Source organism: Anopheles coluzzii, chromosome 2 (assembly GCF_943734685.1).
Source record: "Anopheles coluzzii chromosome 2, AcolN3, whole genome shotgun sequence".
Taxonomy (NCBI): Eukaryota; Metazoa; Arthropoda; class Insecta; order Diptera; family Culicidae; genus Anopheles; species Anopheles coluzzii.
This window is the reverse complement of record NC_064670.1, coordinates 106,599,834-107,176,549: the sequence shown is the minus strand read 5'-3', so window position 1 is coordinate 107,176,549 and position 576,716 is coordinate 106,599,834. Positions and strand designations below refer to the sequence as shown.

Genomic DNA, 576,716 nt, shown 5'->3' with positions numbered 1-576,716 from the left:
TTCGATAACTACTCAAGAATTAATGTGAATGATTATGTTCGACGAAACAGTTCCAATTGCTTAGTAATACTGACAATGCGTTAGTTGATGCTACTAGGGACTACATGTGTTTTTGGATATTACATCGCTAATACTATGACATTAAATGTACAATCGATACGAAATGTATGGGAAAATGAATGCAAACAATAAACTGTATCTGGCAGGAACTCTTTGCTGCTGGTTGGAATTTTCAATCTAATCAGTAGGACGTTTCACAGCAACAAACTTATACAGCGACACCTTAATGGTTTTCGGCATCCTGGTCCATATTGGCGCTGAAAAAACCAAAAGTACGAGGAAAACACACGAATTATCGGGTATATCCTTACCTGCTCCTTCAGCCATTCGCTGTGCGGACGGGATTTGGCAATTTCCGACTTCAGCTCGATGTCCTGGATCAGCGACTTTTGCTCCGTGTCCACCAGCAGCATACGGCCCGGCTTCAAACGGCTCTGCATTTGTTGAAGACGATGAGTGCGCATTTTCACACCGCGAGAGACACGACAAGTACAAGGTTTCGTCCCCAGAATTTACACATCCAGGTAAGGGTTGGTTGTTCGAAAGTGTTTTGCAAACGAGTTGTCACACAATTTTCATTCAATTTGTTTCCATTATTAAAGGACAGTAATGTGTGTATGTGTGAGTTGCGTTACATTCGAACCACCGTTTACCAGTCAGTCAGCCGCCGTCGGGACCATTCGATGTGCAATGCGCGTGGAATTGAGCAGTAAGTAGGAGATATAGAGAGAGGTCGGTTTGCGGTGCGATTTTACAGGGAAAAGAATAGGGAAACATTGGTATGATTAGAATAGTTGTTGACTAGTTTGGTTTGTTTGTTTTGTTTTTGTTTTGGTTCGTATCGAAACATAAGCGCAAAGTTTTGCCTTTTTGCATGATGATGATCCTGACTAGAGTGTGGTTTTTGGGTTGGAAATGAAGTGGTTGTCTAGGAGCGGACACGCGCCACTAGGGGCACGTGCCATTACTTTTTCGTTTGTGAGTGATTCTTTTTCACAAATCTGTGATCTCTTTTTTTATTTCCTACAGCGCTACTAGGTATGTGTGCTTGCGTGTGTTTGTATGCGATTGTATGCGCGCAACAGACGGTACAGAACGAAGAGGATGAAGGACGAAAACGCGATCGTGAGATTCCGATTGACGGACGAAACACTTGGTTAACTTGAATAATAAGAAGAAGAGAAAAAACATACAAGACTAGAAATGAAAAATGCCTTAAGTGCTACGGGTGAGAAGCATTACCGCTCACTTGTCCCGGGATACATTCCCAACGACTAACGGGAAGGCAGAGAACTTGGCATCCAACCGGTACCACCAGGGACCACAGAGACGTGCGCGAGCCCATCCACCCATACATCCACCCCGTGATTCCACACACACAGACACACACCACAGGACATAAGCCTTGCTTTTTTTTGGCACATTTTTGCTGCAGTATTTTGTCGATTAGTCGCACTTATTTGTCTTTGTCGTCTTTTGAATGCTCTTTTTTGTCTTACGAGCTGTCTTCCAGCGTGCGCCAAACGTCCTCTCTCTTTGTCTAGACAACTAAAGTGTCAAAGGTACGTAGCGTTTTTTGGCATTTTCTTTTTTCCATTCTTTTTGTTTCAATTTTTTACGCCAATTGCCACTTTCTAATTCTCTATCAACCACTTGCCCATGCAATTCTTGCACTCTGGTTGTGCTCTCTCGTGCTCAACACATGATCGAAGATCAGCCGTGTGTATGTATGTGTGGGTGTGGAGAGATCGACAACAATCGATGAATGAATGATTCGATGGCTTCTAACTATCGCCCGCCAGCCGAGGGGGGGAATCAGACGATGCATCCTTCGTGTGAACAAAAACGAGCTGACCATCATCAATCATCAACCGGGTCCCCTTCGCACAATTTCGCTCGTGTCAATCGGGATGGCGGTGGTGGTGGTACGACAGTTGCGCGTGTGTGTGGTGGTGGTGGTGGTGAAGATGGTGGTGGAGGCATTAATCGATTGAGTTTTTATGAGAGCATGTTTTAAACGAATCTACAAAAAGAAAAACCGCATAAGTACACCCAATGATTCTACCTTTAGCGTAACGTCTTTGGGATCTACGTCGTAAACGCCGACTTCCGAGGCCATGATCAGCAGATTGTCCCGGGTCACGTAGAAGCGGGACGGGCGCAACCCGTTACGATCGAGGATGGCACCGATGTAGCGCCCGTCGGTGAACGAAATCAGTGCCGGGCCGTCCCATGGCTCCATCACGCAAGCGGACCAGTGGTAGAAGTCGCGCTTTTCCTGCGACATGGTACGGTCGTTCTGCCACGCTTCCGGTACCATCGTCATGACGGCCTGTTGTGGAAAGCAGAATGGATATCGCATTTCATCAGTGATCTCGCCATAACCTCCACACTCTTTCCAGTTTTAACTTACCTCCGGAAGGGAACGATTTCCGACTGCGGTCAAGAACTCGAGCACACAATCGCACGAACCGGAATCGGACAGGTTCGGTTCGACGACCGGATAGAGCTTCTTCAGCTCGTCCCCGAACTGCTCGCTCTTCATGACACCTTCGCGAGCCTTCATCAGGTTGACGTTACCGCGCAGCGTATTGATTTCACCATTGTGCGCCAACACGCGCAGCGGATGGGCACGCTCCCAGGACGGGAACGTGTTGGTGCTGAAGCGCGTGTGCACCAGCGCCAGATAGGTGAGAAAGTCGGGATTCTTCAGGTCCAGATAGTACTCCCACAGCTGATCGGACGTGAACAAGCCCTTGTAAACGATCGTTTTCGGTGTCAGCGAACAGATGTAGAACCGGCGACCCGGGCGCTGCAGCTCGTGCGTGGCACGCTTGCGCAAAATGAATACCTGCGCAATGAGAAGGGAAAATTAGGAACAAAGTTTGAATAAAAACAATTTAAATTGATTTAACACCACCTACCTGTCGCTTAAATGTTTCCTCATCAACGTCAGCAGTTACAAAGACCTGCCGGGACAGGGGCTCGCTCTTGCGGGCGACGGCACCGACCGCCTCCTGGTTGGTTGGAACGCTGCGCCAGTAGAGCACCTGAACGCCGAGGCTTTCAGCCAGAGCGTTAAACTCCTTCTCCGCTTCCTCGTGCGAGTTCTTGTCCAGATAGAAGATACCCGTGGCATAGCGGCCGAATGCTGGAAGGTCAATGCCATGAGAAGCCCTAGAAAATGGAGAAAATGTAACATTACACCATCAGCAAACATTGAACAACTGTAGAAGTAAGTATATGTCGGTCTTTCGACCAACTGTTATACGTATAACAGAATCATTTTATGCATGAATCAATCATTTTCTTAATCTTCTATCTCCAAAAACGAGTACCAAAACCGACCGGTTCATAGATACTTTGTTTCCTACCACCATTAGTACCTCTCTCATCTCTATTTTCATAGGGAAAGATCAATACAAGCGCGCTACTGACGTCGTAAACTTTACTACCGATTAGAGGTCTGGATCAAGTGCAAGTCTCTCCTCTCGTAAGCTTGCATCATACTTATCATCTGGCTCGGGTAGATGTTTGTTATTGATCTGTTGTATTTACAGCGGGGAGCATCTTTACACATTCGCCAGGGCAGAAGGAAAGGGGGCGCATAACAATTGACGCAAATGGTTCGTTCCGTTCGTTTCATCCCATCTTCTACGTAGCAGCAGTAGCAGTTAGTACGTTAGTGTACTGTAAAGTATTGCACCATCATACGACCTATTGGAGCAGCACACGTCGTGAAAGTAAGCAAAATGCCTCCCTACCGTAATCTCTGATGTCACACAAGCGAAATGCAATACAGATTAACGTAAGCCTTTGTGTTCTACAGCACGTCCAAAACGGCACACTCTCGTAGAGTCGCTGAGCTGTTGTCGTTGTTTCAACAAAAAATGTCCATTACTTTATCTTTTCTTGGTTTGCGCATGATATCACGAGGCAGAGACAGTTGGTATATAGGTTTGTTGTTACTCATACAAGAGAGTTTTTAAACCACGAAAAGAAATAATGTACAATTCCAGGGTAGAGGTCTAGTAGTTTGCCCTAGTGATCTACTACGTCTCAAAAAAATGACCGGAATCGCCGGAATTCCATTCCCTGCAGTTCCATGAATCACAAACGCACACGTTTGACCATTTTTCACCTGTTGCTGATAATCTTTCACCCTTCGCTGGGTTCAACATGTTCGAAATTTATCAAAATAATTAGCCACCAATAAACGCGTTCCCTCCCTATCGAGCCGGCGAGGTGGACACCCTTACTCACCAGTTCTAGGCGGTTACACTGGGGCAAGCGGCATATTTCATTCAATTCCTGCGCCCGTGCCTTCCCTTATCATAATCACTTCTTACAACACACTGTGGCGTTGCTTTTTTTCTTTTTTGTTACACATTCTCTCGCCCTCCCAGGAAACCTCTTGAGCCTTCCCCGCCTTTCTTTCACGCCCAGAGCGCGTGAACTTGAATTTGGAAATGCTGGGAGAGATTCGAGGTTAAGAAGCTCAATGTTTATTTGTATTTCATCCCCCAGCGTGATCATCTTCCGCGTGATCACAGTATGATTCACTCGCGTTCTGTACGATTACCCCCTAGGAATCTGTGTGTATCAAGGTTGTATGCCGCTTCTGTAGCAAACAAAAAAAAACAGTCCTGATCTGTGTAGTGGAAGATCAGCAGGATCATGGAGCATACACAGGCACGTGAAGAAGGTTCGCGGTTGCTTCTGTCGCTCTGTCTCTCGTGATCGATTCGTTATCGAGTGCAGATCATTATCACCCATTATCAAGAGGCGGCTACCGTCCAGTTGCTCAAACACGACACACCAACAAGTAGCTTGCTTGCCTTCGCTATCGATAGTCTGGGCGACATTGAAATGACCTTGCGCCATATGCCCCGCCAGGCCGTACTAGCCTGAGCTAAGTGTATAACAACTCCAAAGAGTGTCCGGGGAGCAAGCACGGCTCCATGGTACCACCGGGCACTCTTTTGATGGAAAAAAAAATAATAAATAGGCTACATTTTGCCTGTCTCCTCTTCTTGTAGGAAAGCGCGGTGCGATGCTAATGAATGGCAAGCAAAAGCAGCGCGTTGTTTCAAGTAATTGTCACCTTACTGTTAGCGCGTAGTAAAGCCGCGCACGGGTTCAGGATGTGTGTAGTAAAGCCAACGCACGAGACGACGTCAAGTTGCCGATGTGTCCCATTAACGATCAGTTGTGAAATAGCATTCGTCGGAAAATAAGACACGACAAGTCCAAAAAGTGGTTAACGGTTTAACTTTTGTTCAAACTGGTCAATGTTCCGGAAAAGATGAGCATGAATAATGATGGTTATTATTCTGCTACAACTGATGATTGCAAAACGTAATGCAACGCTAGAAAAGCAAAGAGACCTGCACATTTTGTGTCACCCGCGTCATACAAATTGTTTTCAGATTCTTTGCACTGCATACGCTCGAGAAAGAGTTGGTCAAACCATTCCCAGTTGGCCCAAAATTCGAAATGTTGTGACATGTCGTGGCTGACACGCTGTCAGCGTGCTAACGACCTCCAACACCCTCGACGATGGACAAAAGAGCACACTTATCTACGTCGAAGTGCTAAAAACATGCAACAAATAATTACGTACATCTTGTAGTAATAAACAAAGTTGTTTTGAATATCAACCGCCGACAGTACATTAAAGTGTTATCGTAGATGTTTTTTTTTTCGTTCATTGCAGCACTCCGCACTATAAAATGCATCTGTGACAAGGCAATAATAAAGAGTCATTTAGATACGACAGGTATGCACAAACTCCACCACGTAAATACCCGGGGAAGCGCGTCCTTTACCGCGCAAAAACGCATATTACTGCACGACCCAGCCAAAACACACATAGCCCAACACATACACACGAAGAAACGAAGCAAGTAAGCGCGATCATCATTTGCATTCTTGATATGCTGTAGAGTTTGCCAACTGCCGAGAACTGGTGCCGAACGAACGATAAGAAATTAGCCTCCACCTCCCTCATCTCCTCTCTTCACCGGCCGCGTTCGTAATAGAGATTCGGTTTTGAGCGACACCGAGAGCAATAACAATAAAAAAAGAACCGCGACATCGGGAAGACGCAAATGCGCGATCACGCGCTACGTGCGTGATTCTGATTGCCGCGGTCCGCGCCGGCCTGTTGCGCCTGCCCGTGCATTCCGTGTATAACCGGTGGGTGGATGGGAGGGCATCATTCCCGCACGGGACCGCATACCGGGCGGGTCTCTGTGTCGTGTCTCGCGGTGTGGTAGAACAAACGGTCGTGGACGCTTTTAATATGTTTGTTGTGTAGGTAATATTATTGGTTTATTCACTTCACACAACGGCCAAAAGCGTCATCCAAAAGTTCTAAACATTTTGTGTATGCGAATGATACACACAAGGGAATGGGAATGAGATTACGGTATGGTCACGTTCAAGGGAAAGATGCTTATTAGAGTTTCTCTATGAAGTTTGAGAGAACATTATTTTATGATGCTTATTTTATAACTTCTTTCAAGCTTTGCTATAGCTTGATCAAAGGCTACAGATGAGATTTGATACCCATCCGACTATGTCATAACTCAAGCTCCTATCCAGTAGACCACGGGGGCATTCTACGTACAATAGTGAAGAAAGGAGTATATATTCTTCATTGTCCATTTTGTAGTTTGACCTTTTCCTATGAAATGTTTCCTCGTAACATTATGTCAACATTCTTCCCAACAAATCTCCTAGTGCAGGTGCTGGGCGGTTTTGTAAATAACCTCCCGAGTTTAAAAAAATAAATAATACTCAAACAGACATACATATACACAGTAAAATGTTCGCAAGAAAGCGTGTGGGTGAGCAGATGGCAGCACCAGCAATCAGGCGGCAGTGTTTTTATTGAAAACGCCCGAGCAAAAAGTTGAAAATAACAACAACAGTACATTAAATCCATGATGTAGAAAAACCTTGAAATGAAAAAAATACACCACTCTCTCATATTAGGGGTTTGAAAAGCAAATGCTTGAAAAAGCACGAATGTATCCCTCTTCCTCTCCCGCGAGGATGTTTGATGCTTCTGGATGGCACAAAACACCATGATCTCGCACACATACTTGAGGGAGAGGAATGAAAAGGTAATTAAAATTAAAAATATTTTTCCTGCAACAGCGCAAACTCAGCTGAACGTGATCATCTTGTGTGATCTGCGAAAAAACGTGTGGCATCCTCCCAGCGCATCACACTACCGCGCTCCTCAATAAGTTGTTTTGTGTTTTTGTCTATGAAAATTTTTCTATATTACTATATCCATTGCTTGATCGTCTGCTGATGCTTTTTGGGGGGGTTAATTTAATTCCCAGACAACAACATACACTGCCCGGTGGTGCCGGTATGGTAGCAAAATAAAAGTCAACTGCCAGTTGGTGGTGCGCCTAGCTGGCTATTTCCGACATTGCGTTGCCAATTGAACGAAGCTGTGCACGAGCCGCCGCCACGGCTTGGCACGTGCTATAACACCGAGGGAGAGAGCAAAGTGCAATTAAAAACATTTCAGCCTAATTAATAGCACCGTTTTGGCTGTAACAAGTGGTTTCCATTTTGGCAGTGTTTTGTGCTGGCATAAACATCACACACACACTATCAGAAGCGGTAAACGGTAAATAACAGTCTTCTAACGCATTTTGCAAAGAATTTCTGGAATTGTTGCACAAGAAGAACTGTTCAATGCGAATGATGCAACATTTCGAGCAATATGTTAATACTTCACACTAGATGATTCAAAGCATCTACCTTTGAACGTTCATATTACGTTGTTTTCTTCCGTCTACCATTGAATAAACAAACAGATGAGGAAAACATTACCCAGGCGCTTGTGTTTGGAGCGAGACCACTAGCGCACGACGCTCTTATCAATCAATCATCGTCACAGCATCGATTTGACCAGTTAAGTGGTACCGACAGCTTACGTCTATCGAAGAAATTCATCTTATAAGACACAATCTGTCAAACCAGAGTATAAAGGCTTAATTTGCACGTCTTACTATGTCACTATGCTTACTAATGATGAGTGATTGGGATGAGTACTCGTACCTTCTTGTATGAAGGGTTGTTTCATAATCTTTTGGATTAAATGTAATATTTAAAGTAAAATTCAATGGCTAAAAAACTCACACTAACGGCAGCGCCACCTCAGTCGCAGAGCGCACGTTCTAGCTAACGAGTAAACAAGTTAATCTACCGAATTGAAACGTTTCGACGGGCACGTGCTTTTTCCATCCGTTCGTAGAAAAAAAAGAGCTGAACGAGTTGAAAATAGAATGAGTTGGTGTGTTTCTCTTTCATATGACATCTTTCTGCTGTTGTCTTTTCGACCATTCTTTTTAAACAATTAGCAAACCCAGATCCTTGATCCTAAGAGTACAAGGCTCTATTTGAACGGTTTAATTTTAACGACCCACACACACAGACACACAGTTCAACCCACACAAATTACCGGCGCGAGAAAATGGCAAATGTGCAAAACAATGAGAAACGAAAAAATAAAAATCTTATCAAAACAAAGGACCAGACAAAACGAAGCACCGAAATTTGCTTTACCATCCATTCTGCGCTGTACCACCCACGACATGCGTACATTGGCTCAACTTTTTTTGTGCTGGTCATTTAAAGTTAAAAATAAAATAAAAATATAATCCTCCTCCCACACTATACGCAGAGCGCAGCGCACGAGTGAAAAATTCTGACCTTCAGCCGGAAGCAAGCAGAAGCATAACACCATTTTTTTTTCAGCCAGCGAGATATCCATCAATGTCACGCGCAGGAAAAAGTACACAAAAGTTCGCTTCCACCCACCCCAGGGATGCAAAGTGAACCACACATCGCGTCACTTGACACGGAATGTAATTTTGACTCTGCATCACTGTTGTACATAAAATTAACCATCCTATTGGAATCCTATATGAGTAAAAGGCGGCACCGAAAAACAACCTGTTGTCCAACCAAAGCCATCAGTGCGACACTGTGGTGTGATAATAATTTGCGAGCTTAAATCATTATGGGCCTTGACCGCGGCCAAGAAGCAGCCGGTAGCCAGCCGTCCGTCGGGGTGTCATATTAACATTTAATTGAGTTAAATCATATCGAATGACCTACCGGGCGCCAAGCGATTAGAGCAGGAGTAGAGTGGGTAATCGAAAGGAGAGGACAAGGGTTAGACGACAACAGCACGGCTGCTGATTAAATCCGAAACCATGGATAAAATTAATTACATCACTGAATGGTGGCCGGATGATGGTTTTGATACTAAATAATCAGCAGTGTCGCCAGAAGGCGAGCTGGCGGCACCGAATTAGTGACTTGCGGTCTGTTCCCTGATAGCTTCAGCATAGGTTTGGGCTAGCTGTTGTATAATAGTGAGTATAACACTATTAGTGACAGTAGAAAAGTTACTGTTTGCTTTGGATTATTTATACTATTTTAATGATCTTATTGTTTAAATATGGAGTAAACGAAACATTGTTTCGTTGTAGATGACCTGATATTACACAACTTGTAGATAAGGCGATCTTTAGTTGCTTCGAGTCATTAAAGAGTCATGTCATTAATGGCATTGCAGTAAAAAATACATTGGTTAGTGGAAAAATCAAAGAAATACTTAAGCTGCCCAACACATCAACTCGACAGTAAACTCAATTAACGTACGATGTAATGATTTAATTGTCCCGCACAAGGACAATCGAACGTTTTGGGGTCAGTCATGAAATAATCACTATCAAAGTGATCTCCACAACTCAAAGCAGAAGATAAAAATATCTCTCCACACAGGTAAAAAAAACTCCCAACGCAAGCCTATAAAAATTCCTCATCAAGGCGATCGCTCATTCTAAAATCCCACTGCAACCGGTATGGTTGGAACGTGACCGGGGAGGGGAGGGCGGAGGGTGTGCATTGCGCAAGAGGCATCCGTTGAGTGCACGGACGTGTCGTGTGGTCAGAAATTCCAGCACAGAGCACAGCATCAGAGCAAAACGACGCAATAAGCGTCTCGACGGAGAAGCAACGATCAGAAGACGACGATCAGAAGGTGTTTTAGTCCCCCTGCGTACTAACAAAAAACTGTACTACATGCGACAGAAATACTTACAGCTCCTTGGCATACAGGTCATGCGGGATCGAGGTGCAAACACCTGCACCATCGCCGGTATCGTTATCACAGGCGCACGCACCTCGATGGTTCATGCGTATGGCAAGCGTTTGAGCATCGCGCAGGATCTACAAATGGGTAGTGAAAGAAATGTGTGAGTTATGGTGTTTATCTACAAAAGCTCATACGCTCATCGATCATACCTTATGGTTCGGTTTGCCTTCGATCGACACGATGAAACCGACGCCGCAGGCCTCGTGCTCGTTCTGTGGATCGTACAATCCCTGAGCGCCCGGAGTCTCCCAGTCCATCTGCGTCTTAAAAGCATCGTTCTCGGTCGATCGTTGTTGGGCCAGCTCCTCCGTGGCGGTGGCCACATTGTTAATTACCTCGTACGAACACTCATTGTTGGGTGGGGCCATTCTAAACGGCTTGGTTTTTAAGGAGATACTTCTCAAGCGGTGCTTTTAAAAGGGATTCTGCACGATTCAGTGACTTTCACTCAAACTTTCGATGCACCAAAACTGCACAACTGGCACAACGTATTTTTCAGATCACTTATAAACCAACCGCACTGAGATAATGTAGGGATATATTAATGTTTTTAAACAGTTTAATTGTAGCTTTCTAACACTATCAACGACTAAATAGCAACTTCACAACACTGGCACGCACTGAGGACCGTTCAGCAATAATCACTCGTTGTACTTGGTACAGCAATATGTAGGTAACACACGATCGATGCACAATTGTTGTACAGATCTTCTAGCACGCCACTAACGAAACACTCTGCAGTCCAAGAGCAACAAGGATAAGAGACTACAGCGTTGTAGCAGCGCTCACGGAAGACTTGGGATGTTGAAGTAGCGAAAGGAGTACGAGATTAACGTGTTGAATGCTGAAACGAGGGAAGAAAAAGGAACAAAATATTACTCATCAAAGATTCAAAATTCAAGGTTAGGTTAGTATCTGATCACTAATTAAACTATTATTTGACCCGAACTGGCATCGCGCGGCCGAATGATTACGGTTGACAGTTTATTTAAGCCGTATAATTGCTGAAGATCAAGTAAGTGAAATTAATTGCCTCATTAGCAGGATCGTTCACTGGCAGTTTGGACCAGCCAAGACCAGAAGTGTACATGAATAAGCGACCCGGTAGTGATAGAACGGTTCTTTCCCTCAGATTGCATCCTGCTATTCTTGGACGAAAGCATGATTTGCTATTTGCGGGTAGGGCAGCAGTAGCTAGCAGGCAGGTTATCATCGACACCGGAGTGTAATTATTCCCTTCTTTCACGGATCAGCTGTAACAGCGCCTAGTTGGTGGCATTGAGAGAAGCACGTGCCGATAAGAAGTGGAGCAACGTTGTCTTCTTCCTGCTGGCTCAACTTTGGCGCAGCTCCACCCATGGCCCTTCAGACTCAAGACGGAACTGCGCGCCAGAGGAACAACTGGGAGAAGGTACTCGGAACGGGCACCGGAGCAAAGGGCTGATACGAATGATTGCGGTAAACATGGTTGTTTGCAGCATTTGATAATGCTGCTGTGGACCTCACGTGAAGGCATCAAAACAAGTGAAGATGAAAATAAAATTCAAATGTATTTCAATCATCAAGTGGGAGCATTACTTATGAAAAATATTCATGTAAGTATCTATTAATAAATCTACTAAAAATTAATATAAATAACTAACTACTGGACAGAATTTATTTCCGTTTGACAGGTATAGTTAGCGCCGCTCTAAGAGACCATTTTGTAGCGTTCTTCTAGAGGGATTTTATTTGAACAGCACTCTAGCTCCCTGCCACGAACTAACAACGCGAAAGAAAGTTTAAACGGTAAGCAATTATTTACATTTTTACAAGGCAGTGCTCAACAACACGCGCGTTGCCCATTATAGGAGCCGGCACACAATACATAAGACGCCATTCCTTTGCGCGGCGTGACACGCTTGAACAAACTGCATATAACTGCACTCTCGCCCCGTTAGAGAAAACTGTGCCTGCAAGAAGCTAACGGGGCAATTTGGCATTTGCGCAAAAACAAAAAAAAATAGAAGTAACATATTTCGCAACGCGATCTTCCGGACCCCAAAAATAAGATGACCTATTGGCTGCAACGTGAACGATCAATTCCCCGCGAGCGTGTAGTGTAATGTTGTGAAATGGCAATCTTCCCGGAATATAGGGTTACATTTGTGGAATTGTTTTTGATTTAAAAAAATACATATATACCGCACACAATCGCAATGGAAAATTCCAAATATACTTTCAACACTCAAACGCTACCCTCTAACGATACGCAAACAACCGCGCGCAGCGCATGTAGATATGGTAGGAGAGGTGATGGGGGGTTTGATGAAGGCTAACGAATGGCGTAATAAAAGTATTAAATTTATCGCAATGATATCATGTTTCGACTGTGTGTGTGTGTGTGGGGGCCCAACCCCTCCATCGACGAAATGCGGTAGGAAATGCGATTAATAAACACACAATCGCTTGAACACATATACGTCGTCTGCTCTAACTCTAAGTTAGCATTGTATGTGCAGCAAGCAGCGCCCGGGGTCTGTTCCATTAAGCCCTTTTAACGCACCCACACACACACACACACACATACACAAAACGAATTACGAAAAAAAGAAACGAATCTGAAACGATAAATGGAGCACGCTGCAGTCAGCATTTTTTGATAAGAACCTAACGCGACAACGCATCCTCTCGTGCGCAACGGGGTGGTCTTTCGCGCACGCTGAGTCAAGCGCGTGGGCAGGGGGATTTTGGAGTGCAAAGTCTGATTGCAGTATTTGCTTGCAACGGTGATGGAATTGGAACGAAGAATACTGTACAGCTTTATTTGACACATTTCACACACATTTCTTCTCTAACAGTAAACACTCCCACCTAAGTGTTGTTTCTTAAGAGTATCGAGTTTAAATAGCAAACAAAGTGTGAAATAAAGCTCCAACAGTTGGATCGGAAATATTACTTCCTTTCTTCTGCGGAATCTGCATTTTCTGTGAATGCGCTGACACATTTCCTTCGTCCGTCATCATCTTCGGTCGTGGAGAGCGAAGTGGAACTAGAAGACAGACGATCAACCTCCAATAAGCCGGCCGGCTGCCTTGTTCACGCGCACAGAGCGTTGAAAACGTGCGAAACGTGTGGCACTGCTCTTAACGGAGCATCTAAAAAGTACATACATATATCGCACAACTTCACCCGATCTGCTGATGAGAAGGGCCACTCGTGGTCGGTCGTCAGCGAAGACACCACACCATCGTAGCTTGCTTCTTCCCTTACGACAAGTCTCGTGACGAAGAACGCAGCGGTGGTGGAGCACTGACTGCCTGTACTCTTCGAAACACGCCTCACACGCCTCGAGCTGCTCTGCAGAGGCGGTACAGAATTCTATTTCCGTCCACGAAACGCTCACCACCACGGGGACTGACGCCGGCTGGCTCTCTTCTTTCAGCGGGCCACAAGACGGCACTGCCCGCTTCTGAAGGTCTTCTCCAATTAGCGTAGGTATTGGTGAATGTACGCTCCGAAAACGAAACCCGGGAAAGAGGAGATTCGAGCCGGAGCAAAGCAATGCTGCTCTTTGCGAGTGAGTACAACTTCGAAAAAAAACTTCTAGATCTCTCTTTTAACCACAATTTCACCACACACCGGAAATTAACAAATTTCTACTCTACACTGTTCGGCTTTTATCAGAGCACTTACTTGCGAATTGTAAAACAGAACTTGTGAACACTAGGCACCTATAACACCCATAGGACAACTGTGAGAACACTGGGTGTCCACGTATAGAATCTCACACACGTGTGTATAGATCGCGATCGCAAGAGCGCAAGAGCAGCGACGACAACACAACCGTCAAGTTCGAGCGTTGCCAGTGAACAATGAAGCCGAATGCGTGCTGCATCTCGAACGACCCCCTTCTAATTCCGGCCTACAGCCGCGAGCGATAGAGGGCTTCCACTATCTCTGCGGCTTTTTTATCTGCCACGCTCACATACACTCTCTCTCTCTCTCGCTCTCTTTGCCGAGAGCGAAGAGCTCGAGGGTGAAGTACCAACCCGTCAGAGACCGGTTCGGCAGTGCAGTGACGCCACTGAGCAGCCGCTAAGGAGCGACAGCGCCAGGCAAACAGGTCGGTCAGTCGGTCGGTCGGCGGCGCCAATGCGATCGTGAGCAGCACGAGACTTTAGCCCGAGAAGGTTGATGGGAGCTCGCCTTGCCGGTCGATAGGCGCAGTGAAGGAAGGTTGGCTATGGCTTATCGAACACTTCTAGATATTGAAAGCCAATTAACAGCACGATAGCTAAAAAGAACATCCTGATTATATCGCCTATACTAATAACCTTAGGGAATGGATTTTACAAATCGTTCATTTTCATTAAACTCCACTTTTCCTCAATCTTGCCCACAGGGAATGAATAAACCCGTTCGGGCAGCCCCATGCCATTGAACCCGTTTTTGCAAAGATGAACTTCAGAGCAATCAGAATGAAGCCGTTCAATCGGTGTAATTGACTGAGAGTAGAAATGTGGTTTGGAAGAAAACCACCACCTGAGGAAAAGAAAAACCGGTCTATTGCTTGAAGGCAAATCTGCAATTGGACGCCACGCGCTAAGATGATGAAAATCAACGCTCTACACAGCAGCCACGCAATGACGTGTGCAATAATTGAACTGGGTGCTTTTAATTCTCTATTTTAAGCCATACCCAACGGTAACATCCCCTGCAGAAGTGCGGCAGAAGGCCACCGTGACCACGGGCGTCTCCGCTGCATCCCCTCTACGGCTGTCTAGACAGATCGTTTCTGGCACGGGGGCCTCGAAGTGAGAGCGAATAATGCCGGCCGGCCGGCGAAGCAGCCGGTTCTACATCGATCAGTGCTACACGCTCGTGCGCCTCTCGCACCTTGCAATAAAGCGATGCATCGAAACAGTTCGATCAATGATTAATATTGTCTTCTTTTTTTAAATTCTATCCCGTATTATATTAAAATGTTTTGCAACATGTGTTGTAGCTAGATCATTGCTTGAAATTGAGCAATATTAAATCTAACCTGCTGCAAAATTAACACTGTAATCGACTAGCTCAAAAGTAGATCCGATCAAATTGGCAAATATCTGCTAATTGCCTATCTCAACATCACTTTAACCATATTTACACCTTTCAAAATCCGAAAGTAATATTTCATAATCATGCGAAAGTATCGAGCACGTGAAGTAAACAAGCTCCTGGAATCTCTTTATCTTTTTTTTCCAATTGCCCCATCTGTCGCGATCAGCTCCTTCGTTTGCATTACTCTGATTTTAATGCATTTACTACTCTCCCCATACCCCTCTGTGTACCAACCCCTTCAATGGTACTTCTACGTGATGTAACATTCAATTGCGCATCTACTACCATCATCGTGTCACGCTTGATGGAATCGAGTTTAATCAATTGCGCTACTACACAGCCACGCGTACACGGGAAAGGAATGTTGTGTCGCCGCCGCCGCGTTGCTGCAGAAAAGAGCTCGTAGCTGCTCCGTTTACGGATTACGGATTGTAAATTGAACCCGCACGTATAACTCAATCAAAATGTGTCGAGCGACCAAACAGCGTGGATTCCCGTAGTACAACAACGGGGATGTGGTTTTGCTACGGGAGATGCTGCGATCCAGATTTGTTTGTACGCTTCTATTATTTGCACAAACTTATGCAATTTTCATTCTGCTTCGACCGGGATGAAAACCGACACATCGAGTGCAGTTGCAAATGGCACAAATGCGCACGTTTTAGTATGGTCGATAGAGCGCATCGGATGTGGTTTCGTGTGTACAGTTCCGGCACTGCGTAGTAGATCTTCAGTAAAGTGGAATAATTTTCTGTGCACAATTTGCATCATCTACATGGTGACAGCACGGGAAGAACCTAAAAGCATATAAACACAATTCATGAGTTAGGACAGCAATTTGCCAATATCTTACCATTTAAAGTAAAGATTTTACCAATTTTAAAATCAATCTTCTTTCCTTTTTTTGTAATTCAATGATTAATACCATTCCGCACTCAATGAAATATGATTTAATGCAATGAAAAAGTCAGCCTGCACCGCACTCTGCTTCCCTTTTAAAAGAATTCGTTAATTTATGACAAGGCTCTAAATTTGTACCAATTTTCTTTACCCACTTAGTCGCGGGAAGCAACAAGTTGTTTTTACTGGCAATAAAATTATCAATTCTGCCTCACACATTGGGGCACTACCGTCGCGTTGACGTTTGGGATAATTGAAATGACATTGAGACGCCTCCCTGCATTTGACCGTCATCGACATAGCAGCCACAGATTGAACACGTTTTGCATAACGCTATCGGGTGTCTTCCAAAAACGAAGGAAAAGTACTCGATAGTTTCCAAGAATGTAGCGTGCTTTTTAGACATTTACTGCATTTTTGCTCCAAAGATGAGGGACACCTGGTTTCACCTGTGTGTGTGTGTGTGTGTGTGTGTGTGTGTTTCTTTGTGTCAATAAATCGCAACGTATCGTCGATGCAGACGACACGCTCTTGAATAATTTATATCGCTCCTCCAGACACAGGACGGGACGACAGCGACGACTCTTCGAGACGGCAACGCAACAGCATACAACCCGACCCGACCGCTCCCTCCCATTGGCTTCTGCCGTTCGTTGAACTCTGGTGGTGGCAACAGATCGGCCCACATCCTTTCGCGATGGCTGGCCATACGCCAGCTGAAGTCACTTTCGTTCGCAAAATGTAGCGAAATGGGGACAGTAGCTTATTGACATAACTAAAAAGAAAGATCATATATTGATTGTATAATATCTTGAGCCAGTTTATCAGTAATTTGATCTTTTGCAAGCATTTTTCCAACATCGTTTTAAGCCAATCGGTTATAAGCACAGTACACGATCGGCAATTCCTCCTCCTGCTGCTGTTGCTACACTCAACCGTAGCGAGATTCTGTTCACGTTTTTGCAACGTGCACACGCACGCAGAGACCATTCTTCTTTGCGAAGATGTTGCCCTCGGGTAGGATGTCAAGGGGATTAATGGTGTCCTGTAGCCGGCACTGGCCGGCCACTCAAGGTTAGCGCTCGGGCACACATTAAACGCTTAGGAACGTGCGCGCTCTGGTGCCACTCAAGGCATACACACAAAAAAAAACTGTTTGATGGTAGATTTTGCCTATGCTGTTTTCGCGTAGATTTGATGATCCAATACTTGCGGCGGTTGTGTTGTGTTTTTGCTCGTAATTTTGTTTATTTCTTCAACGCTATCGAAACAGTACGAGGTCGACAATCTTTTGAAGACTCTGAGGAAGAAGATGATGGGCGGTAAAAGATTTATAGTGTCTTCGAAGCAACCGGACACACACTCCTTACACAAAGCGAACGGTCGTAAAACGGGACCACACCGAACAGAAGCTTTTGGTATATGATGAGGGTATATTGCCTTTTTTTTCTTGCGCCTTTTCTGCAGGTCATGTTTACACTAAAACAAACCCGCATAGCTTTTGAATGTACGCTGTCAGTATGAATTTTTCTTCCGTTTGCAGCTACTGTGTAAGGTGACCTTTTTCTGTCTTAGTGTATATTCTTCACAAATAACACAAACCAAAGGAATGTCTGCTATCTGGAAGGAAGGGACGGAATGTCACAACCAATTAATATCCTCTCTCTCTCTCTCTCTCTCTCTCTCTCTATCTCATTGATCCTGACAACACGCCCGCGGGAAACCTTTCTCAGAGAACTCCAATAAGAATCTGAGGTTTATTTTTTTCTCACTCGATGTATGACGCAAATCTCTTCCTCGTCTAGCCCGAACACTATCGTGTTAATCGATCATAGCAGAGGAAAACCCCCTGCAAAGGAAACCCAGCTACACACGTCTATCCATCATGCAAGCTTATGATTATTAATTATTTTCCTATCTTATCGAAAAGGGGCACTTTGGGGCTATCTATTGTATATTTCATGTTTGTTATGCATCATTAAGGCCCCCCAAGGGAATGTTCAATGCCTTGTACGATGCTAATTTTTTCACCTCTTATCTTAAGTGCCATAAACATTGCTGGGCAAAATTGAACATCACGAGACGAGGTACGTACGTATATAGTTTACAAACTTTTATAGAAGTAGTAAATCTTGTAGAAAGGAAGATTGTAAAAACATAAACTGACATACAATAAACAATGCAACAAAAAATCGAAAAATTCCACTCAAATTGAATTATGTTGTCCCGTTTTTGCTCAATATCATTAACATTGAGGTTGATAAGATACAAACAATACTTAAAACAGCTGATTATTGCACGTCCACGGTAGCAGTCACGTATCCTTTTGTTGACCTTCTCCGGATATCCTGGGACACGGCAACGTGCAGTGGAGTATCGTTCGCAGGGAGGTGGGGGACTGCAAAACAGTAAAAGGCAATCTCGGAGTTGCGAATTTCACAACTCGACCAAACCAACGACCAACGGTTTTCTCTCTCGCAGAAGTTTGGATATAAAAGCAAGAGAACGAGAGAGAGAGGAAGCTAATAACAACTTAAACACGCGACCAAAACGTGAACATTTCATCACGCTAACGCATATTACAGTGATAAATCTGTTAGAAGTTTGTTGGCATACTTTATCAAGTTGGCATGTTTGAAGCCAATCTAAAAGCTTAAAAGTGACCTCAATCAATGCTCTAAAAGCAGAATAAAACATTAACATGGGCACAAGACTTCTAGAACATTCCTTGGCTTCTTGGATCGAGATCCTCTCTTTGGTCGTGTGCTCTCCAGACAGAAAGAGAGAGAGAGAGAGAGAGAGAGAGCGTGGCATTACTTTGCTTCCCCCTTTTTTTAGGGGCAGCCCTTCATACACCATTCGGCAGTTCGTATGACGTATGCATCACGCTCATACTCGCGCAAAAAAAAACTCCCCAATAAACCTTTCACTGGCCTACTGCTTCCCTCACAGTCCGATACTACTATCCCTACAATATAGAGCATCACATTTCGCGCTTCCCGCTCGTATTACCCTAATTATCGATCGGTTTGAACATTGTATGCCCTTTCTCTCTTGCTCTCTCTCTCTCTCTTCGCGGGAGTCCCCTTCTTCAAGGGCAAACCACGGCTCGGGAAGGAAAACAACTGCCGGCTGGAACACAGAGTGGTGGCGGCATTTCCTGCGCCACCACTCCGCAACAACGTTTGAATGCGGCTCCCGGGTGCGCTTGGTGCCGGTTTGGCAGGAGTCGGCGTGTCAGGGGGGACGGAAGGCGCAGGAAAATCGATTGTTTCGTCAATGGTCTGTGAGGGGCGGGTTGGTGAGGGGACTTTGCAGACGTCACAGGAGCACAAACACAAACATCCACGCATACACACTGAGAGATACGCCGTGTGGTGCAGGAAAAGCTGGTCTCGTGACTGGAAAATTGGCGACGACGACGACGACTTGCAGGACAACTCCGTCGTGCAGTTGTAATGATTCGTCAGGAGTAATGATGAAAAAAGGACAAACAAAACAGCAAAACAAAGTTTTCTGTTCGCTGCTCTAGGGGAGTTGTGAATTTCCCGTTTTCCCAGGCCACGATTTCCACCGCCACCGCTTATGTAATGCACGCGTCTGACGCATTTGTAACGCACATCAGCATATATCAAAACCCGGCCAACTGTGCGCTTTGTGCACTCAAGAATTAGATGCAAAAAAACAATCCTTCAACATCCTTCTTCCGCATCCTTCGCATCAGACATCAGAGTGTGCCATGCATAAGTAGCAACAAAGGCAAAAGCGAGGTTAGGGTTTGCAACTCTTTTCACACACACGCACATTTCACACCAAAAGGACACACAGCAAACCAACACTCCACGTCAGGGACTGAGGCACTTGTTTTCGGTAGGCAAAAAAGGGACAAAAACCAGCTCCTGCCAAACACTTTCACTCCTCAAAAACTGTCGTTCGTACGAAAATGCAGGAAAAATTGGTCACACGCACATCAGCACACACACGATTAACTCAGGTTCACTCAGGTTTTCATAGACAGCCAGAGCCAGAGCGCGCGGCGAGTGTGGTGCTCGCACAACAGGCTACAAGAAATCTAAAAATACGGAAAATTCATCGTGAAAAGTATAACTGAGGAAAGATCTGCTTTCCACCGACCAAAACTCCCCCCGCTGATGAAGATGATGGTGTAGAAAACGAAAGTTGCATTTTATTTTTCGTCTGCGTCTGTGACGTACACTACGAGGGACAGCGAAAAAAAGACGAAACTAGGTAACGTGACCTCCCACTAGGGCAGGACAATATCGCAGGATCACAACTACACTATACAATACCAATGAAATGCATTTCAACTAACCGATAAGCGAACTCCGGTATCCAAACTCGCGCGACGACCGGAAGAACCTGTTTATGCACACACACGCACACACACGGTGTTTCTCACTTTTGCCCAACTGCTGCCGAACGATACCGCACCACACACACGCACAGGATCACCACGAGGAATAATCGTCCTTTCGAGAAGAAAACGTTTTTTTTTTCTTTTGCTTCAAACGGCTGTTATAGGTGTGAGTGTGTGTAACACTGACGGCGAGGCACACAAAACGGTGGAAAATGTTCGCTTCCACGAGGTGGGTTTTTATGCTTCGAACCGATACACCGGATATTAGAGCACACGGCACTGGAGAAATTCACTCACGGTATTTCGCACACTCACACGAACACGAGAAACCTTTTCAATTGGAAACACGATGGGAAAAATCAGCTTGGCTGCACGAGTGCGTCCTTCTTGCTCAACTGACGGTACAAGAATGTATGTGCGTTCGGTTGAATTTGCTCAGCATGTGCTGCATGAAGCAGTGTCTACACGTGCACGCGATGTGGAAGATGTTGATGCCGTTTCTGGATGGAATTATTCTAGAAATATGAAAAGAAAACGTTAAGAGTTATGAGAAAATATGAATTTAACACAATGAAATAGGTGGTAGTTTGCTCAAATTGCCTTTATTATCTGTTCTAAATTATTAAAAAATGCTCGCACCGTGCAGCGAGTTTGAGTTATTTGGAGCACACCCACGACTCCTATTCGACTCCGCCTATTGTTAGTCTGATTCCGAATCCGACAAAATCCGAAACAATAGTTCCGCCCGGAGTCGGAGTCATCCGAAGTCGTCCGGAGTCGCACGGAGTCGTTCGGAGTCAGAGTCATCTAGAGTCGTCCGGAGTCGTCTGGAGTCGTTTGGAGTTGGAGTCGGCCGGAGTCATCCGGAATCGTTTGGAGCCGTTCGGAGTCGGAGTCATTCAGAGTCGATTGGAGTCGACCGGAATCGGCAAGGTCTTTGAAAGAGAACAGGTTGACGCGTTTAGACTTAAATTGACCATGGGAAAATTTGATGCTTTTGATTTCTCCGGCAAGACCGTTGCAAATGATAGTGATTCATGGATCAATGTTTCTGAATACAGAAGGGACCAAAGTGACTTCTTCTTATGATGTCTTCCCAAGCGCCACAGATTAAGCTTAAACGACTGGAAAATTGAATATCCATAGAAAAAATGAAAGCTCCACAGCTTCATTGGTTTGATCAATAGATGGCGTATTACAACTCATCATTATATTGCTAGCCTTTTCTTGCAATGTGTTTCGACAAGTTTCATCTTATCATGACCTAATATAGCCTCCTAACTTTCAGAGCAAAAATCTCTATGAATGGTCGTGTGGTCAGATACGCGGGTATCAACACCAACGACCATTACTCAAATCTCACTTGCTTCAGTGCTGGTGGTTTCCATTGGAGTTTAGTATTTAAACAATCGTATCGCCGTTCTAGTTCTAGCGATGCATAACTTCAATGCGAAACCATACAACAGTACAGAGGAAATGAGAAAGCTCTCCTCCAAGCGATGAAGCTCAACTGGTTGGGGTATCCCACCAACAGAGAGCGCCACTAGCTTTTTCGCTATTTTTAGAATGCATGAGTCGTTTGCCGTCTGCTAAACGAAGTCTTTCTATATTCCGTTTAGGTAGAGTGCTTGAGTCGTTTAGAAGCCGTTTAGTGGTCGTTTAGTGGATTTGTGGCACTTGGGTTATGACCTGAATGATTTCCATGAGTGATTTGCCGCAGGAAAACTGAAGCATTACAATAATATTTATATCAAAATCGTCTTCTTTTCCCGTTTCCCGCTGTAACCCGTTTATTTGTAAACATTTTTTCATGAAACTCAAAAGCGAGCTGAAATTGGCAACCTGGCAACGGGCTTTGCTTCGAACTGTTCTCTTTCAAAGACCTTGAGAATCGGGGTCAACAGGAGACAACAGGAGTCGTCCGATGCAATGTGCTGTCTTTTACTTAGTGCGCGAACTTCGTATAAAGACCATTGTTTCGAAGGTCGACTCGGGCCAAGCCCGGAAGTCTCGGACTCCAATCAATTCTGGACGAATCCGAATGACTCCGGACAACTCCAACTCCGAACGACTCCGAACAACTCCGAACGGCTCCGCTCATTTTCAGCCGATTCCGGACAAATCCGGACGACTCCGTATAATGCTGGACGAACCTACCTTCCGGAATCGGATCCGAAATTATCGGAGTCGGAATTATCGGAACTTTACCCGTTACTAGTGTACACGCTCCTTACGAATGTCTGTGACGTTGACCAGTTGTGGCCCACTGTGTCGTTGGTACCGTTCAAACGCGTGAGTTTATTTACAAACATCCTAGCAACGACGGTTACCGGCAGCAGCAGCAGCACTCTGTGGTTTTCCGTTTTCCCCCGTTTACCAATACATCTCATCGCCATTTCTAGATCGTTCTTAACAATCGAAGCATGAGCTACGCTGTACCTCCACCACAATGGATTCCGTACAGATGATATCGCATATCGAACAATCGCTCAACTATTCCGTGTACGACGTCAAATGGATACCCTGCACGGCAAAGTTTGTATCGCTCGGGTCGAAACCGAAAGGCACGGGCGTGGTGCAAATATACCAGCTCAACCGGGGCACGCTCGAGCTGGTGAAGGAGACGGAGCGGGAAAAGTCGCTGAAATGCTGCTCGTTCGGTGCCTCCAAGCTGCGCACCGAGCACCTGGCGGTGGGCGATTTTGCCGGCAAGCTGGCCGTGTACGATCTGGAACGAATGGACGCACCGCCGGTGTACGAGGTGGCCGCTCACGATGGGATCATCAACACGCTCGACGCAACCGGCGGCTCGACGGTGAACTGTGGTGCGCCGGAAATTGTGACCGGAGGGCGGGACGGTGCGGTGAAGGTGTGGGACCCGCGGCAACCGAACGATCCGGTCGCAAACATTTGCCCGGCCAGCAAGGACAGCCGGCGTGACTGTTGGGCGGTCGGGTTTGGTGATTCGCACAACGCGGTAGAGCGTGTCGTTTGCTCCGGGTACGATAATGGCGATCTGAAGCTGATCGATCTGCGCAATCTGAAGCTGCGCTGGGAGACGAACGTGAAGAACGGCATCTGTGCGGTCGAGTTCGATCGGAAGGATATACGAATGAACAAGCTGGCGGTCAGCACGCTGGAGGGAGGGCTGTTTGTGTACGACATGCGCACGCAGCATTCGCAGAAAGGGTTCGCCTCGGTGCGGGAGAAAACGGTCGGACAATCGCTGGGCACGAACGGTGTGATCGGTGGGGCCAAATCGACCGTCTGGACGGTGAAGCATCTGCCACAGAACAGGGACATCTTTGTTACCGGCGGTGGGTCGGGCAATGTGCGCATATGGCTTTAGTAAGTAGCGCCAACTCGTTGGATTACACCGAGTATTTGATTTAAATTTAATAATTTTCTATTACTGCAGCCACTATCCGGAAAAACGGGTCACAACGCCGTCGGACGGGGAAGAGCAGGGCGTTGCAGGGACGCTGGAAATGTTGCACGCTACCACGCTGTCCACGCAACCCGTGCACACCTTCGACTGGAGCCCCGACCGCCAGGGACTGGCCGTGTGCGGATCGTTCGATCAAACCGTGCGTGTGCTAATAACAACCAATTTGAATTTGCATTAAATTTAAAGGTAGATAAATGGTTTATTTGAAGGGAAATGTATGTTTGCATTCGCTTGGCGAAAGAAAAACTGCCCCCATCCCCCTCCTATTGGGCCATCGCTTCCTTCAATTGGGTCGTCATTTGTTCCACCAAACGTTCCAGCGCCGCCAACGGTTCGGCACACTCTGGCCACGCTTCTTTGCTTGCGGAGCGTAAGCACGCCTGCCCACTGAGCCGGGCCGAAGAGAGCTGCGATCGTAGCGGCACTAACCGGTCCGTCTCCTGCCTTCCATCCACAAATGCCTTCAGCGAGCGTTCGCAAAGCTCAACGCTTAGGTTCACCACCGTCAGAGCGCTCTCCGGCGCTTTGGACCACTGGCTGTTCGACTGCGTGTAGCCGCGGTACGCGTTCTGTAGCTTCTGGCAGCGCTTCAGCAGGTCCGCATCCTCCAGCTCGGCCGCCAGCTCGTACAGATACCCATTGTTGGGCTGCTGGGCACAGGCATGACCGAGCAGCTTGATCGCTTTCTGCTTCAGCCGGCCGCACGACACCCCATCGGCGTCCTTTTCCCCCAGCACGATCGCGCGCACGACCAGTTCCAGCACCTCCTTGTCGTAGTGGCGCTCCTTCAGCTCGAGCAGCCGCTCGTACGCGTTCAGCGCATCGCCAACGTTGCGCGTATCGACACACACGAGCAGATAGTTTTCCCACACCTTCCAGTTGCTGAAGTTGCACTTGAGCGCCTCCTGCAGCACCTTGTGCGCGCGCGCCTTTTCCCCCAGCATGATGTACGCCTTGGCGAGATTGTTCCACGGCTCGAACCCGTGGCTCTCGAGCGAGGTGTACAGCCGGTAGGCGTAAGCGGCCTCCTCCCACCGCTCCAGCTGCAGGGCGGAGTACCCGAGCCGCAGCAGGATCCGTTCCTGCAGGCAGTTTATCTCGATCGAACGGCGCAGATGCTCGATCGCGGCCGCGTAGTCCTTGCGCGCGAAGTAATAGTTGCCCCAGTGCCGTTGCGCTTTGGCACTCTTCTCGTTGGACAGCTCCCAGGCCCGCCGGTAGCAGTCCACCTCGTCCGTAGCGTCACCGAGCATGCAGTACAGCCGGACCGAGGGGCCGTTCCGTTCGATCAGCTGATTGATGACGGTGGCGGCGAGATGGCGCATCTCGAGCACCGTGTAGCAGTCGATCACGTTCTCCCAGCTCTGCACCTGCTGGTAAATGTCGAGCGCACCCTTCACCATGCCAAGGCTGACCATAACGTCGGCCAGCTTTTCCTTCATCTGCCAGCTGGCGATGGGCCACGAGCTGAACGCCATCGACAGCCGGTCCGCTATCGGGATGGCGGCCGTTTCACCGGACGGTGTGTCGAACTGCTGCACCAGCTCCTCGATCTGGCGCAACGATCGGTCGACCGTGCGCTTGTGCGTTGCCTCGGTGGTGGCGTTGAGGAAAAGGGTGGCCACACGGGTTGCCCACGGTCCGTGCTGCTGGTAAACGAGCGACGTGATGTAGGGTTGTATCTCTTCCAGCGTCAATTGCTCCTTCGGCTGCGACACGTACAGAAAGTATCTAGAAAAGAAAAAGCAAACGGGATTACAATTTACCTGTTTTTGGAAGAACGAAGAGAATTCCCACTTACACCTTCCCGAGCACCATGTTCTGTACCAGCGCGGGCAGCTGCACGTCCTCGTTCTCCTGCTCGCTCATAAACTTAACCTTTTCCAGCCGCACCTCATCCTCCAGCTTCAGTATCCCCGGCAGCTTCAGATGGCCGTGCGTTTCCAACGCACCGGGCAGTCCCAGCTCGCTGACACCCTGCAGCCGAAGGGTGAGCTGGGGCAGTGGGTTCTGCTGGAACTTGGTGCGTACTCCCAGCACACCTTCCACCGACAGGGTAACGGACGATACGGCTTCCAGCTTCTCGAGCCACTGTTCCGACTTTGTAATGCGCTTAAACTGCACAAATCCGAACAGTATCTCTAGAAAGGTTTCCACTTTCGTTGCTTTGTCCGCATCGGCTACGGCTGCCTCCAGTGCGGCCACATTCGTGTTGAACCGTTCGTACAGACTGTGGGTAAGATCGTCCATGCAGCGCTGATGGATGAGCAAATAGCGCTGAAACCAGAGTCGCAAGCAGTACTGCTCGGAGGTCGCTTCTTTCGACTCCGTGGCGAGATTAACGAGATGCTCGAATATCTTCTTGCAGACAAGCAAACAGTCCGCACGCTCTACATTTACGTTTAGCTCCTCTCCATCGGAACCAAGCTGGGCTAGAAGGTCGGATGCTTGCTGCTGCTGTCCTTCGGCGTGTTTTTCTCGCGGTCCAAGGAAGTTGTACTGGACAAAGGCCAGCAAGCTGCCGATGGCCAGGTGAAGCAGTTCCTCACTGGAAGCATCAGTTTGAAGCGTTTCATGCTCGAGCACTTGGGCGAACGTGCTGGAGTTGAGCAGTGCGCTCCAGTCGGCTTGCAGCAGAGCCGCATAGTACCGGCCGGATTGTTCGGGAGCTGGATTGAATACCATCAGAAGAAATTGGTGGTTAACCAAAAAAGGAAAAGAAATACGTTCTAATGTACCTACCGTTCCGTTGTTTTAAGCTCGCCAGCAAGGAATCCATCGTGGCAGGTGATTGAGCGGGGAATCGTATTTCCAACTCTCGTGCACGCATGGAAAGCAGTTCACATGTGTTTACCGCTGTTGACAGATGGAGATTTTCAAAACAATCCTTGCACAATGGTAACCGATCGGAAATATTCTGAATAATTTGATTTTTCTTGGAAAACATTTTAAAACGTACAACTGGTCTAAAAATGATCTCGAATATGATGTCGAAAATTCATGATGTGCTCTTTGGAGCACATCCACGATTCCGATCCGACTCCGGCTGCTGTTATTCCGATTCCAACTCCTGCAAAATCCGTACCACTAATTCCGCCCGGAGTCGGAGTCGTCCGAAGTTGTCCAAAGTCGCCCGGAGTCGTTCGGTTGAGTCGGTCGAAGTCGTTTGGAGTCGGAATCATTTGGAGTCGTTCGCAGTCGTTCGGAGTCGGAATCGTCCGGAATCGTTCGGAGTCTCGCAGAGTCGTTCGGAGTCGTCCGGAGTGGTTCAGAGTCATCCAGAGTCGTTCAGAGTCGTCCAGAGTCGCCTGAAGTCTCCCAGAGCGTTTCTACATACACCGAGACTGCAGCTGAGAGATGGCTGTGAGAGAATTGACAACCGGTTTCTCTCGCTGGCGTGTGTAGAAGCTCTGAAAAGCGCCGAGATGAGACTTTTAAAATGATGTTGAAAAAACCCATTTTAATCGCTAAAATGAAGTCAAAAAAGTTTCTTTTACTTTTTAATAATATATCTACGATTATTTGACGGCAAAAATGCAAACTATAATTGATCGATCGCTATAAACTGCCAATTCAATTTTTTCTCAGCTCCATCGTTCTTTGCATGCCGAGGAGAATTCTCTCACCGAAAATGCTGTCAGTCGCTGTCAAAGCATGCTGTCAGTTATTTTCTCAGCTGCATTCTCGGTGTATGTAGAAACGCTCCCAGAGTAACCCCGAGTCTCCCGGAGTCAAACTCGTCCGGAGTCGAACTCGTCAGGAGTCGGAGTCATTCGGAGTCGTCTAGAGTCGATCGCAGTCGACCGTAATCGGAATTGGTCGGAGTCAACAGGAGCCGTGCGGCCGATGTGCTTGTAATTAGGCATTTAATTTCGTTGTGTTTTTTTTTATCTTTCACTTTGCGCGTGCACTTCTTACACAAGCCGACACAGAAAAACTTTGACTCCTACCGATTCCGGGCGAATTTGACGACTTCTAACGACTCCGAACGACTCCGGATGACTCCAACTCCCATAAACTCCGGCTGACTCCGGATGACTCCGGATAATGCTGGGCGGATCTACGTTCCGGATCCGATTCCGTATTTAGCGGCGTCGGGTCGGAGGTGACTTTGAATTTTTGCCAACTTTACCCATCACTAGTCGAAATGAACCAGGAAGAAATTTGGAATCTAGCATATTCAAGGCAACTAGTAGGAACTAATGTCGAATCCATCTTGATCGGGGAACTGTTTCGGAGCGTCTCATCCAACTTTGAAGCTGCATTCGAACCTATGCCAGTCTAGGAACTGGGAAGGAAGGTACACATTCTAAATGGTTGGAAAGGAAGCAAATCCAGTTCGTGACACAGGTTCTGCCCCAAAATTACCCCAACTTAGCAAAACCCACCGGCGATTTCCAGTTCGATAGAGGAGCAACCCTGCCCAATCCGGCCTGTCAGTTTCGCCCAAGGTGTCAATTGTTGGCGATCGAATCAACAACACTTGCTGTGCGTAATTTTCTTCTTCTGCAAACAAATTTTTACAGTGCAAAAAAGAGAGCTTTGATTACAATTTAGCTTATCACAGTTATAAGGGAAGTGTGTTTAGAAAAGGCGAACGATTTCATACAGGTTGGTGTTGGTTTTGGGGGCTATCATCCAAGGGGATTTGCTCCAGCTCCAACAAAAGCAAAAAAACACAATCCAAGCAGGCTGTCATCTTGCATGTAAAAAGAAAACAACAACAGCTTGGGAGAATTTTCCTGCCATACGACGCAGATTTTCTTCTTTTGCGTTAAACGAAGCACCTTTTCTTTTCTGTAGCCCTTTTAGTGTGAGACTTCCCCACTCCTGTGCGTGAAACGATGGACGAAAGCGGCTCGAAAGGTGGGGGTGATAAGGAGACCGACGAAAAGAGTCCACCGAAGAAGGCGAAAACCGTCCATCATCCGCAACCCTCAACATCGTCGTCGTCATCATCATCGCTGTCCGGCAGGGCAGCTTCTTCGTCCAATATGGCGTCCACTTCCAGCGCCTGTGGCTGTGGCGCCATAGCCACAGCAAGCAAAAGTGCTTCAGCAAGGTAAGCAGCACGGGATACAATAAGAATCCGATTTGATACGCGAGTTCGGGGGTCTGTCTGTACAGTGCACCGGAAGACCGGCAAAGTGAGTCCACCGCCAACGATCCGCCACCGGCGCCACGGAACCGGCGCCCGGCTCCTGCTGCTCCTGCTGCCGCTGCTAATGTCCGGAGCCGTACCCCTTCCCGGGAGCGCAACGCCGCCGAAAGGAACGCCTCGTCCTCGAGCGATGAAGACGCAGCGGTCGACGATGCCTACTTTCATCATCTGGAGCAGTCGGTGCGCCGGTTGGTGCATCGCAACGTGCGCAATCTAGGTAGCCTGCGCTCCCGGCAACGTAACGATGGCGACGAGGGGGCAGACGGTGCAGCGAATGCGGCGGGCGACGATAATGAAGCGGGCTCGGGCAGCGATGGCGGTGATCACCGGGAGCAAATTCGCATTCGGAATCAGGTTAGAGACTAAAAAAGCGCACGTGGCTTTTGTTCTTGGGGCGTGCTTTCTAATCCACGCTTTTTTCCTTTGTCTCCCGTTCGCAACAGCTGGCCGATAATATCGCGGAACTGCTGGCGCCGGGCTTTTTGCCCAACGAACTGGAATACGAAACGCCCTCGGAGGTGGACAGCGCCGAGGCGGACCTGTACGACGACGAGGATAACAACTGGCCGGCGGGTGGGTTGCAGCGCAGGCGGCGATTGTTTGGGATGGAGGAGGTAAACCATCTGTCCTCTGACTCTTCCCGCTCAAGCCTTTCGTCCGCTTCCACCGCATCGTCCAGCACGGACGGTTCGGAATCGTACATACAGTAAGTGGGGATTGTGACCGTGTGTGGGTGTCGACCGGGTAGGAGGAAACTAAATTCCGTTTCTTTTCGCAGGTCCAGTGAATCGGATTTCGTTTCGATCCAAGAACCGTCCGACCAGTGTGACGAGAATGTGCATAATCTAGAATGTCTGCAGACGAGCTCCGTGAAGTGCGTTTGTATGGGTTTCGCTATGCTAACTCAAACATAAACCTAACGGATTTTCCCCACCCCTCCCCTTTAGGTGCAAATGGAACATAGTGCGCGAGATAAGCCAGCGGCAGCACGGTATAGCGTTCCATCGGCCACCCGCCACCGTCGGACGGTACAATCCGATCCAGTTCCAGACGCGCGCCTACGGTTCGGTGCACCTCGTCCAGCGGCTAGGGCTGCTGCACAAGCTGGCCCACCATACCGGGTGCGTCAACTCGCTCAACTTCCACCCGTCCGGCAAGCTGCTGGCGAGCGGGTCGGACGATCTGCGCATCAACCTGTGGCACTGGGAGTCGAAGAAGCTGTTGAAATCGATCCGCAGCGGCCACAAGAACAACGTTTTTCAGACCAAGTTCATGACGTGCGACGGGTACGGGAGCGAGATCGAGATCATCTCGACCGGGCGCGACGGGCACGTGCGCCACACGACGGTGAAATCGTGCGGGCAGGCGGTCACCAAGGTGATCTTCCGGTCGCAGCACCCGATCCACAAGGTGGCCATACCGGCACGGAACGATCTGACCTTCCTGATGGCGGGCGAGGACGAGAAGGTGCGCCTGTGCGATATGCGCCAGGCGAAGATGCAGACGGTGGTGGACGTCGGGTTGCGGCTGTACAGCATCGCCACCCATCCGTACGATACGGAGTTTTGCGTGTCCGGTAGTGGCAGCGCGGTGCGCGTGTACGATCTACGGCGGGCGCAGAAACCGCTCCGGATGCTGTTTGTCGGCGAGCAGGGCGAAGGGGTACGCTCGAAAATCCGAAGAGGGAAATGGAAAGAAGCGCCCCCAAAACAATAAAAGCTAATTCATGTTTTCTCTTCTGCCAGCTACGAAGCTATTCCAGCATCACGTGCGCAGTGTACAACCACGACGGGACGGAGATTCTTGCCAGCTACAGTGACGATGATATCTATCTGTTTAAACTGGCCGAAGCGGAGGCGGAAATGGTGATTCCGACCGAACGATTCAGGGGCCACTGGTAATTTGCGTTAGGATTTGGACAGGGAAAAGGGTTTGCGCGTTTTTAACAAACCCTCTTTTTCGTTTTTCCATTGCCACTTCCGTCCACAGCAACGTGCAAACCATCAAGGGCGTCAGCTTCTTCGGACCGCGCTCGGAGTTCGTGGTGAGTGGCAGCGACTGTGGGTACGTGTACATCTGGGAGAAGAGCAGCCGTCGGATCGTCAACTGGCTGCGCAGCAATCCGGGCGAGGTGGTCAACTGTCTCGAGCCGCACCCGGCCTTCCCAATACTGGCCACCTCGGGCGTGGACAACGACATCAAGGTGTGGGTGCCGAAGGGGCTGCGCGATGAGCAGACTGCGCCCGTCTTCGAGTGGAACGATCTGAAGCGGTACGTGCGGCGCAACGTGCACAGTCGCACGCAGCACCGGAACGACTTTTCGATCCGCTCGGCCTCGAACCTGTCCCGCATCTTTCCGGCGTTTGCGTACGGTCCGCGCGCGTCCCTTTTCGATACGCTCGATGACGACGATGAACCGGTACGGCCGCGGTTAGACTGCAATCCTTCGTAAGGGCGCCCCAGGCGTGGTCGTTATTATGGCGAAGGGGCGGGAAGGACTTTTGCCGGGCATTTTGCCACAGTGCAGTAGTGACAAGCGAACATTCGGCGTGGAAGAACTATGTGAGAGGAAAGCGATTGCGCGACAGCCCCCGGGGAGGGGAAGAAATTATTCTTTTGTTCTGAATTTACACGCAAAACCGTGCGTAACACCGTTGCGGTGATTACGGGGCCCGGAACTATTAAAGTTATATGTATTTAATAACGGTTTTGTGCAATCGTTTTGTGAGATACGGTGACATTTTAATTTATTTAAACACTTCTCAATCAGCAGCCTAACGCTACTAGCACATTCACCCCTCCAGGGACACTCAAAACCCGTACTTGCTCTGCGTTTGGCGCCGGGACTGCCGGTTCGCGGCCCACATTGCCTCGAGCTCCTGCGCGTTGGCCTGCGCCTTGCTCGCCAGCTGGGTGATGTGCGATTTCCGCTTGCTGGTGCAGGTCCAGTCGCCCACGAGATGGCCGGTCGGCACGTAGCCCGTCTCGTCCTGCAGCTGCCGCCGCAGAAAGTCCTCCTTCGACGGGACGATGTCCGCGGACGTGATTTCGATCAGATCGACCTCCTCCAGCCGAGCACGCTTGGCCCGATTGCCACCGATCAGGGCGGCCAGTGCAGTTTCACTCGCCAAATCCTCCTCCACCGGCTGGTGCGGCTGGGCCGTATCGTACGCGCTGCTAGCGGCGCCGCTCGTATCCCCACCGTCCGACGGCTCTTCCGGCTCGGTGTACTTCCGCACGTTTTCAGCGATTTTCGCTGCCTTTTTCGCCACCATCGCACTGATTTCGTTCGTGCTGACGGTGGGCAGTTCATCGACTTTGTTGAACGAGAAGAAATCCACCATTTGTTCGTCCTCTTCCTCCTCGTCACTGTTGTCCGGTGGTTGCGCGGATGATCCGGCTCCCGGTTTGGCTGGTTTTGCGCCGGTTGGTCGGCTGTTGGACTGGGTTTGAGCACTCAGTGGGACATTGCGGGGCCGATTGGCAACGGAATCCGGTACGAGACGCTTGCTGAAGGTGGCACTAGCTGGAGCGCTTCCGGATGCTGCGGGCGACGGTTTCGGGTCAAACAGTGCCGTTCTGGGCTTCGGCAGCATGCTTAGCAGGCTGGTCGTTTTTTTGGGCATTGCAGCACCGATGATGGGCTTTTCCTTTTTCGCATCGCGTGTCTCGACGTCGTCGAAGTCCTTCATCGAGGGGATGGTGATCTGTACCTTGCCGTTGCGAACCTTGGGCTTGGCGGGCGGCGGCTTCGGTACGGGAATGTTGGCCGGGATGGCCTTCTTGTGCAGGAACTCGTCATCCTCCTCCTCGATGCTTAGGTCGTTCAGGAGCTTGGGAGCTGGAAGGTGTAAGCTATGCTTCGGCAGTTCATCGACATCCGGCTCCTGATCTTCCAGTGTGGCGCTTTGTGTGCTGCTGGATGGAACGTTCGGAGTGCCATTCTGTTTGACGGGTGCACTGGCCACTGGTTGTTTAGTTTCTTCCGGTTCCTCTTGATCTGAGCCATCATCGCTGCTGTATTCGTAGGCCACAAGGGACATGGTGTGTAATTTTGTGTATTTTTACCGCTTTTTAATCGCTTTTCCGAGAGAGTGAAATACGTAAACAAACTTTGCAGGACAAATAAACCTGTTGGCTGCGTACTTTACGACGCTTTGACGTTAGAAACGTCAAATCAAACGTCTTTCTCAGAAAAAGGCAAACCAACGAGCGCCATCCAACTGGCGGGAAATGGAGCAGAAAACGAGCAAATAATTTGTGGCGCGAGATTGTTCTTCCCACGCTTAGCTCCAAATTTAACATTTATTTCTCTGATGATTCTAATTGTTTTTTTTTTAATCGTAAATATGACTGAAATGGTCCTGGTACACCTGGATGTAGGTTTCCTTTTCCTGCGGCGTCATGTCCGCTATCAGCGTGTCATTGATCTCATCCAGCGGGTATGGCTTGCCGGCGACCGTTACCGTCGGCATGTCATCGTCGGACGCCGAGTCCATGATCTCCACGCTCGGTATCTCCGCACTCTCGATGTCCCGGTCGTCGTCGCTCGTATCACTCGAGTTACCGCCGTCGTTGCTCTGGCCGAGACCGCGCACCGCCTCGTTCGCCGCACTGCTCGCGCTCTGCTTTTCGTGCTGCAACAGCACCGACATAATGTCGTCCGCATCCTTCCGGCTGCGGCTCGATATCACGTTCGTGGCGGTGCTGCTGTTCGTACCTGCCGCGCCCGAACCGCCACCCGAGGGCGGCTGCGTTGAGGTAAAGGCGGCCTTCTCCAGTATTGCGTCGACCGAGTTGTCGTCCATGTCGTTCGAGATGACGGTCGATTCGGTCATCCAGACTGGCCGGTCCTTGCGCTGCGTCGCCGTGTCGATCGTATCGCTATCCCCGATCGTAATGTCTACCCGCGTCTCCTCCACGACAAACCCGCTGGACCGGGTGGCTTCGCCGGACCATTGCTCTGTCGGTGCTTTGGTGGAGGGTTTGGCAATCCTGCGACAAAAAAGAAGAAAAAACAATGAATTTTACTGTGCAGTTAACAGTTTTGCTGGATTGCTTAACGTACCCCCGTATGGTGTCTATATCTACTGGTTCTGGTTCTAGTATTTCGGGCGCCAGCTTAATACCCTCGACCTGCCGCAGCAGATCGTACAGCGGCTGCAGCTGCTCGTTAAACTTGGCTAGTAGCAGTCTTGAGTCTTTCTTCGGCAGCGCGGAACTGTCCTCGTCCACCGTGTTGCCACAGTACGTGCAGCGGAACTCGCTCGTCGCGAAGTCGAACAGCTGGTCCGCCTCGAGATCGGTGAACGTCTTTTTGCAGTTGGAGCACTTGAAGCTCGCCCGGCTCGTCGCGTCCCGCTCCTCCGTCTCCATCCGCTTGCGCATATGGTCCAGCTTGTACTTGACCACGTTCACGAACGTTTTGTAGTTGATGAAGTAGTAGTTCACCTTCTGCGCCTTCCCGTCCGGCCCGGTTTCCATCTTGAGCCGCACCTGGAGAAATTTGTCATTGCGTAGTATCGCTATCCGGGCGCGCAGCATCTTGCGCTCGAACTTGAGCAGCTCGCAGATGTCGTCCTCCTTCATGCAGGGATTCCGCACCAGCATATCGACGACGAGCGCGTCCTCGATCGTGTAGAACCCGCGGACCACGAACCGGGCCAGCTGTTTCAGGCTGCTCGGTATCTCCGTCACGTACCGTTGGTCACCCATTTTTTGCTATTTTTATTGTTGGTTTTTTTTGGCGTATGATGAACCTATAAAATGAGGTAAAAAATGCTGCTTAAAATGTGTTTAAACATTAGTTAATTGAATTAAAGGGCAAACATGTGAAAAATGCGCTTTTGAAGAAAGACGCTAAATCTGCTCATTTTTAATTTGTACTTATTTTTTGTACTTTTAGACATTTTTGTAATATTCAAAATAATTCAAATGACAGAATACAAAGAACTCAACCAAATTGCAATTTTTAAAAATGAATTATTTCCGTTAAAAAATTACAACAAAATTAACAGCAGCATCGCATCAGAATGTAAACAAACGGTTTCTCTCAAATTGCTATCTTTTTCACGCATGCTCTCTTCCTTTCGCTCGCACTGTTCCGTTCTCTTTTGCACCGCTCAAACAATACACCACCAATACCAATCACCGCAGCCAAACCCGTCCACACGCACACACACTCGAACGCACCTGTCAAGCACGCGGAGGGCTATATAGCGCGTCCCGATGACTGTGTGTGCTGCCCAGCTCAGTTTGCTGTGCGTTTTCACGAAGGCCAGGTTCGGTGCAGGCACGTTTTTTCACTTCACTGTATGGCGGCTATCGACAAAGTTCGCGTGCTGGTAGTGGGCGATTCCGGTAACGGGTTACATTGCGCGTCTATTGTAGCGTGTCTGGTGACCGGCGGCAGCGTGCAACCGGGAACAAAAGCGCACTTTCTCGCTAGCCGAACTGGGGCCGTGCCGCGGCACGGTGCGCCATATTGAAAATTGGCATTTCGATGGTGGCAGTGCTGCCAGCCGCCGCGAGCGAGAGTGAGAGATGTGTGTTTTTGTTGCTGTTGCTGTTGCTGCTGCCGCTGGTTGCTACGAATTACCGGTTTTGTCTAGCATCACTGGTTTTTGTTATTGTACTTTGACAGCTGTGCGCTGCGGGCGTACGAAAATATGCGAACGCGAAATGAACGCAATATGTTTTTGTTTTGCTTATTTGCTATGCTAAAAAGATGTGAATTTAATTGCAATTAACTAATTTCCCACTTTGTGCGATTTACTTTTCCTCTCCCAGGAGTTGGCAAAACGTCGCTCACGCATCTGATCGCCAACAATGAGCCGCTCACATCGCCCGGCTGGACGGTCGGTTGCTCGGTGGAGGTGAAGCTGCACGAGTACAGAGAAGGTACGCCCGCCCAGAACACGTTCTTCGTCGAGCTGTGGGACGTTGGCGGCTCGATCAGCCACAAAAACACGCGCGGCGTCTTTTACAACCCCACGCACGGCATCATCCTCGTGCACGATCTGACCAACCGCAAGAGCCAGGAAAATCTGCAACGATGGCTGGCGGAAATACTGAACAAGGATGGCAAGGATGCGCTCAAGGGCGGCGACGCGATCGATATGGATCCGGAACAGTTTCTCGGCTCGACGCAGGTATGGGGTCGGAGCGGATGGCACGTTCTCCACCATTCGAAGGGCGACTTAAACGATTGATTAGTTTAAACTTTCTCAGATCCCAATACTGGTGATCGGCACGAAGCTGGACATGCTGGACGAAGGGCACAAGCAGAAAATTCAAACCCGCACGTCCGCCGGCAGCATTGCGGAACAGTGTGGAGCGGACGAGATCTGTCTGAACTGTCACGAGTCCCGCTCGCTGGCCGCGGGAACGACCGATGCCGTGAAGTTGGCCCGATTTTTCGACAAAGTGATTGAGCGGAAGTATCACAGCCGAGACACGGGCAGGAAGTACGCCACCAGCTACAGTTCCGCCATGGCGGGACCGTTCGGATCATTCCCATTGGCGCAGCAAACGGCAGGGCAGCAAAGCTCCACGTTTAGTTATCTCAACGCTAATCCAGTGACTGAAAGCTTATCGTGATATTGTAAATAAATGTCAAGCCTTATTTCCATAACATTTTCGTTCCCTGTTGTCTTTTTATTCGATATTTGCAAAAAACAAACACTCTTATCTCAGTGTACGCGCAGCAATACATCGCTTTAGCCCGGCGGCCACTTCATCTGCCGTCCGCCGAGGAAGTGCAGATGCAGATGGTAAACAGACTGGGCACCGTTCTTACCGTCGTTGATGACGACACGGAACCCTTCCTCCATGCCTTGCTCGGCGGCCACCTTCTTGCCGACCAGCATCAAATGTCCGAGCAGCGCCTCGTCCTCTTCCGTCGCTTTCGATAGCTGCGGAATGGTCTTGCGCGGGATCACGAGGAAGTGCACCGGTGCTTGCGGAGCGACGTCGTTAAATGCAACACACTGCAGCAAAGAGCCGGGGGAGAAATGGAAGGTCAGAACAGGTTCTCAAATCTGGTAATCTAGAGCAAAACAAAAACACCACTTACCTTATCATCCTCGTAGATGAACGTGCAGGGAATTTCTTTGCGTAGAATCTTCCCAAAAATGGTATCGTTTGCTGAGGCATCAGCTGCCTGCGCTTTCGCTACTTCATCCGACATTTTTTCCGGGTGAAATAAAACAACATGCACCGGGCGGAGCAAGGGATCAGGTTGAGTGCAGATATGCTTACACGTGTGTGAAGGAATTGTAATGTCATATTGATTTTTATGAGCTCAGCGATAAGGAACTTTGTTTGAATTATGAAAGAAACATTTTGTGAGGAATTAATATTTTTTTTTAGATGTTTTCAATTTAAGTTTTCCGGGAAATTACATTTATTTCCCCCAATTTTGAGCAATGCGTAGTGGTGGGACGTGTAAACTTAGCTAAACAATTTTGAAAGACAATTTGACACGAGTATGTCAAATACCCCCTTCGCTTAACCGGGGCAGGATGCGAGCATTATCGGATTATCCGTGGATAAGCAAAATTTTAAATTCAAATTTTTAAAACTGACCGTTATGATATAAAATACAGGTCGATTTAAATATTTTTTGTAGTTTAATAGAAAAGTTGAACTTTTCTACTTAATTTTTCACTTAAAATTCACAATTTTAATCTGATTTAATGAACTAAAATTCTTCTTTGAAACATTTATTCACGCCACAAGCCTCTTTTGCTAAACATTTTGAAATATTAATTTAAATAAATTTTATACAGTAGGTGACCGCTAACTGGATGTGTTTTAACTGGAGTGCTTTTTAACTGGAGGTTCGCTAACTGGAGTGATTCTCAGTTAACGAACACTTAAACGTCAAAACATGATACATCCGGAATCTCATGAAGAGAAATTTGTCGCAAATGTGCATTTTTCAAACATATTTAGGGTTTCTTGCCTACGTTTGCTATTAATTTATGTTATTACACGAATTACTATACTTTATATCAACATAAATGAAAAAAAGTTTGGTATGTTTATTCCAGTCAACGCCAATCAAAACAATCAATCCATAGAAACGTCACTCCAGTTAGCGAACATTGTTCGTTAACTGGAGCTTGTTTACCTCTCAGTTAGCGGTCACCTACTGTACATAGGGGAAAGCGGGGCAAAATGGGCATGTTAAGCAGTTTACTGAATATTCCTTTAAATATGCCACAAAACACAATTTTTCTTTCATTATTGTATGCCTCCACCCTTTATCTATGGATTGAAATTGCCACATTGAAAGAAAACAACTTAAAATCATGAAAACAATGAAAAATAAAAGTTGATGTTTTACGAGAAGCTATTTTGACACGCGGGGTAAAATGGGCATAGCCCTGGGGCAAAATGGGCATATGTAAACAAACTGCGAAACGTCAAAACACTGGGGCAATATGGGCCACAACAACGGCGCTTAGGTGATGGTCTATGCTTTTGCGCACGTTTTGTGAAATATATTTTCGTTCTATCTTTTGTTTTGCTGGTCAGAAAAGCCCTTAAAATTCTTCCAAAAATATGTTATCGACATTAAAACAATTTTTACACGTTGAAATCTACAAAATTGAAACTTTTCAAGCTGTGGCTGTCATCATTATTGAGGCGACAAATACAACACCATAGCCTCACCAAGCGCCAGATGTCAAAAGCATCTGCCCATTTTGCCCCAAGCGTAACTGTCCATTTTGCCCCACGTGAAGCATTTTTGTATTTTTTGTTATATTAGTAAAAATACGAATTCAATCGCCTTGATTGCTTCAGACAAATTGTAAAGAAATATCATATCTTTAAAAATATATCATGAAAAACTTCAACGCATCCCTGTGACACACGTTTAAGCTTATTTTCGAAGTGGCAAAAATTACATCAATATACTGCTATACCTTATTTTGCATTTTTCTTAGTTATTTGTTATATAAGGGTTATGAAACTTACATGGTGTTCATAGAACACTCTAATGAATGCATTTTTAGCATTGGAAAGTATCTTTGTAGTCAAATAATGCTTAAATAGAGGGTGCCCATTTTGCCCCACATGCCCATTTTGCCCCGCTTTCCCCTATATTGCTTCCAGTTTTTTAAGAGCATATCAAGTGTGTGATGTGAATAAAAGTGAACTGGTTTCGACAGATTTTCTTTTGCACTTTTATTGCCACGTGGCTCGCTACTGAAGGAGACGCCTAGTGGTTGAAGATTTGCTATCCTGATGAGGATCACTAGATCTTTCATTACAACAGCCTTTCTGATAAAAAAGAACTATCTTTTGAAACTAGACTACTACTTTATGCAAAAATATTATATTTTCAGTACAAAAACTAATGATACGATTTCATTTCCGAATGTGTTAGTAATAATAACCATAGATTGTGATTGGAGGAAACAACCCCTAGGCATAGTTTTATTTAAATATTTTACATCATTTTTCACTTGATGAGACAGACAAAAAGATTGTGCAGCCATTTTCGTCCAATAATTGTACAAATGTGCCTTTCAACAAAGAAACATGATATGGGAAAATAATCTCTCTTTTCTTATTAAACAGTGCAACATAGCAAGGGTCTTCAAACTTTTCACTTCGTGGACCGCATTGCTTCAAAAATATCGTTTTTGAGGACCATTTTGACGCCACCTTTAGCTAATAGCCGAGCGTTTATATCTCCTTTTAATGAGAAAAAACAAAAGGATGTATCAAAATTGTACAACTTACTTTTATAGGAGCTATGTTTTGCAATCATAATATAGCTTCTTAACTTTTATGAACTAATAGACAAACATATTGCTTATACAGCGTATACAGCAAACATCCTTAGTGTCAAATACGTTCTGGTTTTGAGTAGTTTATTATAAGAGACAGTGGCGGATCAAGGGTATGGGGGGCCCTAGGCGGAGCGACGAGTTGAGGCCCTCTGTTAATGGTAAATGTTGTTGGGGGGGGGGGGTGTAACGGCACTAAAGTTGCTGTTGGAAGATTGAACAGTAAACTTGAAATGCCGTCGGGGCCTCCTTCGATCATCAGTCGCAAACTCTTCAATTTTTGCTGACGGGGGGGGGGGGGGGGGGTGCAATTGATTCAGCGGGCCCCCTTCGCAAATCAAATCCTTCGCAAATCATCTGTCGCAAATCGCAAATCAATCTAAAATTTTTGCTGACGGGAGGGGGGAAGGGTGCAAATGATTCGCCAACCTCGGGGCCCCATCGGCCATCCTTCCGGGGGCCCTTGTCGCTAGTACTCTGTCCATACGGCATACTATAGAATGGCGATCTACGGGGCCCCTAAATCGGCGGGGCCCCAGGCGACCGCCTAGTCCGCCTACCGTTAGATCCGCCGCTGATAAGAGACGGTAGTAATAATTACCATTTTCTCAACCATATAACTTAAAGAGCGTTTCTACATACACCGAGAATGCAGATGAGAAAATAACTGACAGCGTGCTTTGACAGCGACTGACAGCATTTTCGGTGAGAGAATTCTCCTCGGCATGCAAAGAACGATGGAGCTGAGAAAAAATTGAATTGGCAGTTTATAGCGATTGATCAATCATAGTTTGTATTTTTGCCGTCTAATAATCGTAGAAATATTATTAAACAATAAAAGAAACTTTTTTGACTTCATTTTAGCGATTAAAATGGATTTTTTCAACATCATTTTAAAAGTCTCATCTCAGCGCTTTTCAGAGCTTCTACACACACCGGCGTGAGAAACCGATTGTCAATTTTCTCACAGCCATCTCTCACCTTCAGTCTCGGTGTATGTAGAAACGCTCAAAAACATGTTCTTGAGGCAGACATTTAAAACCATTAAAAATTAATCAATAATAACCATCGCACCTGCATTGTTTCGTCGAGAGTTTGTTCGTTTGTTGTTATTTATTTACATTATGTACAAAATGGTTCTCCTTCTCCCACCCAATCATCATCCCCCAAATGGTCTTCCAATCACCATTCGCATCGCACTAACTCATCCGGTCGCGATGATTGTACAGCACACTCAGCGGCACCAGCGTACCGTACAGCAGCTTCGTCAGCGCGCTAAGCCACGGTCCCCGGTTGGAGCTGCTCAGCTCTTGCGCTTCCTCACCTGCAAACGCAACGAGAAGAGCGGGTAAAGAGCGAGCAACGGCGAGCGCATTAAAAATAGCCCCAACGCACTGGCGCCAGCGAACGTCGCGGCCCCCGTCCCACCTACCGTCTAGTATGTGGACAATCGTGCTGGCGCTCGGGTACAGCTCCGGGGCGCAGGTGTAGTTGCCAGCGTCATCGAACTCGGCGCTCCGTATCAGATGGTACGAGGTGATGCTGTTCAGGGAGGATCGGCCACGCTTTCGCAGCGACTCGTAGGCAACGATCTGCAAAAAATAGGGAAAGGCAGGGGGCAGCATTAGCTAGGGTTTGCAGGGTTGGACAACTGGGTGCACCCGGAGGCAGACAGAGGGCGGGACAGCGGTATACGCACATCCTTTTGATGGTACCACACGATGTGGCTCGGCCGCCGGTCGTAGTTGTGGTTAACGATGCAGGTGAGATTGACGTTCTGTCCCTTGTAGCCGTACACGATCGTTCCCTCGAGGATTTGGGTGGTTGTCGTTAGAAAGTGATAGTCTGCAATAGTGCATTATTGATTAATAATTGATTAATGTAGCTTTTCTTCATTCCGGCCAAAGCATCATACCGTTCACTCGATCTGCGTACATCCGATTGTAGGCATCTCCCGCCGCTTTGCCCTCCAATTGTTCACCGGAGGATGGCGGAATGTCGTAAAGTATGTCGTCCTGCCGTCGAACAAGCTGCGACTCATCTGTTAAAGCAGAGACGGAAATAAATTAAATAAGAAAAAAGAGTCAGATTTATGATAATGATTATGTTTTTTTCCATCCCAGGCATGTTCTAAAATGATCGATCTGTTCACGGTTTGCTCCAGTCGCGGAGGCCAAACTCAATGTTTGCGAAAACCATTTGTCATCCCGCCAGGTCGTTAGTTGTCCAAATTAAAGAAATTAAAAATAAATTAAGTACGAAGCGGAACGTGGCACACTTTCCGCGTCGGTTTTTGGAATGAAAAGCGTGGTGCGATGGCCACAATCTTGTCCCATCTCTCCGGGGAGCAGGCGGATGGCGCAGCTAAACGCTGACAGACTCGATTGGTCTGGTGAAACATTAAATGAGGCATAATTTATTGGAGTGACGATTTTTAGAAGGTGATTTAATGCTTCCGATGCACAACCAACACAGTGTGTGAGCAGGCAAAAATGTTAGAATCTTTGTCACTGCCTTCATCATCATTTGTGTGGGTGGGTTTCTGCTAAAACATATCAACGGTTTTCCTTTTTTTGTTTTGTTTATTTGATTGCCCCTAACCTAACGTACCGGAGGAGAGCGTGCGGTTTTATCCGCATGTGTCAACGGCGATGTAAATTAACCGTTTAATAAGCCCGAACAGCACATTTATAAAGCTGCGTGTGTCAAAATAAAGTGTCTCGAGACCGAACAGGGGGTGGGGCGGGATTGCATTATAAATGACACGGCACTGTTAGGTGTTTGAGGTTGAGTGGTTTTGTTTGTCCAACAGTGTGGACGGCGCACTCCATAGTATTAGCTGCTAGTCCCTTCTAGTCCCTTTTAGCACACGTAAACAACTACACACCGAATAGGATCATTCCATGTTAAACACCTTGTTGCCGTGCTGCCTCGTGGGAGATTCTAACTTTGTGATTGATAAATTTAACAGAGATAGGGGCGGCTAATTCCACCCTAGCGTCGGCACGTCACGCTTATTGTGCTGAAATGTCCTATTCCGGATCTGCATTGACGTCAATTAGCACGCGTAATCGTTGTAAGTTTGTACGACTAGCTAGAATTTACAACCGTTTCGAAACGAATGGTTCTTAAAATAATCATGATTGGAATTTCGGAACGCATTTTGTTACATTTGCACCATCATTTTTGGGGGCGGAAAATCTGTTACCTTTGCTGAGGTATTTGTACTTAATTAGAATTGATTTAAGGTTTAAGGTGAATTGGTTGGAATTTGGATACACTTCTAGGATTCCGGTTTATCTTTCGACCATACAAGATATTCAGGAAGTCGGAAGGCATTTTATAACTGTAGTCTCGTTATTTTATTCATAGGACCTAATGATTCCAGTAAACGCAGAATGAGTGCTTTGGATCGATTAATAAAGACAAACCTTTGCTCATTAGTTTATAGCAGGAATTTTCATTTATAATTCTCACAAACAGATCCACTTTGAATTTCATGTCAATATTGATCTTAAAAAAAAGTCTATAAACAAAACTATATACAGGCGGTCACCGGGATACACGGTTAATGGGGACCGAAAACGGCCGCAAAATACCGCGTATCTCGAATTTCCGCGTAAGTCGAATCTCGTGATTTCCAGCTAAAATATCACTAATTTTCGTGTAATTTTGTAAGTAGGGGCGGTTTTAGTCACTTTATGAATTATTTGATATGATTCTGACTGAATATAACAGTTTGAAATCTTTTGAAATAGTTTTTAATACTCAATCAAAACGGAAATTATTTGGCAATTTACAATTGTACAGCAAATCAGTACAATTTGCTCAAAGAATTGTGAAATTTAGAAAACCGCGTATCTCCGAATCCGCGTATAAGAGGTACCGTGTATCTCGGGGACTGCCTGTACCGTATTTTAGCGTGTGATCCACCGTATGTATTGAACATGTTTGGACCAAAGTTTAGTCTTTCCTTTTATATTGTAAAATTTAATAATAACAAACTAAATATTGTTCATTTTACCAATTTGATTCAAATTTTTCTTTCTTCTATTACCTGTGAATGGAAGGTGAAGCTACCTTCGTATTCTTTTGGTATTTTTTGACCATCTTTAGTGTTTGTCCTCATGCTTAAGTGGTTCCTTTTTATTAATTTGACCTAATAGAAGAATTTGGATGCAAGGTTCTCTTCCAATACGAGATGAGCCTTTTTCAAACGACAATATCACATGGTTGGTCATTCTATTGAACAGCTTCTGTAGTGTTAATTCCTTCACATGTACATCAAACAGTTTTCAAGTGGAAAATAGTAAACGAACCATTGTTTGTTATACCTTAAGGAGAAGATTTGCGCGCAAATGGAAGTTTTCAAAAACACACAAATCCAACTCGTCCGACAGGTTAGACAGGTCAAGAATAAAACTGACATCGTTTCGTAAATGAATTTCGTTGCAGGATCTTAGTATTTATCAACCTATTCTTTGTTTCGTTTCTTATCTTGCTTACCGCCGGGGCCACAGTAGTCTTGAAATGTATTCCGCTTGTCTAAATTACACACTGCTGGCGCAACAGACCTGTATCTGTTGCGCACTTCTCAAGACCGATCGCGAAATCGAATGTCAACAGCACTTGAATGATTACTATTTGACGTTGACAAATAGGCTTGCTGTCAGTGGTCGTCAAACGCGCAATTGTGTGTAAAATTATGTACAAAAAAAGTCGCATTACTACCTGAGAGATTGATAATTTTTAAGGGCATTTATGCGACATTAATTCAACTTTTATTTAAAATTGTAAAAAAACAAAAACTTTTTGTAACCACTTGCCGACCACTGAACGCGCGTCAAGCGTCTTTGTAAAGTCTAATCGCGCCTGTTGATACAGTGAATATAGTGACCAGCAGTAGTTTGCCTTTCTTCCGTGCATTTAATCATTTAAAAATACGTTCCGTTTTACATTTCGCTCCAGTTTCGCTAGCATTTGCCTTCACGAAATGCATTAAGATGCAACGTTTCCCCGGGGGAGCGGACAAACGCATACCGTTTCGTTGCCGTTTGTTTACAAACTTCTACGGCTTGCGTCCATTTGCTCGGGCCAGTTCGAAGCCCCGGAGGCCTGTTTATTGATGATCGCGCAAACCTCCAAGGGCCGGCCGTAGACGGCGTAATGTGCAAATGTGTCCGTTTGTTAGGTGAAAACGTTAAACCAAATAACGCGCCCGATTGTGTTTGCAATAAGTGTACAGTTTATGGCTGACAGAGAGGAGAATGATCAGGGCAGGCCGGGTCGAGTGTGATGGATGATGTTCGCATCAGTTGCAAGTGTACCGTGGAGTTTCGTGCAGTTTCGAAGGAGTTTTCCAACTCGCGCTGACGGACGAGAGTACGCACACAACACATTTCAATTTAATTTGAGGCTGTTTTTTTTGCTGAAAATTGTAGCGAATCTGCACGCACGTTTCTGTGGCTTGTGTGCCAGCGGAAGTTTGGCGCCCGGCAATGTTCCGTCTAGCTGTGTCTGTGTGTGGCCCTGCCAGTGTCTAACGATTTGCAACGATCATGTCTAGTGTCTAGTGTGTGTCCAATCGCCGTAATTTAGTGTCGAGTGTCAAGTGTTTATTTATGAATCCCACACGCACACACACATGAACCCGTTGGCCCTTTTTAGCGCCAGTGTGCATCCGGAAAGCGTCACGAATCGATTCGCTCCCTGCAGCGTCCTTCCCCCCCCATTTCCTCTGTGTACCGCAGGAAGGGTGGCCCCAATTTACAAAGGTAATTGAATAAAAACAAATAGCTGAAAACAGCAATTACGATAAATTATACGGCCGATTGATGCTTTACGCAACAGTTCATGCCTAACTGGCTAGACAGTACGCAGCATGATCTATGTTTGCGTGTTGGCTAACCGACAGGGGGACCCAACCTACCGAGCACAATCAGGTAGAGCTGCAGGCTCTTCACCGGCATGGTCGATATCTGGCACTCGTAGATGCCGGTGTCCTTCCGGCGCGTCCGTCTCAGCTTCAGCGTCCACTCGGCCGTCTGGTCGTTGTACAGCGCCTGAAACCGCTCGTCCGACGTGAACGTGTCCGCGTTGATGGCCAGTATGTGCAGATCATGATGGCGCACCCAGGAGATGCTGTACTTGGCCAGATTTTCCACCCGGCACGTAAGGAATGCGGTTTCGCCTTCCCGCACCGTCACGTTGCGGGAAACGCTCAGATCGAACTGCGGTTCGGCCCACTGGTGGTCCGGCGTGGCGTAGTAGCGCCGGGTGGACGTGCTCCAGGGGCCCGTTTCGTACCAGGCATTGGTGGTGCCTGCGGAGAGGGGAGGAGAGAGAGGTGGAATTTTGACAATTATATTTCTTGAAATCGCTTGCAATTAGGTTATTGATGCGAGATTGTTAGTACTTTCTGAGCAGCTAGAGTTTGGGATGGGTTTTTTTAAGGGCGGGTAAAGAGTTTGTTCCTTTTCAAGGTATTTCCAATAAAGATGTAAAGTAAAACAGTAAATACTCCTTACTGTTGATTTGTTGTAAGCATAGATGAGTCGTATTGAGATAAAGCGAAATTATCCAGATGATGAAATGAAATGAAATTGAATGAAATTCGTTTTAAAGAAATACAGCAAACCATCATCATTCTTATTCAATTTTCACCCAAAAACAGTCTAGTATCACCAAAAATAATAATTAAACTAATAATTGAAATTGTATTATTTTTTATTTATTTTTGACGGTAATAGACGGTGTTTCATAAGCTTTTTATTCTACAACGTTCTTCTCCTCAGAACAGAAAATAATGCATTAGTCTTTAAATATACTGTTGTTAATGTAAGCTTGATAACAAATTAGGTCCCAACAATTCAATAAAACCTTAGCCTATATACGTCAACCTTATAATACGCTGCGTATGGGTTCAAAAATCTCGTTTGGATTGACCTGCCAGCCTTCTGTTTTAGTTATATAAATCGGGCACAGATAGCAAATTACATCTGTGGCTTAGGCAGGTCTTCACCGACTATAACTGTTGTGCAATATAAGAAGAATAAACAAGATGGATTCATAATTTTCTTAGCATACAGCATACGGATGAATATCTTTCATGGCATTTAAGGCCACAAATTACAATATTTACACATATTTGTCACAAGTCATTTAAACCAAATATATTTTGATTTTATGGCAAAATGCCTTTGAACCTAAATGTGCGAAATATCTTTGATGTACTCTTCATCAACCGGTGTCTCATGTTCTCCAATAGAGAAGAGATGCTACTTGATTACTACGCTACTTGAAATCACAATTGTAATGCAGGTCGTTGCTTGAGTTGCCTTAGCAACGCATGATGCTGCTCCGTCTAACTAGTTTCAATTACTAGCTCTTCTCTTAAGATTGCATCCACTCATCCAACTCGCGGCAGAGCAGACAGACGTAGCGCGATCAAGGTTGCTGTCAAGCATCCGCTACGGCGAAGAATAATGGGGTGCCGGTAACTAGAGATTAAACATTTGACTTTTAACACTCACACTGCACACTCAGCACAGAGAGTGGGAATGGGAACAGAAACCTTCGAAATTGCACTCAGGTGTAAAAAACCTGAGCACACGAAGGTGGGGGAAGGTGGGCAAAGGCAGTGAAGCACGCAACAGGGAGTTGTTTAATTTGACGGTCCCGTGCATTTTAATGGTGTGTTAACTCGCGCTCCCGACACTGTGTGTGTGCGCCGTGCCTTAAAAAGTAAGACGGCATAGTTCACAAGAGTTGCGTCTTGCTGCGTCCCATCCATCTTGGTATGTCGGTCGGTCGGTCCCGGTTCCCGGTCATCGGATAGAACCAATTACCGAAACATCTTCGCGTTGTGGCGCACCTCTGGCGGAGGAGATTGGAGTGGTCCGGATGGAGACAAAGGGCAGACAGACGCATATTTTACGCACATTAAACAGTTCGGGTTGTTTGTTGTGCTCTTTCTTCGTTTAGGCGTGTGTGTGTGTTTGTTGGCCCTTTTGTTGTTGGCGTTGTTGTTGTTGTTGTTGTTGTAACCGATGTCTTAAACCATCAAGTTTGCCGTTTGATCGCCGCGGCACGGCAGGTCTAATGGGTGTCTATTTTAAGCCCGAACCCCGCCGCTCCGTCTAATCAGTGTGTATGAAACATTTATTTCATACCCGCCGTGTCGTCGCATCGCTGCTTGTGCAGCTGGTACAGAAATATGCTACAGCAAAGAGAGAAAGTAACCATCTTCAACTGCAAAAAAAAAAACAGGCAGACATCGTATCGTAATGTTCTATTTTTAACCCAAATTTATTAGCGTGAAATTTCTTGCATTGTTGGATCACATCCTCCGCGTGATTGTACATTTGCGGTGACACGCTTTTTCTTCCTGTTTTGTAATAAGCATTATCAAACGAATACGAATCGTGAACCAGTTTGAGCTTAGTATGGGTGTCTCGCCACCATGTGCTCGAAGTGATTGTTCGCAGCTCGTTAGCTTTAACGGTAATGCGGCCCTGGTGCGAAATATAATATCTACGCAGCGTTTCACCCACCCGCTGTCACTACCGTCCGGTGGTGGAATTTTCTTTGCAAACTGGCTCGTTGGTTTGTGTTGTTCGGTTTGCTTAAACTGTGGTTGAGTGCGTGTAATATGACGAGGTGACGGAATTTTATCTCGTTGTGGGTTTTTATAATACCACGCTTGGTTGACTTGATCCTTTGAGCAAGTAACTGCAGGTCTTAATAGATCGAGGTCTCGAGAAATAAATTCAAATGTATGTATTTTGTTTCAAGAGAAATCATGTTGAACTGATCGACCAAAAAGATGCAAGTATTTTTTGCAATAAAGAGTGATCATTCTTCATTTAGATAGTGTTTTTGTATCTGTAAGTGATTAGATAGTGTGATTAGATAGTGTTTTGTATTTGTAAGTGTTTGAATATACACCGTAATTGGTAACTGATAGTCTCTATTCGTCTCTGGCAACTGTTTGTAAACAGTGATCTACGCAAATTTTGGTGCTAATTGTGGGTTTAGTTTAGGCATTTGAAACATTTATCTTATTTGTGTGCTTGCTTTCTAATAATAATTAATATTTTCAATTGATTTATCTCAAATTATGAGAAAACGAGAGGAATTATCAATAAATCGTTTCGAGACAATCAGAACACTTTTGATTATTTTGCGAAAACTAGTAAATTTTGCCAGGTTACAGGGCTGTGCAATTGACTTTCTGACATCCTTGTTGCACTACAGATTACGTCGAAATTAATGGCAAATGAAGTACTTATGATGATGCCTTAAGAGATCTAAAACCAAAACCAAATCCATACTGGTTCTGACACCAATACATCACCTATTCTGGTTCAAAACTGCACATGACCGAATGCCGGTATGGGACTTGGTACTGAACCTATACCGGTCCAGGAACCGATCATAAACCCATACTAGTCCATGAACTGATTATGAACTCATACCTGTCCTGCAACATATGAAGAAACCATTCCTGTTTTGGAATCGACCATAAACCCATACCGGTACTGGAACTAACACTGAACACATACCTTGAACCTGTCATGAACCCAAACCGGTCTTGGAACATATAATGAACCCATACCGGAACTGATACCTATCATGAATCCATACCGGTCCTCCGACCATATCGGACACCGATCATGAAGCCATATCGGCCCTGGAACCGATCATGAACCAATACCGGTCTTAGTACCGTTAATGAACCCATACCGTTGGTGGAACCTATCACGAACTCATATCTGTTTTGAAACCGATCATGAACCTATACCAGTCCTTGAACTGCTCATGAACCTGCTCCGGAACCCCCATACCGATCCGGAAATAGCTTCTGATTTCATTTATTTTCTGAATCAGTCAACCTGGAACTGTTTCGGATTAGGATTCACAACGATATTTGAACCCGATACCCGGTTTGTCTTTGGAATTCGGTTCGAGATTGGAATCGATACAATTACAGCTGCAGTCGACAAACCATAACGTGTAGTAAATGTGCAGCGTAGGAATAGTGTAGGAATTAGCGTAAGAAATAGCATAGGAAATATCTTAGGAAATAGTGTAGGAATTAGCGTAGCAAATTTAGTAGAATTTGTAGAAGTTGTAAATTTAGTAGTAGTAAATTTGAATAGAAAACTCAGACCGGTTGGCAATTACAGTTATTTATAATTAATAAATATGAAGAAGGCTTGTTTTTGTGTTTGTATATCATAAAATGGTTATTTCCAGGCATGTCCGATATGTTTTAAGTGTCCCAGTAAACATTGAAATTATTGAATTTGATTGGTTAACAAACATTGGAAAAGATCTTTTATGAAAAAAAATCCATGAGTTCTGTAGGATTGGGAAAATATTGCCGCTTTTGTAAAATCCTCACAAGCTTTCCCATCGCACATTTCTTAAAGCCTTTTGGATCCTTTAAAGCCTACAACAAATTGGCTTACCGTATACAACCTGTGACAAATCTCACCTCTTTTGTTTCTACCTACCAATAAAGTCTGGCACCTCGCAAGGCTCAATGCGTATTGCGAATCCGATCCGCAAAACAAAATCCTCCCAAGGATTGCCAAGGTGTAAAACAAACTCACGTCCGCAACCAACAGACGAAATGCACACTCAAACACATCCTGATTTCCAGCTTGCGCGTTTTATTGATATGGGTCGATGGGGTTAAACACATACTGGCACAAACGCACGCACGCACGCAAACACCCACTGCGGGAAGTTTAAACGCTTGTTTGCCCACGTCTCGGAGGCACAGGTCTGCGTGCGGCAATAGTCATGAAACTGTCACCGACCGTCGCGGTGCGTGCGGTTTTTGGCTGCTGCTGCGTGCGTTTCGGAAAATTTATGGCGATCCATTTTCTTCCACGCGTAGCCCGGCGCTTACGGTTACGGAATCCTCCACAAGCGATAGGGATTTGTGTTCCAGCGGCGCCACGGCACCACGTTTGCTGCTGAGCGAGATACGCGCGCGTGGTAACCGGGGTTAAAGTAAATTAATTAAAGGCATTGTTGTGCTTTGTAACGAAACAATGGCATGTTTTCACGGTGTCTGGGTGTACCCTGGTGGGGTGAAATTCGGGGCTTCGGTTCGGTCTCTTCTACGTGACATTGGATGCTGAGGTCGATTAATTGAGGTTAAATGCGTACCGTTAAAGGCGTCGCTTGAGCTTTTGCACGAATGGGTGAAGTGTTGCAGATAAAAAACAATGTAACCCTGTAATGTATTTCTGCGGCACCAGAAAGGTTGAAGCTGGCTATAATTCCCATCAATTTACCTTATATCAGCCTCGTCGTAAGTGATGAATTTCACAGCAGAGCCTATTTACCATTCTTGTGGTTTATTCAAATTGAATTAATCAATCACCATGCAAACTACTTAGCGAACTGTAGACCTTGAGTAGTGTCAAAAGTAGCACAATACCTATTATGAATGGGAACATTTTGATTGAAGCCTGAGGTTATAATTATAAGGTTAATCACTTAGCAAGAATCGTGCAGGCAATCAGCAAGTTATTTCTGTTTCATTTAATTTGGGAATTTAATTTCCAATGTGCAATTTGATGCTAGAATTTTATGTATGTATATGAAGATATCACAATTCGTATTACTAACCGTGTAATTTGTGCCTCTTTATCTCTTGGATGTAATTTGGGAGCAATAAACAAACTAAATATAGTTTTACATCCAGAAAACACTCATGACTGATAGTCACAACAGTAGCCGATGCCGTGACCAGGATTCGAACCTGGGTTACTACGGCCACAACGTAGGGTCCTAACCACTAGACGATCACGGCTGCAGATGTTTTGTTAAACTGTTAGCAATCCACCGTTCTTTGGTGTGCTCAACCGCATCAAAAATGGGTTTGAAATCGAGCCACACGATCACGATTTAGTTGAGGTGAAAGTACAGCGATGCGATGAACGATGCTCAGCAAAAAGCGCATTCGCCTCTACCTAAAGCAAAACGCGATAAAGTGAACGCACCAAAGAGGTCTTTGCTGCTGTGGAGTGTTCATTTAACGTTTGTTGGTTTGACGTACGAAGTATACATCTGTTAAAAACTAGTGTTAAAATGATTTAAAAAAAATTCACATTTAAGTTAGACATGAAAATCATTTCTTTTGAGTAAGAAGGCTATCATTAACTCATCAAAAAAGGCCTCACAATTCATCAAACTCTTTACTTGGATAAATTATATCTTTTGCAAAGCGACATAAGAAGTAACATAAAATCGACTATGCTATGAGAAGTGGAAAAATTGATACACAATCGCTAACACTCATAGTTGAGATTCTTATGTTTGTTTCCGCCCGGGATCGAACCGGGGGCCTTCCGCGTGTTAGGCGGATGTGATAACCACTACACCACGGAAACGGTTGATTTGTGGCTTTAAGATTCGGTCCTTGAGCTACATATTTTTGAAGGCAAATGAATAATATGATATAGAAAAATGAAAAACATTGTTGATAGGAGTAAAAGTATCATTTTCCTATCATTTGAGTAGACTTATATGTTAAAAAAAGCTTAAACCATTGTTGATTGAAAATTGTTGATTTTGGTTCATAACTCGCTGCCTTCCAATGGTGGAACTTCATAAATCGCACCAATGCACTGCTATACGCTTAGTACACAGTGCAAGGTGTGTTAGCGATTTTGAGCGTCAAATCACCACCGACACCTAGTACTATTCCCGTACGTACAAAATACCATACAGCTGGGTGTTGTATTGTCATGCACGAACTGCATTTGCCAACAGCAGCGCGTTTGTTTGTTTCGCGTAAGCCAACTGCTACTGCTTGCCACCACCAAGGGTCACATGCAGCTGGGTAGCGCCAACGCGTCAATCAACCCAGCCCAGAACCTGCACCTGGCCCTGATTGTATCTACTCTCGCCTGCCTTCCGACTCCGCCTGGTCGATCCGATGTGTATGCGTCATACACGGTTAGTTTGCGTCTGAAACGCTGATAGAGCGCAACATTCACTAGCACTGTCACTCTAGCAAGGAAAGGAACACTTGTTTCTAGTCGGGTTTTGATATACACTTTTATAGAAGCATAAATAGCGCCCGTATGATTTACGGGTAAGTTAAAGTGGGTGATCATCGGTACAACACCGACCAACACGACGTTTAGGGTGTTTTGTGCGCTCACTCGCGCACGGATGGTTAGTAATGATATATGAATTTTTTATCTGCCTTTTTTTTACGCTTGCTCCCGGCGACGTTCGCTAACACGCACTCTCACGATCGCCATCATTGGTTTTTGGGTGTTTGCGGGGTGTCCCTTTCGCGGTGTCCCAACAACGCCCTATTCGGACGCGAGCATCATTAATCTTCACTAGGCGGTGACTTTTTGCCTGACCGCGTGATGGCGTAATTGTATTGGATCGAACTGCGTTGCTTCCTTTCATCGCGTGGTGGTGGTGTTAGGTGTGTACGTTGCCACAAAATTCGTGCGAAATCACGCGAAAATTCGTCAAGATTGGGAACGCACGGTGGAAGACTATTTTGGTGGGGTTTCGTCAAAACAACAAGTCGAGCTGACCACAGCACGGCAACACGTTGGGTAAGGAGCACTAGAAACAATGCGGAGCCCCATGCGCTGGCCGGTGGTGTTCGAATGTCGAAACCACCCGCCCCAAAAATCCTTCCACCCACATAGATCGGTGTGTTTGAGGGAACTGAATTGAATGGTTGTTTTACGTTTTGCGCTTGTTATTTTTGCATTCAATTTCTACCGTAAGGTATCGTTGGGTGTGTTTTTTTCCGTTGAAAAATACCAACACTTCAGGTTGATTGAAAGTGTTTTTACTGACGGTGGTGACGGCGTGGCGGCTTGTTTTGTGAAATAACTAAGATTTTTTGGTTCCCCTTTTTTCCCGCTGTAGCGTCCCGCCGCTACATGTTTTCTATGGCAAAGGAAGACCTTAAAGGTGGAAAAACAACCTGTTTGCTTTTTTGCAAACTTGCGTATAATGTTGTGAAGGTTTCTTCTCATTTTTTTCAATTTATATCTTGTTTCCAAACTCTAGAAAAAAACCTTATTTACACTTCAATCTCTTCTGTGACGCAATAAGCCAAAAGTCATTTTACCCGTTTTTTTCCGTTGCCTTGTTATGATTACGAGAACAAAAGCAACAAACATGGCCACTTTAATTTGGTGAGATTGTATTGTTCAATGCTCAGCCGATGGGGCACGCCGATGGGTGAAGTGGACAGTCGAAAGCAAATAGCATCAAAATGGGACAACATCATGAAAGGCAATTGAGGTCCGTGTGATCGCACCCTTTCGGAATGTGATCACGACTACCTCTTCTTACGCTTTCCCCGCATGTGCCGTGGTTCTTGTGCGTGGTGTGAAAAGCACCAGCGCTGGCAGCTGATGATTAAGTCACGTTTTTGTAAAATCACAATCGAAAATAGCTTCCCCTTAGGGAATTTCGCTCCTTACCCCGCTGCTGCACCCAATCCCAGGCGGTGCTGCGGTTACGGTGTTGAAATTTCATTTTTATTGCGCTCGAGTGTTTTGGGCCCCTGGGAACGGGCGGGGATTGGTGATATTGGGTTGTGACGAAGGATGTACAAGAGTGGGGGCACCATATTAAGAGCCAAAATTGCACCCCGTAATGGAAACGCGTGCTCCGGTGCTCGACCACGTGATGGGATTAAACGCATCGCAGTCGCAAAACTGGTGGCGCTTGCCTGTTCGTTTGCTGGCGCACTCCGGAGGACACTTTTCCAGACCCTTCCCCGGCGGGGTGTGAACAGATTTATGTGGCTTCATGTTGCCTGTACATAAATTTGCTTTCAAAACCACATACAGCGCGCGGGATGCGGGAGGGTTGCTGCTCGGTTGTATTACATTTATGTGCTTTTCCGTTCCGTTCCGGAGGTCGATGGTGTTGTGTGGGCTGGGAGATAGTAGATGACTGATTGATTTAATGAGCTGGTTTCGGCATCAGGAGGGCCATACCGACAGTCTGTGGGGTTTCCAGTTTTTGTAGGTGCGTTTTAAGGTATAAATTTGGTGTGCACTGTGCGGTGGCTTGTCAATTGCACTGTCCGGGGTGTGTGTGTGTCGTGAGCGGGGAAAGTGAAATTGGGATGTAATTCGACTAATTAAAAAGTGTGATAATTGGTGCATGCGAGGTCAAAATTGGTCGCGAAACGGTAAATAATGGTGCATTATGATTCGGTTTAACGTTGCACCTGAATGGATGGGCTTGAATTTCGAATTAGATTTTGTTGTTAATTGGAGTTAGATGAAGGTACTTAATAAATCAGTGTGAAATGGATTGTTAAAATATGTTAAAAATTCCCAGCGGTCGGCAAAAGCGCGAAACTCCTTAAAAATACTTCTAGATTTTCACACCCAATGATGTGATGGCTCTATGAAATGTACTTAGAGAAATGATTCGCCATCTAGGCAACAAAAAGCCGCTCCTACGCTGTAGTTTGATGATTACTGACATATCCTAACGGACAATGTCTACTGAAAAATCTGTCTGTTTGTGTGAGAAGTGTATTCGATCATTTCGATGGATGAACTTGGAATCACATTAAGCAGGGCCCAGATGTTGTTTAGTCATACGATCTACGAACATGTCCATAATGAGTTCAAATCTCGTTACAAGTTTAGTCGGATAGGGTGTAACACAGTGTTAACCAGTGCTGCAGAATGTCATGAGTATCACAAGATTTTCACCAACGAAAACAATGAACATAACCGTGGTAGCTTTGCTGATAGTCAAAAAAAGTGCGTCATGACATGCTGAATGACATGAGGACATGTTAATTCTTGAGTCCAACGCTATACTCTGACTGACAAGCTTAGCTTAATGCCGGCGCAAGCATAATCATGATTTTTTCTGGCTGTGAACCGTGCTGCCAAATGCCACTGTTTCAGTCATCAACACTCATGACTGAAACGAAGCTCAAATCAGATCACGTACACAACTGAGATGATCAGTGACGATACTCAAACAGTTGGAGAATTAATGGTGACTTTTAGTGTAGCACCCAACTCTTGGTCACTCACTTGGTCACGACATTTTTGTCGGCGATAATCACGACATTACTGGAATATACTTGGCGCGTGGGCTCTAGCAACAAAATGAGCATGCTTTCTCCCTCTATCTGTTTTGATTATCTGTCGGGTCAAACAGAGCGAGAAAACATGCTCATTTTGTTTCTTGGAACCACTCACACGCACCGCATATCTCCCATGACCATCGCGATGATCACCGACTGAAAATGTCACGACCAAGTGACTGACCAAGAGTTGGTTGCACACAATGTCACCAAGCATGTGATGGTCGCACCAACTGTTTGAGGCTCGCCTCTGTACATCACAGTAGAGCTCGTGAAGCTGATATTGTTTCAGCCGGAATTTGTCATGACTATGTCAGTGACATTTTGCAAAATTAATCACAGCAAAAAGTCGTGAAATAGTGACAGACCAAGCGATGGTCGCAAACATGTCATGAGCATGTATTAGTCACACCAACCGTTCTGAGTATCATCTCTGATTATCACAATTGAGTACGTGACGTTGATATGGATTTTGTTTCAGTCAGATTTTTTTATGACATCGACAGTGACATTTTGCAGCACTGGTGTTAACTAATATAAAGAAGAGAAGTAACCCATTTAATGGTCATGGAGATGTCAAGTGCCGTAGAAGAATTGGATATTAGATGTATTAAAGAATGAATTACATCGATTAAAGAATGAATTAGATCTATTCAAGAATGTCTTTATTTGGAGATTGTAGTGATTCTACAGCCTGTAGTGATTCTTTAGCCGGTCTCGTAGTACAGTCGTCAACTAGTACGACTTAACAACATGCCCGTCATGGGTTCAAGCCCCCAAATGAACCGTGCCGCCATACGTAGGACTGACTATCCTGCTATGGGGGGATCAATAAGTCACTGAAAGCCAAGCCCACAAGTGGTACAGCCAGGCCTTGACCGACAAAGGTTGTTGAGCCAAAAGAAGAAGAAGAAGAAGAAGTGATTCTCAGTAATTTGTAATTCTTAGCATTTGAGAAAAATATTGCTGAAATCATTTTTATAGAATAAAACATCAACAATCAATCATCTTGAACAGGAACTTAGCTTCAAATCGTTTGTATCACTTAAGTTTGACTGTTTTACGCGCACGAAGTGTTTCTTAAAAAAAATACTGGAAATGATTTTTATGATGCGAATCTCCTCACTTAGCGGTGGACGCATTGCTTTATCATGTGAAGTTTTGACCGACAGATAGGTGAAAATTAGCTTTAAATGCGTTAGCGACTAGACAATTGACGCAATATTGTCCCTGTTGACGAAGACCGGTGTAAACATCTGGTGTAAAAAATCGCTCCCCCCCGCCAAGATAAGAAATGATTCAAAACGATTGAACCGGTCAAACGAGTGGAAAAATTTAAATGTTCCATCCATCATATATACTGCACTGTCTGATTAGTGATAGTACTTGATTGATCATTTCGCCCGCACACCATTAGCATTGAGCGCAACACTCGGTCAGTGCCGCTATCATTACAGCTTGATACTTGTGCTTGATCACCGTTTTGGTTCAGTCAATTATAGCGCTTATTGAGTTGTTGCTGCGTTGAGTGATGTGGCATGCAGTTGTGACGGCGATGACGCCATCCATAAGGAAACAGTGAACGATATGTCAAGCCAGCTTAGAGGATTCTAGCTTCGATATGGGCCCTTTCCTACTTGCTATGAGAAATAGGGCGATGTTTACTGGAACACTGGATGCTTATCTAGCGAAACAAAATCATTGAAAACAACAAAACCCGATCACTTTGCTATCTTGTGGTGAAATCATTGTGTTTTTATGCTGCAATGGGTGGTACTGCGCGTTTGCCTAGCTTAATTGGGGAAGTCTATTTTAATCTCACTCCACATCATACTCCGCTAAAAACCAAAAGAAAAGCGTCCCTTTTTTGCTAGGTCGTCGTAAACTCACCGAAAATGCAGAGCAGTATAATCAGCATCACGTGCTCATTTAGTGCGGCAGGTGTTAAATATAATAAAACGAGAAGCTTCCTAGGCCTCTTTCGGTCCCGAACACACACAGCGCGCTCCCACAGTCGCCACAGAGATCATATGAAAGAGTGGTTGCGTCAACGTACGATCCGCTTTGGTGATTATCGTTGATCCCGTGGCACTGGCCCGTGAGCAATTATTTCACATGGTCACATAATTTTCACGTTGAATTTCCATCCAAAAGCACAGATACACGCACACACACACACGCTTACACACGTTAAATTGGTATTAAATGCTGTGAAAATGGCCCACTCTCTTGTCGCTACTGTCGCGGCTTCGCCGAAAATGCTCTCGTGTTTCGAGCGGATGGTTGCTGGGGCTCCTCTTGGGACGACCCCGTATACAACTTGACCGTAAGTCACGCGGCCTATGCGGGTGTAGTACGATACGGCACGACACTTTTGCACAAATTGCAGTTACACTAGCACTAGCACGACTGGGAGCCTGTATGCACACTGGTATATGCACTGCACTGACCAGCCCGACCCGCTGGGACTGGCATTTCCACCGAAGCAACACACGTTTCACACGTTGTTTTTGTTTACTGGCTAAGTGTGGGGTAATTAATTAATTGACACATAATTAGATAGACGGTGCACTGGCACGAACAAACGATGCAGCGGAAAACACGAAACTCTAGAACATTCTCACTCGCTAGGCTTATCAGCAGTGGGGCGTAGTGTAAGTAAGTGTGTCGGCGAGTCACTTTACTCTGTCAGCGGCAATCAACGGCACGCTAAACTTTTGCCACACGTCCTTGCACTTGGACTCCTTTTAGAGGCACGGAGGGAAAGTAGTAGTTATGTAAGGAGGTAAAACTAGGTTGCGAGCTATATCCGACTTTCCGTGAAGGTTGATAACTAGTTGGATGAACTGCCGAACGGGATGGGTACAGTTGGCAATGGGAACACAAATTTACGCGCACAAACTTTGCATCGGGGCACTTAATTGAAGACAAACATGGCGATTGAACACGATGTTCCTTTGGGCGATGAAAGGTAACGGGAGGATGCTCATTAACACCCAGTAACGGTCGAACGATGGAAGCGTGTGGAGCTGCAAACCTTCACCACTGCTTTGCACAGACTTCGTTCCACTTGTTGTTGCGCTCGTGTCCTTACACTGTGCCCCTTTATTTTCTCTCGCTATCTCGGGCGTGTTTGTCTCACCGCTGACGATGAACTGACACCGTCGAGCTCGTTCTCGATACTGGACCCGGCCTATGATCGCGCCCGTACGATCCCGTGATCCTGCCAAGCGATGATTTGGCGCTGGCGAATTAAGAAAAAAAAAACTCGCTCTCTTTAGCTCTCTTTAGACCTCTCTCTCTGGTGCGCCCGTTTTTGACGTTTGTGCACTAAATATAGCTTGGCATGCGGTGCTCGAGTACCGTTCCGAAGACTGATGTGCGCTTAAAGATGCCGCGCGTTGGCCAAGAACATTCTAACCTGTTGACGTTGGCGTGGACGCGCCTTCGTCGCTTTGTTACGCACCATCGCGTGCTCTTTGCCGTTTTGCGATTATGACAAGACGCTAAGATTGAGTGCTCGAGCGGGTTGGGTTCGAGTGGCGAATTCGTGCGACAGGGCATCTCAAGATGGGGCACTGGGCCATCCCCGGGTTTGTGTGTGTGTACCTCTCTTTCTAAGGGTAAAATTTTAAAAACAACACATTCATAACGTTTGTTGATCCATCGGAATGACAGGAGCGCATCGGGGGTGACAGCGTACGCTAAACCGGTCCGCTGGTGAGCTAGGTCGCTTTGCTCGCGCCGCACCCGCGTGAAGATCAATGTCATGCGAGTTATTCTTAAGCGGGGCAGAAAATAGTTTCCCACACCACAAAGAATTTAATTGTCGTGCATCAACCTGATCGTGCTGTTGCTTTCTAAATCATCACTCACGTGTGTGTGTGTTGCTGGTTGGGCTGATTGGTGACAAATAAAGATTGCTTGGTACGGTTTGTTTACACTGCGTTTGTTTTATTAAGGATGAAACGAGGAGGGCAAAAAGAAGAAAACCAAGAAAGAAAAAAAAGAAGTAGAAAATAATAATCTTGAGAAGAATAAGAATTACGATTCCAATAAAATGGAATAAAATAGTAAAGAATTTTTAAGAAATAGAATATCGTGCTTTAAAAGATCTTTAAAAAACATTTGACGTTTTAAACGGTTTTCCTGTTTACGGCAGAGATTTGTGATGTTATAATACATCGTCTCATTTTTCGTGAGATTTCGAGTTAATACAAGTAAGGAAAAATAATATAGGATCCCTGTACGTATAAACTTATGTACTTTTACTATGGTTTATGCGTTCCCGAAGGTTTCGCGCATCTCGAATATCCGCGTAAGTCGAATATTACTTTTTTATTGATAAATACAGTCTGAACTCACTGGTTGAACTTCGATTTCCCTGCCAACTATTGAATATGTGCCTTTTAGTTGGTACGTTTTTCCATACAAAAAAAACTGATTTTTCTCTCGGCATGCCATGAGATTTTTGTGAATTTTTCAAAAAACCGGGTTTCCCATACAAACGCATGCTTTTTAATTGAACTGTCAGCCAACTATCGAGCTTTCAACTAAAAAGCATGCCAACTAAAAAGCGTTCAACTATTGAATTCTGACTGTATTTCCAAAATTCGTTTGATAAATTGGTATTTTGATTAAATTTAATACTGTCGTACACTTTACCATTTCTTTAAGATGCATCGTCCGGAAAATAAGGACATTTAAGTTTTTGGACTGATTAAACATTTTGGCAAATCGTATGTGTATGTATTCTTGCTATTCTTGGAGTAAATTGTATTGATTTGACACATTGATTTGAACTGTCAAGGAAGTGTCGAGAAACGCGTAACTCGGGAACAGGCTGTACAAGGCAAAGACTATGGTTTGCCATGATTTTGGAAACAAAACAAATACGCCACGGTTTATGCTAGTTCAAAGTACTATAAATTGACAATTAATGGTGAATTGTAACAACTGTAATTCCTTGCGATGGTGATTTTTGTTAATGTTCATACGGCTTTCAGCAACGGCTTCATAATGGAATCAGTCTTTATATGAGCCGGCGTATTTGTAAATTGAATCAACAGGGCGGTCTTAACCAGCATTTGTTTTTAAGTATTACGATCAGATATCCGCAAATTTTATCATCATAAATTATAGTAATCATAAACATTATGTCCGTTGATAAAAATTGTAAAAAGAAATAATAATCATGTAATAATCAAAAGGTAAAATCAATGACAAATCATTGCCAAAAACTTAGTTAATAACTAAGACCTTTGATTAGTGGCACTACCATGTCATGATCGATTAATCTCTAGTTGGTTATTTAGTTAGTCAAATTAGTTTAACTTAGTAATTTTAAATGTTTAAACGCAGAAATTTCAGATCATTTATAATACGATTAAGTTTGATATTGTGTTTTCAGAAATAACGGCTTTAAATCCATTATTTGAAATGGCAATCCATAGTTACTTTTGTTCTAATTTTATAATTTGGTTTGATATGTGCTTCTTAGACTACTCATGCAAATTAATTTCCTTCACTTGATTAATAATTACCATTCCGTCTGTTATTTTTCTTCTTCGACCCTACCGTCAACAGACACAACGCACCGGTTCCGAGGAAAAGTTAAACGGTTGCCCCGCAGTAAACAACCCACTGTTGCCAGTGTACACACACACACACACTTTCGCAGGGCAAATTCAAACAAAAGCACCCGTACATGGCACGAGTTCAGTTTACCGCGGTAGCCACACCGGTTCCCGTGTATGCCCCCAGCCCCACAGCGGTGCATTGTCATCGCTAGAGATAAGATAAATAGAAGCAGATAATCAGAATCAACAGGTCGGGAGGAAAGGAACGGGCGCGGGTAGATGCGGGCGTAGTAAAAGACCGGCCTTCGCAAAAGCCAGCTGAGCCGAGCCGAACCGGTACTTCGTGCGATGCGTGACCACCGTGAGTGACCGGGAGCGTTCATTCGCTGTTCTGGGGAACTCACGGCATGAACGTACCCCGTTGTGTGTGTGAATCAGGACGAATCAGAACAGAAGAGGAATTCTTGATTGTCGTGGGAGGAGATGGAGGGGTGGTTGTGTCACCTGCCAAACCATTGCTTCTCAAGCACCCACAAGCCCTACGAAACGATCGATCGTACCTACGCCTTTCCCCCCGGTGCCGAGTGCCTCCGTTATCAAGCCGGCAAGCTTGCAAGACGTTGAATGGGATGACTCTCAGCTGGAAGTTTGTAGTGGCAGCGGCGACAGCACCACGTTCAGTACTCGTCGGGACGTCAATCGCATCGGATCTCGGTGGTGTACTCGGTGCGCGCGTGCTTGCGTGTGTGTGTGTGGTATTGTGCGTGCGTCTGTGTGTGCTGACGAAATTGCGGCCCTTCCTGCGCCCTAGGGGGTTCACGGGCCGTGCACGATTGTGCACGCGCTTGCCGCGCCATGCCACGGAGCGAGACGTGCACTCGACGCGTGTACGCGAAGGTTAGGAAAGGTCCCGTCCGGTGTGTGTTTTTCCTCCCAAAAAGTGTGTGTGTGTGTGTTTTATTGTGTTTTTGGTTTGGTTCCCTGTTTTTTTTTTGTTAAAGTGATTCCGATTTGCCGGCAGCGTGAGCATGATACGCACGTTGTGGCCGATGTCGACGAAACGTGACAAAACACGGGAGTTTTTGGGGAGCGCAGCGAGAAGAATTAACAAAGCCGTACCGTGTGGACTACGGCAGCTTCGTGGAGGCGCCTGGTGCCTCACGTAGAGTGAGCCCGTTTTTTTCTGGAAGTAAAGTAGCCTCCGGGAACTCCGGGCTGTAGGTTGAACGCAAGGGAATGAGATGCTGGGTTGGTGGGTTGCGGTCAAGATGTGGGTTGTTAACTTTGTTAACAGTAAGGCTGGACATGGCACCGGGTATACGCGGAGACTGAGTGCGGGAACGGAAGCATTGTCTGTGAAATGGGCATGATATGGGCAGGAAGCAGGAAGGTAGAAGTACAGCATGGAAGTACCTCTCCCTTTCCCTCTGTCTCTTCTGTTCTGTGGATCGTGCAGCGTAGTGCTCGGTTGCGTTTAAATTATTCAAAAGGATAATAATCGTTAGATGAAGAGAAAGCTTTCGGCGTTGACAAAGTGTAGTTCCAAGAGGGGGAGGGTTAGTTGTTTGCTGGTAGGACCTGTGCTGACGCAGAACGTGCACTACATGCCGGCAGCAGTGGCAGTAGCAACTTATGTACTAGCCTCATGCTCTGGTGGTTTTTCCTTGGTGGTTTCCTCTCTCTCTCTCTCCTTAAGCTCCCAGCAGGAGATTTTTGGGAAGAATTTCGTAAAGATTTGATGAGGAAACGGTTGTGCCGTAGCCACGTTGCTGAAAAGGGGCGTCATGAGAAAAGGAAGAGGAGAGAGGAGGGGGAGGGGGTGGGATATATTTGCCTTCTAGATTACATCGCCGTCCCTCAGCCGATCGCCACGACCAGTGCGCGCACACTGTTCGATACTGGGTGATTTTAATGAAGCAGTGAATGTATAAATAATGCCCTCACTAAAATGCAAATCGTGGTGATCGTTCGTGCTCTGGTAGGGGGAGTTTTAGTTTCGGGTGCGCCGTGCTCGATTGTAAATGTGTTTTTCCTCTCCTTCATTTCCACCCAGTGTGTGTGAACTGGAAGTAGTGTGTACCCATTAGTCATCTTGCTGGATGTGGAGGGAAGGATTTCGTCGAGTGCGCGTTAGTGCGCGCGATGTGTGATTGATGTGCAAGTGTCCAAGGGTGTTTACCAGGTTTGTGAAAGCATTCGGGGTTAAACGTCTGCAGTGTGAGAAAGCGAAAAAGATCCACTGATTGCAGACGAAGTTTGCTCCAACGGGAAAGAAGTGAAGAGAATAAATCATAGTTCAATGTACAAAGTGTATGGATGTGTGTTGGGGTGAGGGATGTGAAGTGATTAGCGCATAATGTAGCATCATATCCGATCGCCCATCATTGGTGCCCATTCTGGTGGGCGCTTTGGTAGAAAAAGAAAGAGAGAGTAAGAGTATTAATGAAAAAGTGTACATTAACACGAAAAAATCATCTGCATACGGATTTGCCTGATCGATGTTGTTGTTCTTGCTGTTGTTGTTCGTGAGTGTTTTCGGAAGTGATTTTCGGTGGAAAGTTTTTCGACGGCGCCTGTGAAGAGCGAGGGAAAGGTATCGCATGCTTTGTGCTTAAGAAAAGCTTTGAGTGCGCCGGTGTGTGTGTGTGCGGTACATTGAAAATCACTCGTTGGATAATGCAGCATCGATGTAAATGTAACGAGGAGTGAAGTGGAGCCGACTTTCATCATAGCTGGCAACTTTGGTTGGGTTTGCGGCTGGTAACGACAGTTTCGACCCCCCAGGTTCGGCAGATTAATTCGTGGAAAAAGGTTAGTTTCGAAAGGTTAAAGCACGCTTAAATAGTATCGATCGGTTTCCGATTGTTCTGGTTCCCGCTGGCAAATCCGTTCACCTGTGATTAATCACACCTTAAAGAAGAGGGTGCAAAGAATAGCACATGATCGTTTGAATTCGGAATTGAATTTTACCACGGCACACAAGTGAGCAATTTCGCCCTGCCACGGCAACAAACGAGCAGTTAGAAGTGCCTGGTGTGCTGCACCCTCACTACAATTTACCCAGTGAATTATTACCATCGTGGAAAAGCGAAAAAAAAGAAACAATAATCAAGGGAATACGGGAATAAGAAAAAGGCTTTCGGTTCCATTCGCTCGAAATGCGGAGGGTCTTAAGACCATTTTCCCACCCGGGATGTCTTAACTCCCGGGAAGGCTTAAGCCGAAAAAAAGGATCCGTTTCGTACCGGTTACTTTCTTGCTATTATTTACTCGGCCTTGGTGCACTTTTTTTGTTTGCTGCTGTGTGCCTTCCCGCGTTGCACAGCGTAGCTCGAGGCATGACATTAACATTCCTCCAGTGTTGTCTTCGGTTAAATATTTTTGCTCGTTCTTGTTGCCGTTGCTGGTGCTGTTGCTGCTGCTAGAGGCTGCTGGGGATGTAAGTGCTCCGGACAAAGGTAGCGCAACTTGTTCCTGTATGTGTTTTTTCCTCGCTTCTTTGCTTATTTCTGTTTCTGCTGCTTTGGTTTCCAAACCGGGCCTTGACGCTCGACATTTACCGGGACCTCCGCTGCTGGGCTGTATTTATTTTACAACAACGACGCGGGGATGCGTCTTACGTCAAGCGTTAAGTACTGCTGCGTAGCATCATCATCATTTGTACGGGTTTTGGTTGGGCGTGAGGGTTCTCCCTGTTCCGCGATCGCCTGAAGATATCGCGGGTAAATCTGGATACGAAAGGCTGAAGATGATTTCTAATTTATATCCCGTGTCGAGTTGTAGGAGAGGCATGGACAATGTGTTTGAGTTTTCCTGTCTGCTGTTTTGCTTGTCGGACGATTTATTTTAACAGCCTCAACTCTATTGCTGGCTGGCGTGCTAATAAATCAGTTTTACAGCGTACCTTGTCGTGGATTATTTTCCGGGAAATTTATGGAAGCAGCAGGGACACTTTATTAAGCTCCTTGTCGAAGAAGGGATTTCTTTTTTTGGAATAAGGTTTTATTTCTAATATTTGCATTGAAGGTTTGGTGAGTGGTTGTCATATTGGGGAGTTTAGGGATTTTAGATTTCATTTGATATTAGTTTCGTTTTTAGATTCTTTAGGATGAACGTTTCGCTTTGCTGTAGTTCTACTGGAAGAATATCTTTGAGGGATTAAGGTTTAATTTATATTTTATATGGAAAAGTTATTTTTTTTAAATATGCTGGAATTTATTCATTTTAGCTTACTTAGAGGATGATTATCCGTGGTTTGTATTTGGTTGGTTTTAGTTGATTAGCTCGATTTAAAATACATGGGACATCAATATTTGGGACTTCAATATTTGAGGTTTTATGCCAACCAATGGAATTGACTCAAAACAAGATTGGCATGCAAAGGATTTTAAGGTCTTGGAGTTATTAAGAATATCCTTTTGGTGTGCTTCAGTTAGGATCAAATGTTTTATCACAATATAAAAAAGGGAAGTCGGTGTAGTGGCTACTAAGTATGCATTAGAAGCAGTCGCAATGGATTCAAATTTCATATATAGTCTGTTCTTGAATTACGTGGTTCTCGATATACGAAGATTCGGAGATACGCGGTTATCTAAATTTGAGAGTTGATGTGTCAAATCAGTACCATTTGCTGCAAGAATTGCAAGAATGCAAAATAAATTGCTTTTTTGTGTAAAATTTTGAAACAGCTCAAGAGCCGGAAATCTCCTGATTGTCTGCACGATTCGTCTTATATAAATGGTAAAGTGTACAACAGTATTAAATTTATTCAAAAATACCAATTTATCGAACGTATTTTGGTAACATTTGGTAATAAAAACGTAATATTCGACTTGCGCGGATATTCGAGTTACGCGAATGCTTCGGGAATGCATAAACCGCATATCTTAGGAACATGATGTAAACCGATCAATAGATCCTTTGATCTGATTTACATTTACGCTAGACTGATTTTTTTCCTAAGGACACAACAGGAAGTCTTAGTGAACCAAATTCATCACTCACATCATTCAGATTAACACTAAAAACAATCAATCTCAAATTTCTAAAGTAAGCTAATGTGAGATAAACTTAGCTATACAAGACCTCAACTATTTGCTGATTAATTATCCATTGCTTACGTGTTAAGTTACGCTTCTTGAATCTAAGTAAACTTTTGAAAGCTCTTTAAACAAACACAAAATGTTGTTCCGTTGCTAAAATCCAATTAGCAAACAGAGTGTTAAGCCAATTTTGCACTCTTTTCAAAATTCAAAGGAAAATTAACTCAAAACTCGAACGAAACGGTGTCGGCTCACGTTCAAAACACTGGAACCCGGTAGCGTTCATCAGGCCTGCTTATCTTGCGGTTCCAGCGAACTGGTTCACAATACCCCTGCCTGCAACCAGCAACGAGCGTCACTCCAATCTTTTACAGCGAAAGACGGAAACGGGAAGGGCAAACTTTCCACTACATTAGATCATATCGTCATCGATCTCGCTTTTGGAACGCTAAATTAGGCCATTGTTCAAACAGTCGCTATCTGTCGGCGCGCACTTTTGTGCGGGAGCAAAGCTTCGACTCCCCGTTTTGCCCGAATTTTCACCGCTGCTGATCGAACCGCTCTGCGCAGCACGTTCCATCCTTGGCATTCACCGAAACTAAACCTCGACAAGTCTGTGTGTGTGTGTGTTGTGTGTGTGTCATGCGGGTGCGCACAAACTTTCGCAAGTGTATGTGTGTGTGTTTCTCATCATCATTAGTCCTTACGGGTGTCAACACCTGTCAGAGCTGAGCCGAACAGGGATGTATTAGCGGTACCTATGCCCGCAAGTTCACACGCCGCCGGTGGGACTTATATGCTGGAGTTTTGAGTGAATTTCCGAACTATTCCACCACGTCACGGATGACTCGTGTACGGTGTGCACACCTGTGCACCCAGTTTGCTGCACACCACGAATCGAATTTAATTTTAAAATCCCAAAGGTGCCACTGCATATGTGTCTGTGTGTGTGTGTGGCTGGCAAAATCACCCGAAACCCGAAACCGGGAATCTAAAGTTCTTCCCGGTGCTTATTAGTTCCCTTTTGGGAGGGACGCTGTTTCGGAAAGGGGGAATTGAAACTGGAGCACTAGCGGAAGGAACTGGAAATAAAAGAAAAGTAGTATCCCGATCCGGATTGAAAGTTTCTTCTCCTCTTCCCTTCCCCAGCTATGCCGCCAAAAGTGAAGCACCGAAGCACCAGGTGCAGAAGTTTTGCCAGGCGGCATGCATTCAACGGCACGGTAAAAGTTTAATTCGATCGCGCTTAAGACACCCACAGGCTTGCTGGGTTGGGAAGCGATAAGGGCGAACTTTTTGCGCCCAGCACGGCGAAGGACGATCAAGATCGAAGTAATGACAGGGTGGGAACGTTTGCAAGTTTGCCTCGGAGCTAGCGGGTACGGTTGCGGACTGAGCGCTTCCCCATTGCCAGGTTGTTCCGTTTACACAGAATTAATTACACCTAGGGAATGGTGGAAAAACCCAAAGAGCAAAGAACAGTTATCCGCTACACCTGGTTGCGGCTTGCAAAAGGAACGTGCCGAGCACACAATTGTAATCATTCGATTCAATTTCACCGATGCATCGATGGTTTCGGTGCAAATTAACAAGAACGAATCGGTGCAAATTAACAAGACAGTTGAGGATGTGCGATAATGATTCGAAGAGCAATCGGGCTCTTCGTTTACCTTTTATGTGCAGGTGTTTGAGGTGAGGCTCGCCTTCCCCTTTCCCGGGAGACGACGCTAATTGATGGATGTATTTGTTCGGATTCGAGATTTGACTTTTAACGGGAGAAATTTTATAAGCCATTCCGTGGTACACAAAAACAAGTCCCTTGGGGAAATTCCCTCCAGCTAGCACGAGCATCACTTTCATGCCATTAGCGTGAAGCAATGATGGCAGCGAAATTCGCCTTCGCTCACACTTTTCCGTGGTTTATTAGCCGGCCTTGTTGGGCCTGGGTTCCAGTAGCTTCTTATCGTGCTGGCCGGTTCATTCGGTATGTTTATTTGTTTTTCTCCGCCAACGTATTGGAATGGTCCTCGCTTGCACCGTTTCCTGCCCCTTGAGCGCTCTGCTCTGTGTTTTGCTCGTGATTGTGTCTTTTGCTAATAAATAAATATCGATAAGGGGCAGGAAGATTGTTTGCGAACGGAGCGAGCGTTTCGGCTAGCGTGTGCTTGTGTTGTTCTTGCATTTGTTTCATTCCGAAAGCGACATTTGGCTTCCGAATCCTTGGCGATGCTGAGGGAAAATAGAGGCTCGTGCTCGTGAAATCGGAGCGAGGCAAGTGTGCTCTTGTTTACTTAAAGCGTACATTCCCTCCAAAAGCTCGGCCGCTGGAGTTGGATTTTTCCATCACTTCTGCGCGAAGTGATTTGATTTGTCGCTTGCTGTTGGAGGTTCTTATCTTTTACTGTAAATAAATGTGAAAGTTTGTTGTGGACGTGTGTTAAACCGGGTGGAGAATAAGGAGCGAGAAGTTTATATAGTTGTTTCTTCTAAACTTTGTATTGCTTTTGTACTGGCTTTGCTGCTGGAAAGGAATGGTTCAAAAGTTGTTCGATTGACGATAATGCAGTGAAACAATGGCTTATCACATGTTCACGTTTACAAAAGTTTTAGTGTGTGTCTTCAGCTGAAATCGTTCAGTTGTGTTTGATTGCATGGACACGTGTAGCCAGTTGCTAGTGTAATGTTTACAAAACTTCATCAATTCAACAAAGCGAAGCAGAAACGCCAAAGTTCTTGATAATGAAACTAATATTAGGACTCTTTACGTTTTAAGTTCATAGGCTGAAATTTCAGCCTGTCAGCTGTTTGCATTGTATAGCAGCTTTCGAGCAGCTGGGCGGGTTATCCCAAGGTATATACATTTAGAAGGCTGATTTTAATCGCTTCTGTTTCTGTATGAAGATTTTCAGAGTGTTTTGTGTATTCGTCAAGCCTACAGAAAGCTTGTTTGAACAAAAGTTTTCACCCAACCTGTCAAAAAGTGACGTTCAAATTAGGTTATAAAAAACATGCTATGCGACCGCCTCCACTACATACATTTTGATTCTGGATTCCATCACCAGATCCCTTTAATGCACCTTGGGATAAATGTAAACATCACCGTGTTTTCGAGCAGGTACTCGAATCTAATTCTAGCTTTGTGGCTAGAATAATCTAGACTGAAAATTGCAGGCTAGTTTTGTGTGTAGTTTTTGTATGGAGTGTTTACATGATTTCAGCCTCCAACTGTCAAACTCCATTCAAAAAACTGACTAGAATCGTGAATGTAATAATTTATTACTGATCTCCAGGGACCGTTTTAATCCATTGCGATCATCACGAGTAGCTGATTCTGAATCATTACCAATCCTGCAACCAATACTAAACACATACCGGTCCAGGTATTGATCTTGAACCTATATGTGTTCGGCTATTAAACATTCGTTTAGTAATTACTTCATCCGAGATCTAACGATTCAAATGGATGTTAAACCTTGTATGTAAATGTCTATTTTTTATTAGAATTGAATGATGATTGCAGAGCTGGATTGTATTGGATTAGAATAATGTAAATAGCTTATTTTTTATTTTTTCTAATGCAACCATTGTCAACCTCCTAGCATTCTCCTTTGCATGTCCTTTACTGCATTGCAATTATAAAATAAAATAATAGCATAATAACTGCACACTACATTAACTAAATCGATTTTTTTTTGTATTAATTTGTGTTATGTTGTTGTTCTATCGTATGGGTATATTTGATACAACTTGAATGTATTAAAAACGTTAATAAATTAATAATTGCAGACAGGTTCATATATTTCTTCACAAAGAAATATATTTCGGAACAAAACAGCCGTCAAAGCAAAACAAACACTTTCGCAGTCGCTGTCAACAAAATTCGGCCCTACATTTTTAATACCAAGCGTTCCGGTCCACCACAGTTCGTTGGATTCGTTTCCGGATTGATTTGATTTCCTTGTCTGTGTGTGTGTGTTGTTTAGTTTTTGTTATACTTTCTTTCGAACGTGTTTTTTCGGTTATACTGATTCACTTCACACGGTGCTGCACAGTGCTGCCACTTTCCCAGTGCTGATCCGATCGCAGCTTTTGGTGAGTGTTTGTGGGTGGATGGCAGTATGTGTGTGTGTGGCTGTGGTCGATAATTGAATTTAAAATAACTTTGACGCTTTCAATAGGAAGCTTTGCACGGTCGAGTGCGTTAGAGTGAGATTGTGCGCTGCGTGTGAGCGCTGCAGGAAAAGAGAGAGAGAGAAAGAGACAGGATAGCAAATAATAAAATGGAAAACAAAACACAAAAAGAGCAGGAAAGAATCTAACTCCCATTTTGCAGAAGTTGATCGGTGATAAATTGTAACGATTATGGGTTTGCTTTTGTGCGGGTCGGTCTGGTTTGCCGTTGGATTATTTACGTCGACGATGCGCCCACCCGCGATAAGGGCCAGCCGTGGCTGGACCGGTTCGGACAATGCCAAGCTTTGGTGGGGATGATGTTTTACGTTGCGTTGTTTTCGTTTTTTTTCTGCTTCTTTCGATAATCCATCGCGATAATGGCAGCAGATAAAGAATGGAGTTTGAATTAATGCTCCCGACTTTGGATGTTTCGGCTGATGGATTACATTTTAAAGTTTAAATGATTGTGCCGATTGTTGGGTAGGTCAGTTCACGTTTAAGAGTAAATGATAGAGAAAGAGAGAGAGACAGAGGGGTGCAAAAACTTGATTTGAATAAATGCATATAAAAGCTCGGACAGAGGGTCGCGATGAAACTGCTGCTCTCGAGATTTGCTGATTAAATTAAAATTCCGAAAATTGTTTCGGTTCTATTTTCATTCGTTTTTTTACGTGCAGAGGTCCCATCGCTGCATGCGGAACATGAGGAATTTTGAAGAGAGAGAGAGAGAAAAAAACATCACCCTGTGCATATGCTTAATGCAATCATGCCGATTTGGATGCACTTCCGCTTCTCTCGCTGGCTGTACAATTTCAACTACTTGACATAGAAAATTGGTGCAATGCATCATGATATTGACCCACTAGCGAAATATGTTCGTTCGTGGTGTATGTGTGTGTGTGTCTATTTTTGAGTATTTTTTTGCTACGCTGCCGTCTTCCGTTTCACCGAAGGATGCCAATTGCATAAGCACATCTATGCAGATTTTATTGCCCCAGCTGAAGATGTGCTTCCGGCATGACGTCAGACAGCTTTGGGGTTGGAGAAACGAGTGATGCTAGAAAGCCAAGCGGTATGCCCTTCGATGTGGGGTTTAAATTATGCAAAGACATTGCTAGGATTGGGAGAAGTGCAAACGGTTTAGACGATTTGACCCTTTTTAGTGAAAATATGAGGTTACATACTAGTAATCGTCCTGATTATTCGTAAAAGTTGAAATATATATAATTTAAGTATAATACAGAGGGAGCTAAAGTTTGCGATTTTTCTTTCATTTTATTAATCATCAATTTTCTTCATCAATACAAACAGTACAATATTTAATGCTTCCTAAAGTTGTCACAGTAAAAATATTAATTATTATTATTTGCTATCGGATGCTGTGCAGACATCGATCTTCACAATAAAAGATACAATACCAATCAACCAATACCAGTAAACCTGCTTGCACTTAACTAACAAAAACCGAAAATACATACACACACACCACTCAATTATCAAGTGTGAAAAGGAAAACTAAATACTGTTGAACCTAATTGGAACCATAATTGTCAGACAAACACGAACGCGGAAACATCGCGTGGGGGATTTAAATTGAAGTCTTACCAAAAAAAGAAGGCACGAGAGAAAGAAAAAAATCGCTCCTTCATCTTATCATTTTTATAGCCTCCTAATATACTGCGCCGGCATAGCTTTTCGGCGAATCATTGCACGAACACATCACAGGCGCGCGGCTCCTTTGTGTGCGGGTCGGCTCAAGATTTACTTCTACGCCATAGAGATCGCACTCACAATGGCGAAGCACTTCCGAGGCAGAGCCTTTAGGCACGAACGGTAAGCTCTCCGTGAGAGTGAAGTGAGGGGAAGGGGCGTGAGAGAAAAAAAATGTTTAAACGAAGTGCAGAAATGAAGAGAATCTTTTCACTTGGCACACTTGGCTGTTATCTGTTACCTGTGGAAAAGGTTGAGTTGTTTTTTCAACCACTCTAGCACGGGCCAATGCGGATGAATACCGTCTTCATTGCAGTTGTGTGCCACTGCAAAAGGCGGGGAAGAGCGAGAAAGAGAGAGAGACAGAGAGGGGTAGATGGTGTTCTTTAGGTTTTCGGGTACCAGAGTACCGCATACCGACTCCTAGTGGTACAAGGGAAGGGAAAACAAGGGAGAACATACCACCATTTAATTGTGCGGTGTGTGCGGTTGACTCCGCATAACGTATTATCACATTAACTTCTCTTCTCCGCCAGAGCATAAGCACGTCGTGGTCGTGATATTTTTGTAGGCGGTACGGCAATGTGCAGTTTTTCCATCTCCTTTTTTCAATACTTTCTAGGCACACTTGGAAGAGATACAAAGGGACAAAGAGAATAACGAGAGAACACACAAGTTTTGTACCGACAAAGTACCGACATGATTCCTGCTAAACATTAGCACTGTGTGTGTGTGTGTTCTGTTGCGCATTAAGTCGATGGGAAAGCGCGTACATAATTGGGAAACATGTGAACATGCTGTAGATTGAGGACTTCCGGCGAGTCTTCTTTTTTTGTTGTAGCTCTCACTGCACAAGCCTCTTCCGTCCGTGGTGTTATGGTTTATAGGGAACACTTTGCTGGCGAACTCGGGCCCGCAATTGGAGGTAATATGCGTTGGAGAGGAATTGAAAGAAACTCCAAGAAGTATCACCAAGTGTGTGTGTGTAGGCGCGCGCGACACAGCAACGTCGCGTTCTCGGTTGGTCCTTCTTGCAGAAAGTTCTCGCAAGCGAAAGTATTAACGTTAAAAGCATTCGACTCGTACTACACACGGAACACGTCGAACAATGTTTAATGCTTTTTTGCTGCTGCTTACACTCCTTCCGCACGGTGTACGGGGCGCGATGCCACATTACTTCCTGAAGGGGTTTCACACTCTGCTGCTTTAATCCGGTGAGGCGACCCGCATTAGGCCACACGCGCGCACCACTAGATAAGAAAGCGACAAAAGGGAGCTGAAGTGGACTGCGGGCTGTGAAGAGCTTTTTTCAGATTGTGTGTGTGTGTGTGTGTGTGTGTGTGTGTGTGTGTGTGTGTGTGTGTGTGTGTTTGTGGGGCTGTTTTTCTTTCTTTCTTGCGTCAAAGGACTCACCAACAACCGCGTTATTTATCTTTTGCTCTACACCTCCGTAGTGAAAGGCAAAAGAAAAGAAAGGAGAAAATATGAAATCCTCAAACAAGTCCTTTCATCGCGCATGTGATATCGCGGTACCGAGATGGAACATAATGGCTGTGTAGCTATGAGGCGTGAAAAGAACGTTGCCATATCAAGTGAGCTATTGAAAATGGTGTCGAATAGCGCCAATGGAAGTGCGCGTTTTACCAACAATAAATGGAATTACTATTTGTCGTGGCTGAGAGCCGTTTCCACGTTAGCAATAAAAAATTGACAATCAAAGCACCGTGTTGGTTGATTAGGCATGTTGTTTTGTGTGTGTATGTGTGTGTGGAATAATGGGGAATTATGGCCGTGCGTGATTGAGTAAAACATCAGCGTCTCTGCTTGGGTGGTTAGATTTTGCGAGGAGATAAAACAATCAGACACCATGAAAGACGTTGGTAAATTAAGTTTAGTGGTATGCTTTGAGGTTTTCGTTTTAGGTTTTAATATTCAGCAACGGGCTGATAGGACGTGAATGAACGTTGTTCATCATGCATTCATGTTCAATTTTCCATTTTTATTGTTCTACTTACGATAATTCACTAGTATATTTTCGATTGTTTTATAAAATGGTCATCTACGCAATCAACCTCTGAATGTTGACCGTCCTTTTCATGTTAGATTTATTGTGTTTCTCTCTCGGTTGACTCTTTCACTGTATTTTGACGGTGATAAAAAGGGTCAAACAAATCTCAACTACTATTATTTAATTATCGGACGATTAATAATCAACAATTGACAAAAGGAGTATGAAAATGACTGTATTCCAGGCACGTTCGGGCTAACGTTCACAGTATCAATGATAAATGAAGTAAATAACACTTCATTGGTATTGATTTTCCTGTCACGCAACGAACAAAGCACATAGGTAAACGAGAAAAATGTCCGGAACACACATGGGTCAAATCAATACAAAAGTGTTTTGCGCGTGTGAAACTCAAACTTGTTCTTTTCTTCCTTGGCACCATTTAAAAAAAATCATAATTAAAACATAACTTGTTTCACAATATTTTTACTAATCACCATGCGCCTCCATCAAAATATGGAATGGCAGTAAAATGTGAAAGTAAACTATTTGAATGTATTTTATGTTTATCAACCATTCTTCTAAAGTTTTTGCATGCGATATGGTTTCTACTGGACATTGTAGCTCAAACACCATCTTACTATCCTTAAGGAAATATCGCTCCCTCAAAATCATCCCTGAGACAACAAAGCCCAGCAGGTCTTCAATCAGCACCGCGTTGAGTGCCGCTTCGCCAGCATAAAGGCTCGAAATTGATGAGTTACAATTTAATGCGCTCTTTCGTATTGTGTCAAAGCTCAGCGTGCCAATTTTTAATGACCGTTTCGATTCATTTCCGCTCCAGCTTGCCCTACAGGCCAGAGTAATGTAGCGTAAGCTGCGGTAATCGGTGCTACCAAAGCGCACGCCAGTTAAGCACCGTGCACCGTTCACAAAGGACAACGAGAGTGGGTGGGATAAGAAGAACGGAAGATAAAAAAAATTCTATCAGTCAACGGTAGGAGGCTCACGGATTTAATAGCCACGCTGTAGAGCACGCTACTAGTGGCGTTGTGACAAGAAAAGCAAAGCGGATATCTGTTGCTACAATCCGGGTTGGTTGGGTTGGTAAGAATGTTCCCAGGTTGTGCCGTGATGCGGTTGGAACAGAAATGGGCTGTTGGGTGGGACAGTTGGAGCTACGAAACAAGACAGCAATAAAAAGGAAAAAAACGTAGAAGTACGAACAAAAAGGTCTGATAACACTGGAAGTGCTTTCCAGGGTTTGGAAGCGCACGGAATGGGTTGATGTTGGTGGTGGTGCCGGTGGTGAGGATAATCTGTGTCATAATGTGTTTTATGGTGCCATTAAATTCATATTACAGCAAATGTGCTTTTAGTATTTGGCCTTACGGGCAGAACGCGCGCGTGGACAGCCGCTGGGAATATCGTAAGCATTCTTCAAACGGTTAATTACATCAGTGCAAAGATCGTACCAGACAGCTTGTCCATACCGATTTGACTCCCCAGGTTTTCCCAAAACGGTGCCCCGCCACCTATCCTGCACCAGGTCATGTGGGTGGAACGAAACATAAAACGGTTCCCTTCGTTCTGGAGTTGATATAATGGTCCCCGACCACACGGGTTGGGAAAGTACGCTCCCGGTTCGAAAACCTTTTATACGTCATCATTAATGACAGCGGCAGACTGGAGCTGATGGAAATATGTCCTCACGTGGAAATGTGGTGCCCTCCCCCACCGGAGGGTGGAAACATGACCATCTCGAACCAGAGCAGAGATCAATTATTTGTTCAATTGTAGCGGAAAAAAGCAACACCAGAACCAGAACCAGACCGAACCGCAAATACGAAAGAAGTATATTCTAAGAAAAAACGCAAAGAAGGCACGAGCAAAACGAAAGGCACAGATCGGTGGACTTCGAAAGGTAGCAGCGAAACGAAGATGAGGAAAATTTATTTCCCCATCTTTCTCGCAGCAACTCGCTTGCCAGTCATTGCTGAGCACCGGTTTGACGGGTTCCGCAGGGTGAAAAAGAACGGTGAAACTTCGGGAGAAAAGTTGAGAATGCCAATAATTTCTGGCCGACTGACTGCATGCGAGCGGAAGGTTTAATTTGTGCCTCGATACACTTGCCACAGTTCGATCGGCTCGGGTGCGTCGTGTTGCGAAGTTGATAATTTATCACGAACATGCTCCGGTCTTTGGTGGACTTTAGCAGTGCAAACTTTCGCCCGGCAGAACCATCTCAACCGGAACCGGGCAAAGGTGTTGTGGTCCGGTGGCGAAGGGGAGGGTTGGTTGCTGTGATTTTGCTCGGGATTTTTGATCGCAACCAGTCACGGTGTACCGTTGTGCACTGCGAATGGAGAGCGGGTATGACATTTAAGGTTTTATTTATGTTGACCGTTCGTGCCGTTCGGTTAGTGTTATATTGAAGCTACTTTATGGCGATGCGAAAGTGTACGTGGAAATGCAAAGCAAATGAGGTTAACGTTGAACGTTTCGGTGAAATAATGTGATTCATCGGGACAAGGGACAAAGACCGGGTACAGAAGAGATTGGAGATGATTGGGAGTGGAAAACTGTGAAAAAAAGGATGGTATAGTGGGAACAGTAAATATTCATTTTTTGTCTGTTCTTTTTTTTTGTAAGTGAAGGATTGATGAAAGCTTTCATGAAACTTTATGTTGATAGATGAGTTTGGTTTTATTTATTTGGACGCGTTAGTTTTGTTGCTTAATAATGTTTGCTTTATAAAGTTGTAATGATTGTGTTGAATATATTTTTGTTCAATCTGCCCGTGTTTTTTATGTGTTGAAAAAAATAGATATATGAGGTGTTTAATAACATCTTAAGCTTGAAAACCTAAATGATAAAGCAAAAATCTTTAAATTATATCTGAAAACCGCTGCGTGCAAAAAAATGCAAAAAATGCAAAAAATGTTGAAATATTTTCTTTATTCAGGAAGGACGGTTTTACCATATTGCTTAAATGTTGAGATGTTTTGATTGAATACAAAATTTGATTCCCTAGAGTACATCAAGCTTTTTTTGCATTTCGTAACTGTTTTGTTTTTGCAAAACTCGGTTGTGATGAACCTTCTGTAATCAGTTGTTGTTGCGATCAGTGCGTTCAGCATGGGTAAAGCTTGTGTGCTACAAAACCTATCATTGGGGCCGTTGTAAGTTCGTAGGCTGAAATTTAAGCCTGTTAACTGTTTGCATAGTATAGCAGTTTTCGAGCAGCTATCTAAGTGAGTATAATATACAGGTGGGCTTATCCCAAGGTGTATGAATTTAGAAGGCTGATTTTTATCGCTTCTGCTTCTGAATGAAGATTTTAAGAGTGTTTTGAGTATTCGTCAAGCCTCCACAAAGCTTGTTTGAACAAAAGTTTTCACCCATCCTGTCAAAAAGTGATATTCAAATTTGGTTTAAAAAAACATACTGTGAGTCCACCTGGACTACTTACACTTTGATTCTAGATTCCACCACCTGATCTCTTTAATGCACCTTGGGGTAAATGTAAACAACACCGTGTTTTCGAGCAGGTACTCGAATCTTATTCTAGTTTTGAGGCTAGAATAATTTAGACTGAAAATTGCAGGCTAGTTTTTCGTGTGGTTTTGTATGGAATGTTAACATGATTTCAGCCTCCAATTGTCAAACTCCATACAAAAAACTGACTAGAATCGTGAAGGGCCCCATTATCAATTTATTATTATTTTTTTACGCTTAGATACCTCAGAGAGATATTCATGTTATTGAGAACCAATGAAAGTGTTGCTGTAGTATTCAAGTTATTACTGACCAAACTTGCCTTCTTTTGGCAGGTATTTTTGTAGATTCTCATTTGAAAATTTTAATTTTAGAATTTTGGCTGTCAAATCACATATGCATACACATTTGCCTAAATCGCATGATTTTGCGTTTTGTACATGCTTTTCAACAACGCGACAAAGTACCAGGCGCATCCATCAATAAAAAAGCTAGTTATAATTATTTGCTTGTGACATAGAATTTATAGAAAGGGTCAATCAGATAGTTATACACGCTTTTTAATTACAGTACCCATAAAACAAGGCTCCTTAATTACCAGAATAATTCAGATTTCCACATGTACTAATGACGCGGTATACGCCGTTCAATATGTTTATTCATTTTAACACAAAAATAACAACACATTTGTCAGTTTCCTATTCCTCGCTCGCGCCTTCATGGAAGACAAATACACATCGATTACTAGCTATTGAATATTAAAAAAGGAAGGGCCACATTGCGTCTAATTGTTTTTCCAACTAGTGTCCGGTTAAATATTTATCAGTATCATCTAGACAGCATAACATACGGTCGACGGTTCCAATGCAAAACCGGTCGGTACAAATTGAGTGGTGTGTATACGTGTGTATGCCTGTGTGTGTGTGTGTATACATAATTTATGCAAAGCGCTACGGCACACGGTACAGCTTGATGCATTTTTCGCAGGCGTAGGCGTTGCTTGTACCTGATTGTGACTGGTGCGGTAACACCGGGCAAACGTTATGCAGTGGACATCTGTCGAAGCCAGCAAGCAAGCTCCATCACCACCCGCTACGGGCAAAAACGGTTTCACTACAGCTCTGCGCTTTGCTGTTCCTGTTGAATCGTTAAACTATACAGCGATTGGATTTGCCAGCAGCAACAAGCCGCTTCGTTGCTTTTGTCTCTCCGAAATGGTGAAATGTTTAGAGCAGAAAACACCTCCACTATCCACATTTTGAAGGGAGTGTTTGAGTGTGTGTGTGTTTCATAAGTTAGAAATAATTTGTTCACTATAGGAGTAGCATTCGCCCACGCAGTGGCGTAGGATGATTGCAAAAAGCTTTTATATGTCACTTAATTTGCAGTGAGAGATAATTTACATCCATCAATGCGTGGATGGATGGGGATTTTCCAAAACATCAAACCGTCGCAGTACGCAGCTGGCAGTGTGTTTTCTGTGTGTGTGTGTGTGCAGGAAAAAAAAAACCAAAAACCAAACCCGAAGCAAACTCAGGCTTGATGAAAATTTAATTCCCCAAACACGAGAGCTTTACGAGCCATTACGCAAATGGGACCAAAAAGCACATGGAACTCAAACACGTTGGAAAAGAAGGTAAAAAGAAAGAAGAAAAAGCAGCCAATGTGTAACAGAGAAAGGAAGGGAAGAAGGGAAGAAGTGTCGTTATATTTTCACCATTTTCCGACACTAGCGGCTGTGGTTAGAATCGATTCAATCTTCCCATCAAACCACCCGTGGAAGGAGAAAGTGTGTTTGTGTGGGTGTGTGCATCAGTGTGTATGCTAATGCCAACGATACGTTGATGTACGATTATTTAAACAAACGCAAACGTGACCGACGTTCCGGTACGGTGAGTGTAATTGCCCACCCGCTCGCGGTGGAAAATGGGTGGTAAATTGGGCGTGAAAATTGTGCTGCTCCCATTTGGCTGTGTGCACTTTAAAAGGGGGCTGCTGCTGCTGAGGAGTGTGGAATGTGTGTGAGTGTGTGTGTGTGGTAAGGACAGCATCAATTTCATCACTTTCAGCGCTTAAAAACAACATGCCAATGCGTACGCGCTACAGCTTCCAAATTATAGCAAAATCGTTTCGCTTCTCTCATACTGTGACAGGCTGCTGCGGCTGGTGTGGGCAGGAAATGCCAACGCTCCTGCTTAGCCGACAGGCCGGAAGCGGGTATGATACGGACGTTGAAAGTCGTTTCATTTCGTACGAACTGGGTAAAGAGCGTATGCAGTTCCGTTGCTGTGCTGTGTGTAGTTTTGCAATTTTCCAGCCCATCATACTGCGGGCACAGAATCGATCGGATAATAGCTTTTGTTTTAAATTTCGTCCCAGGTTTACTTTGTCCCAGGTTTATCCCAAATCGGAAAGAAATACATTAAGCGGATGGTGTCTTTGTTATTCCTGTCTATCAAAACACTCGTGCAGGAGCGTAGGAAATGAAGGTCTGCTAAAGGAGCTCGGACAACACCGGGCTGCCATGTGGGGGAAAGAGTACTGTACACTTCCGAATCTTATTGCGATTTTATCGAGCGGTTTTGAATTTCCAATCAAAACTGAAATAAAAACTCTCATTTGGTGTGCTACAGACGTGCAGTCCCCACTTGCGCGACGATGTAGGTCACATACTCGACAGTATGATGCTCCAGTTTGGAGCACTCTTCTGGTATCGGGTTTGGCAGTGTACAGTGTGTTCGTTGCTGGATTTAAACCAACCCGCAAGCCATTGCTATTACCAGCTGGAACGACCTTACTAACGACAGAGAATTTAAATATCTCCAAACCATCATTACTAGCATCATCGCCATCAGTGGTCTCATCGTCATCTAACAAATCGCAGACATAGAAGTGTACCAGTTTTTTTGCATGTTGTCCCGTCCTGCTGTCCCGTCCACAGATTGTTTTGTACTTCTCTCCCTTCACTCGCACCACCTACGGCCGGGGCCTAACAACTTCAAAAAAGCTAAACACGTGACGCCATCTGCAAATGAGACTTGCTGCTGTTGCTTTTAGTTGCTACCAAAACTTATCCTTCTGCTTTTTCTTTTCTGCGACCGCCGGTTCGGTGAGTGGGTACACTTTCACTGTGTTTCTTCTTTATTGCACAAATTAGGCGCAGAATTTAGTCACCGCTGCCCGCGACGCAAGGGGAGCCGAGCAGGGCAGACAAAGACAAACACACGGTCCAGGCTTTATGGTTGATTTGAAATGTAAATAATTTTTCTCCCGTCATCCGTTGTTGTTGCTTGGGGGGTTCCTTCTTTTGCGCGTGAAAATGTGTTGTAGCAAGAAAAAAAGGGATACGAAAAAAGGAAAACCCATGGAAAAGAAGCAATTTCTATGTTCTTTGTTTTGCCGGAAGGCATGAGGATTTTGTGTTACTCAACTTTTGTGTTTTGTTTAACGAATGTAAATCGTTTGATTTGGTTTCGAGTGTAAGCTTGAGGATTGTGTAATGCGAGTTTTACTGCTCTGAAACCGATAAATGTCCATTATGAATTTGGAAATGGCAACATAATTCAGTAAAAGAACGACTTATCATATATCTGACCCATTTGTACGATGTTCTACTGTCTATATTTGTGTAGAGCCGGTTCTTATCATTATTTGTTAAAGACACGCTTCAGTTAGGTTTACTTGCTGAAACAGTTTTAAGAACTATGTTTAATCTTACAATATATTCGGCATTTTCGAGAAATTTTTTCTATAAATTGGAACTTACCGGCAGTTTTACCTTTCAGCACAAAATTAGCAGGGAGTTTATGCTTAGAAATCGACCTATACTTATAAACTAATAGGTTGAGCCGAACGCTTCAACTTAACGAAACATCTTTGTGTTTCGTTAAGCACGATCAAGTTTCAGGGATGAGTATGAACTGACTATGATTGATATAATTTCTCATAAATGTTTTACGATCGAATGAAGAAGGTACTTTATAAAACAATTAATACCCTGGTGTAAGATGATTTGATGTGATAATGATTTTAAAGCTATTTTTTCTTTTTAAACCACATAAAAAAGATTTCCAATGTGCGATAGCATAAAAGAAGGCAAACTAAAACGGATGTTAATAGTTTACATACCAATGCGTAATTATTCTGCTGCAACCGAACCGCTTACATCGTTTTCCCTTTACCCTTTACCAGCTCACACTGGATTACACGTGTGGCCGGTCGATGGTTTTGCTGCCGGTGTTCTTCCTGAGCCATATCTACACACTTTCCCATCACGAGCAAGACAATAATCGTGCCCTGGTACCTGGGCTGGATCCCGTTTGTAGATGTAGGTGTCTCTTCGCCCGTTCGGTTGAATGGCCGTATGCCGTCTATCTGGAATATGCAACACTTAATCATTCCGGTCTGACTGGCGGCCTGGCGGCTACTTCCTCGTCGTGATTTAGCTACGTTGTTTACGGTGTTGCCTTTTTGCCACCGCCACGTACTGGTGCAGTGTTCTGCAGGACCAAGGAAAATGGCCGGAACGGGAAGAACTCTCTAGAGCGAACTATGTTTAGAGTAGAGTGTATAAAACATGCGCCGCATATTGGCCGTGGTTTGGAGGGGCTCGTGCTCATCGTTATCGAGCGCCGTTCGAAAGCGAAATATACAGTGAGGGGGTTGTCGCGTTGAGCGAGGACCTCTAATCCACCGGTTTTGGGGTCGAGTGGTGAAGCAGTGGCGAACAATTAATCATTATTCAGGCTCTGCCGCTCTTCGTACATCGTGCCAATGATGATTGGTTTTAGCGATAGCGAAGCATGATGACACACTTAAGGCGCTGCTGAGCCACTGGCAAATAAGTCCTTGTTTTGAATTGAGGTTGGCATCTTATGGCACGGTTGATATGCATTAAGATGGTGGTGTGCTGTGCCAGTACTCAAGCCCGTACACGTTATTAGTCTGTATGGCTGCATGCAGGAACTGAGGCAGCCTGCTTGGTAAATATTGAACGTACTGTGAGATGACAGCTTTATGTGCTAGCAGATGATGTTCAATTAGCTGTGAAATATTGATCTTTAGTCTAGATTTTATCATTTAAATTTATGATGCTGATATCGGAATAGAGATGCTGGAAATATATGCATGTAATCTTATTTCGTAATCTATTATGGTACAAGTTCTTAAGTATTGGCTAAAAAGACAAATCATTTTGATTTATACGACGAGGTGTCATCGAAAAATATGACTAGAGTCATATGCTCATGTCATGCTCATATCGATCTTTCGATGAAAAAGATAGCAATCCATATAACCTTTGTTAAAACAGCATGAGATTCATAGAAGTGATTGCTATTTTGAGCCTTTGTTTTTTTGCTTAGACCTGTCTTTTTAGAAACGAACTGTTACAATTCTTGGAAAATATAAGCGACGGATCGTGGCCTTAGTCAGAAAATTGATATGTTTTTGTTATAGCTCTTTTCATTGTAACTATTTTTTATTGTAATTATGTTGAGTGATGAGTGATTTACCTTGTTTTGGGGCTTTTGTTCCAATGAAATATTTCAATTTTTATTCAAAGTTTGCACCTTTTTCAAAGAAATATTTAATCAAAGCTATTATTTTATGTGCAAAACTTTAACCATGTAGCTCTGCTATGGTTTAAACTAAAACTTATAATTATACTTCAAGATATATGTGTAGCATATCTGCTATACAGAACTTATTATAATACACACTATCAGCTATAGACACATTGCAACACATTCATTATAACACATCAGCAAATCAATCCACACCATAGCAACACACCCAGACCATACCGTTCATAGAAAAAACAATTGAGAAACATTTATTGAAAACATCCGAAACGCGCAGCATAAGCAATTCAAGCGTTAGTGCGGCAAAGTGGACAAACAGAGAACGCATAGCAACTTATTGCTAAAAAGCGCAGTGTAGGCAAAGATCGACGAACGCACTCGTTCTTTGGCTAGAACAGTTGAAACTTTCCAGAACCTTTGTAAAAACACTAAAAGCGCAGCATAGGGACAAATTGACAGACACCTCACACCAATAAAATGTATTAATTGTACTTCATATCAATAACCTTTAATTAGGACAAAAACACATTCCAAAACCAAATGTACGAAACCCGTTGAGTATAAATAAAACCAATTCCGGCCCTGGCAGGTCAGATTCGTTCGGACTGCCAAGATAGGACGTTACGCTTCCTAACACTTTGCCTTCCAACTTATTTCAAGAGTTTAGTTATGTCCCCCTACCCAAGGTAAGGCTTCTAAACTCCAACGTTTCCAGTAAGGGAAACCTCCTAAAGGTTTCTATGATCGCCTGGACGATCAAGTGTTGAAAAGTCCGCTTTGAACAAAAGTGTTATTCCACCTCGGCTCATGTCAGTAAAAACTGACCTACCGCGACGATACTTGAGGTACAGCTGTACGCTCATCATATGGCGACCGTAGCTATCGCCTAACCCATTACATGGCGACCGTGACCATAATCTGCAATCGACGGGCAGAAGTTAAAGAAAAAACAAGAAAAATGTGATACGTATAACGGTAACGTAAAGCGCAAGTTAACTCGCCGAAAGTCATGTGAGCAGTGTCGCGTAGACGCATGAACAAAAGTGTGAAATGTGCATATTTTTTTTCTACGGAAATTTAATCAGTGAAGATTGAACAAGTGACCTACATGTAAACAATAACGGTGTATGAACTGCCAGAAAAAAGTGCAGTACAGAAAGAAAAATAAAAACATTTAGTGCAGTGTAGTGCAAAATGAATTGATGAACAAACATTCCCCGTACACACTGTTGTGAAAACCTATCCCAATGTGTAAAAACATATGAACTCCCATGCGATAGATTTACCAATACAGCACATATTTATAAAATGGGTAACGACGCATCAAACCCTAAAGCTAATGTCAATGGCGATAATGATCTTACCATTATTCAAACACAAAATGTTCACTCAGAGCAGCATGAAACCCATGAGTTAAAACTGAATATTGTGCTGATACTTCTTGCTATCATACTCATACAAAAAGTAATTAAAACCGTTTTCAAAATATTGAAAACTCTAGCAAAACGTGATGCAATCAATAACATGCAACTGCCTATATAATATAACTCATTTTGGTAATCTATACGATTCGTGGCCAAAGTGATATGGAATAATAAAAAGCAGTGCAAAACAAGTTTTGGCCAGCGAGATTGAAAGGAACAGCCGTTCCCAACGTGGAAGACGAAAAGACAAGGCGAGCTCACTGCCCAATCTGGATTGGCAGGCGAGAATGGACAAATGTCCCAACCCCGACAAGACATCGAGCGACGAATGATGACACCTTAGAACTTCACATCAAGCACCGATTAAACACCAAGCACCGGCAACGAGCGTAGTACCATCAGCAGCAACAACAACAAATACATGCTATGTATTTAAACAAGGTACCGTAAATATGCAATTTTACTGATGAGTCTGCATAAATATGCAAAAGCTATTCGAAAAAATAGAAATATTAGATAGAATTTATGAACAGGTGAAACAGCTGAACAAATGTTATAGACTTTGCGCGTTAACAACATTAAGGGATAATACTAAGGAAATATACGACGAGATACAAGAACTCCTACGAAAGCACGAATCGTATATTAAAGATGAAATATTAACGAAGCTAATTAAAAAGAGTAGATACATATACTACGACATAAATAAGTGCATAAAAATACATTTCGAAAGACATCCAGATTCATTAAATACGACATTATCAGAGAACCAATTTGACATAACAATAGAAACGAAACCTGACAAAATGGCGGACATTATGGAATTAATTAAAATCACCACTTCTCTCATATCGAAGTATGATGGTAATGAGAAGGATTTGAAAGGTGTGGTATCTAACTTAAATGTATTAAAGAAAATAGTAAAGCCAGAAAATAAAGAAACAGTAATAGAACTGGTATTAGGACGTCTTACAGGAAAAGCGCGAATTGTCGTAGGGGAAACCCCAACCTCAATTGAAGAAATAGTTAGCAAATTACAAGACAGGTGCAGCATAAAGGTAACACCAGAGATCATAGTATCAAAAATGGACAATACTAAACAGACTGGAACGATAGAAGATTTTGGCAGCGTTATTGAAAAATTAACACAACAACTAGAAGAAGCATATATTGCAGAAGAGATAGCGCCAGAAGTAGCCAGAAAAAAGGCAACTAAATCAGGAATCAGTGCATTGAGTTATGGACTTAAAGATGGCGAGACCAAAATTATAATGAGATCGAGTAAATTTGAATCCTTGCATGAAGCAATAGAGCAAGCAGTAAAGTTGGAGCTAGAAGACAAAACGAAAAAGGGAAGGAATGATCAGACAAAGATCCTATATTCAAACGCTACCAGGAACAATAGAGGATATGGAAACAACTACCAGGGAAGGAACAATTTCAACAAATTCCCAAATACTAATAGGTTTCAAACACAAAACCCACCCAGGTTCCCACCCATAAGATATGGACAGAACAACAACCGAAATTATAATAATTTCAGATATAACAACAATAACAATACTAACAACAACAGAAATCAGCAGTCAAATCGACAAAATAATTTCAACAGAAATCAGTACGTACAATCCAGTCAGAGGAATAATAGCAATGGGCAAAATACTCGAGCGCCTATTCATAATACAGTAACAGCAGAAGAACAGAATAATTTTTTAGCCCACTCTCAAGCATCAGAAAATACCCTATACTAACCATAAATACTGATGCAGATAATTTTGTTAAAGTTAAAATAGAAATTGCACAGGAAATCTATAGCACACTCATCATAGATACAGGAGCAACCGTATCCGTACTTAAAGCTAGTAAATTAAAACCAGGTTGCAAGATCAATACATCTAAAAAATTAACTTTGATAAGCTCTAGTGACCATGAATCAGAGACTTTAGGAACTGCTATGACAACAATTCACTTTGGCGATTATTCCATTATACACGAATTTCATATAATAGAAGACGTAGAATCCATTTTTTCTGACGGACTGTTAGGAAAAGACTTTATAAAGCACAGATGTATTGTTGATTATGTTAATTGGATGATATACTTCTCATCTGATAACGGATTGATTTCACATCCAATAGAAGACAATGTAAATGGAAATTATATTTTACCAAAACGAAGTGAAGTAGTACGAAAAATAACTATACCTAATTTGACAGAAGATTCAATCATCTTATCACAGGAAATCCAACCAGGAGTATTTTGCGGAAACACAATAGTCTCAAAACGTAATCAGTATATCAAATTCATTAATACCACAGATAAAGATGTTTCTTTTGAGATAAAATCTTACAAACCAGAAATCGAACCTTTAACAGATTATGAACAGCTACAGAGAAAATCAAACACATCTAGGGAACGAATACAGAAAATTCATAACAAAATTCATGTAGAAAATATTCCAAAAATAGCAAGAGAAGAATTAGAAAATCTTATCACAAAATTCTCGGATATATTTTGTTTAGAAGATGAACCGGTCTCCACTAACAATTTTTATACCCAGGAAATCTCATTGAAAGATAACATTCCTTCTTATATACCAAATTACAAGCAAATACATTCACAAACTGAGGAAATGCAATCGCAGGTAGGAAAGATGTTAAAAAATAATATTATAGAACATTCTGTTTCGTCATATAATTCACCGATACTATTAGTACCGAAGAAATCAGTTGAAGACAAGAAGAAATGGCGTTTAGTAGTGGATTTTCGGCAGTTAAACAAGAAAATTTTACCAGACAAATTCCCTCTACCCCGCATAGACACGATACTTGATCAGTTAGGAAGAGCCAAATATTTCAGCACATTGGATTTGATGTCAGGGTTTCATCAAATCAAGCTTGATAAAAATTCTAGAAAATATACAGCTTTTTCCACACCTACAGGTCACTATCAGTTTACACGAATGCCATTTGGACTCAACATTAGCCCAAACAGCTTTCAAAGAATGATGGCTATCGCTATGGCTGGTTTAACACCAGAGCTAGCATTTGTATATATAGATGATATTATAGTTACTGGATGCAGTGCACGGCATCATATCAGTAATTTAGGTAAAGTTTTTGATAGACTAAGAAAGTATAACCTTAAACTAAATGCAGAGAAATGTTGTTTCTTCAAAACAGAAGTAACGTACTTAGGTCATAAAATAACAGATAAAGGAATTTATCCGGACGACGCGAAGTTTGATACGATTAAAAACTTCCCGATTCCTACTAATGCTGATGAAGCAAGACGTTTTGTCGCATTTTGTAACTATTATCGTAAATTTGTACAAAATTTTGCAAAGATAGCTAAACCTATTAATAATTTGATTAAGAAAGACGTTAAGTTTGCATGGACATCAGAATGTCAAGCAGCTTTCGATACCTTGAAACAAAGCTTACTCTCACCCACAATTTTACAATATCCAGATTTTAAAAAGCAATTTATAATTACGACAGATGCATCGGATATGGCATGTGGTGCAGTGTTATCACAAATAACAGATGGAAACGATTTACCAGTCGCGTTTGCGAGTAAAAGTTTTACACCAGGAGAGAAGAATAAGCCAATTATCGAGAAAGAGCTTACAGCTATACATTGGGCAATCAATTATTTTAAACCTTATGTATATGGTCAAAAATTTATAGTTAGAACAGATCATAGACCATTAGCATACTTATTTGGTATGAAAAATCCTACTTCTAAACTGACTAGAATGAGACTAGATTTAGAAGAATTTGACTTTGAAATAGAATATTTAGCAGGTAAAGCTAATGTTGCGGCAGACGCATTATCGAGAATAATTCTTAACTCGGATGACCTAAAGGCATCAATACCAAAATCCAAAACGATTTTAATGGTTAATACGAGAGCCATGGTTAAGAAAAATAACGCACAAACTGATATAAACAAAGGTAAACCAATCGCAACAACAGGGACTGATCACCCCGCGATGTGGAAAACAGATAGACCTTCAGAAGTGAGAAAGGTATTGAAAATAGGTACGCAGAGAAATAAGAACAACGTTGAATTCATTATATACAACCATTCATATGGTAAAGCACTAGGAAAATTTCTTTTGAGAAAAGATGTAAATGGAAGTCAAGCATTAGAGTTTGCTCTTCTAGAAATGTGCAAAATCGCGAAGCAATATGGAAGAAATAAGCTAGCGTGGTCAGAAGAAGACCATTTATTCAAAGAATATTCCCAACAAACTATTAAGGAAATCGCCAACAGAGCCATTACCAAGTTTGAAATAATCCTGTTTATTCCAACTAGATGGATAACAACAGAGAAAGATAGGCTGAGAATAATTGCAGATTATCATATGACCCCTTCGGGAGGACATATAGGCCAGTACAGACTGTACCAGAAAATAAGGGAAAAATATAAATGGAAAAATATGAAAGATGATATCAAGAAATACGTACGAAATTGTAAGGCATGCATAGTTAATAAGACAACTAGACATACTAAGGAGGACACAGTTGTAACTACAACACCGACAAAACCTTTTAACATAATTTCAATCGACACAGTAGGACCACTAACAAAAACTAACAAAAACAACAGGTATGCAATAACCATACAATGTGACTTAACAAAATACATCGTAGTAATACCTATCCATAACAAAGAAGCAAATACTATAGCAAAAGCATTGGTAGAAAACTTTATTCTTACATTTGGAACATTTATCGAATTAAAATCAGATCAAGGACTAGAATATAACAATGAAATATTACACAAAATCTCAGAAATCTTAAAGATCAAACAGACTTTTAGCACAGCTTACCACCCACAGACAATAGGATCATTAGAAAGAAATCATAGATGTCTAAACGAATACCTAAGAAGTTATACAAACGAACATCATGATGACTGGGACGATTGGACAAAATTTTACGAATTTGTTTACAATACAACAGAACACACAGACACAAACTACACACCATACGAATTGGTATTTGGAAGAAAAGCGAATTTACCACAAGATATATTTAAAACAAAAACAGAACCAGTTTATAATATTGACCAATATTATTTTGAAATGAAATATAAACTCCAAAAATCAAACGAAATAGCTAGAGAAAATTTGATAAAAGCAAAAAATAAAAGACAGCAAATCTTAAATAAAGATACAGTACCACTCATTATAAAGATAGGAGATCAGGTTTATTTGGAAAATGAAAACAGAAAAAAATTAGATCCAGTCTACATTGGACCTTTCACAGTAGTAAGTGACCAAGGGCCTAATTGCGTAATACAAAACAATACAACAAAGAAAACCTCTACAGTACACAAAAACAGACTAATTAAGTACACAGGAGAATAACTTCAATTCATTACGTTATTCTATTAAAGGGGGGAGGTGTAGCATATCTGCTATACAGAACTTATTATAATACACACTATCAGCTATAGACACATTGCAACACATTCATTATAACACATCAGCAAATCAATCCACACCATAGCAACACACCCAGACCATACCGTTCATAGAAAAAACAATTGAGAAACATTTATTGAAAACATCCGAAACGCGCAGCATAAGCAATTCAAGCGTTAGTGCGGCAAAGTGGACAAACAGAGAACGCATAGCAACTTATTGCTAAAAAGCGCAGTGTAGGCAAAGATCGACGAACGCACTCGTTCTTTGGCTAGAACAGTTGAAACTTTCCAGAACCTTTGTAAAAACACTAAAAGCGCAGCATAGGGACAAATTGACAGACACCTCACACCAATAAAATGTATTAATTGTACTTCATATCAATAACCTTTAATTAGGACAAAAACACATTCCAAAACCAAATGTACGAAACCCGTTGAGTATAAATAAAACCAATTCCGGCCCTGGCAGGTCAGATTCGTTCGGACTGCCAAGATAGGACGTTACGCTTCCTAACACTTTGCCTTCCAACTTATTTCAAGAGTTTAGTTATGTCCCCCTACCCAAGGTAAGGCTTCTAAACTCCAACGTTTCCAGTAAGGGAAACCTCCTAAAGGTTTCTATGATCGCCTGGACGATCAAGTGTTGAAAAGTCCGCTTTGAACAAAAGTGTTATTCCACCTCGGCTCATGCCAGTAAAAACTGACCTACCGCGACGATACTTGAGGTACAGCTGTACGCTCATCATATGGCGACCGTAGCTATCGCCTAACCCATTACATATGCAAAACACAGCCCACGATTGATAACAGCTTATTTTCGTTTTATCAAAAAGTCCAAAAAAGGCAAGTATACATTTCGTATTCATAACACAGGGCGCTGGCGATAGTGCTCCAACAATACATATCTTTAAATTTAATGAATGGCCTGTCGGACGCATTAAGGTAATGATGGCTGGAAAGATAGCCGTTACGGCATAAAAATTATAGCTCTCGTAAACATGGCCTTGGGCTGTACGGGAAAGGAAGCCAAGGAAGTTCCAAGAGCTTGGGCAAAGTAAATCGAGGGGAGTAAAAAACTTCTCATGCTATAGCTTACAATCTTACTGACTGTTGAGCTGACGTCGTGTTGATGTAAAGAGAAAAACCCGCCAACTTTTACCGAAATGGGCTGGACAGGATGTCAGCAAGATATGGAAATTCGAGCAAGGGAGAGAAAAAATCTATGTGGTAGAGTGAGAGAAAGGAAAGCGAGTTAAAATAGTAATTCCAACGATTGCCGCCTTTTCCGAAAGGCAAAAAGCTCAGAAGAAAGCAATCCGTCACTGCGCTTCAATGTTCCCGCGGGGCCACATGGGGCCCCAATCCGTTGGGAATGTTCCGAAACCTAGCTCTCTTTCACCGTTGGTCCCTTTGGGAAACGCGCACCGGCTCATGTGGCACGTTTGCGCGCCACGTTAGCGTCATCGTGTGATGTGTGCGTTCGTTTTTTTGTTTGCCTCATTCATTCTCTCCGCATTCACTTTCCGTTTCGGTTCGGTGGGCCTTTATTTTTTGTTTGCTTGTTTGGCTGCTCGGTAACGCATCTTACCACACCCGGATGGACAGCTGGAGTAGCAAAAAGAATGCCTTCAACTTACGTTCGCTTGCTGACGCCTCGCCGCCTGGGGAATGTGGGCGGGAGAATGTGCTTTGTCGAAATTGCTTTCAGTCCACTGTGGTTCACTTTAATGTCACAAATGTAGCCGAGGGAAAAATAGACGTCAAGCTTTCGAGGGAAGGGTTTGCCGCGTGCGTGCGTGGGAAATGTTATACCCTTCACTTGCGGAAGCGGAACGAGAAAGGGTGAAAAATTAAATCGGAAGCCGAAGTGATGCAAAGTCATACGTATTTCAATTCGCTTCGGGTGATTTGCTGTTTTTTCTGCTGACGGCCCACTACGGGCGCGGGTTTCCTCGGGATCCCGGGACGTTTGGGCAGATTATTGGATTTATGTGGAGAGTCGACCGAAAAAAGATGTGTTGAAAAATGTTGTGACATTCTTGAACGAGTGGTGGTAAAAAAATGGGGATATTTGTTTTCTGTGTTAGGGGGTTTGGCTGTTTGCTTCGAATTTTTGTCATGCTGTTTGATCGTGCCGTAAGGAGCATGAATAAAACGAACTGAAATCGCTTTATTGTGAGTGAACCAGTATTAAATTAAATTTAAATAAAAAAGCTAATTAACGTTCGATTCTGACAGTCACTGGCTGTTCTCGGGCGATCATTTGAATCCCACCTGCACAGAAATGTCAACCGAAGGGTAACAGTAATCTGATTATGAAATATTAATACATCAAAGTGAAGATTGTTCCTGCGCCGAGGTTATCATTCCCGGTGCTGCAGGGTGGGTGAACACATTTTTTGTTTCTTCAAATTGCTTTATTCCCTTTTGTTCAGCAAAGCTCATTAGCGACTGATGGTTTCTGATGGCGAAGATCCGCCGTGAGCTGGTGTGTTGTGCGAACGATGATTGCGGTGCGAAGGATAAACAGCTCGAAGCGAAGTGTTCTTTTTCATCTCGCTCCTTGATTTGTGTGGCTGTACATTTATTCAATTAGCGTGATGAAGGTTATGTCCACGACGGTTACGGTGCGGCACGGTTAGGGTGGCAATTGCCGGTGCGGGATGGCCATGCTCGTGCTTCGTTGTCAGTGGTCAGTTATGGATAGAAGTAGAAGGCACACTTAATCGGCTGCTTAATAGAGTGAATTAACATTTCAACACGTCCGGATGGGCTGATAGATCTGTGTTGAGTTAGTAAATGTCTGAACTGTTGAAAGTAAAGCAAAGTGCAGTATAATCGCATTGAAAAGGATTTTTGAGAGAACGAGTGAATTTAATGAACTTATTAATTATTAAGCTAATATTTACTAGTGGTTCTATTTTATTTTATGTTATGCTTATATGCATAAAATTAACGAAATTTAATCGAGATCGGTGTTAAAACTTCTACAGCCAGTCGGGAGCGTGTCAAAAATCAAGTTTAATTCGTCAGAAGACATTTCAAAAAAAGACAACAAAAAAAATCTCAAAATATCTCTTTAAATGAACATTACCCCTCCAGCTGAGGGAAGATAAAACAAAGAGATAACTTAAAGTAACTCAAACTGTTTTCTAATTTAGCTCCCATTGTTCAAACTTACTCTGTTAGTTTATAATTTCACCCCTACCTTACAGCTGCTTGTTAAAAACTTTGTCCCAAATACAACAACACTCATGTTTTGCAGCCGTTTTTTTTCGCTTCGTTTGCGTCCCCGATCCTCTATCCCGGCGAAACACAAAAAACAGCGGAATGAAACCCCATTCTTACCATTCACCCACCAGCAGTGGCAAATAGAGAATTTATGCGACCGTTCCAGCGGTTCGCAAAGTGATAATAAATCCCGCCCTTATAAATTCGCTATGAATTGCGCTTTCGGGATTATACTGGACCGAGTGACGCCAACCAGCCAGCCAGCCAGCCGGTCCGCCTTGGGAAGACAGTGGCCAATGAGCAAACTGTCGTTTCTTTGCTTTCTTTTCCCTTTCAGCCAGCCCCAGGAATGGTGGTGGAGTATGTTGGCAAAATTCCTTGCTTACATTTTACCGCCACGGTCCGTCCCACCACGGTCGGGATGGTTTCTTTGTTTCCGCCTCATCACCAAACGCTACACCCGCTTGACACTGTGGGGTGGCGGCTGGTTGGTTGCAAGACAGGCGGGGCGACGCCTTCCAAGAACAGGAGCAACTGCCGGTGTCCCCTTTTTTGCGGTTGTTTGCTTGCTCTAGTGTTTGGTGCCACTAGCGAACCGGAACAGTTGTACATCGTCGTAATCCCCGGCCATGGCACAGCGGAAACGTATCGTATCGGCGGAATAAGTTGGATCTATCGCGGGGCGGGAAGGCAAGCAGTACTATAGCGATCGCCCCATATAACATGGCATTATTGTGAATGGGGGTGGGGGGGGGGGGGAGGGGGGGAGGGGCGCAGAACATGAGATCGTGAGCAAGTGTAGGCGGTGGGCAAAATTGAGTTCCATAAAAGAAAAGTACCACCACAAATAAATACGTAACGTTTTTGGGGTCGAGACAAAACCGTGCATGGAAGGGGAAGGTGAACTAGGCTCTATCGGCTTGGCGGTTTGGCGTTAGCGCTGGCTTGCTGGTGCTGCGAGCACACAGCAGTTAAAGATAAACCGAGCAGAATTGAGACGTTAGTTCGGTCTGAAAATGATTACATATTCAGCAGTGACTTGAGTCTATGAAGGGACAAGACAGAAGAAGAAAAAACCCCGTCCCAAAACAACGTAAAGGCGACAGCCAAAATTGAGTGAAGAAATGAAGACGGAAGTGTCCTTTGTGTTTGGTTAGCTGATGTGGTCGAAGCGATGAGGCCAGCGGATTCACCCCATTGACTACCCTGTTTTGCATACGATGGACCGTGAATAGAACCGTTTCGTTTGAGGATATCTGATTTGATTAGCCGAAAAAGATACAGCCACTTGGGTGACGTGGGCCGTGTGGGTTTGGATTAACCACAAGATTCGGCATCAGTCACTGCCAATTAAAGTGACGCTGGTAAAGGGAGGAAAGTTGCTGCTTCTTTCGGTTGCTGGCAACAGAAGAAGAGTGTATAGGAGATTTTTCGGGTTGTGTTATTAAGTCGTTTTGGGTTTGAATATCATCGTGGATGATTTGTTCTGCTTTCAAACTGCATGAGATCATTAGGGGCTGCGTGTGTGTCTTTTGAACAGATTGTTTTCATTTTATGACGCCACTACAGATATTATTTTTTATCATGAGAGTTGTGATACTTTCGTTTTGTCTGTATTAAGCCTATTGATACATGTTGTGATAGAACTGCTTTGATTTTTAATACACGATTCGCTTTAATTGAAGCACAATGATTATGTTTTAGTTGTCGTTGCCTCTTCTTCTTCTTCTTCTTCTTCTTCTTCTTCTTCTTCTTCTTCTTCTTCTTCTTTGGTACTACACAACCGTTGTCAGTCAAGTCTTACCTGTATACTAGTGGGACTTGGCTTTCAGTGACTTATTGATTACCCATAGCAGAATATTCAGAGTTCTACATATGGGGACACGGTTCATTCTGGACTTGAACCCATAACGGGTATGTTTTTAAGTTGTACTTGTTGACGACTGTACCATGAGACTGGTCAATTTCAGTCGCTAGTCGAGGCAGTTGCCTCGTCATTAGTGTGAATTTAAGTCATTAATTTCAGTCGCTACCTTATTGACATTTCCTAGCTCAGATTATCGAGGATTATCGAGCAAAATCCCTTAAACTGGTGCCTTAAACTTCCCTTCAACTGCATCAGTTTAGAATTGTAGAAAAAGTCTGTTACGACGTTGGCAACAGGTGACTCTTTCTTTTGCCCATAGTTACTGAAAATCAAACTGTTAAAAATGTTTTTTAAGCAGTCGGCTTTATTATTTTTGTTACGCTAAAAATCCGTCACTTTTTGCGAGCTTTTCTTAAAAGAGTGACCTTTTATCTTTCACTTAGTCTCGATCGGGATCCTTTGGGAATGCAGTGGTAGACGCTGACCACACTAAACCTTTTCTGCCTATTCGCTCGCTTTAGGAAATTACAGGAATAAACGCACTGCCAGCTAATCGACCGTTAATAATCATTAACAAAGTCCTTTAACATTGACAGTGATGCTTCTCTTTTTGCTGATTTTTGTTTGGTTCCTCAGGGAAATAACGTTTCCGGTCGTTAGAATTGGTTTCTAAAAAATACTAAATTTTCACACAATTAAGCTGCACAACATTTGATTTGCTTCTTCATCAAAAAACCAAAGCAAATGAGCGAGCACCAGTCGAGTAGAGACATTAAATAATAATTTACAACAAATGTTACTCGGGTAAGGCATCCAGTTTTTGGCTGTAGAAGAAACGGGAGCATCATTAAGTAGCGACGACTGTGTATATCTATAATCTGTAAGAAGTTTGATCTGTGGTGTATTCTCTTCAAGAAAAATCAGTGCAAATTCCTCTATGTATTAAAGTCTGTCTGGCGACTTTAACAACTCAGTTTCAAAAGTATATTTATCTGTAAATTTGTTGAATAGATTCCTAGATGATTTCTCGACAAAAAAAACAACCATGACTGTTATCACTTTGTTATGGCAGTGACATTCAAACCGTCTCATTGAATTAAATTGTAAGAACGGTACTGACGTGTAAGATGACAAAAGAAGCACATAAAATAATGTGTTGCAAGCGTTAAGCTGTGTTACGTGAGTCTCATAACCCTTTTGCCGGCTCGCTGTGCATCGTTAACCAAACAGCAACCCCCATTTCGGTGCTTTGTTTGATCAGCGATGGTCTCAAGACGGATCAGAAATGCAAAACTCTGACACAGAGACACGCACACACACACACATACACATCTTTGGGTGCGTTTTCTAACATGAATAGAATGAGGAAGCACCCATTTCATCTTATCTCACCGCCAAAGGCACTGCGGTCGTATCGTGAATGATCAGCGTGTATTCATTCTTTTTGCACACAATTCTTGCTGTCTTTCTTGTTTCTTGTTATGCCAAAGGACATGTTACATGAACAATTGTAGACAAAAAAACACACACACACACAAACATACATATACTCATAAACAAGTAACATGTAAGGCAAGGACGGAGAACAAAAAGCGTAACAAAAACCAACTCTACTCAACTTCACGAACGGATACACCGACCGACCGACCGCGGTCATCATGTCGCGTCCTTCCGATCCCATTCCGACCCCATTGCCATTGTTTACGGAGCTGCACGTGGAAACGGATTACACATGCTCGCACCGGATGCATCCTGCCCTGCGGGGGCAAGCGCAGAAACTGTCCTCCCGAAACATTGGTCTCGATTTTTTTGGTTTTGGGTTGTTCTCGCGCTTGGCGATGAAGTTTTGAAGGAACGGCGAAGCTAGTAGTACCCCGAGCTGCACTGCAAACGTAAGCAGGTTTTGTGGTGCAGTTGGTCGGAAATTGTGTATGTGTTTGTGTGTGTGTGTGTGTGTGTGGGTTGAATTGGGTGGAATAACGGGTTGCAACGACGTTTATGTGAATATTTTCAGCAAGTTTAACATGGGATGGGTCGTGGACGGCGCACACTGGTCGAGGCGGTCGGTACCAATAGCAATCATTTTCACAAAAGCCGGTACAATGGGATCGAGAGGCTAGGACGAGAGCACCCCAACCATGCGTTCCGAGCACAAAAATGATGCTTACGGATTACGCTTCCTGAATGCATTTCCTGTGTGCGGTCGTCAGTTCGTTACGCGTTACGAGTGAGCATGTGGCGGTCGTGGGAAGGGGATATGCAATGTTTAGATACTTGGCGGTCAACCCGGAATACGGATGTAATCTGTGGAACGTTTCCGCTCGTCGCTTGTGTTTTGGGGCACGGGATGCACGGTACGGTACGAATGGTCGGTGAATGGGAGGGGTTGACCTTTTTTCGGGACAGTTTCGGGCTGATGGTTCGACATTTTTGGGAAGCTGGGTGTGTTTATGTGAGAAGGGAAAACTTTCTTACGCGCGCTGTGCCGGATGTTGTTTCGGGACCGATTGGGGCCAACTCAATTAAAGTGACTGATTCACAACGCTACGAGGTTGTGCAGCAGCGAGATGGAGTTGGTGTGTGCTTGGATTGTAGTGACAGCCACTACAGGGAGTTGGTGAAGCTGTTGTTTTGATCTTGGCATTGGTTTTATTGCTTGCATGGGGATGGATTGTGCATTAAATTTTTGATTTGTGTAAACATAGCTTAGTGCAATATGGTTTCAAAATTGCATTGCTCATACTACTGCAAATTCCAAATTCAAATGAATATTGAAGTTCATGTTATTTTAGACTGTAGAATAAAAAAAAAAACGTTGTACGATTTCTATCCGGATAGTTTATCCAAAGTAAGGTATGAAAAGCACCGATTACAGGGTACAATTAGCGTAGCTTAGTCTTGTAAGCTGGGATAATTCACATCTTGTTGTTGTTTGATCATACATTGCTTCTGGTATCGTGGAGTGAATGGAGTTAGATAGAGTAAATATCAATTAATTTGCATTAAATTATATTTATAATTTTTTTTTTGTTCAAAACTTTTGTCTATCTAATGAGTTACTTCATGCATACTTTCCCTATTCCTTTTTGGACCATTATTTTTATACCCATAATGTTCTTTTCATTCATCACAAAGATGTATGATAGTATAGGAGCCTCACAACGAAGAACGTACTACTGGGTGGTTCGCAGATTCATTCTAGACAACTTAAACTTTAGATGAGTTGCAAATTAGATCGGTTTCACAAGCTAGTTCATTTTCAATACAAGACTATGAAAAATACAAAGAACTATTTGTTGGAATAAGAAGAATTGTTTTCGAAAATCAATTTGAATTTTTATGCGTAAAACATTAGGAAACTAAGGTTAGGTTATAAACTGGTCAACATCATGAACTACTCGAACTGCATGAATTATTAAAACTGCATGATTTTTTGGATAAAAAATGACAAACGATACAGTTGCAAACCGACCAGCGATAAAGGTGTACACGTTCTTATTAAAATTTCCTACAAATGTCACCACCAGTCCCTTTATATGAATATATTTCACATTATTATTACTTAAAACATGTGATTCCATAACAGAATGCTGTAAAAGCTGACAATTTATGATAGTTGTATTACCTTTATATGCAATAACAGGCAATTTTCAGCACTACGTGTGCGTTTAATGCATTCAACGATTTGTTGATCTCAAACACTAGCACAAGTACGTAAAAAGGATGAGCTGCAACTTATCAACAGACTGTTCCTTCGTATTACCAACCTCTTGTTAGTCTGTCCGAATGTCAGCATGTTTCGACACATCTCTCGAACGTCACCCTAGGGCCACAACAAAACATTCCAAAAATGATAAGGATAACAATGTTCCCTATGCATTCTCGCCCACAGTCCAATTTGATTTGTACACGATTTTCTCCATTTTTCTTGCTCAATCGAAGAACCCCGAAACGTGACTCGAATGCAACCGGAAGCTGTGTACTGCTTGATCCAAACCCCCCCCCCCCCCCGATTGTTTGCTATCGCCTTCACCCCAAAACTGGCTGCGAATTCTTTAGAACCGGCAACACCGTGATCGTGATGAATCAACAAGCTGAAGCGGGGTGCTAATGCATAATAGATGGTCAGTTTGTAAATAATTGGATATACTTCGGTGGAAGCGGTCCTGACCGGTTCCAGATTACACGGGGAGGATGATTCACGGCTGATCATTACGCTACATTGCGGCACGTTTTCTACTGATGAATGGCAACCGGGCACGTGATTGATAAACGTGACCCTCTTGCGTCGGTGCCGCGCAGCAAATGGCCAGTGTTTGCCGATGGACAAAAAGACATAAATATAAAAAATAAACAGGAAGCAGTAGGCGTTTACAAGCGCAAGCGGTTTATTACAGCTTGTCGCTTTCCTCCCTTTCCCGGGGAATTTGGAGCGATGCGCGTTTGTTTCCCAATTTGAATACCATTTGTTTGGGCCCCACGGCTACGGTCGGCAGGTGGCATGTGCCATTTGGAAAGGTTAATAATAATCCGATCGCATCCGGGCCTGGTCGCAGCCAACGCAAATGGTAGTGAAAATTATCTGTTTTAAGCTGCTGCTGCTTCTGCTACTGAGCAGGCTGGTGGGTGGTGGTTAGTTTGCTTGTGCGTCATAATGGGTATGCAAATGGAGGACATAAAATCGAACACAAACAATAAATGTTCCGGCTCAATTGTTTGTCCAGGAAGCGGAGGCACTGAATGATCTGCTTAAGTTGAAGAGCAGTAACCCAACATGCTCAGGGGTTTTTAGTGCTTTCTTTCTTCGCTGCCAATGCTTAAGGAGGGGAGTGATAGAGTCAATATTTTAACTCACTATTGATGTAAAGTTCAAGGAGCAGCTATTCACTTTTGAACTTGAAGTGAACCATCGATTTCAATCTTAGTAAAGAAAATTGCTATTAATTGATTGAATTTTATGTATATTTTTGTGATTTCTTTATATTGTTTGAAAATCATGCTCCTAGTTCAGTAAAATATTACACAAAGATATACAAACACGTTTATCACCATCACTAGATCTGCATACAAAAGTTCCTGAGCGCCACTAATCCTTATACTCTTGCCCCAAGCTCCACAATTGCCATCTCGAAAAGACTGAAGCAAAACTGACGGAATGATGCACAAACTAAATTACTACCGTCAATATTGTCACAGAAGGAGACCAAAAATGGAAACCCATTATAAGCGCACGGTGAGCCCGGCACGTTGAGCCGCCGTCGATCGACGGTTTATTATTGACATTACATGTAAGAGCACTCATATTACTAGCTACCGAAGGAAATCAACAAAAGGATTAGTGCCGCTTGAACCGGGCCTCACCGGGGTTCAGAGGCCGGCGCAACGAGAGGAGAAGCAGGAAAGCAAGTCGACCAAAAGGCACGATGTGTCCTGCTGAGGGCTGCAGCTTCACTTAGACTTCATGTTTTCCGTTACGTCGCGCTTTTTCTCCGGTTCCCATGTCCGTATGCCCTCCTCTGTGTCTCTGTGATGGGAATAACCAAACAACCGAAAAGTGAAGTACGTTTGCACGACAGCTTTCTTTTGCCTGGTACGCGCGTTGGTGAAGGTTTTTTGCTGGTCGGTTGTCGATAGTATTTCTGGTCTTCATATTTCCTCCTCGTTAGGTTTAAGGAGCGCATCGAGCTGGCAAACATGGTAGAGCAAAGAAGTTGTGACGGATACGAAGGTACAAAAGGGCTATAAATTGAAAAGCAAAATAAAGTCGATAAGGGTGTATTGATCTTGGTATTGTTTTTTTATCAATGTGGTATTAACAGTTGACTTTAAACATGTCCGAAGAGACGAGAAACTATTTGAACGATTTGGAAATTTGACTGGATGCTGCTCCAAACTTTGTCATGACTTCAGGTTTTAAGAATTTTCTTTAGAATATTTAAAGATGACTAACTAATCAACTTGATATATACACTCCAAATTATTCTATTCCTTATATTTCCTATACTATTTTACGCATGTATTGTTCTTATCCGTTTTTCAATTCATCCTACTCTGTTAAATATGATTTGTGAACAAAAAAACACTTGTTTAACAGCTCCGTGAAACAAAATGATGATTTTATTCTTATAATTTTATTTCCAGCCTCTACGACAACTTCCTGAACAACGTGCCCGCGAAGCTCCTTGGCATAATTACTGCAACTTCATTACATACGGCCGAGCGTACCTCGGTGCCATTGCAATGCGAGCGGGCGGCAGTAAGTAATCATAAAATATCATTAACACAGAAGCCTCCCTCTGTTTTGTATGATCAATCATATTAGTGCAAACGAGCAAATGAGATTTGTGTGATAAATAGTGCCTCGTGCTGAAATCATTAATGCACCCCCGTTCCCGGTAACGACAGCTCTCGAAAGGCTCTTAGGTCTTGGGCGTATGGTCGTTGTTCTTTGCTGTGTACATTCTGCTCACGTCTCACGGCCCAGTGTGGCGTGGTGCTTTGAGCGCAAGAATCACACCCTTTGAAGGTTTGTGGAAACAAAAACCCTTCCCCTTAGGGAGGTGTCGACACCGGGTGTTGTTCATCAAGAGATGAAAAAAGCGATGTTCTTCGCTATCGCTGCGGAACTTATCGGGGGAGATGGGGAGAGCTCTCCAAGAATCTTGCAGCCGTTGCAGGTGAATGGAGGACATCATTTAGCGGGATTTATTTATGTGTGGCCTACATTTTCTGCGCGCACACACAAAACAACTTCCGTGATGAATTGATTCCATCGGGAAATGGGTATAATCATTTGAATGAAAGGTTTAAGCTCCATATCGGAGAGCTTTTGCGTTTCCAGGTTATTTTCAGGAAACATTAAAGTACTGTTTTAGAGTGCCGAATTCGAAACCAAAGCTATTTATCTGATGAGCTTTGTTTCATATACGTGCCAAAGGACATACAAATGCTTTTTTAAAAGAATTGCCGTTGTAACTTTTCTTCGAAACCCACTCCATCCGCCGCCAACTCAACTCAATTCCAGGAAAGTAAGCCTCGTGTACGATGATGATAGGGTCATGGGTATAATGTCGAAACAAAACAAAAAAATACGCAAAGAAGATACGGGACTGGTGTGCTTTCAAAAGATGCCAAAAGAATCCTTTACGTCAATGTTGCTCAATGTTGGAAGGGCTGCACACGCGTTGTGTTCTTGATGTTCTATTAGGGCCGCCGAACCAACTGATCTTTGAGCCGGGTTGTTGATGTCTATTCTGAGAATACGAAAGAATCTGTGTTTTGTTGTTTGTTTGGGTACGAAAATCGATTTCACCCAGAGCATTTGCTGAGAAATGGCAGTGAAAGCAATACAACAAATGATGCTTAAATTAATGCCACCATAAAAAGCTATGGTAGGGGAGCTTTAAAGCCATGCGGTACCGCATTGAATTCTTAAAGAGAAGTTGCAACATGGAGTAGGAATATTTCCATTACATTTCGGAGAAAGTCTCAATTTAAAAGTAAGAACTCAAACCAAACAAAGCATCTGAATTATTGTGGAAAACAAACACGATCTGCTGCTGTGCACGGTTACACCACAACCGAACTTTGTAATTAAAATAGCGAATTTCGTCAACCACCGTTCGAACAATTTGTCTCCCCAGGCTTACCGATAGAGGAGTTTGAGGGGAAGAGACCACAGGTTCCGATGGTTCCAATATTTGCCCGAAAGCCTAGCCGGTGTGACACAGTGGGGGCTGGTTGTGGTTTTGGGTCGGTGTTTCCGTGCTAATCGAGCAGCCGAAATTCATCACCGAGGCCGAGCGCCCTATCGCTCACCTCCATCGCTCACTCTGGTTGCGGTTGTGGATTCGGTATCGATTTTTGTTACGACAGCTCTCACGGTGATCGGTTCGCCGGTTTCGTGCGGGCTTGTGTATCGAGGATGTGTTCGATGGTTTATTAAATTTTAAGCATAATATCAAATTGCAGTCTCGAATCGACACCCGGTTGGCAGGTGTCCGGGGTTTGCAGGTGATTCAGAGCATCGATGTTGGTGGAATAATTTTATTTACAGGTTGTGCGGCGTTTACTGCACCGTATCGAGTACATTTCGTAAGGCTCAAATGTTGAATATTAGTATCGGGGGAAATGGTTATTTGCTCTCTGCAATTTGACCGTTTACCGTGCATGAAAACACACATCCGACGGTGAATTAAATGCACACCTGGCTACCATTCTATCAATATGGTCGCTTCATTACTACTGGTGCTTCTTGTGCCCGAAACAATAATACATTTTAGTGCAAAATGCCTACCAGAGTTCGAGCCGCTTGGAGCACCACCATAAACACTACCCGCCGACTGCGCTAAACCAGCAGCAGGGGTCTCATATGTCTTGGCAAAGCGTAAACATACACCTGGCCCGAGGTTCATTTATCTCGTGAAGCCGGCATCCGCGCGTGGCACATGGACTATTTGCTGAGCGGTGTGCGAATAGTGAAACTGTGAGGGATGATATTATTTATGTAGAAGCCATCGGGTAAGACAATCGAGCACTTTGGGGCATGATGTACGGGTTTGTTTTCCTCCACAAGAGTCGCAGAAAAACATCACGCGAAAAGGGTTGAAATGATTTACATTCAGCGTGAAATATGTAACGTCTTTTAAGATAACCGTTTGCTATTGTGGAAGTTTGTATTACTTGTAAAATTTGTAGTTAAATTTGAGATATAGTTATGGTAATATATTTCAGATTTACGGTAGAACAATTTATCATTTTTTGATTTAGATTTTAATTATACTTTATATTCTAATAAGAAACAATTTTGATTCTTTAAATGAATGATGTTAATGTGTGCAAAACTTTACGTAAAGTTCACACGCTTTCATAATAGAAACATCATAAAGCAATATCGATATTTGTTGAAACGATAGTCTACTAAAGGATTATCTCCAAAGGATTAGCCATTTTAGTGTTTTGTGACGTCGTAAGGTAACGCCTTTTCCTTTGCTGTCTAGGTTCGTTTTTATCACACGTCCCATACTAATTATGTATCTAGACTCAATCAAACAAACTCCTTCGAGATCGTTGGTAATGATTAAAGCTCAGGATTGAGATGATAGGATCACGACCATCCAACCACTTGACCTCAACCAATCGCCGGCCAGTTGGGCCTTGCTTGGTACACCGTTACACGTCCAGTACCTGCCTAGTAGAGGCTTTTTCGTCTGCCCAATATCAACTGCCAGCAGCAGGATGAGCACGTCTCATATTACTGCAGTGGTTTTTTATTGCCCTCGGGTTCCCGGGATGGTTAATTTTCTCACCAAACTCTCCGCCCTCTCCCCGCTGGAAAAAGGTATTCAAGTTACAAAGGAGCTAATAATGAATGCTGAAATAATTTAGGGTGGCATAATTAAATAGACAGCATTTTAATTATAAATTCCTTTTATTAGTGCATAAGATCGGCACCACCGAAAGCTCCCCCGAGGGTAGTGTGGGAGGCGGCAGGGGCCGGGCTGGGCATGTGAAAGTTTGTCGTTAGTCTGTACACAGCGCCGTACACACGCTGTGTGGCAAGCGTTCGTATCGATTTGCGGCAAAAGGGGTCTGCCTGCCGAAAACTGCGTGCGTGGCGAGGATAAGCTGTACATAATGTAAATCCACTAAAAACCTTCCGTGATACGGTTTATGGCGTGACGGCGTTTGCTGGCACTTTGGTCACTTTGGCTGGTGTTGCGGTTTCGATTCCCGAGGCCGAAATACCCGCTGGTACGGCTTATCGGAGTTCGTCGCCGGTTGTTGTTCTTAATTTTCTGCTCCCAAAACATAGGCTGTCCGTTCGGGATTGGGATGAGGAGTTTGGTCCTGCGGTTCGATAATCACTTTCCAGTGCCTCCGACCGTCCCGGGGATTGAATCGTTCTCGTAGCGTTGTCGTTACTTCCACGGTCATGGTTAAAGGTATGCGCCTTCTCTGCTTAGGAGCGGTTGGGTTGATTGAGGACGGGGGAAAAGAATGGGCCGCAGAAAGTTTCGCTCGCTTTGAACGTTGAACGCGCGTTGCCATGACGCGGAAGTGTTAAGAAATTGATTTTTAATGAGAAAACGACTCTGGGATGTACCAGATGATGATTTCCAGTTTTGCTAACTGGATTTTTCTTTGCTGTGGTTACGATGTTAGGAATGGGACATGGGCTGAAGAAGGAGCCGAAAAGCGTGATGTGGACTATAGGACAATTTCCGGCTTTTTGGGGCGGCTTGTGAGATAAATGACAGGATGGAAAGATTTGGTAGCTTACAAATTGTTAGAACAACGTTATAAGCGGTTTTGATTCTTATTCCTCCAATTTTTAGGGTTCTTGAAGTTTTACAAGATTATGGTGAATAATATATGATGCCATCTTTAACTTGAAACTACACATTGAATATTCAAGATCATAAATTTGACAAAAAAAATTGTTGATCACGATTTCAAAACTCCTACAAGCTGTTGAAGTTTCAATGGTTTGTGGTCTTAAATTCTATAATTTTAACATATTCTGGACTGATTAAAGATATTTTTCCGTCAAACTGTTTCTTCAAAAATTTATCCGATTATGATGGTTTCACAAGTCACATTTCAATATCATTCAGATCACGTTTAAAGTCCAATCAGTCGAACCGTTTTTACAACACTTTTTCCAACGAGTTGTTGTGTCCCAGCGGTTACATAATTTGATTAGCCGCTGCTTTCTTCCTTCAATTTCACCATATGCTTTTGTGACGCTCATCTTGCACAGCTCGCTTTGCCCGGTCTGTATGTATGTATCATTGCCTTACAGAGTGATTGCTGAGGTGGAAAATCTTCTTACGCAAAGGTACGAACAAAAGAGCTCCATCCACATACACCTGTACCTGTACGAAGTTAACGTATGCATGATGAATTTCCCACTTCTACCTCCCTACCCGTTGGGGTAGGTGGCGATTTAAATCTGCAAAGAGTAGCAAAGAAAAAAAGGGGGAAACCAGCAGAACCACAGTGTGTATCCTGGTGGCAAACAAAAACCGGAACAATCCAGCACACAGTGGTGCAGTCCGGCGGAACACTATCGTTTTTGCCGGCTGGCTTACGCTTGGTTCAGTTTGCGCACGACGGCACTACGTAATAGCTGCCGGGAAGTGAAAGCCCTGCGCGTGTTTCCGATACGAGATGCGTTGTTCGGATCATGTTCGTTGACACTGGCAGCCAGAGCTGTCAGGAGCAGCATGTAAGTGCATGACCCGCAGTGGTTTTGCATGGTGGATTTGGTGATGGTGCTGGTGACGGTGGAACCAATATCGCTGTATATCCGGTTGCATTCGTTATCGGGTTGCCAATTTGCTCGTGCTCGAGAAATGGAGATAAATGTGTGACCGTATCGAGTCTGTGTTGTGCCCGTCCGTACTTGTTAAGGATTTGATTTCATGCTCTGCAACATCGCGGAATGGTTGAGCATCCATTGTTCCTTTGTTGCATATACTTTTAACGTTAAAGATTGTCTTTTTACGCTTGAATATGAATCAATTCAAATGGAAGTAATGGGAACTGAAATTGGTTGTGAACGTTTGCCATAACTGAGGAATCTTGTTATGGTATAAAATGTATTTTTATGTACCATTCCAACCCTCAGCGCAAACCCCATGAAAGAAAATCTTGTAAAGACAGTAAATATATTCGACGAAGGAAGCGATTTGTATCCACTAACTACAGTATGTTCGTTGACGACTTGCTAGTGTCCAATGTAAGTTTGTAATAATTATAATAGCTGTTGACTCACACAATCTCCCTTTTTGCATGTACCAACTTCAAACTACTGTCGGTATCCTATGACCCGCACACTTTACAAGGTCTAATCTTTATCTTGAAATGACCTTGAAGGTTATATCTTACATTCTAAGACATAAGGTATAAAAGGCATAACAGACATTTTTAAAGGTTACAGTGTAACGACTTCTTATCAATGAATGTTCCTAGAACAGCACGGCAATGATTTTCTTCACACGCGCAGCGTTTTCTTCTACAAACGCTGTATCTTACAGGCAATTGTCACTAGAAAAACGCTCAACCATCACCTCCACGCCGTTGCGCTACTTCGGCGAAGGAAGGGTATTGACTTTAACCCTGCTCTAAGTGAATACGCCACCGCCCAAGTGCAAAAAGGCTTGACTCCACACCTTTGTCTTTGCTTTCTTACCTTCATCTTGATTGAATTCCAAACGGCGCACACTTTCCCGGAACGGGTTTGTGCATAAGATGACACCCAAAACCTTTCCCCTTACACTCTGGAAAAGGACCACAGTAGTACAGAAGTCAGCTTCACTTTCCTTCCATCACGCTGACGGCAAAAGATCAAAGCAGCGTCCTGCGCTTACTGGCGCGCAAATGGAAAGCAATTGAGTGAATGGATTGTGTTACTTCGGTCTGGGGTATGCCAATAAAACAGCGTTCCGTGGCCAGCTTCATTGGCGCCAATCGTTGGCGGGTTTGTGTGTGTGTGTGTGTGTGTGAGCGGGAGTTTCGCTAGTGCTGCATCATCGATGAGTTCCGGTGCCGGGGTGGCGGAGAGATCCTTCTTCCTGCATTTTTGTTGCTTGAGTTGTAGCCTTACTGCCACCGGGTTGGATAATAAATGATCCAAGGCGAATGATCAGCGTTCGCAGAGAAAGGGCCGGTTTCGAACAAGCTGCTCCTGCTGTCGCTTCTTCTGCTCAAACCGGGAACGGGGGGCCCTAGGAACGCTATTGTTTTCCAATGCAAGCTAACGATGATTCATTGCACTAATCATTATCGTTGTTGCTTGTTTTGTGTGTTTTGGTATGTGTGTGTGCACGTGTATTGGGTGTTGAAATGCGATCGTTTTGCGAACAACACAACACAGTCCGGGGGCTCTGCTTCCACGGTGAACGCAAAAGGATGTCTCGAGAATGGACAGCACAACGTAAGGGGCCGTGAGAGGGAGCAGCGGGGCCAACAAAAAAGCTTTTAGAAGCGAATGAAATATCATTAATATAGCTGACATTTATTTAACCTAATTTCTTTCCCAATCCATGCTGTCCCGTTCACACTCGCCATGCTGCTGCTGCGAAGGAAGGGTTGCCTTTACACCCAGCATCCCTCCGATCTCTCTCTCAAATGGGTTCTGCAACAACTACATCAAACCGAGCTGATGATAGCCCGTTCTTAAGTGAGAAATGAGCGCAGAATGGGATGGGAGTACGGGGAGCAGTGAACTTGCAAAAGAGATAGAACAAAATTGCTGCCCAAAATAGGGGAGGCAACAAAAGCGCAGAAGAAGTAGCACAAGGAACGGGGAATACAAAATAGACGATGGATTCTTGGGCTATGGTGCAAAGGAAGTGCAATGCAATTGCCATTTTCGTCCATCGGTTGGAACATTGTGTGGCCCCGGCTCCGGTGCATTGTGTGATGCAGCGCAAAACTTTCAACAACAAAAGCCCGCTCCGCAACGTTTGGGTGTGCATGAAAGCGGGATATGGTGGTGGTGGTTCGCGATGAAGGCGCAGCAGTCCAAGCGACGGCAAGATGGATGCCTTTGAATAAGGGGATACAGCCGGTGTTGGTGGCGGGGACTGGCAGGGAAACCCGACGCTGACTTTTAGATGGGACGATGCGATGAAAAATAATGTTTTGTATATGATGGTTTAGCAGCTTTGGCGGGGATGGGAAGAAGAGGAGCTCGGGCTTGGGAAAACACCCACTCCGGAAGGTCGATGATAAATGCCCGAACCCGAAAGCTATCCTTTGCCATCTTTTTTTTGGGGCGACGCTTGCTGCTTTCCTGTGCAAGTGAGGTTGTGTGTGTCCGTTCGCGCCGGATGCTAGAGGACATCTCTGGCGTCAGTTTTCGTCCTGAAGATGGGGGTTGAGGAGAAGGATAGTAGGATGTGTTTTTTTGTTCTGTTCAACCTCAAACCGGATTGGTAGCTAGTTCGCCTTTGCTGAGAAGTTGAGTGGAGTGTTCTACTTTCTGATGTTATCTTCTATATCTACAGTGGGGGAGTGTTTTGTAAGTGCGATTCATTTTTTATCAAATCTTGCTTCCATTTCACCCTTTCTGTGACGATTTGCAATCAATGATTATTTAACGACTGTTGAATGTTACACAAAGATCGGAATACAGAACATCCTGGTAAAGAATGTTCAGGCTCTTCTCTTTGTGTTTGAACCAGATGCGATACAATCTTACATTCATATCCTTTTATCTTAATATTCTGAAAGAATTGAACACTTTGTTTGCTGTGCTAAGTAGTGAGTCTATTTAGTCGATTATTCAAACAACATTTCAGTTAGATATTTTCCTAAATGAAAACATGTTTTGTTATTTCTTATTCATACAGTGAGCGCCGTTTATCAGGGTACCTTTTATCCGGCTTTTCGTGTATCCGTATTGTTGAGAAATGAATTTGAACTGACTTAAAAAAAGGTTATCAGAGCACATTATCATAACCAAAAATGCTATAATTCATGACACATTTCAAATATTCTTGTTGGAAAAACATGAAGTCAATAAAAACTGGCTAGGTTTTTCCCAAAACAGAATATAAATTTCAAAAATAAACTACAAATTAGCGATAAAATATATACTTTTACTCTTCATCCGTGTTATTCCGTGTTATCCGAGTATCCGGGAAAGGTCGAGTCCCGATGAACCCGGATAAATGGCGCTCCGCTGTATTTGGTAATTTTGTGTAACAACCATAGTCGGTAAAGAGCTGCTCGCATTAAGTTACTTAAGGTTTTAAATAACAACGATTGTTCGGATGATTAATACGTAGGCAAGTCAGTCGTGCCGTAGTCAGTTTGTTAGTTTGTAGGTCTAAATTATGTATAGACATGTTAGGAGATCGAACAACTTGACGTCTATGCTCCAGGACTGGCCCGAGAGGTCTTCAAAAACCAATTGAATGCCGCTGGCGAAAGCATCGTATTCACTGCCCAAAATAGAACAGCCCTCACTGTAGCTTACCCCGAAAACATTTCCTACCCACCGGATGCAACGGCTTCAAAACTATCCGACGTTCCGAAAACGCCAACCACCCACTCCCTCTCCACAACTAGCCTCATGCGGCTGGGGGAAGTTTGCCAAGGGAACCAAAACGATTGACCGAAGTGTTTCCGGTGTGTTTTGCCGCTGAGTGGATTCAGTTTCAATCGGCCGAGGGGCGTATATGTGTGTGTGTGTGTATGTATTTTGTGTATAACTTTCCATCTTTTTCGATCATTCGAATAACGGTTGACAGACGACGTCGCCGCTGGGAAGCAATGGCAAAGGAGCGAATGGAATCGCCAGACGGCAGACCGAAGCCTCCCTCTAAATGACGAAGTTGTGTTTGAAGCGTTTCTATGTCGGTTTGTTTTTTTTTTTATTCCATTCAACCACTTACGGTCGCCGGTTCGCATCGTTCCGCTGTTGCAACTGACCCTTCCACACCGGCATTGGTGGAGGCGGCCTGCGCTTCCCTTCGCAATTGCCACACACGGGCCGCGCTGGCGGCGATGGCGGCAATTAGGTAGATTATCGAGAGCACCAAAAAGTAGCCACCGTACACCTTGAACTGGTCCCGCGGGTCAAGCATCAGGCCGCGCTCCGAGATCGTCGCCAGGGTTAGCAGTGCCTGCACACCGACCGCCACGAACATGTTGATGCCAAAGATCAGCCCGAAGCTGTCCTCTTCGAGATATTTCGCCACGATCGCACTGGGAGAGAAAACGAAAGAGAAGGTTAAAAAAATGAGAAAAAACCTGCACACAAATATCATATAGTATTGCCTGCGATGAATGGCGAGGTTTTGGAGTTTGGCAAACGGCTGGTCAAAAGTGTGCAGCAGCAAAATATGGTATCGTGTTGCCGTTTGCTGATCGAGTTATGTCGCTACAAGGTGTGTTTAATTGATTTCAAACGGTGCTCTGTGTTTTGCTTCCTTCCAACCGTGGGGAATTGCAGGTGGAAGCTATTTTTGGACGTGAATGGGAAGTTTATTTGATTGTGCTTTTTCTCGGTGTGTGTATGTTCTTTGTATCGCATACGAACAAGCGTTTTGTAAATTTTGAATGCCAGCGTTGATTGATTGGAATTGTTTCCGGGTGTATGTTTTTGAATGGAAAGTTTAATTGACGTCTATGGGACCGAGGGGCGATCGGGGAACGCCGTGCTATGTCGAACTTTGACTTCAATTATGGATTACAAATTGAGTAAAATGATAAGGTCTTACAGTTTCGTTAGACGTTTGTCATTTTTACGTTTGGAGACTGGAGATCTTTCAAACTTTCGTTGTATTTTAGCAGTTAATTAAATGTTTATTATTAATCAGAGTTCCTCTGCAATGCTTTGATAGGTAAGGTTTTTAATGGGATTTCCTTATATTACACTTTTGATATAAGAGATATCATAATAATTTCATTAATCGCAATGTTTTTTGTTCTAGAATTTCATACAAACTGAAAAATACATTAATTATTACGGAGCATTTCTTCGACTTCTTTGTATCATTTTCTTTTGTCTTCTTTAGAATCAATATGCATTATCTTTAATCTTTTAATCTTCTTTATACTTCAAAATATTAGCTCGACAAAATAAATAGCATCCTTTTTAATAGCATTAAAAATTGGCAAATTAAACAAAATCGTTTAAATCGCCTCGTTGCCCGAAACGCGCCACAAGTGCTTCCTTGTATTCTTTCGCCCAACTGTTCTTTACCACTCTTCCCCAGACTCGCTTTGCGAAAGCTTTTTATTACTGTTTTCAATTAAGATTTCGAAAACAGAACCTTGTCCCCTTGTTCCTTCCGCATGCTATAAGCTCTCGGCGCGGAGCTCGTTTTGCCGTCTGCACTGGCAAAAAGAAGGGACTGGACAGACTCACGGCGGTGGCAGCAAATCCGAGCGCCTTATAATTTACAACGTTCCCCAATGTTTTTGCGAACGGATGGCGACTTGGGTTTGTTTCAACGTGTGCTTTTTTTGCGTCGCTTTTCATTCCCATTTTGCCAACCGCAACCACCCATTCCTCACGAACCATTTTTTCCCATCGAGCGGGGACGATTCAATTAGGAAAGAACCGCGAACGAAATATGAACGGTAAAGGCGAAGGCAAAGGGACGATAAAACGAAAGTGACCCGCACGAAAGCAGGGAAAGAGGGAGGGGCAAAGCAATTTGCATATTGCTTATTGCTATGAATTAAAGCGTTCGTAGCTCGTGAATCATTGGTCAGCTAGGGAGGGTGTGTTTTTACGTTTCTGGATGGTATTTTGGGTGTGTTTGTGCATATGTCTCGAACAAAGTATTTGTACAAAGCTTGACGTGATCGTGAGAGTTGTGTGGGAAGCTGTGAGAAAAACAATGTGTTATGCTTTAAAGTTTGACTTTTCCGATCTGGGCACACAGTGTGGGCGGTAAGTAAGAAAGCAATCAACATGTTTCACCAAAGGCAATGTTTGATATGTGTAGGAGAGAAGCTCCGACTGAAAGCTTTGGATACGTGAAAATACTCAGCGCTGGTTTCAGCTTCAGTAAGACAGTGAGTGCAACGACCTACCTTGCCATCGTGACCATAAACAGGTACAGCGTGCCGAACAGAATGTATAGCACGTACGCCACCCAAATGTTGGTGGCAAAGCCGGAGTAAAAGATGAGTCCACCCTGCAGCCCGGAGCAAACCGTCAGTATCCAGAGGGCCCGCTGTTCGAAGATGCGATTGGCGATGTAACCTGCCGCCAGCGCACTCATCGCACCGAGCAGGGTGAGCAGTGCCTCGGCACCCCCGTTGAACAGAGTGCCCTGCTGCTGGTCGATCTCGTGCCACAGCAGCTGCACGTACACCTGCACCTGGATGAAGCCGGCCATCGCTAGCGCCCACCAGAGGCTCCACTGGACGACGGGCAGCTGCCGGTAGGCGGAGATGAGATGCTTCCAGAGCAGTCGCACAGCGCGGGAGGCAGAGAATCGTGCCTTCGGCTGGGCGTCGATGGTTTTTGCGGTTGCGGTGCCATTTTCGACGGATTCGTTAGGTTCATTATTTGGGGTGGTGCGGTCTGTTGTGGGAGCGAAATGAATAAATAAAATGAGTTTTTACGTAGGACATTGTGAGCATACTGGATAGTAGAAGGTAATTTGAACAGATCTCGGTAAACAAGACAAAAGACTACCTATTCGATGAAAAATAGAAATATTTAAAATTGTTTAATTTATTAAACCTTCCTGTGAAATTCGAATTAGAAAACATCCAAGAATGATGTTTTCTATCAATTTTTTGCATAAAATGTAATATTTTCAACACTTTATACGTTTGATATAAAAGACTTCTTGATTATTAACATGAAACAACCTACTCTTGGTGGATTCCGTTTTTTGGGAATTTAGATCGATATTTTTGGAACTGTATGCATGTTTAAATTTCATAATTTTATTTTTTTCTACCTAGGATTGTCCCTCCAGTTCTCGTTTGCTGGTGTTTGGATATTGTGTTCATAGTCACTGCATGTATCACTTCTCTTGTCTGTTGAATTTTGCAACCACTGTTTTCCCAAAACGCGCCATGTTCGGCTGAATCTAATATTTTACTCACCCATTGACAGAATTAATGTTCTGCCAGGAAACTCACCCGGGGAAACCTTCTGGGAAGCATCCAATCCATTGTCACCGTGGAGCTCCAACTGATCCTGCGCTTTTTGCTCCTGTTCCTTCTGCTGTGGCGTTGGTACAGGATCACAAGCCACCATTCCATCGGTCGGCTTAGTGTCCTCATCGCGAGCATAGAAGTAAACACTGGTTTTTACCGGTGGCAGCAAAAATGACCAAAGCAGAGAAACGGCTTGCGCTGCGAAAATACGAAATGCATGTAGCTCGGTTCTCAGATTCACGGACTCGGGGGTTTGTAGCTTCGGTTTGTAGCGTAGTAGCGTGTGGAAAAGTGATTCAAAAGAAGCAGTAGCTGCAGCACAGTAGACCACCACTGCGCTCAATGGGAAGGACTTTGCCGATCACGGCGTCATGGCATCACGGGAAGGAAGTGGAAATAAAAGGTAGCCCTCTGGTGGGCCTTCGCTCGCCCCGATGCAACAAGCGAAAGGAGGTAGTACTTCGGATGCGGAAGCACATACCGGAAACACACTTTATCACGTTCATCACCGGCAGGCTTTCGGCATGGTGATTTGTTGGTGGGATGCTTCCACGTTTTTTCACCCTCCAACCATCATTACACAGGTGTTGACCTGGCTCTTATTGCATTTCCTTTAGTGGGGATTTTTTTTTCTGTTCTGCACTTGAACTGATTATAGCATTGTTCTGATACGGGGAAAGAGAAGCAAACAGAAACAGAAAGCAGCTTGGTTCTTCGTGCCTTTGCCATGGATGTAAATTAAAATCGAACAAGAGTGGGTTGTCCTGTCCGTTCTGTGAAATGGAAATGGTTGGTGTTTTTAATTATTACTCGTAGTTGATCGGTTTACGAGCTTTTTTTAGGATGAAACATTGAGTAAAGAGAAACATGACAGAGTGGGCAAGAAACAGTTGTTCGTAGGAATGTATGCTGCTATTGGAATGGGACAATGTTTTAATTATCAACGATGTCATCGACTGTCGTTTGAAATGTTGACAAGGTAAAATTATTAAAATGCTTGATTACTGTCAAAATATGATAATGGCAGAGAAAACAAGGTTGCAGATGATACGGAGACATTTTGTAATGGTTCGATAGCCAGGAGGGTTTTGGGGGCTTTTTAATAATAATTATGATAATTGACGTGAATAATTGTCTGAATTAGTATTGCATATACTTGGAGAACTCTTCCAGGGTTTTCGAGGATTATATAGACATGTTCAGCGAGTTGTAGATTCGTTCAGGCATATACAGGGTTTTCGAGGATTATATAGACATGTTCAGCGAGTTAAAGATTCGTTCAGGCATTAATAGACTCTTTCAGCGAGATATGGAATTGTTCGAAAGTAGGCGTTGACATGTTCAGCGATTCTGTAGAGCTGTCATTTGTTTTGTTTACACACTGTGCCGCAGGGTTCAATTTTTCATTCTTAAAAGTCCTAAAAGTAGCTAATAACCATTCTCCAAGCTGTTTAATACATAAATTAGTTGAAAAAAGCATATTTTTTCAAAACCGTTTGTTTACCTTCTGATGAGAATGATCGAACTTGCAGTCCAAGGGGTACGAAAGTGACAGCTCTACAGTATAACCGAACATGTCTACACCTACTTCCGAACAATTCTATATCTCGCTGAAAGAGTCTATTATATGCCTGAACGAATCTACAACTCGCTGAACATGTCTATATAATCCTCGAAAACCCTGTAATGTAGCTGACGAAATGTATGAATACAGTATTTCACATCTATTAGTTTATAATTTCAAAATCATGCTTGTTATTCTAAGGAGGAACATTATAACCATATTAAAACATCGATATTGTCAGAACGACCCATCCTCGTTGTCCGTTGCTAACCCTCGGGATAAAAAAGGATATTGATTTTCTACATCCATCCCGAACCGCAGACGAAATTCCCGACCCAAGTGGAGTAACCTTAATCTTTGATGAACACATCAAAGTGACACTGGCCGGAATGGTAGCTGTCGAACAAACTTAAAGTTGATTGATGGCCAACGGTTGAAACCAAACCCCCCCCCCCCCCCCCTCAGAGACGATAAGAGACGCTCCAGATGCAACGGACGAGATATAGCGACGGCTGGGAAACAGAAGGCGAATCAAGTATCGATCAATCAAGAAAAGATTGGAATAATTGTGAAGTGCCCCGTTGGTGCGGTACGGTGATGCATGTGTGATGAGGATGGAAGTGGGTCTGGATTGTGGTCGAAGTAAGAAAAGCTTTAATGGATATAAATGAGTGGTCGATCAGCAGATGTAGTACGATGTAGCTACAAGGATGGAAAGAAGAATGCTGGAGCAATTTCAAGCTAGCCGATGGCCCATGGGCATGTTTACAAAATAGGACCCTTGTGGAATTCGATTGCATAACAACAAGGAAGTGTAAGTCTTTAGAGTGAGACATAAAGGCCGGAACGTGGAACAAGGCAAAGAAATCAACTTGATTGGCATAAATGAGGTTAGGAGGGGGAATCAGGAGGCATCAGCACGGGACGGTGATGCGTTTTACAGGACGCTTAATGGAATATTTGACCCGGTCAGATCAAACTGGTTATGTTTCTTGCTAGAAAATTCAAAATGCGGTATGAATTTTGATTGGAATGAATAATAAAACATGCATTTTTTTGTAAATTGTTAGATTAACCCTAAAATCTATCAATATCCTCCAATACGAAGAGCTAAATTATTCATCTATTTGTAATTGTTTACAATGACAGATCGTAGCTAGCATTAAAATGAGCGTAAATTGATGTAGGACAACCATAGGTATTTGTTTGTCTTTTTAATAGATGAACCTTAGGACTTATCCTCTATTAGTCAACTTCAGTTTGTTGCAAATATAGGGTTCAAAACGAAACTAAAGTTCAAAAATTCAAAAAGACGCAAGTTGTTAGCAAAAATATCGAACCATTTGATCTTGTGTTATGAAGAATTACAATGTAAGTTACAGTAAACACAAGAATTGTATAATACATTACGTCAATGTTTTTTTGTAGTTTCGTCACTAAATCTAGACTTTAAGGTATCTTTCATGTTACTTCACAATCGTTTTCTTCACCATCACCAAAATAACACGATCCACGGATAGATTGGATTTCAGTGTGTGAATTAATTGTTGTTACTTTGTTAGCTATTCATCTATTAAAACAGCATATAGCTCAAAGTATTTGCAACATTCCTTGTGCCACTTAATGTTTTTTCCTATTAATTAGTACTGTGTCAAAACACACATTGGTCCATTTAATTACGGCTTGTCTGGAAAATGGTAGAAAATTACGAAACCCAAACATAAATATTTACCCCAGTTTTAATGTTTACAGTGACTACATTCCCACGCCCGTTGGTTTTCCTAGAGCAATGCCATTTGGATACATTTTAATATCACCCTCTGCCATGACACTGCCGGGTAGCTATTTCTCTTTCGAACAATGCCGATCGAACGAACCATTCCAATTTAATTTACTGCTTGAAATAGCCAATAAAGACTGCTTCACAATGTATTCTGAATGCTTGAATGGTTCATGTATCTACTCTTGAAAGAAATGTTCATGCCGAGGCTACTAAATTCTGAGAAAACTTTCTTCCCATTACGATTCGCTAGAAAATGGTAAACCAAGCATTCCAGTACCAAGCATTCTGCCCTGTGAATGGCTTCCATTTCTTGGCATCAAATAAGCGCTACGGGGTTCCACACACAGCCATTCATGAAACCGTCCAATTTGGAACACAGTTCGCTTCCTTGTACCATCCAATCCTCGCCGCTGGAAGCGCCAGCAAAAGCGGACCGTCGTCGAAACAAACAGCGTACTTACTGCCGAGTGTAATATAATTCAGGTCGCGTACGTTCATCGCACCGGTGGAAACGAGTACCTGCGAGATAACGCCGGACAGGAAGCGGCCGAGCAGGATGGCGGCCCGCGTGTTGCCAGTCACCTGTTGATACTTTTCCCGGCTAATCTTGGCGTAGATGTACGTGTAGTAGGCCACTTCCGAGGCCATGTAGGCACCGTACAGCACTTGCACGACCTGTTGAAGGAAAGGGGAGCAGTTTAGTGAGCGAAGCGAAGCGGGCGGCAGCGGATAACGAATGCAATTCAGCTGGCATGGCAGGCATCGCGGCCGTTGTGGTTGAGGGTTTAATGTACCGGCAGCGAACGAGTTCGATAGCCGCACACAGCCGTACTTCTTGGCAAGTGTTGCGTTTGGGAAAGTGCTGCTCGAGTGCACTCCGGCAGCCACGCAAATGAGGATATGAGATGTGCTTTTTTTCTCTATTCTGTTCGCTACGTTCCGATTAACTACGGTGATGGATATGGTTCGCGGTTTGCGTGCTACGGGCTGCCTCGGTGGCATCAGCTGCATCACTTGTTGCCGATGGTAGGGGGGAATATATTGTAGCACACAATTTATGTGCTGCGCGCATATTTAATCCCGCCCGTGGTGTACGAGTTGCAGCAAGGATACTACTACTAACCTGCAGTGCGGCTAACGATTCCGTCCACAGCAGCAGCGACCAGATGACGATGCCCAAGCAGGCGGAAAACACAATTATCGATTTGTATCTGATGACGTACCGGTAGGGGTTGTAGCAAGTGCGAGGGTTGGTCAGGAGCCGGTGCAAGCCGAGGCCGTGTTGAATCGTTAACCGAGATGTGAAGAAAAAAGAAAACAAAATGGTGGCATCAAACCCAAGGGAAAAAGGGCAAATTAGCGGACGAAAATGAGGTTCGGGAGAGTGGTGCTGGTGTCCGTAAGTAGATGCAATTGAGGAGTGAGAGGTGAAGAAAAAGCTATTACGCATCGTTGAAGCGTGTGCGGATGGGACAAGGACCGTTAATGAAACGTTAATGTGATAAAATGTGGGCTTGTTGCGATCCGTGCCCGGTTCGTGGGGCATTTTGCGTGGTTGTGGGATTTGTGTGCGGGTTTGTTCTAGAATGTAGATGGTACACAGGCCATCTGGATAGACATTTCTTGTGACAAAAAGTATGAAAAAAGGAAAGTGAGTTTGGGTTTCCTTTTAGTACAAGAAAGTTGGTCTTTGATACTTTCTTATCTACGTCGACAAAACGACGGCAATGTTGAGCAAAGTGGAGAGATATGGGACATTTTGTGAATTGAGATAGTTATATTTGTGGCAATAAACAGTATGATGTTAGTTGTAACAACAGCCAATAACATGAATTCTATGTCTATGGCCATGTCTATGAGTTGATTGTGCAAAATTTTTGATATTCTTGATGATGAGGAGCAAATAAGGCGCAATAAGGGGATTTTTAGCAATATCGACTCGACAAGTGCATAATTAGTGGCTGCTCTTTGTTAACAAACATTAACGGAAGTTGTTAAACTGACTATGAGGGTAGCAACCTGTTAGATGTTAAGAATACACTCCTTTTATTTTCCTCTTTTTGTTTACTAAATTTCAGCTCTCAAATGTATTACCCTATTATTTGAACGTGTCAAATTTAAAGCTTAGCATATTATTTTTCCTCCAATCTCACTGTAATCAAGCTCGTTGCTTGCTGCAAGCTCTGTTCAAATAACAACGTTTGCGTTTAACGACCAATTCCAGAACCTTTGCTTTTAAATGCACCTTAACGAAACAGTTTATCTCACTTGTTTCACTCGCCGGCTGAACCTGTTACCTGATCCTGTTTAAAATGTGTTTACATACACAACTGCTAGCGAAGCAACTGGTGCATCCATGAAAGTGTAATCATGTTCGTGCTGTTGCGCGAACCCTTCACATTAACCGTGCCCGTCCGAAAAGTTGCTGCAGCAACATCCTTGCGGTTTTTGGAGCGGCGTGGAACCTTGTGTACCAACGTCCGGCACAGCGCAACGGTGGCATCGGGACTTTAGTGGTGGTTAAATTTTTAATTTTTCGTCAGCGCACCATAAGGGAAGGTGCAAAACAATGGTGGGAAAGGAAAAAACCACCGTACAGAGTTGTTTGAGCTTGTACCGGATAGAAGGAAGCGTGTTTTGTACTGCATTATTTGCTGTAGAACTAAGTTTGAGGTAGTGTAGGTTAATGTTTGGAAATGGCAGTTGCTGATAAAATGATTTAATAATATCTTTTTATGAATCGTGTTTCTTTTAATGCGTTGAAAGTAGCTTTAAACAAACGAAATAAGGATTTATTTTAAGATCATAAGAGAAGTAAAATGTGAAACTGAAAGTATTTCATTGAATCGTTGAACCATGAAGATACATTCCTGTCCTCATATCCCATCCTGTCGAAAGACACATATGACAAGCATTTTCTGCTTGAAGTCACAGTTTAAGGGTTTCATTTTATTTTGTGACATGCGTTACCATTCCACTTCCGTTTGCCGGACACAAATTGCATTAACATTCCACCGGTGAAATTGAATGTGCTTCTCAGTACGCCAACCGTGCTCAAAAACGTGTCGCTTGGGTGAAGTTTTGCTGCATCTACCTCGAACGTCCTGCCGAGCAGCCGACAATCCGGGGTCTGCATTGTACGTACTGGACTCGATCCGAGGTACCGGTTTCGTGGAAAAATGCCCCATTTGCTAACCCCTATGCTCGCAACAATGTCATTCTTGTCCAATCCAAAGGACCTCTCGGACAGCTTTTGTGCTCTTCATCTGTCAGTAGGCCACCGGGCCAGTCAGCCTGCAGTAATGGAAACGGTTTCGTGTCAAGCATTTCCAAGAAACAGCGGGACCCTTTCTTGCCAGCATCGCGATAGTGTGCCGTCCAGTGCTTATCTTAAATATCATAGCTAATCATTATCAAAAGCACTTTCTGAAGAGTCGTCTCGTTCGTCGCCTGCAAGTGCTCTCAATCTGACCCGTTCCCCAGGAACGTTCGGCGGAAAGTTCGGTGAGTGTAATTAAATAACTGAATAAATTCGACTCCATTTGCCCCGTTTGGCTATCGTTTGGCGCGGCCAAATTAAGACGTCCCCTTTGCTCGGCTTCAAGCACTCTCTGTGTACATTTGCCATCGCTTCCTCCCCCGTTTTCTGTCCGCTGTCCTGGAATGGATGTGTGAATTGGACGGGAATAAACGATACTGCTGTCACCGGAAGGGAAAATCAATTTATTCTAGCTTCTCAAGTGCTGCTGCTACTGCTACTACCCATCAACCCATGGACACGGATGGCTCCATTTTTTTTTCTTCCCTCCTTCTCGGGAAGAGGAACAGTATAGTTCCGAGAATGAAAATAACTGTTCCACTACTAGCAGGACTATCCGTCTTCGCGTAAGGACGGCAGCGGTACGAGGGGTCGATTTCGTAAGAAGTCGAAGAATGGCAAGAAAAAGCTGCTGGCCCATTGCTGCAGCTCAACGAGATAAGTGTTGGAAGCGATTTACACCATCTCCCAGCCATGCGGCGCGTGGCCCTTCGCTGGTAATGTTTTGCCCGCATCGAACCGCCGGGGTCGCTTAGAACCAGAACTTTGTTTACGTTGTGGAGGTTCGTGAAATTATTTAAAGAGTTTATGGCCTGAAGTGTGTTCCCCGGATTCCACCGTCCACCGTTCTGTGACCCTCTTCGCTCCCAGCCTGGAGAGGGAGAGAGCGATAAAATTGAAGTTTTCAGTCGGATGTGACTGTATGTGAGGGAAGGTTTTTTTTTCTGGCGTAACTGTCGCTGTTGTTGTTGGGTTGTTGCCCCAAGACGAGAGTTTGTTTTGACTTTTTCGCCCTACAATCTTGAAGAAGCCTGAAAAGATTTCCTGCTTCGAAATGCTTGAGTTTTGTGGACTTTTTACTGTTTTTTCCCTTCCAACACACACTAACACACACTCTACTCACTAAGATTCCGTCGAGTTCAGTTTATGACATTCGCAAAAGCGTTGGAAAAATGACGCCCGCCTTGCCGTGGCAGGCGAAGGAGATGGGGGAAACGTTGTCAGTTTAATTTGGCAGTTTAAGTGCTGTTTTGGAAAGTGTTTCCAGCACGAGGAATGGATGCTTTTGGCACAGTTTCGCATCTCGGCAAGCAACACACTGCCACAGAAAGATGCATGGGTATGGTAATGGAGATTGAACATGGGCAAGTTTTGTGCGTATGGGAGTGCTGGTTGTGAATAGTTTCACCCTTCCGTATTGCCTATTCGTTTAAGGTTTGACCACATAAATGGTAGTGCGCGGTTGTGCATTGGCTGAAAGTGTAGCAACAATTTAAGCCCATTTGGCCTGGTTTTGCAGTAGTGATGGGCGTTTCGGAGCGCACCAACGGCTCCGGAGCCGGCTCCGCACCAACGGCTCCGGAGCCGGCTCCGCACCAACGGCTCCGGAGCCGGCTCCGCACCAACGGCTCCGGAGCCGGCTCCGCTCCGACGGCTCCGGAGCCGGCTTTGCTTCGACGGCTCCGGAGCCGGCTTTGCTTCGACGGCTACGGAGCCGGCTTTGCTTCGACGGCTACGGAGCCGGCTCCGGACTAAAGGCTCTCCACTCACGGCTCCGTTCCAACGGCTGCGGAGCCAGCTTCAGGCCCACCGTTCCGGGGCCCGCGACGAATCAACGGCTCCAGACCAACGGCTCCGAACTATCGGTTCAATAGAGACATCATTGTATGATAGCGTAATAAAAAAACGAATATATCTTCTCGCACGTGTGGAAACCAATACACGATGTGATTGCAGTATTGACATGCATGACGTTGTGTAGCATTCGTTGGTCTCGCTTTTCTTAACAATATTCAAAAGTCATCGATGTTTTTTTGATAAATTCTTTTAAACATGACCTACTCCGCTATTTACGGATTTTCTCGATTGAAACTTCATTGAAAAAGTTATTTTGGTCCTTTGTTTTAAAACCGGCTCCGGAGCCGTTGGTGCGGAGCCGGCTCCGGCTCCGGAGCCGTTTTGCCCATCACTATTTTGGAGGCTCAGCGTTAAATGAAAACGCTGCGAGAAATGCAAAACTGGGGGAACTCACTTCATTCACTTAGTGAAATTGCAACTGCGTTGGAATTTTTGAATCAAATACACTGTGATGTACACAGCAGCTTAGAAGCACGACAAGGGTGAAGTTTTTTGAAGAAAATTCCTGTGCGCTGCTAGAGGGAAGTTTGTTTTGTAAAGTATTTATTTGCAGTTGTATTAGGGGTAATGCTGTTTGGCGATTTTTCAACAGTCTTAGCAATCCTTTGTTTTGTTTAAGCCCGTGAGAGTATAATTGCATTTCGGTGATTTAATCCGATGAATTCTCGTTTTCTGAAGTGACCTCAACAAGAAGTAGTTCATTCACAAGTAAACTATCGTAAAAGTATCATTTTGTTTATGTTCATAATAATTTGCTAGTTATTATTAATAATATGCTAAAAGATTTTAAACATCATCATTGATCCTACAACCTAACGAAGGATCAAAAAAAGATCTTATTAAACCGTTTAAAACAAGCTTTTAATGCATTTAAGCACACAATTTTACTCAAAAGATGCCTTTACGTTCTTCAGTTTCCACATCAAGTCACATACAACCTCACAATCACTATCGGCAAGATTCCACCACACAGAAATGCAGCTCACTGTTTGGTTGGTCTCAATTTCCACACGAGTACATTCCCTCGCCTTTATTGCGTTAGCTAGCACCCTCCATACCTGAGGACATCCGTGAGCAGAAACATAAACACGAGCAGCGCGACCTGGCTGTACGTGCCGATTGGGTAGACGTCGCGGTTCAGCTGCTCCGGCTCGATGTCCCGCCACTCGCCCGACAGGAACTCGGTGACGAACGGTTCGGAAACGCGCAGCTCCCGGAAGAACCCGAAGACGCACAGCAGCAGCGACACCCGCAACCATGGTTGCATCCTCGCGGCACGGCGATAAACTCACCACCCGCCAGCCCAGCGTTTCGGGTCGGAATGTGAACACCCCACGAGAATGATTGCTAACCTTCACGGTGTGGATGCGAATCGGTTTTGCATACGGTGGCGTGGTTTGTTCATTTACGCGTACGAAAACGCGACGCACAGTGGTGGAGCGGGATGTTAGCGCGTGGAAAATAAATGGCACATGGTCGGCTTTGCTCGGACGCGGTCGGAACGTTCGTTTTCCCGCACAGACACTGACACTAGAAGTGGCTACATTCCAACCAGCAGCAGCGCCGGTTTGTGACTGAGCGGTGGGTTCGGTTGGGTTCTTTTGCACAATGGTGTCTGTCTTATCTGATAGCCGGTTGGATTTCACTGGGTGCGGGGTGATGGGAACTGGAAGGTAGCTGCATTTGAAACTGACGGAATATTATTTGATGGTGGTGGATTTATTTCACCTTGTGTAAAACCACCAACAAATGTTTCTTCCACTACCGTCCACCCGCTCGCTAATTGTGGGCCGTGCATCTACAGTGTTGTTATCTTGAAAAGTGATGTGTGCTGCTTCTCCCTCCCATTAGCGTGATTACTTTAGTGGCGGGGCTCTCGCCTCAAGTCAAGGTAACGAACAGAGCTTTCCCACGATGCAGCATCATGATGGTCGCATGTGCGTCCAATATAAACGAGCATCTGTGCATCAAAGAAAAGAGTTTAGTTTATTTTTTAGATCAAAAATGAATCTCACTGTTGACCCCTAGAGACCAAATGTTGATTCAGAAACTGGTACATTTTACTCAATAACTGTTATCATCAACGATTTTTATCACACTTTTTTCTGGAGCTATAGAAGCACTGGATAATTAGAGAATAAATCGTAAAGTCCAACCGCTTATCCATTCAACTTATCGCGATTACAAACGATGAGTCCGGGGAACGTGTGACTTAACGTAAATGAGCATTCACACAGCAACGTACCGATAACGAACTGCATTGGGCGATGATCTTATGCCGAGTTGCGATAAGACAAATTCATTTCCTGCCTAGAGATTGTGAAAGGAAGGCACGTTAAATTTGTTCGTCACATGGTGGTATAATCTGTATGACGTTTTTATTTTAAATATAAAGTTAGCTTCTTTGGGGCTAAAAGTTGTAGGTTTAGAAGAGATTTTTAAAATTATCTGAATTAAGAAAAAATGTGATGATGTACAATAACGATGCACTTCTGCAATATCACGTTGTGTAGAGTTCATTTCCAAAGCTTCAGGTTCATTTAGTTCATTTGTGGAATTAAAGCGTAAGCTTACCTCAAACTCACCACGGCTAAGCTCACCACTTGAAAGCTTGACTTTCGTCGAATGTTGCATGCATGTGCCGAGGTTATTGCATACAACTGAGGCAAAGCTTCATTTGTAATTCACAAATTTTACAATATGAATATGATCAAAAATATTCTTATTGGTAATTTTCAGATATCTGTATTTTTAGTTATTTCTTTAGTTTTTTTTTATAATTCACAATAAAAGAAATACACACCTGAAGAAGACATTTCTCGCTGGTTTTGTTTCTTCAGGATCCGTTTTGCTACAACGACCGGCACATCAACATATTAAATCGATCCCTCCCGGTCAGACTTAACCCGGCAGGGAGCCGATTAACGAAATATTCCACAACCATCCAGTCGTCCCGAGGCGCCATGCGCCGTAAACGGCTAATGACTGCACGAAACGATCAATTCGATGGAAGCAACAAAAAAAACATGCTTCTATATACCGGGCAACAGGGGAATGGAAGTTGCGCTTGGCTGCAGCGTTTCGATTTATGAATTTTAATTAATCATTTGCGGTGGGAGACGGGCGAGTGCCTCTTAATCCGTGGCGATGATTACTGATCGTGCTAGAAAGGGGAAGAAGAGTGCGCAGAAGCAAAATTGATCGCGAAACAAGTTCCCAGCTAGCGCTCGCTTCGAGAAATTACTCTCGCAAAGAAAGACTTGACTAGTGGTGGTGGTGGTGTGGGGCGGAAGGGTCGCGATGAGGAATGAGGTGGCTTGCAAAATGATAAATTTTGTGATATTGGTTCGCGTGGTCAACGTTCAGCATTCGGGTTTTTATGAATTTATGCGCGGCCTTTGCCGCGACGGATGTTGATGGAAGCGGACCGTGTGTCTACGCTTGACGATGATGATTGGCGCAACGTTTGGCGACGACGTCGGCAGCTGACAGACATGGCAGCCGATCGAGGAAACCGAACGGTTAATTGATTTCAATTTACCTCGTCGGTTAACTCGATTGCATGCAAATTGATCGCTGCCCAACCGTGTGTGTGCGTGCGTGTGCTTGAGTTAGGGGGAGTGTTGATCGTGCGGTTGTGTTTTCCTTTCTAATTACTGGTGTTACTGTTGTTTTTCTTCCCACGCTAACGCTGATAACGACCGGTGCAGGCATGGGCATGGGTTGATTTCAACGCTCACTCGTGCCTATTAACATGTCAAGCTGATAAATGATAAGATCATGTGTCATAATTTAGTTCTGACATGTTCAAATGACAGCGTCTGTCTGCTACTGGATCGGTGGATCGTTGGGCTAGCAAGCGATAGAAAAACCCGTTCTGAGAAGGCCATGCTGAAACTATGTAAATAAAGAAATAGTAAGCTTGTTTTTGCAGTCGGGAATGGGGGTAAGCCTTGATCATGTGACAGCGTGGCACAATAGGTTGATAATGGGAACAAACTATCGGGTGAAAAACTATTCTGTCACAAAGGAGTAATAATTACGGGACTCAGACAATGGAATTTAAATACCTAGCGATATAAGCATTTAAATTTTGCCTAAGATCTATTTCTAATGGATTGGAATAAATCAATTAAATATCATAAATGATTTACCCTTCTTATGAATCCTTCAACATAATACTTAGTAAACCATTATTTATTTTTCTACTTACAGCTAACTCTCATCAGGAATAATAAAACACCAAACTTCTTGTAGATCAAACGCTAAAAATGGATAACATTGGTATGCCATTACAATTAAAAGTTTATTTTAATCGCCCAAAATCGCTCCTGCACGCGAACAACTTGTTGACTGCTATGAGGGAAGGTGTCTCCGTGCCACGCCTCTAGGTGTCTTGCGGTGTAGTAAGCGATCGACCAACACCCACACCTAAAGCCCTTATTTTGCACCACGGCCAGTCAGAAAGCTTACCATTCGTGCCGGTGCATTACACAGCCCGATGCGAAGCACCGCGATGGAGGACGTGTACGAGAACGAACCACACGCTCCGGATCCGGCCGAGCAGCCGAAACCCTTTAACGGCAGCAGCGGCAAAAACGTATCACTCCGTATCCTGTCGATGCCTTCGTCTCCACTTCCACCGGTCGCCGGTGCTGTACCGTCCTCCCCGTCAGCCGTTTCGCTGTCGTCGACGAACGCGAGAGACACGCGCCACCGCTCGTCCAAGGATCGTGTGTCACGGAAGGCTCGTGTTAGCACCATCGCCAGTCCCGGGGCAAGCGGTAGAACAGACCTGACCCCGGGGGTAGCCACCATCGACGAGGGTGGTGCTAGCGACGGTGGCAATACACCGTCGAGCCTTGCGCCGTGCAGTAGCACCGTGAAGAAATCGAAGGTGGACTTTGTGCGGTTCGACTCGACCGAGATCCACTACACCGAAAATGAGGAAGTGCACAAGAAGATATCGGACGAGATCAAGAGGTAAGTGAGCGGGGGGGGGCAAAACCACTCGAAACCGGCAAGTACAATTTCTTGGACAATATTTGCCTTGTACCCGGGTAAACATGAGCGCGCTAAAACTAAATGGATCGTCCGGATCTGGCCGGTTGTGTGGCATAACGGCTAATGATGATCGGTCTTCGTGAGTGAGTCGTGAGCAAACGTTGCCATCCCCTTCTCCCCCCCGGCTCAAGACACGGTTAAATGAGTGTGGTGCTAATTATGAGTGTAATGGTAGTAATGTGCGTAATGTTCGCGTTACCAGTTGATGTCCAATTTGTCCCGCGAAGGTAGCACATTGCTTGGGGAAAAGGGATAGAATGAGTCGCAGCCGTTAATTTGCATGGCAAACATATTTGGCATCTCGAGCGGTTTTGGATTTGTTTTGTGGAATTTAAACGACACATCACGCGACAGGCATTTGTTTGACGCGATCCAAAAGGTACTCGGTCGGGGGGCTGAATGGTTATGACCGGTGTAAGATGGTTAGCGAACAACCCTTTTAGACGCTTGCAAGGAGTATTAACGCTCGGCGTCGATTATAGCGAGCAGCTTATCGCTGTAAGATGTGGTGGGCTCTACGTGTTTACAGAACGGGATGTTATAATTAATTTTTACGAGTAGTTTGAGCGTAATTTGCATGGAATTACTTCTTTCAATTAAATTTAACTAGTGTTTAAACAAGCTTTACAAATGTTTGTTGATTGAATGTTAATATTCACATGGTCCGTTTTACAAATTTTCGTAAGAGTCTAGATTGTTATGTTCTGTAATGAATGTTGACCACTATGCGAAGGCAAACGTTATATCCAATGCAAATAGAGCATATTTTAATTTATTTGTATTAACAAACCTGACGGACTGATTGACCATAAATATACCACAGAATAACTTTAACTTTCTTGTTGTGAATTTTCTAAATAATTCATATTAATGTGTACTAGGAGAACATGGTCAAGGAATAAAAGTTTGCTTATTTACTTTCGTTTGCCTAACTTTAGGCGTTTTGCATTTTGCCCTTGTTTTTAATTCCATTATTCATTCTATTTGCAAGGCGCAACGAGTGTCGCAATACATATTATTCGAGCAAACACTGACTGGTCACAGACCAAACAAATATTTTTCCCGCTCCCCGCCGTAGATCTTCGGTTTGCGTGAAAATGCAGAGCGAAAGTACGGAGGCAGCGAAGGAAACAACGCAACCCCATTACTCTGGCTAGAAGAAAGCGGAGGTTGCCTGCGACAGAAATACCGTTCCAAATTTAGGTTCTCCCATTGAAGCCGCCCCTCTCTTGTGTGTATTTTTACTTCTCGTTGTTACGATGCATGTCCATTTTCGTTTTGCATACGAATCAGACACGGTACACGGGGTTTGAAGTTCGGTGGTACCGTTCCTGCCCCTTGTTGCCCGGCTTTTGCGCTTTCCAAAACAAACCGTGAACTTTTCAATTGCTGCTCCCGGGGGGAAGTGTGTGGTGCGGTAACGAGGGCGGAGATGATGGAAAAGGTTTGAAAAATAAACAAACAGAAATGCATTCTTGTATGTTTTGTTGTTGTGGATGCCAGGGGAAAGAGATGGCTGGGGCCAGAAGCTGCTGAGAAGTTCCAAGTTTAGCGGGTGACCTTTGGCTGTGAATGTCTTGTGGGAGGGTGGGAGTGAGAGACGGTACGGTTACACTTCACCAACCAGCTCTCGTCACGCGGGCGAACTGCTGCATCCATAAAACATTCCACAAAATTACGAGCACTGGAGCTGGAGGTTAGCGGCGCCGGAAAAATCAGTCCAACACCAACCGCCATGCTTAGGATGGGATGGCCATATTTTGCTTCACTCTCGAGCACCTGCAAGCGTAAAAAAACGTACTTGGACAAACGCCCATTCGGCCCCGGTCAGGTGGTTCAAAACGCGCTTGCACACTCCACGGGTGTGCTGTATGAATGACGTCACTCGGGAAAACACATTCAACTGCTGCAAGCGGACGGCCTGTCTGCCACATGTGGTTGGTACCTTATTTTCCTAAACTGTAATGCACGTGTGTTCCTTTGTGTGTGCGATGGTGTGAGGGTTTTGCCGGTACCTTCTGTAGCACATGGCGGTACCGGGTTTTAAAAATAACTCCGGGAATGCCGGTTACCATAAAGAGCCGCGAAGAATGGAAAGCGTGAGAAGAGTTGCTATTGATGATGATGATGCACGGAGCAGTGAACAGTATCATGGATGCAGGCGAATGGAAAAGCAAACCAGCGTGGAAACTCATACAGCGTGACGGTATAGTTTTTGAACAAGAAAATGCATTCGAGAGGGGAAATAGATTCGACCAACGTGAAGATGTGTCTGCCGGCTGGAGCTAACACACACACACACACACACGCACACAAGAGCGCGAACGGCCAGATGCTCAGCGGCATGAGAGTAGACTCTCGTTTTCTTTGCGTGAAATGAACGCAAGCAGGCATGAGCTGATGTGAATGATTACTGCAAATGAACCGAACGTTCATTGCTTTCGGTTTCTTGTGCAAGATGTAAATATTTTGCTTTATTTGAAGGAAATCTATGTCTTATTTTAAAGGACTAATTTAAAATGCTTTAAAAACTGTACATCCTCTGAAATGAAGGCGTCAATGGAAGTAATAAGTGAAATAGAAAAGCGATAATGTTATTCCAAAACATTTTGTCATGTAATTTTGATTATTGACTTTACGGACAGTTTCTTGACAGTAATACAAATGAATCCATTACAATCTTTTGCTTTAATCAGGCATCTTGTTCAGCGTGCTATTGTGCGAAGAGTAACCCTGCCCGTTCATTCAAATTTGAAGTGAGACGTGAGAAGGTTAGCACTCAGTATCCTTAGTTTCCCAAATCGGCTCGCAGTGTAGGATGATGTACAGCGCTTGTTGGTGATATCATTGTCAAGAAATGGTTAAACATATAGTTATAATTTTGTATGAGACAAATGTATGCAATAACTTGAAATTTAATGTTTGCTGAATGTGCTGTTGCAACAGAAAAACAAAATTTTTCATTGATGTACATGATATCGGTTGTTATAGGTATAGAGCATCTTAATTTACTTTTATCAGTTTAAAAGATCGAATAAAGACGGGTAATAATTTTAACTTGTTTCTATTGTTTGTTTGACATGCATGAAAAGTTTGTTGCTATACATGAAAATAACTAAAAATAAGATAATCAAGACTATATCATGAAGGAAAAAAGCATAAACTGAGCGATTTTTTAAAACTTCGATGCTTAAAATCTCTTCACGATTGATAAGTGTCAACTATGCTGTGAATAGAACAACTTTTAGCTGTTGTGTATGTTTAAAGAGGTCTTATCTTTCACCTCCAGAGAACAACGTAGTAGTACGTTTTGAAGTAATTTGTTTCCAGAAGTAAACTATCTCCAGAGTGGTCCGTACTTGGTCAATTTCTAACATTTTGTGGTTGGCTAGTACAAGATCTTGGAACAAACGTTTCAGAACATCTCGAAGAATTATTCTCAACTGCAAAGCATAAGTGGTTCATAGTTCTGGCTTGAAACAAAACATATTTGACGTTGTGTTTACACTTCATTATGAGTTCGGGGTGCTATTAACTTTCGTTACGGGTAATACTCCAGTAATTTCGTGTCCCAAAACGGTCCCAAAACTAGTGAAAACTAGTGATCAAGGTCCATAACAGTGTACCTTCAATTGAAAATGTTTTCAAACTGACCAGACTGATCTACCATAAGGCATACGTAATTTCAAGGAAATCTAATAAGCATGAGTACCATTTGATGATACTTTTAAATGTGTTGTATTTACATTTTGGCACATAGTTCTATAACTTACGTGTTTTTTAAGAGTATGTGATACCTGTCCGGTGAATAAACTACAAGTTACAATGCTTCTTTATTAAATGCAAAGTTTAAGACTAAGCTACAGAATAACATGTATTGTCATTTGATTATTTTTAAACAATTGACAACATGGACTGATTTTTTGAGTTTTTATCTCTTATCACTGTTCACCCACTTTTCCTGTCGCATTTCATCAAAAGAAAGCGATTTAAGGATACAGGAATGATACAGAACCTTCGCGTGTTCACCCCAGGTGAGAACGCGTCGACATCGGGCTCGGATGAACCCAAACCGGCGAGCAGCAGTGGCCGCATGCGCCCCGACTTCGCAGCTCCGGTTGTAAGCGGGCGCTCAGCGTACGTTCATTTCAAAATTTCCTCTCGAAGCGTGCGGATGTGTGGCCGTCCCGTGCTCGATGTCGCGGTGGTGTTAGGATCGGCTCCCTAGTGTTGTACCCGCGATAGAAGTGCCCGCTGTGCGCGCTCCCGCGAGTGTGTGTGTGTGTATATGTGTGTGTAAGTGTGCAAATGTGCGATGCATCCTAGTGCATCATCCTGGTCGCTGCGCAGGGAATAATAGTACAGAGAGGGTGTCCCACCGTCTTACACGGCGTGCGCGCGATCGGAGCGCACGGGTCCGTTCTTCTGCTGCTGCTGTTGTGGCCGTCCGTTGATGTCGCTGTGCATGTGTTTGAGCTGTTGAGTGGGGTTGCCCCTTAGGTGTTTGTGTGTGTATGTGTGCTGTATGTATGTGCGTAAATGTTAGTGGCCCTACGGCAGTGAAGCGTGCCGCAGTTGCGTGTATATTAGAGGTCCTTCAGAAGAGCTCCGAGAAGTTAATGATGGCTCACTGAAAAAATCAAAAAAGTCCAAAGTGCGTGCGTATCGTAGCGGGAAGGAAAAATTGGAATGAAAATATTCGGCCTACGATCCATTCCTACTATCATTGCTATTACTACTGCTACTACCGCTACTACTGCTACAGCTACTTCTGCTACTAAATCTATAACTGCTGCTATCACTATCACGATCGTCCCCGTCGCTGCTGCCAACCGTGCTCGATACGGCACGATCGTACCGCGGCATCCTGCGTCGTCCCGGGCCACCGGTAGTACCTTGGCCACATCGCCAGCGTGTGTAGGCGGGTTTGTTCGCTGCTCGGTGGTGGCACCACATGTGTGCCGAAGGATTCTGGTGCACCGGCAGTGGGCAGCAGTGGCCAACGCGCTAAGCAACGGCATCATCATCATCGTCGCTGCTGGCTCGTGTGTCACCGTTTGATCGTCACTGTAAATCACAACCGCGCACAAAGCAAAGAAAACGTAAGTGAATAATGGCTCGCCCGGGCCGTCGAGTTTTGAGCAGCAAGTGCGACACGGTGCGAGTCAACGGTGTGTCAACGGATTTGTTGTCGTACGCGGGGGGAGGCAAATTAATCATCGCGAAGAAACGGGCATGACCCACTGGCGTGGGGCTGATGTACTTTTTGCTTTGCTGTGCAATTTCGCACTCATTCGACGCACTGCACATGATCTTGCATAATGCTTCAAGGGGGTAAAGACGATACAGCAGCAGCAACGACAACAACAAAAACTTAATGTCTCAAGCAGCGTCATCAACTCGATCGAACCAACGTTCGTCCCGAAGTTGCCACCGTATGTGTGTGTGTGGAAGGGCGTTTACAGTGCCCTAGCCCGGCATTGTATTTGTACCGCTCATATTGCATTCCACCCGGTCAGCAGTTCCCGGGTTTCCCGGGTACACACATGATAATGAGAAACCGGTCCCAGCACAATGTTTACAGGAATGGGCAACATTACGCAGAAATGGTGCGGTGTAAGAAGTTGCTTTTACCCAGAACTTACCAGATCCAGCGTTCGGTTACAGTACACGTTGAACTTGATCTCGCTCGCGATCGACAAGTGGTACGGTTTCGCGTGCGATTGGCGCATGCCAATCCACTTCTATTCCCTGTCACACCGGGCCTAACCTTCAACTTCAACGCGACCAATTTCGCCCAGCGATGCGAAACGGGTCTGCTGCTGTTGCGCCCCCCTCCCTCCAGGCATGTGTTGGCTCAGCTGGCTGCTAATGCTGGCCGATCGCTCACAACAACGATCGCTTTCACACATTGCAGAAAAAGAGGGGGTGAGTTTATCACACTCCCCGTTTCCTTTCCGATAGAGGATGTGTGTGTGTGTGTGTTGTTTCGCGATGCGCTGTTCTGCTGGCTGTGGGTTTCATTTTTCATGAACACAACGCAAGAACGGGAACGTGCAGCGATACAGCGGGAGCAGCTGAACTCGATCACAGTGCTGGGTGCGGGGACGCTCAAGGGGACGCATCCGTTTGGCTGGAGTGTTTGTCTTTCTTTCTTTCAAGTTGCGATTTTGTATGTTATAAACATTGCCGGAACGCAGGCTGAAACTCGGTAACAAGCGCTGCGCTCAGGGTTCAGATATGTTGAGCAAAAACACAAAAAACATGCAGATGATGTGTGTGTGTTGAGGATCGACGTCAGGGGAGCGTTATGCAATTTTACGCGAACAGGGCAAGGCAGAGGGCAGACAGCGCTCAAGCGAAACGCCGTAAACGCCAGACAGAAAGAAACAGAAAGGAAAAGAAATGGGCTGTCTGCTGCTGCTGCTGCTGCTGCTGCCCCAGACAATAATGTGTGGCAGCGGATCTGGTTCTGGGGACCAGCTGACCTACATCCTACCTCGGGCCGGTCTCGCGTGGATAAAGTACGAGTGAAAAGTGCATATATGAGAAATGCAATGTCGGAGCGTTGAGTTGAGAGCTGCGATGGACTGGTTGATGCAGAAGTTTTGTGATTAAATATTAAAGTGCACGTTTGGAGGGCAGATTAGAATTGTGCTAGAAGTAAGTTTCGTTGCGGCGGCCAATTGTCTACACGCAAGAGGGGAAAGGAGGGGGCAATTTGTTCAAACAGTTGTGCGTAACAAATGTTTACTATCATCAAAGCTAAACGTTTGGTGCCCAATGGAAGCTCGTGCTAATTAGTCTTTCTGAAATGACTACTGTGTGTGTGCTTGTGTTTGTGGATAGAAACGAGTTTTTTTTGTATTAATTACAGCCATAGCGTTTATTTTTAGAAGGGGGACAAGTGATAGACGGCAAATTTTTTATCACCTTCGTACCATTCTGTCGTTAAACGGGCACGCTCAACAGAGCACAAGAAGCAATGAAAATTAATTTCCATTTAAAGACGTGCTGTTTCTTTTTTTTATAATGGCGGCTGATTGAGCCCGAACAAAACTTGACTTTGTGCTTTTTGTACGTAAGCTGCAAGGTTGATGATGTGGTTGGTGGTGATAAAAAGACCAAAATCTTCGATGCCAGTGATAGTTTCGCTTCGAATGGGTTAGATTCTGTGAACACATGTGAGGAAATGGTTGTTCAATTTTTTTATGACATCTTGGCTGTAACGTTCTCCAGCTGCTGGTACGAGACGCGAACAATCGGTTTGCTTGTTTGGCGCACACATCTGACTGCGTGAACCGCACATGTGGTATCATTAAGTGGCGATGACTGTGAAATTGTGAATGAGCTGATAGTGACAAAAAAAAAATCCAACAGTTTGATAGTTTCTTCTCGATTTGATCGTAAAACAAAAAATATAAATCCCAACTGCTGACTGTGCCCATTAGTGTCGTGCTGACTGTGGAGTGAAAAAAAAGCAAACTCCCAGCACAACACAGTCATTGTCTCGGTCCCCGTGGTCTTAAATTGATTTTTATTTGTTTTTGGGACGTACGAAAGTGTGTTGTGAACGGCGTGAAGTATTTATTGTCGCGGTCGGTATGGCAGACCAACACACCAAACAACAAGACACCCGCACACATTGACGTTAATATTTATGTTTGTTCATAAAATTATTAACCGATCGTTACCCTACCGGGCTGGTTCGAAGGGTTCGAAGCGTTCAAACCACCGATTTTGACTGTCTTGGTCGGAAACGTGCTAGCGCCAGCATGGTCACCGTACACAGAAATCGGTGCGTTTCGCGTTTTTGTTGACCTGGATTTGGTCTTATTTTTGTCACTTTGTTAACTGCGAGCAGTGACCGCGGTTGTACGACACGGTCAACAGCGTGGTCGGATGCAGTAGCAGCATCACCAATACACCCGTACTTAAACATGCGAGCACAAACATTGCTATCATGCTGAACGTTTGATGTTAAAACGCGTGTGACAGCAGAAGAATTGTTCGTTGTGTCCGCGGCTGCCGGCGATCGTACCACAATCGACCGTAAAGTGCATCGTGCAGCTAATTAGTGTTTGAAGTCACAGCACAGGTTCGAATGGCACAGCAGCAGGTTTGACACCTCTGGTTTGCGAATGAAATTATCAAAAGGAAATTACCAACTTGTGCTAGTGTTACATGACTCATGTGGTTCATATTTCCATGACTAATTGACAAGGTAGTATTCCACCGTGTTGGATTCTGTTCATCTGCTTGGTACGGGTTGTTATACTTTTGAAATATATATATTATAAAACAATCATTTTACACTTTATTTTTAAGGCGAAGTTCATGTTCTTCATTATTATAAACATAGGACCTTAAATAAGTCATTTTTCCATTTAATAAAAAAAACCTTGTTAAATTGCAAGTTATCACTCAAATGATATTGTGTTCATATCAAAGTATTTCAATGTAATAACTACTTCTTCTTCTTCTTCTTTTGGCTCAACAACCGTTATCGGTCAAGGCTTGCCTGTACCCACTTGTGTGGTTGTCTTTCAGTGACTTATGGGACTTATGAGAGGTCCTACATATGGCGCGACATGGTCAATTTGGGGCCTAAATCCATAACGGGCATGATGTTAAGTCGTACGAGTTTACGACTGTACTCCGAGACCGGTAATAACTACATTAAAGATAAAAATTTGAATATATTCATTACTAGAATAAAAAATGAATGCCATATTGTTGGTAATAGCACAAGAATCGGTATAATTATTTTTACATTTCTGTAAGAAAAGTATTTCGACCCAAACGCTACCTTCCGTTAAGAAACGTTTCAAAGATTCAAGCTCTAGGGGATTGCATCCGAAGTCAACCAAAACATGACCCCGCCGGTACCGCTTATCAGGAGGAAATCCCCGGCGGGCGAAGCTAATCACTGGCGAGGCATGGCATCTGCACCATCGCTGTCAGTAGTGAGTGAAGCGCGATCGAGTAAGAACGCGAAACGAAAGATGATGTCGTTACAGGCGTGCCAAGTCGTCCTATTGCTCGTATGGTAAGCGATCCGTGTGGAAGGAATGAAGGATTGTGTGAAGGATCTTTTAAAAAGTCCAATATTCCAATTTTTGCAGTGTAACAGCAACGGTGCACGGTGCAATACACGAGATAAAGCAGAATGGAAACAGGTACAAGATCGAGAAGGTAACGGACAGCAGCCTAAAGCAAGCGCTTGCAAGCCTTCGCCAGTCGGCGTGGAACGTAAAGGAGCTTGATCTGAGCGGCAATCCCCTGAGCCAGATAAGCGCAGCTGATTTGGCGCCGTTCACAAAGCTGGAGCTGTTGAATCTCTCCTCGAACGTGTTGTACGAAACGCTGGATCTGGAGTCGCTCTCCACGCTGCGCACCCTCGATCTGAATAACAACTACGTCCAGGAGCTAATGGTTGGACCTTCAATTGAAACGCTGCACGCAGCGAACAACAATATTTCGCGTGTGAGTTGCTCGCGGGGTCAGGGAAAGAAGAATATCTATCTCGCGAACAATAAGATCACCATGCTGCGTGACCTCGACGAGGGATGCCGCAGTCGTGTGCAGTATCTGGATCTGAAGCTAAACGAAATCGATACGGTGAACTTTGCCGAGCTTGCCGCTTCCAGTGACACGCTCGAGCACCTTAACCTGCAGTACAACTTCATCTACGACGTTAAGGGACAGGTCGTGTTTGCGAAGCTCAAAACGCTGGATCTGTCGTCGAACAAGCTTGCGTTTATGGGTCCGGAGTTTCAGTCAGCGGCCGGCGTGACCTGGATCAGTCTGCGCAACAACAAGCTGGTACTGATCGAGAAAGCGCTAAGGTTTTCGCAAAACCTCGAACACTTTGACCTGCGCGGCAACGGGTTTCACTGTGGAACGTTGCGTGATTTCTTCAGCAAAAACCAACGCGTACAAACGGTCGCAAAACAAACCGTCAAAAAGTTGACCGGTCAGAATGAGGAAGAGTGTACCGTGCCAACGCTTGGCCACTATGGGGCGTACTGCTGCGAGGATCTGCCGGCACCGTTTGCCGACCGGCTGATCGCGCTGAAGCGCAAAGAGCACGCGCTACTCTCTGGCCAAGGCTCGGAAACGGAGCGGCTCGAGTGTGAGCGGGAAAACCAGGCCCGCCAGCGGGAGATCGATGCGCTCAAGGAGCAGTACCGGACGGTGATCGATCAGGTGACGCTCCGAAAGCAGGCAAAGATTACGCTAGAGCAGAAGAAGAAGGCGCTCGACGAGCAGGTGTCCAATGGTCGCCGGGCACATGCTGAGCTGGACGGAACGCTCAAGCAGGCGGTAGGACTGATCGAGCTGCAGCACGCAACCGAGGAGCAGAGTCCGTTGCAGCTGCTGCGCGCGATCGTCAAGCGGTACGAGGAGATGTACGTCGAGCAGCAGAGCGTGCAAAATAATGCCATCCGCGATTGGGATATGTACCAGCATAAGGAGACGCAGCTGGCGGAGGAAAATGCACGGCTCAAGAAGCTGAACGGTGAGGCTGATCTGGCGCTGGCCAGTGCGAACGCCACGCTGCAGGAGCTGGTAGTGCGGGAGCAGAATTTATCGACCCAGCTGGGATAAGACGGGTGCGGGCCCAGCAGGAAGGATAAGCGTGAAATGATGGAATTAACAACCGTTTGTCCTTTTGTCACTGCTATGTTGGGATTTTTTTGCAAATAAACAAACATTTTAATTTTGGTGAAGATGGAACATTTCAAGACTTTTTTGTATGTCTCCACAACACTCCAGACCAACGAGAATCATTGGAAATGGGAGGATAAAGCCTCCAAATCATTCATTTATTAGACTCCAATACCGTTGCTAAATGTGTTTCCTACCCAGAACGAGAAGCCGCCCAACATCTCCTCAGTCCGGTGGCGGTTGAATTAGGTACAGCATCCACCGGTTATCGCTGCTTCGGGAATTCCCCCTGGGAGCGGTGCAAAGTAAACAACGAGTCCGAGAGATACGAAAAAGTACACGCAATCGAAATGACCTTTGTGGTTTGCGGGGTCATTCTGGGGAATCGCCAGCGCGATGAAAGACAGCGAGCAGGGCACGTAAGAGACGTGCGGTAGACAATCTTTTTTTTTGTTGTTGCCAAATTTAATGTTGTAAGTGAGTGATATTTTGGCTCTCTCCCACTGCTGTTATGATCAGAACATGTGTTCCCAGTGGGTGGTTGAAATGGGCTTCCAACGATGTGTGGTTGTATCTGCAGCGTTTGGCATATGTTTTGAAAGTGTAATGCTTTCTTGAATTAGAAATTCTAATGAAACTATTCTGGGGTTGTTCTACGTGCGTTTAACGCCGTACGTTGAAATTTTCAAGTAGATGATGCTAAGATCCCAACACATTGTAATCGTTGCAATATCTATATGTTGCATGTGTTCATGGAAGCTTTTAAATTCACTTTACTGAACTTCAGTCAATTTCTGTCCTGAAATCTTTGGATTTCATCGCCAGCTTCACCGAATTTTCTTAAAATTGTCAGAAAACCGATCATGATAATTATTCATGTTTCTTATACTTTCTCCTTAGGTATGTTTACAAAAGAAAAGGCAATACTTCCAAAAAGTGTTCGAGCTGTACAAGAAATTCCAAAACCCGTTTGTTTTGTTAAAAATGAGCCTTCGAAAAGATCTTGTTTAGGTTTAGAAAATCGTTTCAAAATTTGTGGAAAGTTCAACTTAGACCCATTTTGAAACACTCTCACTAAATAAATTTGTTGAAAAAGTATATTAGTTAAACAATTTTATAAAGAAACTATTGGTGTTTTATCTTAAAACGCATACAAAATCGTACGAGTCCGAAATAAACTTACACAAATTGTAGGTACGTAAAAAACATTTGTTTGGGTTCATCTTGCCATGCAGTTTGAGTTCAATTGGTTATCGTAAGCCATGATCGGTGGGTTTTTACGTCCCCTAATGTGATGTAGTATCGTAACACAGGCTTTATCACTATCGAGAGTTAATTATAAGACCCTTCATTATTTTTCAGCAATTCGTTTCCGTTAATTTTGTATTGAATTCTGTGAAAGTCCACCTCTTACTTAAGCTTTCGTGTGTCCAATCTCTGTTAATTGTTAATATTACTCCAAGCTGTTGTAAGAACACACATATAGACAAAACAACCAGTAATACCTTTGCTGTTACGACTATAATAACTACGAAAAAAAATCAATTTTACTATGAAACTGCTGCTTGTTATATTCAACTTTATTCTCAAAACTGCATCCAACGTGTGTGTGTGTGTGTGTGACACACATACTTGTTCGGAGGTAAACAAATGCAGCAGCACACACTGTTTGTTCATCGCAGGGAGATATGACCACCAATGTGAGCTGCATTATTAATCGAGATGCACCAGCACCGCATACATACCAACGCGAATCGATAGAAAAATGTAGCTGTGTGTATGAGAACATATCACAGCTGCTGCACTGGGTTGTACTCTACACAGGGCGATTTACGTGTAGAATCAATCGTGGAAAGTGAATGCATATTTCCCCCCGTCACTGCAGCCCACCGCGTTAGGGGGGGGGCGGCACACCAACCGTGTGCTTGACCAAAGTCCTTCACCTTAAACTTCTTCGCCTGCTTACAACAGGTTTGTAATTGCGGTGCCGTTCTTCTGCAATCACAATAATTGATTTCGAGCGGTTTGCGAGGGGGCATTTGGTGTGTGTGTGGGAGTGGAACGATAGCTGTGTCTGATGTTTCATTTTGAACGGGAAGTGAACGGTTGTCATACTGGAACTGGATGTATGACAATCGGTTTTGCGGTTTTCTGCTGCCTTTATTATCCTTCGCCGCTGTTCCGTTGTATTCGATTGGCAGAGAAAGTTGTTTGCTGGCGACTGAAAGTTGGCTCGGCAGTGGGCATTGTGGGTCAGTGTAATCGATATCCTTGCGGATCGTTTCAACATTACTCACTGCCAGTTGATTCTTCGTGCCTGTTAAGGGAAGGGATTTTAATTTTGAAAATGCTCCGATTGTTGAGCATAAGTTTTCTGCATTTTGATTTATTGAAGTAATTAAATAAAAAAGTTCTGTTATGAGTAATAGGAGGTGTTTGTTATATCTAGTTTGCATCCTTTAATAATGGAAGCAATCGTTCTGATTGCATTCCTCCAATAAGTGTTGCCAAACCTTTCTATTCTCTCTAACCTAAAAGAACTATCTTAAACAGTTTACCCTTACTTACCATTCAAAAAGACACATTACACGATCAATTTAGTATGCGTAAAATAGCGCCAGTATGCATAAAAAGGCATCAGACAGATTGACTGTTTTGGTAATCTCTTATTTCTACTTCGTTTGAAGTATTTTAAAAGAGATAATGTTTTACACAGAAAGTGTATGTGTAGTGTAGAGTGTATCGGTTATCTTTCTGTCCTTTTGGTATCCAAATTCTTTCATGCTGATGTAGTCTTTTCTATAAATCACAACAACGATACACAAAGCAAAAATAACAACATCGTTTGATAGATTTTGGCGCGTGACCAGAGTGCTTCAATTCCAAACGTCCAAAGGAGGTATATTGGGATGACACATCGTCTGTAGCCAAGGGAGGAGATGTACTGAAAAAAAAACGACACGACCCCGTCATCGGTGGACGCGTGGCGCCAGTTCTAAAAAGAGAAAGTGAAAAACAGGGAAACAGATTATTTGCATCCTTCCGTTGCTAATGCTAACGAGGGGGAAAGGGGACGAGGGGTAAAGGGAGAGGAAAACTAGGCAGAGCCAAGAGGACAACCGGCGCTCGAGCGGTTGATTGATGACGAGTCGGTGGATAAATTAATGCACGATGGCGGATACGGCAGTAGAGGTCGAGAGGATCGCGGCCTGACAGGTGAATCTCTCGATCGGGAAGTGTCTGATGAGGTGTCATCGAAGCTTAACACGTTAGACCAACTTCCTGTGTGTGTGTGTATGTGATATGGCGGGACGGGTGGCTCTGTTTTGGACCAATGACGCTTATTGATTAGGTAGTCGAAAGGCGGAGGCTCGTCGAACATCGATCGATGAGAAGTGATTTATTTGCGGCGCTGGCTGTCGGAACTGCATTCAAACAGCTCATCGATAATGTCTGCATGGAGGAAGTGGGATTGTCTGCCCATTATTTGACTCTAATTATGTGCGAAATCGAAAGATAATGACATTTTTGTAAGGTGCAAATAATAGGGTTGGGATTTGAGGCTAACATTCATTTCACAACATTATGTTTATTGCATCATTTCTCTCAAGAAATTTGGCATGCCAAAACGGTAAAACGGAAATTGAATATGACCTTCATAATACTGCCCACCCCGCGGTTTTCGCGGAATTCATCCAGCATGGTGGCATGAAATGTGTCGCTTAATAAATTTGCTGCTCCAATTGAATGTCATTTTCTTTTCCGAAATAAAATATTCAAATCAATTTGCACCGTTCTGAGCGCCCGGCTGTTGGTTCCCACTTTCTCGCCAGTAGTTCATTAGATGGCTGCTTTGTAATCTCGACCCCACTCCCCCATGCCTCCGGCGGGTGTGGCACACCGCCCCACCGTGCCCGAGCGATGCTAACGAAAATGTGGATTTATGGTAATGCATTCATTAATCCTGCGTAATAATGCGCACCATCGTTACGTTGTAAATTCCGTTAGCCACTCCGCGGAGCGGACCCAAGATATGGGTCCTTGGAGAGAAATTCTTCTTTCGGGCCGGTAGGAAACGGGCGACCAAGCGCTGCGTCGCTTGCGTTTGAATGCGGGTCGGAGATTTTGAACGGCTCCACTTTGTCCTCATGATCGGCAGAGGGATACACAACCACACCACACCAAACGACGGTCAACGATCGGAACAGGGCGAAAAAAAAAAAAATAGAGCCCGTGCGGTGTAAGGTGGCTTAAAACCTCAGTTAAACATTAGCCTGCATCCATTTCTGCGCGAGAGTGTCGCGTGCATGAACATCCACCGACACCAGAAACCAATCGTTAGAGGGATAAATGACACATAAATTAGCTCCGCAAGCTCCGTATCTCGAAAGCACTTAGCAGCGCTGCCGGTAAGAGTTTACACAGCTTTGATACTGGTAAGGACCGAATCATCCGTTGACTTGGGACTTGGTTTTTGGGAACGCAGCGGTTGGCGATTGGGGTTTGGATGCGTATCGCTGGCAGAACGGGGGAGAGAGAGAGAGTGAGTTGTGGATTTAAATTTATTTATGCAACATATTGAACACGGGTCACGGGTGGAGACCACCGTCTTTACTCCCGCTTGAACGTCCCATTTCACGGCTGAAATCCCCTTTTGAATGATACTGGTGCGCGGTGCCGCTTGCGTTTGCTGAAACCGTTGTCGTTGAAGATGATGGTATCTGTGGTGGTTGTGCTTGCAGGACGACTTGCAAATCTCTTTGCATCTTACCCATTTGGTTTTGCTCGGGGTTTGTACCGTACCGGGGCTATTAGCATTTCGGTAGCTTTGACTTTGTAATGGATTGGGCAAGAAAATCGAATGTTGATGACCGCGATGCTGTAGAGCTGGAGCCGAAAGATGGGGCAGAAAAGATATAGGAAAGAATGGCAGTGATTAGTGCGTTGGTGTTTTGGTGAGCTGTAACTGTAAATTGCTAAACGTTTGTGGTAGCTATAATTTCGAACGATGTACAGTAGATATTTTGAGAGATTTGTATTACTTATGATTATTGTCTGTGTCGCTAAATTTGGGCTCTAAGGCATCAATGGTGGTCTCTAACGCACCTATTTTTGTCTGTAAGGCGACAATTTTTTACTCTTGTAGGAATCATGATAAATTTAAAAAAATCTGATCTAAAAATTACTTGATCAGATGTATGATAATTTTACATTACAAAAAAACTAAGAAAACTGTGTAGTTTGAGTTAAATTCAACAAAATTCTTACGACATTGTTTGTACCATAAATACAAGCCAACTTTGTTCACTCTATTAAATTTACGAAATTAACATACAGGGTTTCCCACGATGTATTGGTTGGTTCCCATCAATTTTTGGTGGGTTCCCATATTATTTTGGTGCGTTCCCACGATTTTTTGGTCGATTCTCAGATTTTTTTGGTCCAATTGTATTGATATGCAATCGGAAAATACCAATAAGTTATGGGAACGAACCAAAAATCTATGGGATACGATCACAAAATCGTGGGAACGCACCAAAAAATCATGGGAACTGACCAATAAATCGTGGGAAACCCTGTAATAATTGTTGTACTTTATACTATATTATTCACATTAAAAATGGCTTTACTTAATTTGAATCATAAGGTAAAATCTTGTAAACAAAAGGATTGACTTAAAGTCAAAAATTGATGCCTCAGAGGCAAAAATTGTGACACGCTGTCACACAAAATTGATGCCTTAGAGAGACAAAATATGCGATTTCAAGCCAAATTTTACAGGAACGAATGTATCTTTATCTTGTAAAACATATTTGAAATTTCGATGTTTGAAATTTGATTCCATTAAATACCTTTCTTCACCGACCCCTCGAATAGTCATGTATGTGTTCAGAGGTTTCAAACTATAAGACTACAAAGTCTCGGCAAATTATTAGACATAAGTCAATTTTAATATCAATCACTCAAGCAATCAAGCAAGCAGTTAAATTTAAAACTTGTTTTCCTTTGTGGTCTTTTCTGACTGATATTTGACGTCTAGTTTTGAGTTTCGTGATAGCGGAATCCTGATAGTTGTATCAAGTGTAAAACCAGTTATTCTACATAGTTTTCTTGTACGGTTTCTCAAAGCTGTTGTCGTTTGTGTGGTTTTCGCCAAAAGAGATTGTTATCTTGTTTTATAACATTGTTTATTCTTATTGGTCCATAACCAACGCATCCAATAGTTCGACTAGGCTATAAGTTAGTTATAATGAAGTCTGAAATCGGTTGACTAATGTTGTTCTTTGTTTTCTTTTCAGGTATGTCATCATAGCTTTGTTAGAGTATCAGGTGAGATAGCAGTGCGATTAAACATTCTTCTGCTTAAAATGACAATTGGCAATGGCTGAGATTGACTGAGTTCGCTGAAATAAGATGAATGTTGTTATTGTTTTGGGTAAATTCCATTTCCTACCAAAAACGAATTCTACTGGGACAAAAACAAGCGAATAATACAAGACCAATTGAAGCGTATGAAGATTTTATACCAGCCCTAAATAGCTATGTCCAATCGCCAATCATCTTAGACCGTTTCGGTTATGATAGCATCCCCTAGCATCTACCCACCAAGCTCGGGTCACCATTACCATTTTCATGCTCAGTTGCTCGTTTTTATTTTCAATTTACTGCAAAATCAATCGTTCGGCATCGCCGATTTTAATGCTGCCGCCTTAATGCTGCTGCCTGGCAGTGATGCTCGAACGATGGATCGTGTAGTCGGTGGGGGGAAAAAATAAGGAATCGCAACGCTGTTTTCCCGGGTTTTCACGTTCACTTGAACATTAAATTTGCGTTTAATTTAATATTCCATTCGTCAGTCAGCCCGCCAGGGCTGAAGACCATTTTGCACCCGCAGACGGCGATAGGCAAAAACGGAAAGAAAAGCCAGATTCGGTTTTTTTGCGTTCGGTTTTCCGGGCAGTGAAGGCGATTTCCATTCGCCTGGGATCGATGAGCCGTATCATTCGGCGGAAGGAAAACATTGTTCCGGCGAGCATAGCGCGGGGCGAGGAGGTAGAAGTAGGAAAGAAGAAGCCGGGAAAAGGCATTTTGATGAGATTCGCAATTCTTCTCAGGGCTGGGCGTACTGTGGGCGTAATGTGACCAATCAATATGGTTTTAATATTCCGCAGGCGGAATTTTAAGCGCAAAGCGCAGGGAAATCATAGCTAATGTCATTGAATTCATTATGGATTTGAAATTCAAAGGTTTAGCATTTATGCTTTTGGTATGATGCATGTCTCAACAGTAGTTAACTATTTAGATGCAAAGAGAGATGTAATGAAACCCCACCATGATACGTTCCCATGTCTGTCGCAACCACAGAGCGTTGACAAAACAACATATTTCGCGCTCGAATGTGCAAAGACAACCGCAAAACCGGCTTTGGCAGAGCCCGGGATGCACGGGATTTCATTGTGGTTAATGGTCTTACCTTTCGAAAGCTTGTCTGCCGGCTGCTGTTTCACGCGAAGTCACCCATGCCACCAGAAAGGATTATTAAGCCTTTGGTCCAGAGAAGCATGTGTGAGTGTGTGGGCTGTGGCTGGTACGTACAGCACGTGCACACTTTTCAAAAACCCAACCCGATTCATAGAAAGAAGCGCGCACTTTCCAGCAAAGGCTTTTAGCAGGCGGAGCTGATATCGTGGTGTATCGTGCCACCGCTGGGATTAAGTGTGCCGGGTACGTGCTTGCGGTACTGCGGCGCCATAGTTACCGCTGGTGGAGCAAAGATGAAGAAATATTATTGCCCCAGTAGGAGGGGCCGGGATGGAGCCCCCCCCCCCGTTAGGACCTGTTTCGGGTGGAGTCGCACAGAATGCCGGCCACAGATAGGAGCAACCAGTTTCCCTGCTTCGCATTTAACGTTCGTTTTGTGTTTTAAGATGGGAGCATGGGTTGGAAGGATGAGATAAAAAATAGTTGGAGGTTGGGGGGACACATCCGGCTAGGATGACGATAATCCGCTTCTCGAGATATATAGCCATAGTCCTTGGGACAGCTCGAGTGTTGTGAGAGAAAGGGAGAAGAGCAGGAGCTTAAAGGATGGCTTGAAAATGGGAGGCAATGTTATCATTTTCTCTTGCTCTCATTGTCTTGCGGTGAGATGAGCGGTTGCATCTTTTTCCACCCTACACCCATCACAAAACAGTGCCAAGCGGAATCTCGTTTCAAAGAGTAAATCCTAATGGAAAAACTCAATGCTCGCAGAAAAGTGTTTTGCAACGGCGTACAAATGTGTATGTGTGTGTGTAAGCAGACCTTTTTTCATCTTTGCTTCGTCCTCGTCGGCCAGCCAGTGTGGCAAAAGATTAGGAAAATATTTCATCACGTTCGATGCTTTTTGCTGCCCGACGCTTTCGTGCCTGGCAATCGGAGAAGAGGAAACTTTCTTCGCCGCCAGCTTGTTGCATGCACGCTTTGGATGATGGCGAAAAAAAAACAATCATCCCGTACTTCCTTACGGTGAAAGCCCTAAGAACGTTTTTCGATTATCTTTTTCGCCCTCAAACTGGCACGCACAAACGGGAGCGGGGCATGAAGCATGAAGATAAAACTGGGAAGCAACAGCTTTCCACTATCATGACCGGAGATGATTCATGCAAAACTGCAACAGCATGACTTGTTGCATCGTGATGCTGATGATTCAGCAGCCAGCCAGCCAGCCAGCCAAAAGGAGAGAACGTTCAAAGTTGAAATCAAAACCGGAAAAAAGCTTCTCGTGTGTGCTGCTGGTTATCGTTTGGCTCCGGTTTTTATTTCTATACAGCAGCTTTGGGGCATCCCACCGAGCGATACTAGATTTGGTAGTTGGTCTTTTGGTTTATTAATGGTGCCCCATTGCCTGCAGTTGCAAAATGGTTTTAATTTCACTTGCACAAAGCATCGTTTTGTGGTATGAGTTACTGGAAGTATTTTTAAATGGTGTTTGTCTCACATGGGATAGGAACGTTATGCGCCTGAGCTTATGCTATTTCACACATACAATCCCAGAGCAAGAGCGATATTAAAAAACACATTTTTGTTGTTGTGGTAGCTGTTTTTTTCGGGACAACGACTTTATGGCGCCATTCGTCGCCTGTGGCAATGTGGCAAGCTCGTGCACCACTTTAGATGGTCATTACCGATAGCCGGAGCCATCGTGTCTCCATCGTTCGGGGCCGGGTTCATCGAGGGAAAGTCGTCTGGTCCAATCAATAAAAGCTGTAAATCACACCAGCTGAAATTCCACTACACCTTTCGGTCGAACGCGGAGCAATTGACCGGTGGCTGGCGCTGGAATCAATAATTCAGCAAAGCAAAAAATAAAATAAAATACCCCAAAGAGTAAACAAAAGCTTCTTGCGCTTCTGGGCCGGTTTCGATAACGGCTGCCAAGGTATTGGGTGGGAACTGGAGCTTTTCGGGCAGGTACTTGCCCGGACGGGTTCGTTTTCATCGCCTAAAAGACAGCTCGCAGGTACGCCCGGTCAACCGTTTCCCAAACACGGCACGATGCCAGTGCTGGGTACGACGCTGGGATGAGCCTAGCCACTTCAGGAAAGTCAGGCCCCGAGCAGCTAGACTTGGCTAGTATTGGTGAAGCGTTGGCTCGAGCTTTAGCGGACGAACAAAAACATTGATCACTATCTTTTATTCATGATCCTTGGCCCTCATTCAATTTCCGTCAACAGTGAGTGCGTCGGGCGGGAAGGAGTGGTATCTTCCGTAGATATTACGGCATCGAGCAGCGATAGCACGCAACTCACGGAATGAACTCGAGCATCCTGCCGGAGCAAGAGCCTCGCGTGGCCAAAGAGTCAATGATTTAGGAATATTGGACGGGGCGGAGTGTGCGCCATGGCGGATATTGCTATGATGAATCACGCCACTTTGCTGTGCAGGCTGGAGGCTTTTGGTGCTGCTGACGAGCAGCGGCGGACACAGCCATTTGCGTGGAGGATGGCTTTGCTGTTTGCTGACCGTGCTGACCATGCGGCAGACGGCTTGATGGTCTTCGCCGCGCGGAAAACAAATCGATGCCGCCAACTATTTTGAGCGCTAGTGGGTGTTATTAATGGTGTGGTATGATTTTGTGACTTGATTAGTGTTTGAGGGGAATGGGAAAAGTTTTGTCATACCTCCAGACAGATAGCATATTTTGAGTTGCTTTGTATTGCACGCTTTTTTAGTCTTTAGTCCGTTGTGATTTAGTTTGTATTTCAGTCCGTTGTGATTGCGTTTAGCAGGTTGTCTAGCAATTCTAATCTGTTATTTTGTGATGCAAAGGTTGGTCGAAATTTTGTCAATTTTCGTCAATTCCAACCCTGTCGCTAGATTTATATGTATTTTATGAGATATCTTGAAAGACAAAATAGAAATTCTAATACCTCTTTCTCCATTCAAATCCTGTTTTTGAACATTTGTTTAAGGCAGACTCCTGATAGAGTCGTCAAACTGTACGACCTAACAACATATTTGCGATGGATTCAAACTTCATATGGAGTCATCTTTTTTACTTAATCCATCATAAGCTTTTTCTGCCGCTTTATATCCTGCCAGTCTAGACAGAGTGAGGATTAAGCAAATGAGAATGAATTAACCATCGGCTTGGAACGAAAACCCTATGACAATGGTGTTGTGTCACTAGTAATTATCCCAATTTTAGACCAAGCAAAAGGGATAACACATCCATGATTAATTGCTCTTCGCGCACCGCAAGCGGAATGGAATTGGTCAGTCAGACTAAAGTCTTTTGTAATTTTGAACACTGTTGCATGACGATGGATTAGCTGGCATCACGGAAGGAAGAATATCAATGTATGTTGCGGAAGTTTTGAAAATTAAAGATATCAAAGATGTGGCTGTTAAGTTATTTAATGCCAATGGAATATTATGTTCGGTAATTAAAATTATTTTTCAGCTATCTAGAACTGTAGTAATTTGAATTTTGAACCTAAATGTGAAACAAAACGGTAAACATTATAACCTACACGCTCGCTTCGTCGTATATATTTTCCAACCCATCTCACAAAACTTATTTATGATAAGCCTCATCGTTGGCAAACTTTTTTAATTGCAACAAGAACGAGCACGGAATAACCAGCAAACGCAAAACTAAAGCCCTGATTGGAAATCGGTTTCGCGGGCCACAGCCGGGGCACGAAATTGAGGAAAAAAAATCATAATTAAACAATAAGTTTTTGAAACTTTCCCCTTTCCCCAAAACTAACGGGCACCACCGCGCCACCCTGCCCGGAACCGGGTGCCAGTAAAGTTGATCCATTCGAAGCGCGAAGGAAACAATTTCAATTTGCTGCTGAGCAAGTTAGAGCACCGGGGTCAGATGATTAATTTTTCGTTACCCATTCAAAATGGGTTCGAAAAGTTTCCGCGTGGCGCAAAAAGAATGGATGAAAAGGCATGACTTTAAATGCGCTTGATGCACAGAACTCGAGAAGCGGCATTTGAGGTACAAAAAAGGAGAAAATGGAAGTGTTAAATCTTTAATCAGTTAAAGTGGAGAAAATTTATCATCACACCACACCGGGCATTTTTGGGGCCTGGAATATTTATATCACGGTGTAAAGTGTCTATTAATGAAAGATTTTTCGAGACCCGTAATGGAATGTAAGAAAGTTGAATGATCGCGATAAGTTCTGGTGCTCCTTTTAAGCGACACACAGCACGTGAGATCAAGAATTTTGTCGCTGCTCAACAAGTTTTGCTGTACGAATGATTTAATATGCGCGACACACAACTGGGCCCAGCTCGGTATGAAGACGTATTCCATTCCATTAGCTCTGTGGATGGTGTTTTTTGTTGTTCCTTTTTTGTGATGCTTCACTTCTTTCGTTTATCCACGCACGCATTCGGCTTATTTCTTTCGGCGCTTATCCTCGGACGCTTCCAACAAGCAAAGAAGGAAAAGTCCAACAAAATAAAACCGAATCCGTACAAGGTCGCTGGAATCGCGATGGATGCGTGCTCGGTATCTTAAAATTTAAGAGCATATGCGACGGATCTCCGTCGTCCATCCATGGCGCGGTACTTAATATTCCGTGCACAGGGGCCGTGGCCGATGAAAGCCTTTCAGAAATTGAAAATAATGCTTCAGCGAGCGACAGTCGAGCGCGAGCGTGCAGTGAGAGTCGGTGAAGACGTACGCCACGCCAAATAGAAGCAGAAGAAGCAAAAACACAAACACCAAAAAACCAGAATTCATCTGGGGCATGAAACGAAATTGTGTTTTTATTCAAAGCGTGTCGCACGCCCGCTTGTTGCATCCTTACGCAGGGCGGCCGAACGCCGAACATGTTGTTATGCTACAGATGGTTATGCTGTGACGTCAGTAGTCTGGTGAGAAGAGGAAGGGAGCTGTAAGGCATACGGACACGACCGTACGGCAGACCCAGAATGTGTCGTTTCACTCGCGTTGAACGGTTGCCAAAAAAATGCAAATCGCGCGTACAGCAGGCATACATCAAACCCTGCATCCGGGAGTTGGGCCCCAATGGGTTTGCGCGAGCTGCCACGGTCCTGTGAGCTAACCCCGGTTCGGTGCCGTTCGATGTACCCCGGCCTGCATACATATGTACGATGTCGGACAAATCAACAAGCGCTAACTCGCCGGGTCTGCTTCTCCGGTGCAACTGACACCAGCGTGGGTTTGGGACGTCGGGGTGATAGATTTTGGCCCGTGTCCAGAGTGCTCCAATTTCGACGTCAAAGGGTATATTAGGACGACACTTTTCCCCGCACACGAACGTTGTCTGTAGACAGGAGGGGGGAGGGGGGGGGGGGTTGATGTGGAGCAATAACAGAAAGAAGAAAAAAAGCTACACGTCCCCGTCATCGGTGGACGCGTGGCGCCAGTTCTAAAAGGATAAAGTGAAAAACAGGGAAACAGATTATTTGCATCCTTCCGTTGCCAATGCAAACGATGGGGAAAGGGGACGAGGGGTAAAGGGATAGGAAAACTCGGCAGAGCCAAGAGGACAACCGGCGCTCGAGCGGTTGATTGATGGCGAGTCGTTGGATAAATTAATGCACGCTTAGCAGGCGGGACAGGTGGGCGCGGTAGAAGAGGTCGCGAGCATCGCGGCCTGACAGGTGAATCGCTCGATCGGGAAGTGTCTGATGAGGTGTCATCGAAGCTTAACACGATGGATAAACTGTGTGTCGGTAGGTTCGTTAGAGTGGGACGGCCCTTACGTATCAATGACGCTTATTGATTAGGCAGTCGATGCGAAGCCGGTTGGTCGAAAATCGATGGGAAGTGATTTATTTACGCTGCGTGCTGTCGGAAGTGCATTGCGAAAGCTTTTTGATGTTTTCTTGCTGGATAGAGTCAAAACTGTTTGTAGATTGATTGATTTTGATTACTTTTAGAGATCTACAGAGATGGGAGTTTAAGCTAGAAGGATATCAGAAGAATTGGTCTGCAGTTTGGTAAATATTTAATTTTCTGTTATATTAAATCCTCCAATAGTTCATAATTTTGGGTCATAAAACAATATAAAGCGATAAAGACAAACGTTAGAAACGATTGAGTTATCTACAAATGTTCAAACTGTTACTTTGCAATTATAAGGCTGAAATACGAATTTCATCGACCATTTTACCGAACCTGTTGGCTTAAGATAGGCATTGATTGTTCAAAAGACAGCCAGGAATAGAAATTATCAATTGCTCATTGCAAGCAAAACTGTTCCACTGCGATTGATTTTTTGAAAATAAGATGCCCAGAAAATCCCAACCCAACCTGAACGATATTTCAAGATGCAGCCCATTTTTAACAGCACAAAAATAGAACGGCTATTTTCACGCGGGCTGTTTACTGAGCAGCAGGATTGCCACTGAAGTTAGGTTCATGCCCGACAAAAGCGCATCGTTTTCACATCACAACGAGCGTTCAGGCCAGCGTGGCTTTCAGTGCTGGAGCCAGCAAGTAGTTTGCCAGCGTTATGTGGGATTAAGTGGGCCGTGGGACGTGCTCGTGGCCGTGGCCATTGCTACCGCTGTTACCGAGCGAAAGATGAAGAAATATTATTGCAACCAACGCCGGTAAGTTGCAGACGTCCTATAGTAGGGTGGGGTGAGTTTATCAGGGTATACATTGTTGGGAGAAGACAGAAGCAACCAGTTTCTAACTTCTGGTCGTAGCGTTCTTGTGTGTGTGTAGGACAAAGTTAGGGGGGTTTGCGCAATGGAAAGTCGAGGAAACCAAGTGCCCAGCGTGCTCTGGCTGACGATAATCCGCTTCTCGAGATATATAGCCTTTCTTGGGACCGCTCGAGAGTGCTCAGTGTGTGGGTTTAAAAGGATGACTTGAAAGCGAGAGGCAATGTTTTCGCGGCTCATTGTCTTGTGGCGAGATGATACGTACTTTCGTTTGAAAAAAAGACGCACCCGAGTGGTAGGCAAAGATTGAAGTAGGAGTACGCAAGATGAAAATAAAAATTACCAGCAGCCTGTTGAAAGTGATGAATTTCAGCAGAGTTTGTATTCGCTTACCGAGCAGATGGTAATTTAATTATTTAATTCGTGCTTTTTTAACTTCCTGGCAAACAGATGCTTATATCCTAGCCTCAATTGTTTACAAGCACATTTCTGTACAATCTACTTACTTTGAATAACATATTTTCCTTGTTGTAAGTATAAGTAAACAAGGTTTGAATCGAAATCTTGATATGAATTAAGGGTACGATGCATCTGGGTAATTACAATAACTGTTTCATTTCATTGCGAATCTAGAAATTAAAAGCATTTTGGCAGTTTTAACCACGGCCATGGTACATGGTTCTACTATCAATCTGATTAAATCCGTCACTTTTCAGATGACTGTCTAATAGATGCATTGTCGTTCAGATTCACACACACACACATACTAAAATCATTGATTCAGTGCATGAAATACCCACAAAGAGTAAATAAAAGTTTCCTCTTCTTATGCTCCGATAACGACCCAAGGTATTTGCAGCAGAGGTTTGGCGCAGGTACTTCAAGATACTCAAAGAGTCGTTCCATTCGCCCACTTAAATACAGTGTGCTGGATATCCCGGTCAACTGTTTTCCAAACACGATCCAGGAAACTCCCCAGGAAAGCCAGGACCGATGGAAAACTTGGTCGTATCGGTAGCGTTGGCTCGAGCTTTAGCGGACGAACAAAAACATTGATCACTATCTTTTATTCATGATCCTTGGCCTTCATTCAATTTCCGTCAACAGTGAGTGCGTCGGGTGGGGAGGAGTGGTATCTTCCGTAGATATTACGGCATCGAGCAGCGATATCACGCAACTCACGGAATGAACGTTCAAGTGGAGAGTGTTTGGAAGGTATCCAAAGTAGCGGGAACTCGCGTGGCCAAAGAGTCAATGATTTGGTAGTATTACGTAGGGTGAGTTACTATGATGAATCACACCTCCCATTTTTTTGTGCAGGCTGACAGGTAAGCAGCGGCGGACATTGCGTGGAGAGTACGGTTTTGTTGCTGTCGAGCTGACCACCAGTAGACCGTAAGCGTCCTTCGCCGGGCAGAAAACAAATCGATGAGGAAAGCTTTACCGCACGGGTATGGGTGTCGAGTAGGTATTATTAATGGTGTGGTGTGATTTTGGAGACAGCGAGTAAAATAGCTAGAGAGATTAATAGTTCGTTCGCTGCAGTGAAGGTTAACTTCAGGTCCAATTGGTCATTCGAACTAATAGCGCAAACACTGGAGTGTGTAAAAATAGGAGGAAAAACGAATAGAGACATTCGGCATACGGCGTACAATTGCAGATCGTAAATTGGAACTTGTTTGGAAGTGGTTAGAACAATTATCTACTAACCCCACACGACGGTACCGAACGACGCAAAGGTTGGGCGGTTTTTGTTTGCCATACATTTGCATAACAAAACGGGTTTGTGGCGCAAGGTGCACTTATCTAATTGAACCGTTTTGTAGTGTCTAATTACCAGTGAACCGAGCACCGTGGGGGCACACGTGTGGATAGCTAGACTCGCCGACGGTACTGGAAGATATGTGTGTGTGTGTGCACTGGGTGTGTGTGCGAGGTTGCAAATGATCCAAACCGAACGAGACCGCAGTGTCAACAGGCAAGCGCTCGTTAGGTTCACTTTGCAACGAAGGACAACATTATTATAATTAACAACAGCTTAATTGTCGAATTTGCTATTGACCTGGTAAAGCTACACGCGGTCAGCCGGTTGGATTAGTGATTGTGAAACAACACGGTGGACACTGTGATGCTACATTGTGTCCGTCATCTGTCCGGCCTGGTTGCGGCAGGTGTTTATTTTGCTGTGCTTGACTTGTTGAAAATCAAATCACTTTGACATTTCAGGCTAAACGTACACACACTTGTGAGCTTTATGTGATCAAACGCTAATAAATCATGAGACGTCAGCTTACGGAGGCGTATGGTCGTGCTACCGTCTATTGGAAAATGATAAACGTCAGTTTGCACTAACCTTCTCGAGGTTGTCCCTCTCCTTAATCCTATAACACATCCAGCGTTTCCCTATCAATAGCAATCAGGCTCATAAAGAAAGCCTCCTAGGGTTCGATTAGGGCGTCGTCGCATTGTTGCCGCAGGACGATAACTGGTCGCGTGCTACGCCTCATCAAGCACTTTTTTTTTCGGGGAAGGATGGTTCAAGGCTCGAATCATTCGGGAGCTTCGAAGAGGACCGAGGGAATTAAGTAAATGGAAATGAATTAACGTAGCGTGAAGAAGGACGGGAGGACGTCCCCTCACGCCGGAAGGAAGCTCGGTGACAATGGTCGTGTCACCGTTAATTATCCGAATTTAGGGACAGAAAAAGGTATAAAGAACGCCATGATTAATTGCTCTTACGCTCGAAGGGACGGCTTAAGTGACCGGTCTAAAGGCTTGGATCAAATGGTGGTGGACCCTCTGCAGTAACGCTGCGGGCTAGAGATACTGCGGTCAAAGAGAAGCCATAAACGCACAGAATGGTGTATGGAGAGCGAAAGAAGAAGAAGAAAAAGCTAACTATGACAAACCTATGAAAGTGGGACAAATTTGTGTAGGAATTGATAGTATTTTCTACGTTGCATAATTTATACCGTTTAATGGATTGAAGTGAATATCCTTTTGGGGGAAGTTTTATGTCGGCAGGTTAGCTTGGGAAGCGTTAACCTGCATTGGTTTATTGGCAAGGTTTTATATCTACGAACGCCTTGATGATGATAAAGCTTCTAGTTACGAACGTATAGCTGAGCTTGGCTCCGGCAGATAATTCGCTTTGATGTTGACGGCATAACATTTACGTGAATCATGCAAATGAGATTACACAAACAAATTGTTTGCCTTGCAATCAGGTAGATCATGCTCTGCAGGTGCTGGAATGTGCTAGAAATAGCGATAGACAAGACTGATTTTTGTTTTTGTTTTGAAGTTAAAAAGGATGCTCGAAGCAAGGCATATGATGTGAATATTTAAGCTTTGTCTGGTATTTTAAAAGGAGTGTTGCCTGCCGAAACAATCGTTTGATATTTTCCTAGACCTAGTTATCTTGCCCGGTGTTTAATTTTTGGACTCGAGTCTCTCGCTACTCGTCGCGAAACGGCGCAAATCTTGTTTATGAAAAAAATCATCCTAGGAGAGATAGATTCACCGGACCTTTTAGCTAGAGTTAATTTCCACGTACCTGCTCGTATTTTAAGAAACTTTAGGCTACTAAGAGTTGACCAAACTAGACGTGCATATAGCGATAATGAACCTTTGACTGCGATGGCTATTAGATTTAATGCACATTATGACTCTTTTGACTGGAATTCCCTAAGTTAACCTGTTTTTCTTGCTGTGATACTCTGTGTTATTTATTTTGTGCTGATGTTACATTGTACCGTGATGCTTTATGTTATTATAAGTTTAGTTTATAAGATCAGTGATAAGGCCAATGATGGCCAATCACTTAACATTTACAAATAAACAAATAAACAAATAAACAAATATTTGACTCCAATTAAACGTTAAATACCACCAGTGTCATTTACCTGGAAACAAATCGTTCTAAAAAACTCGTATATATTTCACTGATTCTTCGAATGATCCTTTGCCTTTGCTTTTAAATCCTTTTTGTTATTCTCGGAACAGGCTTCTCCAACTTTGCACCGATGTTGTGAATCTTTGTGTTACAAAAAAAAAGTCAAACATTTGCATTTTCATTCCAGCGCACCGATGCGTGTGAAGGCATCGTTCCGAAAGAAATCATTTGCGGATCGGCGGTGGCGGTGGCGGAAAGTTTGAAGAAAATTCCTTTATCGACTTTCCATCGATTTGCCCACACTTAATAAAACGGTCGAACGAGCAGGCTTAGTGTGCTCTGCCCTGCCTGCCAGCTTAACAAAGGCAGGGGTGGCAGAGCATAAATCTTTCACGCCTCCCCCCATCCCCTCCCGTGGTGGTACTGTGTTCTGGGAAAAGCTCAACACCACACCTCAACCACGCTTTGCACCGTGAACAATGGGCTAAAGTTAGCAAATTTTCGTCAGCTTAAGATCGACCCGTTAGCAGCGCGTTTGAGCTACCCATAAATACTTGTGGAGCTCGGTGGCCATACCGCCTGGTTGGCAGTCCACTCACGGCTTAGCTCTCATTTTCCAGGTGCAATTAATTGGGGGCAAATCCGACCGGAGTGATCGGATTGCGGCAATAGGCCGACGTGACGGGCATTTGTAAGTGAGGAGGGACTTTCTGCTATCGGTCGGAATCGTTTGCTGCCGGAATGCCTAGGAATGCTGCTTAAAAGGCGCCCCAAAACTTCTCGCAGCGGTAGAACTGTGAAGAGAGATGCAAATTAGCGTCAATGGGTGTTTTAATAGGACTCACGAAAGCGTATATAAATACGGTTGCAAAACTCCGTTTTCGTAACGCTTTGCCTTGACATTGGGGGCTTTAATCGTTTTGTACTATTGGAAGAACGATTTGCTGCCGATTTGTTTAGTGATTTATTGCTTTTTAAACAAATTTCTACATCATTAACATAAATGTTTTTGGGCTAGGTTTATAAAGTTTTAAAGATGCTCTTTAATTTTTATGAGGATTTATGAGCATCAATGTTTTATGGTCTCTTCCAGGATGAAACGAAATGTGAATTCAAGTAAATCCTAGTGGACTAAAGGATTAAGCATTGCTGTTTTTGTAACAATTTGTATGTTTTACTTAATAACTTGTTGAAAATTAAAACATTATAAATGCTATTTCCCAAAAAGAAACACTTTTTGTTACAAGTACGTTCAATGTACATCCTGCAAATCCTTTCAACTGATAAATTTTTCCATTATTTACCTAGCCTAAGTGAATGCCAGCGTAGTGCCAGCGGCAATTGTCACACGTTTTATTTGCTGTCAATACGTAAAACCTCACGAACGCAAACGTTTCCAATCAAAGGGAAAATACATCAATCCTATTTACCTGCTCTCAGTTCCCGCCCGTCACTGGCCTGGTGCATGGGAGGGAAGGAAATTGTCAATTTCAATTCCATTTCGCGCGAGCTAGAGCACCAACGACACCGGAAAAGGTATGATTTGTAACGGCAGCAGCAGCAGCAGCTTGACTCTTTTCACTCGCTCTGGATGTCGATGATTGAGACATAAATATCGTTTTCCAACTTTTGGCAAGCTGTACACCTTTTTTTTTACAGTTGCCACGAATTCGCCACCTATACAACTGACGATACGACGATCCGTTTGCAGTGCTGCCAGCGAGCGGTACAAAATAGGAGCAAAATTTATTAGGCAACCGGCAACACCGGGGCACCTTTTCCAACTGTTCCCCGGACGTGCCGGGAAGGCTCGGGTGGGTGTTGGATTCGGTTTCACTTTCGATTGATCGGTACGGAACGGCGGATCACCGAGCGGAATGTCGACCGTACTTTGACCGAGTAGCTAAAGTGGTTTTTCGGGAGAAGGAAAGGTAAAAAAGAACGCTCACCACCAGGCCACACACCAAAACGTTTGAGCTTCAGAACACGGCGGCGCTGGCTCGGCCGAACCGTGTGCTCGATTGATTCGATACACATTTTAACTCTTTGCTTTGCTGTGAGTACCTAGGGCACCACACCTGGCCGCAGTGGATGGCACCTCGACCATTGGAGTAGCTTTACCCTCAGCTGGAAAAATGGCAATAAATGATGGTGTGGAAAATTTATGATGTCAACGGTGTCGTACATCAACAGACACCGTGGAAACTCTTTTGCCCCGTTCCCCCGGCGTGTGGAAATTTTGCAACCAAAGGGAGAAAGAAACGGAGTTTTGTGCGCGGAAGTGAAACGGAGCTAGGTGCCAATTTGTGGCGGAAAACACGTTCCATCAACATTGTAAAAACGCGAGCGAAAGCTTGCCTGCGCGCGTGGTAAAAGTGTCACCACGGGGTTAGGAAGGAGTCGTAACGTAAACTGAAGGGCTGAAGCGTGTTCTGTTGGCTGGTCTCGATCGTACACAGTACCTCGATTCAATTATTAGGGGTGGTGGAAAAGGGGGAACGAGCAGATGAAAAGCTTCAACCGGGGTACACATTCGTTTGATGAGGTTTTTACATCGCCGGTTGGCGGTTGTCAAGTTGTGCGACCCCGCGACCGCGAAAGCATGATGAATGCGATAGGAGTGCGTGCAGAAAGCATTAAAATTCGACGACCGCGACTGCTACCGGGTTGCTCCCTTGGCGACGGTGGAAACTCATTTGCCTAAATTGTGCTTTTACTTATAACAGCCCCTCCATCCACGGCGGTGCGGTTGTGCGATGGAAGGAAAAGTTATTCCATTAAAATTTTCACTTCGATCAGTTGCTAGTGGATCCTGATGAACGTGTTTGTAATAGTCAAATTTGCGCTCTCTGCTACTTAAATGGCTCACACCGTACTGGAAGTGGTAAACGAGGAATTCATATTCTAGCTGCTTCTACATTGAGAATTTTAAATCGTTTTTTCGAGTTGAAAAATTCAGTAAAACGTGAATTTCTCCATTGAAAATTGAATGCTTTTCCCCGTAAAGTTGAAAGTGAATTTCTCAATAACAGTTTAATTTCAAAATTCTTCAGCGCCCCTCCTCATCAGACAGGGGGCTAAACTTTCAACCCTCGCCTTCGTGCAAAAAGCGGACCTTAATGCGGGGTCACCTCACCGGGCGACTCTTCTTCGTGCCAGGCGTCGGGTGCGCTGTAAATTCTATTTACCGTCCGGTCTGCCACCCGGCAAATGAAGCTAATATACATAAATAAGTAATTAATCAACCGTCCTTCGCGTTTCTGCATTAAAATAATTTATTATTCCATTATCAGTGAGAGGGCATTTGCATTTCCACGGGCAGGGTGGGGGAAATAAAGCGCGTACAGACGTCTGTCGGGTGGGGGACGCTAGTGTAGTTTTGTAACTATATATGACTGGCAAACGGAAGGGAACGGCTTGAGAAAGAAATCGAGGGAATGCGAAGAAACTGAAACTCTCTTATTGTATCGTTGTATTTTGCTTTGATTATTGGCATACGCTGGTCGGTGTGTGTGTGGAGTCTAGTACTGGTACCGACCAAAAGGTTGTGATTTTTCCTTTTTTTTTGGCTTGTCAATTAGAGGAAAAGATTTATTAACAATCGGGGTTTGGCTGCAAAACCGCTGGGGCGGTTGGTTGTTGTTTGGGAAAATATTTCCCAACCCTATCCGATACCGATAAATCATACCGATACGTTAAGCTTTTCGAGCGCATTTTCGTTTTGAGTTGGGTTTGGCTTATTTGTTTGCAACAGTGATTAGAAACGATGTGTTTTCATTTTTGTTTTATTCATTTGATTGTTTTCAATTGATAAGTTTGGCCTTGTTTGTTTTATTCGAGCTGACCAAATATCAGCCTGAAAGTATGCAAACATAGGTATTTTAGCGTTAAGCCATCATTGCTCAGGCTTAATTCAAATGATTTTTTTACGTTGAAGTTCTATCACATAATTTTGTCAAACTTTTCAGATTTTTGCAAACAAATATCAATCGTTTTGTTATCTAGATAGGCTGATTCATATTTTTGTCTATAAAACCACTTGTAAAAATGCAGGTGTAGTCCTCGCAGAAAGGTACTAATTTCCCATTAGCTCGCATCGCATAGCGTGCCCAAGCAGGAGTGCAAACATTCCATCCACTTAATTCCCACCAAAGCTAACATTTCGACCCAAAATTCTATTCACTCAAGCACACCTAATTTCCGGAAGTGGACCCCATCGTGTTGCCAATGTGTTGCGCCCATTCACGCTAACCTACCCAACCCGTCACAGCTCTGATTGGAAACAATTTATCACGTGTCCGCTGCTCCAAAAATCTTGCCATATCATTCCTGTACTCCCTGCCCCCTTCCATACCTTTTTCATCCTTTTGGTGCTGTAGTGTGGAACCCTGCGTAGCGAGTCGCTCATCGATATCCGGTTCCGGTGAGTCGCAACAACTCAACAGGAAAGCTTTCATACGTAGCAAAGTACGTACGTACATAATCGGAACCCCCTGGGCAGGATCCGAGTGACCGTGTACGAGGCTCTCTAGCGTTGATGAATGGCCGCCCCATTGGACAGGAGTGGTGCGTCATTGTAGAGAGGGAAAAGAAGGAAAATGATAGAGCAACTGTACCCACACTCAACGGCGAGAATCAACAATCCGCTCCCAGCAGCTCGGTTGCCATGAAAAGCGTAGCGCTCTCGAGTAAGGCCGTTAACGAGTAGTGGATCCACCGTTTGGAATGATAATCATTGAACTCGGTTGGGCTTTTTTGTTGTTGTTAGCAAACGACATATTCCACACATGTGTGCATGAGTAATACAATTCAACACCCACACACACACACACACACTTTCACATGATCTACTATATCGGAAGTGCAGAAGAATAAAAAGAAGTGAAATAATCTCTAGAGGCCATCCATCATTTTGCAATTTTTGGCTCATCACTATCATTATCTGGCCGGTTCAGTTTAATCATCACCGTTTCGTCATCACCGCTTTTGCACAGCGGCAGCGGAGAGCGTCGTCATAATCTTCGCACGAATTATCAGGCCCGGTCATATCCGTCCGCCACATCGTCATCACATGTGAAAAGCCCGAGCCACGACTCCTCTCTCCTCCTACGCCTGCTGTGCACGTGTTTGTCAGCTGCGTGGTTTGGTGAAAGATGGATGTGAAGTACGGCTACGCGACGGTGAACTGATAAGTGCATCGGTTGAAGTAGATGACGAATGTGTTCGGTGCTGCGCTGGTGGCTGGTGCCTCATGCTTGCGTCGATGGTGTCGATTTTCTCTCCGCGCATCCATCACTCTCGAGAGCGATTGATGAAGTTTAGAGAAAAAAGGATGATGCAATTCTAGCGTACAAATTTAATGACATGGTGAAAAGTGTGCCAAATGGAAAACGGTTCAAGCTTTAGTGTTAAATTAATTTCAACAAGATTTTTAGAAAATTAATGACAAACCCGTAAGTGTTTTGTTAGGCGTCATCCAGCAGCATGTTATAAAATATAAGGAAGCGTTAGTAATTTATTAAAGGTTCACTTTATACTCAAATTACGGAATAGATCACACAATGAATCTGATGTAGTAATGGCCTTTGTCAAAGTTATAAAGCTGATCTTTCAGTCTGTCAATATACACAATATATATTATCCAAGTAGTATTTTCCCAAAGTGGATTAAAAATATTAGGAGGTGGAAAAGGGTCTTTGGGGGTCGCCATAGTTGAGGGACTTTACGTCATTTTAAAACCGTTAACCATTGGTTTCCGCTCATGAAGCATAGCAAATAGAACAGATTTCATTTGTTACTATGTGCATTTTTATATGTTTATTGATTTTATCGAAAAGAATGAGGTATATTAACAAAAGAGTTGATGTTCTAATCTCACTTAAATAGTCCATGTGTCTCGTAGATAATGAGGAATAAATATGAAAATAGGGAAAATAAATGATTTTTCTTAGTTTTTATCTTCAAACATTTCGAAAACAAAAATAAAATAAGTAAAACAAGTAAATAAAAAAGTAAAATAAGAAGACGCAAAGCACCAAATATATTTTTAATGTATATTTAATCGAAAAAATGTGGTAGATCAATTATATGAACCAATTAAATAAATGTAAACAAAGTTTGAATCCTGGAGAGCTTACGCCAAGTGACGAATTGTCACAATGCTCTTGATTCCACCTCCTGATATTATTAAATCACCTTGTTATTTTCCTTATCCAATTGACAGTTGCGTTCCACCATATTGCATTGGAAAATTATGCCGTTATCAGAGCACATTGTCATAACAAAAACACTAAAATTCAAGGTCGAGTCCCGATAAGCCAGAGTAAACGTCGTTCTTTTGTAATAAGTAATATATTTACAACAATTTGATTCCTCTACAAAATGATAGTGAAACAAAGAAATTTGACTCGAGGTAGTCGAAGATTGAACAAGAGAAAATAAGCTTCTGAGTATGGTAATTCAAACTTAAGACCGAAGAGACATTGAAGGATACAACCGTTCTCGCAAAACAGCAGAAGAATGGGGTAATGAACCATCGTGTCATGTTTTTGTCATTACATCGTTACAAGAACTTACCAATCCGTACATTAGCAACCTCAATTCATAAACAACCAACATTAGCCTTCGGGGCGCATAAGGATACAGAAGTGGATGCACTGCTCGAAGCACTGCTCTCCCCCTTCCCTTCCAATCGCTTATCGTCGCTGTCGATGACGTTGCAATGGCAAAGGTCGAACGACAATCACAACAGCGTATACATGGTTAAACCCGTTGGTTTTTGCCCCTTCCCCAGCACGCTCGACACATTAGTTCCCGATGTCGCTCCCTCGCATTTCGCTCCCTGCGAGGCCATCCCCCGATGGCATGATTCTTCAGAGCGAGTTCAGGGAAAGTACAACAACAAAGGGGATGGGAAAAAAGCAAACGAAACTATGGTTCCCACATCACGAAGAGATAAGTGCGCTCGTGTCGATAATGATGTATGGCTGTTGTTCATTTTCAGCTCAGCGCTGCCACGCTGCTCGTTTTTCCTTCTGCTGTGAGCCATTCCGTTCGGTGGAAAAGAAAGTCCGCGTCCGTGCCCGAAACATCTCCCAGCGCTCGGATCGATAATCTCGTGCGGCACTTGGGTGCTCGCGTAGGTGCTTCATGCTCCCTTTTTGAGTTTCGAATTTTCGCGGGAAAAACTACTAGTGGGAGTGTGGATGGTTGGTGGGCGGTCGTGAATAGGAGAAAGAAATGCCAGGTTCTAAATTTATCATACACCGGTACACGGGCCCTCGCATTCTTCTCGTTTGCTCACCCCCGCTTCCCGGGGAAAGCCATTCCGTGAAGCGCAAAGGTAAAAATAAAGCCAAGAACATTACAACAACCTACTTGCCGCTAATGTTTTCCGGTATGTGTCTCAACCTACGCGCGCGCACACACCCACACAGCAGCACAACGACACCTGGCTTGGAACGCCGAGTCACAGACAGCCCCTAGTACGGATCCCACGTGGTACCTTTTTCGCCGCTGCGCCATATGGCGGGCTAGAAATGGGTGGAACACTCAGCCTGGCCGGTCGTCCCGGTCACTGACAAAAGTAGAACAATGTCAGCAAAACGGCTGCAAAACGGCTTTCTCCACCCTCGCCCGCACGGCAGGAGGTGTGAGTCCTCTGTTGGACCCAGCAGAAACCTAGAGACTGGTGCGGTGTGGCGTGTGTTGTGTGCGGTAGCGTCGTATAAAAAAGGATCGTCGTCAGGATTAATTAGGTTAACCTGTTTTTTTTTTTGTTTTTTCGGAGACATCCACTGAACGGGGTGAAAACGCTGGTGCTAAACTCACCCACCGGGAAAGGTTTAGCGGCCTTCCGGGTAGGCGATTTGTTTGAACCATTCAACGTCCATTACGTTGCGCGCCCGCAACGTTGCGTGGCGCCTAGCCGCAGGGTCGGGTGCTACGGTTGACACGGTTCTGTGCTGTGCTGCTTCAACCCCTTGTTTTTGGCGCGGGGGTTGAGTTTTTAAAGCAGAGGTGGTGGTTGACCGCAGTGAGTCAAAACCAAATGAGAAAAATAGAAGGTCCAAACCCTTCTGCTGACTTTAACCCCAGTGAAACCGCGACCGGTTGCGTGGGGAATTTAATTTTACTCTCTGGTGGCTCGGTTCGGTTTCGGTGGTGAACTGTTCTGCAATTGAACTTTTGCAATTATATGTGCCGATAAACTGTTTTATGGTGGCGTGTGTTTGATTTGGCAAATCAAATTGTTTGGCCGTACGAATTAATTGTATGTGCATACATATTAAGAAATCATAGCGGTGTGGTTCAGTGCGCTTGACCATTATTTGGCGATAGTGGAACGAATCGATGCGATGAATTTTGGATGGTTTTTATGCTTAAATACATTCATTTGGCAGGGTAAACTACGGTTGCTTATTGATCGCTTGATCAACCGCATTCGGCATGACGCATTGATATACAATGATGATAAGCCGGTTTTATCGGTAATCATTCGATTAATTTTGTTGATGCTTCAGATAGCCAACAGAGAACAACTGCAGGTCAGGTTCAATTAATATAAAGGGGAAACAATCAAACTCATAATGTGAGTTCATTGGATTAAGGTAGCAGGATATGCTTTTTCCGTCCGCTTTCCGTGAAAAATACTTAATTTCATGTTTGCATATCCTGTAGGTATTGGCAGGACACGAAAAACACTGTGATACCTTATGAATTAAGCTTTGTATATACTTTATGCGAATGGCTTCAGTAATGGTTTTAGATTAATTTATACACCGAAAAAGGAACGATTTGTTGCAATCACCTTCTCGAGCGCTTGAAAGTATGCAAAGGATTAACATATGATGATTTGGAGCGTGGCCACGGCAACAAAAGCTGTTGACGTATGTCATAAATGGTACTAATTTATTTATCAACTGCAAAAGTGGTTTGAAAAGACTTTTTTTTATCAGAAAAACAACGGTCCGGTGAATGAACGACAACATGACTTTATAAACATAAATAAATGAAGATTTTTATTTCATTTAAAAATCAACAAAGACAGTTGAAAAACAAAATCAAATAGCTACACAAGCGTTTGTTTTTCTTTTGCAAGATACATCAGGGTTTGTCAACTTTATGTATATTGTTTCAGTTCTTGGTTGCGAAACAATGACTTAAGCAAACAAAAAGTGACAAATGCTTTTAGCAAATACATTTTAGCTTTTGTAGTAATTGTTACGTAGATAATTATTAAAAATACATGTTTATGGCGAACGAAGGGTTTTGTTTTGATATGACTTGCAGATATGACGTTACAGAACCCATTTGCAATGTCGTATTCCAATTCACAGTTGATCCTAACAGGATAATGTAAACAAAGTAACTTGAACTCAACAAACCATAGCTTTGATGAGTTTTGAATGATAATTTGCCCTTGTTTCAAAATGTCAGCAGCATCTGGCACTGTAAATCGCTACCGAAATGCCATCATTTTCTTAACCTAGAGCTTAGTTTTGCGAATTTTGAACGTAATACCATAAAGATCCATAAAATATTCATAACCATTAGCAGCGGCTTGCACAAACCCCCGTTTAGCTGTGTGCCCCCTTGACAAGTGCCATATTGTAAATTCAACGTTACCGTACATTATCAACTCAAGCAAAGATATAAGTGGGAAAGTTGTTCGAGCAAGCTGGTTTTTTCGCTCTCTCCTATGTCTCGCTCTTTCCTGGATTTGCTCCATTCTTTACGGATGATGAAATTGAAGGAAATTTTTGCGGAAAATAATTTACATACTAACGGGCAGATGTTTTACACGCCCGTGTGGTATGCCGATATGGCGTTCACCTGTTTTTTGGTTGAGTTTCAGCCCGTTTGCTTGGTTCGTCCTACGGGTCGCTAAAGGAAGCGGAACAGCAGCGAGATATGCTGGTGGTGGATACGCTTCACAAACTTCCCATTGGCAAACTTTACTTTTTACCGCGTGTTTGTGTACGCGCGGCTGGGTATGGGCGTATGTTTCGCGCGTCCCACAATTAAGACGTTAAATGCGTAAAGAACGAGACAATCTTCTACCGCCGAGTGGATTGGATTGAACCTCGTTTTGCCCAAGTTGCTTCCAGTTGTTGTTACTCCTTTCTTTGCCTTTCTGTGTTGTACCACGAGCGGCGTAACCACACGAAGCAGCCAACCGGTTAGCTGAATACATAAAGCTTTGAAAAGTTGAATAGAAAAAAAACTGTCTTTTTCTTACTTTTGATGGCATTTCGGTACACACAAAATGGTGGTAGTATTTATCTCTGTCGTTCTCTTTCTCTCTCTCTCACACACACATATACACCTTCTATCTCGCTTGCCGTTTAAGCGGGTGAAAGTAATTTCCACATTTAAGTACACTCCGTTCGATTTCAATACTCCAGCAGCAAACTTCTTCTTTCGCCGCTTCCATAGACATTTCTGTGCAGATTTGTACGGTGCGTTGGTTCGGCGTTTTTACGTGATTCTGTGATACTTTTGATTACATCTGCTTCATTCGAAAACACACACATGCTCACGCACTGGTCCACAGAATACGCGTCGTGCAGCGCGGGTTCTGCTTAACGTCTTCAAGAGCATCACTTCACCATTGCCTCCGGAAGCTGCTGGACGTAGCGCGAGCGTCTGTATGGATGGGTGTGTCCGCATATGTGTGTGTGTGTGTGTGCACGTTTTGTTGTGTTTTTATTTGCACACACCAACATGTGCGGCAACAATTTTTCTTTCTTTCTTTCTTTTCTTTCCTGCTCTTCCCGCCCAAGGGGGACCCCGGTTGCTCCGCTGGGGGTAGATGGGCGTTTGTTTGCCACTCAAAGCGTAATCCCCCGAAAGCTGCCTGGGAAGGTGTGCGTGAATATGCTGCGTACGGTAATTTGAATTTGGATATGTGAATTAATCTTTTATTTCATCACTTGCTGCGGTGCTGCATGGGGGAAAAGCGTTTTCCCCGCGCTGGGGTTGGAGGGGGCAAAATCGATGCCATTACTTTGCCAAACAACGGCGGAGATGAGTTACTGTTGGTGTGGCGGTGAAAATGGGGAAAAGTATTGCTAAAAAAATGGTTTCTGCCATGGATAAGTTCCTGGTGTGTGATGTGTTTTGAGTAGAAAAGATGGAGCAGAAGAAAAGGTGCAAAATTGTAAATTTTATGCGTGAGGATGAGAAATGAGAAAGTAATTGAATCTCGACAACTAAATTGAATCGGGAATCATTTCAAGGAAATGTTTGTTAAATTCTGAGGAGGGCATATAAATAAGTAAAAGCAGTAACAATATTTGCCTATAACTTTAATAGAATTTCAAAGCATAGATATTTCTACAACTTTATTTGCGTATGACTATTTCTAGTTATGGAAACTATTTAATCAATACAAAACTCTTCACATTATATTTCGTCTTAGGCGTGTTTTATTCCAGAACATAAAAATACTAAAATTCGGTAATTCTTGTCTCAGTTCCCTTTTTCACAGAGCTTCTGGGCTGTCTCGATCATCATATTTGTTCTGGAATTTTGCATCTCTTCTATGTAGGAAGTTTCTACCCAATGTCTTTTATTTGCCTCCAGCTAACAGAGCTCAATTTACAATGAATGTATCAGTATATGAGTTTAAGAAGTTTCTTAAAATAAAGCAGCAATATTTATATTAAAACAGGAGATAATCGCACTGCATGCAATAAGCAACAAAGGTACAGCAAACTTGAATAAAATGACGATTCGGATTCTTTAATTGCTCCGCTTGTCAAGTGAATTCGTCTTTAAAAGCATTCTAGCATTAAAGCCTTTGAATTCTGGAATTAGTAATTAAATTTAATTTGTGCTGCTGCTCAATATGGCAATCCTTTCCCATCTTTCCACCCAGCATCCTTCCATTCTCCCATCAAGAACATCAACCCACATCATTCTGACGGATAGGTTTCAGCGCATTCGGGGTTTTGCAAACCATACCCTTTCATCCGTCGATGCCCATTTTTTGTTGTTGTTGCGGGGCATCTCGAGCTGCCTCGATCCGGTTAATTATTCAAAAATGAAACAGAGTAGCTCCACTTACACACCTGATCTACCCTTTTTATATTGTTCGTCAATAATTCGAAGCACCGGTGTGTGCACAATCTGTGGAACCCGCGCGCTAAAGACAGAAAGCAGAAGGGTAGAAGCTCGTGTGATGTGACGAAATGGAGAAAACATCGCTTTTATCAGGCTGCCGTGAATAATTCATCCACAGCACGTCACAAAACTTCACCGTGCGTCGTTCCCCGAACGAAGGTTCTACCGCCGGTTTGCCCCACAGTCGAAAGTTCCGCCCACTGTCCTGGGCTTTTCACGCTCCGCTGGGACCGCAGAGGAGAGAGAGAGAGAGAGAGAGAGTGAGAGTGGTCCAACAACCAAGCACCCTCTCCCACCGGGACAGGTCGACAGAAAGTCGTTTGGTGTTCGGTTGAATTTTTAAAGCAAAACCAATGTGACAAACGCCCCTTTTGGTTGTGTGTCGGTGTGTCTCGGTGGAATACCATCGGCGCCATGCATCAGCGCCCACGAATTCCTGTGCGAAAAGGATGCCGACTGTGTGTAGTGCCTCGCTGGATGCCTTGAACCCTCTCTAGACGATTCCGTAACGCTCCCCGTGGGCTCACCAAAAAACCAAGGCGGCACACCACTGCGGCCCAAGGTTCGTAAATGTTTCAGGAGGAAAGAACAAAGCAAGAATTGGTAAAGATACGGAACTGGAAAAAACCGGCAACGGCAGAAGAAAAGAAGCCTAACACACACACACCCACACGGTGCGTGAAGGGAGAGCAAAAACTGTTCAAAGAAAAACTTTACGAATGAAATGGATCAATTCACCCCACCCGATAACGACCACCGGGAGACACCGGGACTGTGACGCAATGGGTTGTGGGTGTTGGGAGAAGTTTTCCTCGCCGAAACAAAAAAGCAAACCAACACACATAAGCAAAAACTTCCCTCCCAAAACGGGCTGATAACATTCGGGCCAGCCCAACCAGTTTCCACCCTTCTTTGGTGCCGCGGGTTTGGCGGCAAAATGGGGGTTGCCCTTTGCTGTGAGTGAAATTAGTACCATTTGGTGAGCGATTCAATCGGAGAATCGGTGCGCTTTAGTACCGCGTTGGCGCACACACAATGTTTTCTCACCTCCCACAAGGCGATGGTGGATAGGTGCGATGGGTAGAAAACTCTCGACTTGACGTCGTTTCCGGCCGAGGGTCTTTTGGGTGGAAAGTTGTCAGGCCCACCATCAGGGGGCGTGTGCTTTCCCCCCAGGGGTGTGCTATGCAGGAGGATAGGGAGAAGGTAGTTGTCAGAAGCTATTATGTTTGGTGCTCGGTGTCGATATGTGTGTGCTCACCGATAAGCATCGTAGGCTGGTTAAGCAAGTCTTTGTTTTGATTGGTACAGTGTCTTTGGAAGTTTTTCGCTTCCAGGCGCGTGTGTGTGTGTGTGTGTTTCTGTTTGTTGTAATGTGTCAATTATTTTTAATGGTAGCCAGCGCATCGAAGCAGCACATATCAATGATGACTGTTTTGGGTTGTTGTTGGGTAGTTGTTATTGTCACACGTTTCGATTGTGGTTTCGATACCACAACAAAGAAACGAGCCGTTTCATCTGGGGCGATATGGGAATTTTAATGGGCTTTGGACTTCCTCAGAGGTGATTAAAGTTATCCAACTTGTTATTGTTTGGTTAAAATATGTTATTCGATCCTTGAGTTACTTGGAAATTGGAAATAACGTCACTAAGTTGTACAACAACGTGGTGATTGTAGTGCGTAGTAGTGTGCTGACTACAAATCGATTCTTCCTGAGATGAAACGAAAACACTTTACGTAGAGTGGCACATGTTTGACCAGAACCAGCACCAACAACAGCCTTTGGGAGTAGATCATTCGCCACAAGCCTTAAGAATGGGTCATTGAAACAAATATTACGAAATGCAACGAGAGTTGTTCGGGGAGGAACAAATAAGGATACAAACTTGTGTACGCGTCTGATGATAGTACATTGTACGAGTTATTTTGTAGCTTAACTTTTCTCCAGAGCATTGAGGTCTGAATTATGAGGATAATCATCTTAACTGTGACTTCTTAAGTGACACAAGTTGAAATTTCATTAGTATACAGGAGCTTCCGCTAAATATTTCCCTCCAATGCACCAACTTTTGACAGCTTGTATTAAGTTGCTACCTCCAACCCACTTGTTTCTGTCAGTCTGTAAGTCATGTTTTGCATCTAGAAGATAGTAATTGATGACAGCGAGGCAAACGTGGCAAACAAAGATTGAAGACAGTGGAATGAAGAGCTGTACGAACTGCTAGGTGATCCCCCGATTTTAATCCTGGTGAAAATCGGGATATTGAGATAGCTGGGACATTGAGCGAGGAGGCCTGTTAGCTATCCAGCCAGGAAGGTCATCAAAAGGGACCCAACAGGCACGCGGAGGAGAGGGACGCAGCGAGTATGGTGGCTTGACCAGGTCGGGGCAAACTTCCAGAAGATCGGTGTCTCGAGTTGAAGATCTGCAGCACAGGACCGGGCGTTATGGCGCGTTATGTCGACTGACAAAGATGTGTAATTTAGGAGATATCATTGACATACGCTTTCGAAAAATGGCAACTAAGAGCTAAATGTAAGTGGCATTGACTGTGGTTTTCATAATTTGACTTACATTTTGTTTTATCAAATCCTACAAATAATGCTGAAAAAGCATACGATTTCTGACTGAAACGAAAACGAAATTAATGATGATTTTCTCCATCTTGAAAGGCCCTCTTTGGCTCCAATGAAAAATCTTAACAGAACAAAATGAGTAAAATTGCTTTTAATGTCAGTTGTTGATACATGTAATTAGAACCATAAACATCTTTCAGATTGCTTCATGGCACTAAAGAGCTAATGTTTAACTATTTTCCCCAAACATTATCCTATATAACTTTGGAACAGTTGGGTAACTTCTGAATCTTAGCTTCTCGCATGTCCTCCTGGAAATCATTCCCTGGGGTCAATGTTTAGGGAAAACATTGATTGATTTATACCACGGGATGGCACCGCTTGTTTTCGCCGGTAGGGTTGGGATGTGGTGTCCACTTTCGCCCTCCAAAACTTTCACTCCAATCGCTGTTTGTTTATCCGCTAGAACCACCAAACATGCCACGCGTTTTGGGTGATGAACGACTTCTGGGGCGCGACGACAGTGTATCTACAACGGCAATCACCAATTCCGTTCCATTACCCGCACCCGGTTGAGAGCATCTTACACTGACCTTCTTCACATTCGCGTTTGCTTCTTCCTCTTCGTGCTGGGTGCGGAAAATTAAACGCTTATCGAAATCGCATTTCGAGTGATTCTTTCCGAATGCGCACTCTGGATTTGGCTCTGAATAGGGGTGGAAATCTAAACCGCCTACCGAACCGAAATCACATCCTCTCCAAACTTAGCGAGCAAAAGGCAAAAGTGATCGTGCGTGTGTGTGTGTGCTTGTGCGCTCGCTCGGTGTGGAAAACATCCGGCCAACATCCAACAGGGGTGGCCTGTGTGCCGAATCTGCCTCGATCTCGAGTAGTTTGTTTGGGTGGATTACATCTCGCAAAGCAAACGCCGCCAGGCTCACGCAATCCCCCCCCCCCCCCCCGTCCCTTCCCAACGGGCGTCTGGCGATACAATCGCACGAAAAACGGGGCCCCCCCGGTCGAGGCAAAACCAAGCAATTTCGGTTGACCCGAGCGAGGGAAAAAGTATAATGAATCAGTTGTGGTCCGATACTCCGACGGAACGCTCGGTCTCGGTTCGCGGTTGGTAGCGTCGGGCAAGATATTCTTGGTGTACTCGCTTGGTGTTCCAGGGAGGAGGCAGACGTTGCAAAGCTGGGTGGTGGGGGGAATGGGTGGAAGGCCGAGTTGGAGGCTAACCGACGTTAATTGATCAGTACAAGCGAGTGAGTGAACACCCATCAACGCACGTTCCATCTTTATTTAGCTCCCGGGCCAGAAGAAAGCGAAATGAAGTTGGGGGAACAAAATGAAAGTGCCATCACCAAGTGCCACGCAAGAAGAAAAACCACAGGATTCTCTAATTAATAGTGTGTTCCGAAACGGACAGAGAGGTGAGAACGGTGGTGAGATGCGTCAGTGTGTAGTGGTTTTCGCGCAGTATCCCAAAGTGATTTGGTGTGTGTGTGTGTCCATCAAGCGAGTGAATGTATTAATTTTCTCCGCTGTCACAGCCTTGAGTGATGTCGTTTCCTTATTTTTTTTCGAGGTGGGATTTGTTTATGGAAGATGCGGCAGAATGGTGCGGCGGCGGTGCACGGTGACCCCACCGGTGATCGAGAAAGAAAAGAACCATAACTTCATTGCCCCATCGACCAGAGGCCCATAAAAGAGCATTTGCTGCCCTGATCGTACTCCTTCTCTCCCGTAAAACGACCAAAAAAAGTGGTTGGAAAATGGGGTATTGGTGTAGTCTGGTGTGCCCTTTTCCCATGTCTACCCTTCACGTACAGACGCGCCGGTGTATCAAACCGAAAATCCATACCCGTCGAATGTACGTCCAAAATGAAACCATTAGCATTCGACAGTAAAATTAGTTAGACGGTGTAATCTTTCTCGGGCGGGCGGGTGAAATCGCCTCCGGAAGGTTTTTACCACGCTCTGTGCAATGACTATTAGTGTGTTTGTGTGTGTGTGAGAGAGAGGGAGAGAGAAAACACATGAGAGCGAGATGGATGAAAGTTGGTCGAAACAAAGAGCATCTGTGTGTGCGCACTGGGGGCTGATGATGTTGATGACGGTGGTGATGTCTGTTTGGATGAAAATTTCTTCCCCCGTTCTGTTCTAGCACACACACAGACACACGCGTACAAACCTTCCATCCCTTTTCCGCCCACTGTTTGGCTGTTTAGCAACAAAACCACCATGCTTACTGCGATGAAATTGTAGAATTCGCGCCAGCAACTCCGCTCGTAGCTGCGTACGCAAATCGTTATCGCATTCGCGCATATCGACCACGCGAGGCGGTTTTAATAATGAACCTTATGAAATTCTAAACACCCGTCCTCCCAATTCCCATAGGTTTTCGCACACACCCACACACATGCACACACCTACACGAGTGGCTCGGGGAGGTTTAAAACATTTCGCACCGTTCAAGTTGCTCCGGGGCGAGCGAGTTATGAGTCGGTTCTTGAGTTTTGCATCGATCGCGGAGAAGGCGAAGGACAAGGGCAGCTGCCGGGATGCAATCCGGGTGTTGCCCGGAGGACTGTTTGAAAGTAATAACATGTGCATATAGGAAGCAATAACAGTGTGAACGGGACGGCGAGGGCTGGTTTTGTGTTTATCGATCGTGCGCTGTTCGGGCATGCATCCAGAGCCGGCAAAGACCAAACACTCCCAAGTGTGCATGCACAATGGCATCTCGAGCTCGGGCTGCACAGTACAATTGCATCGTGCAATCAAAACCAGGCGCCAAAGACGTACACAAACACACACACAAACAGACACAATCGACAAGACAAACATGGTGAAATCGCTTTTCAAGAAGGAGAAGGAGCTGGTTGCGATTGAAGTGTTAATGTCATTATTTGCTTGACGACGTTTTGGCACGATTTGCTTGTACGTTCGAGATGTACTGCACACCACGCAATTTTTCCAGCACAACGTTCACGTACCAACGGTACGAGTGCTTTCACTTCCTTCCCTCCCCGAGCTCGACTGTAGTACTCCTTTTACACTGTGTTGTTTGTTTTTTGTTCGCAGCGTGTTTGATGAAAATATTATTGGTACGGTGAATTTGTTGGTTCCGCTCTCGTGGCGAGATTATGTTTTTCTTTTTTCCCCCTTTTTTTTCGTTTTGTTCTGTTTTGTTTTGGGCGAAGGATAATTGGGTGGTTCGGAAAAAGTGGCTGCATCCGTTTATCGATCATCGGTCGTTGTTTGTTTTGTCCGCTTTGTTAGTGTAGTGCTGCGTGAAGGCAGAAGTCGAAGTCGGCTGTTTATAAATCGTCATAAAATGGTTACAGGCACCGTGTTACGTGTTACGCACGGGAGTGTGCGCCAAAGGGTTAGCTTGTTGTTTGTTTTTCTCATGATCGACCTCCAGTTTTGGATATAGTAATGTTGCAGTTTAATAGATGTTGTAGTGAGATTTGGTGATTTGTATTTGCACGATGAAAGGAGTGATATTGAAGATTTCGGGCACGACACATAAATACAAATGTGCTATATTCTTCTAATATTTCAAGATCGTTCAACAGGATTTAACATGATATTTGGATTAGTACAAGAATGGAGATAAATCAAACTAAATATGAAATAGTTTCGATTTCCCTTTATAGTGACATGCAATTTGTAATGTCAGTACCTAATAACCCACTTATGAGTAAACCATAAATTACGTAACTACATACCATACGAGGAAGGAGCGAACTCTTTTAAAGCTTTTGGCGTAATAAAAAACTGAATGATTGAGATATTAAAAAATAATGAAATTTCATTTAAAAAAACGATTCCGATTTTTTTTAAATTTAAACAGTTAATTTGGAAAAGGTCTCCGAGCTCTGATAAAAAAAATAAGGGTTTGAGGTTACGTAATTTACAGAAACTCCTTAATGAAGTTTATTTGAATCATTGGGGCCCTTTCCGTTTTAAGTTCGTAGGCTGAAATTTCAGCCTGTTAGCTGTTTGCAATGTATAGCAGTTTTCGAGCAGCTATCTAAGTGAGTATAATATACAGGTGGGCTTATCCCAAGGTGTATGAATGAGCCGGTCTCGTAGTACAGTCGTCAACTCGTACGACTTAACATCATGCCCGTCATGGGTTCGATCCCCAAATAGACCGTGCCGCCATACGTAGGATTGACTATCCTGCTATGGGGGGAAATCAATTAGTTACTGAAAGCCAAAGCCCACTAGTGGTACAGGCAGGCCTTGACCGACAGCGGTTGTTGAGCCAAAGAAGAAGAAGTATGAATTTAGAAGGCTGATTTTTATCGCTTCTGTTTCTGAATGAAGATTTTAAAAGTGTTTTGTGTATTCGCCAAGCCTCCAGAAAGCTTGTTTGAACAAAAGTTTCCACCCATCCTGTCAAAAAGTGATATTCAAAATTGGTTATAAAAAATGCTATGAGACCACCTGTACTACATACACTTTGATTCTATATTGCATCACCTGATCTCTTTAATGCACCTTGGGATAAATGTAATCAACGCCGTGTTTTCGAGCAGGTACTCGAATCTAATTCTAGTTTTGAGGCTAGAATAATCTAGACTGACAATTGCAGGCTAGTTTTGTGTGTGGTTTTTTGTATGGAGTGTTTACATGATTTCAGCCTCCAACTGTCAAACTCCATACAAAAAACTAACTAGAACCGTGAAGGCCCCCATTATTGGAAATCAAATTTTGTTGCTCAGGTTTTGTTGTGTTAAATTTTATTATAAGATTTTTTTTTCTGATTTGTCGTAAAGAGCATTGATTTTATAACAGTTGAGTGCCTAAATATGAAGAATTAATTATTGTAGCATCTCGAATTGGTTCTATGTCCGAAACGGAATCCATATGGCACAATACATTCACAGTAAGTGATGATCATTTCTTCTGTTTCCTCTTCCAGTAAGAAGTGTTTTTTTCCACACCTGACTTTTTATGCTCAAAACTACCATAAATGTGACGAAATGTGTAACAATACCTTTTAAAATTATTATCTTTAATGTTGCGCTATAAAATGGAGATTATCGCCGCTGAGCCATCCGTCAGCCAAACACTCTCCACAGCTCCATTAAAACCAAAGCCTTCGGCACAACACAACCAACCAGTGTATGACTTTATCGGCAACCACCGGCCAGAGTTTAGTGGCTAAAAATGGCTCATAAAGAAAACATTGCCAGTATGTTTTATTAGCAGCATTTTAATGTATGCTAACTTTGCTTCTGCTGCTGCTGCTGTTATCCAACAGGCGGAGCAGTGCTAATGAGATGCTTAGAGAAAGTGCGAGTTGTGTCGAAATGCGTGAATAAACCATATCGTCGCTCTCCATAAACACCGTGGCAAAGTAGCTGATCGTGACATAAAACTGAACTTTACATTTTTATTGCTATCTGTTACGCTCGTTACACAGATATAAAAGAGAAAGAGAGACAAAAAAAGCAGAATATCAACACGTGTATCCTCCCTCTTCAGGATGACACAACACAGAAAGGACATGTTAAAATCAAAATTCCATAACACGTTCATTAAATGTAAGGACACCCAGTGAGAGTGACTGATGAGTGGCGGCACACACATAAAACAAATAAAATAAAAAAAGCGCAAATCAAACAATTCAACGTGCCACCATCGGATTGGAGCGATGGAGTGGTCGTAAAAATTTTAACCCACTGTGTCGTACTGCATTTTTAAGTAGCGTACAAGGGTTGCTTGTTGAGCGCCGCGTGGTCAATTCCGTCCCCTTAGCCCAACGGATGTGTGCCGTATTGTGCGTAATGGAAAAATAACCGGGAAGCGACCAAATGGCACACAAACTAGTATGGCACAGAAACGTCACTTATCCCATTGTTTGCGAGCCGAAAGGATGGATGGGTTTATGCTGTGCGCTTCGTGTTTTGTTGTCGCGTTGCAAGACAGACCGCGTAGAGTGATTGAAACGCACCGCCTACTGGGAGGCAGCTCACGTGCCAGTTTGCGTGGAATTTTGATGCTGGCTCACGCTCACCTTGGCTTCCTTTCTGCGCAGCTATTTGTTTTTTTGGCATGCTGAATTTTATGATTGCAGCTTTTAGGGCACCGCAAAGCATACATGTGACATGTGTTCCATGCGCAAACACACACAGACACTCACACGCGCTCATTATCATTCTGCAAGCGGATTGTAGAGAGCGATTGTGCAGGCGTGCTTACCGTTTGCTGAAGAATTGTTCCATTTTGGACAGTTGGCTCACGAACTTGGCATAATTCGCGAATGTATTTCACGTAATCATAATATTAAGTCATCCTTTATTTGAAACTCTCTCTTTCATTATTATTATTATTATTATTTGCTGATCTTCATGGGAGTTATTAGTTAGTTTTTGGGATAGACAATATGATTTCAAAGTAATGACACGTCTAAAGTAATTGACAAAAGCAGCATCGTACGAAATAATTGGCAAACTAACGCCGCCATGCTAATAATTCATTTAAAAATAGATATGTCCAGCCACGGTCCTTTCTGCCAGCGAAATCTCAGCACGGCAGCAATTTATTGACACTGGCCAACCCAAGGGAGAGCTTAATTGTTCTTCCCCGAAATAACACGTCCATCGGCGACGTTGTGCGTAACTGGCTCCCCCATCGGCATAACTGATCGGCAACGGCTCGAACAACAACAACGCGCTATTCAATTAGTGTCATGCAGCGAAACGACTCGCACACAACTCGCGCTCAAGGAGCGAACTCCACCGAAGGGCCCGGGAGCGAACAAGTATTTAAAATTTCATGACAGCCGGTCATATTGCGCCCGCTGCTAATTTCTCTTCCCTTCCCTGCAAACTGTGCCCGACAACGCCAATAATGTGATGAGCGAAACGCTGTGTCCGAAATTATATACGCGCCAAAAAAGCGCGCACAGGGAGGGGCAAATAATTGCGCTCATCAAATCAACCTCGGCTCGGCTCTCCCTGACAGACAGCTGACAAATGCTGGAAGGAATGTGCCATAATTAGCCAGAATGGCCGTAATCCTCGCCACGTGCGCGAAAGCCAGATTTGCGAGTGGCGCGCGAAAAGAAAAAGGGTGGTCGGGTTGGAGCCAATTGGACGATTTAGAGCAATTGACGGTGGGTGGCGATGGGGCTGATGCGTGTACAATTGGTAACAATAATATTTCTTTTTCTCTTCCACTCCTCAACTCCTGCTCCTCAATCTCATGGCGTTGTGGGATGTGAAGGTGTGAAGTAAAGACAGACGTTGTGATTGTTTGATTTTGTCGGTTTTGTGTTTCCATCCTTCGCGACCTTTTACTGTGCGGAACGGGGAGTGTTCGGGTAGGCAGGTGTTGTTGTTTTTAAAATTGATTATTTTTTCCAAGCTTTGTAGGAACTGTGTCTGTGTTTGTTTGGAGAAAAGCGGAAAGGAAAATAGAAGCGCGCTAACAGGCCCAAAAGTGGAACATTAAAGCTTGAAATGTTTGATGATTTTTACTCCAGTTTTAAGAGACAGAAACCTGTCCTGCTCATGATTATAATTACACAAATCACTTTTGTTTGTAGTTTGCCTCAGTTGACACAATTTATTGTAACTTTTTCTCTTGACCTAAATATTTCCATCCAACATTTTCCAGATTAAAGTGCTCGTAAAAGAGCATAAAATAATGCAAAATCGGAATGATTAGTAATATCAGTAATATAGTAATAGCAGTAATATCCTACAATTCTTAGTTTAGTTTAGTTTAGTGTACTTAGCATACTTACCCTCATGAAATAGTGACTTTCTTTAACTCTTGATACTCGCCATCTTCCTTTCGTATTAACTGTGAAGCTTGAGACCACATCGTATTACTCTTTAAATGATTGATTAGCTTTAGTTGACAAAAAAAGACATATATTACTAATGCGGAACCTGTGGAAGCAAACATCAAACAACTTGCTTTTCATGTGCTGAAAACCTTCAAATAGAATGTTTGAAGTAGTGATGGGAAATATGAAGTTTTTGTCGGAAACGATTCCGGCTAGCTCCGCAGTTTTCTGGAATCGATTCCGGATAGTAGGTCCAATCGATTCCGGGATCGGCTCCGGAATCGGAAACGACTCAGGAACTGGTTCCGGAATCGGCTTCAGCATCGGAATCGGCTTCAGCATCGGAATCGGCTTCAGCATCGGAATCGGCTTCAGCATCGGAATCGGCTCCAGAAATGAGTCCGGAATCGGCTCCGGAATTGACTTCGGAAGTGGAATCCATTCCGAAATTGACTCCGGAATCGGAATTGATTCCGGAATCGAAATCGGCTCTCGAATTGGAATTGGCTCCTAAATTAGAATCGGTTTCCAAACGGAGTCAGTTTCGGCATCGCCATAAAAATAGGCGTTTGGGTCCAATCATACAACGTATTGATAACCGCTAAAGATCAAAATTTTCTTGTAAAACATCCATTCTCATGGAGATTCTCGGACTGCTTTCGCTTCTAAAACTTCTTTTTTTTCATTTCAAGAACTAATTAAACTTCCGGAGCTAATTCTAATTCTGGAATCAATTATGATTCCGTTATCGGGGCACATTGCAATTCCCAGGTCAATTCCGATTCCGGAGCCGATTCTGATCGCGGAATCGATTCGAGGGCCGACTCGGGAATTGGCTCCGGAGTCAACTCCGAAATCGGCTCCGGAATTGACTCCGGAATCGGCTCCGAAATCGGCTCCGAAATCGGCTCCGGAATCGACTCCGAAATCGGAATCGATTCTAGCATTGGAATCGGCTCCGGAATTGATTCCCAACATGGAATCAGAATCGGGTAGGTCCGATTCCGAGCTCCCGCCACTAGTGTGAAGTTGGGTGTGTGATTGAGAATGGATTGTCGACATAATTTCAGCCATAAGTTGACAAACTCTAGTCGTAACATGTTATTTTTTCATTTATTTTACACGCCAACATCCCTTCTTTAAGCGTGTTTTAAAATAACATATTTAAAAAAAAACCCTAAAGTACGTCATATGGTCATAAATGGCTGAGTAGTGCGATAGAGCGAGCTATCATGCAACGCAGAGTTCACTGAATACCTTAATGGGTTTGGGAAGAATTTTTAAATTTTAATGGTTTCAAGTTTCATCTACCTTTTAAGATGTTTCTTCTCGCTTTGTATGCACACATTTTCCTCCCATCTTTCCCTTGAATCTGTCGTCTCCCGTGGCGTAAGTGCAGGAAATGGCGAAGGTAAACAGAATCCAAACCGGAAGTCGTTTTTTCTGTTCTCCCCACATGGATTTAGAGATACTTGTGCTGTTTGCTTTTTCTGCAGCCACAGCCGCGTACTGTCCCGCGTGTGCACGCGGTGGTCCATGCGAACCTAATGCGACGGATTTATTTCATCAACTGAAAATAAATACGTTCCACCTTCCGAACAGAGATCAACATAAGGAAGGAACGCTCACGGCGGCGCACACACCAGCGGCATCGGAGTAAAAAGCGAGCCGCTAACAAATAGCTAAGCTGCCATGAGTCACATGCTGCTGAAAGATGAAACTTTCCCCCGAGAGCGGGAGCGCGTACAATTGTTTTTCGCGTGCCTTTTTGCGGACGATATGACTACGCTTGCCAGTGCTGCTGCTGCTGCTGCTGCTGCTGATGGGCGGTTGAAAAGCGGAAACGCAAAGTTCGGAGTCTCGAAATCCCACCCCCAGTACAACAGTTCGTCCGCGTCAGCTGGATGTATTGCCCGGGAAACGAGATAACGAGCAATTAACGAGCAAATCTTTCCACAACACCAGACGTCCCATCATCGTTGTGTGCGTGTGTTTGTGTGTCAGTTGTCTTGGTTGGATTTCGGTGAGATGGTTGCTCTCGTTTTTTGTTTCTATTGCCCGAACGACAGAAAAAACGCCCGAAACAAAATTCAACTGTAGCAAAACACCGAACTGTGTGCCCATCAACATTTTCGTTCGCCTTGTTCTTACCTTTGCCACGGAAACTACTGCTGCTGCTGCAGCACACTGCTACATTCTACGATTCGACGTGAAGCTCATCAAATCACATCGTTTACCATCATAATCGTTATGCTAGTGAGTTGTTGATGATGCCGCATCGTGAAGCACCGCGGTTGATGAGCGCGTGTTCGCCGTTGCCAACTCGTGCCCCCTCCCCCCCAGCTCTCAGTTCAGTTGGCAAGAGTTAATGAAAGGAACATTTGTTCCCACCCGGGGCAGCCCTGGCAGCTCTTCACTGTGGGGCCGCCGGGAACTGGGTTCTGGCCGGAGTGATGGATTTATTTTTAACGATTCTTTCTCGCCCGGTTTTACGCCGATTTTCGCCAAGCACGCCAAGCCGAAGATAAACGCACATTAGGCTGGTCCGGTTGGTACACCATGGGTACTTTTTTGCTGTGCATGTATGCGAACATCTTCGACTTGTTGTTTGTAACTGGCCAAAGATAGGACAGTGTGTAACACCTTCAAGTGGCCGCACTGATGGAAACCATTTGCCCATGGAAACGCGCCGATACGCGCCGTGTACGGCAAGTGGTGTTGGCGCGCCGATTTTGTGCCGTGCATCTGTGTCTGTGTATTTTCACGTTTGTTTATCTTGGAAAGTAGACTCATCTTCGCCTAGCAGCAGCAGCAGCAGAAAAGGTAAAACGTTTTCGAACCGGGGAGTAAGGGAGGCATCTGGTGCGTAAGATTAATGAGTTGCTACGCCCGGGTTTGGATTCGTTAGACGGCAGGGTTTAGCTTCTCTGCTCTATCCATTAAGCCACCCGTACCTGAGGGGTTGCTCCTGCCGAAACAGGTAGAAACAGGTGTTTGAGGAATCAGTCGCGTCCTGAGTGGGGGGGGGGGGGGGGATGGGTGATTTAAGCGCAGCAATCGGGCCCAATGTTTGGATGAATGTGGCGAGGTGAAAAATTGCAATGAGTAGGTTATTTAGTAACAGCGCCCGTCATTACGGTGGTGGTGGTGGTGGTCTGGGTAGGTGGTAGTCGTTTAGTGTGCTGAGAATGAATAAATCTTGACACTGTCAATATGGTTGAGCAAATTTGAAATCGTTTTCGGTGGGAAACTGGAAGGATGAGGGGGTGGGAGGGCATTTGTTTTAGACTGTGATTAAGAAGGAACGATATGTTTGTGTGTCTCGTTTGTATTTTTGTGCTCAAGGTTAAGTTGATTGTACATTATTGTGTGTGTTTTTTTGTTTCAAACTGTAATGAGGTTTTTGGTAATCAGAATTTTGGAAAGTTTAGATGTTCTATAAGAAAAATAAGGATGATATTGTAGATTGGATTTTGTAATAAAATTTTCCACCAAAGGTTCTACAATGCAGGGAAAATCAATCTTGTCGAATAGTTTAAAACTTTTTTAGGATTGTGCAATTTAATTGGTTCAATTTGGTCATTCTTTGTCTGTTCTGTCAACTGTTTGCAGATAAGGTTATGGTAAAAAATGTGTTCTTGTATCCCTGCACTCTATATCAGTTGTTGGATTCCTCGACATAACATCGGGCAAGTTTTGAACAAAATTTTCAGAAAACACATAACCAACGACCCAAGTTCACTAATCTTGGGTTCTTATAATGGTTACAGTAGGCCGCGAAATACAGGATTTTCCAGGGGTTCTCATAGTTTAGGGACACTTCCTTGACTCTTTCTTATGGGATGTAAACTACATATGTTGGAAATCGAACTCATATTGCACCCTGTCTGGGCAGGCTCATTGAAAATTCCTATCGGATTTGTCCAACAAGGTTGATATAGAGTCCAATTCACATTACATTATGTTCACGTAAGGAGTCAATAAAATGTCCCACAGCTTTGAGAACTCCTGGAAAACCCTGTAAAATGATGTTTTGGAACTTAAAATAATTAAAACAGGTATCAATATTTCTAAATGAAACGAAAGCTTATTTGAGTTCTAGAAGGGTATTTATATTTCCTAGCAAATCAAATTCGCTTTATGACACATATTGGGATTTCTAGATAAACTCACGCTGTAGACCGTGGAGCGATAAAATATACTGAAGTTGGTCAATTCCAAGGAAAGTGTATTTTATTTATTTAATTACCAATCGATTAATACATAAAACATTATAGGGGCCCTTTCCGATTGAAGTTCGTAGGCTGAAATATCAGCCTGTCAGCTGTTTGCATTGTATAGCAGTTTTCGAGCAGCTATCTAAGTGGGTATAATATACAGGTGGGCTTATCCCAAGGTGTATGAATTTAGAAGGCTGATTTTTATCGCTTCTGCTTCGGAATGGAGATTTTAAGAATATTTTGTGTATTCGTCAAGCTCCCAGAAAAATTGTTTGAGCAAAAGTTTTCACCCGTTATGTCAAAAAGTGATGTTCAAAATTGGTTATAAAAAATGCTATGAGACCACCTGGACTACTTACACTTTGATTCTAGATTCCACCACCTGATCTCTTTAATGCAGCTTGGGATAAATGTAAACAACACCGTGTGTTCGAGCAGGTACTCGAATCTAATTCTAGCTTTGATGCTAGAATAATCTAGACTGAAAATTGCAGGCTAGTTTTTTGTGTAGTTTTGTATGGAGTGTTTACATGATTTCAGCCTCCAACTGTCAAACTGTCAAACAAAAAACAAACTAGAATCGTGAAGGCTCCCATAATCAGATTTGTTCTCTTTGCGTTTGTGGTGCAGATAAATAAAATTCTAATTTTTACTTCCATGCTGTCTACAATCACTGAGGTTATTAAAATACCTTCAGGGCACTCATTTCAGGAATATTATTTTAAGGCTGGTATAATGAGCCCCTGGAACGTTTGATGTCATCATTAAGTTTTTACACTTATGTATTGTAATAATTTGAACGTACATTCTTAACAAAAGATACACCAGAATTCTCTCCTTGGATCTTCTAAGTATGATAGTATGTTAAATAGAATGCCTTTCGCGTGCTCGAAACCCGTAAACGCTTGACAGTAAACGAGACACTCACGTTTAATGCACTTTAATTGCAAGCATTAACACAATTTAACGGCGATTTCCTTTCCCCGATAACACAAAAAAAGACGTGAGCAAAGGCATCTTAAAGACGAGAGCATTTTTCAATGCACAAGAAGATGATAGCAGCAGCAGCGTGCTCTTGTTACCCGTGACCTAACGGGCCATTCTACACGTTTCCCCCTTGATGAAAATGGGTTTCCTGAACCAGCCTTTATGTTGGCGCTAAATGGGAAGAAAAGCATCATCGCGCATCGGTTGGTTTCCCATGCTCATGACTTCGTCCATTCATCCAGTCCAGGCCCGGTGTGGGTACAAAAACTTCGTCTCCCTTTCCTTCATTTTTTTTCTGAAGCTTCAAGTCACGTAAAGTATTTTCTATTACCGCGGGGATGTAAAAATAATCTAAAGTATCTCTCACTTTGTGTGCGATGTTAATCGTGAAGCCCGAGCTCCGGTAATGAACTGGATGCCGGGCGTTTCTAAGTGAAACATTTTCTTCCGCTGCCAACGGTCTCGTGGAAAAAGGTATTTTTTTATCGCCCGGAGATTAAAATCTCGAAGCAAAGGCGGGGAAGTGTACTGAGTGTCCCCCACTCCTAGTGGTAAGATGTATGCATTTTTCTGAATGGCATTTGCTTGGGCGCGCGCTAATGGTTTGGGAAAATGGGTCGGTCGGTCGGTGTCCCGTTGCAGCATCGCACGTTTCATGCATCTTGATAAATAGCCACCATTTAATAGTGTCGTTTAAAGTCAGTCGTCAGCGCGGGCTTCTTCGGTTGGGGATAGTAGCGCGATTCAGCTGAAGTGAAAGACAAAGTTGCCTGATCCAGGGACCAGGGAGTGACAACCTATACCTCTGTACGGTGCAAGAGCAGCAGCAGCAGCAGCAGTGGAGCGACAAACGGCAAAGGATAAAGTGACGTTTTGGCCGTTGTTGTTGTGCTGCGGAGTGAAGTGAGCCGAACACATAAAAGTGCCCGCTGAACCGGAACAATGGCGTCACGTAAAACATCGACCGTCAGTGACAGTGGGACGATCTTTGCCGGCGGCAGAATGCACCATCGCGACCCGCCACCGACGACAGCCGGCGTGCTGCAGCGCCGCCGTGACAGTGCCGCAAGTGGCAATTGCAGTAATGAACACAATCAAAACAGTAATGACCATCGCCGGACCCGGCAGGAACCACACTTTCCACAAATTAAAATCGTTATAGACGAGCCGGAGCGGCCCGCGCTGAAGGGGGGCACCGGGGAGGATGCTGCACTGGCATTGCATACCTTGCGGCGCCATTCTGCGCGCCGGCACGGTACCACGACGAAAGGTTTAAGCCGGTCGGCGCAAACGAAACCGACCACCGGGTCGGTCGCGTTCCTTACCATTTACGACAGCCGGGCGGGCGAACGGCGGGCAAGTGGTGCATCGTGCGGGTCCGGGTACTTCCCGGACAGCCGGGAGGATTTGCGGTCGTACGTGGCTGATTACGGTGACGAGGACGACGATGACTACGGCATCGATACGGACGGTAGGTACCGTTTGCAGCGGCGTCGTGTTTCGCGCGGTTCGCGAAATGAGTACGACGGGGAGGAGGTAGAGGAGGACGAGGAGGAGGACGAGATGGAGCAGGACATCGATGGGGAGGATGACGAGGAGGAGGACGACGAGGACGAGGATAATGGACGAGATTACCATAGGTTAGGCTCTAGCGTTTTGCCAGGCACCGCGGGTTTTTGTTGCAAGCTTTGTCGATTGTGCAAGTGTTTGGTGCACTGGTGTTAATATTGTCGCCGAGGCTGCTCGCGTTACTAACAAGCTGACATAACTGCATGAAGGGAGTGTAGGGTTGCTGCCTACCTTCTAGAATGCGTCCCGCAGGCAGAGCAACAACTTCACTAATTACTTTGTACTCATGCAAATCGAACGGATAACTTTTGCTAACCTAACCCACACAAAAGTTCACTCGCTCGCTCTCGCTAATGGCGCTTTGTGTTCGTGTTATTCAGTTTAAAACAACCACAGACACTCACACACACATACGCGTGCACATTATATGATGTGGAATTAAATCCTTTTGGTTTCGCCACAACGCCACAGCGGGCTGATGTACACATGTGAGCTAACGATGTGTAAGAAATCGGCTCCGGAAGGATAAGTACGCTACAAAATATGTGTCGAATAGACATTCGTGTGGTTTGTTATCGGTCGGAATCGATTAACGCAAATGATTATGTTCGCCTGTAATGGTTGTACTAGAGAAAGCGAGCAAAAACAGGAGCCAGTTGGATTGTTTAATCCTTGGAAGTGTTCATTTTGTGTATGCAACGAGGAAAATCAAACTTGTACTCAATGTTATCGTGACTGTTTAATGATACCTAAACAGGTTGCTATAACTTTATGGTTGGAAATGTTTCCGTCGTTCCCTAAAATCAAGCTCTGTTTTTATTTCCTATTTTTTAATTGAACGATTACTCTTTTGGGTTAATTAAATATTTTCGGCAAGATTGACTAGAGCAAGACTCAACGGCTTTCTACTGAGCATTAAAAGATATCTGTCATAATAACATTATTGTCGATACATTTAACAAGTAATAAGTTTTTGATAATGTTGTATGTCTAACAAACTAGTGGAGGGAGCTTGGAATCGGACCTACCCGATTCCAATTCCGCTTTCGGAATCAATTCCGGAGCCGATTCCGATGCTGGAATCAATTCCGATTCCGGAGTCGATTCCGGAGCCGGTTCCGGATTTGGCTCCGGAGCCGATTCCGGAGTTGAATCCGGAGCCGATTCTGGAGTCGACTCCAGAATCGATTCTAGGATCGGAATCGGCTCCGGAATCAGAATCGTCTCCGGAATCGGAATCGACCTGGGAATCGTAATTTGCACCAGTGACGGAATTAGGCTTGACTCCAGAAATGGAATGGTTTGAATTGAAATAAGAAGTGTGGGAAGCGATATAAGTCCGGGAATCTCCATGTGAATAGATCATTTACAAGTAAATTTTGATTCTTTGCCGTTATCAACACATAGTATCATTGGACCCAAACGCCTATTCCTAAGAAGATGCCGAAACCGACTCCGTTTCGAAACCAATTCCAATGTCGGAGCCGATATTGATTCTGGAGCCAATTCCAGAACTGATTCCGTTTCCGGAGCTAATTCTTATTCCGGAGCCGCTTCCGATTCCTGAGCCGATTCCGAATCCGGAGCCGATTTCGATTCTGGAGCCAATTAATTTTCCTGAAGCCAATTCCGGAACCAATTACGGAGCCAATTGAGGAACCAATTCCAGAGCCAATTCCGATTCCGGAGCCAATTCCGGAACCAATTCCGGAGCCGATTCCGGAAACTGATTCCGGACCTACTATTCGGAATCGATTCCAGAAAATTTCGGAGCTAGTCGGAATCGATTCCGACGAAATCGTCATTTTTTCCATCACTATACCAAACATGTGTGCAAAGTTTAATAAACAGTATTTAAGACTTTTGTGGAGATTTTGAATACTAACATCAGGACAAAAGATGTCTGTTACGTAAATGAAGGATTAATTTTAGATTTTTGTTTTCAATTTTTTAAAACTAACCGTGTACGTTGTCGCTGATATAAGCTTTCATTTCAAAAACCGTCGTTGGTCAAGACCTGCCTGTACCATTTGCAGGCTTGCCTTTTAGTGACTTTTGGATTAACCCCCCCCCCCCGCCCCCCCCCCCCATAGCAGGATAGTTAGTCGAACATATGGCGGTACGGTTCATTTGGGGCTTGAACCCTTGACGGACATGTAGTTAAGTCATGCGAGTTGACTGCTGTACCACGAGACCTGCCCAATGTATACACTTAGCAAAGTAGATTGGTATTTCATAGCTTACAATGGGTATATTAATTATTTGTATGTGTTATGGCTTTTATTCCAAATAATTCGAAAGCCTTATTAACCAATGCATCATACTTCTCGTATCCATGGTTTGAAAACATGGAGAAGAAAAGCCTTTTAATTATGATATATAGCTAGCCATCTTCCGTACCAGGACAATATTCACAATAGATTATTTATAAACACAAATAATGCAACATGTGTTTATATCAATGTGATATTTTATTTATTTGTGCACCTCATTACAAACAACCTCTTCTATTGTGTAAAATGAATAATATCTGAATTCAATTGTGTATCCACCACATTTACTAAAAGCGCTCTTTGAAAGCAAACAACAAAGACTTCTCAAATTGAAAACAAATAACATAATTCTGAAGTGTGCACATTGTACAGTGTTGCAGAGCATTTGAATTCAAATGAATTACTGAACATTAATCAATTTCCAACATAAAGCATCGACCGTGCAGCGTGTTTTAATTTGCGCCTACAAACTACAAACGCAACCAATTTGCTGCGTCGAACGCGTCGTTACCCAATCAAATCTGTTATCACTAACGAAACTAATCTGGTTCGCCTGGTCCAACGTTCAGCAAGCGCGCCACCATCAAAGCAGCGTTATGTGCTGATGTTGCAACGAACCTTGCTCTCCGCAAAGTCATCAAAAACGTACACACACACACATAAACACAGCCAACGGGCTAGGCGAATGACTTTGAAGGTCCTGGACCGAAAATCGGCACACGCTCGATCCATTGCCTATTGGCCTCCGGCTCACTGGTGTATGCTGCTGTACGTACGATGGCAGACGCAGAGACGCGTTTTATTGAGCACGATAAATTTTCATTTGTCACCACATAGCCATACACAAAAGCCCCACAAAACCCGCTGGCTACCCGGGTACCCCGGGATAGAAGCTCGATGCGAATGTTTTCGACACACAAAAGCAGTCTGCATGAATGCGGGACCCTGTTGCTCACGACCGATTGCCACAATTGGATAGTGTTTATTTGTCATTGTCTCGGCCATCCCTGGGTCAAAGTCGAATTCATCTCGTGTGCCGGTTTGTGTGCCGACGTCGTGTGTCAACGGTGACAACAGTCGTCGCATGAAGCATGAGGCAGTTGGCATTGCGCTCGAAGCTTTAGAGAGTTGTGTACTGTTTCCGGATTGACTTTTTCTTTCCACTCTCCTTTGTACGCTCCTTGACGGATAACACATGTTTGGGTGCTGTGAGCGGGAAGGATCTGGTGGGGATACGATTTCTCGAAAATTCAATTTACTAACAGTTTCCGGGACTGTTGGCAGCGTCTCATTCGTACACGGATCGGACTCGGACCACGCCACGCCAACGGGTCGGGTTGCGAACGAACCCTGTTGCTTCGCATTGGCGTACATACACAGCAACATACACAGCCGAACCCGCAACCATCCTACGGTGCTGAAATACGGAGCCTGTGGCATACGGGCTTCGATCCCCACAGCTAAGCTTCGGCCTCGGTCTGATTCGATTTTGGGCAGAGTCCAATTTGCACTCGTAATGCCATTCGATATCCTGAAGAGATTGGAAAATGTCGTACACCAGCTTTCCTTTTCCACTGCCTTGAAGTCACAGTCACGGGCATGCTGGCGGAAAACAGGCAAGATTGGGGCCTGCTCATCTTTAGTCGTGGTTAATACGTGGGAGGTGTTGGGCGCTTGCTTGTGTGCAAAATTATTGCACATTGTATACACAGTGGCGCAAATGGTTAAAGGTACATCTGATCGGAATAGAATTGTGTAAAAATTGTTTAATTAACATGATATTTGTTCACTAATTCAAGGACATTTTACTTATTTTTCAACCAAAAAGCTGAAAAAAACTTTAAAACTTGTTGGATTTTCTTCAAAAAATCGCTTATAAAAATAGCTTATAAGTTCTCATAAGTTTTCTACTATTACAATTAGTCAATACAGATGGCCGATAAGACAATTTCTCCTCTAGGTTTGCTGATTTTATACTACATCTAAGGAAATTGAACGAATTCTGTCTTGGAGATGTTATTTCCTTTGCAATCGTTAAACGAGTTGTGTACCAACAATTCTTCTAGCAACTGTACGAGTTTCCTTACCGTTTGGCCCTGTATCTCATTTCTTCATTTAATGATTTTCCAATGCTGCAAGCTTCCAGAGAGATCTCTCTCCCTTCCTACGCCTCATTCAACCCAATCAACAAGTGCGTACGTGCGTGCGGGCGTGCGTGTGTGGGCACCGACGATCCAAACACTCGTTCGCAAAATAATGTGATTGCTTTTACGGAAAACGATATTCGAAACCAGGTTGGCCCGGGGAGTACTGCCACCGGCAGCAGACCACCAGCACCACCAGCATCGGCCAGCTCCCCTGCGCTCTGTATATTTACGAGCTTGTCGGCATCGTCGGCCTAATGCGATTGATTTATCGTCGATAGATCAGGTGGTATTGAGCTGTGCGATAAATCATAGCGCAATGGTTACGCACCAAACTCGATTGTCTTGTTGATTATGGCTTCGCCGACATTGAAGCCGACGTCTTGAGTGACGGAGGTAAAATGCACTGAACAGGAAGAGTAGGTCGATTTTCATTAAGCCCAATAGCATCACGAGCCTTCAATTTACTCCGATCAGATTACTGCAGAACATAGGATGCTTAAAGGGAATTGCTGGAGACTGTGTCCTTCTTTTTGTCTGTTTTTTTTGGCAGGACCATACTGCCATGTAACATCCCTTTAGCACCTTTCGAGTTTTTTAATCAACTTTTGTAGCAAATTTTTGCATTCTGTTGCTGCGAAAGAACGGCCAGTGAGACAGTGTTGTTGAAGGAATCGGTTTTGTGAAGGCTCGATACAGTCCCGCACCGAGCGGTTGGAAAATAAACACATTAATCCTTGCTTTTAATCTTCCTCCATGACGGAATTGGCATTGTACGGGTGTGTATGTATGAGGCCCCGAGAAGAGATCAAAAGATACGATTTAGTCACACTTGGGCGGATTCGTATGTTGTCTAGGTTCGGTGGATGGCGCCCCAACCCATAGCGAAGGCAGCTTAGCAGGACAATGTTAAGGATTCTTTCGACATAAGCTAACGTGTTTCCTGTTTTTCCTGCCCTATCTATACAACCAAAGGTTGTTTTTTTTCTTCTTCTGTTCGTGTTTGGAGGTTGAGGTGAAGTTTCCGCTTCCTTACGCCCCCTTGTTTCCCTTTATGCAATGGCTGGCGTCAGAGCAAATGGAAGCTGCAGGAAACTTTCACTTGGAGGACAGCCGAGCTTCCGAGAAGATCGTGGAAACAATCAAAGTCTCGTTCGTTGCACGTCAAGCCACCCTCTAGGGTCCTTCAGCTCCCTACTCGTTCCCGCTCCCGCAGCTAACCTTCCACCTTTCTCCCGGCGTCAGCAACAGCGAGAACGAGCATCCGGTACGAGCCCGCCGGAGCCGGATTTGTTGTTTTCAGTTAGTTAGCAACAAAATAACCTTAGCAGAACCCTGCAGCCATTTGGTGCTAACGCTGTTGCTGCTAGTTGTTGCCTCTGTTGCTGGTGAAAACTAACAGCCCCGTTACGTTTTCGTGATGGCACGGACGGATCAGAGCATTAGAAAAGTAAATATAATGCCGTTGTCCCTTCGTGTCTTGCTGGGTTTTTTTTAAAGAGAAAGAACAACAACATAACGAAGGGGAGGAGGATGGAGGGAAGAGATGTAAGGGACTCTTCTTCCCAGCGCCAACGAGTCGGGATGCAGAAGGACATGTTGTTTGTCGTTTTCATTTGCTTTGTAACCCACGGGTAAGTGTGGAATGGTTTAAGGACTGAGGCAGTCAGACATGGGCTGGAAAGCGCAAACACACACACACACACAAACACACACACACACACACACACAATATTGAACAAAAAACAAGCAGAAATGAAGCAACGGTACCATTTTATCCGCTGTTTGAAGAGAAAAAACTGGACATTTTGGGTTCCGTGTCTATAAGCCTCAGCGCATTTGGATGCTCAATTTCTGACTTCAAACACGTCGCCACGGATGTACGCACACCTTTTCCCGTGTGCCAGTTGATGCTCTACGTACGTAATTGAGCACAGGGCTCAGGGAAAAATGGTCCCTTTTTGTCACCCTTTGTTGGAGCCCACGGTAACTGCGGAGGTTTTCGGTGCGAATGTCATTCGTAAAGTAGCCTTTTTATCACATATTAACATTTTTGTCAGTTTATTCTTCACCTTTGTCGGAGTAGTGCGCATTGAAAGCAGTGCAGGGTTTAAAGTTTGGCATCGATTTTTTTTTGTTATGTTTCCGCCATATTTTACGCTTCAGATGGGATCATTGTGTTACTTTCAGCTCGACAAACGACGAAAATGGATTTAACCAGTAACAAGATAACACTAGTTTGAAGGTGATGGGTACTTTATTGGTTTTATAAGCAAAATTTGATGCAAAAAATGCTCAATGTGTTTTTTAAATATGTTTTTTTTAACTATTATTAATATTATTATTATTATTATTATTATTTTTATTCTTATTATTATTGCACCATTCTACTACAAAACCAAATCTAAAAGACCCGAACAACGCTTTAACAGGCAACATTGATTAAACGTTAGAAAATAATGAAATTAATGAAAATTGGATAGCTACACCGAACAAGAAATCATCGTCGAAAAGCTATAGGATACAATTCCTTACTTTATTATTGCTTTATAACTCAAGTTATAAAACATCTAAAGATTCGTACTTAGTTGAATTGTGTTCAACCTTGTGAATAGCGCTAAATATTTACTCAAGATATTTACTTTGCGAGCATGGAAATATAATATGGTATGATAAGAGAAAACACATTACATAGTATCTAATAAATCAGCTCCTATTTTATGACATTTTTCTAGCAACCAACATGAGTTTATTGTCATAGGGTTTTCCAGGGGTTTTTCATAGTTGTGAGACACTTCCTTGAATCTCTCTTAGGGAAGTAAACTTCATATGTTGGAAATTGAACTCTATAGCAATTATATTGGACCGCCTCCTTGAGAATTGCTATTAGATTTGTCCAACAATGATGCTGTAGAGTCTAATTCCCATTACATTGAGTTAATTTCACGTAAAAAAGAGTCAATAAAGTATCTCACAGCTATGACAACTTCTGTAAAACCCTGTATTGTCATCGTATATGGACAAAAAAGGCATGGTGGAGCCGTCAAGAGAGAATTTAAGAAATGGATTTCATCTCTCGTACGTACTATTTTTCAACATATCTGATATTTGCTAATAAGAAACAATTAGAAAAGTGGCTTAGATATGCCTTGCGGGTGCCTAATTACATGAAAGGAACTTTAAAAACCACTTAAATGGACTATGAATCTATGTTGGATTTTATTGCAAGATAGATTAAATGTAAATACAATTTCTGATTGAAGTAAATTCAGAGTCATAGAGGTCTTCATACAAGCCAATATATGAACTCGTCAGATAAGTTATAGTATATACTTTTTCTATGTAAATGTTTCAGTCAAATGCAATTTGGCAATATCGACAAACACGTTAAGAAATGCCGAACATAACTTTCTTCTTGTTGGCTATTCTTCATCATTTAGCAAACAATTTATTCGGTACTTACCCTTTTCGCAACGTTCACTTCAAATGGATCATGCACTGTGCACGCCTTACCGCAATGTTGACAGTTGAGTGAAGTTATCATTATTATTATTATTATTATTACTATTCACATCAAAAAGTTTTCCGTCGGTAATATGAATACCATATTATGAAATTGACAAAGCGTATCATGAGATGGAAAAATATGATTCCCTGCTCCTGGTGCGTGTTGGCAATAACCCGGTGCCCGCGTGTTGTGCACCGATGTCTCGACATTTGCATTCGCTTATTCTGCAGCTTCTGCATTGGGGATGAATGAATGGAAAAGTTTGCACAAAAACTACACACACACGTTGGGAGAAAAATGGGTAAAAAAACAACAACAGACTGCATTCGTTTTGGCGTAGAGAGAGAGAGACTCACACCTTGTACGATATGGAGACCGTGTGTGTACTGATGATGTTTGTAGAGCAAAACTTTGGCGAAAAACAGCTTCCCGAGTACGCAGCGGGAATTGCTATAAACGTCAGGCGTTGAAGTTTATGTACCGAGGTTGGCACACATGTTGCTGGCTGCTGGATAAGCTGAAGCCTTTTTTTTAATGCACTAAACCCCTGGCAGCCGTTTCAGTCTATCAGTGCTTCGGAACAGCAACAAACGAAGCACAACAAGGATGAGTAAAATGAGCGACGAAACGCTTTATCTTTTATCTAGGAGGGTTCGAAATAAGGTCATGGGGAGTGGTTAAAAGGAAGAAAAACTGGTAGGGAAAATATTTTTAAATTAAAGCCAGCTTTGTCTAGACTTGAACTGAGCACTTTTGTGGGGGGAACGAGCCATCATGCGCATGCCATCGGTGGCAAAAGTACCATGGCGTTGCTGTAGTTTTCACTTTCACACATCGATAAAGTAGCTCATTCCTTTTCCTTTACATTTCTCAATCCTTATCCCGAGCACACATTTCCATTCAAATGTCTTTTTCTTACACCATAATGTTTTATCACCCGCTAGTGCGAGTGTTCATCGAGCAAAACAGTGTGTCGGCTTTATGACCTAAAAAAAAGATGAAAAAGTACGTTCAAGCTTCTCACACGTTTCTCGGGGATGTCACTGTCTTTATTTTTTCATAACTTTGAGCGGATCATAAAATCTACGGGTAGATATCTCGGTTTTTTTTGGGTCGTAAATTCCTCCAAACACTCACACACTTTTGAAGTTGTGGTGCACTGGTGTCGCGTATACATTCCAGCCAGGGATTCGACCCAGCCGTTTATGAGTGTGCTCATTCATTGCGTTCAGCGTTACCGCGTACATTCCGTACTTGGGCGTGACTTTGAATCGTGGCTGGCGGCAGCAGGATGACCGACACCGTGCGTCGGTGTGTCGGTGAGCATAATGCTTGCTATATTTGCATAATTAGTCCGGTGGCATTCTAGCTAGTAGAGAAGGCAAAATGTTCGTTCAAGCGAAAGCGGTGCCAGCAGGCATGGGAAGCTTGTCTGCTCGGCGTCACTCCACAACTAGCTAGCTACTAGTCGCGCTTTGTTGTCTTGCATTAGTTGCATCAATGTTTAAATTTATGCCCGCAAAGCGCACACAAAAAGAAAGCAAATTCCACCAATACTGAAACCCATCATCACCATCATCATCATCATCATCATCATCGCTGTACCGTGGATGCATTCCTGAGCGTCAGCTGGAATGGAGCTGGCTGGCTTACGGCAGACGAGGCTGCAAAACTTTGGCCATATTTTCGCAACGCTTTTTGAGACGGGCGAGTCTTCTACGCCTGCTACGACGTCTTCGCGGTGTCATTTTGCAAACAAGATTACGGCGAGCAATTTCGTTCGTTTCGGCACGCCGGCAAAAGTTTCGGACATCAAGCGGTGGGAAAAGTTTCTGTGTTTGGGTTCGGTTGCAATTCGGTAGGTGAAGATGGTGGGCCGGATAAGGTAAAATGGGACACGGGGATTGGGCTAGCTATTTTATAATTGTTGGATGAGAGAAGGTTGGAAGCTTTTTTTTATGGTATGATATACTGCTCTGCCCATCAGTGTCATAAATAAAGTGCGAGAAGAATCTTGCTAGTGCTCGACACGCTAAGAATGTTAGCGTGCTAGCATGTGCACCGGGAATCAAACGTGTTTGGAGCATGCATTCCTACTCTTTCAGCAGCACAAAAAAAATATGTTTCAAAAACTTTACGCCGCCTTACGCCAAGCAACGCAATGTGATTATATTTAAAATACCACGCCACAGAACTCATTCACCTTTTCCTTGCCTCAATGTACTAAATTCGCTGAAAAAAAAGCAGCACGTGCCATGCGTAGTCAACGTAGCACCCTATGATGTGTTTGAATATTTTAAAAACTGTACTAAGTATACTTCTTTCCACCGTTTTCTCTTTTCCACCAATTTTCAGCGCGTGCAAACTCTCCGACAAAAATAGGGCCGACCGGCTTGCACGACCACGAATGTCACTGTTGGGGAAGCCGCTCAACTATAATCGCGGCTCACGGCGTGATGCCCGTTATAGGCGGCTGCAGAGCAGGGTCTACAATTTTCTCGAGCGGCCCCGAGGCTTCAAAGCGATTTTCTACCATGTCTGTGTGTAAGTATGCCGATAGATGATAAGCGTCAACGGTGTTTTGGATTTGTTTGCGGAAGCGTTCATAAGTAGATGGTTAGAGATGTTGCATCACTTATTGTGTATACATTTTATTTGTTGTGGCGGAAAGTCAAGCGAGGTTAATGATTTGAATGAAAAGGATGTATTTTAAAACAGTTTTTTATGTTGTTAAGGATGTAATGAATATGAAAGTCAGAGACCTCATTGTTTGAAATTGTGTAAAGACTTTTTATATAGATATCTAAATAGGGTTTTTACATTATCATACATGATGTTGTTAAAATATCATTATTTTCGAGTTTCTTACTGAGCCATTGAAAATGAAAATAAATTGTATTTATAATTATTCAAAAAATAACGATAAAGGTCTGTGTTCTATTCAAGCGATCAGAATTGCCTACATTATCCCTTTCATTCTATTTAAATGTATGGCTGACTTGGTGGCCGTTCGTCCAACATAAAATCCCCATCGATAAAACCGGGCATTAAAACACAAATGACAGCTTTCCATTTGCGGATTGTCTTGCCCACAGCTTGACAGAAATTGATTTCTCAATCTCGAAAATATGAAAAAGTAATTAAACAAATCCTCCTTCTTCCCGGGCCCGGCTCACGGGCCACTTCGGAAAGACGACACAAAATGGACAACAGCAATTAGCGCAAAAAGTTTGTCAGCAATCATTCGTCGTGAAATTTACGCGACTCGCCCTCGTTTGCGTGCGTTCTGTGCGGCGAAGAAAAGTTATCCTCGATCGTTCGCACGGCGACTTGCCTTCTGGCAGCAGCAGCAGCGGCGGCACCTGCGGCAACGCGCACCGTAAATCAATTAGGCCGAGGGGACAGCGCAGGTAACGCGCCATAAAGTCCTAATTAAATTTTCATAACGATGATAGGCGGGCTGTCCGATAGGCGGATGGGACCCCGTCCTATCACATCGACGGAAGCGACGAGCGGGTTCTTCCGGTTAGGTGAGAGCTATTTGGCTCGCTATTAGCACCGCGTCGGTTTCACATTCCGCTCCAGCGACGGCGGCCGGCCACTCGGCGGAAAAAGGTATTGCTCGCGCGTATGGTCGATTTGAATGTTTGCGACCGTTCGTGAATGTGACCTTTTTCCGATTTATTAAGTACCCAGCCAAGCCGAACGTGTGCGATCCGTATTCGGAGTGCCGGTGGGCATTTTTCGGGCACTGCTGTTTGCGTTTTTCTTTTCGTTGCCGGTTAATGAAGCAAACAATGCGTGGAAGGTGCGGAAAATGGAGATTGAACAAGTCAAACGAGGCGTAAGAAGTTTGGCTCCATTTTTATTACGGGGTTCTAAGTAAGGTATCGCTGGGCCCCCCGTGTGCTTGATCAGTTGAGCGTGTAAGGATGTCGTGAAAAGATGTAAATCTGCATTCAACTTAACACTACAAAGATACGCTTGAAAGGAAAGGTTTCGCATAAAACGAGTAGAAACACGGTAAACGACTTGTATGAGCTGGAATACAAATTAGTATTTTGTGCTTGATACGCATACAGACGACTTTATATGGAGATGAAGACATCATTTCATGAACTGGTGTTGCTTATATGCTTAAAGTGCAATGAGAGAGGTCCTCAAAGGCATTTGTGGGTAGATTAACGGTAATAAAAGAAATTAATGGTCCTTTTAAGTACCATCAAAGGAGGAATCTTATTAAGTTTTGTGATGTTCCTACCGTTCGAAAGCTATTTTGGACAAGTTAACACTACATCATCTTTTTTTTATATGGCACAGCAGACCTGTTTGATTGTAGTCGGAGTCGCATGTAGTCGAAGTCATCGTCGGGAGTCATCCGGAGTTGTCCCTGACTTCAAAAACTTTGCACGGGCTTACTCCGGACGACCCCGATTCCGGATGACTACGACTCCAGACGACTTCAGACGACTCCAGAAGACTCTGAACGACTCCAGATGACTCCCGACGACTCTGGGTAACTCCGGACAACTGCCGATGACTCCAAATAGTCCAAATGGCTCCGGATAATGCTGGACAGACCTAACTTCCGGAGTCGGTTCCAAATTTTTCAAGTCGGATCGGAATCAACTTCAGATTTTTCTCTACTTCACCCATCACTATTCATGATAATCCAGGAACGTCTGCGTTTACGACACATCGCAGATTTCAACAACAGTTTCCAAATCAAATCAATACCCCAACTCTTCAAAAACATTCGCTACCGCTGGTAAAGCAGATCTGTTTGAATTTACGTTTGTCAGCTCGCTGCCCAGCGAAGCGTAACTTACTGCCAAAAACATCTGTAAGCGTTTTTATGACCATTTACGACCCTCGCACCGCTCTCGACTCTCGGTTTGTTAATCACAAAAACCAGAGTGCGACACTGTGTTATCCCCTGTAACAAGTGGTTTTTGGAGCGAGTCCAAAAGCGCGCCCAAAAGTTCGTTCGTAAGTCATAAAAGCGAGCCCAAAAGTGCCAAATTGCCGTTCATTCACTGCTGCCAACCCAGTGTGCGGTAGGTTTCTTCCGACTATAGGTAAGGGGAGGACACTGGCGGACAATGATAAAGGAAGCTATAAATCCAGTCGCACTCGCAAAAGACCCCATCCGTGGACGGTCGTGCAAGCGCGGGTTCATTTATCATTACGCGTCTGGGAATTGGAGTGCCACCGTGTATTGATTTTTCATATTTTGCTCTGGCCCTCTGGGGTCTGGTAGAGTCCGGGCCAGTCTGTGGCAGTGGTGAGATTGCTCGCAAAAAGCACAACGATGCGATGCGAGGTTTATAGCACGACGTTTGATAATCAAACACATTTGGATCTAATTCGACCAATCATTTCGAGCGCCACGGGCACTAAGGGCACTAAAACTATGCCAACCGCTTCCAAGCATGCTTGCACCGGTTGATGAGAAGATCCTTGTTGATCTCGTCGTTTCGTCGGTGCCGGTGCGCACTTCTCGCCCAGTGCGAATGAATTTTGCAAGCATTCCACCACCAGCGCTAAGAATGTCTCGGCTCGGCCCGTTCCAGATTCCAGAGCCCGGCAGCCCACCGTGCGTTCTCCGAGCGTCGTCCCCCGCACACCAGGCGAAGGGATTGGAGGGGTGTACTGTTATTAAACTTTGACACTTCCGCGATGAGACCATCAACGCGACCGGTCGGTGCCTCGGTTGATTACTATTTCCTGTCACGGTTTGCCCTCCCTCAATCCCGCTACCGGACACTCGCCACCAAGTCGTGTGCCGCTGGAACCGCAATTCCCCTGGCAGTCGTTTTGACAGGACGAAAATCGGCCGGAATTGGTATGTTTGAATCGCACGTGCAATACTTGCTCGTTCAAGTTGAAGCTCGTTTCTTCCTCTTCTGGGAGGCGCCTTGGTAAGCATATTTGTTCGCCGGCTTTAGACGAGAGGCGTTACCACCTTTGCTACGATCGATAGTGTGTTGCTGTGTGTGTGTGGGAGCATGTGAACGGAAGCTGTTATTGCCGGCATGGCGTCACGGTTGAGTTTGCACCGCTTTGATGGAAGTAATGGCCCCACCGAAACGTTCTGTGTCTGTCCGTTTCGGTTTGGGTTTTCTGGCGAGGAAAATCGATGTGTGCGTGTGATGATTAGAGCGCACAGGCAACTGGAACTGGATACTGTTTGAAAAAGCTATTAGATTGTTGTTGGGTGGTATAATGAAACGATACACTTTAATATGTGTGTGGCCGACGGGAAAGTTTTCGATGTTCAATTTAACGGTCTTGGTGTGAAGTGTGGTGCTTTTAATTGGCAAGCGTGTTTTTTTTTGCTGCTTTCGTGGTTAAAATTCGTGCTTTTAACAAAACCAGGGGCAAAAATATGCAGTAACATTTTATTGGACTTAGAATCGGTAAATAATTGTGTTTTTTTAAAGCAAAAATCATGCACTTGTTTTGATGTTAAAGAAACCATTGCGAAAAAAAAACGAAAAACTGGTTTAGATCCAAACTGTCATCAACAACCTCATGCGTAGAACCACCCTGCTAGGGGTTATCAAGAAGTCACTGATATCCAAGTTCATTAGAGGCACAAGTAGGCCTTGACCGACAACGGTTGTTGCGCTAAGAAGTAGAAGAAGGAGCAGAATTTCATCTATCTTAGTATAATTTTACTTTTAAGCTAAAGTTTAATGAAACAAAAAAAACATTAAAAAGTGATTTGAGAATATTGAAATGTTTAAATTAAGTTTATTTCAATATAATTAAATGGTTAAAAGTAAATAAAATGTATAACTGTAATATGTTTACAGTTTAGGTATAAATTAGTACATGAAACATACTCTGTACACTCTTTGTAATTAATAAAACAAACATTCAAAATATTTTATTCGTTATACGTTATACGAAATAATTCCTTTTCCATAAACTGTTCCTGCTTCCTGTTGTGCGGTATCTAATCGCCTTACCATACATTTTCATTTCTTTGCAGATTTTTAATGGTGTTCACATGTTTGGCCTTAAGTGTCTTCTCAACTATTCAGGAATACGAGGATCAAGCAATCGCCATCTTATTCGTAATGGAGATTATAGTAGTAATATGGTTCTCGATCGAGTTCTTCCTAAGGTACGTATGTTCGCACAAGCGCAAGCTTGTGCTTCACATGCAGCACATGTTTCCCTTTATTGCTCCGGCACAATAAACAAATGACAAAAGAAGTAGGAAAGCTCATCCCGTCACGAATTGTGCTGGCTTCTCGTGCGCTCCGAGCGCACAAAGAAAACGGTAAGCAGTTTATCATATTCCCAGCGTGTCCCGCGTGTGGTATCCATTTCTCCGGCTCCGGCTTTTACCGACCGTTAAGGACGACAAACCGGGCGAAAAAATGGGCACTCGCCGTGTTGTTCTGTCTGACATCGCTGCATGACGTTCCTTCATTTGTCTGCGCCATTGATCACGCTGACGTGCACCGGAAATTATATACGCATTGCCGTTATGCGACAGTGGCAAAGTGTATCCGGAGTGTACCCTTCGGCACACGTGGTTTTGGGACAAGAGGGGTGCGCGTGTGTGCACATATTATGACAGTTTACGTGAGACGTTTTCAAGTCCGGGTATACGGTGCCGGTTGGTTTATTTGTCGTCCAAAAACGCAACCTTTCGTGATGCGAACAAAAAAAAAGCATCCACGTCATCGTTGCGTTGTGGGAGAGAAAGTGCTTCTGATTCTGCGTGTTTTTGCTCGATTTTTGAAGCAAATAGTTCCCGGAATGGCTGTCCGATTCGGGTAGGTTTGATAGGAAGCAAGCATAAACACGTTTAGCGATACTGCACTAGTGCATTTCGATGCTCTCCCGTACACGTCCGACGTACTCCGCGCATCTATCAATCAAACATTCCTCAAACTGGCCCGGATATCCATTAAATCATGTTTCCCCTGGGCACACCACACCAGCAGCCAAAACCCCCCGGGGGTATGGTTTAGTGCATTGGGCAGTGCACGTCACGTTTATTGAATTCTCGCACGCCACGCGAGGTGTTTATGTCGGGTCTTAACATCTAGAATTAACACCCCTTTTGCGCTGGCCGATGGGTGCAAATTGAGGTTATATCTTAATCGATTTCTCCCATGGCAGGGCGTTGTTTGAGCTGCTTGTTTCCTGTGTTGTTGTGTGCTGTGGGTGTTTGTCTGTGTGTTGGTAATTTACAGCCCAGAAGCCACCTTCTTCCGGGTTGATTTACAGTGCACGCAACGCAGTACGGGTCTGGTGCGGGATCCTGTGAGCTCCCGTGCTGCAGAATGTCAAGTGCTTTAAAGATGCAATACACCCAAGCTCATTTCCTGCTATGTTGTATGCTGACAGCGTTGCTTGGCCAGCCCGGCCTCGGTCGGGCGAGTGGGACAACTTGTGAATCATTTGATTGGGTGCTAACCGATCGTTTGTGGGCCGATTTGACCCGAAGGCATTATCCCAACTGCTGCCACACTCGATTCCCTGCCCGGGGGCTGATTGATTGATGATTGATACGTTCAATTAACCGTTCGAGCATGGCCAGATCGCTGTTTGGATTCGCTCAATTTCAAACAAGCCACGGTACAGTGGCTGTGGCAGCGTTTGTTCACCATTTTACTTCCCACTTCCCAGCGATGAGGTTTTCCCAACCGGACGCGTGGGGAGGTTGGAACGTAGGTTGGTTGGTGTGTGGCTGTGGTGGAGGTCGTAGTTCGATTGCGTGTTCTCGGTACGTGTTTTTTTCTGAGGTCAATCGATGAAACCAAGTGTAAGGAGGAGTTTGGGTGAGCAAGGTTGGAAGTCTAGTTGTTATCGCGCTGATGAGGCGGATTGGTGGCCCTTTTCCAGGGTGGCTATTACATAACGTCGTTTTCGGTTCGTTGTGGTTCTCGAGAAGGTCTTTGCTTCGTTCGGTGGGTGGATTTTTTCACCATTGTTAATTAGGGCATATTTAACGTATTGGTCGTGTGCTGGTTGTAGGAGGATTAAAGGATCGATACGTTGGACGTGGGATTAAATACAGCAATTTACGAAGGACTCAGAAGGATCAATACATGTTTAAAGCATTGGATTTAAGGTACATGAGGGTATCGTCCATTCAAACATGAACTACAAGGAAGGATTTGTCGTGATTTTGTGGCATTTTTCATGGTTTTTAGGGTGACAGACATTCAAGTGAATCCTACAATCATTCTGTTTTGATAATTTATAGTATCATCGAGTTTGATAAGGATGAGTATTGATCCTGGTACGGATGAATAATCCTCGAAATATACTGTCTATTTTATCTTTTAGTTCAGCATCGTGGACAACAAACATCTTTTAAGAGTTCTTAAATTAGAGATAAGTAATTCTGGTGCATCTTAATGATCCTATGGAATTTCTGAAATTGAAATACAGTGAACCCTCTCTTATTTGACACCTATCCAATTTGAAAAACCTCTCTTATTTGAACATTTTGCACAGTCCCTTGATTTCCAGTACATTTTTGTTCCTTTAATTTGGAAAACCTCTGAAATCTGTGTCCCTCTTATTTGTGTATGGTGTTGCCATGGTTATTGAAAGATGTGTGCTCAAATTGGCGATTCTGTTCGCAGTTTCCTATAGAAACAGTTAAGGCTGCATACTAAATGTTCTGTCTCTTTCTTGTTTGGATGGACCTTTCATTCACTTTTCACCTCTGTAATTTGAAAACCCCTCTTATTCGACAGTCCCATCGCCTCTCAAATAAGAGAGGGTTCACTGTATTGAGATTCATGAATCATTGAATATCATCATGAAATGATTTATAGAGATTAGATTTTCATGATAGCAGTTATAGGGATCAATGAATATTTTTATTTTCACAAATGTATAGAGTGAGATACATACACCTTTTGAGGTTCTCATATAATTCAGTATCAGTATAATTCAGTAAACTCTAACGATTAATAAATCACCAAAGATTCATGAATCTTTGTAGCTTCATTAATCTTTATTAACTTATTTAATTTAAAAAAAATCACGAATCTCTAGACATTAATTTTGTTGGTGATTCTAGAATCTTCAGAGACTCGATTTCTAATTTGAATCATTAATCGCTAAAGATTCATATGAGAAAATCGAAACCAAACATTTATGAAGCACAGTATTACCTAGAACACAATAGAACTGTAATTCAAAAAGAAATATTTTGAGAACCTTTATGTTCAAATATAAGCAAAATTAAATGAATTTTTGCTACAAAAAATAAGAAAATTCATAAGATATTTCATAATTTTGCCATAATTTTAATGTTTGTTTGGCAACAATTTCAGTGACGTAAACTATATCGTTTAGAGTATTTTAATGCAACAGCTCAATCACTTGACTGACTATTATTTGAGCGAAAGCTTTAAGATATTATTCTTTTTAATTTCAATCTAAACGGCCGTGAATGGCTGAATTTGCTACACATCATACGAAGCTAATTTTACATTCTAAACGTGATAAAACACACAACTCGTTCGCAACAAATTATCCCGTTACGACTGACTGCGTAAATCGGCTACGCCTAAATTACTAATATGCAATTCAACACTCGAGATATTATCGCTTCATCTGATTGCCTCGGGAAATTGTGGCACGCTCCGACAACATGCAAGTTGTGTTGCTACCTCAATCCAGAGCAGCAGCAGCAGCAGCAGTAGCAGCATCTGTATGTGTGATACTTCAATTAGCTGGCACATAATTACAACCATTACTCTTTTGCCGCACCACCCAAAGATTGGCCCGTTGCTGGTGCGTGCGGCTTTTATCGGCGAGAAAGCATGGGCGGTCGAATGAAAAGTTAATTTCGGATGCATCCCCTTTTCTTTTCTAATGTGTATAATTGGGTTTGGCGTAAGGGACGGGTGCGATTGCGTAACAGCATTGCGGCTCATAAATATCCGCTCCGTGATGGGTAGGTTCCGTGGTGAATAAAATTCGAAAAAACAACACCAGCAACATCAGCAACCCCAAAAGCTATCCAATTACAGCGGTGACAACAGCCATTTAATTAAACCCCGCTCGGTATGGGGGCTCATTGTAGTAGCGGCATCAGTGGACGCGTTTGTGTAAAATTTAAATTCAACATAAATATGTTTTTAATTTGACATTTCCCTTCTCGCTTCAGCCTGTACTCATTTGGTGTATCATGCTTTTCTTTTTTCCCCACTTCTTTACTTCACAGACTTTGGTCATCAGGATGCCGTTCGCGTTATCAAGGAGCAGTGGGGAGGCTGAAGTTTTTAAAAAGGCCTTTTTGTATCATAGGTATGCGCAAGAGACAGAGAAAGAGCGAAAGGGAGGCTAGAATGTGTCACCCGCACGTCATTGGGTTGATTTAACTTTTAAATAAATTTCCTTCCACTCTCACCCTTTTTCGCTCCACAGATATAGTAACGATAGCCGCCTCCATAGTGGTGCTCGTAATGGGAACATCCGGGCAGGTGTTTGCCACCAGTGCGCTTCGAGGGCTCCGCTTTTTCCAAATCCTGCGCATGGTGCGCATGGACCGGCGTGGCGGCACGTGGAAACTGCTCGGGAGTGTCGTCTACGCTCACAGACAGGTAAGCGGGGCTGTTGTACGGTGTACGATGGCAGCGTAACTTTACCCCCTTGTTTCCGCCTGTTTGATCTGTCCTGCAGCCGCTCTACCACTTGTGGGAAGTTGTTCAATTCTTCAAACATGAAGTGTAAACAGCTCGAACCACCACTAGCACTTCTTCACTTTCGAGCACTTTTGGCCCGAGGCCGAGCGATCCGTTTCAGCTTTTTGTTTACTTACACTGGCTTCGCATGGGAGGAAGGGGAACTATCCTGTAACCCAGGACTGAAATTTCTTCCTCTTCATATGAGCTGACCTCTCTTACCAGCTGGAGTGTAGAATGCGTGAGCTTGACTGAACAAACGTCAAGTTTCAGCGACAGGCTCTTTGTTGGGTGGTATCGATTTCTTTGTCGAAAAAATACACATACAGCCGCCAAAAAAAAGGTTCTTTCCCACAGCTTTCTACCCTGTTGCGTCCGACCCGACGAGTATCCTCGATTATACGCATCGTTCTCCTACGGTTTTTTTTGCATTCTTCTTCCCAACATCCTTTCTTAAACGGACCTTGCCTTTATTGTACGTCCAAAATTGTTCGCTTGGACATTTTCTTGCCATTCCCACATCCACATTTTTATTTCTATTTATTGGACTGGGAGCTACGGGGAAAAATGCGGGAGATTGCACGCATGATTGGCAGGACACACAGGCTCGTACTACGCCTATTAGGGTTGGCCAGGATTTGAAAGGCTTCCTACTTCATCGGTCGGTTGTAGCAGCTAGCCCGATGGCTCTGGCACCGTTTTACTGCTGCCCGATGGAGTTGTTTCCGTTGAAATCCATCCCGAAGCAGCCGGGCTGGGAGCCAGAAGATGGGACGACCCCAATGCCCTGCAAAATGGGTAGTTTCTTTTGCTTTCTTTTTAAAAGACGCGCTGAGGGAATAGTGGTTGGAGCTGCTGTGTCGAAGTAGAGCGCGTTGGAAGAATGAAAAAGGAAGAAGACATAGCTGATAACAGTCAGGATTTTGCTGAACCCGATATCAAATGGCATTCGAGGATGGGGATCATGGATGGAAACAGTAATGGTCAGTTACGGTGTGGCACTTTTCTCCGAGCTGTCACGATTTGTCGTTGCGGAACGTTTGGCCGTACCATTTGGAGCTTTTTTTGTCGATGACGTCAAACCTGATGGCATGGTGTGGACTGGTTGAGGTCAGTGTGTGGGTTCCTGCATGTGGCTGTGTACGAGCAGTTGACGAGTGGAGCAATATTTGCTCATCATCTGGATAGTCTCGATGGAGTATGCGAGTGCACTGGAGTGTAACCGGTGTGTCGTACGGTGGTGCTTGCCTTCCTACCCGATTTAAGGAAGGCTGGTATGAAGCTTGCAAAGACGGTGGCGCATTACTTCTTGAAGACTAATGAAGGAGAATCGATGATCGAACGCAATATTTCCACTCGTTCAAGTGGAAAGCAAAGCAATGCTTTCGGAACGCAGTGGATGGGGGTGGGCAAAGCATAATTGAGTAAGCTTTGTGAATGGTAGCCGGAGACATGTGAGAAGAATTTTAACTGCAGCTCGATTCATGTTTAACCCCCGCCGTTCAACGCTGGCAACGTTCCATTAGCGCGCGCGTAACAACATGCTGCTAACATGTGCCGAGCGCAAAAGTGCCACAACAATTTACTCTTAATAACAATAATCGTGCATAATTTAGCGAACGTAGCGGTGGCATGGGGATGAGCAAGCAGGGATGCCAAGCAGGGCGGGCAACCTTCCGCTCGAATGAAAATTATTAATGATCGTGTTAGCAAACGCGGCACCAGGCGTCTCCATCGATGGCTGACATGTTGCGGTGCTCACCTCACGCTAGCAGCTTCCACCGTCCGATTGTATTCGGCCTTTTTCAGTTCGGTTACGATCGTTCGTGGGGGTGGTTTTCACAAAAGCGCGCTTTTACACGATGATGAACGTCAAGTGCACGAGGGCACACGCACACTGGGCACAGTCGCATCGGCAACGGCGGACAAACGTTCCGCCGGCCAAAACCCCATCATTCATCATTTTTCACCGAAGCAGATAACGCGCACTGTCAGGCGAGTTTGTACCACTCATTTTCCGCCAAGAAACAAAGCGCTGGCGAGGATGTCAAGTTGCTTGAAAGGGAACTAAATCAATCTGGGCACAGTGCGAGCAACTTTTGCACCACAAAAAAAAAAACCCTTTTCACTCAAAACTTACCCCGAAAAGCCCTTCTACACATTGTTTGTGTTTGGTGTTGTGTTTGGCAAGGATTGCCACAAGCAAAGGGGGGGGGGGGGGGTGCGTGGGGTAGACATGGACCGGCACTTTTCTTGGAAAGTTCCGACACAAACAATTAGCGTCCGGCAAAGGCCCTCCGGTTCGGTTGGGAACGTTCGCTTGGCCGGCCGAATCATGCGCTCGGCGTCCATTGTAGTGTAAATTTTGAACGTTTTTTTCTTCTTCTCCCTAATGTTGAACAAAACTTGTCGTACCAAGGTTTCGCCTCTAAATAAAGTTGATGGCGATGCAACACAACCAAACTGGAGATTATGCTGACAGGGAAAGCTGCCCGTTTCAAAAGGAACGGCAATGATGGGGAGAAGGGGGCTGGTATGATAGAGCCTTTCCGGATGTCCGGCAGGTGGTTGAGATGAGTAATGGAACACACTTTCGGTGTTTTTCCTGACCACATGGGAAAATGTACCACAACTTCACTCTTGATTTACCTTGCCGCGTTGCAAACCTACAGCCACACATACACACCAACCACTCAGTAACGATCTTGTTTTTTGTTTTGTTTCTTAATCCATTGTGTATCTGTGTGCGCCATATGCTATTTAAGCGGTCAGGCCGGGGTTTAGAGAAAGGCAAAATAAAATCATTTAATTTCATAACCCTTGCTGATTTATGCGGCCATTAAATCCAGACCGGACCGATGGTGGAGCGGTTTCTGCTCTACTGATACTAACAGCTCGAATTAGGGTTGCCATTACGGGTATGAAAATATCATTTTATAGTTTCTTCATAAATTACCAAAATCGGCCAATCCACAGGAGCTGCCCCGCACACTGTTTTTGCTGTTGCATGTGTATCACATCAGCTTACTTCGAAAGGAAATATTTGCTGTTTTTTGTTACATTTGTTTGCAAACGTCATTGTTTTTATTTTCATAATATTGTTCGACCTTGATTGTCGTATGGTTTGCTAACGAATTATTAAAATTGATAATTTAATTATATTGAAGTTAATAGTTAATACCATTTTTAGTAGTTTAATTGAATATTGAATAATTAAATGGAATAGTACATCCTTACATGAATATAATCGCTTTATGTTAAAGTCTCATTTCGAATACACTTGTTTCTTATTATGGAATCGTCATAAGCTAGTTATTTGATTCATTAGTCGACCCAGATTGGGTGTCCTTATCTAATTTGAATCGTACCGTATTTTTCGTCCTTACAGAAACCCAAGCAAAAAGCACTAGAAAAGGCATAAGTTATCAGAATAATCAGTAAACCATTTCATTCCTTTATAAAGCTTATGTACTTTTATTGCATTTATAGCCTTGTTTATCTAATATGTTTAAGAAAATATGTATATGCTTCGTAAGAAATGTTAAAATAAAATTAAGCCTCTCTTCAAGGTCTGTTGCAGATCTCGCTCAAATCCTATTAGTTTTCAAACGAAATGAAATTATTCAACAAACACTTCGTAATTGAACATTTACGTTCCAAATTGCAGTAATATTCATAATATTGGTATTGCTTTTGAAACCAAACCAAACCAATATTGCCTGAACCCATCTTCGCCGCTTGCAATGCCACCAAGCCACGGTGGTATTATTTATTCACCATTCGAAATGAACAGCTTTCTAATGATACATCAGCTCTCGGTCTCGATATCTCTAGCAATAAGGTGAAGCAGCTTCTCCTGTCAGTATATTTTAATTTAGCATGTTAATGGTGAGCAAACAGGCATACCGGTTGGGATGTACACGTAGCATATATTCAATTACATACCGATGAATTCTATCTGTGGCATCGCCCGACCGTATGCAATTGCGCTACCTGCAATCTGTAGCGAGACTTCATTAAGATAATGGTCGTCGGGTGTGTCGGAGTAAGCGCGTGCAAGGGAATATATATATATATATGTATATATGTTTTTGCAGCATCCAAATGCAATTTGTGCATCCGCGTGGTACACAGTTTTGCACGGTTCGAGTTTTACCTGTTGGTACCGATTTCCCCGTGATGGTGCCAGCTGTACGAATGTGTTCCGTGCCATTTTTCCTCGCTAGCCTCAGCCTTGCTGCTGCACCATTCCAAAACCAATGTCGTGGATTGCGTTTTAGCACGCTCTGCGGAAGCTTACTCCGGCTGCACTTAATTGCAAATACATTTGCTTGTTTTCCGTGCCACTGATAATCCGGTTTGCCGATTCGCTTTTACCAACGCACCGGTATGCGGGTGCACGGGGTAAAAAGTGTAACAATATTTCATTTAACTTTCATAATTGTTTCCATTCCTGTCGCTTCCTCGTCGGTCGGTGGAAACCTTTTCCCATTCCCAACGAACAGTCGGTGCACTGCCGTTCGTTCGTTTTCTGCTTTGTGTTCCGTTTGCTGCAGAGGCTTTACTTTACGTGCCGGTTGTGTCTCGATGCTTGGTGGTGGATGGTTCTGCCGCTAAACAAAGTGAAATTAATGAAGAATGATTGTGTTCGTATGGTAAATCGTATCCACGGTTACTAGTGGATGATTGTGTTTGTGTGTTTTGGACGGGCTGCCGGAACTGTGTACTGCGGAAGGATAACATTGTTTGTATTCTGTCTGAAAAGGTCTTTTATTGCTTTTGCTGCATTTATAATAGCAAAGAAGAGTAGCGCAATTTCCTCGAAAATTTGTTGTCTTATTTCTGAGTAAACGAAATTTATTGGGTCAAAATATGCCTTGCGAAATAGTAGTATTGCAGGGTTACCTACTCTTCAGTTTACTAAATAATTATAGTTTAAATTGTATCTCAATAGTTATCTCTTTAAAGCACAAAATCCAAAACAACAAGTTGTGCTTCCTGTAATGGCAACTCTTTTACACAGGATTGATTGCAGCTTCAAAAAATCGAAATATGGTGACTACTTCCTCACCCGAAAACCCCTGCAAACTCGGACAAACATTTACTACTGTCCAAGCGCTTCGTAGCACATTGGCAAATTTATGTTGCCAGCGTTACCGCTATTGCTGTGAGGCGGATTAGTGCTCGCATCCAACCAGCCGGTGTTATCGGCCTTCAGGCAGCGATCGGCAAATTCAAAGTAAACGAGCACGGCCAGCTGGCGCGCCACGGTATGAAGGATTAAATTTCAATTAATAATCCCCAAAAACATGACCAACTCCTTTGCCCAGCAGCGCGCAGCCACTCTTCATACACCGTTTTGTGCAAGGATGGACAAAATCGTCGGCCGAATCGTTTAATCTGGGTAGCATGCATACGCTGAAGCATTTGGGAAGCCAACAGTACGACTTGTAGTGGGACGCAGTGGAAAGTTAATGGCAGTTAAACATTTTTTAAGCTTTAAGTGCAATAATTTCATTTCGGTGTGGTTTGGCATTTCACAAAAGTTTTAATTGAGCAAAAGAAACATGAACAAATGCAGCTAGCAGCAGTGTAATAAATTGTAAATCCACTTTTGCTACTCCAGTGCATGATATTTAACGATTGTGCGGCTTTTGCAGCTTGCAGATTCCTCCAGGCGGGATTATTTCTTTATCAACCAGGGACAAATAAAGGCTTTGCATGTATGCATTTCGCTTCTCGCTTCCATTGAAAGAAGTGACAGTGTATATCAAATGTTAAAAAATCACACAATTCTGATACAAGGAACTCAAATGAGCTACGCAAGAAAGGCAGGGAGGAGGAATTAATTTTCATTAAGCCAAATGGCCGATGCCTATTAAGATAAGATGATGCCAGCCACCGGTCGCTTGCAATGTGCGGATTTATTCAATTGCAATTTGTAAAGCACAATCGCACGCTGCAGCACCGGCAAACCCCTCGTCGACAGCAGATAACGATCAGGCGCTCAACAATCATCAGGCTTACCGTTTCCTTGGGCGTCGGCGATTAGGTTGTTTGTTCAATTAGATAAGACAATGATGCTACCAATCGCTATTGATGTATTGAGCGGTGCGCTAGCGGTACGTTCCATCTGCGATAAACAGGTTGTTTGCGAATAAGAGATAATAGATTAATTGGGAGGATAATTTTTGTAATTGAAATAGCGGTGCTTGAGAAGTCCGAGCGCCAGTACTGCGTTATGCATGTCGTGCTACTACACTATCGTTGTTTTAATGAAGACGAATGACTTGCCCTTGACATGAAGCAGTAAACGATGCAATAATATACATCAAGCTGTGGGAAGTGTCATTTTCAGTGTGATGAGTTCATTTTAAGGCCATCATGTTTTATTCATTTTTGAATATTCAATTATTATGGGAAAGACACTTTTTAAACCCATCAAGAAGAATTGATGATGCTACATATAAAAGCCGGGGGACATTGTCCGTACTCGCTAGTGTAATTTCGATTTTCACTAGCGCATCTGGTGGCGGCTCGTGGAAGCTTTTTTTGGTCATCGAGGGAATGGTCGTGCCGGATCTCGAAATAAAGTAGTTTTTCCATCGTTTTTTGTCATGAAAATGGATGCAATGCGTGCAGTACATGTGCATCTCCCTTTAATAAAACTTTTTCGTCCGAATTAAGTAAAAAACATGGAAAAATAACATATTTTCTGAAGCGGCTTCAAATTGTTTGGGAAAATGCTTCGGTTAGCCGCCGCCAGGTGCGCTAGTGAAAATCCTAATTACATCTTCGAGTACGATCAATGTAGCCCGGCCTTAACGTTATGTGTGGGACATGCCAAGCTCTTAAAAAATATTATCCTTAATTCCCTTCCAAGTCCGTTACGGGTGAGTTCTTGATCTAAACTGAAACCTATCTGGCCCTATTTCTTATGCTTAGCTGATGCCGGGATGCGTTCAACGGCTGCATCAGCGAATCCTACGGTTGCTCGTTGGAATGCGCTGACGGTGTCCAGTGTCGTGTTGACCTACTGCGCCATGTCTGTGTCTTGTCTTGGGCCAAGTGTGTTGTTGCATGTGTGGCCACATTACTATATGGAGTCAATTTTCAGATTAGACTCATACGACCCTAAGCATACATACTCAAATATTTTTGTACAATATAACATTCTTTAATTCCCATTTAAAGTATGAGTAATGTTTTGATAATGTTAAAGCTTTCATTTCAAAGTCTTCCATTGTATAGTCAACATATCAAAGCTTCGACGATTTATAAAGTAGATATAACTGCTGTTTTATTTCTGCTTGATAACGCATGCAAGAAACCCTTTAACGAGTCAGCTTTAAAAAAAGTATTTTTATAGTTCTTTTGATACAAACAAAATATTCAAAATCATCGAAAGGAAAAAAGCAGATCGTAGAAAACAAAATTGAAGTCAGAAATGAAAACGGTGCAAAGCTTCGTTTGATTAAGACCTTTGTCAATATTTCTCATCGTCCAGGAGTCGAATGTTTATTCTTGAGTACCTCACTTTGTAGAAAATAGACACCAATTTATTTGTATTCCCTTTCATCCCCACTCATCATCTAAAGCCTATATAACGCTTACCTTTCCACCTTACCTGCACTAAATGAAATCGTTGCCGGTTTAATATTCCCAGCCCAGCCCGAAGCGTTTCCAAGCTCTAGATTAATTTTGCTCCACCCAAACCCCGAACCACAGGAACCATCCCAGCGTGTGTGCGTGAGTGTTTAGTTCACCCGATCGGCTGTGTGCTACGAATCGGTCACGTGTGCCCATCGTGTATCCTTCCACACCTTTGCTGTGGTTTCACACGAACTCCACCCTTCTATCGCTCCCCATCGTAAGTGGAAGCCCACATGTCTTGTGATTATGGGCGCGTGTGTGTTCGTGGATCATGGCTACCGGGCTAATGCTGAAGCTAATTCCAATTTTACGATATCCCTCCAATGTTTCCCTCCTCCCATTCCCAAACCGGACACACACCGACAGCCACAGGAAGCTTTAAGCACGGGAATGGCTGAGTCAGTGTGTGGAGCCTGGTCACCATTGCAAACCGCATTATCCTTGGACTCATTTAATTTCCTGTTCTAACGAAGGACTTGTACACCGAAACCGTTTCACCCATCGCCTGCCATCGCGTCTGCCCGTGTAAACTAACTATCTTTCATTTCTTCTCTTTTTCTCTCTCTCTCGCTCGCTCTCTTTCACAGGAATTAATTACAACCTTGTATATAGGGTTTCTGGGCCTTATTTTTGCCTCGTTTTTAGTGTATTTAATGGAGAAGGATGTAAGGGGAACCAAGTTCAGTAACTTTGCTCAAGCGTTGTGGTGGGGTGTGGTAAGTAGCAACGATTTCCCTTTCTCCTTTTCTTTTGCCATTCCCTTTTCAGAACTTTAATCGAAAGTACACAAACAGAGCGTACAAAAAGGAAGATCATGAACGACGGCTCGCCAGCTCGCGGGCTTTCCTCCCACACAGGCGCGCCCGATTTTCAATATTCAACGGAAGCAAATTAAATTCTAAATTATTGCACCGCAGGAGCGTGTGTGTGTGTGTGTGGACTGGCCGTCGTCAGGCCCCAGGAGTTGGATGTAAAAATGTACTCCCCACGTGCTGCCCCCTCACCTAGATAAGCTCGGATCCCCTTCAAAACGGATACCTTTAATTTATGCAATAATATAAATATTTCCCGGCCACCCCCATTTCTCATCCTGGCGGACGGGTCCGTGGGCCTAATGAGAAATAGTCGGAATACACATAACTTCCACTTTCTTATCATCGTTTCTTTGCTTGTTTTTTTTTCTCACTCTCTCTCTTTCTCTCGTTTCACCAACAACACATGCACGACGACGTGTGGGCTCGACCCGGCCGTACCGTTCATCCCGGCAGATAACGCTGTGCACGGTCGGGTACGGCGATATGGTGCCGGAGACGTGGCAAGGCAAAATTATAGCGTCGTTCTGCGCCCTGCTAGGCATCTCCTTCTTCGCACTGCCCGCGGTAAGTGTTTATTTATTAATTTTTCTTATTAGTTTACTCGCCCAGAGCTATACGGGGGGGTCGCGGTTGTTCACGGGGGTAAATCGGTACAAGAAAAATGGTCCCTATATGGTTGCTGCTGCTGCTACTGCCAGTGCCAAAACAAAAAAGGATTGTGCGGACTTGTTCAAACCCAACCCGGACGGCTGTTAATAGCTGATCGAGGCTATTAATTTTACTTTGTAATGTCCTGCTTCCTGCTGCCACAGCATACACTACGCCTTGCGTTGGCTACTTGAGACGCTTGACCCATAAGAACCTACGGGTGTGTGTGTGCGTGTGTGTGCTTCGGGGTCGAAGTGTAAGCGGCTAAGCTGGTCTGATTTATAGAATACACACAACTTTTAGTACTGCGTCGTGCCGTTTTGCTTCGGATCGGTGCCTTTACTCTGCGTATAAATCAGCGTCCCCTTTACAAATGGAAAAACCACCCCAGGGGAGTCGTTTTACAACGTTGCCATGGACAGCAGGCAGGTGTAGAATTACGCACGGACAAATGAATGCGACGGTAACGGGAGCTATATGCTCCTGTCGCTACGAGATAAACAAGTCGCAAGTCTTATAAGCATACACGTAATACAATCGAACATCTAGATATGTATCGGAAGGAGTCAAATAAGATAAATCCATTAACACGATAAGATGTTAAATCTAGACCAGAGAACAATTAATTTAGGAAAGTAAATGTCCCAAGTATTTTAAGAAACAAAAAATTCATTTTTTATCTCCTTTTGACATTCTTCATATAAATATGAAATCTCTGTAATTAGGATTTCATATATATTTCCAAAAGAACTTGAACTGCCTAAAGCCTTTTTTAGATAATTTTCAAAACATCAATGCTAAAAGAATACTGTAAATTACTAACCTTGTTTGCAGATGTTGAGTTACATAATTCATTTTTTGAATAAAATTCCCAAGGAAGCCAATGTTTGCCAACGTTTAAAGCTTAGCTGTTAGCAATCTATTTTTATTGTTCCATTTCCAAGGAATTCATGTTCATGCAAACGAAAAAAAGCCTTTTTGTGCCTTCTTTCCGTTTCCCAAAATTGAGGCAAAAGTTTTTCCACCTTCTGGAAAACGTGAGCGCCCTTCTGGTGGAAATAAATTTTACAATGGACGCTTTCACCAAACAGCTTCCATGTGCTAGAGGGCTCGCCATGGCTTACAGGGGGCGCTGGTGCACGTTTTGCAAGATAGAACTGGGAATATAACCACAAAATCCGTCCCAATCCCACCCATTCCCCATCCGTGGGCTATGACGTGAAAATGAAATATTATTACGACATAGACCACTTCCGTCCGGGCCGTAAATTCAATTAGAAGCAATCTGAAAAATGAGTGATTTCTGTCCCGCCGGAGGTGTCCATGGGTGTGTGTGTGTGTGATTTTGTGGGCAAAAACACCATCGTCCGGAAATCTTCCACTCAACAACCTAGAGCCTGCTACCAGCCAGAGCCGTCTCCAATGGAGCGCAAGAACGTGCTCTGTCCGAAACTATTTACCCTCTAAAATACGTTCAGGCCCGCCCAGCCCGGTCTGCTGGACGATCGGACAGTAGAGCAGCGGAGAAAAAAAAGGCGAATAAATAAATAAGTTACTGAGAAACTTTGAACATAAAACGAATGAACTTTTAAGCACGTGCCTTTTGCATTGCGACGGTATGGAGGGATGTGAGAAGGGAAAGAAGCTCACAACAGCGCCCGTCCGACACGGTACGTCAAAACTTAAACTTGAAAGCCGTTAGAAAGGCGAAAGATTGTCGGCTGCCCCATGCACCCAGTGTCCCCCATCCCTCTTGCTGCAACGTGCAACGCTCTTGCCGTTGCCCGCCGCCATGAACAACCGAACGATTCTTGTGAACACGCTCAGAAGACTCAGGCGTGCAGGACTTTTCATTTGCTCCCATCGCAACGGTTTGCAAGGGTACGCTTTAGCATCCCGAGTGTATAATATTTTTAAAGCACGTCATGCTTGACCCTCAACCATGTGAAGTGCTCTCGTCGGTCGAGAGTCGTACCAACCTGCCCGGCCTGAAGTGCTGAAGTGGAGCACCGTAAACACACACCGACACATGGCTCGCATGCCGCCAGCCAAACGCCCGACGGGGACACTGGGCGGGCTTCTCGTGTCGAGCAGATTCAACCTCTTTATGTTTTGCCCGCCATCGACTCAATCCTCTCGCTGAGAGGATAAATCTTGCATTGCTGACCTCCTTCTGGGAAGTTGGTCTACCTTTCATGGTACAGCGGCGGTGTCGTGGTGGCCACTGTGGTGTTGCGTGGGAAGTTGTTTTTGTTTTTTATCGGCATGGCTGTAATCATGTTCTAGGTTGACGTTCGTTACCTGCTGCACACGGTCGCTGTGTGCAATTGATGCCAATTATTGTGTTCGTTGTTACCGCTTCGCACGTGGGGTGTATTGTGCACTAAGAACTAAGTACTAGTGACGAGTGGTTTTAATGGCGAGAAGAAAGGCGTGAAGAACACAGCAAAGGATGTACAATAAAACTGTTGCTTTTAATTTATTTCAATGTCAAATTGTACGATGTTGAAGGTACATAACTATAAACGAATGTTACTAGCAAGACGATGGATTAGTTTAGACATTCTTTGAATTTGTGTACTTTGAAGAGCATTTAAATTTAAAATATCTGTTCTTGGGCAAAGAGCTGGTTTTGATTCCTTGGAATTATTGTTGAGGTATGAAGGATCTCAAACATTATTCTTTTAATGGACGAAATGGATTAAGGCAAGGGACAGTACTAATACAAAATAGCCGTACAGAAATGGTTGCATTGTTTGATGTTCAAAATAATATGTTAACTGTGTTTTACATAAGCGATTAATGATACACTAAATCAATATGCTGTAGATATTATTATAGCAAAACGTTGTTTATTCTGACCGTATTGAACATCGTACAGGAGCTTTTATTTCTACACTTTCCAACAAGAGTGCACCTGGCCGCATGTTTGAAATCTAATTAGAACCTTATTCCAGCATTGCATAAAATTAATCACGGGACACCATACGGTGGTTGCAAATTGCTATTATTTATCGCTTTTACTGTGTACCGCGTACGGTGACCTCGCTCAAGAAACCAACCCGGCAATGGAAGCTCCCAGCGAATTGCAACCGCCATTGCAGTACCGGTGCCAGTTCGTTTAATCATGCCTCGGCATTCCACCTTTTTCTTTCCCCCGGCAGGGTATCCTGGGCAGCGGGTTCGCCCTGAAGGTGCAGCAGCAGCAGCGCCAGAAGCACATGATCCGGCGCCGGCAACCGGCCGCGACGCTGATACAGTCGCTCTGGAGATGTTACGCCGCCGACGAGCACTCGATGTCCGAGGCGACGTGGAAAATCCACCAAGTACCTTTACCGTCGCCCCCACCATCGTAAGTAGTTTCCGTTTCCGGTTGTGCATGACTACCACTACTGCCCCGTAACCCCACTACTACCCCGTAGCCTTTGCCTGCCTGCCTGTCTGTCTATCCGTCTGTCCGTCCGTCCGTTCGTCCGTCCGTTCGTCGCTCCAAACCGTTTCACTGCTCTTCCTTGCACTGTTTCATCCTCCGTCCTTCACGCACACTCTCTCCCTCATACTATCAACGCCATTGCACCTGAGTATATTGCACCGTGATCATCTTTTATCTGCACCATAAGCACTTTCTCTCTCTCTCTCTTTTTATGTGTCATTTGCCCAACCCTCCCCATTTATCGCTATCTACCATGTTCTCCCATCAAGCTCTGTGTGCACTCTCCAACTATCGCATCAGGGAAACTCACAATACTTCAATACAGCCCGAGTTTCCCCGAGCATTCCTTTTTCGTTAAAAAAAAAGCTGCTGCATCGAGCGCCTGATGGATGCTTTCACAAGGCAATGCCAATTGCTCATCTTTCCGCTCCTTTCTGTCATCTAAACGCCAACCATCTGGTGAACGAGCTGTACGAGCTACATTCCTTTTCATCAATGTTTCGCAACATTGTGCTATTATGTTCCACACTCGTACGATGTGGGCCAAGAGTCATACTTGTTCTTCAGCCCGCGCCAATTGGAACGCTTGCGATGTTTGCGGCCGTTTTTGATCTTTGACACATTTGTCCTTTTTTTTTTAAATTTTGGGAGGAGAAAAGCGTTTCTTTTAAAATTGTGCAACTTTTCACCCTATTTATGTTCTCTTCTGTCTCATTCCATCAACCCTGTTTAGAGCATTTGTCGTATCTTCTGTGTTGTACCATGTAACTCGCAACAAAAATGGGAGCAATGTGCCCCGTTGCGTGCCTTGTCTCTTTTTATTCTATTTTCTCATCCGTCTCCTACTGTACATCGTGTGATCATGTTCGTTGTACCTCTTTCTATGTTCCATTTCGTTTTGTGTTTTCATGTGTATCTCTTTTTTATATGTTTTATGTGTTTTCCTTTCGTTATCTTGTTTGTTATTTGTCATACTTTCTCATCTTGTCTGTACATACCGATGTGTGCCTTTCGACGTTTCCTTGCGATGTATTCTCAATCGACTTGTCTTGTCATTATTCTACCCCTTTTTACATTCTTATCTTTGAGATGGTCTTTTACATTTCGTTTTCGTATGTTTGTTCTTTCGTACCTCATTTTCGTACTGGATATTAATGTTTTCTGTTTCGTTTTTTGTTTTCGTCTCAAAACGATCCTTGCTCTTTGTGTCGAACGACTGTGCTGTTTTGACGTACCTTCTACTATCCCAAGCATAAAGCATTGCACTTACTAAAGATGTGTTACGTGTTCTTGAGCATTAACCAACAACGAAAATAAGTTTCCGTTCCATATTTCATTTCGAACTTTTCGAACTCAATTTTCGGACCAACTCTTCGAAGCATCGCTTACGGGGCATGGAAAGTTAGTTACCGATTTCAGGCTTCACCACTGAAAACGTTACGTCATCCGTCGGCTTTTTTGGTCCCTTCATCCTGCAGTCTCGTTCCTCCACCCTCCGGTTTCGAACATTTTGTATCGTTTTTCGCCGGTGTAGAGCAAAACTTTTTACGAAAAGCAAAACTGCCTTAAGTCGTCCGACGAAGTGATCGTTCAACATCATCCTCCAAAAATCAAACCGCTTGCAAGTCCCGTTCCGAATACCACCTTACTATACTCTGTACGTCTTTCATCTGATATGCAAAAAAAAAAGAATTATGATTTATACATACATATATATGTGTACGTGTTTTTGATTCGTTTTATATATACATATCCACGATAGAACCGATTACTGGGATATGCTCCTTGAAAGCTTGAATATCCATAGGTAATTTCGTTTTGTTTTCTTTTCGAAAACCGTTGTTTCCCGTTGTTTTACCTCCTTTTTGCTCTCTTGTACTACTTGTTCCATTTGGGTTTTCTCGTTTGCTATTGATTCTGGTTTTATTCTAACCCTCTTTCTCTTTCACTATCTCTCTCTCTCTCTCTCTCTATCCAATTTCTTTACCTTTTTGATCTCTTTATACACCTCACTATCTATCTCTGTCTTTCGCTCTCTATTTCTCTCTCTCTCTCTCTCTCTTCTTTTATTCTTCACGTGCTATGTTTGAAACGTTTGTTCCATTGTTTCGATTACTCCTGATCCCCTGATACGAGCAGTCGTTTGAGCGTCGTTTGAGGGAAAAGATTGACTAAAAGTAAAGTAACTGCCCAAGTACACCGGCGCGTACATACACACGTGACCTTATCCGTGATGTGTGAGTTTATGTGCTTTACCCCCGGAGTGTTTTTACCCCCGCTATCAGCTTTACAAACCGGAATTTAGAATCGATTTTCTTCGTTCAAGGTTTTCCCTGCCCGGTTTTATTGCCATCGTCCTTTCTCCTTCAGCTGCTGCAAGTTGATGGGTTGTGGTGGTTGTCGACAAGCTATCTCGCACTGCTTCTGTCGCAGAAATACAGCCCCCTACCAGGCGATTTGATCCCAACAGGACACCCTCCAGATCAGTCGAAATGATCCGTTCCTTGCTTGCAGCTATTATTCTTCGTCACGTGTTCTTGCGTAAAACTTACTGCCACTAAATCTTTTCTTCCTGGCTTAGTGTGTGGGTTAGTATCCGCACTTCTTCTGCTTCCCTTCTCACACCATCCTGTCCCTTCTCTGTTTTCTTCCACTTACTAACCGATCGATCAGCACAAGCAAGCCAACGGAATCGACCGTACATCAGGTCATTACTAGTGGCCCACAGAGTCCTACACACTGCCGCCTGCTTACGATGTAACTGATTGAGTTACATCCGCCCCCTCCCCCCCCCCCCCCCCATTGCTGTCGGCCGCTGCTCTATTCTATGTGTTTGCTGTTCTTCCCCTGTTTTATGTGTGCCGTCTTTTTGATTAGTGCTCCGTCCATCATCGATACGGAACGATCCGATGATTAGGTTAGTGTCAGCGAAATTGCTCCCAGATTGGGTGAAAGCTATATCTGTGCCCCGGGGAATACACACAATCGGACGGATGTCATTAATTAGGGATAGCTGTGCGTCGGTTTTTTCCCCGTCGCCCTTCGCCATGGGTATTGGTGCTGTGGAAGCTTTTGTAGCAAATGATACCAGGCTGCTTGCGGCTTAAAGTTTGACTCTTGTTTGTACTCTATTCACTCTAATGTAAACGACAAAGTATCAATATTCATAGTCCAGTTGTTCTTTAGTAGATAGCTGAAAGCTTGATAAAGTTGGATTTTGTTTGGGAAGTTAAAGCCATTATTTGCATCTATAAGCTCCCTGTAAAACTCGCACCCTCTGTAATATCCTCCCAGTATTCTTCCCTCCCATCCAGAAAGTAACAGCTAGTTATAGAACGCAATGTTTTTCAAACTTAAACTCCTTTTCCTCTGTTGATGCGACAATAAAAACGATAAAAATTAACCCTTCTATCTGACCAACATCACAACATAAACTCCCCTTATTCTTTGTGTATTGAAAGCTTTCGTGGTCAAAAAATTTATCTTCTGGCCAGAAGGTGCCCTAGTGCCACGGAAAGGTTGGTCTCCCGTTACAGTCAGTGTTTCTCTTCCTGTCTTGACTTTGTCTCTCTTTGTGTGTCTGTGTGTGTGTGTTGTTTTATGTATAATTCTCACTCGATGTGACTGGGATGTGATTGGATCAGTATGTTTTTTTTTTGGTTGTGCTCTCCTTTCCTTCTGTTCTTCTGTGTTTTGTGCTGCTGCCTAGCGTTGTACACATACGTATCGATCTGCCTGCGTAACGATTGTCTGACTATTGTGTCCCTTTCTTTGTCGAATGGTTGTGGCTCTGGCTTTCCATTTTTCCTCTGTCTGTATTTGTTGTCTATTTTATCGCATCTTATAATTCCTTCCAGTGGGGGTACTTTAAGCATTTTCTTTCACCTCTTTCGCAATCCTTTTGTGCACTTATCGAATGTAGATTGAACAGAATAATAGAGCATATTAAACCATTTTGCACCTTCTTACGGTATATTTAATCACTAAATTTACTATTTTCCACTTGTCTTGTTTTAAGTTTCCTTTCTCTTTGATTCTTTGTTTGATGTAATTTTAAATTAACGTGTATTCATAAACAAATATTCTTCTCAAAACTGTGATTATGCAGGGTGTATAGAAAAAGGGAAATTAAAGATCGTGTTATTTAATTTTTATTGCAAATGTTCTAAAAACTACAATGTTATAAAATATAATTTGATTCTTTGCAAGTGGAATGTTGTCTCCATTTTATTCAATTCTCACTGTCAAGCCCTCTGAAAGCATTCCGACCCTGTCGATTTGCAACTATGCAACTGGCAGGCCGGGATTTGCTTAATGAGCTGAAATGAGTTCGATTGACACACTCCAACAGTCCATTTCAAGCGCTGCCTGTAGTGTGCATATTCACGTACAGTAAACAGACTGAGCCCGGGCAGGCACAACCCGTCAAATGCATCCTCGTCACGTCAATCAACTCGCTGGTACGCGCCGCGAAATATTGCGTCCGGTGCGGTTCGGCACATCGCAAATCAGCGGCATCAAATGATGTGATTACCCCCTATTTCACAAAAGTTTCCTCGGCCTGTCACTCTCTCCCTGCTCGCCTCCGAGGACACTACTGCTGCTGAAGTACTGGTGCTAGTGAAGGGAAAAGCTCGCTATTTACCCGAGTACTTTACTGAGCTGTTCAAATTTAGCGTTCGGCTCGATCGGGCAAACCTTTGGCCAAATGCAAAGAACGCAAAGTCCTGCGCTATCGGTCAGTGTGCGCTGTGGAAAACTGTGGAACTGGAACGAGCTCGGCGAAATATCAAAGCATCAAATGAAAACAGATGCCACACAGCACGCGTGTGTGGGTGTGTCAGAGTCGGGCAGAGTTTTATGCCGACCGTCAGCAGATACATCAGCACACCATGATTCAACATGTCAATCACTTCTAGGATTGAATTATGAATGCGTCTAGCAGCTGATGTCTGGCACCGGAACCGCAACCCATCGGGCCGGATTGGCTGAACGGGCAGCATCCGGCCCGTACACCCAATCGCAAACTTTGCCTTTGCCTTCACTTTACGATCCGAGAATCGAGCTGCTGGCAAAAACCAATATTGGCTCGGGTGATTTTGTGTCCACAGGTTTCCATTCCTCGGTGCGGCCCCTGTTGCCTTCCTAGATTTGTGTTCGAAATCTTGACGTAACGTGTGTGTGGCTGGGGCGTTTTTTATTCTCATCACGAATGTCTTTGTGCTGAATCGAGTGAAAAATGTATGCACACATGGAGCTAGGATTAGTGGTGTGTTTTGAAACAAAGTTTAAGCAACGATTGCGGCCGTTACGTCCTTAACTCGATCGGGATTGGGTTTAGTGGAATGTGTAAATGACAGTCTGTGTGTGGGGTGGAGTGCAGAAAAGAACGCTTTCGTGTTGGGAAGATGAAGCGATCCATCGCTATATGGGGGAAACTTTTTGGCATTTCACTAGTTGGTATATTGGGAAGTGAAAAACAGTTTTATCACGTGCTGGAAAAGCGTAGACAGTGAAGAATGTGGAGTATTTTACACACTGAAAAAACGGTCAAACTGAACGCAGAGTGACAAGATTATTTAAAATTACATTTCTCTTTAACACAGTATTTATTTTTGAGGGATTCAGTTTGGTTCCTTTGTTTTTTTTATTCAATAATTCTGTAGATATAAATATTTATAAATGAAAATAACTAGCCCTATCTAGAATTTTATGTTAGTACTTGGACTTTTATTGATAGATTAAAGTAGAACAGAAACATTCATTTTTCGTTTATTATAGATCTGTGTTTAACTCAGTACAGTTTCTCACAATATTTGACTATAATACTGTCTGTCTCAAGGGCTGTCCCGTGGTACAGTCGTCAACTCGAATGACTCAACAACATGCTCGTCATGGGATCAAGCCTAGAATGGACCGTCCCCCGTAGCAAGAACTGACTATATCCGGCTGCGTGGTAATGAATAAAGTCTCGAAAGCCTGTATAGGCCGGCATGACCGGCATGTAGGACGTTACGCCAAATAGAAGAAGACTGTCTGTCTCACAATAAATATTATGCGCCTAGAACAGAGGTCGGCAAACATTGCAGACTAAAAAGCCAATTCGCCAAATTAGGCGCATTTTAGCCTGCAGAGAATCGCATGCCCGTAACTAAGTTGGCCTATTCATGGTCAATAAACAAGCTAAAAATTCCACTAAACGCAGCGAGTTGATTTTTCAACTTTCACTTTCTTTCTTGTTTAAATTTTCCCAGAATTCTTTTGACAGCAATTCTGTAACTATTTTGTATAGAAAAATGACAATAAGATACTTTCCAACTGGGATTTTATTTATTTGAGCGAGATTTTTACATCCCCAAATGATTTCATCAGAAGTGAATGGTCTTTATCGAAGTTTTGTGAAAAAATAAACAACTCCCTGCATACCGAACGTGTCCCTGAATATTTATTAGGAATACATAATCCAATTAAAAGCACACGAGGCATTGCTTCTTACCAGCAGTGAGTACCAACTCTGCAAATCGCATAACTTGATACATTTTTAATTCCACGAATTGGTTCAATTTAAGTTTTAAATTGGGGCACGAACAAAACAAAACAAGCCCCTCCAAACTGCAAAACATGGCACTCAGTATTGTTTTAGCATAAAAATGACGTTCTCCCTTTGGTATGCTCCCCGCCCCCTCCCATCATTGATCTTTTTCCTGCGAAAATACTAAATAAATACGCAGCTTCACACCGGCTCGGTGTCCGATGAAGCACTGTGTTTTCGCGTCAGTCGTGGTAAAGATTATGCCAGCGTAATGCGATTGCTTTGATTTCCGCCTCCATTAAAGTGTGATCAGTGGGAGATTTCGGTTGGCAAACAAATTACTTGCACCGTGTCCTCCGTGGCCGCGTTGTTCCTGCTCTGGTCAAAAATCGAGCCAAACAAAGGATCATCATTGCTGCACAAACAACCATCGGCAAACCATCCGGAGGGCCCTGTATAACAACGCTACTGGCATCTCGTTCGCTCTTTCTGTCTACCTCCTTTTCCAACAAAAAATCCCTAGAAAACAGGGGGAAGCAATAACCTCACACCGGGAAGGTAAAAGAAAGGAAGGGAAAAATGGCGAAAAAATCACGTGCCCCACGAAACGGAAAGGAAGCAAAATATTTACTTATTCATTTGTTTTCCCCGTTTCGTAATAATCCGGTGTAGATGTGTGTGCGTTGGTGTGGGCTAAAGCATTCCCTTTTTGCCGAGAAGCTTACACACACACACACACACACACACACACACACAAAACCGTTCGACGTGCCCACTTTCTCGGCCTTCTCTATTGCGGGCCGTTGCCCGCCGGTCCAAAAAACGGAAGAATTTCAATCAATTTTTCATTCAAGATTTTCAACGGCATAACTGCGCGCCGCTGGACGGCAAATTTGTTGGTGGCCAAAGCGGTTGGAAGCTTTTCGCTGTGCGAAAGCAAAGGCTTGTTCGCTCCCATTTGCTGTGTTTCCTTCCGAGACATTGTTGAAGCCATTTTGTGTGCGGGTGTGTAAGCTTTGATTTTTTTTCCGCGTTCGTTCATCACACGAAACCAATCACCATTTTGTGCCCCACACACCCACACAAACTGTTGGCCAGACATTGTGGGAACTGGCCGGAAAACTGGCAATGCTGGCAGGTGTGTGTGTGTGTGTGTGCGCGGGCGGTACCAGCTACAACATGCACTGAAGTCTGATGGTAAATTATGTTCATCATAACACAAACAAACGGAGCGCAACAACATGGACCGCCTGATAATGTTTTGATTGCTTTCGACATCATGCCGTTGTAGTTGTTGTTGCAGGGGGTGGTTCCAGTGATCGGGTTGTGTGTGTGTGTGTGTGTGTGTGCTCTGAGCTGAATAATTTAAGCTGTTATGAAAGCGATGAGGTAGGGGCAGAAGAAGAAAAAACAACAAATGTCCATGTTGCACCTCTTCTCCGGTCGGTGCTTCCGGATTTTCCGGAGGGGGTGAAGCTCTGACCCCGTTGTAAGTTATCGATTTTCGAACTCAGTCCCGTGCCGAACTCTGCTGTAACATCAACCAGCGAAAACGGGGGCAGAACATACGCCACCAGAACAAGGTGTGCCGGCATGTAGTATGTGCGTCAGTGTGGCACAAAATCCACATCCTGACACTTCTATTAGCGCGAACTGTCAGCCGCGCGGTCGTGTGCAATGCGTGATTGCAAGCTGCTTCTGTCCTGTGTGTTTGAGTGTGTGTGTGTGGCCAGAGGCTTATATGGTCCGGGTTCAGCGGACAGAGCAGCGTGATGCGGCCACTAAGTGGTGGCTGCATGATACGGCAATCTAATTTGGAAACACGTAATTAGTGGGAAATTATTTTCTCTTCCCAGTTTGGCTGGCTGCCACTCCACATGTTCCGGTGCCTGTGAGACTTCCTTCCGGCAATAAGTGCGTGTGTGTGTGTGTGTGTGTGTGTGGGTTTTGATATGTACGGGACGCTTCTTGCTGATGGGAAAACAAAGAACAGACAGATCAGGCTGAAGCCGGCAGTTTGATCCTCTAGATACGCGGCGCCCCCTATCTCGAGAAGATGCTTGTCAACTTCCGGCAGCATCGGATGGATGGTGAATTGAATTTCCTTGCCCTCTGCCTCGCGCTCGCTGCGGGAAGCTCAACAGATGGGGGCGGGCTGATGAGAGCCTGCCAGGCAAAATGGTGCGCTTTCGGGCGTAGCTTGCCTCTGTGTAGACACTAAATCGCTTGCTAAATCGTTCGCATAAGAGACAGAGAGAAAGAGAAAGAAAGAAACGCAGAAAGGAATTGTATTATTTTTCCATCTAATCTGAATCATTCACAGCGAAACATTGGAATAGAAATGGGTGGTTTCCGGTTTATTTAATCAATTCGTGCGAATACTTTAAGCGCTCATTTCGGTGCTTTAATTGAAGCATGCTCAGTGGTTTCCATTAAAAACAAAAACAGATTACATCACTAGTCCTATTGCTTTGCTTTGCTCTTTGCTAGAAAGCATACTAATTCGATTGATTGCTAAGATAAGGCAGCAGTTTTAGTAAAGCAGCTGACAAATGGCGTGACAATGGCAAAAGGATGCCTGGCGAGGAGAAACCAATGTTTGCGTGGCAGGAGTCAAACATAGGGGGATTATGAGGGATTAAAGCACAGAAGCAAATTAATCCAAAAACGAGTGTATTTATGTTGATTAAATTTGTTAAACTGGTTCATTAAATCTATGGTGGGTATGCATTCATTTCAATGATTCTACTTCAAATTATGTATCAAGTATGAATTAACTTCTTATAAGACTTAAATGTGGGCTTTAGTATTAAATAGATGTGATCAAACTAGACTTTTAAACCCCTTCTAGTGTGAAAAGTAATACCAATTGGTAAACGATAAGAATATGCATTTGAACTCCCTTTAATTGATTATTTATAGCATCTAGAAATAGCCGAACACACGCCAACATAAGCTCTGGAAAGCTATTTTAAAGCATTAAATAAAAACACGTGGCTAAGCTGTAGGGCTTTCCCACCCTTAATGTTACAAAAACAAGCCCAAAGAGAAGTTCTCTTTTTATTTTTAACACCTGTGTCCTATCGTGCGGCTTGGCAGCTGCCCTGCAAGTGCAGCACTTCAAGCGGCGCGACCAACGGAGAAGTGTAAAATAAAAATACCACACTCTACCACACCTCTCACCCACACACGGGCTAGTCCGCAGGGTATGGGCATGGGTGTTTTAATTGAATCTACCGAAACGAGAGAACCCATGTTCCCATGCACTTCGTTGCAATTTTCCAACGCATCCGCTATTGTTTTTAGTGCAGCAAGATCGCCCGAAGGAAGTCAAACTGGAGCTGGAACACTTGGCCGGCAATGTTTCGCGCGCGTTCCGGCCATAAACTTCACACCGAGGACGTGCCGTACGGGGTGGCATGTGCGAAAACTTGAATTGAGTTTTCCTACCCTCCTCGTATCCGGGTTTGATGCGTGATGAATTTGCCATTTCGCCATTCCATTCCGAGGGCAATAGCGACGAGCCTGGTTCCTGGTTCACTGCGGAGCGTAGGCAACTGCTGCCTGCAGTTGTGCTGCTGGAGCAGGACGAGCGGATGTACATTGTGCCAGCTGCTTTTTATGGCTATGCAATCGATTGCCGTTTGTTTTGCCACCCCACCGTTAAATGCAACCGGGGGGCTGTGCGGGCTACTTGTAAAGCAGTTGGAAGCGTTGTGTGACGTGGGTCACATTCCTGAAAGCTTAATGTGGGTTTTTTTGTTCTCCCTCTCTCTCTCTCTATCGGGAATAGGGCAATGGGAAGAGCGGGACTTGGCATCGAATTAATGGTGCTCTATTTAGCAAGCGTACCCACAGCAGGGCTCGCGTGTAGGAATTTCGCTGCGAGTGGGGTTCAAAAGGAGGTTGAATTTATTATCTTCCAAACCGGACGTGCGTTCCACTTTCTTTTTGCAGTAGGAAACTACAAAAAAAAAACACAAAAAAGGACGGCTTTCAGGCGTGAAAAACAACGTCTCGGGGAACAGCGCGCGGATAAGGCCCGAAGACCAAGATGCATTCCCGAGCACAAGGCGTCCCGCGAGCACACAACAGTTCGTCAACACTTGGCTACAGAAACTGTCAACAGCATTATTTGATCGTTTCCGCTTCAATTTGTTAGAGTGGTTCGTTAGAGCCGAACGCGAAATCCCTACCCCCTGGCACGAATTCCACTGTAATTGCATCATAATGAGATGCGCTTGATGGTTCGACGGACGCGACGGATGCCGCCCATGGTGGTGGATGTGAAGATAATTTGTACAGACCGTCCTGTTCGCGTTCCTTCCCTCTTTCTGCAATGAAAAAGTGCTTCTCTTCATGACGGAAATGTGTGTGTGTGTGTTTTTTGCTTCTTCTTCTGTCCTTTGGCTGGCTGTTTGGCTGTAAAAGAAAACTCAGTCAGTCCTTTTAGATCCCCCCTTTAGGGGTGGTTTGCGGTCCATCATCATTTCATGGCTGCTGACTTTATTACGGTGGAGGTTTTTTTTTCTTTCGCGGCGGTTTGTCTTGCTTCACGAAAAGCATTTAAAATAATTCAAACAAAACCGCCGTCCGGTGATTTTCCGGGTGCGGGTTCCGCTCGCCTCGCGCGTTGTCCCACTGCTTCGCGTTTACGATCACCGCCCACACCCGGCATACTCATTTCGGTCGGCATTCTTGCGGGCAAACCAGACGCTCTTAAGTGAGCCGACAGTAAAATAGATAAAGCCCCCAAATATTGGACGCATTCTGCAATGTAGCGGGGTTTTTTGTTGCTTTTTTTTGGGTTTTATCTTATCCTCCACTCTTTGGTTTTCGGTGTTGGAACAATTTGCAATTCGCTTGTGGGGTAGGTTCTTTTTCCCTTCTTTTTGTGTATGCGAAAGAAAATTGCTGAAGCATCATCAGAGTTTCCAGTTTTATTTTCTCTCTCTCTTTAGTGCATATAATTTTAATTCTCCCGCTTGATGATAATTATGGGGTTTTGGCTTAATCAGAACTCCACTACATTATTCTCGCCATTATCGTTACGACGCTGACCTACGAGTGTGGTTAAGAGTGTGTACTTGTGTCGAATTGTACGAAGATTTGTACATAGTGTACATTGTTATGACGGTTCGGAGAATAAATGTGCTGCAATTAAAGCATGAATTGTTTAAACAATGTCGCAGATAATGAACTATTGTGATTTTGCGTTTGCCGATGCCGATGGGATCATCTTTCTTTTGCTACTCGTGTTTGAGTTAGACGACATGTCAAAAGGACACAATAAATGGCTTCTCTATCTGTTGTACCCAAGGCGAAATGACTCAGTAATTGCCTCCAACAGTGTTTTTTTCGACAATTTAGAAACAAAACAGACTAAACAGAAACAGTCTTCCCTATCTTTTTAGGACATATATTTCGTAGGCGTAGAGGACTGATGGTAGGGATAAGGCTGGGGTACATTGTCCTTACTCGCTAGTGTAATTTCGATTTTCGACTAGCGCATATGGTGGCGGTTGGTGGAAGCTTTTTCTGGTCAACGAGGGAATGGTCGTGCCGGATCTCAAAATAAAGTATTATTTTCATCTTTTTGCGATGCAAACATAGATGCAAGGCGTGCAGAACCTACCTTCCTTTTACCTTCGTATCAACCTTTTACAAAACTTTTCTGGTCCGATTTATGTAAAAAAATGTAAAAATAACATATTTTCTGAAGCTACTCCAAATTGTTTGGAAAACTGCTTTGGTCACCTGCCACCAGATGCGCTAGTGAAAATCGAAATTACACTACCCGCCATGCAATTGACAGCGATTTGCGAGGGCGCGCGAGGGCTCGCACGCCATACAAGTTCACCGCCCCAGAGCCCTCGCATTAAAGAGCTTGCGAGCCTTGGTAGTTTTTTTACCCCTTAGTTTTAGCAGTTATAATTATAGCACCCCAAGAGAAGGTATACCAGTGCAAATTGTAGCATACTAAACTCCTGAATTTTGTCATTTTATTTTAAAAAATCCACAAAAATTAAAATAGTGACCTTTTCGACAAATACTACCGTAAAAAAAAAATTATCCATGAATAAAAATCAAAGATTATTTGAAATACCATAAGATCTCGAGCAGATGATATCATTCGCAACCCTCGCAATGTTTGACGGGTAGCGAGTACGGACAATGTATCCCGGCCTTTACACTTTCTTGATACTTTCTTCATTGAAGTAAACTTTAACACTTTTATGTAGGATTAAGCTACGATTGGTTTAGGTTTAAGTTCATATAGTATAGTCCTCGAGACTAACAAATTAAATATATAACAACAATAATAACAATAACAATAAGCTTTATGAAACGATAATTGAATATTCCTATTCGATTCTGAACGGAGTTTCGCTGTAGGAAAACCAATACAAAGCTTTAGTTATCCATTTTAGCCCCAAATACTAGTTAAAAATTTGTGCTGTTGTGGGAAGTATTTAAGGTTTAAAACTTTAGTATCTCGCTAAAGAACAATTTCTCGAACAAAACTGTTCAGTTTTAAAGACACAAAAACAAGCAAATTGTTTGCAACTTCCCATTGCCCGCCGTGTTTGCGCAAGGTCACACTGAAAATAAATGCATTCTAGCTGCCGCCAAGTCAACAAGTGTGCCATCAGTGTCGGCTAACGCAAATACACACACGCTCGCAATCATTTCATCTCTTGCGACACCTCTGGCTAACAATTTAATCCCCAGACATAATAGTAATAATAGTAAAACCCGTCCAATCGTCGCAATCATCACGAGCGTGCGAAGGGCCGCCCGGTCACACGCAGCCGCATCAAATAGGGAACGGGGAAAAGAAAGGGAAATGTGCGAATGGGAAATTCATTAGGCCAAAGTGCACCCACTTTCGCAAGGGTGCGAGCCGCTGCAGAGCGCCAGAACGCTTTAATTATAGAACATCAAAATGGCACCATCAACCGGTTTGGAGACGGGTGGCACAGAAAACTGTTGCATAAAATCTGCACCACTGCGCCACTACCACTGCATTGTTAGCGAAGGTCTCGGTTGTGTGAGTTGGGTTTTTTATTTTTCATTTTTTGCATTTTTTGCATGGTGAGTGGAAATGCAATCCCGCCGAGGGAATGTCGAGACTGTCGGACATCTGATTGGCCTGACAATTGGTCTCTCCACTGGTACGGTGTGAAGCGTAACTCGAGCACTTCTTCAAAGGAGGTTGTAAGTTTCTCTTGAGTCCATTTAAATGAGATGTGAAAGTGAGGGAAAAAAGGAGAGCTGGTACATGCGATGCAACCATTTTTTTTGTTGTTGTTGCTGCTCACTTAAGCACTCCGTGCAGACTAGGCGAGAAACCCTTCCGAGGATTGCACTCGGGAGGGAAGAACTTGAAGTGAAGAATTTCAATGACCTCGTTGTAAATTTATCGTAAGACCCATACAGTTATTGCTGGTGTTGTTCTTTTCTTTTAGTTTCTCTCTCATTCTCTCCATCTCTTTATATCCTCTTCTATCTTTTTTCCCCTACTATGAAACATAACATAAGCATTCTATTTTGCATGTCAGCCTCGAAGTATGCTCCAATTTCTAGCTACCTCTAGCACACCTCCTGTACACTGGGTCCGCAAGGGGTCACCAAACCGTGTCTTTGTCGTCCGGTTGATTAATTAAATATTTCTACCCTAGAGTGTTGCAGAGTAGAGCCTCGAATCGATATCGTTAAGGAAGAGTGTTCTTGCATTGCTGTAGACAGTTTGTCGGTGCAGGAACCATAATGAAATTATATTTAAAGCTTGCTCTGGAAAACCATTACACTTTCGTAGCCATTGTTCACTCGTTTTCCACTGCAAAGTTGCGATCCACTTTTTGCTCTCTCTTTCTCTCTCTCGCTCTCTCTCTCTCTTTGTCTTCGTCGTACGCTCTTTCTCTACTCTTTCTATTTTCTTCATCTTAACGGGCATCGTGTTTTCTCTGTCTTTGTCCTCTATTGTACTGTCTGCTGTAGATACAACAGGCCAACACTTGTGCAGCATTAGGCTGCACAGACTCCATTTTGGAAGTAGTAGCACACCGTGTGTGCGTGTGTGTGACACAGTACATGGTTTTTGAGTAGCATAGGTCGTGCACAGCACCACAACGTGTGTACTTTTAGCGTGTGTTGTACGTGTCAGCTTCTAGTTTAGCAAAACAACATTTACTTTCGAGCGTTTGGCCGATCGTGCCTGCATCCTGCAAGACACGTTCCTGTACGCTCTGTCAACCCAAGCAACACTTATTAATTACACACAATACACGCACACACACAAAAGTTGTGCTGCAAAATAGTTTTGCGTAGTATAAAATAGTTTTTCGAGTGGTTAGTCACGCACACACTTCGTACACTGTCTCGTACGCTGTCCAAACGAACTCGTGCATTGCTCGTTTACTACCTTTCTTTACACCTCTCTGTTGTTTCTTTCTCTCTGTATTGAATTCGTTTCGTTGCTCATTTTGTTCCACATTTCTGTGAGTCAAATTTGTTTCGTCTCGTAATGTATTGCAAAACTTCTACTGCTTTGTTTACAACATAAAAAGAAGATTACAACTAACCGTTCCCTAAAGCGTTACTAAAACGGATGATTTCGATTTTTCCTACCGTACACTCTGGGCCGTTTCCCACCGACCAACCGACCCAACCTTCCCCCGATTTCGGTTCATCTCCCGATCGCGATCACACCATCCCCAAAACCGACCGAAACAGATCGAAGCTGGAGGCAGCTGAAAAACTGGCCGCCTCATCCAGTGCCGCGTAAGTGTTTAGCTTCTAGTGTTTGCCGGTGCTCTTCACCACCCTGCTCTAGTAGTTGGAAAACGCGAACGTTTTTTTTTTGTTTCTGTTTTTTTACTCATCGAGCTAATCGATTGGATGATCTTCTCTCTGCCACCTCCACGTGTACGAGTAGCGTACGGAGCGTGTGGTTGTTTTTTTCTCTCTCTCTTTTCTGTTTGTTTGCTCTAATTACAGTGTTTCTAATTGAATGTGTTTCTATTATTGCTACCTCACACACACACATTTAAAAGCTTTTATCTTACTCCAAGATCCGTTTAGCGGTTCTTCGGTAGTTTTTTTTTTATAAATGCATTCCAAAGTAAGGCCGGCACACGTGTTTTCTGCTCGGAATTTCTTTCAATCGTAATGCAAACGAGAAGAACTTTTTTAATGTATTTTACTTAGAGTAGAAGTTTTTTATTATTTTATTTTTGCGATCAAAATCCATTAACTGCTGTGCTGTGACCGTTTGCACCAGAGCTCGCTTTGGCATTAGAGCGCAAACATTGGTCTTAATGGCGTAGTCAGTTGTTTTTTTTTATGAAATTGAATTGAAATGGCTAAACTATCTTCACTGCTTGGTTTTGTCTTGTACCGATTGTTCTACCAATGTTTGGAGCGGATTTAGTCTTCTTCTCTACCCATAGAACGTTTCTTTAATGCTGTGTGACGTTTGTTTTGTGATCAGTTGTTTTATATAACGTTTTCATTAGTTCGTTAATAGCAACTTGAAAGTAATACGCTTTTGGTCTGTTTTCTCTGTAATTATTTTTGTAACCTACTCTTTACCTAATTTACTTGTTTTATGAACAAAATTTAGAGGTTTTTAAAGCATAACGTAGTATTTTTTTCAAAGTAACAAATATAATCTAATAAGAAAAAATCACAAAAGTAAAAATTCAGCTCACCGCGTGTGCGACTAGTGATGGGAAAAATGTAGTTTTTGTCGGAATCGATTCCGGCTAGCTCCGCAGTTTTCTGGAATCGATTCCGGATAGTAGGTCCGGAATCAGTTTCCGGAATCGACTCCGGAATCGACTCCGGAATCGGAATCGACTCCGGAATTGGTTCCGGAATCGACTCCGGAATCGGAATCGGCTCCGGAATCGGAATCGCCTCCGGAATCGGAATCGCTTCCGGAATCGGAATCGCCTCCGGAATCGGCTCCAGAATTGATTCCGGAATCGGCTCCGGAATCGGTTCCGGAATCGAAGTCGGCTCTCGAGTCGAAAATGGCTCATAAATTAGAATCGGTTACCAAACGGAGTCAGTTTCGGCATCGCCATAAAAATAGGCGTTTGGGTCCAATCATACTACGTATTGATAACCGCAAAAATCCAAATTTACTTGTAAAAGATCCATTCTCATGGAGATTCCCGAACTGTTTTCGCTCCGGAGTCCGCTCGGCTCCGAAGCCAACTCTGGAATCGCCTCTGGAATCGGCTCCGGTATTGATTCCGAACACGGAATCGGAATTGGGTAGGTCCGATTTCGAGCTCCCACTACTATGTGCGACTGTCTGCCAAAGCACCTGGAGGCGAGTGGCGAATAGTTTTCACCTTTAATTTAAATAATTCTAAACCACACACACTTACACACTGCTCACCTTTCAGTGTAAATTATTCACTTCATTAAATTACAATCCCCCGTCGTCACCCGGCACGTTCTGTTCAATGGTTGTGTACTAAAACGCGCACACGGATACACTTTTGCAGCGTTTTTCGTGTCTTTTTTGTGAGCGAAAAGCTCGGGCTTGCATTTTTTGGCAGGAAACACAGTATCCATGTCGTGTGCGATATATTTTTCACCGCTCTAGAAGTAGAATGCTCATCCCTTTTCTCTACCAGGATCTCAGGGTACGCGAGTGCATTAGTCAGAGTGCTGTTAACATGTGTACGCGGGGGTGTTGCCCGCCCGGCCCCGTTCCAGCAGCAGCGCTTACTTTATTCCAATCCCGACAGCTTGCTTCCGTTTCCGTCCGTAAGCGCGCACCAAGCTGAACATTCCATGCTTTTGTATTTATATGTGAGACCCACAAAGCGTCACCCACAAACATTGCCGATGCAGCCACGCAGTCGGTAAGGAAACAGGGTAGCGTCGCTGTCCTTTTTGCCGCTGCTACCACCAGCCCACCCTCTCGACCATCGTAATTGTCACCATATGCAAATGCGATGAAGTTATAACGAAAGGAAACTATCACTCTCCAGCGCTCCCTTTTCCGGGTGAGGGTTTTGTGTGTGTGCGCTCCTACTGCAGACTGCAGCGGCAATGGGTTCACCGACAGGATCAACAGACGGCCAACTTGTCTCCGGGGCCGGGCTTTTATTTCCATTATTTCCGTGTCACGTAGATCTACTTCAAGCTCGCCTTCTAGACGGTCACCGGTTTTGTGCCGTACGCTCCAAGTTGTGTTGGAGCTTCTCGTTTTTTTGTGTGTGTGTGTGTGTGTGTGTAAATGCTCTGTCCATACAATGTGTTTTCTGTTTGTGTGTGTGTGTTTGTGTGTGTATAGTTGTGTGTTTGTGTCTGTGTGAAGCAGACACCGACCCATCGTTTAACGATACGCTGGAAGCTGTACCATTCTTTACTACGCAGTTATTTAGGATCAGCATGTTTCAATCTGCTTTTATCAGCGCGTTTAATCTTTTCGCAACAAAGATTAGGCTCATAATGGAATGAAGCGCGTCACAAGTGACAAAATTATGTAAATATTATTAAAAAGAATGTTAAAGTTAGGTTAAAGCTAATCTTTTGAAGGTTTTTTCCACAAAGAAGGTTGTGTTTGGCAGCGTTGTAGGGTTGATTGTTGAAAGTATGCTTCCATATTGTGCTCCATGCTCTGTTCTCGTTAAAGCTCGCTTTTGGCTTTCGTACGTACTGGCTGAATGCTCTTTATTGCAGTTAAATTTACAACAGTTTAAGTCGTTTGGTTGACTTTTGTAACGTTTTTATGATTTTTTTTCCATTTTCTCAGGAACTTATTATAAATTTACTCTATTTCTTAAAGTAGTGCGAGCTGCAATATTTTAAGTTTTGATGAGCTTTTTACTAAAAAGCATGTACTTTTTACTCTTCTCGTATTTGCAGTTTTTAAAGAATTTTTTCAACTCATTCGTAAATAAAACTATTCAAACGACTTTAAACAATTACTTAGATTTAATATTAAAATCAAATGCTCACGCTACAGTAATCAAAAAATATTACTGCTTTGCCTTTTAATTCTGTAAGGATCTTGCTATTGATGCTTACTTCTTAAAATGCTGATCATTCATCACCCTTCTTTAAGTTTATTTTTATTTCCGATAAGTTTGTTACGCATTTCAACATTGCACAGCGTTGTTTATTAATCGATGCATTTGCAGTTTTCCATTTTATTTTCCTACTTTGCTGAAGAGAATAGTATAAATCAGTTGAAGGTTATATTTTGTTGATGTTTTTTTGTCTTTCACTTTACCTTTATTTTGTAGTAGTAGTCTTGTTTCGTTCCCTTGTTTACTTTTGTTTATATTCACTTGCCTCCCACTTTAATTTCCCATTTTCGCTCCACTAACCTTTTCACACCACAGTTTTGCACATTGTTCATCTCTTCTTTTCTTTTAATTTTCTATTGTTTTTTTTCTTTTTCTTTTTTTTTCATCAATGTTCTATGTATTTGTTCACTGCTTTATTTATTGTGCGCGCTCCAATTGCAAACCGCCTGCCGTCCAATCAATCAACACCATTTCAATGCTACACGAACACGCACATACACACACACTGCGACCTATCGCTGCGGCCTATCTGCCTACCTGACGTTCGACCTCATGCAAAAACACGCACGGCTCATATCATGCGCACACTCATGCCCACACATCATCATCATAATCGTTTGCTGCACCCTTTTTCGGTTGCTTTGCAATCGCACATCCATCACATCACCGGTGCGAACACAACAAATCGATGTTGGGGTCACTTCCGCCCGCCATTCACATGCCAACGTGCCACGTCCGGAAACACGTCGCCGTGTAATGTCATCCTGCACCGTGTTACAATGGTGCGTGTTGGATGTATTTGGAAAATGGATGTGTCCGTTTTCGCCCGCGGGCAATCCAACAACAACCACAACGATGGCAACGATTGGTCGATGTCTCCTCTCCAACACCTGGACAAAATGATGATTGCAACAAACTAAAAATCCGTTCCATCTATGGGGGCGAACCACCGGAAAACTCATCACGCGATCCTGTTTTTACTTCTCACCATCATCGTCATCATCACCACCACCACCACTGGCTGTCATCGACCGCTGGCACTCATCAATATGCGCGGCGGAAATTCACATGACGGTGGTTTTATTTTCATTACTTTTTTTTATCATACGGCATCATCTGGCGCATTATTACCATACACTTATGCGCAACGCATGTACGGGCGGCTTCCGGTTTCATTGTGTGCGTGTGTATTTTATTTTCATTTATTTTTGCTATCATGCACCTTCAACTTTCCCAAAAACCATTGTTAAACGAAAACTGTTCAATTTATTCGACTTTCTATTTTCGTTGCATTTTAATGCTTTGCGCAATCCCGCTGCACTGTATAATCCAATTGGAATCAATTTTCGAAAACGCATTTATTTCGATACGCTACGCTACGGTCCTTTTTATGCGATGGCGTGTTTTTTTGTGTGGCTTGTTGTGTATGTGGCTTACTTGGTGCATCCGCTAAATGCTGCCGTGTCTCAAACGTCCCTTCTATAATACTATTGCCTTTCGATGCCTTTTTGCCTGCCCTTTTTGCCTGTTCCTGTTCTTGTTCGATGTATGGCCATTACTCCTCCAAATTCTCTCTCTATCTCTCTCTTTCTCTATGTATGTGTGTGCCTTTGTTTTGTTTCTGTTTGATGTTGATTGTTTCTTTGTTTTTACATTCCCATTCTTGGAATTATTTTGACTCCATTCGCCATCGCTCGTAACTTTGCCGTAACTCCGGGCGGGTTGGCGTTACGACCGATGCGTGTTTTTGTGTGGATCAAATGTCAATCCATTAAATGGTTTTGTCACATGATATATAACCTTTTTACCAAACATACACACACAACAACACATGCGCGCGTGCAACCTTTTTTTTTTTTTTTTTGGATATCGTCCTACTGAAAACCCATGACCAAAAATGTTGCCCCCAATCTACCTCCACAAACACACTCCGCACGTACGCACAAACACATACACCAAATGAACATACAAAATGCCACACAAACCCTACTACCACACCCGTAAAGTGCCGATAGCAATGGACTGAATCATAAATCACTTATTAGGCGGGCGTCATCTAGCTTCAAGCACAACGCATCGTTCGTGGCCCGGCTGCCCACGATCCGGCGGCACAAGAGCCAATCGCTGCACTCCCCCGGCAACCCGAAGCCCCCGAGCGGCGGAAGTGGCCGGACGGGCCGATGTCCTCGCGTGACCGACATCAATGCTTCATCGGAAAATCTGGGTAAGTGCAAAATGGTTACCCCTCCTTCTCCCTTTTCTTCTCGTACCTTGTCAGAACCTTCAAAGCCTCAGAAATTCTTCACCCGCCGCCCTCCGTTCGCCCTCCTAGCTCACACCTGAATGTTTGCCATCCCATTTATTATTGTGCTCCCATTTAGAACGTAAGTTTCTGTATGTGTGTTTATGTGCCAATGGTCTTTCTGTGTTGTATTTTATTTTCTTATACGTTTTTATCTTTCATTATGGCTTACGTTTTGTGGGACTTTATGAGGGTCTTAACTCACATTCATTATTTGTTTTAGAACAATTTATGGTTGGGGAATTTTAATTCATTCATTCATTCACTCATCCTAAGGTCCATCTTTCATCATGCTTTTACAATCTCGTTTTGAGAAATTTATTGGTAACGAAAGCAATACTAACACTAACTTATCCGGAGCATTGCTATTTTAAACCCCCTGGAGTGGATTATGTTACGGGATAAAGAGATAAAGTAATTCAGGGCGGTTCGGATTAAAGCTCCATTCTAAAGTTAAGAACTTATATGGCAGGGAATAACTCATCTACTCACTGCAGCTAATGTACATCATTTTCACACATTAATTACATTATAAAATAGAGGAACAAACAACTATTGAAAACCATCAATCCAGTGCGCACCTGACCTGATTTTGGCCAAAAGCTCTGCGTCTTCCTTCGCACATTTGTTTTTGTCTTACAGTTTTCTTCCTATTTCTTATGCTTTTCCACGATTTGAACAAATAAGCCTACTTTACGGTAAAGAGATTTTGCTTTCCTTGCGTTTTCGTCTATTTTTTTTAAGCTTTGAAAGCTTTTCTATGTGTGTTTTTGTGAATATCTTTTTTTGAAATATTTTTAAACGCTGTTTGCTGAAAAGCTGCTTGCTGAAAAGCTGTTGCGTTTTGAAAATGTGCACCGCAGCAGAGTATTTTTTTAAAGATCTCACTCAATATTTCCTGATTATTTTATGTTCCTTCTTATCTTTAATTCACGTCACACGTGGTACTGTCATACAGATGTCTGATTTGGGATATTATTTACATGAAGAAAAAAACCTATATTTGTACGTCCAAATACACTTCACGCTTCATTTCCACATACATACACATGACTTAAGTTTGTATTTATCGCCGTCTCACCTTCCGTGCAAACTGCATGTAGCAAAAAGCCGTGTGCACCGACTCAAAAATGCACCACTGTTCCCATCACGTGTTTCGTACCGCAGCATTTGTTCACCTTCTTGTTTTGTCACCTTTATTCGTTCGCACTCACTTACTCTCTCTCTCTCTCTCTCTCGTAGCAGCCAGATCACTCTGAAGCTTAAATTCCCTTGTATTCGTAGAGTAGTGATCACTGTTCCGCTACAAACTACATTATCTACATAAAAAAAGCAAATTAAAGCAAAAAAAAAACATTCTTTCAGAACGGAAAAAAAACAAAACAGTAGCCTCCAAAAACAGGCAAGGGAATTTTTACCTTCATTTTCATCTCTTTCTCTTTCTCTCTCTCTTTCTCTCTTTTTCTCTCTTTTCTTATCACTCGCTCGCTGCGCTGGGGTATTTTTCTTGGGTTTTTGTTTGACTGTTTTTTGTTGTTGTTCCGTTTTTTCCATTCTCTTCTTAATGCGCGTTCTCTCTTTCTCTATTACTGCGACACCGACACATGACACAAACTGGTTCAACAACAATTTGTGTTTATTTTATTTTGAATGCCAAAATGGAACAACATTGCTTCGTATTACAATACACTCTGAAATCATTATCTTTTTAAACCAATCGTGTTGGTGAAATAATACAAAACAAACAAACAAAAAAATCCACATGTGTACAAACGAAACAACTCTTAACCAACGAATCATCGCGTTTATGGCGTGCGTGGCTTTTCGACTTTTTTCTTATCACAACATTGTATTTTATACCCCACACCCTACCGCACACGCCCAACGACTGCTGCAATCATGGCCACGGAACGCCATACTGCGGGGGACTTAAAATGTGTAACGAAAAAAAAAAATAAAAAAACACACGCACACGCAAATTATAAACAAACAAAAAATGCTCCTATTGAACTCGACCCAAAACCAAACCCGCTTTTGCGCACCCGTCGACGGATTGGGTGGGGTGGTGTGAACATAAACAACACACACACACACACACACACATACCAAATAAAAAAACTCCCCCTCAACATGGAAAACCCCGCTTCGCAACCCGCTATTCACGCGCAGAAGTGACCAACAATGGTAGACCCATGAACCCAAGTCTCAGCGAAGACTCGGTGGCGGAAACGGCACTGTCCAAGAAAAATTCCGATGGTGAGTTCACGTGCTAATTTAATGTCATACTGCCTAGTGTCAAAGCAAAAAATTGAATTTATTATATGCCATCTCACCCCTCAACCCCACTTTTCCCCAAGGCTTCCCCTTCCCCGTCCCTGTATTCATCATTCGCATTCTCTGCTGTCCGAAATGCCTCCGCTCGGGGAAGGTTTCAATGAAGAGCTTTTACACAGATCACATCACTCATAACAACAACAAAAAAACCCAAACACACAGCCACACACTACTTCATTCCTACTCTCGATCCTACCACCACATGTCCTGTTATGTCCTCCTGAGATGAATAGTTTGATCTGTTTTTTCGTTAACTGTTCCTTGGTTGTACTGTTATTTCATCGTTACTCGCCGTTTTTAAGCTAGTTGTTTCGGAGCTAAATGGATTAAAGCCAAGCCTTTTACATTCGCTTGCGTACTTATACGTTTACCTTATTGTTTTTTTTTTGTTTTGTTTACAATCGTTTGCTTCGTTTATGTGTATGTGTTTTTATTGTTACCGTTTTTTAATTACATTTTTTCACACTCATATTTGAACTTTAATTATGTTTTTTTTCTTCTTCTTCCATATCATTATTGCAATTTTTTAAACAATTCATTTCATTTTTAATCTTTTTATCTTATTTACTATTGCTGTTTATAAGATTTTCGTCGTTCAAACCGTGTTTGTATTGTTTTCGTTTGTTCACGTTGAACCTTTTCCTCCAGTTTCATGTTATATTGTGTATTGTTTTTTTTTTGATAGATTTTTCTTTGTTTTTTTTTTCAACCAGCTCAGTGTCGCACGTTTATTGTGATTGTTATAATAAAACTGTTTCGTTGTTGATTTTGCGCCATTATAAAGTGTTGAAGATCGCTTTCAGCATTTTCAAGACGTTCGAGTAAAAGCAGCTAGTCCAGTGTTTTACATTGTCTTTGCGTTAATGTTGTTTGCTACAATCTTTTTACTACTGTATCGTACTGTGTATCAGATTTCATTTATATAGAATTGAGCTAAATGTTATTGTATTAAAAGAGCTGCAACGCTGCAACGCTAAATAAAGTAAGAACGTTGAATAAATTGAATAATAATTAAAAACAAAAACAAAATTCAACCACTACTCAAGATAAATATAAAATATTTACAACCGTTTCGCTTGCTGGTAGGAAACTTTTTGCCAGCAATGGCAGCACTTTCCCCATAAAATCGCCGTTTCCACTGCTAGCCATCAGGTACAAGCGATATAGTTTTAAGGTGGAATAACATGGCATTTCCTTTAAGCTTTTTCCTTCAGTTTTCAGTGAATGGAAAACTTCACATACACAAGTAAGGCAACTACAACAGCCCCTGTGAAGTAAATAATTTCCAGTAAAACTACCAAAGCTCTACTAACCACCCGGTAGCAGCGAAAGCAGAAAAAGCGGGTATTATTATTTACGCTTCCGGTTCTTAGGGTTCGTTTTTCTGTTTTGCCTTTTTGCTCCCTTTACACATTCGTTCTCATGTTTCTTTTTTCTCATTTCGTTGCGCCCTCGACGACTCGACTCGAGAAGATAATGTGCCTCTTAAACGTGACCTCGCCAGCACAGAACACAGAGCGCACCGACCGCGTGGGCTGTTGCTACCGTTTTTTTTTTTTCACTTGCCCGGCCAGGCAAAAGCGCCCGGGGCCCCTACAAACAACATCCTATGAATGAGCCGCCCCCTAATTATCTTCGTCCTTTTGTTCCTCGAGCGCGCCGGCCAAACTGTGCGTCGGGTCTCGTTGTGTATGGCCTACAGGATTGGGCGTGTTCCTTTTTGTGTGTGCTTCAAGTTTTGAGATCACGTAGTCCGTTTTTCATCGCAAAAGCCGTCGGCTACGGCGGTCAGGTCAAGCTAAGACATTCCGTACACCCGACGCAACCGGCTTTCCCGAGTGCTTTCTTTTTTTCCCTTGAAAATTTGCTCCCCCAAGGCTCAAATGTGGTCTCCTGTCCAATCTAGTACCGGTGGACTGGTGCGACGCTACGCAAGACAAAAACCCCACGTCTTGGTTTTGTTTTGGGCCAGCTCGTTGAAGGGGGACTCTGCGTGAACCCCGCACCACTCTTTTGCAGCAACTAACACCCCAAACTATGTCCCTCAGCCTCATTCCCAGTCACAGCACACAGCACCAACTCCCTCCTGTCGTAAATCAAAACAGCGCACAGATGAAAATTACAAACGCAAGCAAAACAAAAAGAAACGCCCCTCGTCATCATTCATCCTCCAACTCACCACCACCACCACCACTACCACCCTTACTCAGTCCAGTACAGCGCGCCCGCTGTGGAAAGTGCATCCAGTTCTGATTTATTCCGTTTGTTTCTTTTATTTTTCTTCTTCGCCCTGTCGCCACCTGTGTGCTGTACAATGGTAAATTGAAAATTAAACAATTACTGTTTTTCCTTAAACACCACCACAAAACTGTTGCCGCTACTACTACTACCGCCACTGCAACAAAACCGAAAACATTAAAACCGTGCCACGCGCTCGTGGCGTTCAAACCCGTTAAAATTGCCTTCTTCTTCTTCCACTGCACCAAACCTTTTTTTCTGATACGCACACACACACGCATACGAAATCCTCCCAAATTGCACTTCTGTCTCCTGTAAATGCAACATGATGCTGCTGCTACTGCCGCTGCTGCTGCTGCTGCTTTACTACGCAACAGCCGGGCTTGAGCTGGCCTCGGTGTCCTCGATTCCGGCTGGCGCTGGGCCGCTGGTGGCCACCGGTAACGATCTGCCGATCGTTGCTGGCCGCCCCTTCCTGTCGACCGGCGGTGGCGGTGGCGGTGGCGGTGGTGGCCACTTTGGCGGCGGCGGCGGCGGCCCATCCTCCTCCCGGCGCAGCAGCTTCGTCAGCGGCATCTTCTCCTCGGCCGTGCAGCGGCGCGGCAGCGGACACGAGAGCGCCCCGCACACCACCGTCGCCCTTAACAGTAATATGTTTCTCAATGACAATACTAGTATTAATCATAAACATGCAACCAAAAGTACTACTACTACTACTAATGCTGCTGCTGCCGCTGCTGTTGCCGCTGTTACAACTAGAGCTACCGCTACTACTACTACTACTACTGTTAATGCTACCACTACTACTACTACTGCTACTTCTTCTGCCACTACCTCCTCTGCTGCAGTGGACGCAGCCGAGGCCCACGTGCCCACAATGCTCAGGTTCGGCGGTGCGTCCGCCCTGCCGATCCTACTCTGCGGGCAGCTGCAGAAAGAGCTGCTCGTCCAGCAGCATACTAACAGACAATTATCATTTTTCACACAACCAACCATTGACTCGATGAGTTACCATCTAATTAGCACAAACAGTGCGTAATTATCAGCCAGTACTCAAGTTTTTTTTTTTGTATTTATTTACTTTTTTCTTCAAAAAAAAACAACCAACAAGCAAAAAACTTATACAAGCAATATCCTCAATCGTACCTACTACTCGCTCTTAATCTACCTGCTCTATCACTATCACACTGATCACTACTAGAGACACCTCTCACTCTCTCTCTCTCTCTCTCTCTCGATCTCACTATCTCTCTCTGTCTCTTTTGCCACAACCCCTTTCTATGTTACTCGCGTTAGTTTTGTCTATATATATACGCTCTCTCTCTCTTAAATGCAATATAAAAATCGCAAATAGTAAAGAAACGAAAACATTAAACTGTTCCACTATTAATAACGCGTACTGTACATTGTACCCCTCATGCTATGCCACTGTCTTGTGAAATACTTTTATTCCTTTGATTTTTGCTTCATTGCAAAGTTGTACAAACAATGCGCCGCCGACTCATCGCTCTACCAATCACATTGACATGACCGTTTGTGAGGAACTCTTCCTTCCCTCTTGCTCACTCTATCTTTTTTCGGCGATTTTTGCTTCACCTGTCTCTAGCGCTCGATTTGCCCTATTTGCACAGCCACTAACACTCTAGCAAGCAAACCGTTTAGAATGCAATTGCCGTAGCTTTTCTCGCCGTAGTACCTTTTCGGAAGTATGCAAGCTTAAGCTATTTCTAATCCCGAATCAAAAAGTCCCTCTCCCCCTTCCAGTCCCAACCAGCAACTTAATTAGTGGTGGCATCTGGTAACGCATCTCCTGTGTTACTCTTAGTACTGCATGCATGTACGTTGTACGCTTGCCGGTTTGCGTGGGATTTAGGAAGAGCGTGGATGACGCCCCATGCTCTCGGAGTTAAGGCCGCTTAAGGAGGTCGGCAGGAGTGTTAAGCAGCGTTTAATTTCACGTCCTTTCACACCGCACAACTTATATGCACGCGTGCACTTGCTTGAGGGATGGTTTCGCCCGTGTCTGCGTTTGCTTTTGGCTTTCCCGTTTTGGCGCAAACAAAAACGAGCATCCAGTTCGGTGTGAGTCATTAAATTGGAAAAGTTCACAGCTTCGTCTGCTTGCCTGTAAAGCAAAGGGTGGAAAACCCTGGAAAAGACAAACCCTCAAGTGAGACAAATCCAAAATCTGAAAGATGATGCTACAAAATACTTGAGAGATCTTAACGCACCTCCGGCAACACTTCCACTAAACCTGCGGCACATTCTTGCAATCTCTTGCAGCTTTAGCTAATTTAGTGCTCAGCTCCGCTCCATAATTTTCTCTCTATTACTCTCTTTCTCGCTCTCTCTCTCTCTCTCTCTCTTGCACCTCCCCAACTCCTGCCATTGCCAGCGCATATCCTCGGTAAATGTGTTGCTAAAGTTCCGCCATCTTCATCGTCGACGTGTGCTATGTGTGGACGCCGTCAACCACCGGCATCTTGGGATCCGATTAGGAATAGAAGCTAATGAAAGCCTGGGTCTGGGGAAAGCCATGTCACGGTAAGGGGAAATTAAACCCCAACGTCTAGCCGCAAGTGCCATAATCTTGTCGCCGAAAAAGGTCAAGGCAGCGAACGATGCCACACATCATCAAAAGGGTTGAGCTTTTGCGAAGGGGGCCTGGGAAGAATCTTGAAGATTTGCTTGCTTGCTCAACAGCTAATGAAATGTGGTCCATATTAAGGGGATTGAATGGTTGATTTATGTCAAGCATACTGTCAGCAGTTATTGGACTCTTTTGCCTGCAAAGAACTTAGATGGGTATTTAGATACTGCATCGAATTCCCTTTTCTGCTCGGAATCGATCACCACTTCTTGTGTCGTTTGCATCGATTTCCTCACCAAAACGCTCAGCATTGCTCTTTGTTTGCACGGGCTTTTTGCTGATCTTTCCCAAAAAGTCCACCATCGAGAGCGTGTAATGTTTGAAGATCCTAAATCAATAGAATCCCGCTGGCAAACCCAATGGCTTCGCAGAAGGAGGAGTCCCCAATTTCGATGCAAATAGGAACAGTTTCGCATCGGAAGGCACGCCGAACCTTTTCAAAGTGAAGATCTTCAACAATGCTCAAGTGCTGCAAAAGCTTAAAGCATTCCTTCCCCGCAAACAGTTTCTTCCCAAACTCGTGGCCAGCTGATGTTGAAAATTCTGCGTTCTTGCGCCACTATGCTCTGGTTTGTCGCTGCGGAAGTTTCCCAAAACGAACCCCATTTTCGGTGCCGTTTAGTGCCGCCTATCGGCTAGCAAAGATCTTAATAGATTATTAGAATTCGGGCAACCGGAGGCTGCAGCAGTCGATGAAATGAACCAAATCGCCCCCCCTCATTGTTTACCTTGGTTTTCGATGAAACAATGGCAATCGCTCGGTTCGTACCTTCCTTCCTCAAACGCTTCCTGTCAAACTCGCTCTTCTCCCGTTGCGAGAAACGTGCAGCTTCAGCTAGAACGCGAGGGGAGGGGGGGGGCAAACGTCTTCATCCTGCCCTGGTGCGCATCCGGCATCGTTAACCATTTCTCCGATCGAACCCGAAAAAGGGTTTTCCACCCGCTGCTGAATAAGCAATTTTGGTCCCTGGGAAGAACAAAAAAAAACGGACGCTGAAAGTCGTGTGCCGTGTTCGAATTGGTACGTGAATGGTTGCGGGAGGGGGTAAAGTCGGTTACGGCTCGCCGGAAAAGCACACACACACCCCCGCTGTCTCTCTCTCTTTCCCATGTATCGCGCATTTGGTCCTATTTTATGGAGCCGATTTTGCTAGCGCAACCCAAAACGTGATTTACAAAACGGAATCCGATAGATGGATTGGATTGCGCGACGCAGCGCTGTGATGGAACGGTAATGTGTTCCGCTTTAGCTTCATCCCGCAAGGAATTGCTCAACTTCTAGACATCAAAAATCGATACCTACCCAGCAGGGGTGTTCCAGCCACGCTGCCAAAATCGAGTGAAAAACCGAAACGCTCCTGGGAGTCAATCAACAGTCGGGGAAGATTCGGGGGACGGGCTTAACGTAAACACTCGACACACCTTCACATCGCTCATGTGCTCGCTCTCATCCACGTCAATCTACAGAGTATCCACAGTATTGCAGTTTGTTTTTAGAAGGGAAAGGAAGGGAACACACACACACAGTATCATTCACCATCGTTCATGACTTTGAGTAGAAGTAGAAAAGCTTTCCGGGCTGGTGTTAAGGGGCAGAGTAGCGCTTCCCTTGTGGGAAGGTTGGTAACTTGGTAGTGCAAAAAAAACCATTCACCGTTCGCGGCTCTTCTGCGCGACCACCCTCAAACACTCCAACACACAGGATATGGTGTCTAATTTCACTTGCACGTTGGCGTGGGTCAGGCCGGCCAAAACCGGCACATAAAACACTTCTCAATCTCAAAATACACACACACACACACACATCCCTGTGACTAAATCGAGACCGTTTGCAGCGAACAACAACACCATCACCACCACCACTACCACGATCACCACCGCACCAACACCGGTAAACCGACCGTACCGGGGGCCGATACCGATAATTGATCGAATTTCCTCTTCGTTCCCGGTAGCAGCTGGCGATGAGATTGCGCCACAGCCGCTGGACAGGGCGGACCGGCAGGAGCAACCGCACCGGTACCGGATCGTGCGGTTCAGGACCCCGTTCGAGGCACTGTTTCGCGGTAGGTCGGCCTCGACGGCGATTGCTGCTGCGGCGGCCGCCACCGTTGCAGCGTCCGGCAGCAGCCATCTTCCAGGTAGGGTACGGCGGGGCAGCGTCCCCAACAAGCCACCACAGCGCGTAAATAACGGCACGGACTGGAAGTGGGGGGGGGGGGGGGGGTATAGGGAAGTCGTCCTCACTACGGTATGCATTTGTAGGAGGGGGTTTTCCGTCCCTAAACAAATTGTGCTAACCACGTTTGTCGAGAAGTTTGTCGGCTAGAAGCAGCAACACACCAAAAAGGGAACAGTTCGAAGTAGTTGTAAGCTTAGCTAAGCTACGGTTGGAAGTGTTTTTTTTTTTCTCCCACGAGATTCACCAAGATGACATTTCAAACTAGTGGAAAATAGGAATTACCTCAGGCATTGAATTCATTTCATGTTCTCTTCAGTTATTGTGATTTTACTGACAAATAAGCGTAAACATACAAAAAAGACAAAAACAAATTACAATTAAACAGTTTAAGCAAATTGTTGTGCAATGTCGACTGATTTGGCTCGTAATTCAATATTTTTCAATCATCTTAACTTTACATAAGCTTACTATACAACCCAAAAAGCATTAGAGAGCTTGTTCATTGTTCAAGATTAAGCAAGAAGCCTTGTGCAAAATTTTAAAAGTGTTTTAAAAGTGTAGTGCTTATCTTTATTTAAAAGAGTAATCAAACAATTTTGTCAATTTTTAATGAAACATTTCGATAGTAGGCTCATCTTATCATTCTAGCTTTTGCCTTTTTTCAAGCGTCAAAGGACCACAAAAAGTCTCTTTTATCAAGTTCTGCTTACACCGGGACTCTGAATCACGCATAAAATCGCTTTAAAATGACATCTGTGCTTTTTAACTTTGATTTTTTACCAAGCACAGTCATCGAAGCGCGCTCAATAAAAAAATGATTTCAACAAGACCTCAGCTTCATTTAAAAGCCCGTAAAAATGTCTCAAAACATACCCCAGAGACATCTGTAACGTTTTAACGCATTTTATCCATAAACGTTTATTGTGGTTATTATGATAAATCAAACATTTTTTTACCTATAAAGGTCAGCTTCATTGATAAAAGATTATAAAAGGTTCAACATTTGTTGCCTCAACGAGACATTTTTACGAATGAGTGAAGACTTGAGTACTTTTTCTGATTACATCAGGAATAAAACAATGTTAAACGGTCAGTCAGATTGGGATTTATTTAAATGGCACGGTTTACATCCCTGCTGCAAACCGCTCATGGCTCAGTAAACTTGCCCTTTTGGCCGCTTTCCACAACCAGTACCAATCTACAGCCTCGAAAACATATTTATTTAGCAAATCAGTCACATTTCAGTCACCACACTGACGCAATACGCTTCTTGATTCGCAAAAAGAAAACAACCCTCAAGACGTGCCCTAAGTCCAATTTCTTACCTTCGCACAACGCTCCACGAAACGCTGTAACCATCGTACAGTAATATTCACTTTACTCGACACACAACGGTCGACTTACGAAACAACGCAACCTACGCAACACCGCCTGCGGACCTGCGGGTCACAAGAATAAAGTGTAAGACCATTCTATCACGCTGGCACACCGGATGCTCACCGCACACAACAGCATACAACCGCACCGCATGCAACCTGGCCGGCTAGTGGGTTGGGAAGGTAGTAGTGGTCGTTAAAAAAACGGTGAAATGTGCATAATACGTCGGTCGGTTCGTTGGCGCAATCAAAATCCACCCCAAAGAACCCCCGGGGGTCCGGTTCTTGGCTGGGAACTGAAAACGAACTGCCAGGGCCGCGTGTCGTTTTAATTCAATTTACTCAGTATCCTTTACCCCGAGCACGAAAGCAACCGAAAGCAAATACCCGAGTTCGAGCGGTCGACCGACGTTGGGATGGAGCAGAAAGGGCGGCAACCAGCTAAGTGCCGGCGGAATTGACTGGACGTGCTCTTCGGTGTTATTTTTGTTCTCGCCAGTCCGGAAGTGGGTTCGTCTCCTGTTTCGTTCCTTGTCCTTGCGGTTAGATTCTTGCCCAGGAATGGGAAACTATCTGCACCGTAGCGTTCTTACCTTGGAATGTTGGGTAGAAAGTGTTTAAAAATAAATCCCTCAACTACTTCAATATTATTTTCCAGGGGTTTTTTAAACATCTCCCCGTGAGCTTGTTCGTTGTCGAGCGACTTGGTGTTAATGTCGTGCTTGTTTTGTGTTCGCGTTGTTTTGTCTGTGCCGTGCAAAACTTGTGCAAACCGCTTGTGCGAATGTTTACCCAAAAGGAAACCATTTTATGTGCGTGATGGGTGTGCTATGCTGTGAACTTTTCTAATTTTTATTACCACACCTCAACCGGCTCGAACTTTTCCGTTTCCACCACACAGTGTTTTGCCCCATTGCATGTTGTAAATGTGTAGCAGAGCTGTTCTCAGTTAAAAGAAGGAACAACCGAAATCAAGATAACATTTGTACATGAACACATTCCACCACCACCACTAGAGCGGGCTAGAGAGTGTCTGGGTGTTTGAATAATTCACTGACAGATTTCGACTGACCCGACCGCGCGCTTCTCCATCTTCTCCACGCTCAATTATGCTGTGGCGCCTTGTGAACTCTCTAAAACTCGATTATAAGTGGCTGCGCAAACAAATCGTTCCACCCGCTCCACGAGCACTGCGACCAAGCGCGCACAGATGGTCAAAACAGGTGGCCCCTTTTGTTTGTGCACTCTTGACATTGCTGCACATAGAAAAATACCAGCAAAAAAAAAAAAAACGAAAAACTGCAAACGTTTGCACGTCCTTCGCGATTTCCCGGGTATCTTTTGTGCCAGCAAAACTGCACTAGCGCCGTGCGTTAGCTACACTATCCTTTTTGCTTCTCTGTTGTTTTTTTCTCGTGTTTTCAGTGTGGTACCATTTCTTTACTCACTCCTCAATCGCTCTCTCACTGTCTGTCTCCCTATTGCTCTCTTTGTCTGTTGTTGTGTCTTTTAACACTGCTGTATGTGTACCTGTATATGTGTAAATATGTGTCTCTGTGTGCGTGTTTGTTTGCTTTTGTTGTCTTCTGTTTGCAACTACTACTCCTTCCATGCTGCTGCTGCTGCTGCTGCTGCAACTCCTGCCCTTGTTCACACGCAGAAGAAATGTGCCATGTTTGTTTTGCTAGCCGTTGTAGTCAAACTTTCACACCATAAAAACCTGCCTCAAAAACACACACCCACACACACACACCTACACACAAACACACCTTCACACTCGTATTAGCTCATATCACACACACACGCAATTCTGCACATACACAAAAAAGACAGCAACAATAGCAACTATTTGCTAATGGTTTATATTAGTGTAAATCACGCCTCCCCAAAACAACAAATCACATTCGTTTTTGTACATTTTCGAAAAGAAAAAAACCTCCTCACAACTAACTAGTGATAGTGTAAGATAAGCAAGAGCATTCTGTAGAGAACAATTGGTGTAATTGAACACTTCTTTTAGTACACAAAATTGGTATTTTAAAAACAAACCAACACACTTAACTTAAAAAGAAACTACTGTAAGCAGCTCTAATTCTTTCTAACAGCAGTGACTTTTCTGTTATTCTTAAAAACCAATTTCTAAACACACAAACACCAACACACCTTAGCATCAAAATCACCGTGTGAATATTGAATCCTACGATAACTGATATCACTTCTTGTACTCACTTCTATTTTAAAAACCAACACACCAAAGTTGAACCCGCTCCCAATGGTGTGCCTACAGTTTTATACATATATGATATTACCTTTCAAAAAAAAAAGTCCAGAAACCATCGAACCTTTAGCAGTACTAAATATAAGCAGTGCAAAATGTAATAGCGTGCAGGAAGATGAGAACATTTTTCGGGGTCTTTGGTGGTAGTCGAGAAGAAATGGGAAGAAAAGCACCTCGCAAGCCTGGTCCCGGGTACAACCCAAGTCGTATTCCATTCGGTGCAGTACCGATAATTCGGTTAGCAGAGACACACCGTCGTACAATATGTAGGACCGGCGTTTTTGCGAGCAAATGAAGCATCGTTCCCCCTTGCAGCTCGCGTAATACATGCCACCAGAGACACAAATTAGTCGCACCGCCGGCACCACTGCCACGACAGCGAACGAACCGATTGCGAATCAGTTCAGTTTCGGCTGCGATCAAGAATTCAATTAAAAGACACATTCACATTGATTTTATTGCAACAACCGGTGGGACATTGGTGCGGAGCAGTGCGATACTGTACCGTACGCCGTCCCATTTCGATGCCATTTTTGCCAACGCAAAGCAGTTTTGCTTCTTTATAATCTTTCTGCCGCTTTTCTTGCGCTGTAGCGCATGCTGCACGCTGTACGGTTAATGTACGGATGACAAAAAGCAATCCAATCGTGCTTTCATAACCTTAGGGCTTCAGTGGTTTGGGTTGGAATAACAAAACAAAAAAAAACTCCCCAACCAATCGGAACAACGTGTTTCTTTGTTGGCACGTAAAATGTGCCTTTTTGTGGGATTGCTACACGAATGGAGACAGTTGTGAATTGTAAATGTAATTGTAGACTTTTGTAGTGTAAAACATAAAGTCGAGGTACCAAAATTGGTTGTATTATTTTCCGGTAGATGGCGTTGTACGGTGAAGTAATAAGTGTCTCTGGCGACATGTGAAAAGTTTTGCAATCGTTTTCAATTCAATTTATATGTTTTAAAACGTTAAATACTAGAGTTGATATGAATCTGTTGTAGCTATTTTCTACCTAAAGAATAATTGAGCAATCTGCTATAATTACACCTACAAGATCGTTCCCATTGAATGGCATTATTGCGGTGCTCCCTGCGACGCCGTAAATATTCTCATCCAATTATATTTTCCCAGACACAGCGCCACCCCTAAAGCAATCCATCCCCAGCGCCCAAGACGTGTCGAAAAATGTTCTCATCGTCCGCGTACACCGACTTGTATCCTCCCTTTTTTTCTTGTAAAGCAATAAATTAGAGACTAGCATATTAGAACGTATTTTATAAGGCCTATCAACACTGCATAACTCAATTTCTAATTACAATTTTTCTTTCTTCTTCTTCTTCCTCCCCAACTCCCACCCGTGCCTGTCTCGAAATGAAAATTTCGAAATGGTTTTTGAAAAAATGATACCCAAAAAAACCCGTACGCCTGTACCCACCAAACTTGTATCAACGCTCCATTTACCCATGGACCGCTCTTATCCCCGTCAATCCATGCTGGCAACGTGGTGGAAATTTTGGAACGACACACTCTGTTTGTTCAAAATTAATTTTAATCTGCTTGCCTGTATCCGAAACAACAACAACGACGCGCTCAATGATAAAAAATGTATTATCGTTGGGAAAAAATCTGCTGACACTCACACACACACACCCACACGTATGCGTACCGTACGGAACATGCTGGACCGCACTGCTACCGGTACTACCTGAACCATGGAATTTGCCATGCAGACGAAGATGAGGAACCGAGATGTGTACAGCTAACGAATCAGCACAAAGGGGCCATCCGTTTCATCCGAAAGGTAAGTGTCCATACCGTTGATGATGATGATGATGATGATGATGATGCCTATCTCTGCACCAATATATAACTTGCAGCACGTTTTAGCAGGGAAAAGGGAACTGTTAAATGGGGGGAAGGGACCATTGTAATAGAGACCTACTAGTTTGGTGGTGAAGTAGCGAAATTTATGCTACTACGACAAGCGATAAGTGCCGCAAGGGATTTAAACGGCAACATCGACGTTGAGGTGAAATGTAAAATCGATTGATGCACATAACTCAATTACCATTGCTATCGGCAACCGGGGGAAAAATGTGTAATTGAGTGTGCACACTGCCCGGAGCAGCAGCAGCCGCCTGCCAATTTGGATGCATGATAGACTTTTACTTAACTCCCAAACGCTCCCTAAACGATGAGGATGAACAGAGAAAAACATCGGGAAGCTCCCAATCTACGCACCGAAATGCATCTCACTTTCACAGATCAAAGCCTGGCATTAACATAATTCGATTTTGTTCGAGAGCTTTCCGAAATCGATCGCAAGCGGCAAAAGGATAAAGGTAACCCGCTTAACCCGCGGGGAACATCAATCGCGGAATGGGGAGTGCAAAACTGGGAGCTCCATCGTCAATCGTGCTGTGGCTTTTACAGCGATTTTATCTACAGCAGCAACAAACCGAAGCAACACACTCTAATAACTCCAAAAAATTTGCTCACAACACCTTCACACATCTCTTTTCCCCCGTTTTTCCCCCGTTTTGCCAAAATCCGAAACCGTACCGAATCCGAATGTTCGAATGTTTGCAAAACCTTCCCTCCGTTGCAGATGAAGTATTTTGTAGCGCGGCGCAAGTTTAAAGAGGCCTTAAAACCGTACGATGTGAAAGACGTCATGGAGCAGTACGCCGCCGGACATGTCGACCTGCTTGGCCGCGTGAAAAACGTTCAGACTAGGTACAGCCATCAATACAAAAAAAAAAAACAAAATAAATGCGCTAGCGCGCGTACAAAACCTCCCCTTTTAGCGAACGAACTAACGCTTCCCCCCCCCCCATTCACCACTATTAGTAAGGTCTTTACTTTCCCTGTTACCTCACCCTTCTAAAATTCCATCTCGGTACTACTTCTTGGGTAGCTATGTTTGTTATGTTTGAATGTGTGTATAAGCTAACCAGTTCCTAACCAAGAGGGACGTGCGTGTCGTTTTGCAATACTAAAAAAAGTATCAATGGTGTAGGTTACAACACCTGGCCCAGTTGTTGCGGCTGCAACGTGTGTAACAATAACAAACTTACGTTTAACGTTTCTCACCTCGGCAAACCGTTCAGCTTTCCTACAGCCACTTCTCCTCTCACATAGTCCCACAACCACACACTCACTCACTTCTTTCCGCTCATTGTGGCACCTCAGTATGGAGGGTTTACTTCTATTCCCCGCGTGTTCTACTAGTGTAACTACTACTCCTTCTTTTTACCACCAATGTTATCCCCATGTACCTGCGATTGTTTCATAGCAACCGACACGTTTTCTTTCCACCTCCCCTCTTCTTCGTCTCACACCTTAAAAACACACCCTGTAAAAGCTCTTTCGAAGCTCCACTGCAACATTGTCGTAACTTTTCTTCTCTTAGTTTGTTTTGTTTTGTTTCTTTTTCGTGTTGGTTTCCCATTTTCACTTGATGATATTAATAACTAACACTCAAACGGAATGGTTACTTGCCACATATCACTTGGTTTTGGTTTTCTCTACAGCAACACAATTTTAAAACATGTTAGTGTGTGCCCAGTTTGAACCTTTGCGTGTTTTTCAGTAGCGCGTGTGTGTGTTGTTTGAATAATGTTTCATTTAAATTTAAGTTTAAATCATTATTTCTACTTTCGAATTGTTTTAAGTTCTAGTTTTATTCTCATCTCATTGCCATTTCATATTGTTTTCTTACATTCACATCATTTACCCATCTTACTTCAGGCTTTCGTTGTGTGCTTCTTTCGAGACATTTCTTAACTTTAAGTTCAACGACACTAGTCGATTATTTTTATATGTTTTCGATAATCGTCAACGTTCGGCTGTCTTGTCTTGTGGAAAAGTTTACGATAAAATTTACGATTTTTGATCCTCCACACACCGTTCGAAACAACAACAAATTTGCGCCCATATTTCATACTCTACGATCTAAAGTTAGACAGCCATGATGACAGCCTATTTCGCTGCAGTGCTTAACAACGCCGCCCAACGTGTGCACCACGTTGGCCGCTGGCCATAAAATTGAGTTCTTTCACCGAATTTTACGATTTACGCCGCCCGCCCTATAATAGCGTCTCGCCAGTCTATTAGAACTCGCGCTTGCTCGAGCGACGTTTTAGAACGCACACACACACATTTCCTGCTTGCACAAGTACGAAACAATCTACTAGCTGCCAATAGAATTGGGTACGACGTGTGAAGGCATGCCCTGCCGCCGGTAGACCATTTAACGCCGGGCCGCTCGCTAAACGTGTCCACAATTTGGTGAAATGGCAAAGTTTACGAGCTGTTTGGCGTTTGGCGCTTTTTTTTACGACTGCGCCTTTTCACTATTATGTGCTCGGTGTGGGCACTCTCTCTCTCTCTCTCACTCTTTCTGTTAGTGAATCTCTCCTCTTGTGGGACATTGTGGACACGAAACGAATCAATGTTTCACGCTGGTCGTTGCAGGAGCTTGACTTGGCGCGCTTTAAAGCCCGCAAGGAGGTTGTTCATCTTGTGGGTTCACTTTTTGTCATCCATTGCCCCGCGTCTAGACAAACTTTAGTTCCTTTGCGACCTGTAAATAGAAGCTTGTGTAATGAGGTATCGAAATGGTCCGGCCTGCGCCCACGGTTACGGAGAGTTGTACCGGGAAAGCACCTTAATGGCTGTTTAGTTACCAGCCCGGAATGGCCAGGAAGGACATCGTTGCACACGGTTGATTGGAGAAACATAAAACCCCGGGTCCCGGACTTGGTTGTTCGAATGCCATTAGCATTCGCCGGGTTTTTGGCCGTTTCTTTGTCAAGTCGTTGCGAGCAAGCCACACGGCGCTGCTGCACCTTTCGTATGCGTAAAGCGTAACAATAACTGCTGACGAGCGAGATCCAAACGACACACTGCCCACACGAAAGAACGATGTGATCTCGGTGACCTCATTTAGTGAGCGCGAGCCAATCCCCAAAGAACCACAGGATCGATTGAACTGGCTGGTAACCATCATGCTTGCCGGTGGCATTATCATTATCGCTGCACAAGTTTGGTTCACCAGCTTTTACAAAGCCACACATACACACACACATACACACGGGGTTACAGGTTTTCCAACTGGGCTGTTGCTTTGTTTCGTCCTCCTTTTTCCGTGCATCTCCGGAGGCTTCACAGCGCTGACGTAAAGCTCATGCAAATTGAACCACCCTTGAACCTGGCGTCTGGCGTCCAACAAATCCAATCAAACGGTCAACCACAACAACTGCCGCCGCCACGAACATTCAGTAATAAGCCGCCAGGGGACTCGATGTTCTTGTTTTCTTGCCTCCTTCACCCGGAGACAAATATGATGCTATAAATTTTTCCTAACGAAAGGAATCCATCAATATCATGCACCGAAAAAAACATAAAAAAGCGAACAACAGCACAACAGGACAGCCGCGCTCCGAAAGCAGAGAATGGAAAACATTTTTAGATGACATTTTTCGACTGCAAAACAAAACTCTAAAATATGACGGGCCCCGGCGTTTTGCGTTCACGCTCCGGGGAGAGCAGCGCAAAGACAATGGGCTGTGGCCGTTGCTTTGTCGTCAGAAATCTCCCACCCCCAGCAGGCACAAAGCACAAAGCGGGCGAGCTGAGGGAGGAAGTTAGACAATGGCAACAGATCTGTCATATTTATGTCCAAATAATGTCCGTCGGGCAAGCGATTATCTGCGCTGCGTATAGGCGGTGCGTTGTGTGTGAAAGAGATGGAGGAGGGCTAGATGAGATGGGTTTTATCATTTGTCGATGCTGGAGGGCAGTCTCAATGCGACGACTGGATGCTACAGGCGTTGGTGCTCGTTTGTAGTATAGGTTATCAAGCTTATCATTAGCAGATAATTCATTGACATCGCCCTTTAAACCTGTCGCGGTGTCTTAGTGACTCAGTGCGGCCCGGAAAGTATCCCCAAGTACATAAATACAAAACACGCCGTACCGAACGATAAGGAGTGAATTTAATGGGTTTCTTGCTAATAACGAATTGTTTGTTTTTATCGATTGAAAACTCCCCAAACAAAGAACATTGTTCTGTTGTTTGTAGTTTATGGTACTTTTCCAGACTTTTTAATTTATTAGTTGGATAGTCTCCATTTTCAAGACAGGTCTATGGATTTATTAAAGTTTAAAAAATAACTAAATCTTAATAACTTTTTGAATATTATTGTTAAATGGCGTTTTTCTAAGTACATCAAAGTGAATTATAAAATAACTTTTTTTTTTGTAAAATATCAATGAACAATTTATGTTTTATTTTTAATTTTATCTTTATATCAAAACAGCATCTAGAACTACATTTTCACATTTTGTGTGCAGAGTCATATTCTTAAGCACAAATTACCTTCAAAAGAGATCCGATTAGTAAATTGATGATTTACTTCCCGCTTTGTAGATGATGCTGTTGATACTTCGTAATGCTCATTAAAGCTGCTCGACTTGCGAAATGATTTTAATTGCCCAAAATTGCCTCTTTTCGCTTGTTTTGCCGCTCCCCAAGAAGTGAAGACATTTAAATTAGCTTTTACGGCCGAAACCGATACACCTCGCCAAACTCGTACAGGGAGGATGAACTTTAATCTAGGCCCTTTGGGTTAACCGAGACAACAGCGCGTGGATGATATTAATGGAATTGGTTCACCCTCACCACGCTGGTGTCTAGCTAGCTATGGGCTTTTCGTCTTACCTTTCCGCTCTCACACAGTCCCTTCCACTTGTCAGCCGAAAAGTGGCCCTGAAAAGTGATCCTCCATCGTTTAGTCTCCTCAGCCCACGACCGTGTAAAACAACGGAAAGCAGCGCCGAGCTAGCTTTTTGAGATGCTGGTGGCGCCCGGGCGTTGCTTATTTTTGGTACGCTCCGCACGCAACGATAATGAAGTAGCGCCAAGGGAGCGTGAATCTTCAAAGCATCGCCAGCCGTGTATGGTTTCCCGTGTGTTACGGGCGATGTATAAATCTCTTGCAAATTGGGCATCATCAACCGACAGAGGACACACACCAAAAATATATGGTCCATTGTTTTTTGGGTACCGATTGCCTCGAAACGTACGTTCTTTATTCCTCGTGTTCTATGGGTTAAGCTTGTTAAAAAGCGTCCTCAAATATGACATTCCTTCTCTACCGCAGGAAACAGGTGATGAAAGCAGCTGCCGTTGACAGGCACATTCAACACTCTGCTGCACACTAGACGCATCATTTAAGCTCCCGCCAAGGGCACACGGAGCTGGAGGTCATCCAGGTGATGTGTGTGTCACCGCAATCCTTTCACGAATGGGGCACGGATATGACAAGCTTAAACCACGGGAAAAATCTCAACCATACCCCGTAACAACATGCAAAAAATAAGCCGTGGTAGACAGGCTCCAAACACCCAACAGAATGCGAAAAACACACGGCAACGAGTTTGGGGGTTACGGGTGACATTATGTCGTGCAATAATCAACTACTAACCGTAACGACCTTTACGCGACCCGGTCTAGCCTAGCGTGAGTGAAAGCGCTGACTCATGGTCTGTTTTTTTTTAAACCATAGCAACGATAACCGTTGTCGCCTGAAATTGGATTCATTTTCCGCTAGGATGGAATCCTTTCCAGCGAATAATTGCATACGATACTGCCGCGATAGTCTGCCAGACATACGGAGCAACATTGAAAAAAGGTACCGGTTGGTACTGAAAAATGTATCTACTTCAATGATTAAGAATTGTAAAATAAACTATATAATATTTATAAAACATCAACCAACTTGCATACTGCGAGCAGTCAATCACACGACACTCTTGATACACTTATTGAGGTATTTTCTCCATTTTGCTCCTTTATACACCATTAACACCGACCTTAACCACTGTACCGGTGCCATCAAAGTGAAGCCATAAAGGCAGATTTGAAACCATTAAAGCACGGTACACTTTGGACTGTTTCGGTACCGCTGCGTAAGCTTATTGCTTTTAAGACAAGGCGAGACGGGATTAGGGCACACACTGCTGTCACCTTATCTACAGCTGGTTTTCGTTTATGTTGCCCCGTTTTATGGGTTTGCTGTAAAACGTAAAGGGATACCGTTCGACCGCAGCAAATTGTCCATCGTTCATCCATTTGATCTGGCCGGAATGGGAAGCGTTGCGGCACGGGGTTAAAAGGGTTAATGAGTGTGCAACTATTACAGTGTCGTTTCGGTGGTTGAAACATTTCCCTTCACCGGTTTTGGTTTCCCGCAAACATTAATCTCGCTTTAAATCTAATCGGGCGGAACGGTTCATCAATTAACGGTGGTTGTTAAAAAAAAGCGGTTTTATCTCTATATCCCGGGATTAAATTATAGCTTCACCGTGCTGTTGCCTTGACGCTTAAATCACTCTTAAAATATTTACCATTGCAAAATGAAAGCCCTCGTACGGACCGGTGTGCTCGCGTGCGGTGCGTCAACATTCCACCGTGATTTACTTCGGTGTGTTCTCGAGTGCTGCTTTCCGATGGGAAGACGATTGGGAGTGATGTTTTTTTTTCTCTCCACTTCCATACAGCCGGCTCGTGTGCTGCACACGCCTGATGGAATTTATTCTGCCAATAATTAAATCAATTCAATTCGTTTCCAATTGTATCACGCCGAAGCTATTAGGCCGCAAACCGTAGCAAACAGATTTCCAATTTTCCACGCCCAAATGCCAGTGTTTCGGGGTTTTATTTTTCTCTGTGCGCTTTCTTCTTTCGGTGGGTTGGTGCGTTGTTTTTCCCGGATTTTTTTTGCTCACTCGCTCTTTTAGCAAACATTTTAAACCATAAACCCGAACGACTCGAGGCTTCTTTCTCTCGGTGTGTGTATGTGTATGTTTGTGTGTAAGTGTACCCACGTTTATGCCCCTGGGAAAGTGCAAAGCGAAACAAAGTCATAAACCAACCGAAAACACCCAGAAACCCGAAAGTCCATAGTACTTTCTCAAGGCGGGTTTTATTGAAAAATGTGCCAAACCGCTCGGCGCGCGAGGTGAGCTGTGAGGCAGGAGTAGCGAATGTAATTCAATCAACCAATTTTATGGCTGTCTGCCAAAACAGTGCCGTGCAGAAACGTACTGGCCCGGGCCGGCCACAATCCGATCATGAACGGGGAAGTGCTTTGCGTAAAGTTGCCATTTTTCGGTGTCTGTCTTATTCCCTTTATTATTATTTGCTCGAAACTCGCTCTCGGTGCTTCGCGTGCTTTCAATGTATTTTTTTTTGTTTTACATGTGCGTGTGTCATTATTTTTTGTGATGTAGTTTTGTAGCTTTTAGGCCCTTCCCTTCGAGAATTCACTCCACCCGGCAGCGATACCCGGTTCGTGCCTGACTTCTTTAACGAGCTTTAATGGCCATGGACCGTCGGCACTGGTGCGGGTTTGGCACTCTAATTCGTGGAAGTGTTGTTTGAAGTGCAGAACGAAAAACAAAGTAGCTAGCAGAAACCATTCCCGACTCGTATTATCTTACACATGTAAGGTAAGGTTCGATTATTCAGAATCATGCACGTTTTGGCGTTTGACATGGAGACGCCTGGTGCTGCACGTGCAAGGGACGCCAGATGGAGACGCCCGGTACCTTACTTCTTGAGGGAAAACAGATGGAGACGCCTGGTGGCGTTTAACATTACACGTTCCAGTCCATTTTCGTTTCATTCCGAATGGAATATTGCCGACTAAATCCAACCATTTACAGTGACCCATTTTTTATCCCGAACCAGTCTACCCTCAATAAATGCAAATAAACGGTTACATGCCGGGGTAGAGCGCATGCACTGCCACTCAACCCGAGGTCAAAATGGTCGGATAAAAAGGTGTGTAGCTGTGTAGCGATGGTGTAAATTTATTCATAGCACCCATGTACGGTGCTCTGATCCTGTGGTTGTGATTTGGTTGTTCTCGTTTTTGGGGGTGTTTTTTCTGCAATTAAATGCAAATGATGTGGTTTTGATGGGTTTCTTGTGATTGGGGAGTGTACATATACAGTCCCTATTGTTGTGTGAGTATTTGTATGGCAAAAGTGCTGTGAAAAATTAGTAGATCATCAATCTGACGCACGCTACAGCTAGGATACTTAAATTTGCCATCGTAAGTAAGATATTGCGACTGTAAAGGGAATGACTACTTGGTTCTAAAATCATGATTTTTATAAGCACTCGAATAAGCACCAGGTGTATGATATGTGCGTGCTACTCGTGCATTTTATCGACAATTTTGCTCGTTCTATATTTTACACTCACCAACCGAAACACCAACCACAACAATACATAAAATACAAAATCCCACACACTAAATCTTGCGCTTCGATGACCGTTTGGAGGATAATAAAAAAAATCACCACACGTTCGATCCCAATCGATCGTGGTGCCATAAATTGTAGCCACAAATCCCCACACAACAGCAGGAACGGGCCGGTGACCGGTGCCTGGTGGTGTGAAAACCCGCTTACCCATTTTTATAGTGTTTAATCTTTGGGCCGCGCGCGGCAACAAACGTGCACGCGCGTATCCGACCGTCCGATTATGTACGATTCGTGCGGGATTTCAGCACTCTCCTTATTGTACGATTGTGAAAAATGGGACCGATCCCTTTTTGATTGCGATGTGTCGTAAAAACACCACCGAACAAGTCCCCGAACTCCTTTAAACCCCCCCGGTCAAAAACGGGTGCGGAATGGATTATTTGACCTCGTAAAATGAGCGGTGTTCATGGGCGCTTTTGCCGTGAAGTGTACTACCATGCAGAGAGCAAAAAGTAACCCATTTTGGAACGACACATCGCATTGGCATTGGCACGTCGGAGTATACAGAGCATTTCGCGGGGTTAATAATCTACTTGCATATGCGGGCTAATTGTGTTAACGCATGCGAACGGATCAAGCCATAAAAGAGGAAACGTTGGCAAAATGTGGATGTTGTTTTACGTGCAAATGAAACCCTCGATATAGCAACAAAAAATGCACTCACTCAACCCAATGGCAGTGTAAACAGAACCCCTATAAAAGAACTCTCTGCGAACGATTGGGATTTGGGCACGTTTTATGATCTCTCTGTAGTGACCAGCAGTGCAAAACCCTGGTAATCAATGTTCATTATCAAATCGAACACGTGTTGTTATGGCGTATGGCGATGTTTAATTCTGTTTCCTGCCAACGACCAAACACCGAACGATTGGATCAAAAATCGTAAACATAAATTCTGTCCGTTGAGATCAATGTTCTGTTTGGTTTTGTACGTTCGATGTACCATTTTTTTTGTATTTTATTTTATTGACTATACCATCCTTCACAACCATGCAAACAATGTTTTCCATGCGCCATCGGAATTGATTCACTGCATTCAATGTGTCATCGGCATCGATTATTTAAATTCAACCCTCCTTCGCCACAGTGAACAAAACCACACCGTTTCATCCCTCCTAGCTGTGTATGAGTATTTCAGTGTGTGTGTGTGTGTGTGCTAGCTGCTCGATTCACCGTGTGGATGCTATCGTTGTTGTGTCGTACTACTATATCGATGTGATTCGTGTTTTGGTTACGCTTACTGTAAACGTGTGTTTTATTCTCTAACTCTCTCTCTCTCTCTGTGTTTGGCTATGTACATTTTAGTTCCATTTAAATGTCTGTGTGTCTGTTGTGTGTGTGTATGTGTGTGTGTTTGTTTTGTATCATCACTGATTTCTATCTCTTCGCAGTAGCATCTCAACCCGACTCAGTCCAGCTGCAACACATGCAACATATCTAACCATCTCCCACCTCGTTCTGTCTAAAACGTGTCCCGACTCTCGTACGGTTGTGGCCACCCCGTAATGTTTCATCGCACAGCGAGACAGCGTGTTCCTTACTGTTCCGTACCTTGGTTTTATGATTTCCCCATTCTTCATCGTTTTCTTTCCCTCCATACTATTTACAAGGGCTTCGGAAAAGCTCAATAAAAACCATCTTTAGAATTATAACAAAGCTACCGGCAAGCGTTGGCTTTACTTTGGCTTGATACAGGATTTCACAAAATCGGTCGCTTCTCTCTTGCATTAGAATCAATACAAAATGAATTCATATTTAATAGCATTCACTCACCTCTCGCAACTAAACTTCTTACCAAAGTTGGCCACAACCGCCAGGCGGCACCGAAGCAGCATGCAGTCACGCGCTCGAAGTGACGCACAAAGCCACAAACCACTCCACAAAGCGGCTCAGGTGCAGTGGGCAAGAATTAATCCACGGGGAGTGTAAATTACAATTTTAACACCCACAATACAACCACCGCCAGCTCACCGTCAACCGGCAGCAAACGAACGGCACGGTACTAATTTGAACCGACCTCACTGCCCGCGTGCTGTGTTTAAATTAAACAAACTTCCTATTATCCCGCTCCACCGGTAGTGGTGCAAAGTGCAAACACGAGTTTCGCAACGCAGGCTAGCTCGAACCCTTAAACTGTCCGATTTGGAACTGTACTGTGCAATTGAATTAATTTCCCCCCTTTTCCGACAAACTGGACCCGAGGCGGAAGCTCACAAAACGTGCCACAACTGCACAATGGCATGGTACCGAAAGTGTCTGTGCTGCAGAAAGATGACTCCCGAATCGAGCAGTAAGTGCATGGATTCATAACCATTTCTGTGGTGGGACCTGCATTGGAGAGGGTGGCAAATGATTTGCAAAAAGATTTGCCCCAACTATCATCCCCGTTGGGTTAACTACATACCAAAAATCTTGGCAAAACTACTTTCCAAGCTCTGTTTCTCCCTTCCTTCTTATCGTACCACTTTCCCGCTACCGGAAGGCCAACGATGTTGGTGCTGGACTAAAACCAAACCGAAAACCCCCGGACGGTTCTTCCTGGTGGCGGTAAATTATTCATAGACTCCAGACCGGATACTTTGATGCGCATAACAAATAAGCGCCCCGGTCACCACTTTGCCACAGTACGCTGCGGGTCAACTGTGGTGAAATGAAGGGAAGGGGCTGACTGTGTTTTTTTTTGTATTCACTTCCGTTTCCGCTTCACCGTGTGTTTCAGTTCGTTTTCTATGTTACTGTCCTTTTGAGCTGATGAGCTGTGGTGCGCTAAGAGCGAATGAAACGACTGGAAATAAAAAAATATATAAAATGCTCTTGCGCTTTCCCACCAGGACCACGCTAGTCCGAGCCGAGCACCGATTCAGCTTAACCCCGGCGAGCAGGAAATGAAACTTAAAAACCGTGAGCCGGCCCCGCAACGCAAAGCATCGCTGAATTATTGACCAACTAGTTGGAAACGCAATACGCAACGGAAAGCGTGGAAAGCTCTTTCACTACGCTGCAGCTCGCACTTCGGGAATGCAGAGGCTGAACTTCTTCGTACGAAAGAAGGCCAACGCTTCAACCCGGTGGGCTGAGGGAGCAAAATGGTGCGAAGGCTTCACAACTTTTAAAGCACTTCTAGCGCGGCGAAAAGATAAGCACAGCAACACAAACTCTTGAGGATGGCAGCGGTGTCTTACATTTTCGCCCCAACCCGCAGTAAAACACACTCCAATCGAATCGCTTTCCCTGCTAGTGGGAAGCAAGTGTGCAAAAGCGAATTATACCGTGCAAATATTTGCCTGCTGACGTATAAATCATCGCAAAGCCGAGCTGCCGGAGCCAAGGCGGAACCGAGTTGGCTGGCTTGCTCCTCTCCTGCTATTGGTGCGTTCGGCCCCCTAGCTCCAGGGGGAAGTTTGAAAAACATCTTCCATACCGTGCACGCACCCCGGCACGATAGACATGTTTTGTCCAAAGACAAACCGGACACATCCCCCCGCAGGGGGAGTGCCGCTCAATGGAAAGGGAAGCGTTCCGCTTGCTTATTACTTTCATTACCTGCTAACTTGCCGGAAGGTTGTGGGACTTCCCCCCGGGTTTTGTGTGCACAAACAGTGCTGTAAATACAAATTACACAAAACTCTTCGAGTAAACTTGGCAGTGGCTGTGCGGTTTGTGGCGGGGCGGTCGGTAAGAAGATGTATTGCCGTCCAGTGTACTGTGTACTGCGAATGGACGGACGGGCGTGCTGTGAGCAGCGTAAAACTATGGGAAACGATTAGCCATAGTGGTCAGTGATTGTATTTCTGATTGCAATGGGGTACGTTAGCCAGAATTGGGTTTGGTTTTGTGTGAAGAGAGGGAGAGTCTCGTTTCACTTTGAGTACGTAGTACGTGAAAGTTAGCTCTACATCAGGAAGGAAACGTAGCACAGAATGGACCATTTGTTTGGCTTTGAAGATCTGATGTACACTTAGGATGAACTACTTGATTTGGATGTAAATTCATTATAGATGAACTAGCTCCGGAAAACATTGTTGAAAGCTCAAGCAGTTGAGTAGGAAGCTTGTATTTTTATGAATTTACTACGATAAAAAATTGGAGCCTTTTTAGTACAATGATGTGTGCTAAATACTAATTGATGATTATATGATGTGTACTAATACTAAATACGAATAGATAGTATTTGATTTTCTTTTTGCATATTTAAATTAATGTTGAAAGCGCCTTCTAGAGAGTTTGCTATGTTTTATGAGCAAGTGTACAATTTAAACTTAAGTATTTTGTTGGAAAAATACTCATCTAAAGATCCAACCTAACGAATTAGTATCGAGGTCATTTTTCATTGGATTGATTGTTTCGGTGCGAAATGTAATTCGAAGAACTGCAATCTTAAAACATAATAATCTTTATTATGGTGATTATCTGCTCCAAAAGTGTGATAATAAATTCTATCTGCTGTACTAAATAAACCAAACCGTCATGCATCGTCATCACATGAGCTGCCGCAATCGATGTAAACAGCGTATGTCGACTATTTGTCGACAAACCGCCAACCAGCTGTACTAAAATTCACCGTGCTTGCACTCTATCAATACTATTCGTGTACTATACAACATACTAGATTACTCATAACACTCTTTCTTCTATTTTCTCTTTCTCCCATTCACTCACTATCACACTGTCACTCTCTCGCTCTCTCTCTCTCTCTGTCTCTGTATCTCTCTCACTCTCGTCTCTTACTTTTTTGTTTGTCTCTGTACTAAACCCAATATATGCTGTCGCATCGCGTATAAAATGTGGTTTACATCTCGCGGCTCCACCGCCAAACTCTCTCGGTCCCCCCATCCCCTCTCGGTGTTCAAAACATATGTTCGATATGTAATTAAATTGTTTGCATAATTGATAAAAAACCCACCACACACACACACACAACATAACAAATATGTACACCGTGCTACACTACACACAAATTGCATACCTTTTGGGGTTTGTACGAAAAACCGCCACCACCCAAAACCTAACTTACCACACTTGTTTGCGTACATGCACAACGCCCCCCGTCCGCACATTGTACCGTTCCATCTCACGAATATTTTCACGAATGTGTACATGGACCTCCCCCTTCCCCAAATCACTCCATCACACCGAGACACATTTTCACACCGTTTTCCAATCGAACCCTCGACCACCCTTTCCACCCCCCCCCTCCTGCGTCACGGCGGCTCCTCCTCCTCCTTCCAAATAGCTAAAGTATTTCGTGGCACGTAAAAAATTCCGCGAGGCACAGAAACCGTACGATGTGAAAGATGTTATGGAACAGTACACTTCGGGACATGCGGATCTGCTGACCCGCGTCAGGAACCTACAGTTTAGGTGAGAGCACTCCTTCCTCCTTTTTCTATTCCGCATTGCTATACACTGTTTTTTGTACTTCCGTTTTTTTCTCTTCTTTTCTTCTCTTCTTTTCCATTGATCCATTTGCTCATTTGGTCGTGTATTTAAAGCGGTTTTTTTTATTCTTTCATTTTTCTTTTCCATTACTTTTGCTCTCGAACGGTTGTATACTGCCCAAAGTTTTTCGCGTTTACTTTCTTCTGGTTCCCAATTTTATATCTTTCTATTCAGCTCTCCTTCTCTCTCTCTCTCTCTCTCGCTCTATCTTCCGCTCTTCGTTACTTTTACTTCATTACTTTTTTTCATGTTTTTGCCTTCGATTGACCTATCGAGCATCCAATGGCTGCAATAGATTGTTTCCGTTTCGTTCGCTTCTGTGCCCTCTCGCTGTGTACGATCGGTCTACGAGCTGATGCAACGATCGTACCCTAGCCGAATGCTAAACTTTTCCAGAAAAGCTTCCAAGCTACGTGCTTTATTTTGTACCCAAAAACAAAAAAAAAACAAATGCCATCAAATTGTATTCTTCACTGCTCGCGTGCGATCCTGTCATACGGTGGCGAATGAGCACGTTTGCATCGTTTCAACGCCTCTTATGGCTCTTTTTCAATACGCATTCCCCTTTTCTCAGCATCCCTATGAATGGCTGATTTTAAATGAAGTTTGTAATGTTACTTTCTAATAGTTGTTGCTCAATGATCCTTCATGCCTCAATGAAGGGCAACTAAAAGTTTAAATGTTGGGCTGACTTGTTTTATGTTTCCTCTTTATTTGTCACACATATTCCGAATCATTTTTATCGCAAAACAATAGCAAACGCAAAGCAGTTTGAACCATTGGAGATTTAATGCTCAGTTATTTCTTATGTTGATTATTTGTCTGTATGTGTGTGTGTGCGTGTTTTTTTATGTTTTCAACCTTCCAACCCGATTCCAAATGCGTTACTACCCCTCTTAGGCAGTTATTTCGTTGTTTCGAGATTGCGTGTTTACAGCTAATTCGAACTGATTTGTCGTATGTTTTGTACAAAATTATAGCCGTCCGTATGTTTTGTTTATCGCCATTTTTGGTTCCCCCTTTCAAAAACGTTGTTATCAAACCCCAAAACCAAACCAATGCGTTAATAAATCAGTTACCTTATTATATGCGTAATCAGCAGCGTTTGAATGTGTATGCTCATTTGCTTTACTTTGCGATTTGAATCGTTGGTATTGTTCCGCTCAGCCAAAAGCCCTGTTGTACTTTTATTTAGAATAGTTTTTCCAATCATAACGCGTGATGTGTGCGTCTCGTTCGTTAACAATTTTGTTTTGTGTTTGATTCATTTCGTTGAAAGTATAATGAAATGTATGATTATTATTTCTCAAAATCCAAAAACCACCACCCCTTACAGCGAATAGTTTTGAATGTCATTGATGTATTTTCGTTGCATTTGAAAGACGTATTGTTTTTATTGATTATTTTCTTTTAAAAATACCAGTACAGTGTGTGTGTAGCACCGGTTGTCGTTCATCTTATCCATTTTTATCTACAAGTTGTGTAAAATGTTTAAAACCAACTGCTCATAAAATCCTTCTCAACCCGCCTCAACCGTACCTCCTTTAAATGCGCTTGTGTGAGCGAAATAAACTGTTGACCAAAACTAAAACACAACAACATGTTGTTTGATGTTCTTTTTCATTTGTCTTTATTCTCGATGTAATCATTGTAAAGTGTATTGTTTTGGTATTTATCTTATAAGAATATTTCATATACGTAATACTCCAGTTGTATTGTGTCAATTATCGTACAAGAAAGCTTCCGGGTTTATTCAGCAGTTTGGCGTAAATGTACCTAATGAGTGTTTAATTAATTTTCATATTTATCCAACTCGAAAATAAATGTTACCCGTTTACCGTTATATCATCCTTCAAAGTCAATAATTAATAATAAAGCAAACAAATAATAATAATAACAATAACAGCAACAAAAATCCATCAATGACGTTTGTAAGCTCTGCCTGTTGATTCGACTTTTCGCCAATGTTTGTGTACAGTTTGTGCGTTCGGTTTTGTTTTACTTCCGCCCGGAACCCCGGATAGTCCGAGTAGAGTTGTTGGCGTAGAAAGGTTTATGCCCCGCAAAGCTCTTGCACTTTGCTGATCGATAGCGCTCAGTGAACGGGGGAGGCGTTCATACAAAAAAAAAGCATCGTCCCGTTCCATCTTACCTGTACATATACATACCAATAGCCAGCGCGAGTTATGTTAAGCCATAGTTACAGCCGTGCCTCAGTAGAACATCAAACAAAACAGCGCTAGTAGTGCAAACAAGTAAATGGGGAGCAACAACAGCAGCAGCAACAGTATAAAGAATAGAAACAAACAAAAAAACCGTTTACCCTCATGTAAAGGACACCCATTCCAGATCCTCAATCAAGCCCACCCCGAAAACACACACACACACAAAGTCACACAATAGGCAATCATCCTACCCGTATCACTGCTCCTCCTGCACCATCTAATAACACTTTGTAAATAAACACAGCCTAAACACACCTACGCACACCCATACACAAGCGCGCGCGCGCGCGTACCCACGCACAGAGGCTCAAGAGCGCGCCCGCCGTTCCAGTCTCGCTGGTGATCCGTATCGTATGGGGCAGGCCCGTTTTATGAAGCGCTCGTACTCGATTGGTAGATTGCCTGTTTTCTTCGACACGCTTATCGTGTGTGCTGCCCCCTCTGCAAGAATAACAATAACACCCCCTACGCTGTCGCGACGTTGTTCGCAGCAGCGCTACAAGTAAATCAACATCATTGCTTTACGCGCGTACACTTTCGTGTTTTATTTCCTGCGCGAAGCGTAAAGTTCGCGGCTTCAATTTTGGGCCAGTGGGTCTAAGGCTCACAGAATACAAAAAAAAAAATGTTCCGACACGCCCGGTCGATGGAGCAGGAAATAAAACACTCCTCGTGAAGTGGCGGTACGGTAGCCCGTATCTGTCTTCTTCAATTCAGGGCCATGCTCATATCCGTACCGTATGAGGGTTATTTCGGAAAGATTAGGGCACTTGGAGTACAACACTTGCGAATATGCGGATGTTTTCATCAACAAGCCATCTGCACTGGCACATCAAACTCGTACAGGTTTATCTTGGGTCGGCCCTTCGGAAGACCTAGGTACACGTGTACTTTTGTACAGATTTTGTCCTAATAAAAATGCTTAGATAGAGCAATTTAGATCGATTTAAAATTATTCATTAAATGTTATATCTGATCATATGATTGAGTTACATTTATTATTTATTAAAAGCAAATTAATTTGTTTTTTAAGCAATATGGTTTGGTGCTATCGTTTTTGGTATTTAATTATGAAGTATTATTATAATAAAACTTAATAAATTTTTAAACACTGTGTGCGATTCAATCTTCACTGATTTTTCAAATTTCTTATAGTCCTCCCTGCTTGAACTGTTTGAATATTTTATTATACTTTTAATTTTTTAATTTTTACATAGTGTGTGGCTATGCTTTTTATATATTTTTGCCAAAAAACTGTTTATTAATGTTTTAAATTAAATTTTAAATAGCCTTACAGTTTTACAGATTTTTTAAATTTAAACTATAAAAATAGTTTAAAATACACTAAAAATACTTACATCGGCTGCAATAATGTCCACTAATATGAGTGCAATAAACTGCAGTAACAACAAGAACGAAGTCAAGATAGTTAAAAGAAAATTAAAATTAATTGTAGACTCAAACTATCGATAAACAATTGATTTGAAAATGTTAAAGAATATGAGTATTTTAAATCGATCTAAATTGACGTTCGTGTCAAAGCATATTCTTCGTCTTTAAGCTGTAGAAAACGGCTCTCCCTGTTCCTTTCATCCGCATATCATCCTTACCTATCGACTAGCAGAACAAATACTAACCATTTCCATTCTCCATCGAGTACTCCAGTGCAGTGTGAGAAGAAAACCACCCACCACACCCCAAGCCGTGTGCATGTTGCTGTTGTGTAGTTTTGCCATGCATAGTCAATGTGTATGTGTTCGAAAGTAGCAAGTCGGACTCGGAAAGTGCTGTCCCCACTTCATGGCTTTCTTCATGTACATTGTAGTACCGTTTTCCCCGTTCGATCCTAGAATGAAGTGCAACTGTCACCGATTACACGACCCATTACCCACGCATGATGTATGTAATAAGCTTACCGAGTGGCAACAATGCACGCCGTCTTTGTGCCGTTACAGTGCTGCCGGTCGCACAATAAACTCTCCCTCTCGCTCTGTCTCTCAAGTTTCGATTCACCCAGTAATGGGATGACATTTCTAAACAAATCACCACAATCAATACCAGCCGGCAGAGCATGAACGTGACAAAAGTTTGCACCGAGGCGATGACAAACTGAAATCTAATCGGATTAATGTGTAGCTTCGTCGTGCGATAAAACATCACAAAGATTGGTCCTGCTTTTGATGTGGTCAGGTTTTTAGGGCGGTCGTTCATGCCGCCATTGTAACAGCACCATTTCCGCCTTTTGCTAAGCGCATTGCACCCCGGAAACTCGTACGCTTCTTCTTGTAAGTGAAGAGTAGCTTCCATCAGCTTTCCGGGAATGCTTATAGCATGCCTCGAAGCAAAACTTTCAACCCAACACTAAATTAGGCTTCCTTTTTTGCTAGCACGAGGCGTACCAAATTGCCCTTGCTGCCTTGTCTGCAATGCGATTTAATTAAAGTTAGCGTAAATACCGTGTTTGAAAAACTTTAAATAAACCCCCCCCGGAGGCCATTTTATGCTGATAATACACGCTTAGAAATAAAACCACATTTTGTCGCTTTTGAAAGCAGTGCTGTGGCGCACCAAAAAAAAAAAGGAAAAGCACCCATTATGACCTATTTCTAGTTCGTGCGGGGTGCTACTTTCCACCCGCGGAAACGGTGGTGAACATGAAGGGACCAAAGGTTTAACCTCATTCGTTGAGGTTACTTGCCGTCACCGGTCGACAAAGCGCCGCTTCATTTCCTGATTCATATTTTTTCTCTCTCCCTCCATCTCTCTCTCTCTCTCTCACTCGCTCTCCCTACCACGCCACGAGCAACGCTTTTTAGAAAACTTGCTTGCTCCCTGCCATTCATACCGTAAATGCCATGTTATGACAGCTTTCATCGAAGTAGTTGTGCTAGAGTTGTAATGTTTGCCGGCGCACGGTGATTATATAGCTTTTCGCTAGTCGCTTTTCAATTGGGGAGCGGGGATTGCTTTTTCTTTTTCTCCGCCAAAATGCCCTCAAATACCAAAGTTCAAATGAAGGAGAAAAAAGATGTAAAAAACACATAAACACGTTCTTGTATGTACCACATTCTCATTTGTAAATGAAAACTAAAACGCAAACATTAAAGCTCGTGCTTGATTAAAAACATCTCTTTTGCTTAACGCTAAAAACACATTTTTGAGGATTTTGTGTCGCTTTTTTATGTTCTATTTTGATGTTTATTATTTATTCGCTCTTTTTTGGTGCTTGATTTAGTGTGCGTTTAATCGCTTCTTTGATTACCATCTGTACAATGTTCGTTGCACGCCTTTTAGTTTCCACTTGCTTTAGCTTCCAAGTTCATGTAATGTGTATTTATGTGTATCTATCTTGTGCATGTTTTGCATAACTATTATGCCTCACTTTTGGCCCGTACAGGCCATTTATTACTCACTCACGCCTATTTAGTCGCTTGCCATAATAATGCTTCTCGTGTCAAATAACTTCCGATTGTTAAAGCTTCTGCATCCTTTGTCGGTTCGAGTTTGTTTTTTCCCCATTCCCTCAATGTGTACCTATGACTTTTTCTTTCCTTTTGTGTCTGCTCATTGTCCTGTCCGTAAATAACCTTTATAGCAAAATAGAAAATAACATGTTAACCTCCGGCAACGCTTTGGACATGGGAAAGGAAACTCGAAACACGAAAAGCTGCAAACAAAGAACCTCCACGCTATGGAAGCAAACTTTTGCTACGGAAAAAAATACAGCTACCAATTTGCAATACTGCTGCACGAAGCGTCATTCACTGCAGTGTGAAATTGTTTTTCGATTGTTTTGTGTTTCTCCCTCTCTCTCTCCCCATATACAACACAAAACAAATCAACAAACTAATAGCGTTCATATTTACCTCCACAACGGCACCATAATGGGATGGAAGCTTTCGTGATAAAAGTAAATTTCCACCAAAATCAATCATGTTAAAATAAAACCAAACTTGGCCAGCCACGGTAGCGCGCGCTGCACGGGAGAAGGGTTCGTCGTCTATTCGCTCGCTCGATCGTTCATTTTTTTCCTCATTTTTTTTTTTCTTTTTTGAAGTGACACTGATGTTTTATTCAGTGTATTCTCGATGCATTTTGCCCGATTGAAGTAACCGAAAAACTTCATCTCTATCACGCTAGACACCGCCGGTGACGGCTGCAACGACTGGTACGGGATCATTATATTCCCCATACAGCGATATCAATGCAACCGTTGCTTTCGTTTTTTTCCCCCTTTTCGATTGACTGCATCCAACCAACCGTCGTACGTTCAATTTCAATCGATACCTTCCATTCTTACATCGCGCTACCCCCGCTTGGGAATATATGCAAACGTATTCGCCCGTTTTTCGAATCAGACGATATGCAGATTGGATTGCATCACGAACCCTTATCTCTATGCGCGCTCTATGCTGTCTAGTGCTGTTGTGCTTGTGCGTTTGAAACAGAGCAAAACTTTCAGCTTCAAACCGCTCTATGTGCAGTATTGTCGCTCTCGTACTTTCAAGTTGGTAATTTGTTTGCATTCCTTTTGTGTGTTTCGAGTTTGCTTTGTCAAGGTTTTTTGTGTATTTCGTTACATTTGCTACTGCTGGCATGTGTTTATGTGTCGATTGTAAGCAAACCCCGTTCTTTGTATGCATCAAACTGCATCAATCGATGCACATACACTCACACACAGCCTCTCACTAATAAATGTCCCGGGGGCTGTGCCTTGTCGGTGCCACTCTCTCTCTATCTCAACGCTATCACTCAACCGTAAACGGGTTCTAACGTTATTTCTTTTCCCCATTTCCACTCCACTCGCGACCGGGATCGTCCCAAACCACTCCAAACCGCCCCTTCAGGTTAGACCAAATTCTTGGCAAGCAAGGATCGAAATCAAAAGATGTGTATGCATCGAAAATTAGTTTAGCTTCGCGTGTAGTGAAAATTGAAAGACAAGTAAGTTAAACAGAGCGTAAGAGCATTTCGTTCCGTTTTTTGTAATGAGCTTTTATTTCTTTTCGCCCTTTCTTACACCATGCAGGTTGACGACATAGAGACAAAGGTAGATTCATTTATAGATTTATACATGCAGGATCGGATGCGTCTTTTATCACTTCCACTACATCCTGACACATCACATTCCAACAATCCAAACCTTCCATCATTGCCACCGAAAGGCGGTGGTGCATCGGCTGTAATCACATCTGTGACAACTAGTTCTAGTGGTTCGTTGAAAGTAAGTGTTGTGCTTTGCATGTTGCCTGCCCGCCAGTTCGAGTGTACTGACGCCCCTCTCCATCTCTATATTGCTTTCTCTCCCCCTCCAAACACACTCGCCAAGCAGCCAAAGCCTATTTTAGTAGATAAACAATTTTCGGAACCGAATTCACCGATTGCGAAAACGTTCGAGGAGCAACCGTTGCAGCAGAAACGTCCACCAATGCAGCGCGGCTTCTCCGATCTGGGGCACAGGATTAAGAAGCGCGTCACGCTGAGGTACGGGGGGCGATGTTGATGATTCCCTTTTGCACGATCAATAATCATTTTGCTTTCCGTTTCTCCAGCTCGATACCGCCACAGTACGTCGGCAACAGCACCGGCCAGCCATCGGACCGGGGCGATGTGGTGATCGTCGTCCCGAACATCGATGCCGAGCACCTGGAACCGGTCGGCATCGAGGAGCTCGCCTCCGTGTGTATCGATACCGAGATCGAGATCGAGCCCGGCAGCCCGAAAACCATCACGGAAAGTTCAAGTAAGTGGCTTGCGTGTTCCTTTCCTTCCGCTTCTTTCCCGTTCCACAAATCACATACGCGCGCGTGTGTGTGTGTGTCGTCTTCGTCGTTACTTGCCGCCTAAACAGCCAAAAACAGAGCTTGCAAAACTGGTTGATCTGTGAAAGTTACTTGTACTGTTAAAACAATGATCAAACAAACAAACAATAACAAATGAAACGGCAACAATATAGACACCGTGTTTTTTTTCATATCCCTTTTTTCTCGCTCTGTCTCATTCATGCTCTCGGTGTGATGATGCTGCAGCAGCGAGCACAGTGTTCGTCGCTTTTTGCGCTATAAACGAATGTTTTGCTAGTGTTGCATTTCACATCTGATCGTCACTTGTACATACATTTTTGCACACACACTCACAGTGTCTCATGCTCTCTCATCCTCCAAATTATTATCCCGTGAGGGATATTAATGACGGTGATAAAGCGTACGGATGGTTTAGGTGAAACGTTAAACAGATCTTTAAAAAACAATATCATTCAAATTAAACTAACAAAAACAAAACAGTTAACAAACACAGCTAAAAAAACTTCATTTTTCAGTTTTTTTATTATTTTTATTTTTACATTGTACTCTGTTTTTGTTCCTGTTTTCCTGGACAACATTACAACTTATTTCTTTACTTGTTTATGTTTAGTCCACAAAACATAATAATTACAGTATCGTGTTTTACTTATCTTTTATCTTGAACACTTTATTTGATTGTCTTAGTTTTATTCAACAATAGCACAATTAACAACAACTAAACAAACAATATTTTTCCATTTGCTATTCCTTAATTTCGTTATGATAATCTGCGCTTGGAGCTTGGATAGGGTTTCGGTGCGTTAATGGAATGTAGATCGACCGTCCAAATCCATCCTATCCATCTCCTTCTGTGCGCCTCTAATCAAATTTGTTTCTCTTTTCTCTCTCTCTCTTTCTTCTTATCAAAAAACAATACAAACAATCCAACCTCGTTGCGAACCGACTCCGCTTGTGTCAGTGTCAGATTTAGAAAACTTTTGCTTTGCTGAGTACTCCACTCGACGAGGATCTCGCATACAGACTTGCGTGTAGGCTTGCGCATCCCTTCCGGATGCAAAACCACCAAAAAAAACAAACAAACAAACAAAAAACCGACCAGCTGCCGGTGAGAATAACTAAAACAAAAACAATACCGCACCTTAAGAATGCAAAATGTGGCTCTAGTGTAAATCCCCACTACGAACGTACGTTCGCTCGGTAGTTGACAGTAGGAAACACGAAACAAAATCACGGTGTGCCCTTCGAACGCATCAAACGTTTCGATGGAACGCCGATTCAATCGCAGGCTCGTTGAACACTTTGTATAAAGCATTTCAATGTACTGTAATGGCTGGATTGTAGTCCACTACCACCCACAAAACACACACACACACAAAACACACCTACACACACACACCCTCTCACACATTAGCTCTCTTTCAACTGCACATCTAATGCGTGCAAGGTAAAGCTTAGGTTCTTAGAGCTCTACCAACTTCCAACTCTTTGCCTAGTGTCCACCGAGAGCGTTTTTCCCACTACCGTTTAGTCTTCCATTGATAGTTGTTGGTTCACCTTGTTTACAGACGATGTATATACAACTTCTCAGCTCCTTTAGATCACTGTACAGTCCCAGCGTTTTTTTTACAGGCACCGTAGGAGCAAGAGCCGCACTTCGGTGTTGGGAATACAAACTAATTTTGCTCACCAATATGGCACTAGAAATGTGCACTTTCCGTCATTCAAGCACATATAAATATTGTAAATGATCTTTTAAAAAGTTTATTTATGATTTATGGGTGGAAAAAATGTTCATATTTTGAAGTGGTTCGCCTTGGTTCGTTATCGTTTTTGATGGTTTTTACAGCGCATTTTATAAATTATGTGTATCAGTTTTCGATGGGATCAAAGTTTAGCACACAATATCGAATTGGCTTTTTTATTTAAATTATTAATCCTATGTGTTAAAACTGATAACATAACAGGAAAATCTGCAACTAATAAGAAAATAAATCTTAAACAAATCATTAAAAAAATCCTTATTCATGGAAAATTACTTCATGATATGGCAGTACGCTTTAGAACCATTACATCAACTCGTGTTTTTAGAAATTGAGCCAATTATATTAACTTTTTTTTTAAGTAAGAAAATTAAACCGTCGGTTCGGCCTCTATTATCGATTTTAACATAAATATTTGTTACAGTTTTAGTATTTTTTTTACTATAATATCATGAAGTATTAAACAAAATATATTTTAAACGATTTATAACGTAAAAAAAAGGATTCTAACGAAAATCATTTATACAAACATGTTCCTTCACGTATCCACTCATCAAGTTCCTTTAAAATCATTTGAACATTGAACATCAATTTTTCATAACTATGTCGATTTATTGCCTAAAAGATATGATATCCTTCTCCTTCCTCCAGTGGCTCTTTTCTATCTGCCACACAAATGAAACATCTGTGAATAAATAAATTGCCCTCCAGTGGTGTCCACTTCGAACCTTCAGTTCAGCTAAAAACACCTGATCTGGTCTGATAAATAGCGCTAGCTTCAAATTCGTTCCCCATTTCTTACCCACGCTCCCCCTACCCCTCTCGCTTTTCTCCCTCACGTGTGCTGTACCTGTTCGCTCACTATTCCCTTTTCGTCTAATCAAACCTTGTCTACCCCATTGTATTGTCACTCCCAATTCGGATGGTTTTGCTTGGCCGCTAAACTAAAACAAACAAAACAACAAAATCCTTTAAATCAAACCGTGAAAAAACAAACAAAAGAGTAAAACAAAAAGCAATCAAATAACGATAAAATCCCTTTCTGCATTTCCATTTGCAAAAAAACAACTGGCCTCTTGCCTTCCTACTTCGTAGCGCCATCGTACGACGACTATAGCTCATCCACGTCGCTCTAACAGTGTCGATGCCGAGGGCAGCCGCGGAAGCATCCGGAACGCACGGGACTTGAAGTCGGCCGCCAATGGGGATGAGTCACTGAGAATCTCTCGCCACGCCACGCGCTTTCATCACTCGATTCGGGGTGGAACAGAGAGCAAATAAACACAGACACAAACTAATGCCAGTCAGGTGGTGACACCCCGCTGCCCCACACTGCTAAACCTGTGCCAGTCCTGGAGGGGCAGCATCTGTTTCTCCCCTTTCGATCCTCGCTTTGCGTACTTGTCGCATTCGGGAACGAATAACATGACGGCAGTCCATTCAACCGTAAGCACGTGGATATGGATCGACCAACAAAAAAAGGATAGCTACACAGTAAACAGCCGCCATTACACCTGCCACAATAAGAAGCACAGCAAAACACAACACGAAGCAGCAAATCCAATAGTGCTGCATTCGTGCATTGTTTCCTGTGCTCCCGGTGGAGAAGGTGTGGGAAATTTGAATAATCGGATAACCTTTGACCCAACCAACGATGGTTCGCTCAGCCCTCGAAAAGGACAGAGGAAAAGCAGAGCTGTGGGTGGCTGAAGCGGGCAGCACCACCATGTGTACCGCACATCGATAGCAGCGGACCACTCACGCACACACCGTCGTCACCGGTCGACCGTGTACAATGTGTGATAAGCCTGCAGAAAGCTGAAAACGAAAAATGGAAATTTTCGTCCCCCACAGTAGGCGCATTACAATTTTCTACCGGCCAAACATTGACAAAAGATGACACAAAACGGGATACTGGTGTTGGGGTGTATTGCTCTCCCATCCCGTCCGTTTCACCAGCTAAGCGGGCGAAAACGACAGAAACAGACGATCAAATCGCTACCGCTTGTGTGTAGTGGACACACCGAAACGAAATCAATACCGAGCCTCTATCAAAGATGTGACCGATGGAAAACACACGTTCGCGTATGAAAGCTACAAAAAAAATTAAATCCACCACCGGACCCTTATCACCGATGGAGGCGCCCGGTGCCCCGTATAATCAGTTAAGCTTCACTAACAAAACGCGCACGTCCATTGATGATAGCAAAAAACAGGGGGCTGCAGGGCCACTCACCTTCAACCCACCTCCCATTCAACCTCACCACCAACCGCTGCTTCCGCCATCGCAAAGCCATTTAGAGAGAGAGAAAAAATGAAAAAAAAACTCTCCCGAAACGCAAGCAAACACAAACATCATCAAAACCATTCGATAGTGAGTCTGTGAAATCTGTTTTCTCGCTCTGTTTATATTTTTTTGTTCCGTTCTACTCTGCCGAAAACCGTTGCCTGCTTTGTTCCTTTCTTTGTACCTGTGTCTGCCTGTCGCTGTGGTGTTCTTCCTGTTCTGTCTATCTTGTTTCTCTCTTTGTTCTTTGTTTGTTTCCTCTAACATTACCTAGCTATGCTCTGTCTCTTTGTATTTCCCGCTCTCTTCTCTCTCTCTCTCTCTCTCTCTCTCTCTCTCTCTCTCTCTCTCTCTTTCTCACTGTTCCATATAGTCTTGTCTATTCGTTGTGTGGTTCTTGTTGTTATATGTTTACACGTTAGCTTTTTCTGCCAATCGTTCTACCATTCCCCACTCCAGCATAATTTGTCCAGCAATCGGTTCGATTGTGCTTCGATGAACGGTGTTTTCTTTTTTTTTCCTGCTGCTCCGGTGTGCCACGCACCACGCAATTTAGTAGCGGCCACAAAATAGTAGCGGCCTGAGATAGCGTTTTATAGGGTCACATTTCGGGTAACACGACCGAATTGGATTAAAATTGAGCAACAAACACAATCTCCATCGTATGGATGTGTGTGTGTGTGTCGGGGTGTTTTGGCCGTTGTTCCTCGTCGTCCGATCCTGTTTTGTTCTAGCGATTGTTTTCGTAAGTGTGTCGTCATTTTCGGTTTGCTGTTGTTGTTGTTCTTCGTCGTTTCTTTACTACCCAATTTGGGCTGGAAACTTCCGGCTAGTTTTTAGGATTTTGTTTTTTGTTTTTTTTTTTGGCATTTTTAAATCGTTCCCCCCTTATCTTTCTCTTCTAATCGGATATTGGCTCGTTTTCGTATTTGGCCTACTGGGCGTTCTTTTTTCCCGTTTATCGTTTGTGGCTGATCATGGTGACCTCGGTTTTTTTTTTTGGGAGCTCCGGGCAAACGGGCGTTTTTGTGCTGTGCTGCCGATGATGGTCGTGGTATGCAAAATTGAAAAACTAATCGAACGTTTTGGTGTTTTTGTTTTTTTTTTTGTTCTTTTGAGTGCAAAAATGGGAAAGCTAAAATTAGACTACCGTTAGAGGGTTTACTGTAGAGAAAACAGCTGTACCTGGTACCTGTGCCCTGTGTTTTAGATAACAGAAATGGGAATGACTGTATTTCCGGGCCTCGTAATGGTTTGCCCTTTTTTACGTGGTAATTAACTGTTTGAGCTTTTTTGTTTCGTTTGAAACAGTTTTTTACAGTTTATGCTTGAGTTGAGTTTAACTGTAACTTTCTCCATTTTGTTGGCTTCGGCATTGAACAATGAAAAGTATGGTAAAATGTTACTGTGCTTCATTGGATTCGATTGAATTCGAAGAGAACTTTTGAAAGTATGTTGAAAACATTGATTTTTGATCATTTAAATTGTTTGTTAACATAAACTTTTACATGTCACTTCTATACTTTTACATTTAATTTCATATAATTATATTTACAAAAGTTTCGACTATTATTCACCTTATAATATATTTTATTTGTGCTTCATATTGATTTTTTTAGTTCAATTATTTAAAGTAAAACAGCCTTTTTGATAGATCGAAAACATTGTATTCAATAGTACGTGGTTTAGTGCACTAAAAAATGTACATTTTAACCAAAAGTCCAACATTTTAATATTGGTTTCTGTCCTTTTTTTGCATCCTTTCGTATTAAAGAAGACTTTCTCTATCAATTTTCACTCGCTCTATTTTTCCATTTTTTTACTATACGGCTAGCAACTTATTGGGATGCAAATGTACCTCCACTGTACCTTGCTTCACTTGCTCTGCTTCCAAAGTTTCCCCACAAACATCGACACAAGCAAGACACAAAGTGAACCACCGAAAATTGGAGCTTTAATCCTTTCCAATCTCTAAACGCTCTACCAAGCTGCACACGTTGCACGATAAAGCCACCGCCTCATCTTAACTCCCCCCTCCCTTTACATCGTCTGTGTCCCGCTGCGCACCATGCCCAAACCATGCTGCTCCCGGCTGATGACGGGTTTTTCCATTCCATTTCACATTTCAATACATTTCACCTTCGCCACTTTGGAATTGGTGCCATCGGGAGGTTGTTCTTTTTTTTTTGCTCTTCTTGTATTGCTATCCCTGCTCCCTATTTATATAGGTCGTGTCATCTGCCTTACATTTGGATGCCCTTTTTTGTTGTCAGCACTCAGTGCACACTCTTGCCAGTCGCCTGCACCACAGCGCACCGATAAATGTGTAAAAATGGGAACAGCATTACCGGCGGCAAGTACGTTACGGGTGCGAGCATGCATGCATGCATGCCAAATCATCTAAAGCGTCGATAGAGCAACAACAAAAAAAAAAACAACCGGGTAAAACTTACAATATTATCACACCGTGCAGCAAGTGATGTGCACCGAACTGACGAACGGGAAAATGATGCCTTTGTTGAGCGTCACTCGTGGCGATGAGGTAACAACTTTTGCTTTCTTTCATCCCTCCCCGAAAATGGATTGATTACGGATTGTTCATCCATAATCTTGAATTGGCAACTGAATATATAGAGCAAGGAGAGAAAAAAAACCCTCCTTTCTTTGTGATACTGATACTTTTGATATGGGAAAACCCGATGCAGACCTTTCGCTCATGTAAATGAGACGTTTTGTTTAAAAATCAAGACTTTGGGGAAGAAATGTAAGCCATCGGGATTGTCCAAGGATTCAAATTGTGCCCATCCTACCCAGAATCAGATGAAAAAGACCAAATCTATGTTTAAACGAAACATCCCATTCCATAACTGACGCAAAGTGTAAGCGAATGAAGCAGGTTTGTCTTGTGTAAAGGTTGCAATTTAATCCACTGCAATCTGTGTACTGCGGCAACCCCTTTTCCAAGGGAATTGGATTTGCCCGTGCCCTTGCCCTATTGCTGCAATGATACAGCACTTCGTCATGCCAGTTCTGACAGGGAACGCAATGCAATTTCTTGCTTCAGTCTTAAACACACTCAGACACACACAGCCACAAGAGCTGAATATTGACATGGACAACCGGATGTTTGATTTGTAACGGGCACCACCAACAAACCATGCCCAGGTGCAACATTGCAGCAACGCTTACGGTTAAAATCACATCGTGTACGTCCGTCGTTGACTTTTAAATTGCATTGTGAAACGGCTGTACTGCAGCCTGTGGGTGTGTTTCGTTCGGTATTGTGAGCGGGACGAACCCTAGACTACGGGTACCCCATTTCGTTCGGTATTGTGAGCGTTTAAACCCATCCTTCCGATGCTATCCATCCAGCTGTGTTCGTTCCGCAGGCTTTAGTGATTTCATTCCCGCACTGCAATAATATGTAAGCGAAGCATGCTGCCATTGATATCGGAACGGGCGATGATTATTGGATCGGTTCGCTGGTCGAATGAAAGCGCTTACCTGGTAGCGCTTGAACCTATACCGTTTCCGATGCCCTTTTACGGTGCGGTACGTGTACAACTACTCTCAGACACACACACACACACACACTCTCTCGAAGCACTTCAATCGAAATACGATGGCCGATAAACGAAGCTAAACAAACCACACGCCACACATCCCTGGAATTCTTTCAACAGAAGGCCGACGGTGTTATTAAACCTTCCAGTTCAATTTACTGAATGCATTACAGGGAAGCAGGATGGTGATCCCAAGGGAACACACCCACATTTCTAGCTCTTTTTTTTTGGGGATGGAAGCGGAGAAATGGCTTACGGGTTCTGTCTGAGTGCTCCCGTTGACTTTTGGAGCACTTCCACACAAACGAACAGGACAGTTATCCTTGCAGGATAACGATAAGAAATTTCATTTCGATTCACTACCTCTTCCTGACAGCTTTCTCCCGTTTTTTTTGCGGTTGGAAGTTGATTCTATCGCCAGACACATGTGGGTAAAGAAATAGATTGTGGCTTTCATCAATAGAGTGTCCCAACTCAGCGCCGAATGAGCCCCAAACTGCGACATAAATTGTGCGAGCTGAATGTCAGCTTAAAAGGTGTCGTCCTCGTGACGGTGTGTAACGGTCTATTCGCATTTCTTGTTGTGCAGACTTATTGCTCGAAGCGTCCGCTTGATTGGACGCTTATTGCGTTACGCTTCGGTTTGACCCACTTTGCTCACCTTGTTTAAGGGGAGGAGCTGCTCAGGTGAGCTGTGCTCCTCACAAGCTTGTGGCTGTTTACCGTACCGCACTGTATAAACAGCTGGCTAGAAACGTACGCTATAGGCTGGGATTTGATCGCCTCCCAAAGAGGATTATTTGATCCTGGCGTGCGATGGAAACGGGCACAGCTGCTGCTCGCAACCTCAACCTCGAGCGATAGTTTGTTATGAATGTCCGGAAGTTGAAAATAAACTTGTACACCATTACACTGTTTATGCATGTGCGTGTGTGGCCTACTTTCATACTTACGCTTCTCCAGCGTCTGTGTGTGTGTTTATCTCCAACCTTTATGCTTTACATTGCAATCCTACACAAACCAAAGTTTGAAAAAGGATATCATCTCGAGGGTATGCTGCCAATCGCCCAGCACTGTACACTGTAGCTCACGGTTCGATAATAATTTGATCATGTTTATGTTTACCTCCCATCCACCCATTCTCCCACAATGGCTAGAATCACAAGCACCACTAGCACCACCCTTCACAAATGGTCTCTCTGGATGTACGGTTCAACTTTGCCATGTTGGCGGCAAGCTGTCATCAACTGCCGACATGAATGGCACATAAGTTCCCAAGACTTCCAAAGCCCGGAAGTCGACAGTCGATAAAATCTAGAAAATTGTACATATGGCTAACACCCATGCTGCTGCTGCTCCGTGCGAAATCCCCCTTTGGGACAGGGGCACAAGATGAAGAGGATGCCCGATCATGCCCATCCAAAATCACAAGAATCACCAACAGGGATGGGCGAGGTACAGAACAAACGAGTCCATCGTTTGCCACAACTCAACCCTTGGGAGCTGGAGCTTCTCTCTGGAGCTTTTTTTCTGGCTGGGTGGGGGTTTGATGTGTGTAGCCGTTTCCGTGTAGCAGAAAGGGTCGAGTCGGTGGCGAGTGCCTGCGGTAACCTCACAACCTGGTTGCTGTGGTTGGCGTTTGCGGTGGAATGCGAGCAAGCAGTGTTTTCGGTATCACAGCATCATTAGAGTACATGCTACCGGAAGGAGCATAACAAACCCGGAACATTGTTGTTTCTTGTTGCCGTTGGAACTTGTTTCGGGATGCGTTGCCGAAGGATGATTTTAAGCCAGCTGCCAGCTGCTTACGGTCGGTAGCTAGTGTGTGTGTGTGTGCTTGATTGGTTACGTGTAGGGATGAGGAAGGGCCGGTGGGATTTGTTCCACCGGTGTAGAGAGATTGGGAAAGTAGTTGTTCTTTCTCTGGATGCAGCCATGAGTGCTTGTGTACCCTGTGGATGATGGGTTTACTCCGGTAGCTATTTGTCAGGCAAAACAGGTTGGTAATTATTTTTATGTAGTAACATATTTTAGTAGCTAAACGAGGGGCTAACGAGGGGGTTTTAAAGGTAGCATTGAAAGGTTTCTAAGCGGATTAATAAAGTAGATGGAAATCACTGTGTATGGGACTTTTCGTCACTAATCAAAGGCACTATACAGGCTGACATATTGGAATGCAATTAACGGATTTCGAGAAAAGAGAAAAGAACTACAAATACAGCAATGGAAAATAGTTTTAAAGTCATATTACTTTATTCGTTTCTTTGAGAAGTCTTGAAAGCTTTGGTCTTTTAAGAACGTAACGCTTTGTCTGGTCTGTCTGAGCCCAGAATGGTTTCTTTGGGAAGAAAACAGAACATATTTGAGCAAAAATAGGAATAAGTTAATTGTTTTTCCTTGGAAATTTATTACTTTTTGGCTCGTTTCACTCATATACTTGTTTTGAATACTAAAATAAATTCATTCTTCATCTGAAAAATGATCTTGATTACTGCTTTCTATAGCTACTTTTGCATTAGTAATCTTAGTACTTTTGCAAATACTGATTATACAAAGCTATAGGGTTGTACGTTCTTACTATAAAAGCTATTGTGCATCATGGGTGCAGCTAAACACACAGCTAAGCCCTGATAAGACCTAAAGGCCGGGCTACATTGATCGTACTCGCAAGTGTAATTTCAATTTTCACTAGCGCATCTGGCGGCGGCTGACCGAAGCATTTTGCCAAACAATTTGGAGTCGCCTCAGAAAATACGTTATTTTTCCATGTTTTTTACCTTAACTGGATTGGAAAAGCTTTGTAATTGATAGATAAATATGTTGTGCGAGTATTTCAGTAGTTTCCCCATCAAAAAACGATAAAAAAAAACTAATTAATTTTGAGATCCAACACGACCATTCCCCCCACCGACCAAAAAAAGCTTCCACCAGCCGCCGCCAGATGCGCTAGTGAATATAAAAATTACACTTGCGAGTACGATCAATGTAGCCCGGCCTTAAAGGCCGGGGGACATTGTGCGAACTCGCTAGTGCAATTTCGATTTTCACTAGCGCATCTGACGGCGGCTGACCGAAACATTTAGCCAAACAATTTGAAGCCGCTTCCGAAAATATGTTATTTTTCCATGTGTTTTACTTAACCTGGACTGGAAAATCTTTGTAATTGATAGGTGAATATGTAGTGCAATTATTTCAGCCATTTTTGCATCGAAAAAGTGATGAAAATAATACTTTTTTTTTTGAGATCCGACACGACCGTTCCCTCGATGATCAAAAAAAGCTTCCACCAGCCGCCGCCAGATGCGCTAGTGAAAATCGAAATTACACTAGCGAGTATGGACCATGTAGCCCGGCCTTAATGATGGGTTGCTTTATTTATTAATGATTATGTGACCTAAAATTGTGGTAAGCTCCACGAAACATCACACTCATAACGACTAGCAATGCAATACATAAAGGTTTGCATTTTTGTCCACCGAAAGAGCCATTATCGCATAAAAAATACCCCATTTCTAAACGATCTAGGCTTTAGTTTTAGCACACACACAAGCAATTCAACAATGAGATGTGCTTACAATTCCATTATTCAAGATTTACATTCTCTGTTTTCAAACTCTATCCTTATGCCAATAAATCGCCCATTGTATCGATTTCTAAAGGCGCACTGGATTGCATATGCTTCTGCCGTTTTTATTGTGCCGCACAACATCCCCGAAAGGGCCATTAAGGGCTAGCGTGTAACAAATGCTTGTTCTTTTTTATTCTATTTTTGCTCCTACCACTTCATCTCTTCGCCTGGTGGTGAGAAGAATGGAAGAAATGCAAAGTGTGCCGAATAGAACTCAATTAAACATTTATAAACCGCTCAAAAAGCGTTGCCGACGCAGAGTGGACGCGGTGGTACGCGCATCATTTATACAAACTATGAGTGTATGTGTCTGTGAAAATCCGAGTGCCGCTAACGATAATGTTTCCCACAACCACACACACTAATGTCAAACAAAGTTTCAGCGGGCCACGGTGCTGGAGCGCTCGGCGCACTCCATTCTGGTAGGCGAGTCGATTAGTTCTTTGCCGAGCGCCGGCACCAACGTGCACATGCCAAGATGGAAGATAATGGTTTTGGAAACAAAGGAGCGGGTGCTGGAGGGACAGGGAATGGGAATGGAACGACTCAAGAAGCCAGCAGCCAATCCTGTAAAGACTAATTAATTAGCTCGTCTCACAAGTGTAACGATAAACGCTGCCACACATACGCCCAATACCCCGGGCACAATGAACTTGAACGTCACGGTTTTGGAAAGGGGAAAGAGAGTAAGATAGAGAGAGACAGCTTTATCTTCAAAATTAAACCCTCCCACACCCGGGGGTGGGGTTGGAGTGTAAGTGGAATTTTAAGCTGAACAGTAGAACGGAGCAGAGCTGCATAAAATTTAATGAAGATATATATTTCCTACGAACTGCTGCGCTACCTCCCTTTTGGGGCGGCAGCAGTTAGCAATGGCAGTGGGAAGAAAGGGTGCGTCACGTTGAGCATGAAATCCTCTCTTAGGATAAATCGCACCTTCATGTGAAATTTGTAACTCCCGCAACATGCCGGAAACGGTTCGCCGTGAGGTGCCGTGCTTTTACAAGCTAAATGATGTTTTATTTGCCTGCCGGTTCGACCATAAAAAAGCCCGTTGCCGCTGAGTAAATGGCGCCAATAAATCTTGAACCAGAGGCTCAAAAACAGCTGAAGATGGTTTTTTTCCATCATTTTTCCAAAAAAGTCATGTTTGCCCAAAAATCGAAAATAAAAACTTATCAAATCATCCTCAACTTTAACCGATTGATCCGGCTGATCGTCATCAAAATCGAACTCACCCGCGTTCATGTATTCGTAATCGTAGCTACCCTTCTTCACATGCCGTCAATATTAATTTTTATCGAAGGCCATTTGGTGAGCGAACGAGCGCTTCGATTGGCCACAAGAAGTTGGCAAAATAAAATGTGACGAAGGTCTACAATAAAAAGAGCAACCCTCAACATCGCTTAACGACATTCATTCACGTGCATTCTTGGGAAACGATTATTGAAGGGTTTTAATGGTTCTGACGAGGGGCCGGTTTCGGGGCCGATTTCGCCCAATAGCTATCGGCGCTTAGATTTGCTTCTGCTTGTTGTTGGCTTTTCTTCGGAACAAAACTCATCCGTCATGGTGGAGCTGGAAGCGCGTTTGTGGAGGTTTCGGAAAGCTGTGAATGAGTTTCGGTTTAAAAAAGCGGTTGTTTTTAGCGTTCCTTCTCCCTGAAACGGTGTGTTTGGTCCTTCCCCGTCATCCAGCATTGTGCATGTACGTGTTAAGTGTTAACCAGATTCCCAGAAACTGTGGTGTTTTGTTGTTTTTGTTTTAATGTTTCCCCGTAGGAAGAGAAAGCCGGTGCTAGCAGCATCGTACATACAGTAGGTGTGTTTGTTCGTGTTTTTGTTTTGTACATATGTATATTAGATTACCTTTTACGGATGTATTTGAAGCCCCTTCTTTACAATTGGCACCACTTGTTCCCTGTTCAGAGAACGTGTTAATGAGCGGTGCAACACTCGTCGGAAGAGATTTTTCCACGGCAAAGGCTTCGAAATCGATGCGTGCTTTCCGAGTGCTAAGAGCATTTGGAGTGAAATAAACGCTTCACTCGGGATCGCTGTTAACATTTTATGCACGCATTTTCCCCATCCCGCACGAGCCGAGAGCACTTGACGGACGAGAAAGCACAATCTTTCCTCCCCATCAACGTTCGTTTCATCCTTCGAAAAAGCTCGGCTTCACACGGCCTACTTAGTGTGCGCGCGTACACGCGTTCGCCCGCCTTCTCACGGAAGCTGTTTTGCGATGTTTATGACTGAGTGTTTCAATGTTATCCTTCGGTTCTGTGTATTTCACACCAAAAACAAACAAAAAAATGCAAAAAAAAACACTTTCACCCTTCACACTCCCATCTCCAAAGTGTAAAATTTTGATGTCAATATACGTGTTAATGTGTGTGTTTCTGTTCTAAGCTTAAAAGGGCTCTCACAAAACGAGCATAAGTGCCCAATCCTCCCGTTCTTTCACCAAACACGCGCCTACACTTTCCTCCCCCACACGATGTGTCACGATGTTTTGTTTTGTGCTCACTGTTTGACGTATTTCACCATTTTTTTGTTATTTATTTCATGTTTTAATTGTCGTACAACAAATTTTAAAAGCAAATCAAAAACACCTCAAAATACACACATGCACGCTCACGTACACATACACAAGCAGCACACAAACAGGAAGTATTGATTCGGTGTTAGGATAGAGCCAGTTCTCGGGAACCGATACCGAATACCGATTAAGTTTGTTTGTTGCGAAAGCGCACCGTCCGTCTCGATGTTTTGCCCAGCTGAATGTTGTGTTGTTGTCGGTACACTTACACACCCGTAACTTAATTGTATTTGTACATTGCGTTTTCACTTCAATGTGTGTGTGTGTTATATCCATTTGTCACTATTTGTCACCTTTTTTTTATTATCACTATTTCCCGGACTTGTTCACTGTTTCCCATGCATTTAATCGCTCGACTGTGCTTTTGTTTCGTTATTTGTTTGGCGTTTGGCCCCCCTTTATCGACCCGCACCCGCCGCAGTTATTATGATGGACGAGGAGGACGACGAGGAGGACGAGGAGGAGGACATCGAGGAGGAGGATCTGGACATTGGGGCGGAGATTGATCCGGACTCGCCGCCGTGGGACGTGTACGGCGACATGGACGTCGAGGATCAGGACGATACGACGGAAAACACGGCGCTGCTGCGAACCGCCGCCAAGACGGAGATCATCGTCACGCCTATCAGTCCGGTAAGGAAGGATTATTCTATTTTTAAAAGGGTTCAATGTGCAGTAAATGTTTTGCTTAAATAGTAAAACAGAAGTGATGTTTTTGGATGAATTTTGAATGGATTTTGTAACCGTCACCAGGCGTCTCCATCATATTCGTTTCGCTTTAAATGTGATAGATTTTTTTTTTTTAATAATTTTAATGTTTTCTTTGGAGTTTTTGAGCGTATGATAAAATTGTTTGCACTTTTTTTATACTGATTTCACCCTGATCTTTATAAAAATCGCCCCAAAAGTATTTAAAAAACATCAAAATTGCAGCAAACGTTTCAACTGATATTTACATATAGATCCTGAAGAAAGATTTTTGTTTTTTATTCATTTTATGTACTTCGGTATATGTTGCTTACTAATTGCTCTTCTCTATGCAACGATCGATGCGGTCAAATCGTCGGCTTTTTCTCAATCGTCTTCCCACAATGGTACGTGTTTGGAAGAGTTTGATGTAAGAGATCCTTTTAGAAGTGAATCACCTTTTGTCCTGTAACGCATGCCTCCAGCACCCATTGCAACCGATTCTGAACCGTTCAGCCACTTTTGGTTGATGCTCCATGATGTATCAGTGTCCTACACTATTCACAGGGATTCATTTTCATGGGTTTTTGAGAGCTCAGGATGGGTGTAAATATCTAAGTGCAACATAAGACTACAATCACAGCCATTTTTGAGGTTCAAAAATGCCACCATTTACCCGCAAATTTGTATTTTTACCTGTATTACTACACAAGCATTAACCTCCAGTAGCAAATGTTGTGTTCCTCATCGTAAAGATACACACGTAAAGAACCTCACCGTCTGAGCTACAACCGTGCCACACGCATTACTCAAACATTGTGTTGCCTTTTCTTTCGCATCGCCGCACAGGTCAGCTCGGCATTCGAGCTAAATCGCATGGACAGTGAAGAGTACCGCCGCTCCAAGCAGGTCGCCGCCAACAACAATGAGGGCGAACAGCACCAACAGCAGCAGCAGCAGCAACAGATGCTTGCCATCACCGGGCCAAGCGGTGCGATGGACTCGCTGAAGCCGGAACGAGCGAGCAACGGTTCGGACGATACATGAGAATGGCTGAAACCATCCCCAGTGGCCAGTCATGGCTGCACCTCCACGCAGCGCACCTCCTTCCAGCGGTTTCGTTTTCCGTGCCCTCCGTCTCGTCACACCGCCAGCACGCCACCCCGTCTACCAATCTGCATCGCTTACGAGCCTACTCGTAGAGCACCATCCCAATCGAGTGGGCTACTCACCACTCATCGTAAAGCAGCAACGCCTACCCTCCCGGGGGTTATTGTTTCGATGCTTGCTGCTGTGAGCAGAAATGGCTGCTAAAACCCTCGGCTACCCGTTGCAACGGAACCGACGTACCAACACGAACACGCACAAAACAAAAAAAAATCACTTCTTAGAGACCTGATTTCGTTTGCCTCCAATTGTCCTTCCTAGAAGACGGCCCTTGTTGTCTGTTAATAGTGTACTGTTGAATAGTCGTAGCCAATTTCTCGCTCTCTGTCTCTCTCTCACACACACACACCTTCTCTCTAGCGCGCCCGTTCAAAGCTAGCAAATCATGCAAACGAGTTGGCAGCAAGCGTGCAGCTGTTAATTTTCTTGTTCAGATCAGATTCTGTAGCACCGGAAGTGTGCATACTCACTCATCTTCATTGCTCCCAAATGGGCCCAAAATTGCTCTCTAGATCGGGTAGAGAGAGGCACTGTCTGCCGAAACGATCGTCCCTCGTTCCCAGCTCGCCCAAACGGTGCTACGCTTACGCTTTAGTGCAAACACTAAATCCGTTGCTTAGTTTTACTAGTTACATCTTCTATTCTTTATTGCCCTGTTATTTCTGGAGCCTTTACATCTCGAACCATTATCACTGGATGGTGTGTAAGGAGCGAAATGCTAAATAAGAAAATAAATAATGAAAAAATATTTACACGAGCTAAATGATAATTATCGATCAATGGTGAGCTGCTCTGAGTGTGAACCAAACGCCACTCGTCTGAACCCTTTCTTTGCTTCAGTTTCACTTGTACGATCTGACGCGTTACATTCGAGTGCTTGTAAAATATATCAACTCAGCCCCAAAAATGTCCACAACATCATTTGGCCCATTAAATAAAAAGCTTAATCCTTTCTCGCAAACAGATATGAGCCAGCAGCGTTTGAAATTTATTCCGTTTAGTATTTAACACCACGCACCAATGCTGTTAGAGCGACTGGCTGAAGCCGTAGAATTATAGCAAAAATGAGTAAAGAAAACAGAAAAATGAGAGCAAGCAAAACATTACAGTTACAGTTTTAATGATAGGCATTTTTTCTATACCTTATCTTTAATTCCTACTAGAGTTTAGAGTGAACCGGTGAGTTTGTTAAGAGCAGCGGTTAAGATTCAGTAGAGCAAACAACAAATTAAAAGGCAGCGCAGTAAATGAATCGAACTCAAACGCGATGAAAACAAAATCAGATAAGATACTAGTAAAACAACGTAGCACAAACAAACACACACACATAAACACACTATTAAATGGCCAAAAACGGATTTCAATAGCATTAAGATTAAGCAGTGGGCAACGGTCGAACAGCAGACGGCAACCCACCAGGAGCTGCACCACTGCGGGTGAAAGATTTCAATGCGTGCAGCAGCAAAAGTCGATCAAACACATTTTGCGAGTTGCGAGCGCGAACCATAGAGGCACACTGCTTCCGTTCACGTGCGGATGGGTGGTATTGATATTGGAACACAAAAGAACAAAATGTCAATTATTAATCTTAGAAATGAGTAAGTGACCAACAGGCGATGGGTGGTCAACGAAACGGCAACACAACTCAACTCGCGCACAGCACAACAACATAATGACAAAGCACACATGACACATACTAACGTACTAGCATGTCTGCGGTTCGGCTTCAGTTCGTTCTGCCGTTGTAATCATCCAGCAGGGTTCAGGTGGCATGCTAAAAGAACACAGTATATAATATAGGTTTAAGGGTAGCAATGATGATTTCATGAAAGTTGTTTCAAGCGCAAAACATAAACAAACAAACAAACAAACAAACAAGTATTTTACTTTCAACGGCAAACCGTCAGCCACCAGGGCTAGTAAACTTCGCCTATGTAAAACATATTTCTAACCTGGTGGGGTTTGTTGTTCATTTTAGCAAAGACTTAGATAACAAATGCGAAACTACACGAAAAAAGACAACCACATTACACACATTATGGAAATGGAAGTTTAAAAAACATCTTAACTCTAAGTAATCTAATGCTCGATAGTAAAGAAGGTAGAAGGAAGAAGAAAATAAAAAAAGATAAATGTAGAGATTAAAGCCCCAAACTATTGAACCTATGAAACAAAACAGCACACTAGAGCAATGCGAATGATAAAGAAAGAGAGAGCGAAAAAAACAGAACAAAAAATGAAAGCATAAAGAAAGTATAAACAAGAAAACGCACATCACTCCGAACAAGTGCAGACAATAACGAAACGAAAGTAGTGCGAAGCGCGTAATGCTTGCAACAAAACAGCCACAAAACGAACAAATAATATTTATATTCTGTTGTAGACACTTTCACTGATTCAAAACTTATTAGCCCCAAAACAAAGCAAAACAAACAAACAAAAAAAACCACTAAAACCGACAGGTGAAGGTTACTATTCTTCAAATGGCTTAAGTAACTGCTCGCAGTACTGTACCCTGTCTGTAGGGGGTTTGGATGGACAAAATCAAACCAACAAACAAGGGAGAAATATATAATCGCACACTTGGCCGGTTGGCTTGGTAAGTGTATATGAAAGGTAATCAAAACGCATACAAAAGTAGCACAAAAACAACAAAAACAAACAAGTAAATGCAAGTAAATGCTGAACCCCAAATGCCATCAAAATACACTCGTGATATTACAAACAAAAACAAGAGAACGGACAAGGTACGTACGAAGGTGAAATGGGAGCCCCACGACAGCTCGTCCGTTCGAAGGCTAATGAAGATGGAGTAATATAGCAAATATGCGCTGCTTCAGTCGAGCGAGCATACAGATAGTTATTGATAAGATTACGCTAGGTTTAGTTAGTGTGGTAAGGTTAGTATGTGGTAAGATTTAGCCGGGATTAAGAGTTTCACCTAGATCAATGTTATGTAGACTCAGTTATCGTTGGCAACTGATGATATTTTGCTCCCTCCTGTTTGCAAGAATTTTTGTATTGTTTTATTCTCGACTTTTTTTTTTCAATCGACGTATTTTTTGTATAGTTTATGAATAAAAGTTCAAATATCACGTTTTTCTTATTGTTTTAATTATAGTTCAGTTTGGTGTTTTTGCTTTATCCATATAGTTTTGTTTAAATTGTTTTTGTTTTATATTTTTTACATTTTTTCCTCTCCTTGTGCAAAATTCTTTCTTTCTAATGAATTTTACTGATTCTTTACTATGTTTACTGCATGTCTTTTGTATTCATCTGCCCGAATCTGTGGTGATTTGTCTTCGTTTTGTTATCATTTCTTTATTCTCTAGCATTGTTTCATCTTCTTTCCTCCACCTTACTTTACTTCACTTTGCAATCAGTGGAGTGCAACGTAAACTTCTTCCTTCAATCGATCACGGCGCTCACGGATACACTAGTGATGTAAGACTGTTCAACCTGTACATATAGCGAGCGATGCAAAAACTCAACCAAGAGACGGATAAAACGTTGTAAATTTCACTAATCAAAAAGGAAACACAGTTTTAATGCAAAGTTTCAGCAACCCTGTACATAGCGAACGGTGTTTGCTCACCGGTAAGAGAAATACCCGTTATAACTCCTAGAAAATGATAATAAATAGTAAAAAAAGCATAATGCTGCTGTAAACCAGTCCCTCATCCCGAATGCACTAAAACCTCTACCACTGCGAATGTATAGCAACATAAAAGCAACATCGTTGTCTCGATAAGTTCATAATCGTTTATCATAGTGCATGATGGATGCATGGAGTATGGATGCAGGTAGTCGTTTGGCTGTTAGCTTCGTATAGGGTTTCCCTGTTTTGGTTGTTTCCTTTTACCAGTTGAATGGTGTTAGAGTGTAAGCAACGCAAATAGAAGAAGCACACACTAAAAAGACTAGGAATTTGCTTTGTTCGAAAACAACACAGACACTATTTGAAAGCAGGCGCCAAGCCGTTTGACTAAACCGTCCCTTACGTTTCCAGGTCTGTTCAGTTGTCAAAGTTCCTACAACCGTGCTACCCGGCTACCCGACCAGTGCAGTAGTCGGATTTGGTGGTACTTAAAGTCACCTGGTTTTATCACATAGAGAGCAAATTTAACATATTTCGATGCTGAATATTGATTCCCATAGTACACATATGTAATTATATCGTAACTTCTGCCTGCGCGAGCAAGCAGAAATGGCAGACACACAAAAAAAAACTATCTATAAAACTAAATATAAAGAAATAAAAACATAGGGAAGAAGGTAAGATCGATGGTTGGAATAGTGGGAAGTAGAAAGCGAGAAGGTTCTCATCGAACGTATTAATTGTAGTTGAGCCAACATTTACTTGAAACAAAACTTTTTTTCGTTCCACAAACATTATTATATGTGTCCCTTAACATCAACAGACGAATTATCAAGTTTAGTTTTTATTACATTCATGATTAGATTAACCAATAATACAGCTTTCACGTTCTTTGATATGTTCTTTCACTTTGTTTTATTTTTTTATGTTTTGCTTTAAGAACGCTTTAGTAACTACAGTCATTCAAAGTAATTCAAATATCGTATCATTTTACTACTTCATATTTTTTTTTTACTTTACATTTCAACGCCCTTAATGATTTTCAGTTTCAAGTTTATTACTTATTTGTTTATTACTGATTTAACATTCTTTTCTCTCTCTCACACACACATACATTAACACGTTCCTATCTTTCAATTTTTACTTTACTTTACAAAACCAATTTGAAAATACATGATAACTTTACATAAAAAATAAAGGGATCACAGAAAATGGTACAAGAGCTTTACATGAACTTAAGTGTAAGAAATGAACTAAATAACCATAAACAATGATGCTAGCGATCGGAGAGACGATGTTATTTAAACCCAAACTATAGAAGAGGAAAAACAGAAACAAACCAAAAGAGATAAAACTATTAACCCTATACACAATTAAAGCACAGCTGTACACTCCACTGCGAACATGTTCTATGTATGTAAGGTGTAAACTAACAAATGGAAGGTATGAGTTTTTAGGTGCAGAGTATTTAAGAAAAACACACACTCACACACACAATTTCTATGCTTAGAAAGTGGTCATACAGGCTTAGAGAGAACACAAATATCGCACTAACTTAGAAAGAAAATAACTCTTTTTTTTACAAAAATGTATGAAAATATAGATAAAGAGTACAGAACTTCATCACTAAATTGAACAAAAAGAACAATTTTAAGTATGGACTGCTTTCGTGTAAATTTTACCTTAATTTTGCTCATTTCCTATGCTTAGAATGCTTATTATTGAGTGGTCATTTCGAAATTCATAGTTACTATAAGCAGTGTAGAAGAGAATTTTATCACATTTACTTCCCTGTTTTGAGTGAGGTTTATTGTTAGTGGTAGAGGCCGATTTGCAAACAGCAAGCCGTAAGCTAGCAAATTAAGTGCAGATATTATAGCGAAACGAATCTAGCACAACTATTCATTATTATTGCCAAGGCTAGTTAACTAAGAAACATATATCATAGCGCAAATGTATAAAACGGTGACATCTTTCCACAGTAGCCCAGAGGTGTGTACATAGGAAAACATCTTAGCTAAGCGTATAAATCGAGTGACGCGTTAGAGAGCCGATCGGAGAGCAAATTTAGCAGAAAAGTTAAAGCGTAGATAAAAACTTTATTAAAAAGTAAGAGAGAGAAAGAGAGAGAGAGAGAGGGAGAGAGAGAGAGAGAGCAAGAGCGAGAGCTAAAGTTATAAGCTGCTTCCATTAGTGCGTTCATTTTTGGCAATTTAGGCGCGGGTGATCACTAACTACTAATCAGAGGTGCAGTAGTAGTCGTTTCGGCACATTCATTCAAGTTAGCAAGCAGCATGTGCAGCAAAATAAAACAATAAATTTTAAAGAAAGCATTGTCAAGAAGCGGACGTGCAGATGTATTCTTACTAACCGGATCGGCGCCTAAACACGACACAATTAGAAAAAAAATGATGAAATAAAACATAATAATTTAAAGCCTGAAGCGAAAGCAGCGTGCGCAAGCTGTAAACTATTGACGCAAACCGTAGCAGCAGCAGCAGCAAAAGCAGAAGCAGCAACAGTAGCAGTAGTGTTAATCGATAGTATTCAATTATATACTTAACACTCACACCCGACACAAACGCCCGACCGGACCGGTGTGAGGGTTTCTGTTTCGTTTTAACCATTCGTTTCGTCATTATCAAAATGTGATACATTATTACGATTAGTCATGCGGATGGGCGCTGCGGCCAGCAGCCGAGTTGCATCGGAAGCGCCAGATACAGACGCATGCAAACCATACCTAGATAACCCATACCCATAGGACACTCTAAGACAAACGACATAAAGACAAAAAGAGCGGAAAACTCTCCGGCACGGAGAGGGAGGGGATCGAGAGGGGTCAGAAGGGAGAAGAGAAGAGATCCCGAGATGAGCGCTAACGACCGCTAACACAAAACATGTAAAGTGCATTGTAGCATATTGCAGCCGCGTCGCCATGTACTGTGTAATATTTCCCCCCCCTCGAAAATAATGGCTCGCTACAAAGCTGCGATCTTACACACTCACACAGACACACACACATACACAAACACATGAACCCATTCCCAGGATGAAGAGACACATGAGTCAGCAGAAGGAGTAGAGAAAACGGGAACTGGAAATCAAACCCAACATTTATCAAACTTTATTATAATAAACAGAGATATTGTAGTGAACAAATGTGTTACGGCAGAACAATGCGACAGTAATTCAACTATGATGACTTGGACGAGCCAACGATCATGACCATGCTCCTTATTATATGTAAGAATAAGGTAAGGATGATCGACACATCACCCCCGGAAGAGCTTTATTCGATGATATTTTACTTAGACGAATTAAATATTTTCGTGTACGTTAGTATATTAAGGATTAGCTTCTTATTTCAATGAAATAGCCCTTCTTTTCTATGTCAATTTTAAGGTTCAACAACTCTGATAGTACACCTCGACAAATAAGCTCAACATCACAAACCTTAGTATTGAGAATGCTATAATAAAATTCGGGAGTGTAACGTTGCAAATAGAAAATGCACGTTCATTATACATGCATTAGTGCGTTAGGTTAACTCGTTCGATAACTCTTAGTATATGTTTCAAAACCTGACTCATGCAATCACATTGGTCTCATCGTACGTTCTAAGATTGATAACGTAGATCAAAAGACTTTAGCGTAACTTTTCATCATAATCATCTTATATCTTGTGATATTATAATCTAGGAACACCTACGACTTTTATTAAAATTTGAAATTTGTGAAATCAATCAACTAATAGACATAATCATGTTCATCCTTTAACCTTATGCACTAATGCATGTACAGGTGTTCCCCGATATACGCCATACTCGTTATACGCGATTTTCCTGTACGCTATTTTCTAAATGTGACAGTTTTTCGAGCAAATTCAAGGTGGATTAAAAATATCAGGTGGTAGAAAAGGGGTCGCCATAGTTGAGGGACTTTATGCCATTTTTAAACCATTATCTGCTGGTATCCGCAGACAAATCATTGCAAATAGAACAGGTTTCTTTGTTACTACGTGCATGGGGACCTTACGTCAAGTGACGAATTGTCAAAATGCTCTGGAGTCCACCAGCTGATATTTTTACTCCACCTTGAGCAAATTGTACTGATTTGACACATGTCAATGTCAATTCCTAAATATGTTTATTAAATAATTTCCCTTTTTCTCGAATTTTTAAAACCATTTCAGAAGGTAAAAAATTGTAAGCTTCAGTTGAAATCAGATCGAATAACTAATTTAGTGGCTAAAAACTTACAATTTCAAGCAAAATTATACGAAGATAAGCTATAATTTGTCCGAAATCTTCGAACAAGCGTATATCGGGGAATACCTGTATAATGAACGTACATTGGAACTCCAGGTCCATTTGATATGCTTGCATGTGTAGAGTATTCCTAGATGCATCAATTTTTAAGTGTTTTGCATTATAATTTCATTTCCAGTACACCTGCGAACAACTGCAAGTCCTGCAGTAGTGCAAAACACATTCGCTAGTTCACACTGGACAGTGGTTGACAATATCTGATGTATTTTTAAACACAATTTTTTATGTCCTTCAAAGAATGTATAGCTAATTTTGATTTTTCATTGAAATTTAGATCGTGTATGATCGTCATCTTCGACCGTCGTACAGACTGCTGTCTATTACTCCAGATCGTTCTTAATTTCAATAAAAATCCGTACCAATGCTTAGAATAATGTCTGTTCTGAAAGTTTTTGGAGTGTTAGTTATCGTACCAGTGTCGCTGTGTTTTTATCTCCCCGTTTCTAACATCAATGCCACCTTTTACGCGCACACATTGCTCGAGCTGCATCGACAAGTGTGTCCTGTCGCTAAATATCGTAATCTGGTGATTTTATGGTTAAGCCATGACACTGTCATGGATGCAGTATTGCCACACATAATCAATGAGGATACCTACACGAAAACGGTTTCGAGAGTGGTTATATTAAACATCACAAACGACGATATTTACCATAGCTGTAATCTGCTCCTGATCGATAGTTTGAATGATTTTGAGGTACGCATTGTTTCCCTAATTAAGTAATTGCAACGCATGCTACTTCATACTAATTTGTGCCTTTTCCATTGCAGATCGTTAATTCATTGCAAGAAAGTGTAAAAGTTATTCACTTCTACCCAAAACTGATACATGAGCTAATTAAAGCTTCGGCAAATGAGACCCTTCTGCAGCTTGTGAGATTTGGCTATCAAGTAGTGTATGATCACAGCAACACAATAGCAATCTCTCGTCGGAATAAGTATTCTAATCAGACAACTACAATCGATCCCAACAAGATCGCGGTTCCCGATGAGACTCGAGATATGCACGGCTATAACCTAACGATGTACGACTATGAACCAATAAGTACCGTGATGACCTTTGATGCGTACTTTTTGGAACTGGTGTGTAGCAAGAGAAATGCGACTGCCATTCACATAACCAACATTTCGCATCCCTGGGATATTTGTACACCATTTGGGCTGAATTATATGGACCATAAGTGGATTATACCTGCGTTTGGCACTACATTTACAGCAATCAATGTTCCTCGGGCCAAACCTAAGCCGATCGTGTCCGTACTGATCGATCCATTCGACAAATATGTATGGATAACCTACCTGATGCTCGTGCTGGCGATGGCGGTTACTATTTCACAGTTTGGCGAAATACTTGGTAGGTGCCGTTTTGTGGAGATTGTCCTGGAGCTGGTCATGACGTGTCTAGCAGGTCCATCGCGGACCTATGGAGGAACATTTGAAAACCGATTGCTCACCATGTTTTGCCTGATGGGTATAGTTCTCATCTCGTCCTACCAATCGTTGATCATATCGTTCATGTCGATAGTACGGTACGGCTCTGAGATAAACACGCTGGAGGAGATTCGTGAGCAGTGTGTGTTTGAAGATTACGATGATCCCAGATCCTTCGGCTTCAAAACATATACGAATGGAACATTCCTGGGTTACGGTCTGGGATGCAGTTTTGAAATAAGTCGCGACAGTGAACCACTGACCATAATGATTACGGCTAATTTAATAACCGTCAGGCAGGGTTATGGCAAGGAAGATTACATACGGTATCGTATTGAAAAGTATCGATTCGCTAATGTTAGATTTTTTGAATATCCCATGTGTTTTGTGGTTCTTCCGCGGGTTCGTGAACTGTTTTTGTTTTACACTCAGGCTATCTTTGAGTCTGGTATATATGAATATTATTACAAAAACAAATCGACACCTGCATGGCTTTATAAACGGAACAAGTTTGCTAACGAGGTGGTAAAAGTAAAGGATCTGATGTTGCTGTGGTACGCATACATGTGTGGGATCTTGCTGAGTATTGCATCACTTGTATTGGAAAAGGTGGTTCACAAAGAATTTAAAGGTTAGAAAAGGTATCGAAAGGAATAGAAAGGAGTAAAGAGAAGATCAAGTTATATTTCTTTGTTTGAATTTGGCTTTAAGATAACTACATTTTGCTATAATGCATTCTTAAAAATAAATAACTTATGTGTCCTGCATTTCATGCTGTCAGAAAACTAAAATGTTAAATGTAGAAAAATATGTGAACCCGTAGCTTTCGAGCAATATATCGGTTTGTTAGTGATAGAAGTCACAATTTTAATGAGCACAGGTACGATATTGGTAGTTAAAACAATCTGGAGAACAGGAGAACAATCTGATCGTTGAAAGTACCAAATTTGCGCGCAAGGATATTTACAAGATCACGTGGATGTCCCTGGAGAAAAAAAACTTACAATCAGATCGACCACGTGTTAGTAAGCCGCCGACGACTGGACGTTAGATTTCAGAACACATGGAGCAGCTAACATCGATTCCGGCCACTACTTGTGTGGCTTAGTGATACGTTGTAATATCGCTTGCCCACGGGCTATTGGAGGCGGAGATAACACGCAGCCTCGGCTCAACACGGACTTTATAAGGGACAAAACTATTCAACAGGCATTCAAAGCCGCTATAGACGAGTCGCTACTACCAAAAAACACGGCTGAATTTACGAGTGAGAGTTGGAGCACTCTAAAACCAAAAATAATAAACAAAATTAATATGAAAGATACTCGCACCACGTCGTGGCAACACCAAATTTGGCTGTATCGACGAAGAATGCAAACAAGTGACCGAACGTAAGAACAATGCATACCGAGCAAAGCAGCAACAGCATAGAATGTGGGCATGCGTAGAAGAATATACAAGGCTCAGACGCGAAGAGAAACGAGTTCACCGCTCCAAAACCTGCAGGAACTCAAGCAAACCTGAGAAACATATTGACCGACACGAATGTTTTACCAAGCAATAGATATTGCAACAGGGATGGAGATCTGGTTAGTAACCAACCAGTGATCCTCTCGCGCTGGGCTCAGTACTTTGAATTACTGAATTATGAATTACTCAAAGACCAGTTTAAGGAACAGATGCTCCACTAGCAAATAGTGTCATGCGAGGCCAAAGGTCTACAACGCAATAGCATGGTAGTTGAGATGCGCGCTAGGATGCTGGCTGCTAACCGGTCACTCTACAGCATAAGAAAGTAAGCATGTAAGTAATAAAGTACATTAAAGATTTAGATTATTTATCTAATATTACTTCTATTTATCTATAGGATAGTATTTTAATGTTCTCTGTAAACGATGTAATTGTAGTTTAATTTAGATATATTTTTAATAGTTTATCAACTCTGATAGTACAACTCAGTTAGTCTAACATCACACACCTTATTATTGAGAATGCTTAAACAAAATTCGGGAAAGTAACGTTGCAAATAGAAAACATGTTCGATGGCACTTACCGTATGTTTCAAAACTTGACCCATGCCATCACATTGGTTTCATCGTACGTTGATGTTTGCCAGGTATAACGTAGATCGAAAGATGAAAGCGTTAATTTTAATCATAATCATCTTTATTAATAATCCAGGAAATTTTGAAATCGCTCAACTAATAGGCAAAATCACGTTTATCCTTTAACCTTATGCACTAATGCCTGTATATTGAACGTCCCTTTGAACTCCAGGTCCATTTGATATGCTTGCATGTGTAGAATATTCCTTGATGCATCAATTTTTAAGTGTTTTGCATTATAATTTCATTTCCAGTATACCTGCGAACAACTGCAAGTCCTGCAGTAGTGCATTCTTCACGTTCATTCTTCAAAACACATTCGCTAGTCCACTCTTGACAGTGGTTGACAGTGTCCGATGTGTTGTTAAACACAATTATTAGTGTACTTCTAAAGATTTACAACTGCTTTATATTTTTGATAGAAATACACGTCCTACACAACCATGTTAACTGCCTTGCTCTGTTTAAAAAGATAGAAATATATCATGTTCTGATATTTCATACCAAGATCGTGTTTGATCGTCATCTTCGACCGTCGTACAGACTACCGTTTATTATTCCAGATCGATCTTAATTTCAATAAAAATCCGTATCAATGCTAAGAGTAATGTCTGTTCTGAAAGTTTTTGGAGTGTTAGTTGTCGTACCAGTATCGGTATGTTTTATTCTCACTGCTCCTAACATCAATGCCAACTTTTACGCGCACACATTGCTCGAGCTGCATCGACAAGTGTGTCCTGTCCTTGAATATCGTAATCTAGTGATTTTATGGTTAAGTCATGACATTGTCGTGGATGTAGTATTGCCACACATAATCAGTGAGGTTACCTACTCCAAAACGATTTCGATAGCGGTTCGAGAAAACATTACCGACAAAGATTTTTTCTACAGCTGTAACCTTCTCGTTATGGATAGTTTGAATGATTTTGAGGTACGCATTGTTTCCCTAAAGTAATTACAACGCTTACAACTTCATACTTATTTGTGCCTTTTCTATTGCAGACGGTAAATTCATTGCAAGAAAGTGTAAAAGCTATTTACTTATACCCAAAACGGATACATGAGCTAGTTAAAGCTTCGGCAAATGAGACCCTGCTGCAGCTTGTGAGATTTGGCTATCAAGTAGTGTATGATTACAGCAACACAATAGCAATCTATCGTTGGAATAAGTATTCTAATCAGACAACTACAATCGATCCATACAAGATCACGGTTCCCGATGAGACTCGAGATATGCACGGCTATAACCTAACGATGTACAACTATCAACCAATAAGTACCGTGATGACCTTTGATGCGTACTTTTTGGAACTGGTGTGTAGCAAGAGAAATGCGACGGCCATTCAAATAACCAACCTTTCAGTTACCTGCGATATTTATACATCATTTGGGCTTGATTATGCGTACCCAATTTGGACTATACCTGCGTTTGGTACTACATTTACAGCAATCAATGTTCCGCGGGCCAAACCTAAACCGATCGTGTCCGTACTGATCGATCCATTCGACAAATATGTATGGATAACCTACCTGATGCTCGTGCTGGCGATGGCGGTAACTATTTCACAGTTTGGCGAAATACTTGGTAGGTGCCGTTTTGTGGAGATTGTCCTGGAGCTGGTCATGACGTGTCTAGCAGGTCCATCGCGGACCTATGGAGGGACGTTTGAAAACCGATTGCTCACCATGTTTTGCCTGATGGGTATAGTTCTCATCTCGTCCTACCAATCGTTGATCATATCGTTCATGTCGATTGTACGGTACGGCCCTGAGATAAACACGCTGGAGGAGATTCGTGAGCAGTGTGTGTTTGAAGATTACGATGAACCCAAGTCCTTCGGTTTTAAAACATATCCGAATGGAACGTATCCCGAACTTGGTATGGGATGCAATTTTGAAATGGGTCGCGACAATGAACTTTTGAGCTTAAGGATTGCGGCTAATTTAATAAACGTCAGGCAGGACTATGGCAAGGAAGATTATATACGGTATCGAATTGAAAAGTATCGATTCGCTAATGCGAAAGCTTTTGAGTACCCCATGGGTTTTATAGTTCGACCGCAGGCTCGTGAGCTGTTTTTGTTTTACACTCAGGCTGTCTTTGAGTCTGGTATATATGAATATTATTACAAAAACAAATCGACACCTGCATGGCTTTATAAACGGAACAAGTTTGCTAACGAGGTGGTAAAAGTAAAGGATCTGATGTTGCTGTGGTACGCATACATGTGTGGGATCTTGCTGAGTATTATATGCCTTTTATTGGAAAAGATGGTTTATAAAGAATTCAAAAGATAAGAAAGTTATCCAAAGAAAAGAGTAGTACAAATTACATCACTTTGTTCGAATTTTTCTTTCAGACAACTTCATTTTGCTATCTTATGTAATGCATTATTGAAAATTATAATCAATTAATAACATAATCGAGCATAAAATAACTTATATTTCCTTTATTACTTGTTGTTAGAAAACGAACTAATTAAAGACTTTCCAGTGATTAAGTTTCAACAGAAACTTATTCGATAATTTTAAAATTCCGAGGAAAAATGTAACAAACGACAAATTCAAATATGCCAAGCTGTAGCTTTCGAGCTGTTCACCGGCTTGTCAAAATCAGATGATTTAGAGCTTTCGAGCAGTCAGCATGAGCCTATCGAGCAGTGCACACTGGAAAATGAACTTTGAAAAAGATTTAAAAACTATGATTATTTCTTCTTAGATTGTGTATATATGTCACCAGATTCTTTTAATGCACCATTTCTTCGTTCTTTTCAATTCGCCTTTAATGCTAATGTGGAGAAAAGATTCCGAACGGTTAAATCATTTGATTTGAGTGATTTGATTATTTTTGTCCTTTTTCGACCTGTTTTCCGTGCCCAGTGTGCACCGAAGCAAACCCCAACGAGGCAGTGTAAACGCGTTCCCCAACGGTCGTTCATGTCGCTTCGATCAACCGGCCTGTCTCTGACCCCGGTTGGGCGAGACTAGACCAAAATTATCTCTCGTGGCAAGAGGACGTGTGCCACACGCTCCGATAGAAAATCTCATTCTGCCACCGAGCCGGATCATTCCGGAGTGCAAACAAGAAGCAGAAACACCAACCGGACGCGAAAGTTAAAGCATCCGCTGGAGTATCATCACCGTACAGACGGCGTGAAGATAACAGAAGTTCGCCATTGTTGTGAAACACACACAACGCCGCCTATCAATTGTGTAATGCACGATCCAAGTGTGCGGCGAGCGACATAGATCGGCCTGATTTTTCGCAAAGTGATTCTGCGTGTGCGTGCGTGTGCGTGTTTACATCTTTGTGTGTTAGTTGGGTAAAAATAACCTTTACAAGTGTCGAGGATCTGTGCAAGATCCCGGTGTGGTGTGATAGTCAGCAGCAGGGTGAAAGTGGAAAAGAATTTCCCCATCTTTCCGGCTGCCCGCATCGTCGTGCCCCGCGGTGTGTGCAAGACCGTTTTTTGATAGCTCGCGTGTGTAGTAGTGTGTTGTTTACATTGTGACGCGTTGCCACGGAAGAAAGTGCCGACGCGGTTTCGCGTGGCCGCAGCGTAACAATAATCGTACGATACCGTTGACACACGTCTGCCACATAATCACTTTCCTCTCGCAAGCGCGCACGCCGCCGCCACCGCCACACACACGTGGGCAAAAAAAGAGAGCAGCAGTGTGAAAGCGAACAAGAAAAAGGCACCGATCCGAGTAGCCGCCATCGTAAAGCAACAGTAGCGCTAGCTAGGGATAGGCAGGGGAAGAGAAACCGAGGGTAGGTGAGGCGCGCTCCACGTTCGAATGCCTTCGAGTCAAGGGTACAGCAAAGTTGCGTCGGAACCTCCGATCGATCCCGTGGACAGCAGCACCGCGGACAGCAGCAGTATGCCTGCCGGTGGTGGGAACGTTGGTGCGGCAACCGCCATCATGGGCAAAGCACCGGCCAGCGGTGGCATTCAGTCTAATCCGGCGGGGAAAATCCCGGCCACCAACTCACAGCAGCGCCTGATGCCGACGGACTCCGACTCGGTAACGTCCTCGATGGACGAGGGCGAGCTGCGCGTCGCGCGGGGGAACCCGCACGACGAGGACACGGACACAGTCACGACGACGACGACCAGCTCGATCGGGGCGAACGCTTGGTTCACGGTAGGCGTCCTGTGCTTCGTCAACCTCATCAACTACATGGACCGGTTCACGATTGCGGGTAAGTGCGATCCCTGTCTGCAATTGCAGTGTCTCACGTTTCGTTCCTATTTGCATGTCTCATCAATGCTGGCCTACCTACTTCCCCTCTCTGGTTGTATGTTTATGGCGGTTCTGCTGCGCCTTTTCGGTGACTCACCACCGCACCGGAAAGATGCGCCACAGCAGCAACAGGTTGCCACGAAGAAGACAGAGGACAAATTGGAGTGGGGGAGAGGCGTGCGCGTTATACGCATTACAATGGTGTGGCCACGTTGCGCGGAATGCAACCCCGAAGCGTATTTTAATTTACTCACGGTAGAACGTTCGGGGGCAGTCGGGTTTTCGGCTGGAAAGGCTTTTTACTTCGTAGCCGCAGGGCCTCTCGTTGGTTGCGTGCATAAATGAATGCCAAATTTGTGAATATATTCCATGTACATCTGGTTAAAAACCACGCAAATTCACACTAAAACAAGAGGAAGATTAACATATAAAGTAGCTCTATACGGTTAAATTATGTCATATGACCTTAGGACACGTTTTGTGATGATTTTCTAAAAACATTCATCGAGTACAGCCGTCCTCCCAAGAAACAATTGGTTGGAAATACTCATTCCTCTCAAAATCTTATCTTCAACACCGTGCTATCGGCTGTATTGTCTTTTGAAACCGTACATCTCACGTACACGTAGCTGTTCCTTCACTCCCAACCGATTATCAAACATTGCAAGCAAAGCGATAATACAGCCTCGACAGTCACGCTAAATTTCCAACACTCTCCCAACATTCTGTCGATGATCGCATTCCCCCTTGCTTCAGTTTTATCTCTTAGCGAGTAAACAGCTACCCAGTTTGCGTTATGTTCAGCCTTTAAATTATACCCTCCCAGAAGCCTTTTTTAAACCTTCTCTAAAGCTATATCTCAACGTAATGCCGGGACGTCCCATCGTTAATTCTATCGCTGCATCGCACACAGATGGGCGCTCCGTTGCACACACACGCAAACACGTGGTTCTGCGTGGTTCAGTGAGCTCTTCACTCTTTCCCTTTTTTTATTAATGCAAAAGAAAAGCCACATGTAATGAATTTGAAGGTTTCCCATCCCCCCGATTTCGTGTGTAATTTATTATGCTTCCTTGCCCCCGCGTGTTGATCCTCTCTGCGTGTCATAAGTCTTTTTTTTCCTGTTCTGTAGGGAGATGGTTTTTTCTTCTTCTCCCGCTGCCGCCAAAATCCGTTTTCCACTGTCAGATTAAAAATCTTTCACTGTAAAGGGCCCCGTGTGGTTCGGCTTCTTGCAGCAGGAAATACGGAACAAAATGAAGCACATCCCAGCGGAAGGGAAAAAGAGGCAATCGTGCTAAACAAATAATGCGCCCGATTATGGTGTTATAATAAATGCATTTATCTACCCTTCGCTGCTGGAGAGCCGCCGGAGCGGACCGTTTTGTTGAGGTCAAAATTCGTTATCGAACGATTTGTATTTGCAGGGGTTTGCGTATCTTTCCATCAGGGAACTACTCCCCCTTCGCTCACTACCGTGTACCGGGGCTGTCGCTCGGGTTATCGTTCCAAATCATAATCCAAATTTTGCGCCGTTCATGTACGGTGTGTGTGTGTTTTTTGGTTTTGGCCAATGTTTTGTACTAAATATAATAAATTGATGCACCCTCAGAGCGGGGTGAGACAAATATGCGCCTGCACGCACGGACTGTAACGAATTGCAGCGGTAATGACTTGCCGCATGAGGATGATGGTGCTTTTTGTTTGTATACGCTTCCCTCCGTTCAGCCCTATTCTGAAGGTACCGTTTATCTTGTGGTATCAAACATTATTAAATGTTGCAGCATTGTGCTTACACACACACACACACACATATTGGTGGGCGCAGCTGGTAGATCGGTCGATGAATGTGAAGATCCCATTTGTCAGTCATAATTTGGCCCGTAGCGCGTCCCAGGGACAGGGGATTGGGCGTCCCGTTTGATTGTGGCTGATTGAGCATTACGCTTGCTGTTAACGCCGGCTCTTCTCTAGTGCACTTTTGTGGTGAAACTCTGGATAAGATCGGCACTGTGGAAAGGGGAAGATTGCTAGGCTCTGTTAAGATTTCCCGCAGTGTTCTTCGTACTGTGGCTGAATGGTTTTGTTTGTCTGTTTAGTTGGGGAATTTAAGCATCACAAACACTTGGCAGCTTTCAATAATAATTGAGGGTCAATTCTTGACTTACGCTAACCCCGGGTTGATCTTCAACTGTGAAGAATCAAGCGCTTTACAAATAGAAAGAACAACATTGTACTTTTTAAACCTTTAATGTGAATATTTTTATATTTTAGTGTTTTTGTTGCAATTGTTGTTCTGTTTTTAATATTCGTACGAAATGATTACAGAAGAATATCATTATTAAAATTGCTTCTCTACTTCTGTTACACTTTGTTTTCAAATTGTGCATCCAATCAGTAAACTTTTCTTATAGGATTGTTTGTTCACGGCTTCTCGTTCGCGGCATGTTTGCCCGGTTAGCACTTCAACTGGTTCTAATTGGATTCACTTTCCCTTCTGAAGTGATACACCCTTGAGCTTGTTTTACTTTCTCCAGTGAAAAGAGAGCCTCTGCCTGCCCAGCCGCAAACTAATTAGTACAGCTGAAGGAGAAATGTTGCAAAGGGCCAAACTGATACTGTACCTTTTTCAACAGATAGAACTGTCAAGCACTTGTAGAACTGGAACAGTAGCTCTTATTCAGCTAGCTATTTTATAGTGAGCAGATTTGAAAGAGTAAAAATAATGCCAACATTTTTTTTGATTTCCAAAAGCGGTGGAAACGACGACCTCGTGCTTCCTTTTCCGTTGTACCTCCCAGTCGTCGTGACTCATCTGCGCAAAAAGATTACGCGTACAAGGCGCGTGAGAATTGTGGCCGGGAATTTGGCGACCGTGTGTGGGAGGGAGTGTGTGTGTGTGTGTGTTGGCGTGTGTACTCAGATGACGCGATTGCATGTCCAATTAAAAAAGTTGTCCCGGCTCTTACCCGCCCTCTTCACACGGACGGTGCTCCATTCATAGTGTGTCTCGCTGCGCCATTCAGGAACCACACACTCTTCCTCCGAGCAGTGCTTTCTGCAAACCTCGTTGTGCACCAGCTTTGCTTGCCGTAACTCCAACGATAAGTCCGGATGAAAGATGAAGTTTCTTAGGGAGGACCCACACACACACACACAAGACGGAAGCTATCCCAAGTGTAGTTTCCCACGAGTTTTCACTCGCGTGCATACACCATTAGTGTAATTATTTTCCACCAAATCACATACCCCCGGTGCTCGACGGTACACACGATGTTGTGTTGTTCCAGTTTTGTTTTGTTGTTGTCAAGTGTAGCAGATCCCAATGGGAGAAAGGTAAAAAAATGCTTTCTTTTCGGACAGCAAGCAAATTCCCAAAAAAAAGGAACCATGAACCAAGTACGAATATTAATCAGATGGACAAAACTGTTGAAAAGTAAAAGCAGTTTCACTTAACTTGCCGGTTGAGCGGTTGCATTTGGGACCTATTTCTTCCTCCTTTTCTCTCTCTATCCCTCTCAGTCAGTCACCGAGTTGAGAAGGTGAAAAGATGATGCTATTCATTATTCGGCTTTATTTTGCGGTTGTTTTATTTTGGAAAATCATTACTTTGTGTTTTTGGACGTTTTTTTCTTCTTACTTTTTGAATGATTTACTGTTGAGGGTTGTATTTTGAATCCCTTCCTACACCGGCGTACTGTAACAAATTACAAAGTACGGGTCCTGCTTGATCGTCACTTTCCTTTTTTTGAGCAATAGCGCAAACCAACAGCCAGACGAAGCAAATGAGATGCAACTCCAACTTTCGGATCGATAATGCCACTTTTGCAATAAGAAAAAAAAACTGTCACCAACGGGTTCATTCACTCGCACAGAAGCCTCCTTCTTCTACTCCCGAGTGGGCTGCGGTTATTAACAAATGCTGAAAAATGCATAAACTTTCCACCGTCGTCCCATGCCCGGGAGTATGACGTCTTTTGAGCATGTTTCAATGTCACTCCCTGTCCGTGCAGCAGTGGTGGAAAATCGTTCGCTTTACCTCGCTTCGCCACGATTTGCTCGAAAGAAATGTGTGTGCAAAATAAAAATATAAGCGCCTCCTTCTTACACCATCACCAACGCTTGGGCCAACGCTTTCGGCAGCGACCTTGTCCGGCATAACGGCTAAACGGGTCGGTTTCATTCGTGGCAGTTGTTTTCACCCCGTTTGGTGCGTTTGTGTCTGCCTGAAGCTGCCGAACGGCCGCGACACCACGTCCCGTACATTGTCGATGCTTGCGGTGATGAGTTAGGAATAGTAAATTCGCTACTTTATTTCGGCATTTCTTTCTCATTTTGCGAACGCCCCACGGGGACGAGTTTGAACCGCACAAACAAAGGTGTAAATGTGTGTTTGCATTCATGCGTTGAAGCTATGTGCAATAGGAGGGCCTCAGACTGGAAAGCATACATAATCGTGCAAAAAAGCAGACGATCAAGCAGAGAATTCCACCGCAGTGAAATAAATATGCCATCGTTACGCTGCTTTTGGGAAGGCAGGCTCCACGTAGTCTGAAGAAGTTCGTAGAACGTTCGATGGTGCGCCGGAGGAATGTAGCCTCAACACAACCTCTAAAGCACACTTTTATGGCCAACAGTGCAAGGTGTTTCATTCGCCGTTCCACGTTGCACGATGCGTAGCGATAGATGGGTGGTGCTAAACAGCCATTAAGTTGTATAGGGGAAGCCGGAGCAAAAGCGTCATGATGTGAAATTAATTTATTTTGTAAAACCTCGAATTTTACCAATTTGAATTAAACGTTCAAGTTATAACAAAGGCACAAAATCGCAAAGTAGAAGAATAAACAGAAGGCTGAAGGTGTTGTCAGTACAACGATCCGTAAACGAATGATCTTTATTTTGACATTCAGATTAACGCACAGTTGTCACGGTGATGGTCATATTCTGATCCGGCATATTGAGCACTATGGTCTTATCAGGGGTCAAATCTCCAGGATATTACAGCTCGGCTATCCTGACAAACAAATTGACCTCAATTTGAGCGGCTTTACTGTAGAAATCTTCAATACTTATTGAACAGAGCTGGCATGAGAATAACTCACATACTTTCAATCACAACTGCTTTTCTGACCAACATCTCCTCCGGAAGTCTTGCTGAAGTTTACGGAAGTTACAGCCAAGCATAAGGACGATGATGATATCGAAAGGTGTTGATCCGGAATGATGTCGTCATATGATGCGTGAAGTTGGGTCAATTTCAAGGTGGGTGTCAATTTCAATCACAGCTGCTTTTCTGACCAACATCTCCTCCGGAAGTCTTGCTGAAGTTTACGGAAGTTACAGCCAAGCATGAGGACGATGCTGATATCGAAAAGAACTTATCCTGAATGATGTCGTCATGTGATGCGTGCGGTTGAATCAATCTCATAGTGGGTGTAAGTAATGCTGCCGCTGATCGGCATCTCCTCCAGAAGTCTTGCTGATGTTTACAGAAGTTACAGCCAAGCATAAGGACAATGACGATCAGGATGAACCTGAATACTGAACGACACCACGATGATTGTTGTTCAACAGCTCAGCATGCTACAACTGATGCCACAGCACTCGAACATGACGCGGCGGTAGAGGGTGGTAGCGGGGTCAATCCATAAAGTGGCGGAAGGCAATACACACGATGAATCGGAGGCGATGACAACACGGCGTGCGGTGCACATGCAATAACAGAAGTGATGCGCGAAGCTTTTCCAGTATTCCAAGTAGGAGCGATGATAAAAGAATAGCCAGCGGCCGTATTCATACTAAATGGCGGTGTCGTCATTGTCGTGCAAGATGAACAAGATGGCGGCCACACTAAATGCAAGGCTGGTGTCTTTGGGGTTGCAGGGATCGATATCGTTGTGGCTGGTGAATCTGGCGTAATCTGGTCTAGCCATGAGGCAAATCGTTGCCTAAACATCGAATTGGCTGCCTATACCGGCAAGCACACACAGAAGCTTCTCGTTTTTGCGCATTGCAATGGCAGATGGTAGCGTCATCTCACACACAAACAAACAAACTCTTCGATACACAATCTTGTGCCGTGCTGGATTGGACAGCAAAGCAGGTGCAGGCGATAAGGCGTATCCCACTTCTGAGATGTAAAACCTCGAATTTTACCAATTTGAATTAAACGTTCAAGTTATAACAAAGGCACAAAATCGCAAAGTAGAAGAATAAACAGAAGGCTGAAGGTGTTGTCAGTACAACGATCCGTAAACGAATGATCTTTATTTTGACATTCAGATTAACGCACAGTTGTCACGGTGATGGTCATATTCTGATCCGGCATATTGAGCACTATGGTCTTATCAGGGGTCAAATCTCCAGGATATTACAATTTGAAAATTAATTAGTTAACAGAGCAGGTTTTAATTATTTAATGCTTATTGACTGATCGTTTTAAATTTCACTTTTTTTATTGTAATTATTTTACACAGTTTTTAGCTGCCTGTATTAGGGGTGTTTGCTTTACCCCACCTTCCTTTTTACATTATAACCACCTTGAGAAGCCCATTGAGACCTAAAGACGGATATTTTGCTGGGACGTCCGTGTTTTTTTTGCACTAAACTGCAACGAAACACACATACACACGAAAGAGTTGGTTAATTTCGTTCCTTTGTTGATTATTCGTCTTCCATCTACCGATTGGTTTCGCAAATGAAAAGAAGCAGCAAGAGAGCACAACACTTGAACGCTTGCCTACCGGTGGCCCGCTGCTCTTCAAAAAGCATCGCACTGCGAGTTATGTAGGCAAGGTAAATATTAGACACGCTTTGTGAGGGGCCAACGATGAACTCGAATGGAGAAGAATGTTCACGAACAACGAAAGTCAATAAAAAGCCCGACCCACCAACCGATCGACCGATCGTTCGATTTGAGGACATTCGAGAAAAAGGGGCATTTGTGTTTACCTTACATGATCTCGGTGCTAGCGTTTGATCGTGTTTGAGTGGTGCACGGAAATTTATTCCAAAAATGGGAAAAGAAACGATCGTAAAAGGCACATTTTATTAAATAAAATATAGGCTATTATTGGCATAGGAAGATTAAATCAAATTACCACTTCAAGCGATCGCTTCGCTCGTTTACTGTGACCACAATTTGATTATCCCTTCTATTAGGGGAACATCTTCATAAACTTTCTCTCGTAAAAAAAAAACATAAATTTGATCCTTCCGGCCAAACGTTGTAACTGAACCGCCGGTGTGGGTAGTATTGTTTTCTCCCCTTTTGCGCCCTAAAGCAGCAGCAAACACACCTACACGGGGGTAATCATTTATCCACCAACATCACATAGACTCCGTTGCTCCGTGTGTTGTTATCATGTTTAAAATCCTTCAGCCCAATATATCCCATACATTATGCTGCCTTAAGCTGCAACGGTGGTCGGGGCAGTCGTCTTTCTGCTGGTAGCGTGTGTGGGACAGGCTAGAGAACGGTATAAATGCATTTCAGAGCTTCTCTACGTGTGGGCGGCGTGATGCATTTCGTGCGATGCACCCGGAGGGGCAGAGGGCACAAAAGAACGAATACATAAATTATCTCTAGTTTAAATTAAATTCTTTTCCACCTTTAACACACACCCTATCCAGCCGTCTTGTGGGTGCCGTTCTGCGGCTAATGCATTTCCTTCCCCCACAACACACTACCGGCACTGTGTTCTAGTGGGCGGCTTTCCTTCCAATCTTCGATCACTTTAAAGCCGGTTTTTTTTGTGGTTAATCTTCAGTTTTCGGGCCCGATGTGGAATCCATCACGACATGAATGCCGGCCCAGACAGGGCTGGCGCGGGTTGTTTCACCTTTGGGGGGCCCTATCTCATTACATCATGTCGTGGCGCATGTCTCGTGTCCATCACTCACAGTTGAGACTTGGGCCTGGTGGTATGTTTGTGGAGTTTTGGTTTTTTGTTCCTCTCTTCGGAGATTGTAATTTGGTTTTGGAGCATAATCCCGCTGTGATATGTGGCAAGAAGATCGCTCAGAAAACATTAGCGTTCCCGCTGATGATTTGTTTGGCCTGATTCTTCAACTAAAGTGCGTGTGTTTTTTTTTCTTTCGAGTATGACAACAATACATAAACATGGCAGAAATGTTTATTTGGCTAACGTAATTTAAAGTCAGCCATCTTTTATTAACTATTCTTGGCTCAAATCGTACTCTGAGTTGTGTCGAAATAAATCAATACAAACTAAATGATCTCCCTTCGAACACAGACTTATGTTTATAGACCTCACGGCGTGTCTGATAAACAATCGTAAATTAGCTTTGACAAATCCACAATTCATGCTGAGCAAAGCAAAACCACAGCCGTAGAAAGCGAGAAACTCCCCCTCACTGCATGGTGCAAACGAATGGAAAAGATTCGGTGCATCGTTGGCATATTTGTACAATAAGCAAATCGATCCTCTCGCTGTGAGAAAAAGAGGCCGTCCACAATAAATTCCTGCATTAACATTCCACCGTTGATGCAATGGGGGAGGGATGGAAAATGATCATACGCACTACGGCTGGTTGGTATGTTTGACTAGTGTCACATTAGTGGCATTCCGAATAGGAAAAGAACAGTTACGACGACGACGTCACGATGGTGTATCGTATTACGTGCGTGGCCAGCAGCAGGAAAGCACGCCCAGTCCCGGGCCAATCCGACTTGCATTTGCTACCGGTCGGGCCGGAAAAGACGACGATCGTACGATCGTGTATATATTTGTAGCGAACCGCCGCCTGGTCGGTCCATTGCGACTGAACCGCTGCGACGACGTCCCGCAGCAAATGCCCAACCAGCATTATCGCGCGATTTTTATGTGTATCTATCATTTTTCTCATTCTAACATTCACAAAATTTTTCTTTCTGCCTCGCTCTTCTGGGTGTTGGTCTGTATTTGCTTGCGACTTGGCTGTGTCGCATCAACGATTCGCATGTTTCATTTAGCTCATCCCTTTCCATCGTTGGAGAGAAACTCTTGCGTCTCGCTTTTCTGGGACTTGTCCAAATTCGCTTGCTACACCAATCGTTCACGCAAGCGTTCTCCTCTCGCCCGCTCTTTGTATCATTGTACAGGTACTCCCCGATATACGCTATCAATGCGTACCGGAGGCAATAGCGTATCTCGAATATTCAATAGCGAAAGTCGAATTTCGAGGTTTTCAGTCAAATTATAACTAATATCCGTATAACTTTGCATGAAGTGGTAGGTTTTAGCCACTAAATTAGTTATTTGATCTAATTTCAACTGAATTTTTCAATTTTATACCATTTGAAATGGTTTTTAATATTCAACCAAAGGGAATTTATTTTGCATTTGACATTCGATTTATAAAATTAGTACTACTTGTTCAAAGAACCGTCAAATTTAGAAAAAAAGCGTATAGCGAAATCGTGTATATCGAGTATGGCGTATATCGGGGAATACCTGTATAGCCACACGAGGAAGGCGCTGCTTCGCGTTCACATGAAAATGTGATAGTGTGAAATCAAGTTTGCAAGCGGTAGGACGCGTCGGTGTGTGTCCGTTTTTTCTCTCGTGAAACCAGTACGGAAAAACTATTTGGTAAGTACAGTTTTTAATAAAGGGTTATATCAATCTTTATCAAACTGATTTGTATTGATAATTGTGATATAAAATCAATTTCGTTTTTTTTAAAGAAATCGTAACACACGCATGAACGGAAGTGAGCACGGACCACAACAGAAGCAATATTCAATTGGTTGGTAAGTATTGTGCTTGACGTTAAATTGAACAGCTGTTGGCAAAATAATTAATATTTCCTTCTATCCCTAGGAGTGCCGAAAACAGAACAGGAGAGGAAAGAAGGCAGGACCGATCCGATCCTCCAACGTGCTAGCGCCTGGTAGAGGAGAGGCGGCAGGAAGGTAGAGACGAACATCCACCTCGCTAGTGCAGCACGTAGGAGCAGCAAGAGGGAAGCAAGCAGGACGCGTACACACCATTCGACGAAGGCAAAGCTGGAGGAAAGGAAGAACGAGGAGAGAAGGCAGGCAAGACGGGTACGTGTGTATCCCGCACCGGTTTTCGGCAGTGTGAATTGTGTGAGTATTGAAAAGTGTATGTGTGAGTAGAGGTAAAGAGGTTAAATAAAAAGCGAATGTGTGGAATGGAAAAATTAGAGAGAGTCTGTGTTTGTTTTGGGAGAGAGGAGAGAATGAAAGAAATTGAACAATAATTTAGCATACAGAAACTACATGTATGATACACGCTGTCGCACCGTTGCAGAAACGTGCTCTTTAGTGCTGCTAATGAGCACGATTTGAGAACGTTTTGAGCCCGTTTTTTCTCATACAAAATTGGAAATTGTCGCGCGATAATGTCGGTTGCCCAACCGGCATTATCGCGCGACAATTTCCAATTTTGTATGAGAAAAAACGGGCTCAAAACGTTCTCAAATCGTGCTCATTAGCAGCACTAAAGAGCACGTTTCTGCAACGGTGCGACAGCGTGTATCATACATGTAGTTTCTGTATGCTACATTATTGTTCAATTTCTTTCATTCTCTCCTCTCTCCCAAAACAAACACAGACTCTCTCTAATTTTTCCATTCCACACATTCGCTCTTTATTTCACCTCTTCACCTCTACTCACACATACACTTTTCAATACTCACACAATTCACACTGCCGAAAACCGGTGCGGGATACACACGTACCCGTCTTGCCTGCCTTCTCTCCTCGTTCTTCCTATAATCCAGCGTTGTCTTCGTCGAATTGTGTCCACACGTTAAAAATTCTTCCTGCTTGCCTCCCTCTCGCTGCTCCCACATGCTGCGCTAGCGCGCTGGATGTTCGTCTCTACCTTCCTGCCGCTTCTCCTCTACCAGGCGCTAGCACGTTGGAGGATCGGATCGTTCCTGCCTTCTTTCCTCTCCTGTTCTGTTTTCGGCACTCCTAGGGATAGAAGGAAATATTAACTATTTTGCCAACAGCTGTTCAATTTAACGTCAAGCACAATACTTACCAACCAATTGAATATTGCTTCTGTTGTGGTCCGTGCTCACTTCCGTTCGTGCGTGTGTTACGATTTCTTTAAAAAAACGAAATTGATTTTATATCACAATTATCAATACAATTCAGTTTGATAAAGATTGATATAACCCTTTATTAAAAACTGTACTTACCAAATAGTTTTTCCGTACTGGTTTCACGAGAGAAAAAACGGACACACACCGACGCGTCCTACTGCTTGCAAACTTGATTTCACACTATCACATTTTCTTGTGAACGCGAAGCAGCTCCTTCCTCGTGTGGCTATACAGGTATTCCCCGATATACGCCATACTCGATATACACGATTTCGCTATACGCTTTTTTTCTAAATTTGACGGTTCTTTGAACAAGTAGTACTAATTTTAGAAATCGAATGTCAAATGCAAAATAAATTCCCTTTTGGTTGAATATTAAAAACCATTTCAAATGGTATAAAATTGAAAAATTCAGTTGAAATTAGATCAAATAACTAATTTAGTGGCTAAAACCTACCACTTCATGCAAAGTTATACGGATATTAGTTATAATTTGACTGAAAACCTCGAAATTCGACTTTCGCTATTGAATATTCGAGATACGCTATTGCCTCCGGTACGCATTGATAGCGTATATCGGGGAGTACCTGTACAATGATACAAAGAGCAGGCGAGAGGAGAACGCTTGCGTGAACGATTGGTGTATCAAGCGAATTTGGACAAGTCCCAGAAAAGCGAGACGCAAGAGTTTCTCTCCAACGATGGAAAGGGATGAGCTAAATGAAACATGCGAATCGTTGATGCGACACAGCCAAGTCGTAAGCAAATACAGACCAACACCCAGAAGAGCGAGGCAGAATGAAAAATTTTGTGAATGTTAGAATGAGAAAAACGATAGATACACATAAAAATCGCGCGATAATGCTGGTTGGGTGGGTGGGCTTGCCGCTGTCGAACGAATCGGTATTGCATTTACAATTCAATCGATTGGTGTAATCGTGTTCAATTACGCACGGCACGATGCAATCTGTAGGCTAGGTCGTTTGCTACATCGTGGCGGGATAACGTTCCATTCGATCCGTTTGTCTGACTGGGTGGTACAAATTTGAAATGCAACTTATAAAATACATAACATACAAACATTTTTGCTTGTTTACATTTTCGTAGATTTGTGTTTTTTTAAATCAGTTTTTCCTGAAAAACATCGAAAAGGAAACAAAATATCCGTACCAGTTGATATTAAAATCGTGTCACATGATGTTACAAACCGTTCCTTCCATTGTCATATGGCTGTGTTGTGATATCATCTGCTAAGTTTGCTTTTTGCTTGGCTGTTGCTTTTAGAATGCAATCCGCTGCGATTGTGATAAGTTTTATTACTTTACAATGTAACGGAGGACCCCTGCATAAATGCTTCTTTGCTTACTGCACGCATATCTTGTACCTTACGGTCAATATTGCACCATCACCGATTTTGCTCTGGCGTAAAAAGTCACCCTTCGCCTGGGTTTTGCTTCAGAATGGCAAAAGCATTCGACTTGCATCACTCGATCGAGATGATTGGCAAGCAATCAAACGTTTGATAAGCGACGTGATAGAGCGAACTCCCTTGCCAATGTGACCACTCTCGCCCCCCTATCACACACGCAATCATCGCAAAGTCCATATCTGGTGCGACAAACACCGCAGCAGCAACAACCACGCGTGTCGCAACCTGTGTGTACCGCCCCATCCGTCGTCGTTTGACGCGTTGGCGCATTCTGTTACGCAGCAGCGCCGGTGAGATACGGTGGGCAACAATTAGCGATAATTATATCATCCCCCCAACCGGCATTATCGCGCGATTTTTATGTGTATCTATCATTTTTCTCTTTCTAACATTCAGAAAAATTTTCATTCTGTCTTGCTCTTCTGGGTGTTGGTCACTTTTTGCTCGCAACTTGGCTGTGTCACATCAACCATCCTCATGTTTCATATGGCTCTTCTCTTTCCATCGTTCGAGAGAAACTCTTGTGTCTCGCTTTTCTGGGACTTGTCCAATTTCGCTTGCTACACCAAGCGTTCACGCAAGCGATCTTCTCTCGTCCGCTCTTTGTATCATTGTACAGGTACTCCCCGATATACGCTATTAATGCGGACCGGAGGCATTAGCGTATCTCGAATATTAGCAAATGTCGAGTTTTCAGTCAAATTATAGCTAAGTTTCATATAATTTTGCATGAAGTGGTAGGTTTTAGCCGCTAAATTAGTTATTTGATATGATTTCAACTGAATATTACAATTGTACACATTTTGAAATGGTTTTTAATATTCGACCAAAAGGGAATTTATTTTGAATTTGATATTCGATGTGTCAAATTAGTACAATTTGCTCAAAAAACTTTAAAATTTAGAAAAAAAGCTTATAGCGAAATCGCGTATATCGTGTATGGCGTATATCGGGGAATACCTGTAAAGCCACCAGAGGAAGGCGCTGCTTCGCGTTCATATGAAAAAGTGGTAGTGTAAAATCAAGTTTGTAAGAAGAAGGACGCGTCGATGCGTGCTCGTTTTTTCTCTCGTGAAACCAGTACGGAAAAAAAACTATTTGGTAAGTACAGCTTTTAATAAAGGATTATATCAATCTGTATCAAATTGAATGGTATTAATAATTGGTGATATCAAATCAATTTCGTTTTCTATAGAAAATCGTAACACACGCACAAACGGAAGTGAGCACGGACCACGATAGAAATAATCAATTGGTTGGTAAGTATTATGCTTCGCGTTAAATGGAACAGCGGTTTTCAAAATAGATAATATTTCCCTCTTTCACCAGCAGTGCCAAAAACAAAAGGACAGGAGAGGTAGGAACGACCATTCAACGCGTTAGCGCCGGACGAAGGAGAAGCGGCAGGAAGGCAGGAACGATCCTTCAACGTGCTAGCGCCTGGTAGAGGAGAGGCGGCAGGAAGGTAGGGACGATTATCCAGCACGCTAGCGCAGCATCTGGGAACAGCGAGGGGGAGGCAAGCAGGAAGAATTTTTAACGCGTGCTCACCATTCGACGAAGCCAACGCTGGATGAAAGGAAGAACGAGGAGAGAAGGCAGGCAAGACGGGTACGTGTGTGTCCCGCAACGGGTTTTCGGCAGTGTGAAATGTGAGTATTGAAAAGTGTATGTGTGAGTAGAGGTAAAGAGGTAAAATAAAGAGCGAATGTGTGGAATGGGAAAATGAAAGAGAGTCTGTGTTTGTTTTGGGAGAGAGGAGAGAATGAAAGAAATTGAACAATAATGTAGCATACAGAAACCACATGTATGATACACGCTGTCGCACCGTTGCAGAGACGTGCTCTTTAGTGCTGCTAATGAGCACGATTTGAGAACGTTTTGAGCCCGTTTTTTCTCATACAAAATTTTAAAATGTCGCGCGATAATGTTGGTTGGGCCTGGCGCAACTCCCCAACCAGCATTATCGCGCGATTTTTATGTGTATCTATCATTTTTCTCATTCTAACATTCACAAAATTTTTCATTCTGCCTCGCTCTTCTGGGTGTTGGTCTGTATTTGCTTGCGACTTGGCCGTGTCGCATCAACGATTCGCATGTTTCATTTAGCTCATCCCTTTCCATCGTTGGAGAGAAACTCTTGCGTCTCGCTTTTCTGGGACTTGTCCAAATTCGCTTGCTACACCAATCGTTCACGCAAGCGTTCTCCTCTCGCCCGCTCTTTGTATCATTGTACAGGTACTCCCCGATATACGCTATCAATGCGTACCGGAGGCAATAGCGTATCTCGAATATTCAATAGCGAAAGTCGAATTTCGAGGTTTTCAGTCAAATTATAACTAATATCCGTATAACTTTGCATGAAGTGGTAGGTTTTAGCCACTAAATTAGTTATTTGATCTAATTTCAACTGATTTTTTCAATTTTATACCATTTGAAATGGTTTTTATTATTCAACCAAAAGGGAATTTATTTTGCATTTGACATTCGATTTCTAAAATTAGTACTACTTGTTCAAAGAACCGTCAAATTTAGAAAAAAAGCGTATAGCGAAATCGTGTATATCGAGTATGGCGTATATCGGGGAATACCTGTATAGCCACACGAGGAAGGAGCTGCTTCGCGTTCACATGAAAATGTGATAGTGTGAAATCAAGTTTGCAAGCAGTAGGACGCGTCGGTGTGTGTCCGTTTTTTCTCTCGTGAAACCATTACGGAAAAACTATTTGGTAAGTACAGTTTTTAATAAAGGGTTATATCAATCTTTATCAAACTGAATTGTATTGATAATTGTGATATAAAATCAATTTCGTTTTTTTTTTAAGAAATCGTAACACACGCACGAACGGAAGTGAGCACGGACCACAACAGAAGCAATATTCAATTGGTTGGTAAGTATTGTGCTTGACGTTAAATTGAACAGCTGTTGGCAAAATAGTTAATATTTCCTTCTATCCCTAGGAGTGCCGAAAACAGAACAGGAGAGGAAAGAAGGCAGGAACGATCCGATCCTCCAACGTGCTAGCGCCTGGTAGAGGAGAAGCGGCAGGAAGGTAGAGACGAACATCCAGCGCGCTAGCGCAGCATGTGGGAGCAGTGAGAGGGAGGCAAGCAGGAAGAATTTTTAACGTGTGGACACAATTCGACGAAGACAACGCTGGATTATAGGAAGAACGAGGAGAGAAGGCAGGCAAGACGGGTACGTGTGTATCCCGCACCGGTTTTCGGCAGTGTGAATTGTGTGAGTATTGAAAAGTGTATGTGTGAGTAGAGGTAAAGAGGTGAAATAAAGAGCGAATGTGTGGAATGGAAAAATTAGAGAGAGTCTGTGTTTGTTTTGGGAGAGAGGAGAGAATGAAAGAAATTGAACAATAATGTAGCATACAGAAACTACATGTATGATACACGCTGTCGCACCGTTGCAGAAACGTGCTCTTTAGTGCTGCTAATGAGCACGATTTGAGAACGTTTTGAGCCCGTTTTTTCTCATACAAAATTGGAAATTGTCGCGCGATAATGCCGGTTGGGTCGGCCACATAGAGTCGTTTCCCAACCGGCATTATCGCGCGATTTTTATGTGTATCTATTATTTTTCTCATTCTAACATTCACAAAATTTTTCATTCTGCCTCGCTCTTCTGGGTGTTGGTCTGTATTTGCTTGCGACTTGGCTGTGTCGCATCTACGATTCGCATGTTTCATTTAGCTCATCCCTTTCCATCGTTGGAGAGAAACTCTTGCGTCTCGCTTTTCTGGGACTTGTCCAAATTCGCTTGCTACACCAATCCTTCACGCAAGCGTTCTCCTCTCGCCCGCTCTTTGTATCATTGTACAGGTACTCCCCGATATACGCTATCAATGCGTACCGGAGGCAATAGCGTATCTCGAATATTCAATAGCGAAAGTCGAATTTCGAGGTTTTCAGTCAAATTATAACTAATATCCGTATAACTTTGCATGAAGTGGTAGGTTTTAGCCACTAAATTAGTTATTTGATCTAATTTCAACTGAATTTTTCAATTTTATAATATTTGAAATGGTTTTTAATATTCAACCAAAAGGGAATTTATTTTGCATTTGACATTCGATTTCTAAAATTAGTACTACTTGTTCAAAGAACCGTCAAATTTAGAAAAAAAAGCGTATAGCGAAATCGTGTATATCGAGTATGGCGTATATCGGGGAATACCTGTATAGCCACACGAGGAAGGCGCTGCTTCGCGTTCACATGAAAATGTGATAGTGTGAAATCAAGTTTGCAAGCGGTAGGACGCGTCGGTGTGTGTCCGTTTTTTCTCTCGTGAAACCAGTACGGAAAAACTATTTGGTAAGTACAGTTTTTAATAAAGGGTTATATTAATCTTTATCAAACTGAATTGTATTGATAATTGTGATATAAAATCAATTTCGTTTTTTTTAAAGAAATCGTAACACACGCACGAACGGAAGTGAGCACGGACCACAACAGAAGCAATATTCAATTGGTTGGTAAGTATTGTGCTTGATGTTAAATTGAACAGCTGTTGGCAAAATAGTTAATATTTCCTTCTATCCCTAGGAGTGCCGAAAACAGAACAGGAGAGGAAAAAGGCAGGAACGATCCGATCCTCCAACGTGCTAGCGCCTGGTAGAGGAGAAGCGGCAGGAAGGTAGAGACGAACATCCAGCTCGCTAGTGCAGCACGTGGGAGCAGCAAGAGGGAAGCAAGCAGGACGCGTACACACCATTCGACGAAGGCAAAGCTGGAGGAAAGGAAGAACGAGGAGAGAAGGCAGGCAAGACGGGTACGTGTGTATCCCGCACCGGTTATAGGCAGTGTGAATTGTGTGAGTATGTAAATATGTATGTGCGAGTAAGAAGGTAAAATAAAGAGCGTAAGCATGTGCAGAATGGACAAAAGAGAGTAAGAGTCTTTGTAGGGAGAATGGAGAGAATGAAAGAAATTGAACAATAATGTAGTATACAGAAACTAGATGTATGATACACGCTGTCGCACCGTTGCAGAGACGTGCTCTTTAGTGCTGCTAATGAGCACGATTTGAGAACGTTTTGAGCCCGTTTTTTCTCATACAAAATTTTAAAATGTCGCGCGATAATGTCGGTTGGGTTAATAATGAAAACTAAAAGTACCGAGAGTAAAATACGAGAGATGGAGAGAGAGAGAGAGAGTGAACAACACAGAAAACACACAAACGGCGCTTTACGGATGAACATAGACGCGGTGACGATTTACGGATCTGATCGCGGGGATGCAGATGCGATTTATTTTTACAAAACGCTTCCATTACGCGATCAGCATGCAAATGTGTGTGGTTTGTGATAATCTTTTGGGGTTTTTTCGTCGATTTGTTTGCACTATTTGTCTGTCAACAATAACCCGACGAACACAAACGAAAACGGGGTTACAATATGGAATGGGGACTTCTGTTTTAGGGTGTGGCTCATGACCCTCTGTCTTCCAGATAACGCTAGGCGGCAATGAAGGAGACGCAGAAGTGAAGTACCCTGCATAACGGCGAGCGAGGGAGGCCATATACTGGTCCGCAATCAAACATCGTACGATGCATGACGCAGACACATTTGCACGAAACCAATCGGAAGTCACCGCCCGACGACGACGGTTTGCCACGAATGGCGACATGGCGCTGGTGGGCTACTCCCACCCTTCCAACCCACGGCTGCAATGAGCAACAGGCCATTAATGAAGGCTGTTGTTTTCTCCAGCATGTTCGGTGGTGTGTGTTGCTTTTCCTTTTTGCTTTAGTGCTTCCTGTTCCACTTCACATTTCTTTTCGTGACTTCCCGTTCCCGCCGGCCACTGTTTTTGGCTTTCCCGCGAGACGCTTGCTGGAGTGGTGCCCTTGATGAATACAGGGGGGGGGGGGGGCCCGAGTTGGTTGTGTTTTTACGGTACAGAACGGTTTGGGAAGTGGAAGAACTTGCCCGCACTTAGATGGATTCAAATAGTGCGTGTTGGTTTTGCGTATCATTAAAATGTCCAATTTCCATCTGTTGCATTGCGGCTGTTCAGTAATTGGTCACGTGTTTGGTTGTATTATTTTTGGAAAATTGTGAACATGATGTATTCAATTCAAATTTCCGAAGTTCAATTTCTAATTAAATAAACACTCAAAATTATTGCTGGAACTTTTCTGATGTATCTGCAAAAACCGTGATGTTCTTGCAACTTCCAGAAGAGTTGCATTTTTGTTTCTCTTCTTTTTTTTTATTCTATTCCATTGACCCCCCGCATCATAATCAAACCAACAACAACAACCTCACGTGTTCCGTGTGTTTTGCCTATGACGATGGTCACGCCTGCGTGTACCGGCATGGTGTGTGTTTGTGTCTGTTGTCGAAGAATCGTACGATGTTTACGAAAAACATTGAATCACGCGATGGTGTTCCAACAAGGCCAGGGGTACGATTTTAGCTGATGAGTAATGCACTCTTCTAACGTACGGCTAACCGCCCAGAATGATCACCATCCATTCATGAAATCTGAAGAAGCAACACTCTAACGCGATGCCCCGTTTGCTCCAGGAGGTGAACCTTGTTGAGTTTGTTTGTTTAAATCTAATGAGCTCTTTCTTATCATTGTTTGGTTGATAATGCACCGTCCAAGAGGGGGACAAAACAAAAAAGAAGAAGGTTACTGTGCGAAACTAAACCCAACGTAATCGCTACCAGAATGAAGCAAGCAGGTTCAACAAGAACAACGCACTATGCAATATTTTGCAACTCTGCACGCACTGTCGATGGGGCCAACCAGAGTAAAATTGTTCTTTAAATTGAGCCGGACTAACTTGCGCACTTGACTGTTTCCAACGTTCCCAAACGAACGGAGAGCCGGTAACTATTTTTAAACGCTTTTGCAAACGCGCTCGTAACGGGCGGTGTGTGGTTGCGAGCAAATGTGCAATAGCAAAAAAATAAAAATGCTGCAAAATTCCTTGCATATTCTTGCTTGCTTGCCTTTTTGCACATCGGCAAATCCCTTTTTCCGTTCCGCTACATTACCGCGAGAGAAAAGTGCATTCTCTGGCACAGTGGATTGTGCTCAGAACGTGCAGAATGTAAAGTAAAAACACCGCTAACATGTAGCCCTCACATTTGAGCAGGGTTACAGGCATTACCAATGTTAGTTTTGTATTATTAAGTCCACTGAATATGGGTTTAGTTCATCACTATAAGGGTGTTGATTTGTTGGACTAATTCTGGCAAGATGATTTTCAGTAATTCTTTACTGCAACTAAATAAAAATATAGTCTTAAACCCTCTTATTTTTTTATTCATACTGCAGCTATTTTTATTATTATTTAATTTTTTTAATTTAAATCAATCTTTTCAGACTTACAGGGTTTCCATGTCACTTTCGAATGTGCACATAATTATTCACCGCATCCAAGATGTTTTTCAACAGCTGTCAAATAGTTTATTTGCTTCAAAATGAAATTTCAGCTCTAACGCCTGATTTTCAACATATAACAAAGAACTGTCAAACTCAATCGAGCTTGAGTCGTGATGAAAATCATGCTGAAGAAATTAAAAATTATTATGACGGAAATGAAATATTAGATTGATGTGGATAAATATCTTGCACGCGGTGATAAACAATGTTTACATTCGAAAGTGTCTTTGAAAACCCTGTAAAAACAAAGAACTTACACACTTACACTTACATTTGTTACTGCTAGCTTGATGTTTTTTTTTAAGTTGTCAAATGTTTTAATTGCATCACAATATTTTTTCAGTTATTCCACATGATTTTCAACGCGTCAAAAGCTCGTGTTCTTTGTGTTGTGTTGAAAATCATGTGTAAAAACTGGAAATGTATTTTGATGCAAATACAATATGTGACAACTGTTGAAAATCATATTGCTGGCTGTGAATAATGTTGTGCACATTTAAAAGTGAATTGGAAACCCCCTTAACGCTATCTATGTGCAACGTTTACTAAGTTGTGCATAACTGATCTTGAAACTAGTGTAATTTGTGTTAATTTCCAATGTTAACAGCATTATTCAACACATTTGGGATGTTTTTCATCAACTGTTATATGTGTGTGACAGCTGTGCTGTTGAAAAATATGTCGCGATCGTTGCATTGAGATGTTAACATTCAAAGAATACGTTACTGATAATGAGAAAAATTTGAATTGACAGTTGTAAAACAGAAAAATGCTGAAGTTTTAAAGCGCACAGTATCTAGCAAAACCCTGCACACTGGGTCTTCTCTTGCACCGGATGCTTGTAGGTGCTAAAGAAATGAAAAGCTTCTTCTCAACCCCAATACTACCCTCAAAGAGAAGCCCTACACCTTATGTGTGTATTCGTGTGGGGTAACGTGGTGTTTTTGCACGCACCCTCTCGTAAGTCTCTCTCTTTCTCCCTTCGTAGGCACACGTTAAGAGAGCCACGCCACACAGAAACACCGAGCAAAGACGCGCATCTGTAGCGCAGCGCACACATTCCGCGTGGATCCATTTTTTGCTGTTTGGATGGTGCCATTGGGGGGTATGAAACACAACCGAGGGAGCGTTGAAAGGGAAGCGAGCCCAGACATCCACAAACACAACAAAAAGAGAGAGAAAAAAGGCAGGCAACCCCTTCCGCTATACACACACACAAGACCAAGAGTGTGTGCAGCAAAACTCTCCCGATAGATAGAGTGGCGCGATCCGAAATCGACCAATCGGCGTACGATCAGAGCGGCGTTGGTAACTTTTTCGGCCTCACACCGGATGACGTCACTCTGGGGCGTGGGACAGGGAAGGCGGGGAAGGAGGCCTTCACATCCCCAAACGGCCTTCCCAGCGGCCGGCAGGGGTTGTCTTCTTCGTGTGCGCGCGCGCTCGTTCGCCGTTTTTTTTGCGCTTAATCGTTGCTATTATTATCGTTGGTCGGTGCGTTTAAACCTACCGGACTGTCGTTATTTTGCTCGCGTTCGGTGTTTAAAATTGGCCAGCTTAATTTCTTGGTCAATTGTTAGGTTTTTTGGCGCTTTGCTTTTACCCATTCACACGTTTTCTCAGGCAGTTGTTGCTGTTTTTTCGAGCACTTGGTTCTTCGTTGGTGGTTTATGCGTCTAACGGTGGGAACGACGTATCGACGTGAACGACTTTGTACCGACGTCCAGACTGATGTACCCTGCCGTGGCTAGACGACGGTGTCCGTGTGTTCGTGGCGCTAAGGGGGATGATTGCCCTGGTATTGGTGATGGCGCCATCCACCCGCCCTCGACAGTCAGGGCCAGAGAGTTTGTTGCTTTGGGTGCGTGTGTGTCATCCCATCAGAAAACACGTTTCACGTGCTGATGACGCGTCGCGTCCCATCACCTACGCATCACCTTACCAACGATGATGGACGTTCAGCGCTCCCCCTTCAGGTTGTAGGGGTAAGAAAACGGCTGACCTGATAAGAGGAACAGTAAACGACCGACGTTTACCGCTCGTACTGGTTTGAGTCAGTTTGAAACGGAGTTTTGTTGAGTCTTTTTTAAATCCCTTAGCGGCGATTAGTATTGCACCAGATTTAAGGCTCACAAGATTAGGTGGGAATGTTTGTTGTTTGGTATTCCAAAGCTGGCTTTGCTGCTAGAATAGTCAAACGATGTTTTATCTTGTAATATTCTAAATTGCATGTAGTTTGATAAGATCCTTTTTATTTTATACTGGCAACTTCTTTTTCTTACAATTGGTGTGATTTGATAACCTACTTATTGCCTTACCTGGCTGTAAATATGCCTCAAAGGGCTACTTTAGTAAATAAAAAGGTTTTTTTTGCGAGGATGGTTTCTTTGAGTTTCTTTGAGTATCGAACTACTTTCTGCCGTTGTAGAAGTCGTTGCATCTTTTCAATAAACCACGGAGCCGTCCCGGTGCACTTACCGTTGGACGGTGTACTGGTTCAAAGTATTTATTAATTTCAAAAAATTCTTCATAATTCTGAACGACTTGTTTAAGATCATTTGTGGTTGAATTATTGTTTCATTGCTTTGACAGAATCTTCACTCTTTTGCCAATTTTGCTATATGAAATAATGAAAAGTTGATAGAAATCCATTTTCTTGAAGTCCACCAAGGACCAACCTTTACAAAAGATTTTTGAATTTAGCTAAACTGATTTTCAATTTGTAATTTGCATCGTTTTCATAATTTTTTACGGTAGTTTGAATCGATTTTAAACGCTACATTTTATTTTTGTCATTTAGCACGTTGACGTAAAGAACACGCTGGTCCCTGGCAGCGATGGGCTTGTCTTAGGCCATTACTTTAAATACCAATTGTTACTAAATAGTACGCCATCAGCATCGAAAATCATGAAGCAATTTCACTCTCATTCGATAGAGTGTTTACTATTTACTGGGCTTTTTGTTTTTGCTGCTTTCCTCACAATGATAAATTGTGAAAACTAACCAAATTCCGTGGAAATCATTCACGCGTTACCTGCGCGCACCGGTCCGCCACTGCTTTGTTACGAATGCGCACACGCATTGGCACACATTGGGCGGTCAAGATATTTTAGCTAGCGCAGAGGCCAAGCGAGATGAGAAGTTATGTCAAATTTATGCCCCCTCCGTGCCGCTGATGTGGGTCAGTCCGTCGTCCCGTGTGATGATGGTGTACACTTATCCCCCCCCCCCCCCCCCCCGTGACGCGTGTGCATTTGGCATTTAATTTCGGCTCCCTTTTGGGTTGTTGTTGCACGCGCGAGCTAATAATAAAATGATCTATCTGACGCCGTCGTCTGGGTCTGGGACCTTTCCCTGCACACGCGGTGGACTTTCTCGCACCAATTTCGCACGATGCAACCACGCGTTTGGTAAGGTGTGGATTATGTAAGTGTATAAACTCGGTAACATTTGTTGCAAAAGTTACTTGATGATCCGGCTGCCGTCCATATGAAGATCCCGCCGTCACACAACCAAGCAAATTCCTTTCACTTGTAGCAATTTACATGCTACACTCTTACTCTTCTAAGCATTGCAATACAATAATTAACCGTTGTCAGAGATAGTTGACTTGTGCGGGTCTTGCAATGCGCTTAAATTACCACCTTCTCAAGGTAAGATAAGATTGTTGGCCTCAGTGACACCGCTGCTACGGCTCACACACACACACACACCTGCTCTCGAAACTGACCTTTTGCGGTCGGCCGGTGTCTTAAGAGGCCGGCCCAGAGTTGATTACGAAAGCAAACAACTTGCTTAGCCGGTACTTTGGAAACCGAGTCGTGGTCGGGGTGTGTCCACCATGTGGTTTCTAACACATCTGGACGCGGTCTTCGGGCACTCGACAAGATTCCTGGTTGGTGAAGATGTTCTCTGGATCTCTCTGGTACCATCAGAAAGAGAGGAGAGCAAGGCAGAGAGCATAAAACAGCTTTATGAACATACCAGCTGTAAAACATCCAAACAGTGTCGAGAGAAGCGCTATCTAGTGATCTCATAGCCTCGAAAGGTTTCCGTTTCGGGCCCGTGACAAGTGCGATTGATATGGCTGGGTTTTCCCCTCCGCACACTCAGTTCCATTTGGAATTCCCTTACAAAGCGTGGCAAGCGCGCATAGAATGAAGGTTTTTGTTTGCCTCTGTTTTAAATATGGATATCATGGTAGGGCTTTATCGTCGTCACGAGATCTTACTCAAAAAAGATGTACGAGCAGCAGGCCCAGTGCGGATGTAGAACTGGTCCACGTTTGTATTCGATCAATCATCGCGAGCCTAACGCTCATCGCTCTGTTTTCCCGGATCCTTACACTTCCAGGGTGATGGATTCCAGCCGCAATTAACGCCTCCGATTCGATGCATTTTTCGCTTCGCTCTGATGCGGTCCTCCGCATCTCCAGTGTGTGCGTTTTATTTTTATACCTTTTGTTCGTCCGCCGACCCTTCTTCCAAAACTTTGCTGCTCCCGTCAGTGAAAACGGAAGCTAGACATCTCGACGATCAATCATGAGGGAAACGGAGTCATAACGAGCTGAAAGCATATCGCTTCGCTGGTGGGCGTCCCAAATAAAGAAGAACACACGATTTTTATTATTTTTTTATGGTTTCCCTAGTTCCAAGTTCCCCATTAATGAACTCTTCACATCATATCACTCGGACCCCTTCGTCGAAATAATGTCAATAAATCGACAGCTCCAGCTTCCCGCTTCAGGTGCCATATGGAGGTAAAAGGGTAAATGTTTTGCTTTCAACCGCGTGGCGGCTTGTGGTCGCCCCTGTCGGTCGGCTGGACGAGGCGCGTAGAAGTTCATCCATATATTCCCTCATTTTGTTAAGATTGGGTCGAGTGCATCTTTCATTGTGAGGGAACGCAGCTTGGCTGGAACCTTCAGCACAACAACAAGTTCAACCTGTGTTTACTTGAGGAGGCTTGGGGTAAAAACAGAACCGTAAACCCGTCACGCTTCACCCAAATAAAGTCAAATTAACCGTATCGAAGTGTTGTCTGCCTCATGTTACAACGATTGAGGGTGTTTTTTTTGCTGCTTGCTTCTCTTTTCGTCCCGATCGCGGATGCACTTTGCAGCATAAACCACGGAACGGTTTTTAAAAAAATAGAAGCGAAACATAAAGAAAAGGGGAACGCACGTTCTCACTGTAGTTTTAAAAACGAGCTCTGCTCTTCTGGTTTTGTAAAAAGAAACGCATTTTATATCTGCCGACTGTTGTGGCATACTCCGACATACGTGGTCATGTGCGCTCGCGATCACGCGATCGGTACTGTACTTCGAAAGCATTTCTTTTACATCTTTGCCATTCTTTTCAATCTATACTTCTGCTGAAAAAGACTGAGAAGAAGAATCGCCATTAGAGAGGAAGAGTAAACTCAAGGTCTCCGTATGTATCGTACGATCGAGCAGGATTGGCGTTGCCTGCACAGACGCTTTGTTTATCTTGCATCCGAATTGGAATTAATTAAACCAATGACTCAAACTTGGTAGCAGGCTGGCATTGAACCAAAACGCGAATGCGCTTCTAACTAACGCCCCGTAAATAGGATCAGTTCACACTGCGAAAACTTACAAACATCTGCAATCGACCCGACGGACTGGTGAAAACTGTGTTTTCAAAATCAGTCGCACGATCCACGTACATGATCTTGACAAACCGTTCTGACCGTGAGAACGTGGGTCAACCTTTGATCAATTGATATCCTCCTGGGGCGTAATATATTGGCAAACTTGATCATCAATGTGATCGCCACGGGGTTGATTGACTTCTGTTCTAACCTTCACCGCCACCGGGCTACCAATCCAATTTGTCAATTACCGCACAGATGGACGCTCCGCGCGAGACATTCCGGCCATGTGTGGGCCCTTTTGGACGCAACAAGTTGACCGGCCGGCGGGCCGGGTGACTCTTCCCACGATGAGGTGAATTGTTGGATCAATTAAATTTAAGAACAATTGAGGTTATGTATGCCGTCCATTGAGAAGGAGAGCGTGGGACGGGCACGCACGACGATGTCACCTCGTCCTGGACTTGCTGATATTGCTGATTTGCGCCTTGACAGTTGGCTCCTTCCATTAGCACGTCGGTGTGACCGTTTACGACCATTTACGTGCATTATTTACCGCGTGATCAGTTGCGATCACATTCGTCGACATGATTCGATCAAGTGATTGATTTTCTTGTTGGCTGAGAATTGATTGTTTGTTCTCAGTATGCATTCAATTTACATTTTTTAATCATTGAATTATGATTGTTCACCAAAATAGCTTTAACAAACTGATCCCTCAAGAATTCTGAGTAATCACTTTGAAGTACTAAAAGCCTAAAATAATAATAAATACTAAAAGCCTAAGTAATCCCTTTGGCATATTTCAAAAACGTTCCCTAATCCGTTCCCGCTCGTAAAAAGAATCAAAAGGCGAAATTCTACCAACCATCCATCGAGTAAGAGCATTCTTTATGACGTTCGGTGCTGTGTTTGTGTGCTCTTCGCCACCCAAGCCGGCGGATGATGCAACCGCGTGTCATTGCCGGCCATCGCCTTGGTGTGCTGTTGACCACCACTCTTTTGGCCGCGCTTGGCTGCGGATAGAACGGAAATAAAAATACACCCTATTTTTAACAGGCGGCACTGTCTTTCGCTCTCCTTGTCACGTCGCATCACGACGATCTGCTTTTCCTTCAACAAAGTGTCACTAATCAGTGCTCCCCCCGGTCAATGCGTTTCTTTGGTTTGGTTGTTGTATTTGCTTTTTGGCGTGGTCCTTCAAAGGTTCAAAGTCGTCAATACGAGGGGGCGCCTTCCTTTACAACCGTATCACGTGAACCTGACGGACCGATCATCCGATCTGGCGCTATTCTTCGATCACCCGGGTGCACAGTGTCTCTCATTACGACAGCGGAAGGGGCATGCATGCATTCCCCAATCTTGAGCAACGATTTATCTGTTAAAACAGTCTGTCATCCCAGTGCAAAAGGGCATTTTTAACCGTATTGCTGCTTCGTAAATAATTGGGCGGGTGAAATTTGACCCCCGGAGCGGCAATTCATACACGGAACTCGATTGAACTTGCAGCGGCTGCAGCGTAAACAAAGGTTAAACGATGCATTTTAATTGCATTTTGGACGGGGTGGAAAAGCAAATAGAACACTTCAAACGGAATTAATTAACATTCCACCACGAAAGGCATTTTTTTCTCGATAAAAGGATGCGACATGGGTCAGCTCGTAGCATATTTAATACCTAATTAACCCTTAAGGTTAATCGATAGCAGAGCAAATGAGTTGCATTTTTAATGATGATGAGTTTATTTATTTATTTTTAGTAGTCGAATCGATTTATGCAAAATCTCTTTCCCCGAAAAGGTATCTCTCTCTCTCTCTTCAACTGCAGTATTAAAATGGATAAATTGATCCTTGCACTGCTCAACGATCATCATCCCGCAAGCAATTGAACAAGCTTTATCTGCCAAGCAGTGAAATAATTGAGAGCATTTCAAAGGTGTTGGGCACTACATCAAAACAGAAAATACGTTCTTATCCATCCAAGATTTGCGTCAACGGAAGCGCAAAGAGGCAACACACCTTGGTGACGATTCGTTCCAACTTACCTTTACGCCTTTTTTTTGCCACTCGCGCAACCGATCATGCGATCTCTATTTTTGTGACGTCTTCGCGCACGTCTCATGACGACCAGCTCGATTGTTACCACAGCTCCATTAACGTCTCCGTGTGGTTCAATTAGATATGGAGCTTCTTCTTTTCCTTTTCTCGCAAAAACCCTCTAATAATGATGCTAACCCCCCCGCGTGCCATTAACTCGCCATTTGCTAACGTGTTCCTGTTTTTTCCGCTCCCTTTCCAGGTGTACTGACAGAGATACAGGACCACTTTAAGATCGGCGATGACGAGGGTGGCCTCCTGCAGACCGCGTTCGTGCTGTCCTACATGGTGTTCGCACCGCTGTTCGGCTATCTGGGCGATCGGTACTCGCGCAAATGGATCATGGTGCTGGGCGTGTCGCTCTGGAGCACGACCACCCTGCTCGGCTCGTACATGGACCATTTCGGGTGGTTCATCACGTTCCGGGCGCTGGTCGGCATTGGCGAGGCGTCCTACAGCACGATAGCGCCCACGATCATCTCCGACCTGTTCGTCGGCGAGATGCGATCGAGGATGCTGGCCCTGTTCTACTTCGCCATCCCGGTCGGATCGGGCTTAGGGTAGGTTGAGCTGGAAACACTCCACGAGAGCGGACTAAAGAGGATATTAATATGACATTCTTCCATTGTAGGTACATCGTCGGTGCCAAGATGGCCAGCATTATGAACTCGTGGGTATGGTCGCTGCGCGTGACGCCGGTGCTGGGTGCGATCGCGGTGGTGCTGATCGTGATGCTGCGGGACCCGCAGCGCGGCCAGAGCGAGGGCACACACCACATGCAGACCACCTCGTACAAGGAGGACGTGAAGGCGATCATGCGCAACCGTTCGTTCATGCTGTCGACCGCCGGCTTTACCTGCGTGGCGTTCGTGACCGGTGCGCTGGCCTGGTGGGGTCCGAAGTTCATCCATCTGGGGCTGATCTCGCAACCGGGCAACGAGCATGTTACACTTAACGAGTAAGTAGCCCGGAAGTTTCTTTACCGGGATGCTCCGGAGCGTTCCCCGGGACGATTTTCTTTGTTTCTTTTTAGGAAGGCGGATGAGTAATCCCGTGCCAGCGCCGTTTATTTTTTGTTCTAATGAAAGCGTTACAACGTGTCCATACTTTCCTACTCCCATTAAGCGTTTCGTACAAGTTCGGAACCGTCGCGATGGTGGCTGGGCTGATCGGGGTACCGCTTGGCACACTGCTATCGAGCCGATTGCGGCCACACTATAGGAATGCAGATCCACTGATTTGTGCGGCCGGCTTGATCACCAGCTCGCCGTTGATTTATCTGGGCCTGGTGGTGGTTAAGTACAGCGGCGGCTGGTGCTTCACGCTGGTGTTCTTTGCCGAGGTGGCACTCAATCTGTCCTGGCCGATAGTGGCCGACATGCTGCTGGTAAGCGATGGTAGCAAACAGCGATGGAAGCGTGGAAAGAGCAAGCTTCAAGAGGCGTACACGATAACGAAGGATGCGCAGACAGACCTAGCGGCAGTTTGTGGCATATTGGAACAATTTTAGTCGAGCCTTATTTTAGCATTCCTGTTTTTATAATAATTATTTTTCTACAGCTTCCTGCCTCGCTCAAAATTAATCAAATTTTCCCTTTTTTTTCTTTTCGTTTTCTTTTCGGAACCCTTTCTCTTCTATTCCTTTATGTGATGGTTTTATCCTGCGCGCCCGTGTTCTGAATTTGTCGTACAATGTCGTTCCGATCTTGCCTGCCCGTGACAATCTATGCTCCCTCCTCTGCACATATTATCACAATACTACGTTAAATCATTCGCACACACACGCAAACCAAAAGGGTGTCGTTCATATTCGGCGCAATTACAATGACGACCGGCATCATCGGTGTGCCGCTCGGGTCGTACCTGTCCCAGCGGCTGAACGCGAAAAACGTAAAGGCCGACCCGTACATCTGTGCGACCGGTTTGCTTCTGAGCGCGCCCCTGCTGGTCGGCGCCATGTTCTCGGTGCGGGCGAACATTTACGCGACGTATGCGCTAATCTTTTTCGGCGAACTTGCCCTCAATCTCAATTGGGCGATCGTAGCGGACATTCTGCTGGTAAGAGACAATCACCAATTTCCCAGTACACTGTTGTGTGTGTGTTTTTTTTTTTATTCTCGCTCTCTCACTCTTTGGACCCAAAAGCTATGTGCTGTGCTCTACCACATCTCTGTAACTACTAGTCCTCTTCTGCTTCACTAGTCGGCTAATACTTTAACACATGTTCTTGTGCCTCACTGTACTACTGCAAAAGTCTCTCTATTTGTCCATATCTTAAGAACACTGTAATCGTTCGTCGCTTTAACTACTACTGCTGCTGCTTTTGTGTCCTTTTGGGTACTTGGTTAGATTATAAATACACACGCAAACACGAGAGCAAACGAGCACACACGCACGCACGCACGCACACTTTCGCTTCCCTGTTTTCCTAGTAAATAATCCTAATTCTGCTGGTTTTTAAGGTAAACTAATCCTAAATATGGTGAAGGTTTATGGTGAACTGTTGGTAACATTCAAGCAGGAATGGAATGTGATATATTTCATGTTTTGTAAATAGATTAAGACCTTGTCCTGCTATATTTGACCTTGCCTTTTGCAATGCACAAACAAGCATTTTGTAGCATTTTTACAATGAAAGTTGATCATTTATTAACTGCTATCGGGATCTTTTCAACTTCCTTCGAACTGATTCCATTCAATCCAGAGTGTTTTCATAAAAACCTTCAAATCCCTGGATTACTTCTAGTGCTTTTGAGAATTGAGGAGATAAAATCTGTTTCTCTCATATCAAAATACCTTTCTGAATATAGTCCTTTTATTCCTTAAAATAACTTATACATCCCCTGGTGAAGGTAGTTTTTCGTAAGTGTATGTGTGTATGTGTGTGCTTGTGTGTGTGCGTTCCAATTAAAATGTAGATTTTTTCTCTGTGTGCTTTTACGTAAACTAATCGTCATTGTAAGCTTTTAAAATCAGCATCAATTCATGCTTAATTACTTTATAAAATTTCAAGAGAAAGAGAGCTTCCCAATCATCGACGACAAAACGCGGCAGAGATTTTGCAAAGAAAATTACTTGTTTGATAAACTTTTGGACAGTTTTTTTTGTTGTTTTTTTTTTAATTTCTGTCCTCCCTGTTGCTGAGCACAGGAAGAAGGTGGTAAATATCGTCTGTCCTTGCTACGATCGCCCAACGTATCGGCTCAACGTACATGTTTGTAGTACCACCACACACATTCCTCAGTAGCATCGGTGCATAGATTGTCACGAAGCAAGGAAGATGGATTGGTTACGGTTACGAAAAAAGACGTTTTTGCTACAATTTCACTACACAACCTCTTCCGCGTGAGGATAGAACAATATCAATCACACAGTAAGGAACAGTGTGTGAAAACAATGTTTTTTTGTTTTGCTTTTTGTTGTTGTTGCTCGGTCAATGACAGTCAGCTGTTTGCACGCAAATGTACACGCGTTTAAAAATACCAATCGAAAGCGAAACCTGTTCCGCGCACTGTCTGCGCCGTGCCCGCGCGTGCACGCATTCCATCTCTCAACTGCGCACAGCGCCATCTTGCGAGCAGTAGCGCAAACATCTAAATTTGTTGCGAGTGCTCCCATAAACCGTCTGTCGCGTTATCGTGAAGCTCTCTCTTGGTCGCTCTTTCTCTTAATCCACTGCTTAATTCGCTTTTAATCATCCCTACACGAAAATTTCATACTAATCATCTTTTATCTTTTCTTCGCAGTACGTCGTTGTGCCTACGAGACGATCGACCGCAGAGGCCTTCCAGATTCTTATCTCGCACGCATTCGGTGATGCTGGCAGCCCGTACTTCGTGGGTGTGGTAAGTACTTGCCCGCAACCGCTCTAGTTCGGAGGGTTTTAATCATTGCCTTTTTGTCCACTTTTTCGCAGATTTCGGAATCGATCAAGCGAGTGCTTCGCATCGTGCACGATGCCGTCGCAACCGATGCGTACCACCCGAGCGTCGAATCGTCGCCCTCCCACTCGATTGCCGTCCTGTCGCAGCTGGCCGAAAACTCGACCGTGGCCATGCTGCAGGCCGCCAGCCCGCCGGCAGAGGATTCGCCGCTGGTGCAGTTCCGCGCGCTGCAGTACGCGCTGTTTTCCACCTGCTTCGTGGAGATCCTCGGCGGCGTGTTCTTCCTCGTGACCGCGTTCTACATCGATCGGGATCGGGCACGCGTCGAAGCGGTGGTGCTAGGTAGGGCAAAACGTTGCTTCACTTGATTGTTGCTCCCACTTCCATCTCCACCGTACTCGTTTCCGCTTACGCGATAGTACGCGCTTTGTGGCTGTTTCTTCGCTTGACTTTTATGACTCGCCAATTTACTACACCGTTTGATGCTCTTTTTTCGATCTTTTCTCCACCACAAAACCAAACGTTCGCGCTCCATTCAACCATCAATCTCATCGGGAATGTGTGTGTGCGTGTTTCATTTTGCCATTTACACGGGGGTGTTGCGGGACCTTCCGCTTCTTCACACACATATTGCGCAGGCTGTCAGCTAGAGCTAAGCGAGAGTTCCGGCTCGGACGGTAACGGTACGGACGATGGGCAGCGGTCACCGGTCGGTGGTCCCGCCGGCAGTACCGGCGGCAGTAGTAGCGCTGCCTTCTCGGCCGCCTCGACCATCGCCGCCTCCTAACGGCGCCGACAGACGTGTGAGGTTATCTAATTGGTGGTGTCCTTCGGTTCGTAACGCTCCCTCTCTCTCTGTGCGTGGCGTACTTTACCACGTATGTGTGTGTGTTACCACTATCGTTACGAATTGAAGGACGCGCGGCGGTGCTTGCTGGAAGGTGGAATCAAAGTTGTTACAATTGTTGTTTGTAATTCTAAGACACCTCAGTCCAGCAGTTGCCGCAGCAGCGTCAATTAGATAAGTTTGCTTTCGCACGGCGCTACTTTTGGTTTTTTAGGTCAGTTTTGTCTGAGTGTTCGTGTGCCGTTTGGTGTGATTTTTTTTCATGTTTTCTTTCCTATCGTCGTGTTTCTTGATTGGAGTTTTTTGTTCATTGACTAGCTACAAACATGCACGTGTAGTGTTTTATCTCTTGATCGTGTTTGTTATTGTCTTTATTTTTATGTTGTATTACAATCAGTGCTGCAAAATGTCACTGTCGATGTCATAAAAAAATCTGACTGAAACAAAATCCATATCAGCGTCACGTACTCAATTGTGATAATCAGAGGTGATACTCAGAACGATTGGTGTGACTAATATATGCTCATGACATGTTTGCGACCATCGCTTGGTCAGTCACTATATCACGACTTTTTTTTGCTGAGATCAATTTTGCAAAATGTCACTGACATAGTCATGACAAATTCTGGCTGAAACAAAATCATCTCAGCGCCACGAGCTCTACTGCAAAGATCAGAGGCGAGCCTCAAACAGTTGGTGCGACCATTATATGCTTGGTGACATTGTGTACGATCAACTCTTGTTCAGTCACTTGGTCGCGACATTTTCAGTCGGTGATCATCGCGATGGTCATGGGAGATATGCATTGCGTGCGAGTGGTTCCAAGAAACAAAATGAGCATGTTTTCTCGCTCTGTTTGACCCGACAGATAATCAAAACAGATAGAGGGAGAAAGCATGTTCATTTTATTGCTAGAGCCCACGCGCCAAATATATTCCAGTAATGTCGTGATTATCGCCGACAAAAATGTCGTGACCAAGTGAGTGACCAAAAGTTGGGTGCTAAACAAAATGTCACAAGCATGTGATTGGTCCACCAACTGTTTGAGTATAGTCACTGATCATCTCAGTTGTGTACGTGATCTGATTTGAGCTTCGTTTCAGTCATGACTAGTGATGGGTAAAGTTGGCAAAAATCCGGAGTCGACTCCGATCCGACTCCGATAAATTCGGAATCGACTCCGGAAGGTAGGTCCGCGCTGCAATATCCGGAGTCGTTCGGAATCGTCCGAAAAGGCCCGGAGTCGTCCGGAATCGCCCGGAGTCGCCCGGAGTCGGTGTCGTCCGGAGTCGTTCGGAGTCGTTCGGAGTCGTTCGGAGTCGTCGGAGTCGCCTGGAGTCGGAGTCGTCCGGAGTCGTTCGGAGTCGTTCGGAGTCGTTCAGAGTCGTGGGGTCGTTCGGAGTCGTCAGGAGTCGCCCGGAGTCGGAGTCGTCCGGAGTCGTCCGGAGTCGTTCGACTCCAGACGACTCTGGACGACTCCGGACGACTCCGAACGACTCCGACTCCGGGCGGATCTAGTAGTTCCATTTTGCCGGAGTCGGAACCGAACTAACAATAGTCGGAGTCGGATCGGAGTCGTGGGTGCGCTCCATACAGCACATCACTAGTCATGACTGTTGATGATTGAAACAGTGGCATTTGGCAGCACTGTTCACAGCCGGTACAAAATCATGATAATGCGTGCGCCGGCATTAAGCTAAGCTTGTCAGTCAGAGTATCGCGTTGGACTCAAGAATTCACATGTCGTGTTCAGCATGTCATGACGCACTTTTATTGACTATCAGCAGTGAGCATCCGTGGTAGGATATCACCGACAAACCGACGTGACACTTCGAACAAAATGAGCTTCACAAGTTGTCTCCTTATTTCAAATGAAAATACGTTAAACACTAGCGCCATCTCTATAATGATTCGCTTACTACACTGGCACAGATAAGAAACTGCTAAACTCTCTTTTTGTTTTTCTTCGCAAATTCCAATGCGTATTGTTTTATGTACTTCTCACATCTTTTGCATTGATTTGAAAACTTATAAAATGATTTTCCTGTGTGTTTTGTCGAATTATTCTCACAAAATCTTGCCTCACACTACCTTCGCCATTTGTATTTAGAAAAGTTGTTTACATCGAAGCAGCAGTGAACAGAGCTTACTTTGACAGAAGTGTTCGCCTCACTGGTAAATGACAGTACTTTCGTGTGGGACACTTTTGTAACGCCAGTGTCACGTCGGTTTGTCGGTGACATATCCTATGTTCATTGTTTTCGTTGGTGAAAATCTTGTGATACTCATGACATTTTACAGCACTGATTACAATAACTTGGTCCGTTTTTCGTTCATTTCTAGAAAATCAATTTGTCGTAGATTTTATTTTCGTTCGTTTTTGCTTTTGTGCTTTTATCAGCCGTGTTTGAATGCTTTAGCCTCTGTTTTATTTCATTTTCCGTGTCTTTTTATGTATGAAAGTCGAATTGTGTTTTCACTAATCTTTTTCCTTTTTCATAAAATTTCCATAGGTAATCAATCAAATAATGCTTCGGCGCACCAGCTAGGTGGATCCGTATCGGACATGGAAGACGCGTTACCACCGCCAAGCACAAGGCAATAAAGCCACGCGTGCATACATACAGAGACACAGTAATATCAGGAAGAACGCAAAGGCTTTCATCCCGCGTTGCGAAGGTTGGTCGACAAGGATTGCATTTCGCTGCGCTCTTGCTTCAAGAGCCGCAGCAGCAGCAGCAGCAGCAGGAGAAGGATCATTGATCAAAGATGCCTCGGTTCCTAGCGGGGACTCCCTATTGGAGCGTTCGTTGCACGACGCCGACAAAGTGTGCGGTGGGGTAGTGTTTAACTATACCAAGGACTTGCGAAGCAAAGTAAGCAAAGGCAAACACACACACAAACAGAACTGAACTCCAAACGTGCACAACCGCAGCACGTGGTTAATTGTCAATACCATATATATTTATAAGCAGTGAAAGAGAGTACACGATAAGGAGATAGCTTGAGTGGGTATGCGTGTGTGAGAGCTAACAGTGCCGCAGCAGTTCGCTCATTCTCACGGAGCCGCACACGGAGGCGTTTGCATCATCACATTTGTTGCGAGAGATCAGGTTAGATTTAAGGACACTTCCCTCACCCTAGTTAGCACCCATCCCTCCTGCAGTTAGCTATACTACTGGATCGATCCCCGATATCGTTACTTCGTGCTGTGCTTTAACGACGATTACTAAACCGGCTCCGCGGCAGGAGGAGGAATGATGCAAGACGCCGTTCTAAATTGTAATACGTGTAAATAGCTCCACTCCACCCCAACAACACCTACCCATCGTCTATCATTCACTCCTCCGGCTGGTGTTCTCCACACTGTGTTAGGGTTAGCCGGTAAGTAGACGCGTTTAGAATAATGAAATTCAAGCCCCATTCATCATCGAATCACGCATCGAACGATCGAACCGCGTTTAGAAAGTAAGTAGTGCGTGATAGTAGAACACAAGCGCATGGGGAATGGAAAATGGGGGCGAAAAGAAAACAGTATGATACAAACAATTTAGGACATAGTGAAACACGCGATAGTGACGCGAGCAGGAAAGTAGCCAACACATCATCTTTTGGTGTACACGTGCAATTGAACGTTTGGTGGGTGTGTGCGGGATCATAGGGAGATAGAGGGCGAAGAAACCCGAAAGCAATAGTCTGTGAGAAGGTATTTTCCGGAAGAAGGGGCCATTTATATTGCCTGTAGCGCGTTTTCTAACACCCTGTTGTGTTTTGTAAATGTATAAAGATGCATCCAATTTCGGCTGTTTTTTTGGGTAAACTATTCACAAAAGGCACAAAAGGGGCAACACATAAATACATGTTTAGGAATAAATTTGACTGACAAAAGAAAATGATTAGCGATTAGCGAAAGATTGTTGGAAAAACACGAAACAGAGGTGGCCGGATTTGGATTGTTTTTGGTGCTTTCTTTTGTTTGTTTTTAGTCACAAACGATTGTCCGTTACAGGGCATGCGGCAATCATCCTTTGCTCTTTGATTTTGATCAAAGTTTTTGCTAACCTTTGTGCAATCAGTGTGTACTGTTCAGCAAACTCACTCAGCTACCAAACAAAAAAAAAAGCCGAACGCCTGAACACACTACTGAACCTAGCAGCAAAGGGTAACGGGAAGTGAGTACATCATCCCATTTCATCGCGCTGTTGCTGTTTTGCCTTACGAAAATGGTGTGTGATTGTGTTGTTAAATTTTGGTTGAGGGGTGCAATGGGTGCAAAAGACTTCTGGTAGGGGATGCGTTAGTTGGGTAAGAGAATAGAGAGAAGTGATGATAGTAGTATGCAAAAAAACCCGTTTATTTATTATTAGATTGTCTGTTTTTCTTTACATTTGGAAGGAAGGAAGGACGGAAGAGAGGAAGAGAGGTCTAAGGGTTAACGAAAGGAGAAACCAAGCGACGGTTCGGACGGTGCAAAGGAATTGATAGCGAATGGAATAAATCGAAAACGTATATAATTTACATCTGTGATGTTGTTTTTACGAAAGAAGTGTAAAACAGTTGAATTTATGTTGAAATAGTATAGATATCACAAATCACAAAATATGAAGGGATGCTCTTATCATACGAGAGGAAAGATGACGAAGAGAGTGAGTATCCTTTCTCTCGCTCTTTCCGCTACCTTTGAGGGATGCTGCGACCAATCGAAACGCTACTAGCGCGGACCAAAATACCAGGCATCGTACCAGGAGATCATCCAAATCAGGATTCAGAGCAACACACTAAAAAATATTCGGCGACCTCGGTTAAAAATATTGCCGAAATCAATCAGCTATTGCCCAGTTTACTGATATCTCTTTACTGAATTTCCGACAACGAGTTTTACGAATAACCGAAAATACAGTTTACTTCATTTTTTTTACTGAATCTCGGCAAAGTGGTTTTCCACGCTCGTTCTTTAACGATGCTGTCACCGATCTCAATTATCAAATTGACCGAGATCTCGGTTAAATTACAGGCGGTCCCCGAGATACACGGTTAATGGGGACCGAAAACGGCCACAAAATACCGCGTATCTCGAATTTCCGCGTAAGTCGAATCTCGTGGTTTCCAGCTAAAATATTAGTAATGTTCGTGTAATTTTGCAAGTAGGGGGAGGTTATAGTTACTTTATGAATTAGTTGATATGATTCTGACTGAATATAACAGTTTTAAACCATTTGAAATAGTTTTTAACATTCGATCAAAACGGAAATTATTTGGCAATTTAAAATTGATGTGTCAAATCAGTACAATTTGCTCAAAGAATTGTCAAATTTAGAAAACCGCGTATCTCCGAATCCGCGTATAAGAGGTACCGTGTATCTCGGGGACCGCCTGTATTGTGTTTGCCGAGATTCGGTAATCGATCTGTCATTCATCTTGTTATTTTCGTGTGTCAGAGATACAAAGTTTAGTCGAATTATAGTATAAATGCAGCAAATATTCCACATTCAGGAACAATATTATGTAAGATACTACGTTTTTTTACTTAATATTTACTTATTTGTTCATATTTCTATTACAGCTTGTGATAAATTTATAATATTTAGTAAAACAACTGGAGCTAAAAGCTGTAGCGGTGGAAGCTTCTTATGTGCTGTAGTTACAAATTAATGTTTCTATTCAGAATAAATATATGTTATCGGACTTTATGTGTTATTGTTATAAGATACCAAAACGATACAACAGTTTTAGGCTATAAAAAACAATTATTAGCTATATTCGACAATCTTCTAGTTTACTGATATCTCAGTTTCTCCTAACTCAAAATATCGGTTAAACACGTAATCTGTCATAGGTCATTTTTAGACGAGTTTTTCGGTTAACAAGGATTAACCGAGATCATAGCCGAGATCTCAGCTGTGGGAATCTTGGTTATTTTAATCAGGTTATACTGCTCTTCGGAGGGCTCTCTGCACTTTGACAAGACCGTTCGACGCGCCTGATATTCGAGCATCATTGGCAGGGCGAAAATAGATTAGGCGAAAATTGTAGAATGTCAGTTAAACGAAGAAAGGGGTCAGAACAGAAGCGACCTGCAATCAAGCAACATCGAATAGGACGATAACCGAGTGCCGGAAACAGTTAGTAAGAGTCTAAGGGAAGAGGTTAACATTTGTAAGTTAAAGTTTCAGAACCGATTCAAAAACGGTAAACGCACCTACCAAAAACTGCTGATAATCTTTTATTGCTCCTAACGATAATCCTAAAAAGATTAAGCTGTTGGGGTGGGGGACTTGCGTTATTCTGGCTAAAGAGTCACGCCATGAATCAAAGAAAGCGAGTGTGACGAAGTGACAGTGTAATTTGAATGGGATGATTGTCCCAGTATAGGTTTCTTTTCGATCGTGTTCGGTTCTCTTTGCTGTGCTGTGTCTTTGTGTTGCTGTACCGTGTACTTCATATCTGTGATGTAGCCGCGATATGTACTTTGGCAGAAGATCGTAAAATCAGTGAAAAAGGAACTTTGCCGTTGTTGAAAGGAACCACCGTCATCGCCGATTGAATTGATTTGAAATCAGTGATAGTGCTAGTCTCAAAGAACATTATTTTGACCAGTGGTTTGATGATCAAGTCATTAGCAGTCGTTGTGCCTGAAAGTTGTGGTGTTTAAGCATTTCTAACCCCATTAACTTGCTGCGACAGACATATACCAACTTTGGAGTCTCCAGAACCGCCGGGTAAAGCGGGTTGAAATTCCACCTGCGTCTTTGCGAGTTCTTAAACCACTTGTATTCAAAGTTTTAGGAACACAATTTCATATTTCATATTTCATATTTCAAGTTTATTCAAATTGTCAGCCTGATGGTTTCACAATTCCTAAATCTAACTAATTCCTAACTTAACCTATCTTAATTCCTAATGCTAAAGCGAACTTTTGAGCACATGAAATCAGATATTGGATTAAAATACAAACATAAGAAAGAAGAGTAAATAAGATTAGATATGATAGTCGGAAAAAAGAGGATGATAAAATAAAGAGGATAAGGAAGAGTATCAGGGAAAAGGATTATAAAGGATTATAAACGGGGGTGGGGAGGATCTGTGCTAGTATTGAAAGTGCGAACACACAGGAGAAGAGGCTCGTTGGAACCAAATGTGGTTTGTCGAGAAACCATGTTTAGTGCGCTACGTGCCCTTAAATTTCTGGAGGGTGCGTACAAGCCAATCTTCTCAAGGAGAGTGGGAGCATCAATAAGCCCATTGAGCATGCGTCCGATGAAAAGGACGCGCGCTTGGGAGCGTCTTACTTCCAGGGATTCCAGACCTAGCAAATTGCAGCGAGATTCGTAGCTGGGCATATCGGCATTGGGGCCAGCCATTCGTCGAAAAGCGAACCTAGTGAAACGCTTTTGAACCTTTTCAAATCTTGAGATCCATCCAGAACGGACTGGACCAACGACCACTGAAGCGTATTCCAATGTAGATCTAACTAAAGAACAATAGAGTGACTTGAGGCAAAGTGGATCACGAAAATCTTTGGTGAGTCTATATATAAGCCCCAGCGTTCTAGAAGCACTTGCGACCACCGACTCTAAATGTTCGTTTAGTGAAAATTTATCATCCCAAAGGACGCCAAGATCACGTATAAGGGAGGTTCGAGACAGCACAGAATTGGAGAGCGAATATTCGTAATGGATAGGGTTGCGGTTATGACAGAAGGATATTACAGAGCATTTTTCAGGGCAAATACTTAGCTGGTTGTAGGAGCACCATAAAGAGAATGAGTTCAGAAACTCCTGGAGCCAGTCGCTGTGCGTTCTGATAGTTAAATATATTTTTGAATCATCAGCATACAGTAAATGACCTTCGGACGGGAGAATTTCATGAACATCACTAACAAAAAGTACGAATAAGAGAGGGCTCAAGACGCAGCCCTGTGGCACTCCAGAGGAGGGACAAAAGGACGAAGAAAAAGAAAAAGTGTGAAACCCTTAAGACTAGCAAATTATTAAGAATAAATAGTAACAACAAAAAGTATTTTCTTTAAATGTTGTCAATGAATGCTTCAATTTAAGACATCCCAAGTGCCACAAATCCACTAAACGACCACTAAACGGCTTCTAAACGACTTAAGTTCTCTACCTAAACGGAATATAGAAAGACTTCGTTTAGCAGACGGCAAACGACTCATGCATTCTAAAAATAGCAAAAAAGCTGGTGGCGCCATCTTTTTGTGGGATACCCAACCAGTTCAGCTTCCTTGCTTGGAGGAGAGCTTTCTCATTTCCTCTTTACTGTTGTATGGTTTCGCATTGAAGTTATGCATCGCTAGAACTAGAACGGCGATACGCTTGTTTAAATACTAAACGCAAACCACCAGCACTGAAGGAAGTGAGATTTGAGTAATGGTCGTTGGTGTTGGTACCCACGTATCTGACCACACGACCCTTCATGTAGATTTTTGCTCGGAAAGTTATAAGGCTATTTAGGTCATGATAAGATGAAACTTGTCGAAACACATTGCAAGAAAAGGATAGCAATATACAGGGTTTTCAATGATATTATTGACGTGTTCAGCGAGTTGTTGATTCGTTCGGGCATATAATTGACACTTTCAGCGAGATATTGAATTGTTCGGAAGCAGGCGTTGATTCGTGTTTGAATTTGCAAAACGATGCGAAAGGCCTGTAAAAAAACAACTTGAGCGATTTAAAAATCAAATTGCGCTATTGAAAATAGCATCGGTGCGGTGAAACAACAACGTTTGACAGCTAAAGTGAATCTTGAGCTTCTGAAATTGTTTTGCTGACATTCGATTCTGACTTGTAAAACCCTGTATAAGTTCGTAGGCTGAAATTTCAGCCTGTCAACTGTTTGCATTGTATAGCAGTTTCGGGCAGCTATCTAAGTGAGTATAATATACAGGTGGGCTTATCCCAAGGTGTATGAACTTAGAAGACTGATTTTTATCGCTTCTGCTTCTGAATGAAGATTTTAAGAGTGTTTTGAGTATTCGTCAAGCCTCCAGAAAGCTCGTTGGAGCAAAAGTTTTCACTTATTCTGTTAAAAAGTGATATTCAAATTTGGTTTTAAAAAACATGCTATGAGACCACCTGGACTACATACACTATGATTATAGATTCCACCACGTCACAACTGTCAAACTCCTTACAAAAAACTCGCTAGAATCGTGAAGGGCCCCTTTGTCTGTCTTTTGACTTGTTGATCAAACCAAAGAACTGTAATGCTTCAAATGCCTGCGGCCAATCACTCATGGAGACATAAGAAGAAGTCATTTGAGTCCACTCTGTATTCAGAACCATTGATAGACTTTTTCATTGTTTGCCATTCCGTAACCAATCGTCACCAACCGTAATGGAATCACTGCAATCACCAACCGTAACCAAATCACTACCGTTTGCAACCGTCTTGCTGGTCGAACCAAAAGCTTATTAGTCATAAGACTGAACAGTACATGTCCCCACTTGCTACACAATACACATACCTTCCTTTGCTTATACCCCGGTGACTAATTGAAAAATGAAATTCTTGGATTGTATCAGCCATGTAATATTCTAATTGCTCAAATTAGTAAAAAGAAATGAGCGCAAAGTTCTGAACAAAACTTTCATTCACTCCATAGCAACACCCATCGCCAAACATAAACAATGTTAACTTGAACTGCTAAAATTTTCCCGTGGCTTTCTTTCAATTTACTCTAAATGTATCGACCTGTTCTCTTTCAGAAACCTTGATCAAGCCACTCACAAAAAATAATGTTCTATCAGATCCTATCAGCGAGCTTGCACCAAGGACAAAGTTCCCGTTCACTTAATTTAAGTTCTTAATGCTTAAGTACACACCGTCGTGCGACTACTTCACTGAAATAAAGTCCTCGGCAGAGCGACACAACAGAGAGAACCGAACACGAACGAAACGAAAACTATATTGAGACAAACATCCGATCCCCATCTCACTGCCACCTCGTCACAGTGTTCCGTGCCCTCATACGTAGGACTATGTTTTATAGTCGTTGCCACCAAATTTTGGCTCTAAGGCATAAATTTTTGACAGTGCGCATCAATTTTTGACTCTAAAGCACCTATTTTTGTCTGTAAGTCATTAATTTTTGCCTCTTGTAGGAATAATGACAATTTTACAAGGTATTTAAGCAAATTTTTAACAATTGTCATTCCACAACTCATAAAAAATACAAAAACTGTGTAAATTGATTGTTTTTTTTTTGAGAAAAAATGAAATTTTTGAGTTTCTAAAGCTTTTGTTTACAGCTGAAAATACGTGCCATTTTTTTCACTCCATTGAAACTGCCAAAATTGGCAAAATAATGTAGCGTTTTAGTTCTTGTTTGCTAGCGGCACTCCAAAATTGGACTCCCATATTTTTCGATACATTTTATCCCATTTTCTGACATTGAGACTTTCGGGAAAATTCGGAAAGTTTCCGAATCAGAAACCATGTATCGGACTGCCACTTTCTTAACTTCATTGATATAAGTAGGGGAAAGCGGGGCAAAATGGGCATGTTAAACAGTTCACTGAATATTTCCTTTGAATATGTCACAAAACATAATTTTTCTTTCATTATTGATTCCTCCACCCTTTATCTATGGATTAAAATTGCCACATAGAATGAAAACAACTTAAAATCATGAAAATAATGTAAAATAAAAGTTGTTGTTTTATGAGAAGCTTTTTTGTCACGCGGGGTAAAATGGGCATAGCCCTGGGGCAAAATGGGCATATGTTAACAAACTGTGTAACGTCAAAACACTGGGGCAAAATGGGCCACAACAACTGCGCTTAGGTAGGGGAAAGCGGGGCAAAATGGGCATGTTAAACAGTTCACTGAATATTTCCTTTGAATATGTCACAAAACATAATTTTTCTTTCATTATTGATTCCTCCACCCTTTATCTATGGATTAAAATTGCCACATAGAATGAAAACAACTTAAAATCATGAAAATAATGTAAAATAAAAGTTGTTGTTTTATGAGAAGCTTTTTTGTCACGCGGGGTAAAATGGGCATAGCCCTGGGGCAAAATGGGCATATGTTAACAAACTGTGTAACGTCAAAACACTGGGGCAAAATGGGCCACAACAACTGCGCTTAGGTAATGGTCTATGCTTTTGCGCACGTTTCGTGAAATGTATTTTTCGTTCCATCTTTTGATTTGTTGGTCAGAAAAGCCCTTAAAATTCTTCCAAAAATATGTTATCGAAATTAAAACAGTTTTTACACGATTTAATCTACCAAATCGAAATTTTCCAAGCTGTGCCTGTTATCATTATTGAGGCGACAAATACAACACCATAGCCTCACCAAGCGCCGTATGTCAAAAGCATCTGCCCATTTTGCCCCAAGCGTAACTGCCCATTTTGCCCCACGTGAAGCATTTTTGTATTTTTTGTTACTCTAGTAAAAATACGCATTCAATCGCTTTGCTTTCTTGAGAAAGATAGTAAAGAAATATCATATCTTTAAAAATAAACAATGCGAAACTTCAACGCATCCCTGTGACACAAAATTAAGCTTATCTTCGAAATGGCAAAAATTACATCAATATGCTACTAAACATTATTTTGGATTTTTCTTAGTTATTTGTTATGCAATGGTTATGAAACTTACATGGTGTTCATAGAACACTCTAATGAATACATTTTGAGCATTGGAAAGTATATTTGTAGTGAAATAATACTTAAATTGAGGGTGCCCATTTTGCCCCACATGCCCATTTTGCCCCGCTTTCCCCTACTCTTATTGATAAGAGAAGCTAGGCTTCTGCAAACATTTTACCAATATCTTAAAGTCAAGCACTTCATAAAGGCGAGAATTGTATGAGGTTGAAAGGAAGTTGATAGGCTCTTTTCCTTTAAAAAATGACCATTGGTCATTAGCGTTATCAAAATGCATCATTTGTTCTTCGCGTGTCGATATGTTTACAACTACCTACACCATTTACCTACAATTACCTACAATTACCTACAAGCAAGCACCAAGCAATAAACATAGAACCTTACGTTCCAAGGTGACTGTAAACAAAACACAATAAATATAGAACCTTACCTTCTTGATGGGGCACTGAATGCGATACGAAAACAATAATCGTCAATCCAAAAATAGCCTAACTAAATACCATTAATTGTTATTATTTTGACCCTACTGATATTTTGACCTCAATATTAAAATCAATAAATCACTAAATTTCCTACGCTAATTCATACGCTAATTGCTACTCTAATTTCTACGCTAATTCCTATGCTATTTCCTACGCTAATTCTTAGGTTGCACATTTACTGCTGGGTATAGTTTGTTGACTGGAACTAGTATTGTATCGGTTCCATACCTGAAGTACCTGGAACTGTTCCTCAAAAAGATGAAATCGGGAGCGATTTCTGGATTAGCATGGGATCATGATCGATTCCAGGGCCAGGTTGAATATCAGTTCCAGGTTCTTTATGGGACTACTTTCAGTTCCAGGAATGATATTGATTAATGAGTAGTTCCAGAACCAGTATGTGTTCAGTTTCAGTTCCAGGTTCTTTAGGGGTTACCTTTAAGCTCCATGACCGATGTAGGTTCGTGATATCCTCCGACCGATTAGGACCGGTTAGGACCGATAAGGGGTTCATGATTGGTTCCAGGACCGGTATGGGTTCATGGTTGGTTCCAAGACCAGTATGGGTACAAGATAGGTTCCAGTGCACGTATGGGTTCTTGATTGGTTCCAGAACCCGTATGGGTTCATGATCGTTTCCAGGAGCCGTATGCGTTTATGATCGGTTGCAGGGCCTGTATGGGTTCATGACCGGTTCTAGGGCCCGTAAAGGTTCATGATAGGTTCCAGGACTCGTATGGGTTCATGTCTGGTTCCAGAGCCGGTATGGGTTCATGATCGGTTCCAGAGTCGGTCTGAATTCATAATCGGTTGCAGGGCCCGTATGGGTTCACGATCGGTTGCAGAGTCCGTATGGATTCATGATTGGTTCCAGGGCCAGTATGAGCTCATGATCAGTTCCAGGACCAGTAAAGGTTCATAATAGGTTCCAGGACCGGTAGTGGTTCATGATCGGTTGCAAGGTCCGTATAGGTTAATGCTAAGCTCCAGTACCGGTATGGGTTCATGATCGGTTGCAGGGCTGGTATGGGTTCATGGTCGGTTCCACGGCCGGTATGGGTTCATGATCGGTTGCAGGGCCCGTACGGGTTTATGATCGGCTGCAGGGCTCGTATAGGTTCATGATCGGTTCCAGGATCAGTATGGGTTCATGATCGGCTCCAGGACCGGTATAGGTTCATGATGGGTTCCAGGACCAGTATAGGTGCATGATCAGTTCCTGAACCTGTATGACCAGTATTATTTCGGTTTTTGTTCAGTATCGGTTTCTGCACGGGCATAGTATCAGTAACCAGGTGCAGGACCGCTCTCTGAGCACACTTTTCGCAAAGTGCGCACTATTCACACAGTACGCTCTCTGAACACACTGCATGCAGACTTACTGAGAGAACGCACTGTGCTGAGAGAGCGCACTGTGCGAAAGTGCTAGCACTTCCGCACTGGTTCGAAGCAAGGTGTTTTAAAATGACAAGGTGAAGTTGTTCTGATCAAAATGACATTTCTCGACTTGACATAACTGTTCCGGGAGCTTCGCAGTGGCGGATTTAACGGTGCGCGGACTGAGCGGCCGCGGGGGGCCCCGTCAATGTAGGGGCCCCGTGTAAGAAAGTCCAGCATATAGAACAATGTGTACAGTAGTCTCAACAAGAGCTTCTGTGCTAGTTAGGGGCCCCATGGATGAAGGGACTCATAAACTATAGGGGCCCAGTACAGGGATTCTGAGCACACCCCCACCCCCCCGCCAGCAAACCATTGAAGTGTGTTTGATTCAAAACCTAATAAGCACACCCCCCCCCCCCCCCCACCAACCGGGGGGCCTCCACTCCTTTTAACGCTTAGGGCCCCCAACACCCTAAATCCGCCAATGGAGCTTCGGTATAAAAATCGGGGAGGGCTGGTGCGGGGTAATGAAATTTATATGCAGAGAGCGTCAGATGTCTCCCACCATGTCGCCCAGCAAAAGCGATAAAAATCAACCTTCTAAATACATTATCCTTGGTTCGAAGTTCGCACTGTGCGCACAGCACACTTAGGGCAAAGTGCGTGTGCGCACAGCACACTGAGTTGTGCTACTTTACCCAACACTAGTCTCCACCACTCCACAATATGTGACTGCGTGCGCCACCAATGCCGACCAAACAGTGAACAGTGCGCGATCACATTACACAGCAGCTTCGTTCGGATGCTTGCACGATCAAATAAGAAAATCCGGTTTCGATTGGCCGACGATCCTGAGCGGCAAGAAGCTCCAAGACAATGAAAATGAAGACGGAGGGAAACCCCGGTAGGGGGTCGATGCACCCGGCCAAACAGGTTCCTGAGAATCATGAAAAATCTTAAAAATTTTATATAGAACGAAAACATGCCTACACGCATGTCTTCGTCCGCCATGGTGAAAATATCTGGTTAACTGATGGAAAGTAGCTTGCAAGGTCGAAGATATATTTTTGCTAGTAATTTTAAATAATTACCTTTCAATGGAAGTTTATGAAAAAAAAACTATCTGTTTATAAAAAGAATTTAATAGCCTATATTTTTATTTGAAACGGTGAATAACAATGATTAAATCCTGTTAGCTTCATGATTGTTCAAGTTACAACAGTGGACTAACTTTTATTCATATCTAACTACTTTGTTTCGATTCCTCAAAAAAATAATCAAATGACCTTATAACATGCCCGGCATGAGGTCAAATCCAGAATGGACCATGCCCTTCATACGTATGACTAGCTATGAGTAATCAATATACCTGTTCTCACTTTCCTCTGAATCTTTATCCGGTTGCTATGGATCGCAATCCATGAGAATGGATCGCAATCAACTAGGTCTGAATCGTTTTCAACTACGTCTGAATCGTTTTCAGTTACGTTTGGATCGCTTTCAGCTACCTTTGGATTTTGCGGTAGCTCGCGCAAATTTCATTGCGGCGCAAACGTTTATTCAGTGACCGCGGGACACATTTGCATCCCAAGGAAAGCATTAAATAATTAATGCATTCAATTGTAAAATCTAATCACATTGTTTATGTGAAGTTTGCATCACTATTCATACATTTTTTTTTTAATTCTTTGACCAAGTTTTCCAAACAAACCTGCACAATCTTCTTCTTTTTGACGTAACAACCTACGTGGTCATTCAGTCCTGTTTAGGATTTCGAGATTTAGCTGAATATTCCTTTTTTGGTTTGGAGGGACGGTCTGGTTGGGAATCTATTCTGATGCATAGAAGTAGACAAATCTGTCAAATGTTATTCATTGCATAAATATAGGTTTTCAACACAAGTTCTCAACTGGGGTCAAACATAGAACAATATGAAATTGTTGCGTTTCAAATCGTCTGTTATGAGGAGAATCGTGAGGTACGCCAAGCGGTCACCAAAAAAACTATGCGCCGCAATGAAATTTGCGCGAGCTACCGCAAAATCCAAAGGTAGCTGAGAGCGATCCAAACGTAGCTGAAAACGATTCAGACGTAGTTGATTGCGATCCATTCTCATGTGTTGTGGACAGACCGCTGCCTCATCCTGAGGGTTCACTGTTGACAGCAGGGCTGTCATCCTGTGACGTCCTCAGTGAGGATCGCGGCGCGAGCAGGACCGGTCGTCCTCTCCCCGCATTGTGTTGTGTATATTATTTATTACCTGTGTTTATCGTACCCATACCAAAGATAGGAATAAAACACATATTCTGTTTGTGCCGTACACACCGTCTTCATGTTACATTTGTGCGGACACAACATCATGGATTGCGATCCATAGCAACCGGATAAAGATTCAGAGGAAAGTGAGAACGGGTGTAAGTCACTGAAAGCTAATCCCAGTAGTGGTACAGGCAGGTCTTGACCGACAATAGTTGTTGTGCTTTGTGAAGAAGAAGAATTACGTAAAAAATTAAAATTATTTGATTCTGTGGCATTCGTTTTCAAACTGATGCCCGAAGCGGGTGTCAAATTCCATTCATTTTCAAAAAACGCACGCATGCTCGCAGGAGCGTTTACCGCTGCTAAAGGAAGAGGAACGTAAAGAGAAGGCACCAAGAAGAAGTAGTATGAGAGAGAGCGAGAGAGAGCGAGAGAGAAAGAGAGAGAATGAGAGAGAGAGAGCGAGAGGAGAGAGAGAGAGAATGAGAGAGAGATAAAGATGAGGATGGTGGTTTAAACATTTGTATTGTATTGTTGTATTGTTTATTGTATTAAGTGATTGGCCAAACAAGCGGCCTTATCACTGAATTAAAACTAAAACTTAAATAACTAACGCAGTGTACAATGACAAAACCGATCAACAGAATCTAGTAGGTAGGTGCCAGTCAAATAAAATGTAACGCTGATTAAATTTACGGGCCATCGCAGTCATTGGGTCGTTCTCGCTATATGCACGTCTTGTAAGGTCAGTTCTTAATAGTCTGTAATTACGGAACACTCTAGGAGGGACATTTATGTTGACTCTAGCCAGTAGTTCTGGCGAATCTATCTCACCGACAATAAGTTTGGACAAAAACGTACATTGGGCATTATCACGTCTCCTAGCAAGTGTGTCCAGACCAAACAACAAACAACGAGTATGATACGATGGACGAGGGGTTACATTACGCCACGGAGTGAAGTGTAGGACAATACGAGTAACTCTCTTTTGGACAGCTTCTATTCTATTGGACCAAACACTAGAGAACGGACACCAAACTGTAGAACTAAACTCGAGGATGGAACGAACATAGGACTTATACAGAGTTAACAGGCAGTGTGGGTCATTAAGTTCTCTCGAATGTCGACGAATAAATCCTAGCATTTTGTTAGCTTTGTCTAAAATATCACAGTAATGTTGTCGGAAAACTAGTTTGCGATCCAGGGTGACTCCTAAATCCCTGACCGTATTGCACCGCGGTAGTTGTGTCCCTGATATGCTATAGATATACCTTATCGGACTAGCTATTCTAAAGAAAGACATTGACGTACACTTATCAACAGAAATTAGCAGGTCGTTGTTGATACACCAGTCAGAGAAAACATCAATCGATCTTTGCAGTGAAAGAGAGTCGGAAGTATTCCGTACGATACGAAACAGCCTAACATCATCCGCATAAAGCAGACAATCTGCTTCCGTAATGGCCAGTGTGACGTCGTTAATAAAAAGCGAGAACAGCAGTGGTCCCAAGTTGCTCAAAAAATTTCTCAAAAAAACATTCCAATTGTGGATGTGTGTATATAGTGGTGCACTCACATATAGTGGTCTCGCTCGCAGACACCGCCCCGTTTGCGCTTGACTACAGTACAGTCAGCCATTTTTAATGTACAGATCGTTCCCGCGATACTCTATTAACGCGCTGACTGCCAACCCGTATCGCAGTGTTTCGGGTGAGCACATACCGCATAGCAAGAGAGAGATGAGAGCAGTAAATTCTCGTGCGATATGCTATTACTGTTTTGTTTCATTCCGATAAGAGGCGTAGCACATAGGGCTCTCGTTCTTAACTTTACTCGTTCATTCGTTCATTGTAAAGAGAATCATTGAATATCAGAATCAAAGCTGGAAATTAACAAAACCCATCACCTACATAGTGATGAGGCGTCATCCATCAATTACGTAACGCTTATAGGAGGGGAGGGGGTGTCGTCAAACGATGCCATTTGTTACATGGGAAAGAGGGAGAGGGGGAGTTTAACATTTATTACGTAACGAAAAATAAAATGCATAATTTTTTTTTATTCGAACAACAAATGAGGAATATGTAAACATTGATTCTTATTCTTGACTTTACAACCTTCGCGGTTAGCTGGCCTGAAACGGATTTTGCTACTTTCAATGTACCACGCAACGGAATAGTCCGTCATTGCTAAGGGGCCGGTTCATACGAGGATTGAACCCATGACGGAATTTGGTTACCACGGACGGACAGTCCAAAAAACTTACCAAAGGTTCGTTGCAGTAACGATTAATTCTATTACTGCGCCGACTGCAGTGCCACGTATTCAAATGTAAACGCACAGATTTGATGATAGTAGCATACATGCGATTCGAAGCAAATGGCACGAGAGTTAACTGTAATGCTAGAACCAGGTGTACCTGCATCCAATGCCTTTCAACTCCAATTCGTTTAAAACATACTGGAGATGGAGTTAATGCAGTTAGCCCTTCTTTCGTCAGAGTTGATCATTGATCTTAATGTTATGATTGCAACGAAAATGCAGTCAAAACTTAGACAAACAGTACCAATTTTGTTCGTAATTTTTAAAACATGCGTAAAACATGAAGATGAAGATACAATATCTAAAGCCAAAGAAACGCTTCTGGAAAGATCAAGACCAAGACCAAAGAGATAGAGGACCATTGAGATAGAGGAAGATGGTTGTATGAAATACGAAATACGGAAATACGGTGATACTAAATGTAACAAATTCCATTTATGATTCGCTTTGCGTTATTACACTAGAATGAAGAATTTCAATGGGCCGGGATAAGGGTACAGTCGTCAACTCGTACGAATTAATTGCGTTTCCGTCATGAGTTCATGCCCCAAATAGACCGTGCCCCCGATACGTAGGACTGACTATCATGCTATGGGATACCGATAAGTTACTGAAAGTCAAACCCACTTGTGGTACTTGACCGACAACGGTTGATATACCAAAGAAGAGAAGAAGAGAGAAGAAATTTAAAGTCGTAGAGCTCGCTGGAATCGATTTTGATAGCCGATTACCAAATTCATCTACCACCGGTAGTAGCACAATAAGAAGCGCTAAGTGGCAAGTATAACCATAAAAAAAAACAAATTGGTCAATAGTTACCCCCTTCATCTTCCATAAATTGTTGACGGTGGATGACGTGAAATCTCTAATGTCTCTAATGTAGCATGATATGATTATAGCTGAAGTCCATCCAAACCCTAACGATCCCTTTGCTTAGCTCGCTAAGTATGGGACTGTGTTTGATCATGCACAGGAAATAGCTGATCGTTTATTGAAATGAGCTTCACGCAGTGTTCAATTGACTCATGTCTGTGAGGGTGTATGTGAGAGAAATATAGAGAGAGGCCGATAAGTTCCGCGACTATAACAAAACATAACAAAATAATGAAGTCTTTCCTATGCGGGTGCTGTAGCACTGAATGAGCTGCTTGACTTAAATCTCCACTATCGATGGCGGATTTAAGATGCCTGGGACGTGTCAACAACCTCCTCCCCAATCCCTCCCCTTCCCCCAAACCTCCGGTCAGACTGACTGGGGCTCTGAAACCGAATGATCCGTGTTACTATTGCAGCGAAATTCCGGTTTAGTTACTCGTGCGTCCCGCGCCAACACCTACGTGTGGCCGCCGTATTACACGTATTCGCCACGTATTGGCAATACGTATTAGAGTGCCTCTGTACTCTGATGGAGATAGAGAGACAGAGAGAGAGATAAAGAGAGAGAAAGAAAGATAAAGAGAGAAAGAAAGATAAAGAGAGAGAGAGAGAAAAAGAAAGAGAAGAGGTTTCTTCCCCAGTGGGCCCCGTTCGAGGGTTTCCAACCTTTTTAAATATGATTTTTATTTTCAAACTGATATAACTTTTAATTGAGAAATGGGAGCTACTTAATTTTTTCACGTATCTTTTGGAATTTTTATTTTGTTCAAGGGCACATGATAAACTTATTTTTCAAAAGTTCCTAAATTTAAATATTTACCCCTTAATACCCCTTATCTCTACGACTAGCATACCTGGGTATCACATACATTTTGAATGGGAAGTTATAGCTTTAATAACGATTTATGTAATGAATATTAAAATTTCAATTTTGGTATAAGGATAAAGGCACTAGTCTTGTTTAATTTTTTGAAGAAATGAGAAATTTTAAGTTTCTTTTTAAACATATTTTGTAATATATGACAACCATTTTTTCATGAGCATCCTTCGATGCTGCACCATATTAAATGCATTAGTAATTATGTAATTCATGGAAGATTTTGATTATTTTGATTGAATATGAATATAAAAGCAGAAATTTTTCATAAAAAACATGTTTTAAAAACATATTTCTTTATTAATTTAATATAACAGGTTGGCTGATAAGTCCCCGGTCTAACAAAGAAAAACACATTTTTTTGTCAAAATTCGTTTTTATTATTCAACATAGTTCCCTTCAAGAGCGATACAACGATTATAACGACCTTCCAATTTTTTGATACCATTTTGGTAGTACTCCTTCGGTTTTGCCTCAAAATAGGCCTCAGTTTCGGCGACCACCTCTTCATTGCAGCCAAATTTTTTCCCTGCGAGCATCCTTTTGAGGTCTGAGAACAAGAAAAAGTCGCTGGGGGCCAGATCTGGAGAATACGGTGGGTGGGGAAGCAATTCGAAGCCCAATTCATGAATTTTTGCCATCGTTCTCAATGACTTGTGGCAGGTGCGTTGTCTTGGTGGAACAACACAACATAAAAGTTGCTTGACAAAAGACGCTCTGTCTCACAAACTAATTGACATACAGACGTCAAATTTTGACACGATTCATTTGAAGGTTGGTACTATATAAAAATAATATGCATTTAATACTAGCGGCGCCATCTATGTGTCAGACCGGGGACTTATCAGCCAACCTGTTATTTCAATAAACACATTTCAAACGTATAAAATGATTTATATTGTAATGACCACTGATTTTTTAACAATTAATTGACGGAAGACTAAGGAACTGAAGGCGGAAGAACTGAAGACCAAGTTGGATTAAAAATACTTATCTTATTGTGGATCTTATTAATCCACCTTGCTGAAGACGGAAGAACTGAAGGCTGAAGACTTAAGGTGAAACGCTGAAGATGTTGCCTAAGCAACGATCAAAACAAGGTGTTATAAATGACAAGGTGAAGTTGTTCAGAGCAAAATGACATTTCTCGACTTGACAATTCTCTTCCGGGGGCTCCGGAATAAAAATCGGGGAGGGCTGGTGCGGGGTAATGAAATTTGTATGCAGAGAGTGACAGATGTCCCCCACAATGTCGCCCAGCAAAAGCGATAAAAATCAACCTTCTAAATACATTATCCTTGGATCAAAAGCAGAATGGTTCTTTATTGTGACACTTCATACGATCGCACAGTTGTCATTATTATGGTCATAATCCGTTCGAATAATTGAACACTATGGTCATGTCAGAGGTCAAATTTGCCGGACTTTACAATAGATAATTAAAATATATTTATTTTTTTCTCGAATGTGCTCTTTTCTAATCATATTCCAATTATAAAACATAATACCAGCAGAGCCCATCCCATTTGCTCTGTAATGGGATGGGATCCGAAGCCCCTTTGAGGGATAATACAGGCTCTCCCATCCAACTCCTATTCCGACACGTCCTCGTCGGGCAGAGTGGTAACATGTGTCACCACATATCCAAGCTTGGGTACACGGGCTTGACCCAACCCCTTGGGCGGATGGTGGCATATGGCGAACCAGGAGGGGGGTGGGTATCCCGGGAAACCGGTTGCCTGAACGTCGGGGGGGCAACCCGACGCTAAACAAAACGGTCACGTGGGCGCGGGGCCAGTCACCCAGTCCCATGAAGCAACCGACTACAGAAAGCCAAAGAAATTTTCGAAACGGATTCAACGATACCGACCCTACGCAATGCCCCCGGACTACTCTTAAAATGGGCTCATGGAACGTACGCACTCTAAGCGAAGCCGGAGCCTTGAAACAACTTGATGACGCCCTAGCCACACTGAGCATGGACCTCGTAGTTCTACAAGAGATTCGGTGGCTAGGGAACGGTGTGCAGAACAGGCGTGGTAAGCATTGCTACGACATATACTACAGCTGCCACGACCGCCACCGCGTGCTCGGAACGGGTTTCGCCGTAGGTCCCCGGTTGAAACCCGCAATCATGGATTTCAAGGCTATAAACGATAGGCTATGCACCCTGCGCATGCGAGGCAAATTCTTCTATATAAGCCTCATAAACGTTCACGCCCCTACCGAAGATAAAGAGGAAGAGGAGAAGGACCTTTTTTACGGCCGCCTCGCTAGAATCGTAGATGCGTGCCCCAGGCATGACCTCATAATCATCCTGGGGGACTTCAACGCAAAAGTCGGTAGGGAGCCAATGTACCGCCAATACACTGGCTGTCACAGTCTGCATGAGCACAGTAACGATAATGGTAGTAGATTGGTCCAGTTCGCCGCAGCAAACAATCTGGTTGTAGGAAGTACCAAATTTGCGCGCAAAAAAATCCACAAGATTACATGGGCGCACCCGCGTGGAGAATCCTTCAACCAGATCGACCACGTGTTAATAAGCCGCCGACGACAGTCGAGCCTGTTAAATGTCAGAATATATCGAGGAGCCAATATCGATTCCGATCACTACTTGGTTGGCTTAGTGATACGTTGTAGAATCGCCCGCCCCCGCGCCAATGGGGGTGGAGAAAACACGCAGCCTCGGCTCAAAACGGACTCTCTAAGGGACATTACTGTCCAACAGGAATTCAAAGCCGCTTTAGACGAGTCTCTACTACCAGAAAACAGTTATGAAACTACGAGCGAGAGGTGGAACGCTCTAAAAACAAAAATAATAAACTGTGAAAGAAATATACTCCCACCACGTCGTGGCAACACCAAATCTGGCTGGTTCGACGATGAATGCAGACAAGTGACCGAACGTAAGAATACTGCATACCGAGCAATGCAGCAACGGCATAGAACGCGGGCATGCGCAGAGGAATATTCACGGCTCAGACGCGAAGAGAAAAGAGTTCACCGCTCCAAGAAGCATGCTTTGGAAAAGCAAAACATGCGGGAACTCGAGCAAACCAGAGAGGCGTACGGACCACGGACACGAAAGTTTTACCAAGCGATAGCAGGTTACCGAAACAAAGTTGTACCTAAGGTAACCTGCTGTCGCAACAAGGATGGAGATCTGGTCAGTAACCATCCAGAGGTCCTCTCGCGGTGGGCTCAGTACTTTGATGAATTACGCAATGACCAGTTTAGCGAACAGCTAGAAGCGCCACTAGCAGATGGTGACATGCTACTGCCACCTAGCATAGAAGAAACACGAAAGGCTGGAAAATAACAAGGCACCCGGAACCGACGGAATTGCAGCCGAACTGGTCAAGAATGGAGGTGCACGACTAGAAAACGAGATTCATCAAATTGTTACTGAGGTGTGGGATAGCGAATCGATGCCTTGTGATTGGAATCTCGGCATCATCTACCCCATATACAAGAAGGGAGATAGGTTGGACTGCAACAACTACAGGGGTATTACGGTGTTGAATACCGCCTATAAAATATTCTCCCTGATCCTTCAGTATCGCATTGTCCCGCACGTCGAAGAGATAGTCGGAAACTATCAAAGAGGATTCCGGAATCAACCACTGATCAGATCTTCACCATGCGGCAAATCTTGGAGAAGATGGCTGAATACAGACACGACACATACCATCTCTTCATTGACTTCAAAGCCGCATACGATAGCATAGCCAGGGTAAAACTGTACGATGCTATGAGCTCTTTTGGAATCCCGGCCAAACTGATAAGGCTAGTTAGAATGACTATGACCAACGTCACATGCCAGGTGAGGGTGGATGGAAAACTCTCAGGACCTTTTGCTACCACCAAAGGTCTGCGCCAGGGGGACGGGCTTGCTTGTCTCTTATTCAACCTGGCGCTAGAGAGGGCCATCCGTGACTCGAGGGTGGAGACTACGGGAACCATCTTCTATAAGTCAACCCAGATCCTGCCATACGCTGATGATATAGACATCATTGGTCTGCGGCTCTCCTATGTAGCAGAAGCCTACCAAGGGATCGAGCAGGCGGCAGAGAGCCTCGGATTGCAGATAAACGAGGCAAAGACCAAACTGATGGTGGCAACATCAGCGGGCCCACTAACAAATAATCAGAATCTACGTAGGCGTAACGTGCAGATAGGTGAACGCACTTTTGAAGTCGTCCCACAATTCACCTATCTTGGGTCAAAGGTCAGCAACGACAACAGCATGGAAGCTGAGTTGCGCGCAGGGATGCTGGCTGCCAACCGGTCATTCTACAGCCTGAAAAATCAGTTCACCACAAAGAACCTGTCGCGATGGACGAAGCTGGGACTATATAGTACCTATATAGTACCAGTACTCACATACGCCTATGAGACATGGACACTGTCCAAATCTGACGAAACCCTCTTAGCCGCGTTCGAGAGGAAGATGCTCAGAAGGATACTTGGCCCCGTATGTGTGGAAGGACAATGGAGGAGCCGCTATAATGACGAGCTATACGAGATGTACGGCGACCTCACTGTCGTACAGCGTATAAAGCTCGCCAGGCTCCGGTGGGCTGGCCATGTTATACGCATGGAAACGGACGACCCAGCCCGTAAAGTCTTTTTAGGCCGTCCACAAGGGCAGAGGAGGCGTGGTAGGCCCAAATTGAGGTGGCAAGATGGCGTGGAGGCGTCCGCCATTAAGGCCGGGATAACGGACTGGCAGACGAAGGCGCGAGACCGTGAGCGGTTTCGGACACTCCTGAGGCAGGCCAAGACCGCAAAGCGGTTGTAGTGCCGGATAAAACAAAAAACCAGCAGAGCAAAGGGTTGCAGAACTAGTATTTTTTTAATGTGTAGTATCCTGGAGATTTGACCCCTAATTAGACCATAGTGCCGGATCGGAATATGACCATCACCGCGACAACTGTGCGATAATCTGAATGTCAAAAATAAAGATTATTCGTTTACGGCAAGGATAATGTATTTAGAAGGTTGATTTTTATCGCTTTTGCTGGGCGACATTGTGGGGGACATCTGTCACTCTCTGCATACAAATTTCATTACCCCGCACCACCCCTCCCCGATTTTGATACCGGAGCCCCCGGAAGAGAAATGTCAAGTCGAGAAATGTCATTTTGCTCTGAACAACTTCACCTTGTCATTTATAACACCTTGGTTTACGGATCGTTGTACTGACAACACCTTCAGTCTTATGTTAATTCTTCTGCCTTGCGATTTTGTGCCTTTTATAAGTTCAACGTTTAGTTCAAATTAATAAAATTCGAGGTTTACATCTCAGAAGTGGGATTGTGCCATGCCGTCTAAAGAAGATATGTTGTGTGCGCTGGAGAACGCGAAAGTGCCGGTGCCTCCAACCGCTACGATTGCTCAAATCCGCATGTTGTACGAGGAGCTATTTCCTAGAAGTCACGTTGTAGCCGAACAAAAGCTTGCGCCCGAAGTAACGCATGAAAGTGTTGATACTGGGGATTTGGCGATAAAGCAAATGAATGACGAGCAAGAAATTGTCAAGACAGCTAATTCTGGCGGGTTAGAGACGGAATTAGAAACACTGCAGAAGGAGCTGCAAGTGCTCGAACTTCGTCAGAAAATCGCTATGCTGAAGTCATCTAACATCGCTTCGACTTCGCTACCATCATCATCATCACCACCACCGCTGCCGCTACCTACAGTGCTGCCAGTGTATGTACCCAACTTTGAAGACTTCATAGGAAAATTTAGTGGTGAAAGAGGAGGAGTAGGGGTGGAGCACTGGTTTCGAGAATTTGAACAAGTATGTAGCTTGTACACACTAAACGATCAGCTGAAAATTTTCTGTATGCGCCGCCTGCTCACCGACACCGCCGCCATTTTTGCTAAAACCTCAGGCGCATGCACCTATGAGACACTGAAAGCTGACCTTATTAGTACTTTCACATCAAAAACTTCACTAGAAGAAGTGTTTAAAAAACTAAGGGCACGACATCTCTCGCAACATGAAAGCATCAAAAGGTATGTGTTGAAAATGCAGCAAATAGCGGGCACCGTCATTCCAGAGGAAGGCATGGTCAATATTATAATTGACGGAATTGATGATCCTATTACTACGTCATCCATACGTTTCGCTGCAAAATCGCTCGAGCACCTTAAAACCCTGCTGAAAAAATACGAAACTTTTCGTCAAACTCGTGGCGTGACTCCTACACCAGCACCGTTACGCACTAAACCCCCAGCTCCACCCCGCAGCACTGGCCCCTCGCGTCAATGGGCGCAGAACAACAATAATGAACCGGCCAGATGCTTTAACTGTTCTCAATTCGGCCATTATCAAAGCGCTTGTTCAATGCCACGCCACCCCAAGGGATCCTGTTTTAAATGCCACCAAATGGGACATACACATCGAGAGTGCCGAAACTTCCAGCCCGTTACGACTGCTGCGGTGCACCATCTGGGTTCCCATGGATTCGATGAGGAAACTGCGGACCAAATACTGCTTAGCGAAATTGAAACAGTATGTGTTAGTTTCAATATCCAACATACATGGAGCGAACAAACGTTTTTACGATCACTTTTTGATACAGGCAGCCCTGTAAGTCTAATAGCAGACAATGTAGTACCAGGTAACTTTCCGCATCAACCTACCCCTTCTGGGTACCGAGGATTAGGAAATACTATGCTCACGACGTTAGGTCGAGTGGAGTGCAGGATCATAATTCGTAATATTAGTGTGACACACTCGCTTATCATTTCACCTGCTAGAAGTATGCCTTGGCCATTCATAATAGGTCGTGACCTTTTAGGAAAATTTAGAATCTTTGTTACACACTATCCAAGTATGATTCCCGTACATTATGCTCGCGAACCGGAGGGTAATTCAGATTTCGAAAAGATACCAAAACCTGTTAAGTCACTTGATGTAGGTGATCCTTCTAGCCGGAGATATGTCGGAGATATTTGACAGCCCCCTTGAATTAGATATCGGGAAGCAACTTTCGCCTAAAGAGTCTGGAGCCATTTTGTCCGCATTTGATCATTGCTACACTAACTATCCTATTGAGAATATAGAATATCCTCAGTATTCCATGAAAATTAATCTCGTTCATGATACCCCTATTTATGCAAAGCCACGTAGACTTTCCTATGGGGAGAGGAATCAAGTGCGACAGATAGTAAATCAATTGTTAAATGATAAAGTCATTCAACCAAGCAATTCCCCATACGCTTCTCCCCTTGTGCTAGTTAGAAAAAAAAGTGGTGAAGTGCGTATGTGCGTCGATTACAGGCCCCTGAATAAAATAACAGTAAGGGATAATTTTCCATTACCGTTAATTGAGACATGCCTCGAACACCTGAGTGGTAAAAGTGTATTTAGTTTGCTTGATTTAAAAAGCGGTTTCCATCAGGTAAAGATGGATGAAAGCTCAATTAAGTACACCTCCTTCGTAACACCTGATGGGCAATATGAATATTTAAAGATGCCTTTTGGGCTTAAAAATGCCCCCGCGGAATTTCAGAGATTCATAAATTCAATATTACGCGAATTTATAGATTCCGAGAAATTAGTTGTCTACTTGGACGACATCATAATAGCTTCTAATGACTTTCACTCTCATCTTGAGACGTTGAGTTCTGTTCTCGAGAAACTTAAACAAAATGGACTTGAACTGCGCATTGATAAATGCAAATTTGCCCACACTAATTTGGAATATCTTGGATACGAAGCCTGTGGCTCTGGTATACGACCTAGTGGAAAACACCTTACATCAATATATAACTTTCCTATGCCCACTAATGTCAAACAGTTAAGAAGATGTTTAGGGCTCTTTTCTTACTTCCGTAGGTTCGTTCCATCATTTTCTCATATAGCTAAACCTCTTACAAATCTTCTTCAGAAAGATGTGCCATTTGATTTTGATAATTCTTGCATCCAAGCATTTCAAACCCTTCGTCAAAAACTTGTCCAGTCTCCTGTCTTGGCTATATTTAATCCCAAATATGAGACGGAGCTGCATAGCGACGCGAGCTCATTCGGTTTTGGTGCAGCCTTATTCCAAAAACAGAATGATGGGAAACTTCACCCAATAGCATTTTTTTCTAAAACCACCTCTAAAGAAGAATCAAAACTTCATAGCTACGAGTTGGAAACTCTATCCGTAATATATGCGTTGAAAAGGTTCCACTCGTACGTCCATGAATTACCCTTAAAGATAATCACGGATTGCAATTCTCTTGTACAAACGCTGAAAAATCATAACACTTCTGCGAAGATTGCCCGGTGGTCCCTATTCCTCGAGAATTATGACTACAGGTGTCCCCCGAGATACGACTGTATTTGGGACCGAAAAAATGTCCTAAAGCAAGGCGTAAGTTGAAATAGTCGTATGTCGAATATCTGTGAATATAAAGTTTATAACCGAAATTGAAGAGTCGGAATCTATGAAATCGTATATTTTATCAAAAATAATGTACGATAATGTATTAATTTCCCTCCAAAAGCCGTTTACATGACATAGATATTCAAGATCGGGGTGTTGTGGAATCTGAGGAAATATGTTTGTAACGGTTATATGCACAGAAATTCTAAAAAATATATCAATTTCGTCTCAATGACATCTTTTAACTGTCAAAATCGAAATCGTCGTATCTGCGAATCGTCGTAACTCGAAGGGGTCGTAACTCGGGGGACGCCTGTATACTATTCAGCATCGCTCAGGTTCCTCTATGGCCCACGTGGATGCTCTGAGCCGGACTGAAGCAATTGGTGCTATAAGTGAACTTGATATTGACTTCCAACTACAGCTAGCCCAATCTCGTGATCCTACTATTGAAAGCATTAGGTCCCAACTAGAACTGGAAAATTTACCTGGATATGTTTTGCAAGATGGTTTCGTATATCATGAGTCACCCTCAAAAGAGCTTCAGTTTTATGTCCCCCGCGAGATGGTAGATAATATCATCCGCCACACACATGAGAAAATAGGTCACTTATCGGTTGACAAAACAATTTCAAAAATTAGCTGTCATTATTTGCGGAATAGAGTTGAGTCTTTCATCAAGAATTGTTTGAAATGTATCATATATTCAGCTCCCACTAGAACTAATAATCAGAACATCCACAGTATACCGAAAGCTCCCCAACCTTTTGACACACTTCACATTGATCGCCTGGGACCACTACCTCTTACGAAATCCAAAAAGAAGTATATATTAGTTGTGATAGACGCATTTACGAAATTTACTAAGCTATACGCGACTCGTTCCACTGGAAGTCAGGAAGTATGCAATGCTCTCAAACAATACATTTCCTATTACAGCCGACCCAAACGGATAATTAGTGACCGAGGTACCTGCTTCACGTCCAACCAGTTCGAAAATTTCCTTAGATCAAATGAGGTACAGCATGTACTCAACGCTACTGGTTCACCACATGCAAACGGACAAGTCGAAAGGGTTAACCGCGTACTTCGACCCATCCTCAGCAAACTTTCGGACTCTTATGATCACGATGATTGGAATTTGCATTTACTGGATGCTGAATATGCGTTGAATAATTCAAATCACGCCAGTACGAAGTTTTCACCCTCAGTTCTCCTGTTTGGTATTGAACAACGGGGTCATTTAATTGATGAACTAACGGAGTTTTTAGACGAGCGTCGTGGAAGTACACTAAATGATTTAAGCGACATTCGGGCTGAAGCATCGGCAAATATAATTAAATCTCAGCTTACCAATGAGGCATATTTTCGTAAAAACCATAAACCAGCAGCTAAATATGAAGTTGGAGATTATGTAGTAATGCGGAACATTGATAGCAACACTCAGCAGAATAAGAAGTTGATTCCTAAATAGAAAGGTCCGTACATAGTCCATAAGGTATTGCCTAACGATCGCTATGTCATTAGGGACATTGAGGGCTGTCCAATAACTCAGATGCCATATGATGGCATATTAGAATCAAACAAGTTGAAGAAATGGAGTGAGCCGTATGAAACCGTTAACGAAATTTGAATTACTAATATATTTACACATAAATTGAGGTCAATTTGTTGGTTAGGATGGCCGAGCTGTAGTATCCTGGAGATTTGACCCCTAATTAGACCATAGTGCCGGATCGGAATATGACCATCACCGCGACAACTGTGCGATAATCTGAATGTCAAAAATAAAGATTATTCGTTTACGGATCGTTGTACTGACAACACCTTCAGCCTTCTGTTAATTCTTCTGCCTTGCGATTTTGTGCCTTTTATAAGTTCAACGTTTAGTTCAAATTAGTAAAAATCGAGGTTTACAGTAAGAAACTTATTCCGCCTTCGTTTTAATTCCTAACAATTATTGTCGATGCTGTTAACTGATACGCAATAATGCAATGTAGTGAGCGATAATTATTAAGTTATTCGCTGTTTTGACGATTTTAGTATAGGACTGCCCTGTATAGTAAGAGCAATTGTATTGAATGAAGAAAAACTGCAATAGCACGAGGAATTGATTTTCATCCCGGCGTTTGTATGGCCGTTGCCCACTGTGCAGTGGTACGTGGAAAACTTTCACAACAATCCGAAGCAAAGGAAAGCACTCGTCCCGTTTGTTCTGTGAGATCGACGGTGAGGGTGGTAAAATGGTATGGTTGGTGTCCGGCTTTTTTAGGTTGCTGGTTCCCGGTTGATGGGATTCAGCTGGTTTTCCTGGATCGTCTCCCAAGCGCCACAGATTAAGCTTAAACGACTGGAAAATTGAATATCCATAGAAAAAAAATGAAAGCTCCACAGCTTCATTGGTTTGATCAATAGATGGCGTATTACAACTCATCATTATATTGCTATCCTTTTCTTGCAATGTGTTTCGACAAGTTTCATCTTATCATGACCTATATAGCCTTCTAGCTTTCTGAGCAAAAATCTATATGAATGGTCGTGTGGTCAGATACGTGGGTATCAACACCAACGACCATTATTCAAATCTCACTTGCTTCTGTGCTGGTGGTTTTCTTTGGAGTTTTGTATTTAAACAATCGTATCGCCGTTCTAGTTCTAGCGATGCATAACTTCAATGCGAAACCATACAACAGTACAGAGGAAATGAGAAAGCTCTCCTCCAAGCGATGAAGCTCAACTGGTTGGGGTATCCCACCAACAGAGAGCGCCACCAGCTTTTTCGCTATTTTTAGAATGCATGAGTCGTTTGCCGTCTGCTAAACGAAGTCTTTCTATATTCCGTTTAGGTAGAGAACTTGAGTCGTTTAGAAGCCGTTTAGTGGTCGTTTAGTGGATTTGTGGCACTTGGGCTGTGAATGCCCTGTTCCACGGACCGGTCGTCGATGCACTCGAGGTGCACCGCATTGACGAGCGGCAGTAGCAGGATGCAATCGGCGCGGCCGAGCTGGCAGCGAAGCCGTTTCTCGGTGAGTCATTCACGCCGAATGAGTGCGATCAAGAGCCGGCTGCATACGTTCGATATATTCGCTACGCGCACGATCAAACTGTGTAACGATCAGTGCTGCAAAATGTCACTATCAATGTCATAAAAAAATATGACTGAAACAAAATCCATATCAGCACTCACGTACTCAATTGTGATAATCAAAGGTGATACTCAGAACGATTGCTGTGACTAATACATGCTCATGACATGTTTGCAACCATCGCTTGGTCAGTCACTATATCACGACTTTTTTTTTGCTGAGATCAATTTTGCAAAATGTCACTGACATAGTCATGACAAATTCTGGAAGCACAACGGTATTTTTGAACGCAAAAAGCCTTTTCAACCGGTCTTGCGCTGCCTTGCGGCTCAAAATGTCAAAATTGTCCGCAGCAAAACATAAACAATCGGCGTAGGCCGCGGCGGTGAAAACACTGCACCCAACCCCACCCGAAATCCGGTCCAACAGAATCTGGCCTGACTGCGAAGTGGTTCTAGCCGACCCAGCATACCCGTCGTCCCGCACCGTTCACCCGAGACAACGTTGCCCCTTTCCCGGCCTGCAACAAGACACACGGTTCGAGGTCATTATTTCACTGAACAAACGCATCATCCAACAGCTGTGCAGAGTGAAAAAAAAAACAACAAACACCTCCAAAAGTACCGCGTGCAGCGGAAGCAAGAGATAATCTTGCCCGCTTATCAGTCAACCAGCCAAAAAGGCGTTCGATTTGATGAGCCGAAAAGAAAGAAGGTCGTTAAACGGCAGCATCACTCAATCGCTAAACGAAACTCCTCGCGAGTAACGGTGGTTCGTTACGTAAGCACAACTGCGATCGCGTGCGGTTAGTTTGCGTGTTTTGCTCTAGCCTGCTAACAACACTCTTTCCCCGGACACTGGACAATGGAATCGATCGCGGTTGCACTGCAGCCGTACAAGGATACGGTCGGGCTGACGGCAGCCATCGTAACGGTGGTGCAGTTCTTTAGCGGAGTGTTGGCGCTGAACGCAATCCGTCGCCAGGGCAACACGCGCGGCTTCTCCGCCCTGCCCTTCCTGGGCGGTACCGTGTTCTGCCTGCTCAACATCCAGTTCGGCCAAATGCTGCGGGACGACGGTATGATACGGGTGAACTTTATCGGGCTGGCGCTGAACCTGCTGTACGTGTGCGGCTTCTACCTGTACACCGAGGGGCCGGCAAAAACGGCCGTCTGGGGCCAGATCGGGCTGGCCGGTGCGCTTACCGCCGGTGTGCTTTCGTACGTGCAGTACGAGGACCCGCAGCTGGTCGAGTTCCGGTTCGGTCTCATCCTGACCGGGTTGCTGTGGACCTTGGTCGGCATGCCGCTGCTCGGACTGGTAAGCGGGGAGGGAGCGGGGAGGGGGCATCTTTACAGGCTTTTGCAGGGGTTCTCATATTTGCAAGACACTTCCTTGAATCTTCTGGTAATTGATTACATGGCACCCTTTTTGGACAGGCTCTTTGGAAAATCCTATTGGATTTGTCCAATTAGAGTGCTGTAGAATCCAATTCCCATGATATGAAGTTATTTTCCCATCAGAAAGAGTAATTAAGTGTCCCACAACTGTGAGAACTCCAGGCAAATCATGTAAGGGTAAAGTAAAAGCACACTCGCCTGTGACTCCCTTTTTTTTTCAGGGTGACATTCTGAAGAAGAAAAGCACCGAAGGGCTTCCATTTTCCATCATCTTTCTCGGCGCGGTCGTGTCCTTCGCCTGGCTACTGTACGGTATCATACTGCGCAGCAACTTCCTGGTGGTACGTATATCCTGCTGCCCCATCCTAGCACTGTGTGTATGCACGCTTCCTAATGATCGTTTTCTTATTTTCAAGGTGCAAAATCTGATGGCCCTCGCACTGAGCGCGGTACAGCTTTCGCTGTTCATTATCTTCCCGTCGGGTGCAGCCAAACCGCCGCCTACTCCGGCCAAAAAGCGCAACTAAACACGAGGCGTGTTGTTAGGGGCAAAGAAGCTCTCTCAACTCGCTAAATTTTGGAGAGATAGAGAGAGAGAGACAAGGAGAAGAAAGGACAATAATTCCATGCTCAAAGTGATTTCTGCAAGACGCGGAGAAACGTTTTATGACAATAATACATGATGGTGGTATAAGCTCGAAATTTAATGACAATAAGCTTGCAATACCGATACAATAAAAATGTTTAAATATATGTACAAACAACGGAAGAAAACATAAGACATAACGGAAAGACTTTAGGCAAGAAAAATGTCGCTACCATTTTCAATATCCCCTTTTTAAACGATCGTATGTTATGTGCAACGCTTTGTTACTTTACTCTATTTTTGAAGTTAAATAAAAAAAAATCCAACAAAGACTAATTTGTCTTACACAAATCAATAGTGGCTATGAGGCTATCTTTATTCTTAGAATGACTATTTTGAAATGTAAATTTCATTATCCGATTAGATAAGGCCTACAGCAATGGGTAATCTATGTGTATCGGCACACACACACACAGACAACAAGCCATAAATAGTAATCCGATAGATGAGTGGTCAAAATGCGAATCATCAGACTCGTGTATTCGTTTTCCTAGTTTTGATAGTTGTGCTTGAGCGTATGGCTTATCTTTTCTGTCTGCTGTTGCTACTGCTGCGTGTAGCGCACGATGACTTGAGGGGTTTCATTTATCGCCGTTGAAGACTGAATCCGTCCAAGGTTCAATTTACGTGAAGACTTGCTTAATCGGCAATTCCTCGCTGTGGACTTATGCAGTTGATGAACTTCTAACGAAAGGACGAGTACATAAGCGCTCTAAACGTTCCTTTCCACTACTTATCAATTATTTTTCTTTTCATTTTATCTTTTCCCAAGTGTTTGCTTATTATATTCATTGATTGGGTTTGTTTGCATATTTGTAGTTTTTTACTAAAGTTTTTTTCAGGAACGGTTCAGGTTTCTCGCTTACACTACCCAAATGAGCATGGCTAGGGGGTTGAAATCTTTTGATTGATATCAACTTTCAAACGAATGAGTCGTGAATTTCTGCAAAGGAATATTAAACGTTTGCTGAGAATAGATCTAAAGCACGGTTTGTATACTGGAGCTGTAGGATGATCTTGTACCTTTAACGCCTAACGACGTCCAAACGATAATGATCCCCACCCTTCCAAGACACTAGTACAATATTTAATGCTACACGTACACGTACACGTACATCTCTGGTGTCGTGTGTTTGTAAAGAATTGTTGGTTTGGTAACAATTACAACAATATTCTAAGGAAGCATCGTAAAGAAACATATTCTACCAACAAGAGGCTCGAACCGGATCTAACCTGTTATTATTTGCTGTCTTTGGAATTAGTTACCAGGACTTTCCAATATCTTAGATGAAACAACCTACCAAACAATACCTCAACATTTACTAGTTAAGTTGTATAGCTTTTAATTTCTGGTCTGGAGCCTCGGAGTCAATATTTGTTTGTATTTGTTTAGACATTAGTAAGGATACATTTGACACTCCAGGAAGTATCATGAGGTGGTCTTAGGATTAAAAGACAACCAAGAAAATCCACTGTACCATCCCAGTGGCTTAGTTCTTAGTGTGTTATGCAGATACAGATTGCAGTTAAAGGTCTTTTATCCAAGTTTAATCATATTATCAAAACTAATCAAGATCATTGTCCGTTGAAGCTGGGTATATAAGTTTGGCAGTAGATGTCTCGCTCCAAAAGTGCCATCACTTCCACACCAACTACGTTCCGTTGATCGATGAGAAAACTCACGTGGATTACCACCATCGGCTAACTCAAACGTCACTTGTCCCATACCGCGCACATAATGATAGTAATCTAATCAATCATCATTGCACTACCGTAATGGGTTCGATTTATGGCATTCTGTTGCTGAATTGAACAACATCATCACCTGTCACAATGGTCGTAATAAATCGACCGCACCGTAAACCTTCACGATGGAATTCCCTTCCTGTCCCTTTGCTTTTCCAGGTGTCATCTTGAACTTCAAATACTTGAAATCAAATTAAACGTTTTCGTTTATAAGACAAGGAGTTTAGTAAGCTTATATTCTATTTTGAGCAGTGGATGTTAGCGTCTTTCACTTGCAGAGAGATAGAGAGCCCCTTTCTTACACGTTCGGGTTGAAGCGCGGCCAGTTTCGGATCTCGTTGAAGAAGGCATTTCCGGGGCAGGCAGTGGCAACGGCCTGACGATGTCCGATCAGCCAGTAGTTCGAGGCAATGTGGCCGAGCGACACACCACAGCTGATCAGCTGCTGGGCAGCGTTGCGGGCGGCCGCATTCGGGATGCCGTTGGTGAACGTGCCAATCACGCCCATGCCGACCGAGCGATCGTTGTAGCCGGGAGCGTGAGCGCCCTGGCGGCCCCAGCCGCGTCCCTCGTACGCCGCACCGTTCTCACCGATCAGGAAGTTGTAGCCAATGTCAGCCCAGCCGTTGCCGTCCATGTGGAAGGACTGGATGTTGCGCATCTGCTGGGCGCAGGCCGCATCGGTCGTGCAGGCCGCACCGGCCGTATGGTGCATCACGACCCACGGGGCCGGACGGATCGGCAGCTGGGCGGTGTTGGCGGCACGGGCTCCCCACTGGGCGCGGGTCACGATGCGCGGGCACTGGGCCGAAACGCCCGCCAGGCAGATGCTGGCCAGCACCAGAACGGTCGCGAACTTGTTCATCTTTTTGATGATCTCTTGTCGGTTACGGTGGCTACTACCAGGGCGAAACTTGATGAAAGTGAACGTGGTACTGAGGGTTTATATACACGCGGCAGCCACGCGGTTCACTGCCGCCTATCCTTCCTATCTACTATCAGCCAACCAGAATTGTCGATTACTTATCGTAATTGTACGGAAGCTCTGTTTGAGTCCCGTGCCGGCACTAATCACGCATCGCGAGCGCGTAATCTAATACGGGACTTTATCGATATCTAGCCGTCCTTCTTACTGTCGGTGTGTGGGCGAGATTCTTTACGCGAATAGCGCTCTGACGCAGTGGAAGTCTTCTTCTCGGGAGGTCTAGTCGTATTGTTAACACCAGAAATAGGCTCAGGAATTAACGCCACAATGGCAATTAAGAGCACAAGGTGGATTTCCCCAAAAAGTGCGTGAGCGTCGTGTACCTCATCGAAGCTACGGTAGGGTCTTACTTACTTCGATTGTATCATATGCTCTAGAATTCTAATGATATTATTACATATTGTACAGAAAATCCCCGATGGTGAGTGCCTACATGATTAATGGTATTGATTTAATTAATTTATAAAACACTTAATTTCTGTTAAGTGTACGATAAGATAACGGAAGAGATATTTGAAGTGGAAGACGACACTATGAACAGTTGGGTTCATGTACTAGTTGTAGCGTCATATCAAACATACAATCCGTTTCCAGACGAAACAACAGTTTGCAGTTACAAGACTGTATACAGCTACATGTGTTTTGTAAGCGGAGACGAGTTTGTTTTAACTATTCCAAGAGGTATCGCCAGGGGAACAACACAACCTGCACCAGTACAGTGTACAGTGTACTCGTATGAATGTTGAAAAAAAAAAACAAAAAAAAACATTATTACTGAAACGTTCGAATATATTAGGATTACGGTTGGTGTTTGTTTACGCTAGAAGGGGATTTATTTTTTCAAGACTTTAGCTCAATAGAGTTGGGAACAAGCAATTGGTTTGATGCTATTGGACACGTAAAATCGTAACGCTGAAGGTAGGCTGTAGTGACATTAAGTGTTAAATCGAGATGTGGAAAGAGGAGAAACCTATTCCTTTGAGGGATATAATATCAGCCACTCAACGCCTGATGTATATGCTTGACTTCCAAGCGCTTTGAGAAATGGTGCTGTTGTAACGTTTAAAACTTGTACAATTTTATTTCACACCACATATCAAATATGTATTAACAATTCACAATAGGTGTAGCACGCACCTCTGACTCTTATCGCGGTCCGTAAGAGAGAGCGCTTGTGCGTGTATCGGTCTCTTCCATAATACAGGAGACCGATCACCATCTCTTCGGCTTCCAGGGGAAGGCAACCTTTTTTGTCGCACACAACAGGGTAGGTGAGGGGGGCGGGTTGTTTGTTGTGGGTTGTGGACCTCATCTAAACTATATGCAAGAAGGAAGATGATCGAACTGCAACAACTACATGCCTCGTTCTATCTTACCCTCGAGGATATGCTTGTCGCTTACGTTGAAGAGATTGTAGGAAGTTAACAGATAAGCTTCCCAAAACACAATATCTACTAGTTCAGCAGCTTCATTCGGTTTAGCACCATTGAGTTTTAAAGCTCCATATGATCGCATAGCTAAGGTGCCAACTTTAGGAGACATTACAGGCTCGTTTGGAATTCCGGTTAAGCTGACCTGTCATTGAGCAAAATTCCATTTCAAGTGACAGAAGTTGTATTTAAATTTGTATTTCTGTCAAAATTGTATGTCCCGAGGATTGCGCCTTTGTCTGCCAATCAATTATCCGGACCTTAATGATGGATGCCTCTACGCTGTCTTGTCACCTCAACCACTACGCCGACCACTCTTGATGGCCTACCACTACGCACATCTGTCTTTGTAGACGGCCTAAATGAGATTTGGACAGTGTCTATGTCTCAGAAGCTCGATGAACTGCAGAAGAGGTGCAGAAGTTGTGAGTACTGTACCTATAACGGAAAAATATAACCCCAGCTACAGAATTACCTATTTGTAGTTATAGCTGCCTTCATCCTTGACCGGAATTGGGTGGAATTTTTGACATCTTCAAACGTGTGTTCATCTATTCGTACGACACAAATACGCAGGTCTGTATTTGTAATCAAAGTATAAAACTTTTGCTCTCTATTCTATCTTCTATCTTCTTCTATAAGTTGTCTTGCTTAGAATCTATTGCCGAACTTAAGGGGGCAGCACGATGTCAGCAAGCACGCAAGTTGATCCAATTAATGCTGTACACAAGAGGTAGAACGATAATCCACTTTTGATAGGCAGATGTAACGTAAACAAACAATAATACGAAGTAACGCCCATCTAATCGGAGCAAAGGGTTTAAATCTGTTACCGATAGCTAGGTGGGTCGATGGCATATTCTAGATTTTACGCGCCGTAAAACAATATCAGCAAACAAAAGTAATGCAAACTGGCCGGTAAAAACACAGCTCGTGACGTCACTCAACTGGAGTTGGTACACTTATCTTATCGAGCACACGACTCTACTACCACTCCCGGTAGTCCTTGCGGGAGTCCAATCGTGCCGTATTGTACTGGTTAACGGCTTAATCTGATCCAAGCGTGTGTTTATCGTTGCCCAAAATATGCAGCGTGACGTAGTATGGGTCGATTTTCACACGGCACGCTCTTATTTTACGGGACATTCCCAGCAAACCCTGTTTGCCTAGCTGGTGACTCCCCGATAACGAATAATTGAATGTCTATAAAACGTGCGGATTAGGGGCCCGCAGGACAACATTTCCACTGCAACCCGCACAACTGCTAGAAGTGTACAACGATGAACAAGTTCGCGACCGTTCTGGTGCTGGCCAGCATCTGCCTGGCGGGCGTTTCGGCCCAGTGCCCGCGCATCGTGACCCGCGCCCAGTGGGGAGCCCGTGCCGCCAACACCGCCCAGCTGCCGATCCGTCCGGCCCCGTGGGTCGTGATGCACCATACGGCCGGTGCGGCCTGCACGACCGATGCGGCCTGCGCCCAGCAGATGCGCAACATCCAGTCCTTCCACATGGACGGCAACGGCTGGGCTGACATTGGCTACAACTTCCTGATCGGTGAGAACGGTGCGGCGTACGAGGGACGCGGCTGGGGCCGCCAGGGCGCTCACGCTCCCGGCTACAACGATCGTTCGGTCGGCATGGGCGTGATTGGCACGTTCACCAACGGCATCCCGAATGCGGCCGCCCGCAACGCTGCCCAGCAGCTGATCACCTGCGGTGTGTCGCTCGGCCACATTGCCTCGAACTACTGGCTGATCGGACATCGTCAGGCCGTTGCCACTGCCTGCCCCGGAAATGCCTTCTTCAACGAGATCCGAAACTGGCCGCGCTTCAACCCGAACGTGTAAAAGTTGTATTTATGGAAGACTGTTTTGGTTGTTCAATATAGAATGGAATAAGTGCATTCAGTATGTGTTTACCTTGGTTTGGAGAGATTAGAAAGAAACGTAGCTCGATGTGGAATAGTCTAGCTGTAGGACTCATTGTGATTCCTTTTTTGCACAAACTTCCAACCATATGGCTAATCTCATCGTTGTGCTAATCAGATTAGTCGTATCATTACAACAACGGTAACACTTTAACACATATCTCATTGCGATAACAACTCAAGTGGGTATTCCAATCAACCATAAACAGGAGCTGACCGTTGCAAAAAACATATTAAAAGTAGCAACGAGTAATGAATCTTGCACAAAAAGAATATTCCAACACGATGCTTAATTTAATCCCTTGACATGAATACAAGGAAGGACTTTATAAAGTAATAAAAGAAATAGTAAAATTGGGTTAAACCCACAGAACACAACCATTGTGTTAAGAACTAATGCATGTACAACATGCTGGGTCACAATTAATTTGTGATAATTAAAGATAAGAAGGTTTGGTAGATAAGTATAATACAATTTTGAGTCAGGAACCACTTCTGGCGAATTCTGTTAAATGAGCAGCTTGCAGAGCTCCTCCGTCCATTGCCAGGAATTTGCCATGCCCATGAAGACGGAAGCAAATGGTCAAACGAAACGTAACTGAAAAGGGTTTACATTTGCGTTCGGTTGAGTCTGAGGACTAAATAATCTCTCCAAAAAATAGTTTGAAAGTGCAGCTGAGCTTCCAGTTGCTTTAAAGTAATTTGTGTTATTTTATGGAAATATGGACTGGGTGGTCACAGAGTGAGCAGATAAATGGCGGTAATGTTTCGGTAGTAGAGAAATTGTTTGAGAACTGGTTTTTGTTAACTAATTTGTATTCTACAATAACTCCTACAGTGATAGTACATGTAGGAATCAGTCGCGAAACAAATGAAGGAATAATGTGTTCCAAGCAATTTGACAGGAACTTGAGTAAAAGATAGTTGGACCAGTAGGATTTAAATTTATATTTCATAACCATCGTTTCGGAATTTCCATAAAACTGCACAATGCTGTATGGTGAATTTTTTTTATAAGGGGAAAGCGATGCTTATGTCACGCATTTTAAATGGTACAGCTAAATTCAATAATAATATGCAAGAAATATTCAGGCAAGCACATCAATCCTATTAGGTGTGCAACTTTCTACCGTCGTAGTCAGTGATATTAATAATGGTCTGTCTGGTCTGTAAAATTATCTCATAGCCATTCCAGTGTTATACAAGTTTACGGGAACGATCAACAAAATAGCCAAAGTGAGGATAACAAAAGATTATAAGTACATAAAACGACTTTGACTAACTTTGTAGCTTAGAATGATTATTTAATGACTCCATTAATGACACAGAAACTGAAGATCACTTACTGCTGTGCGAATATAAAACTGAACTTAAGCTAAAGTAATCACCCATAAACATGTTTCTCAATAAAACCTCAAAAACCGAACCATTAAAACTACTTCTAGATCGTGCACGATCGTTTATTAGACCTTAAATACGTAATCTTCCTTACAAACTATAAACCAACCAAGCGTAGCTAAACAGAGACTTCTCCCTCCAACGGGTGTATCACACAAACTCGTTGACATTGATTTTATCATATCATATCCAACCTCTATCCGCTCCACTGTCATCGATTCGCCCATGAAGGTGTTCTAACAAGTTCTGGAGCCTCACAATAAACTGCGATCGACGTTCGTCTAATTCGCACACGACATCGCTTGGTAATGGCAATAATTACACCCCAAGGATCGCTTCAGTCGCCCGCTCAAGGATGTTTCGCAGCGCAGCACGCGGTTCGAGGTGGTTGTAACGAAGGTAACATGTGCTTATAGGCTGCTAGAGGCACGCGTCATCGATGATTGGACGATTCCGGCGATAAAGTGCGGGAGAGTACAAAGTACTAAGGCAAATAACACATCGACACGATTCAATCGACAGCATGACTTGTAACGTGCCATGCGTATCGGGGGGTAAACTTCACAGTCTATGGAGAACCACTTTTTGTTGCGGGATGTTATCTGTACGGTCGTTCCAGCAGGGAAGAAGTGGGACAGACGGTGCGGGAATCACCACCATCGCCGTAACAACACCAGGCACTGGGTATTACGGCACCGAGCAAAAATTTCAGAACCCTTCGTAACGCACTCATCCTGACCGGTCGCGTATTGATGAGTGTAGCACTTCCGGCACACGCGGGCACAGACACTCCACAGTTGAATAACAACAACGGGCAACAGCGAGACGAACGGTTGAAGTGGGGTTGCACTTGAAAAACGCACACACGGTGAGAAGTGTGCCGTCTACGCGGCGGGTGCGCCTTCAAGTTCAGCGAGGCACACGCGCACAAGCAGAGCCGGTGTTGTTTCGTGTCACGCTGAGGCGGTGACCTTCCCTAAAGGTCTTCTCGCGCACGCTGTAATTCTACACCGACCGGTCGGTTGGATCGTTCGCCGCAGACTGTGGTGCGCTCGTTCGGAACGGATAGTGCGTGGCTCTGGATCTCGGGGCATTAGGTTATCCCCACCCATCTCAGCGCTTTGGGGGTTTTGGTGCCGATGCGAGACCTGTCTTATCAGGCGATCATCTCTCGTGTGGAATACGTTTAAAAGGGTAATGAGGCGCCGCTTCGGTGACATGCTTGATGACAGCCATACGCGGAAGGAAGTAAGGCATTATGGACGATAAACGCTTGTTCCCAACGTGTGAGGTGATGTTGCTTTAGTCTCAAAAAAAAGCCGTATGATGGATTACTCCAGTTGGAATGATCAGATAACGATCAGCTTAAGTTCAAGAGAAAGTACTCATGATTCGGTACTCAAAATTGGGTCAAACGGAAACTCTTGAGTCAGCGCTGGAGCACTTTTAAATCACACTCAGGATAAAGTATGGCAAGTATTATAAACTTTGCAAAACCTATTCCTTCGCGGATTGGTGAGCATATTAAAGACGCAGTAGACTCCACCGGCAGTACGCTTAAACTGGTTTTGCTGAGCGGCTTTTACGACGGTCACTGACCGGTTTGGAGAAAGGGAAAGCTTTAGGCTATATTTTTGGCAACCTTTTGATTCCTTCTTGCTGTGGTTGTTTTTTGTTTTGCCCACTTTAATCTGCATCGGTTAGCGCGATAGGGTCGAAATTCTTCTCTCCTTCTACTTTCACGCGCTGACAACACACGCTGGGAGAAACGGTTTTGTTGTTTAACGCTTGCGGGGATGCGGCTTACAGGGAGATAGATAAAACGTGGGAGTGTTCCGCATAGCTTTTGACATTCAGTGATCATGCAAGATGACGCAAACAGATCCTGAATTCAGCGTAGGATTGAATAATCTGATGTTCTTATATTCTGTCACGCGTTTGAGCACTTTTTGTACAGCGAGGCTAATTAAAACAAGATCCTTACATCGAAAACACAGGAATCATTTAGACTTTGTAGGAGCCGGCACGTCCATGCCACATGCCGCTAAAGGACCAACTTTGCGCAGTATATGATCAGAGGTTTAGATCAGAATTGGAACAATGACCGCAATTTGTCTAGGACTGCTCTGCATCTTATTAGAAGGCGATCTTGCATTGACATTAATGATGGGTAAAGTTGGCAAAAATCCGGAGTCGACTCCGATACGACTCCGATAAATTCGGAATCGACTCCGGAAGGTAGGTCTGCGCTTCAATATCCGGAGTTATTCGGAATCGTCCGGAGCCGTACGGAGTCATCCGGAGTCGTTCGGAGTCCTTCGGAGTCCTTCGGAGTCGTTCGGAGTCCTTCGGAGTCGTTCGGAGTCGTTCGGAGTCGCCCGGAGTCGGAGTCGTCCAGAGTCATTCGGAGTCGTTCGGAGTCGTTCGGAGTCGTTCGGAGTCGTTCGGAGTCGTCCGGAGTCGCCCGGAGTCGTCCGGAGTCGCCCGGAGTCTGAGTCGTCCGGAGTCGTCCGGAGTCGTCCGGAGTCGTTCGGAGTCGTTCGGAGTCGTTCGGAGTCGTTCGGAGTCGTCCGGAGTCGTCCGGACTCGTCCGGATTCGTTCGGAGTCGTTCGGAGTCATCGACTCCGGACGACTCCGGTCGATTCCGGACGACTCCGGTCGACTCCGGACGACTCCGGTCGACTCCGGAGGACTCCGGTCGACTCCGGACGACTCCAAACGACTCCGTCTCCGGGCGGATTTAGTGGTTTCATTTTGCCGGAGTCGGAATCGGACTAACAATAATCGGAGTCGGATCGGAGTCGTGGGTGCGCTCCATACAGCACATCACTAATTGACATATATAATGTCGCATGAATGAATAAAAAAAAAACTAATCAATTTTAATCTACTTAAAAATGTACAGTAGAGCATTACTTCTGAAACAATTTCTTGGATCAGGAAGTCTTTCATTGATTTTTTAAGGATTTAGGATAAACTGAGGATTTTCGAACACTTATCCCACGAACCCAATGTTCACAATACAAGAAAAAATCATAATTAAATAAAGTAAAGTGAACTTACCGTAGAAGCGTTGATTCCGTTTGATTGTGGGTCGCAAACATCGCAACGTTGAACGATTCCGCTGCTTTCTTTTCGCGTCATCATGGCTGACAGGCACAAGGCACAAATCCTGTACACGTACGCATACGTTTTCTCAGGACTTACATGTTCTTGCCGATAATTTTATTTCCCACCGCGCACTATTCTTGCTGTTCTATACACATATATACCTCATTCGCCTTGGTATCGCTTTGCTGGTTTACGCACGCCACCATCAATTGTATTGTGATCGGTGTGTTTGGCGCCACTGCTGATACCAGCAGCTGATACACCTGCACGTGTTCGTTCGTTCCTGGCTAAACTGTCCTGCGCGGTCGAACAGCACTTGTTCTATTAATGCTTTTGCGCAAATTCTTTCGTCGACCCTCTTCCCCCGTCGACACTCATATGCTTTGTTCTTCTGTTCATTCCAAATCATCTTACTTGCTACGGGTTTCCTAATGCAAAAAACAGAGAGATAGAGAGATAGAATGATTTTGTTGATGAGTTTTGATTGTATGTTTATGTGTAGCTGTGTGTGTGTGTATATGTGTCGTTCAGTGTATGTGGATGTGCATGACTGTATCCTTTTCACCTCATCATCGTTTGCTTCTTCATCGTGTTTCAATATGTGTTCTAATGTAGGCGTGTATGATTACGTGAATGATGCACCTGCACACTGACGTGTGTCGTGTTTTCCACAAGCATAGGTCTCCTCCCCCCTTCCATTTATTCCTACCACTTTTCTGCGCTTATGGATTGGAAAGCGGGCTGCCTCTATACCTCTTCATCCACACCGCCATGCATGCATGCACATTCAAATATATCCCGCGGCCGGGTTTACAATGATAAAAAAACCGATAAAACTAGGAGGTGAGCGCGCGCGATGAATGCTTTCTCTTTTCTGCTTCTTATTTCGTCTTGTTGATTTTCTTCTCTTCTTCCTATCCGCCACTTTGTTTCTTACAACTTCTAAAGGTTATCATTTCGTTACGTTTCGCGAGCTTGCCGTCGCACAATGTGCGTTCTCTAACCCTGCATCGATTATACTTCCTTACACACTTTGTGTTGTTTTACTTCTTTCTTTCTTTCGTTCTTTTTTGTTTGTTCTACCATGTTGTCACCTTTCTTGGTGAGCCGATTTGCTGACACAATGCATAACTCTAGCTTATATTGCTGCATATAGCTCCAATCGAACATTGCCACACTTCTTACTTCCTTAATTGTTCACACTGTTTGAAGCTGTTTTTTTCTTCAATTTACTTAACTTGTTGTTTTGTTTTGTTCTTTTCTTTCAGCAATTATACTTCGAGCTATATAAGAGAGAAAAAAATAAAATACTATCGTCTGGTTACCTTTATGTATATATATATATATGTATATAATAAGCATATGTATATGAAAACAAACGAAAAAATAAAGGAAAACAAATAAAGATGGAGAAAAACTATAAAACTGAAAACAAAAATAAACTCTCTGCACCTCTGATTACGCTCTTGCTCCAAAGCGGGCAGGAGAGGAGTACATACACCACGGTGTACTACTATCGTTTCCACCGCGATTGTTTCAAACCCCCTCAACTCGCCTTGGCTGTGGCATCTATTTATACTGCGCTAATTCACCAACATGACTTCTTTTTTTTTCCTCGAACAAAACGGAAGGATGCTTCGTTTTGGATAGTCCCAAAATCGCCACTGTTCGTTGCGCAGTTATACCCACCATACTATCACGCATTGCTTAACTAACAAATTCCCTGTGTCGCACACACTGCAGTAGCACGTGCACGCGCCGTACCACGGCTCGGTGCGTGAAATAATGCTTAAAGCAACGAGAGGAAAACAAAACTCGACTTTAGTGCGAACTGGTTGCATGAAAAAAAGGTTAAGGAGCAGCGGAAAAGACTCCTCACGCGCACCGTACATCTGTGTAGTACTATCATCGCTCAAATATTACCTGCGACTTGGTTCGTTCTATGCTTCGACCCTCTTCACCATACACGTGCGGCACAACTAATCGGTACCATTCAATCAATCAATCCTACAGAGCGATGCAAATGAAATTAATTGTTACGAGGGAAAATGCTATGGCGTGAATGATTGTTTTACGATTATAGATAGAAGTAGGAGTGAGTAAAACATTTCAAAAACAGTCTCCCCCTACCCTCCTCACACCAGGCTTAGGTACGAATTTTTCTTTTCTCCAGATTAAAATTCGATTATAACTCACTACTACCGGTACTACCAAATACGGGTAAAAACGTAAACACGGCATAAGTTGGAAGATATGCTCGGCCCTGAACCAAACACGGTATATATCTCGTTTCCCTGACCCTCTTTTGTTTGCCCCACCCTACACATTCTGTGATTCACGCTGTCGGTGATCGTGCAAAAAGGATAGTGTAACTGACTGCATGGAAACTTACGAAGAAGAAAGGGAATTTCACTGCTAGAAAGAACACTCGTTTTTTAGCTATTCCTTGCTACACTACGTTCCCAAATTAGTCGTTTTTTTTCTTCCTCTTTACCCCTTCGATTTCGACAACGCCAACCCAGTGTCGCATAATAATTGATTGCCCCCCCTTCCTTTCGTGTATCTGCCTATTCCGATATATACCTCTCACGGCTTTCGGTTGTACCGTGTACCTAGAAAATGCTAACCTGAATAATACCAGAGATGAGGGAAAATGCCCAAAAACCGATACACGATGGGATCGCATCTGTCGCATCATTTAGAATGCAACATGCAACGTGCGCGGTGTTACGTGAGGGGTATGCCATAACACACACATACACTAGCACCAAACGGGGGCAACAACAATTCTAACGCAACTGCGGAGCGGGTCAATTGGGAGCGATCGCACAGTCCCGGAGTAATGCCTGGGAAAATGCGCTCATAAGATAGGATTGCTGCTGTGTATGGTACGGTGTCACCACCGTCATCCGATGCACACTGTAATGACGCGTTCGCTAACTTCAACCCTATTGCACAAAATGCGATGCAACAAGGGGCGGTAGAGAGGGAGGTGTAACTAATCGCAACGTGTTTTTTTTTTTGCCACCCAACGGTACGCCGCACTAACCCCGGATAATAATGTTACCTAACTTGGTTATCTATTCCGCGTTGTCTACACTTCGGTCAGAGCGTTTGCTCTCACTTTCTGCTTGTTGTTCGATTCTGCTCATCTATAATTCGTTTCTAGTTTCATTTCTGTGTGTTTGTGTGTGTTTCTGTTGCTGTATCATAATTGTTTCGGCAATTATGTGCTGCTGTTTTTCCCCCACTTTGTTGGGTTTTGTTCTGTTCGGCTTCTGCTGCTGCTTCGTCGGCTAATAATTAGTTTACATGTTTTGCTACTATTTCTAGAGTAAAAAGTTTTCCTGCGCACTGTACTTTCATTATTATTTTGTTGCTTTTGTTGCTGCTGCTGTTTTGTATTGTTCCGTCGCAACTCTTCTACCCTTGTGTGTATCCTGTAGGTGAGTGATGTTTGCAACGATACTGCTGCAAACGCAGCAGAGCATTGAGAATTGTTTCTACGTCTCTCTACTACAACTCATTGTTACACACAGTCTCCTTTTATCGATTTTCGGGCTCTAACTCATCCTATTTTCCAAATGAGGCGATTTATGTGCTCTACCAGTTGGCCATGCCCGGTTTGTTCAACGTCATGAAGTAGATCTGACAGGATGAGCCGCCTTTGGCACTGCTGAAGAAAACCTTGTCGTTCCGCTCGCACAGGAACTTGAGACGCTGCGCCTTTTTGTGCATAAACACACCGTCCAGGTGGCCGGTTTCTACCGAACGAATCTAAAAAAAAACGGAATCGGCAAGCAAAGCGAGTTAGCATCACGTTTGGTGTATCGCCAACCACAACGACATCAACAAACACTCACCTCGATTGCTTTGTTGCCCCAGCCCATGATCTGGCCGGTGCCGATGTACGCGACGGAGGTTGGCATTTCGCCCCACTGCAGCACGATGTTCTTCGACACCCGGCCCATCGTGTTGACGTAGACACCTTCGTTGTCGTAGCAAAGCAGCAGCTGCATACCGTTCGAGTTCGGCAGCGTTACGATACAGTGTGGCGAAATTGGACCCTGAGTCTGAAGGAGAGTTTGTCGGAGCGTTATTAGAACGTCGGACACCTGTCGGATAAAGTATTCTTTGCACTTACATGCTTAGGAAGATAGATATCGTAAACGGTAGCCGAGTCGAGATCGACCGCATGAAAACCTTCCGCCGACCCGTAGATGACCTTTAGCCGCGTCTGCTCCTCCACGGTCAGATCGACCAACAGTGGGCGATGCATCAGCTCTCCGAAGCTCTAAAAAACAGGATAACAAAAAAGAATATTATTCGTATCCTTCTGTCCACATCTGCCCCGGCTTTCCCGCTTACCTTAAAAGCCATAAACTTATGGTAGGGCTTCGGGGCCCAGGCGTAGATCTCGATCGAGTCCTTCAGAGCGATCACGAGGAACTTGATCCGCTCGTACTTGACGATCTTGAAATGCACTGCACCCTGCAGATCACCGACATTGATCCAGCCGTTGCGGCGTTCCACTTGTTGCTGAAAGGAAGCAAAAGGAACACGGGAAACATTAAACATCTGCAGCACAACCCGGAACGATTTCTGCAGAAGACTTACATCCGTCAAGCCGTCGGTGCGCAGAATCTTTGACTTGAGCCAGGACAGGTAGTAGACGCGGACACGGTTCTTCTTGCCCGAGATCGTCACCAGTATGTTCTGGCCTTCGAGCACCTCCATCTGCTGGAACCGCCGACGGGATATCAGCTGGTACACCTGCAAGCGAATGATGGCAATGTAGTCTATGGCCTGTATCTTGGGTCTTTTTGCGTTTGCTTACCTTGCCCTGGCCGGAGCGATCGAGCAACATCAGCCCGTTCTCCGTGCCGATCAGCAAATTGACACCCCACAGGGCCGCGCACAGTATCTCGGAGTTGAAACGCTTCTTGTACTTCCGTATTTCGGGCGTATCACTCGTAGCATCGTGCGACGTCGGCGTCACGTTCACGTTCACGTGACTCTCGCGCCGTGATGCGGCCGATCCACCGGACTGTGCGCCAAAGCCGAACGTGAGGAAGCTGCGCTGTTTCTGTTGTAGCGCGAGCGAGAATGGCGACACCGGAAGCGGTTGTTGTTGTTGTTGTTGTGGCGATGGTTGTTGTGCAGCACCGGACGATTGTTGTTGGTGGTTCGCGTTCCCATTCGCACCGGGAAGCAGATGCACCGGCATCGTCCCCATTGGCAGATGATGTTGCATTTGATGATGGTGGGGCGATGGTTGGTGGTATTGTTGATGGTAGGGAGGAGGTAGTAAATGATTGTTATTGAGCAGTTTATGATTAACGACGACCGCGCTACTACTACTATTACTACTACTGCTTAGGAGTCTAGTGTTAATCGAATGGTTGGGACTGTTGTTGCGGGAGGACGACGAGTTCGACACGGTCGAGTGGGGCGAAGCGTTCCCCCGACTGCCGGGAGTAGTAGTAGCCGGGCCAGCAGCGCTTAGGTTGTTGGTGGTGGTGGTAGTGTTGGTTGCGCTATTGGTACTGTTTGGAGCTGGAAGGAAGGGTTTGGGTTGCATGCTACCAGGGACGAGGTTGGACTGAACGGAGGCGTTAACAGCGGCCCGATACTGGTTTGGGACGCAGCCGGTTTCCGTACCGTTATTGTCGAGTTTAAAGGTACGATATATTGCAATTACATTAATACGTTACGCGTTACGAGGGGGTTAAATAGATGTTTTGTTGTTGTTGTATTTGTTTAATTTTATTTGCATTTTAAAGCATTGCAATTGTAACGTTTACACAAACAATACGCGATTGGAAGTGGTAGTTGTGAGTAGCAGTAGTTGTAAAATAAAAGTAAAAGAAAACATAATTAGTAAAATGTTTAATTAAAATAAGAGGAAACATATTAAAAAGGCGATGAGAAAGCAAGTGAAAGCAAAACAGAAGGTAGATGAAACAGAAGGAACTAATAGAGTGAAGCAGGATAGAACAAAAAGATATAAATGGTACATGTATTGAAATGTCCAAAATGAGACCATCACCAAAATTTATAAAACACACATACAAAGATATAAAAATGAAGCACGTACAATAGGTGAATAAGAAAACTTAAAAAGGATAACAAACTGATGGGTGAAATAAACAAAACGAACTAACAAAAAACGTTACATGAAAACATGGAAGTATGAAAGTTTTGCCGTATCTTTTCCAATTAGAACATTTGATAGTTACTTCATATTTTATATTTCATGTTTTAATTACAATTTGATGAAAAAGAGGAAGATTTTTAATACATTTAAGCCCTTCTATAACGCGGGCAAAATCGCTTCAGATCAGCCACACAATAACAAAAGCGCGACCCAGATACCACCAACAACCGCGAAGCAATATTCGATAAGATTGTGAGAAGAAGTGTGCAATGGGAGCAGAATTGCAGTAAAGAAGGTGAATTTGGCTTTCGTTGTGGATTATTCAACGGGAACACACTTCCCCTAACCAGTGCCAGAGTAAATGGACGGATTCGAAGGTAACTAAGCATATTAAAGGGAAGAGGGAGAGATTTGCAAGGATGAGGCATTGAAGCGTGAAGGATATTTAGTTATTGAAAGCGCTGTGGGTACACCCATCCAAAGCAAGGAATGTGATGCAGAGCAATGCTGCGAGGATCAAACTCGTGTGTGTATGCGCCAGCATAGATAGTAGGGGATATGTAGGGGAAGGGAAAGCGGTCTGTGAAGTTCAAGCGTTCAACCATCGTACGTACACACGCGTACACCACCTCCCCCAGTCACACTTACCTCTTCGCTGGCGGACTTGTCATGTCTTGGAGGCGTCGCCGGTGAAGCTTGACTAAGTAGATCCGGCAGGACGCTGCTCGTTCGCTGACCGGGCGTACCGAGGCTACTATTCTCACCCGAGCGATTCTTCTGCGTCCAAGGGTACGGTTATCGGGTGGCAGCATTTTTAAGTGATTTGGTCGATGTGCGTGCGAGGAAGGATTTTGATTTGTTTTTGTTCCACAGGAAAAGGGAAGAGAAGAAAAAACTCATTAGTGATCAATGGTAGCAGTAGCGTTTTTTTTAATATTGCACACGGTAAGGCACTCCGCGGCGGTACAGAAACATTGTGATAGGAAAAAACAGAGATGAACGAAACAAATTGTTGAATGCAAGTAACAATATGTAATCAGATCGTACTGAAACAAAACGAAAAACGGAAATATGGAACGAAACTTTGAAAAAGGGATTTATTAAAGATCGAGATGGTTTAGAAACACATGGTTAATGTTGCATTATTGTTTGTTATAGGTTAAAAGCGGTAAAGTTTTGGGTGGTAGTAGAAGCGTGTTTGAGTGTGTATCACACTAAGTAACAACGGAAGAGGAAAACATGACGCAAACGAAAGCAGCATAAGAATGAGATGGATGGAAATTAAAAGAGTGAGTGGCCGTAAACATTTTAGGTGAGATGAGTTGTGGAGATTTTCCAGAGTGCCACAAAACGCAATTGGTTGCACAGAAAAGCGTTAGCCAGTTAATTGTGTATTTGCCTGTCAGGAAAAAGTGTATCTTCCTATTGCATCGAACTGTAACACTGCGGACCACTGTTAACAAGAAATGGGTTTTGCGGCAAGAAAACACAGGCCCCCCCTTTAGGCAGCCGGAGGCCTAACATAGTTAGGAGAGCATGTAACGCAAAACACGTGGTACCCGGGAGGATGGTATTGGACGGTATTGGAAAGATTGTCTGAAAAAAATCACAAATCGTTCGACAAATAGCAAAATCTGCAGGAAAAAAGTATTCATCCTTGTTAAAATAAAATTAGCAACAAATGAGGGGGGAGAACAAAAACACGGAGAGCTAAACACGACCGCAATACAAATGGTGGAAGAAGTTTGACACTAATTATCCTGCTCGAAACGACGACACGCGAAACATTGTTGCTCTCAGAATGGACGCTAAGGGACCAATAATAATTCTGGGAAAAAGGACAACCCAAGAACGAGTTGGTCGCTTCTCGGCTGAACTCATTAGCTGACGGGAGTCCAAATACTATACGTCGATGTCTTATTATTATTTGGTTAGTACTACTGCATCACAGGTGGGTTAGTGTTCGAACATACATAACATACACAATACAATTGTAGTAGCGTTTTGACACAAACACACAGACACACATATACACATAACATAATTACAACAACGGATATGAGTCTAATAATATTACACATATATACATATACACATACACACATTCCGTATGACAGGTGGCATGCAATTATTTACAATTTTGCTTAGTATTTAACATAATCATTTACACAAATCACGTCTCTTAACCTTACATTTTCGTCCTATTTTTTTGGGTTTTACTAATATGTCTGAAAAGAAAACTTCCAATTTCTGATTATTTTTTTTCTATTGCCAAATTAAACTAAATACTAAATAAACTAAAATAAACTCCTGATTTTTGCTATATGTTTGAGGGCAGTTTCTGTTTCAATTATGATCACTTTCGACGTCATAATGCATGAATGAATTTATCAGTTTTAAAACATTCGAAATTTACCTGTAAAATCCGCATTTTAGAATACTGCCTGTAGTTGCTTGTCGAATATAGTGAATATAGGAAAAAAATCAACTAGAAAAAGAACCTCCTATCATTCTCTAATAATGTCTAAGGGCAATGTTTAAACAATATTAAATCCTAAGTTTCTATATGTGAGCCTCAGAAACATCTTCTCTCTTTGTTATTTTTGGCTTCGTTTATTTGTGTATTTGCGATTAATATTCATGCAGAACAGTCCTGAATGATGGTAGACGAAGTATTATTCACCAATGATGGGAGCACGATGATGAGAGTCTGTGTGGCGTAGACTGGTACTTCTTGGGGTGGAGGGGTTAGACACATACACGCACGCGTGTTACTAGCAGCTAGTAAGTACACATTGAACGCGGGGCAGGGAGGAGGAATAGATTAAGAAGAGCGCAATATGGGAAACGAAGACGAAAAACAAAACAAACGAGTCTGGCAGCTAAAAGGGACTAATACGCGCGCTCTTGCATAAGGACGGACATTGGGGACGGGTGGGTGATGGAGTCAGGGAGAAGGTACTGGTGATGATGGTAGGAAAGGGAGTTCGATCCAATTTGCTTCTTCTTCTTTTTTAACGGTTCGATAAGGCGCAAGTACGCTAAATCCTTTACACATGTCCTTTATCGGAGTTGCGGGAGCATTATGTGGAACTGGAAGACGAGCTGGAGGTAGCCCAAAGCGAGCCCAAGTATCAGATCATCATGGTAGCATGATCTTAGAACAAAATAGGAAAAATAGACCATTGTTGGCAGAGATATAGAAACTATTTCCTCGCCTAAAACAATACTTTAATGACTTCGATCGTTTTCCATGCAAATGATATTTATGCAATTATTGTTACATCGTTAATGTGATAGTTGCAAATGATTATTAACATTGATCGTGCTTCTTTAAACTTCCAGGCATTTATACTTCAATTGAGCCAAATAAACGCTGCTACCTTAGAGATCTTCCCGACACAGCACTCGTTTAAGATCGCCAAAACAGGCTTAAATTAAATAAAGATTAGATATTTTTTATGTATTGAATATATTTCAATATCCAAACAAGTTTGAGCAACATGTTTAACAATGCTCAAAAAATAGCAAAAAGAGAAAAATTCTAACTCTTCCGTTCCTGGCGAATCCGTCACTAAACCTTCTAAGGACATGTGTGCCAGGATAGAGGTGCCCGTGGCCTAACGCGCAAAAATGAGCATGTGTTTGTGAGTGTGTGTGGGTGTGTGAGAGTGTATGTGTGCTTTTACCTGTTGACCATCAAACAGCAGCGATTGCTGCGGCCGGTTGGGCGAGTTACGTACGAAGATGACGGATTCAGTTTTTTCGCGCCTCGGACGCAAGAAGTCCATGTTGCGCGGTGTCACCTGTGCGCTTGCCAGTGGACTCGGCTGTCGCCCACCGGTCCCACCTTCCTTTGGTGTGCCAGCACCTCCTCCTCCTCCTGCTCCTCCTACTACTAATCCTGTCCCTCTTGCACCTCCACCGCCATCCTGCTGACCGTGGCGTGGTGGAGTCTGTCGCGATGAGGAGGACGACCGCCGCTCGTCATCGCTTCCGGACGGATTGTTCAGCGAGAAGTTGGTCAGGATGGGCTCAAACTTGTTGCGGCTGCTGCGTGAAAAGATCGCACTGGAGCGCTGCTGCTGCTGCTGTTGCAAACCCTGACCACCACCACCACCACCGCCACCCGAGGCCATTGATTTCGCGTCGGCAGTCGCTTCGCCCAGTATGGCCGAGTGGCGCTTGGACAGTGGGAAAAAGTCGGAATTTTCGCGCCGGAAGGCACGGGCAAAGTTGAGCGGCAGCCGCGAGTCCGATTCTTGGCGTTTGTGGGCATTCTGCTGCTGCTGAGACTGTTGCCCTCCCGGGCCTCTCGAGGGTGACGACGCCTTATCGAACTGCAACCGCTGGCGGGTGAATATTTCGTGCTTCACCTGCTCCTCCAGCCGGATCTTGTTGTTCATCTCCTCGACCTTGCGCTTCTCCGCGTACGCCAGGTTCATGCCATGGTGCGGGTAGGGCTTTTTCATCCCGCAGGAGGCGGTCGAGTTGGCCAGCTCCTTGCGCGTTTTATTGTCGATCGCGTTCGGCGGACGGAGCCGGCCGTTCGAGTCGGCCGGCGAGTTGGAGGAGGAGGAGGACATCTTGTCGGACATCGAGTGGCGCTGGGCCGCTTTCGGGCGCTCGTTCGACGGGAAGAACCGCTCGAAGTCCCAATCGCGCAGCAGGACGGCTTCATCGCTCTCGGAGTGGGTGGTCGAGCCGGTCGACGCGGACGACGAGGTGGTGGTCGTTCCGAGCGACGGGGTTGATTTATTGTCGAAGTTCTATACGATAATTTTGTATGAAAGGGGTGTTGGAGTTTTTCGGGCTTTTTTGGTATGCGGAAATTTGGGATTTAATTTTCTGTTTTTTACAAAACAACCGATCAAATTTATTTTGTAATCCTACACACACAGTCAAAAATAGCGACAAGTCGAGGACGGAAGGGGCATTGCCAAGTCGGCATGTCGCTATTATTATTTTTTTTGGAGGAAAGGGTAGAATGATTTTCATGAAAATGGAATAAGCAATACAGACCAATCACAGCATCAACAACACATTACTTGGACTGTATTGTACAAAGTGTGTTATGAAACGTTGAATGAATGTCGGCGGAGAATGTGAACCAAGAGAGATGGAAGCATCATGAGACGGGATACACCACCAACGGGGTAGAAGGTAAGACGACAGGGTGAGAGTGACATGGAGAGGAACGAACAATATGCGTATAATACGTATAAATATATCAATAACAGATGAACAGATGAAGATCTATGTAAATGCTATATTACCGTCGACCAAACAAAACATTCAGTAGCTAAACGAATGCAACAGTGCCTGTGTGTTGCGGCGTGTCTAGTTAGTCAATGCTACGTACCACGAGAACATGAGCAATGAAGGGAGAGGAGGTTTGCGATTGTAGCTTTCCCTTGTCGATCATTGTACATCCGCTATTTCTACAGTGATTTGTGTGTGTTTTATTTTTACTATTTTACGTGATGGATCGAAAAAAAAATCCAAATAAGACGCGAATGTATGAAGATCACAAGCTACCTAAAACGCTACAATGAACAGGAGAGCGAATGTAACGCTTATGAATCTCACAGTACCGTCGAACGGATGCATCATGAGCCCCCGCGCCAAGGCTGCTGTCCAGGAACCAATAACACTAAATAACACTATAAACAAGCAGCAACAACGATGACGAACACAGCGCGAGCAATCCAAAAAAATTAAGTGCAATAACGAATCGAACTACTCTATCAAAAACAAAACGGAACTGTGTACAAACCACTACACCATTTGTATCGCACTACTGTTGTTTTGCGGGAAGGACACGAGGACACTTAATACGATAAGAGAGCAACAAAATACACACAAAGGAGACACAAATTGGCATATTAGCAGCAGCAGCAGCAGTCACAACGTAAGCATTAAACACACATTGTGTAGCACAATTTGTTCCGTTAAACTGTGACACTACACCAGCCTCGTGTTTTGTGTGTATTGAAGAAAAGCGGATGAGATTGCGCAGATGCTCTTCGTTGTAAGTGTCTGTTGTTTGTAAGAAAAGCGGAATAGCGCGCACATGGAGCAGTTTCACCATGTAAATTTAGTTTGAAGAATCCGAATAAAAGGTGTCAGTAAAAGCGGCAAATGTAATTGAGCGGCTGCTGAGAACAAAACGTTCAAATTCACTTCGATTCGACTTTTAGTTAACGCACGGGGACAGTTTATTCTTGTTTTAGAGCTACAGCTTTGCAGTGTCAACCAATTGGCTTTCTGTGGTGTATTACAATACTCCAATCGATTAATTTATGGTTTGCGATAAATTGTAAAAAAGAAAGAGCGACAGCGACGCAATAGAGATGAAACAACAATAGCAAAATCAAATATAGTCATATGAACGAACTGATGCATTATCGGATTGGGAATTGAACATATAAACGATTTCGATATTTGCTCAGTTTTAACCATAACCAACCCAAAAACACTAACATTGGTAAAAACAGAGGACTAAAATTAAACATTAAGGATGCTCTTAGCCAACGTTTAAACGAACTGTGTGTAGGTATGTATGATGCAGTTGGGTTGTGTTTGCTTATGGGGCAGAGTAAACTTTATACAGAGGATACAACATACATATCAAAAGGATTTGTGTAGGGAGGGGGATGCACAGCCTAAACCAAACCATAAACCAAAATAAGAAGAAAATAACACTTTCTACCTGTGCGCTAGTCGAACGGAAATAGAACAAGGGAAATAGGGATGAAACAGTTGTGAAAAACAAACGCACCAAAATACCCCTAAATATCATACAGAAACTCAGCAGAAAGATAACCAAAACCAAACCACAACTAAATGGGGTGCGTAAAAAAACAGTCAGCCGTATAAATATGCGATAAAACTTGCTCCTTCAAAAGGTGAAATGATAGAAAAGAAGTTCAATTTACTAAACAGTTCACGGTTTGCAGTTCGAAATTTTTCCACTTTAGATTCAAAATCTAACCACACATAAACGCGCGCGCGCGCGGTTGGTGGTATCGACAGGTAGAAAGAGAAAAGAGAGAAAGAGAATGGAACGTATCATAAGACAGATACTAAGCTACAGTGTGTGTGAGAGTTTCTGAATAAATGTATTAACAATTAACATTTTTTAACAATGATGTTCGCTTTCAATAAACATATCGGTCTCAATGGAACTCAATCAACTCAACAAAGAAACAAATGACAAGGAGATATAAAGACAGAAAGACTGATGTTGTAAGTGTGTGGATGCAATTGAGAAAAATATCAATGCAGTACGAACAGATATAGGAACGATATATCGCAGCAATTGAGAACAATTTTGAATTAAAACAAAAAGAAAAAAAACATTGATTTTGGCAAAGAACACAACTTTACCGAATTGTGAACGGTTTCAAAAAAAGGCAGCAACAAAAACGCAAGCCAAAACAAAAGCTATTAAAAGCTGTAAACAAAAGACAAATTGTGTACATCTTCTTTCGTGTAAAACATAGAATACACACAAGCATAAGACAATTCAAAGTTTGAAAGGACAAATAAACAAAAAAAAAAACTTATCAAACGGATCGTAGAATATCAAAGTCACACATAGTTCTTGAAAAAAAAAAAGAAAAAATATACGAGTCCGATTCATAACTGCAAAATAAAAACTAGCACACTCCTGATGGTGATGGTAATAGTGATGAAGAAAGTGCAAGAAGACAAACCGAAACAACTTTACACGAGAATGTATAAAAATAATACTAAAACACAACGCAGATATGTAGAGGAGGAAGGTAAAGAACAGAAGTAAATAAGACAAAACCGTAAATGAGTAAAAAAAAACTTGGCTAATGGGTGAAAAGATGCAAAATGTTTTGGCCACTTACCCGCTTGATGAGTGTCCCGTCGCCCTGCGCGTCATCGTCGTCCGGCGTTGGTGGTAGTGGTCGGTTCGGGGGTCCACCACCGCCGCCGCCGCCGCCGCCCGGTGGCGACAGGACACTGGCTCCGCTGGCACCGCCGCCGCCCGCCGGCGTACTCGACGACGACTGATTGTTCTGGTCGGATTCGGCGAGCACTCCCAAGCCACCCGTCCTATAGGAAAATTCGGGACTGAACATAACGGAAATCCAAACCAAACGAGGGAAAACAAAAAAAAAACGAAAGAAAAACGGGGAAGGACAGAGAGGCGAAAAACAAAACCAAGGAAAGAAGAAAAAACGAAAGAATGGGAAATGGAAACGCAAAAAGATGGCAGAAATAATGAAACGAGATGAGATGAAAAGATGATAATTTGAAGGTGAGTTTAAGTAATAGTGAAGCAAATAGCAAATTTACGAAATAATTAATCGCGATCAATTCAAACAGGAAACAAAGGTTATAAGAAATTGTAGAAATAGGTAAAAAGTAAAAAACAGATTCAAATATGAAAAGTAAAGGGAGCGAGTAGAGCAGGGTGAAAGATAGACATAACAATGATATATGGTTAGTGATGAGCGATGGTCGTAATGTGTTTTGGTTTTTGTTTATATTAACTGCCTGATGAGAAATTAAGCCTGAATGCTCTCTGCAATGCTGTGGTGGTCATATCATCGTACTACACACTTCCAATAGAACGGTAAGTTAAGCTGTTTTTGTAAGATTTGCCGGGCTTTATGGCCGCATGTATGTAAACAAAAATAGAAAAATACTCGCAACACTTCTAATCATACCTTAGCATCTTTTGTAGCTCATTTGTAGTGAATTAAAGTAATTTAGAAGTCAAAAATGAAAATAAAATCATTTAAATCAATCATTATGTGAAAATTAATCCATTCTTCTTCTTCTTTGGCTCAACAACCGATGTCGGTCAAGGCCTGCCTGTACCCACTTGTGGGCTTGGCTTTCAGTGACTAATTGATTCCCCCCCATAGCAGGATAGTCAGTCCTACGTATGGCGGCACGGTCTGTCTGGGGATTGAACCCATGACGGGCATGTTGTTAAGTCGTACGAGTTGACGACTGTACTACGAGACCGGCTAATTAAATTAATCCATTAATAGACATAAAAAGGAGAATAAATCATAGTTAGATCGGCACTTAAGGTTACCTTTAAGGCAAATGTGCAACAATATGCTATTACAATACAATATAACGTACAATTCGAGTGTATAAATGTCAAGGATCAACGAACAATTATTGTTAAATTAAAATTAAACTTAAAAAAAGTTAAATTAAATTAAATTTTGTAAAAAAATATAAAAAAGTTGTAGTGAACAGGAAGTAGTGTAGTGCAATGGCATAAACCTCATAGCATAAGCGCATGTTTTGAAATAAAACGTAAAAAGAATTTCCTTTTGATTTTCGCCTTCCCTCCAAACATACACACGCGCGCGCACGCTCGCACAAAGCAACCGAAGCTTCGCTCCGCGATAAATCACTCACACACAACACACGCCAGCGTCAGACAGCGCATACTTACAGTGGCATCGGTGGATCGCTGGCCAGAAGCGTGCCGTCGTTTCGTGTTCGGCCGTTCGGTTCCTCCGGTTCCGAGTCCGAGTCGGAGCTTTCGATCGGATCGAGCGGATTGATCGGTTGCGGATGATGGTTATTGTTATTGATGTTGCCACCAACGCCGCCGCCACTGCCGCCGCCGGCCCCATTGCTGCTGTTATTGTTGCCGTTCGGTGCGATGGCGGGCGCCTTGCCGACGCCGCTGGCACCAACCCCACCTGCACTGACCTGCTGTTGCTGCTGTTGCGATCCGGGCACGGGCGGTCCGGGCTGGGGCCGATTGTTCCGCGGCGGTGCCTCCGGCTGCGCTTGCTGCGACTGCTGCGGGGGGGAGGAGACGCCCAGTTCGTTTAGTTGTGCGGCCAACATGTCCAGTTCCTTTTTTTTTTTTTTTTTGGGGGGGCGCATGTGCCGGGGTTAGCCAGGCCGTAAGGGAATGTTTGGGGATGTTTGGGGTTCGCGGTTTGTGGTTCGAAGTGGTTCGAGGTTGTTGGGACCCCCCAGATTGAACCCATTTGAGCCCGAGTGGGAATCACAACCACAACCACAACCAGTGGGTGTTAGGGATTACAAAGTGCCAAAAGGGATTGCGGGAAGTGGGATGTGAATTCGTCGCACCAAAGGTTGGAACGTTGTACAGTAATAAGGATTGTAGTGTTTTTTGTCATTGTCATAATTATTATTGCCAAAAGAGTGCCAAACAGGACGACGTACGAGTAAGAGAAATTCAAGAATCAAGAACCATTGAGAACAATTGTTTGAATCCGTGCCGCGTTACGTTCAACAAATGACACGCAAATCGGGCCAAACAGGGATACATAAGGGTAAGGGAGTTGGGGAAGAAAAATGAAAAAAAGGGTGGAGAGAAAAATCACCGATTAATATTGCATGTGGAAGTGCTTGTGATGCTTTTTGTTGGTGTGATTAACAACTAAAGACTTTTAATTAGAAGTTTGTTCGAGTAAATAATTCACTCGATACCAATTTCGTTAAAGCACATCAGTGGTCAGCCAAAAACAGGAAGCACCGATAATCGGTATAAATGATAGAGGAGCAACATAGAATTGCAAGCATTCAGAAACTAAAGATTGACACATCAAACTTCAATCACAATAAAAAAAATAGTTTAATATTGTTAAAACAGCTTGTTAATTCATGTTTAGGCATAGCAGCGATTGCATTACAGTCGCAATCATGAGTCGTTATCGAAAGCAGCAGATGCAATGCATGCTGATCCGTCAACGAGTTTTTAATGTTTACACGCTTATGATTAACACATCACACACATAACATAGGTTAACGCTCGCTTGGTTGTGTTAAAATTGGAACAAAAAAAGGGGATAAGCGTTTTAAAACCGAGGAAGGATTAGGTAAATTATTAGAAAGTATAGTTAATAGACAATGCCATTGTTAGCGGATTATCTTCTGTCGAAGATGCATCGTTCATTTTGCTCAAAGTGATTCTTTTCATCTCGTCTTATCTCGTGCTTGATAGTCGTAGGCTCATATGCAAGTCAGTTTGCATGCGTAAGGATATAATTGCAGAAATATGTCTTACTGTTGTTTCGTTTTGCTAGAAACGGGATAGTTATTGAACGTAATTTAATTTGTTTTTGTGTCCTGAAAACGTTTAGTGCATTCTGATCGTACATTTTTTGAGTTATTGAACAACAATGGTCTATGAAAGTCGTATATGTTTCACTTGCTTGTTTTAGTGGCAAGATGTCGTGTCGTCCGATTTAACGTAAATCAACAAAGTCCATACATCAAGTTAAGTAACACGACAACACAAAGCGAGACTAGCACAAACATAGAAAACATAGAAAGACTGGCCTTGCAGAACAGGCCAGAAGAACAGGGACTTAGGCGTAGTAACAAAAGCGTTCACAAAGCCCGGAAGGAGGAGCTTTCTTAAGGTAAACACTAAACAGGACAATAACAACAGTGCAAAAAGGGAAGGATAGAAGCGTTATGCGACAATAGGGAGATAGAGAGTAAAAGCGAAAAATGGCCATAGCTTACCTCAGGTCGTCTCGGTGGCAGCTGTAGTAGTAGTAGTAGTGCGGGACGCAGTAGTAGTAGGCGCGGTCCGGTAAGGGAAAGAACAGAGCCAAAATACACCATAGAGGAAGGGTTCGCACCCGCACACCACCGGCCAGCGCAGCAAAACGGTACAAACGGATCATGCCGCGATCAACATCAACAACAACGAGAACGCAGCAGCATACAACAGCAACAATAGCGCAGGAATGGTAGGAAAGGCGATGAGGGTGGTGTGTACGATCATCGTCATTTCAAATCAATCGTATGTACAGTACAGCCCGCCGTGGCGAGAATCGGATTCCGATCGGTTGCGTTTTGTGTGGTATTGTATGGTTGCAGGTGTGGGTGTGTGTGTGTACATCGGTGGTGTACGTGTGTTGAGAAAACAAATAAATAGAGTTTAGTGACATGTAGCATAACATAAAAAACGTGTGCAGACTCAAAAAATCATACACAGAGTGGTTTGGTTGGTTTCGTTCCCCCTGGGAGGAAATTGTGTTTCGTAGTTTAAGTGTCCACAGTGTTACAAATGGTTTTTGTGAGAGAGTGTGTGCTAATTGCAGTGCAATATGAACAGTGCAGTTTTGTGTGAGAAGATCAATTCTACATCCAGCGTGTGAAGGGCGTACTGTGCTGAATACGCCAAATTATTTGCAAAACAATCGAAAGGAAATGAATAAACGTAGACATAAACAAACATAAAATTTTGATTGATTGATTGGTGTGTTTTGCAAATCGTGGTTGTATATGTACAAAGATTCTGTGCTATTTCGTGAGCAGAGCAAACTAGGTCTATGGGAAAAAACAACAACAACAGGAATATCATATGAAGCTAAACCATAACAACGGCAACGATGGTGGTTACCCCGTTTAACATAAACGCTAGAATTTGCTAAACATTTAAAGACTGCGCTTTGAGCAGCGAAACGATAAACAGGAAAGCAACGAACGACTAACGTGACGCTACACACAGATAAGAAGCTAACATACATAGGAGAGAACATTGTAACAGTGTGGAAAAGTTGGTCAACGGTGCCCTAAGCGTCCGACAGTAATCTGTTCCGTCAAAGTTCCGTTTTTCGTTTTGTTCAGTAGTACGATCGTATTGCTGTGGGTACGATCCGCTCCCCAAGCACACGATATCTGTCCGATGTCCATGCTCATCTGTCCATATGAGTCAGCCTTTCGCTTGCACAGTGTAGAGGGGGGTCGCGCGTCCGCTACTTACCACTGGTTTGAAGAAGTTTTGCTGATTGCGCGCCGGCTGCTGCGGCGTCTGTGACGATGGCTGTTGCGGCTGGGAGGACGAGCCGCTGCCACTGCGCGGTGTCGGTGGCAGCGGTCGGTTGGCGTTGCTGTTGGCCGGCGGGTCCGGCACCACTATGAGACGCTGCGGCAGCTGCGGTCTCGACGGTGGACCCGGCTCCTCCACCGGCTGCGGTTTACTTCGCTCGTCACGCTGCAGCACAACATGGCACAACGAAAAAGGAAGAAAACATTGTACGATCAGACACGAGTGCATTAAAACCCACGATGAAGGGCCGGTCTTCTCTTACAGGTTGTGGTTTCTGATTGCGATTCGGGGGCTGCTGCTGTTCGGCGTTCTGCATTCGGCCCTCCTGTATCTGGTGGAACGTACGCCGCAGCGTATCGTTGCCCGGCGCCTGTATGATGGACGACGGCTCGCCGGCCGTTTGGCCGTCGTCGTCGTCGTTTTCTGATCCGGAGTAACGATAGTCGTCGCGTTCCTTCTCCTGCTTACGCTTCTTACACCTAAAGTAAAAGGAAAAGAAAGCGTTGTTAAATGGAGGTTCAGAAACACGACGGCGCGCGTCGTTTTTACCTATCGATATGATCTTTAAGCTGTATTCTAACTTGTCTTTCTGTTGGTTGCTCTTTGATGAAGGGATGCTTCAGTAACTGCTCCGTGTAAGGCCGTTGGTGGTAGTCTTTCACTGCAAATGTATCAACAAGAACGCACGATTAGCTGCAATTCGCAGGACATCCTCTGCTCGGCCCACTTACCCAGCACCGTATCGATGAAGCTGTGGAACTTCTTCGACCATTTCTTCGACTTCATGCGCGGTGGCGGATTGCGCGGGATTAAGAAGAGCGCACGCATCGGATGGAGATCGCACAGCGGTGGCTGCGACTCTGCCATCTCGAGCGCGGTAATACCTAGTGACCAGAGATCGGACCGGTTGTCGTACGTCGCGTCCCGGTTTTCATCACATGCTATGACTTCCGGTGCCATCCAGTAGGGTGTACCTGCGGGTGGAAAGCGCAAAAAGATAGGAAATAGTTATTTACACTCTCACACACTCTTCTCATCTTCCACATCTCCACGCCACCTACCGATGAACGTGTTCCGCCGGCCGATGGTTTTGTCCAGCTGGGCCGAGACACCGAAATCGACCAGCTTCACCTCGGCATTGTCGGTCAGCAGCACGTTCTGCCCCTTGATGTCGCGGTGTATCACCTTGTTCGTGTGCAGGTAGCTCAGACCGCGCAGAATCTCGCGACAGATGTACGCGATCCACTCCTCCTTCAGGCTCTGGCCCTTGGTCGATTTGACCAGATCGGTGACGGAACCGGCCCCGCAGTACTCCATCACCAGCCAGAGCTGGTCGTCCTTGCCGGCGGGCGTCTTTTTGATAAATGCACCATAGTACGTGGCAATGTTGCGATGGTTGGAATATTTCTTTAATACGTTGATCTCCAGTTTGATTTCCTCCTCCTCCTCCTCGGTGACGTCCATCACCTTAATGGCAGCGAGTTGTCCAGTCTTTGTGTGGCGACCCTGTTGAGCAATGATGAGAGGAGCAAAAAAAGCAGGTTAGATTGGACGAATGGCGAGTTAGTTTAACTTTAGTTTAAATCTTCAAAATTCGTAGGTGGTTTACCACGTTTACCTTTTATCATCAACTTTTTTTCCTCAAAAACCCCCCGCAGCGAACGCCCAACTGGGTGGAACTGGGTTTATGTTACAAATTCACACCATTTAAGGGGTGACGGATCCATCGTCTCCGGTTGCTTACCAGAAATGCTACGACATAAAAAAATGCAACCTCAAAAGAGTGCCCCCAAACCACGTGCTGTGTGGGCGACATAGGGAAACCAACACACCACACTTGCTCCACCATCGGACTAGGTCACACACACACACTGCACATGTTCCCATACACGCAAAACCCTTGCTCTCTTGATTGAAGCTGCCATGGGTCGGGGATCGACCCACACCGATGATCCCTTAATGTCTCATTAGCGCCCTCCTCCGCACGATTCGGAGGAGAAAAGGCAGTCACACGCAAAACGTGAGGTTTTGTGGTTTTTTCTCCCTCCTCGTTCGATCGCCCACGCTCACATACGATTATTAATATCGATAGAAGGAAGAAAAAAATGCATGCGGCTCTATTGACAGCAGAGGACTGCCGCTGTTGACTGTATCGTGGCAAGATTTTTGAGGTTCCAGGATCAAATGACGCCTACAGCTTTTCTTCTTGTCAGGGTCGTTTGCCAGATGGCCGTCAGGAGAGAATTTATTTTTGGATTGGATTTTTAACCTTGCAGAGGACACGACACACGTGGCGAAAGCTTGGACGTGGTTGTAAAATATTGTAATTATGTGCCTATCAGTTAATATACGTGATTAAGCACGATTGACTAAAGGATTAAAGAGAAGTAACGATTGAAAAATTGGTTTTTGATTCAAGAAACATTCAGTCAGTAATATCATTCAGTTTCTGCAAGCATTCAATTTATACAGAACCATTCAACACATTTCCACCAGACGTTCGCGTCCGACACCTCGCTATCAAACCGTTTTAAATTAAACAATAATTGGGACTGCAACCATCGTAACCCATATTTAACCTTTTCCTTCTTAAGAAGAGTGTACCGGAAATGTTGGTTTTTGCAAATTCCGCTCCACCACCAACAACAACAGACAGAGAGGAACTCGCGCAAAGTGTTCCAATCGTGTTGAAAATCAACAGACGATATAGAAAGAACCTCCTCTCCGTGCGGGAAAAACCTGTACGCGAATGCCCACCTCTCGTCGTCTCTCAGCGCAGACACTCTCCCGTGGCCTAGAGACGAAGGGCGCCTAAAATGCACATGCACGGAGAACACAAGAGGTGCACTTGATTCCAAAACCCACGGAGAGGTGCAGTATGCGCTGCATGTGGAACACGATCCCGTGCCAAGACGGGGCGCGGGAGCAGGAGTGCAGACAGATTTGCAGCAGGGAGGAGGAGCTTGTGCCGCCAGCACAAAAATTCCATCCATCCAAGCTTCCTTTAAAGAGGAAACATTTAATTATGCGCGTTCGAGAAAGAGAGAGAAGAATGCAGAGAGAGCACGAGCATGAAGTTTAATTCAATTTACTTCAATATCAATTTTCGCGCTCGAGGCGACCTCCGGATGCGACTAAGGTGGGGTAAAAGCAGCAAAACCCTGGAGAGCACACAACCAAGAAGGATCACGTGTGTCGATATGGAAGGCATATGGCAAAAGGTGAATAATTCAGCCAAGCGTGGTGGTCTCGCCATAGAAAGGCAAGCAGCCGAGCAATTCTTGCTCAAGGAGGAGCGCGACCTGCTGCTAGAAGAACGCAGACGCGGGAAACGATTTGGAGGAATCTAAACGCGCGCCAAAGTACGGCACGGGATGCTGTCAGCATGCAGCAAATGCATGCAACACAAGAGTGCAAATCGTTTGGATAATCCAGTTAAACACTTTCAGCGATGTGGTGGAAGCAATTTAGGCCGCACTGTGCCTTCGAGCTTGATTTCCTACGCTTTAATGGACAATTTTTCGCATTAAATGTAAGGTTTTTCATTTGCAAAGGAGCAAACACCGTGTTAGAGTGTACAAAACGCACACGAGCCTAAACAACTAAGCTCAGAGAGTTTATTGGGAATGGTGTTTTGGAATGGCGAAAAGGAAAAACAGGCTCCTCCTCTCTCGTTGTCATGAACAACATGCGGAGCCAGCAGTGTGTGTTGAAGGATAATACACTCGATAAGTCGTCGTCAAAGGCCCACGCACATACACAACACTTGTTGCACACCTCGAAGGCGTTGGCATTTCTCTCGGTGGGCGTCTTGGCCTGCCTCTGCCTCTGCGCCTGCTGCTGCTGCTGCTGCTGCTGCTGTGCGTCCCACGCAAAAACTGTGCGATAATTTGCATAATCGCTGGTGCTTAGTGGAGTCGTACGCAGTAGTGCGCAGTATCTAAGCAACAAACAACCACTGACCACATATTGTGAGGGATTGAAATAATATTCAGAGAAATGTTTGATTGTAGAAAATAACCATTTCATGTATTTTTATACTTCATTTGATACATATAAAAATAAATATAATTTTTTATAAGATTCAAAGGCTCAACAATTCAACAAACCAGCATACAAATTACTTGTAAAACGTTATATTTATTGTGAGCAGATAAAAAAAAAAACATTCGCATGTTTCCGCCCGGGATCGAACCGGGGGCCTTCCGCGTGTTAGGCGGATGTGATAACCACTACACCACGGAAACTGCTATACCAACCACCAACTGCACTTGCACCAGCTTCTACGAAATAAGGTCAGTGTGAGCTACGAAACGTTCACTCGAGCAGACTTAGGGCTCCCTACCACCACCCCGAACGAACGAACGGGGGGCCGATTTGAAGGAAAAGCTTCAAACATTGATCTATAAAAAGCAACACGGCAAACAGCAGCCCCACCACCACCAGCCAACTTGGCTATCCTTTCACCTGCACACGCAAGCGATACACGGCTTTATTCATTCATGAATGGTGAGGCCCTGTGCTTGGGTGGGGTGATACAGTGAAAGGTCTGAGCCAAATGGACCGATGGATGGACCGATGCCAAACAAGCTCGGTGTCGCTGGCTGTGATTGGGGCGCCGGCAATGTGTTGAGCTTGGTGGAAAATAATTCCAACGAAAATTAGCCCATATTCCACGGGGACGAGAGCAACGGTGTGTCCAACCACGCCGCCTGGCAATGAAATCTTTCCTTAGGGACATAGCACCATCATGTTGCTCGTCCTGCAAAACAAAGATGAATTTGCGCAAGGAAGATGGTGAGGGGAGGTTTCCAATTTTGGAACGCCGTAAGCCCGATGTCACCGTGGCGATAGACACAACATTCTTTGGAAAATGATGCTGACAGCGCAAATGGAGTTAGCTGGAAGCGTGCGTGCGTCCGTGCGTGGGACCCTCTGCGCTCTCTGATAGCAGCAGGACATTTCATCAATGGAACGTGGAAAAACATATTTTTGGGAAACTCGGCTCAAAATAGCATCCGTTGCCATCATCACAACAAAACCAAAAAGTTGTGGACGACCACAAAAAAACAATAGCAAAAAGAAACGATTTTCCCTTCAATGCTCATGCTTATCCTCATCACTTAAAGTACAACAAAAGAAAAGGGGCAACATTAAAATGTACATTAAGCATAAAAATCATCTACTTATTCGTAACATCGGCCCATAATACACCACCACCACCGAAAAGTGCGTTATTTTAATGACTTCTTTGTACGTTGTTGTTGTTACGGTTGCGCACTGCTTCTTTCTCTTCGCTTCACTCTCTAATCACTTTGGCAGTATTTTAATGAAGGTTTAATGTCCCCTCGGGGTGGCGCCGGCGTCTAGTGCGCTTATTAGCCAGGCGCGCCGCCGCCGCCGCCCGCCCACAGACAAAAAGGCGATGGCGCATACACGCTCGATCACGGGCAAAGATGAATGCACATCCGCAACTGGGTGCACACGCAGCACAGTGGTAGTGGTGGTGGTGGTGATGTATAATTTTATTACCAATAGAAATCCGCACAGTGTTTTTTTCCTTTTTTCCGCAGAGCACACTCTCTCGTGCGTACAACAATTGCACAAAGCGTAGTTTTGTTGGCGGTGATTATAGTTTGGTTGGTTTGGAGCAGAGGCAGCACAAACAAACAAAGAGGCCTGGAAAAAGTGAAATCTTACACAGTGTGCGCGCACACTCCTTTGCTCTTCTCGCGCTGTCTCTAAAATCTCTCACGAGGGCGCACCGCAACCGCAAGCCAACAATTAGAAGCGTAAGTAAACGCAAAGCGGCACGGTTTAATAATGCGCCGGTTGAAGCAAAGGGAAAAGAGATGCACAAACTTAGAGTGGTGATGTATATTCAATGAAGCTCTCCTTCGCTCGCTGGTAGTTTCATTCTTCGTTAATATTCCACTGACATTGAAAAGTAAAAGCCCAATGACAATCAACCGCGAGGAGCTACGGCGATTGAAGCCGGCAACGTAACTATAGCGGCAAACACGGTAATACTGCTTGTGCTTGTGGGAATGTGCATCCATTTTTGTTACATTGTAGGAGGATTTTCCATTTTCGTTTTCGTTTGTTATGGTGTTCAACAGACGCAAAAAGTAAGTTGAAACAAATCCACAGAACAATTTGTGTATGACGTTTCTATGGAAAACGTTCATGGGACAGCCCCAAGGAACTGAGGAAAATGCATCGCGACGTGTCTGTCTCCACCATGTCCTGTTTCCCAGTGAGTAATAACGCCATTGCTAACCTTCAAATTCTTCTCGTTGTTGCTCTTTGTACTGCGAGGTGTGTGTTACTGAGAGCAATTTGTCCAACTTTTCAGGATATTCCCCGTGTAAAAATACATTCTTTATTGGATGCATTTCGAACGTCAAGGAAGGTTCTATGCAATTACGGGTGGAGTGTAGTACTTTGTCTGGTAGATGAAATATATTGCTTTGTGAAAATACATTTGCGGGACTTTCCATTTCGTGAGACATTGCAAACATGATAGAAACTTGTTTTTAACAAGATCTGTAGCTCTGCTGCGCCCTTGTCTTACGTAGAGTAAGGAAACATTTATTGGCTGTTTGTAATCCAAGAAGTTGTAAAATCTATGCAAAAAGGCACTGCAAAACAGTCATAACAAAATAAGATAGTGTCAGAAATTCTTTTTGAACTAGTAATGAGCTCTCTGGAAGGCAGCCACAACTACTCAATTCCAGTTATTATTAGTCCGACTCCGGTAAAAGTGGAACCACTAGCTCCACCCGAAATCGGAATCGTCCGGAGTCAGAATTGAAGACAGTCTACTCGAATCAAAATCAAACTGGAGACGAAATCGCCCGAGACCGTTGTCACTCGAAGTCGGCCAGGGTCGAGCCGGGATTTCATTTAGTTTTTTCTTTGTCTTTTGATTTGCGCGTACATTTAGTAACCAGGTTTGTGTTACTAAGATCTACGCTCAGTGACGATAGCAATAGTTTACGACATCATCCATGCAGCAGTTTCCGGAAACCGGCCGACTCCGGAAGACTCCAGACGACTCCGGATGACTCGGACTCTGACTCTGGATGACTCGGACTCTGACTCTGGATGAGTCGGACTCCGAATCAGGACTACTCCGATTTCGGATGACAAGACTCTGGACTCTGGCTCTGGAGGTCTACGGACGATTCCGGGCAATTCTGGACGGCTCCGGAAAAAGTTGGTCGAACCTACCTTCTGGTGTCGGACCCAAAATTCCAGAGTCGACTCCGAAATTTCGCCAAATTTATCCATCACTACAATGGACATCACTAACTTTTATCAGTAATAAGATCTCTATATTATAATCACGCAATCGCTTACAGCCCATACGTAAAATCCACCCAAAAAAACCAAGTCACAAAACAAAGAAAATAATGAAATGCTCGCCACCCACAAAACAAACAGGGCACAAGATCTTACATTGCCAACTTGTTATAGTCACAAAAAAAAAAAAACAGAACGCCACTTCAACCGGACCACTAATCACTCCAACCAGCGCCGCTGTGTGTGACCTTCCTTGAACGATCGACCATTCGGTCAAGATTTAATGACCGAAAGTGCAATCTAATTTTTGACTTATTTCCAAATCCATCTAAACCAACCACCATTTCTGAACAGAAAGGGAACGCCACCACTTTCGTCTCGCCCCGCGTAAAATTTGGAAAATCTCGACATTTTAACTCCACTCCACTCGAGGCACACATAATGGGGGTAAGCAGCGCGCAATAGAGTTTGCGTTACTGGCAAGAATAACGTCCTCCACCATCATCACAACACCCCAGTGTGTGTAACCCGGGCATAAAGGCAACAAGCCGAAAAGGCGAGTTAGGACGGGGTGCCTCACGAAGGCGTGAATAGCGTTTCCGATCATTATGCTTAATTTTATTCCGGGGCCGACGCCGCAGCCGCAGAGGAAAACTTTTTCGAGTGGAGAAAATCAGTTTTCATTTCGTCCACAGCTGCATAGAAAGGGGCGAAAGAGATGCAAAAACAGAGAAACAAACAAGGGTGGCCCCGTGTGGGGCGGCGATGGCGGAGTTTTGGCGAGTCGCTTTTACTCTCCCCTCCGTTTGGGGGGGGCCAAATTGAATGGAAAGGAGAGAGCAAAAAAAGAACGGGGCATCGGCGCAAACATTAGCGATAATATTACATTCCCCACTCTCCCCCCACCCATTGGGTTTTGGGTGTGGCATACTGGCACTGACTTTGAAGCAGACGAGTAGGGGAGATGGATAATGATGGGGCTAAGGCCAGCGCCAAAGAAGCCATCGAACATCGATTATATGCAATTAGACACATTAGACTGCTGACCCCTTGCCGGCCGGCCAGTCGGGCGGAACTTTTTCTTTCTTTGGCGCTTGGTTTTGAATTCATGTTGCAAAAATTAGGTGAGAAGCGATTCATATTACATCGTTGCCCCGTTTGTACCCGCTTGCAGCGAATGATGATGATCATGTGGAATGGAGATTTAAGGTCACGGCGGAGAGGTTAGTTTCGTAAAAAAAAGCAAGACTCACGATGCGTTTCCATTCGGTCATCTTTGAAGCGATCAAATTCGCCGAAAAAGACACATCATTATTTAGTAGAAATTACATTTTTATTGCTCATCCAGGCGAACATGATTTGATTGAGTATGATACGAAGCGTGCCACTCCCGTGAAGAACGATCCTCTACTCTGCTCCAGCAGCTCAACGGAATGAAATTTGCTCTCCCAACCGTTCCGAAATGGCAGCGCAATTGACCCTTTCCCATCCGTCGTCTTCGGGACAGACAGCGAATGGTAATGTATGTACGTATCACCACGTTGATTGATTCAGTAATATTTTGTTTCATTTTTGCCTGCCGTTTTCTTCGTTGATTGCATTTTCTTCGGTGCGGCCGTGTAGGATGGCGCATGTCATACAGCACGCCATACGAGAGCCCAACACCAACGCCAGATAGAACCTGGCAAAGGAAGGTTGTGTGTGTAACCTCCGGGGTCAGTATTGTAATTGAATAAATAAATTGAATCATTATCCTGGTTGCGTACGATACACAGAGCTGGGCAACCAGAGAGTGGGTCATATGCTGAAAGGCGAAAAGTGACAAGATATAAAAAATTGGTCGTGTGGTTACAGTTGGCAATATTTGCAGGGTTTACCGAATCATTTTTTTGCGATGTATGCTGCTTATTTTAGCGTCAACGCAATGGATTTTACCTACAGCTTCATGTTTGTAGGGTGCAAACAATAAATTTTCTCAAGTTTAATATGATTTTCGACACATTGAGCTTGTATAATGCAAAGAGGGAATAAATGGTAATTAGGTTTGTACTTATTTTCAAGCGAAATAATTATTATTGAAAATAATAAGATGATGAGGTGTAAAACATGTTTGAAAACATGTTGATGGTTTAATTAATTTTATTAAAACATTTTCCCGACTTTTTAACAAGCACAAACAGTATAGCTACGCTACGCACTGTACAAAATCATTCCACTTAGGACAATTGTCAAACAAAATTAAATTGAATTGAAGATATCAAAAATCATATTGTCAGGTGTGAACATTATTTTAAGGCAGTAAAAACACATGGTAGTTATCGAAACACATTTCGTAAACGAGACACATCGGAACACCGTAAAATTACTCGTAAAACCCCTGTATTTGCACAATGTTTCAATCGGGCAAACAAGGGACTTTGCAAAAAAAAAGATAAATTAAAGAGAAGCAAATGAAGCAAGTAAATCATAGTGTAATTTTCTTAAATAAAATAGAAATTTACACAAAAAACATCTGCTTACGATTATCATTTAATAAAAGATGACTCATGTTCAGTGTTCCCGTGTTTCATCGACGAAGTTCGTGCAGCTAATTGCACAGGCTGGGCCATCTCTTTGCTGCACTTCTTCTATCGCCTGCATCGAATGTGTGCAGTAATAACAATAATAACACACATATACAGACACTGCACCGGCACCACACACACGCACACGTTGTTTTTCTCGATCGTGTAGTTTTTGTTTCATTTTTGCTCCCTCCACCGACGGAGTGACGTGCTTAAGCGACCTTCACAGCATACCAAATGGAAACGAGACTCGTTGGAACATGCAAAAACCCTGACCAGGGAGACGGGCGGCGGCAAGCAAGAAGGTGCATCATCTTCACCATCCATCGCGGCCCAGGCGCCATATCATCAGCACACACAGAAAGAGAGAGAGATACAGATCTACAGACGAGCGCGCCAAGACGGGCTGGGCGCTGAGGGCATCGATCGTAAAGCAATAAAACTAATAATTCAACATGCAAATGCGAGTGGCTGGGGGTAGAGACCGTAATTAAATGGAGCTCGGATGTGCATTTTAATGTGCATGCTCTCTTGGTTTGGTTTGTGTCTTTGTGTTGTGAAGTGAGACCATTTTTTCATAAATACATTTCAAAACAGATCCAATTTAGTTTGTCACACAATGATTACACCTTAACAATGGTGTTACAATTTTATAGCTTTCGTAGCTCCCTTCATGCTACTTTAATAACCAAACCTTGTCACTGTGCCCCAAATTTCCACAACAGAAAACCCAAATTAATTTGTCATGTCAAGGCACTACCTGAACAAACGAGAACCCGGTTGGGGAAGGCTCATCATAAAAACGGTTCTTGGACCTTGGAGAGCGTGTCAAAAATCAAACCCAAGAAAGCGCCCGAAGAAGCTTTCAAAGCCACAGAATGAAGGTCAAACAACAAGACATCTTTATTTCTGCTTAGTTCTCGTCTTTCCCCCCCCCCCCTCCCAACGATCTCTGCCCCAATCAACCTTTCAGACTTTCGACACTGAAAGACTGATGAGTTGTCTAAGCCCTGTAGCAGCATGGAACATCATAATGACAATCCGATGAGGTCAAAACACTGGTTTTACGTGTTTTCTTTGCTGCGCAGCCTGGATATCTATCTAGCCTCCGGTCCTGTTGTGTTCATTGCTGATTCATTTGACCGATTGGCCCCCGGACGGCGGATGCATTTATTATAAGTTTCGCCACCACCACCGCCACGGAAGAAAACCGGTCCTCCCAGAGGGAGAAGAAGAATGCGTCTATTTTCCTGCACGATGACAGAAGAACTCTGCCATCTCCCACATTCTTGCCCCTTACTCTCTCTCTCTCTCCCTTTAATCCAGGTCTAATGGTTCACCGCAAAACCTAAGGCTAAGGAACGCAGCCATTTACCGGAGGAGATCCCCGTGGTACCGTTGCGGTCGGTGGCGGCGCCACAACATTTCCACTTTGCCTAGAGATGCTTTTGGATGCATATGTGATCTCCGTCGTTTCGCATCTCCCCCTCTGGATAGTTTCCCGTAGCCAAGAGACTTCAACGATCCGAACGCAATGGGATGAAGACTCGTCGGCGCATTAAGGGACACAGGTTGCTGCCACCCCGAAGAACTACCTTGGTTCATCCATGCTTCTCTTGCTACTTCTTCAGGGTGAGATGAGGGCGTCTGCGTGCTCCATCTCTCGCGATGCTTCCTTCACGCGGGAATAATCCACGAAATAAATGCGCCCAAAATGCTTGCCATCCAAGTGCCAAAGGCGTAACTGGTTTCTGTACGGGTGAACACGTACGGACGGGAGTAGTGAAGGAGCATGATCGTAAGAAGCGTTCCATTTTTGGGCCGAAGAAAATAAAGCGCAGCTGACCTCCTGTTCGTTCGGTTTTGGGTGCCGGTGGTCCTCCTGCTACCCACCACCACTTTGCTTTGCCGTGACCTCGGGTCTTTGCCCGGGCAGTAGATGTGTCGGAGGTGGTCATTAGAAAAGCATTTTAAACACAAACCGCCGTTACGCCGTCGACATTATTAATGTGCTGTACCGGGCAATGTGTTAATATATTATAATATGTACACATCTTTTACATTTTGAAGACGATAAAGGGTCGCAAACATAAAAAAATCAGTTTTGGAGAGAAACAAAAATGTAAAAAAAACAACAAACGATTATTGTGGAAAAACGTAATTGCTAAATAATAAGCTCCCCTGGAGGTTATTATCCCTTATTGGTAAGCTCATCAAAATAGAAATCTGTCAAAACAATTCGTCGTTAAATATATTCCCTCCCTGCTCTAAACAATCCATTTGTTTCAGCAACAGTCTCTATACCACAACGATCCCAAAAACTCCACTTCCTGGTGGAGCGGGAAAAACAAACACGTACGTACGTATCTTCCCCCCCGGGGCACACACAAACACACTTTGGGGCCACATATTTCCGTCGACATTTTTATTGCATTTTGCGAACTCTGCGCGCGCGGGTCGGTCTTCTCTCGCTCTTCCAGATCATAAAAAGGTAAATTATCGATACGGTAATTATCGTAAAAAAGTACGTGCACAAAAATAGACGTCTGCGGAGAACTTCGGCCCGAGAGCGAGAGAAGACCAGAACACTAAAAGCCCGGCCAGTCGCCCTCTAAGCCGACGACGATGACGACACACAACAACGAAACGTACCCACAACGTACACCACAGCAAGCAACCAACGCTGGAAGAGAAGAACTCGTTTTTCCAGCTCGAAGTAGCGGAGTAGCATAGAGCGAAGTGCGATAGGCCGTTTGCTCGAAACCCCGAGCGGGACCTGGGAACCGGTGGTACAGAACCCGCCGCCTTCAAGGTTCGGGGCTGTGGGTCGGGGAGCGAGGAACAGAGTGATCCAACAACTCCAACACGCAACAGTAGCGCAAAGGAGCAGCAGAGCAAAGAGCGTTGGCTGGCTGGCTGGTTGACTATTCTGGCTAGCTCTGGATGATTGCGTTGGCATCTCTGCTCCATCTCTCCCTACTCCTACTCCCACACCACGTCATCGTAGCCACATCTCACATCGTGCGGCTGTCGGGATCGGACGGTCAAAAAGTGTTGGAGTCGCGGCAACCGAGACACATCCAACCGGCGTTGGAAGTTCATTGTCCCGAGGTTCTTGCACGGGAGATCCCGCCGTCGAAGAGCGCAATCACACGCTCGTTGAGCCACCCTACAGCCGCCCCTGCTTCACCTCCGCGACACACACACACACAAACACACATCCATGCACGTCACCCCCGGATCGGTCGGTACATGGTTTTGTTGGGCTCGCGCATAAGCATCGAAGGTCCCCACAACCCACAGAAGAGATAGCACACCACAGCGGTTGTGGCTGCTTTTTCGTTCCTTCGAGCGGGAGCATTATCTTGCCGTCTCTGTTGCGCCCTTCGCATGGTCGTGGTCAACACACCCGCGTTCAGTTGCTGAAGGGAGGGTCAGGTGGAAGGGTTTTAGTTGTTGTGATCTGGCGGTGACGACGAAAACCAAGAGGACGATGACGTTTTTTTTGTTGTTGCTGCTGTTGCTTCTCACAGCTTCTGAGTCGCTGGGAATAATGACGATTGGACAGCAATGCAACGTCAGTGAATGGACGGACTAGTGTGTTCGTAAAGGTGGTCTTTGGGGAGTGAGCATCAAATCCAAAACAAATACGAAAACATATTAAAAAAAAGAAGCTTATGAAAAATACAACGAGCCAAAGGCCATTCCTAATGTTCAAAAATGTTCTTCTGGTTTGTCTTAAATTGTTGCCTTTGCTATAAAAAGTACAGGATTTATAGCAATTCTAATTGACTCATTGCAAAATCCAGTAGTTCCAGCGTTTGCAGTGATACCAAAATAAAGAAAATAAACACTAGCTATGATAACATGTTGAAGATAATGATGCATCACCGCAACTTCGTATCGAACCACTCATCTACTAGCCACCGATTAGATAACGCGGCTCTAACCATTTTCACGAAGTAGATAAACATTGGCACCTTTTACGATTTCGTCCACCTTTTTTGCATGTAGTTTGACGTATGACAGCGCAAATGATGTCAACATTCTATTCAAAATCGTCGTCACGTCAAACTGAATTTGCTGATTTGCTTTTCAGTTTCTGTTTATTGCTGCGACTAAGCGCATAAAACACAAACGTTTAATTTCAAACTGAAAAGATAGCAGGTGTCATTGTTTAGAACGAAGTATTCGACATTCACGAGCATTATATAAGATTAAAAATGTTTAAATTAGCATAACGCTGTTTAAAATAATCAAATTCAACCTTTTAAGTCGACGATGATTGTATTCCTTTTAATAGCGATTCTATTTTTGTAAGTAAATTGCTTTTTTTTAATACTTTTGCCATCCATCAGAATTTGCAAAAGCCCGCACAAAACTTAAAGATCACGCTAGGCATGAACTGTTCAAACAAAATGTGCTTGCCATTATGAATTTCAACAGCCTCCAACTCTCCAATGTTCGATATGCATCAAACGGCTAATGTAGGCTTGATGTAAATTATTTGAAAGGTTTAGCACATGAACCTTTTTCTCTTTTTGAGCCTAATTTTCTTCCGGGTAGTAGTAAACTATCCACGACCGGACCTTTAACATCCAATTTTTTAATCATTAGATCACTGACTGTCCATCCTATGCTTTATGATGAATCTCTTCTAATTGGCGTAATGTCCTACGCGGACATGCAGGCCTATACAGGCTCTCGAGACGTATGATGAATATATACTTGCCAAACAAATTGATTCATCACACAGCACCCAACCAAGTAAAAGAATTTAAAAAATATATATACTCAGAAAGCAACAAATATTAGCTGAGGTTATTCTACATTCACGATCACAAGATCAGGTTGTTTGCAGCATCAATTCACACAGCAAAGGTCGCCGCAGAAGTCAAGTCAACAAACCCAGCTTTCCCCACAGCCGCACCATTGCAAAACATCGCCTCCACACATAGAGCAGGGGAATAGAAATGCTAGTGAATCATCGACAAACGCTTCTAGCATAATAAAACCCTCCGGAGAAACGCACAGACAAACATCGATGAGTCACGGTGCAGCAATCAGATGCACGGTGGAATTGCACAAAACACACTCACAGCCAGCCAAAGCAGCTAAGAGAGCGTTAGCCAGTCAGCAGTGATGTTCCTTCGCTGTACCTTGTACTAGAGTACGGAAGAAGCCAAAAGGGTGCATTTTCAAAGTAAATGTGAAGCGCAGTGAGCAATAGACGCACAAGAGAAGCCTCTACCGTTTGTCGAGAGTTCATCAGTTCATCCATTGATCATTTCATTTTGATCTATTCTTACATACTGCGGCCCCATTCGCTACTGTTACTGCTGCTGTTGTTATTTGGAGGAAAATTTATCCTCTTACGAAAAACGATCCATTGCTATAGCTCCATACAACACAGCATACATGCAGCGCTGAAATATGATCATGCTAACGGAAAGATCACTAAGAATCATCCTTTACCGAGCTGGAGTTACCTTCCCTCTCGCTCAAACCTAAAGAAGGAGGAATAAGAGCATCACACACACACACACACACAGGCCCCAAAAGCCGGAATTTATATTTAGCGCAACATCGAACGCACTTTTCACGTGTGCTGCTGCACACCACATACCGTGAGTGCGTGTGTTGCGGAGGAGCTACTGCAACGTGTGCTGCTGCTATACACCACACCACGGGATGGACCCACGGATGGATACAAGACAGCAGCAGCAACAGCCAACAAAGACGTTTGTCGCTGACGCTGTTGTCCCGTTCCGGGTCGACCGCAGCCGCCGTAAACTTCACCAGCAATAAGCCTACTTACTCACAATCTAAACAAATGATCTCCGCGCCGTAACATCTTAATGGGCAGCTCCTCCCGTTCTTTTTTTTCTACAATCCCACTCGACCGCTCCTACCCCTTTTGAAAGGCGCTCCAAATGTGATCTTGTAATTGGGATGGGTGGGAGATGTTTGTAAATAATCGTAACGCTACCAACTGGCAAACTACTGCGCCGGTTTATTAGATTGCGAACGCGTGGAACGGACGGTGGTGCTGGGTTTTCATTTTTCAAACAAATGTGTACCGAAAATAGCCCTTCCCAACCGCTTCCCCGTGTTTGGAATGGTTTTTGGATTTTAGTTTCGATGCAGCATTAGACAAGTTTTGAAAGTTTTCAGCATATTTGCATCGCAACCGCGACACTTCTACCAACCACACCACCACGTACCTTGTACACTTGTCCGTATGTTCCATTTCCGACGACTTCGATCAGCTCAAAGATTCCAGCAGGATCCTGTAAAGAGAGGGAGAAAGAGAGCAAAATATCAGTAAACCACATTTTCCACACGGTAATGCACCCAACGTAACTCCCCCTCCATCGTGTCTTTCGCAACTTTTATCGGCCCAAATAGGTTAGCGGAGAATGCAATTTACACCGCAATTTCCTTTCCAAATCCCCGCGGGTTACTACTATCAGAGCGAGAGAGCGACAGACAGGGGCAGGCAAATGGAAAGGGATTCGATTTTAAGTGCTTTGGCAAACAACGGTAACTGCATCGAGAATCGGAGCCAGGAGGAGAAGATGGTGATGATGGTGGATTGACCATTTGCAACTTTTGCAACACCTTCGCCTGGAATGTACAAGCCCTGGGATCAAGATGGAACAAACTGGGGAAACAGCGAGAATGGATGTGTGTGGATATTTTCATAAGATTTTCCTCTGGCTACAATTCCATCAATTTCCCTCCATGTGCACAGATGCACTTTGCAGAGTTTGGAAAGGAAAGCACACACACACACACACACACACACACACACACACACGGAGAGATGGTGAAGCTGTGGCACAGGAAATCGAACGTTGCGGTTTTATCGATGTAAAACGCGCTCTCGTGTGAGGCAAAGGGAAGAGCAGGGAGGGTTTGTACATATAGATGGGGAGCGAAAAACTAATATCAACTAACGCTGCCACAGACACTACACAACACACCTAAATCACACTACACTACTGGAGAGAGGGAAGGTTACAGTGTTCCTTACGGTTGTTTGCGCGGGGGAAACTTTGGCCGTGTTCTGCTGGCCGGCTAATAATGTTTAGCTAACCTAGATCGAAGCATTGGCCCCGTCGGAGCGAGAGCACGATGATGGAAACGGTGCAGCAGCGAAATTGTGCCGTTTGCTACCGTTGGAGGTTTTGGTTGGTGTGTGGTGTTACGGCGAAAAATCAAATTTTCCTCAAACTCAAACTCCTCAACGCGTGAATGAACGCTCCTCTACACACACACATGGAACGGTTTCCAGCGATAGATAGAGATAGAGGGAGCGAGGGTAACGGTGGAACGGTTGTGAAGTTTGAGTTTTCAATCAACACACACACACACACACACACACACACACACACACACACACTGCTGCGGTGGCGGTGGTTGCGCAGAAAACTATCGACGGAAAGGCGAGTGGCGCAAATTGATAAGACCTAGTTTTAAGCGAAACCGTAGTCAAACACACAAACCCATACACATCATGCCTCAGCGAAGTACGGATATCTCCTGCAAAACTCGTGATTCATTACGCACCGCACTACTGTTGGGAATTCATGGTTTTGACTGTGTTGGTCTTGGAGTGGAAGCAAAAGCGAAATCTTTTCAATCCAAAACTTAGAGAGCTACAAACCGAGGGATTTTGAGGGATAATTGTGATATGTAAGTTGACATTGACATTTTTACCATTGTGTCTTAAAAATCTGAAATCTTTGATACACTTTGGAAGAAATGTACATGATTCTTGTGTTAAAAGATCATCAAAACTCATCAAATGATATTTCGAGGTATGACCGAGGTTACCTGTACATCTTTACAGAAGATTATCTAGACATACCATTGAGTTCCAGAGTTCCAGAGATTCCGGCTTTACGAATATATCAGAATATCCGCATAAAAGTAAATTTGTATTGGAATACTAAAATACTTATAACTTATGAGAGTTCTTGGAGAGTGGATAACAGTTTTAGATACATGTTACATAAGAGCTTGTTAAAAACTACACCCAATAGAATGATTTACTTTCAGATATCCAATTACTGGTGGAATAAGTGTAAATTAATTGTTTGTTAATGGAAATGTCCGATTTGAAAGGATAAAAGATGGTACTATTTAGTACATCAATATCAAGGTAATATTGATAAGGTACTCTCAGAAGAACGAGGACAGTAACTTATGAACTGTTCATAAGAGTCAAAAGGCCGAAACATCTCGAATAAAAATAATATTACACTACCTATCTTCAGTTACACACCTTTCATGCAAATGCCCAAGATTAAAATTCACAATGAGTTTTATTACCGGGAAGTGTAGAACACACCTCATAATTAAAATAGACACAAGCAGGTTACTGTCTCCTGTCAATAAAACGATTTAATTTCCTTTTACACTCTCCCAACTGTCCTTGGGATCTCTTGGAACATGGCCGGAACACCGTACCGGCCTTGTCCAAACAAGAAGTCCCCGAAAATCCAACTTCCTAGCGCGCTGCACTGATGAAGGTAATTGACCATACACATCTGATCCACACACCAATTAGTAGTGCCCACCACTTCGATCCAACCTGTGGAAGAAGCATCATTCACGACACACGACACACGACGTCAATTGCTCGAAATCTAAAATAGTCACACCGACGACCCTCAACTGTTGTTGTCCCCCTCATTGAGGTGCGCTGCTGCTGGTCAAGGAGAGATTGTTTCCTAATCGGGACCAAATATCCACACACACACAACGCACGGCACAGTCTCCACAACAGCACAGGTATGTGATCACCTTACGCACTCGTTTGGTGGAGTTCCATTGCATTGCTGAGAACACAATCGAAAGTGGTGTTTTTTTTCGTTTTGTGTCGGAGGCGCAATCAATTATTGCCACAAAAGAACAAATAATCCACCTTCGATCACATCCCACACACCCCAACCTTTTGCTGCGCAGCTGCATAGTGGTGTATTTGTATTGTTTTCAAGCCACGCATTCCTCCACCGAAACATCGGAGAGGATTGGCATGAATTGTTTTTTTTTTTCAATGTCCAGAGCAGGGTGCAGCCAAGCACGCGGTCTCTGTTTGTCCAAACGACCCGAAGGTGTCAAGGTGAAATGGTTGACTTACACCCTGCGCCATTATGATGCAATCCCCGACGAGGCGGAAAAAAAGAACAGATGACCTCTCTCTGGCAGGATTTGCTGTTTGTAGCCACTGACGGCCGATCGAGTACAAATTATGCGATCGGTGTCACATTTGGCGGGTGAGATTGTTACTGCCGTTCGAAGGATCGGATCGCATCCCACAAAGGTAAGAAGCTCAATAAGGGACGCCCCGGTACGTACAGGTTGGCCGATTCGAGCCAGTCACTTTTTGGAGGTCGAGAGCGGCGGCGGCATCCGCCATTGTCGTTTGCTTACTTTCTGTCTATCTTGGGTTGGTCAGTTGCCTGCATCACGAGTCATTTGCATTATACAATTAATGTGATCTTATTAAATAGGCTTACGCCAAACAAAGCGGAATGGTGGATGGGCTTTAGAGCATTGGAATTGGAGATAAATCCAAACTATGACTGAAAGATGTCACATAACCATACACATATATCGAATTAAAATGTAAAAGCCTGTCTGCATATGGCAATAATAATGTCTTTCTATTATCAAATATTAACCAACCAATTGGCTGAATTGACAAGTTAATGCCTAATTAAATTTCCCAACATAGCATCATCTCTCCCAAGAGAAAAAAAGGGAGGGAGTCTCCCTACTGCTACTCCCAGTGTTAATCAACTCGTCAGCAATATCGAACAAAATCGATGCCCTATTAAAGCCAAGTGGGCACACACCACGCTGGATTAAAATATTCAAAAGCCGCTGGCCCAAACTATCACAGAACGGCCCCAAAAACAAGAGAGTGAAAGAGAAAAGGGCGCGGCAAAGTGTTGAGCCGCTACAATTATAATCTTATCACTGTCCAATAAATCAATAATTAACCCCGAAAGGGAAGAAGAGCCCACAATGCACCCGAATATGCGGCAACCAGCATATTTATGCCCTCACAACCAGCGGGAACCAGCGAAGGGATTTTACAAAGAGGGGCACAGACCAGGCCAACTCCACTTCAAATCGATACAAATGTGTTTGTGTGTGTGTGCATCGGCGCGCGTCGTGCCCTTCGCCGACAGACGGACGTGCGCACGGATTAAAGGGGGCTACCGGCTTCTAAGATAAAGATGGAAATGACATCATAAACTATCACTTAGTCTCTCTCCGAGCGTTAACAACAACATCGGCCCTCCTCTCTTCCGAGTTTCATTGCGCCGTGCGCTAACGGGAACAAAGTGGAAGTCATCAAAGGAAGTTCAATTTTCACCTCATCGAATGAGGCGCTAAAGCAGCATTCGGGGATTATAAAGCGGGCTTTCTTTCAAAACCCCGATGATTCAACACAACGCCACTTGGGTGGAATGTGTGTGTTTGCTGAAGATATTTGTTTTTGATTTTGTTTGTTTAAGACTCATATGCACGACACGCTGCACACGCCAAACAGGTCCAAAGATCAGCTCTTCTGAAGTCAAAGACGCTGTGCACAACATGAATCAGCAGCTCTCTGTAACGCATAAGGGGATTTATTTGTCGTTATTCCAAGTCGGAGATGTTTTTGGCAGTTGCATTCCGAATGTCAGAGCGCAACGAATGTCAGAGAGGTTCAATTAGCGCACTGGGAAAAGGAATCGATGAGTCAATGCACAGTACAGGGAGTTATTTAATTACAGTTTGAATCCGTTATCCTGTTTGTATAGCAATTAATAATTGTTGAAAATAAAGATCGCTAGATCGCTACTTGACGTGGAGGAACGCCGCACTCGCTTTGGCTCCTCTGATCCGTTTATTCGTATGTGCCGTGAGTTTAATGTCATTTGTGATCGTCATCAACCTGACATGTCGCGCACCGCATTGTTGTATAGTATTCGTGTCGTGCGACCTTTTACATGTTAATTATGTTACTTAAGACTAAGCGTGACAAATGAATGACCGTAATGTGACTATGTTATAATGAATGAATGTAAATGAATTCGCTTCAAGTGGGCCACTTGCGGTCCGTTGAATTTTAATAAATAAATAACAAAAATAACAAAATAAGAGTAATATGCATAAAAAAAGAAGAAGCCGTAGTACATTTTTTCAAGAATAATCCTCAAACAAATTTGTAACTTCAAAAGCAGCTTCTTGCGAAATACAAAAATCCGAGTGAATTATTCGGAACTCATAATAAAAAAGGCATTAAGAGCATCATCAAAACTGAACCAACAACGTGCACACAGTTTCAAGTTTAGGGCCGTCCTCACGTTTCTTCCCACACACGGCCGGGCGCGTAAGAGAAAAACAGAAGGTTTTTTTTTTGTTTCCTCGCTTATCAATTCACTTCTCCACACACTTCACAGTTGCTCCCCCTCCCCCCTTCGGCATTATCGGTCGTGAGGGGTATATATGTGTCTTATCTCAAGCGGGAGGACTGGGGCAGTGTACGGAACACACTTTAGCGTTTGCCTTCTCTAAACCAACCGATAGAGAATGAGCATGTGAATGCAGTTTTTCCCCCGCCGTCACAACACACACGCCACGCCAGTTTGTTTAACTCTAACTACGCATGATACACTCGATCAAAAGTGACGACGCGGTATATCTAAGCAAACGCGACCAGATTAGAGGGAAAGGAAACAAATGGTCATATTGTGTGTGTTGTGGCGAGCGGGAGCGCGCGCACGAGTGTTCTAGGAAGAGCATTAAGGCTTTAGCAGGTCACAAGAATGCTCGCGTGTCGTGCCATGTTTCCGCTGCTTGTAACAAACAAAATGTGCCGCCAGAGTCACAGGCCATTAGAAGAAAAAAAAAACACAGTATAGCCTATTGTCATCAAAGGTGCGTGTGTATAAATAGTTCAGTGGGGTAGGAAGGAAGCAAACGCGTACGCTTATTAGCCGTGATTTGCTTCCGTTTATCACGTATCCTACAAATAGCGCGTTACATCATTCGCGTATGACTCACTGCGGATAAGTGGAAAACAAAAGCAAGCTAAATGACATCGATAACGTTGTACTAGATGACTTTTGAATTCGTAATGTTGAGCTAATATCTTACAGTGTGTCATCCCAAGACATGAATCGGGATTTTATAAAGTCTGATCCAACTCAAAATGAATTAGAACCATTCTTAGTTGTTCCTGTAATAATTCATTGTTAACAGGCTAGATTCATAATCAAGGAGACAAATGTTACCATCAAGAGACACTATTTATGTCAATAAGTCCTCAAAATATGAATGAATTCTTATTCCAGAAGTACATGACAACTGCTGAATTGGTTTCTCAATAGGCTTTGTGTCACAATGTCAAGAGGTTTTGCCTGGTCAGTGCTGTTCAAATTAAACGTTTCGTTTATCAATCGCTGCTGCACCAAACACACTACACCCAAAGACACACTTAAAGACACAACAATTAGTCAACGCAGACAAATCGAAAGAACGTGAACGATTAGACAAAAGGTATGGGTGTTTGGCCTTGTAAAACCCTTTTTGGGCAAGCTGAGAGATTGGGCTCTTTTTCTACCGTCAATGGTGGTGTTGCCCATTATTAAACGTTTTCAAACAGTAAACAAATCCTTTCGCACACACTCACACACAGCTGTGGCATCAACCGAGGTTCGAGGCAGTTGATATTTTAAACAGTGCTGTACGTGTTTCATCCATTTTCCACCCAAGGGTTCAGAGCCACGCACCGAAAACAGATAGAGCAAAAATGTGTCGCACGTCGCAAAAAGTTCGTTCAAAAACGCGCGTTGATCGTTTTTCCACCCCATTTTTGCGAAGGTTCTTCCCCCCTCTCCCCCCCTCCCTCGATAGGCACCGGACACAGAGTGTGAAGTGCATGAACTTCATAACACCACAGAAACAAACGCGGGTGTGCTGCTCGGGTGCAAGGACGTTGCAAAACAACAAAACACAGCAATGCAGCAACAAGGTAATCACCCTTCGATGCGCCCCAAAAACGGAGAAACAAACAAACCCAGCCGCCGCGGATGACCGTGCGGATGAGTTGAGCGCGCGACCTGGTGGTGGTGGGGCGGCCACCTCTATCAATGCTTGATTCAGACCCGATGGGGAGGGAAAAAAAAGAACCGTAAAAACACATCCAAACCCAACCCAGAACAAAAACGCGAACAAACGCGGAGCCCGATCGACCTTGGATGATAAATGGCGCAACAACCCGTGCCCGATCGGGGTGGTGGCGCGGTATCGAGAAGTATGAGCGCATCCGGCCTTTACCCCCCCCCCCCCCCCCCACACTCTTTACTGTCTGCCACGCTCTCTGACACACCGTTGGCATCACCACTTAATCGTGGCGTGGGGAAAAGAAGCCGAGATTGAGCATTCTTCTGTTGGTGTGCTTGAATGTCGGAGCGATTTTTTAATGCTTCTTGCTGCCCGATAAGAGCTAGAGGTGTAACACAAAGAAAGGTGGGTTTCTTTTGCTGATAGAAGTTTGAAAAAGGGTGAGAGAGTCGTTCTAAATTTGTTATTTCTTTCTAGTTTGTTTCGTGTTGAACTACGCGCTTCAAGAGCTAGATAAATATGAGCTAGAGTTCTAGTTCTTGGCCTGATGTTTGCAACAAACAACGTTTAAAAATGATACCTGGGTTGGGTATAAATGATACACAACTTTCGAAGTAAAACCAAACCACAATGTGTGCAAAATTATCTAAACTTGTATAAAAAAAATCAACAAAATCAACACCAACTCCTTCAACCGCATGTAGGTTAGGAGATTCATAAAAGCATAAACCTACGCGCTCGCTGCTTCGAATCGTAAAGCAATAGAAAACGTTAAGCTACTTAGCTAACCCTCCCGACCATCCTTCTCTCCAAAAACAAAAAAAAAACACTCACTGCAAGTGTGCAGGGGCATTGTTATGAAACCTTAACCCTATTTATTTATTCACTTGTTTACTGCAATTCGATAGTTTCGATGGGATTTGGTTTCCGCTCGCAATTGTCCGTTCACACACACACACACACACACACACACACACACACACACACACACACACACACACACACACACACACACTTCTTAATCGTAAATTGTCTTCGAGATGGGCACACGCGACACGTAATCTGCCACACCAAGTAGGATCAATATAAACACAGACACACACATTGCGAAAAGGCACGGAACGCGAGGCAGCAGCAGTGAGGTGTGTTTTGTTGGCCCTGTTTTGCTCACGATCGCATTAAAGCGGATAACGAATGGATAGTGGAGAGGTTTACTTGAAGCGTGTGATATAATAATTCTGCACAGTCCACTAGCGACCGGCTCAAGTGACACAACAGTTTCCAACTGGGTCTAAACACAATATTATGACAAAAATCAAAGAATGTGCTACTCGTTTTAAAATTATCAGCTATTCAATAAATGATAAAAAAAAACAAATAAGCTTTATAAAAAAGATAAAACTAGCATAAAACTACAAAAACTAATATTAGGGTCCTTTCTGTTTTAAGCTGACTTTTCAGCCTGTCAGCTGTTTGCATTGTATAGCAGTTTTCGAGCAGCTATCTAAGTGGGTATAATATACAGGTGGGCTTATCCCAAGGTGTATGAATTTAGAAGGCTGATTTGTATCGCTTCTTTTTCCGAATGAAGATTTTAAGAGTGTTGATGAAAATTTTAAGAGTGAAAACAAAAGTTTTCACCCATCCTGCCTAAAAGTGATATTCAAATTTGGTTATAAAAAAAAACATGCTATAAGGCCACCTGGACTACATACACTTTGATTCTGGATTCCATCACCTGATCTCTTTAATGCACCTTGGGATGAATTGAAACACAACCTCCCAATTGACATTTTCGAGCACGAATAATCGGGAATTCGAGCAAATTCCCTTAAACTGGAGCCTTAAACTTCCCAATTGACATTTTCGAGCACGAATAATCGGGAATTCGAGCAAATTCCCTTAAACTGAAGCCTTAAACTTCCCTTAAACTGCATCAGTTTAAGGGAATTTAGAAAAAGGCCTTTAAAATCAACTGTGATGCGGCTTTTTCGTTGTTTTCTTTTAGATTCGCTCGGAAATGATGTTTCCTATCGTTATAGTTGGTTATGTAGCCATTTTATACATATATAATATCGATTATTTATAAAATAACATCACACCAAATTTGTTTTTGTTTTTAATTAAAAAAAATCAAAGCTACGAATGTAAAATGAGTTCGATACGTTAATCTATAGTAGAAAGTCTAATTAACGAACTCACCAAATCTTAGCGCTTTCAACTCACTCGATCACAAACAAATCTACAATTTCAGGCGTATCGAGTACTAATCGAGCAGATACGGGAAAACAATTTTGAGCAAATGACACTTGGGCTTGTTTTGCCATTTTTCGAGCAGGTACTCGAATCTAATTCTAGCTATGAGGCTAGAATCATCTAGACTGAAAATTGCAGGCTAGTTTTTTTGTGTGGTTTTGTATGGAGTGTTTACATGATTTCAGCCTCCAACTGTCAAACTCTATACAAAAAACTGACTAGAAACCGTGAAGGGCCCCATTGACTAACAAATAAACAGATATTAATAAGCACATTCTTCAAAAACGACAACCAATATTAAGAGAAGTGAAAAGCAAAAATAGAGAAACAAATTAAAGAAGCGTTTAAAATGCATAAAAAGAGACGAATTTTTCAAAAAGGACAAACATAATACGATAGTTAAAATACGATTAGCAAATAATCAAATGAAAACATGATGAACACGAACGAACAGGACAGATCAAACGATCAAACACAGCAGCAGTTTACAGGCCCGAAAGCATTCGACGACACTTGTCGCTAATTTCCTACCGGGTAAGGGTTGGAGGAGTCGGTTTGTCGTCCCGTTTTTCACATGCGCCTCTTTTGCGCCTGTATTTTGCGTCCACAACAATAAAGCAAAAGACCACCACCCCACACAGCGGCTGGCTGGCTAAGCTCATGTCACATACGCGAGCGCGGCCATACGCGCGTCATGGTTAAAATTAGTTCCGCGGCGCTGCAGCGAGCGATCCCCGCGCGGATCGAGCTAGACCGCAGGGGACCTTGGCTCAATCGCTTGGGGCTGTGTTTGTTTAAATAAGTGAGAGAAAGCACACATTAAAGCAAGTAAAACGGTTTAAATCGCTTCAAGCAGCACACGATCTGCTCGTCGCTGTTGACCCGCAAGAAACACAGATCTAGGGTCCAGCAGCATCGGCAGCCCCGAACCACTTAGGCCCTTCTCTCAATGCTCACAACAAATGCTGTTGTTGGTTGAGGTGCTGGTCCCACTCTGGTTCTGCCTGCTTGTGATTCATCCCGCCACTTGCCACTCTCCATTTGGGTAGAATCATAATTCGATCAATTGAAGTGGCGCGCGTCTTGCTGCCTTAGAACGCCGCTCTCATCAAAAGCACCACCAATTAGCATTAGAAATGAGTCAGAATATCGTCTTCCTCTGTTGCCTAATCAAAGGCAGGTTCTGTTGTAACAGGGACAGAGTTGTTTGTGTGTGTGTCTGCTCGTGTGTATGTTAATTGTGGTCTGACAAATGAAGGGAAAAGCGAAGCAATGGACGACCAAGCGGGCCAAATCATACAAAGCGCAACGGGGATTGTTTTGACAGGCGGATGAAAGCCAGGCCAATAAATTGCACCAATGTGTGGCAAGAGAGAGAGTTTTAAATCTGTCATCGTTGCCATCGCCATTTGAAAACATTATCATTAAGCGAAATAATAATAAAAATACTGTAAATCATTAAGGTTGTTCCGGGGGAGGAAGTAATGAGCAAACAAGCACCTGAAAAAGTCAGGAATTTTGAGGGCGAAAATATTGTTACATCTTCATTCTGCGACATTAATTAATCTTTCGCACATTAATTGATTCGCACAGTGGGAAAAAGCCCCCCCTCCTCCCGCGGACCAGGGAATAATATTTACTAACATTACAAAGCAAACATGTCTCCTTCTTATAAGTAGCTGCTGCTGCCTCGTCGCGATGACAAATCAAGCCGAATTGTTTTGGAAAGCCAACAACGACACCGATGGGTCGTCGTCTGTCTCCTCAAACAATTATGCCATCGTTATCGTGGATAAAAAAAAAACGTCAAACAACGGAACAGAAAAAATGTTATTAAAAATATTCGCATTCGTTAAACAATCTCTCCACCTTTTGGCTCATTAAACTAAAAAGAACGACGAAAAGAAACTAAAAAGCAAAAGTACACTTTTTTGGGTTTTTTTTTTCTTCTTCTAGTGCGCGTCTTCCACCCGTCTTTAATGCACAGCTCTATTAATCGATTCCACCCGCTTCTCAGCGACCCTGGGAACGTGTGACGAAACTGTCCATCCGTTCGGTTTCGGAATCTCCCAACCGACAGGGCATAACTTTCTGGGGGTACATTGAAGCGGAATGGGAGATCGCTGCCCGGTGGGAAAGTTTGCTCAGCGCTAAAGAAAAGCAGCATTTAAACGACGACGGCGACGACTATCTTATCTCTACCCCTCTTTGACAGCAGCAGCAGCCACGAAAAGCAGTCACCTCGGGAAACGGAAAAGCGCGGCGAGTTTTCCGTCATTTTTTTTCCAACCACACGACCCAAGAGTTGATTCAACTCTTGGGAAAAACGAACCCCAACGAGAGAGAGAGAGACTTGCTTGTGTTTGCTATCTGAAATATTCACACAAACACGGCCACACATAGGGGTCAGAGGGAACTGGGCACATTTCGACGGGGGCAGATATTCCGTGCGCTGCCGCTGTTTTTTGAAATAGTTTCATAATAATTAGCTACCTGAGTTTCACACACAGAGTTGCAAAAAAAAACGGAGCTCCCCCCCCCCCCCCCCCCCCCCCCCCGGTGGATCATTTTAATGGTAGAAATATGAGAAGAAGTAAAAAAAAAGGTTAGGTAGAAAACACCGATCGGGAAAATCGGTCTGCGCAAAGACCGCTGCTGCTGCTAACGCTTTCCTCTTTCAGGCTGCGGCACAACACACAGCCGATAAGCAGAAAATGCGTGCAAGTAGTGTGAGCTTCTCAGGGGGGTTTTTTTTTTCGCTTTTCTCTCGGTGGCCGATGTGGCTTGTGGCTCTGCGCCGGTTTTTGGCTGCGTTCCGGATTTGTGCAGAAGGCTCAGCCAACGAGTGTGTGCTCAAGGGAGGCTCGTAATGATGGCGCGTGCGCCGCGAGCGCGCATGATCTCATTTCCGGTGGGAAATTTTCCGCTTTCTACCTTGTTTTTCTCTACCAGTTGTTGTTATCTATCGCTCTCTCTCTCTCTCTCTCTCTGTCATGCTCTTCTCTTCTGTCGCTCGGCCTTGTGCGGTAAATAAATCGACAGGAAAAAAAGCGAACACACACACACATGGAGCAAATAAAATCAGTTTATTGGGGGGAAATAGTACCAGTGATCGATAAAGTTAAGGGGAATTCACTGTAAAAAAGGTTTGCAACATTTTTCGTAATCTTAACGTACAACAAACCGATTACGTCAGAAGATATCATCACAATCGTATATGACTGAATCATCTTGAACGGCAGAATTACGGTACATGATATCACACACTCAAATAGTCGTTACATTCAGACAAAAACGTTACAGCCTTTACAGAAACAATGACGACAGAATTAGGATTTTTTTCATGTAAACATTCCTAGTAAAACTTTGCCCTTTTAGCTCCAACTTTAGCTACCATGTTGTAGAATTTGGTACGAACATTTCTTAGACAAATGCACAATAAAAAAATAATATTTATAAGAAGCTTTCTATCAACAATAAAAGTTTTTGATATCATGTGACGTCATTACAATCTCAACTGGAGCCATTTTGCCTTTTTTTTTGCGAAAACTAAGTCATGAATCTGAGACGTTATATGTTCTTGTGATGTGTTACTGATAAATATATTAAATCAGCACAATCGACTCGTTACAAGCATGATCAATAAATCCCAAAACAGCAAGACAGTGTTTAAAAGCGGATGCCAATGCTCGGTCAGCATTCCGACAGATGGTTCAGCCCTCTAATTTAAGGATGACATGACAGATACAAAATATCCTCCTGACGGGAGACAATTCGTGCAATCCTTCAGCATTTTAAAAACAACCCCAATTTTTATGAGTCTTAATACAGCCGTACCAACACACACCGCAATGGATCCCACGTCGCATGAATTATTCGTTGTAGCATAAATAAACTTCACAACAGCAACGACACGAGGCTAACGCAGAAAGGAATAAAAAAAACACATCGGAAAGCATAAATTCATCTTCCTTGTGCTTGTGCCGGGCTCGTGTCACAGAACGCACGGTGCGGTGCGGCAGATCCCCCGCCCCCCCCCCCCCCCCCCCCCCCCCCCCTTGACCAACACACCATTGGCCATCGACACACAAGCCACCGCCAGCTGTTGATGCGCGTGTGACATACACGCTTGCGCAAGGCACACACCACGCTTCAACTGTGTTTCGGTGCGTTTTTTTCTTCCTCTCTCTCTCTCTCTTTGGCTTCTGTTGGTTTTATAAAACCCTCAATCCATCCTCCACTATCCGCCGACTTTGATGACAATGTTTTTTTGGATGTTGTTTGCCTTCTATTGCAGTTCTTTCTCGCCACAAATGATTTCCGAGGATTTGTATGTTTCCTTTTGCGTGTCTCCTCGCTACTTCTTCAAACCCGGCTTAAGCTGTCTTTTCTTTTCTGCTACTGCCCGTCCCGTTCCGCAATCGTGGCCATAAATAAAACACATACGGTAGACATTTTATCCTTTCCTTATTTTCATTGTATCCTCCAACATAAGAAGGATGGGATGGTGCAGCATATGTAACAAAGGATTGGACCGGGGCAACAAGGACTTATGCTGGGGCATGTGCAACGCACGCTTGATGCTACTCCGCTGGTTGGTTGGGAGTTGTTTGTGCAGGAAAGGCGAACAAATAAACCGGAACAAATTGAACGAAGCAATGTCTCGGTGTTTTGGGGAAGACAAAGAGCCACACGCCGAAAGAGAATCATGATTGTTGGGCTTTCATTTGCTTTACTTTGGGCGGTAGAGTGCCGTTCATCGAGGGAGAGACCGTATGGCATTTGTCAGGCAAGGGATGGTGTGAGCTTTGATTTTTTTGGTTTTGAGTTCATTTGTTGATAATCCTTATGCAGTGGATGGCAATTTGAAGAACAAGAGAATTTTGAAATGTTCTAGTAAAAATTAAGATAATTAAAATCTAAAGTTTAATTACTGTTCATGGAATAACGATAATATTAAGCAATGGCAAATGAACACTTTCATTAAATTCATTACATTTAATAAAGATGCAATTTAAATATCTAAACGTAATATTGTCAGAGCTGATGACGTCATGGTTCTGGCAAAACAACCATCGCAACAACACAGAACGTCTGCTATTCACACGCGTTGAAACCGAAACTAAAAGAGAGACTAAAGCAACAACAACAACAACAACAAAACAGTGTTCAACAGGACGGAACACAACCAAACAGCCCCGCGGCCGAGCAACACCGGGAACTGGAGTTCAAGGTCATTAAATAACGCCGGACATTTCCGGTTCCGGTTCCACATTCGGACCGTGTTCTGGGACGTTGTCGATTGGACACCGTTTGACTTTAACACACACACAAATGAACGAATATTTAAACCAAATCAAATCAGAGCTTTGCTCTAATAATACAGTCCACGGGGGCACTTCCGGTATTAGCTCCATGCGTAAAAATACAACTAAATGTGGTATTTACGGTTTGAAGCTAAGACTAAAAATAAAAACCAACCTTTTTTGCTCTCATAAAGATACATAGCTACTTAGGCCGGCTAATCTCTAGGCAAAATAGCATTACTAGCAAACGGAAAGGAAAAGGGAATAAACCCAGAAAGAAAACAAAAAGCATGAACTGTCACCATCTGACAGCGCCGCAACTTCACTTGCACTCGAAAAGCAGCAAAAAAAACAGAAAGAAACTAGAAGAGATGGGAGAAGAGCTTCCCTTTCTTCCTGCCGTTTTTTTTTTTTGACAGACGGGAACAACAACCACACCTTAAAATGGGGGGAGTGTGGGGGTGAAGTATCAACCCAAAACAACCCCCCACACACTCACACACACACGTAGACACGTTTTGATGTGATTTTAATGTTGCGCCGACCAACCTAGAGAGCCGCTTTCCGTTCCCTACTTGCCCCTTCGGGGGGAGAAGGCAATGATGCATCACTCCGCACCCCGAAGTGCACTAACATGCACTTCTACCTTCCTTTGCTTCCTTCATCCTTCTCTTTCTCTCTTTCCTTCACTTACCTTCAGTGCGTTCAGATCGATATCATCCAGTGAACAGTTCACGGACGGAGCGAGCATTTGGTGCGCCATTTTGACGTTTACCACAGCAGCAGCAGCACCACCACCACCACAGCCGTCGCACAACCCCGCCTGCAATCGGGGCTGTCTCTTTCACACACACACGCACTCACACACTTCCACGGATACACTCACGCACGCACACACACACACACTCTTCCACCCACCGTTCACAAAAGTGGGAGACGGGTGGATGAATGGGGAGCAAAGTTGCTGTGCGTCTGTCAAGCAGAAAAGGAAAACAAGGAAAAACGCAGCCTACTTCTCTCGCTTGCGCGCCCGCTTGTCAGGCCGCGCGGCACACAACACACACACGCACCCTTTTCCACAGGAAGGTGGTGTTGGGGGGGGGTTTCCACACTTTTTGATTTTGTTTATTTCACACTCACACACGCACTGTTGTTTCACTTTACTAGATAACAAAAAAAAAGATGAAGATGATAACAATTATGATTAATTCGCTATTTCTCGGGGAAAGAAAAACCTCCATGTGTCAATGTTTATTTGTGTACAAACAATAATCGTGTACTTGAGAAAGAGAAAAAAACATTTTCGAATTTTTTTTTTTTGCAACTACACGCACTTCTACCACACTGCAAAATTTGTGATTTTGCTTGGGCTTTCGAACACGCACACGCAAACAGCAGCACCCGGTGGCAGCTAATACTTCAGCACAGACACACACGTACACACTCTAATGCTACGGGTTAGCCCTTGTACACTACACACACACACACACATAGGGGAAAAGGACATTGATTAGTACATGTGTCTCGCGCACACAGGCGCACACGTGTACTACTACCTTGAGGCCCCGTTCACTTGAGGTACGCTACCAGAGGAACACACCCTTACATCCCGTAGTTTGCGGTAGTGAAAATGTATGTGTGTGTGAGCTGCCAAATGATTGTTGCGGAAGTAAAATGCCGGAAGCGAAATGCATCTTGGAATGCTTAGGGAATGGAAACACTTGCACAAGTCGATTTGTGATCATCAATTTAATTTGAATTCATTTTTTGCTACCAAAGAGCACACCCAACTCACTGCAAACCCGTCACCGTGGGTCATTAGAACAGTGAAATTGTCATTTGAAGCACACACACACACATACACTCTCATACACACGACGTACGCAAACGTGTATACTAAAGTGGGATTTTATTTTTCTTTACTGCTTCTCGTAAATCATTTTTCGTACACCAGTTCCGACAAAGTTCGACAATTCATCACTTCTCCTCCTTTTTCTACATTTTGCAGACGACTTTCAGAATAGAACGAACGATTCACACACACCCAGCCTACTACACCGTTCTCGCATATCTCAGACGAACAAATCCCCTACGTGTCCTGTTTGTCGGTGAATCTTCAAGACGCTTCTAAACAGACACACACACACAATAGACAATTAAATCGACAAATTGTCACCAAACACGGGAAAGAAGCAGCACAGGCAGGCAAAGCCCTGTGCCCACACAGAACGCCCAGAAGCCGGAACTGCCTTTAATTAGAAGACGCAATCCTGGGTGCCGGTGAACAGAGTCCGCTGCTATTCAATCGATAATGAACGTACCGTTGACGGCACGGAACGACGAAAACATACATTACCCCGTTAGAAAGAGCGAGAGCGAGAGAGTGAGAGTGAGAGAGAGAGCGAGCGCGCGCGTGAGGGCGTGCGAGAGTAACCGAGCCACACCATACGAGCGAGTGCACGAAAGAGGGAGAAAGAGAGCAAAGGCAAAGGCAGCGAGATGGAATATGAGCGATTTTTTTTTTGCGATGATGAAATACACACAGCACTGTGCTGTAGCGGTATCAACACATGTTTGTGTGTGTATATGTATGAAACAAAAAGTGCGAAAAGAATAAATGTATTTATTCCACTTTACAAAACTGCATTTTATGATACTTAGCAGAATTTTATCACACCATTAGAACAAAATTCGCTCCGTCTCTCCTACACACAGCATCAGCAAAATCTGTCAGTGTGTGTGAGTGTGTGTGTGTGTGTGTGTGACAGAAGGAAACACGGGAAGATTCCGCTTGCGCTGTCCAGCAGCCAAACGAAACATGATTACTACACAAACATATCCCAACAATGCCTAATTGCACGCACAATCACACCATTTACAGCGCGCACACACACACACAAAATGCACCGAAAAATGACTAAATTTCTTGACGGGCGACGACGAACAAACACACCACCAAAAAGCATTTTACATGCGCGTGTGTGTGTGTTGGTGCGGTCGCCCGATAGCGCAACTCAACTGTGAGCAGGTTAACTTTGATTGGTAAAACTGCTCTGTCTCGTTCGCTCTTGCGCTTCCCGCGCTCCCCGTTCGTTCTAGTGTTCTTTATTCTAGCGTCAGTAGTGCCTATCTCCTCTTCTATCGCTCTCCGTTCCTGCTCCGTCGCATACACGAGGGGTTTTTATTCGAACCAGTTCGCACGAGCAAACACCCACCGATCGCACCACTACACGTACAGGCGGGCGCAAAGGGAGCGATTTTTGGACTCTTTTTTCGCGAGCTAAATGCACCCTTTTTCGGGTAAAATGGGCAGCAAACTCTTGGTTTTGCATCAATCTTCATGAATCCATCGGAAAGGAATGGTTTATTTCGCTCCTTCAACGTTTAATTCACGCAGCAAAAAGCTGACAAATGCACACGCACACACACACAGACAGGGGCCGCCCGACTCTGGTCGCAATTGATGGGAAGAAAACGGTCGAGAGAAGAGTGGGAGCAGCAGAGAAGGGCTTGATAGACGAAGATGTTTTCTTTAGGCTTTGCACGAAACTATGAACACAGTTAGCCGTTGTCGCACAGAAAACCCGACAAACACCAATTCCTTCTTCTTCCCTCACACAAACGCACACATTTTCGCTCGGTTTTGCCGATTAGACACGGACGCACGCACGCAATTTGGGGAGAGGTGGAGGGTTGGGTGAACCACACATCGGATCCTTTTTTCTGTCTACGTCGATTATTCGCACACCACGGACACACAAACGACCACGGCCCCGTCCACACCCACCACACACGCAACGCACGTACAGTAAAGCGAGAACAATGGATTGCAGCTTAAGATGGGTTAGTCGAGCGCGATTACACACCACTTGCAAACGCACAACGGAGCCGAAATCTGGATGAAATTTCTCAGCACTCCATTATCATCATCTTCATATTACACTGCCGCATGAGAAGTACGACATCTTTACTTTTCTGCATCTGCTTCACGCACCACTCACACACTGACTGGCTGCTGGTCGATCAAGTTTGCTCGAGCTGCTGCTGCTGGTACGACGACGGCCTGCCACATTTGTTCGCCTGTGTAGTGATGGGCCTCAAAACACGGGTGGGAAAGAGATAGCAAATGTGTTTGAGTTTGCATCAGCGTTTCAGCAGTTGAACATCGAAAAATACTTGCTATTATGCATGCTTTTGTTATTAAGCACATTAACATTAATTTCATTTTTTCTTTTCGATTTTAATGACGTGTAACTAGTCATTTTATTAACAATTCTATTGTGCTAAAAAGGAAAATACAAAACCATATTTTATTGACAGCACAACGCGCTACTTGGGCGGGAACGATGGTTCCGATCCATGCGAAATCATTTCAATCCAGCTTGAAATGACAGCAAGGTAGACGAAGACGAAATTAAAACGAATGAAAAACACCATTTCCAATGAAAAATACACTATAGTAATGATGTTAAGTGCAGTTAAAACAAAAGCTGCTTCAAGGAAAAGCCAAATAAGCTCTAAAAATATTTCGAGAACAGCAGCGCTCTATCAAATCGATGAATTGAGAGAACTTGCTAATGTCGACAATGTCGACCTGCTTCCAGCACCCGAGTTGAAAAGAACTTTATTCAAAATGACAGTTGAAAGACTTTTGGTATGTTCGAAATCAAAGCGAAAGGAACAGTCATTTACTTAAAAAAGAAAACACTCCAAGGAATAATTTTCAATTTTCATTTTATTTTCATTGAGATAGCGCATTTTCTTCCACAAACCGGGTAAGGTAACTCAAAGTTTCATTGCAATCGATACAATTCAAAACCGTTCTCGTGCATGCCCGGAAAGCGTTTGTTCTGCAAACGAGGTAATTGTTTTATAACAACGCAAATGATTTAGGTTCTTTGAACACCTTGCGTCAATTTAGCTTTTGAAAAGACTATTATAAATTCCAACACAAAACCCCCCATAATAGGTTTACAAACAAACGCCAGTAACAGCTCACAAGGTTCAAACACGAGCAAATGACAGGAAATATGTGTGTGCAATCACAGAGCGCCCACATGGAGAGCACTTTTTCTTTTGTTAAGTAGATTTTGGGTAATTTTTCAACTAAAACGTGTTGCCAGTACTTCACGTGAGCGTGCATAAAGTGTTTTGCCGTTTGTTTCTTTGCTTTGTTAAATGAATTACAAATATATCGTGTCTACTACTGTAATTAGTTTTTTTTCTCAAACAAAACGTATGTAGCGTTAGTAGTTTTTAGTAGTATTTAGTTACTGCGTGTTTTTTTTTTCTTTTCATTATCGATACTATAAGTTATCTCATTAAGGTTAAAGGTTGTTGTTGTTTTTTTTTTTGGGGATTTGTTTTTCAACGCCATCGCGTTGTTGCTTCGTTTTAGTTAAAGATCACTCTCTCTCTCTCTCTCTTTCGTACGCTAGCCTACAAGGAAGGGAAAAATAAACGCCAACAAGAGCGCCCTCGAGGTCGCTAAAGATCCTTCCGAATGGGAATCCTGGTTTGTGTGTTTCTGGTGTGAACACATTAGCTTCAACTTTGAGGAGATGTCGTCAGCGATCGTTTGAAATCAACACATAAGTACCCCGCGATCACTCTTTTCTAGTGATCCTCGTCGTCACACAGATCGTGTTCTGGTCTGGGCAATCTGGTATTTTTTTTCCACTTCCGCTTCTACTAACTTTCATACGGTTTCTTTCGACTAAGTTGCTCCTTTCTGTTCTGCACGGCGAGCACTATTTCCAACGCATTGTTATTCGCTACACTACCCGGACATTAATTATATGTACAAACAAACTGTCCACGCGACAAGCTGCAACGACGACGGAACGCGACGGGACACACAAACCAAACCGCGGGAACTGGCTGCTGCTGGTACAAGATCAGCTGCTGGCAAAATTGGTTTCTTAAAAATTGGGTACGATGTCGGCAGTTTTTTTTTTAATTCTTTCCGCACGATCAGTTTTCATTTCGATTGCTTTTGCTAGTTTCATTAGGAATCAATAGCCCCCAAATGTGTCATTCGTTTTAAGGGGGCATTGGGGCAATGATTAAAGGTTTGATCAAGATAGTTGGTACTGCACTGGGGTTTTTTTTGTGTGTGGTTTCTGTTCTAGTTCGCTAGAATTAATTTGTTAGTTCCTCTAGTGTCGCTTACGTTTCGTCTTTCACAGCGCCTTTAGTCGCTCTCTTTATCTCCCTCTCTCTCTCTCTTTCTCTCGTTAGTTGTTCATCTCTGCTTTCTTCTGTTTGCTTATAATACTTTTTGTGGATATATCATAAATTGGATGCTCTGCTTTACTACAGCTCTTCAACACGGCCCCCTATTTCGTTCTATCATACTGTGGTGTCTTCATTTTGTATTTGTGTGTTTTTTTTTTGCGCTGTGGATTAGTATTAACTCATTTCATCTTGCTTTGCTTTTTACGTTATCAATTCGCTGTTTTGTTTTACAATATTTGCATATACGGTTCCACTCAGCTTCTCAGCTATTATTTAAATTGTTCACAGCTTACAATCTTCTTTATTTTTTGTCTCTAGTTTCCCTTTCCCATTAACTTGTTTACTATTATTTACTCAAATCATATACCTATTAGCTGTTCTGTAAATTGGATTCGTTTAATATAGTTTCGTTTCCTTTGCTTTTCTTCATTCACACGTGTCACGCCAGTTGAAAGCAGGTAGTAGTAGTTTTACATTTTTCTTATCTTCTTAATATAGTTTCGTTCTTTTTTTCATCGCTCATCTCTATTTTTGACCTTCTTCTTTATTTTACTGCAGAAAAGGATAAAGTGGGAAATGAAACAGCGAGAATTTGAAGTGAAAAATGAACAAACACTAGTCCGTTATTAAACTTCCTCCCACGTTTTGTTTGCTATTGAATTGGCACTTGATAAAAAGGGGGAGGGAGGGGGTGGTTTCGTTTTATGGTAAACATGTTTAGTGTGTATGATTAATACTCGCTTGTAGCGTAATGTTACCGAACGTGCGTGTTTTATGTGCGTGTTGTACCTTACACTAACTAAGAACGTACAAGGGTTTTTGGATAGTTTAAGAAGAGGAGTGGAAGTAGAAGGTTTGATACTATAAGAGAGTTTAACAATATTTATCAGTTCATTTCCAGCTAGCTAAACAGAGTGTATATAATAGGAAGGCAAACAACAAGCGCTTAGAGAGGAAGAGAAACGTTACAAGAGAGAGAAACAGAGGGGGCGCGTTTGTCCGCAACGATAAACGACTACCAAAAACCCATCAACGGAAACAGCACTGGAAGGATATGTGTTAGCAATGTTTCGGTTATAACGAGTGTAGTGTAAGGGAAAACCCGGAGGAAGGCTTGCATTCAGTTAAGGTTGCTTTAAAAGGGGCGGCAAAACGGAGCCATGAGCCTGCGAAGGAGAGCTAGTCAACAATCATTAACTGGAGTTTCGTTTCTCAAAGCTAGATCTAATGGTTTTAACGGTATGGGGAGGAGAAAGCTTTACGTGCTCTAACTACTACGAGAGAGAAAGTGTGAAAGGTCCAATTATCTACTAGAACTGTGAAGGATTGTTTAGCAAGCAAGTAGATTGCTTGTTTGCTGAGGGCCCATTGGCAGCCGTCTACTTCTTGTGCGTTCGGGTGCTTGTATATGTGTTCGCTTTGCTAAGGAGGATGACTGTCGTTAGATTAGGAGCGTTTTAAAAATGGTTCTAAAAAGTATTTATCAAACGGTGTTGAACTGGCGTCCTAGAGGAGTGGCGTCGATCACGCTGGAATATATGAACTAACATTCCCGTATGAACTAGCTTGATTGGTCACAGTTAACGAGTTGAGGGGGGCGGCGGCTTTGCTTACACCATCCTCCCCCCCCATCATCATTTTCACTCTAGAAGGTAGTTTTAGTAGTAATCTTTAAGAAATTTCTTTTCGTCTATCTGAATAGTAATTTGGTTTTGCACTTTCGACGCGTTCTTCACTCGCACTGGGGGAGGGGTATTAAATGTAATGGTTCGACAACGTCCACCTCGCCGTTTGTCTTGTACAGTGGAGATTGATTTCTGTTCTGGTTTTTTTTAAAGGGCAAAGATTTAATTTTAAGACTGCTATAGCTACAATTCGAGGCATTAGAAGAATGAGTGTTTGTTGTGAGTTTTTGTTTGAATCGTATTCTAAATACAGCAGCTTGTGTGATGATCATTAAAGCCTTTTTCGATAGAGCTAGTGTAAAGTGAACTTACGTGCAAGGTTTTTTTTTGCTACACTTCATACCATTTTCCTCCTGCCTATGCTGCCTTTTTGACACGCGCAGAGAGTTTGCGAGAGTTTGTTTCCGGGAAAAAGCTCGATGATTATTTATACTACGTCAGACTAAGCAAGGGTCGCCGCAGCAATGATGATGCCAGAATAGCTTCCAAGGGTTCTGTATCAAACAAGAACGTGCAAACAAATGTGTGCTGCAAAACGAGTGGTTTTCTATACTCGCTATAGAGAAAAGGCAAACCGTTTAGCCTAAAAAGGGATGAAATCTTGCAATTGTGCTCTACGTCCCCTCGGCTTTTCTTGTTGACTTGTCTCGCTAGAAAACGTGTTACAGTAGTGATTTGCTTAGCTGTGTATTAGTAATAGTAGTAGTAGTAGTAGTAGTAGTAGTAGTAGTAGTAGTAGTTTACCACCTTTATCGCTTAGATACTCTCCTTCGCCGGTGCCCGCTGGTTTGTTCTATATATGTTACTTCAAAAGTATTACGTTAACTGTTAGTTCGGTTAGTTCACAACTGCGATCCGTTTTCCTTTCACTTCTTGCCGGCCTCTTCACACAACCGTCCCCTTTTCATTTTGTTCAACGGGCACACATTGTAATTGTTTAACAATATTAACAGTTTTAGTTTTGTAGAGATAAATGATTTTGAAAAAAGTAGATTACAATTCAACGCATATTTCCTACATCTAACACACAATTCACGTGCCAGGTTGTATGGTTAGTAAAACAAGGCACAAGTAACGCTGCCTAGATATATATACTTTAGCTCGATACAATTTAATTATCTAATTTTAATTATAAGTAGTAAAATCATAATAAATATTCAAAAAAAAAACATAAACTTAATAGAAAATGATATTTTTACTACAGAAAAACATAAAAATAAAAGCTAAATTTAAACGTCAATTTATTTCAACCCCATATTATAATAAAACTATGCAAAAGATACACATTAAGCGGTTGCACATTTTTTCTCTATAAAACTCACACATTGAACATCTGCCCTTGTCTGTCTGTTTGTTGTGCCTAACTTTTAAGTAAGCCCTCAGATCTTTCGTCAAACGTTGGCTCGCGTCGGTGTGCGTTGCATAAATGGGTTTAGCTTGACACAAAACACAAGGGACATTCTGCTGCAGGTGTATTGAGATTCCTTAAACTGAAGAAGCACACACGAAAATATAAAACACCGAAACACACGCCTATGCCATGCTTTTGCCGTTTCATTGTTGTAATATAAAATAACAATCTAACACCTCCACGTGAGCTTTACGAGATGCACACAATCGTTGTGCTATTGCATATTGGGGCTTTGCTGGTATGAGATATTCTTAAAAAAAATTGGAAGTATAATTTAACATTGAGACAAAAAAAAAAAACATTGCAAAAACAAAGGGTAACATAAAAGTAGTTAAGAGATAAACATTACAATACGATTACAATAAGAAACATTTTAAAAACACAATTTCAACCCTTTCTGGGACAATGCGGGTAGCTGGGGGACTGATGACACATGTTACTTTCCTAGCGTGATGTAAAGGTTGCGGAGGGTGTGTCTGCCTGTGTGCGGTTATAAGTACTGGCCTCCTCCCCCAGAGCAAGGGTAGTGTGTGTGTGTGTTTGTTGATTGTGAGGCATTGTGGAAAGAAGAACAAGGGCCTTTTAGGCACTCTGAACTGCAGCAAGATTTGTCGTTTTTTTCCGTAAGCACTTTTACACCTTTCCCCACCTTGCTGCAGCCGTTTTTCAATCGTTTCCCCTGCATTTGTGCGCTTCTTAAATGTGCTCCAACCTATCTCCATTGTCGATGTAGTAGTAGCTTGGTTGATTTTCTGCTTTAAATTGATTGTAGCTGGATTGCGCACGCTGGATTGCAGCGCGTTCGGGCCCTGTGTTTTTTTTTACAACCATTTCTTGTCTTCATTGTTTCTTTACACCTTTTGTGGGCACACCTCTTGCTGCTCTCCGCCTTTCGCGTACAAATATGTTCGATAAACTCACCATTACAGCGCAACTAGCTAAAGACTCTTGCTCCTTCTTCTCCCCCTGAAGTGCTGAACACTATACAACAATCCTTACGTCGTGTGTACCCCGGGGGAGTTAGTGTTTAGTTTTGAGCACCGAATCGCCACCGACGGCCACTGCGGCCTGCTGCAGCTCGAGACTGGCCTTCTGCTGCTGCTTTTTCGCGAACGCAATCTCGCTTGCGCTGAACGTTTTCGTCTTTGGCGGCGGCGCCGGCAGATGCATGTACAGTGGGTCGCGCAGCCGGCGCAGATCGTGCTCGATCTCCGCGATCTGCCGCTTGATGTCGTTGTACTCGGCCAGATTGACGCCCGCCTTCTTGGCCGCCTTGTGCAGCGTGATCAGATGCTGGCGGTCTTTCACGTCCGGCAGCAGATATTCCTACAAGGTAAACGCAGATGTGAGACGTCAAATGGGTTTGTGTGTGTGTGTGGGATTAAACCACTCAAAACCACTCACCTGCTTCGTTAGCACGAAGTAAGCGTACGCGGCCATCGCCGTACCGTACGTGACGAAGTACGTCACCGGCTCCATAATGTCCCAGGAGTATTCCCACCAGGTTAGCCGGGCGAGCACACCGAACTGTACCGACATCAGGCCCAGCCCGACCCAGGTCAGGGCATTCGTCTTGCGGGCCGCTTTCTGGTCGAGTTCATTCTTTTTCTGCAAGGCGAGTACAAAGGAAAGTGCAAAATTAAACACAGCTATAAATTAGCAGAAGGTTCTGGGGGGGGGGGGGGGGGGGGGGGGGGGGGGGGGGGGGGGGGGCATACTTACCGCTTCCAATGGGCCGAGCTTCTCGTTCAACTGCTCCAGCTTGCCGTTCAGTTCGCGCTCCTTCTGCACCTGATGTTCGCCCACGTGCAGCGCCTCGTACAGCTGGATGGGAGAGAAGAAGTAAAAAACACATTCGAAATTAGTTCTTTTTTGGGTTTTAAATAATAAAGCAACTCTATAGGCAAAGTCGAGGCCCTCCCTGGGACCCGGGATCTGGGGTCCTGTGGGACCCGTTTAATTTGTTCGACGGCGGAGCGATTAATTAGCGAAAAACGATTAAAATCGTAGCTCCTCTGTTGTGTTAGGGTTGTGAATAAGGAAATAAGGGGTTCAACCGTTTTTTGTAGGGGATTACTGGGCACAGGGGAACGTACTTGGGCCATTTAGGGTCAGGATTGTTTACGTTCGAAAGTCTTCTTCACTTTGTTTCGACCATTATTCACAGTTTAGCACAATGAAAATAATTTGAGGCGTTGGACGTACATAGTTGTTTATGATTGTATAGTGTAAATGATGAAAAACGATTAAATATGGTATAAGGAGTTATATCACAGTGTTTCTCAATTATATATGAATAGTTTACACATAATTATGAATCCTCCTTAAGATTCATTGACTGTTAAGAAGGCATTAAATAATAAAATCGATAGATACACCTATAAAAACCAGTCAAAACCGTCGAGAAAATACAAACAAAACCATTTTCAAACCAGTATGACACATTTTTGCCTTTTTTAAATAGGGCTAAAATACCAATAGTGGTGCAATTTGTAGAGGTACAGATGTGCTTTGATCGATTTAAAATGTCAGCAAGGTATATTTATTAATATTTTAACACATAGCAATTGGAATATGTTTTATCTTCGCAATGATAACCATTTTTACCATCAAACACAACAAATTTACGAAAAAATACATATTGTTGTGACTGTTTCGTTGTACCTATAATGGTGGTTATGGTTCCTATAGTCATCGTAGTGTGTTGTTCCTATAGTGGTGCTACCGCCAAAACTTAGTTTTGAAGCTGTTTTCATATTAGAAGCAAAGATTGCTGCCATAATATTGATTTCTTGCATAATTTGATCGTAACAAATGTATAAATTCAAGTGATGAAAATGTTGACTAAAGTGTTTAATAAAGACTGTTTTATACACGCCGGGAAGAGTGGTCTTGATTCGTAGGCAATTTTCACTCAGCTTGATATGCGAATTTGGGCTTTTATTTGGTAAATTACTTATAGGAAACTCATTTCTGTTTTTCATTTCTGTATCATTTCATTTCTATTTTCTCATTCCGGAAACTAATCTTCTACCACATATTCAATCTAAAACACCATCACTGCATTGGAACAAGATATGGCGTTATATTAATAATAACAAAATGAATTCAAAACAACGAAGCTACTATTATCTTTTGGTAAAGGAAAAAATTATGACAGAAGAAATTAAATTTAAATTCGGAATGAAAACAAACCCGAACTGTGAGAAATGTGGAAATATCGAAGATCTCGAGCATAAATTTAAAGATTGTAAAAATATTATAAACATATGGATATTGTTTACACAAATAGTGAAGGACGAGTTGCATATAAAACCAAATTTTCATGAACTTATTAAACCAGATATGAATAATATAAAAAAAGAAAAAAGAGCTAAAATTATGTCATTATTTATCAATTTTTTAATATTTATTTACAAAGAGAATTTCACCAATAGCATAGGCAAAAATCAATTGAAAAAAAAATAATATGTTAAACAAGAATTATTATAGATTAAGCTAGCGAATAAGAATTTTTTGTTATAAGTGTGAATAAACTGTTCTTTGTGTAGAAAAAAAAAATAAATAAAATGTCCTGTTTTCACTGATTTTTTTAACTATAACCACTTGAGGAACATGCCTGTTTTGTGTACCCATAATGGCATTGAAGTAAAAAACACTTAAAAATGCAAAAATATCGTTAAAAAACAGATAATTTAGTAAATCGATAATATTTCCTACAAGTTATGTTAAAAAATAATAATTCTGTTGTTGTGTGGTCATTTACAGCGTTAACAACAATATGAGTTTCGTTAGGGAATCCTTAAGGCCGGGGGACATTGTCCGTACTCGCTAGTGTAATTTCGATTTTCACTAGCGCATCTGGCGGCGGTGGTGGAAGCTTTTTTGACCATCGGTGGTCGTGCCGGATCTCTTACTAAAGTAGTTTTTTTACTGTTATTTTAAGAAAAAAAAATGGCTGAAATACTTGCGCAACATATGTACCTAGCAATTGCAAACATGTTTCAGTCCAGTTGAAGTAAAAAACATAGAAAAATAACATATTTTCTGAAGCGGTTCCAAATTGTTTGGTAAAATTCACCGGTCAGCCTCCGCCAGATGAGCTAATAAACATTGAAATTACACTAGCGAGTACGGATAATGTCTCCCGGCCTTAAGGATTTTGGGAAAAAAGTTTACACATTGCAGAAAATAATGGTTTTTTTCTGTCACTATGTAACGGAATGACGCCATTTAACTTTTAAATATTTTGCAAAAGACCAGAGAACATCTCACAATAACAAAAATAACTTATTTATTCCTAAATTATCATAAGGAGCGCATTGCAGTGCAATACCACCACTATTGGTACGTTTTCCCTAGCAAATTTCACAACATTTTGCTATTAGTGGACCAAAAATATTATTTAATGAGGAGGAAAACTTAAAATACTTCGAAAGATAAAATAAATCCCTCGTAAGTGTTGGTGTAAAAAGCACTACACTTTTGCATCCACTCGAGACCTCGAGCTGAAACACCTATACCATTTCCTAGCCATTACTTTGAGTGCTTTTTGCCGTGCAGCTTTTACCCGCCCAGTACCACTCGGACCGCAACACAACTCCCTCTCTGTTAAAGCTCAATAAATCCGGGCGCGGTATTACGAGCATGCCGCACAAGGAGGGAATGGGAAAAGGGACCCTCAGCTCCACAAGTGTGCACATCATGCTGCGATACAAAGGGGGGAACATTAGGAGAGCGATAGAATTCAATGTTCCAGGGAATGAAAGCGATAAAGAATGGACTCAGCCCTGTTCTGTTGTGCTGCATCCACCAAACCCCCCCCCCCCCCCCCCCCCCCCCGTAGCGCATTATGGTGTGTTGTTGTGTGGTGTGGGATTGCATTTATGAAATGAATTGGTTCCGTGTCATAAGGTGGATAAGGGTAAGGTGATAAAGCTACAGATACCGAAATTAAATACCGTCACGCTCGGCTTACCTGTGCCACGAGTGCCTGTACGTCGCCTAGTCTAGTGATTTCTTCTGAGGTAATTTTTTCACGCTTCGGTGGCTTAACGTAGTATTGTCGGTCGTTCAGATGCAACCTGGAGGGGACAAAACGAGAAGAAGAAAAAAAAAGAAATATAAATTTTAGAGTTAAATAAGGCTTTTTGTCTATCCATTACTCCATTAACCATTACTGTCGTTTTGGGGAGCAAAAAAGACACTTGTTGTTCTTGCTCATCCTTAAGTTCCTACCCCAACGTCAACTTAAAAATAAATCCCATTAAATTGTGCATCCGCCCATAATGATTTCTGATTGATCTCAAGCAAGCCGGAAAGAAAAACAAAACGGTGACTACTGCCGAACGTCGCCCAGCGCATCCTCCACCACCACAAAAGGAAGTGAGAAACGTATTAATCCTTGTTGAACAACGTTTCCCACTCTCTAAAACGTGCGCAGCATCACATACATCCTCACAGCTTTTGTTCAATGTTTTTTGTTAAATACCTCCTTCACGAGCAACTGGGCGCCTCCATGTACAGCAGCAGCAGCAGCAGCAGCTACACAACACGTGCCTGTTTTCTCCCATTAAAGTATACATTTCCTGTGCAAAATAAAAACAAAAAAAGAAGGAACACCACTCTAATCGGTCCTTTGGTAGCCCGCTTTTCACATCAATTTCCTATTTCGGTTCGATGCGAACATCAGGTGCGGGATGTTCTCTTCCCCGCTCTGGCGCGCTTCTCTTGCCTCCCCCCTTCCAAGGGGAGGGAAACTTTTCATTTTCCTTCCGACCTCCCTCACATACCAGCACACACACACACACACACACACACACACACACACACACACACACACACACACACACACACACACACACACACACACACACACACAAATTGTCAGTTTTGGAATACGGTGGGAACTTGCTTTTGTGCGGAAGGAAATCCGCTCAATTCACCTGTTCAATCAACCCATGAGAGCGAACAAAAAAAATTGCGGAGGGAACACTGAGGGGGAATTATTTAGAATGTGATGTTTTGTGTGAGTGTGTGTGTGTGAGTTGTTGGTGGTATTATTCTTCCTCTAATTCTTGCTGTGCCTCAACGGTATGTATTTTGCGGCTTTTTGAAAAGGATGTTCAAACGATCAAACGGAAGTGTGTGTGTGTGTGTCGATTGGAATTTCCACATTGCTGGTGTGCGAGAAAAGTTCGGTTGACGGTTCTGGGTGCGGGTTTTTGGAATTTTGGGAAACGCTTTGTGGCATTAGTGTGTACAGAAACCCTTACCGGCAACGAGGTAAACAATTTATTCAATAAAATTCCATTGAATTATGGGTGAAAGTGGTAGCGAATATTTTATTGAAGCATTGTAATACATATAGAAGAGGACGATAACATGTATTGAGTCTAAATAGGCTGAAGTTATGAGTAAAATAACTTTAGAAGCGTTGCGAAAGGAACGATTGTACCATCATTTTCTTGTAAGTTAAGGGATACAGGGTTTACCACTCCAATAAACAACCGGCCATTTGTTTATAACAATAGTCATTTTGAATAGACACCGCTGTCTACCACTTGCTCTCACGTCAGATGGTGTTAGCTACTCTGTCCAATTTAATAACACAATTTTCGCCTTCGATTGCACAACGGTCGTATTCGGCACGGTTTCTTCTGGTTGTTGCAGTATTAACAAAATTAATGTTTTGATTTATTTAAATGTATGGTTTATACTGCAGTTTGCTTGTATAAATGAAATGTGTTAGAATATGTTTTGTTTTTGCAAAATTTAATTATTAACATTAAAATTTCACTAGCGCATCTGGCGGCGGCTGGTGGAAGCTTTTTTGGTCATCGAGGGAATGGTCGTGTCGGATCTCAAAATAAAGTATTATTTTCATCGTTTTCCATTGCGAAAATGGATGCAATGCGTGCAGAACATGTGTATCTACCTTTTACAAAACTTTTCTTGACCGATTTAAGTAAAAAAAAAAAAACATGGAAAAATAACATATTTTCTGAAGCGGCTCCAAATTGTTGGGCAAAATGCTTCGGTCAGCCGCCGCCAGATGCGCTAGTGAAAATCGAAATTACACTAGCGAGTACGGACTATGTACTCTGGCTTTAAATTGCATACACAATTTGTAGCATAAATACAATAGTTAATAATTAATAGAATTAATTATAGTTATATAAAACTCTTTTTTAACTTTTTTAAATTATTGCTTAAAATTCAACAGTTTAGTTAAAATTCATATTAAATATAAATTTTAAACCAACAATCATCATATACAATATAATTCCATACCAACTATTTTAACAATGTGAGTTTTCTTCCGAATAACAAAAAACACACTTCTTCATATGACACCCATTTAGCTTAATGTAATTAAACGACTGTTAATTACATACGCCAACTAAAAGCAATTCAATGAATGATTAATCACTTACAACTCCCAAACGCTCTGGTTGTGCCGCAGCAGCATCCAAAGTGCTCCACTTCCAAACGTGCGACTAACTCCAGGACCACAATCTCATCCGCCTGAAAGCTTGCGCTTGCAAAATTCACTTAAAGACGCTTCTGCGGTTTGCACCTCTTACAACAAACGACCGTCATCGATTGAAGCGTCGCTCAGAAGCAGGAAGGAAAGCGCGTTTCGATTTGCATGCACCTCAAGCTAACCCCCTTTCATTCGGTGAGTAATTATTCGGCCATATGTGTGGTGGTGGTTGAGCAACCGCACACTGACTTCTTAAAACCACTTGATCTCGGCCACCGGTCCCCGGTCGAACGGTTCGAGTCGAAGATTTATGAAGCAATTTTAAGCTACCGTGTGTGTGTGCGTGGCATGGAGAAGAGAATTTATTTCACAGCAGGTTGGTACTATCTTTTTCCGAACCTTCACGTTTGCCTCCATTTTTTTGTTTTGGTGGGAGCAAAATAGCACGTTTAACGCCCGAAGAGCAATAGATTCTGACTGCGAATCGGGTTTTTGGGATTTGTGCAAAATCCTGCCTGCCAGTGGTGGTTGTGCCAGCTGAAGATTTCACCCGAGGGATCGTCGTCGTCGTCTTCTACACCTCGAGGACATGTAATCGATCAACCGGAATGGATTTAATGGTACGGGAAAGTGTGAAACTGAACGGACACAGTGAGAATGGGCAAAAAAAAAAACAAGTAATAAAGTGAAAGATTAGCCCGTGCAGTTGACAGCTAATTAATGTAATGCCCTACACTACACCGCCGTCCGACTGGAGTTGATTGAAAGTGGCTCGCGGGAAGATGGTTATTCGGGTGAGTGGTAAACAGTGTAATAGGTACAATGGAAAAAAGAAACCGCCGGTACATACGAGGGTCAATTGTAGATGATGATTGATGACAAAGTGGATGATATTACAGGCACTTTTGTTAAAAGCTTTGCTTGTTTTTTGGGGGGAAAGCTGTTGATTTGTTTGGCATTTTCACAATTACTTAGTAGTGCTGGAGCATGTTGTTCATTACCTATCCACACATCCCTGTGCTTTGTTAAGTGTATATCAAGTGAGAGAAAAATCCATATTCTATAAATAAAATAGAGCACAATTAACACGCCAAACACATGCTAACAATAAAACAATTTATTTTACAATTGCTGTTAAATCAAAACCAGCAGTAGAGGGATTGTTTGCGCTTATTTACTGTGCTGCTACTGACCAACAATAAGCTAGCAGTACTTGTTTTTCCCCTAGAAACACCAACAATATAGATTGATGTGATTAATTACATCCCTTTTTGTGAGAGCCAGCTGTCCACACAAGCACGCGCCAAAGCTCGCGGGAGAAAAAGGGCGATAAATTATCACAATCAAGCCTATGACCATGAACCGGCACAACCCGCGGGCTCTTCCCCCTATACGAACGTATGTGAGGTTGGCGAAAAAGTACATCGCTAGCCAGTCCCCAGACCCAGTACAGCCCCAATGAAAACTCCCTCCCACGACCGGTTTGCAAAACTAATTTCGGCGCTCGATCGACTCGCACACGATAAGAGCGATACGACGACAACGCCGCCGAAAGAACAAGTGCAAATAGAAACCCATGGAAAATGTTGCTGATATAATCCTGCCGGAGTGGTTATAGGGCGATGATTTTGCCAACGGGTGGGGATAAATATAACCTCGTGATTATGGCCCCGTGGGTGGCACACACACACACACACACACACAAAGCGTGGCGGTGGAAGCTCCCACACAACCCCGGGGGCGGCGATGGATTTTCATCTCTAAAATCACGAAACGCCGCCGTCTGATTTCGCCCGGAATGAAATTAATCCCTGCCGCAGCGCATCCCGCTCTCGCTGGGTTAGTAGTGGAGTAGAGAGTAGAGCGGAAAAGGCAAGAAAAAGCTCCCGGCAGCGCGGCGCACAGCATAACCAACGGCCAAAAACCAGCTAACCATCGGGTCCAATCAAAAAACCAATCTGATTTTGACTTTCACTTCCATCCGATTGCTTCTCGCACAGGTGTTGTTGGCCGGTTGTTAGGAGGGCCAAACCAGATAAAGGGAAGGAGGGGGGGATCATTTGAATGAGGATATTCGGTGCGGTTTCGATCGGCGAGGAGAGGACGAGAGCTGACCCCGAGCAAAATCCAACCCGCCGGTCGGTCATGGTTTGGTGAAGGATGCTAACGGATCGATGGATTTTCTTCGTCCTCCCCCCCAAGGGGATGTGAGTGTGTGTGTGTGTGTCGGTTCCACTCTGATCTGGGAGGAGTGAAATGAGCAGACGATTTTGCCGCCCATCCATCCACACACACACCCAGTCCACAGGACATAGAAGAGAGGCAGAGGATTCACCTGAAGCGAAATGAAATCGAACGAAACCGATCGGCCACCGGATTGTGACTGTTGGGGAGGATGATATGGGTGGGTGATGATGGTGGTATCGATAATTTCTTAACCAAACCAATTTTTATCCCTCTGTGTGTCAACCAGAACATTGTGTGTCTCGTTCTGGAACGGTGGTAGTGGTGAAGTTCGGTTCGTACTGATATTGACGGCGTTTTCAATGCTTTCAGTTGTGAAATGGTTGTGGATTGCTAATATTAAATTTAGCATACACGGCGCTATGAAATGGCCCACAATGCTCGCTTGTTGCAAGCGTAGCAAGGACCTATTTTTTTGGTTTGGTTTGTTTGCTTGTTTGCCAACCTTTCCGGTGTGATAAAAGATTCACACAGACCACACAGAGAGGCTCTTTTGATAGTGTGGTGAATTTATCTACGATGATGTAGCCTGAGACTTTTCCATTGAATTGGACGGTTATTTGGTCTCGAAGGTATTTATTATTCTTTTCGCAATGATATTGTTAATTTAATAACTGTCCCCATAGGCATAAGGTAAACCAAAGGGTTCAGATTAAGTTAAAAGGGTGAGTTTCAAATGAGAGATCGTTTTTGAATGTGTTGTGGCAAAGTTATTTCTCCTAGACGCTCAAAAGCGTTAAGGCCGGGGGACACTGTCCGTACTCGCTAGTGTAATTTTGATTTTTACTAGCGCATCTGGCGGCGGCTGGTGGAAGCTTTTTTGAGTCATCGAGGGAATGGTCCTGCCGGATCTAAAATTTAAGTAGATTTTTCATCGTTTTATGTCATGAAAATGGATGCAATGCGTGCAGAACATGTGCATCTACCTTTTACAAAACTTTTCTCGTCCTAATCAAGTACAAAACATGGAAAAATAACATATTTTCTGCAGCGGCTCCAAATTGTTTGGCAAAATGCTTCGGTCAGCCGCCGCCAGATTGCGATAGTGAAAATCGAAATTACACTAGCGAGTACGGACAGTGTCCCCCGACCTTTATACTAGACTCTGTGACAGACGCTGTTGGAGTGGTTAATATCCTTCAAATGTTACAGTCGTAGATGAGAAATTTATGACCCTAACTCACCTATTTTAGGCCCTAACTTCACCTCTAAGGCATCCAAAAAAATTATGCCAGTTTTGGAGTGCAAAAAGTTGGCATTTTCAGATGTCTGCAATGTATTGAGAAATTAGTAAATTACATACATTTGTTCCAAAAAACAAATAAAATTACGAAGTTTTTGTAGTGTATTTGCAATGTAAAATTACAGTTTTGCATCTGATGCAATTACATCTGCTATTTTGTAAAATTATCATGATTTCTACAAGAGTTTAAAATTGATGACTTACAGACCAAAACAGGTTCGCTAGATTCAAAAATTAATGCCTTAGAGCCCAGGTTTTGTGGAAACACCTGTACATTTAAAGTGCTTTCATGATTAAAAGAAATGTATGCTCTTTCAAGGCCGGTCTGGTGGTACAGTCGTCAACTCGTAAGACTTAACAACATGCCCGTTATGGGTTCAAGCCCCAAATAGCCCGTGTCGCCATACGTAGGACTAACTATCCTGCTATGGTAACAATAAGTCAAAGAAAGCCAAGCTCACTTCACTAGTGGGTACTGGCAGGCCTTGATCGACAACGATTGTTGTGCCAAAGAAGAAGAATGCTCTTTCAAGTATGGAAACTTGAAACAGTATTCGCTAAAGTTGCCTCTTTGAATATAGTTTTTATAGCAAGCAATGGTTAATAAAACCATTTAAAATTATAATAAATATTGAGGTTTACGATAAGCCTAGCATTTGTATGTATCTAAACGAATATCTAAGATCACCAAGCTGTTGTAATGCCGGATGAGTAAGTAAGTAAGTAATATAAGTATAAACTGTATATATGTATATATAAACTGTTCCTCCTATAAGGACTCCAGAGTAAAGTAATTCGAGTCTTAATGCAACTAAAAAAACCAAAAATAAACAACTGTCGATGCGTAAGTCGATGCGATTAATTTCAATTCGATTAAAATGAGATTAATTTGTGTCAATGATTCCGGACACGAATTAAAACGCCTCCCCCCCGTCAATCCATTTCACTATCGATCTTACCGTGGCACAATTTGACTTCTCTAAACGAATCCACTGTCAAGCGCACTGCACTACTATTCGTCTGCCACAGTGCTTGGAATAATGAGCGCAATGCAAGCTCTATCTTTCTCTCTTTCCTTCACCGGTGTGGAATAAATCTCCTTAATGAAAAGTTCCTTCCTGTGCGCCGTTCTGCACCACGCTGAAGATTGACGACGGACCAGCCGGCAAAGGCAACAAAAGGATGAAAGTTATCTAATTTAATTGCAAATCCTCAACGTCAACTATCTTAAGCCAACTGGTACTTGTTCCGTGCTGTTCCCACTCTCTCTCCTCCTCGCAACCCTGTATTCAAAGAAACGTGAAACCCTCGGCCGCACCGGAAGCAGAAAGATAGTTTCTGATCGGTTGGAAACGATCTGTTGAATATAGATGATGTTGCAAATCGGGACGTTGCAAAGCGAGTGTTCTGTGTCTTTGGCATTCTTTGCTGGCTTGGGTACAACTCGAACTTGCTGTTGTAAAAAGCATTTTACAAGGATCCCTTTTTTGTCGCAGAACACAGAGAGCTTTCTTAGCGTTGATAAAACGTTTCCCTTTAGGATTCAATTGCACGAAGACATGAAACAGAGAGCGTTCAGTAGGATTGAAACAAGAAAGTGACTGTTGAGGACCACACGACACGACCGGCGATGAAGGAAATTTAATCAAGAAAGTGCATCTTCTGTGTTTAATCGTACAGGAAGGAAGGAAAATGCTTCAGCTACTCAAACTTCCCATCGGTCTAACATTACCATCCCTTTTTTTTTTGTTTCAGGCATGCAAACGATGCCTACCGGATATGATGTCCGGTCACGGAATACTCTTCTAGTCGCCATTTCACTCACCAAAACTCGTCGTCCATCAGGTTCTCGATGGAGCAGGCGGCCGCTATCCGGACGCCTTCGCGATTGAGAATGGCCGCCCGGTCGATGCCACGGTCCTCCACCTTTAGCATGTCGAGAAAGTCGCCTACACAGTGCGTTACCGGTCGCAGCGTAAACTGGCAGCGCTCGTTCCGCGAGGGCAGTGGCACGGTGACGTGGGGCAGTCCGCGATAGTACCGCACGCTTACTTCTGTGGGAGAGAGAGAGAGAGAAAGGGAGAAAGAGAAGAAAAAACGGAAACATGTACATGAGAGAAGAATTTAATAAATCGCGCACACACACGCGCGCGCAGTAAGTTGGCATTTCCGAGTGCACATTCTGTGGAAAATGCTTCAAAGTTAATAAAAGTATAGCAGCGGAGCAGAGGTGGAATTTATTCCGATGGCTTTTAATCAGATTTGCGCCATGGCGTTATGTTTGCAAACGTTATGAAGCCATCAGCAGGCAATATTCATCGATTGTATGGCCATCCGGGAGGATGTTTTATGAGTTTGCGTAAGGATTATAGTCGAATATGTTATCTAAAAATAGATGTTTGAGGATTTGGTCGTGTGTGTTGAACTTTGAAGTTTTGTAGGAGAAAACTCTGTCATACGAATATAACTTCTAAGGATTTGTTTGGTGTGATAAAAGGTAGGCTAAACTGTTGCTGAAGTGTTGTTGGTAATAGAGTAGTGTTTCATGAATCCTTCATTCATATGAATCTTGAGTGATGATTGATTCGAATCTCGAATCACCCGTAGCAAGGAGTGACAATCCAACTGCTTGGTACTTGCTAAGCAGTCACGAAAGCCTGTAAAGGCCGGTAGGTCGTTACGCCAAGAAGAAGAATTATGAGCAGAAGCTCTAACTCTATGAATCATTTGAGATTCGGGAAAGATACACGATTCTCTCCAAGAATCCCTCCAAGGGATCCTTGGAGAGATTCGTGTATCTTTCGAAATCCATGAAACATTTGAGATTCATCAATGTTCCGAGATTCATGAATCAGTTGAGATTCAAGGGATCCTTGGAGGGAATCATGTATCTTTCGAGATCCATGAAACTTTTGAGATTAAAACAATGTTCCGAGATTCATGAATCTTTGGAAGCGAGATTCAGATTCATTGAATCATTAGAAAGATTCATTCAGATTCATGAATCCGAATCAGATACATCCAACACTAGCTGGTAAGGAATCGGTCTTCCACATTGCCTTAGATATTGAAACAATACCATTTAAAACGCATAAACCAACAATAAGTAAATAAAAGTAGGTAAACAACAGGTATACTGCGACAAAGCTACAAACATATAAGGGTATTATATCATTCTGTATAATTATTTAATAAATTACACCTAAAACAAAGTTCAAGCTAGAAGTTGTAAAGACAATATACAATTTATATTTGGATGATTGGCTTGTTTGTTAGTTAGTTTGTTTGTTTGTTCGTTTGTTTGAAGCATCGTTTGTTTTCGTATCCAAAATAAAATGGAATGGAAATCTAATTACTTGAAAAGGCGATGAAAAAGCCAAAGTTTTTGTTTTAAAAACGTCAATCAGTAAACGATATGGTCTGATATCGATAATAATATTTCTATAATGTTATAGTTCAAACTAATAGTAAATAACGCAATGGGTGGACAGATAGGATGTGTCTTACAGGGGTTTCCCATGCATTTTTCATGCTGTTTTTTCACAATTTTTTCATATATCATCTAACGTTTTTCACATAATTTTGAATCGCACTCCCGTTTTATTGACATTTTAATAATATTTTGTAAATGAAAAAATGAAAAAAAAAATGTATCAAATCACCCACAAAGTTCCGGAAGCATTCCAACATCCTAGAAGAGCAAGCAACGAACACATCAAACCCTATATATTGAAAGGTTATATAGAAGAAGCCTTTTAAAGTTATTTCTATTGATAGAATAAATTCCAGCCTCTCTTTTCTCTTCTCAAATGGTTCATTGTCACCTTTTATCAGTCACTTTTTTATAAACAGCAGAAGCAAAGGAAAACTCTAGTACCTGAGTATTCTACAAAAAAAAATTGTGTCCTCTGTAGCCTCGCGTGACTGTTGAGAAAATGGATCCTTTGTGTCGTGTTCGCATTCTTCCACCCACCTTTCGCTCCGTATTTGTTTAAACCCATTTCTTACGCTTGCTTTTGTCGGGCTTCGGTTTGTTCCAGAGCCTGAATGGAAAGAAAATAAAAACCGAGCGAAACTTTTATCCACCTGAAGAATGTGGTCCCCCCTCCCCCCTCGAAACGATGCCATCTTCGTGACATGAGTCATTTTTCATTTTTTCACCATTGTTCTCGCTGTACATTCCTGTACATTAACCTCCTTTCTTCATTGTCACCTTAGGTCCAGTGCTTCACCAAGGAGCAAGGTAAGTGTTCGTGCAACGAAGAAGGAATCAACATTGTGGCATTTTTATTTCTCTTATCGGTCAATCTAATCTTGTGGCTATTCGGCTGATTAGCTCACACAACGAATGGGACTGAGGGTGTCTCCAGGGAGGAGGCCCATAAAATGTAGGACACATCAAGCAGCTACAAAAACTTTTTCCAGCGAAAGCGCAACCATACTGACGAAGGTAGGCGACTTGTTTGTGAAGTATTTATTTTTGCTTCGTTATGGTTGAGAGCATTGCTTTGGCCCGGAAAGGATGGGGAAGGGAGAAGGGCCTTCGCAAAAGTATAAACATACAGCGAAGAAATAAAACATATTTCCACCCAAAACAGTAAAATCGGATCCGACATCCTTTGTCGACTTCTTGCCGAACACGCTCGAGAGACCATGGACCACACCACTGACTACTACTCGGTTAAAACTTTCAGCATTTGATCGCAAAGAGATTATCCCGCATAAATCTTGCCCCTCAACTGAAAGACTTTCGGGTAATTTCCTTCGTTTGGCCGGGTTTGTAGGTAGTAAGCCGTTTTATAAATTATGTCTTACGGCACATAAATTTTGCCACTTTCACGATGTAACGATAGGCAGAGCAAACGGCGGCCAGCAATCGATGATGCTGACCGTTCTCAACCCGAAACCGAAGTTCCGAAAAAGGAAAAACTTTTGTGACACGCGAAAAGGAGACCCGAAAGTATATGAATGCAATTACTCAGCAGATAACCGGATTGCCGTCCCGGAGTGTGCCTGGGTGCTAGGGACATCGGGCAAAAGCTTACGCTGCGAGTAAATCAACCAAAAGCGAGTGGAGTTAATTAGAGTTGCTGGTGTTTTATTGGTGCGGATGAGCAGTACGGTGGTGTTGGTGGTGGACCGGGTTTTATCGAGCCAATTAGCGGAGTTGATGAGAGATCTTTCATCGTGCATAAATCGATCGGAAAGTAAACATTATGGGGGTACGGTAGAGCATTAGCAGTTGTTCCAATTGGCAGAAAGGTCCTTCAAAAAGGAAGTTGTTTTAATGCTTCGAAATTAGCGAAAACAAAAGCATGGAATGGAGGAATGTTGTTTTCCCTCATTACTGTAAGTAAAGGACACTAAAGGGCTCCTCAATAATTAATGATTTAATGTAGTAAAACTGTATCTTCGTAAAATGGTGACTTTTATAATTTGTTAGGTGAAAAAGCCCAGCAAAAAGTTGGCGCATTTTGTTATGTAGAACAAGTTGATATAAATTAGGTCGCGGTTAAGAGTCGCGTCGGCCACTAAAACCAACTAATCTGGCACTAAACGAAAATGAAACCACACATCTGGTGGATCATTATTTTATAATTATCCTTATATCATCCTTTCTGTTTTGGAAACGGAAAAAAGCATGATTTTGCAAAGCTTATGTATGGATACATAAATTTAAAAAGAACTCATCAAATTATTCTTAATTCTTAATAATAATAATTCTTAACATAAAAATCAATAGTTTCTGCCGTTACAGGATATATTGGGTCTTTCCAAAGTATTTTTTATATCTACAAAACAAAAATAACCTTCAAACGCAAACAATTAAAACAGCAAAATTAAGCAAGAATATGGTTAAAAAAAAATAATTCGACGTGATTGATCCATTCAAAGCTAACAATAAGGACAATATGACATAAAAGTAAGCCCTGCAAAGCCAGAGAAATCCCAAAAATACAGTCACAACACAGTCAAAAACAGCACAAAAAAGACTGTCGCTCTACTAAGCTCCATCTTTCAATTATGTCCCACTAATCGATTTCAGCTTGCCCACATGCCTGCAATTGTAAGGAGCTTTCACCTGGAGCCAAAAGCGACAAAATATGCTTACGAACAAGCGAACAAAGACTACCTTCCCTAAGCTTCTCCAGATGCAGATGCGATGGTGAATCAATTAAAGGTTCGCTGAAAATAGAGGAAAAGCAACCAAATCCAACCCAGACTGAACGAGCCAAAAAGCAGAAACCTCGCACACCTGTACCGAAAAAGAGGACATCGCCGGGTTCGATTTTTTGCTGTGCTTGCCCAAGGCCCACTGCCGCCGCCGTGTAAGCGTTCCGGGAAAAGGGTGTGCAAAGGAAAAAAAAAGAACAACAGACCCTTGCCCGCGCCTAGCTTAGGAGCAAGCTGTGCTTAGACGGCAGGGAACACATAAAAGAAAAGCGCGGAGGACTGCACTCGACGCTTTTGCTCTGTGTTTGGCTCGTCGAAGGTGCGCCACCAGCACCGGTGGGCGTTGGCGTGTAAAACATCACCCCATCGACAACGACTACCGCTTTTCCATGAAGCAAGAGAGACAGGGATAAGGGAACCTGGAGCAGAGGGAGAAGAACTGCAGAGGCCGTCTTCATCGCTTCTCCCCGCTTCTTTGGCCCGCTTCTCTGGTTGGAGGATTTTTCTACCGAAAGAATCTCTCTTGAATGAAGACACAATAAGGGGAAACGGGGAAACACGAAGAGGAGGAGGGGAAGAAACAGGGCCAGCGGAACTGGAGCTTGTAAGTTCTTCGGCCGGAGGCCGTGCTGGTCGTCCGCGTGTTTCCCTTTCCGTGTCATGTTTTCCGGTAGTATAGCGGCACGGTGGTTATGTTGCGGCACGAACGCCTCCTCCCGCCGGAAGGCGTTTGGAAACGATCTGGAAAACGAGCAGCGGTAGCACCGGGAGCAGCCACACATGTGTGAAAGAGACGATTTTCTTTTGCGATTTTCCTTCGATCGAGAATGTTCACGTCATGGGGAGAAGAGTAAGATATGGGAAGTGCAGAAGAAGAAAGGATGTAAATATCAACTCATATTCACGCGGCTTAAGAGCGCTTCTTGGGCAGGTGGCGAAAATTGGCCGCTTCATGCCCGGTGGAAGGAAGTGTTTTTCCAGTGCCCACACGAGCAGCCACTCAAACACACGCTGCACCAGCTTCCGAAGCTCATATGTTAATTGTTTAGGACCATAGTGGATTCCCCCATCTTTCCCTTCCCACACCAGGACAGACGTGTGTTTGGGTAAAATTGGAAAAGCATGACGATCGACGTAAAGAGAGAGAGACAACGTCACAACAGAGACAGAAATGGGCAACAGCATGCAAAATAAACGGCACGAGAGAAAGGCATATATGTTCAATTATTAAATTAGAAAGTATGACACAGACACACACACAGACACTCCCGGCATGGTGATGAAAGCATTAAGTGTGTTAGTGAGGATCCCGCACCAACTCCCCTGGGGGGTGTTGGGTGTAGGTAGTACACTTGTCGATAAAGGGTCGCACAGTTTTAATGAAATTGTTTTCTCCATGCCGCCTGCCAAGAGAACGTCTCGTAGCGCACGGCTGTAAAGCTGCGGTGGAACAGTGTGCTCCGAGAGGCGGGGAAGATGTAATAAAATGTTCAAGTTCCACAACACCACATCGGCTTCTTGCAGAGCCGACCGCAAGGCGCAGTGCACAAAAACTAATCGGATAAGCATACGGGTAAATAATACATTTAGTTTACGAGCCAAGCTGTAACGAGTTGATGAAACAACGCATAGTTTCATTATTTTTACCGCGCCGGGCTCGTCATATGCCCCCCCCCCCTTCCATTGCGGTGTAGTTGTGATTAGGGACCGGCAATGTGTAGAATGTTTGACAAGATTTCTTACATTTTCGAAACTTGTTGCAAGTAAAGATTTATGCGGCAATTAGAAAGTAATTAATTTTAATTTATAAATACACAGTAAGTGAAATGAATAAGCACATAGTCAGTAAATAAAAATAAGTATTAGAAAAAGATAGAAGAAGATAGAAAAGAAGAGAGAAATAAGATGGGCAAACAAATATAAAGGAAACAGTATCAAAGCTTCATTAGACAATTGAGAGACGAATGAAGCAGAGATGCTCAAAGTCTCAATAAGCTAAAAAGCCAACCATCCAAGGAAATAAGACTAAATTACAATTAAAAATCAATAATTATTAACTGAATGATGAAAAAACATACACAAACTAACACTTTTTGCTTTTAAGTTACATGTAAAACATCAAAGAAAATAAAAAAATGAAGTAAACTGAAAATTGCCACAACTGTAACATAAAGAAGTGTACAAAGAAATACAATTGAATAAAGAATAACAAAATGTAACAAATGTATTACAGTTTGAAACTGTGAAGAAAATGAAAAGAATACGACATCATTAGGTAAGCATAATAAAGAATAAAGAATTAAAAAGAAAATGGAACAAATGTATTAAAGTCAGAAAATGTGAAGAACATTGTGATGACATTAGTTAAGCATACACATATTAAAGCAAAACAAATTAATTATTTAAAACACATAACAAAAATGAAACATTTGTTAAAAGTATAACACAACAAAACATGTAAAAAACGTAATAAATAAGCCACTGTGGCAAATTAAACTATTTTGAAGCAATTTACTTGCATATCGTTATGTTGATTAATATGTATCATTTTATCATTATTAGCCATTTTACTTAAATTATTTGACTAAAACCATAATGTTAAACAAGATGTACACATAAAGAAAATACCAAAATAATAAATCGCCTCACAAGTTTCCCCCTTCCTTTGTCTACCGCCCAACAACGGTACCCGCGATAAGCTTCCTTTTTTAACTGTTAAAAGCCGCCTCCGCGCAGCAGTGTAAAGCTTTGCAACCATAATCAAAATTGCACATTTCCTGCTAATGATTCAATTCCAAACAAAGCTTCCGCTCCAATGGTTGGGGCAACTCCTATGCTAAAACCACCCCCCCCCCCCCTTTTTCCCCGTCCGGGTTCCGGCTCCCAGGCTAGAGCTAGAGCACGTGCCGAACGAGCCGAACAAATCGGCTTTTCTCCGGTTATTCCAATAACGGACCATTTGCAAAACGGATGTTTGCCCGAATTCGTGGCAAAACGCCCCACCAGCAACGAAGCGCGAGTGCAGCTGCAAAACGGCACCGGGAAAAGATTCGTTCGTTTTGAAGGAAAGCAAAACGCAACACCGTCGCGCCGCCCCCCTTAATGCACATCCCTATTAAAACATTATCAGTGCAGTGCGCTCATTACTGGGTGTGTGCTGCACCTCTCTTTTTTTTTTTGGTTTGGTTTGTTGTTACAAATTGTAGTGGGATCCAGCTGTGGAAGGGTTTTCCCCCTAGCGCACTGTTAAAGGTGTATTTGCTAAACGCATCTAAACACACACACCCATACACAGCCAAAGCACACCTGCGTGCTGCGAAAGGCGCGATGCATGCTTGCTGGTATGTTTCTCTCTGCTGGTTGCACTTTGGTGCAACTGTGCACATGCACAACTGCGAAAGCGAGCTGGCAAGAGAGAAACAAAACAAAACAACACGCTACACGGCTGTCTACACAGTCTGCAGGAAGTTCCCCCCCCCCCCCCCCCCCCCCCGGTGGAGTGAAACAGACTAACTTACTTCTGCTCCCGCTTTCCACCATTCCACTCATCCCGCCCGTTTAATGTGCGCATCGACGATTCAACACCATTCGTGCCAGTAGACCGATACCAATCTTACCCATTCGCAGTAGGGCACTGGTGTGTGTGTGTGTGTGTGTGTTTATTTGATCTTTCGGCCATAACAGCACTGAACGAGATGTGCATGCGGCATACAATACCCTTTCCCGAAACCTCCTTTACAAAAAAAAATCATACCAATCCCCTCAGCGTCTGTCGGCTTGCACATCATCTGCTGCAAACTTCACTGGCAGACGAGGCGATAACGAGCACCTTCACCATCCGGTGCCAGAGCATAATATGCTGATATTATCTAGTTATGATGCATCATCGGTATGCGCATTTGCAAGACCAGACACGACCGAATGCATTTATCCGTTCTTCCGCTTTTGATTGCCGTTCGGTTATGGCCGTTTGAGCTTTGAGTGATAAGAGCCAGCCCCAGCGGGGGAGCCCCCCCCCCCAAAGGGTGAAAGAATCGTAACTGGACTTTTATCTGAAGCGCATTGATTGAATGTTTGCTGTAAGGAGGAGGTTGGATGGAGGTAACTGTGGTTGTGGTTCCGTTTTTGTATGGTGAGATATGGTTCAGAAAACTGATGGTGGCTGCAGTGAATGTCAACAAACGGAAGGAGCCTAGAACGATTACAATTCTCAATGTTGTACTAGATTCAACATTCAAAGCTCTTGAAATGGAATACTGGTAGATGTTATGCTTCTGCTAGACAATATTCCTTTTGCATTTTAATAATATAGAAAACCTGAACAACATCACAATGCTCAGATGTGGCGAAGTTTATAATTTATATTGACACACAAATGAACTCAGAAGAGGTCTTCTGTTCTTGGCTTGTCCTCCAACTCCAAGAGCAGAGCATAAAATATTCCCTTCCTTCAAACAAATGTCTGCCACCCAAACGTCTGCGAGTGAAAAACAATTAATAGTTTAGCTCAGGACTGCCGCTTCAGGACATCCGTGGTCTGTGGGTTGAGGAGCAAAAATGGTTTAAGAGGATTTTATCCCAGCAGCGTCAGCTTCCCTTGTACGCCTAGCTAGGGGAAAGTAAACAATTGCGCTGGAATGCAATTGCTGTGTGTCTCTCCCGTGTTTTCTAAAAGCAACTGGAGCACACACTCAAAACCCTCCCACCTGAAAGTCGGCGAAGGAAGTCACTTCCCAGCGTCCTTGTCCCGGGGCGAGTGGAATAAAATGAAAGTTTTTGTACCTTTCCTTGTCAGCACTTGTGTACATGAAGTGCAGAGCGCTATCGAGAAGTTGAAAATTGAAATACCGGGACAACAACAGCGAACACAACAACACAATGGATACACAAAAACAGGAGGAGTGTGTGTACAGTTTGCTGTAGTAGTTGATTAAATTGTTGACGAGTTTTTATTGGAGGAGTGGAAAATAAATATTAAACAAACATAATTTATAATTCTTGATTAAAATAATGAAATGTCCCCAAAAAGAGTCTTAATGAATCACAAAAGTTTCTCAAAACATGTTTGTATTTACTTTACATGCACTCGTAAACCCGCATGCATCTCGACTGCCAAGTGAGTGACAAATACAGTCCTTTTCCAGAGACAGTATTGTTGGGTAACCGCAAGCATTTGAGTTTGCAGTTTGCCTGCCAAAAGGAACGCTTCTAGCGTACCAACTTCTAGCAGGTTTGGGTACGTTGCGGTTCTTGTGCGCTACGGTTTGCCAACCTGCATCACTGCAAACGAACCATTCCCTTCACTGAATAGGGCAGATAGCAGGCAGCAGCACAAATAGTCCGGAACGCATCCCGACGATACAATTCCCACACATCCCCTTGTCCATCGCATCTAACGGTTCTCAACACGGAGATCAACTCCCCCCCCCCCCCCCCATTCACGCAAAGAGTTCCGGGATGCTCGGTGATGTGGCTACTAATCGTACCGGCAACTGCTAGGCAAGATTTTTACTATCGGAATTTACCGTTCTTTGTGCAGTTTTGTGTGCAGCAGCATCTTATCGCTGGGTGAGAGGGGTGTACAAACGGCCCGTCCGTCAGTTGCACTAAATGGTGCTCCGAGCCATTCAAGCCTGCGTGTCTGCACCAGATTGCAGTCCAAAAATTCTTGTCGAATATTTCCATCCCAGAACACCGGGACCCCTCCCTCCGAAACACGCTGTATGTGGGGAATGGTGTGGAATGTTTTGCCGTGATTTTGTGAGATTGTTGATATGAAGAATGAAGCGTTTCGGGGCATAATTCGGAGGTTGAAATAGTTAGTTTGAGTTCTTTTATTTTTGACCCGGCCAGGTGTGGTCGCCTGTGCCTAATGGGTGGAAAGAATAATAGAACATCTAGCCATTGGAATGCTGACACGAGACGTTTCGCGGAACACAATTCTGCTTCATGTTTTTAGGCGTCATTCCAATTTCGGGGCAAGCCAAAGTGGCAGGAGTTGAAGAGACTCCGGTTTTACATGCGGTCGAAGAGGGAACAAGGACGGCCGGGGTTCGAAAAATGCTTCTTCTTCTTCTTTGGCTCAACAACCGATGTCGGTCAAGGCCTACCTGTACCCACTTGTGGGGTTGGCTTTCAGTGACTAATTGATTCCCCCCCATAGCAGGATAGTCAGTCCTACGTATGGCGGCGCGGTCTATTTGGGGATTGAACCCATGACGGGCATGTTTTTAAGTCGTACGAGTTGACGACTGTACAACGAGACGGCCGAAAAATGCTAGATTTCGTAAATCCGAATGGATTGTGACACTTCCGCATTACTGTGGATGTCTACGAATGACTCTGGAAGACTTCGGATGACTCTGGATGACTCTGGATGGATCCACATAACGCCGCATCACTTCGGATAAGTACGGCTGAGTCAAGTACAATACGGCAGTACAGTAAAAAAAAAATGAAAAATAAGAATTAAACGAAACCATAATTGCATAACCTAGCATTTCAGATTCTTCTGAAGTCGTCGTGCATTATTCGGAGTTGATCGGATTCATCTTGAGTCGTCCGATTCGGAATCGGTTTCAGTTTTCCAAAGCCATTGGATCCAAAGCCGGATTGGATCAATTATCTAGTAGACAGTTTTCTATATTTATACTAAGGATTTTGAGTGAATCGTTGTTTTCCCCGACTATTAAATGATAAACAGGTTTTCCAACGTACACAGGACACGGACCAACAAGCAGTAAAGTATGGACCTCCATTTCATCACATATAAAAAAAGAAATCTAGTAAAATACTAGGGTCCACGGGCATTTCACGTTTAAAAAATCATACAAATAAAACTAGATTACACTTTAACATTAGCCAGCCATCTGGAATTCAATTGACCGTCACTAGGGAAGCACATTCTTGTGGCAAATGCACTGGCACTAAACGAAAGACATTATCCACTTCCCATCTCCGGACAGTAGCACAGCTGCATTACCACCGCGACGACTCTCAGCAGCGGGACAAACCGGAAACCATATTTTAACCAGCAAAACCAATTCTCGGAATCCATTTCTCAATAAATCCACCACTCGCTGAATGTCTAATTTATCTCTCTGTCGCTTGCTTTTGTAAAAGTCAGCAGCAGTACCCAGGGCAGCAGCAGCAGAACCAGTGTTACCTCCCCATAGACCAGATGATAAGAGTAATACGGAAAAATAATCCAAAATCCGCTTCGCAGATGGCAGATGAAGTGCAGATACACATTTTTCATCCAGCAGCATGTGCAGCCTGTGCAGCTTGTTATGGTAGCAGCTGCAGCATTAGCAACGGGTAACAAGTAGTGCCTTACTCGTCTTCAGTTACTCGGTCGGTTCAAAAGACAGCCTTGTCTCGGTCTCGTACATCATTATTCTTGCTTTATGGGACGGACCAAACAAAGTACACTTTAAAAAAAAGTACACTCGCACAAACACGTACATACGGGAACAGAAACAAAAATAAACAGGATGCAGTAACCGAAAGCTCGTTTGTTACTTTCCGAAAAGCTACTTCCCGTTTTTGGTGATGCAATTCGCAACGATGGGTGTGTGTTTTGCTTCCATTACGTTGAGTTCTGTAAATCCATGCCCGTGTTTGAAGAAGCCACACGATGCCAGACGTAAGAAATGGGATAAAAAGATTTGTTTGATTTAGCAAATTTGACTTAGAAATGGGGTAGGGCTAGCGTATGATAGATGCGCGTCCTTTTCTCAAAAATTTTTGTTTAAAAAATGCATTTTATAATTGATCTAGATAAGTACATCCAGCACATTGCTACATAGTTTCATCGAGAGTTTGTGGTGCCACCGTATTAAGTTACTGCGATGCTGCAACATACCATAATTAATTAAAACACTTCAATGATTGCTGCCCTTGCATGCATTTACCGATCGCATCGATAAGCGCTGATGGTTTAAGTGATAATTGAATCATTTGTGCGGTTACAGAGCGCGGGGTTTTTGTTCTCGAGGTTCATTAAAACGTCCTTGTGACATCAAGCACACATACAATCGTATATCATAGTCGGATATTGTCACAGTAGGTTGGCGTGACCCGTAATTATACACCCATCATGGCACAAACAAAGAGCGGGAAATTGATCAGCTAATACTGGGTTTGTGTAGTGATTGATTGATAACACTACTACGAGCGCAGTGAAGTGGGCGATTGTGTATAATTAAAGTACAATTTACTGGCCCGTGCAGCATAATTATCTATGTATGAAGGGTTGGACGTTGGAAGGATTCTTATGTTGCTCGTTAGAAATCCTATCGTGTGCATCAGTAATCAATCAGCCAACTACACAAAACCAGGGTTTAGTATTGATTCTGTAACTCATGTCTCGGCCACCTTTTACTTACGATGGCTATATCCGTTACAAAGCTAGAGTAGATCCATAAATATTTGATGAAATATTGCAATTCCAAAAACTCCTTAGCAATAACAAAGTTTATCAAACTCCGACTGCACACCGGAACAGGCTTCCCACATCCTTAAACCGTACCACCGTGGAATGGCAACCGTAAAATAGTTAAATAGCTTCTCGTCCATCCGTACAAAGAAGATAAAAATTCACCACCCCACAAAAGCTAGCCCCACATCTGGCAGTGGATCAAGCGCTCGTGCAACAACTGGCCCTTGAAACGACCAAACAGAGCTCAAGGGTTATCATGCGCACGGGTAGAAAGATGCCCTGCCCGGTAAAAAGACTCCCATCACTGCTGGTACAGTAGCATGCCAACAACTCGCGAAGTCAGCAAACATGACCGAAAGCCTCCGGGGGAATGTTAGTCTATGGGGTTGAGTAGAATCGAAAGCGCACACAGGCACACACAAACACACTTATACACGGGAGAATTGCAAGCTGTCCCACCCTCACCGACGAGACGTTGCTTCGTTGGGCCCAATTTTTACGGTACACAACATTATCCCTTTCGGTAAGGGATATACTCTCTCTCTCTCTCTCTCTCTCTCTCTCTCTCTTTCTCTCTCTCTCTCTCTCTCTCTCTCTGTGCTTTTGCTGGTGCTGGTGAAGCTGTTTTTGCGGTCCTTCTTCGTAGAGACAGAGAGAGAGCGAGATAGAAGGCAACCGACACCCTCGGGCGGAATGACCGGGGGGCCTCAGGAACCAGGAAGGAATTTCCCGTACGCCCCATGGTATAGGTCTTTCTTTTGTTTATGGCAGTTCCGTTTGTTTTCTTGAGGTTCTTGGTCGCCCTTTGTTCCCAGTGCCTGGGTGTTCTTTCGCAAAAACACACTCTCTCACATATACCAGTGCCGGGTCAAAAAGAGGCTCTTATCGTGTTTAGTGCTGTGTGCAGTGCACTTTTGCCCGGGCCGTGTTTCCCCCCACCCGTTTCAATGCCGGATATCTTGTGAGCCGGGAAACGTCCGCCATTTCCGTCGTCCTCCCGAGGGCTTAAGCCCGAGGATCACGGGGTTTCGCTTTGTCCTCACACACATCGGCACAAAAGATGGGGACCAACCACCGAGGGCAATGCGTGTGTGTGTGTGGAGCAAAGGCAGCTACACACAAACAGAGCACACACTAATATAAAAAAAGTAAATCACATCCAGGCCATCAAAACCGAGCGCGCCTAGCACAACCGCTGAAACGATTTGCCTGGCTTTTCATTACGTATGCCCTCCTCCTTTCCCCCAACCAGTTGGATATAGCCTAGCCTGGCCCGGAACTGAGGCTTCGGCGTCCCTTAAATCAACACAAACTTCGATGACAACTGAAATTAGGTTTTCACCTATTCCGAAACTGGCCGCCGGCCGTTTGGTGGTGGCGAAATCGTGACCGACGCTACGTCCATGCAGGGTTTTCCATCGAGCTTTTTGCAAGCGAAAGCACATGGAGAAAAGAACTTTGTCCATTTGGAGGAAGGAGGCCCAACGAATAATTGAAGCGTGGAACTTTTTGGCTAACAACAACCACTGGCTGGACAGGGGCAGAAGCAATAATGCAATACCCAAAACCTAGCCAGAAGGTTTTCGTCAACGTACGGCGCACAAACTTTCTACCCGAAACAGTATCAGCCGAACTTGCTAATTTACGTGTCATTTGCAATCCGTGACAATTCTGTGCTACTGCTGGGACTGCGGGCATCGGGGGAAGGAAAGTATCTGTTGCTTCGTCGGCTTCAGCAACAGCAAACCGTAATTGGGTTGTTTAATGGAAACTTTGCTTATCGAAATTTTAATGACGCGGATTATTTTCGGTGAGTAGGAAATGCAAAAGTTGAGCGTGACGGGAAATATTGCAGGAAGGAAAGTTATTGTAATTAGTGTTCTAAAGAATGTGAGTACGCCATTCGCGTGATCAATGTGAATGTCCAATGTATTTTAGGTACTATGAATATTATAAATTCGTAGTGAGCTTTATGTTAAAGTAATATTTTGAAGTCTTTTCCTGTTCGCAGTTGTTTCAAGACTGATTTTCAGTTTTATATTGTAATTAGATCATTTATATTCTTTAAACAGATGCGAAGGGACGATGAATTAGATTTTTAACGTTTTAATCTATTTTGTTATCATGAAGTTTGACATTGGGCGGTTAAAATTATGTCAACACTGACTTTTCTGGGTGATTCCATATGGAGAATTGGCATAATTTCAACCACGAAAAAGTCCCCGATTTATAACAGAATGAGGCAAGATTTACGAAATTATGGGATCTTCGAATATAATACATAACGGACTATGAACAACACCTCAAACGTCATTGGTAAACGTCAAAAACCACTCAAGAAGCTCAATAATCTTAAAGAGCGCAAACCCTCTAATGCGCGGAACGTTCTAAACGTATCAAGAGAACCTACACCGGACATTCAATAGCGTACGTGTTCCTTGTGAAAAGTCCTCTGACCCTCAAACCCGCACACACTCACACATCACCCATACGGATGTCCTGTGTCCGTCCGTCTGTTTCCGTCCCAAGTACATAACGACGTCGGATGCTAGCCAAAAAAAAAGAAAAACTTTGTTCTTCTCGTTTCCTGCCGTTCTGGCGTTCGCCATAGGAAAGGGCAAATAGGTTATCATTGATCCAAACGACCGTGCAAGTGTCTACGAAGTGCAAAATCATACCGGATACGGCAAAAGGGACCGAATAGCTCGTGGTGACTGTTTTGGAAAATAGATAACACACACACACAGGCAAGGCCAAGAGCTTGTTGTATAAGCGATGACGTTACAGATTTCGTGTAAATCCCTCGTTAGCAAAAACGGGAGCCGGCGATTGTTTTTGGTGACACACAACAGCGCACAGGATTGAGCTAGGATGAGAGGGACACACTAATTAACACGGTTGCTTGCTTTGTAAGGACACAGCAAGGCTCTTCAAAGTGTTGCCACTTAATGTGTGGGTTTAATCCCCTGCTACAAGGCTAAAATTAAGTGGCTACGATTGTGTTTAACATCAATCAAACACGTTGGCTTTAGGAAGTTAAACCTCAAATGAAGAGGGTTATGCAAATTAATTAATTCTTAATGCGTTCATATTTCAAGACCAATACGATCACTTGAAGAAATTGCTTTAAATATTTCGCATCAAACCATCCAAAATAGTTTTAATTAAATAATAACGGGCGAAGTGGAACAATTCACATCGTTTCTTAATTTTCTTTCGCACACTAAGCTGTGGTTTTGCAACTCACCCAGCACAATCTTAGTGGAAAGCTGTCCAAACAATTTCCACTGCAGCATATTTGCGGCGAATCTTGCGCGTAGAACACAACCAACTAGTACCGACAGAGATTTTCGTCGCTTGGAGCTAGCAGGTGCTGCCTAGACCACAAAGTTAACCTCTACAGAGCACGGTACAAACCCCCAGCATCGAACAACCAGCCATGGGGAAGGAACTAATTAAGAACTTTCCAGCTAGACAACACCCCCACCGCGAAGCGGGTTATCTTTGGCTGTCAACAAGCGACGCGAGGTGGTGGTCCACCGTCTAGCTGCTCCAAACTCCTCCCCTGTCCATCTTGGCAACACGTTTCATCAAACACACAAGACGTCCTCTCTGTCCTGTTGCTTTCCCTCGACCACTTTCGACAGCTTTCAGGCGATGATGGATGAATTACTGGTAGGATGGTAGCAAGCACAAACAAGTGGTCCAAAATCCGCACCAAAAAAATCCTGTTCAATTTCGATCTGGTTCGTTCGTTTGAAGATTGGGTGAAAGATCCGCCGCTTCGACACGGTTGGAATGCTACTTCGGTATGCCATTGAAAGGAATTAGGACACGGTTTGAGCATCCTTCCACTGATGCTGATGGACAGCCAAATTTCCGCATTGTCCTCAACATAAATCAACAACAGTTGTGGAGCACAAGGCAGAAGAGCCGCACTCGCGGCGCGTACTTCCGTGGTTTGAGAGTGTATCAACGTCTCCCTCTGTCGGAAGCGTCTTTTGTGGCGAAGGTGCCGAACTTCAGAAGTGGTTCACAGGGCTAGTGGTGTATCGATCGGGTAGCTAGCCACAAAAGAACGAGTGGATTGTGCTGTTGTGATCCCATGCCCAAAAAAAAACCTGATTGGATTTCTGTCTATTTATGAAGTGCAAGAACACGGTACACGCCCAAGTATCGGACGGCCAAGAAAGCTGTTCAGTGGTAGAATGAAGCTATTAATTAAGATTGATCTTTTTGCACCGCAACGGAATGGGGACGATAATCGAATTATTATACTACAATAAAAGGATTTAGTTATGAGGCTACTCCTGTCCCTAGTACAGTTCTGTTTGAAGTACAGTCTTTTGGCAAGTCTGGTTAATAGCACATTAATCTTTGTTTCTCAACTAGAAATTTCAGTTTCGGCAAATGTTTTAAGATGTAGAGAATATAAAAAGAAGAATTGCCTTCCTTTAGTCGGATTTTTACACTCTTTCGGTACATGCTAGAGTAAAAAATAGCCATCTTGAGTAACAAATAGCCACGATATTGCTCAGCTTTCAATACAAGAAGAAATATATAATAAGTATTTAGGTCGTGATATCTTTAGAGCTTAAGTAATCTTGGGATGAAGTTAAAAAGCTTTAAGAACTTTTAATAAATTGTAGGACGTATATAACATATTTCGGGAAACAACAAAAATTTCATGGATAATCCTTGTAATTCGAAGGTTAGTTAGATTCTGTTAGAATAGTTGTTCAATTTGAGATCAAATATCTTCTTACAGTAATTATTTTGTACAAAACAAAAGAGATATAGGAGTATTAAAGTCACCATTATTTGATTAGGTGACCCGCAGTATATTAATAGTCGTATCTCGAGCTTAGCAGATAGCGCCTGTCTTATTCGACGACTAATGCACTAATCTTATCTAATGTCCGTAAACATTTACGTATACCTGAAGATTCTATTGAACGTACATATTAGCGTGTCATATCCACTTCAACTTCCAGGAAGCTACATTTGAATTAATGAAACGTTTTGCACCAAAAATGCGGCAAACATTACCACCACCACCCTCTATGGCACCGTCACAGAAACACATGACATTAGCATAAAGTTACATGCGTTTAAGCCATTCGAAACCCTAGCAGATGTAAACACTTGTCGCGCCACAGTCCCAACACGCCCTCTTCCTGTACCGAAACAAGGGGGAAGAAAACGTCTCGTCACCCAACGTTCCCAGCATTTCCCAATCCAACGGGCTTTTTTCACCTGTACGGCGGGCACCTAGGGGACCTACTAACACCACTTACCAGAAATGAATTTTGTTGTAAATTTGCCATCACTGATTGACTTTCGCTAATGTACCGCGCGCGGCGCTTGATCATACGCTTTCGTGGCCGAAGATCTCGCGCGCAGCCATGATGAACTGCTAATCATGGCCCCGTCCTCGACGTCGTAAGATGAGCGTAAAACATCATCAACGAGATGACGCTCCCGATGGAAAACTGGCGGGCGCCACACGTTTATTCGCGGTATTGTCGGGGGCCATTGGGCCTAGGGGTTGTGAAGGAAGGCGGGGGATCGAAAATTACCCGGCAGCCCGGAGTGAAGGGCATCGAGCCTATATCGTTGTTGTGTGCGAGGCGAGATGCGCTTTCGCGAGCATTTATGTGATGCGATGTGAAGCGTTTTGAGTGGTGACGACGCTTAAAGCTCAAACAGAAGTGTCTGGCTCTGTCTACGCGCTTATGCTCTTGAAGCAGGAAGCGGTCGGAGGTTGAGTGATGGCTTTTGTCAGTCAATATTAGGCTGCTAAAGTGGAGTTCTGCTGGGGGAGGTTTGTGAGTGAGTGTGACTTGAGTGTAGGCTGTTATTAAATTAAATGTTTTATTATCAGCTTTTTGAAGTGCAACGGTTTTGTTCGTCCTATGCATGATTATAGCGGATGTAGATGAAAGTTAGCAAAAGGATTATGACACCAATTTCTAGCTTTTAGGACCTATTGACTGTGATGTAAGGTTTTTCACAAATAAGAATTCATTTTTAGCTAATTTCCCTTTTTGGATTCATGTATCGAATATTAAAAAAGGGTATTTTTAGCATTCACCACCAAGACGGATCTATTCCGCATGCTGCACACTCGTTTCGTGCCAGAGCGTGATTGCATGCAGCCACCCACCAACGATGCACTATTCATAAGCACTTTCTTCGTCAAAGCTTAGCCGCCAAATTCGGTGAAAGAAGAGCGCCGTCGCAGTGGGTTCGCCAAACCCTGGCCGCATCTTGGAAGCGAGCGAAGCAGAAAAGATAAACTGCAACACCGGCGGCGGCACTAGACAATTGCACGAATTGGCAAGATGAACACGGGGGGGGGGGGGGGGGGGGCTTCGTGCAATTTTTGGGCTTTAGCGAGAAGTAAATAATTGTTTTCCATTTTTTTTGCCCATTGCTCTCAGTTTTTTTTGCTCACCATCATCATTAGGGATGGTAATTTCAATCACTTTAATCGGGCGATGGTTGATCAAATCGGAACGGATGCGAGTGTGCCGAGATAAGCGGAAAGTTTGTAGCGTTTGGTGGTGTTGTGTGCCTTTTTTTCGCTAGGAATTAAGCGACGAAAAATAGATTTAACGGTTGTGGAGCAGCTGGAGAAATGAATGATGAGTAGCAGCAACAGGCATTAGTGAATTTAATGTTTTGAAGGGTAAGTTTAATTTCACACACCATTACGATTCGAAGGTGAATCTGATGGTGATGATGATGCAGCGACTCGATCATGTTGCAGATCCCTTCGCTCGCTTCATCATCCTTTTTGGCAAATTGTTTCTGATATTCCACCCACCAAAAACAATCCACCCTTCGATCCCCTTGCTCATGACCCATTTAAAATGACCCAGGAAAAGTGCTTTGCTTGGCGTCGATTGAATTCCGGCACCACCGTGTCCATCATTTACAAGTCAATAAAACACGGTTAAGCACCGTGCGGCTGCCTGCACGTTTTCTCGCGCGGGTGCTATAGATGCAAATCGAGAAAGATGATCGCGCGATATCGAGCAAGGAAAGCACTCTCAAAACTCAACAAGCCTGATCGGGGCCAAGCCAGGAATCGAAATCACACACTCACGACACCTCCACACAATGCAACCTAGATGCATCCTCGATGCACCGTTCGTTGGCGCACAATCTGCATGTCTGGCACAGGGAAAGGCAAAAAAAAGGGAGAAGGTAGGCGGAGAAAAATGATAGTGAAAAAGGTAGGCTCGCTAGTTTCATAAATTAAACGATCCCCACTAGATGAGCTAGGGCACTCACGTTTGATGAGTAAGTCTGGTATAGTTCCAGACTGAGGGCTGTGTCGATTGTAGCGGATAAACAAGACAGAAGGAGACGGAAGCACCGGGGAGCAGTAGGGCGTTGGGTGGCTACCGTGTTAATGATACACTGCCACCGTTAGAAGCAGAAACCAAACGAACGAACCGTTTTGTTTATGCGTCTCCGATGAAGGAGCTTTTACGGATGGATCTAAACATCGATTGGATTGAAAAGTGTCTAGAATTTAGGGAAGTTTAGGAATGGCGTTTGTTACAAAATGCAGAGTTTACTTCTTCATTTACTTCTGAATATAAGAAATACTATTCGCCACTCATAAGTTGATTTTCATAAGTTTTCCCTCATATTAATTTTGAATTTCATCCATATGATTTTCAACATGTAGGAGGCCAAAATCGCCATCGCTTTTCCAAGGATTTTATAAGTTATTTTCGAATGCGCACATCACATTATCCGAATGCAAGTTGATTTTCAACAGCTGTCAGATATTGTATTGGTATCACAATAAAAGTCGATTTCTGACACATGATTTTCAGCACATTACAAATAACTATTCAACTTAAGTCCAGCTTAAGACATGATAAAATCAAGTGGAAGAATTGAACAATTATTCTGATGCAAATACACCATTTGACAGCTGTTGACAGCTCATCCGAAGAATTGAAGACTTGAAGACCTGTGTAGTAAAATAATGAAATACTTTAAACAAGCATTCGTTCACCCTAATCTCATTTCTACAAATATTAATTTATTAATACAGTTATCTTCAAACATGACAGCATATCCATCATCAAAACCAAGCTCCACACTAGTGATGTGCTGTATGGAGCGCACCCACGGCTCCGATCCGACTCCGACTATTGTTAGTTCGGTTCCGACTCCGGCAAAATGGAGCCACTAGATCTGCCCGGAGTCGGAGTCGTTCGGAGTCGTCCGGAGTTGACCGGAGTCGTCCGGAGTCGACGACTCCGAACGACTCCGAACGACTCCGAACGACTCCGACTCCGAACGACTCCGACTCCGAACGACTCCGGACGACTTCGGACGACTCCGAACGACTCCGACTCCGGGCGACTCCGGACGACTCCGGACGACTCCGAACGACTCCGAACGACTCCGGATGACTCCGGATGACTCAGACTCCGGGCGACTCCGGGCGACTCCGTACGACTCCGGACGATTCCGAACGACTCCGGATATTGCAGCGCGGACCTACCTTCCGGAGTCGATTCCGAATTTATCGGAGTCGGATCGGAGTCGACTCCGGATTTTTGCCAACTTTTCCCATCACTACTCCACACACTCATCAACTCACTCTCGATCGCCGAGACTGCCGTTCTTTTTCCTCCCACCATACATGCGCGCGCGCGCATCACACGCTAATCTGCCCGATTCGCCAAAGTTTGACATGCGAAAGCTCGCGATCGACGAACGGGAGCAGGAAACCCCCTATCAAGACAGCGAACGATCACACACACAACTGGTGCACTGGCATAGCGGGCGAAGAAAATCAACCTAACGAAAAAGAAAAGAAAGAGAGGTAGAAGGGAAAAGAAAGAGAAAGAGTGAACCATCCATAACGAACCGACGCGAAAGGAAAGACGCTAAAGCCGCGTGGTCGCGTCGTTGGCTCTCGGATGGCCGTCTTCCGTGACGGACGCTTTCGCACCTGAGCACCTGTGTGCAAAAGGTACGCGGGCTTGGCTGTACCGTCCCGGCCGATGCGCGGTTTTAGTATATGTTTACTATTCGATTCGATCGGTTCTCCCTCCGGCCGTGCAAGTGCCGTGTGTCGCGTCGAGCCGTGTCGGTTTTCGCTACGAACGAAATCCTTATTCCTCCAGACACTTACGGGTTGCAGTTGTGTTTTGTGAGATATTTCGCCCATTTGCCCATTCGGGAGTGCACTTCGGGTTTTAGAGAAGACAAAAAAGCCGATTTCAAAGTGTTTCCGTGGTCAGCGGGGTGTGGTGGTGGTAGTGGTGGTGCTAGTTTGTGACTGAGCTTACGCTCAGTGTGTGACTGTGAGGTCCGTAAGGGGAAAAAGACCTCCACCTAACAAATTTGTGAACCTGTGTGAAGTGTCGTGGCAAACGCGTGTCTGCACTGTGAAACTTGCGTGAAAGCTTTCGACGAACGTATGCACTCGATCGATCAACGAAGCGCGACGAAAAGCATTGGGAAAAGAGCAAGTGTGTCAGTGTGGCAGATTGGTAGCACATGTGAGAGGATTCACTTTTAAAAGGACTGGACTGTGTTGTGGTGACGCATAGCGAAGTGGAAAGATAAGCGAGCAGTGGTGGAAAGCACACATTGAGAGATCGAATAATTGTCCTCTAAAGTGCAAGGATAGAGATACATTTGTGTGTAAGTATTGATCGATGAACATACGTAGATCATGATCATACGATCATATAGGAACTAGCTGAAATGCGCCATTAGCATAGAACCCAATCGTGATCTTCTGAGCTTAACAACTTGGAATCATCTTCCTTGAGTGCCTGTTGTAAATCACAATCCACAAAGGACTGGATGTTTAAAATAACTCATGCATATTCTTTTGGAAATATAACACATTTAAGCAGTTCTTGCTAATGTTCGTAAAACGCGTTAAACTTTCACACGATTATATAGATGACATAAATAATTCCAAATTCCAACAGATATAATACATAACGGACATAAACCGCGGGTAGCTAAAACGTAAACAAATCTATCATGACGTTGTCGAAATTCGTCTAGATGAAACTGAATAGCATGTACTTAAAACAGAATTATAGTTAAAAGTAGGGGAACAAACAAACAAGTACATTTTTGGAAACATGTCTTTGCTGCCTACTGACCAATAAGGACCCTATAATCTTTGTAGGTCACGCATAACCTGTACATTAGAGCCTTAGAATTAAAGACAAAGATCGAGGGTTGTTATTGTGAGTGAAAACAATTATTAAAGAGGGACACATATTGCATGAATCGTAATGATTTTAAATAACATTAACTTAAATTGTAGCGCCAACATATTAAGAAGATAAACGCACATTCGAGAAATGTTGTACTTGCTACACAACAACCCCTTTCCACAGCATAGAGCCAGAGGTACGAAAGTAATTAAGGTTTACAATAAAAAACGCATTAACTACACATAGCACCTCGTTGGAAAGGTGCGTCGTCGTACGCATTGCCGTGCTCATCCGTCCAGATCCGTCACACGCTGACCCAATTACTGGTTGGGCGACTGGTTGGCTGGCTGCCCTGCGTAGTACCTTACCGTGTTTTCTTTGCCATCACAACGGAACAGAAAACAATTCCCTCACACCTCTATTACCACTGAGAGTACACACGCAACGTTGTGTTCAACCGTTGAGCAATAAAACTGTCTCCTTAGGGGCGCATTTGCACTCCAATCAAAACAGTGCCCGGATGCAAAATTTGAGCGCTGCCCGTCTTCAGCACTTCAGGAAAATGGTAGACCAATTCGCCAATCGTTTTGGAGCGGTGGTATGTTCCTTTCGTTCGTTCATTTCCGGGGCAGGAGAGGAAGAACGATTTTGCCACCGTTGTTTAATCCAACAAACCGGTGCAGCCCTTTTTCTCCCCCCTCCCAGGGCGCTCAGGAACACGAAGGCCCCGTTTGATTTCGTTTCTCCCTACAATTCGACGCACTTCACTGACCAAACGCAACGCATTGTCGAAACGGTTGTTGTGATGTGCTTTCTGTGATTTTCCTCCTTTCCTTTCTCCCTTCCTGCTCTGTGTATCGATAGGTTTCCTCGTCGACGTCGTGTTGCAATGCTTCGCCAGCCACCCGGTATTCTCTCTCCGTACACCGCCGGCGGCGAGCATAATTAATACATGTGCCGTTCAATTAGCTGTTTTTACTTTGCCTCCTCCCTTTCCATTGGGGTCCGAGTTTAGCGTGCGTTTGTTGCCTTCCTTCCTTAACCCACCTAGGCTAGAGCTGGTCGGCCGCTGCACGAAGGGAAATCGATGATTTCTGGAGGATGGACCCGGCAGCTGCTGGTGGCCTGACCAACAAAATCCGCCCACGAAACTGGGTGGTGGTGACGGGTGGGTGACCACCGTTTTCTGCACGAGATATGCGTACGTTTTTCGCGCATGGCCGTGGTAGCCGCAACCACGGTAGCAAAAGTCACTCCAGCAAGTTTAGCCACCTGGGGGGAGGCTGGGTTTTGTCTAGGAATTTGTTGAACAAAAAAAAACCTTCCCGAGCCCGTGGACCAGCCTGGAAGTGTGTGCACAGTGTATTATTTCAGGGCAAATGAAAACGAGAAACTTAAAGCTAACACAGGCAGCATAAAGCACTACTCTACATATATTAACAAAGCACAATCGGGAATAACTAAAGTAAACTAAAAAAAGAGGCCACTCTCTTTTGGCAACCGTTCCGAAAAGGCTTTGTGTGCAGCACTACCCTAAAAAAGGATGGTGAGCAGCGCAGCACAAAAAAAAACACAGCACACATACAACATAACCTCAAAAACCGACCCTTCAAAGGCAGGCGCGAGACGGTGTGCGAGCCCGAAAAAGGCGGAAAACCCCCAGCAACGGCCATATTTTTTGTGGTTGCACTTGCACAATTCAAGCGCTCGTTCTATTGCACGGAATAAGTTGTACTTTCGTCGGAGGGCGGCAGTGCACTTTCGACGGTCGACACAATGTCTGGGCGTTGCAGCAGTACGGAGGATTTGGCCGAGTGTATAGTTTGCTATGCTGTTTTTTTGCGTTTTTTGCTTAGTTTTGCTTTACAGAAACCGGGTTGTGATTTATGCTTTTTCTTCTGGCGGGCCAGAACGGAATCATCAAGTACAGTAGGGTCCTACCAGCAGGTATGTGGAAGGAGCTTTAGAGATCGTTAGGAAATGGTTGAACACGTTGGCCTGGTTCTTGAATTTTGAACTTTGAACAACTAAAGTTAATGGAGCTTGTTGGTTAGTTATTTTGATTTAAACCCTAGTTATTTTAAAAGAAATTCAAAATTAATGGTTAGTTTATGATTAGATACGGCGGATCCTCGAGCTTTTACATAAAGTTTAATTTGCTTCACAAAATTGAAATCAAGACATAGAATAGAGACGACATGTCTAATGAAAGGCGAGCTGTAGTGTTATCTCAACGTGATGCTAGGATATAATTTTCAATATAAGGAGTTATTATTCACATTTGTGGTACAATTAAGTATACTATATGGTTTATCAGGGGTTTTCGTAATTATGGGATACTTTTTTTACTCTTGCTTAAAGGGACAGGCTAATTTAAAATCCAACAGGAAGTTCCAGTGTGCTTGACCAAAAAGGGTGTTGCAGAGTCCAATTCCCAACAAATGAAGTTCCCGGATCAAATCATTTCCTGGAAGAAAGGGTCTAGACAATGGTTCATAATTTTGTAAACCCCTGGAAACCTATATAAGGCCAACAGGAGCGTACATCCCAATAGACTAAGAAGACGACCGATCGAAGAATTTGTTCTGGAATAGGTTTTAGTGACTTTCAATTGACGATCGCAGGTTCTGGATGAGATGTCAAACTCTCTGGTATTGACGTCATTGTCTGTAGTGAAGTTATGACATTCAGAATTGAAGCGATGCATCTCAAACAAAATGAGTTAGTATATTGGAAAAGAGTGTCGTTATAAATCATATCATATATTTAATAACCTGAGTAGCGTTAAGTTCAAACCAACAGCTTTGAGGGAATCACGATATACTATTTTGTGTTTTCTTCCTACTTCAATACCTCCCTTAATTCCTCCCAAATCTCTAATATTTCACTCCATACCGAATATGACACTTCAATCACGTATACAATCAACGTAAAATTACCTCCTATTGAGCAGAAGAGTGGAGCCATCAAATTTCCTTCCTTTTTTTCACTCGCAAAAAATAAAGTTATATCCCTTTCCCTTCCCCTGCTGCCGTAAATTCAATGAAGGTCACATACACACACACATACGCGGTATGGTCTAAAGCTCTTTCTAATAAATAAAAAAGGACAGCTACGGACCGTCGCTCGAAGTGCTGCTCCACCAAAAGAAGCAATAATTCGCGTTATGACTTCATTTAAAGGTTTATTGTTTTATTCGAAACTTTTAAACCGTTTATGGCCCGGGCTGTTCCCCTCTACCGTGGGCCGGATCACCTCAACCACCGGCATATACCACCGGCTTCAAATAATGTGGAACATTTTGTAACCTCATTGGCAAGGTCGTCGTGCACACCCAAAGTTGTGGACAGATACTAAAAAAAAGGAAAAAAAAACGGAAAGGAAATGCACCCATATTCAACCCGCATCAAACCAAAACAAGAAGCGTGCAGGATGTGGTGTTAAATTGAGGTTTTCATGGATGGTCGCGGATGGTGCTCGAAATCGAACGTCGAAATCGACATGAAATCGGTGCAAAAATGCGAAATCAACCATAGGGGTACACAAATATACATAAAACAAAAACCATCGTTCATCAAACATTCACAAAACCGAGCTCACCGAGAGAATGATGTGTGTTTCTGGCCGCCATAAAGCACATTTTGATTCACTCACAGGGCGTGCGTGCTCTGGGTTTGTTTTGCGAAGAGGGAAACGCGCTGCGTGCAGACGGTGCGCGCGAGTTACAATAACTGTCCCATTTTATGGCCATCAAAATATTTATGATATCAGCAAAATATGTGAACGATTTTATGCATATTTGGGCGCACGAACGTGCTGAACACTGCATGGAATGCAATGTTTATTAAAGTGGTTTACGTGTCGTTGATATGTCGCATTAGGTTCCCTTTGGGAACGAGATTTCGACAAGAAAGGATTACAATTTAAATCTATTTTGTCCCTGTGTCAAGGGATTTCTTTCTTCTAATGTCACATTGTTTCTCTTAGCGAAGGGCACTGGAAAGGCCATGCGCGACCAAAAAAAAAAAACTACTCAAACAGTAGAATATTTACCCAAAAAAAAATGGGCTCAGTTCTTAGAAATCTTTAAATATTAAATACTAAACTTTCAGCACAAAAGTAAACTCCTAACGATTTTGTTCCTCCCTTTTCTAACTTTGCAGTGTGCTTTTTACACACCACCATTGGCAAAACGATCCGTGCTTCAGCTTCAGGGTACTGCCGCAGCCCAACCACGCCACGCCACGCAGCAAGGAAGAGCCCCGGGGGCGGCCACGGAAACGCTAGCGAGACGGCAGGGGAAAGAGCGCCCGGCTCTTTACTCTCGCGTGCAAAACGTGCAAAATTCGGAGAAAACACAAGAAACCGTACCGGCTCCACTTTGGGCTATCGTGGTTCAAGCGGCGACCACTCTTCAACATAGGTTCTGGCCAGAGTAACTCCCTCTGCCATGGAGGAGCTGGAGTGGGAAATCTACGCGGCTCACAGAATAAAAGTCGACGAAGGTAAGTCAGCGCCGAGCGGTGTGAGCGAAGGTGGATGGGCCTTTTTTCGGGAATTTTTGACACGACGGATTGAGTTGTTGGATGCCTAGACGGTCATCCGGGGGAGGGAAAGGTTTTCCGTTCAATTCCTGAAGGATGTAACAGTGGTTAAGCATGCACAGGACTTACTTTTCCGGATGGGATCCCGGATGAAATGAATTGAACAGTAAAATGTTTACTGCGTCAACCAACTCGTACTAAACTAGGGGTAATGTAATGTAGGGCAGGGCTGACGAACTTTATTTTCTGTTTCTGAGCAAAAGTGAATATTTACGAAGAATCCCAGTATTTTTTTTTTGTTTTGTACATCACAAATCACAATAATTTCGACTATTATAACAGAATATAAATCGGTCCACATATATTTCCAAAACCGTCTTACAAATTAAGTCTCATTTCGAGCGACATATGTTATGATGATACACTCAACCGACTGAAGGACTTACAACTACAAGGGTTAACCAACACTTGCGAGTTAGTGATGTTATTCAATGTTTGAGCTGATGATCTACTAATTGTTGTTAAAACTATAACGCAAGTGAACCTTAAGGCTTAAAGCTTTGTTGTATTTTGTCTTTCTGCGCTGAGTTCTCTGACGAGCGTCTCCAAAGATTTCTACGGCCACAGCATGAACTCCGTTTGCCGAAATCCGTTCTTCGCTCAATTCAAAAAGAGCGTACAATATAATCAGCCGTACCGGCGAACTCGTTCGACGAGAAACATTCGTCGCTCATGAGTGGACAGGGTTGTACCACTAGGTTGGCCAGTACAAAATCTATACGGTATTCTAATTTTTGATCTAGAAGGCTATGAAATGAGTGAAAATGAGCGTCGCGGCGAACGTTCCCAGGAACGAACGAGTTCGCCGGTATGGCTGAATAATCCGTGACGCAAAACCTCGCGGATTTCTTCGCATACAAACGGGAACGAACGGATTCCTCAATGAAAAGTGCGCACCGTCACTCTCTCATGAGCGCAAATGAGTGCAGAATGGGTGTCGCGGCGAACGGATTTCGGTAAACGGAGTTCATGCTTTGGCCGTAGAACTCTTTGGAGACGCTTGTCAGAGAACTCAGCACAGAAAGACAAAATACAACAAAGCTTACATCGCTATGCTCTGGCCGTTAAACTTCTGAATATCGCTCTTAAGGGTCATTTTGAGAGTCATTACCTTAATCGGATAAGATAATGTCCCAAAATTAACTGCAAATGCAAAGTATTGATGATTTTATAACTTTGAAACAGAAGATTTGTCTCCAAAGTACTTAAAATGTATATTTTGATCATAAATATATGCTTTAAAACGTCTTTTAAACGACAGACATCAATACAAGCTCGGTTTTAGCTCACGAGACATAATTTGAAGACTCCTGAGGTTAGCAACATATTGCCTATCTAATATATCTCCGTAGTATGGAAGAGATACAAAAATAATAAAAAAAAAACACGTAAAATAAATTTAGAATAGTGTTTTGTCTATTCTAATTTGAAGATATCCCTCAAGACGTGTGTTCTGGCAATACACCAGTTTGACATCCCTGGCCATCGTAAACACGTAGCGTTCAGCGTAAGTCAGTCGTTCAAGCTTATATCCAGTGATCCTTCATCGAACCCAAAAAAAAAAAATTGAGTTGAAAAAACCCCTCCGGGAAACCGGAAAGTAAGGCTTTACATGCTGCAAGCAATTTAATGATGTCGCGTTCTTTTTTCCCCTCCGCAACAACTTAGAATACACACAAATATATAATATTTTGAGGTTCTCCGGATGGAAGGACCCAAAACCCTGAAGGGATTATCGGAAAGGCACTTTTCGATGAATATTTTATACGACACGCTTGTCACTCGCGTCACCACAGGGAGGCCCCTCCTTCCGGGTGGATTTGTCGCCGCCCGGAAAACGTCCGTCGTTGTAATAACAAGTCGCTTGCTTGGATGGACGTCTTCCCCATGTCGGAATCGGATTAGTGTAACTAGGAAGGTGGCAAATGCTTGTTATTGTTGCCCCCGGTGCTATCCAGTCCTTCGGCAGACGGAGTTCGTATGGATGATTGGGCAATATATTCGCCGAAAAGGATGAGAGCAGCGATTAATGAAGTACAGTAAAAGGAGGAGGAAAACATTTATGTACGGCTCGTAATCGAATCATTTGTAAGCTACCAGCTGATAAATCCCCAGCGAGTGCTTTCGGTTAAGGACAAAATAAACATGTTTACCTTACGGTGTATTAAACAACCCTTGGGGAGGAATAGGAAATTACAACCGTGGGAGGGAACCACTAAACAGACTATAATTTAATAAGCAGCGCACAAAAAGAAACCGTATTATTTTTAATTGCTTACTTCAAAACGATTCAATACCCAACGAATCAAACAGCGTATTGCCTCATCAAAAATTCATTTTAATTTGCAAACCAACCAACCCATCCCGCCCGATCGAAAAGGTTAGAAAATGAAGCCATTATACTTATGCACAAATTGATAGCGATTGAAAAATCGGTATCGGCACCTTTTACAAGATGATTGATGCTTACACACAGCTTCTGTAACCGGCTCGAGGATGCTAAATGCTCACACACATGCACACACACACACACACACACATTACGCGAGCCTAATGGCCACCGGATTCATCAATTAATCGTGCTCAATCAACTCCATACAGCTACACACACACACATGCGCAGACCGAGGGCAGAAACGGATCAATAAGAAAAGCGCAAACCGATTACTATACCATACCCCAATGTATGCCACCCACTCGAACTCACTGCACGCCCTCGTCCAACCCATCGCGCGTACATTGTGTCCGCTTCTCTGACTCTTTTAATGTCGGGCTTTCCCTTCGTTTACAGTTTGCAAGCGCTTTTTTTCCATCTTCCATTTACTTCACTCTTCGTATGTTGTGATGCGTCGTCGTCATTACCTCTTTCATTTTCATCCGAGACCGTGAAAAATGGTTTCGATATAGGCGAAGAGGGTGTTACGGAGGGATGAAATCCGGTGGCTGGGTGTGGTGTTGCTCTGATTGCTAATTAAACTACCGATGGAAAAACATTTCGCTTCGCTCTCTCACACAGCTCGCAACGGCAACCGCTCACGCGCAGAGACAGGTTAGCTGGCGCCACGCTTTTATGCTACACCACACGCGTTTATGCTGCAACGCGCTGCGCTTCTTGCGACCGATTTATTAAATCAACTCACGTGCCAATTCTGCCGGCACGCGCGCTTTTTTTTCGGGTTCGTTTTGTGTGCCCTTCACACGCAACGCGACACAGGTAGGAGGGCTCTTCTTTTTAACTATTTTCCCCCCATTTCGCCGGCGGGATTTCGTTTTGTTTGGGGCTGAGTTTGACCAGAGGGTTTTGTTGGTTGGTTTGCGGTGATGGTGGACACCTGGTCCGTCGTGGTACACACATGCAGCATAATTTTCTTTTCCAGATAAAAGAAAAAGAAGCAGAACATCATACACGGGGAAAAAGCGTGTCTCGTTAATCAGCTGCCAAAAGCTGTGGCGCAGTACAGTGCAGTGGCGACGAGCCCGTTGTTCGAAAGGAACACGAGTAAAAGAGAGAAAGAGAGAGAGAGAGAGAGAGAGAGAGAGAGAGAGAGAGAGAGAGAGAGAGAAGTAGTTATTAGTCAACACGGGCATTAGGTCGCATCAAGGGAGAACCGCCCTTAGTGTCTGTATTACTACTGGCGCACAAACTGGCCTGCCGCACCATTTTGTAGCCGGCTCACGTCTTGCTCTTGCGCGCGTGGGTTTTTAATTTTTGTCAAATTTTCATCACCTTCCACTCCACCACCGACTTGATTGGAAGCGAAACTGGAAGCATGGGATGGAGAGGGCGAGCCGAAAAGTGAAATGTAGCAGAAGAATAATGAGGTGAAACGAGTGAAAAGGCCGCCGGGAAAAGTAACACGGTAACACGGTAAGACGGTGAGTGTATGTGTGTGTGTGCGGTATTTTCGTCTTACAAATCGGTTGAACAAATTCGAGGTTGGCAGCTTCTGTTGTTTCTTGATTTGCATTTTTGTTGGTGAATCAAAATTCCAATGACGCGGTGTTTACTAGTTTGGGAATGAAATTGATTGAAGATATCATAAATCTGGAAATATGTTGTATCTATGTCATGTAAAGTTGGTTACATTGCACAGAGAAAGCTAAACATTAGGATTTCTTTTTTAGTGAATTTATAATAAAATATCAATAGGAAAAGTACAAATAAGCTCTTAAAATTCATTACTGCCCTAAACCTTGTCATTGCTCACTAGCATAACAGGAAGAGTAAGTTACACATTTTAACTTAGAAACATCAAATAATCAAAATTTCAAAACATATCAAATGGTACATCTCATTACCAGCAAGAACAACACGATAATCTCACACTAAACCGGGTAAAAATGCACATAGAAGAGTTGATAAGGCGTTGATGAGTATTATATATAACATTTTTATGAGCGTTTATAGTAGTGATACGCTCTTTGGGTAGCACCGACATTCAATAACTCCGGATGCCTTCTACTCCGGATGACTTCTACTCCGGATGACTCCGACTCCGGATGAATCCGATTCCGGACAAATCCGACTCCGGACGACTCCGACTCCGGATGAATCCTACTCCGGATAAATCCGACTCCGGGCATATCCAACTCCGGGCAAATCCGACTCCGGATGACTCCAGATGACCTCGGATGATTCCGGATGACCCCGGATGACCCCGGATGACCCAGGTGACTCCGGATGACCCAGGTGACTCCGGATGACCCCGGATGACTCAGGATGACCCCGGATGACTCCAGATGACTCCAGATGACACCGGATGACTCCGGATGACTTCAACTCCGGATGAATCCGACTCCGGACGACTCCGACCCCGGGCAAATCCGACTCCCACTCCGGACGACTCAGACTACGAATGACTCCGACTTCGGACGACTCCCGACAACTCCGGATAATTCTGGTCGGACCTACCTTTCGAAGTCGGTTTAGAAATTTTTTGGAGTCGGATCGCAGTCGACTAAAGATTTTAGCGAACTTTACCCATCACTACTTTGTAGTTTAAAAAGTCCAAAAACGAGTTTAAGTGATAGATATTATACATTAAACTTTTTGAGCTCAAGCCGTAAAATACTGTGATGCAATCATAAATCGGCATCTTTCCATTTCCCTTTTAAGCGTTCGATGTTATGTCTCTCAATCTCCATATCGATCTATCTTCGTCATGTTTCACTCTGCCCCGAAATTGGAACCTTTCGAAAAACAGCCACAACATTTTGAGGACCACAATTTGCCTATTACTTCACGTTTTGCGTTTTGCGCAAAGAAAGTAAAACTTTAAAAAGCCCCTACCAGGTGAAAAATTGCCCCCATCTCAGCGGGATGTCAATGATCAAAAACGCCTGGTGTCGGTGGTGCGAAAGGAAAGAAGCAAAAGTGCTCACAAATTCGTCACCCATCTATGGCCCGCCCTGCCGACACTTCCATTGTCTTCCATTATTATGCTCAACCGAACGCCGGGTCACCATCGGGCAGGTGAGTAAGCCGCCCAACCCAACAAAACCCAAACCAAAAAAAAAAAATCCATGCCACTGCTTCACGAACTGGAAAACAGCGACGCGTAACAAACGCGCGCGTGTACTTCCTCTTCCTTGGCCACTCACGGAAAAGACATAAAAGTAAGAGCGTCGCACGGCAGCCGGCAGCCGAGAGCGCGTGTTGCCATAATTATACTAATAACACCTTATTCTTGGATGGAGAGGCTTTCACACCGCGGGCCAGTCGTCATCGGTTTCGACGAATAGAAATAGGTCGCAAGGTACACGGGCCGTTGATGGAAGCCTCCACTCCACTCCCTTGCAGCGGCAACAACATCTCGTGCCTTCCCTACTCACTTTCGTTGTTTTGGTTGACATGCGCGACGACCGGTGTCTGCCGAAAAAAAAAACGAAACGGAAAGCACAAAAATACGGCTCCAAGTCTATACAGCACGGTGACAAAAGAGGAAGAAAGGAAAAAACGTTCCACGTGTAACGACTTGCTAAGGAAATTTGTCAGCATCGGAAGACATCGTCACTTTTTGGCACGCTTCTTTTTGGTATCGGGGATCGGCTAGCATTTCCTTTGCCATTATTAACACGTGAATGGCTATAATTTTCTTCTGCATAAGGAGAAGGAGAAGGAAACCCCCACACCACGAAAACGATAAAATCGTGACGAAAACGCGTGAAATGTGAGGTTAGTAGGGCATTCAAATCGGCACCCTCAGTAAGCGGGATTAAATGCCATACCGATTTACAACGATTTTAAAGTTTGAACATAAATAAAGTCCAATCAGGTTAATTCTCGACGAACTCTCGAAACAATCGTTACGATTAATCTGCTGTAACATACGCTTCTTAGTCACAAAACGTACCAAATACCAAACCTCACAATCAAGCACAGGTATAACGACTAACGAGGTTGACCTCAATACAAATTCTTCCCCCGTTGGAGCGATTCTCGAACCTATCGAACCGTGACGGAGAATCAAATAGCTGCTTCCCAACACACTGTTCGCCTCGCGGTAAGTGGTACTTGGGTGCAAAGAATAGCTTTTCTCCCAACTTTGCACGTAAAGTTAACCACATTACGGGGCAAAAGCTTCGAGTGGCACCTCTGTTCGCCATCGTCAGTAAATTCGCACATTCGGAAATTGGAACCGTATGCACATCCGTACGCACACATTCTGTCAATTATTGCACGGTCCCGTGTCCGGATCCATAGCTACTGCTACAGCGCCGCTCTCGACACACGTGCATTTCCACGTGCGGTGAGTGAGCAGGCGTGAGCAATATAAATGTAATATTCGGATCGTTGACGCTCCATCGTAAATGCATACAAGCATGGTTCGAAACGCATCAACATTTGCCGATCAAGCTGCCGTGGTGTGGTGCTTGTGCGACTCCCCATTCGAAACACAAAGGCAAGCAGCAGCAGTGAATGAGTTTTGCTATGATATGCACTAATTGACAATTATGTAAATGCAATCTTCACTCGTATGGTTGGTACGTCGAATTGGCAGAATGCATCGCTGCACACAGGCGAGATGTGTGCAGCGGTAAAACAAGCGGCAGGGGAGTGTGTGCTTGTGTAAAACCTGCACAGTTTGCAGCAAAACCCGTCCACCGTCTTTGACAGCTGCTTGACATTACACGTCCCTGCTGCTTGGGAAAAGCATCGAACAAGCCCCATGTCAGCTAATGATTAAACGGACAGCACAAAACAGGACCAGCGCGGCTCGTGCGATATCATTCTGCTGAGCGGTGTTAATCGTGCAAAAATGTAAATCTCATTTCACGTTGCTGAATGAAGACCGGAGGGCGAACGATAACAATACCAAAATGAATAATGACTGACAAATAAACCCATCATGGGCAGGGCAGGCTTACACCATCCAGTGGGACAAAGAACTTCTGTGGCTCCGCAAGTCGCACACAGATGCCGTTATTTATCGTTAGTGATTTTTACCACCTGCGACGAGGTGTGATTGAGTAGTTTTATATAAGCTTAAATGGTATATTTTTGATCAGCCAGTCGGGAGGCGGAAGGCGGAGAATCCAGCAGATAATCATTATTCATCGCTGCACCCGGGTGTCCGCTGTACCATCCAAGGGTGTAAGGATGGCGGGTGTAAATCTTCACACCATCATGATGCCCCCGAGCGATGCGTGTCCGCGCGGCCTCCTCGTGCGTTCGATTTCGGCTGGCTGACCATTACGCCGGAATGATAAGCGACAAAAAGGGGCGATTATGGCCATCGGGGTGGAGCGAGCCAAACGGAAACGCTTGCTCGAGATTCTTCTTCGCATACTCGCTTCAGCATAATCGGGTAAAAAGGGGACCCTGCCCCGAGGAAGGGAACGTTACTAACAGGAATATTTCATCTCCGCAGCGACGGTGAAAGTTATGCATCCCGCAGGGCATACGAGAACACACCATGCGAGCGCTTACTCACAACGGTACGGCGCCTAAAAGCGCCTAAATGTAGGCAATGGCAGTGTATTTTGTGCGCAGAGCAGAAATGGTACCGCCAGTCAGATCGAACACCAAGGTGTTCGGGGTAGAGCAGTATATAAATCGTTTTTCACGCGTTTTCCATTACCATTGCGAAACATTTTCATAACGAGTTCCTTTTTCCTTCTTTTTTGCACTTCTGAAAGGCGAAAAAGATAATTTCGAGCACTTCGAACGCAGCTGCGAATAATGTGGGCACGAGAGTTCGTTCTTCAAACTAATCTTGTGAGCGTTGCGTTGCATATAGACGCCGGGTGTGCGCCTTTTACTTCGGGGGGGTTTTACAGGTGATGCTGAACTCGTCGTTCACTTTTCCACAGTTCATCCAACGGATGCTGGTACTCGGTAGCGATGCGTTTTTTTACGCCTGATTCATACCTGTAAGAGAAGAAATAAAATGCGACGACTTTAGTGACACTGTTACTCGTTACCGGGGCTGTATGTATAAACAAAAAAGAACGAACGGGAGAAACTTTTGCCAGGTAAAATAGTTTTTATCAAAAATGAAACGCAGCAGAACAGAGTGTAGAAGAGTTTGCCAATCTGTAGTTGCGAGAGCAAACAAAAAGTAACGTTCGTTTCTTATCAGTAAGGAAAGTTAAACGATGTTGAAAGAATGTTGGAACGTTTTTGGGCAGCAAAATGGTTCCCTTACAATTTGAGTTTCTGAGTGTATGTGTGTGCGTTTGTGAAAGAAAGTGTTTTACGTCTTCTGCCAAAAAGCGAAACGTACTAGGAGAGCAATATAATTACCTTTTGGGGGCTGAGGGAAGCGAAAAAGCAATGTAGTACACACTTGCGAGATGAAATATTGCCCTCCCAGTATGGCACGAGGCAGGTGCATGCGCATTGCTTGCCCAATTACCAGCAGGAAATATGTCAATCGCGCGAGCACCGGTTGCTGTTAAACGATGATTGACATCGATCAACACACACGCGCGCGCCTGGCTCCGAAAGGAACCTAGAAGTGGTATGTAAAATTCAATTTTTCCTCACATGATTGATTTTCCTTCGATTTGACAGCCTGATAGCAGTAGCGTGGCCGTGTCTTGGCACTGCTGAGAGGATAAGCAAGACAGACAGAGGGCCAAGTGCATGAAGGTAAATCAGGTCGGGAAAAGGGAAATTAGCTTCCCCAGCCCTGCACTTTGAGCCCTCTCTTGTGGATTATCTATCATCTGATTGAAACTCTTCGTGACTGAGAATAGACCCGCTTAGGTGTGTGTGTGACCTCCATATAGTGGTGTAGTAGTAGCTCATCACGGTGTAACTCAGCGTTCTATAACAACTGGGACAAGTGTCTGCGGGGTTGATAAGCCGTCGGGCGCGCTGTTGGCAGCTTAATTGAGGCACTTCCTGACCGCAGATTCTACCGGAAGCGTGCCGTCCATACCTAGGCCTCCCTCTCGCCTTCCCTATGGTCTCATCGCAGATAAAACACGTCCCAGCGTCGCTGCAAGCGGGCTCCCTTGGGATGCCACCATATAACAGCACTCGAGCCTCATCGAATTGAGTTTCGGCCAAAAGTTTTAGCAGCCATGTGTGTGGCGTTTTACGCGGAAGATACGTGAAAAGCTTTTCAAGCTGCACGCGGGGCACGTGCGCGCAGCACTGCTGTAACGCTCTTCCGCATCGATAGATGGGGCGTGCGATGCGGTGCCCATCATTTATGGAAAGAAGGGCCGCCGGTAACACATTCTATTGTTTTTTGAGCAAGTTTCAGCAAAGTGGGCGAAAAAGTTAGATCACGATCCCGCGCGCACCAAGGGGGGTCGTCGTCTCTGCGATATTCACCGCATGTGCTTGGAGAGAATTAGATTACAAGCGGGTAATAAGATTACAAAGAGAGCGCAGGGGAGAGGAGATTGCAATTATTTTCTTTTTCAACCCCGTTCGAAGAATTTCGAAGCTCCGTTGTGATACCCCAAAGACGGCGCGCGGTGCGCTGACGGTGGGGTACTTAAAAATTTAGTTAATTTGCATGTGAAGCGAACGTTGCAATAATCAACCGAGATGCTCATTAAAACAGTTTAGTCCTTGGAAGGGGGACGTATACTATTAACTTACGCGAACGAAATTAACAAAGCTGCTGTAGAGATAAGGGCAAGAAATGGGGTTTTTTTGTTGCCAGAATTTTATGTGAAGGAAAGCAAAACCAGAGGCTTCAAAGATTTGCAATTTGTATGAACTGTGCTCTGATTTGTGTGAGAGTAGAACAAAAACTCGCAGTAGAGCAAAGACAAAATAACTAAAGCAGGGTGTACAAAATTAACCCTTTTCGTCACTTGGTACACTGTTTAATTAAATATTCGTGGAATTTCGCAACAAGCAAGGCACGCTTAGTTCCGAGTTTCATTCGTTTCGTTTCGTTTGGTCTCTTGCTGTACAATTTGCACAATGTGTTTGCAATTTGCCGTACAAAAAAGCGATACAAAAGAATTCTTAAAATTCCCGACAAGAAATTTCATTAAACCGTTCGTTCTTCGTTTAGCTAAATAACTAGTAGGAAACAGTGAGAAGCACACAGAGATAAAAAGAATTCTTTTTTCGGTATGCTTCAAACGAGCACTATACTCATTTTATCTGTATCCTAACCCAACCCGCCTATCAATAGCACGACGGGTTCAAAATTGGATATAATTAAAACGCTCTAGTGTTTAGAGTACGTACGAGATTATCAAATTCCCGCCAAAATCAGCCACTGTTAATAATGAAATACGGGACAGACCAACTGCACTTTATCATGCGCCCCACACTGTCACAAAATCCAGTATCCCCAGCAGAGACTGTGGTGCACCATGTCGCTCGAAAATAATGTTAAATTAATTGCACATGAGCAACTTCATTAAAAAATCTTTCCCGTACGATACCCAAGACCTTGTATTGGTGTGTTGGAAAAACACCATACTCCCTCTATCAAGAGTGCATTTTTTTCTCACTAATCGTTTTTATGTTTGCTTCATTCCCAATTTTTTTCTACCACTGCTCCATGTGTTGCAAAAAGTTTTGGGGGGTCGAAAGCGATTGGACGAACGAACGAAGTAGAACGGTCACATAAATTGTTCTCTGGTTCCTACTAGTGTGTCCGGCTTGGCTCGAAAGCGGCCCATCAGTTGGGGAAGAGAGATGCACCGGGCGATGGCTAGCGATATCATAAATTCGCTCCTTTCTTCTCATGCCCGTTTCCCATACAATGCGGCGGACGTAGAAATGTTAAAACACACGACTCTCTCTACTTCTAACTCTGCCAATTTCGACCAGGAATGTGTGCCGGTCCAAAGCAATGAAGGAAGGAAGACAAAAGCGTGAAAGTGCGCCAAGGCACTGGCTGCCCCCGCTCAAAATATGAGAGATAGTGTCAGTGTTGGGCCGGTGTACGGTAGCGGTACGCCCTTTCTTTCTCGGTCAGAAGTCGGTCAAAAGCCACATCGAACATGACCCACACAGCCGGCAGTGTTTAAGGAGATATTATCGGGATGGGAAAAAAAAGAAGCGGGGCGCGTCCAAGGAAGCATGAATCGAGAGCGTGAATGAACGAAAGTTATGGTTTGCGAAGACACACACACACACGTTACGGCGAAAGGGGGAACATCATCCCAGATTTATGATTCAATTAAACTAATAGTTTTAGCACAATAGACAACATTCCCATACGCATGTACACGAAGGTACGGGGGCCCAGGGAGAAGACAGATGTCCCGTTCACCCGCACTGCGCCTGATAGCCGTTTATTGCATTTTTATTTCTTTTATCGGATGGATTTATGGCTGACAGGAGTGTCCTATTGACCCTCGGTACAGTTTTGTGAGGTCACCATCCGATTGATTTTTTATGGCACAGAAAGATCAGAAGAAATAAATGCATTTCCCTCCTTTAACAACGCATCCCAAACTAATTTGTATTGCCTACCTTTAGGCGCTCTGGTGCGTGAAATATATTTATTTTTCCACCACCACACCCAGCAACTCTTCGGCGAAACTGCCATTCGGATGGAAAACAATTCAAAACAGGAAATTAAAAATGACACCTGCAAAGATAAGCAACTATGTGTGAGCGTGTCTTTGTTTTGTTCTGCTAGCAGCAGCATGCAGCATTGCGCTACCAAACCAGCAGCACCCATCCGCGGGTTCGAGTTTTTGTTGATCATCTTGGGCAGGATGTCGAAACAGCAGCACAAAAAGAAACCCCCTTTCAGCGTGTGTAGAGGTACCGCAGTCGCCACATATCGGCACAGTTTCATCGGTGAACCTCGCTTTATCGATAGAGTTTTGCACTGCAGCACCGCCGCAACCCTTTTCTCTCGCCAAGAGCATGAGGGTCACGGGCTGCACCGTCACACATGTGAGTTTGCTGCTAGGTGCTTTCCCCCACTTCGCGTTTGATTATTTCACTGCCAGTAGCATACATGGGAGAGTCGGCGGTGTAGGTTCAAAGCGGGGGGTTCAAAGGCATAAAGGAAACACATCTTGACAGCATTTGTTCATCGGCTTTTTTCCATTGTTCTAGACAGCGATGGCATTCATCGTTTCATCATCGATTGTACTTCGTACTGCAAGGGTGGGAACAAAAAGTCTCATCACTTAATATGTCAGGGGCATAACACTGTGGTCGCTACCTGGCATAGAACATAATGGAGGTTTTTGTTTAAAGTTCAATAAAGTAAAATACAGCTTAACAATATTGGTAAGCTAAGTTAGGTTCAAAACCACTACATTAAACCAATTGAACTTGCTAAAATTTCATGTGTAGAACTAATTGTTTTGTGTGTGCACATTTTAAGTAAAAGTAATCGAAACCCAGAAGCAATTATACCAAGCGATAAAATGAAAACTAGGGTTCTCAACCTAGGCTTCAGTACATCAAAAGCAAAGTAGACATCTATTAGATTGGATATGGTGGCTCCTATATGGTTGGATGACTCCCAAATCTGCATAGGAAATCAAACTAACCTCATTAGTAACATCAAAAAGGCAAAAATCTTCAATGATCCTGGTCACGGCACCATCTCCGCATGAGGTAGGTGATTCGACACGAAAGCCTGGAGTTTAGAGAACAAACCAGACCACAATAACAGACACAGAATGACTCGTAGTTTAGTATTTGCATCTAGATGCAACAGTTCCATGTCCAAAAGTTCAGAACTTTCCTCATCAGAAGCTAACCACCGTATTGTAGACCGGTTAGATTTTAATTAATCCGTTTATTATTCCATTACTAGCAATAGGTCCCCCATTCTGGCACACTATCAACCACAATGGCTCGCCCCCCAAAAGCACAAAAATGAAGTCATTTTAACTAGCTGTTTTGTCAGAGTGTGCACCACCTCAACAACGGCCTGACGATCGTAAGCCTCATGGTGGCGAGTGGCAAAAGTCCCAGTCATTGCCCTGGGCTTGCTATTCAATCTTCTCTAACTGAGCGGACATTACCGGCTGCACGCCCGGAAGGTAGGCTAGCAATCAGGCCGGCCACAAAAGCATACTTACACCAAGGATTATACGGGAACGCAGGGAACAAAGTTGGGACACTCCCGACACTCCCGCTTGGAACCAGACCAGGGAGAAGTTTTCCCTTTTCTTGCTCCCTATATTATGTTACGGTTTCACCAATTCTTTTGTGTTTTCGATAAACAAACTTTTTTTTTGCTGGTGCTATAGCGTGCCCCGTTGGCACTGTAGAAAACTGTTGACACGGTGTGGAAAATGAAGTTTCAATGCCACAAACACACACACACACACACACACACGCTGTGCGCCGTTCCGTGGGAAATCTTGGGTTTTGGGCTCAACCTCTCGTTCCTAGCCACGGTGAGATCGTGTGCAACTGATGATGTGACCAGGAACAAGGTTTCTAAAGGCTCGACACTCCGGGCGTGTGAAATGTACAGGAAAGTAGTGTGGAGTTTAAACCGAACTAGCTGGCACATAGCTCCCACTAGTGGTGGATGAGTATGCTTTGAATTATCCTCAGCAAAAACCAATATTTACCAATGCACCGGCTCTGGCAAGTGAAAAGCCTTGAGCGGCATCCGGGCACTCGCATGATGCTTGCAGCTGACAATAGAAAAGGGACGACCGGGACGACCGGTACTCTCGCATGATGTCGTCGGCTGTTGTTGCAGCAAGTGCATCGATGCAAGATGCGTGTTTCGGCGTTTCCTTCCGTTCGGTGTTGAACTTTTGTCGAGCAAATAAGCCGTACAGCAGACTGTGTATCGTGTTCTGCCGCGTGCGTTCCTTATTGCTGCCCTGGCTGCTGCTATTTGGTTCGCTTCTGCTGTACAAGTGTACTACTAATATGCCACTCATGGGGGGCGACGATCTATGGTACGGGCCACGTTTCAGACGGAAGCAAAACCCACGCAGCAAGGAAGACCGGAACGAACACGGGAAGGATGGGACGGCCACACGCTCAGTCCGGGCAATTGATTCCCGTCGGTTCGCTACACTTGATCGATACATCCGATTCTGTGAGCGCTGTGTCTGTTGACATGCTCCTGGATGAGGCAAGGCTCAGACAGAATCGCAACCAAAGCACGCAGATAAATCGATAAGGTTTTAATCCTGGTCGGTAAACATGACGCACGGAGTTGAGGGATTTTTTGCTTCAATTCCAATTCATACGGTTGCTTCTTCAAAAACAGAACAGAGATTAAAGTAGAAGCGGAGGAAATGTGGAAGAAATTGAGCTCATTTTAATGCTACATTCCTCTGAGTTTAATTACTTTGCAAGCAGATCCTGTGGAATTTATTATATTACAGGCACAGTGTGTCCGCCCAAAACTCGCCCAACAAAGATTTTTGGATAATCAAATCAAAACGATACCATCCACCCAAACAGAGACACGCCATGTTTCAACGAAAAGCCATCACAGGCGCGTCTGTGAACGATATTCTACCGCTGCTGCTACCGTTTAAATTATAATTAATTAATCTTTATCCATGTCTTTCTGTGCCGTTCGCAGGTAATTTGATGATTCAAGACAAAGCCGATGGCTGGACGGTAGCGCATAGCACACCTAATAGCTGTGGGAGGTGGTGCACACTAGGCATGGCAAAAGTTTCCCTGGTGGTAGCATTTCCCGGCACCGCCTCTCGGTTCGGTCAGTAAGTTGTCATTAAAATTAAGCTAATGGAGTAAACGCGCTAGCCCGGCGCCTGCTTTCCTGGTTTGGCTTGCCGAACTTCTGCCGAAGACACTGGGAACTGCAGTGACCGGGACTGTTGGTTGCAAAAATAAAGCCCAGTCCGAACAGTGCTACACAGCTGGGACTGTCTCCGCCAGTGTGGCGTCCGAGGACGGTTGAAAGGACACCTTGTGCTGTGCACGGTGTGTTTGTGTCACAGTAGAGTTGACGCAGTTCATAAAATTTAAATGGACTCCTAACTGTTTCCTCCAGACCGAGGGGGGATTTCTTTTCCCTTGCTTGAGGATGCCTATTTCCTGGCAGACAGCCGTCCTTACTGTGGCTTGCAACGGCGCGTCCAGCAAGTCCTGTTTTGGGAGTTCAGAGAGGTTTCAGTTTGCACAGTCGCGGAGTCCCGCAGTTTAGGGTCTGTGTGTTAGTGCCTGCCGCCTTGAATTTCAGGCCCGAATTTACATTTTATTTCCATCTCGATCATTCGCACTAAGCGTTGCCCTATTTCTGTTACTACTTTGGCGTCGTGTTCTTCTTGGTGTCGTCTTGCACCGAGATCCGCCAGATGTATTCATTACCGATGGGAGGATGTTGGGGGGGTACGTGAATTTATTGCTATATTATGTATAATTTTTCTACTATCATAGCGTACCCTGCACCTGGTCCATCCCCCGGTATGATGTGCTAAATATGGGACGATTTTTCTTCTTCTTATCTACCCACGGTAGGCTATAAATTTATGCTCCACGGTGGGGAGTCCCTCCCGTCCGCAGCCAGGGCCCCGTGACATATTGGATTAAAAAATGGAAACACAAGCGCAACCAACACGTCAAAACAATCTGCCAGCAGGCCCTGTCCCGGGCCAGGTTAAAGAATGCAAAACACACACACAGCAACATAGCAAAAGCTGTCCGCTGCTGTCTGTGTGCAGTGCGCTGGAAATGGTAAATGTGTCAGCATAAATTTGATCACATTTCGCTCGAACCTCCCGCTCCCACCTTACAGTACACTCTCGTGATCGTGGTTGCTGTATTTTTTTTTTTTTCGGGTGTAAACGAACCTGTCACACTCTCTTTGACCCGAGTTACTTCATTTTTACAGCAAAGGGATAAAGGCAAGCATAGCGATGATGGTAGCGAGTGAAGAGGTAGGAAGGAAAACACAACAACATCAGTTTTGTTCACATTTTTACACGCCTTCATGAAACTGAAAGCTGACATGAGGATCTTTAGCGCATTATGGGTAGAGGAAGCGTGGCCAAGCCACTTACGGGAAAATCGAAAGTGAAAAAGCTCCGTTTTTTTCGGCAAAACGGCAACCCCGGATGGTGGCGCTGCTAAAAAGCGTCAATTAAATTGAACCATCTCCTCTGTAGCGTACGCGACTTCCTGCGGTCCATTGGTTGGAGCCGTTCGTGCGATGTATTGCTTCGGGGCGCAGAGAAGCGCACGAGGAAATGCTAATAATTGGATAAAGTGTCAACAACACATCCATTTTGAGGCGGGGGCTCGGTTTGGGGGCGACGGAAAACGATGGTTTGATTTTGCAGCATCATAATCGGTGTTGCTCAATTAAACGATTATATCCCGTGCGATTAAATATCAATCTCGATAGGTTATGAAAAATAATGGCAAGGAGATAATGTTTACATGAGATTATAAGCAGCAGCCATTAGTCGGGAAGGTATTTGTTGGGCATAATCGATTTTATGGCGGAGCTTAGTCGGTATAGCTTTTGTGATAAAATATTCCGTTTGGATCTGGGTGGAAGGTATCAAATGGTTTATTATCTGATAGAAAAGGGGTGAATTTTCATTCGCAATTTTCAACGGATTGAAATGTGTTTTTGGTGAAAACATTAAAGTAATTTCACATACAACCATTCCAAAAACCCATGCGTTCTTAAGGCCTTAAGGAAAGGAACAATATTCGTTGCAGAATTAATATTACAAGTTGAATATTAATATCATAATCTAATTAATATCATAATATAATCTAATTCTACATCACAAAATGCTGAATAAAACTCGCTTAAAATTTGTTTTAAGATACAATCTATTCCCGAATTACTTAAGAATTACTGTTAAGACGTTCTGACGAAATCAGCGTAACTCAAATACTTCCGTAGTTCACGACTTAAAGCTAAATTATCGTAAACGTATGGAAAATGTTCCAATGTTTGTAAAATCTAAAGAGGGTAATTTGTTTGTATTCGACAAATCTCACATGCCAACCCAACGCTACTAGTGATGGGAAAAATGAAGTTTTTGTCGGAATCGATTCCGGCTAGCTCCGCAGTTTTCTGGAATCGATTCCGGATAGTAGGTCCGGAATCAGTTTCCGGAATCGATTCCGGAATCGGCTCCGGAATCGGAATCGACTCTGGAATCGGCTCCAGAATTGATTCCAGATCCGGCTCCGGAATAGGAATCGGTTCCAGAATCGATTCCGGAATCGGAGTCGGTTCCGGAATCGACTCCGGAATCGGTTCCGGAATCGAAGTCGGCTCTCGAATCGGAAATGGCTCATGAATTAGAATCGGCTACCAAACGGAGTCAGTTCGGCATTGCCATAAAAAAATGCGTTTGGGTCCAATCATACTACGTATTGATAACCGCAAAAATCCAAATTTACTTGTAAAAGATCCATTCTCATGGAGATTTCCGGACTGATTTTGTTCCGGAGTCAACATCGGAATCGGCTCCGGAGCCAACTCCGGAATCGGCTCCGGAATCGGCTCCTGAAAAAGCTCCGGAATCGGCTCCGGAATCGGCTCCAAAATTGGCTCCGGATTCCGCTCCGGAATTGGCTCCGGAATCGGCTCCGGAATCTGCTCCGGAATCGGAATCGATTCCAGCATCGGAATCGGCTCCGGAATTGATTCCGAACACGGAATCGGAATCGGGTAGGTCCGATTCCGAGCTCCCACCACTACTTCCTACACTCATTTTGGTTAAATTGTTAACTCAGACAATCCTCAGAAAACGTGTGGTAGCGACGAAAACATACATCAATAATCTCACAACTGAACTAAATAAAGAAAAACTTACTGAGTGCAGGTTTTATCAGTTGTTTAAAAGTGCATGAACGTTTGTATGCTGCATGCAATTTATTTTAAAAATAATTATTTCCCCACTTTGCTCATAGAAGTGAGTCTAACGACACCACCAATCGGTTGCATGCGCAGTCAAAATTACTTCCGAGGATACCATTGATGGCAAACACCTTATACACATTTATCACTGCGCATTCGTGCAGGCGGTCACAAAACGCTTTCTAATCAATGAAATATGTATAAAGCATACCGGCAGCCCCGATCGAAGGGACTGGAAAGTGTTAATCGCCTGCACACTAAACAATAACTCCACCCAAAGAGTGGTACTTTAGTTACACTTCATAAATCAGCTACGGGAGCTCGGGCTCATCACTCATCGGTACCACCAACTTTCAACGTTCTTTCCCCCCCCCCCCCCTGGTGACGTGTAAATAAAACAATCGCCAAAAAAATAAAACCCACCATATCAAGCTTCCTTTACAACCAACATTGAGCCGATCCCCGTTCGATCGTACACGAACGCTTGCAGATGAGCTGCATCCATCCATCACCCAGCAAAGCGGTACCACACAGTAAAACACAGCGGCTTGAGTGAGGTGTGAATAGGTGGTGAAAAAACGCGAAACAAATCGCAACACCACGCTACCAGCTTACCATTTTTCCGTGCAATATTAACGATGGCCGTGCAGGCCGCCGGCCGTTGACGGAGGGCTGTTTTATTTTAGTTTTTTTTTTATGCTGGTCAAACTTTATGCGCTCGTGTATGATGATTTTTGCGTGCCGATAGGAAGTTATTTTTTCTTCTTTTCGTTTCCGAGGGAGCTCTTTCACTTTCACCACCGGCCAACCGTGATGATAATTGGACTGTTTAAAGCAGGTGAGGCTACGGTTTTGCTGTTGACTTGTTGGTTGGGTGGTTGTTGCCTGTTGCCGTCCGTTACCTTTGTTGGTTCCGCTGTCATATTTTAGGGCAGAAGCAGTTCGTGCGAATGAATGATACGATAAAGCCTAAGAGATTATCTGTGTTCCGGTTTTGGAGAGGGCGAGCAAACATAAGTATGCAAACTTTTAGCAGAACTGTAGAACATGGATCATGATTAAACATAATAAAACGGGCAAAGTAGAGCGGAAGTGGAATGTAATTCTTTGTCTTGGTTTACATCTCAAAACAGGAAAAAAACATTAAAAATAACAATTTAATTTAAAAATAATTTCGAAATCATTTTAAGCAGGTCAAAGAGCAAGACAAAAGAAGACAAAAGTAACAAAAACGCTTCCAAACAAGAGTATGTTGGTCAAGGTCGCTTGTTGTGTTATGCAATTTGATAACTTTACCATCAGGCATCCAAAATTATGCACTTACTCCTGCGAAAAGCAAACTTTTTAACTCATCTCTTGCCGCCAGTTTCTTCGTGATCCACCACCAAAGTGAAGAATATTACTTTCACAGTTTCGCAACAATCGTTCGCAGTCGCTGATTTAGAACAATGTAGGTAATTACGAGCTATGCGGAAGGAAAGAGCGTATTGCGTTTGACATTGTAGCAACAAACAGCTGACAAAAAAAAAGAAAACTTTCTGCTGAGTCAAAAAAAAACATGGAGACCACACAACAAAGAACAAGAAATAATCCTGCAATTTTTCCACTTAACAGCGACAAAACCCATTTCCCCACAACCCATCGGCGAACTGTGAAGTAACGAATGTTTTCCGTGCCGTTTTCGCTTTCAAGCAAACGGAAAAAAGCACAGCAAAGAAAAGGTGCAATTTCCTAGACTGTACAGACAGAAGACTTGGGGTGGCGAAATGGCGTGGGGAGAAAGAGAGAGAGAGAGCGTTAATTAAGGACGCACCCCAAAAGTGCGGGGAATGCGAGAGTACAAAAGAAAACTGGGATGAACTTTTCTTTTGCCAGCAAGGTTGATGGTGGTTCAAAATTGCCACCGGAACACAGACGATTGCTGTCAAGGATTTTTGTAATCTTGTTGGCTGTGGTAGGGAGCAGAACACACACAAAAAAAAACAACCTAGTATAATGTCCGCTTGACCTAGGCGCTACCTAGGCACGGTGAAGAGTCTGTCAGAGGGTTTGCACGAGAGAAACTATTTTTTGGGAATTTTTATCAAAAGAAGGCAAACGAAATGGAAAATTTATTAACAGACTTTTTCGATTTCAAAGCATATTCAAACAATCTGTTAAAGAAAAGGTAAAAGTTTTCCAGCTGAAAATACCATCGCACCAACCCTAATGAGCAGAATGCCACAAAGAGGGGGCACTCTCACACATCGCAAGCATTTCTCTAATTGATACGAACCACTTCAAGCTGTGCTGCTGCCTCGGCTTTCCCGCACAGCAGGACCCCGCGGGGGCTCGAATAAAGAAGCAAAGTTAGCCGATGCGAAAACTTTCAAACTGGTACCACTGTAGGAAGAAGAACAAAGTTGACCAACTCGTTCGTTAGGACGAGCGATAAAAATTTGGCCCCCCAAAGCTGGGCTCATTTAGAACAAGTTACCTATTTTCTTGGAATCTCATTTTTCCGGCTGCTTCCGAACCCGAACCAAACAATCATTTCCCGCACAGGGCATGTGACGTGCGTGTGTGTGATGTTTGCGTGACCAGAGCACTGGAGCAGCACAGGAAGTTCCATTCGTATCAACGACAGCCACACGTTGAAAGTGTTAGATTTGTTTCACTAGAGGAAATGGAAATGATCTTTTTACGTGTGAAAATTCAATTCGGGGAAATGGTTTGCCATTTATCACTTTCGCTCGCGGGGCATTCTTTGGGCAAGAGCTTAGAAAAGCTAAACTGGTGATGATCGCTGGTAAATCGTATCGAATTATTATAACTACTCGATGAAAATGCCATAACTTGCGAGTGACGTGTCCTGTTTTTTGTTTTGAATAATTGTTGAAATAGGTATCACAAAAAATCCAAAAAATTGACAAAAAATCAAATTAACACAAAGAACTGTCCTCTCGTTACATGAATGTGTCATTTCACTTTCGATTGCAATTTTGTCATCAATTCATTAGGCCCGAAAACGTCCGATTTTCAAAAGGGCAAAATCAGTCCAACTTTTTCCACCATAACAACCGCAACAGCGGAGCGATTTCATCAATTTCGCTTCGCGATTAGATGACATCACATAGAAACACACACACACACACACACACACACACACACACACACACACGTGGTTGGTATATTGGCATCATGTATCGAGACGAAATGGCTGATAGATAATTGCCATGATGTAAACGAGCGCCGGAGACGCCGAAAATAAGATTATGCTCCACGCACGCACCATCCATCACCATCGGGGTGTAGCGCCGATCTGCGGAGAGCCAAATTAAATGCGGCGATATGCTGACGAGCTGTTTCCAAATGCACCAACTCACAACTTGCCAAAGCAGCAAGGTAGAGGGAAAAGAGTGTGAAAGATTGCAGCATTTATGCCTGTTGAAACAATGTGTTCACATGCCGATCGTGTAATGTGAAAATTGAGCAAAGGAATGTCTGTCGATCGGTATGATTGATCGGACTTTCATCGATTGGAAAAAAGAAGTAATTTTTTTAATCATTCGATTTTTTCTTTAAATAGATTGATTGTAGAATCAATTTTTTGTTTCGGTTATTCAAAAGAAATTTTGAATTTTCAACAAAAAAAAAAAAAATCAAATCCATAAATCACTACAAGGTGACCTCACTTCATTAACCGTTCATCCGGACCGCGAGAAGGCCCGTTTTTGTCCCTGACAAAAATTAGCGTCTAATGAACGCACACTTTTCCTGACCGTGCAAAAAAAAAAAATGCTTCGTCTTTTTCAACGATCGCAACACCCTATCGCAGCGGATCCGATCAAATAAGCTGCTTTTGACTGTCAAATTTTACGCACTTTTTTTTTTTTTTTTTTTTTTTTTATGACGATAAACCCCGCCACAACCATAAAGATGCAATAAGCTGATTTCCGACGCAAAGAGCAAACAACGTTCACCGTTTGCTGCTGCTGCCGCCGCGCCACCGTGAAGCAATGATCGATTTTCCAGTGACATTGATTTTTTGTTTTGCCTTCGGCGAATCTAATAAGAAATTTAAATCTGAGAAGTGTAATAAAAAAAGAACGGCCCCCGTTTGGGGAGTTGGGAGCTTAATGCAAAAACACATTTGCACTCCCACGGAGTGTGTTTGTAATTGGAAAATTTTACGACCACAGCGGGAAAAGGGAGGTGAATTCATTTTCAGAATACTAAGAAGTCCTTTCTCTGATTGGGGAAGGGAAATTGCGTTATGATTGCTTCCAGGGTTAATGCAAATAAGGTCGTTGGTGGGCTATAAAACCGCGACAGCGTGGTATAAACAGCAATACGCTGGATTAAAATGAGTTCTAGTTATCGAAAAAATGGCAATAAAGTCTCATTTAAAAGAGTATAATTAATAAACGCTAAAAATGGAGCGTTTTTTTGGAACAGTGGGTTGGAATTTGAGCAAATGATTCAAAAGCAAACAACAATGACAGACCGCCCTTGATCGACCGAATCCAAATGTGAATTCAATTTTCTATGAAGCTCAATTCATTTTCCACCTTTCACTTTTCTTTGTATCTAGTAACTTCAAACGAAATTTCCACAAATATTAATTTACCCTGCTGCGCTTCAAGTTTTCCTCATTAAAAGAGCGCATTTTCCACACGGAACACTGCAGCCCATAAACCTTGATGATGTATCGAACTATCTCCCATGGGCCCGGGCCGGCCGCAAAACCTTCGCTCGGACGTTTGCAGCACCGAACGCGCTGACTGCATTCCATATTTTATGCAACCCCTTTTAACCCTTTTTTCCTTGCACCAGGAGAGCAACGACTTGCACACACACACACCCACACGCCACCTGCGCCACCCACACGGCAGGGAAGAGTTTTTGAACCCGATTGGAAGAAGCAGCTCGATGGCATATGAAAAATACATACGATATTTTACCGAAATTGGTCCGACATTGATGAATAAACCACCAGTGTTTGGTGCAACGTAAAACTTCATACCATATCTCTCTGTGTCTCTCTCTCTCTCTTTCTCTCGGGATAAAAATTGCAACACAAAATATCTAACCACCACCGACGATTACTAAACCAACACACCGATAACTCCTCCCTCCGACCGCGAGGTAGTTTATAAATTATTCAACATCTAATTAAAACCAGCGAGAGAGCCCTTAATTACTGCCGGTGCCGCATCGAGCGCCCTACACAAAACCTTCCCTACGTTTGTGATTGCGGGGCAAGGAAGGAGGTGGAAAAGGTGCGATACTTTTCTCCGCTGGAGTCATCATCCGCCGAATGTGTGTTTCGGAGCCCTCCGTGCCCCCAGCGCCTGGTAGTATGCACGCTTCGATGCATTAAATATGGTCCCACGCGCTCTTAGCTGACTCATATGGGTGACTCTAATAACAACTAGGCTTCTACATTTCCACCCGATGACTTGGCGCATGGTAAACAAAGTACACATCAGTCCACACACACAAAAAAAAAAACACCATAAACCTAACACAACACTGCAATCCGGAAGTGACCAAAGCGCGGGCAAATTGCGATTGCTTTAGGAGGGTGTCGTATACTGAAGCCGGAAGAACAAGGGGAAAAAGCCAGTGTTCGTGCGAGTGTGTGCTTTTGCCTTTTGTATTACGAGTCGAGCCGGTCCAGTGTCAAGTTCACGGTCTGGTGATTCTTTATCAAGCACGCTAGCATTTCCCAGATGCAATAGAATAGGGCTCCGTCTCTCCCCCCTACGACTCGATTTATTTCAAGAGCTGATGGCGGTGTGATTACCGCGAGAATTCGAAAGATCGAGTGATCTTCGATCCGGTGTGGAAATTAGTGATGTGCTTCCTGGAGTGCATCCACGACTTCAATCTGAATCTTTTTATTAATCTGATCCGACTCTGGCCAAACCAGAACCATTAGTTCCACTCGGAGTCGGTGTCGTACAGAGTTTCAGTCTACCGGAATTGGAGTCAAACAGAGTTGGGGTCGTCCGGGGATGGAGTCTGGCGGAGTCGAACAGAGTCAGATTCGGTGTCTAATAGAATCAGAGTCGTTCGAAATCGGATTCGTAGTCGGCCAGAGTCGATATTGACCTCCAACTCCGGGTGACTCCTACTCAGACTCCGGATGATTTTGACTCCGGTTCAGGATGACTCCAACTTCGACTCTGGACGACTCCGGACGACTCCGAATGAATCCGGACAACTCTGGACGACTCCAGACGACTCCGGACGACTCTGGAAGACTTCGAACGGCTCCTGATAATGCTGATCGTACCTAACATCCAGAGTCGGTTCCAAAATTTTTGGAGTCAACTCCAACATTTGGCCAACTTTTAACCCATCACTTGTGGAAACTAATGTTTGATCGTGCAGAGATATCTCACAAATCAAACACAGCATACTGGCATAGCCAATGAAACAAGTTTATAGCTTACTCCTTCTCATTTCCACTACTTGCTGCGACTTCAACGACTTATCTTGAACAACTTGTCGCAATGGGTCGCATGTGGGAACCTTATTACCTCGAGAGAGCCGACCAAACTCCGGCATGTATGACCTAGACGCGACCGTTTTATCGTCAGTACTGCACACATACACACATCAACCGGTGACCGGAGACCTTGGTCTTCGTTGTTTGAAGGGACCCAGATATAACGTACCTGTGTGGAAGAGAGAGAGTGGAAAAACAGTGAGATCTCATTAGTCGTAGTCGCACCAAACAACGGAGACACATACGGAGGCGAGGGACAATAATAGACGACGGCGAGAGATAGCCAATAATTACATCTAGCGAGCATATCCGGTGGAAGTGGGATAAGATTCGATACAGATACGGATACAGACATAGGGGGGTTGGTGGACCGGACGCGCTGCTGTAGTCAAGGCTGAGATAGCGCGTGACGTGATTTCATCGCGATCGCACATGAGAGGAGTTTGAGAGATGAGTACGCGCTTTTGTCAGCTAACATCTTTCCAACGATACAATAGTGTGTATTTCGACTACGAAACTACTTCCAAAGCCACATTCATTGGACAATTCCTTTGCAAACGTTTGCAAAAGTACATTACTGGAGCAAAATGTTCAACTCTAGCAAAACCCAACCCAACCCGACCTACGAAGCTAACGATCATAATCATTATTTTCCATCGCTTTCCTACCATTTGCTTTGTATTCTATCAGACCTGACCTTCACCAAAAGCACCGAAAATCACATCCCCCATTGCAAAAAGGGGCAAAAGGAGCATCATGTTTGCGTTCCCCCGTGTCGCCACAAGTATTTTCGGTCCATAACTTGCGGTTTTTTCGTGGTGGTTGTTGTTGTTGTCGGTGCTGAGAGAACTAAAAAAAAAAAACAAAAAATGGGAGCACAAGAGTACTAAAACTGTGCCATCGAAGTATTTTTTGTGTGTGTGTGTTCGGGGTCGCTTTGTGAAAAGCCGGAACATTTATTTCTCGGTACAAGTTTGAAGAGGAATGCACGTTCATAGAGTGGCGCAGGAGAGAAAGGCGTATCGAGAGGTTAGAGAGTATTGCAAAATGACACAATGCGCGAACAGTGGAGACAGTTTCCACCAGCTTTAAAAAGGGGGCAACAACAAAAGCGGGAGAAAATAAAGAGCAAGAGCAGTAGAGAATAAAGCAATGAAAAATCGGGTGAGAAAATCGGGTTCTGCCTTTTTTCGAGCAGTAGGCGGCAGTTGCGGGAGAGGGTGTGTTATTTTTTCCACTGCATTTCCGGTTCGCGCAACGCGCGATGGTTCCGTTTAAATGCCGCTTTACCCAATTTATCTTTACCCCGGTGTTCGTGTGGCGAGTGTTTGTGTGTGTGTATTTGTGTGAGTGTGCTTTTTTCTATCTTTTTCTCTATTTCAATGTAGAACAAAATGGAATGTCTTTCTCCGTGAGTGAGTCGGGTTTTCAGTGCATTGGAAAATAATACCCGGATCTATTGCCCAAAACACAAACACACAGCCATACATACACATTCGCCAACTCTCCGCAAATCTAGTCGAGGCTAGGTGCTTGGCAATAGAACAAAATAATAATAACGATAATGGAGAGGTGAAGTGGACCGTTTCGCACTAAAGCGACGCTTTCGCCCTGTTCTCCCCCGGCGTGGTCGTCGTTGTCGTGCTTTCATGTGTCACAGTGGAGCTTGTATTTCACGTACCGAGCGGTGCACATGATGGCCAGTGTCCCAGCTCTCTTGATGACCGCACGGCTCCACGTTCCGGTCGACGGGCCAGTGGCCAGGATTGGGTAAACATGCAATTGAATTAAATTAAAGTTGTATTCAATTTTTACCGTAAAACAGTGTCAACCGTACCCCAGCCGCGTGTGCAGGCAAACAGTGCATAGAAAGGGCCAACGCAGCCAGAAGGTGCACTGCACTGCGCGTTCTGCATTTATCTGCAGGCTTCTGCACAGGGAGGAAGCAGATTTTATGCTGCTCTCCTTTGCGGGCAACTGCCGTCTACATACCGGACGGCAAAATGACGCACATCGTGCACACGATTTGGCAATGGCGGCGCCTGCATATTGGGAGGCTTTGACCAGCAAAATCGTTTGCATATTGCAACTGCATGGTGTTCGGCATTGTTTGACTGCGTTTGTGCGTTCCCATTATGTAGAGTGTGCGTGGCGCGAGGACTCTGCATGCGGTAATAATTCATCGCGACCGTGAGCCGGGATGGGGGAAAGAGCGTTGGTTATGCTCCGAGACTCGAGCAACACATCCTATTATGAATTGAAGGTTCGGAAGGAGTGAAATATTTAAATCGTTTTTTTTTTTCGGCGGAACCACACAGCTTGAGATGACTCGGTGGATGGAAGGGCAGAGCAGACAGCAAGAATGGTTGAATAAATCAAAGCACATCTCGTGCGCTTCTCGCTTTATTGTTGTTGAATGTCATTGTTTTATTACCACCACTAAAGTATGCACAATAACACCGATTCGATGCGATGGGCTGTAGGGGTGCAGGGACAAAGAATTTTACGAATATTCTCATATGTCATCCAGCGGTCGGAAACGATGCATGATGCTCTCAAGTTCATGTCGAACGGCACCCCTTCCCTTGTTTTGTTCCTCGCCACACGGAAGGTAGCAATTATGTCGTTCTGCACGGTGCCTAGAACGGCTTTATGGCATCATACACCGACGCCACACTTGACGGGTGTTTTATGAGCATTTTACGATATGCTGCGGCACTGCAGCGATCTCACGTTGCACCCAGCCGGGCGTACTGCAATGGCGCAGCGTCGTTTGAAGCCGATGACAGCTGTCATCCGATTCGTCAGCGCGTTCGAGCGGTACAACACACGACCCACGACTGTCTATTAATGTACCAGAGAGGACGGTATTAAAATTTGTTAAACGCAAACTGGCACATCGCATTGCGCGAACTTAAAAGGAAAGAAGCAAAAAAAAACAGCCACCGCAGCAGAGCTGCGCGCTTCAGAAACCGGAGATAGCGCACCGACCAATCTCTCTTACCCACGCGGGCTAAAAGATCCAGTGGTTGAGTATAAATATTTGCATTCTGATAGCGGGAAGCTTCCTTCGCCGTTTCGTCGTTGCAGGTTGGTACCGTGGTACAGCGAGATTAGCAGCAAATGTCCACAGAAAAACACCTTCATAGGTCGTAGGTGTCGTGTTTTCCCTTTAGCTTTGGGGCTACTATGTCCACCACCACCGCCGTGGAGTTGGGTATTTGCGTACGTTTTCGAGGCGTTTGTGTGGCGCAGTGATTTCAACCACCCGGTGGTGTAAAATATAACACCCTTGTGGGGGAACATAAAATGATTAGCAAACGAAAAGGCGAACATTTCAAAACAATAAATTAATCTGGTGCTGGTGAGGGACGACGTGATGCGGAATGTATTGTTGGATACTATTTCCCCCTTTCAATCCATTTCCTGCATTCAAGAGCACAGCTGAGAGAACAGATACAAAATATTTTAAATATGTAACAAAAAAACACACATACACACACAACAGGCCGAATCCGATACCTTAAAACGGTTCGTATCTGTTTGACTTTGGAGCACACAGGGCGATAAATTACCTTCAGGAAAACCCCACGCCCGCTACGATTGCTGCATGCATTTTCCTGCTGGTCAAAAAGTGCTTGAGATTGATTTTAACGACATTTTAACGGGCGGCTGCAGCTGGTAGAGCGTTTTACAGGACCAGTCTTTACCCTAACAGAGCTGAGTTTAAGTAAAAGAAATGAAGGGAAAAACACCACCACCCTTACAACTATTGCCGTGTAACGCGTGTAAAATATTTTTCCCTCGATCATTCGTTAGTAAATTTTATTCCTACTTTTTCAACCCCATTTCGTCTGGTGGCGTGGAAGGTCGTAAATTTTGAACCAATACCTTCCTCACAGCCGCTGTACTGCTGCGCCGCTTTGTAGCCAAGAAGCTTCCGGTACTCGTGCGACCGAGGCGCCTTTGAACTAACACTCTTCGCGAAGACGTACCCCCTGTTTTCCTTCCTTTTGGTTCAAAAAGGTTAAGTTTTCCCAAATGGTTTTGTACACTTTTCATTCGTGCCGTTCGCGAAACGTAGCATTCCGACGTTCTGCCGAAAAAGCGTCGCCCGTCGTACTTGTGTGTCTCGGCTCGTCCTACATCCCTCCCTACACAGAAGCAATGCTCATGCATCGGAAAATGAGCTTTTCTTCCGCTTCATCAAACGCTTTGGAGGAAAGGCAGCAGAAGTTTGCCAACACGGGGAAAACGTTTGGCGCTACAACGTGATGTGCAACCATCGCTTCCATCGGGAAATAGCACCGAAACGGACGGTCGGTCGTGACACAGACAAGAACACGACAGACAGGTTGAGAGTGTGAGGAGCGTGTCTTGTGTGTGTGTGTCTTTTCGCTGCTGGGAGATTTCGCAATCCTCCCTTGCTCCCTGCTTCTTTACCGTGCATCACATGACGTGCTAGCGAAGGAACGTTTCAGACGGGGGAAGAACACACTACTGCCCACCCCACAGCTGTGGTGATGGTATTAGAGATGTGTATCACTATTCTCGAACGCTAGCAAGGTTGAGTCGACACCCTTTATCATGCATGTAAACCCAAACTACCACCATCTGCAACGGAGATAACGACGAGAGGTTTTTTTTTGTATTCGTATGCCCTATTTGCATACATGGCAGCTGTTTAAAGGTGTTTGTGCATTCAAACCGAACCGAGGTGGTGAGAGCAGCGATAAAATGTCGCAAGAATTTTCAAGATAGATAGTGTAAATAAGTTATAGAACAAAACACATACACTTTACAGCGATAAAAGTAAATTGAGATGTATATTCATCAAGATTATGTGACTAAGTACGCTCTAGAGTAGGTCCGGTTGCGTGATCGGAGGGTGAAACGGAAGCATTTGAATGAAGTTATCTTGGCAAGACGGGAAGTAGACCAATGCTAAGGGCACGTTTCTAAACGGTGGCTAGGCGAATTTTCAATAGAACTGAATGAAACACACAACTACAGTGAAGAGAACGGGTCTTTAGTTTCTGATGCAACGGAAACAACATCTGACCAGAGCCACCTGACGGGGAAGTTCACAAAGAGGGGTTGAAAACACGAACAGAACACAGGGGGAGCGCGATTGCTTTATCGTGGGCCCTTACATTTGAACAACATATGACAGTGTGGTTTTGTGGTTTAACGTGATGCATGTTTGAAAGGTTGAATACTTCAAACATAACAATTTAACTTGAATAAAAAAGGTTCGTAAATTGACATAAAAGGTCAAACATATTTGTTTTGTTTGCAGATGTCAATACCAAAATTATGAACAACTATAACGCTTGTTATGTTGCTTGTTTTATTCCTCCTGTCTTAAGACAATGTAGAATATAACTTAACTATAAACGTCACTTTAAAAATGTAACAAATGTTTGAAATAATTAATAATACAGTGAAAAGATCGATCGCTCTATTCATACGTAAAACGGCAATTGAATTATCAATCTAACGGCTAAAACTTCTAAAAGCACATTTTGGTGCCGTGACCAGGATTAGAACGAAAAGTTCAACCCTGGAGAGCGCTCCAAAGCGCTAAGTAAAGCGCTAATCTGTTACATCTCGCAGCTGACGTCCACTGTGGTGTCATTCCCCATCTCTCCCCACCCACCTCTAATGCGTCTCCAATTTGCACAAACAAACGCATTAGGGAGGCCACATGAAAATTACATTTTTTTTTTTCAGCAAACAGCAGCAGCTCATTAGATAGTAACGGAGAGCTAAACACACCGAGACACCCACCCACAAAACGAGTGAAAAGGAAACACATTTCCCACAAAAGCACACACGCACACATAGAAAAAAACACCCGCAATGACCATTGTAACTAACACTAACACCATCAAAACTTACCCGCACAGCACGCGCGAGCATGTAACACGAAGAGACACAACAGCCCTTTCCCACTCACCCCTTCACAATAAAAAGCTCTGTGTGCGTGTCGGTCCAGTGTGTGTGTGAGAGTGAGTCGGCGGGGTGGCTTTAAGCTGCGCCCGGCCGGAACGCGTGCGCCTTCATCAGTACCGGATCAGCATTGCGCGAACACAGTTCGATCGTCGCGCGCCGTACAGCCGTCGCAGCAGCAGCAGTGCCGTTGCGATTGAAAAATCAGTTCGAAACAACCGCAAGTGTCCGACGGGTGCATCGCTAATTAGCGCCAGTGCACAGCAAAACCGTTCCAAACAGTACCATAAGCAGGAAAATCGATAGCAGAAAATCGGGTGCGTTTCAGTAGCCAAAAAAAAAAGGAAAAGAAAAGCAATAGAAGCCTGGCAAAACAAAAGGAAATCTTTTGCCGCCAATCGTGTACGTGAAAGTGAGTAGAAAAAAGCGCATCCGTAGGCTTCGGCTTTAAAACAGCTCGCATAAATAAGGTACGCCGTGGTGTATGGTCAGAGCGGTGTACTGGAGAGAACGTGCTGCCGCAGCAATAGTTTTTCCTTTGCGCTAATTGGAAGATTGCTAATTTTCACCACGCGAGCTCATTGCGCGAAGACGTGGTGTGCAGCAGTTGCAACAAAGTACAAAGGCTAGGCGGGGAAGGAAAAACAGCACTTTTCCCAGCATGACCGAGCTGGAAGTCAGTTGCGCTGCGCCCTTGTGTTGTACAAACCGGTGTAGAGAACGCGTGTCCTGTGGTATTTTCGTAGTTTTGTTTTTTGTTTTTTTTTTTTTTTGTATCGTTTCGCTTTGTACAGTAGTAGCCATCTGGTCACCCTGCGTGCGCCCCCGCTGGTTGCTTCAAACAAAAAACAAAACAAAAAACGAGAGGAAGTGCATTGCTCCGGTGCAGTGGTGCGTGAAAAATACATTGACGCGTTCCCCTCGTCTGCCTGGTCTGCTTTCCGTGTGTAACTCCCCCATCGCGCTCGTAAAGCGACCGTGCGTGGTCAACGCATTGTGGGCGAAAGGGGAGACGGACGACAGCAGCAACTTCCTTTCTGCGTGTACAGTGTACCTATGTGTGTGTGTGTGTGTGTTTGGTGCAGTGAAAGGAAAAGACACAAGGAAAAGAAAGTGTGTGTGGTGCATGCGTGACCAAGGGGGAAGAGCAAACCAATTTGTTCGGCCCTTCTGCCAATGCACCGTTTAATTGTGTGTGTGTGCAGCATCGTAAAGGGGCTTACTGGCCAGCCCCAGTGCAGCAGGCACGGAATATTTGCGTGCCGCCAGTCGCACTAGGCGCACTCTGTAGGAAAATAGAAGGGGCGGTTGGATCTTTGATTTTTTTCCTTCTCGAGCTTTATGAAGTAAAAAAAAAAACAGTATTCGTGTTTGTTTGTTTTTTTTTTAACTTGTGCTTTGCACTCGTTACAGAATTGTTCGAATCTTTGTACACATGTTTGTGCCATTGCTATCATTGCTAAGGTGATTTTTCTAGCATGTTTCCCATGTTTGTTTTTGCATTTCTTTTGCACCCAGTTACCTTTTGGATGTGCATATGCATCCTCATTATGGGAAGAGCAAACTAATTGACATTTGGAAGCAAGTACCATGTGGATGAAGAATGTAAAATGGCTTTTATGAGCCTTTTGTTTGCCCTTAATACGGTTAAAAGACTAAACACACTAACATTAACTAAAGAAAAACTAAAAATGGTTGTGAAAAGGAGATGTTTTAGATGAGCGATATGACATACGCGTAAAGGTCTACTTTCGTGAGCAGCCTTTTACTTGTGACAGCCATGAAAAACAGACAGTAGAACCAGATTTGTGTATGTTTTAATTGGCACATGGTACTGCGTACTGCAAGCAGCCGTTGCGTTCCGCGCTTCTGTTTGCAAAGCTAGAAACTGTTGCGCTCATTAACGCCGTGCATCCTGGAGCGTAAACGATAACTTCTCGTTCATTAAAACTTTCAGCCTGAAAAGTCCTGTTCATGCTGAGCTTCCCATCGGTTGCAGATTTTCACCACCACAATCCCTCACTGGTTGGTTTTTTTACCTCAGTTAAAATCAGTGTAAAATTGTGGCGCACAGTTTTCCGACTTTTTTGTGTTTTCAATCGCGCCCAACCATTGGGTGCATAAAATTGCATAAAAAAAGGTGAGGGATTGGCAAATGTACTTACAACAAACAGTCGGCAGAAAAAAATAGAAATAAAAACAGCACAGGGAAAGCTAATGACAGACCACGGTCATGAAAGTGGCCACGAGTCGGAAAATGTGGTGCTGTGCAAATCAAGGGCGCACACATCGATCGTGACACAACCGTCCCCCCGCGCCTGCGGTTTGTGGTGGTGTTGGTGATGATGCAAAAAAAAAAAAACAGCCACCCACAAAAAGTAAAAACTGCACGCCTCAAAAGCAGTGAGCGAGAGGTGAAGTAGGAAAGGTGTTTTTTCCTCTCCATTTTGGTCTGCATTTAAAAAAAGGCAGATTTTCCATACAACCAGAACCGTGAATGAAAGATTCATTTCTTTCACAACGCACAACCAAATGAAATAAACCAGCCATTCAATGGGAAAGCACGATGGGTGAATCTGATGAAACTCAGCCAAACGCCAGCCAAACGAAGGAATAAAATCAACAGAAACACAACATATAATCCACACCAAGGGCTCTAAGCCAAACAGCGTCCTTCTAGTTGGTGGACTGCGCGCGCCTTCGATGGTGGTAATTAACAAACTTTTCCCGCTCACCAAACACACACACTGGCGGCGTTGGTCGTGCGTGATGTTGCACCTGCAACCGGAACGTGTGTAAAATGCGCTCGTGTCGTGTTCGCTTTTTTATTTTGTCGGTGCGGTTTTGTTTGCCGCCATTTGGGGCTATGTTTCTATTTTTGCGCCGGTTCGCCGTCCATGTTCAATATCTGTCCGCGGACGCTTTTCACAGTTGAGGTTTTGCCGTCGTTGCGTTCGGCCGTCAATGCTCAATGCTTCGTCTCAAATCGCATCACAACCACCGACGAGCGAGATTCAATGCCACGGGCAGGTGGAAAAAATGTATCCAAAAAGAGATAAAAAAAAAAAAACAACATAAAGCAGAACCCACTCACTCACTCTAATTGGAAGCTATTGGTGGGTTGGCAGAATTTTTGGTCTGCTTGGTGGAAAGTTCTGGTTTGTCAGAAAAAAAGGACAGGGGAAAGCAAATAGAAGCAATACCAACACAAAAAACCCCATCGCACGTCGGGTGGTCGTCGATTGTGGTGGCGGCTTTCGGTTGGCTGCTGCCTCCCATTTTCCAGTGGTTTCCACCCGAACAACATGGCGCGCGTGGAATGTTTGTTGCATGCGAAGAATTTTTCAGCTCGAAATTGATTAGAAAAGCCAGCAATTGCAACAAAAAATTTCATTTCCAACATTCTATTCCACCCCCCCCAGAGCCGGTGGGGTGTACACATTGATTAGCGGAAACCATTTGCCCCACGTTTAATTGCTTTCGACATGGAAAAAGCGCTAAAAGTGGTTTTCTGGTTTCAAAAACAGTAAACAAAAACCGATGCACTAATCCACCACCAACACAGCACCGGGTCCAGTCCACAACACGAAAACGGTGATGGTTCGAAGTTATAGCGCGCCTGCCAGGGCTCGTTCTCATGTCAGCACACCAACAATAATCCCGCAATCATCATCGTCATCGTTTGGGGCGGCTTGCTGGTTGTTGGCTATCAAATCAAACATCGCGGCACACAAAACCTTATGACATCCGCTTTCCGTGGGGAAGAACGGGGCAGTAAATGAAAAGCGTTGGTCACAAAACTTCTTGCAAACCGGCACGTCTCGACCGGGTGTGTCGTTCTCGAACATTAAACAGCGGGGCCGGGAAGTCGTGTCTTTAATCCTTGCATTGCATGCGTGTGTGTGTGGTTCTACTTCCTCAATTGGCAAACACACGTTACGTTTCGCGTTTTATTTGCGTTTCCTTAACGGTTTGGGTCATTTTTCATATTACCATGAGTTTCCGCGTGTGTGTGTGTGTGCGCGTTTTTCTTTACCTTACCACAACAAAACCGTCGTGTGTCGTAAAGGTTTATGAGCACGTTCTTCGGCTGCTACCTCCAAACAGGACACAACATCTGACGAGGAACTTAATGGGAAGGGGGGAACAGAAGGCCTTCCGTCTCAATCGGTTCTGAGCGGGTTAACGAAGTGTCACCATTTGTTGCACCACAACCATCCATAGCCGGGGTTGTGGAAATGGGTTGTTATGGGCAAATGTATTTTTTCTCCGTGCTGTTAAAGGGGCTTTAAAGGGGATTTTATCGTACTAAATCGAGCACGCTATAGTAGCATCAGGGCCCTTGGTACACAGGTGTAAAGCTTTTGTAAGTACCGGGTTTAAACCCTTCGCGATTAGGTTTAACGAACGGACTACCGAAATGAGTTTAACGGGCAATTAAAGGACGGAAGAGATACAAAAACATGAGGTTCGGCAATTAGTTCTGGAATTAAAAATAATCCTTTCCAAGTAAAATAGTTATTTAAGAAAAAAATATTATTACAATGCTTAGTCCTCAATTCTTAATATAATGTAGCTAGACTAGTGTTGCGTTTCACGAATCTTTCGTTGAGATTGATTCATATCAATGTTCAGCTATTAGAATCTCGAATCAAATCTCCAAAGATTCATTAATCTGTAAAGATTCATGTATTTCAAAATCTATAAAGATGAATCCAGGAATTCATGGATCTTTATTCTTAATAGAGTTCTTAATGGAATCTAGCTAGACTAGTGTTGCGTTTCACGAATCTTTCGTTGAGATTGATTCATACCAATCTTCAGCGATTAGAATCTCGAATCAAATCTCCAAAGATTTATGAATCTGTAAAGATTCATGTATTTCAAAATCTATAAAGATAAATCCAGGAATTCTTGGATCTTTATTCTTAATAGAATTCTTAATAGAATCTAGCAAGACTAGTGTTGCGTTTCACGAAGCTTTCGTTGAGATCAATCTTCAGCTAACAGAATCTCGAATCGAATCTCCAAAGATTCTTGAATCTGTAAAGATTCATGTATCTCAAATTCTATAAAGATGAATCCAGGAATTCATGGATCTTTAGAGCAGTATCATTTTCAAGATATTAGATAGAACAACCTATTCGACTGCGTGGTACTTGCCAAGAAGCCTCGAAATCCATCATAAAACTCGAAACTAGAAACGATGGCCTGTATAGGCCATTATTACTACGTAGGTAGTTATAACAAGAAGAAGAATAAGAAGAAGCTCTATCTCTATGAATCTTTGATGATTTATTAACCTTTCGAGATTTATGTATCCGATATTCAGATTCATTGAATAATTTCAAAGATTCATTCAGATTCATTAAGCACATTACTTTGCAGTAATAGGTTATGTTATGTAATGTTTTTAATGGAAACTCCCATTATATTTCCCTAGCCCTATTGACGACAAAAATTATTGTTTTTAGTACAACTAGCTTCAGCAGAAAATCTTAATTGAAGATTTTGAGATGATCTTTCCGCAAATATACAGTTAATAACCCAACACGGAAACAAGACAGAAAGTGACAACGTTTCGTGACGAGTGACAGAGCCAAACCGTCAAATTAAACACACTGCAACAGCAAACCCCCCATCCAATAAAAACACGTGACGCCAATCCACTTTCACATTGGGAGGGGGAGGAAATTACACTTCGACACAAATGGACTGTTAGAAAATCATAAAATAAAATTGCATCTCACGCATGCCCGGAGCTTTATCATTTCCCTCGGCTAGACCGAAAAACAATCGACCATATTTTGTACCGCACGATCTCTTATTACCTTCCCGTTACTGCTAGCGCGCGTGTTGTCCTCTATGACCTACCGGCGCTGTGAGAGAGTGTGTAAAATCCCCTTCTCAGTCTTCCGAACTTATTAAGCACGTGTCCCGGCGAACGTTCAAACGTGCGTTCAGTTTAACGTAAATTACCATAAAAACGTGACCATCGATCATCGGTACGGTGCACGAAAGCAAAAACAGGTGATTTTTTTTACGATGTGATCTATCCATCGGGTTGGTTCATAAACCGGGTGTATATAGGTAGACACAGATGTGAACGATACGGCTTTTTTCAGTATCAGTGACATTGGGTTGCATGCTAGAATAAATGCATTCATCCGTATATTGTTGAGTGATTAGACTCTTGGGACTTAATTGAGTATTTGTTTCACCTAATGATTTCCATAAAAGACCAGATTAATAAAGTCAATTTCCATGTTCGAGAGGTTTCGTTGCTCTCTTTCACATTGCCCAATAAAATCATGATGATAGCAACTAAAGTCAATCCAGCAAAATCGTGCAGCTTTTATCCCGAGCTCTTTCGAAACATTCCCATGGGCATGATGTAGGCTCCGAACCACCACGCGGGGAAGAAGTTCTCTAGCGGTTTCGATCCCAAATTGAACCGTTTACCAACCGTTTTACAAGCCGGTCAAATCCGGTTCCAGCATTTTCATTTTTCCCCTTTTTCCGACTTGTACTTCACTACGAGCGAACCACATTGCATAGCGAATAAGTTCCGATTTCGATTGGGTGGAAGTGCTCTTTCTTCTAGCTCAGTTATTGTACCACACCGTGTTGCCGTATCATCACTGCGCGGTTATGGCTCATCGGGCACGACATGGAAAGCGGCTCTCGTCGGTTTGAAATCCAAAACGGCACCGGGTGACGGATGAACAAAAAATGATCCACCCTAAACAGTTAGAGTTCCGTTTCGTGTTTTTTTTGCTTTTGCTTTAGCTTTTGCTTTTGACGCACGAATTAGGCAAGTTACCCCACCCGAGAATAAAAAGCGACTCACCAGCGTCCGTCATCGATCGGTGTCGTGAAATTGATTGGATTGACTTCGACATTCAGGTCGCGTATTACATTAGAGCTCGTAGCTAGGCATCATCGGGTGGGGTATTCCAGGTGGAAGTTATGCCCATGGCGCAATGCTACCGCGTGCCTACGTAAATGGGACTTTAGTGAGTGCCAGCATTTGCTTTTTGGCGGTGCCTTTCAAACGTGCAACAAAATATCCCTTAAAGCTCTTTTTTGCGAGCAGCAAATTGTTGAGCCGTTTTAAACCCATTTTTGGTCGGTGGAAATCGATCTCCATTTTGGGGACGAAATAGCTCAGTGGATTTTATTTTATTTTCGATTCCAAAGCTCTGCGAAGACAATTGAAGACAGTTTCAAATTTCAATAAAACATAATCGCACACAAAAACAAATCACCCAAAGTCGCGCATAAATTACTTCCCCATTTTCCTATCGTCAATAAAAATCGGATTAAATAAGCGCGGAGCGTACCTCAATCAAAAACGTCCCATTCGTCAGAGGATGGATTGGGTGCGAACGAGACCAGGAAACCCCAACAAAACAAACGGCGTGAAAATGGACGCTTCTTCCAAAAAACGGCACGACCGGTGCTTCCGGTGTGTGCTTCAAATGGTTCATTTCCTTGGTGAGCTCTCCCGCAACCTGCAAGTCCAGCGGGCAAAAGTTTTGCAATGATGCTCCCGGGTCCAACCCCGGTTCGAACGTGAAATACTTTTCACGAAAGGCAAAGTTGTCGGTACAATTGTAAAGTAACTTGCTCTCCCGTCCCCAAAAAAGCGACAAAATGGAGAGAAAAATAACGACACTAGAGAAATGTTGCCGGATATCGTTTTAGAACTTCAACCCGGCAAAACTTTTGGTCACCATTTGGAGTGTTGTGAGTGTGGGTACAACAACACGGGCGGCAGTGGCACAGTGACACAATATTACTTTCCTTCTCTGGGGACCTCTGGCTGGGATAGGGAGGAGCTTTCCCACCGGACTCTCGAGAGCTTCGGTAATCAGCTTTAACGAGCAGATCTGGTCCCTGCGCTCCTGACGCCCTCCGGCCGAGCTGACGAACACATCTCTCGCTCGACCCGGCCCGGTCCACACGAAATATAAATTATCAGCTTCCCGCCCTTCCAGTTCCCGTGCGCACACTGCTCCCTCGCGGCTGCTTTATTACAACCATTGCTCGCGCAAGTTACCGGTTGGCGTGGGGATGACAATTTTGGTCCCTTTTATTTACGTGAGCTTCTGGTTCCAACGGTCGGCTAGCGGGTGGGTTGATGGAGAGAGCAATTTGTTAAAAATAGATATCAACTGCACTTGATGTTACGTTCCCTTTTTTGTTGACTAAAAATTCGTCCACCACGGTCTAACGATTGGGGAAGAAATACATAAACTTTGAAGAGTTAAAAAGAACCATCATTTTTAGACAAACTCTCGCTTGCTCGAAACATCTTCAGCAGTGTGTTCCGAGAAGGTTGCGAAAAAATGCCATAAAATGATGAAGGACCGAGTGCGGATTTATGCTGCTTATGGTGACAGGCTACCACCAACTAATTATTGTGATCATCGTCACCGATGGTACTATTTGCACAACTTTCCAACCATTTATTCTTGTGCCTTTCTTGTGCTTTAGCGCTGTGCTGTGTCAGTGTCAGTGAGGGGGGTTTTTGCTGTGTATTTGATCTTGTCATTTGCATAGTCCTTCTCCGGAGCTCCACGCCTTCGCATGATGATTAGTGTGTAATTAACGTGCACACCGGCCGGTGGAGGCCCATGGAAGGTGATCATTTCGTGCCTGCGCAAACCAACGACAATATCACTTACACCCTCTTTTACATCGTCCGGCCCCAGGGCGTGCTACCTCTCGCTTTCGTGACCGATCGATTAGCCGGACCCGGCTACAGTCGCCAAGGGCAACCACGTGGTACCCTAAGGTCGTTCCGCCGAGATGTGGGTCAGGTTAAAATGCCAACCGGACGTTTAATGACGATGACCAAAGGCCGGAGAGTTCGGATAGAGAAAGTGCGATGAGGAGTTTTTGCTCCTTTTGTTTTGCTTTTTTTTTCTCTTTCTCCTGAATACGAAATGCATTCGGAGTGCTTTGTCAAACAAAACATCACGACACACAAGCGTGAGCTCACGAGATGGCCGGCCACTTGTTAAATGTTGACCGGTGCAGAGAGCAAAGTAAAAAAAAAAAAAAAAACAAAACATAAAAGCTCGGCGAATAAACAGCGCCACGCTGATAGCAAACGAAAACGTTTGAGTCAAAACAAACAAACCATTTAGCATGCACCGACCATCAAACATTCCCCATTCTGTGCCGTGCTGGGTTGGTTGGTCGTTGGGTACTCTTTTTGGGGAAGTGGATTGGGATTGTTCGGTGTTGAAGGGACGAGGTTTGAGAGACTAGAGATTTATTATTTTTTGCATGCACTTTATAAAATTCTCCAGGCAACAAGGAGGAGAGCGGGGAAAGGAAAAGTAAGCAATATAGAGTTGGACGACGACTGTGTTAATATGCATTTCATATATTTGCTCTAGTTCGTCCGCTTCTCTTTTCCGTTTTTTTCAAACGACACGATTCCGCTAACTGTCTGAGTGGTGCTTCAGACGACAGGATAGTAGAAAAGTGATGGCCTGGGCCGAAAGATGATAATTTGTTACCCGCAATCTCGACCGGACCCGTGCCGTCACCGGGTCGTTAACTTCTTCACTCGGGTGAATGGTCCAAATTGAGCGGTATGCTAATATTTAGATTGCACCGAAAATCACATGACCTGAAAAAATTGTAACGTAATATTTGCTCGGCAGCTATCTCCCCGTCCACTTCGAAGTAGAGCGCAGATTTGAGTTGATCCATGGCGAAGGGACAGTTTACGCTTTGATGATGGATATACATCAGCGGTTGTGTTTGAAGATGTGTGCTCAGTGAGGTCCGACAATCGTTCAGACAGTTTGAAATCTGAATTATGATGGTAAAAAATGTGATTTTGCGATATGATACGACACTTGGATATGAAGGATCAGAGATATTTTTAAACAAATATTGAATCAAATTGAACTGTCATGAAGGTCTTGAGAAGAATCGAGGAAAGGCGATTTCAGGTTTTAAGGCATTCATCATGTTCATGAAATCAAATAAGCTTAAACTGAGCTGACATGTGCTTTCAAGCTGACATGTATCAAAACAATCCAAGAGTTCAAGAATTCGACCTGATAGTATAAAATTTGCAAATAATCCTTGGAGCTTAAGAAAAACTAAGTACAATTATTGCTTTGATCGCTTTTTCACATCAAACCGTTTGTTTCATGGAAAGATGCCTTTAAGAGCATAGCGAACTAGCTTGCTTCATATGAAACCAGATATAAACAGTAATACTTAACCCTTCAACAGATAACAATGCTATTTTAAACTTGGCTAAAGACTCAAAACGCTAAAGACCAATACACCAATGTCCACGAACTTTGTATGGACCTAATATATTGCTTAGTTTAGAGAGAATTTGGACTTCGGTCTCCCTAATTCATCTTTAATAGACCACAAAAACAGCATAAAATGATTTGAAGAGACATCAAAGTAGAAATACTTAACTGCAAAAAACTGGAACGCATTTTTTGTGCTAAATTGATGACTATAATTAATCATTTTTGTGCAAGTACCTCACATTCCATATGCGCCATACCTTTCACTAAGGACTATCTAGTGAGCAACACCAAAATATTGATTCCACCATTTCGTCGAACCGTTCCTTAACATGCTTTATTCATTAAACCACTTAAATTCATAACCATACTTCCAAGTACTTTCACTCTAGCACTGACAGCGCACCTCGCCTAATCACGTCGGGCTGCGCATTAAACTCCATATTTGAGCTACACTCGCGTTATTAAGCTTAGACACCTTGTTGTGTGCGTCCAATTAAAATTGCCACCAGGTTCCGTGCGTGCGCATGCAAACACACCACTACGCAAGGCTCGGTAGTTAGTGAAGATTCTTCACGCACCGTGCTCATCATTAAGGGCCCGTCGTTTTGCTTACAAGACACCGAGCAGGGTAACCGGCACTATCGGAGGGCTGACAACCTTAGCAACAGCGTTTACGCGGCGGTCAACAGCCCTTTCCGAGCGGCGCGAAAGGAAAGTACCGACAGCTTAAGCAACCCATCCGGGCTAACACAACTCGCAGTTGCAATTCTTCGCTTTTCCTTTTTATGAAATCGCGTGCACAGAAGAGGGCCGATATACAGATGTTTCGTCCAAAAAATCACGCCACCAGCATGTCGTGCGCCAGCAATGAAAAAGCGTTTCGAAAAACAGAGCCAACCCCGCCCCGCCGGCCCAAAAAAGCATACGCCACACACCGGTAGAAACGGAAACACAGGGCAGGGCATAGCATAAAGCGTGAACCCTTACACATTGGGGGGCACGTTCCGAGGACGTTCCCGTTCGGTGGGTTTCACGGCGGTGCCATGCCACACACCGCTTTTGTCGGGCAGGTTTTTGGTGGGGCGGCCAACGGTGGTGACGTTTCGTTTCATTACGCCGGGGCGGAAGCATGCAATTTGATGCTCGTGCGAGCCCCGCGTTCGGTCGGAAGTGGATGTCATGGGGTTAATCGTAGCTCGGCGAGCGTTGCGAGCGGTGGTTTGCAGTTCTGTGAAGCGTGGCTCTAGCCGAGGCGAGGGTACTGCGCTTCAAGCTCACTCAGCTCGGAGGAAGGTCATTGGGTGGCTTATTTTCGGGAGGCAGTCAAAAGCCTGAATACAGCTATCAAATGTGGCGGGCGAAGGTAATTTGCATGTCCGGCACAAGGCGGTGCTATAACGAGCTTGACGAGATGTTAGGCGCTGAAATGGATGATTCATCATGTGGCTTTTGTGTGCTGTGCTGTCTGTCAAACAAAATGACAAAGCTGGAGAGCTATTAGTACGAATTGCGGATTAAGTTATTCTACGTAGAATAGCGATCAAAACATGCTGATGGCTCCAATTATTGAAATTTTAGAGCTTTGAAATTCTATGTCCTTTCCCATTAATTGGGACAAATCTCTGAGCATCTTTGAATCTTTAATTGAGATTCTGTGAACATATTTAACTCCCATCACGTGCATGAATATCCTTATGAATATTCATGCATGAATATCCTTCGATGACTGCAATAAGTTCTTAATGATCAAATATGTTTGTAAATATATCTATGATTTCTTCAATAAGTCATCAATGACCAAGTATATCTAAATATCGTTCTACAATTTCTTCTATAAGTCCCTAATGACTAAGTATGTCCCAATATCCTTCTACGATTTCTTCAATAATTTATAAATATCTACTGCACTAGTAGCTGATAATGTTTATTCTCCAACCAGGATGTCATTCCAGCAGACTCTGTCCAAAAAAAAAAATCAACTAACATGCCATCCTTTTCTCCCTCCCCCTCTACAGAAATTCCGACTCAGCATCGAACTACGTGGACCGCGTGCGCATCCGTGACTCGTCCAACTCGTTCGGAGGGCCGGGCCGAGGATCCGGGTGGCGTCAGAAGTCCCTGTCGAATATAGATCTACCGACGAGCTACCGCGGTATCGCCGGCGGCATCGGCGGGGGCATCACTGGCGGTGGCTTGGGTGCTGGTCAGTTTCGCTACCGCGACTATGACTCAGGACTGTACGATCTATATTCGCGCATAGACAGCCGCCGGGAGGAGTACGAAGATCTGTACGGCGTCAACCCGAAGGCGGCACGGGCAAACGGGGCCAGCAGTGGCAACAGTGGCCTCAGCTCATCGGCTGGTTCAACAGCGGCGGCGGCAGCGGCTTCATCATCGTCGGCAGCAGCAGCAATAGCCGCCGGATCGCCGGCCGGTGGTGGTGGCAGCAAGTCGAAGAAGCGGCACCACCGCAGCCAGGAGGTGATCGCGTACGATAAGTCGTCCGAACACGGCGGCCACAGCCACCATCATCATCATCACCATCATCACGGTTCGCAGCAGCAACAGGCCGCCCAGCAGCAGCAGTTTTACAACCCCGACACTGGGGAGGCTTGCAGTTTGCGCCGTACCCGCAGCCTCGCCGTCATACGCGAGGAGTCGTACCACGATCTACATCTTCCCGGACGCGGCGGTGCTAGGCGATCGCAGCTAATTCCGAGAGCGAAGCTGATCGATAGGAATTTTTTCAAGGAACGGTAAGCATTCTGCAATTTCTCGGCGCTTCAAACATGCCACTGATTGCAACACACATACTTTCTCTCTCTCTCTCTCTTCAGTTTTAGCTACATCTACGACGACAACGGAGACGTACCGGAGGCGCCGGAAAGTGACGCGAACGGGTACACGCTAGCGCGTCGATTCTCCACCTCTACGCAAACGGCAAACGGTGGTCCGGGGCAGCAGCAACCCTTCCCGTGGCACACGGACAAGAGCGATCTCGACTCGATCGATTCCTCCATCTTCAAGCACTCGCTGCATCAGCAGAACAGCTTCGACGGCAGCCGGCGCAACTCGATCCGCAGCGATTCGACCAAGTTTGTGTCGAAGGTAGAGGTGCACAGCCAGTACTCGGGCGTCTCGGGTGGCAGCAAGTCTGACACGGGCGTTGACGCCGACCTGAAGCTGCTGGACGATCTATCGCTGCGCGAGGAGCCGGTGCGTGGCAAATCCGTCGCAACGCTTGACACGGTGCGCAAGCGCTCAGGCAAGTTTGGGCCGCGCGACGAGGACGAAAGTGGCATTACGATCATCGAAATCAAGGACAGTCAGGTGTCGCACAAGAGCTCGAGCGTCATCTCGTACGATTCCATCTATCTGTCGTCGGAGAGCGACGAGAAGGAGCTGCTAGACGAGCAGCAGCAGCAGCAGCAGCCGGCAACACCGAGCGAAGACAGACGCCGACGCCGCGGCAAGGAAGCGGCTCTGATTGAGGCACAGTTTGAGGAGTACGAGGAGCTGTTCCACGAGGTTGACGATCTCGAAAGTACTGAGAGTACGATCGACACTCTGTACGGGCAGGTAACGAAGCCGAAGCCTAAAATTGTGGGTGTGGAGCCGAAGAAGCTCCATCCGAACGATTCTTTGCGTCGCTACACCAAGCACAACACCGGGCGTAGTACGATCGAGAGGCTGTCGATCATCTCTAACTTGAAGCTGCGGCAGGAGTTTGGCGGTGGAAGCGACCCACCTTCGCCGGGCGGTAGAAAGGACCGAGCGGCGGCTCTGCCACCGGTAGACAGTGACTACCAGTACAACTCGCTGCCCGATGCGGACGTCTGCAAGATACTGCGCAACTCCGAGCGGATCGATGCGAAGTTGAGACGAATTGCCGACAGTGAACACGACGGGGACGCGGCTAGTCGCAAGCGCGAGTTTGACTCGTTGCCGCGCCTGAACAAAGCGAATCTGAACCTGACGCGCCCACCGTCCGACGAGGACACATCACTCGAGGAGTCGGACAAGGGTGCACCATCGATTGAGGTGGTTGAAACGCCGACCAAAGAGGTGCAGGGCAAGGTATACTTGCAGGAGTTGGGCGTTGAGCTTGATTACGAAAATTCGGTTGTAGCGGGAAATAGCGATCAGGAGAGTGACATCACGATCGTTGCGCCTCAAGAAAGTTTGGAATTGACGACACCGGCAATCGTTGTCACGCCGGCAGATAAGAAGCCAGCTTCATCTTCGTCCGTCATCTACTCGACGTTTGCGAGCACCGTTGGCAAGCAGACGACCACGAAGATCAACTTCGAGAGCAAGGAGCGCCAAAAGCCGGAACCGGACGCGCTGCGGGAAGTGCGCACCAAGTTAAAGCCGGTTCAGCAGACTCAGACGATCCAGCCGAAGGTACCGCTGGCCCTAGCGCCCACCGTAAAGCTCGGCGGACGGAAGGTAATCGTGGATGAAGTAGCCGCCAAGGCAGTACAGCGTGAAAAGGAGCTAGGACGTGAGCAGGCGCCACCGACGGCACCTAAAAACGGTGTTCAAGAGCAGGTTGCTCCACCTGTTCCCAAGAAACCGCCGAAAGACCCAGAGTTGCCGCAGGAGGTAGCAACGGCAGTAGGAATACCGATCGCCAACGCAAAGACATCGAACAACGAGCCCGAAACAGATCTTCCACCGGCAGAAGAGAAGCAGGGCAGTCCAAAGGTTGACCATTCAAGTCTCTTCAAAGACACAAACCCGTTCAAGGAGCAGGCTCGCCGCGAGATCAAACACCGCGTTAACGATCGGCCCCTATTTAAGGGTGTGAGGCGCTTCAACAGCACCGAGAACATCTTCACCTCGACGCCCATCATCGTGACGAAGACGTTCAATAACTGCATCAAAACGAACGAGGTAAAGACGAAATCGTTCGACTCACTGATCGTGGAAAGTAGCCAGCAGTGTCAGCAAGACAAGCACAAGCTTAAGATGCCCCGCCCGCAAGTGATACAGATCGTCGACTCGAAGCAGCCGCCGGCCACCAACGGTGCCGACACGCTGCGCAAAACGTCCAAAAACGGGCAGCAAACGCAGCGCGAGTTCCTGCACAAGGTGGACTCGGTGCGCAGCTACTGGTCGAAGATGCTGGACGAGGTGGAACAACTAACGACGGATAGTGATGCAATCCGCACCGAGGAGGCACTGCAGAATGCAAAAAACGAGCTGCTGACGAGCAGCGCAGCCGCGTCTGCGGTCGCTGCTCCGCCGGGTGCACCAACCAACCAGGTCGCGGCCTATCATCAGCAGTCGCTGTCAAAAAACGGTAACGCCGGGCGGAAGTCCAGCATCGGCTCGGCGACATCGGAAGCATCGGACGGCTCGAACCGGTCCACCAACACCGGCTCCACCAGGACGGTCTCGAGCGGTGGCGGGCAGCACGTGCGCCCGTCCGCCGCCACGACCGGTGGTGGCCGCAACAAGTACTCCACCTACCAGCTCGAGGACGAAGAACAGCACGAGGACGGGTCAGATCTACGCTACCAGAGCTTCAGCCCGACGGTCGAGATCATCGAACTGGACGGGCACAAGCAGGCGGCACTGGTGAAGCCGAAGAATGCCCGCGAGCTCGACTTTGACCACGTGCGGTACAAGGTGATGAAGTCGGAGATGTTTCAAAAAAACTTGCTGGTAAACCATCGGAAAGCGGCTCAGTTCGATGGTTTAATGCAGTACCTACAGGATTACAGCTTCCAGGAGCTGCTCGCTCACAACAACGTTGTAATCATCGAGCCGGTCCGGACGAAGATCGAGAAGATCTCGGAGAAGCCGCCGCACGCGCCGGCGGCCGTCTGCCGGATCACGAACGGGGCGCTGGGCGTACCGGGCGCTGGTGGGGGCGGCGGCCGTCGCCCGAACGTGCCGACGAACGGGGCGGCGGCGTCCGGCATCAAGAAACACTTCTTCTACCATCCGATCCGGGTGAACAAGGAGCTGCTGGACGAGGAGCTGCCGAGCCCGGACACGGTGCGCAATGTGCGCAAACTGTTCGAGGGCACGTTGCGGCTTGGCACCGCCGCCAAGCAGGCGTACGAGGAGGCGAAGGCGAACGGCACGGCAGGTATGTGTCGTTTATTCTTGTTTGTCAAAACTATCTACGTCTATACCAAGGTGCATGCTGGTCTCGTATGTAGTGGAGTGCTCTCTGGAGCGCAACCACGACTCTGATCCGACTCCGGCTATAGTTTATCCGTTTCCGACATCGGTAAGATCGGAATCACTAGTTCCGCCCAGAGTTGTCCGGAGTTGTCCGAAGTCATCTGGAGTTGTCCGGAGTCGTCCAAAATGATTACCCCGATCATAAAAACATTGTAACTGCCATCTCCGGCCGACTCCAGTCGACTTCGATTACAACTACGGACGACTCTGGACGACTCCGGACGACTCTGGACGACTCTGTACGACTCTGGACGACTCTGGACGACTCTGGAGGACTCTGGACGACTCTGGACGACTCTGGACGACTCTGGACGACTCTAGACGACTGCGAATGACTCCGGATGACTCCAGATGACTCCGGACGACTCCGGAAGAATCTGGATGACTCCGACTCCGGATGACTCCAACTCCAATGACTTCCGGCAATTCCGGACAGGTTCAGATGATTCCTTCAGACGGCTCGGATCAGAGTCGTCTCCGGATTTAAGCCATCTTTACCCAACACTACTCGCATGTCTTTCGTTGTAATATACACAATTTGAGCTGTAAGTTTCCAAAAAAACAACATAACCTTACAAAACGTGTCCGCCGCTCAAGCAAACCAGGGGGAGAGAAAAAGGAATAGAGATCCTTGCCTTGATCCTTGTAGACCTGCTCGCACATAAACGAAGACGATCAGTTGGTGCTCCTTGGCCACTTGTCCCCTCAATCTTTCCCCTCAAATCCCCCAAAACCCTCTTCTGCATCATACATCTAACGTATCACGTATCTTCTCTCTTCTTTTTCTTCACGTTCTCTCCACCCTCACCTGTGGTCCTGAATTCCCCCCGACAAAACACCCATTTCAATCTATATCCCTTCTTTTGGTATCTTCTCTATTCTTCGTGATCTTCCCACACCAAAAATATATCCCAATTATCCTTACTTCTACCTCCAAAACTCTCCACCCCTCCCCCTCTTCTCTGTACGTATGCACCACCTCTCCCCACTCCTCCCCTCCCACACACACACAATTCGTTCGTAGGCATCCGCAAATGGGACTCGGCCAGCCTGTCGAGCGGTGTATCGTCCAGCGGTGACCTTAGCTCCCCGTGTGACTGCGGCGAACCGGGTGAGGATGCGGCGGCGGCGACCAGCATCGAGTCGCAGCTGGCCGGCGAGCTGGAATCGCACTACGTCAGCCAGGACGTGCTGGAGAAGATACGGGAGTGCGGCTCGACCGTCACCTACTACGGTGGCCGCGTGCTGGACAAGCGCACCGAAGCGATCAGCACGATGACGCGGGCGATAATGCGCGAGATACGGGGGCAGGATCGGCAGTGTGGTGTCTGTCAGCCGCACGGCTGCCATCGTCACTCCATCGCCGATGATGAGCGGGTGGCGGAGGTGGACGAAGAAGAGGAAGAGGAGGAAGATGAGCAGGACGAGCATGACCATGCGCACGGCTGCTCCGGCAGCCTACGGAGGCCGCTGTCTGGCGAGCGGGAAGGTGGATTAGGTAACGCCGTGTGTTTGTGTAGAGAAACTGACTGTGTCTCTGTGTGTGTAATTGTTGCATGTAGTCGGTCATGAACCATCCAGTAGACTTAGAATTGTTCCGCACTTATGTTTTGTTTGTAGATATGTGATTTGTATTTGTGTCTTAAATGTCTCCAGCCGGATTTAGAAGAAGAGACTTCTCTGATGTTTTGTAGATCGGGACGCTTTAGTTGTGTGTAATGTGTAGATCACGTAGACACGTAGAAACTCCCAACTATTCACGTTCCAGCAACATCTGGAAACGAAAGGATCCATGTGCATTTGTAACTAACAAACCAAACTGATGTGCTGATGTGCTCCAGCTACATTTCAGAACCCTCTACGCCCTCTAGTAACCCTTTTTTGTATGCTTGTTTCTCCTCCCCAATTCGCAGGTGTTAAGTTCAAGCTGGTCAAATCGAACAGCTGCAGCAGTCGGCTGGAGCTGGCCGGCACCGGCAAGACGCCGCCGGATCTGCTGCGCCCGAACGGGCGCATGCGCGGCCGCCACATCCTCCCGGAGGAAAGCTCCACCCGCGGCACGGTCGAGGCAACGATCGAGGAGCCGGAAGAGAGCGTACGCGACATGGTCAGCCGGTTGGAGAGTGGCAACGGCGCCACGCTCATCACCGGACGCACCACCGCCAACAAACCGCGCATCATCGAGTCGCGTTGCATCGAAAAGTACGAACCGGCCGAGCCGGCCATCACGATCAACAGCCAGACGACGGTTGACGGGACGGCGACGATTGCGGCCGTCGGTGGAGTGGTTAGTGAGCGAAAGTCACCGGTACCGGCGCCACCAGCGGAATCCGGCGTCACCGTTAACAATCACATCAACGTGGTGCAGCCAGTCGCATCGATTCCGCAACCGCCACCGATACCGGGTCCGCTCGTGATACCGCCACTCCTGCGAGGAGGTCCAGCAAAAACATTACCCTCCATTGAAGTTGCAGCAGCAGCAGTACCACCATCACCACCCACAGCACCTGCGGTAATGTCCGGCGCTACCTCGATGGAGCGTCCACCGAAGGTTTGCCGGAACAGGAACGTGGATCTTGCGTTTGCCGCCACCATGCGCCAGCTGGTTGGGTTGAATGGAAACGGTACGGTGCTGCGGCCACCTTCCGCCGTCAAGAAGTCCTCCTCGCAGGTATCGGTGCACGGTGCAGAGTCCAATGATCAGTCCCCGCCGGACAGTGCACCGTCCAGTGCGGCTTCCGTTACGAAGACGGTTACATTTAACTTCACTAATGGAGCGTCGGCGGCGGCTACTGAGCAGACGACGAACGGGCATGAGGAGTCGCAACAGCATCATCACACGACGAATGGAACGCAGCAGCAGCAGCAGGTGGTAGACCAAAGTGAGAACCTGCGACCGAGCGCCATTGCCGAGCAGCGCAAGCTGGACGAGCTGACTTCGCCGAAGCTGGTGAACTGGAGCAGCATCGGGCGGTTCGACGAGCGCCAGTACTTCGCCAACGACCGGAAGCTGATCGAGAAGCGCAAGTACGACGACATGGAGTTCGAGGAGTTCGAGGTGCTCGATCCGAACGCACCGCCGGAGCACTACGACAGTCTCAACAGCAAGTGAGCGAATGATTTCATCAAAAAGGGAGCGCGTGTTCCGCGAGATTAAAACGGAACACACCGAAGATGTACGAGAAACCCACGCCAGATGCACACTTGTTTTTTGGCCATTTAGTCACTACGCTTAGTCGCTTTAACACACTTCCGAACCCTTATCTATATGTGTATCTACCGAGGAGGAGACGACGAACCCAACAAAACCCTCGCTACCGTCTTTGTGACTTCCTGTTTGTTTTTATGGCCAAAAAAACACGCACACTTTTAACTGTATTTATTATGGGGACTCTTCCTCCCCCTGCTGTGTCTGCGTGATAGCCTTTAACGCGTTTTAATCGTCATACCGCATAAAAGGGGCATCATCATATCGTTTCGTACGCTCTATTTTAATCTGCCTTACAATCCTTACATGTACATACTATATTTTACAAACTCTCGTCCGTCTGCTGCATATGGGTATGTCTGTGCGAAATCTGGTTTAACATCATTCCAAGAACATGTGGCATGTGTTGTGCTGTAATTTATTTGCAATATGCAATATAGCACCGATTCCCCGGCTAGAGGCCCCATTTTACACCCCGTTAAACGAAGAAGTCGAGAAACGATGATCAACGATTGATTGTGTATTTGAAGCAAAAGAAAGCCACCGACTGCAGGCTAGGCGTATATTCCAAATAGAAAACCACCTCCCTACCCCCCCCCCCCCCCCTTTCTTAAAGTGTAGATTTGTAGCGAAAACTACTTAGTTGCATGTTATTAAACGAAAGTAATCTGGAAAAATAAAATACGTTTATGGTTCAACCAAATTCTTGCGAGATGTCTAGTTTTAGTTTATTTTGTTTCAATAGTTGAGAAATTAATCTATCAAGAACTCATATCGCTTGAATAGCTTTTACTAAGAAAGCAAAACCAGCATTTGTAGGTAGCGTGAAAGTAACAATGACAATTTTAGCTTTTTGTTAAATTTGAAAAAAAAAAGAAATAAAATATTTCACACGTCGAAGGATGGAAGAAATTTAGGACTCCAATCGAGAAATATTATTTGCAATCAAAATAATAACATTTGATAATTTTTTTCAGTATTCCGTCATTTTGAGCGGTTAGTTGTATCAATGTATAAATGGATGACAGGAATAATGCTATAATTTGTATTTATACTTCAGCGTATTTTAAAGGCAAAAACCCAAAAGTCTTTAATTCCAATTTTCACCAACGTTTTGACTCTACTGAGGTACATTTTGAAATACTTTTTGTTTACATATTTTTTTATAAAAAAAAAATGTTTTTATTGCTACAATGTTTATAACAAACGCATCCCGACTGAATGTATGTGAGTGTCAAAGGTAATATTTAATTGTAATAAATATTTATGAGATATAACCAAATCTCAACATTTGACGTTCATTTCTTCTCGATTACTCAATGCACCTTAAGGTTTAAGTCCCACAATTTGATTCTGTAAGTAGTTTCCTGCAGAACACAATAAACACTCGTGTCATTTTTTGTTTTGTTTGTGCATAACCATTCTACGCTACACCAAAAGCTAACCAACTTAACATACCCTCGAATCATACGTGACAGCAGTACAATCGCAATGATGAAGTCATTTTCCCTGCAACCCGACACATCGTTCGAGCAGATCTGAAATCCCGTCTTAGCGCCTAAAGGGCTGCAATGCAAAGCAACGTTTCACAAGTATTGCCTACCTTCGGGAGCATTGCTGGTGTTGGTGCTGGATGCACTGCTGCTACTGCTGGTGCTACTGCTGCTAATATGTCTTCTGCTCACGGCACCACCACTGTTGCTGGAAGTGCTGCTGTTTGCGCGGCAGACGACACCACCGTCGATGATGATGCTGGGTTTTCGGGTGCTTCTGCTGGGGCCTCGATTGCTGCATCCGCCGCTGGCGGCTACTGTGGCGGTGGTGGAGTACCGGCGACTGGCGCATACAATCAGTGCTGTCTCCTGGAACGGGAAGAAAGCCAACATCGTAGGAAAGCATGAATAAACATGGCGAGGTAGAGAGTCGAAGGTAAACGGGTGTGCTTGAAATGGTTAAAATTTAAATATTTTCATATCAAATTTCCCTCCCAGCTGCCCGAGAGTTCTTGGATCGGAGCGCATCAAACTTCCGCCCAACATTTAATAAGTCTCACATTTCGCGCTTCAAGTGCTGCTACATGTCTAAATACCTGGGAGAGCCGTTTATCTTCCTTCCTATCGGTCTTCATCGCATTAAATCGAGACAGCTCCACTTCACCGTACGGGAAGTTTGCGGGATTCCATCGCTTTCGCGCTGTAGTCGTGGTTGTCAGCTGGCTGCTGGTCCATCGTACCGGATCGAATCACGAGTACCCAGCAGCAGCAGCAGCAGCAGCACCAGCTGTGGTAAATTGTGGTAAAGTTAGAGTACACCAAGGAATACCAAACTCATTTCCGCCCATCTGCAGCCATTCTGCCCGTGGGTAGAAGGTTTACTAAAGTGTGCATTGGAACATTTCTCGGTTTGCCGCAGTAGCGAGCGATGCAGTAACTGAAGTGATTTCCGAAGACACTCCATCGTACCGATAAACAAAGGATATTTAGATTGACCCAATACCACCGCTTATGCTTCGCTAGGTAGTAGAAACTACACTGGAAGTTTTTTGATGTTGTTATTCTCGCTTCAAAGATTTATAGGTGAGATAATTCAGCAAATATACGATAAGTGCCTAACATATCTTTCACGTGCATTATATCTTAAAGCTAGATCATGATTGAAGCGGGCATAATAATGAAATTGAAGCCTAATAAACTCGAATATCTTTAAACATAATCATCCGTCCTCATTAACCAGCACCACAACATAAACATTACCTGTTCTTGCTGTGTGATAATTATACTTTATCAAAAACTCATTCGAGCGAACCATTCCCACACATGGCTAAATATTCGAAGTTTTTCACCTGAATCCCACGTGTGTTTGTCGAGATAATGTCCCTACGCTGCTCGGTAACGCTTAATGAAAGCTATTTTCTTGACCTCGGAGCTATTATACCTGCCATGGGGCAGCGGCGGCGTGTAGCTAGAAAAGGGATATTAAATATTTATCATAATTACCCAATCTGCACCCGACACAGGCAAACACACACAAGCCGGTGCGTTCGACCAAAACCAAACCAACGACTCCTTGTTGTGATTAATGAGGGGAGCTTTGTTTCGTGGTGGAAAGGACACTCACTGAACCATTTCGAGCAGTTTCTGGCGAACCGTTCGTAGACACCCACCTTTCCCAAATCGGCTGGCTAAGGGCGGTCAACCTCTGTGTGACGGTGTCTCGGACCCATAGCTTCGGACTGCTGTGCTGTGGATTAGGAGGGTTGTGACCCACATTCGGACACAGGTGAACAACAGCGGTGAAATGTTTTCATTATAAACTATTGGATTAAACAAATCGATCGGTTTCCGTGGTGTAGTGGTTATCACATCCGCCTAACACGCGGAAGGCCCCCGGTTCGATCCCGGGCGGAAACAATGGATGTTTATTTTATATATGTATTTATTGCGGACATTTTGGGTTATGAATACTATCATCATGTATCCAATTTCATATGGGCATAATCTTCTTTCAGATTTGTAGTGTCTTGAAGACTTGTGGAATTAAATATTTCTATAACTCATCGCTCTCCAACCATTTTAGGATCACGGACCACTTGGCTTTGAAAATGCATTTGCTGTGGCCCACATATGTTAATACCATGTAGTTTTTAGACTTAGATCAAAACATTTTGATAAAAAATGTGTTAAAATCTTATTTTAGAACTGCCTGTTGAACATTTAATCTTCACTGTGGTGGAAAAATGCACGATATGTATTGTAATAAGCTTTTCAACCATAGGTAGAAGACCACTGCTATAATTTAAAGAATGCTTATAATAGGCTTACTAGGGAGTAAATAAACATTTCATACACAGACAGTTTATTTTTTTCCAAAATGAAATTGAAAAATTATGTAAAGTTAAACCAGACACAACAAAAAAATCATGCATCCTCCGTGACAGTGTATTTTTTCCAACAAGCTTTCGACTGCTGGCAACACTGCCGTGACCAGGATTCGAACCTGGGTTACTACGGCCACAACGTAGGGTCCTAACCACTAGACGATCACGGCTTCAGATGCTTGGTTGGAAAGGGTCTCAACGAACCTCAATTTAAGTTGCTCAAGCAAATGTAAATGGCTTTCATGCAAGCCCAACTTTCAAATGAGGTAAGCAAAATCGAAATCAAAGAAGAATTGAAAAGAAACTCGAAGAAATCAAAATCCGATTCAACAGTAAAAGTGTAGACGTCGGTTAAAAAAATGCATATTTCGATACAGTGTCGATTTCAGAAACCATTCGATTGTTGCTTACATGCACTATCGTAAACCTGTTGTTAACGTATTGCAACCATAATGAACAATCCCAATTAAACAGTTTAACGGGTTTAGATTAGTTGTTAAGAAATTGAAAAAAAAAACTATAAACATTATTCTTCCTAGAAAACTAATATATTTTCATATGCAATACACATACCACTATTTTAGAGTTGTTTACAGGTTAAAAAATATGCATCCTCCGTGACAGTGTCTCTTTTCCCAGTAGACTTTCGACTGCTGGCAACACTGCCGTGACCAGGATTCGAACCTGGGTTACTACGGCCACAACGTAGGGTCCTAACCACTAGACGATCACGGCTTAAGATGCTTCTCTGACAGTGGTTTCAAGAAACCCCAATTTAAGCTACTCTCGCACGAAAACGAAAGCAAAATTGTAATCAACGAGAAAGAAAAAACCGAACGAAATTCGATCATAGACGAAACAGAAAGCAGAGCTTGCAAAAAACCGGAACTAATTAAAATGCATTTACCATATCCAGTGTCATTTACAGCAAGCAATCAATTGTTAAATGCATAGGCATAACTTAAATGTATTCTTGGGTTGTTAAGACCATCCAGTGGTTTACAAAATAACGACTAACGATACAGATTAACACAGGTTATTGACACATATTAACACAGGCCCAAGTTCATATCTTCTGGATGCATTACTGGGATTAATACTCAGTTGTTTGATTTAGAATATGAACATCATGCTACATAATTGAAGTTACAACATTTACATTCGGTCTTTGATAGAATCATTCCCGTAATTAAACCTCCCAAGCTTGAAACAGAGTTTCACTTCGTCAGACCGAAAAAAAAATCACATCTTCCGTGACAGTGTCTCTTTTCCCAGTAGACTTTCGAAGACTGCTGGCAACACTGCCGTGACCAGGATTCGAACCTGGGTTACTACGGCCACAACGTAGGGTCCTAACCACTAGACGATCACGGCTTAAGATGCTTCTCTGACAATGGTTTCAAGAAACGCCAATTTAAGCTACTCTCACACGAAAACGAAAGCAAAATGGAAACGAAACGAAAGTGAATTGAAGGAAAGCACAGAGTCATTTACAGTAAGCAATCGATTGTTGGATGCATTGGCGTAACTTTGCCTGCGGTGTGTCTGGTTTTAACGATCTTCCAGTGCTTTTACGATTGACGAAAAACACAACAGATTTGCAGGGGTTATCACAAGCCTGCATTTCATATATTCTGCATGTATTATTTGGATTAATATTCAGTTGTTCAAAAAACAATCTACAATGAAATAAAGTTATAACAAAAATGATACCTCAATACTTGATTTCACTCAGTGACAAAGGCTTAATCGGAAGAAATATATCAGGTATTATTATATGGAAACACCAAACTAAATTTCTCTTTGTTACACGAACAAAAAAGAATCCCATCTTCCGTGACAGTGTCATTTTCCCAGCAAGCTTTCGAAGACTGCTGGCAACACTGCCGTGACCAGGATTCGAACCTGGGTTACTACGGCCACAACGTAGGGTCCTAACCACTAGACGATCACGGCTTTAGATGTGGAGTTGAGGTACCTCCGATTCCGAGTCTTTTTGTAGAGCAAAACACCATGCGGAAACTGGGTTGAGATTGGAACTGAAGCGATCACTCCCACCGCCGGTGAAAGTACAGCAAACGTTGCCCATAAAAAGCGTGCGATTGACCACAGCATCAGAGCTTACTCCCTCCAAGCAACGAAACGAGTGAAAGGAGAATGCAAAAAAAACAGATCTTGCTTTATTTCTTTTATTCTATTAATTGTTTTCGTGTTTTCGAGCTATTAAAACTTCATTTCTGAAAGGTAGTTATACTTAGATCAACAAAACTAATTTGGAGGTTTAAGCGTCTATGCAAAACAAAAAAGGTCTCTGTTTCCGCCCGGGATCGAACCGGGGGCCTTCCGCGTGTTAGGCGGATGTGATAACCACTACACCACGGAAACCGATGAATGAATCATATAAAATATGATATAAAAATTGTTGTTTCATAATAGGAAAAACGTCTAAGAAAGTCCTTTTTTAATCGCAAAAAAGAAGCTAAAGAACGTTACGCATCGACGTAACAAGATGTTACCTTCATCGGTTTATTGCTATCGACCAACTAACCACAACTACTTAAAACGCACGCATAAAACCATACCGAAATCAGCAACAAGCACGTCAGCTGTCGTAAAAATGATAAACAACCCAAATGTTATTATCGCCACACACCAGAAACACGGCGGCACCCATATCCTTGCCATCAAGATGATATTTGGCGTGCCTTTTGTCGTACACCGTCCCGAAAAAGATGGATGGATGACGTGTACATGGCCCGAGCAAACCGGCGAAAAGCTGGCAAAAATCACTCAACCGGGGAAATGCTTTCGAAACCACTGGCAGAATATAAATGACACTGGCACCCGGCTTTATAAGGCATCGCAGGAACGCCGAAACCGGCCCACGCGCCTTTGCCGGTAGGACAACAACTTTTGGTCCATCGGCAGTTTGGTCAACAGAAGCAAAATATAACTGTGTTCTCGCTATCACAAATTTCTACATTTATCTTCTAGTATAATCCATCGTTGCTGCTACGAAAGCGATGGGTTTATTGTCTCTGTTCCTTTCAGTTCTTTCCAGCTGCATTGTGTGTACTCGCGTTGTGTTTTGTTCACTACGCTGCCTCACACTGTCAAACGCATCCATCACTGTTCGATCGCGCCGTGGGAACGGACACCGAGTGTGGCTCCTTCCAGCCAGAAGGAATGGGATTTGTTTTTCTTAACTCTCGGTACGAGTTCACTGGCGATTGAAAAGGATGCGTTAGCTCAGTTCAGAGCTTTCAAGAAATGATTGCCAACGGAGAGCTTAAGCTTTGGGTGATTGTATTTCAACACCACCCGGTAGATATCTAATCTGGTGTATGTGCGGGTAAATGTGTACTGTGGTGATCTATTCTGCCAGCAAGTGGGAGGAATTGTGTGTATTGAAAAGATTAGACCAACAACATGTTCAAAATAAAAAGATTATCTATCTGGTGCTGAAATCTAGATATTAGATAAACGCATGAGAAAAGAGAAGAACTGCGAATAATTTTCAAATAAAATAGAATACATTGAATTGCATAGTAACTATTTAAACACCCTCAAGCACTGAAATCAAACATGCCAGTAAAGAGACACTGTAGGCTATACAAGTAACGGCAAGCAAACATAGGAACGTGACAGAAACTTTAAAGCCGCAGTAGCAATCTTCAACGATTGCCCACCAACAGGCTCTCCATCCAGGGCAAGGCACGTGGAAATATTTTAATCAAATTATTATCCCTCAGTAAAGAGTGCTCAAGCAGCCCTGTCCAACTGAGTCCTCTGCTGTAACTGAGCAAAGCTAATATTGACCACCACGAAATTAATTTCATCAACCACTTTTATTACGAGGAGATGGGTTTTCCTGAGCTTAGAGCAATACCCGTGTGGCTGAGGCAGCTACTACTTGAAGCATGTTTAGAATTTATTAAAAGGAGCAAGGGACGGGCAAAAATAATCGATTTTGAACGTACTTTTCTTTTCGTTTCCGAAATGAAATGGAAAATCAATGCCCATCTCACCTTAACCTAGGACCGAATGAGGCCAAAGAGTCCATTCGTTCCCATCTCAAACTAAATGTGCTACAGTTGTCGCTTTCACAGTCGCCAGCAGCCACACCGAAAAGGCAGGACGGCACTCGACCACCGAATCGTGCTAAGGATCATCCCACACACCGGAGTACGTCCACCAGGAGAAAAAAAAAACGCAAAAGCAGAAAGCAAGACAATTCCAAATACAAACAGCCCAAGCTTATCGGCATTGTGATCCCCGAACACGTACGAATTATGAAATCCTTCAAGCTCGTTTCACTTAGAGTCCAATGGGGGCTCATAGTACCAGGACTCCTGCGGATCTTGCTTGCAGAGTGGTGGCAAACTTCTCCGTCCATGGCGAGCGCTCTAATGGTCCTCTGCCAGCATGCAGCACACGTTCCCACTGTATTAGGCCGATAAACTTTGGCAACATTTAACGCAACGCGGATTGGGAAGATTTTGGGGGAAGATTTTGGGAGTAAGCGAGCGGAAGTTCCTTCGGTCTGTTTAAGTAGAAAGTGACACAAAATTTGCTTTATCCATTTAGGAAACTTTGGCTTGTTTAACACATTTACTTGTCCCCTGCATGCTGAGATTAGGCTAAGGAACAACTTAATTATTTCCTTGCTGCAAACATTAGGGATGAATAATTTCATTGCATTTTTGGTCTCTTTGCACTGTACCTTCCATTAACGAACATTCCAAAACATGCACGTACCCCATTAGCAAGGTCCCATTCCTCCTATGCTATTGAGCACGAATCGAGCAGCCGATCAGTTTTGAGCATGACGCTAATCGCCTTCAATAATTCATTTTTATTGCTCACAATTCACGTACGCATGGAATTACGCATCCACACGCCCCCCCGTAGGTAAAATTATAACGCTTTGCTACCCAGTGCAGCGTCCCGGCACTGTGTTACACACGGTTACAGCTGTGCGCCCGTAATAGACAGCGCCGTAAGACATGCGTTGCATACGAAAAACATCGCAAATGAACACTACATACGACCCCGCGCGCTCTCGGCATGCGGAAAGAGAGTGGAACAGTCGCATGAACAGAGCGGAGTCATGCTACGGTGGCCCCGTACGACGATGGCGCACGATAAGGGGATGAACGAAAATAACAAGCAGGGGTAAAATGGAAACAAAACAGCAAACACGAGTTTTGCTATCGCTGTCAATCCGGTGGGGGGGGAGGCCATGTAAGAGAATGCACACAGTTGTGGTTGCGTGACTGGGGCGGATTTTCTTTCACATCATCGAGACCGACAGCAGCAGACGACGAACCACCACCGCCGCCGACCAATCTCTGCGAGCAAATCGCAAACCGAACCGACAGCACGCACCCGCCTTCAATAGCCGTGATCGTCTAGTGGTTAGGACCCTACGTTGTGGCCGTAGTAACCCAGGTTCGAATCCTGGTCACGGCAGTGTTGCCAGCAGTCGAAAGTCGGCTGGGAAAATAAACACTGTCACGGATGAAGGAAATTTTTTTTTTTTCTTTTCAATCGTGAACAAACGTCAAATAGTATGATTCATCAAAGATGAGGAAACTTCATTTAACTATATTTCACAAATTTGTTTGTATTGCATTTAATTGCAATATACGTATATGTATCTATACCTAAAAAATGTATGCAAATTATAATTATGTACTTTGCCAATGCCAAAATTATTGTTGTAAAAAATGAGGCTAGCAAGCTGTACAACTTGACAGCTAAAAATATGTTTGCTCGAACAAGCGGAAAATGATTTCATTTTCGATCCATTTGTCTTGCTGCTAGGACAGTTGTTTATGCTTGCTTCAGCACTGCCAACCAGTACCAACCAACCAGCCCGACTGTAATTCCCCGTTAGACTCACTTTTCTAAAATAAGAATGAAGTAAAAATACTGCTAAAAATAGGATCATATCATCCACTCACATAAAACAGGCACACACACACACACGAAATTCAACGCGTTATTCTTTTTCTGTGAAAAGGCAGTAAAACCAAACCATAAAGTAGCGTCGTGCTCGGAAATGACAAATACCGAATAAATTAAATCATTTGTAATGTTAAATATAGAGTGCAAAGCGTGTGTGTGAAGCGTTATAAATGTTACATTAATCAGAGCTATCTGAACAAAATAAATATAGTATGCTTTTTCGATACCTTCCTTGTATGCGTATTTTTAGTTGGTGACTTATAATTTCCAGTCGATAGGCTCCCTATAACCCGCATGATATTCCCCCCCATCCCACGCCCGGTAAACAACATTTGTGTTCCGTCTTTTGACTTTTTCCCATTTTCTTTTTTGGATATGCGTCCACAAACAGCGAAGGATACACTCACGGTGTCTGCGCCCAAGTGTGCCCGGTCGTATTTCGTTGGCGCCATCAGCAAATTGACGTACGCAACAACATATACCAAGAGAAACGATGGCAATCCCTGCGAGACTAGCGCACCGGGCAACCGACTGGTGAATCGTAAAGCATCTTTCGCCTTTTGATAGGAGCAGAAGTCTGACCACCAGAGCTGTTTTGTAACGCAAAACACGAACTGTAAGATGTGAAGTAAGCTTTATTACTATTATTAGGGTACAGTGTGCGATCATGATGCCTTTCCGGGTGCCATCATGATTGGACCAAAGATGCATTGTAGTATGTAAATGTAGTGGAAATATTGCAAGAAGAGCTCTTCCAATTATTATCTATGCTATATTCTTCATTCTTCAATTATTGCCTCAAATCCCTGAAATCAACTATTGAAGCAAACCAATAACCTCTCATTTGTTCATGATTTTCTGCCTTTTTCATTCCACGGCGAGAACAGTCCACCCTTCGAAAGCAACCAAAAGTTACGATCGATGTGTTCCTTCCTTCATCTCTGAGTCACCCAGCATATGTGACGCTGCTAAAAGGTATCCCTCCCAAGGCAACGCCAGAAAAGGACTTTTTCATCGATTGTATGCCATTAGTGTGACTTCCTGGTCGCTTTCGCAGTCCCCATCACAACCAACACCACCGAAAACTACTACGACGACTACTGTTCCCCCTACACTACCGGAAGAACGTGCATGAGAAAGCGAAAGCATAAAACAAATTACGGTCACTAATCCGGGCGTAATCATGATTAAAACTAGTCACGCTTTTCCTTCCGCTCCCGGGGCACAACGACAGTCAGGGGAAGGTCAGTAAAAGAATTCCGTGTCAAACGGGGAAGGGCAAATGTGTGCGTGTGTGTGTGTCTCTCTCTCTCTCTCTCTTCCTTCTACCTTTTCTCTCATGTGTGACTGCTGCCGCAAGGATGCTATTTAAACCGAGCTTCTTGTGCGTAGAAGAAGCACGTGGTGTGTGTAACGCATTCAACCATATTTTGTCGCTTTCGTGGAATTAAGTCTTTCGTTGGAGGGAAGGAATAAAAAATAATTTACAACATGAGAGAGCCCTTCTTCATAGCGCTTCGGCATGATGCTGTCTAGTGAAAGAAGAGCAATCTTCTGCTTCGTTCGGAAGGCGACATCGATGTAGTACCCTTTGAAATTTGTGTATAGAGCTTTTCCGTCTATGTTAATAGACCGTCCTCCGGTTGGTTGCTTCATACGCATAAAAGCATCCATTTAGAGCAGAAAAGCGTCGCAAGAAAATGCACATAAAGGTTGGTAATAGGATCAGACACACATTTATCGGCACGGTACAATCTGGTTTTGATTGTTATACACATGAAAGTAGTCAAATGAAGATAGCGTTTGTTGTTTGGAGTAGAATAAAAATATCATCGTTTGGTGCATTTAATCCTCTCTCCATCGATCAACTATACACTGCATGATTATACTTCAAGCAACGATTAAAGGTAGCGTAGAACAAATAGCTTCATTTCCCAACTACCTACAGAAATAAAACAAATAAAAATCAGATAATCAAATAAAAAAAAAACCTAACAGCTTATGCCATTGTGATACGATCCATAACGGTGTCCATTACGGGAAATGTCGCCATCAACAAACTCATGTATGCATGATTTGTGCTCCTGCTGTACTGATAGCATCCTCTCTGCCAGTGCTCAAGGGCCATCATCGATTGTTATAAAAGTAAACAAACGCACCGTCCTTCTTCACCGTGGTGTGTGGTCAAGTGCTTGTACAACAATCAATAATAAAAACATAATGCTCTCACTATCCCCGAGGGCCCCACCACCATCATATCGATCGCGTTGAGATAAATGCTTATCAATCTGCGTTTCTTCTGCTGACAGTTATCGATCAATCTCGTACCGTAAATATTGCTTTCAGATTAGATAATAACACTTTATTTCTCACACTTCTGGCTCACTACGAAAAAAAAGCGGTTTACTGTGAAGGTGTGTCTAGCTTCATTGGTATGTGTGTGTGTGTATGTAATCAATCATGGAACGGTTGTACAACAGTCGAAGCCCCGAACCGATAACCTTCATCGAAGCAGATTGGGGAGGGAGAAGACGTCGTTGTAACGGTAGAAGATGTCAAAGAATTTTGAAACCTGACGCCAGCTTTCTTCAGAAAAACAAAGATTAAAGGCAAAAAGGTTAAACGTGTGAGAAAAAAAAGAAGAGTCTAGCAACAGCAGCTGAGCATAAAAACAACACCACCAACTTTATTTATGTTCTTATCAACCTCAGCCAATGTTTGGAATTTCTACAGTTGAACCAACGAGTGTAAATTCCCTCATCCATTTTCCCCCTCCCCTGCGTCAAGGATCATATGAGCCAAATTTTTCAACTCAAACAACAATTTTGCCAGACTTTCCAGCGCCTTGTATGCATCGGGGTCGCTTCAGCAAGCGCCATTTTAGCCACCACCACCAGCTCATTTTCGTCTGAAGCAACAAAACAACAGGCGCAAACAAGCATCCCATTCCCTTTTACCACGCAATATAACACACACACACATACACAACATTACCACTTCCGGTTGGTTCACAATGACGACATATGCCCGGGCTGCCCCCTCTGTGTGCCCGGGGATGATGGTTGTAAGTAAAACGGCGCCATAAAATGGCGAGGAAATCGCCATCGCCCCACATAGAGAAGTTGGCACGAGTTTTTCGGGTGGTTTAGTATGGTTGTTACCGATGCTGCTTCCATCAGCTTGTGATAGACCGGCAGGGGTATGAAAAGGGAAGGATTTACTACGTAACACACAAAAACAAACACATATGCACCACAGTGAGTGCGATCCTGGCGAAACCTTTTCAGCGACAGAGATGTTGCTTGGTTGCAGCAACTGTCAGCTTCCCCCCAAAGCATAAACAGCAAATAGATTTCACTAAAATTTTAACTTCCCTTTTTGATAAAACTTTTTTTTCACACTTGAGATGGTTCATTTAAGTGTTTTATCGTATAAATGAGGAATGAAAAGTCGGTTCCTTTCTTCTACTGGTGCACTCGGTGCAGTCTAACACATGATGAACAGTTTAATATTATAAAACAGCAAATTCGTTTCCACCGACCATACATCACGTTACGTATCCGGGGATTTGCAAACCGAAACGACGACGACGACACGGCAGCTGGCCCGGAAGCTGTCAATAAAATATACACACCCGGATCAGTGCAAAATTGAATTTTACAATCTAGCTCCGTTTTTTTTTTTGGCTCCACTATTGGTGATTTATGAGATCCATACGAAGGAAGAGGATAAAAATCAATCCACTTCAAGGGTAAAGGACATGTGCAGAGCTTCTGGGGGGATCGAGCTTGACATGATATAAATCTCTTCTATCCCTTTCTTGCCCACATCAAAACGAGGCGAAAAATGTTCCACCTGTGAATGATAGCCGCCAGCCTCATCTGTTATCAGATTAGAGATAAGCTAATAAGCGAAATCAAAGGCTCAAACTATATTATTTTCCTAATCATTCCAATTAATCTATGAAAATTCAAGTTTAGTTTAAATTTTATTGGATCAAAAGCAAGGATTTTAACTAAAAATTACGATTTCTGTTCGATTTTTCATTACCAGTATTCGTTTATGGGTTTGAATCACAGCATTTGCCGCTAAAATTTGACTCTAATGCATCAAATGTTTACTCTAAGTCCGTGAGTCAACTTACTCTTGTAGGAATCGTGATAGATTTACGAGGTATTTGAGCGTCACAAAAACATTACAAAAACTGTAAATTGATTGTTTTTTTTTGTGTTTTATTAATTTAAATTAAATTAAATTAACATATTCTGTAGATATTGCTTACGCCTGAAAGTAAAAGCAAACTTTGTTTTTCTCCATGAAAACCTCCAAACAAGGCATAATCATGTTGATATTTTAAATTCTATCGATTCATTTATTAACTACTTGACTCAAATTAAATAATTTTGAAGCACATAGTTTCAGACACTAGGATATAATTAAAAAAAAGATCTTAAGGTCGGGCTACATTGATCGTACTCCGTAGTGTAATTTTGATTTTCACTAGCGCATCTGGCGGCGGCTGACTGAAGCATTTTGCCAAACAATTTGTAGCCGCTTCAGAAAATATGTTATTTTTCCGTGTTTTTTACTTAAACTGGTCTGAAAAAGCTATGCAATTGATAGATAAATATGTTGTGCAAGAATTTCAGCCATTTTCGCATCAAAAAACGGTGAAAAAACAACTATAATTTGAGATCCGGCACGACCATTCCCCCGACGACCAAAAAAAGCTTCCACCAGCCGCCACCAGATGCGCTAGTGAAAATCGAAATTACACCTGCGAGTACGGACTATGTCTCCCGGCCTTTAGAGACATTAAATGATGTGCAATGTAAAAAATGGCTGTGGCACATTGTCAAACATTGGTGCCTTAGAGCTGTCCTTTTATATGAAATTGAACAGAATTAACACTTTGCACCACAATTATTAAGAAAAGTTGAATTAGTAGCAATAAATTTGTGATAATTAAAAATAGGACGTAAGCATCCCTCTTGCACATGATCTCCAGAAGCTAGTAAGGCAAAAGGCTAGTGGTAAGACAGCTTATAAATCAAAAGCATTGGGCAAAAATTTACCTTAAACATTAGCGCCACACGGTGCGCCGCCGCATGGATCCGTGTTTGTAAAGCATTTCGTCGTAATCACCCCCTCAAGATATTTTCATTATTTTCCACCGTATCGCAAAATCGACCCCAGTTTGGCTATTTGCGCCGAAATTTGAGCATATTTTGCTGGCACAAAGATAAACATCCATCATCTTCCAGCGCACACCATAGAGGTAAGCCTTGCATCAATGGAAGGTGGTATTATAACCGGCTCTTTACAACCCCCCGATTTTGCACTGATTTGTACGATGGCTTAGAGCAACTAAATTACCCAGCGCCCTGTGCCTATTAGCAAAAACATAAAGGCAGCCCCGTTACAATCTATGACCGCCACACACCGCTTCAAACCACTGACACCGGGTAGTTTCGCAAAAGTCCTTTAAAAGGTCGCCAGAATGGTTACAAAACACGCGCCACAGCCAGGCCCGCTATCCTAGGGATTGAATGGTTGAAATGAAATTTTACACCCTCCTGTTTGAAAGACCCCTTCTTCGCCGTGCGTGCTCTCGAAGGAAAACAGTGAAAAGCGTAACAAAAGAACGCTTCCTCTTTTCTATCTCGAAGCCTAAAGAAAAGCTTCCCTTTTACGTCCTGTTACGGCCCCTTAGTTACGTCTTGGAAAACACTACCTGCGCCCTGGCGGCACCACACGCATCACGCATCCTCTCGCCATTGGTAAAAGTAGCAATCTTTTGTAGCAAAAGAAAACAGCTTTACCTGGCCGGCGCCTCCACCCGATACATCCCGCGTCGATCGAGTTGCGCCTGAAGGGCAATGAATAAATTTAAATATTTGAATATCAATTGCTGAGAAACGGGGCGCGGGCTACACGGGCTATACTACACTCACGCACGGCCAGCGTTGGGGTTCGCGTTGTTTGATCAAATGAATCCATTCGGAAGTCCTGCTCAAGGTTTCAACCAAGGAAAAGGTTGCGCTGGTGAAGAAGGAACAACGCGTGTTGGTGTAAAGTTTAATCACCAGCCACCGGAACCAAATGATCGTCGAAGCCTCCACCCATTTGCGGAAGGTGGTGTTGGGTAGCAAAACTTAGCATCAATTACGGGGCCTCTCCATGGGCTAATTGGACAAGAATTGAAATTTACTACGCGTAACCGAACAGCTTTCACCACACCGAAGGCGGTTCGTTCGGAACGATGGGAAGATCGTCGCTGTCGGTGTTGTGTGTAACTTTGCCGTCGCACAAACGCTTCACTAATAAAATTAATAAATAAATATTGCCACTGCTTATCAGCTGTGCCCCGCCACAGCGCAAAAGGTAATTAGGGGATTAATTCAACAGAAAAAGCGTAAAGATTTATTTTTGTTCTAAAAATAATTAATGCTGTCTCTGACGAAAACGCGCAATAAGGTACCACGAGAGCTAAAATGTATGATTAATTGGTCAAAATAAAACCTTCAGTTTTTCTATAAAATAAAGTGTTAAATTATTTCACAAAACTTGACATAATCTTTATTCTTAAAATTCTCGTAAATTGTGTAAAAACTTCGTGCAACCAAATACAATTCTCTTACGAAACCTTACGTTTATTCGTTGACCGCACAGCACACAATTAATATATTTCCACAACTAATTCTACTGCAAACAGCATCCAAACCAAGGATGGTGCAAAATTCACATGGAGCAGCCTGGTACTTCATGAAAGAAAACAATAACCACAACATACATTTCAAAATATATTAGGGGAACTGGTAGTTTCGACACCTTAAGGTTTTCCTCTGATTGCAATACTTTTGCCAATGTAAACTTACTAGTAGACATCGAAAAAGCTTTTTTGGTGTATTATGTACCATCTTACGAGAAACTACGGTTCCTGGATTGATTTTGATAACATTTTGATAAAAATAAAAAAGTGTGTTTTTTATTGCGTCACGACTGCAGTGCGGGTAAGTTCGACACCATGATGGGGTAAAATCGACACCTTGGGGGTTTTAGCGTTCAAAATAGCAAACTCTGATGGCCTGTAGTTTTCATTGAAGTTCAACAAAGTATTTCGTACCAATTTTACGAAAAATTAACACAAAACAGTATTGAAATATACGAAAAAATGAAGATACAAGCAAGAACAAAAATTTCATTTCAAATAGCATCGGACCAGACTCCATATAGTAGAAGCTGCGGCGATAGCATCTGGTTTACGGAATAATTGGTTAAGATTCCTTTCAAAAAATAACCTGGCCATCTTCCAGTAATCTTTTTCTTTTTTTTATAAAATCGAAGGGTGTTCAATTTTATTTTTCTCTGCCAACTCGAAAACCAAAAGGTGAACATCGGTCAATGTGATTCCAAACCAGCGACTATTTTTTTCTTCAGTTAAGCCTACCCGTCCTAAAGTAAGCCTAAAATACGGTCAAAGCCATAACAGTATTAATTTTCATAAGCCTAAACCATATACAAAGTACATGTTTTGAGTCCGAGTTTGGCAAACGTTCTGTGAGAGAATAATAGCTAAATTCCATAATTATAACTTCCTAGGTTTGTTGACATCTTTAATTTTAAAGCTTCTACGGTATTTTTAATTGCGTGTTTGTTCAGCTTGATTATAACGTTTGTCGTACATCGTTAAGGGACATCTTTATAAAATACAGGCACTTTCAAATTACGATATAAACAAAGTTAACATGCTACAAATAAGCATTACACTACTACCAAGTGGGGTGTCGAATTTACCCCCATTGGCCGCACAAGTGTTAGTGACATTTTATATTATATAGATTAATGTAAAAATTACGCCTTGTGATACAGAACTAATCAATAGTATTTATATATCAATACTATTAACATGGAAACTATAATTTTGTTGAAATAACGCCACAATTCCTTAAGTCCCAGAAGTAAAAACTTACATCGGCTGTCAATCAGAACCACCATGTGTTTATTTTGTTGTTTTTTGACAATTGACAGGTTTCTGATCAGTGAAATGTGACTCAAATATTCGAAACAGTTGACATAAATAATATGTATAAGTTTTTTGTCTTCAAAAAGTTCTATAAATACAAAAACGGCAAGGTGTCGAACTTACCCGCAGTGTCGAACCAACCCCGACTTCCCCTACTTAGCTTGAACCGCTATAGGCACCCGGTACAAAACTGTTCTAAGCAACTCAAGCTCATTGTACGATTATCCTACAGCTTCTTCATGTTTATTCATGCTTCAAGCCGTGCTACACACAGTGAGTGTTTCCTTTTTCGATTAACTCGCTTTCAAATTATTCACACCCGCTCGATGGTTGAGAGGACGCAAAAAAGGAACTGAAAAAACACAAGCAGCATTAAAAGTAGCAGCAGTAGGAACAAAAAAATCAATTTCCCATCGTTAAGAAATCACCATCGAAAGTCAAAGTGCTCTCCCCCCCGTACTGTAATCAGCAGACGGAGGGATTAGTGAATTCGAAGGACAAATTTCCTTTCTCGACACACACACACAGCAACACAGCAGCTTGCACACACAATAAGACAAAACGCGGCGTCTTGTCCCCAGCCTTCCCACCAAGCCCGTGACACAGCCCCCCCCTCGAGAGCCCAGTATCGGCCTCGGTTAACAAATGAGATGGAAATTATTTCCCATAAATTGCCCGCCTTTTAAGAACCATCATGCGGAGGCAAGGCAGAAGAGAAAGCAAGCGGTCGGGGAGCTTCTTGCCGGTGAGTTTCGTCCACCCCTAATAATGCTGACTAGGCGGGCACACCGGGTGGATAAGTGTTGGATGATTTGCAGGAAAGAAAAAAGTAACAAAGCACTAAGCCTCGGGGAGCTGTGTATCCGAGAGCTGCCCAGGCTATAACGAAGCCTCGCTTACAGGCAAGATGATGCGAATGTCCGGAATAAAAGACAGTCGCAGTGTCTCCCTTTGGCTAGACGCAGTTTTAGCACCTGAGACCCACCGCTTGGCTATCTTTCATTTTTGATTTGCGCTCGTCTGTGCGCTATTATTACGACACGCTTACCTTTTATGGCAAGCGATGTGGCGCTCGTAAAACCTTTTCTGCCTCCGAAAATCCTTCCCCGAAATGAAGAAAAACCCCGAATGATAAAAACCAAAATTCAAAGAAACTCCTTCTTTCGAATTCTCTGCTCTGGCGCCCGTCTGTTTCAATCACATTTAAGAAAACCGAAGAAGAAAAAGGGTACCACACCCATTCTATACTCGACTATGTCAATGTACTGATTTTGTGTCTTCTAATGTCAAGAACGCTTTCGTACGCTTTGTTTTTTTGTGTGTCCTTCAAACTGACAGGGTCGTCTTTTCGGTATCTGATCATGAGCTGAGTTTGGGGTACGAGTCTACGTCGGTGGGTGTAAACGCATGATTACGACCAGCAACGCGCAACCGGCGACGAAACAAAACGTTGCCAATCGTCATAAAACCGGTGAGCGGCGAGCATCATCGTTCGCTTTTATGGAGCTTAGCGACGTGAACGAGCGCATGCGAAATTGCTTTCATTTTCGGTAAGATAAAAATCTATCACCATAAATCTGGTGCGTAAATAGTCAATGCTGGAAAAAGCAAGGGGGAACAGCAGGATTGAGGACGAGACCGAATCCTTCGAGATGGTATTTACTGAAAAGCGGGAATTAGAAAAAAAAAAAACTTCACAAAAAAGGAAGTCTGTTTTAGGGCGACTGGGAAGGGCCCTTCAGCCCAAAACGTGCTACAAAAGTGTTTAATTTTTAATCATAATCATCAACACGCTCAAAGCTCCATTAAAGAGGCGCGGGGGCCACAAAATCACGACAACCAGCAGCAGGCAGCAGGAAAACCAGCCCAAGTTGGTACGTGGCGCGCGCGAGTGGCCACAAACACACATAGAGGGTTCGCTGTCTGCTGCATGCTGCAAAACCAGCTGCCAGCCATAAAACCGATCCTTGCTAGACTTGGTGTCTGCACTGTCAAGGACCTTCGGCAAACAAACTCAAGGACGAAAGCTCTCAAGTTTCCCACCATCCCCACAGCTCGGCATCGTAGCTGGGCGGAAAGCAGCTTTAAGCTTTATCCTCCTCTTGCTGCTACCACTCTACTGCAGCAGCATATAGGAATAGAACAAGACAGAGGGAGAAAGAGAGAGAGAGAGAATGAGTGAGCCACCGCCCGGTTCGAATTATCTTTGCTTCTGCTGGCTCTTCTGCTTTTATGGTAATGAAATCCCCGGCCGAAGAGCGTTTTTTGGTACTAGAAATGAAGTGTGCCGCGTCAAACAAACGACCCCGGGCGCCCCCGGAGAAGCAAGAAAAGACTCTATTCCTCTCCCCACGCGGTTTGGGGTTGCCAGCAGCAAACGTGTCACCCGGCGGGGCCAATGGCGTGTGACGCGCGCGTACAACAACATAGCAACCGATCGGTTTGAAACCGTAATATCTTTGTCCTTAGCGCCCACTAAAGCTACGCCAGAACAAAAAAAAAGGGAAAATGGCATACATTCCAAATGGAAACCAAATGGAACGCGAACGTTGCGAATAGATGGATGCTTTGGGAGAGCACACACACTTTTGTGACTCCCCGGTTAGTATGTGTGTTCGCTGGAAGAGTTTCCGCTTTTTGGCTCCAGCGTCCAGAGCGGCCTGGTCGCGCAGCTTTCATACACAACGAACGGTGAGCACATTTTTGAAGCTCAAATTGTTTGAAGAGTTATTCCGGCGAAAAGGCGTAACGTTGAAAGGGCGAAAGGAAAAAAAAAACAGAAATGGCTTTCTAAAGTATCCCACTGGGAAAAACTATCTTATTATAGGGAGGGAGGAGGTTGTTACCGATTCAATGGCCACCAAAACCCTTGACTTCTTTTTTTTACAAACATTGAAGGTTCCAAGCAGAATCAGAGATTCGAGAGCAAACTAAATATCTGTGTGTGTGTCTCCTATGTCACAAAGCAATGTCAGAGAGAATGCACGTCAACTGCCATCGTAACGATGGCGAAAAAAGCCCGAAAATCTTTCGATAGAATCTTTCACCTCCTCCACTCGTCGTAAGGGCCCGTTATCGTCGCGTTGGTTCATAGTTTTTTTTACCAAGCAACCTAAGCCGAGGAATGATTGTGTTTTTTCTGTTTTTTTTTTTAATAAGATTTGAAGGTTTAAATTTAAGCTTGAATGTTTAGTGTTCAGGTACTTTGGCATGCTATCTGAACTGTACCTATTTGGCAGACAGACAAACAAATTAATTGTGTTGCTTAGATGAAAGATATCCTGAATGACAAGCATTATGAGAAGTGAAATGGGAGCGTAATGAGAATGTAAACAAAGCTTTTGAGATGTAAAAGTAAAAGTTGAGATGTTCGTTTAAGCATATAGAGCCTGGAAAATTAATCCTGAATAACATAGCATAGATATTAAGATTTTAACCTATCAACAAATGCAAAAAATCGAAAGAATACTAAAACAATGCCAACTATTCAATCCATTGAAATTTCCAAAATTGGCATAGCAGATGCAATATTTGAAATTATATCATTGTAATTAATAATTACTTTACTTAAATTCAGTACTTTTGGAACAAACAGTTTCAGACTTTACGTTAAATTATGTACATAAAGTGATTGACTTACAGTCAACATTTGATTGCCTTAGAGACAAAAAATAAGTGATTTAAAGTCATAATTTAGTGCCAACGTCAAGGAGACGAGCAGAACTAATAAAATAAAGATATAAAGATAAATATCAAAAACGCTGGCTAGAACAATATCTACAGTAATTTTTAAGCTAATCAGAAATCATGTTAAGGTCGACTAGATTGATTGTTGTATAATACAATAATTTGCACAAAATGATGTATTTCTGAAATCTGTTCTTTAAAAATGTCTTGCTCTAAGTATCCTAACGAGTGCGTTATGCAAAAAAAAAAAAAAAAAAAAAAAAAAAACTGGGCCGTCATCCTTGTACACTGCAGCGTTTCCAGTCTAACCAATAAACCTCTTGTCCAGCAGGAAGGACAATCAAAATGACTAAACCAAAGCAGACGAAAGTACTTATGTTTTGTATCTTTTCTTCGTAATAGCCTCAATTAGTGCGCTGATTAATTAGTTGCGTTGTGAAAATCAGAGAATGCATGCAAAATCAAGTAAAGGACGAACTATTGAACAGTATAAAGATTTTAGACAAAACGGATTGTTGCATGATTTGGCTACACGTATCACGAAACTTAGAGAGCGAGGAGCTATGGTGACTATATTACCATGATGACGACTTGTAGGACGGGATGTTAGTCTACTGTCAAAAATAACGCTTAAATAATGCGTAATCCGTCGGAAGTTTCGGAAATTCGATGTATAGCTTAATAACACGCAGTTTTATTAATCAAAGCTACCCTGCTTATTCTTCCTTTTCTGATTTGAAGCTACAACTACAGTGAAACTAGGATTGATTTAGCCAGATATCTGTGAATTAATTTATTTTCCCATAGCAGAACAGTCGCAACATCATCACTCTAATAATACCTAAATAAATATGTGAAAAGATTCCTCTATAAATCTAGTCCATTATCATCTTTTGAACCAGCTGTATTACACGACAGTACAGAAAAAAAAAAACAAAAAAAAAGATTTAAAATCCGTTACTCGTCGATGAAACAAAGTGTGACGTGTTTTTTTTAACAAAATATTACAAAGGACCACATCCGCCCAGTGAGGAGGGTAATTTTTCTTCTACAACATTGTACCTTTACCAGTAGCAGCAGCAGCGTCAGTTGATACTGACAGCCCAATTATGAGTCTAGTTTATGATCCATGGAAGTGGTGGATGCGATGGCGAGACATCCATTTCATCCGAGCTGTTGGCAGTAGGCGTCAGCAGAGCAGCAGAGCAAGCGGGTGTTCTATCGACCGCACCCCGGCACCAATGTATCTAAAAAGCCGGCTTGTTTCATCCCGAGCGAAACTGCAAGCGCTGCACGAATGATGCTCCATCGGGCCAAGCAAAGTCAGGAAGCAACGGGCCACAGGATGTGGGATAAATAACAACGCATCTCACTCGTATCACTCGAAGCATGACAAGCTAACAGTTCTTTGTTGTCTTGTGTGCAAGAGAGAACGTACGTACGTTGTGCGCGCTGCCAGCAATCAAAGATGACGATGAAGCTCTCGTTCAGTATTTTTTTTTTATTTTTACTATTATTTTAACTGATGTTTTGCTAGTTTGCATATTCCGATTTACCGGCAGTGGCATCTCCGGCCGCACAGCGATGACAACGATCGTACGAATAGGGAGAGAGCAGTTGTTGCTTATACCCCCCCTGTACCGCTTGGATATCAGTAGTAGTCCTTTTTTTTATTGCAGTCAGCCAATTCAGCAAATTCAATTTGGCGAACAACATATTCGTGTTTGCAATAATAAAAACACCGAAAGAAACATTCGCACACATGTGTACATCAACGTAAATAAAAATACACTAATCCAATCCAATGTTCTGTGCTTCAATAAATCAGTTTTTGCCCTGATACTCCCTGATACTCCACCAGAGGGGAAGAATGGAGCGCTTCCAGTGTGCAGCCCACTCGAGAGTATGCAGCCCACTCGAGAGGTGCAGCCCGCGGAGGACGCAAATAAAACTGATCATATTTTTTTTTCTCTACCGTCGATTGTACATTTTGATTGGTCTGAATTAAATTACCTTGCCCTGTTTCTTCTGCAGCCAGCGCGCTCGTGCTCAAAATGGATGAACCCCCAGTTCAGAAGGGTGTAGCGGAGAAGAACCGCGAAAAAAATGCACATTGACCTCCCCGAACACACCGTATTTTTTTGGCAAAAAACATTTCTTCGCCACCATACCCAGACGCCATTCGAACGACCGTTAGTGCAGTCAGTCAGCAGTAGTGCGCTGCAGCTGCAATATGAAAAAGGGAACCACGGACGAATCAATACACTAGCGGAGCGCAGAATGAAAATAAACTGCTCATTAATATTCAATCAATTTGGCGGCTGCCGTCGGCCCTCCGAGTCTATTAATGCATTGAGCTAATTATGCTACGGGTGTATGTACACCAATGCCCGCATTGTCTACAGAAAATGCGAAAGAAAAGTGTAAATAAAATTAAAAATAAATATGCAATACATTATCTCATACAAATAAATCTGTTTTGTTTTTTGTAGTAGTGTCTAACAAATAAATTAAAACGCAGCGTTTTAAATAACAAAATGAATTGAAAATGTCATATCAATTTCATTCATGAATAGGTAAAGCGTAGGTAATCAATTAATTAATTAAACATCATAAAACGATAATCAGACATGCCATATTTGAGCGTTAATCAGTTATAAGTTTGAGGGTATAAAACTCAAATTCCTGTTCCTCTTACAACATTTCAAAACATGGGGCCTTTCACGATTCTAGTCAGCTTTTTTAAATCGAGTTTGACAGTTGAAGGCTGGAATCATGTCAACACTCCATACAAAACCACACACAAAATTAGCCTTCAATTTTCTGATTATTCTAGCCTCAAAGCTAGAATTAGATTCGAGTACCTGCTCGAAAAAGGCAAAACAAGATCTTGTTTTCATTTATCTCAAGGTACATAAAAGAGATCAGGTGGTGGAATCTAGAATCAAAGTGTATGTAATACAGGTGTTCCCAAAGCATGTTTTTTATAACCAAATTTGAACGTCACTTTTTCACAGGACGGGTGAAAAAATCTGCTCAAACAAGCTTTCTGGTAGACTGACAAATACACAAAACACTCTTAAAATCTGCTTTCAGAAACAGAAGCGATAAAAATCAGCCTTCTAAACACATACACCTTGGGATAAGCCCACCTGTATATTATACGCACTTTGATAGCTGCTCGAAAACTGCTATACAATGCAAACAGCTGACAGAGGCTGAAATTTCAGCCTACGAACTTAAAACGGAAAGGGCCCTTATAATCAAAAACGTTACATTTAATGATTTTTTTCTATTTACGAAAATCTATTTAGGGGATCGTTAGGCGACAGAACAGTACAAACGAAATTTTGAATGTGTTGAAACATACTGGCAGCACTGTTTTGATAAACATAACTTTTTTTCTCAATTAAGCTTATAAACGGTTCGCTTTTTTCGATCGACATTAGAAGCGCCAAAAATGAAATCAACAATCAAACCGAAAATAGAACATTACCTCTTCAAATATTGCGCACAAGAAGGAGCAGCCAACAACAAAAAACGCTCCATTCCGATCTCGTATGAATATTTATGAGAGCGATCTTCTTTTTTTTCGTTTTTCATCTAAACATTTGACTGAATCGCTGAACAAAAAAGAGAAAAAACACGACGCCAGTCTTCCCATGGCAAGTGTCAAAATTTGCCCGGTAGGTGGATAGGGAAACTTTTTCTGCGTACCTAATAATCACGGAAGACAACAAAAAAACCAAACGAAAAAAAAATAAACCAAACAACTCAAACAAATATCGAATCTAGTGGGTCAAAAAAGGAAAACGAGGAGGAAAAAAGTTGTTTTTATTCGCTGTCATTTCCTCCAATATTATGCCCGACACAGTGAGGAAGCCGGGCACAGCAGCGCACACATTTTGGGCCTTGCCATCGGTCCCAATAACGTACGCCACCCGCTACCCACCCAGGATCATCACCACCATCCGCCGTTTGGTACCAAAATATGTATATATTTCGTGGAAAAAGAAATGCTGCCAGGTTTTTGCTACTTTTGACGAGCCATATGCGTTTTCCCGGTGTGTGGGTGGTGTTTGTGTGGCCCAATCCCAATGGTAGTGTAAATGTAATAATGCCGGCACAGTGGCGCACAAGCAACAATTTACAAAAGCTCGCGCCACAGAACAGAAACAGCCACACGCTGCTGTTCATATTTTCACCACAATCGTTTCCGTTTCTATGAACTCCCGGACACCACGGGAGACACCTGAACGGCAATCGCGACAATAACGAAAGGAAATTGATTTTCCCATTCATACACACACACACACACATGCCGTCACGGAAGCGCAGTTTTGTAATCGACTTTTCCGATTTCAATATACGACGTCTCGCTGTCGCTGTCGAAGTCCTGCCTGATGGCACCTCAGCTCTGTCGGTGTCGAGGTTCCGGTAAATTAATGAATGTATTCTCTGGGAAGAATGGTGGTGGTTGGTGGTGTTTCTCGGTAGTGTCATTTTTCTCATTACCATCCCAATTGAATGGTGGTTTGGAAACGTCAGTCAGAGAGAGAGAGAGAGAGCAGCGCATGATAAACAGCAAAAAAGACAACGATTTCAGTACCAATTTTCATCCTGATTTGGGGTTCAATTTTATGGTACCGGCACACACACACACACGTACACACGTACAAAATGGTCCAATTTTCCATTTTACCAATCGACACTAATTCACCTCAAGGTTGACCCTCCCGCCGCCGCTAGCAACCACGAAAAGCAACCGTCCGTCGAGCTCTTGCAGTTAAAGCGACGCCGAAAGGACACACCTTTAAGGGTACAGCGAGGTTTGGGGGTTAGAGGTTGCATGTCGAATTTACGACAAAACACATTACCACCTTTCCCCAATCCTTGCCCCCTTTTTCAGGTGCTCCGGTCCACACAAATTTAGGACAATTCCGACGAATCAATCGATGCCACACTGCGGGTGGAGTGCTTTTTCCATCGCAAGCGGACATTCGAGAGCAGCCGAGCCGCCGTGTTTCGTGTTTCGTATGAATAATTTATGACTTATTGACCGGACGGATGGATTGGGCTCTCGGTCCTCGATCTGCAGCGCTCTATATATCGCTCTACCATTTCCGAAAACTATTCCAACGTCCAAGCCCAACCAACCAACGGCTGCGAACAACGAAACCCCATCTGCATCGGAAACCAATCCTGCTCGGATCTCTATTTTAGGATTGCTCGCCCGTGCCCACCCGTGCAAGCTTCTAGGTCAATATACGAAACGAGATGGAGCCGGTGAAGATGAGCTCCACACTGCACAGAACCGGGCCACTGCAGCATTTTCAGGGTTCTTGTGCTGCAGCGAGCAATGAGTGATTTATCCAGCAAATTCCTCACTCCTGTTTTCATTTTATTTAACCTATTGGAAGAGGCTTTGCTTCAGGGGGGGAATTTTCTTTCCTGGCACGGATTATAAGAAAGCTGTGTGTGTGTGAGAGAGTGACTTTTCCTCACCATCATTTAAAAGCATGCCACGAAAAACAAACACGCTTGCCATGCCATCGGTACACATTGGTAGCGTTCCAAATAGTAAGACATGAGTTTTTATTTGACTTTCTAATGGATTCTACACAGCCTCGGCGGAACTGTTTTGCTAGCATTTTAGCGCACAGTGTGAGAAACCCGGCCCTCAGCAGCAGAAGCAGAGAAAAGCCGATAAAATCAACCTTGCCAAAATGTCACTTCTGGGGCAATAAAACTAAGGACGATCGAATTCACACAACAGAGAGAGAGCCGCGAGCGAAGCAAAAATTGCACATTCCGTTACAATTGGCGCCCATCAGATCGGGCGGGGCAAATTATGAGAAAACCGCATCGACAGGTGCACCAACCCGTAAACAATATGGGGGGGGCCCAGCCCCGCCCAGACGGTTGACGCCATTTCGAAACAACAGACTCAGTCTGCGGCCTGTCTATAACCAACTTGTCATAGGGAAAGGTTATGATATTTACCGACGACATAAAGGACGAACTATGAATAAACGAAAGCTGTCACTGTTTATTGCTTCTACCATTTCGGGGTACCTTTTTCTGCTAGTCGTACGTATTTTCTCAAGCCACAGGATCCGAAACGCATTGTTGTATCGATCACACCTGCTCGGCGGCATTTCCCTTTCGCCGCAAGCGGATTAGCGGGCAGATTTATAGCTGGAGAGCGCATCACGCCATAAATTTGAAGACGAATTAGCAGCCATGAAATTAGAGCAAACAAATGTCTAACCTTTTGGGTTGGGTTTAAACGTGATAACCGGTCGGCTGGGTGTTGCCACACGAAAAAAAGGTCGATTTTTGATTTATTTACTTTCCGACACAGGCGCTGGGCAGCTGGGCCAAACGATAGATTGGAATCCAAACACCGACCATGCGTTCACCGGGGACGCCCGTCTATGTGTGCGTTGATAAAAGCCAATCTCTGCCACTCTCCCAACAACAACAAAAAACATGCCACCAATGCATGAAAAACAGGACCAACATATGATGCTTGTCAGAGCAGTGGCCACAGCAACAACACTCCAAACACACACACACGCAGCACGCATGAAGATAACCAGGGGGAGCACATGTTTGGCTTTCGATTCAAGTTACGCAACCATATTATGGTACGATTTCGGCACACGCTGTGTGTAAAGGTTTGTGCAGCACACACTGATAAGAAGCATATTCATGTGCAAATATAAAATAAATCTTTGTATTTCCTTTCACTGTTGAGAATCCAATTTGAGGCGCGTGAAACGTGTTTTTTATTATTTATTCAACCTTGGCGTACTGACAAGTGTGCAAATATGTTTAACCTGTCAATGTTGGCATGCGTTGAGCGGAGGCAGTAGGTAATCGATTTTCTTCTCCAGTCGGATGGCATATGATCGGCAATGATTAGAGCTAGATAAGGTTCGACTCGGGTACGAGTTCTTACTTGTGCCAGGTGCATTGTGTTAGATAAACATTTCACTCACTAAATGAAAATTCTGCCGGATTTTGCTTGAATCTCGAATCTGATTCATGAATCTGGAAATGTACATGTATCTCCAAAGATTCATGCACCCTAAAAGAATTATGACCCATAAAGGTTCATGGACCTCCAAAGAATTGTGCATTCCTGATAATCTCTGAGAATCTTTAAAAAATCAAAATTCTCCAAACATTCATGAATCTCCAAAGATTCATAAACCCTTAAAAATGGATGATCCATAAAGGTGCATGAACCTCCAAAGATTAGTGAATCTCTGATGATTCATGAATTTCTGAAGATTCAATAATCTCTGAAGATCAGAAATGTATGATTTTTAAGTCATTGAATAATCTCAGAATATTTATGATTCTCAGAAGATATATGTATCTGATTTAACTCATGAATCTCTCTATAGACTTAGAAACTAAAACTATTCTTTAGCCTCTATAGATTGAAGTCTAATCTCTAATTATTCATGACTCATGATGGTCGTCAAAGATTCATTAAACTTCAGAGATTAACGAATCTTTAGAGATTCATCAAAATCAATCAATGAGATTCAGTTTCATCAATCTGATTCAGAGTTCAGAACCCATCTCCACTTGAGTAGACATCTGGATCTTGACTGGAGCACGATGTTTGTATTCTCAACGTTATTGTGATGCAAAATGTGATACAGCTCATTGTTGAAGCTGGTTGAGAGCAGCTGCTTTAATGTAGTTGTGTAGGTTATTTCGTTCGACTAGAATGAGTCTGAAGTATAGAACTCGAAATAAATATCGAAGCATAGTAAATAAAAAAATTGTAAATATCGATATCACGACCAACCAATTTTGACCCGATAAGTGTCTGATCAGGATTTTTAGATTTTGAGTTTTACATTTGGGTTCTACACTTGTATATTCCTGCAACTCCTATTAGCTCGTACACAGAGTGGATGAGATAAGAACAAAAGCTGGATGTGCAAGCCCCTTGATATCATAGAATATCTGTACACCATCAAGACATTGATTATTAGTTTAGGCCTAATGTGGGATAAACAAAAAAGAGGATATCCTTAAATGTAACCTATGTTATCTGCATTTTAGAAAATTTCAAATTGAAAAGACATCTTGTGAACTTCAACCAGTGTGCTAAAATTAGTAGCCCCATACCAAAACAAAACTCATTCCACAGGTGCATTATGTTAAAACCCTCGTTTTGTATTATCAATGACAAGCGAAACGACCAACAAAAATAGACATTAAAAAAACGAACCTTAAAACAAAAACACTCACTTTCAAAATGTCACTCAAATAGAGGAAAAGTAAGCCCTCCCCCTCCCACCAACGTTGTTTGAGGCGCGTGGGAGAAATATTTCCTTTCAAATTCCATTACCTTTTGCACAAAAAAAATAAGCAAAAAGGGGAAGCCACAGCAGAACGTAAAACATGGGATGGTTGTTACCGGGGCCACGCGAAACGGACAGATGGAATGCTAATTTCCCTGACGTAAACATGGAGCGCGGCTGCTGGATGAACGCGGTAGCGCGCGCAAGAAAAGTTTTTGTTTTTGGCTCTCTCCCGGTGATTGGTGGGTTTTAGATACGATACAGACAACCGTAAAGTTTACCAAACACCCGCATATGCGTCCGTAGCGCAAGCCGGAAAACGAGAGACATGTTTATGAGAGAAAATCGACGGTCGAGAAACACACGATGTACTAGTCCCATATGTGGCTGTGCGGTTTGTAATTAAAGAAAATGTGTGTGTGTGTCCTATTTTTAAAACACTTGTTGGTCTGTTTCTCCCTCTGGGTGAAGTGTAAGTGTTGTTTGAGGTGCATAAGATTATCTATTCCAACACTGTAGTATTTCAAAAAAAGACCCGCACAATCTAATGAATTCATCACATGCTAATTAAACAAGTTATTTTACATGCGGACAACTTCATACGTTAAGCCATATTACAATCATCCATGTTGCCAACTTTGTAACACTTTTCCGCGCAAGATTAACTTCTACCATCACGTCCTGGCAGGTGTTGAAAGCGTACGCTACTACACCCAGTAGGCCCCGAATTTAATAATAACCTACCAGTAATTTTCAAACCCACCGAAACAGCTCGCAAACCGGCGAGCTCGTTTACTGGCGCACAATTGGAAGACGTGCACAAACGGCACAACAGGTACCCGCGCGCCAGGTCTTCCCCGCCAGCAGGTCTCACGCCCCGGGCCCAGCCGAAGAAATCCGATTCCAATTCAGAAAGGGCAGGAAGCAACGAAATGAAATGAAATAACAACCAACACCGGGATGTGAATGAGATGGAAAATGGATCAAATGTCCTCTTCACCTTCTTTTAAGCCTCGGCGGCGGCCCTCTGCGTGTGCTCGTTAAACGGCACACAAACCTCCGTCGGCGGTGTTGGTGTCGTCTTTCGCAATTTAAGACCGAAAAGATGTCATGTTGTGTTGGTTGCTGTTGCTGTTGTTTCTTTAACTGCCGCGCTTTGGTAAAACGAACCTCTTGACATCTCAGTTTTCATCGTTTCACTGTGCACCGAGGTTATATTCTTCCGCCTAGCGCCAGTATTTGTGTGTGTGGGTGACTGCCTAGCCCGGTGGGGGAAGTTTTCACGACCACCGTATGCGCGCATGAGAAACGAAACGGGCGCTTTGTCATTTTAGAACTTTGTTTATAAAATTTTGTTTTTAAACACGACCGCAACAATAGCATCGAGACACGTCGGTTCACGCGACTTGGCTAGACGGGCTTGAGGAGCGGAATGTTTCTTTTTTTTTCTAGAGACTGTCCTAAGCTATGACATCATCAAGGGTTGATGATTACGGGCAGCCACTCCTAGGGTAGTGGTTGAATCACGGCAAGTGCACTCAGCTGACACACCGTGCCGCCCAGCTCAGCTGACGCATTTTGATAAACAGTGTGCGATTAAATCGAGCAGGGTGGAATGTCAACCACAATGCGCGGGGTTTCGTAACGGAGATCATGGCTAGATAATGTTTTTTTTTTTCATGAGTTGATGCGATATCTTTGGTAAATATTTATTATATTAATACTAACAGTGGAAAAACAAGTGAATTAAACCGAATACAGGGTTTCCAGGGATTTATTTAAATGTATCGGTCAATATAATCAACCAACTAGTTCTAGTTGGTTCGTCTAGTTCGTCAACTAGTTTATCTGCCACATTCCATAATTTATCTGGTGTTCCTCAAGGGAGTATATTAGGACCTTTACTATTTATTATATTTATTAACGATGTCGTGTTTGCTATTCCTCATGTTAAATTGTTATTATATGCTGACGATCTAAAAATGTTCCTACCTGTTAAATATTCTGACGACTGTGAAATGTTACAAGACTCGTTAAACTATTTTTCTGCATGATGTTTTAATAATGAAATGTTACTTAATGTTAGCAAATGTAGTTGTATAACATTCTAAAAGAAAAAAAATCCTTTTATTTATAACTACAAAATCAATGAAGACAGCGTTCCACGTTTTTCTCAGGTTCGGGACTTAGGAGTTATTTTAGACAGTAAGCTTAGTTTATCTAGCCATTATCAAACTATCGTCACAAAAGCTCTTTAACTGTTAGGATTTGTCTTACGTGTCTCGGCCGACTTTAAAGATCATTTCAGTTTAAAAACATTATACTGTTCTTTAGTCCGTCCCATCCTGGAATTTGCCAGTGTAGTTTGGTGTCCCCATCAAATCACATACATAGATAAAATTGAAAAAATTCAGAAAAAATCACACGTGTTATGTTTCATCGTCTTCCCTGGTCAAACCAAATTCCACGTCCTTCGTATAATGTTCGGTGTTTACTATTTGGATTAGAGACTTTACAGCATAGGAGAACTACGGCTCAGATAACTTTTATGCATAAATTATTAATTGGAGATTTTGATGCACCTGACATTTTAAATTTTATTTGCTTTTCTACTCCCTCTAGAGGTCTTAGAAGTAGAGAGCTACTAAGAAGCCCTTTTAAATCGACTGGTTTTGGTGCCAATGATCCACTGCTCAAAATGATTGATGTGTATAATAGGTTAGGGTTATCAGCAGATTTCAATCAATCCGTTAGTCAGCTGCGTCAGCATATTCAAGTTAGTTCTAGGGCCATACTTTAAACTTGTACTCTGTAAGCATTAAGTTATTTAGGCATACTGCCCGATAACTTTGATTTAAATAAATAAATAAATAAATAAACCGTGGGAAAATCCAAACAAATTTATAAAACTATCTACAAATTGTTAGATACATTCAAAAAACATTATTTAGAAAGCCTAAAAAAAGGGAAACCCTTTCATGGCATACGGCAAAATGCTGTAATTCGAGATCAAAACAATTGAGCAGCATTTTTAATGGGGTTTTTAATTGAAAGAAATGTAATTATCCTACTCTTTCTGTTGCCATGATATTACAGAAAATGCAAAAACTCATTATTCCAATTATGAGTTTTTCTTAGTGCACTTTTATGATTAACCATCAGGGCGGTAATATCAAAAGGTGCGCAGCTATTAGTTCTAGTATGTTTAATGATGTGTGCTGAGTTAGTTTTTTTTATTACATTTTGCATAGCTTTTGGAGTTTTTTAGCCATTGCTTCTTATTGCCTAGCTAATATCATCTGTATCAATTTTTCCAAAATTCCTACGCTATTGCTTACGCTCCACATGTACTGCAGCGGCCAGCAGAAATATTTACTCGATCGAAATAGGAACTGTATAGGTTCCAGATCCGAACCGAATCCGGAACAGGAACAGAAACTGTTTGAAATTGAGAGGTATTCCAGGACCGGTATGAGTTTATAATTCGTTCCAGGAACGGTAGAAATTCAGTATCCGTTCCAGAACCGATTCCAGGACCGGTTGGAGTTCATGAGCAGTTCCAGCACCGGTATGGGTGCAGTATCAACCTCCAGGACCAGTGTGGGTACATGATCGGTTTCAGGAGCGGTTTGAGTTCCTGATCGGTTCCAGATTCGATATGGATTTGTGATCAGGTCCTGGACTGGTATGGTATGGTATGGTCATTCTTCATCTTCTTCTAAGGCTCAACAACCGTTGTCGGTCAAGGCCTGCCTGTACCCACTTGTGGGCTTGGCTTTCAGTGACTAATTGGTTCCCCCCCATAGCAGGATAGTCAGTCCTACGTATGGCGGCACGGTCTATTTGGGGACTGAACCCATGACGGGCATGTTGTTAAGTCGTACGAGTTGACGACAGTACTATATAGACCGGCCATTAAATGGGTCGTCATTAGTTCCCTATTTTAATTGAGTGTCGAAGCCAATAATTTCCACGTACACCTCAGAGTAAAGGGAACAATTAAAATTTCATTGCCGGACCAAATTAACTAGATCATATTAAGTATACTCTAGTACTCCAGTACTAGGTACTGTATCATACATCGTGAAGATAATAATTAAGACTTATCAGAATGATTCAAGTAAAAAGTTTGAAACAATGTATCAAACTATTCAAAAACTCAGTTTCAGTGGATAAGTCTGTAAAAAGAAATCCTCAAAATCAGTGTTCATATTTTTAGCTTTATAATACACAGATGCGTTGGGCGGTCTCGTGGTACAATCGTCAACTTGCACGGCTTAACAACATGTGCGTCTCGGGTTCAGCCTCATATGGACAGTCTTCCCGTAGCAAGGACTTGACTATCCAGCTGCATGGCACTGAATAAATCTCGCAGGCCTATATATAGGCCTATGACCTGACCGTGGCAATGAACCGCCCATAAGAAGAATAAGAAGAACTTTGCGATACAAAATGTAATAGACACTCTAAAAAGACACTTACCTTCCTCCACGATTGATTCCTAGCTAAGCTGTTGAGTAGGGCACCACCACCCCTGTGTCCTTCGGCCCGCGCCAACAGCATGTGACAGGAACGGAGCAGGGACGCCCCGTTGCCGGCCGCCTTCGGTACTGCCATTATTGTTGCCGTACAACGAATCAACCTTTTGCAAAAAAAAACTTTTCCTCTTCTCTTTTGCAAGCTACTGGCGGTGTTGAACCGTAATGCACTTGGCGCTCGCGAAATAAAATCAACAAATTAAACTAACAAAAAAATAAACAGACACACACGCACGCACACTTTGATAAGAACTTTAAACAGCCGGTACAGCAACAGGCGGATGAAGGTCGAATCCTGCTAAACACCGTTAATATGCACACACACACACCGAACAAACACACACGTGAACTCGCGGGAGCAAACACACACACTACGCACTTTTTAAAATTTGCACTTGCACTTTAAATTTCAACACACGCGCTCGCACACATTTAATGCCGGAGCTTTAACAAAGATAAACAAAGAGAGATAAAGAAAACACACAAATTGGATAACGTTGGATGAACGGCGAGCTGAAAAAAAAGCTTCATGCGGCTTGATTGATTGATAAACAACAACAAAACAAGGGGCGTGCTCCTTCTCTCTCTCACACTTTCGCTCTCCTTCTTTCACTCTCTCCCCCTCTCTTTCTCCGCTGTACTGTGATTATTTGTTCCGGAACATCACAGTAGGCACTGTTTCGGATTGTTTTTTTTTGTTTCCGAACTGAACGGAATCCACCACTGTCGTAGAGGTAACTAATTAGCACAGTAGTAGTAATAATATTTACACACTAATGGAGGTCACCACATACAGCATAGCAGTGCAGCAGTTGGCCGGATATTGCTTCAATACAAATAATGTAAAAAAAACATGTTTTTCACACAAAAAAGACACACATTCACTCTCTTACTCTCGCATCGCTCGGCAAATGCTTCTCTTAGCGGGGCGGCCACGGCCTACTGCTCACCACACGCACCGCACGCGCTTTCGTGCTCCAGGCGAAGGTGGTTCTGCCCAAAAAATGCAACACACACACAGCTTAAGGTGTGCCAAGCCGGAAATCAGGGACACATTTGGCGACTTCACGCACACGCAACTTCTCCTGGCGGCACAAACGACTACACACGCGCGGGCCAACGATGATCGGTCGCGAACCATTCCTCTATCGCATCTTCTCCCTATCTTGTGTGCTGTTTTATTTTCGGTTGGTTTAGCCGATGATCGCACACGCCTGGCCGCTCTCGCTGCTACATGGAAGACTACACACACTTGCAAGGCCAAAAAACCGGTCACAAAGCATTCTTCCATACCGGCGAAGGGTTGGGGGTTGCGATCACTTCATTTTTTTTTCAATAGAGGGGGGATGATGTTTCGTTTTTTCGCTTCTTCTTTTGCTCTATTCAACACACACACAGCATGACCTTCTTCTACCGAACGAGAAGATGCATTGGTCGCGGCCTACCATACACACACACACACACCACAGAAAAGAACATGATGTTCTTCTGGTGTGGAGGCCTACTTTGTTGTTTTCTATTTTCGTTGTTTTACTTTTTTTCATTCCATCCCGGACAGGGACGGCATTGTGCCGGCATTGTTACTCCTCTTCCCCGAGCACACCTCAACACATGTTTTTGCAATCACCACCGCAGACAACAATAAAATCAAAGCTAAGCCCTTAGCACACAGCACACTGAGTTTTAGGGCGGTGGAGATAGCGCACATACATGACTCACAAGTACGGGCGAAACACACATACGCCCAACATGATTAGGAAACCGTCACGAGGGGTAAGAGCGCAGAGACACGCGGGGGTATATTTTCAGCAAATTTTGACATTCGTTTTTACACACACACACACACGCACACACACACACACGCACAGCACGCACACCATACGCCCGTGCAGCTGCTGGAACCGACCCCAGGGGTCGACCAGGGGACCGCAAAAAAAAACCGTCACTGGAATACTACCGGAAGGACAGACCGCAGAAGGAACGACGCAGCCGGGGGATGATGAAAGACCTCTCGGAGCCTGTTTTTTTCTCGTTTGCGAGTAAGGAAAATCACGACCCCAACGGCACAGCCCGAGCGTGCGACTTTTCTTTCCGCTTTTGATCCCAGCACAGACGGCAGCCACAGCAGCGCGAACTGTTCGTGGTGGAGCTGAATAGCTAAATAAAATTCCCCGAACACACGAGGCCGATGTTCGATTGCACGCATTGCCGATGCGAGAGCGAGAGAGAGAGAGGGAGAGAGAGCGCGAATATTCACAGGCGCCGTGACGAGAACGGTGAGCGGGTTTTTTCTTCTCGCTTTGGCGCGTATGGTAAGGCGGCAGGGTAGAACAGGTTCTATACGATACAGTGCGTGCCGGCTCGCTTACTCCACCTGTTCGAGCGCATACGCAATGCTGGAACGTACGGTTCCCGGGGCTGCTGCGGCGTAGTGATGGTATCGGATCGCATGCGAAACGTCAAACCGACGGATAGCCGGCGACGGTTGCGCGCAATACCAGTCGGAACACTCGGAAAATTGCGTACAAGTTCAGGGGATAGCACGTGGGTTTGTTTTAAAAGTTAAACCGTTGGTAGCACAAGCACGCAACGATAGGTACAAAAGGCTCACTTTTTACAAATTGTTACTATTCTGCATTTTAATTGCTTTTGAGCAAATGAGCAAAAACTCTCTATACATACAGTCACATTAAGCTCCGAAAACGACTGTACAGCGTGGTGCAATGTTCACTGTTATCATTGATTTTATCAAGAAAACCATTAGTTTTTGAATGTATGTAATTTACTTTAATTTAATTCAATTTAATTGGTTTTTAATGTTTGTTAACTATGATACCATGTTTAATTGCTTAACAAACTTGAACTATGTGCACTGTTTTCCGGCTCAGTTTTCAATGTGGACAGCAATATTAAAACTTTGCAAGATGTTTTTCAACAGCTCCATCCAGATCTCCATCCTTGTTTCGACAGCAGGTTACCTTAAGTATAACGTTGTTTCGGTGACCTAAACTAAACCGAAACCTAAACTAAGTCCTTCTAAATTTCCAAAACTGTGAATTTTCAAACAGGGCTTGTAAATCCTAATGTACAATCCTGTAAAAGTGTAAATCCTACTGTGCCTTGTCCCAATTAGGTCCCTAAAGAGACTTATAAACCATAACAATAATTTTGTCAATTTACAATCCGCAATAAATTCCTTAATGTGGATGTTCAAATAGAAAAACGTGCAATAAATATAGGTTTATAATTGTCTTTGTCTATTACAAAATGGTGCCGTGGACTTCATTAAAAAAATAATCTCTTTAAATAATCAGTATCATTTAGCCCATTAGCGCCTCTAATACAAACTGTAATTTAACAATCAACAATCAGTTGACTTCATTCGCGATTAATCATCTATTTCCAAATCACAAGTATTATAAGAATGTTATAAGAATTCAGTGAAACGAAAAGTATTTTCGAAAATCAGCCCGGTGGAACCGGGAATTCGAAAACAACCTGCATCCTGCAGCATTGAACGCAAGATATCGATTACGGTTAGAAAACGGTTAGTTTTAAATTTATTGTTAGGGAATTGAAATATTTCTTAAGGTGTTTCAAACATTTCCGACGAACATTTCAAAGTTATACACGAATTTATGTTTCGTAGTGTTGCACCTTCCATTCAGTTATACAATAACGGCAATGCTTGGGGAAAGTAGAATTACAGGATTTCCCACGATTTATTGGTCAGTTCCCATGATTTTTTGGTGCGTTCCCACGATTTTTTTATCGAATCCCATAGATTTTTGGTTCGTTCTCATAATTTATTGGTATTTTCCGATTGATCAAAAAATTCTGGGAAACGGTCAAAAAATCGTGGGAACGCACCAAAAAAATATGGGAAGCCACCAAAAATTGATGGGAACCAACCAATACATCGTGGGAAATCCTGTTATCAAAACTCTAAACTGATTCAGACATTCAGTAACTTAAAAGTAAAATTGAACAATTAACTACTTCCTTAACTCAAAATTAAAGCAAACGAAAATAATTTCTTTCAACTTGAATTAAACACACCAACCACTTGCGTCATTTGCATTGATGCCTTTTTGTCCCATGGAATCGACAGCGACGGGATAGTGTGACACGAGTTTTATTGCATTGTTAGTCGGTATTGAGAAAACAATGTAATAATGATTTGCTACTCTTTTCTTGTTTTTTCGACCACTTCTGGGCACAGAGTTTCTCGCAAGTAAGATGATGGTTTTGTTTTGGGCTTTATTACACACTACAGCTGCACATCTGGTTCACCATTTCTCGGCATTTCTCTAGACCAGCAAAGCGAAACGACCTGTTTTGTTTGGCCGAGGCCGATATCTTACACATCGTATATGCACACATTGCTTCCTGTTGGTGTCGGGATTTTCAATTCAGAGATAATGCCCTATGTATGTACACGGTTTGTTTTTGCTTTTGTAACTTACATTATTTCACGGTGCATTAATAAGCGCCCTCACACTGATCTGATGTTGATTTTTAGCTGCATCTCGTTTTATTTAATCCAAAGCGTTTGCTTCCTATTTCTAGCTTTCTCTGTCTCTCCTTCTTGTTTGAACGAAATATCACCCTTTGTAGGCTGCAAACGTTCCTCTCACTTCATTTTGATCCTATCTAGTACTTTACATGGTGGCACGCTGGCACACTGAACCGCTCGTGATGGCGAGCACAAGTACAGCGTAATTTTCGTACCGCTTTACATACAAACGCTTGCAATTATTGTATTTGCACCAAGAAACGCGTCTGGGAATAAGGTGACTGACGAACGGCTAAAGCTCTCTACTCTCTCTCTCTCTCTCTCTGTATGCTGTATTTCTTGCATTTATTTGTAACGTTTTTAGGAGAAATAAATATTTCACTTCTTTTCGATTTATTTTCTTGAGCTGCCGGCAATTGTGAGTGATCTTTTTTTATTATTTAACGGAAAAAACATCCAGTTTTTACAGTACTTCTATAATTCCCCATTTTCCAGGTTCTATTTGAACTCACTTTAGCATCGCTACCTTATTGTTTGTTTCTTGTACTCCCTTCCCCATTATTTCATTCCGTTTCTCGATATGTTAATAATTTGCTTTCGAATTTCGATTTGTAATTTGCTTTAGTTTGGGGGGTGTATCGTTTCTTTTTGTTTTCCCACTGTTTTGTTTTGTTTTTGGTATGCTTTGTATCTATACCCTACGAACGCAGAATCGCTCACACACTCTTCTCTAACGATAATTGAACAGTTTTGTCCCACCTTACACTTATCGCTTCCGGAAAAGCGGCTCCAATTATCGCGCATTGCTTACAGTGTGGCAAAATTAAGAAAGGAAAAAAAGGGAAAAACATAACTGATGTAAATTTATTCATGATTCATAAAAAAAAAGAATTTAAGTACCATTTGTGTGTGAATCATGAAAATCAAAAGAAAGAAAAAAAAAACAAACCACCAACAAACACAATGCAACTTTACCTTACCTCGCTATAAGTACTGGCATTACATCATTGTGTATTGTATTGGCTGTTGTAGATTCCTGCTTTCACTTTCTCTCGCTCTCTCTCTGTCTATTTCTGTTTTGCTTATTGATTGATAAACTATGAGGTGTTTGTTTTCGTTTACGATTAAATTAAACCTTTGTTTAAACGAATTAGTGGCCTTCGATATGCATACAAATAATTAGTCAACTTTCAACTGTCGCGTAACACAATCTTCTGCCCTTGTTGTACTAACGAGTGGAGTGTTAAACCAAAGAGTTAAAACAAACGATACAGTAGCAAAATATAATATCACTTACATACTTATATGGCTAGGATGGCCGCATCACCGCGCACTGCGTACTGGTTCTGCACTTGTTTTAGAGCTTCGTTTGGTGCTAGAGCTGTTCAGTTCCAAATAAGGGTTCTGTAGTGACACAGTGACTAAACTCAAACAGTTTAAATACACACGCTAGCAGCTGCTGGTTGCTATTGTCGAAGATTGGAACAGATTGAGGTATTTTTTTCTTCTCTAAAATATAGTTAATAATTTGCTCCGTTTTATACGTCATTGCTCCGACGAAGAAATGATAGTCAAAATAAAAAAAAAAAAAAAACATGCGTTTTCACCCGAAACACGATGTCTTTAAAACCAATAACGGCAGCTTCTTAACAGTACTCTTTCCCCTAATGAGGCTAACCTAACACACGTATGCGCACACAACGACTAAAAACGAAGGAACCGACGTAATACTACGTAAAATATGATACATCTTTCTCCACATCACAGCGGTTCATGGACAGCGGGAAACATTCTGACTGACTGACTGACTGACTGACTTAATAGAGCTCTCTCTCTCTCTCTATTATAACATCTTACAACATTCCTGCAGTGCATTGATCCAACGTCGATACTACTTTTTTTATACAAAGCTGTACAGTTACTATGCTTTCACTAGTGCTGCTGCCACTGTACATTCACTACCTCACTTTACCCGCTTAGTACCCGCACACAGCTGCTTTACGCTAAAAAGTAGTGGAATATATGTATGTATATGCGCTCGTTTAGGCGTCGTCACGCCGGTGTCGCTACGTTCGTTAAGACGTCACCGATAGGTCCTCCTTCAGCCACTGGGGAATTGGTCGCGAGCCAAGCTTCTTCAGCAGCTTCACCAGCGCTTGGTTGTGAATGCGGTAGTACCTGGACGGGCGCGTGAGAGAGAGCAAAAAGTATTAGTAATGCACGATCCTCTTCTCATGAAACTGACAACTTAAGCGCACATACTTTTGAAGCATTTTTGCACTCCGATCGTCCATCGGCGGATACTGGCGACCTTTCGACTTGCCGAGACACTTGTTCCGATTGTCCGACACCACCTGGCAGTAGAAACCCTTCTTATTGTCGAAGCGCAGATGTCGGCTGTAGTCGAACGGTGGCAGCTTCAGGAAGCGCTGCAGATCGTTCATCACCGTGACCGGGTTCGTCTTGAGCTGCTCGCCGTCGATGATGTACAGCTGCTGCGGTGGGTAGCAGGCGAGCCATCGTTCCAGGTGCTGGGCGTACTTGCCCGGGTTGAGGCAGCGGTTGCGCAAATCTCGCAGCGCCTTCGGTTCCGCTTCCGAGGCAGTTATGACCTGAAACATTTTAAAACAAAAAAGGAAATTAGCATTCTGCAAGGTACAACCAATCTCAATATCATTTCTCTACCTGATAGAAGCTGTAATTGTTCGCGATCGGATCGCCGTGCGCTTTAATGTGCTGATACCACGAGTACGCTCGTTTCGCGGGCGATATCAGTATCGTAACCAGCTGCGCCTTGGGCAACAGCGCGTGGGCCCGCTTCGGCACCAGCTCGCCGTCGAAGTAGGTGGCCGACTTTTCAAACATAAACTTATCGTCCGTATCGTTCGGTTGCAGCGGGAAAAAGTTCAAATACCAGTCCAACCCCCGGTAGTAGTTGTTGCCGTTGAAAAACTGAATCTCCTCGAACGTGTCCGAGTTCGGCAGATTGCTCGCCACCGCCGGATGCATGCTCAGGAACGTGTAGAACGCGGTCGAGCCCGTCTTCTGCGGCCCCAGCCCGAGCAGCTTCGGCAGCGTCGTTCGTCGCTTGTTGCCCGCCCAGATTTTCGCATGGCGCGGATCGTCCGCCGGATTGCCCCAGATCGGATCGCGCTCTTCCGGGTGCAGCTTAAAGTACAGCTCGCCGAGCTGCAGCGGCGGCACGGACGTAAGCTTCAGATTGGTCCAGCAGCGCAGGAACTTGATCACCGACTCGAACGTGTACAGCGCCAGCCGATCATTGCCGTAGTTGGACATGTGCGTCATGAAGATGTTGATCGGATTGTACACGATCGTCTGGAACAGTTCGCCGCCCCGGATCGATTCGTCCAGCTTGTCCCGCCCGCCCGGATAGCTGTCGATGCAGATCGTGTGCGTGAACAGTCCGCACGTTTGCCGGGGCAGCACCATAATGTTGCGGTGGATAAAGCCACGCCGCAGCCGGGCCGGCCGCAGATGGGGATACTCTTCCGTCGAGGTGACCTTAATGTTCCACACCTTCTTCCACGCGGTGTAGAGCAGCTCGTGCGCCGGATACACGCCCGAATGGTGCGGTGACACGGAGTACCCCGAGTCGGTCGGTATGCCGTGCTCCTTCGCAAAGTCCTTGTTCAGCATCATGTCGTTCATTAGCTGCGTCACGTTCTCGTACAGATGCGGCTGCTGGTGGTTCCACATGTGCGAGAACCAGTTGAACTGGGCCACGTTGCGCAGCAGCATATCGTCGCCCAGGTTCTCCTCGTGCGTCCCGTGGTGGAAGTACTTGCCCGAGAAGCCCAGATTGAACCGGAACCCGGGGACCATCTCGCCGATCCGGTTCTGCGTCGCAATCAGCGCGTGCACATCGTCCGGCTTGAGGCGCGTACCCTTTTCGCCCACGAAAATATCGTCGATGTCGATCAGGATGCGTCGCTCCAGGTTCAGGCTCAGCTGTCCGTGGCTGAGGTACGACAGCGAGTCTAGGAACAGCAACCGGTGCAGCCAAAACTTTAGCCCCGACCCGAACAGTATCCGCTGGATGCCATCGAGCTGGCCGTGATCCTGCAGTACGGTCGCGAGCGGTGGCTGAGCCACCCCGTCGGTCGGATAGTCCATTACGTTCTTTTGCGCCCACTCGAGCGGCTCGTACCCGCTGTGGTTGTGCTGGAAGATGGCCCAATCGTTGCCGGGCAGCGGGCCCCAGGCCGTATCGCCGGCGCGCGTTAACCGCAGGACGGGCGAACCAGGGTTTAGGCTAGCGTCCCGCAGCCGCAGGTTCGTGTGCACGTACAGCGGGAAGCCGCGCAGCTGGGCACCGACCAGCGTTTCCTCGCTCGGGCTCACGAACCCGATGATGCCGACGGAATAGTCCCGGCAGTACTTGTCCAGCAGCTGCCGGTTCCAGTTGTCCATGTTGAGATACTTGTCCAGGTTTTCGAACACGATCACGCCGTACCGGCCCTTGTCCTGGTTGGTTAGCACCGGCAGGCTTTTGCCGGCCACTTCCACTTTGTACCTTTGAGTGGGGAGAGAGGGAGAGAG

General features: G+C 43.7%; 19 protein-coding genes, 1 long non-coding RNA gene and 10 other non-coding genes across 74 annotated transcripts in view; 11 read left to right on the top strand and 19 right to left on the bottom strand.

The window, feature by feature from the left end:
• Positions 1-21,028, bottom strand: part of LOC120951886 (uncharacterized) — a 28,890-nt gene extending 7,862 nt beyond the window's left edge. The window contains exons 1-7 of one of the 3 annotated variants that reach the window (XM_049607422.1): positions 20,571-21,028; positions 10,402-11,096; positions 10,199-10,326; positions 2,985-3,237; positions 2,474-2,911; positions 2,126-2,392; positions 372-494 (exon numbers count right to left, since the gene is read on the bottom strand). In XM_049607422.1, the coding sequence (XP_049463379.1) occupies positions 372-494; positions 2,126-2,392; positions 2,474-2,911; positions 2,985-3,237; positions 10,199-10,326; positions 10,402-10,620 (1,428 nt within the window). In that variant the 5' untranslated portion in view covers positions 10,621-11,096; positions 20,571-21,028. Of the gene's footprint in view, positions 1-371; positions 495-2,125; positions 2,393-2,473; positions 2,912-2,984; positions 3,238-10,198; positions 10,327-10,401; positions 11,097-13,927; positions 14,164-20,570 lie in introns of those variants that run through there. The other 2 variants (XM_049607423.1, XM_040370879.2) reach the window with 2 other exon arrangements.
• Positions 21,029-22,918: 1,890 nt separating this feature from the next.
• Positions 22,919-24,271, top strand: LOC120950745 (dynein axonemal assembly factor 10). The gene is made up of 2 exons (XM_040369013.2): positions 22,919-23,963; positions 24,034-24,271. The coding sequence occupies exons 1-2, from the start codon at positions 23,065-23,067 to the stop codon at positions 24,239-24,241; spliced, it is 1,107 nt and encodes a 368-aa protein (XP_040224947.2). The 5' UTR covers positions 22,919-23,064; the 3' UTR covers positions 24,242-24,271.
• On the bottom strand, positions 24,232-26,957 carry LOC120950744 (tetratricopeptide repeat protein 27). Its single transcript, XM_040369012.2, has 3 exons — positions 26,806-26,957; positions 25,865-26,732; positions 24,232-25,794 (listed from the first exon to the last, which is right to left on the bottom strand). The coding sequence occupies exons 1-3, from the start codon at positions 26,891-26,893 to the stop codon at positions 24,327-24,329; spliced, it is 2,424 nt and encodes an 807-aa protein (XP_040224946.2). The 5' UTR covers positions 26,894-26,957; the 3' UTR covers positions 24,232-24,326.
• A 1,542-nt stretch (positions 26,958-28,499) lies between these two features.
• LOC120948122 (DDB1- and CUL4-associated factor 8) lies at positions 28,500-31,928 on the top strand. 2 transcript variants are annotated; one of them, XM_040364121.2, is made up of 8 exons: positions 28,500-28,674; positions 28,867-29,125; positions 29,191-29,578; positions 29,668-29,930; positions 30,003-30,098; positions 30,172-30,886; positions 30,970-31,121; positions 31,214-31,928. In XM_040364121.2, exons 2-8 carry the CDS (start codon positions 28,908-28,910, stop codon positions 31,674-31,676), a joined length of 2,295 nt encoding a protein of 764 aa, XP_040220055.2. In that variant the 5' UTR covers positions 28,500-28,674; positions 28,867-28,907; the 3' UTR covers positions 31,677-31,928. The 2 variants fall into 2 exon arrangements, with proteins under 2 accessions (XP_040220055.2, XP_040220056.2); XM_040364122.2 differs by having other exon boundaries at positions 28,531-28,551.
• A 16-nt stretch (positions 31,929-31,944) lies between these two features.
• On the bottom strand, positions 31,945-33,393 carry LOC120948124 (proline-rich protein PRCC). The gene has a single exon (XM_040364125.2). The coding sequence runs from the start codon at positions 33,265-33,267 to the stop codon at positions 32,035-32,037; it is 1,233 nt and encodes a 410-aa protein (XP_040220059.2). The 5' UTR covers positions 33,268-33,393; the 3' UTR covers positions 31,945-32,034.
• An 85-nt stretch (positions 33,394-33,478) lies between these two features.
• LOC120948123 (general transcription factor IIE subunit 1) lies at positions 33,479-35,530 on the bottom strand. The gene is made up of 3 exons (XM_040364123.2): positions 35,417-35,530; positions 34,293-34,983; positions 33,479-34,219 (listed from the first exon to the last, which is right to left on the bottom strand). Exons 2-3 carry the CDS (start codon positions 34,937-34,939, stop codon positions 33,562-33,564), a joined length of 1,305 nt encoding a protein of 434 aa, XP_040220057.1. The 5' UTR covers positions 34,940-34,983; positions 35,417-35,530; the 3' UTR covers positions 33,479-33,561.
• Positions 35,495-36,857, top strand: LOC120948125 (rab-like protein 3). Of its 2 annotated transcripts, none has more exons than XM_040364129.2 (3): positions 35,495-35,584; positions 36,014-36,375; positions 36,455-36,857. In XM_040364129.2, exons 1-3 carry the CDS (start codon positions 35,539-35,541, stop codon positions 36,821-36,823), a joined length of 777 nt encoding a protein of 258 aa, XP_040220063.2. In that variant the 5' UTR covers positions 35,495-35,538; the 3' UTR covers positions 36,824-36,857. The 2 variants fall into 2 exon arrangements, with proteins under 2 accessions (XP_040220063.2, XP_040220062.2); XM_040364128.2 differs by having other exon boundaries at positions 36,440-36,857.
• LOC120948126 (adenosine 5'-monophosphoramidase HINT1) lies at positions 36,855-37,477 on the bottom strand. Its single transcript, XM_040364131.2, has 2 exons — positions 37,299-37,477; positions 36,855-37,212 (listed from the first exon to the last, which is right to left on the bottom strand). Exons 1-2 carry the CDS (start codon positions 37,410-37,412, stop codon positions 36,943-36,945), a joined length of 384 nt encoding a protein of 127 aa, XP_040220065.1. The 5' UTR covers positions 37,413-37,477; the 3' UTR covers positions 36,855-36,942.
• Positions 37,478-41,077: 3,600 nt separating this feature from the next.
• On the bottom strand, positions 41,078-59,385 carry LOC120950893 (zwei Ig domain protein zig-8-like). Of its 2 annotated transcripts, XM_049608072.1 has the most exons (7): positions 59,295-59,376; positions 58,043-58,673; positions 45,956-46,348; positions 41,942-42,067; positions 41,726-41,871; positions 41,459-41,618; positions 41,078-41,350 (listed from the first exon to the last, which is right to left on the bottom strand). In XM_049608072.1, exons 2-7 carry the CDS (start codon positions 58,068-58,070, stop codon positions 41,226-41,228), a joined length of 978 nt encoding a protein of 325 aa, XP_049464029.1. In that variant the 5' UTR covers positions 58,071-58,673; positions 59,295-59,376; the 3' UTR covers positions 41,078-41,225. The 2 variants fall into 2 exon arrangements, with proteins under 2 accessions (XP_049464029.1, XP_040225241.2); XM_040369307.2 differs by having other exon boundaries at positions 58,043-59,385.
• Positions 51,785-51,856, bottom strand: Trnah-gug (transfer RNA histidin (anticodon GUG)). Its single transcript has one exon. It is a non-coding gene; the product is annotated as a tRNA-His (tRNA).
• Trnav-aac (transfer RNA valine (anticodon AAC)) lies at positions 52,364-52,436 on the bottom strand. The gene has a single exon. It is a non-coding gene; the product is annotated as a tRNA-Val (tRNA).
• Positions 59,386-110,336: 50,951 nt separating the features above from the next.
• Positions 110,337-124,802, bottom strand: LOC120950892 (thiamine transporter 2-like). The gene is made up of 6 exons (XM_040369306.2): positions 123,926-124,802; positions 118,815-118,902; positions 118,153-118,366; positions 114,327-114,542; positions 113,262-113,757; positions 110,337-111,422 (listed from the first exon to the last, which is right to left on the bottom strand). Exons 1-6 carry the CDS (start codon positions 124,132-124,134, stop codon positions 111,098-111,100), a joined length of 1,548 nt encoding a protein of 515 aa, XP_040225240.2. The 5' UTR covers positions 124,135-124,802; the 3' UTR covers positions 110,337-111,097.
• Positions 124,803-132,057: 7,255 nt separating this feature from the next.
• On the top strand, positions 132,058-294,628 carry LOC120950889 (potassium voltage-gated channel subfamily KQT member 1-like). Of its 18 annotated transcripts, XM_040369303.2 has the most exons (22): positions 132,058-133,033; positions 144,902-144,932; positions 196,219-196,407; positions 200,861-200,995; positions 205,076-205,158; positions 205,279-205,454; positions 213,776-213,904; positions 214,457-214,567; positions 217,816-218,003; positions 221,546-221,602; positions 233,353-233,400; positions 238,718-238,896; positions 241,144-241,230; positions 243,924-244,193; positions 253,761-253,831; positions 254,639-254,766; positions 274,880-274,976; positions 275,062-275,256; positions 275,365-275,516; positions 275,585-275,775; positions 290,097-290,308; positions 291,212-294,628. In XM_040369303.2, the coding sequence occupies exons 3-22, from the start codon at positions 196,271-196,273 to the stop codon at positions 291,407-291,409; spliced, it is 2,844 nt and encodes a 947-aa protein (XP_040225237.2). In that variant the 5' UTR covers positions 132,058-133,033; positions 144,902-144,932; positions 196,219-196,270; the 3' UTR covers positions 291,410-294,628. The 18 variants fall into 18 exon arrangements, 17 of the variants coding, with proteins under 17 accessions (XP_040225237.2, XP_040225238.2, XP_040225233.2 ...); XM_040369304.2 differs by lacking the exon at positions 144,902-144,932; XR_005751154.2 differs by lacking the exons at positions 132,058-133,033; positions 144,902-144,932; positions 291,212-294,628 and adding exons at positions 184,686-186,009; positions 276,795-276,941 and having other exon boundaries at positions 290,097-290,252.
• LOC120950891 (uncharacterized) lies at positions 136,790-138,664 on the top strand. Its single transcript, XM_040369305.2, has 2 exons — positions 136,790-136,980; positions 137,057-138,664. The coding sequence occupies exons 1-2, from the start codon at positions 136,805-136,807 to the stop codon at positions 138,540-138,542; spliced, it is 1,662 nt and encodes a 553-aa protein (XP_040225239.2). The 5' UTR covers positions 136,790-136,804; the 3' UTR covers positions 138,543-138,664.
• An 11,335-nt stretch (positions 294,629-305,963) lies between the features above and the next one.
• On the top strand, positions 305,964-344,119 carry LOC120948446 (protein spinster). Of its 3 annotated transcripts, none has more exons than XM_040364771.2 (8): positions 305,964-307,201; positions 335,073-335,430; positions 335,502-335,828; positions 335,996-336,257; positions 338,617-338,715; positions 338,787-339,096; positions 339,393-339,815; positions 342,115-342,220. In XM_040364771.2, exons 1-7 carry the CDS (start codon positions 306,796-306,798, stop codon positions 339,539-339,541), a joined length of 1,911 nt encoding a protein of 636 aa, XP_040220705.2. In that variant the 5' UTR covers positions 305,964-306,795; the 3' UTR covers positions 339,542-339,815; positions 342,115-342,220. The 3 variants fall into 3 exon arrangements, with proteins under 3 accessions (XP_040220705.2, XP_040220704.2, XP_040220706.2); XM_040364770.2 differs by lacking the exon at positions 335,996-336,257 and adding an exon at positions 336,667-336,928 and having other exon boundaries at positions 305,965-307,201; XM_040364772.2 differs by lacking the exons at positions 335,996-336,257; positions 339,393-339,815 and adding an exon at positions 336,667-336,928 and having other exon boundaries at positions 305,966-307,201; positions 342,115-344,119.
• LOC120959347 (uncharacterized) lies at positions 309,664-324,652 on the top strand. Of its 3 annotated transcripts, none has more exons than XR_007452271.1 (3): positions 309,664-316,835; positions 324,172-324,237; positions 324,308-324,652. It is a non-coding gene; the product is annotated as an uncharacterized LOC120959347 (long non-coding RNA). The 3 variants fall into 3 exon arrangements; XR_007452270.1 differs by lacking the exon at positions 324,172-324,237 and adding an exon at positions 322,576-322,641; XR_007452269.1 differs by lacking the exon at positions 309,664-316,835 and adding an exon at positions 323,299-324,076.
• A 27,166-nt stretch (positions 344,120-371,285) lies between the features above and the next one.
• LOC120950545 (sugar transporter SWEET1-like) lies at positions 371,286-373,250 on the top strand. The gene is made up of 3 exons (XM_040368668.2): positions 371,286-372,229; positions 372,531-372,650; positions 372,726-373,250. The coding sequence occupies exons 1-3, from the start codon at positions 371,774-371,776 to the stop codon at positions 372,834-372,836; spliced, it is 687 nt and encodes a 228-aa protein (XP_040224602.2). The 5' UTR covers positions 371,286-371,773; the 3' UTR covers positions 372,837-373,250.
• A 1,651-nt stretch (positions 373,251-374,901) lies between these two features.
• On the bottom strand, positions 374,902-375,761 carry LOC120950546 (peptidoglycan-recognition protein SC2-like). Its single transcript, XM_040368669.2, has one exon. The coding sequence runs from the start codon at positions 375,564-375,566 to the stop codon at positions 375,000-375,002; it is 567 nt and encodes a 188-aa protein (XP_040224603.2). The 5' UTR covers positions 375,567-375,761; the 3' UTR covers positions 374,902-374,999.
• Positions 375,762-378,343: 2,582 nt separating this feature from the next.
• Positions 378,344-379,019, top strand: LOC120952417 (peptidoglycan-recognition protein SC2-like). The gene has a single exon (XM_040371734.2). The coding sequence runs from the start codon at positions 378,397-378,399 to the stop codon at positions 378,961-378,963; it is 567 nt and encodes a 188-aa protein (XP_040227668.2). The 5' UTR covers positions 378,344-378,396; the 3' UTR covers positions 378,964-379,019.
• A 1,460-nt stretch (positions 379,020-380,479) lies between these two features.
• On the bottom strand, positions 380,480-437,151 carry LOC120953541 (serine/threonine-protein kinase mig-15). Of its 16 annotated transcripts, none has more exons than XM_049608056.1 (19): positions 437,070-437,151; positions 433,793-434,261; positions 418,630-418,695; positions 403,598-404,042; positions 403,268-403,510; positions 403,086-403,197; positions 402,799-403,015; positions 402,471-402,701; positions 401,222-401,242; positions 399,165-399,577; positions 397,591-397,816; positions 393,400-394,479; positions 390,359-390,487; positions 388,391-389,185; positions 388,171-388,326; positions 387,922-388,092; positions 387,698-387,847; positions 387,417-387,626; positions 380,480-387,330 (listed from the first exon to the last, which is right to left on the bottom strand). In XM_049608056.1, exons 2-19 carry the CDS (start codon positions 433,859-433,861, stop codon positions 387,157-387,159), a joined length of 4,908 nt encoding a protein of 1,635 aa, XP_049464013.1. In that variant the 5' UTR covers positions 433,862-434,261; positions 437,070-437,151; the 3' UTR covers positions 380,480-387,156. The 16 variants fall into 16 exon arrangements, with proteins under 16 accessions (XP_049464013.1, XP_040229516.2, XP_040229515.2 ...); XM_040373582.2 differs by having other exon boundaries at positions 436,906-437,138; XM_040373581.2 differs by having other exon boundaries at positions 436,965-437,138.
• Trnav-aac (transfer RNA valine (anticodon AAC)) lies at positions 406,711-406,783 on the bottom strand. Its single transcript has one exon. It is a non-coding gene; the product is annotated as a tRNA-Val (tRNA).
• A 6,233-nt stretch (positions 437,152-443,384) lies between the features above and the next one.
• LOC120953664 (calcium uniporter protein, mitochondrial) lies at positions 443,385-569,822 on the bottom strand. Its single transcript, XM_040373808.2, has 8 exons — positions 569,598-569,822; positions 567,585-568,084; positions 534,816-535,074; positions 455,230-455,458; positions 447,410-447,515; positions 444,154-444,255; positions 443,836-444,039; positions 443,385-443,757 (listed from the first exon to the last, which is right to left on the bottom strand). Exons 2-8 carry the CDS (start codon positions 567,717-567,719, stop codon positions 443,452-443,454), a joined length of 1,341 nt encoding a protein of 446 aa, XP_040229742.2. The 5' UTR covers positions 567,720-568,084; positions 569,598-569,822; the 3' UTR covers positions 443,385-443,451.
• On the top strand, positions 536,550-536,622 carry Trnav-aac (transfer RNA valine (anticodon AAC)). Its single transcript has one exon. It is a non-coding gene; the product is annotated as a tRNA-Val (tRNA).
• Trnah-gug (transfer RNA histidin (anticodon GUG)) lies at positions 537,188-537,259 on the bottom strand. The gene has a single exon. It is a non-coding gene; the product is annotated as a tRNA-His (tRNA).
• Positions 537,753-537,824, bottom strand: Trnah-gug (transfer RNA histidin (anticodon GUG)). The gene has a single exon. It is a non-coding gene; the product is annotated as a tRNA-His (tRNA).
• Trnah-gug (transfer RNA histidin (anticodon GUG)) lies at positions 538,392-538,463 on the bottom strand. Its single transcript has one exon. It is a non-coding gene; the product is annotated as a tRNA-His (tRNA).
• Positions 538,974-539,045, bottom strand: Trnah-gug (transfer RNA histidin (anticodon GUG)). Its single transcript has one exon. It is a non-coding gene; the product is annotated as a tRNA-His (tRNA).
• Trnav-aac (transfer RNA valine (anticodon AAC)) lies at positions 539,402-539,474 on the bottom strand. Its single transcript has one exon. It is a non-coding gene; the product is annotated as a tRNA-Val (tRNA).
• On the top strand, positions 542,490-542,561 carry Trnah-gug (transfer RNA histidin (anticodon GUG)). Its single transcript has one exon. It is a non-coding gene; the product is annotated as a tRNA-His (tRNA).
• A 1,889-nt stretch (positions 569,823-571,711) lies between the features above and the next one.
• LOC120953800 (bifunctional heparan sulfate N-deacetylase/N-sulfotransferase) overlaps positions 571,712-576,716 on the bottom strand; it is a 178,749-nt gene continuing 173,744 nt past the window's right edge. For all 4 annotated transcript variants that reach the window (XM_040374061.2, XM_040374058.2, XM_040374059.2 and 1 more), the window contains 3 exons: positions 574,842-576,690; positions 574,419-574,768; positions 571,712-574,334 (listed from right to left, as the gene is read on the bottom strand). In XM_040374061.2, the coding sequence (XP_040229995.2) occupies positions 574,232-574,334; positions 574,419-574,768; positions 574,842-576,690 (2,302 nt within the window). In that variant the 3' untranslated portion in view covers positions 571,712-574,231. The remainder of the gene's footprint in view (positions 574,335-574,418; positions 574,769-574,841; positions 576,691-576,716) is intronic.

Coding starts and splice junctions, on each gene's coding strand:
- LOC120953541 (XM_049608056.1), bottom strand. CDS start 433,861: ATGGCGCACCAAATGCTCGCTCCGTCCGTGAACTGTTCACTGGATGAT. Junction 399,578..401,221: donor TGCCACCGAGACGACCTGAG/GTAAGCTATGGC, acceptor AAAAAAAAAAAG/GAACTGGACATGTTGGCCGC. Junction 394,480..397,590: donor ACGGGACACTCATCAAGCGG/GTAAGTGGCCAA, acceptor ATTATCGTATAG/AACTTCGACAATAAATCAAC.
- LOC120950889 (XM_040369285.2), top strand. CDS start 185,312: ATGGCGTCACGTAAAACATCGACCGTCAGTGACAGTGGGACGATCTTT. Junction 214,568..217,815: donor CCTTCTTCGCACTGCCCGCG/GTAAGTGTTTAT, acceptor TTCCCCCGGCAG/GGTATCCTGGGCAGCGGGTT. Junction 238,897..241,143: donor TGCTTCATCGGAAAATCTGG/GTAAGTGCAAAA, acceptor ATTCACGCGCAG/AAGTGACCAACAATGGTAGA.
- LOC120953664 (XM_040373808.2), bottom strand. CDS start 567,719: ATGGCAGTACCGAAGGCGGCCGGCAACGGGGCGTCCCTGCTCCGTTCC. Junction 535,075..567,584: donor GGAATCAATCGTGGAGGAAG/GTAAGTGTCTTT, acceptor TTCCCGTTCCAG/GAGACAGCACTGATTGTATG. Junction 447,516..455,229: donor CTGATGGACGACGAGTTTTG/GTGAGTGAAATG, acceptor TGTCCCCTCCAG/GTTGCATCTGAACGACCGAC.
- LOC120948124 (XM_040364125.2), bottom strand. CDS start 33,267: ATGTCCCTTGTGGCCTACGAATACAGCAGCGATGATGGCTCAGATCAA.
- LOC120950891 (XM_040369305.2), top strand. CDS start 136,805: ATGACCCCGCCGGTACCGCTTATCAGGAGGAAATCCCCGGCGGGCGAA. Junction 136,981..137,056: donor GTCGTCCTATTGCTCGTATG/GTAAGCGATCCG, acceptor CAATTTTTGCAG/TGTAACAGCAACGGTGCACG.
- LOC120950744 (XM_040369012.2), bottom strand. CDS start 26,893: ATGCGTGCACGAGAGTTGGAAATACGATTCCCCGCTCAATCACCTGCC. Junction 26,733..26,805: donor GAGCTTAAAACAACGGAACG/GTAGGTACATTA, acceptor TATTCAATCCAG/CTCCCGAACAATCCGGCCGG. Junction 25,795..25,864: donor AACATGGTGCTCGGGAAGGT/GTAAGTGGGAAT, acceptor TTTCTTTTCTAG/ATACTTTCTGTACGTGTCGC.
- LOC120950893 (XM_040369307.2), bottom strand. CDS start 58,070: ATGCTGATTATACTGCTCTGCATTTTCG. Junction 42,068..45,955: donor GCTCTACCTGATTGTGCTCG/GTAGGTTGGGTC, acceptor CTGCTTTAACAG/ATGAGTCGCAGCTTGTTCGA. Junction 41,351..41,458: donor GATTGTCCACATACTAGACG/GTAGGTGGGACG, acceptor TTGCGTTTGCAG/GTGAGGAAGCGCAAGAGCTG.
- LOC120950892 (XM_040369306.2), bottom strand. CDS start 124,134: ATGCAACCATGGTTGCGGGTGTCGCTGCTGCTGTGCGTCTTCGGGTTC. Junction 113,758..114,326: donor TTCCCAGAAGGTTTCCCCGG/GTGAGTTTCCTG, acceptor CTCCCACAACAG/ACCGCACCACCCCAAATAAT. Junction 111,423..113,261: donor TTTATGGTCACGATGGCAAG/GTAGGTCGTTGC, acceptor TTTCTCTCCCAG/TGCGATCGTGGCGAAATATC.
- LOC120948123 (XM_040364123.2), bottom strand. CDS start 34,939: ATGGGTGACCAACGGTACGTGACGGAGATACCGAGCAGCCTGAAACAG. Junction 34,220..34,292: donor GATATAGACACCATACGGGG/GTACGTTAAGCA, acceptor TTTTTGTCGCAG/GATTGCCAAACCCTCCACCA.
- LOC120950546 (XM_040368669.2), bottom strand. CDS start 375,566: ATGAACAAGTTCGCGACCGTTCTGGTGCTGGCCAGCATCTGCCTGGCG.
- LOC120950545 (XM_040368668.2), top strand. CDS start 371,774: ATGGAATCGATCGCGGTTGCACTGCAGCCGTACAAGGATACGGTCGGG. Junction 372,230..372,530: donor GCATGCCGCTGCTCGGACTG/GTAAGCGGGGAG, acceptor TTTTTTTTTCAG/GGTGACATTCTGAAGAAGAA. Junction 372,651..372,725: donor TGCGCAGCAACTTCCTGGTG/GTACGTATATCC, acceptor CTTATTTTCAAG/GTGCAAAATCTGATGGCCCT.
- LOC120948446 (XM_040364771.2), top strand. CDS start 306,796: ATGCCTTCGAGTCAAGGGTACAGCAAAGTTGCGTCGGAACCTCCGATC. Junction 335,431..335,501: donor CCGGTCGGATCGGGCTTAGG/GTAGGTTGAGCT, acceptor CTTCCATTGTAG/GTACATCGTCGGTGCCAAGA. Junction 335,829..335,995: donor GAGCATGTTACACTTAACGA/GTAAGTAGCCCG, acceptor ACTCCCATTAAG/CGTTTCGTACAAGTTCGGAA.
- LOC120952417 (XM_040371734.2), top strand. CDS start 378,397: ATGAACAAGTTCGCGACCGTTCTGGTGCTGGCCAGCATCTGCCTGGCG.
- LOC120950745 (XM_040369013.2), top strand. CDS start 23,065: ATGGATTCCGTACAGATGATATCGCATATCGAACAATCGCTCAACTAT. Junction 23,964..24,033: donor AATGTGCGCATATGGCTTTA/GTAAGTAGCGCC, acceptor CTATTACTGCAG/CCACTATCCGGAAAAACGGG.
- LOC120948122 (XM_040364121.2), top strand. CDS start 28,908: ATGGACGAAAGCGGCTCGAAAGGTGGGGGTGATAAGGAGACCGACGAA. Junction 29,931..30,002: donor GGTTCGGAATCGTACATACA/GTAAGTGGGGAT, acceptor TTCTTTTCGCAG/GTCCAGTGAATCGGATTTCG. Junction 30,887..30,969: donor TCGGCGAGCAGGGCGAAGGG/GTACGCTCGAAA, acceptor CTCTTCTGCCAG/CTACGAAGCTATTCCAGCAT.
- LOC120948126 (XM_040364131.2), bottom strand. CDS start 37,412: ATGTCGGATGAAGTAGCGAAAGCGCAGGCAGCTGATGCCTCAGCAAAC. Junction 37,213..37,298: donor TCATCTACGAGGATGATAAG/GTAAGTGGTGTT, acceptor TCTTTGCTGCAG/TGTGTTGCATTTAACGACGT.
- LOC120948125 (XM_040364128.2), top strand. CDS start 35,539: ATGGCGGCTATCGACAAAGTTCGCGTGCTGGTAGTGGGCGATTCCG. Junction 35,585..36,013: donor GCTGGTAGTGGGCGATTCCG/GTAACGGGTTAC, acceptor TTCCTCTCCCAG/GAGTTGGCAAAACGTCGCTC. Junction 36,376..36,439: donor AGTTTCTCGGCTCGACGCAG/GTATGGGGTCGG, acceptor ACGATTGATTAG/TTTAAACTTTCTCAGATCCC.